The sequence below is a fragment of the Strix uralensis genome, chromosome 22, assembly GCF_047716275.1.
Source record: "Strix uralensis isolate ZFMK-TIS-50842 chromosome 22, bStrUra1, whole genome shotgun sequence".
Lineage (NCBI taxonomy): Eukaryota > Metazoa > Chordata > Aves > Strigiformes > Strigidae > Strix > Strix uralensis.
In genome coordinates this window covers 7,789,608-8,260,809 of record NC_133993.1, presented here as the reverse complement: position 1 = coordinate 8,260,809, position 471,202 = coordinate 7,789,608, and the positions used below count along the sequence as shown (strand labels likewise).

At 45.2% G+C, this 471,202-nt stretch overlaps 7 protein-coding genes and 1 long non-coding RNA gene across 27 annotated transcripts; 3 read left to right on the top strand and 5 right to left on the bottom strand.

The window, feature by feature from the left end:
* Positions 1-726: 726 nt before the first annotated feature.
* Positions 727-14,212, top strand: LIMD2 (LIM domain containing 2). 4 transcript variants are annotated; one of them, XM_074891909.1, is made up of 5 exons: positions 730-1,028; positions 9,772-9,908; positions 12,474-12,518; positions 12,760-12,899; positions 13,440-14,212. In XM_074891909.1, exons 2-5 carry the CDS (start codon positions 9,867-9,869, stop codon positions 13,597-13,599), a joined length of 387 nt encoding a protein of 128 aa, XP_074748010.1. In that variant the 5' UTR covers positions 730-1,028; positions 9,772-9,866; the 3' UTR covers positions 13,600-14,212. The 4 variants fall into 4 exon arrangements, with proteins under 4 accessions (XP_074748013.1, XP_074748010.1, XP_074748011.1 ...); XM_074891910.1 differs by lacking the exon at positions 730-1,028 and adding an exon at positions 5,007-7,632; XM_074891911.1 differs by lacking the exon at positions 730-1,028 and adding an exon at positions 7,874-8,939.
* Positions 14,213-18,308: 4,096 nt separating this feature from the next.
* MAP3K3 (mitogen-activated protein kinase kinase kinase 3) lies at positions 18,309-61,838 on the bottom strand. 4 transcript variants are annotated; one of them, XM_074891898.1, is made up of 18 exons: positions 61,568-61,838; positions 54,911-55,032; positions 54,462-54,551; positions 51,321-51,361; positions 47,228-47,327; positions 45,099-45,212; positions 41,580-41,700; positions 37,673-37,806; positions 36,902-36,975; positions 35,438-35,505; positions 35,111-35,203; positions 34,081-34,272; positions 32,301-32,449; positions 30,353-30,484; positions 29,512-29,641; positions 27,719-27,896; positions 20,506-20,568; positions 18,309-20,369 (listed from the first exon to the last, which is right to left on the bottom strand). In XM_074891898.1, exons 1-17 carry the CDS (start codon positions 61,569-61,571, stop codon positions 20,526-20,528), a joined length of 1,785 nt encoding a protein of 594 aa, XP_074747999.1. In that variant the 5' UTR covers positions 61,572-61,838; the 3' UTR covers positions 18,309-20,369; positions 20,506-20,525. The 4 variants fall into 4 exon arrangements, with proteins under 4 accessions (XP_074747999.1, XP_074747998.1, XP_074747996.1 ...); XM_074891897.1 differs by lacking the exons at positions 18,309-20,369; positions 20,506-20,568 and adding an exon at positions 20,707-25,326 and having other exon boundaries at positions 41,598-41,700; positions 61,568-61,837; XM_074891895.1 differs by lacking the exons at positions 18,309-20,369; positions 20,506-20,568 and adding an exon at positions 20,707-25,326 and having other exon boundaries at positions 61,568-61,836.
* A 6,123-nt stretch (positions 61,839-67,961) lies between these two features.
* On the bottom strand, positions 67,962-85,079 carry DCAF7 (DDB1 and CUL4 associated factor 7). The gene is made up of 7 exons (XM_074891906.1): positions 84,634-85,079; positions 78,264-78,422; positions 77,735-77,846; positions 76,538-76,656; positions 75,719-75,928; positions 75,008-75,125; positions 67,962-74,477 (listed from the first exon to the last, which is right to left on the bottom strand). Exons 1-7 carry the CDS (start codon positions 84,769-84,771, stop codon positions 74,305-74,307), a joined length of 1,029 nt encoding a protein of 342 aa, XP_074748007.1. The 5' UTR covers positions 84,772-85,079; the 3' UTR covers positions 67,962-74,304.
* Positions 85,080-86,432: 1,353 nt separating this feature from the next.
* Positions 86,433-120,149, bottom strand: KCNH6 (potassium voltage-gated channel subfamily H member 6). 2 transcript variants are annotated; one of them, XM_074891875.1, is made up of 16 exons: positions 119,886-120,149; positions 116,579-116,809; positions 108,041-108,196; positions 105,049-105,158; positions 102,907-103,219; positions 101,151-101,362; positions 96,260-96,688; positions 95,076-95,475; positions 94,586-94,785; positions 92,406-92,658; positions 91,744-91,937; positions 90,764-90,863; positions 90,187-90,474; positions 89,527-89,707; positions 88,181-88,379; positions 86,433-87,791 (listed from the first exon to the last, which is right to left on the bottom strand). In XM_074891875.1, exons 1-16 carry the CDS (start codon positions 119,959-119,961, stop codon positions 87,504-87,506), a joined length of 3,630 nt encoding a protein of 1,209 aa, XP_074747976.1. In that variant the 5' UTR covers positions 119,962-120,149; the 3' UTR covers positions 86,433-87,503. The 2 variants fall into 2 exon arrangements, with proteins under 2 accessions (XP_074747976.1, XP_074747977.1); XM_074891876.1 differs by lacking the exons at positions 102,907-103,219; positions 105,049-105,158 and having other exon boundaries at positions 119,886-120,148.
* Positions 120,150-125,152: 5,003 nt separating this feature from the next.
* LOC141953373 (uncharacterized) lies at positions 125,153-126,560 on the top strand. The gene is made up of 2 exons (XR_012631907.1): positions 125,153-125,912; positions 126,385-126,560. It is a non-coding gene; the product is annotated as an uncharacterized LOC141953373 (long non-coding RNA).
* Positions 126,561-127,607: 1,047 nt separating this feature from the next.
* ACE (angiotensin I converting enzyme) lies at positions 127,608-145,513 on the bottom strand. The gene is made up of 25 exons (XM_074892265.1): positions 145,240-145,513; positions 141,561-141,728; positions 140,079-140,166; positions 139,693-139,836; positions 139,255-139,446; positions 139,001-139,098; positions 138,305-138,477; positions 137,790-138,013; positions 136,122-136,266; positions 135,661-135,759; positions 135,304-135,426; positions 134,393-134,604; positions 133,722-133,858; positions 133,267-133,425; positions 132,779-132,866; positions 132,433-132,576; positions 132,011-132,202; positions 131,598-131,695; positions 131,136-131,308; positions 130,467-130,690; positions 130,087-130,231; positions 129,789-129,887; positions 129,269-129,391; positions 128,520-128,707; positions 127,608-128,252 (listed from the first exon to the last, which is right to left on the bottom strand). The coding sequence occupies exons 1-25, from the start codon at positions 145,447-145,449 to the stop codon at positions 128,056-128,058; spliced, it is 3,843 nt and encodes a 1,280-aa protein (XP_074748366.1). The 5' UTR covers positions 145,450-145,513; the 3' UTR covers positions 127,608-128,055.
* Positions 145,514-154,289: 8,776 nt separating this feature from the next.
* On the top strand, positions 154,290-157,391 carry CYB561 (cytochrome b561). Of its 2 annotated transcripts, XM_074891920.1 has the most exons (6): positions 154,290-154,432; positions 154,985-155,192; positions 155,401-155,499; positions 155,570-155,673; positions 155,744-155,901; positions 156,565-157,391. In XM_074891920.1, exons 2-6 carry the CDS (start codon positions 154,991-154,993, stop codon positions 156,761-156,763), a joined length of 762 nt encoding a protein of 253 aa, XP_074748021.1. In that variant the 5' UTR covers positions 154,290-154,432; positions 154,985-154,990; the 3' UTR covers positions 156,764-157,391. The 2 variants fall into 2 exon arrangements, with proteins under 2 accessions (XP_074748021.1, XP_074748022.1); XM_074891921.1 differs by lacking the exon at positions 154,290-154,432 and having other exon boundaries at positions 154,918-155,192.
* An 828-nt stretch (positions 157,392-158,219) lies between these two features.
* On the bottom strand, positions 158,220-448,695 carry TANC2 (tetratricopeptide repeat, ankyrin repeat and coiled-coil containing 2). 12 transcript variants are annotated; one of them, XM_074891795.1, is made up of 30 exons: positions 448,506-448,695; positions 428,917-429,062; positions 385,133-385,195; positions 375,269-375,367; positions 321,805-321,876; positions 316,029-316,208; positions 290,294-290,404; positions 271,089-271,237; positions 264,051-264,237; positions 250,536-250,799; positions 238,095-238,220; positions 229,450-229,731; positions 226,903-227,036; positions 215,440-215,671; positions 212,191-212,357; positions 209,543-210,150; positions 195,189-195,297; positions 190,677-190,799; positions 189,383-189,619; positions 187,485-187,670; positions 185,233-185,326; positions 179,686-179,819; positions 179,103-179,226; positions 174,136-174,311; positions 173,299-173,431; positions 172,714-172,743; positions 171,703-171,794; positions 170,108-170,254; positions 168,050-168,150; positions 158,220-166,007 (listed from the first exon to the last, which is right to left on the bottom strand). In XM_074891795.1, the coding sequence occupies exons 4-30, from the start codon at positions 375,333-375,335 to the stop codon at positions 164,051-164,053; spliced, it is 6,222 nt and encodes a 2,073-aa protein (XP_074747896.1). In that variant the 5' UTR covers positions 375,336-375,367; positions 385,133-385,195; positions 428,917-429,062; positions 448,506-448,695; the 3' UTR covers positions 158,220-164,050. The 12 variants fall into 12 exon arrangements, with proteins under 12 accessions (XP_074747896.1, XP_074747898.1, XP_074747902.1 ...); XM_074891797.1 differs by having other exon boundaries at positions 158,220-166,004; XM_074891801.1 differs by having other exon boundaries at positions 316,140-316,208.
* Between the last annotated feature and the right edge of the window lie 22,507 nt (positions 448,696-471,202).

Sequence of the window (471,202 nt, the reverse complement as noted above, 5' to 3'; positions counted from 1 at the left end):
TGGTCTCAAACTGTCTCAGAGTTTCCTTCAGGTTTTATCTATTAAGACTTAACCTATTTATTCCTAACATTTTGTCCTGTTCCTAGGGAAATCCCAGCCATCCAAACTTCAGCCACCCAGTCCCAAACCCCAGGGGCAGTGCAGGGGAAGCTGCCTTTATCGTCCAGGCAGCAATTCTGCTCACCCCATGAGAACCTGCCCTGGCAGATCTACCCACCACCTCACGCAGCACCGCTCCCACGCACCACTCATCAACTCTCTGTGGAGTAAAACCTGGATTTCTGAAACTATCGCGGCTCAGTTTTGCCCCACTGGGGGGTGAGAAGCTGGGGGCATTGGGGTCCCCCTTTCCTGCCACTGCCTGGTAAGACCCTTCCTCTACAAACAGTTTGCTGAGGCTGGGGGCGGGGGGCGAGTATGGCTTTTGCAGATCCTGGAGGGATGGATCCTCCAGGATGCTTGCAGGAAACCTTACACCAGTGCGTTAGTGCCATGCAGAGAGAGCCCAAGGCCATGTCCAAAGTCTTGAGTGAAGTCCATCTGCTCATGCAGAACTCGGGGGGAGAGGCTGGGCAAAAGCTAATTACGCCAGGGGGGTAACTGCACGCACGCTGCTGGTGGGGAGGAAAGCAGAGGCAGCGTTCTCGGGGTCGGTGGTGTTGGCAGCAGGGTTGGGGAGGCTGTGGGGGTCTGGGGGTGGCTGGGGAGAAGGAGCCCGGGAAGAGAGGGGCTGGGGAAGATTTGGGGTTAGAGGTTGGCTTCACACAAAGGAGCAAGCGGCTGGAAGACGGTACGACGCCGAGAGCCAATCACCGCGGCAGCCCGGCGATAAAAGGGCTCGCGAGGCGGCCGTGGGAGCTCGCAGGAAACGGCTCCCGCTCCCACAGCCCCGGCCTCTGCAGCGGGGAGAAAGGGAGCGAGAACACCCTGCCAGCAGGGACGGCTGGACAGACCCACCGCCGGACAGACCCACCCCAGCGGGGTGAAACCCTCCTGCTCGGCATCGCCGTGTGGAGCCCAGGCATATGGTGAGCCTTCGCTCGTGGAGAACAACAGGGCTGAGAGGCGGCGGGCGGCTCGGCGGGAGACAATGATGGTCCCCGAGATGTGGGGAGCGAGGGGGTTCATCCACCTCGGGGATTGCCAGCCATTGTGGCTCTGCTCTGTGGTGGGAGAGCTGGGGGAGAAAGCAAGACCGAGTGGTGGGGAGGGAGAGAGAGGCAGGAGCCCAGGGAGAAAGGGATGGAGAGGAGGGGGGAATGTAAAGACAGGGAGAGCCCCAGGAAGCAGCACCACTGGCCAGGAGCCACCCAGCAGATGGGGGGTTCATCCCCCCGGCACAGCCCCCCGAGAGGAGGTCCCACCCAGATGTGCTGGGAACTTTTTAGCTTTGGGAGGAGGCTCGGCCGAGGTGGTCGCGAGAAGCAGATTCAGGGTGGGGGGAAAACACAAGGGGTTCTGTTCTTGGCCCTGGGTGGCCTCGCCGGGGTCAGGCGGGGGCAAGGAGACACTGTCTGAGCTCCAGGAGCCTGCTGGGGAGCGATGCTGCTGAAGGGGGGGTGAGCACCCCGTGCCCTGCGTGAGCTGGGGGGGCAAGGGGCTGCACCCAGAGTATCATGGGGACAAGAGCAAGCAGAGGCCTGTGTTTGCTGGATCCGCTGCAGCGGGTATCTTGGGGTGCAGCATTTCGGGGCTCGCCCTCCCCGTTTGGGCTGTAATTCCCTCTTTGTTGTGTGCTGCAGTACATGCCGGAGTGGGGCTGGACAGATCCATTTTATTAAGCTGATCAGAGAGAGCAGAGATGGAAGAAAACCTGTTAGATCCCAACTCCCTTATCCCCCTTCGTTAATGCCTGCTAATTCTCAACGGTGTGTCTCCTACTGCCTCATCCAGCCTGGCTTTAAACCTTTCCAGCGACAGGTCTTTCATCACTTCCCTGGGGAGGCTGTTGCACGACTGTGAGATTTAATAACAACACAAATACCCTGAGCTCTGACATAACCCTTAACAGCCAGGGATCTCCCAGGGCTTCACAAAGGAGAGCAGCTCTGTTTTCATCAGGGGTGGGGTGGGGGGGGGGAAAGGAACAGAAAAAATGAAATTATTTGCCTGCTGTCACCCAAAAATTAGCAGCAGAGCTGGGAATCAAGCCCAGGTCTCCTGAGTCCTTGTCTGGTGGTGTAACTACTATGTTTTGAGCTAGTCTGATCTGTCTAATCCCCCTGAATCACTTGAGACCAGCTAAGCTACCTTGTAGGTCATATTTTTGATCAATTTTTTGCTGGTTTTTGTTCATGGGGTGGGCATTCTGTTCAGCTGCCTGGATCATGCCTTGGGAACTGGGCTTTGTCCACCGAAGACATCATGCGAGGGCTCTTGCAGGGAAGACATCTGGTGCCTCAGCTGAGCTGTTGTGTATTTAAGGCCAGGAGTAGCACATCTGCAGCATTATTATCATAGATTATAAAATAATTGCAGGGCAACTGATCAAGCCTAGTCCGAAATGGCTCCAGCATTAACGTCTTTCTTAAGTGGGAGCCCTGCAAGAAGCAAATTCCCAGTTAAGAGGTGAGGCTCTGTCAGAACCAGCCTCTTGGGCTTTGCAAAGTGACTGGATGCATCTTCTTTTTCATAGAGCTCAAAACTAGGTTTCTGACCTTTTTTGGTCAACAAAAATCCCACGAGACTTCTCGTTAGGGAAGGGAGTTCCTCTTCTGGTTTCCTTCAGCGAGTCAGTCCTGTGAGCCTACAACTACCCCCTCCAGTCCTACACGATGATGCAGTTTTTCTTTTTCTTTTCGCCCATCCTCAGCTTTTGCAGGGTTGTTGTCCATTGTCTGGCAGCTGCCATGTTCCCCCAGAGGTGTCTGCCTTTCACTTTCTGGTTAAGTCATTTTTATCTGCCATCTGGGGGGTGTTGCAGAGCTTACCTAGCTGTTAGCAAAAGCTCTGGGATGGAAAACATTAAATCTGGGTGAAGGGATTATTGCAATCAATATTAAGCACACTTTAGACATATTTCTCACTCCTCTGGTGTGCCCATAACCCTCTCCATATGGGCAGCTCAAGGGTTTTCAGACACAAGGAGCCTCAGCAAGTGCCTCTCCAGGGCTTGCTTCTCCCAGCACACTCGTTGCTCCACCGAAATCCCGTGCCCTTGGAGAGCACCAGATCCTATATTGGGCTGTCTGGCATCTTGGATCCTAAAAGGGAGGATGCAGGTGGAGGCTGAAAATAGACAGGACAGCTCAAAAAGAATGATCTTTTCAGAAATTTAACCTATGAATATGATTTTGATGGGTTGTTTTGGGGTTTTTTTGATACAATCTGCATTTGGACAGCAAAGGCAGGAGGACACAGCAGCTCTTGCAGAGACCATGGGAAGTGGTTGTGCTGTGTTTTGGGGTGCCTGGAACAGAACTCCCTCCTGCTCTGGCTGTGTCTGCAGATCGTGAAACAGCAGAAGCTCTCAGGAGGGGCCCTCTCAGAGCTCAAGAGATGGGCTAACCCACACAGGAAACGCCAGTCCAAAGTCTGGTGTTTTACAGGTGATATTCCACGAGAGGAGATTAGCCAACATTTACAGGTTATGGTTGGGGAAAGAGGAAATTACAGGTCCATTAATTGGAGTACAATAAAAGGTGAGTTTCTAGAATAGGTTTTGGAAGAGTAATCAAAGACATGGTGTTGGGAAGCACAATAAAATGCAGTGTGGTTTAAACACAGATCATGTCAAGTTGGCTCAGTGTTTTCCTTGGATATGATAACTGACTTCTGAAACAACAGGACTTCAGGAATCTGGATTTAAGGAAAGCACTTGATACAGTGCCCCAAGGAAATGATTATTTTAGGTGGAGACAGGAAAGAGGATAGGGAAGAGACAGCAAAATGGAAGGAGGACACTTGGATCCTTCCACAAGGAGAGATCTAGGGACTGATGTTGTTAACAGTCTCTTTAGAAGTCAGGAGATCTGCCCATGGGGAGAAAAACCAGATCAGCAAACAGGAACATGAGACTGGTGGCTAAAGTAGAGTTGTGCCAGAGCAGGCACCTGGGGAGCTGCAACACGAAGCTGCTGTAGCCTGGAGGGACCTCAGCAAGTGGAGGGCACTGAAGAAGAAAGAGCATCTCGGATTTCTGGCAGAGGTGACAGAGGAAGAGCACATCAGGCCAGATATTTTCAGGGGTGCCAGAGAATTATTCGTACCAGAACACAAAGGTCTGACATCTCCTTCGGTGTGATGCATCCAGGCCAGCTCACCTACTTGCAACAGGCCACCAAGGTGGCTGTAGGAACAGAAAACCTGCCTTGTGAGAACAGATTAAAAGGAATTGGCTTCTCCGGCTAAAAAAAGACTGATAAGGAATGTGATTGCTCCTTAGGAATCCCTCTGAGAGGCAAATATTATGGTGGGAGAAGAACTAGGAACATAATGCCAGTATAACAGTAGATGGATATATGGTTATGCAGGAAACCAGAAGGTGAGGTTTCCAGGTTTATGGAAGTGACTATGGAAAAACTGAAAAGGGGAGGGAAGGAGCATGAACTGCTATTTGCCTATCGTGCTTGTTTGCACCAGGTTTATATTGCACTTAATTAGTATAACGCTGCAGAGCTTCCAAGTTTTTCTCCCAGTGAAGCAGCTTTGCCTAATGCCCAACCTGAATCTCCCAACCTGTAATTTTTGGCCGTTGCTGCTTGCTCTGTCATCCAGCACTGCTGAGAAGGATTTGTCTCTGCCTGGAAAAGAGGGTCCTCCCAGCAGGCTTTCTGCTCTATTTGTCTGCTCTATCTGAGCTCCTAGCAAGACAGGAGATCTCAGGGAGCAGAGACTCCCTTCAGACCATGATTTTTAATGGATGCCATTAAACATGGCCCCAGTCCCAGGAATGGGCTGCTCCGTGCTTCAGTTTCCGCTTCTGGAATATGGATGAATCCCATCAGCATCCTCCTGCCCCGCCTGCCCCCTTGCTGAGAGGCAGGGGCTGGGGACCAGCCCAGTCCCCCTTGGCCTTGGTCCTTCCAGGGCCGTGCACCTCCTCCTCAGGGGAGGCAAGCTGAGGCAGGGACGAAGGTGGGAGAGCAGAGCGGGTGGGCAGGGGCTTCCCTCGGGCTCCCTCCTCGCTTGTGCGGGTCCTCCATTGTTGCCCTGACAAAGGCAGCCCTGTTCCTCCCCACAACTATTCCTTGTCAGCATCCCTCAGCATTTCGGCTGCAGATTTCCTGCCCACTGGCAGCCTTTCAAGAGGCAGCCCGGGCGCAGAACGTGGATGGAAAATGGATTAGTGGGGCAGGCTGGTGGAAGGTAGCTCTGTGCAGTGGGGTGCAGGCAGGGACAGGTCCCTGTGGTGGGGCTGCTCTCCAGAAACCTGATGAACAGAGTAGTGGTGTCTGCAGAATTGGTCTGGCTGCTCCTCCGTGGAGTTCTCCACCCTGTGTCAAGCCAGCAGGGACCTGCCCTGGGTCCCAAATACTGGTGAGGTCAAGTGGTTGGCTCAAAGCCACACAAGGAGCCAAGATCTGAAGCTGAATTAAGGTCTTCCATGGCTAGAGCTGGAGCCATGACCACTGGGCTCCCTCCGTCATCCCCCACGAACTGCATCTTGTTGTCTCTTTCCACACTTGAGAAGCTGAAGCAGCACTGGGGACTCTGTGCCCCCTTCCCTGGCGGTGCTGTGCCCGGTTCTGGTGCTGGCCCCTTTGACGCCGACTCTGCACCACGTTTTGTTTCATGGTGTGGACTGGCCGTGAGGCCCCAAGGCTGTGGAAACAGGGGCCAGCTGGGCAGTGAGCTGGGTGATGCCCAGAGAGGCTCTTCCAGCTCCTCTTCACCTCCTCCCCACGCAGCCCTGCTGAGACAGACCATGGACTGAGCTGGCCGTGGAGCCGGAGGGTCAGCGGCTGTCCTGGGTGTGTAGGCTGCACTAATCCTGCACATGATCTTGGGGACATCAGTCCCCACAGCAATCGGCTTAGCCCACAATTTCCTGGGGGAGAGCCTAGACAGCCTCTCCGAGGTGTTGAGCCCCTGCCTGTGCCTCGCCGTGCTGCTGGGGATACTCCGTGTCCTCTCAGGATGGAGGAGGAAGGGGCCTGGATCCCCCACGCCGCGCTTTGCCTTTGGGAAAGCCTCTCGCAATGGTGCAGTGATCCCAGCAGTAAACATACACTTCACAGGGCTGCTAATGGGAACCATATGGCAGAAAGGGGCCTCTCACCCTCCGCAGTCACGCTGCTTTCCTGTGCCGGAAACCCATCGGCTTTCGGAGAGGCCATTAGGCAGCGCCGGGCTGGGGGCCCGCTGGGAGCAGGCTGGCTCGGCAGTGACGGCGGCCTGGCTGTCCCCGCTGGGGAGGGGAAGGGGGGAAAAGGCTCCCTGCACCCATCCTGGCTGTGCAAACACAATGCTTCAGGGGCGCTGGGGAATTTCCTTGAGGGGCCACCCCAGATGCTTCCCTCTCCCTACATCTGCCCCCAGGGTCAGGCAGGAAGGTGAGAGGGGTCGGGGAGGCTGCTAGGCAAAAGCTCTGCGGCCAAGTTCTGGGATGAACGCTGCCTTCCTCACCCCAAACTGCTCCCTGCTCGGTGCTAAAAGCCGTAGCACCTCTCTAGCTGCTCTCACACAGCAGCAGGCACGCGTCCCCTGCAGATGCCAGACCAGCTCCAACCCCACGGTCCCGAGTTGAACACCAACCTGTTGAGATCACCAAAAAAAGCCCCAGAGCAGGGCCAGCAGCTGCTGGTGATGACCTGGGCAGGCAGAGCTCAGCTCAGGCACCGAGTGCATGCTGCTGGCTGTGGTGCCATGTCTCTGGAGCACATCGAGATCCACCTCGCTCTGTGCCTGCCATGCTATGGCCACCAGTGCTGGCATCAGAAGCTGTTCCGTCTCCCTGGGTAGATGGCACAAGCACAGATCCTTTGGAGAAAGGGGGTTTTTGACCACATCAGCCATCAGTTGCTCCCAGGAGGAGCAGGAAGAACAGAGTCTGTAAGGCAAAGAGGTTCTCACCTTGTCCTGAGTCAAATACCTGAAATGGCTGGCTGCATGACCAAGAGAGGACTGTCCTCAGTCCTGCTCTTCCAGGGCTGCATAGAGGGCTAAGAGCCTTAGGGAACAGACTTTTGGAGGACAGAGCCTTAGGGAACAAAGTTTTGGACCTGGCTTCCTTGCTTTGTCACAGATGCCCTCTGCGCTCCTCAGAAAATCAGCAAGCACCCCTTGCGTGCCGGAGGGTTGCCCCAGCAATTGTGAAGGCTTCGTAACATCGATGTGGCAGCATGTCCTTAAGCAAAGCCTGTGCCACTGGGGTTCCTCTGCTCATGGAGGCTTGTGTTGACTGCCTTGGGCTCAAATCCCATCCTGTGCAGACTAATGCCTCCTTGGAAGAGCAATGACAGCAGCTGAGAGGCTCCTAGAAACCCTCCTAGAAACCCTCCTGCAGTTTCTAACTTCATCTGTTTCCCTTATCGCTTCAGCACACCCTTCCCCTTTGAGATTTCTACCCTGTCCTTTGGCAGGAAGGACGTTTAGCAACTTCTACTCACATGTCTGTTGGGCAGCTACACTAAGGGGACCTCTTGTTTGAAACAAAGTCTGGGCGAGTGTGGGCACCGGGCTGCGAGCGGGGTATGTACGTGGAGGGGCAGAGGGATGGGGGCAGAGGGATGGGGGCAGAGGGATGTTAAGAGGAAGGAGACCTGGAGGATGGGGCTGGATGGAGAACATCAAACCATGGGGTAGGGTAAGTGGGGTGGCATTGAAGGGAACAAGGTTTGGGGGCAAGAGAAGCAAAGAAACAAAGAGTAGGTGGAAGGAGCCAGGGAGCTTATGGGGAAGGGCGAGAGGGGGATGATGGAGAGACTGGGAAAACTGAGGGAAAGAATGTGGCTGGGGTAGGGAAGGAAGATGAGCTGTGAGGGAAGAGGAAGGGAAGCTGGGTGTGGAGAAATGTTTGTGGCAAAGGCAGGGGAGAAGGTGAAAGGCAGGTGAAAAGAGGGAGGGTTGTGCATCCACATTAGAGGCGTGTGTGGGGTAGGGACGCCAGGTTTTCTGGGTTTCTCAGGCTCTCCTCGAGGTCTGCGCTGGCCTGTAGGCACCGTACAGACCTTGGAGACATGAGAGGGAAGGTCCTGTCCCAGGGAACGGGGGGCAGAGAGGGGCTGTGGGCTTGGGCCACGAGCCCAAGCTGCCGGGGCTGCTCCTCGGCCAGCTCTGCCCCGACCCCCAGCACACACCGCCTGCGTGCTGCCATCCGCCCCGCTCTGTGAGCAGGAAATAACAAGCAAACCGCAGAGGAGAGGGGAAATGATTTAAGGTAAAATAGGAGCCGTATTCTCAGACGAGGCTGTGAAAGGTTTACAACAAGGGCTGTCCAGCCCCCCAGGGCTGCGAAGGGGGAGCCCAGCTCACCCGCCACTCCTCAGGACCTGGAGCAAAGGTCTCTCAACTCTGAAAGCAGCCACCAATTTTGGGTGCTTTGCTGGGCACGACACAAGCCTGGTGTCAGCTGCTGGGTGTTGGGACTTTTTAGGCAGACAAAGAGCCCCCAAAACCCAGGGCATGTTTGCAAATGTTACTGTGAGATTGGCGTTGCAGAAATAGCCCCTGACCCAAGCCCTCCACTTCGGCATGTCTGCTGCCCGGGGGCTTTCTCAGGGTCTACCCTAGTCCTTGGGCAGCAGGAAAGTTTTTGGGGTGACAATATGAGGATGAGAGGTTTCAGTAGGAGAGGAAAGCAGCCCCAGACAGGAGTGGGGGTGCTGGTTTGCCAGCCCCCAGCACATCCCCATCACTGCAGAGCTGCACGGCTCCTCCTTCACCATCCTATTCCCTGCTCTGCTCCTCCCTCGGCATCATTTGCTCAAGCCCACATCTCTGTCTTGCCTATGCAAAACAGAGCTCATCAAGCCTGACCTTTTATGGGTGTTTTGAAGGTAAGGCGAAATGGGGAAAACCCCCCGAGGATCTGTCAGTGTCTTTTCAGCTAATTTTTACCAAAAGGGGTGATTTGCAATGCTGGTGGTTTTTTTCTGTGCTGCATTAAAACTGGCCCAAGACCTGTCAAACTCATCCTCCTGGGCACTCAGAACATCACACAGAGGCCACAGCTTACTGGTCTCAGCCTAAAGGCAACATGGGCTCCCCAGAGAAGACAAAATCCCCATCACTTGCTCTGCTGAGCTGTGATCCGCTCTGTTCAGCAAGGCTTTTCTGGGCTAAAATTAGACCAAAATCACAGTCCTTGCTCCAGCAATACCAGTCCTTCAGTGGCTACATCAGGGAAACACTGGGCACTGGTTTCACTGCCTCGGCAGGACGGTAGCTCTGGCTGGGAGTCATAGCCTTGCTGCTAACGGCTTGGCCATCGCCTGGCATTTGCCTTCCATGTGTGGGTTTGGAGCAGAAGCTATCACATCACATTACCTTCTGCTCATGTTTCCAGCAGCCCTCTCCCATCCTAGCTCAGTATCTTTGTATGTGACTAGAGGAGTCGAGCTACTGAGCTCTAGCTCAGTGCCCCAGATCAACTGCCAGCTTCCTAAAACTGAGCAGTATTCCAGACCTGCATCTCCTGTCTGCCAGTCGAGTCTGGCGTGAGGGATCTCTTGGATCCCTCAAGAAATCCCTAGACCAGAGAGGCTGCACTGACCCCACGGAGGAAGCTGTGGGCATGCTGCTGTCATGCACCAGCTCCTGCAGAGCTGCGCAGCTGCCGGGTTTGGGGTGATGAAACCAGCCACACTCCTGTTGACATTTCCTTTCCAGGTGTTGCAAGAGGTTTGTCTTATACGCCTCCCCAGGGAACATCGGCCCACAGACTTCAAGCTCAGGATTAAATAGACAGAGGAGGGGAAGGAACCATGTTCCAGGCCACAGGACCCGCCAGCCCACCCCCAACTCATGTACGTACCATCTCTTGCGGTTTGTATGGGAATTTCAAATCGTGTTTTGTTTCTCAGGGATGGAGGGTTGTGTACAGAAGCTGTATTCCGGACCTGACATTTTAGGGTGATCAAAGGCACAGTCACTGCTACTCAAACAACAAAACTGGGGATAGGAATGTTCCAGCAGAAGGTGCTGTTTGCTGAGCACATTGCAACGCCAGCGTCCAGGCTCTGGTCCATACAGAGCTGCTCACCCTGCTCTCGTCTCGAGTTGCGTCTGTTTGTTTGTGTTTCCATGGCTTTCTGTGATCACAATTGAGAGCATGCAAGCTGCTTAGGATTGGAGTGATTGGAGATGGAAAAACATAAAGGCTCAAGAACATCTCCTGCTGGGACAGGATATGGCCCTTCCCCGAGGGAGGATATATCAGATATGAAATAGATAGTGTGCCTGATCGGAGCCAGAAGGCTGCCGAGAAGTGACGAGCAACGGTGGATTGCCTGTAGCCTTGGGAACGGATGTATTCCAGCTCCAAAGAGGCAGCATTTTCCTTAGCTCTGGTCAGCTGAGCCTGGAAACCGTATATTAAATCCTAACCCCAGGAGAGCACCTGCGGTTGTTTTACCAGTGCTGAGGGATGCAACTGGTTTTACACGGCCTGAGTGTCCTCGCTGCCCATGTCCCTCTGTTGACTTTGGCTTACTCCTCCAGCCTTGTGGGAGTGAGAGAAAAATCACGTCCCTGACCCCAGTCAATGAGAGCAGCTGGGAAACGTCTGAAGAGGCAGCTCAGCGAAGTGAGAGTTTCCTGTGCGTCTCTTAGACAAACTGTTTCCAAAAATACAAAGGAGAAACGATGGGGAAGGACAAGGCAGGAGGAACCGGGATGGAAGCCTGGGGGCAGAGAGAAGGGGCAGGCTGGCCAGGCAGAGCCAAACCAGCAGCAAGAGGCAGGACAAGGAGGCAGTGGGGTGATGTTCTGGAGTCCCACTGCTCAGCCCTGGGAGCAAACAGCACAGAGGGTGAGCCAGTCTGTGCTAGAACAGTCCTGGCCAGTCCACCTTGCTAAAAGTATATTTACCCCTTTGATCCTGACTGTTTGAAAGAAGAAAGGGGCATTTTCATCAGTGCAAAGGCAGACTAAAATCCTTGCAGGTGGCTGACTGGCACCCAGTGGGTGCCTGTGCAAACAGCCAGCTTGGGGAGGGGGCAGGACTGCGGGGCTGCACAGTGGGGCAAGCAAAGGGGAGGGGAGGGGAGGGAGGTGATGTGGGAGGAGAGGAGTTGTTGCAGCTGCAGAGGGGAGAGCGTCCACTGAGACACTGCTCTGCAATCCTGGGGCAGAGCTACAGACACCTCAGTGTTTGGATCTCTCTGCCCTGTTGCAGTTTCAGGGTCTGAGTAACATCTGCCTCCACCAAGGTGCAGAACACCATGGAGCATGTGTTCAGCTCTGCCCCCCCCGCCCCGTCCTCCACACAGAGCCTGCAGGGACTCAAAGGCTTTTCAGTCTTGTCTACAGTGCAGGCGTTTCCTGTGCAGCGCAGCAGCGTGACGGGCTGATAACGGGGCGAGCGGAGAAACTCAGGAACAAAACATCCGCTGAGGGGAACCAGCACAGCGCGCTCCGTGAGAGCAAGGGGCACCCCAGTCATACCCCAGAGGAACTGGCAGTGAGAGCAAGGGGCACCCCAGTTATACCCCAGAGGAACTGGCAGTCTATCACCCCCCAACTGCAGGCAAAGACCCACATTGGCAGCATCGCTAGAGCCTTGTGCACCTCCAGCAAGAGAAGGTTAATTATCACTCTCTGTGGGGTAAAGTGTTGGCTAGAAGGAGCATGAGCAGCATCTACACCAAAGCAGAGCTGCAGTTAGTAGGTGCCAGTGCAGGTCACAGCAAGAGTTTTGCCAAGGGCTTGTGCTAAGCCCTTTCCCCCCTCTCTGCCTGCCCCAGGCCCAAACTGTCCCCCAGGGATGTGGAAACAGGGCTTCCCTGCTCTGCTGTTGGTATTGCCGGGAGGAAATTCCAGCCCTCTGTGGTCCGAGACACACGTGGTGGCTGCACTGGGTGGCCAAGGACAGTAACTGATGTCTGCAGACGGTGAGAGCTGCTCATCAGTGGCTGCTGGGAGCCAGGGAGGGTTGTCACCCTGGGGCTGGGCTCTGCAGTACCTACGCTGTGACATCTCCTGGATCGGTGCTTGGGTGCTACCACCACAAAAGAGGTCAGCTAGACCTCGGCCATGAAGAAACAAAGCCATGACACTCTCCTATGTCCGAGACAGAGGCCTCAGTGAGCAGTGCTGGATGACAGCTGGCTGCTCTGCCCCCAGGGCCCCAGGCAAGTCCCACAGCCTCCTGGTGCATAGTTCCCTCTCTACAACATGTAAATGGCTTCTCCTCTTTTTTTATTTTCCTCTCTTCCTTCTCCTCTCTTTGGGAAAATCACCACAGCGCAGGAAGTAACTCGCACCCAAGGACCTGATGGGGGTCACGGCCTCTGGGCAAGTGAGTTCAGATGGTCACCAGTGCCAGGCTTGTCAGTCCAGGCTCTCATTTTGATTTCTCCTTCCTTTCTCAGGAGGCAAAGAACAACTCAGGAGGCAGCACGGTGCAGCGCTCCAAGGTACCTGCAATTTTACCACATCCTACTGATTCATGGTGAGGGGGGAAGGACTGAAAGCCTGAGGCCCAGCATCAGTGGAACGGTACAGGAAGGGCGAGGGGAGATGGGGCTGTTTCACGCCAACCAGTGCTCCAGCAAATGGCAGCATGGATGTTAGGGAAGAGGGCTGTGGTGGGAGCCAGGCACAGGATCCCCCAAACCCCTTCCTCACCCTCTCTCCCTTTGGTCTCCCCTTGCCCAGTCCTTCAGCCTGAAGGCGCAAGTGAAGGAGATGTGCACTGCCTGCCAGAAAACTGTCTATCCCATGGAGCGGCTGGTGGCGGATAAATTTGTCTTCCACAACGCCTGCTTCTGCTGCAAGCACTGCCACACCAAGCTCAGGTGAGTGGGGCCGGGATGCTGCCTCGGCGCTTGCTGACATGGAGGTGGGTGGGTGTCACCGCGGCTCTGCCTAGCCTGGGTGGGGGAGGGCCTTCCAAACAGTGCACCCCCCCACCCATCACAGCCCCTCTTCTTGTCAGGTAGCTAAAGACCCCCAGCCCACTCATCACAGCAAAAAAAGGGCTGATCTGTCCACCTGGTCCCAAGTCTCAGCTAAATCCCACCTGGTATGGAAGAAGAGCTTTTTTCCCCCTCAAGAGCAGCCCCAAGGTAACACGGAGCTGAACCGGAGCTTCCTCCTAGATGACACAGAGCGAAAGCTGAGCTTCCCTGCGGGACCCCCCCCACTTTACAGACCTTTAATGCTGCTCGCAGCAGCCCTTGAGCTGGCTGGAGGGAGCAGCTGGCCCTTTCTAAGGGTCCCCTCCTGCATGTTCCCTCCTCCTTCCTCCCCTGTCCTGGTGCCCCCAAGCCTCACACGCTCCCCGCCACCCTGGAGCTGAGTCCCCACGCCCAGCTAACCCTGCCCTCCTTCCCCAGCCTGGGCAGCTACGCGGCGCTCCACGGGGAATTCTACTGCAAGCCCCACTTCCAGCAGCTCTTCAAGAGTAAAGGCAACTACGACGAGGGCTTTGGGCGCAAGCAGCACAAGGAGCTGTGGGTGCACAAGGAAGTGGAGAGCGGGACCAAGTCGGCGTGAGCGGGGCCAGCCCACCCTTCCCTGGAGCCAGCAGAGACTGCACGGAGCAGTGCTGAGCCGGGGGCTAACTGAGCTGATGTAAAGCAAAAGGGACCCAAGAGCCTGTGGGCAGTGAGGGAGGCAGCCCAGCCCTCTTTGGAGGATGCTTAGAGGGATCCTACAGGCCATAAGGACAGGGCAGAGGTGACTGGGGTAGAGTCCCCAGGCCTGAAGCTCTCTGTAAGCCCCTCTCCCTGATGAGATCAGACCAGAAGCACTTGCCCCCACAGGAAGCCCAGCCCCGTTCACAAGTTTCAGGTCTGCCACCATGGAAAAGGAGATGATTTGGGGGCTTAACCTAGCCTGTAAGTCACAGCAGAGCACCCAGCTCCTGCCACACCAATCCTGCCTTGCTGGGGCTCTGAATAAGGAGGGTCCTCGGTTTACATCAGCTCAGTTCAGCTGGGATTGTTCAGCCTTAAGGATGTTGCCCTGCGACTGTTTAACAGTGTCTCTCTTTTTTATATTTGCCTTTGATTGGTACGTTCTGCGCTGGAGCCTGGCATGGCAGCTTCACGCGTGACTCTGCGCCATGCGCTCTTTTATTTTTGTAATACAAGGTTTCCAAGCCTTCGCTGTCTTGTCCTGTGTTCCCAAGGGCCCGGGGAGGTGGGAGCAGTGGTCAGGTCTGCCAGTTACTGTCCAGTTACTGTGGAAAGAGTCTCTGCTCGTGCAGGATCAAGAAAGTATTCCTGGGGAGATGTGTCTGATGTGACTGAGGCAGATCGGCCCTTTGGGGACTGAACCCAGGGTTTCAAATTGCACATCAGCATTACAGAATCCCAGAATCATCCAGGTTGGAAGAGACCTTGAAGCTCCTCCAGCCCCACCATGAACCTCACCCTGACTGTTCCCAACTCCACCCGATCCCTCAGCGCTGGGTCAACCCGACTCTTCAACCCCTCCAGGGATGGGGACTCCCCCCCTGCCCTGGGCAGCCCATTCCAACGCCCAACAACCCCTTCTGCAAAGAAATCCTTCCTAAGAGCCAGTCTGACCCTGCCCTGGCGCAGCTTGAGGCCATTCCCTCTTGGCCTGGCGCTGGTTCCTTGGCTCAAGAGACTCATCCCCCCTCTCTGCACCCTCCTTTCAGGGAGTTGCAGAGGGCCATGAGGTCTCCCCTCAGCCTCCTCTTCTCCAGACTAAACCCCCCCATTTCCCTCAGCCGCTCCCCATCAGACCTGTGCTCCAGACCCTGCACCAGCTCCGTTGCCCTTCTCTGGACACGCTCGAGTCATTCAATGGCCTTTTTGGAGGGAGGGGCCCAAAACTGAACCCCCTCATCGAGGTGTGGCCTCCCCAGTGCCGAGCACAGGGGTGAGATCCCTTCCCTGTCCCTGCTGGCCACGCTATTGCTGATACAAGCCAGGATACCATTGGCCTTCTTGGCCACCTGGGCACACTGCTGGTTCCTGTTCAGCCGGCTATCGATCAGCCCCCCCCAGGTTGCTCTCTGACTTCTCTTACGAATGACCCTGTGAGCTACATGCCCCAGCTGTAACCACACACCAGCTGCCACATGGAACCCAGACCACCCTCAAAGGGAACTCACCATCCTGTGAATTAGATCTACCCCGTTGCCCTGCATACATTTTGTGGCTTACTCGCTTCCCCCTCCCTATCAATAAACCTTGTGCCCTGCCTCCACAACCCGACGCTGGCTCAATTCACCCTGCAGCCAGCGCGGTGGGCAGGACGGGCAGCAGAGCTGGGCTGACTGCTGCAGCACAGGCTCTGGTTTGGATCAATCCCATCTGCTGAGCTGTGACATTTGGACAGCACAGTCCATACAAATGAATGAGCCCAACAAGACCTGCGAGGCTGGTGAGCCTAATGCAGGGAAACCAGGGAAAGCAGGTGAGTCTGTTTTTAATTATTATTTACCTCCTTCCTTCACACATGATTTGTAAGACTAGCTTGAAAGTGTAAGCATTCAGGAACGCTACATCTTTCAAATGCTACAGGAATTAGGCTTTTCAGAGCCCACACAGCTGAGCAACAGCCTTTGATATCAACAGCATGAGCCCCTAATTCCATCACTGACTGAAAACATCAGCTCCCACTGAGCACGTCCTGTCTGGGAGAATCCAGACACAGCCGTGAAAGCAGGGGCTAAGAATTGAAGAGGGAAAAAGATGGGTATGGGTGGTCCATAGGAGTCGCAGGAGGAAGAGATGGTATGTACAGAGATGAGCTCTTAACCCAGGCACTGTCCTCCCTCAGTGAAAGTCCTCTGGGGACTCTGGGTGTGCACCCACAGCCAGGCAGCATCTCACCACTCTCCTTTGTGGGCAAAGCTGGCTGTCCTCACACCTCATCTTGGGGAAGATACACGCTGGATAACCTCAGGAGCCTGATGTCCCTCCTGTTGGACAGGTTATTTCTCCTTTTTAGTGAGGGGCTTTATAAAGGGCAGGTCTGTCAGCTCTACTGGGTGAGGACTGCCCGGGGATTTACACTGCCAGCATGGCAGGGACTGCCTACAGAGACCCTGGCAAGGCCCTGAGAGAGTTTCAGTCTGACCAAGTGCTTTAACCATCCCCATCACGCAGGTGCTGCCGACTCCTCCTCACACCAACGGCGGCAGGTTTGCACCACAACAAAAGCTGCTTCCTGAGCAGCCCTGCAGCAGTCATAAACCAGAAACCAGGCGGTCGCTGCTCTGCGGCGAGGGTCTTGTGATGCTGTTCGGGTTGCAGCCCCTTCCTTCCTCAGGTCAGCTTAGAAAACGAAAGCAGACTCCTCGGTTTCGCTTCCTGTTTCTTGCTGGCCTCACTTCCCAGTTCCCTCACCTCGGCAGGCTGCTGCTCTTTTCTGCACAGTGGGGCAATCCGATATAAAGCATTTTTAACTATACCAGATGATTTGGGGGTAGGGAAGGGAGAAAAAACTGCCCAGCTTTTAAGTGTCGGGCTTTCAGTTAAAAAGAGAACATTAAAAATGAAGAACAATGATGATCCATTTCTTCCCTCCCTCCCAAAAACTGAAATTTGGGGGTTTGTCTAAAGACAGTAGCACTCACCATTCTCTGCCTATCCCTTCTCATACGGGCACAGCAAACTCTCGCTGATGGAGCAGAATCGGAGGGAGCATGGGCAAGCACAAGAGGTGCGAGATCTCCAGCCTGCTGTGAGATCGTGTTCTGATTCTGAGAGCAGGAGCCAACCACCAGGGTATATATTCCTGAAACAGGCAACCTGACCCAGGCACCACAGTTCAGGGGAGAGAAGTGAAACCTGATGAGCATCAGATTCACAGAGGGGGAGAGAGATGTTCGATACGACTACGATTCACCGAATGGCTGCTGCACACAAAGCAGCGAACGGCAAACTCCTGCTTCCCTGATTAACATGCCAGGCTCTGCAGGCAGGGAAACCCTAGTGGTAACACACAGGGGAAGATGTTTTAAACGCTTTGAGCTTATCTCATCTGCCTGATACATTTCAAAGGTGGTGCACTGCACAAATGACAGGGCGTGCTTTCCCAGGGGGTACCAGAAGCAGCAGCACTATAGAAACCCCAGCTTAAAATGTCTCCAACTGTGAGGTTTCTGTAAGAAAGATTAAAAAAAAAAAAAGAAAAATCAAAGCCCCAAACATTGTCTCTGTCCCTAACATTTAGCTAAAATCCAGCTGATTTTATGATGAGAGCTAGTCTCACTCCACTGGGACTAGAACCCTCCTTTAGGAATCACCCACACCCTCAGCATACCTTTTGGGCAATACATGCAAAAATTCTGTCTCTGAGCAGACATGGTGACTTCTTACTGCAACACCCTTGCTTCAAATCTCCATCTTTAAGCACAAGGGCTGTCTTTTCTCATTCCAGCTGCCAGCAGCCTCCCTTGACCGGTAGTCTAAGCTAGCAATCTGTATGTACGGAGGTAACAGCATTCAGGATGTTCAGACCCCACAGTTGGGGTAAGATTTAACAACGTAAATACCCATGAAGAGAAAAAGGACCACAGGTTCTCAGCATATCTAGCTGCCCACCATTATTACAGCTTTCTATTTGGAATTTTTAAGTGGCCAGAAGCCAGGCATCAACTCTGAGTGGTGGGGGGATGCATTCTGCACTCCCCCTGGTGAGGCTGAGCCGCACTGCAGAGCGGCACTGCACCACGGCACCCCACGCCAGCGGGGGACTGCGATGGTTCAGAGCGATATGGAGACAGAAGCTGTCCAGACATCTGGGTTCAGAGAGGAGCCTGCAGCATCTGGCAAGTGAAGCAAGAGCTAGGGACATAGATACTGCCTGCAGCCTACTCGAGGATGCTGCACAGAGCTTGCACTCAGTTGAGATGAGCTACTTAAAGCTCCTTTCAGGTCATGACCTGGTCCCTGCTGTGGCTTCTTTCTGCTGCTCCAGCACAACGAAAGCAGAGCAGCAGCTCCATAGGAAAATAACCCCAGCAGAGGAGCCAGAGAAGCAGCAGAAGTTGCAGGCAAAGCAGAACATGCTACGGCTCTCCTGGGCTCCAAGGCGATGCAGTGAGAGCTCAAGAACAGCGGCTTTAACAGCAGCACAAGGGCTGTTCCAGGGTCTATCGATGACTGCCGCAACACTAAAACTGGCCTTTGATCCGCAGCACAGAGAATGGCACGCTGCCACCTGCACTTCCTCTCCTCCAAAGCACAGATCTGGTCTTGCCACTGAAGAAACAATATGACTGTCGAGCAACAAAAAACCTTTATTTGTATTAACACGCACCACAACTTTCTTTTGCATTTCCATGCAAGCGGGAGGCTTCTGTTACCAACCTGCCTTTTAGCTCAAGAAATGACATTTTCCAGAGCCTAAAAATTCAAGCCAACAGATTCACGTAATAAAAACTGTTTTGGGAAAAAAAAAATCAGTAAGAATTCATATACATCCATACCATCCAGATGTCCAGTTTTGGACAAGATACAGAGCACTAGGCAGAGATCAACACCAGAAGAACAAGTGACATGACAGCTAACCATGCCAGCATTTCCTGGATATAATGCAATACACCCACACCCAAGCAATATTAAATCCAGAAGACATTGTTCCTAGTTTAGACTTCACTGTCCTAACAGAAAGAGCCACAGTAGTGTAGTATAGCCAACATCTTTAGAGATTTTTAAATTGTATTTGCTTTAGAACTGGATTTAAAGAAACATACCTAAAGTCACCTTCCCCTGAGCCACACACTATGCATATAACACAAATGACCAGAAACAAAAGAGGCAGCAGAGGTTTTTAGCTGCATGTCTTTTGTGTGTCGGTCAGTGGTTTGTGCCTGATCATTTCTACCTTCAACCCAAGCCTCCAGACATTTTCCTCTCCCAGCCCCTGCTCAACCACCACCTACGAACAGGCATGGTGAAGATTCAAGTCAGGACCACACACTCCATTTTTATGGAAAGCAGAATTACTATAGAGTTACTTTTGAGAGGGGCGAGTAGGAGGGGAGTCCAGGAGAAAACATGCCATCATACAAGCCAAAGATGTGAATCTCATGTTCATAAAGCAAATGTTACCACTGGACGTGCTGAGTGGAAAGGAGAAAGAAGGCCTCAAGCTCTGGGAAGGACCTCCTCAAGTAAAGGTAACTAAGTTTAAGTTCCTCCCTCAGCAAAGGCAGGATTTTCAGGTTCTAACACACACAAGGAGGGTGTCAGGAAGCAGCGGGAGGTGGTTATTTCTAGTTTCACGAGACATTTTTTGTTCTGGGACAACTTCAGTTGTCTGGTTCTCATCTGTTCTGGAACAGCACAAAAGCGCCACGCATGTACTCGTTTCATGTGCAGGGGTTTCTATTGCATCAGCTTGTTAACCCATTTATTATTATTTGTTCATATTTTACATTAACAAATATTTCAGTATTTAATTGACATAGCAACTAGCTATACCATGGCCTGGGAAAAGGGGATTACAGGGAAGGCTGTGGTCAGGGCCCGGGGAGGTCAGCATCTCAAGGGACCGTGATGGCATTCAAACCACTGCTTAAGTGACTGCGCCACCGAAGACTAGGAGCTGCGTAAACAGACAGAGCCGTACCAGGAAAAAAAAAAAAAGTGTTTCAGCAAGTAGTGTAGATGAATTTTATAGGAGCACTATTTCTGTCCTTTCCTAAGATAGTATGCTGGAAAAAAAATTAAAGCTTGAAAATATTTGGAAATGTGGTTACCCGTTCCCTTGCCCTACCCTGGGACAACGAGGCTTATCCTGTCCCAAATCGCTGGTACGCTCAATGCAAGACTACCCAGTTTCCTCCACTTCTGCTGGGAGCTCATGATCTCTCACATTTGTCTGAACTCCAGAGGTCTTATTTCTCCAGATTTTTGCTTTCTAAAATGACTGGACAACACATTCAATGGAGAAACAATTCAGGAGCCTTTAACTGTTACCAGTTATTTAAATATATTTTCAAGGAACCTGAGCTTCACCAGCTAGAGTGGAAGTTCTCCACTTAGCAAGCTACTCTGGGGTATTTCCTAGACAGCTCCCAGCTAAAGCAAAACACAACAGGGAATCAGACATTATCATAGTACCCATCTCCTCCTGGTCTTGTTACCAACTGCCTTTTCCCCACTTGATGATGATCTACCCCATTAATCTACCTTGATGAATCAAGAACATTTACAGACTAAGGCCTGGATTAAAGAACTCACCACCACAGCAAAATCCAAATGCAAACCTCAGCTCCTGCTCTCCATCAGTACAATCTCCACATGAAGAGCCAATAAACCAGTCCAGCTACTCTCCTGCAAGGTAAAATGAAGATGTTGCTATTTTTACACACTAACAAGAAGGACAGAGCCATTCTACCTCCCTCTGAAGAGTGAAAATGGATGAACGTGACCTTCCTCAGAGGCAGCCTCGTAGAGGACACACACTTACCTGATCCAAGAAGCAATGCTTCACAAATAGGACACTTCTCCATCTGTCCCAAAGAATAAATCCCTGAAAGGAAAAATTTCCTCCTTCAGTTAAGGTCCTTGGTTAGAAGGAAAACTAGTTAATTGTCTTATTCGCTTACCCTGAGGCACCACTTACCCAGGAAGTAAGAAATACTGTATTGCAAACAACCACCAAAAAGGCTTTCATATAAATGATAATTTTATTGTAAATAAAACGATACATTGGCCTGGCTTTGCACTGCAAGCCCCCGGTCGGTATATATAGACTACTGGTTCAAGGTCTTCTGCACAATCCAGGTTAAAGCAACTTCTCCCTGCTCTGCACAGTTTATTTCAGACGGGTATTGACAGACAATAAAGTCCTTTTCCTCATTTCTGAACCGCCCCCTAGGCACATTTACCTTTTCTAACTGGGAGATTCAGAGCGGCTCAGTGAGATTTGCACCTAAACAAGGCTGGGGTTTAAAGATCTGAAGCCCAAACACTATTAAACCACAGAGGACACCTACTTTTTTCTGAAAATCAAAGACAGACTGAACACTCCCAGCTCCAAGGGCAGGTACCAAGGTGACAGCCACAGGACTGTACATATTCAAATATATGAAACCTTTCCATTCAGCAGCTATTAACCTAAACACCAATCACTGCGCTCTCATTCAGCCTCCCTGTACAGCTCGAAGTATCCGGTTTTTGCCTACCAGAGAAAACATGTACAGCAAGGATATATGTATTTACTGAGGTTTCACAAGTTATCCTGGCTCTCTGGCACGTGGAAATAACATGTGTCACCTGAGCAGGTACCAATTTCCCTCTTGGTCTATTTGTTTTTGTACCTAATGGCAATGGGAACTGTTTGGAGCATCTTCAAGTCCTTTGGAATACTACTCCAAAAATATGAAAATAGAAAATCCAAATTGCTGCAACCTACCGCCACTAGAATAGGCAAAGATCAGATTTACTGGAGAACAAGCAAATAACCTGGAATGCACAGAATCGTCACACCAAGACCAAAATGCCAATAGTTTGTTTCCTAACAAGCTCGGGGACAGCCAAATCCCCCATTCCCCCAAGTTCTCTGATGGGAATCTCAGATTTTTTCCTGCTGTTTCAGCTTACAGAAACTCCCATAAGGTATTTTTCTTCAAACAGAATATTCTCAATTTCTGCAGCACCTTCCATCAAGGATCCCAATACTCAATATTCACTATATATCCCTCCCTGGAAGGAACAGCAGAAAACACAACATGACATTTGGAATGGACACAATAGCTTATTGTTAGCCTGGCACTCCCTCCTCCACTCTCCTCTAAATGAGTTTATCCCCATTTTTTTTTCCAATTCTGCCAGGACAAAGAGGCCAGCTGTAATTCAATTTAGAAGTATAATTACATTTATGTCCACTTGAAACTTTTTTGCTGCCAGGGCCATGTTAAGAGACTGTAGTATAAGTATCGGCCCCAAACTTATTCACCGTAGCAGTGGACTTGGGAATCCAGATCTTCCTTTTCCATAATCAAGAGGGCTGTGAGGAAACAAAGAACACATTTTGGCTTGGCTCTACTCATTATAAACCATCAGCAAATTCTCTGCAAAACCAGCTGCTTTTTTTCCTTTTTAAATTCATAAAGGCGTCAAATTTATTTCCCATCCTCCCCCCTACCCCGTAACAGTCGAGTCGATATATATAAAAATCACCAAATATGATCTTTTACGATATAAATAAAAAAAAAAAAGTATGAGGCATCACCGTTTACATGATGTAAAAAGAGCTAAAAAAGAGCGATATAAACTACATTCATAAAAGTGCATCTCCAAACATACAAGTAATGCTTTGGCTTGTTCCTGTGCCGAACGGGTGGCATTGGGTCAGGTACTGGAATATAAGAAGTCCAAGCTGGCACCCCATGTTCTCTGTCACTGTACAATTGCTATTTACTTTCATTAATACAGACTGGAATACAAGTGTATACACAGAGTAGGCACATTTCAGCATAGGTGGTGGGAAGGACCAGAAGCTCTGGCGGGGAGAGGACTGAGCCCATCAGTCCATGATGCTCTTTGCTCTGCTCTGGAACAGCCTTCCATGATGTATATGAGGTAAAAGCCACAACAGATCCTGAGGATTTAGTTGCTTTGAAACATTAAAAGTTACACCGTTTCCTCATGCCCTATTCTCCCCCAAAACACAATGTGTGGCATAGCAAGGAAAGACCATGGAAGAAGGTCTCAATTTGGTGAGGACAAGCCAAGGGTAGAGAGAAACCTCTGCAGACAGGATCACTGCACTCTTGATTGCTGCTGTCCGTCTGCAAGGTAAAGTGTGATGAATAAAAGATTCCAATCTTTGGTATATTTAGGTGCTAGTTGCAAGGCCTGAAGAGTGCTACTGGGCCCCACAGGAGTGCTGACCACCCTACTTCTGTCATCAAGACTACAGGAATGATTTCACATTCCTCTGCAGCATACGCAGCCATTTACACCATAGAAAAGTGGTGTAAAATGCTCCCTAAAACAGAGTAGAAGTGTCATGTCCTTGCTTCCCTTCGGTGCAACCAACAGTGAAGTACAGGCCAAAAACCAGGCCATGTGTCTTAACAATTTGGAGTCAAGTTTCAGGTTTGGAAAAGATCAATAGAAGTGCTCTCACTAGAATTAAATAAATTATGGAACAAGGGCTTTCATAAGAGATAACCCCCCTAAGTGCCTGCAACCTAAACAGTGCATCCTTGTAGTAGTGCAGGAGAGCCTGAAAGTGAAACCAACACTAGCTTGCTTTCACGATTACACATCGCTCTGAGCTTGGCACAGAAAAAACACTTCAGGTTGTTAAACCCTTTCAGGGCTTTTGGGTGTTTGGGGTTTTTTAGGGCTCTTTTTTCTTCTTTTAATTCAACACATTATTTATCATGCGTTCAAGGAGCTTGGTTCCATTAAAACTTGCCTTATCCTATTAGCATTCACTTAAAAACTGTTAATTTTACTACATTATGAAAGCAATTTTCAAGTTTTTATGGGGGAGAAGAGTGGAGGTATGTGGAGCCTTAATATGGTTTCCAACACAAGAGCAGAACACCCTTAGCATTGCTCTAAAAAGCAGTATTTTAACTAATAATACGTTTGCAGTTTCATTTCACACAGATAACTTTTACTCCATGAATCCCCAGCACTTAAAAACCGCTGCTCTTTTACGAGTGAAGTAAGGACTATTAGTGCCCAAATCAACATACAGTATTTGAGGCCGGTAAGCCATCAGGAACTCAGTTCTCAGAGATGTGGTACCTTTCAAATGCAAAATCCCTTGGATACATTTTGCTGGTACCTACATGGGGATCTCCAGTTAATTTTAGAAATGTGCTAGCATTACAAATGTTCTCTCTGGTTCACTGTTTGACTTAACTAGTACAAAAGCTTACTTAAATAGGGCCGTAACATTTTATGGAAATCATAAATGAACACTTGCACACCTGTAAAACAAAACACACACGCTGAAGGGTTGAGCTTGATTCTAACTCACTGTGCACAAGTAAAACTAGTGTCCAGCAAATTCTCCCCGTGAAAAACTCAATTTTCCATTAGGCCAGGTCCTCAGAGAAAACATAAGCTTTTCCTGAAGTAAACTCCTGGGCACCAGATGAACTATCTTTGGTTTAAGGGATAGTAAGAGGTTACCAGCCAAAAAGACAGGTGCAACAGAAAGCTGTTCCGCAGAACTCCCTTCCAGATGGGTTTTGTTTAGACCCAGCAGTCCCAGGGAGATGAAGCATGAGCACAGATTTGTTGGCTATGAGGACATAAACTAACCAACACTGTCTTAGTGCTAGGACAGATCAAGCCTTGGAAATCAAGCTCTGGATTTTCTAACATCAGTGGGAGAGCCCTAATCTTAGGCCCTGGAGTGATTGCATTCTGCTGAAACTTTTCTGATTATCCTGACATTTAGCTAGAAAGACTTCCCTCACCCCCACCCCAAAATCCATGGTTTCATTATAAAATAACACTATTCACATACTTTTGAATCAATATTTTCTGAACACCTTCAGATGCTGAATACTTAAGAAGAAAAATATATAATTATATAGCGAGCGCATGCTCAATGACACATGGCTTTTTGCTGGATTCTTGTAATATAGATGCCTCTAAAGCCCTAGCAGTCTGGAAAAGTGACCCACACATAGAGAGCTGGTCTGGATGACTGTTGCACATTTCTGTTCTGAAGAGTGTAGCTCTTCCAGTTCCCACTTTGGTTCAGATTTCTTCTATGTTCAACTAGTGAGACACTTCTTACATTCCCATTCTTGGGCCTGCAGAAAGCATGCAGCCAGCTGCAATTTCACATCAAGGTAACTAGGGCAAAAATGCAGCTCTGTTTGGACAGCTGTCGGTAGAATAAACTTTAGTCCAGCAAACAAAGGTATCAGGCACAAGAGCAGACCCTAGGTTCCTTGGCAATTTCCCCAAAGGACTAGGACAGCTGAGTTGGCATTTTGAAGATGCAGCACCACAATGGGCAGTTGCAACTAGACCAGACGGGGCACTGAAAGCCCAGCAGGAGCTGCTAGCAAGGGAGGTAATTCAGTACGGGAGCTGTGCAAACTGATGTCTGAGCAGCTCTTCAGCAGAGGGTCTGTGTCTGGCTTCCACAAAGATCTGCTTTAGAAAGTCCCGGCAATGTTCTGATATGTGGGAGGGGAGCTGGGGGTTGGTTGGTTGGGTGGCGATTTTGAAAATGGCTGCCATGGCTTCGTACTCTGCCCAGGGTGGTTTCTCTGTCAGCATTTCCACAACAGTACAACCGAGGCTCCTGGAAAAGCAGACAGGAAAAAAAAAAAAAGTGAGAATTGACTCACACAATAATGCACAGTGTTCAGAGAGAACTTCCAAGCAGCCAACATCAAGGTACAGCTCTGCTCTGAAAACAGCTATAAAATGGCTTTGTGCTCAGCAAACCCCATGCGTGCACAGATCCTGAGCCAGACCTGCCAGCGTCGCTGCTTTTACTACTGTCGGGCTAGCAGTGAAATGCTGAGACAGGGAGGCTGGTTGCCACCGTGGTTCTCACCGCACCGAGAACTGTGAAGTGCCATCTGTCCAGCTCTCCTTTGCTCAAACTCTGCTCTCAGTAAACATTTGCATTAACAACAGGGGACAAGAGGTGCACACGAGATGTCCCTGAAGGCGCTGTTCAACCTCAGTGGTATTTCGGGTGCTGCTGCTACTGTTAATATCTCAAAGGCACTTGCTGAGTTGCAAGGTAGAAAACATACTTTTTAATCAAGGTCCAGTGAGTCAGAGCTGGTTGACCCCACAAAGCCATTTCAGCAAAATCCCTTTTCAGTGCACAGCCTCAGAATGCCCACGTGGGGAAAAAAAGCCCTAAGAGCTGCACTTCACAAGAAACCAACCATCGTAGGCAGTCAAAAAATAATTAAGTTCTTAACAGCTCCAAACTGAGAAGGCAGTAAATTAAAACGCCAGTAGGGCAGATGCATCATTACGTTAAGGCAAAACTCCCAGTAAAGTTAATGGGGCTCTGCAGGCTACTTCAAGGCAAGAACGTGATTATGGGGACGGACATGGCTGAGCCACCTTTCTGAAGCAAGCGTGACACCAATGCTGTCACAGGGAAGATGGGCTTCTGTGGTACTGCAGTGATTGGTTTTTGTTCAAAAAGGATTAATTGCTTCCTCCAGGCCATAGATTAAGCAAAAGCAGTTAGTGAACTTCTAATATCCAGTCCTGTGTTTTGATCACATCGTTCCATTAAAAAGGCAAAACTGCCTCGTCTACCTTTAAACTAAACCCTCTTTTGAAGTGAAGAGCAAAGAAAAGACATTTTCAGAGGCAGACTTGCATCAATTGCCAAGACAAGGAAGGAAAGGAATTAAATCCAGTGAATATGCAAGAAATGACTTCTTGACAAGGTTTAAAATCCAACGTGAAAATTTTACACTGGTTTCCAGCCATTTAAGACTTACTAGAAGAGAGTACAGAAAATGCAAACCATGTGTGCTGAAGTGCTGGGGGTTTGCTCAAGAGCAAGCAGGGATATATTATTGTTTAGACTGATTTATACCGTTTAAGCAGATCCGGTTTCTTTAAGATATTCAGCAAACAGCAGGAATGTTTTTCATGTCAAGTCACTCCAGCAATAACAAATAGCTCACATATTCTGCTATTTAGGAAAAAGAAAATTGGAGAGGGGCCCGCAGCAGTGGCGGAAAGCCAGGTGGCTAGATTTGTTACGTCTTTGAGCCTCTCGGCCATACGCATCCACCCTGGGACTAACGCTGCACTGGAAAATTCTGACCCCCCTAAATAATGATTGGGATTGTAGGAACTGGAGCCCAGCCAACAGCAGCGTCTCTTTGATGGAAATGGACCGATGTCAGCACCAAGAGGAAATCCACAACTGCATCAACCCAGGGGGAAGGGCACGTGCTCCATCCTCTCCCCAAGCATCCCAACTGGGAGAGTCTGCAGAACTTAACTCTTTGCATATGAGACACATTTTAGCTATGTTTCTACTCACTGCTTGTACAGGAAATAGCATAGGCTTTGCTTTACTGTGGAGAGACAAACATACCTTTTGTCGCTGTCATTTAGTTTAGTTTTATAATCTCACCTTTTTAAGGCCTCCAAAACAAACATTTTGACACAGGACCATTTTGCTCTTTCCTTTCGATAGAGGCTGTTTCTTGGCTATGCCAATAATAGCATGGCTACAGTTTCCATTCATGCATACTTCAGATCACCTCTGATTTGACCTGTATCTTTTGTGTTATTCCAGGTTTGGGCATCTTTCCTTTAAAGCTCAAATTCTATTCCTTTCATTTCCAGTGTGTTATAAGCATACCTCTCATTTTATAACTAAACAACCTTCAGCCTCTCTTATGAGGGACAGAAGAAGGATGGAAACCTCACACCACTCAGAAAACAGAAAATCAGCTATCAGTTCGAGGGAGGAATGAGTGGAAATTGTTCCCGAAAAACTAAACAAGCGGTTGTGTGTTGACATTGTAAAGCACAGCCTGCAGCAGGTCATGTCTTGAGTTCAAATCAACTACTTCAGTTTGCCTTAAACTTTTGATCCAGACCAAAAATCTGAATTTTGATATACGGACAACCATCTATGTGTCTTATCTCGCTCCAGCAAAGCTGTAAATTGATCTATGGACAGAAAGTTAAAGCCTCACCATACGTCCGCTTTTCTTCCGTAGCCTTCTCCGCTGATCACCTCCGGGCTCATCCAATATGGCGTGCCAGTGACAGAGCGGATGCCTGTTCCAGACATACAGATTGTCTGCAGCCGTTTGCTGGCCCCAAAGTCCCCAAGCTTCACATTCCCAGCAGAGTCACGGAGAATATTGGCTCCTGGACAAAAAACAAAGAATGGAGACAGCTGTTTTCATGCAATCCAGCTGTTGGATCCGCAGCCTACAGAGCTGATATCCAACCCAGAAATACCCATGCTCATGGTATGGCTTTTTCCCCATTAAGCCTCAGGTGACCTGCTCAACATCATTTCTATAATTCAGGCTGTAGACAAGCCAATTGCTAATGGCTGCAAATGGGAAAAACTTCAGGGGAAAAACACAAGGAAGTGAAGGGGGAAGGGAAATGAGAGCTGAGTCAGCACTGTCATTGTTACACCGCCTGTAAACAGCTCAGCCTATGCAGGGCCCCCAGGCCAATGGCTTAGATAGTACATAGCTGTGTAGAAAAGGATTTTATTGGGATGCTGCTTTGGTGAGTATAACCATTGCCTTCTGGTCAGCTGGGTAACAGATGTAGCTAATTAAACCACTTTGAACTCCTACAATAAACAAGTCAATCTCCACTTTACTTGGTCAGAGGTCCCTGCACATGAAGCACCAGGGAAAAAAGCAAACTTAAGAGCTTAGCTTGTTGTACGTGGACACAAACAAAGGCTTAGACACCAAAACCAATTCTTCCTTCAAAGCTGCAACAAGATCAAGAACCCTGTTTTGCCATTATCTGGTACATGCCTCTGTGAAATCCCTCCACGCTCAGATAAAATGCACTTGTGCTGGGAGAGAGGTTTATCACTTCACTTCCCCACTGGAAGAGCTGAATTCAGAATAACAAGTCTGTCCATCCAGCACCCTGGAGGCAAGTTAACAGTTTGGCTTAGATAGGTGCAAACTAATGAATAACCCACCAGGTAGGAAATGATTTGGTAAAGAGCACCACATGAGCAGTATACAAGGTGTTATTCAAGAATCAGCAGCTCATTTCCCTTTGCCAGCCTAGAGGGGATGCAATGAAGATTTATAGGCAGGAACAAGAAGGTATTTTTCCTGCAGCGAGCAAGCCTCCTGGTCCCTCTAGAGCACAGAAAAATTTGTGTGGTGTCTGCCACATCTGTTGACATTAACTCTTAGGGAGACTGGCTGGCTCCATGGGGTTATATTGGGAAACACTAATCACAGAGGCTCTACATGGAAGCCTGGAGGTTTCTTATGCAGAGGAGGCAGGACAGTCACAAGAGCCTGAGGTAAGCAGGATTGTCAAGAGCAGGCGTGGAGCTCTTATGGGAATCAGTATGCCTACCACCTGAGAAATGGTACTTTGGCCAAGCAGAGAGGAAATCAGAGGGAATCCACAGGGAAATGCCCATGCCTTAGGGGCGTGGTGAAAGCCAGGTGGCAACTCAGCCTCATTTTGCTGGGGTGTGAGAGAAAGATGAGGAGAAGTGTTCCTAAGAATGACAGACTTTCAGTCTTCCTTACTATAACCAACTGCCAGGCTCTGAGGTCCTGTAGAGAGAACAGCCCAACTTCCCTTACCCAGCCCAGAACACGACCTTCCCTAAGCCCTGCACATGGATATAAGACCAAAAAGTCTTATGAACTGAGCAAAGCGATGTTCAGAAGCCCCGGCCAGGATACTGAAATCTTAACACTTGTTTCTTTTTTCAGAGTTCCTTTAGCACATGGTATATACAAAAATCACCAGCTGATCTCACCCTTTATGTCCCTATGCACAATCATGTTGCTGTGAAGGTACGAGACTCCCTCGAGAATCTGGCGAGTGTATTTCCGGGTTACATTTTCCGTGAGAGCACCATACGCCTTCAGCTGGTCTTTCACTGACCCCTGCACCAAGAGCAAACAGAAGGGATTGGCAAAGAAATGATAAACCACAAATCTTGCAGCCTCCATTCAATTCCCACGAGCTGTGACTCTGTTATACACCCAACCAGCACAGTAATGAATTCTGGCCTCTTCTACAGCCTTTTTGTGAGGCTCTTGGAGCATCTTGCCCTAAGAAGCCCCTTTTAAGAAAAGCAAGTGCATGCTTTATGGCAAAAATAGCTTAAGGAGGTTCTGTCTGCTTCCTCCATCCCTGAGCTGTGCTGGTACCACTGTTTGAGAAGACAAGCAATAAAATAATTCAGCAGACTGATCTGGGTCAAAAGTCTCCCTTTTCGCAGGGTCAGTTTTAGCCTAATTTGCTGTACTATATGACTCTGCTAACTCAGCCTGATTTACAGGTTGGCCCAAGTCCTTTGGTAGAACAAATTCAGACTGAAGAAAAGAACTGGCCTTAGTGACTAACGAAGATAATTTCAAGGACAAGACAGTTAAGAAAAAAAAGCCCTGAAGAGGTGATTTTGGGCATAAATAAAAAGAAAGTTGGTGGCATTATATATGATCCTATGATTATAACCCAGTATGAGAAAGGGACATACATAAGAGGGTATAAGGTAGATTACATAGGGTAATCACAGCAACTAATAAATCAACTAACAAAACGACCCCGCTCACTTTATGGTCAGTGACCATGCTGCTTGTGTGGGCTCTTACCCCTGGCATGTACTCCATGAAGATGGTTAAGGTCTTCTCTGCTCGATCCCGTAAGCAGCCATAATACTGAACAATACGTTCATGCTGAAGATTCTTCAGCAGCTGAATTTCACACTCCAGGGCACTCACCTCCTATGATATTGAAGGAGAAAATAAGGTTCCAGCCTCAAGAAATATTCCATCCTAATAGATCTGCCCATGTCACTGGTAGGATGAGACCACTACGACACTGAGGGAGTCTACTCCATGGCACTGGTTCACCTACTTCTTGGAAAAGGCAAACATGACCAGCACTTCACATTAATCCTTACTGTATAATACGCAGGTTTGTATCGGTGCAGAAGCTTTCATAGTCAGAACCACAGACAGTATCATATATGGACTCAGTACTGCAAAAACTTTATTTCTTGTCTTGATTCTGTCAGCTGAATGGCTTTAGCCAAGTTGGTTGAAAGCACTCCTCACTCACAACACATATAACCTTAGTTCTCACCACTAAGCTGAGGGCAGTGAGTGTTAATTTCAATTATGAAAAAGTTCTGAATACAGTTATTGAATTTCTAGGGATCCTTCTGTAGGAACCTCAACCCATTAGAGAGCAAGACTACAGGTGCTAAAAGTTCCTTAACTTCTTTTGTCACTCAGTCCTGTTCTGAGTCACGCTGATGATTTTACTTGAATCAACCTTAGAAACAGCTTCCTGGCTTATTTACTTCAAAGAATCTGCAGCTATGCACATGAAACTGATTCTCTGCTTTATTCTTGCCACAGACAACAGGGTATCATAGCGCAAAGGCAAAAAGGCTATCCAACAATTTCAGACTGAATCAGAGATGTTTGTTGCCCAGGAAGAGTATCAGGTTCTTGCTGAATCCAGGGAATGAACAGGATGAACATCAAAGGTACCGAAGCACAAGGATTTATGGAAAAAGGAATGATGGTTTCCCCCAGATTAGTCCCACTTAACTCTCTTCACTCCCTCCACTGGAAGGTGCCAGGTTCACTTCTCTCACTTTGGGAGAGGATGCAGCTCTTCAAGAGCAAGGACCTGGCTGCCACAGAAATGCATGGAACCAGAAGAAGTTGCTTAATCAGGTCAACTGATAGTTTAAGGTTTGGAGTTTCAGTGCCTTCAAAATACATTCCAGCCTGTTCTTCCTTGGCTCAGACTTACTGTCTGATTTACAACAGAGACATGGTATAACTTAGAACTTCCCAAGTTAGGACTTCTCTTGGCACCAACATCCCATATAAAATCAGAATAATTAAATCTTCACGGATCAGTTATTCCAGCTCAAAGTGAATTTGTTCAATATTGGGAAACTGGTACATTGTTAAAACACTAGCAAAGAACCTAACAGCCATTCCAGCTGTGTCCACTGTGCAGGGAATCGTGTGCTAACCTATAATTTCAAGGTGCCCCTTCCCATCTCCACTATTTCTAATGTGTTGTCACATCACTGTTCTTTATTGATTTACACACCACAGTTCAATTTGTTTTAAGGATAGGGAGAATTCAGAAGCAGAAACCAGTAATTAATACACTTGATATAGGACCTACCATGTAAGGCCAGAAAGTGGGTTTTCCAAGCGCATGCAACTTTTTTTGTTTAAAAAAGAAAAAAAGTTCTACTCTTTCTGGGTTTAGTTTCATTCACATCCATGTCTAACCAGGAACACAGGGCAGTCTAGTATTCCTCAAGTAACCTGGCAACAAACCAAAAAGCTGAGAAGGGAGAGCCAAAAATGAAGCCAGAAAATGGATTTTAGTTTCAGACTGAAGTTAATAATACAGAAAAGTAATTTTTAAATGACTCTTACTCCTCTCCATATGACTTGAAACCCTAGCACAAATTAAAGAAGATACGAGCTTTCAAGGACAGATACAGGCACTTTACAGGATCTCAAAGTCTGCATAATGCATTTTAGAAGCTGTGATGAGAATTACCTTGCTTGTTTCAGGACTCTCTGGGTCAAACTGGACTTGCTTAGCTGCAAGCTCTCTGCCCGTGTCCACATCATAGCACAAATACACACGACCAAAGGCACCCTGGCCCAGCAGTTTTCCTCGTCGCCAGTTTATTGGAGCACTCGGAGCTAAAAATGAACAGGAACAATTTCTCTTTTCATTACACTGTTTAAAGACAATGGTGATCTTTTCAAAGATCAGTCCCCACCATACTGAGATTGAAACAGATATTTTGCAGTTGAAGAAACAGATACGAGGCACTCTCCCAGTATAAGGGAGTTAGTGGCAGAACTCTGAACAGAATCCAACCATTCAGACTCTCAGGACCTGCTGACTAGTGTCCCATTAAAGTGAAACATTTTGCAAAGATATATTATAGGCAAGTTATTCAATGAGGTTAATGAAATTTCATTCCACCAGCAGAGTGGATTCTACAACATCACTATCTTAAGAGGTGGTGCAGCAATTAAACAGCATCTTCCAAGCCTTGATCTGCAGTTACTACATGCATCAGATGAGGAACAGCTGGATCAGCCAGGCTAAATCAATCCTACCCAGCTGGGAATGACTGTTAAGCTTCTGGGACAACCTGAAGGACATTACTTCTGAGTTTTTTGCCAACCATTGGTTAGTTTGGGGTTCCTTCTCCTGCAGGAAGGATTACACTACAAGGCTATCTTTACAGCAGAAGAATCAGAAGTCATAATTCCCTACTAGAAACTGATAAGGTAGGGGCCATAATGTAAGCACGGTGCAGGTATCTCCTTTACCTGCTGAACAACCAGACTCTAATAAAAATATACATGAGAACCAGCTAAAGCAGCCACCTCCAATACCCCAGCAGGAGGTTATGTCAGCAGGGAATTATGAGTTCTCATTGTTCTACTGCGCTGGCAAGCGCATTGCACAAGCAGCAGTCTCCTGACCCAGAGATTAACACCTGAGCCCAGTTTTCCAGACTGCACTTAATACCAAAACATATTACTCAAAGACCAGTGCTTTAGCTCTAACTTTGAACACGATACTACCAGACTCATGCAGTGCAATGCATCCAATTATGTTGTATTTAACAAGAAACTCTAAAAACAAAGACAGGAACCAACCATCTGGACAGTGTGAAAATACAGAAGAGCTGAGAGATCAGCTTTGCCATGTCTAATTTAATGAGATTTACTGCCAGTTGGTGTTTTAGTGTGTTGCTTACTCTGCTGCATTAATGTCTTCATTTTGATCCTTAAATTACTGTATGGGATATCTAAAGTTCATCAGTAATGATTTATGTTCCATTTCTTTTTTTATAATATAAAGTTCCCTAAAAACCAATGCAGGAATGCTATTAATACAGAAGTAAATCTTTCTACTAAGAAGCAAGGAAAATAAATACAACCCTTAACTAGTAAAATAACTGTAATCCACAAGCCTGACTACAAATGTTAACGCATCAAGAAAATAAACAAGCTTCTCTGACTGTTTTAAGAACCCTGTAGATCATCTAGATCCAATCAACTTACAGGTTTTTTTTCTACTTAGCTGAATTTCCAATGCTTTCTAAAGGAGAGGCCAGCTCCCAGGGCAAGACTACATATTCTTAGAAGAAAAAGAGGACCTGTCTTTAGATGAGACAGACTGGTCTCAAAACACAGCCATGTAATTATGTGGTTTTGAATGGTAATATATTGGGTCTGGAGCGCATCTCTAAAAGCCTTTCCTGCCCATAACCCCAGGCCTTTCCCCAGTTATCACCAGGGTGACTGCTTACATTTGGTGGGAATGTTCCTCTCCTGCACACCAAGGGCATTTTCGCTGTCGGCACTCCGCAGGCGCCCCCGGGGGTCCAGGTACTGCAATGCCAGGCCCAGATTTTCTCCGTTGGTGCTTAAGGAACGACTTGAAGGGACCAAAGTGAAGAGATTCCCTTGGTGACGCCGTATCCGAGGAAACGTCCTCCGGCCTGCAGAAAGAAGTAAAATTTTTAAATAACATGTTGACAAATGGAAGGTAATGGCTGGAGGTTGAGCAACAAAGAGAAGAGAGAGAAAAAAATGTGTTCGGGTCTGTTCCCATGGAGTAGAATCTACTGTCAAGCAGACAAGATGCAAAAATGTAACAGTTCAGGGCTGATGCTGCTTGAGTTCAGCACAGCTTTGGATCATTCTCAAAGTAGAAGGGAGAGAACACTTTGTAATGCCCTCAGTGCAGTAGTGCAAGGTCTAAGCTTGCCTTCCAAAGCAAAAATCTGATTTACAGGTTACCACACAAGCTCCAAGACTTGTTAACAACTACACAGACAGAATGATTTTCTAGATAACGTGCCTGGACTTGCGAATAAAATCCATAAAACAAAGATTATGACAACTTGCACCTCTTAGGAAACTTTGAGAAATTAATTTGCATAAAGCCATCTGATGAGCAGAGATGTGATTCTTTATGTCACTGGTATATTTAAAAGTCCCAGAAGCAAGTTTGCATTGCGAATTAGCAAAGCATAACAAATCCCTGAGGTAGGAACCCACTATATGTGGCCAAGGCTAATAACTACGTCCACTGCTCAACCCCAGCACTGATCAGCCTGGATATCCCCAGACAGGGCAAAATAAACAAAGAATTACAAACAGCCATCATGGGTTGCTATGAAAATGTGGCATTGTGCATGGCAGCATTAACTCCAGCACTAACTGCAAGGACCAGGGCACTTCCAGACTCTTCAACTAGGAGTTACACTCACTCTGGAGGTTGCCATTGCCTCACCTTCTTTTTCAAGCCTGGAATCAAAGGTCTGACCAACTCACCATCGTTGTAGTCTTTGTGCTGCATGGAGACATTGTAGCGCCGAGGGTAGGTCCCACCTTTCCCCGCTTTGTCGTAGATCTGATTCTCACGGTCTGGAATGAGACGCAAAGAGAGACGTGAGGCTTCTTCAAAAAGTATACGTTCTAATGACAGAATTTTCCTGTAATAGCAGGTTTTTTAGGAAGAGGTAATAACTAATTTCATAGCTTTTCAATCAACACATCCCCAGTTTTTATATTTATACAATCCCAGCAAGCATGGAGGGTAGTCAGCAAACAGCAGAAAATGACTGGATCAAATAATCTTTATACTGGACACCGACATACCTGAGAACTCCTGTCTATTATCAGGAAAGCTTTGTGCCCTTGACATCCGTGACTTCCGAAAAGAAGGACTATTAAAGAAAGAAGGCAAGAATAAGTTCGGCTATCTACTAGAGTGAAACCTAGAAGGACTTTAAATAGAAGCTAATATATCTGCACATTGGTAACAGTGATTCTCAAATCCATGTCCCTGCAATAATTTCATGCTATGTCTGCAAAGCTACAGTCAGGCTAAGCCCCAGTAACCAGACTATCTCCCAATGGACAGTCATCTTTTCTGTTCAGTTTGTGCCATTTATTCAGTGGTTCTCCAGTCTGTGGGATAAGACCCAGTGCTTCCTTCAGACACATGAAGTGGAAGGTTAAACCCAAGGCTAAGAGCAAAACAGGGTTCTGCTTGCACCACACCGCTCACAGGGCAGTAGAGAACAGGGGCTACTACTGCCCCAGTGATTTAGCATGAGGGGTAAGAGTTCCTCTCATGAAAACTTCTGTGCACCTTCCTCTCTACCAGCAGCAGATAAGCCTAAACACAAACACTGCTTACAGCCCTCATGTTTCTCCTCTGCCTTGTCTGGCAGGTCTTTAACATCTCTTAAAAGATTACAGTAACTCCATCTGTGCCAAAGCCATGTTATTAGCACTTTTTTTTGTTAACCAGTGTAAATGGAGTAAGCCTGACAAAGCTTTCAGACTCCCAAACAAGATTCCTTTCCTACTACCCAAAAAACAGCTTCCCCAGATGATGTTCACTCCTACAAGGAATAACCAAAATGGCTTGCTTTTTTTCCCCCCCTTGCTCCACTTAGGGCAGGGAGAGGGGAGAGAAGGACAGGTAACAAATCAGCAGGAATCAGCTTGGAGGAATCTTAAGAATATGGTGAAGCCAAATATTACAGGTGCTGGGAAGCCACAGTTGCTGTTCAAGATAAGAGGACCTACGGCTGCTGCCCACCAACACCTCCAGCAACACCAACAGCAAAGGGAAGAAAAAGATCTAGAGCCTCTAGACTACATCAAAGGGAGAGCCCCCCTATTTACCTTTGGAATGACTATTATATCTTGCAGGACACAGGAATCTAGTGTAATGATATATTTCTGTAACCTTAGAATAGTTTCTTGGGTTTTTTTAAATGAACAAGCAGAGCCTTGTCTAAAAGAGATTTAAATACCCTGCAGCCAGATGTTCTCAGAGCCTAGGCTCCACACAGACTGCATGCTTTAGAACTTTGTATTTATAACATACAGCTACTGAAGCACCAGTTTGTTGGTGTATGCTTTTGCCAAAAAATAAAACTGCCTTAAGACATAGTTAATTCTCTCTAAGAAATATATTGGGATATAGGTAGGATATGACTTCCTATTACTCTCCAAGAAAATTTATGAGATGGAAAACAGACTTTAGCATATGTACAACTAGCATTTCAATTTGAGCACATAAGTTCCTACCAGCCTGTACATTTGTACCTGTCTGCTGACCTGTCCAAGGACTGACAGCTTCCTGACACCGAGTTTTCAGCACTGCTTAAAGGGTCCAGCATCTGCAACACAGAGAAAAACCACATGGCAACATCCGTTCAGTCTAATGCCTAAAAGAAGCTGTGCAAGAGGATCAGAGTCCACTGCTGCTTGCCTGGAGGACGTCCAGACGAAGAGGGGAGTCTAAAGCTATTTAGAATACACATTTTTCCTTTATCTCCCACAGAAATTGTTAAGGACATACCAATTTTGAGACACTGCTTTAGGTGTTGGAGGACTCTGCTGTGAAAAATGAAAGCTTAAGTCAGCCTTGTGCTGCGTTTTGATCCCAACTGACTTCAGGAACAGAGTCTCTGCTGGTGCTACTGCATTGCTGCCTCCACCTGCAAGTTGCCCTTTGGCCTTACTTCCTACTTTTTTGAATGGAGAGCACAGTTTCAAATGCAAGAGGGTCACACAAACCCAGTAATAGGAAACCTGAGCATACATGTGTAATGTGCACCAAAACCGCTCATTCAGAGGTGGGGAGACAATGCCCAATACACATGGCAACTGCTTCTGGCAGTCCTACAAAGGCTTTGAACTTGCACATCTACAAAATAGTCTGAAGTGTAGTTTAAATTAACAAAGCAGTACTAGTAGGTGCTAATGCAACTACAGCCAGTGAATATTCTGGAGTGAAAAAGAGGGCCCAGAGAGCAGCAGTGAGTTCCTTCACAGCTGGACTTACTTTTTTTTCACCCTAATGCTCATACTTACACACTGTTCATTGGTTTCTGGGATGAATTCGCCTTCACTATTTATGCTGGTGTAGGAACCCTGCCGAGCAATGCGCTGTTGCCTCTCTGGAACGTACCCAGGAGGTGGTGAACTTCGGCCTGTGTTCTGGGAACCTGGGCCAGAAAGAAGGACATTTTTGATATTTATGCTTAATGAAATGAGACTGCACATCCATGTACACAAAATCCAAATATTCACCTCTAATGCTAGACCTCTATGATCACAGCAGTTCTGGAGTGAACCTTGCAGTCTGGACAGAAACAGAATCAGGAGGTGCCACGCCAAAAAGCAAATCATTCAATGAGCACCTGTACTGTCATTTTAGACAGTACAAGATTATTGGTGAAGCTCCTAACAGAGCAGTCACCTATTTCTAACCTCTTCTGCTCAACCTTCTGAGCATCATTTCAGTATCTCAAGGAAGGCAGAGGACTCCAGGAATCCCTGGCTTTTGGGTGACCTTCACTTCACTGCTAATCTCCACTGAACAGAACACTTGCTAGGGCAACCAACCTTCTGTCTTGATTATAAGTTTGCCAACCAGTATCATTTACCTTGAGTGACAGCACTGTTCCTGCTAATCGTCATCAGCTGAGCTAATTATACTGACACTGAGCAATTTCAGTGTCACTTGGGAGCACTGTTACCTTTGTAAATAACCCCAAAATTTCTGTTTACTGTGTGAAAAATGAAACTGTATGACTGGTTTGGGCAAAAACACATGGAAATCAATTCTGCACTCTCTGTTAATTATGTAAGATAGCTAGATGGACAGAGAGTATGTCTAGGGGCCAAAGGATGAGAAAACCATTTTACTCATCCGTTAATGGTACGACCTACAGAGTTTCTGTTGTGCTACCTACTGAGAGAAACTTCACCCCTAGAATTTATTTGTTTCCTTGCAGATCTCAAAGATGATACTGTAGAAACAGGAAGATACAAAATCCTTTTTTTGCAGTGACCTATCCACCTGCAACTCCCACCAAGTCACACTGTGAGCTCCAAGAAATGCTGTGGTCCAGCCAATCTACTCAAGGTCACCCATGAAGTCAGAGGCAGCATTTTAAGATCAGCTCTCAAGCTGTGCTCTTTACAATGCTGTCTTTAATTAACTGTGTGTACTCAGCTGCTATGAAAGATGGGTAAAGATCAGCAAATACTCTCCCAAGGAAAATATTTTTTACAGAAGTTATTGTAATAAAGAGTGAAGGCAAACATGGGCAGAAGCTAACTGAAAACCGGTGCACACACCTTTCAGAGGACTGCGGAAGGAAAAAAAACCCCAATGCTGGCATGGCTTAGAGTGCATGGGGGGGGTGAACTACATGCAAAAAAAAAAAAAGAGAATCTATTGCTTAGAGCTACCACCTGATTTTCCAAGTAGCTCTGCAGGGCTCACGTGACATTATAAGCCAACTGGTGTGGAGATAAACAAGAGAGCGTGCTTTGGGGCTTCAGTGAGTCACGGGAGCACACTTTCACTCTTTCCGATACAATGCCACGGCTGGCCAAAGGGAGCCCAAGTCCTGCTGGCATCGGCCCAGCCACTATTGTGGAAAGGCCACCATCACTGGGCAGGAAAAGGAAGTCGGCACTAAATCAATGTATATCAAAGGAAGTGAGTGGAAAAAACACAAGTGCTGCCAGAATGCTTAGCAATTTTTTTTTTTTTAAATAAAAGTTATCTTTACTTCCAAACCTCTGAATTGGTGACAGCAAGCTTGAGGCCCGTCCACTTTAGAAGGCAGGAACTACACAGATATATCTCCTGCATGCAAACAGCTTTTGTTGAGTGCTGCTTTCAACTTTCATTGCGTGACGTGGTATGAATAGGAAAATCTCGATGCCCAAAACACTAGGAAACAGGGGTACATTCCTTTTCCAAATCAAAAGATAGAAAAGAGAAGGAAGAAGAAATAGATTCAAGGCTGAGCTATTGCCAAATTACTGTCAGACCTCTGACAGAACTGGAACTCTTCTGGACCTCTTAATAATGTAACAGTCTGGTACTTCGACATGTTCAGAAAATAAAACCAATGCTTTCTTGACTGATGAATGACAGGCTAATCAGAAAGTGTCCATAAGCTGGGTAAGAGGAAAGAGTCTGTCCAACTGGGATACAGAAGGGGCCCCTTATTACTATACAGTTTACCCATGACAGACACTCGGTACAGTCTGTTAGCTTTGGCATCATTATTTGGATACCTTAGAATGCCAATAAAGGAGAAGATTTTTTTTTTTTTTTAAATAAAATATTTTTGGCATTGAATTTGTCTGAAAAAAGAAACGTCGTGTTCAGACGTGCATGGATACTGCTGCTTTCTTCATAGGACCGAGGAATGTTGCTCTTTTTATCCACATTAACTTCTAACTAGAAAGGATGGGAAAACTCTTTTTGTCCCAGTTTCAGTCACGTACCTCACAAGCTTTCAGCACTTCTTTGTTTGTTTGCTACGTCATACAAGCAAACTGTACAAAAGGGGATCAGCAGACTCTAGACAGGATACAAACAGGTTTGCTAGACAAGTGTAGTATTGAGAACTACTGGTCTAGTTCTCAAGTCCTTCTGAGTCTTTCCTTCCTGAGCTTACTCTCCCAACTACCTTTGGTCAGAACAGTGTGAATCTGACTTTGGTTTAGACTCCCCAGTACGGAGATTGTCTATTCTAGTTTAATTGGATTTATTATTTAACACTACTGTTAGACTGCAAATACTGATCTAAAATCCTGTAATGATTATGCCTCAAGTTTACACAGTTAATGAAATTGCAGCACTCCTCTTCCATAGAGGGAGCTGGTTTAGAAATTGGAAACAAAACAACTCTGACATTCCCGGCTCCTAGTACTGCCCTCATGATTTGCAGCACCTGTCATCAGAAGCACTAGGTCTGACAAGCCCTGAAATAGCTGTTGTAACTAACACAGCCATCCTCTGCTGCTGCCTCCAGCAAAATTTAGCTTTTCTCACTTCTAAAGCAAAAATCATTTACACAGAACACCATAGTCTCTAGCCTTCATACTGCAAATCCCTATTATTGCCCACCTTCTTCCTGCTCTTTCACTGCTGAGTCAGATTCTAAATCACAGACATTTTTTTCTTTTTTGGACCCATGAGTCTCTGAAGCAGTTTCAGATGTTTTACTTTTTCATATAAAAAGTGAACAGCTTTGAGCAGCCATCAACCACAGATTTGAATAGTACTTCATAGTTATACAGGGGGTTGTAACACAGATATTGGGGCAACTCAGACAAATCTACCAGAGATAGAAGTCTTAAAAATTACAGGAGTCTTACCTTTCCACTAAACATGAGTTCACTAAGCAAACAGAAACACAAAGGAAACGAGACAAAGGTACATATTACTCTGACTTTTCTCATTACCTTTTGTGCAGCTGCACCACTCACCTATGATATTAGCCTTGTGCTCTACTCATCTGAGAGTGAAAGGTTAGGGAACTCAGTATGTAGGGCACTGGTTGGATATGCAGTGGCAATTCCTGTGCTACTAGTAAAATGCTTGATTACAGGAGTGAGGACAGATTCCAAAGACCAACATACAAAAAAAAAAAAATCAAATCTAGGTTTCATGAACTGAAATTGCCAATCTAAATAAAAAGCTTAATGGACTCACGTAAGCTTTCCAAATTTCTAACCTCAATGGATCTGGCTTTAGGACATCCCCTTTAGCAGCTCCTCAGCTGTTCAACAACTTAGTAAGGAACTTTGAAACATTCTATTGTAAACATATTAAGAGCTTTTGAAAATGAACTGCCTTGTCCTAGAATAACCTTTCAATTTCTCATATAAATGCTATACCATAAACACTAGTGCCCCAAACATCAAGTTTCACAAAACAAAGACAAGCAGAAGTGGCAAAAATACTCACTGACAGACAGATGCCTACTTCTGGGTTCTGGCTGCTGATAGGGTGTGCTCACATCCCCCACAGATTGGGAAGTTTTAATCCTGACTTGTTTGGGCAGTCCAGAATGGGGTGAAGAACTGGTCTGTTGGGTAAAATAAAAAAAAAATAAAATGAGACTGAGGAGCTCAAGCAGTCTGGCCACAGTTTCAAAAATACCATTATGTTTAGTAGCAAGAAAGTAGCTGAGGAATAGTTCTAGAGCCTGAAGTCTTATTAACTTCACAGAACACAAACAATAAAGGCAGCAGAAGAGCAAGCTTTACAATTACGGTGTAAACCAGGAGTCGAACAACTAGAGCATGCTACCCTCCAGCCTCAAATCAAATGCAGGATTTACAAGTCTCAACGTTTGTCTTCCAGTAGCATCTACCTATGAACCAACAAGAAGGGGCTCATACCGCTCACTGAGACCAGAACACGGAAGAACCTACAATTTCCATCAGCCACTGTGGCCAGCAGAGATAAATTATGAATCTTGCACTCTTTCAGAAGCAGTTACATAGCAACCTGACTCCCCACCATCTTTAAAAAGTAAACTGACAACTCAGACTAAGCAAAAATAAATTTGAGAGAGCTTAAGAGCACAAAGAGTTTGGAGAATGCTGCCTGTGTTGCTTTTATTCATCTTTCCCTGAACTTACACAGACATTATCTAATTAAAGATCATTTTTGCACAGTGCCTTCATCTCATTCAAAGCAGGAAGAGGAATGAAAGGAGACATGTCAATGAACTTCTCCCCAATTTGCTGAGAAAGATAGAAGGGGTAACTCCAGCACACTTTGTAGGAGGAGGACCTGCAGGAGGGTTTTACAATTTAGGGTGGAAGGATGCCATCCAGGAGAACTGTTCCCCTCCTTGTGCAGCAGTTCTGCCACGAGAAACTGCAGGGCCACGTCAGACTCCAGAAGGTGCTCACCTGGCAATACCGAGACTGCAGCTTCAGGCAGCTAACACCTCTGTGCTCTCTCCATGGATGATACAGGGGACATGGGCTCTTAACAGAGCACTGAGCAGGACACCAACTATCTGAGGATGGTGCACTAAGGTCTGAACATACGAAATACTGTGAATTGCCAACCTCCCCCAAGCATATGAAATCCTATGCATGTCAAAGCAGGTGCTCAATACTAGTGGACACTTTCAATTTTAATCTTCTTGTCCCAGAGCACTCAAGAGGATATAATATTCCCTTCTTGATGTATTACAGAATTTAACTAATGTTAACTTATTTTACTGAGATGAAGAGAACCAAAGATACCCCAAGGAAATGAATTCTGACCTCTGAAAATTATTTGAATGTGACTGGCAAACAAGGTGTGAGGTCACACAATTAAAAAAGTATCGAACAGTTGCTCATTTAATAAGCACTTACCCTTGCACAGAGTAAGGAGGGAGCCTGATTTAAGTTACATAAACTCTACCATGAATAGATTCATGGGAGATGAATAAAGGGAGCAGAGGTCATACCATTTATGTGGACAGTCTGGCTTTAGTACTCTAGGTGCTCAACTTAACCAGTTCTTCCCATTAGTTTCTGAACAGAAAGAAAGGACTGACAACAGAAGTGAGTTGCTTGATAAAAGAAAGCACGAATGAGCCACAGAAAGAGGCACAAGAAAATTAATATAAATGCTATTCATGAACACAGGCTCTCAGTACTAGTCACACAGCTACTGCTGTAAAGTTAATTTGTTTTATATATATATTTGTGCCAAAGTCACGGCATTACCTTTCCATCCCCAGAAAAAGAAAAGAGCACAACCAAAACAAAATCTGCATCCTGTACTTCAGGAAAAATAATGCTTCCCGCTCCCTCAGTGGGATGAGATCATGCAGCCAAGAAACCTCCTTCAGACTTGTGGGCTTTTGCTTTATCACATGTAGGGCTCTCCTGTCAGGCAACTCAGAGCTGAAGAGGAAGTCGGAGGAGAGGGGGGAAACAGTGGCACTTACTGAAGACTTCGCTGTTTGTTTCTGCTTTGAGCAAAAGAGGAAAAAACAGCTAATAAAAGGACAACACCACAGTACTGGCTACTGGCTGGTGTAGGGATGAGATTTACTAAGTGTTTACTGTAGGTGGCTTATGTAAAGTTTAGATAGTATCATTTAACATCTGGTTTGCAGCCTGAAGACACCAAAATTAGAGGGCTGTAAAAGAGGATTGTTTTACTACGTAATACCAAAAGTTAAGGCCACCTTTTACAGACTATTTCCTGACAACGCAGAACAAAGTCTGACTCTGCTAGGTCAGACCAAAGGCCTTCTTGCCAAGTATTGTCTTCAGAACAGCCAGTAATAAATGCAAGGGCACAGGACAAGGAACAGCATCATCCCCTCCTACACCTTTCCAGCTTTTGGCATCCAGTTGTTTGGGAAAGGGCTGTTAACACTCCTCAAGGTCTTTTCATTTCTATTAACATGGATTACCAAATTCAAAAGTAACGAGAAGTATACTTAAGTTCTCCTGACAGTTCCAAGAATTACAGGTGTGATTATTACAAGAGTTTGAGCTCACAGTCTGCAGAACTTGAATAGGGATGAACATTCAAGATCGACAAGCTACTACCAACAGAGCTTTCAAGACAGAGCAGCTTTTTGTATCACACTCTTCAAAAGAATTTGCTAATTTGCAAATAAAATATCTAAAGCTATCAAGGTCTTTGGCTTGAAAAAGCCATATGACCTTAATTCTGAAAAAAACGACATTGGTTGAGTGAACAAAGTTCTCCAGTCACAGATCAGGAATAATGGAAACTTCTGACTCTTTTTGTGCTTTTCAGCTTGCAGTTCAATTCACTGTCCATAACAGGCAGCTTTGGGAGCTTGACTTAAAGACTTACTCCTCAGGTTATGATCTTTTCTGCTAAAAAGTGCAAACTACATTGACTCTCACTGCCATGGCCACCTGTGGTATAGGAAAGTGAACCAAGACACAATCAAATTCATCTTAGGTATGACTACACCATTATTAGCAAAAAGCAGCCTAGTCTCTACAGAGTAAGGCTGGATTCAATGCATTAGGCTATAGAACAAAAAATCATTGGGACCTGTCCTCAGGCTTCTCACCCAGGAAAAAAGTGCTAATAGCTTGTCTTCAAGGACAACCTGTGCTTTCTTAAAGGCAAGATAATTACACACACTTTCAACACTGCTATTAATCAAAGGTAAAAAAAGTTCTCTCAGAACCAAACTCATTAAGTATTTTCTGAACACAGTCATTGGGTACTTGATATAAAATGGCCTTCATATTACAGCTTAAAAAGCTGCAATGTTTTAGTCCCCGAACCGCTGCTGAAGCCAGGGAAAAAAGAAAAAAAGAGGTACCTAAGGAACCTACAGCTAAGTCAAAGCAAAGAGGATAAATATATACATTCGTGTCTTACTAATCCCTGTTACTCTCAGATAAGGCTACCATCATGTTTCAGGGACTTAAGAATAAAAACATTCATTTTGCTGCAGTCACAGAAGTTGTTACCTACATGATTTCTGTCCTGAGACAGTAATAATATTCTAAGGCTTTTCACATTAGAGCTTCGGTCTAAGAGATCTACTGCTTTATCCAGGTCATCTTGATTTTTCAAAGGAATAGACAGCTGCAAAATAAAGAACAGGAAAAAATCATTAGAAAAGACGGAAAAAATAAACCTACTTCCACAAAAGGTATTTAAACAAACATTAGAAAAAAATAATCAGAATATAAAATTGATTGCTCCACAAATTTTCTCTGCAATACTGTCTTACTGTCCTTTTCAACAAGGTTTTTCTCCATGTCATCAGAGAAATGGCTGACCCTATGCAAATTTCTCTAAGGCACCATCCACAAAAATATTAATTGCTACCTGAATTTGTTGTTTGCAAAGAACAAGTCAGAGACAGGACCCTGACTTCCCGGTGAGGACACTGTCTCAGAATACTTATAAATCCAGACCTAATGATCAAATGAAAATTGGGTTTCAGATAGAGACTAGTCCAAAGAAGATTTAAGACTCTGAAAGAGGGAATCAAAGAAGAATTTAAAACTTGCTAGTAAGACCCCATGACATTATGCTCAGACATCCTCTATTCTACAGCCCGCTCACATCTCGAAATGTGAATGTTATCAATACTGAAGAATCCCTTTCATTTTTGTCCAACTCCTCCTGGTGGATGGGGTTTAGCATCTCTCTCATTAAGGATGCAGTTCCAAACGGTGGGAGGGCAACACCACAACAAAAAAACCAAGAAAAAGCCAGGGTGTCCAGAGTGAGAAAGCCAGCTCTAGACCAGTGGTTCTCAACCTGTGGTCTGTGGAGCCCTGGAGAGCCGTGATGTCACCGGGGATCTGTGAAGGCTTAAAGCAGGGGTGGGGAATGTCCAGCCCAGAAACATTTGGTCTGGCCCACAGCAATCACTGTGCCTCCTTTTCCCACAGCCCCCTCCCCTCAATGCTCCTCTCATACTCAAACCCCCCCCTCCCCAGGCCTGCCCTGATGTGCTAGTATGTTTGGTGCTAGTATGGCTGGTGGGACCCACTTTAACTAGGCATTTTTTATCTTAAAGACATTTTCTTAACCCAATGGCCCTCTTTAGGGCCACAACGGGGCTCAAGTCTGTTCCTCCAAGGGGTGGCCCTGGACCCATAAACAAAAATATGTGGTGACTGAACACAGACAAACAAGGGGGGAGGTGAGAAGAATTGTAAAAAGTTTTCATCAAATTTTAATGTAAAAATTGGCATCAAATTCAGAATTAGCATGTTAAAATACCATAAAATGGGCCATTTGAGCAAGAAGAGTGTTAATGCTATTATTTTCAATTTATATGCAATCACTGCAATAAAGACATTATAATAGGAGTGTGTGCATTAACAGATTGTTTCCACTTCTCTCCAAATTTGAAGACCCTTCATGAGAAAACTGAAGTAAGTATCTGATGCAGTCTAGTGCTTTAATTCTTAAGTCTTGGTGGTCCATGGCCACAAAAGGTATTTAAAGAGGGTCCATGGTGAAGGAAAGGTTGAGAACCCCTGCTCTAGATTATTGACAGAGACTATCCAGCTCCTCGGAGACAAATGCTGTCCCACATGTCGCTTTCTTTTACCAATGACAGTGCCCGCAGCCCCCCTACAGCATCTCGTACCAGAGAGCCTCCCCTGTCTCTGACTCCCCTTGCTCCCCTCAGAGCTGGGCAATAAGCAGAACGTGTGGCAGCCAGCAGGAGGTCAATGTTACAAATGGCTGGATGGCTGCTGCTGGTCAGCAGTCAAACACCACAAACAAGACTGACCCTGCTACTGGGCAGCCAAAGACATGGCTCTGGGACTGCCTGCAGTCCTCAGACTGGATATATGTTGGCTTGCAACAGTCACAATACTTTAAATACCTCTTTTTACTTTCCCAAGAGAGTCCCCCAAACAATACCAGCACAAGGAAGCAAGATGCTGGTGTTTGTACAATACACACATCAGTGTGATGTTTTGTCAGTATCAGCACGTCTTCCTCTGGAGCAGAGTGATTCAACTATGGTTCGTATTAGAGGAAAGCACTGAAAATTAAATTGGGATGGGAAAAAGAGGTGTCATCCAGAGAGAGCATTACATGTTCTGAGCACTGATAACAATGCTCTGTACCTCATTGTTCATGTAGTGGAGGTCCAGTGGCTGCCCAAAGGCTGTTTTCACTTTCTGCTGCACGTCTTCATAGCGCACGGGACGGACAAATGGGATAATTCTGGAATGAAAGAAAATCACTGATTGAATTCAGAGATATACTTGATAATGCAATCAAATTAGACGGCTGAACTATTAAAAACACATTTGAATGTTCTCCTTTCATCCTCAAGAAGGTAGTGAACCTTTCTAATTTGAATTAATTATTTAGCAAGGAATTCTTGATCTGTGGCCTATTTCCAAATGGTTTGTCAAAATGCAATCTTCAACTGAAGATTTCAAATAGAACGCCTTTGTCCCTTGATAGAAAAGTATCCTTTACTGAATGAATGTCTTTCACATAACAGGATACACATCTCCTATGCACTTTGGCTTAAAGAATACTGCCTCAGGCACAAAACACAAATACATTCAGTGAGAGCTGAATTAAAAGCTGCAGAAGGCCCAAAAAGCAAAACAGTATTTGGTTTAAGTACTCCAGTATCTGAATTCAAAACTCCTCCCTAAAAATTTCCAAAATGTGTTCCACTTGAAAGGTTTCAACAAACATTCCCACAGCAAAGTTAGTGCTGAACTCCTGAGGGAAGGCATCAGCAGGAGGACACAAAGGAATCTGAAAATCCTCTTTCCCAAAGGTCTGTGATGCTAGCTCCACATTAGCCCTCTGCATGCTCAAGTCAAACATCTCTAAACATCTGAATCACAGACTCACTACAGTCTCTGCAGTTATCTTTCAAATCCTGTGCAACATGGCAGGGGCTTCTTCTCAAGAGCTGAAGTCAAATCTAACTGTCACTGTGCAACCATTTGTCACTCATGGCTTGCTTTATTTTGAAAAAAAATGCCTTTTTTTTTAAGTTACGGAGGTCAAATAGATCAAAACTTAAATACTGCTTCAGCTGTAACAGCACTGGCACAGCTGACTTGCACTAATTCAGAATAATCACACAAGACACATCAGTCCCATACTCTTATGCTTCCTCCCTCACGAGTATTTTTCATATGTAATGCATCTCTGGGCACCTTCACTGACTGACTGACATACAAAATATGCACAGATGTAAATTATTCTGATCGCTTTCCCTGAGCCCAGACCTTCTGACACACTAAACCCCCAGCTGTAGCACTGGGCCGTTTCCTCACCAGTCGAATGGCACAAATTTTAGACTCACAATAACCAAACGGCCTCAAGAAATCCAAAATGGCAACAGGCACAGCCATCCTAGGGGAACCCTGCAGAATCCTGTGCACATCCATGCTTTTCAGAAAATGACAGTATACTTTTGGTTTTAGTATTGTTTTGCCTACCTTGGAATAGAAACGCTGATGTTTTAGGCAAAGTAGTAATATGAAGTTCCAGCAAAGCATCTAAAACTGTTTATTTTGCTGGAATGTTCTTCTATAGGAAGTTGCCAAGTACTCAGAAAGTCATTACCTTGACAGCAGTGGAAAAGGACGATTTTCACCCTCTTCAGAATAATCAGCGAGTAAAATATCTTGCGTCAAGAACTGGAGGACTGAAATGCGAACTATAGTTTACAACCCACTATTCTAGCAAACCAAGGACATCTACTACTCAGAAACCCACTTTCCATCTCTCTGCTGCACTAGGCGCAGATGGTTGGTTGTTCCTGCCTTCAGGCTCCTGCAACCAGACTTCTTGCCATCTGCTTCCACGGGCCACGAGACCACACTGCGTCTCCACTACGAGCAAGTTAAACAGCCAGCTCTGGGACACAGCTGACAGCCTCCATCCTTCCGCAAACTCTCAGACCACTTCCATAGCTGCTTACCCCACCGCTGCAACTTGAAACAACTCTGCTTTGGCACAGCTGAAATACTGCCACAAAAAGCTTGATTATTAGCACCACTTAACAATTTTGCCATCAGGCAGAAATAGGAAGACCTGAATGGACCACAGAAACTCAAGACCTATCTTGCTCACAGGGGCAACTCTCTGAGCTCCGTGAAACCCTGAATCACCTCTGGGGAAGCTCACATGAATTTGTGCTGAACCCGTGCTTTGGATAGAAGGCTTAGTTTCCAAAACGTCCATCCAGCCTGCTTCGCCAGCACTCAGTATCCTTTCGCGATATGCAGCTTTTGTTTTAAATAGCTCTAGTGTTAGTTGGCTTCCTTAGCCCCTTCCCAGGAAGGGTTCATCTTGCTACCAGACCTACAACATTCAGCTCTTTAGAAAATAATTGTCCTTGTTAAAAAGCAGCCCACAATAACATTTTCTACATATTACTAAGAAACCCATCCATGAAATTACAGTACTCTGGCACCGTACAAATGTAGTTTAGCTCTCAGTTGAGCTGAAGTTCCTTATAAAGGCTTCCATTCTACACTCAATGCATTAAAAAGCAGAGCTGTTCTCAGGTGCCACAAATTCTATTAGTTTAAAAACTCTGTGCACTCTTCTAACACAAAATCATGGACTGAAGGGTTTAAGGAGCCCATTCCTGCCTGACCACCTTAAATATTTGTGGTTAGATCTGGCAGCTCCTCTGAAACCAAGCACACACACTTACATTCTCGGTGCAAGCTTGCTGTCTGTAACTGCATACCACTTTGGGAATGGGGAATTCAGGCGAGCGTAACTGCATAATTAGACTAACACACAATCAACCTTTTCATTTTAATGCTACTTCAGAAAAAAAAAACTTTTCTTCTCTCCTGAGCTCTATGCCATCTTAAACGCACTCAGGCAGAAGACATGCAAGATGATAGGACTGTGGTGACAAGATTTTGCTTCCAAGTTACCTTGTCCTAACACAGTATCACAAGAAATTGTGACATGTTGCACAGTGGCTCTGTTGTAGCCCACACAATGCCTTTGACACAGTAGAGTGCTGAGAAGATCTGGCTGACAAAGGTGGCAGAAGATCCCAGCTATGATTACTTTTGGAATTTCTCCTTGAACACCAAAAGTCAGGGTTCTTTTAGTGACAGAATTCACCACATAGGACTTTGGTGAATGAAACTGTTCAATTTTTGAGGAAGACTTTACAAATTGTTCTCCACTGCCTGCTTTACCAACAAGGAATGCCTCTGCTTTTCTGTTTTAACAAAAATCCCTACATTTGACAAAGGAGGATACTTGAGGAGGAGTTTAAGCAGATCAGCCAATAACCTTTGCTCGTAATAGGCTATTGGGATCACTACATACAACTTGCACTGTTGTAGTAAAATTTGCATTTTATCATGAAACTGTGAACTAGTTCGTGTTGAAAGTACTGTCTGGGATGGGAGAAACTAAAGGACTCCTGTAGGATGTCAGTGAATAGTAGCATCTAAATTCATGCTCACACTCCAATTAATTTCTTCAAAAAAAGGAAATTGGAACCTAGCATCAAGATCCCTTTTTCCCCTCGGCGAGAGCCCAAGAGCAGCCTCAAAGAGGCTGCAAACAATCTTGGAGCCCTCCTGTACGTTCACACAGCCATAACAGTATCGAGAGTTCCTCTCAGTTAGATGGCAAATAAGGGCCTTTTTGAGACCTACTTTGAAATGTCTAGGCAATTTTATCCAATACTGTAAACAGTGAAAATGCCAATTAATTCTGCTTTTTTGTAAAAGAAGGTCCCTGAAAACCAAGTATCAGAGGAAATAACAAGGAAACTTTTACATCAATGAAAAAGTCTTCCCTTGCTCTATCTGTTGCTCAGTCACAGGAGGACAGTGATAGCAACAGGTCATCAGGAAGTGAGAAACTAGAAAAGAATGACACTGATTTGATCAGTTTCATTTGGTTTTAGTTAAATGAAACAAAAAGGGAACTATCAGGCTGAATTTATTTCAGGCTGGACAGCTTTTCTAGTATTATTGCAATTCACTTACAAATAGATATTTTGGAAACAAATCAAAGGAAAGTGTTGTATGACACTGATTTTTAAAAATAGCCAAATCGTGTATGATGTTTGCTATTCCTTCACTGTGTGTTCTTCATTCAGGAACAAGGAAAGTGAAGCCAACAAAATATTTAACCTAAATTTCTGATGACTAAATTGTTCTACTACATAAAGAATCAAAGTAGTAAAGACAGACTCACCGTCTTTCCCCGTTATGTTCAAACTTTATCCTTACATCATTCTGCAGAAGAAAGAACGAAAGGTTAGTTCACAATGAAACTCTGGCATACAAAATAGCACACAAATGGATCATAATATGATTTTAAGGCCCAAACACAAAGCAGGACAATTTGTGATTATAGTTGGCATCAAATCCTCAAAAGGCCAACCAGAACGCATCAAGGCTGATAACTTTCTCCATGGAAGCTGAAGCAGACTGTGGACAACAAGTGGCTGACATGTGAACACAACACCACGAGGAACAGAGAATCTGCTAAAGGAGAAAAAGAAGGAAAGGGGTAAAAACTAAGTTGCAATTTTTATTAACTGTCACTTAAACAGAGGACACTGTGACATACTTTAAGGAAAATTAATCTATCTAACACTGCACAGCAAAAATCTGAAATTGAGTCCAGCTGCATATTCATCTAAACTGAAGCTTATTTTCTTTGTGCACTCTCAAAGCAAGCATGTCTTCTTCTATGGCAAAAAAAGAGAGATACAGGGAACATGCTACATTCTTTGTTCTTAAGACACAGACTAAATCTCTGCTTTTGCAAAAATGCAGCCCCTGAAACTCAAACTCTGAAGTTACAAACAAGTTAACTATGTGTCATCTTTTAAAGTGCAACGGGGTCATCATCCACATCTGGCAGATGGTTAAAAGCACTGACCGCACAACCTGTGCAGCTCACTGCAAACTCAGAAGATGCTATGTGGCACGGAAGAGTCAACATGCTGAACTTTCAACTCTGGAGACTGAAGTTCAAATCCCAATTTAGGTCACAAAGATAAAAATAAAAGGGAAAAATCTGCTCTGATAAGACTCTATAATTTCTGCTGCACAATTTATGTGATTGGAATAGATTAAGCCATCTGTGAAAGCCTTAGACAATAGGCAATCATACATCTAGGAACTTCAAAAAAATGTGGCCAGGAAATGCTCTTTAGCTAGAGGAAGTATCTGGCAGGCCTAGTGGTCAAGAATGCAGTTCAAAGGGACCCAGGCAATCACTGCGAGTACACAGTATTCCTGCAGCAGGACTGTGGGTACAGAACTGATCATGACAAATGAGCTTCCCCACCAGAGCGACAATCAGCTGCAGGTGGGTAATTTACATGTACCTTTACCAAAGACATTTTCTCAGATGTGGGAAGAGAAAGAACTTACTCTCAGAATGACACCAAAATGAAGCAAATTCTAGAGAACTTGTTTTAATTGAGCAGTAAAGAAAAAAACTGCAACAAACAGCGTAGGAATAATAAACTATAAAAGATGTCCACCAGCCAACTACTGATGAAACAGTTGTTTCTTAGACATAGTGGATGGAGCAATGATCTCTTTGTATTAGGATTTTCAGGGAAGTAAGGCTCTAGGTGGTTTTTTTTTTTTTCAAATGCTACACTATTCTAAGTAGCCCAGTCTAAGGGAACTAAATAGGACTGTTCGGATGAAATTGAATTAAAGTAATTTTTCGGATTAAATTTCTAACCTCAAGACATGTTTTAGGTCATGAAACAGCTAAGTGACAAAGCTCTCACTAGTCAAAACTAAACAGCACTAAAAGAGCCTCAGGGCTCTTTGGAAACCTTTCTTCAACTTGCTGGTACCAAAGCAAACTAAAATATCTTCCTCAACTCTTTTGCATGTTTTCAAACCTGTAATTTGTAACAAAGGGAAGGTCAGAGGGGGGGTGTTGGAATTTGGCATCTATCTCCTGATGATTTTTCCAAAAGGATCAGACACTGGCCATTTGTGCCTATTTTTCAAAGATCTAAGAAAAGGTATTCAAAGTAATCTTGGTGTTTACATTTCTGAGAGAGCCTAGAGGAGTTAAACATCTAGTGTTGCTTCCTTTGAAAGCAGTGAACCTGTCACCTACATCAACCACTTCTTAAAGCAACTCACAAACTGTCCTAAGAGATGAGTAAGAAAGCAAATCCAAGTTTAGTTCTTTAGCGTTCCAGTTCTGTGATGCAGTATCATAAATAATGATTACAGATTTTGATTTAAGAGATCTCTGAATTTACGTTTCAAAGTGATTTCAAAAGGATTTTGTCCTGCTCCAGCTACGGATTTGTCCAGCACATTCGAGGAAATCCCAGATCCCAGCTGAACAAGTAGATTATGAGCAGACAAAGCGTAAGGAAGAGACAGACATGAACTTTAAAGCCAACTCCAAAAAGCTTAAGCCTGAAATAGGAATATAACTGGAAAGAGTTATTTTACTGATATAGGCAACTTCTCCTGTTAATGTTAGTCTAACTGCCAGTAACTTGATTTAATATTTTAAGACAGTAATGAACAAACAATTCTTGACTGAAATTGTTGCTTTTGCATTGAAGTATTTCATTCAAATGACATGCAGCATATACTGACAGAGCAATACTATTCTGCCCTTTCCTACCAGAAAGCCAATACAATAGTTTTCTCTATGATAAAGAGTCTCTAGCAATGTCAAACAAACCTAGAGAGACTTTAAAGTATTGACCCTGCCACTTACTACCTTGGGAAAAGTATTTCTCTTGGAAAAACGGACTTCTCATCCCCATATCCTAATAAGGGTTTTGTTCTTGTCTTCATGTGACATACGACTGCGTAACCCCAGGCAATCCTCCCTATTAAGGACGGTGCCTTTATTCAGACACCTGCAAATAGCTGTTTCCTATTCCACTGAATTATTACAGTTTCACTAAAGCCAGTCCTTTCAGACAATCACCTTCACTGTCCTTCTTAGCTCAACTTCAGTTTGACTACTTTTTATCAGGATCTTCATTCTGTATTCACATGCGGTCTGAATCATGTGAAGATGAGACCAGCATTAGTTCATTATCCAACAGACTGCTTTGTGCAGCTTTAAACTGCAGTGCCCTTCTTTTGCATCAGAAATTGTTTCCTTTTATTCAGTATGCTTCTCAGTTCCCTGCTTTGAATTTAAGTATTATTTCCACTACAATGAAAAGTGCATCATACCGCTACATCTTGACAGAGTCAGTAAAGAAAAGCTTTCCTGGCCTCCCACACCTGCTTAAATGTATTCTATAAAGGTCACTGCACACAACTTTAGCACTTATAAATTAGAAGCATGTTTTAATATTGAATAGGAAACCAGTTTTCTTACCGGAATTTTTTTTTCTTCCACTGCAGAGGCACACTGGTTTGTTATTGCAGGGCTGCCCAAGAGGGGTGGACTGCTGGCATTGTGTTTTTTCTTTAAAAATAATAAAGTCATTTAAAAAAAAAAAGGCAATATGATTGTGAACCCAGAAAACCACACAGTAAACTTTTTAGCTAGTCTACACACACCAAACCCCATCAAAAACACATATGGGAGGCAGGCAGAATACTAAGATGTTGCAAATTATCAAAACTGCACCCTCCCTAGTCCATAAAGGAAGGTAAATAAAAAAGCTACCAGGTTGGCAACACAGCCTGAGCAAGAAAAGGGGGGGTAATGCTTCAGCAGTCAGAAGCACAAGACAGAACAGAGGCAGCAGATCCACTGTCAACCTACTCTCTCCCATCCGCCTCCAGGTAACAATTCCAAGTACTCACTAAATGGCCTACTACCTGTTTGTTGGAGTGAGCAGTGTCTTTATTCTTCATGGTATCATATCCAGTCAGTCTGTGACGTCGGCTCATCTGGAGTGCTACCAGGTCCTTCATGATGGATTTCAAGGCCTCTTGTTCATCTGTGATGCACAGAATTTTAGTAGTAAGTTGCCTGGGTGAATAGCAACTGTAACACTTCCATACTTGTTTTCTGCTGGCTCATAGAGAGACAATCCTTTTTAGGATCTTTGCAAATACACTGTAAATTCTTTTAGTCGTAAAAAGCCCAAACGCAACCTACTATCATGAAGCAGTAAACAGATGGATAAATTTTAAGTCACTTGTCCAATGTTACAGAAGGATCTGGCCACAGTAAGGCTCAGAATAAATATCCCCAGCCCCTGGTTCTGTTCAAATTGCTTCACAACAAACAGTACAACTTGGACAGATTTGCTGGATCATCATAGGTCACTTAGGAAGGGCAAACTGATGTGTTTCTGCCAAGGAAAACCCAGTAAGAATCTGTTCTTTCCAATTTTATATCCTGTTAACTAAGAATTCTTCCTTGCTGGCGAAACAAACCACGGCCAGTAGAAAGACAAATGAAAATCTGGACAAAGTCATCTTAGAGTATCTCTGAATTCAAATCCACTTGCATTTTCCCAGCACATTCCTCTCTTCCCCCAAAACAAGCTGATGGAACAAAGTTCAAACCATTTTATGAGACTTCAAGATCTACTGAGCAGATTCAAATTGCATAGCATTAAGAACAGTCTGCTGGCAGAGTATAACGCAGCAGGTTCAAGGCTTCTTGCAAATGCAGGAAAATAAAAAAGCACACACTGAAGTATTTCTTATACATAGTACTGACTGAAAATTACTTTCTGAAGCTAAGATTTCTGATGTAACCAATTTAAAATGTTCTTCCATTGCTTGTTAGTTTTGAGGAGAGAAGCGATATTTAGCAGAACTCTGAAGCCTAGAAAGAAATAAAGACAAAAAAGGAGAGAAAAGCGTAGTAGTTGGGCTGGGATGGATGCTATCATGAAGTAAGAAGGTGTCTAAAAGCTACTGAAAATAATGCTTTGCTTTTGCAAGCATAACAATCCTAAATTCCTTGATACTGCAAAAGGTAGAAAACGTTGGCACGTGAAGTTTGGCTCAAAACGGGGCTGCACTAGCCACTTTGCTCCCAGGCGCTGTGCCACCAGCGTTACAAAGCAGCATCAGCTGCTACCGCTCAGATGATCTGCTACTGGCACACTCATGCCTACTGTATTGCTGGGCTGTTGTCTCACATAGCAAGACTCAAAGAGTTTTTAGAGATAAAGTGCTGTTTCCTTGGCAAATAAGTCCAGTTAAATCCCTCCTGATATCGAGGCATAATTTAGGCATGAAATCTGAACCAGAGATTAGATCAGCTCTGAGCATGCCCAGAAGAAGAATCTTCTAAAAGAGTCTGGTTGGACTTGACTGCCAGTTTGGATGTAAATTGGGGTGCTTTTTTCTGACAGCTGAAACTTCTGGAAGCGATGTGAACTGGTAAATACACAGACAAGGCTATCACATCCCTACTTGTATGACAGTGTCAGGTGCACAGTGCTTGATATGCCAGAGTCCTCCTGTCTTCCCAAAGTCCTTAAACACATCAGTTTGACATGCTTAAATTGAAATGAGCATTTTTGAGGCTGATCTGTAAATAACTAAAACTTGATTTTAAAAATCCAGCATAGCTACACATTTGTTTCTGACTCATGACACTGGTTTGGATGGGTAATGGCTTATATTTGGAAGTGGTGTCCTGGGAACAGTTGCTGTACATTAAATGACAGACTGTCTTGCATCTGTATTTCTCTGTAAAGGGGACTCACTGGGACTATTTGTTTCTTCAATTTCATGTTATACACTTGTTCCTGACTGTATCTTAATGAAGATTATGTTTTATGCAGAAGACTGGGTTCATAATTAATCAATGTCTGAAAAACAAACTAGATTTTCACAATGCTTAAAGATGACAGATGTGAGACACATACAGCTTCTAAAGCACGCAGGGAGTACATGCTATCAAACTTTAGAAGCAAAAGGGGGAAAATACACCTATTTGTAAGGGCACAACATCTAAAAAAGTTGGAGTCAGGACAAAAGTCACATTATCTTTGGTTCAACCAATAGTTTCTGCCCAGAAGGTCTGTTTTAGGTTTCTGAGAGTACTAAACCCTAAGGCAGAGGCACTTCCACTATGGTCTTCACTCCGTACCACCAGAAAAACAGAGACATCAAGCCTAGGCCAGACGATAGAGGGGAATGGAAAGAAATCTCCCAATGCATTTGCAGAAGGTGTTAATTAGAGTAAAACTCTTAAAAAATGAAAGCAGTGCAGAGAAAATAAAGTTACTTAAAAACCCCAAATCAAAACCCACCAAACCTCTGCTGTCCAAGACAAGCCAAATGAGACAATAACTACATTGTGGTAGTGGAGAAGGGAGAGCACTCCTTGAAATTCCAACTGCATGCAAAAGAAGCAAGGGGTGTAAGTAACACAACCAAAGCAAGAGGTTGCTTTTTTGAAAAGCGTATCAGCCAAAGGAAATAATTGCTAGGATTTATCTCAGCACTAAGTAACCCCTTGTGGGAGTAAAATGTGAAAAAACAGTTGTGAATGAAGTTAAAGTTCCAGGTAGCTAACAGCACAACATTTCATTTTTTTAAAAAATTGTTTCCAACTTTACATTTGAACATTTAACCTTGTACCTTACTGGAGTGTCTCCAATTTACTCTTATTCTTTAATCTTGTTTGATATTTGAATCACCTGGCAGACAAAGACTATAACTTTGCACAACAAAATATCACAAAATATGGACTGGCATATCCCTGGAGCGCCTACCACCCAAAACATGCTGTGAAGAGCTGGGATACAAGTTTTCCACTACAGTGCACTTTGGGTTTGGCCAGATACCAGGAGGATGAAGAAGAGCTTGTCTTGGCAGAGTTCCTCTGGGCAAGAAGCAAAACAGCTATGAAAGCAGTTTATAACTAAGCACTCATGACAAGAAATCAAGTCAATCAAAGAATACATCTGAAAAAGAACTTGCATCTCCACAGTATGGCACATCACTTGAAAATAAGGATCAATGGTTACAAGGCAATCGTCTGCTACAGGTGTTAGATCCCAAAGCCCAGGCTGTGTATAAAGTCTGCTGGTTTACGGCGTCTTGTTTGTATGAGGAAGTGGGCAAAGAGGACGGGCATCTAACCAATTACGTATCTCTTAATAAAGACTGCAGCTCAGCTACGTAGTGAATTTATTTATTAGCTGAGACAACATGTGAATTTACAATATGCTAAGACATTAAACTCTTAAGGGCAGCATCTGGCAAGCATCTAAACCCCAGTTAGCGCACTGCAAGGTCTGTATCTCACTGTAAACTCAGTTTCCTCTGTAGACAAGCACTAATGCTGCGACCTTACTTGCATCCATGCAAAAAAGATAGCTGATGGAACAACTCCAGGTGAATTTGAATCTTACATGCTTATATATTTTTTAATAGTCTTACAGTGAGCTATTGGCTCGCCAGTACCAAAACATACATTCTGTAATTCATCCCTATGTTGGTAAAATAGGAAACGATGGTGTATTTATCTTTTTAAAACATAAAACAAACATCAAATATTGATCTGAGCTTGCAGAGGGAAAAAATGTTTCCAGTTAGGATACCATTGTGATGGATTTAATGTCGAGAAGCATGAATACCTCTTTATTTCCATCAAGATAGAGGATTTCCATAGATTGACTTTAAAGAAGCACGTGCAGCAGCATCACATTAATCACACAATGGAAAAGTTATTACAAATGAAAACTAAGCGATTTTTGAAGCGCACTGAGAGACCCTGTTTTGCTAGGTCTCCAGTAGGTCTGGGAAACACAGTTCTGCTTTGTGCGGGAAAGATGTTGTCCAGGAAATGCTTTTCATGTTTTAAAAACTACACTCAAGGATTTTTATAACATCGATAAAAGGGAACTGCTACTCACAGAGAAAGCTATTCCTCTGCATAAAGCATTTATTTCAACTAATACGTGGTTTATTACAGGGGTCTGAGCAAGTCAGTGTATTTGCTGCGGCAGAAGTGGAAACAGTTTTGAAAAAAAATCATGAAGTTCAAACAGAGTAAAAGCATCTGCACGCTGGTAAAAACAGGAAGTCTGTAAACCCCTATAAACCAGGATGCTATTTTATATAGCATGATAATAGAAGACATGATGCCACATTTGTTTAAAAAAGGAAAAAGTGAACAAATAAGCGTGTGTTTGTTCTCTGCCACCACACTAGCAAGTTGGTTGCCTGTGCGAATGATCAGCAGACCCAGGGGCAACGAATAAATTTCACAAGGAAGGCAAACTGAGTCTGTGTCAAAGCTCTGAAAAAAGCTTTTGAAAAAGTTTGAGTCCTTCACAACATGCCATCAAAAGAAAACTGGGTATTGTGACAGTCTTAGTGGTAAAAAAATGCTGTTCTGCACAATTTTTAGGAAATTGCAAGTGACCTGGTTTGTAGACTTAAAAGAAAAATCAGAGGTTCTCTACGAACCGGATCCACGTGGTATATATTTGGGGTACCTCTTCTCTCGCACAAATTAAAAAAGAGATTGGGATTTAAACCGGTCCTAACCTGTAGGCTTAACCCCGCTCCCCTTCCTGCCAGCGCACCGGGGGTGTCACTGCTCTAAAGCCAGAGCTTGGAGCTGGGCTCTGGGTGCGTGTGTGAGCCAGGGGAAGGAAGTGACACAGGCAGGAAAAAAAGAGCAGATCGAGGGAAAGACTCAACTGCAGCTGGGCCTGCAGCGCACGCTTCGTCTAGGCCTGCCACACACCACCCAGGTATATCCGTATTTCTTGGTATGAGAATAAAGTATTGTATTTTAAACACTGTCAAGGAGCTTTCTGGAGGGAACTAACCCTCAGTCATAGCCCCTTCTGTAAAGGGCCCTCAGTGAGCTTCAGCTGCACCAAAGGACTTAAGACAAACTGCGATACCAAGCTCTTACTGCCAATCAGCCCACGTATCCTTTCTAGTTGACAAAAAACAAGATGGAAGAAAAGTAGAGTGTGATACAGCCTGTTATCCATTACCCTTTAGATGGTTTGATCACAACTGTCTAACAAATTTAGGCAAGATCTTTCCTGTTCTGCTTGTGGCTGTACCGTGATTACTCCAGCACAAGCACGCAATGCTGTGGTGGAACGGTCTATGAAACGGTACTTTTTCATTTTGCACTCACATGTTTACAAACAGGCATCCAACTGCTGTTGGAAAACAATTCAGTGGAAATCTAACTTCTTCCTTCTCAACTATTTTAAGCTTATGTACCATCTGGCTGGTTACTTTAGAAGAAGATACAGACCAAATAACACTATGCCTCTATAAAAGAAAAAGTCTATTGATGGATCTGCATGTATTCGTTGCATTTACAAAACCAAAGCAGAGGAAATGAAGTTGCTGTCCTTTGAGCAACATTTGCAATGCTTTATAAATTTACAATGTAAGAACTAATTATGCATACAGACTAAATAATGAAGGACAGTCTTAGAAAAGTAAACTTAGTTGTAGGGAAGAAATGTTAAAGTTGTAGCTCACAAAGCCACACAAGTCTGCACTTAACGCCAGCAGTAGTAATTCCCTTGCCGGTATGCAAATATGAGTAAGCCCTGGTTTAAAGCAATTAAACTTTTAATTCTAATACATGAGACCCCTCTTTAAACTGAAAAGGGAACTAGGTAACACAAAAAAGCCCTCCACAAGCAGTTCTTTATACAAGACATACAGTCCAAAAGAATTAATCCCTCAAATTCAGTCATGGCAACTTCTGACAGTGATGTTTTACCTTTGAAAAAGAGCTTCTCTAACTCCTCTGCTTGTTTTTATGTGTTACTGCCGGGTAAAGCACAGCAAGCAAGAATTCAATGGAAGCTTCTTGGAGACAAAGCTGTTTTGATAGACTCCCAAGCTCCAATTAATACCACGCTAAAAATTTTCCCCATTAAGCACATAAATTCCCGTCTCAAAAACAGGCAACCTGATTCTTAGAGGCTGCAAAGTCTCCCTCAACTCCCAGGCCTGACCTACTGATCCTCAGTTACTCTGTCTGGCCAATTTTAGTAAAAGTCTGAAATCGGGTGCGTGTGTGCGGGAGGCAGCGCTACCGAAACGCCCGGGGCTCACCACGCTTTCTAGTACAACACGGGCTTTTTTTTTTTTTTTTTACGATTTAGAAGAAATCTCTTGAAATACAGAGTTCGCCCACGGCAAGCGGTTTCCGCGCTGCCGATGGCCCAGCTGCTGACCGATGGATCCACCCCGGGGGAGCGAAGCCACGGCGGGCAGCCGGGCCGGCCCAGCACGGACCCCCGGAGGCCGCAGACCGAGCCGCCGAGGCCGCGGGTCGACCCTCGCCGCAGCCCAGCCCCGAGGGGCCCGGCCGAGGCACCCCGGTTGCCGTTCGGCTGCGGCCCCCAGCGCACCGCCCGCCGAAGGCCCCGCTGCCCCCCGTCCCCTCCCCGGTGCGGCAGGGAGCCCCCACCGCGGCCCGCCCCCTCCGCCGCAGGCCCGTGAGGCGGCCGCGGGCCCCGCCGAGGCAGCGAGGCGCCCCCGCCCGTTCGCCCCCGCCGCGGCTCTCACCCATCTCGGCGGGCGGCGGGCCCGCGCCCGGCGGGCGGCGGCGCGCTGAGGTACGGGGCTGTCACCGCCGCGGCTCCATGGCGGCCGGGCCGAGGGGGAGGGCTCACAGCCGCCGCCACATTCCCAGGCCCGCGCCGCCGCCGCCTCCTTCCGGCGGCCGCGCTCCGGGTCCCGCCGCGGCGGCGGGGGTGGGAGGGGGGCACGGGCAGTCCCGGTCGCTCCCCGCCGCCGCCGCCACAGGGCGCCCGGGCCGCGAGCAAAACAAACCCGCTCGGCGGCCGCCGCGCACCCGCCGCCGCCGCCTGCCAATCACAGGGGCCGACCCGCCGCCGCCCGCCAATCCGCGCCGCCGAGCCACCCACCCGACGGCGCCGCTCGCCAATGGGCGTGCGAGCAGCCGCGCCGCCCGCCCCGCCCGCCGCCGCGCCGGCTGCCAATCACGGGGGCCCGTTCCTCTCGCGGGCTAGCCCCACCCCCTCTGCCGCCACTAGGCGGGGGCAGCCCAGACCCCGCCCCCAGAGGGCTGCCAATCAGGGTGACGGACGGCTCCGCGGCCGCGCCTGGCGGGGTCCTAGAGCCCGCCCGAGCCCTCGGAAAGCGTGTCCCCTCCTGGGAGCAGGCAGGAACCAGCCTCACGCCACCCACCGCCCGCACCAGGCCGCGTCCCCCCACGTCTGGTCCCAAGCATCCGCCTCTCGCAGACCCCAAAGCCAGGGCTCCCCGTAGCCACTAATTTGGGTGGACAAACTGTCCGGGAGGAGGGAACGTGTCCCGTGCACATGGACCCTCTTCTCATTAGTATAGATCTTGGCAATGAGTTTAATTGTTGCTTTAAAAACATCTTTTTAAGAAGGGGAAAAAACCCCAACGAAAAACAGCTCAAGAGTGTTAAAAAGATGCTGAAAAAGCAGGATTCTTTTGGTTTCAAAAGAAAAGTGCGAGACAATTACCCAAAGCATCACCAGCCAATCTGTGGCAAGAGATGTTACCCTCCAGTGGCTGTCCTAATAAAAGAGCCACCCCACCTTCACTATGTCCCCAGGCCCTCACAGGTCCCCCACAGTTCCCCATGGATTGCAATAAATGACAAATGTCAAAGTAACAGAACAAACAGCTCTTCTGCTTTTTAAGCCTTCAAAACCACTATTTCATTTTCTCCACAACCAATGATGTTTCTAAGTGCTGTAATGACATACTACATCTGTCAAAGTTACTCACCGTGAAAGTACAGTTCTGGATCCAACCTGTAGGAGTGAACTCTAGCCTAGCACATTTAAAGTTCAGCATTTCCTCCCCTTTCATTTAGGAGTTTATCTTAGTGAGAAAGTGGTTTTGTTGTTAGAAGTGGAACTGCTGACCTGCTGCATTCACTCACTTGATATGAGACACTTGATGACAATTGTTTTTTCAGCTTTAGCCTTTTGGTTTCTCAAGCCAACTTGAACACCCAGATCACAAGCAGAATACATTCTTGCTCAAAAGCTCTCCAATGACCCTAAATACAAACAACTTTGAGGGGAAAAAGCCCCAAAACAAAACACACCACACAACAGATTTTCACAGATTTTAGGGCAAAAGGGGATTAATATGATCATCCAATCTAACCCAGGAATCCTATTCAAAGTTCATAAACCATGTTTAAACCAAATCATACCTTTCAAAGTGACATCCAGGCTTCAGCTGCTCTTTCCCAGCTTCTGCTTCCATTCCACCTGCAGGATGATATTTTTATAGTGTCTTCTCCACAAAAGGGACAGCAGAGGGGTTTTGTTTTTTTAAGAAGTAGTACAGCCCTTCTGTACACCCTGCTGCTGGGAAACCCACCTTAAGCAGATGTTTTAGCAGCTGCTTTTCAATCTGGTAAATGTCTAGAAGCAAGTGCATTGTTTTTTTAAGTGGTTTTGCTCACAAGCAACACAGCAGCGATGTCAAAAAGGTATCAACTGGATAAGCCACCCAAAGAAGAAAACTAGACTGGAAATTTCTCAAAAACGTGGGCAAATGCAGGAATCTAAATCTCACCAGGAGAAAATTAGGGTTTAGCCAAAGCATGGCAACAATATCTCTGGTACCATTAATTTATTTAACTGTCTAGATGGAAAAATAAAAAGATCTCACAACGTCATACTAGGTAGACACGCAAATCTGTAGAGGAATGCTTAGAGCAACAGATCCGGCCTCTAGAGGAAGAAGCTGTGGACGAAGCCAAAAATCTAACTTTGAAGCTGGCCTGCTTTGAGCAGAAGGCTGGACTAGATGTCTTCCATAGATTCCACCTTGAAGTTCCCATGTTAAAACCAGACTGATGCTGTCAGTGTTTAGACTTGTCTTTTTTTTTTTTTTTTTTTGTCCTTCCCATCTTACTGCTCTGATGGTAGAAAAGTGTTTCCAGCTTTCCTGTCTGTTCTATCCCATTTTCATGCCCAGCTTACAGCCATTTGTTTTCATGTCAAGATTATCCTTTTACTTAAATAATCCTTTCCTCTTCCCGGGTATTTTCTCTCTAAATACATCAAGAAGATAATCATATCTCCTTTCAGGCTTCATTGTAACAGACGAGTAAGCCACTCTCTCTTCATAATACAAGCTTTGTATTTGTGGTATCTTCCTGGTAGCCTTTTTTGCCCCTGTTGCAATTTGAATTTCTCTCTCTTGTTTGACAGCATCAACATTGCCCTTGGACCAACTCTTCTACGTGCTTTTTCACAGCTTCACGGTGGCTCATCACTATCCTTTATCAACTACTAAATCCCAGCTTCCTTTCCTCACTAATTTCCAAGAAGTAAAGAACTCTTAGCATCCTTCACAAATTTCTCCTTGCCCCTAAATTCACAGCCTTGCACTTTCTGCTGCTACATTTCATCTCATTTCTATTTCTCACTCTTCAAAGTCATCAATTCTCTAAGATATTCTAGTTCCCTCGTATTATTGAAGCCTCCCACTTTTGTTCATCACCAAATTTAATTATCACGCTCGCTTTTTGTGCCAAGATAATTATAAAAAGGCTTTAGCAAGATTACTCTTGGGACCAGAACTGGAGAAATTCAGTATTAATTCCCCACTGCACCAGCCCTGATGTCAAAACACTCCATCGTCACCTTACCATTTGGTATTTTTGTCTGTCTTCCAGTTCTTACATGCTTGCACATAAAATTCTCAGTTGAAGTCCTGTTAAATGAGACCGATTGCATGTCCTTCGTGTAGAAACTTGGTTTACTTAAACCTAAAAGATACTAGACTAACTAGTTGCAGCTTGTGACAGCGAGCCAGGAGTTCCCAGCAGATGGTAGGAGATAGGCGCCTTGGTAAAACTCACTCTTTTCAACTGCCCAGGATGTCTGGATTTCACTGAAGCTTTTTTCACCCTTTTGTCAAATTGAAAATAGAATGATTTGTCCTTAACAGTTCATCACTTCACCCACCTAGCAAGCCTAATGTCTAAACCAGCAATTTTTATCTGTTGATTTGTGGTTCTATTCTCGTTTCACAGACATTATCACAACACTATCTATGTGCAAGTGCCATTAGGCCCTTTTTTGACTACTGTAGACCGCCCTTGCCTTTTTTCTTCTTAGACAAGCTGGTACACTCTTCCTGAACCAGAAACAAAGTTTCTACCAAAATAGATGCCCCTATTTTGTATAACTTGAGAAAAAAAGGTGATAATTCCTCGTTTGACCTTTACTGTCTACTTAATGCTATGCTACTTTTGTGCATAAGAATTTGTTTTACCAATAACACTATGGTACGAGCTAATACTATGTGGTTTTCCACCCAAATTGCCCACATCCTTTCAAAGCTGTGGCTTTCCAGAAGAGAAGCTTCATTCCTGTAAACAGCAACTACAAAACATACTTAATTCTTCAACTTAGAGCTATTCAGATTGTTCAAGGCCATTTAATGTAAAACCATCAGTAAAGATATTCACCAAGACTCTCCAGGAGCTACTATGTTTATAGTTAGCCCATTTGTTTGAAAGGAACTTTATAGAGGCCTAATTGTTTAATGCCATCACGCAGCATGAAGCAAGAAAAGGAAATGTAATCCCTATTTTAGGGATTAAAGGGCACTGCACAAAGAGCCAGTGACTTGTTAAAGTTACACAGGAAGTCTGGAGTAGACCTTTGGGATTTAACTCCTGGCATCTTTTTTCCAGTCTCTTAATCACTATGCCATCATCTTATTTTCTATTTTGGTAGTATTTCCATTTTCTGAAGCATACCTGTCTGACTCAACGAGCCTCTTCTGCTTGCTATCAGATGTACTATTTCTTCTTTCCTTCCTGTTTCCCTTCTTGTTTAGGTAGACACATCCTTCCTGGGGAGCTCAGCAGTCTCCAGGCCGAGCCTTGTTCCATGCCAAAACTTTCTTATTCTACGTCTCAGACTCCACAGCCAGAGACACTGAACAGGAGCAGTGAGAAGAAATAAAATTGAAGGTGCGGAGGAGGAGAAACCCTGCAAATCTTTAAAGGATGCATGAAAGTGTTCTGCACTCTTTGCTGCAGATCTGAGAGAAGAGTTATCTCACTGATTCCAGGCAGTTCTGATTCTGCTAACACTTTCTTGCTGTGTTCTCAGCTTTGAAAACAAAGTTAATGGAAAACTAACATCATTACCCAACTTCAGGGCAGCGTGGCAGAATATGTATCAGCCAAACCTTACCTCAGCTCACCTCCCCTCCAGCAGAATACATCAACCACGTGAAACTCCTTAAAGCATGCCTGGAGTGCCCTCTTCCCAGCCCCTGCAGAGCAGCTCCATACCTGTCCTGCTCTGCAGAACTGTGCCTCTCCTACTGCTGACAGCACTCCAGTAGAGGGGGCTCTGAAGCTGTCTGCTTAAAAAATAGGAACCATTCTGCTCGTGGAGTGGGCAAAACTAGAAGAGAAGGAAGAGGAGGAAAGATGTTAAAAATATTATATGTTTTTAGATCATTGCTTGTTTCTGAGCTGGCTGTCTGGACTGTTTATGGAGCATTACTAATGAAAAAGCACAAGATTAAGTGCTTCTTACAAGTATCAGGGCTTCACATCAGTTCAGAGACTACTTTTTCTCTACACCTATGGGTAGTACATTCTGCTACGGTGGAGGATTTCTTTCATTTTCAAATATTTTTAAGCCACTTATGGATTAGTGATTCATTATGTGCTTTTCACTTACAACTGGTATCAGAGAAGTGACTTTCTCAGAGTCACAGAACAATCAAGTCAGCCCTGCCAGATGTCGAGCAAGAGGCCAAGAACATTTCTTTGTCTCTTTTTCTGCCCATATTCCTCTACAGAACTTCATGGCACTTGTTTTCCCACACTGACAGGCAATCCATTTCTCCTATCTACCAGTTCCTGACTTTTTGTACTAGCAGCTTCAATTTGCAGAAGTGGCTTTCTTCCACCAGAGTGGAAACCGAGAAAGTTTCTTTGGTAAATTCCAAAGCACAGATCCAAGGAAAAAAAATTCAGGAGGATGTTAATACATTTCTAGGGTAAAAGACAAACAAGTCTTAGAAGGAAAGCATCTTTTCCAAATACGGATTACTAGAACAAAGCCCATATATAGCTTAAAAACACTGTAGCATCTTTACAAGCAACTCTTTCCACTGTGGTCACAAAGCTTAGTAAGCTTTTATTTCAAAGCCAGTACACAAAAGATTTAGAAAGGAATCCAGTGTTGTCAGACAACAGTTTAGTTGAACTAGAGTTAATCTAAATACTGAAGTCAGTCTGGCTCACCGAGATCTAAGGTAAAAAACAAATTTCCAAGCTCTGCCGCCCTATTCCCCTCTCGGTCCTAGTTCCAGCAACAACGACACCAGTGACTGAGCCTGTAAAGAAAACACCCTTTAACAGAGGTCACCCATACACAGGAGAGACTTGGAAGCTAAATAAGTGCCTAATTGCTTTGTCTTCAATTTGCCTGTATTCAAAAACCCTTAGGGACCAATTATTTGAATTTAAAAAGAAAAATCCCTCTTCCCCTCATCTTAAAAACTGAAAACATGCAGGCAGCTAATTACCATTTGTTGTGTAGGGAACAAGCACTATGCAGAAATGGTGGAAAACAAGCACTAACAACACTAGTATACAGGGACCACGCAGGCAGCTTGATTTAAGAATGTAAAATGTGGGTGTACTTTAAATATTAACCAAGTTCTGTTGTCACTGGGTTCCTACTAATGTAATTATTTGGAGTAACTTGCAACTTATGAGTTGCTAGAATTATGAAGTTTGTTTGGTAACAGTAGTATGAGAGGTGAATACACTTCACCAGTTTTGAAGAGACAAGATAAAGCAATCACCCTCCCTTTCACATAGGATACATGAAGCCTATTTGAAGTAGTTCCCTGCTCACCCCCAGAGGTACCAGTTTTTAACTGACCACACAGTGAACTGCAGTCAATCTACAAATGTTCCATTTTTATTACAAAGTATGAAAGGCAGAAAATACTGTACCTAATACACAGGAGGCTGAAACTTAGAAAGAAGGTTAAAAAATCTGAATAAAACTACATAGGAAGCAGGAAATAGCATAAAAGGATGCAACATTCCACTTTGAAGCGATTTCAGAAAATTACCTTAAAATTTACAGAGTTTCAACAATATGGTTCCATGATTCAGGTGTTAAAATCCATTGTAACAAAACCGTTTGTATTTTCTCCATAAAAATAAAGGAATATAGGGACACTGCAGTTATCCATGTCAACAACATATGTCTGTTGAATAGCAGGATACTAGGATTCCTCTAGGACAGTATAGTAGCGAAGTTGCAAATCTCAATACGGAAGGTGGAGAAAAGAAGGACAGAAGTAAAACTACTATTGCTTTAACATATTTTAGTGAGAACAAGAAGTCAGGAATCTCATATGGATGTTTGTACAATCATGCTACAAAGATTACACCTTCAGGAAATTACCACAACGGGACTGTGAATGGGAAGAGCAGAAGGGAAAAAACACACATAAAAGTAAACATCTACTTGACTATTGGTAACAAAAATGCTTCGGCGCAACAGATTTAAATTACATTTTACACTGCTAGCAACCCAAGTTTAAAAAAAGGTTCCTTTTAAATAGTAGATTTCATAATTCATATTTACCAAGTTGTCAAAAAAAGCAACACATCGCTTCTCAGCTGTACTAGGACTCTTTCATTCACTGGTTCTTGCATTTCTGCCTTTGTTCAGATTCGACAGACCGATCCTCATCTCTAACAGAGGGGGCTTGAGAGTCGCACGTCTTGCAGACAGGAAAGCAAACTCCAAGGGATGAGCTCTGGAACGTGGGCTTACAGATACTCATGGACACAGTATTTTTTCAGGAAATAGCTTATTTCTTCATTTTATTAGATTCTCTGAAAAGAAATAAACTTGATGGAAGCCACACATAATTTCTTTAAAAAAGTTATGATTATGGAAATTCCAGCTTGATACTGAGTATTGGAGGCTGCACAAAAGGCCACTGAGATATGGCAGACAAAGTTACTACCTGAAATCAGGCAGCAGCAAGCCAGTCTCACAAGTGCCTTTGCCTCTAGAGCCTGCCATGAATCACTAGATGAGCGTTCAGTGACTGGTATTTAGTTGCATTTTTAATTACTGTTTTTTAGTGCTGGTGAAAGGTGCTGATCAGAAGTTCTGGAGATCTCTTCCTAAAATAAAAAAAAAGGAGTGAGGGGCATGCTAAACTCCTCTCAATATCCTCGAGAATGAGACATTTCTGACTCTTCTCAGGTAAGCAGGGGGAAATACAGCTGCATCTCTAAGCAAGCACAAGAAAGTGCTCTTTAAGTGCCACATACAATTAATTCCCTGGATTCTCTGCAAAGATCAAGAGAAACAGGAACACAGTTGACAGTACCTTGCCTATTCCAGAACTGACTTTGGACACATCCTTTTGATGTCCACCATACAATAAATACAGGCCTGCTCTGGAATATTGGTCTGACAGTAGAAATCAGGAAATACGTATCAGGGAGAACTTGCGTTAACTGACAGGATAACTGGAGGTGGTAGGACCACTTTGCTAAGCAGCAGTGGGAAGACTAAACCCTTCAGTACTTTGATGGAACTGTAACTATGCAATCTATTGAGCCAAGAGCTTACCCTTGCTGCCATTCACCCTTTTCAGTAGGTACTGAAGGAGGCAGTTCCTTATGTTAGTGGTGTTCTGACAACTTCAAGAATTTAGGTTGTGTGAATTTACAGACAGCAGCTGCGTTTTTCCTACAACAAAAATAAGTTGTCCAAAGAATCCAGCTACATCTTTACACAACCAACCTGCCACTACTGCCATCGTGTTCAGACAGTAGAAAAGAGGATTCCCAAACACCGTCAAGCTCCTACGCAAAAGGGGCTCTCCGGGTGACAAGCAGCACTACCCTACTTGGGTTGGCCTTGCAAGATTGCGTCAGGCTCAGAATACAGAGCTTCAGTTTGACATTAACAGTATTGTCAAGTGCTCACATTTTTGGTGTTCAGTAGGAACAGATGAGGGTCCACTAGATACTGACAACCATAGCCAGCTTAGGATTTCGGTGACTGCGTATTTAACATTTTATACAAAAGACAAACAAACGCCTACCATAAAAGGGCTAAGGAAAAGATGACTCTCCTTCCTAATCTTACCAAAAATATACTTGTTAAAGTGCCATCTGCAAGAGAACAAAACAGACACACTCAGCTTTCTTCATTTACATTTAAAACAAGCACAAGAGCATCTGTGAATTCCAATATATGAGACTCCTCCCCTCACCTAGTCTCTGGCAGGCAGTGATCTACAGTTGAGACTGATGCAGCTTTCTCATTGCAACACCAGGCAAAAATAGATCTTTTTACTATTATCCAGAACATTCAGGAGAATAATTACAGCTAAGTTTTGAAAGGATCATTAACTTTGACTTATGAGAGGCAATGCCTCCCCCGTTAAGTACATTTCAAGGTTCCTTAAGGAACAACCTGTATTATCAGTCTCCTTTCATACCATTCTTTAAAACCACTGTGTTTTCTTTCTAAATAGATTGTCAAAGCACTCAAATCCTTGTCTTTTTAAATCCCTGCACACAGAAGTACAAGTCCCATAGATGCAACCTACCATAGCCCATTTCATTTAGACAATTAACAGAGTTGGCATACTACATGCTAATTCAACATCCAACTTGTTTTCTGCAGATTTTCACCTCACTAATGAATTTTACATGATCAAGATCTCCTGGTTGAGAGCCAATATACTCACAACAGGTTGTCCATGTAATAGTAGGAATCTATGGAAAGCTTAGTTTAAACAGAACATAACAACTAAATAGCTTAGTATCTTGAATTAATTGACTGGAGAAGTGATATAGAACTACTGGTCAGAAAAAAACATTTGTCCCGGAATCAATCTTGCCTGTACCAACATGTGATTTTCTGCTTTGCTAACCTCACTGATGCTCACTTTTCCTTTAATGTTACTTTATACTCAAAGGATATGAGGCATTTGAAAACAGTTGCTTTGCATCCTCTGCTTGTGCAGCAAGCACAAAATAATTGAAATCAAATATCAAAGTATTTACTTCCGTCAACTTTGGGAAAAAAAAATGTTTACGGAGGCTTTACACCCAACATAATTGAATGTTAAGCAGGTGAAACATGATAAACTATCTTCTGATTCACAGGCTACAGTGACAAGTCTCAGGGTTTTATTATATCTCGCAAATAAACTCGAACCAGCAAGTAGACTGTTAGCTCCCTGACACTGTGTCAGCAGAGCAGGTGCTGGCAAAAGGGCACCAACGTCTCTCACTTCCCTCCCTACATGGAAGTGCCGTTTGCACTACAGAACATCTCACCCATGAGGATTTTCATGTCTTTTCAGTCATTAACCTTTAAAGTGTCTTCTTTGAAAAGAAGCTATTTTAAGTAGCATTTCCTTGTTCCAAAACAGCCTCTAGTGATTTTAAAATGTAATTTCATATGAAGAATAACAATGGATTATGCCCAAAGCAATATGCTGTGGATCCAGAAGGTACCCCAACTGGCTAAACAAACAGGATATAGGCTTTACTTAGAATCCACTGGGGCCTAGAAGATTCCTTCACTTGTCTTTGACGAGTTTGGAATGAGCACCCAATTCCACAAATTAATTTCAAGCAGCTTTATGGATGGAAGAACTGACACCGGATCCTCGTCAGGTTCGTATCAGGATTGTTTTCCAACAGTAGCAAAAGCTACCTGGCTATTCAGACTATTAGTCTCTTCACACAGGCTCTCTTCTCATCATCTTAGCGTAACAGATTATATTCCTCTAGGAATAAACTGCATTTGCCATTTAGTATAGCCTATAGAGTCTTTTAGTGACTTCACTTTCAACTAAACTATGTCTTTTTTAAAGCACAATTCTGCAGTTGCAAAAGATGCGTTTTTAAACTAAGCAATGGATGCATTCATCTTTTACTCATGCCATCTATACAAGAATGAGACTTTAAAGCATAAAGGGGACTACAGAAAGTACTAATATTACAGGTAGTTCCCTCTTAGTAACACAGCGTATTATGCCTGTTTGTAATTAAACAGTACATGACAAGCCTGTGTACATATTTTTATATGAGTATCTAAAGCTGTGAATGCCATTATATGCTTCTGCTAAGAACATCCTAATTTTCACTTCATTCTGAACAAGTATCTTCCAGTTTTAGATGAAGTGCTATTGGTAAAAACTGATAACCTAATTGTTTGGCTAACACTGTTCTGACATCTAGATCAAATCTGTCTGTGGAACACGCTACTCTCAGCACAGCTGCTAATAAGAAAAACTGACCTTCAAGTCAAATCAAGCTTTCTGTCAAAAATCCCACAACTGAACACGGAATGTCATTGACAAAACATGAGCTTGAACTGTGTTAGAGTCTCTTGGTTCTCTGATATGAAAAGGGATGATGGAATAAAGATGTCCCTAATGAATTCCTATCAAATTCATAAGGCAGTGCTTTTCTGAGCTCCATGTTGAGAAGCAGCCTGTAGAAGAGTATTTCTGTATGTCCAGAATGACAAAACTTTTCAAATTCTGTTCTGCATTTGACAGCATTTTCAGTGTCAGCTTCACTTTTTCACAGCAATCACTTCTCCCAACTTGCCTTTCCTGCATAAACTGACAAGATTCAAGTTTGCCAGTGTCCTACTATTTATAATGCTGCCTTCAGTTGCAGGTGAATACTCATTAGGTGGAAAGACAATTTTGATAGTTTCTGACATTTACATCAAAACTCAGCTGGTATACCCTTACAGACCAGCTACGGTTGTCATGTCTTCATCGGGAGAGTACTGCAGAGCATTCATGCGAGCAGCTATGTTATCAGCAAAGATTTTTATCTTGCCTAATCCACTCAGCTTTGATTGAAAAGTATTACTGTAGAGCGATCCGCTATTCAAAACAGAAACAGAAGCCCTTGGGCACATCCCGAAAAGATACGAGGATGACAAGCGCCAAACCTTAGCCTCTATGGCATGGTTTCTTTCCTTTTAAACCCATCGTTGTGCATTACATCAGGGAATCATTTCTTTCAGAGAAACAGTTTTCATTTGGACAGCGGACCAGCTTTTTCAACTCATCTCGCTCATTCAACAAGACCTGACAGTGCAAAGCAAATACACTTTGGAAAAAAGATTGCTTTGCACTCCTTTCAAGAACTCCCAGGAACACAGGCCAAATGCAAAGAAGCTCCAAGGTGCCGGCTAACCACAAAATCTTGCTCATATTATTTGCCAATCAAGCAAGCTACAAAGTGTGAAACCATTTTATTTTGGTTTAGATAGTAAGTCTTCCGAGGGGAAATCATTTGATTGGAAGCATCAATCCCAAGTCCATTACAAATCACATTTTTTCAGGAGTCATTTACCTCCTGGGAGCTTTAGTCATGCACGTATCTTCTTTCTGAAACCTATTACCATTCTGTTAGCTAACGCCAACTGCAGGATACACACAAATTCAGTTATAATTTAAAAATAAGGCCTACCATAGTAACAACTGCCTCTAGCATCAGAAAAGTGTAAAGAAATTGTGCAACAAGTACTTGTACTTCACAGCACCAGAAAATTCTGCCCAGGTAACCAGGTATAGAGAGCCAAGGCAACAGTTAATTCTGGCAGGCCTTTACTGTCAGGGAGCCTGCAGTGTTACCGTGATTTGTGTCAATGAATAGATCCTGCTTTGGGCATATGGAAGTGGATCACATATCAAAAGTAAGAATTAGGGAAAAAACCTTACTCAATAGAAAGTTAGCCCAATATATAAAAAACATACAAATGTTTAAACAGTTTAGAGGCAGCAACAACAGGAATGATAAAGATTCCTGCCAAGGTGGCTGTTAACATCAATGTCTTTTTCCCCACCTTGTTTTGCACCTGCATCTACTAAACTAGTTGATGTGCTGCCTCAGCTGGCTGACAAACACATGGACATATGCAGCAACTTAAAAGCCTGCAAGCTTATTAATACAGTCAACAAACAAATATACAGAACTTTAACTGAGGAAAAAAAAAAAAAAAAGAAAACCAGAACCCAGAAGGTCCAAGAGGCTCAGCACGTCTCTGCATTTTAGAGTCTTGGAGAGACAGGAGACACCTGCCATTGATTCTTGTAACAGTTTCTTGTAACAGTAGATGCAAAGCAACAAAAGATACTGGCCACTTGACTTGTGTTGTTCTTACTTTAGAGGGGAGGGGAAATTATACAGCCCTGCCTCAATGTGGCATGAAGCAGTAATGTTACACTCTCAAAATCTCCAGGCAGTTGTTGTAGCAGATAGCTATCCAGTCTGGCTGAGTTGATGCCCACTGTACATTGTTGATTTCTCCCTCTGCTGTATAGGCCAAGATAGGGTCCTCAATGGCACGAGGCATTTGCTGGATATCCCAGATGAGAGCCTGATGGTCATCCGCTGCAAAAGGAAGAGAGAATCAGGAGTAGAATCAAAGTATAATGAGATCTCCATACGTGACTACTGAAGGTGTATAGTTCAAGAAGCTATATAGGATATGGCTGTTGCAGTCCCAACTGGTATTCAAGTCAGAGATAATACAACTATGCTCCAAAAAAGTAAGCTTGGCTCATCATACATTATCCAGGACAAAGTTGAAAAACAAATGATCAGTGGAACTCACATCAGTTGAAAACATTCAAGAACTAGATTGCAAAAAAATAAGGAGCATTAAAATAATATAGCTTAGCTAAAGCAAATGCACAGTTTTGGCACTGGGCTCACTGCTTGCACACAGTCAGCTCCAGTAGGTGCCAATTCCATAAAATTTTAGGTAAGTCATTAATAAAGGGCTTCCAAACCGCAGGTATTCTTTAGCAAAAGGCAGGTAGAGAACCGCATAAACTTTTGGAGAGAGCGAATTTTGCAAACGCAGTGGAAGACTCTCAGAGATTCACCAGGGCAGCTGGATAGGGATGGATCACACTTACCTGCTGTACAAATGTGGCAGGAAGAATGAGGTGCCCAAGCAATTCCATTTACACACGCTCTGTGGTTGTTTAACCTGGCAACAGGAGTGCAGGGAACTCTGACATCTAGAATTACAACCTTCAGAAACAAAAAACAACTAGATTGATAACTTGCATTTTTTAATTTGTTTCTTCAGAGAACCAAGTATTTTGAGCCAAGGCTATAAATACAGCCCTTTCCTAAAGGATGTGCTTGGCAAGCAAACACTGTTCTTAAAGAATAGCTTCTAGCTGGTTAACGTGTCTCAAAAGGAGTCAGACCTCACAGGGAGGGCTTGTGAGTTATGCAACAAGGGCAAACAAATTATGCTTCCCTGAAGTGGCACAAGTGACAAACTAAGATACAGCGCCTTGTGCACTGAACTGAGAAAGAACAAGGTGACTGAAACACTTGTGGCTAAGATTTTATGTGAAAACTATTGCCCAGCGGGCTCACAGACCCCTCAAAAACCAGCTGAAATATATACGAGCCATAGAGATCTTCAAGAAGTAACTCTGGCATTAGAAACTTGAATTCCTACTGAAGTTAGTGCACTAAGAATTGGTCCTTAATTGTTCTCCAGTTCAAGTATTGACACTGACCCTTTAAAGAACTCACTACTAATTACTTCCAAACCACCTTCCAAAAAATCCCAACCGCTAGCACCTACAGAAGATGAACTGCCACCTTACCTCCATGCCGTCCATGGCCATTGTAGCCAGATAGTTGGGATCCTGCTTATTCCAGCAGAGACGCAGCAATGGATGGTGCTGTGGGTCTTCATAAATTATGGTGCTGTGTTCCAGATGACGGAGATCGAACATCCTCACCGAGCCATCTGCACCAACCGAAGCGAACATATCTCTCCCACCACCTGCACGGCTAAACGCTATGTCATACACCTGCTCAGTGACACGACAGAGGAAAACATAACCTTAGTTTTAGTGAGCACACTGCCTCCTGATTCACAGTAAAATGGATTTTACGTATGGGTAGCAGATCTAGTTGCGACAGTCTGTCAAATAGCAAGTTTTTAGTTATTACACTTGACAAAAGGAGGGGAAAAAAAGCTTAAAATGGTTGTCATTATAGGACCATTCACTGAAACAGAACATATCAATTTCCCAGACTCAGATTTTTTATATTAATTACTGAGAAGTAATACTATGTTAAATGAAAGAACCTTGCAAGTTGTTTATTGCCTTTGATATGCAGTTGCTTTCAATTCCAGTTTGATGTTTTACCTCATTGTTCTAAAACATTCTGGAGCATAATCTAGTAAAACAAGCATATTCTCAAATCCAGATTCTATGATGAGTAAACAGAGTAGTCTGAATAGCCAATAGTATAGTTTTAATTAGTTTGGTACTCAAAACTGTATCTTAATCTTAGATAGGTTGTCTTTTTGGATCATTAGATTTTTCAAGAAAAAGGGGGAAAACAGGAAAATTCTGTTCCTTTTCTACAGCTTAAAAAATCTGCAATGTAAACAATCAAAAAAAAGCCATCACCTCTTTGTCATGCGCAATAAGCTGGGTCTTCACATGGCCAGAGACCAGATTTACTCTTCCCAGAACCTGACCTGTCTCCAGACCCCAAATAGTGCAGGTTGTGTCAATACTAGAGGTACCTGAAACAAAAATACTTCTGTTGGAAAAATCAATATTCTCATAAATTATTTAATCACTTACTGGATTCATGTAATATCCCCCAACATCTACAGATCAAAATAGCCTCAAGAACAGCATACAATTAAAATCAAGAATGTCAGACAGACAACAATCTACCATGCATTTAAATGACCCAAACCTTTTAGCTGCAGGAATAGTCTTCCACACAGGAATAAAGTGTAAACAGCTCATGTCTACTTCAATGTATTCAGAAGCCTGATGCAACTCTGAGATGAACTTTCCCATTCTGTAAGTCTCACGCGCATGTCAAAACCAAAATTCAGTCATAGTGTTGCAATAGCATATTATTATTAATTGATTGTTTCTGTGGACTGCAGGTGGGGCTAGCAGTAAAGCTCTTAAGAGATGAGAGATGCAACACACAAAAAATAAATCATGTAGTAAATAATTACTAAGACATATTATCACTGGTAATCTCTGGGCAAATCCCCCTGAACATAAATGGCCGTACTCTTCTGGGAAACAAACCTCTGCTGCACCAGTTATCTTGGAGTCACAATTTGTCCCACAGGCTATAATCAAACCTGAAGAATTCAGCCCCCTCCTCCAACCAAATTAAGGGCTCCTGGCTCTACTACTGCTGAAATGGCTTCACAAAAGACAAAGCGTGGTACATAGTTTTCTATCCACTCCAGAACACACTGAAATAAGTCACAGGAGTTCACATATGTCATTACTTAGCATTACAACAACAACTCACCAGCCCTGAAGACTGAGACTCCCTATCTGCAAATAAGGAATATCCCTAATCCAACTTAAGTGACCCATCTTGTACCAGACAAGGCACCTTTCAATGAAAAAAAGTCTCTATGAGCTGCTATTTTTTTGCTTTATTTTTTTTATTTTTAACCTAAGACAATGGCAGTTTCTATGATGTAGAAGTATATCCACTGGTTAGTTATCAGATTAACCAGTGGACATGCAATGAGACAGCAGTCAGTCACAGCGCGGACTTCATCAGACCGAATTCAAAAGTGTCTTTTCTATGCTGAAAATGTAGCATTTTGTCAGTCTCACCTAGAAGGTAAGGATCCACTTCATTCCAGTCAAATGATGTTAGAGGAGCACAGAAATCAGAGTTCTTGTTATTGTTCAGCAAACACTCCAGCCGGGTCTCTGTTTCACCCACCTTTAGAAAAAGTGAAACATCTGACTTAAATAGTAACTTCACATGCATTGTTCCACTTGCACTTCCAAAACATAAGGTGTTAATCCTGTGTTTCTTTTCTCTCAGCTTTACATCCTAAAGCTCTGGAAAACAATCACCATCTCTATCTTCAGCAAGGCAATTAAAACAGCAACTACCGTGATAATTCTGCTTCTCCTATAGTCATCATATTTAGTCACATTATTGCAGTTAAGAAAACAAATTATCAAGTGCTCTGACTTGATTTTATGTCTTAACCTCCAGACTGTAGCAAGGGCAAGAGACCCCGAAAGGAAAATAACTCACTTCAAAAAAAGATCTGGTCTCAAGTGAAAATGAGATTAATATGTAACACAATTAATATCACGGTTCATCTCTTTTTATGGAGGATTTACTCACTCTCCACACTCGCAGATAGTCACCACTGGTCGCCAACAGGTCTGGATATACCCCCTTGGTGTCTGGGATCCACATCAGCTTTGTGGTAGGGTAGGGGTGATCAAAGGTGTTCCTGCAAATGAATTCTGAGCTCTCTTCATCCAAACCAACAAGCTGCACCTGTAAGGAGCCGTATTTAAAAGAAAGCATTTTATCAAAATACTCATTTATAAATAAAGCATTAAGACTAAGTGTATTTCAGAAGGACATCTTCTGTAACCTCAAGGACAATATAAAAGGACCATCATGTCAGTCGAATGAGAAATCGTTAAAGCTTTGCTTACATGCCCCAGCTAGGAAGCAAAGTGAAGTATACATAATCACCACAGTGCTTTCCTTTGAAGAGATGATCTCAAATGAATTGAAATCCAATCCTAAAAGATTAAAGACCACCCTTCGCTCTTCCACATTGCAAAGTCTGGTTTAAATCACAGACTTAAACTGCACAAACGCTATTCCAACTCCTCTTTAACTGAACTGATGCTGACAATGTCGTCTTCAGAGAGCAGGACAAGCTGTAGTTTGCATGACAACCACTCACAATTAAAGCCCGTATCACGGAATTCTTGGCCATAACCCTGCAGATTGTGACAGATCACGTCAGCTAGCTATCAAGCTGTTTTTAGCATCACATTACCTAAAGCGTTCTGTCACAACTGCACAAAATTAAGATACAGATTAATCACATCACAGAGTCAGAGAGTAAAACAGAATTCAAACTTAAAAAAAGAATTGGGAAGCTAAAATATTTACATAATTATTCAAATGTTTTGTGTGAAAAAAACCAAGAAAGGTCTGCTGAAAGATTCTAGGTAACTGAATTCCAAATTAGGTTTTTTGCACAGTAATGTGACGGGGGGAAGGGCTAACTTGCCGAGTTGTGAGAGTGATGCAAGACAGAGCAAACAAGAAACTATCCCCACATAGCTTGGTCATGACAACACCTGAAGTAATGCTTGAAGTTCCAGACATTATGTTATTAGAAAAATATTGACATGTCAGAAAGTGTTCAGAGAACAATACGGTGCTGGGAAGATGTGTTTAACCTAGCAGTGACTACGAGACCTAAACAGGATGAAAAGCCCCACTGTGTTAAATACTGTCCAAACACAAACATTACGGGGACAACTCACTACAATTAGTTTGTAAGCTGCTCACAGTTGGAACTTCCTAGTACTTTCCACACAGCAGCTTCCTCATGGAAAGAGTGACTTAATGGACTTTTTCTAAGATGTTTATCTGGAAAAATCCTAAATATTCTGGGGTGAGAAATTTGATTAATAAAGTACACATTTAATCTACATCAGATATCTACCATATTTTTTTCCACATAACAGAAAAATCAATAAATGCTTCAGTGGATCTTAAACTATGACATTAGCAGTTACGTGCCTGTTCAGAGATGCTCTTAAATGCAAACCTTGCCCCCTGTCACAATGAGAAGATCCATCCTTTTCGCCCCATAACAAACCCCAAAAGATATCCAAGTATGCTTCTAAAAACTGTGTATTTGTCTGCCTTGCCCTCTTTATTACAGCTACTCCTTATTATACTTTACACTCTAGTATGAATCAGTCAAGAATCTCCCAGTCTTCTGAAGTGATTGACAAATAGCTTTCTAACTCCTTTAGGGATCAGAAATACTAAGCGGATTTTACAAAGGAAGCAAATTGTCCTTGGTGATAGAAAATCTTGTGGCAAGGTCAGGATCAGAAGACAAATGACCTCTCATCATTTCTTCTCCTTTGCTTATGCTGTTTTCAGCTCAACGTGAGTGTATTAAGCCTACACAAAGCAATCAACGTACTCGTAACCAGAAGTAAATCTCAAGCAGCAGAGGACCCACTTTCACTGGTGTGAATTTAGATATTCCTGCACCGCACGTTCATGTTTAACCCCTCCTCGGATCTGAAGAAAAAGCAATGACTGCATACCAACCCAGCATCTTTATGATCTTTGACATTTTTAGGTGCAGGCCAGGTTAGAGAACAAAAATTGCATTAGTAACACCAGAGCCCCTGGTAACTGCTGAAGATCAGGTGTCTGACACTGATTGTCAGACGGGGCAGCAGCCTGTGATAACTCTGAGCAGGAGGCACTGGTCTGCCCAGAGACAGGAGCAGAGGCAGAAAAATACTGCTTGAGAAGCTCTATTCTTTCCTACCTCAGCACATTCAAAGGTATGACTCTTCTCTTTGGACTTGACCACATACAGTGATTACAGAACACCTCTATTCATCCTCTTGTGCAGGCTGAATACGAGGAGATGGAAGAATGGAATTATTTTCAGGATGCTGATTATATTATATTAGAGCCCTGTTTCTCCCTCCTGCAACTGAGGCAAGATTTGCCGCTGCCAGCTGCTGCACAAAGGAGTGTCTGAAGCCTAGCCCAGGTAAGACTGAGGTGGTGCTAAGAGTGAAGTAACTGTCAGTCTGAATACAAAGCAAACCATTCTACATCTACCTGGAACTCATTCCTGTGCAAAAACGAGGACTAGTGTGTTCAATCTCCATTAGTTTTTCAATTATGCTATGACAGTAGCTAGGAATGCTAAATATTTATTTATTTTTCCAATACATCAAGATAGGCTAAAATTGGATGTGGATTTTCCTGTCATAATCCAAGCCTTTATCAATTTAAGGCTCAACTGCAACAGCGCATCTGAGTAAAGATTTGTCTTTACTCAGCATTCCTTAACTTCTAAAAAAATTACATCTCTCCAACATAATACAAAAGAAGCAGACACAGAATTAAACAATGCAGAATTCGGTAACAGCTTACTTCTTTTTCTTGCATGGTTTGAGGAACAGTGAAGTAAGTTCATAGTACTTTTTTTAAAAAACTATATTCCTTTAATCTATTTAGTAATTACTGAGAATGACACTTCACAATTATTTTAGGGTCATGTACAATCAGAAAGATTTCATTGCACCAATTAATCTTCAACATGCAATAATTTTTCTTTGTAACTCTAAACCTTGCAGAAAAAATGACCCTCTGGTTAAAACAACCACCCTGACCACTCTCTGATTCGAAGCACTGTTCAGGAGAAGGTGGCAATCTCATAAGCACATGGTCATAACCTGTCAGTCTGCTCCAGAGATGGGACTGAGCAGTGTACAGCACCACCCTTGACTGTTTTCTAACCCAGACTCCAGTTTTGTCTTGCAGATAGATACCAAAATCAGCCTTTCCTGATGTTTTCCACAGATCGTTCCTGATCCACGAAGCCATAGTCAGGAGACTGTGGAACAGCATTAACCATGAGATTTATGAACACCTCCGTTCCCTCCCATTACACCAGTGATCCATGAGATGTTATAAAGGCTGACAGCAGTTTCCTATTCCAAGAAGTTCAGGAAACGCTACTCCAAATAATTTTAGTTCTTCCAAATGGAGCAAGTAATCTCTCTTCTTGTACCAGTGATTTGATCAGCAAAGGTGTACAAGCTGAAAGAAAACTCCTTTGGGGTTCGAACAGTTCTTGGCAACCAGATTTCTGGTATGCTACACAGCCTGTTAGCGTGGGGGTTGACAGAGGTTAGAAGAGTCTGGGAACTGGGGACAGCAGTAAATTAGGATTTGGCAGCCAATAGCTTTGAGTTCCCCATGAAACAAAGGTGTAAACAGCCATTTTATATCTGTAACCCATAAGTACTTCAAGCTCTCCTAATTACTACAGAAATAGAAGATCACAGAGACAAATGAGACGAGAATCTCTCCTCTTTCTTTCACTGTAATTCCCTTACAGGGAGCAGTTCTGCTACAACAAACATTTGGTGCATTAAGTCTTTTTAAAAGCACCTTTTTAAAAGAAACCCTGAAGCAGAATAGTAATAAGGAAAAGGTATATTCACTCATTTGGTTAGATTTTAAGCAAGCTAGAATTGCTATTCCAGACTTTTTTAAAAAAGTATATTAAGGATAAGGAAGAAAGTCAGTTATTTGGAACATGGCATTGCAACATCAGGAACAGAAATGTTGTCTGGAGCTTGTCGGAAACCTCTGAAGATTACGAGTGCAAAGAGAAAGTTGAAATGAAAATGAATTTTCATTATCCTTTTAATTAGTGCCAACTGTACCTGTAAGTATATTTTGATGTCAGAAGCTGTATAAAGCACCTCAACTGTGAAGGGCAAATTAGCAGGAGGACAAAGCTTTTACACATGCCCTGTAAAAATCTTGAATTTCTGCTTAGCCCAGAAGTCAGGCTATAAAACCAACTGCTCCAGACCCTTTGCAGCACAACGTTATGGACTACTTAAGGTAACTTCAGTTCTTTCCATTTGTTCCTTTAGTTACACTACTTACATGGACAGAAGCTGGAGCTGAAAGAGTTTACAACCAGTGTGCACCTAGCACACTATATCTGTCCAATAGTTCCCAGTGTGGAGCACAAAGCTAAAAGATTCAGCAAAGCTGTGAGAGCCACAGTAAGACACCACAAAGACAGTGCAGATAAACAACACTCCCAAGCTTGTCCCCAAAGTAAAGGGGACAACATCAGTACTCTTAAGCAACAACACCACTTGAATTACCCAAGACAGCTCTCTGTTAACTATCTTCTTACAGTAGAAGGTCGTACTGAAAGCACTACAAAAACATCAAACAAGAAAACCACAACACCCCCCTCTCCCTGCCCTTTGAAACACCAGGGGCACAGCAAAAACTCGTAAAGTGAAGGTTATGTTTCACTGCATTTATTATACAAGTTTAATTTTCCATCATACATCATCTTTACTTCTACAGCAGCAGCATCCAGACTGGCATCTCATTCTCATACAATTAGTTTCCAGCTCTTTAGACCACATAGATCTCATAGCATGTGTTTCTTACATGGACTGAAGTCAACAGAATAGTTATTCCTGAAGCTCAGAGGTCAAGAGAAAGCCTGGGGAATATTTACAGAGAGCAGTAATTTACATAGTCCTACACAATTTCTGTCTGCAACAACTGTGAGCATAAAGGGTAGAAAAGAGAGGGGTGGACTCAACTGCTTTACACTTGAAGCCTGAACTGAAAAGCAGACCTGATCACACTGTAATCGAGAGCAACCCCAGAGAATGATCCAAACTTGGGAGGTAAATGCAATATAAGTGTATACCCTCTATGAACTAATTCTACCGCCTTTAAGCAAAAAACTCTTTTCAAGTTTGTTACTTTAGCTTCTCAGAGTACAGACTACAAAAACATTTTCAAGTTGGTCTTTAAGCAAATTAAAAGTTTTCAAGCTCAGGGACCTGCCTTTCCCGAGCAGTACTCCCAGAACCACAGCAGCGCTCACCAGCGTAAGGAGACAGCTCACACAGAGCCAACTCATACTGGCTGAACTACAAAGTGCTCAGCAGAACTATCATGTCTAGGACTGCTGCAAGTACAGTAATTTAACCACTGTAGGAGATGTCAGCCCTGCTTTACTGTCACTCCCTCTCATTACAGCCTTGCACAAAACCCAATCCCCAACACCAACTTTCTGACATTGTTTTCCACAACCTCCATTAAACAGCTTGACAAAGTTAAGAAGCAGACATGCTTTAAACACACAAAGTTGTATTTGCAAAACCTTTAGTTTCACACAAACTTCAGGATGCTCTATAGCTATGTCCATTTCCTCATCCCTCTTTTATTTACATGAATTCATTACACCAGACCAGCACATTAAAGTCTGTTCAGAAATGACTGCACAAGAGGTGAACATGTAGTTTCTATTACCAATGTAAGGGTCTCTGTTAACATCTGGCAGGGAAACACTGAAGATATAATCTCATGCCTCATTACACCCTTGTTCTCAGAGAAAAGTAAAGGTACTAAGGAATCAGTGAAAGAGGTTTAATATACTCATGAAAAGAAGTTATCACACAGAAGTCCTCCACAGCAAGAAAGTATGAGAACAGCACAACATTTTCAACACAGACACCCTGTATATGCACATTTAGCCTGGCCATAAACTTTCCCTCATACTGAAAAAAAGCCAGGTATGCTCAAGTTAAGGGACCTTCTTGGCTGAGGAGCAGCCAGCAGCAGCACCCATGGTTCTCCCCACCCCCAGTCCCTCAGTCTCCCAACAGCTGAGGACTCGCGGGAAGGAAACCAGCCTGAATCTAGGCCAGCACCCTGCACTTCGGGGGAATATCTGAAGGCTCTACACAGCTCCCAGCGCCGAGGACAAGCCAGGCAGACTCCTTCCAGCCACACCAACTGCGGAGGCTGTGCCTGGGGAGCCGCTTGAACCACTGGGATGAAGAGGGTCGGCCCCCTCCTCCCCCTCACTCTGCCTCAGCCCCGCCGCCCGATGCCGGTAGAGCCGGACACGGCCGCCGCTCCCCACCTTGTTGTTATACTCCTCCACGAAGCTTCCCAGCGCCAGACGGAACCGCTTGTCCGGCCGGACGCTCCAGTTCATGGCGTACACGGTCCAGGGCGCCTCATATTTGTAGATCTCCTTCCGCTTCCCGTGCAGCGACATGGCTCGGCCGAGGGGGCCCCAGGCAGCGGCGGGGCTGAGGGGGGCAGCGGCCTTGGCCGAGGGGGAACCCCGGGCTGGGCTCGGAGGGGAGCGATGGGCCCGACTGAAGGGAGCGGGATGGCGAAGCGGGCCGGGGGAGAGGAGAAGCGCGGCCGGCCGGGGCGCAGCGAGGCCGGACGGGTGGCGGGGAGCGGGGGAAGCCGCAGCACGGCGCCGTACCCCCAGGCCCGGCTCCAGACCCCGGCGGCAGCAGGAGCAGCGCAGAGGCCGTTTGGGATTCGGCCCCTCACACAACGGGAACGGAAGCCACACGGGGAGCCCCGCCCACTGAGTGCGGGTTGGCTGTATTGCCTGTCACTTAGACTCTCGGGCATCTATTGGATGATTCGCCCGTCCGTTTGGCCCTCTTCGATCTTCTATTGGTCTTTTTGCCCTTCATTCCAAACGGACGCTCACCCTCTGGCTGGGATAACCTACCGTTGCGTTTGACCCCGCCCCGGAGGGAGGCCATGCTAGTTCTCGAAATCTTACTGGCTACCAGGGGTCGCAGTGGCCTGAGGCGGGATCTTGAACCTGTGTTGATAATTGATTGGCTGGAGTCGATGTCAGTCACGCCAGCCATGGGCGGGCAGGGGGGGCACTTCAGGCGAACGGTGGGGCCGCGCGTTCGAGTCCCGCTTCTGCGAGTGGCTGACGGGGACGGGCTTGACTCTAATTAACTGAGGCTTAATTATGGGATTTTATTTTTGGTAGCATGCAGCAGCATTAGCGTGTGCCTGGCGCCTTACTGTGGGAAGGGGCGCGGGTGGGCATCGGCTTCCTAGGGAGCTCCTGCCTGGAGCAGGGCAGGCTGAGGCCCAGCATCTGGCTTGAGGCCCCGCGGGCAGCTCGGCTCCCTCACGGCAGGGCCGGGTGGGTGTCCCAGGCCCTGGCACGGGGTGCAGAGGCCTCCTGGCTCTCTAAACCGAGGCACGGGATGGGGAGGAGGTGTCCTGTTCCCTACCAGCTGAAATCTGGGCTGGCTTGGGTTATAAATAGCCCCTTTGTGGGACTGTGCCTGCCTGGGGCCTGGGCAGGGGCTGGTGGCTGGTTTTAGCCCCCGTGCTGCCCCATGGGGTGAGATCGGCTGGGGAGCGGCAGGTTTAACCTGCTGAGGGCAAAGGGTCTGTCCTTGCCTCTCAGGGGGGCATACGGTATGAGTTATGGGTGATCCTGGGTCTAGCCCTCCTGAAGGAGCCGTCCCATTTGGACAGGAGCCATGTCCCCTTCAGCAAGGGATGTAGGATGGGCTTTAGGTATCGCTTTGTCATCTGAACTTGCTGCAAGGACTCTTGGTGTAATCTTTGCCTGAGGTGCGTTTGCGAGGTCATTTCTCATATGCCGGGGAACAGCAGCAGGCTTGTAGAAAAGCTTTTGCAAATTGCTGCTGAGCCTGAACTGTGTCCTACTGGGAAGGAATTGCTCAGCAAAAAGCTGCCCCCTCAGCCCCCTCCTGGACCTGTAAGACCTGCACTTGGCCTCTGTTAGCCCCACATTCCCTGGATGAAGCAACTGGGGTTTGAGCACAGCCTTTTCAGGGATCTTTGCAGATCAGCATCTGTGCTTTGTACTGCCAGGGATGAATTCACGGACGCTCCCAACAAACACAGCTGTAATCCACGTTAGGTGCCAAAAACATCTTTATTAGCAAAGTGTACACTAAAACTCCAGAGAAAGAGATGCTCACAGTTTTACTACTCTCAAAGGGAGCTCGATACATTACTTGAGCAGGCGGCCTAGGACTGTCACAGCATCTAACCGAATGGCAAGGCGGCATTGCTAAGTGGGCTTCTCCTACGAGGGATGCTGCAGGAGTCTGCCAGGGAAAGGGCTGGGGAGGAGGAAGCATCTATCAAACCTTTATCAAAAGAGAGAAGCTGGGAGGAAGGGCTGGAGATGAGGTGTCTGGGGCTTTTCGGCTTTCTGGGATTGTGCTTTTGAGTTTTGTGCTTTATGCCCAGGCCTGTGACCAGTTGGGTTTATCTGGGGAGTTGTGGGATGTGTGTTGGGGTTTGCAAGGCGTGATCAGCCTTGCTGGAGAGGTCAGTGCCCTAGGACTCATGCTGAAGCATGCTGAAGTGGCAGGGGCTGTTGGCCCTTAGTTTCTCAGTGGCAGTCAAGTAGGACAAGGATAGCTTCTGTCCTCTGTCCTTGTCCTGGGCTTCCCACCTGCAGCTCCCCCCAGCACCGCACTGTGGAGATCTCCTCCTCCTCTGGTGACTACCCTTTCTGTAATGCCCACAGGCTCCGCTGGGCTAAGCCCAGTACCAACGCAATGGTCCCTGCTCCAAAGAGCTGACAGCAAAGTGGCCTCGTGGCCAAGAGCTGTGGATTTGCTCTCCTCCGGTCGCTGTGGCTCACTTGGCTTGCACCATTCTCGAGAGGAAGCCTTGGCAAGGAAGAGGTGGTGGGTACCGTTTGGCCTAGCCAGCTTGTTGGTGGCCATAAGAAAGAACTGCTCTGGGTTCACTATAGTGTGCAAATGAAATCTACTCTATGGGAACCGCTGGAAAACGTTGACCTTGGAAGCCAGCCACTCTACACTTCCTTTCACGGTGGCAGAAGACAGCTACAAATTATACCCCTGAGCCAATGGCATTGTCCCCCGTCTTACCCTTACAGTCAAAATCAACATCAACTGACCGAGCTCACAGTTGAGGTTCCTCTTGACTTGCTTCGTAGCCCCCACATCTCTAACTTCCAGGAAGCACTGGGTCGGAGAGGTGTCTCTGAATGTCCTGGTGCTCGGAAGATGCCTCCAAGTGCTCAGGGAGGGAAGGGAAACGAGAGCCCCGGAAGAGTCCCTGTGTATTTGGTGCCCTTTGGTGGGGAGGCTCTGGGTTTGGGAGAGGTGGGGAATGGTGCTCCTGCTCGGAGTAGACCATCATGGTTTCGTCAGATGCCACAGCGAGGTGCATCCCGCTTGACAAGGAGTCCCTGGATTTCAAGTGGAACTTTTCTACCTCTGCGTAGCTTGGGCTCTGGTGGGAAAGAAGGAAAAAGATGGGTTATGGCAAAAGAAAACAAGGAGCCATGTTCTCTCCTCACCCCATCAGGCTCCAAGACCCAAAATGTTATTTTTTGCCTGAGGAAGCCTCAGAGCAGAGGAACCCACTCCCCTCCCTACTGATGGGGCAACGATGGTGCTGCAGATGGCAGGCTGTGCCCCAAAATCGGCGATGCACTGGGCAGAAGCATCTCTAGGTAGACCTACTCCCGTTTCAGGACCCCTGGGCTTTGCCTGGACCCGTGAGTGCTCGGCTGTGCTTTGTGTGTAGGGTGCCTGAAGGAAACCGTTGGCCCTGCAGGACCCACCTGCTCAGGGCAGAAGGAAGCTTGGCTGGTGCTGAGCCGGGAGCGGTGACCTTACCTGCTCCGGGGTCGTCGTCTCCTCATCCTCGAGGGGTGTGCAGGGGGCGAGCGGCTCCAGGCTCCGCGGGAGGATGCCGTACATGGCCAGGTTGTGGGAGGATGGCGAGATGGGGCTGTATGCGGGCGGCACTTGGGACAGCTGGCGCTGCAGGAGCTGGAGGATTATATTAATGTCTGACGACATCCTGGACTCCAGCCTGGGGACAGAGCAGCCCGGCGTTAGCACAGTGCATCCCGCTGCATCCCACGAGAGCCAGACCTGCAGCTGGGCAGGGGAGGCACTGGGGAGGAGGTGCCGATTCAGCTGCCTGAGGGTGATGATGCTTTGCCTAGTGCTGCTTGGCGAGGTTTTTAGCAGTGCTTCAAACCAGCGCTGTCGCGGAGAGATCAATCCTGCCATCTCTCTCCTGCCACACTTAATCATCCCCTGCCCAATTTTTTGTGGAGCCAAACTGGGATCTGGGACAGGCAACTGAACAGAGCTAAAACTACCTCGGAGAGGGGAAAAAATTGCAATGGTTAGTTTTAATCTGGATCAATTCTCCAGGCCAGCTGCCTGTGCTGACAGATGGGAGCAAGGCAGGTTGGTGCCAACCATTTTTAATTGAGGAGTAGAAGGAGATGTAAAAGTAGAATAAGTCTCTTCCTTCTGCCTTGTCCTTGACTGCAAGGAGCAGCTCTGGCTGGAGCAGGCACAGCCCACCTTGCAGGCAATGTCCTGGCAGCACTTACAGAGTGGGTAGGAGGTCTGTCCCCTGCTGCTGGGGATGGCATGTTGGTGAGACACCAGTGTGGGCACTGTGGTGGTGAGCTTAACGTGGGCAGCAGCCATGGGCGGGAGAGCCAGCCGCTCGTGTGAGTGCTGCCTGGGGCCTTTAAACCTGCGTCTCTGGTGTGGGCTCTTCCTTCTCATTCAAACATCACGTATTTTTTCTTATTTGGAGGGCAACAATGTGCACAAGGCTTGTTTGCTCGATAAGAGGATGCTTGCAGCTCTTTGCAACAGGAAGAGGAGGCCTGCAAAAGGCTCAGGTCGTGAGCCTGTGGGTGGTTTCATGTCTGCTGTTGCATCGAGTTTGGAAGCAGCAGCAAAGCGACAGATCCCAGGGTGGTGACACAGCAGCAGATGAGGTGCTGGGCTGCAGCCAGGGCCAGGACTTGCAGTTTGAGAAGCTGCTGCATTTGCAAAGTGCTCCCACTACCTGCCCAAGGAACGCAGTGTCCCAGGGGGTGGCATCTGCTGCAAGCAGAGCCCACTGCAGCCACCCCTGGAGAGCAGGAGAAGGTGATGGCCCAGAGCCCCCCTGGGTACTCTCCAACCCTGTGCCCCAGGGACCTGCCCACCTGCTGAGCTGGGCCTGCAGGAGCTCCAGCCTGGACTCGATCTGCCCTGGCCTGTAGTCACTGTGCAGGGGGATGTCCCGCGAGCTGTGTACCAAGGAGATGTGTTGCAGAGGCTCTGGGTGGTGGTTTGGCCTTCGGTCCTCCCAGAAGGTGAACATGTTGGGGATGTCCAGGGGGGTGGCTGGAAGGAGAACAGACATCTCAGCACTTCTGTCTTGCATCTCCCAGTCCCACTGGCATGGAGGCGCTCCAGAGTCCATCACCCAACACGTTCATGGAGAGCCATCACCTTGACATACATGGTGCTCAGGGAGAGTCCATCAACCTGGCACCTTGGGTGCTTATGGAGATCCATCACCCTGGCACCCAAGGTGTTCACGGACAGTCTATCACACTGGCACCCAACGTGCCTATGGAAGACACATAGTATTTAGCCCCTTGGGGCAGCACCAGAGGGGTCCCTGGGTGCTAGGAGAAAATGCGAAGCACAGGAAGGATGGAGCAGATACTACTGGGGACAAAAGACAGCAAAGACCCTTGGCCACAACCATGGCTCCCCTCAAATCTGTGTGAGTTGCCTGGCTCTGCCCCAAGACAAGGCCACCATGCCCAAGCATCCCTCACCACCCTCCTGCCAGCTTTGGCTGCAGCCGTGGATACCTGCGTAGGACTGGCTGCTCTCTGCTGCCTGCTTGCCGACCTCCGTGCTGCTGGCACTGGTGGTGACGAGGCTGAGCGTGGGCAGAGCAAAGTCATCTTTTTTGGATGTGGGGAAGGGCTCCGCTTTCATGGGGCTGCCTGTCTTGGCTTCGTCATCGCTGGTCTGGGAGCAGGGAGTAGTGCTACTGCCCAGGTCGTCCCACCGGTCCTTACTCAGCGGGTCCTGCGGGTTGGTGAGCTCTGAGTAGGTATGATACTGCTCTGCATCAGAGATGCCCGTGTCTGGGTCTGTGGGGCAGCACAACAGGTTAATTTGGGGAGTACCACACATGGCAAAATCAGCCCCCAACCCCTCTAGGGTGCCTGTAGGGCTGGAGCACCCTAAGGAGAGGGAGGGAGGCAGGGAGGGAGGGAAGGCAGCATGGGTGCCCCCAGGGTGGGGACATACAGGCTGGTCTGCAGAGACGGAAGCACCGACAGCTGCCTCTGCTTTGGGGCGCTTGCCAGGGCAGTACTTAAATGATGATCCCGCTGCGAAGCCCTGTAAGCCAGGCTTTGCTGATGCCGTGGGACTCACCAGGCTTGTTGGGCTGGCAAAGGGAGTGCTTGCGTCGGTGCGCTCGCCGGTAGGTGCAGTCATACTCCTCGCTGAGCGGTGAGCGGGGAACGCTGTCTGCCTGAGGGATGAGAGGGACTGGTCACCAGGGAGAGGGTGCCATGTTCCATCCATGGGTGCCAAGGCCCATTCATGGGTACCAAGGCCCATCCATGGGTCTGTGCCATGGCCCTGGGTGCCATGGGAGTTATAGCCCATTCAGCATCCTCCTAGGGCTGGTCTCCAGCTACCTCTGGCTCTCCATCACTACCCTGTCTCACCCACTCCTGGACTAATTGCATAGCTCAAGGGATCCTAGAGGCTGGCCTTGTTGCTCTGAGACTGAGTTGAGGGTGTCAGGGCCATAGGGAGGGAAGGAGCACCCTGAGGTGGGGCAGGACATCCTGGGGTGGGACAGGACATATAGGGAATTTGACTTTCTTTTCTATCTTACCAGGCAAGTGTCTCTGAAAAAAATGTCAGGAAAGGACAAAGTCCAGTCATGAAGTGTAAAAGTCAAACAGCAATGACAAAATGCTCCAAGCCTTTCATGGATTTCAAACCTGATTATTTAAAAAGGAATTTTCAGAGGAAGCTGCTACCCAACTCAGTGAAGCATGAGAATATTTCTTACTTGAGCAGCCTCAAAACATGTGTGTGACCCACTTGCCCAGGCTGCAGCAGTCCTAGAGATGATTTACAGGTACTACAGAGCAGAGTACTACTGACACAGCTTGTGGGGACAACTTTTCTGATAAGCTCGGGAACGTGCAGTATGCACATGTCTGCTGGGCTGTGGGAGAAACCATAACTCCATGGAGAGTGCCTTGGGAAACATGGCTGTTGGCCAATCCACACCAAACTGAGTGAGGAGCACCTGTTGACATCCTTGCTTCAGCTGCCACAATCACCAAATTTAAAGCATTGACCACATCCCTCCCCAGGACAGCCCTGGCACTCACATCTCGCAGGTTGAAGGTGATCTCTAAGTTGCTCCAGAAGTTGTCAGAGAAGGCTGGGTACATGTCCAGGACCTCCAGCAGGTCCTCCCGCTGGATCTTGTGCAAGTCACAGTAAGTCAGGGCCCTCACATCAGCATTGGACTTCCCTGGGCGGGCGTAGAGGCTGATGGGCTCCCCAAAGATGTCGTTCTTCCCTGTGCCAAGAGACAGCTCATTAGGGTGAGGTGGGCACCCACTCCATCTCCAGAGGTACTGGACCAGCAGACCTTGCTTTGGGGCTCATGGACAAGGGGATGCCCAGCAATCTTGACCCTGATTGTGGATGCTGGGGATTACACTGTGAAAGCCATCACTGATGGGGAGACCAAGCCAAGGTAGTGTAGTCATCAGTGATGGCTGGGGACTGCAGAGCCATGCCCGGCTCTCCTCACTCCTTCGTGCCCTCTCCCTGACATCTACTGGGGATCTTCTCCTCCCTGTCCACTGGTGTGGTGACCAGCCAGATGTTGAGGAACAGCCTTTCCTTCTCCAGGACATGGAGATGTCCTTCGCCCCTCACCTGCCACCCTTTGTCCACTGCTCATCGCCCATCACCCTTCACCCATCACCCTTTGCCCCTTGTCCATCACCCCTCGCCCTCCCAGAAGGAAGGACTTTTCCACCTAAGATGGCCACCACAATGTCTTCCCGGAGGATCTCAATGGAGCCCCGGGAGATGAAGTAGAGTGTGGTGAGGACATCTCCGTAGTGCACCAGGGTGTCTCCGGGCGGCGCATGAGTCGTCTTGAACTTCATGGCCAGGGCACGCAGGCAGCCTTTGCTGGCTCCTCGGAAAGCCTTGCAGTTCTGGAGCAGCGTGCGGTTGAGGTGGAGGCAGATGTCTGCCTGCAGGCAGTCAGGGAAGCCCTTCAGCACCTGCAAAGATCGAGGGAGAGATGCTGTTACATCACCATCCCTGGGAAAGACCGCCGTGGCAGCCCCGGGAGGCTGTGCGACACCCAGCGTGACATGGTGGGGCCAAATGGGGAGCCCCTGAGCCCAGAAAGTCGAAGCTGGGGACATCTGATCTTCCCTTGGTGGATGCCTGCCTGCCTGTCCCTGCCTTGTACTGCACATGGCTGGGGATGGGAGCACTCCCAAGCAATAAATAATAATAACCAGATCAATCTATTTATACCCACTGGTGGCATATCCCCCTTTTCATCTTTACGCCCACTAATCTTAGCTGAATGAGATCACAAACTGGTAACGAGGTGCTGTCCTAATTAAACAGCACCTGCCTGAATGCCAAGAAGCAGCACGGGCCAGTTGTGTGCAGCAACAGCTAAATATACCCGTGGCAAATACCTCATATTGAACAAAAGCTAAATCTGAAGGTGAAATCAAGGTAAAACTCACAATACAGAGAAAGCCACTGCCATCAATGACTCATGGTGCCAGGACAAAATCCACCTGGGTTTGAGTTTTTTTTGGAGAGCAGCATATGGCCCTGGGGTGCCCCTTGCTTTCCTCTCTGCTTACAACCCGCTGGTGGCCAAATCTGGGACAGCCAGGCTGGGGCTGGTAAGCACGTCTCGTTCCTGGCTCCATCATGATCTCACAGGCTGGCAGCAGTGCCTTAGTTTCCCTACTGGGAAATCAGGGGTGGACGAATTGATCGGGCTGTGGGATGATTGATTAGATCGCGTTGCATCTCAGCAGCATCCAGCAGGAATTGGTGTGAGCGGTGGCACGTCCAAGCCACAAGCTCAGCTCGTCACAGGGGAGTTGTGACCTGGGTTTGCACTAAGCCAGGAAAACCTGTGCTTGGTAGCGGGCCACAGCTTTGCTTCTAGTTATTGCCACCGATGTCCAGCCCAGGGTGTCTCCTCCATGGGAGAGGTTTAGCCTGAAGCTCTCCCAGCAGCAAACCCCCAAATGCTGCCGTTGTTTAATGTGGCAGCACCATCTGAAGATGGAGAGATTGAATTCATGCAAATCTGTGTCCTCACGGTGCTCAGGGATGGAGGAGGATCAAATCTTAGGAAAAAAGGGAACATGAACTGGGAATGCGCAGGCTAACGACTTGCCCAGGGCCAAGAGACAGGGAGTACCAGGTCCCATCTCTCTCCTTGCCTTGTCCTTTCTCATTCCTCTCTCTGCCTTGCAGCTGGCTGAACCAGCACATTTATGCACTGAACCCTGTGACTGTGAGCTGAGTCCTGCCACTCTGGCCCCCACCCGGGACTCCTAGGTTGAGCCCCCTCCTCATTCCGGTGTCCCGGCGCCATCGGCACAAGCCTCTCCGCCGGGCTTGGAGACACGGTGCCTCTCCAGTGTGGCTCCGCTATTGATCCCCACTTTGCTAACAAACAGCCGCCTCTCTGGGCTCTAATTAAAATGGATCGAGGTTTATTTAAATGTCCTCCTTTCCCTGCTGCCGAGAGCAGGATGCACTTTGCTTAGCAACCAGCAGTGTGGAGAGGAGCTGGATCGATACCTGCTCCGCAGCTCTGTGACACCAACAGACACCAGCCTGAAAGTGTTTGGCGCCGATGGGGTCTCAGCTCCTCACCAGTGTGCCAGCACCAAACCTGCACTCTGGCCAAGAAATGTCCTCATGGCCCCAAAAAACCTCTGGGTAGATGTGGAGGGATGGACAGACAGAGGGGGAGAAGGAGAAAGGGAGATGCAGGAGGCGGATGGGCAGACAGACTCTGTTTCCAGCCTCCCATGTCTTCTAGTGCCTCCTCTCCACCCTGGTCAAAAGGGTGGAAATGTTTGGGTGGACCCAGAGCTAGATTCTGGGTCATTCAGGACAAGGTACCATGAGGACGTGGGGGTCTCTGCGCCCTGTACTCACCGCATTCATGTCAATGCCATTGGTGTAGGACCAGGCGTGCTGGAAATACTCCTCCAGGCGCTGGCGCAGGGGGTTGGGGATCTGGTGGAAGCGGATGAATTCCTTGACCCGCAGCATCTGTGTGTGATAGCGGGCCGTGCCCGAGTACAGGCGCTGGATGATAGCAGAGACGTTGCCGAAGATGCTAGCGTACATCAGAGCTGCAACGAGAGGGCAGGACTCAGCAGGACATGGGGAGATGCATGTCCAACTACATCGGACCTGGAACCAGAAGATTGCCAAACCCCATATCTACCATGGACCTGAAACCAGTGGGTTTCTGAAACCCCTATTTCTATCTATCACTCCATCCATTTGTTTGTGCAGAAGAGGTGTAGGCGGAGGGAGGTGCTTTCTTAAAATCCCATGTGCTCTCCCCGTTCCTCCCTAGAGCAGCCCCTCCAACCTCCAAAGCAGGGATGGGGACAGCAGGACACACGCCAGCACTCACAGCCAATGAGCATGACACAGATGGAGAAGATCTTCTCAGAGTTGGTGTTAGGTGAGACGTTGCCGAACCCCACGCTGGTGAGGCTGCTGAAGGTGAAGTAGAGGGCAGTGACGTATTTATCCTTGATGGATGGGCCGGAGGAGAGGTCGCTGTCATTGTACCGCTTGCCGATCTGGTCACCCAGGTTGTCCAGCCAGCCGATCTTGTGCTCCATGTAGGGCCGCTCCACATTGCCGATGGCGTACCAGATGCAGGCCAGCCAGTGGGCGATGAGGGCGAAGGTGCACATGAGCAGGAAGAGCACGGCTGCTCCATACTCAGAGTAACGATCCAGCTTGCGGGCCACGCGGACCAGGCGCAGCAACCGGGCGGTCTTCAGGAGGCCAATGAGGGTGGTGGTCTGCAGGGGAGAGGTGAGAAACCTCAGGGACCAGCAAAGGATAAATCTAGCCAGAGGCATGTGTCCATGTCTCCAGCCTAGCTGTGCTCCCTATGAAGGATAAAAATGCATTTCTAGAGCATGAATCACCTTGTCCTGGAGGTGACATCTGAAATAGGTTACATGAATTATGCCACAGAAAGGGCAGTTCCCTTCTGCTGACCATAAAGGCAACAAGCTCTGGGATTACAGGTCAGCAAGTGAGAGGAGCCAAGGCCAACCCCATGTTTCCTGATGGGTCCTCACCTCGCCAACTGTTGCTCCCAAAACAGCTGCCTTTCACACCACCCCACAGGCTCTCAGCTGAGGTGGGGCCTCCAGGTAGCGCAGTAACCACAGGGCCATCCCATTGCCAACATTTTGAGTCTGGCTGGCAATGCGACCCCAAATTTGGCCTCTCTGGCCTGTGGGGCCAGTCCCTAAACCAAGCTCCCAGCCTGCTCTGCTGGGTCAGCCCCAGCAAGGGGAGTGGGTCCAATGAGACTTACTTTCCATCTTAGCACTTACAGTGGGGTCTGTGTGGCTGTCTGATCCTACTAAATAAAATCTCAGGTCCCAGCTGCTTAATAAAAACCTGTGATGACATCCTTGTCCATCCCTCTGACCAACCACCCCTCTTCTTGCAGATCTAGCCATCCACTGCTTACATCAAGCCATCCATATCCCTCTTTCTCTCCCATTCATCTCTCCCTACCCATCCATGAGACCCCTCCTATCCTGATGGACATCCAGGCCCTGCCTGTACCTCATCAGAGCCGGAGCGATAGATGAGCAGGTCAAAGGGAATGGCAGCGACCATGTCAATGAGGAACCATCCCTTGAAGTAGTGGATGGCGATCTTGCCAGGGTGGCTCACCACCTCGTCGTTGATGTTGACATAGGTGGTACGGAAGTTGATGACAATGTCCACGATGAACATGATGTCCACGATGAGGTCAATGATGTTGAGTGGGTCACAGGAGTAGCTGCAGTCCCAGTGCTTCTCCTCCACCTGCTCCTCGTTGAGCAGGAAGGCAGCTGAGTAGGGGGTGAAGACAGCCGTGTAGATGACCAGCAGAAGGATAAGCCAGTCCCACACAGCCTTGAAGGGACTATAGTGCAGGATGGTCCATCGGTGGATGCGGGGCGCCTGCAGCTTGTACTCAGGAAGGACATCAGCACCCAGGGACAGCACCTGTCAGGAGATGGGTGTGAGAAGGACAGGAGACCAGGAGAGAGGTTGGATAAGGCCAGGAGCCAGGTAAGGGGCTCCCACATGCTGGTAGGGCAGTGAGGAGCATGCAATGGGTTTCCTACACCCTTTTCACCTTTGTTGCCTTTGTATGTGTTTGTCCAGGAGGCCACAAGGTGAGATGCCCACTATAGCTGACACCAAGGTCTGCCCAGCTCCTCATCTGTCTCTGATGGCCAGAGCACCCTTGACACAGTGGTTTGCCTGCTTTATGCTGTTCAGACCTTCCCATGCCAGCAGAGAGGAAAGTGCCTCCTTCTGCCCTCAGCTCTGTGCCACCACCCTGGGAGCTGCTGGGTGTCCCTGGCGCAGGGCTACGGGGCTGGGCAGCTTGGCCATGCAGTCCCACGGCTGTGCCATGTCTTGGCCCCAAAGGTGGTGACACATTAGGCTTGCCTTGCATGGTGCCTTTCTCAGCCCCAGCAGGGACCTTCCCCTTGATGTCCCTCTGGCGCAGACGTCCTCCATAGCCAAGGGGACAGCTTGGGCCACCCACAGCAAAGCCTGGCCTCAGGCAATACCCATTTCCCATCAGAGCATCTGCAGGGATACAAACCAACATGCAAACACCACCCCATGCATGCAGGCACCCTCCCATATTGTCATGTGTCCCCAGGTCTGTCTGCCCTCATGGGGATGTGGTCCCATAGCACCCGTGAGTCCCCACACATCCCAGGCCTGTCCCAGCTCCCCCCTCCAGGACTGATGCCAGCTCCCAATGGGCTCTGAAGCCACCCTGGGGACATGATGCAAGGAGCTGGGGACTGGGAGGGCTGGGGCTGTCTGCTTTGGGTGCTGTGAGATGGTGGCATGAAGGGGCTTCTTTGGAGCTGGGGGCAGCCGGATCCTCCTCCCTGCCCCTGCTGCTCTGTTGTCCCCTTCGTGTCCTCGCGGTGCCAGCCACCAGTGCCACCTGCGAGGGAGGGCGAGGGGCACTTCAATGTTCTCTTCTGGCACCCAGCCCCCAGTTAAAAGGGTGCTTTTTGCTGGGCTGCAAAGGAGAGGAGGGAGGAGGCTCCACATGCCCTGAGGCCACAGTGTTGGGCACCACCATGCCTCTGGCAACAGATCTGGAAGAAGCGCCTGATCCTTCCTGCACTGACACTCGTCTTGTTCAAGGGTTCAAGGGCTTCCCAAGGGCTCCTGGTGCTGCGACCCAGAGCATACCCAGCCCCCCAGCCCCGTCCCACCATGAACAGCTGCTCCCACGTCCTGCAGCCCCAGGACATTGGTGGGTCCAACACCCTGGGGGTGTCCCCTTCTCCTACCTGCCTGCAGCTTGCCCGGCGCCCCAGGCGGCAGCTGACCCTTGAAGTCCGGGTGTCCACCATGGGGGCCCCCAACCCTGCACGTCCCGGCAGCGACCGGCACGGCGGACGCAGCACCGGGGCCGTGGCATCGCCCATGCAGGCATGCATGCACTCAGCCGGGCGGGTGGGGGACATGTGGCTGCGAAGGGCATTCAGGAGCCCGGTGTGGATTAATCAAACCTAATCAATGCTGGAGCCCCCGTGGGGACGAAAGCGCCAATGGGGCAGCAGGAACTGCCGACGTCGCTGGCGGATGAAGAGGGGAGGGATTGGAAAAAATGACCCAAACACAATCGTTGCGGAGGGGAATGAGGCACTGGTTGGGCTTGGGGACCAGCTCCTGTGGGGCTGGCAGGGAAGGGAACAAGGCAACACTGGTAAAATGCTTGGTCCCAAAGCTAAGACGTGCCCAGCAGACCTGAGATAGGCTCCTACGCCTTGTGTCTGGGAAAACCAGCAATGCTCCCACTCTCAGCAGCCAAATCCCCCTCTCCTGCTTGGCCAGAGGCAGCTTTGCAGGGCCAGTCCTGAATTTGGGCCCCCAAATGCTGATCCCCACACTGGGATGCCTGCCTTGCCCCCCATCCCTGCTCCTGCTATTGCGGGAGCAGATCAAGCCCTGTTGTTTTCCAGGCAGGAATTAATAAAAATCCACAACTCCCAAGATTTGAGGCAGAAAAGGGAAGAGAACCCCCAAAAGAGCATCCAAACCAATGCAGAGTACGGAAGCAGCTGCAGCCTTGTCTCTCTCTGTCCCATGGGGATGGGGAGGGCTGTGGGTGGCACCCTTGGGTGGCCCCAGGAGTCTCTGCTGGTGGCAGTGCTGGCTGCTCCCCGTGGAGATCCCACTGGGTGCCCCTTCCCTCTTCCCCTTCTCCCCGCACTTACTGGCTTCAGCTGCAGCTGCAGGCTCATGGTGTGGGGTGCAGGGTGCTGGCAGTGGGGTGCGGGGTGCTGGCAGTGGGGTGCTGCGTGCCGGGCAGCAAGCAAGGGAGCGAGACAGCCGCAGGCGGGAGGAGGAGGAGGGAGGGAGGAGGGAGCAGGGTGCGTGTGGGCTGTGGGTGATGGAGGCGGGGAGGCTCCCACGGCTCTGGCTAACCCAGACCATTGCTCGGGCCCCGTGGGGTCCAGCGGCCATGTGCCTTCCTCCTCCCCCATGCTGGGGATGGGGATGAGGAGGGGGACACCAAGCTGGGGAGGGCGCCCATGCCAGGGTCACCAGGAGACCCTCAAGCAAAAGGGACTGGGCAGGATCAGGCCTATGGTGCTGGCTGCAGGTAGGCACTGACCCAGTGTCCCTCCCAGCACAGATCCTGACACAACTGAGCCCCCACATCTCTGTCTCCAGCACCCTCCTGCCCAGCTCAACCACCACCCACTGCCTGTGGGGCGGTTCAGGAGAACTGGGAGAGGTGCCCCTGCAAGGTAGGACTCCAGCCTGGTGGCACCGACCACACAGTGTCCCCACGTGCCTCCAGCCATGTCCTGGAGCCACAGTCCTGGCAGGCTGAGCCCAGCACATTCATTGCACTTGTGACCTGCCCTCCCTGCCTGCTCACTGTGGGGCCAGACCACCCTGACCAGCCTACGTCTGCCTCTCCCTGCTCGCCAGCCAGTATTTTTAGATGCCGTTAGCAGCGTCTCGCCGCTGTCTCTGCCTCACCCGTGAATTATTTAGCGGCCAGGAGCGGGGAGCTGTGGCTTGACGGGAGGCGTGGGGAACGTCGGGGTGAGGACTGGCAGGACGCCTGCGTTCCCCGAGGCCATGGGGAGATGCAGTAGGGAGGAGAGGGCTATCCCATCCCATCCCATCCCATCCCATCCCATCCCATCCCATCCCATCCCATCCCATCCCATCCCATCCCATCCTGTCTGGAGATTTAAGGCAAAGGGAAGATCGACCTTTGGGGGTGCTGCATGGCTGCACGACAGGGCCCTGCAGCCACCACCCGTCAGCTCTGATCCTGTCACCCCACAGCTAGCTAATGACCCTGCATCACCCCAGCAGGCAGCAGCAGTCCCTGGTTTGTGGGTGTCCCCTGTGATGGGGACGGGGGCATGGAGGCTGCTCGCCATCCCACTGGGATGTTCAGGGGCTGATCCCCAGTTGCTGCGGTCACCCCCAGATTAGAGGCTCTAAGTGGACTTTGGGATGAAGGGGACAAGCCAGGGGCACAGCAAGCCTAAAAACTGCCCCGTGCTGCGGGGAGCGGGGAGCCCGTCCGCATGCACGGAGACTGTGAGGGTAAAGTTTTGCCAGCACTGAGACAGGAGGAAAATCCCGCAGAGCACCCTGCTCTGATGGAGAAAACTGTCCAGGCTGGAGGCTTTTTGGGGTCAGATGGCAGCATTTTCATTAAATTGGCCCTCTGCTGCTGCTGGCAACGGTGGGAGGTGCCCTTAGACGTATTTTGTGCATCGTGGTTCTCCCGTGCCTCAGTTTCCCCACTGGTGAGAGCTCCCTACTCGGGACTGCAGGATACAGCAGCACCTTTCTCACACACTGACATCCATGTGTCCCCTACGGCGACAGTACAGTGCCACACGTGTCCCTTTCGGTGACAGTGCACTGCCACAAGTGTCCCCTGCAGTGACAGGGCAGTGCCACCCGTGTTGGTGACAGTGCAGTGCCACCTGCTGTCTCCCAGGGGATCCTGTGGCCCTCGGCATGGCCACCCGTGCTCCTGGTGTGGGGTCCTTTCCCGAGCGCCTCGGGGCCAGGGTGCTCTGGGGGCTCCATCCCCGGCGTTGGGGGGCAGAAAACGGTGGCCAGAGCCTCCCCCATGACTGAAGCCACACGCACACACAAACATGGGCTCTTCAAGGCCACCATCACCCCATGAGCAGCTAATGCCTGTGTTTCCCTGGCCACAAATTACCAGAAATACTGATTCAGGGGAGAAAAAAGGGCATTTCAACCATTCAGAGGAAGAAATAAAAATCAAACACAGGGATACTGGCATTTCCTAGGATGGAATCTCCAGGTATCACTGCCCTCTCTGCTCCTCTCCTCCAAAAGCCACAGGAATGGCTGTTACTGTACCCCAGCAGCAGCACCGCCACCCCACCGCTGCCTCAGGGGGCAGCCCACGTACCTGTGTGACCTTCTCGGTGACATTCTGGGTACGCTCCATCACCTTGTGGGGAGCAATTATCTCGATCTCCGTGGTGGAGCCTGAGCGGTGCTTCTCCAGGTTGAACTCCACAAAGTTGAGCGTGAACTGGGGGATCTGGCTGATGGTCCGGTATTTCATGAGGTCTGAGTCCGAGGTGGAGTTCGGGGGGTTGGGTTTGACGTGGGAAGCCTCTGAAAGAGGATGGAGAGGAACGTTGAGGAGGATGGTATGAGCAGGAGCCAATCCGCGGAGCCCTGGTCTCAGTGCAGGCCATCCAGGAGCTGAGAACCACCCCAAGGTGCCACCAGAAGGTACCAATGTCTGTCTGGCCATAAAGGCTTGGCTTCTTCAGGGTGGCTCCTGACACGGGATGCCCAACCTGAGATGCCTGAGAGGGGGCTGCTTTTCAGACACATTACCCATCTTTCACCATTAAATCTCCTTCAGGGGGCTCAGACCAGCTGCCAAAGTGCAGAGGCACCCAATATCCTTTGCTACCCCTGAAAACCATGGTGGGTTGGGGACCAGCCCCAATGAGACCCACTAGGGAGGAATGCCAAAATTGGCATGGAAGCAGATGAAGGAGGAGGTGGGTCTCCTCCACCCTTGCATGCTTCAACCTGATCAACAGCTCCTGAGCTGCTGCCTTGGTTTTTGGCCACCAAACTGAGCCAGGAGCTGGATGATGTCCCCACCCAGATGTATCCTCCACCCCCAGGCTCCAGGTAGGGAGGTCAGAGCTTTCTCTTGAAGAAGAGCTGTGGTGGGGCTGGATACCAGCAGTTTTCCCTGGAGACCTGCCTCTCTGGGTGATCCCAGTGCAGGACCGGGGAAGAAGCCCCAGAGTTGGTCTGCTCATGGTCTTGCTTGTGGCAATGGGTAGTCATGGAGGGAGCATGTACCCACACCCCCAAGGAACATCCCCAAGCACTGTAACCAGTGTGTCCCAACCCCTCTATCTCCTTCGGGCAGGGCAGCATTATATTTTCAGTTCTATCCCTTGCATTCTGACATTGACCCAAGAGGTGTCATGGGCAGGAGGTGTCTGAAGACATTGTGAAGGGGCCCAGTTAGCACCAGCCATCCTGCTGTCACCCTTCTCCTCCCCACTCAACCCCCTTCCCTTCCTCTATATTGTGTCCCCTCCCGAGGGGCCATAACCTGTGACTATTTGAGGATCATGATCCCCCACCCTATTTTCTCAAGCCAGACACCACAGACTGATCTCTGCCCATCTCCAATTACTGAGGCTTCTCTTGCCTGACCTCCATCTTATTTGTCATCATCTATCTCACAGGAACAAGGTCTGGACATGGACACCGTGGTGGAGGTATGTTTCCTCCAGCCCTACAGAGTGGCCTGGCCAGTGTCTCATGCACCTGCAACGCATGGACACAGCTCACATTGCACATGCCTGCAGACCCCTTCCCTCCCTCCCAGGAAAGTGGGACGGCATCGGGATGCCCCTCGTGTGGGGCAGCCAAACACAACCTCACGTAGTCTCACATCTCACGCACAACACCATGGATGGCTCTACCCAAAGAGCAGGACCTGCCGATTCAGGGAATCATGTGGAGACCAGTGGGTTTTGGGGATAAGACCCCAGCTTATCTCCACTTTGAGGAGGGAAAAGCAATGCAGGGTAAGAGACCTCCCCCCCCAAGATGTGCCGGGACCATCGCCCAGGACCGTGGCTCCCGCAGTAGGACCGACAACTCCGGGGTTTTTCCCCTACCTGAGTTTGCCCTCCTTTCCCTGAATTTTCTCTGGAACTCAGACCTCGCAGCCTCAAAGTTGTCCAAGGAGGAGACCCTGCGGAGGCTGTGGAAGCTGCCCCCAGGGCGAGACCGAAAGAAACCCCACGCAGAGTACGACCCTCGTGGGCCCAGCAAGGGAGGCTCTTGTTTCGGGGACGAGTGTTGTAGGGTGGGGTCGGCCTCCAGGTTCGGCCTCCGCTCCTTTTCCAGGAGGGATTCGGTCTCTGACTGCATACAGTTCTCCTTGGGCGATGTCTTCAAGTCCCTCAAAATCAGGGAGTCACCACCAGGCTTTAAGACAGCCAGGAGAAAGCGTTTTATTAGAAGGAGTCCTCGCGTGCTGGGGAGGAAGGAGGGGGAGCTGGGGGAGGTAAGAGGAGGGGCAGAGGGCTGGGAAGCGCTGCGGTTCCTGAGGTCACCTCCAACTGGGACCAGGACCTGCTTTGTGGTGGGGCGACCGAGTCCTCAGGGACTTGGCAGCTCCTACCTCCCACCAGCTCCTACCAGAGGCTGGGTGGCCGTGGGGTGGTTTGCAAGGCGATGCTGCGCAGCTGGGAAGCAGGCCAGAGCAAGAAGAGAAGAGGAGACCCTAGGAATAGGCTTGCCTGAAGTACCTGCTTTGCTGTGCACTTTTCTGAGGTGGCCCTACGTCCACCGCTGGGCCTCCCCTTCCCTTGCCTGCTGCAAGAGCTCAGGCCACCACCGAGGGTTGGTGCCCTGGGTCTGTGCTGGTGTCTATGGGGGAGGATGTGCTCTGCACCAGGAAGCACTGGAGGAGCTGCTGGGCTTGCAAATTCAGCCATATGTGCTCCTTCTCCTACAGCAACCCTGAGCCATTGCTAAACCTTTTTCCCTGGAGACCTAAAGACTTTCCAGCCTTTAATGACTTCTGCAATGGGATACACAAAGCAAACACCTTCTGGAGCAGAAACCTGTGGGTCTACGCCCATTCCAGTCGTACTTACGGGAGGGACTGTGGCACTTCTCACCATCCCTAAGGACCTTTTTGCAGGTCTTAGGGTGCATGGAGGGTCTGGCTGCTGGCTGCCCCTGCATCTGCTGGGCTGCTCCCACTTGACCAAGCTCCACTAAAGCAGTGGATCATCAGGTTGTCCTCAATGCACATCTTCCATGTATGCACACGTGAAACACTGCAGCGCACATGCAGCTTCAACCTGGGGCTACCCAGAGCCTTTAGCAGCGCTGGTGTCCGTAGGAGCAACATACTCAGAGCATCTGATAATGCTACACGTCTTCAACTTGCCATAAGCACAACGTCTGAGAAGACAGGCACTTTTCACCTCATCACATCTGTAATTTTGGGAAGCAGCTTTATCCAGGCTGTCTTGATACACCCAGCACAGCGAGAGCCTGGCGCCTGGGGATGTGTTAGCAGAGCAAAAGCCTCCTGCCCACAGCCCTGTGCCTCGAGCTGCAGCATTTCATAAAACAACATGCCCACAGGTATCTTGAGCACTTCTGACAGTCAAGAAGCCACCAAGAACAGCAATCTCTAAAGAGGTCCCACCAACATTTTTTCAGTCTCATTGTGTCAGCAATGACAGCATCACCCTCCAGCTTTTGCTGGAGGACTGAGAAGCCAGAGCTGCCTGCGCTGCCTGGCCCCTGCCAGGAGAATGTGGGAAAATATGCCCTTTTGAGGTTTGCCTGCAAGTCCCTGCCAGTCCCTACTCAGATCAGACCTGCTCCAGTCTCCTGCCATCACCAGCACGTCCCCTCCTTAAGGTGGGGACAACTCCTTGGAGCTCCACCATCCCGGACAACTTGCACTACGGAGCCAGACCTTCCTCCCAGCTTCAGCAGCGGTGCCCGCCAGCTCAGCACATCTCCCACTCCCCCCGCAAGCCACGGCATGTGCCACGCCGGGCTGGCCCCGCAGAGCAGCGCTGCCTAGCTCTATCCCACGCCACCAAAGCACCGCCGCTCACCGCCAGCCCTTGCCGGGGCCAGTGCTCAGCACTGACCCAGTACCAGAGCCCCTACCGCCGGATACGGCCCGAGCCACAGCAGCCGAGGGAGAGCAGGATGGGGAGAGCGGAGGAAGAGCGCTGGGACCTGGCCTGAGGCATGGGCTTATATCAGACAAAGGCTACGGTTACCTTTCCATAGTCAATGGCTACTCCATCAAACTCACTGGTGGGCAGAGATTTCCGCTGGATTTTGAGTCGCCGCAGGGACGGGAGACTAAACTTCAACCTCCTACCTTGACCTTGTTAAAAAGAAAAACAAAACACAAGAGAGACAGATGTAACCTAGCTGCACGTGACGGCTGGAGCAAGACAGGGCAGGGCGGTAGCAGGGGAAGAGGCTATGGAGAATTTTGGGCGACTATGGGGGACGTACATGCTGTGTGGCCCTTCCTCCTCCAACACACTTGCTATTCCCATGCCATCACATCACCACGTGCTCAAGGCAGACCCTGAACTGGCAGAAAGCACTGCTGGGCTGGAGGGGAGTCCCTACAACGGCGGATGCAAGATGGGAAAGGTGCAGATCATCCCTAAGCCAATTAAAGAGGTTAAAGCCACTTAAGGGATTTAGACCTGAAGGAAATCGAGCTTCTCAATCTCCTTCGTGGGACTTGGGGGGAAAAGAAAGCACACAGAAGAGATGGTAAATTACCAAGGCATTAAAGAAAGTAGTTCTAGCAATTTTGTTCCTGGACTTGTTCTGGATTTTAGGTGAGGGATGCTAGATCAAAGAGGGGGGGGTCCCTTGCTGCCATCACAGGGGACCAGGAGGCCACCTCACCAGAGACTGGGACTGGAGCAAGGGCAGTCAGGGCTGCAAGGAGTTGTGAAAGCGGTTCAGGAGGGGAAGGGACGTGGAGACGAACCGCGGTGCCCACAACAGGACCCAATGCTCCTGGCTGTGACATCCAGTACAAAGTCACTCATCCTCTTCTAGAGCTGGTCCCTGGAGACCGCAGCCGCCTGCTACTACAGGGTCAGTGTGAGCAGCCAGGCTCATGTCCTACTGCCTTGGGGCCAGGGTCAGCCCTGGGGTCCAGCTGGCCCCCGGCAGCACTAGTTGCACTCTCTAACTGGACTAAAAGTGGCCTAAATCCTGGGGTGCGTGGAACGCGACACAAGCTCCGCAAAGGCATTGTCCTCTGGGAGAAAGCAGCACACTGAGGAGCTGTTTGGTTCTGGCAGGATTTGCTTCCCTCACCGAGCCCTGACACACCACCGAGCCACTCAGGCAGGCTCCTGACCTGCCCAGCTCCCCAAAAATGCCCCCACTGATGGGGGCACCCGCGCAGGCTCCCTCTGCTCACCCCATCCCCACTGCCCAGAGCAGCTTTGCAGCTGGAAGAAGCGAAGCAGCCGACTTTCCCTGCTCACCAGTGAGCCAGGGACCGGCAACGCAGCCGCCTGCAGCCGTGTAATTAAAGACTGAGTCAGAAAACCCGTGCACGAGAGACCGATCTGGGCTGGTGCCAGCAGCTCTGGCCCTTCCGCGCTCCCCGGTGCTGGAGTGGGAAACCCGAGCGACGCTCCTCGGGATGCGCAGCGCAATCGCCGACGCGCAGGAAAGCAATAGGTACCCTTTTAATTTGGGTGCCTTCCGCAGCCAAAGGTACATCTCGGGGTGGGATAAGGTACGGATGCATCGTACGTCGAGATGTACTGAGAGCTGAGGGGGCTGCAAAGCAACACCGGTGCTGAATTTAGGATTTCCTCAGCAGTCCATGCATAGAGGCTAAGTGGTACTGAAGCAATACAACAAAAATATAAATCTCATCACTTCATAGATATAAGAACACATGCACAGGTTATATATACATTCACACGCATATGTCCATAAGTCCCGTGTGCGTATGTCTGGCCTGAGGATGTATAAAACCCATCACCACACACAGCTCCTCCGCTGGCACCCGCTGCCGCGCACACAAACACCTTAATGGCTCCGGGATGTATGTATGCACCGAGTGTGAATGCGTTAAAACTCGCATTACCGTACTGATACAACGGGCGGTGTGAAGTGTCCCCGTCGGTCCCCAATGTGGCCCTGGCCCTGGCTCCAGTCCTGCTGTGCCACCCTGTGTGCCATGGGGGGGACAGACCCGGGCTGCCCCCACAGCTTTGCTTTGAGGCCTGCCCAAAGCCTCCCTAGAGCAACCCGCATCCCCAGGGAGTGTTTGCATGAAGATAGATGTAGGATTATTTTCCTGACTTAAATATGGGTGACCGAGGGCCATATAGCAGGAGGATATTTAGAAGCTACAGCTCTCCTTCCCATGGTCAGATCCAACATCTGCATCCCTGGGTATCCACATCCCCTTGAGAGCCTCACCACGGCTTCCCTTTGATCCAGCCTTCCCAAAAAAGGGAATCTGAATTTTCCACTGCCTCCAAAAGCCCCACAAAACCCCAGGATGAGCCTGGGACAGCAGGGAACAGCACAAAGCCAAGGCAGAGCCATGCCAGCACAATGATCCTTGTGCCATTTGCCTCAGTGATGTCCCCACAGCACAGCCATGCTGTCGGTGACACCAAATGCCCCCTGGCCCTCCCTATGACCCTGCCTGCAGGTCCTGTCCCATACCAGCACCTCCTGCCCTGGCCAACACAGTGCTGCAGGCATGCAGGAGAGGCCTGAGGCATTGCCAGAAAAAAACCTCCCAGTGTTAAATATGAAAAGGAGGCAGCAAGGCAGGGCGTGTGCAGAGGGGCTCCACGGCTCTGCTCGCATCGAGACACCCTCTCCTTAAAAATGCACCTTTCCGTGTGAGTGGGGTCGGTCCCCACCCCTGTCCCCAGGTCCCTGGGGGTTCTGGAGGTGTGTGTGGGTTGGTGGGCACGTGAGGGGCTGGGCGGGGGGGCCCAGCTGGCTCAAATGGCCTTTTTTCACCCAGTTAAGTGTTTGGCTGGTTCGACCCCCCCCAAGTGCACAGAGCTGTGGTGTGCAGAAACACAACCCTCTGCCCTTGGGCACTCTGTGGGGCTCAGCCCCACGGTGCAGGATCCTGCCCTGCCACTGGTGCATCCTCCAGCCCCCACAGGCTCCTGAGAAAACCACGGGGTGGGGATAGCCCTGAGCATGCTGCGCTGCCCTCCCGCCGTCCCCACCGTCCCCGGTGACACCCACCTCCGCGCCAGCTCTGCGACAGGCGCTGGTGCAGGCTCCGGCTGGCGCTCTTGGCGATGAGCTGTGCCAGGTCCTCGAAGTTGAGGATGAACATGATGACGACGCCGTCCTCGTTCTTCACTGGCACCACGTCCACCAGGCAGCGGAAACACGAGGCTGCGGAGCAGAGACAGGCTCAGGGGGGACTGCACAAGGGGCTCTGCCTGCCCACTCCCCCAGCACAAAACATTTTTGGCAGAAAAATATTTTTTTAAGCACTTTGAGGGGTGTAATCCCTGCTGATGGGGAGTGGAGGATTTGGAAGCTGATCTGAGCCCTGGGAAAGGGTCGTATCTCTGCAGCATCCCAGCTCACACAGATTGCATCTTGCCTTTTTTTTTTTTTTGGTCCCAGACAGTCATTTATATTAATGTACTTTAGAGCAGCAATTAAAGAGAAGGTAATTAAGAACTCAGAAAGTCCCAGGTAGTGCTTTAACCTCGTTAAGCATGCTGCTTGTAATCACACCGTAGCTAATTGCCCTGCGATTGCCAGATAGTTTTTGGGGACTGAATTCAGCCCTCTTCGTGCCCTGGATGTGGGCAGTAGGGGTGAGCCCGACTGTGTACCCTGTCCCGACCGCGGGCAGCAGGATGTGGTAGGACTGGTGTGATGACCCCCAAGGACATCCCCTAAAGGCACTGGCATGGAGTGGTCAGGCACAGCCTCACCTCACTCTTGCCATGGGGAAACTGAGGAACGGGATGGCACAAGGACTGGCTCAGTGTCCTTGGAGTGAGGGGGGCTGCGGGGAGGACCCTGAACATGGCCACAGGGCACGAGGCCACATGGATGTGACTCTTGGACGCCAGCTTGACCCCGTGGCTTTGCTTGTGCACCAGTTTGCCATTAGGGGCACCTAAAAATACCTGCAGCCCTTTCTGAAAGCAGCACGTGGAGGATACAGGGGGGTCCCCAAATCCTTCAAAGACCCTAGGCAAAGGTATAATTACTGTGGGTCCCTTCCTTGGGCTGTCTCCTGTTGCTTTGGCGCTGGTGGGAGGGGGAGCCCCTGAGCTGCAGCTGCTGCCCCAGCCTCTCTGGCCAAACTCCCTGACCCCCTCCCCAAGCTCCTACCCCCACCCTTCTACAAATGATGGAGCAACAGGTACCACTGCCCAGCTACAGAGCAAAGCAACCTCCTTCCGCAGCAGTTTTTGCCGGGTGTGGATCCCTGATCTCGCCTTTCCCCTGCGCTCTGATTACCAGGGATTAGCAGATCGGGCAGGGATGTGCTGCCGGCTCGATCCAGTGCTCTCCCACTCTTGCCGTGGCCAAGCTCCGGCCGGGAGGGGGATGTCAGCCTTTCTGCATATAATATTAAGGAGCTCAGGGCCTCCCGTAATCAGGAGCAGATGGCCGGCATCGGGCAACTTCAAAATCTGCCGTGACGTCAGGGATGTGCACATACACAGACACACACACACATGCACAAGAACGGGAAAGAAATGGATACGGTGAAATCCATTTAAAGGGCCTGGCAGCCAGGATTATTTCTTTCTTTCTTTATTTCATCATTGTTCACCACAGGGAGAGGAAATCCACTTAAACGTGTGAGCTGGGGAGGAGGCGGGGGGAGGGATTTTCAGCAGATAAACCTGTTTCGAAGGGACGCACAGGCACGCTGCGGGCTACCCACGTGTGGAGCCAGCAGGGAGGGAAAGAAATGAGCCCTTTTCCCTCCCTTCATCAGGATTTTTAGAGATGTTAAAGGTGAGTGGTGTCCTTTAGGTGATGCCAAGTGAGTGAGGTGTCCCGCGTGATACTAAGGTGGCACATGCCGGGCGGGAGGATGTGGTGCCATCCCTGGGATGCTGTGGCTCTGCCAGTGCCACTGCCGGCATTGGTGTGTGCAGGGGGTGTGCACGTGTGTGCCCACTCGCCTGCGTGTGTGATGCCCAACGGCAACTGGATGCGTTTTCCTTCAGTGTGTTAAAAAATGAGTTTTTTTTTTCCCCGCAGGTGATTTTGAGGCACCACCAACTTCCTGGAGACCCGCAGCCCAGCAGGGTTCATTGGCATGGGCAGCCGTCAGCTCCATGCTTCCCCCCTGGACCAGGAATCCTGATCCAGATGGCCTGATCCTGGCTCACACGCTCTGCCCTGCTGCATCCCTTTCACTGCTTCACTTTTCCTTAAGCTCCTCGCAGGTGGTGGGAGAGGATGGCCTCTGAGCTGTTCTCCTGGGGGCCGGATCATGGCAGGCCCTATGTGGCATGGAAAGGGTTAATCCCACAGCCAGTGCTGAACAGCTGAAAACTGGGCCCAGTTACATCCTGTTGGAAGGATATAAGGAGCAGCTGGGAGGTGGCTGGGGCTGGGTTTGGGAGGCAGCTGGTGCCTGGTTTGATCCTGCAAATCTGGGAGGTGTTGAGCCTGAGCAGCCCTGGCCGATGCTGCTGCCAGCCCCCATGCTGATCCCTTCTTAAATTAAATAGAGTAGACTATTTCTGTTGGAAGGGACCTACAATGATCATCTAGTCCAATTGCCTGACCAATTCAGGGCTGACCAGAAGTTAATTCGGTGTGGGACCCTCCAAAACCAGTGGAATCACCCCAAAAGTGGCCCCGCCAGGCACATCCCTGCATGGCAGGAGCTCAGTGCTTGGCTCAGACCCACACCCCATAGCATGGACGGCGTCAAGGGGACGGTGGAGCATCGGGGCTGGGGGTAGGAGCAGCAGGTTCCCTTAAGCCTGGCCCAAAGATAGGGCAGTCCCCCAGGATTTGGGGTCTCTGTGATTTGGGGCACTCCCCAGCTCTGTGGAGAGGGTGCAGCTGGGAGACTTCTGACACCCTCTGCCCTGACTTGGTTTTCTTGTGGTGAGCCAGCCTGGGCTCTGCCAAATGCTGAGAGTCCCCATCCTTCCCCCCAAAAACCAGGCACCCCAGACCTGCAGCGGCACCGGTGGGCTGAGCTGGCCCCAGGAGGGACCCCAGCCCTGTGCTCCCATCCTCGTTCCTCGATCGACTGTCCCCATCCATCTGCCTGTCTCTTCCCTTCAGCTGTTCAGCTAATCTGTCTCCATCCATCTAATTTTATCCAGCCGCCAAATGATCTCTTGGAGGAGCCCTGGGGGCATTCACAACCTGCCTGTGCTCCGTGGCCACTGCCGTGGGGCTGCCTGTGTGCCCGTGCCCGTCCGGGGCAAAACCCAGCCCAGGGGCTGCGGAAAGGGCTCGGCAGGAGGGATGTGACATGGATGCTGTTTTGGAGGATCCCACACCCAAGGTGATGGGTTTGCACAGGCTGGGAAAAACAGCTCATTCCCTAAAACCCTGGGCTGGGTTTGACCTTCCCAGCACCCAGCCCACCTCCCCCAAGCCAAGCACTCGGAGGTTTGCGCTTTCCAACCCATCTTGTCTTCTGACCTTCATAAAAGCAAGCACTTAATAACATTAAAAATGTCATCACTGGGGGCCCTCCCTCCCCAGCTCTCTTATCCTCCACGGCCGCTGGTGGTTAATGCATTTGTCGGTATCATCAGTATTAAACTAATCAACAGGACATGGGGGTTTCCAAGAGCCGGACACAAACCAGTATTGTTATGAATATTAAAAAAGCAAGCTATTAATCTGCCCTTGGAGCTCTTACCGAGTCCTTCCCTCCCCCCGGCCAGGAGATTTAATCTGCAGGGTCTCATGGCAGAGTGGCTAAATCTATAGTGGTATTATATAACGGAGGGGAGGAGAGGGGCTGGGAAGGGCGCGGAGGGGATGGGGACAGGGATGGGGACGGAGCCGTGCTCCAGGGCTGGCTGGCACGCCCAGGGAGATGCTTGGGAGGGCTGAGTCTTGCTCCCGTCCGGGGATAAATCAGCGTTGGGTCTGGGTAGAAACTTCAAAGGGAAGCGCAGATTGCTGGGAGGCCTGAAAGCAAATCCTTGAGGTGGGATGGAAAATGATGGAGGTGGAGGATGAGCTGGTGGGAGATGGGTCTCCCTTGGGGTCTGGGGTGAGTGATGGGTGCTGGGGAGCCCCCGCACCCAGGTTTGCATCCCCCTGTGCCGGGAGGGGATGTGCACCGCAGGGTCTGCGCCGGCCCCTCTCCCCACACCCAAATGGGGCATCAGGGGACTGAAACCCGCTGTGACACCAGACTGGCAAAAATGCTCCTTGCAGCAACCCCTGAACCAATAAAATGACATTAAATAATGGTGGTAGGACAGCGGTTACCCCTGTGCGGTGACAAAGAGCAGGATTTCTGCACTTAGTGGGGAGCTCGATGGTTGGAAGCAGCAGCGGAGGGGGAAAACCAGGAGGGTCAGGAGACCGAGGGTACCCACAGACAACGCAGCCATGAGAAGGAGGCCTCCAAGCCCAGTGGGATGTTTTGGGGTGCAGGTGGGAGGATGCTCCAATCCCCAGGAGCCAAAAGGGGTCCCGGACCAATACAGGATGTTGGCAAAATGCAGCTTAACCTCCACCACAAGTGAAGCGAGCGGCCACATCCAGGCCCATGGTCCTTCCCTTGCTAAATCCCTACCAGCCACAGGAATTAGTCCAGCTTAGCATGGGGCTGTGCGGCCAAAGCTGCAGCTCTTACAGCATTTCCCGGGGCTGCCTGGCCATCCCAAGGGACCCATGGCACATGGGGCCACCTCCCACTGGGGATGCAACAACCGGCGAGGATGGGGATGGAGGGTTTGGGGTGGGAATCTGGGGCTCTGCTGGGGCAGGAATTTCAGGAAAAAGCCTCCTGGGAAGCATCCCTGGAGGTGCTGGGGATGCTCTGGGCCTGTCCCTCTGGTTGTGGGACATCTGGTCTGAGCACAAAGCATCTAAGGAGCAGCAGAGGATGGAAAACCTGCCTCTTCCAGCTTTGTACACCAATTGTGCTGTCCCTAGGGCAGAGCCGGGGCAACGGGGGCGGCCAGAGCTGCGGCACAGCCGTGCCAAGGATGGCAGAATCGGCCCCACAACGCGGGATCTCTGGGACCAGAGCATTTGTCATTGCGAGGCGGGATGTTTATAAGTCCCTGTCTGGAGTGGGGCCATGATGTCTGTCCCTTTCCCGAGGTCACAGCCTGGCTCTGCCAAGCCCAACCTTAAAGGAATGCAAAGCAAACAGCCCCAGCTTGGCTTAAACCCCACAGTTTTGCACAAGCAAAGAGCTTAAGTTGAGGTTGGGGTTTTGTCAGCTGGCCGTGCCTCCCTGCTCCTCTGACACCCGGGAGGTCCCCTCCATCCTGACTTGTCCACCCCATGGGGCTCCCTGGGGCTGCCAGCACAGGCCCCCAGCCCCAACGGTGCCAGGATCCGGCAGCTGCCGGTGGGATTTGCCCTCCCGCTTCCAGCGAGCCCGTTGGGCACGTCACACGCCGCTGTTTATAAAGCTGCACAGAGAAACCTTGGCTGGATCATCCCCGCCTGCCTTAGCCAGGGCTGCCTGGCAGCAGCTGCTGGAGGGTGATTGCTGTGCCGTGGATGTGCCCTGGGCTGGGGACAGAGGGGACATGTCTCATGAGTCCCCCTGTCCCGTTTGGGTGCGGTGACACCCTGCAACTCGTGCCTGCCTGCCCCACAGCTGCTCAGGCACCCCATGGAGAGCTGCGGGGGGACATCCTGGGTGACACCGGGTGCCCCAATCGCTCTGTGACACCCCCACCCTCCCCCCCTCCTGGAGCCCCCGGGGGAAATCCCGGCTTACAGCACCAGTGTGACGAGTTTGCCGGGCTGAGCTGGTCCCTAATCCCCAGCCCCAAGGGACCAGCACAAACCGCTTCTGCTGGAGGGGACAAGCCGTGGGCTCTGCCCGGGGAGGGGACTGGGGTGGAGGGGCTGGGGCTGCAGGTGACGGCTGCCCCGCCAGCTGCTCCGGCTGTCTCAGCCCTGCATCTCCCCTTTCATATTCATAAACATCCCATTCATGCAGATTAACGGCGAAGCGCTCGGGCACTGCCAGCTGCTGCCGCTCGGGCCATGCCAGCACCGTGGTGCCCAACACCTGCGGCCACCAGCCCCGCTCCGGGGACCCTGGGGGCTTCACTGCAAAGCCCATCACCCTCGGGGAGGAAAAAAACCCCAACCCTGGATGCAGCTCAGCCCCGCCAGCCCCTCCGTGCTGTCCCCAGGGGATGCTGGAGGGGGCTCGGCTCAGCCCTGGAGTGTGTCCCCAGGGCTGGTGGCCGTGGCTGCTCCTCGCCCCGGCGGGAGCTGATCCTGTCATGACCCCCCTGGCTGGGGCAGCCCCAGCTGTGCAGCATCTTGTAAGGAAATTAACTTTTCACTGATCTCCCAGCTTTGAGCAGGGGATTAGAGCCCACACGTGCCGCAGTCGGGCTCTCCCCTCTTTCCAAGGCGTTTTTGGGGCTGCCATGGCAGGGAGGGACAACCGTGCTGGGCCGGTCCCATCTTCCCCCAACGGGACTTGGTTCCTGGCTCCAGTTTGGCCGCTCAGAGCTGGGGTCACTATCAGCACCCATGGCTCCTTTTATAATTAGCTAATGACAGCATGGGTGTCCGGGAGAGGACTGAGCAGCAAGGCTGTCCCCAGGGACATGCATCACCCCATCACGCAGCATCCTGCCTGCACATGGGCAGAGCCACCTGCCCGCACACCCATGGGTGCCCCCTTTCCCACCTACCTCCATCCATCCCACCCTGGTCCTGCCGGGGGGCTCCGACAGGCAGATTTGGGGTTTAATATTGTCTCTGGCAACCTGAAAAGCGAGGAAACAACCCCGCGAGCTGCAGAGCCGGGAGTACCGCAGTAATAAACAGCAGGTCGAGGCTGGAGATTGGTGCTGCCGGTATGAAAAGGAGGACAGGCAGGTTCCGAGCCTCCGCCGGCTAATTAAGCAGCAGCTCCCTATAATGCGAAGGCCTTTTCTTTGCCGATAAGACCCATTTATAATGGGCTGAGCAGTTGCAGGCTGAGTGCTGGGGGGAAACAATTGGAAAGCATATTGCTGGTGGGGCTGGGTTTTAAAAATAGACATGAAGGGCTTGCTTCTGGGCTTTTTTTTTTCAGCTTTTTTTTTTTTTTAAAATAAAAAAGAGAAGAAAGCAGCTCAGAGCTGCGCTGAGAGTTTCCCATGGCCTGGAGAAAGAGCAGAGCTTCGAGGAGAGCACTGAGCATCCCGCAAGCCTGGCGGGAACGCTTCAAAGTGGGGAGGACGATGTTGGATTGGGCTCCCAGCCAAGCAGTGCCCGGGGATGGACATGGGGAAACTATCCCGAAGTGGGGGAAACAGGGCTGCACACACTGTCCTTGCCATGGCCACGCGTTGGTGTTGGGATGGGAGCAGGGGGACAGCATGTGCCCGCTTCTCCTCGTGCCTCCCCGGCTGCGCTGGGCTCCAGCCAGCCCCCTGCAAATCGCAGCGGCCAAGGGGGCACTCGCAGCCCAGCCCTGGCACCGCTCTCCGGCCCCGCTTCACCCCGGACTGGCCCCGGGGGAAAGAGCCTCAACCAGGGTCCCTCGGTGAGGATGGGAGGAAAATTGTACAGGAAACACAGCTGGTGAGCGGCCTGATCCTGCCCCGGCGCCGGGTCCAGCCCCACCGGGTTAACCCTGCGGGTTAACATGCAGGGGTGCTGCCAGCGGATAATTCCCGGGGACGATATGCTGGCACCTGGATGCCAGCCCAGGAGATAGGGTCTGGGAGGAAGGCCAGGACACCCGGGTCCCAGCCCCAGAGATAGTGTGCCGGGCTGGGAGCCAGGACTCCTGCCTTCTCCTTGCCTTCACTTCCAGTTGTTTCTCCTCCATCCTGCTGCCCAGGGAGCTACCGACGGCGGGGTGCAGCCCCTTGCTCAGGCCGATCAATACAGTCTAAAGCCATGGGAAAACCCCACAGGTTGAAAAAAGGAAATTCTTGATATTTTTAACCTCTAGCGAGCACCCAATCTGCATTCCCCCCACCCCTGGGAGCCCTGGCTGCTGCTGGTTTGCAGCATCAAGCACTAAATATTTATTTAACTTCCTGCAGTATTAGAACTAATCACTAGTATTTTCCATCAAAGCTTCATTTTCATCTTAACATAATTCCATCTGTGCACGCACAGCCACATCCTGCTCGCTGAAAAGGCAGCTCCGAGGCCATCGGCTGCACCCGCTTTTGGCAGATACGGGGGGTCTGTCTCATCTCATCCTGCAGCACGGACCACGAGACCCGTGTCCCCACCTGGCTCCTCCACGGGCTTCCCACGGGATCCTCATTCATGACGCAGGGATCCCACGAGCGATGCCACTGCTTGCCCTGGGAGATCTGAGCCATCACCAGGGCTCACAGATGACCCGATTCCCAAATAATCTGGAAACAACTTCCATCACTTGAGGTCCCAATGCCCCCAGTGCCCCATCATAGCAGAGATGGCTCCACCCCACTGGGAGCCACCATGGACTCACCCTCAGCAAAGCCCTGGGTCTGGGTGCAATCCTGATGCCCCGGTAGCATCACACCCCCTTCACTTCCCACCACTGGCTTCAGACACCCCAAATCCCAGGCAGGTGATGCCTCCCACCACCGCATCACCCCAAAAAGCAACTCTTACTATCTTTGCGGTAGTAGAGGATCTCGAGCTTGCACTCCTCGGAGCCGAGCAGGGCCTGGGTGAGCTGCGCGATGGAGCTCTTGGTGGTGTCGGGGCCGGTGAGGAAGTCGCAGGTGCAGGGTCGTTGCATCACCTCCACGCGGGAGTAGCCGAACATCTCGCAGAAGCCATCGTTGCAGTAGATGATGGCGCAGTTCTCCATCTGGGCGTTGGCAATGAGGAACTTGCGGTCTGCGGGGAGTCAGGAGAGCAGAAGGCTTAGGCGAGTGGTGGGGACTCGCAGGGATGGGGGACAGGCTGGGTGGGTGGGGGGTGCTTGGGATTTGTGATGCCACCCGCTGTGGCGTTGTGCAGGAATGGCCTCCTTGGGGACACCGGTGACAGGTCTGAGGGGCGGGTGGCTGCTGCCAGGTGCTGCCCTGCTCTTCAGACAGAGAATATTCCCCCAATTTCATGTGAATTGGTGACCGTGGGAACAGGGGGACCCAAAGTGGGGGTCCCCAGTAAAGGCAGTTTTTGCTGGGGTGGGCCAACCCACACAGCATCGACATCTCACATGTGGGGACTCGCTGCTGTCTAACACGTGGGCAATCTGTCCCCATCCAGCACTGTAGGCAGAGGGAAGAGCTGCAGCGTCTGTCCCTCCCCAAGAGCTTATCAGGGACCTGCATTATCTTGGAGACTTCCCACCCTTGCTCAGATTTGACTGAAGTCAAGCAAGGGGCGAGAGGGGGAGTGAGCGTGAGGCTTGGCTTTGTGGGAAGCTGGGTGAAACCTATCACACTAATGATTCTCCTAATGTTTTATGGGATAATTGTGCCTTCGGGCTGAAGCTGAAATCCAGGCCTTCCTGGGCTGCGTGGGCCCTGTGCTTAAGAAGAAAAGGGCTCAGGTGGAGGAAAGGGGAAACTGAGGCAGGGAGTGGTGTTGCCCCAACCCCTCCTGGTGCTGCAGCCACTCAGGCTGCCCAGCCCAGATGGAGCTGCTTCCATCCTTATCCTGGGGGAAACCCAGCCTAGAGCTTTGATTTGGCCTGATTTTTGTTTTGTTTTGTTTTTTTTCCAAGGAGCTCAGTGGTGCTGGGCTGGGGAGGACCCACTCTGGGACAGGTTTGCTGGGATGTGACTTGGGGCTGCGGATGCTGATGCGACGGATGCTGTGCCCCGCCCCGCAGCATCTCCCTTGGCATTTGGCATCAGCTCTGGGCTGGAGCCGGAGGCAGGTCAGAGCAGAGGGTCCGTTTGGAGGCTGCCTCCCAGCCCAGACCCCAATTAATCTCCTGGATTACCCAGGAATGGCATCTGCAGCCTGCGTGCTCCAGAGCCCCGCTGCGCTCCAGCCTCGTGGGGAATTTCACCCAAACACGGGAGAAACCTCCACACGGCTGCGGCACCCAGCGCCGGGAGCTGGTGGGGTGCGGGGACCCCTCCACAGCACATCGGGGCTCTCTCTAATATCCCCTGCAGAGTGCCAGCTCTGGAGGATGCCTCCCAGTAAAACCGGTGCTGCCAGGGATGCCGCACCAAGGTCTCCTGCTTCATCCCACCCTGTGACAGCCCTTGGTGGCCCTTTGCGGGGGACTCCCACCCTGGCACCTTTCCCTCTCCCACGCAGGGCTGACGCTGGCGCCGGTGCTGCAAACAGCACAAACCACCACAGCCAGATGTTTCCCAGTTGCCTCTTCCCCACCCTTTTCTACCCAAATCGTTCTACCAGCTGGAAGGTGGCACAAGGAGGGGACCTCCCCCCAAAGCCCCGCTCCTGGGGTGTGCTCCCCACCTGCCATGAATGTTTCCCCATCCAGCACCAGCCCCGCGGGCAGGATCCAGACTGAATCCAGGCTGGGCTGGCGCAGGACAGGATTTACGGGGCTGGCAGGGCGCCGGAGCAAAGCTGTGCTGAGCGCAGGGGATGTGACCAAGGCCGGGCTGGGAAGGAGCTGCAGAGCCAGGTCTCCTTGGGGGTATTTTCACCCCAAATTTGCTTGTACCAGGGCTCTGCACCAGCCCTGGGAGGGAAGCGTTGGGCCTCTCTGGCTCGGGGGGACTCACCGGGTGCAGCTGCACCCACAGGCACTGCGGGGGGGGGGGGGGGGGGCGTGAAGGCACCCACGAACAAGGGATGCCAGTGACAGCGATATGGCCGGGGGGGGGGGGGGGGGTGCGCGGGGGGGCCCGGGGGGCTGGTTTGGTGTCTCCCAACACCTGTCACAGCACGAAGCTGCCGCGGGGGAGCGTGGGGCGATGTTTCGGCAGAGCCCAGCTGGTGCCCGACATGGCTGGCAGAGCGCAGGCAGGGAGCGGGCAGGGACGAGGGGGCCTGGCTGCTTCCCCGCTGGCACTGCGCCGTGTGCCCCCGCTGCTCCCCAGCCGCCGCTTCCCAGCAGGGACCGATAGGAACCAGGGACAGTTTTTCTCGCTTCCCGTCCCCAGGGTCACGTCACTCACTGCCAGGGCAGGCAGCGCAGATCTGGCAGCGACGGCAGCGCCAGGGATGTTTGCCCACCCGGCATCGGACACCGGAGAAAAACCCCAGCGAGCCGAGGCGGTGGGGAGTGCAGAACCCCAGCACCCCACAGTGTCCCCCCAGGCACAGCATTTGGGGTGACCCCCATCCCTTGTCCCCCTCCCCTCATCCCTGGCTGCGTAGGGGGGACCCAACCCCATTGAGGTGCCCAGACAGCGGAGCCCCCTCCGCCTCCTGCCCACGGCCCCCAGCCAGCCGAACGCAAACCCCAGCGCTCCCCGATGCGCACGAACTCTTCGCTATATTTGACATCAAAAACCAGCCCAAAAATTCATATAAAGGGATTACTCCGAGCAACAGCAAATGGCAACATTTCACCAGGGACGGCTGCCTCCGAGCAGCGCGGAGTTGAAGGCAAACAGGCAGCGAGCCCGTCTGTGCTGGCGTACACCCCTCTCCCCCAGCCCTGCCACGCCGGGGACCCCCTCCCTGCCACCCCGGGGACCCCCTCCCAGCCCGGGGACTGTGGGGGGCCGCAGTGTCTCCAGCCCCCCGGGGACCACCGGGGCTGGCACCGCTCGTCCCCCTTGTGTCACTCTGTCTATAAATACCAGCGGGGACACTGCCTGGCTGTCGCCCACCCCTTTTCCCCCAGCCCCCCCCCCACCCGCGGAGGTCACAGGGGCGCCTTCATTTCCCCGGGGACACCCTGCGGGTGGCCCCACTCTGCCCTCCCGCCTGCCCCCCCCCCCCCCTCTCTGCTCCCCACTGTGCCCCGAAGTTGGGGGGCCGCCCGCAGCCGCGGGGGGAGCGGGAGCGGGGCCGGGGGTGCGGTACTCACTTTGCCCTTCAAATTTGCGGATGATGGTGTCCAGGTAGGTGTTTTGGGGGGCCACATGGCCCCGGCGTACCGGCATCGCTCCGCCGCCCTGCGCGCCCCGGGAGCGGCGGAACTTCCCGCGGGGGCGGCGGGGAGCGCGGCCCGGCCCCGGAGCGGCTCGGTACGGCCCGGCACGGCGCGGCCCCGCTCCGCCTCACCCCAGGGCTGGCCGAGCTCTGGAGCCGAGCCGGCCCGGGGCTCCCATGCTCCCGGTGGCCGGAAGGGGGAACCCCTCCGCCCGCCCTGCCGCGCCCGGCTCCGGGCGGGGGCGGCCGGGGAGGATGAGGATGATGGGGGGGGGGGGGGGGGGAAGGGGGGAGGACCCGCTTGGAAGGGGGAGAAAATAATAGAATAAAATAATAAGAGTAGAAATCCCCAAAGTGCTTAGTCACCGCTGCCCCGGCCCGCCGGAGGCTCCCGAGGAGCGGTCAGCAGCGACAGCGGCCGGCCGGGGAGCTGGCACCCCCCCCGCGCCCCCCGGGGCTCCCCGGTACCCCCCGGCATCCCGCGGCACCGGCCCCCGCACGGCCCCGCCTGGCACCGGCCCCGCAGACGGGGGGTGCTCCGGGGCGGAGCGCGGGGGAGGGGGGAGCAGGTGGGTGCCGGGGGGGTCCTTGGGGGGCTGGGGCAGGGGGTGATGGGGGGGAGATGGCGTTTCCGGGGGGCTGGGATAGGGGGGATGGAAGTGGGGGCTTTGGGGGGCTGGGACAGGGAGTTCTTGGGGGGGATGGAGGTGGGGGCTTTGGGGTGCTGGGTTGGGGAGTGATGGGGGTGCTGAACGCGGGGTCCTTAGGGCGCTGGGGCAGGGGGTGATGGAGGGGTTGGAGGTGGAGTCCTTGGGGCGCTGGGGGGTAGGGGAGATCTTGGGAGGGTGGAGGTGGGGTCCTTGGGGTACTGGAGGATTGGGGTGTCGGGACAGGGGGATGTGCTGGGGATGGGGGGAATGTGGGGGTGCAGGTGAAAGGTTCTGGGGGCGCTGGCAAAGGGGGTGGTGAGGGAAGGGGTGCTGGGGTGCTGGAGAGGGTGGGTGCTGCAGGAGGAGGTGCTGGGGGGTGCTGGGGGTGGTGGTGAAGGAGGGTGGTGCTGGGGTGCGGGGTGTGGTGGAGGAGGGGGTGATGGAGGGGCTGGGGTGCCGGGGGTGGCAGAGGAGGGGCTGCCGGGGTGCAGGGGGTGGTGGGTGGAGGGGGGCGTGCAGGTGGTGTTAAGGTGCGGGGGGGATGCAGGGGCGGAGGAGGAGATGCGGAGGTGCAGGGGCAGAGGAGGGGGTGCCGATGGGTGCAGGTGTTGGAGGGGGGGGATGTCTGAGGGTGCTGGGGGGGTGCAGGTTGCGGAGGAGAGGGTGCAGCAGGGGAGAGGGTGCCGGTAGGCGCAGGGGGGCAGAGTAGGGGGTGCCAGAGAAGGCACGGAAGAAGGGGTGCAGGGCCGGGGTGAGGGGGGTGCCGGGGAGGAGGTCGGGGGGGTCCCGGGGGGTCCCGGTGGGGGCCGGGAGCCGCGGGCCGGGCGGGGCCCCGTGCCCGGCGCTGTCCACTCGCGGCGGTGCTGAAGGGGCGGGCGGGGCGGGGGGGGGGATCGGCATGGGGGGGCCCGGCTTGGCACGGCGCTCTGCGGGCACGGAGGGTCCTTGGGGGACACGGAGGGTCCGGGGGGTCCCGGGGTTCTGGGGCCACAGGAGGTCCCATGGGCTCTGGAGGGCACAGGGGTGCCGGCGGGTGCCCGGGCTCTGTGGGACATTGGGGTCCCACGGCGATGCTGCTCTGCTAGAGCTGATGTCCAGAGCGAGCCCCAGGTTCAGCTCTTCTCCTGCCCACCTCTCGGTGCCCCTCAGGGCTGAAGGCGGGGGGCACCAGGTCCCTTCCCTTTCTGAGACATCCCCTCTGGCCTCTTCTCCCGGGCCCACTGCTAAGGACAGTGTCCACTGAGGGGCTTTCTATTATTATTTTGTTATGCACGATTCTTCAGGCATGAAATTGGTCTAAGAGGATTACGGTCCATTATCATCAGCAGGAGTGTTTTGCTGGGATTTTCAATTAATATGCCAGTGCACCTCAGCAACACACACGGGGCCCAGGCCATGCCCATGGGCACTTGACCCCCGGCGTTGCCTCCCGGAGTTGCCTCCTGTCCCTGGGCCAGCAATGCAAGTGGCTGAGCAAAGGCAGGTGCCCTTTCAGGCCCATTTCAGAGCCCTGCTGCTGCTTTTATCTCCATCTCTCATAGAAGTCAGCCTTCCCCAGTGGAGAAAAACTTGTTCTATTGTTGAAGAGGGTGAAAAACCCATTATCTCCCCCCATCCACTCTGCACACTGCCTCTGCCGTGATTTACTGCGAGTCGTGGAGGATGTTTTGCTCTATATTACACAGATGCAGCTTAATGGCATGGGGGAGGGAGAGGGACACAGAGTCCAGGCTCCTGCCTTCTCTGTTTTCTTGTTGATATACTGGGTGACTCGAGGGAGACAGCTCTGTGCCGCAATTTCCTCACTAGAAAATAGGGACGCTGGTCACTTGGCCTTGTGAAACCGCTCTGAGATTCCTGGATGACCAGTTCTGCAAGGGAAAGCAAACTATTATTACTACAGCTAATATGATCATAATTATGATTATTAATCACCAGGCAGTCAGGATTTAAGGTTGGCCTCTTGCCCTCCTCTCATCCCATAAATCAGTCCGGGATGTTCACGGACACATCACGTGGACACGGATGTGTCTGATGCTAAGGGCACGTGCCGGCTCACAGCCCTCCCCGGCGGGGAGCGGGTCCGCAGGGTGGAGCGCAGGGGCACCAGCGGGCATGGGGCAGGGCACAGCCCCGGCCTCCCCAGCCCCTCTGCCAGGGCTGGCTCTGTGGAGGGACCCCAGGAAGGCTTGTCCTGCTCTGGGCATGGCAGTTGGGCCACTTTGATCCCCCTTTCTCTGGCCAGGGAGTCTCATCCCATCACGTGCCTGATGGAAGAGCCTCTCTCACCAACCCTCTCCCCCATACAGCCCTCGCAGGTGGAGTCATGTCATTCCCTTTCAGGTTATTATTGACTAAGCTCCAGGAGCCTCCCAGTGCCCCCATGGATCTTTAAATCCCACCACAGCTCTCCCAGTCCCCCCAGTGCATCCCTGCGGAGCCAGGTCACCCATGAGGCTGCCGGTCCATGCCCTGCCTCCCTGCCCTCCTTGGAGCACTTGATGCCCAGACTTCTTTCAATTCCCTGGGTCTTAAGCATATGCTTGCAGTTAATCCTGTGCTTACATTTTATCCCAAATAGGAAGAATTGGGGTCTCTGGGCAAATTCTCCTGCTGTTCAAGGCAGCTGAAGGGCTCCCTCTAATTCAACCGAGCAGTAATCCTCTCTCTGTCTGCCCTGCTCTCCTCCTCCTCCTCCTCCTCCTCCTCCTCCTTCTCCACCCTTGCTCAGTTCTTTCCTCTCCTCCTCTTCCTTGACTGTTTTTGAGGTTTTGCTCTTTTCCCCTTCTTTCCTTCCTTCCCACAGCTCAGGGAATCAGTGGGAAACCACCCAATTTCCAGGGCAAAGGAGACATGAGTGCTTCCCAAGGGTGTCCTCCCCCTCCCTGCTCCTGCAGCACAAGTGCATAAGGAGCCACCTGGGAGTGCAGGGAATTATAATCTGCGCAGGAAATTATCACCCACCCAGTGAGGGGCTGCCCCAGGCAGGCGCAGGCACGTCAGGCGAGGGGGTACAGCCGTGAAATGGGGTGTGGATGTGGGGTGGGAGGTGTGGGATGAAGGGGACGGGCGCCCACTCAAATCCCAGCACAGCAGCTGCTGGCTGGCGCTTGCTGGGAGAAATGTTTGCCAACCAGAGACGGCATTTCTTCACATTTCTGTAATTAGAGCCGCACTGCAAACACAGCCAGCAAGGGAGAGACGGGGCTCTCGTGGTCCCCAAAGCTGCGTGCAGACACCAGGGATGTCCCCAGACAGGCTCAGGTGTCCCAGCTGCCTGGCACGGTTCATGCCCCTGCTTTGCCCTTCACTTTTAGAAGATGCTCCAGGGATGTGACAGGGGAGGGAGGAATTGAGGCTGTGAATGGCTTTTGCAGGGGGAAGGAAGCTCCTTGTCCTGGCTCCCTTCTCTGCCCCACCACTCCAAACCCTGTTGTATTTTTCCAGGCTTTCGCTGCTGTACTGTTTGTTTGCCAAGTATAAAAAAACCCCTAACCACCCAAAACAAACAATGGTTAAATGTGCAGCCAGAATTAACCCTCATCAGCCTGGGCTTTCCGCCACGCCATCCCAGGGGAGGCCCGATGGGAGGCTGCAAACCTGGGAAGGACTCGGTGACATTAAACCAAGTCATGGCTGTTCTTTCCGGACAAGAGCCATTTCCCACTCGGAAGCACCGGGAAAAGCTTCAGGGACTTGGCTCCGGGATGTAGCACACTCGGTTCACAGCAGCCACGCTGGCATCCTGCCCGTCCTCACCTCTCAGCGGGGGAAACTGAGGCACAGGGCAGGCTCGTGACTCACCCACAGTCCTTGGGGCTGGGAGAATGGATGGGGCGAGCAGGCGGCTGCAATAACTCACGGCGATGCTGCAGGGAAGGGCAGGATGCGGCCGCGGGAGGGGGGTGCTGGCAGCGGCTGCAGCGGGGCTGGAAACCTCCTGGGCATGGGGGGAGAGGAGCTGAGGGCCGAGGGCTTGGCCACACGCTCCCCCATTGTTCAGGGCTGCAGCGCTGTCAGTCTGCTGAAATTCTCTCCCTGCCACCTGCGAGGCCTCGGCAGGGACGGTGTCAGCTCGATGGGGAGCCCTAAGGGGTGGGGACTGTCCCCACCAGCATGGAGATATGGGCAGAGCCTGCTTTGGGGTCCTGCTGGTGAGGCACCCCAAAGAAGTGGGACAGGGGGATGCTGCCCACGCTGGGGGGGGGGGGAGTTGTGGGGCTGGGGGGGGGAGGGGGATCAGCCCAGCTCGCACCTCTGGGGGCATCCCCTGGTGGGGGTGGCACTACCCGGGTGCCTGGTGCTTGGTGGAGGATGGAGGGGACGTCAGAAGGGGTGTGGTGTCATTTGGGTTGGACCTGGCCCCTGTCCCCCTTGGTAGGGAATTCTAGATAAGCCACGGGGCTGGGGAGGAGTCTGAGCTTGGGGGGGGGGGGACACTTGCCCCTCACCCCCAAATTCACCTTTACCCCCCTCAGCCTTGCTCAAGCAGCAGGGAGGGAAGGATGGTGCTGGCCAGGGCTGGCAGGGGCTGAAGCCACGGGCAGGGAGCTGGCAGGGATGGGGAGTCCCTGGTCCCTACTACTGCTCACCTCATCCCTGCGACACTTCTGTCCCCCAGGAACCCCCACGCTGCCTCCCCCCATCTCCCCCACCCGGGGTGGCCCCCGCTGACGGCCCCTGGCTGCTGCCAAGCTGTGGCTGCGTATTTCCAGGCGCTCCTTGTCCCCGGGGAAGGGGAATGTGAGGAACGCAGCCCTGTGCACCCTGCCTGCTCCTGCCCGGCCACCCGCCGGCTAAGAATAGACCTGGCTTGGCTGGGCCCCCGCCAGCACCGAGGGGCCGCAGGGTGTGGGAACCCCCCCAGCCACCTTTCTGTGGCGGATAACGAACCTAAAAAAAATGGAAAATGAGTTTCTGTGGTGCCCAAAGGGTCCCTGAGCCAGCGAAGGGAATCCAGGGTGTTTCTTACTTTGAATTCATGTGATTTTAAAGCAAATCTCCTCCCTGGGAGCCTCGTGCACAGGCAGGGTGGTGCAGGGCAGCCCCTCGCAAGCCCGGGGTACCCGCTGCTTCCTGAGCTCCCCGTCAAGGAGTTATGTGAATTGAGGGGGAATTGTTTCCTTTTTTCTGCTTTTACGTTTGCTGTTTTTTGTTTTGGTTTGTTTTTTTTTTTTTTTTTTCCTTCTCCTTAGGGAGTAATTTCGCTAAGCCTCCTAATTTCAGCAGAAAGCATGATGCAGGAGCCAGAAGGCAGCAAAATCTCTCCAGATGTATCGCAACAGGGAAGGGAAATCATCCTCGGTTTAAAGGTATCTTGTAAAATGCCGTTGCCCACGCACAGCCCTTCACTGCCCTGAAACCTTCACCTGGCCCCCCACCATGGCCCAGCAGCTCCATTTAAGCTCTTGAACCCCCACCCAGGCTGGACCTTGTGCCCACCCCCATCTCCTGGGTGGACCTTGAACCTGGGTTGAAGGTAACCTGGTGTCCACCCCTGCCTTCTGGGTGGATGTGGCCTGGGGTTGTCTGTCTCTGAGCAGGAGGCCACAGCTCAGTGCACCCATCACCCACCCTTGTAGCTGTGTCCAGTGTCCATTCCAGGACAGACTCAGCTCCTATGTGGATTCTCTGATGTCTAATTAGGGCTGAGCTTTTGTTGCAGTCCCTGAGTGAGTGTGTTTAGTGTGGCTCATTTTTTTTCTCCTTTTTTTTTCTCTTTTCTTCCTTTTTTTCCCCCTCTTTTTTTCCCCTCTCACTTTCTTTTTTAACTTTTTCCTTCAGAAAGCAATTTTCATGAAACCTGTAGGATCTTGATGATCCTGGAGCCTTATTTCCCTCCACTAAGGGGGCAGAAAGGAGCCAGGGGGTTCAAAATTACCAGTGAGGAGCTGAGCTGGATGGAGCACACCTGCACCAGCCTGCTTTCCCAGGCTGAAAATACACTTGGCTTCCAACCCAGCTCTCACCGTGCCAGGTCTCTGCTCCGCGAGCATCGTGCTGCCGGGAAGGGGGGAGAGGAGGGTGCCTGGTGTGCCGGGATATAAAGCAGACGCATCAGGATGCGGCCGTGGGAAGGACACGGGGTGATTGCAGGCGTCTGGGGCGGCTGCTCCCCGGGTTTGGGGACTGCAGAAGGAACATGAGCAGTCGGGGTTTCACCTCCTTGTGGGCGTGCTGTGCTCGGAGGAGGATTGAAAGCAAACAAAAACCCGAGCGTGGGTGGGCAGACACCTGCCTTCTGCTCCTCTCCCGGGTGTAATGAGCCTTTCCCGGGCCTCAGTTTCCACATGTAAGACATGATCGAGGGCAGAGGCCATCAGATGGGAGGGGGACGCGTGGATCATCCCAGATCCCCTCATTACCCCTGCTGCTCCGGGCTGCAGCAGATCCCAGCTCTTTAAGGCTGCAATAATCCCCAGGCTGGGATTAGTTTTGCACCTAATCACTGCAGAACAAATATGAAGTTTTATTTACAGAAGGAGAAGAAAGACAGGGAGGGAAAAAAAAACCTCAAGCACGGCTGATCCCAAGATAATCAGGAGCTGGAGGGCGGGAGGTGATCGCTGACCTCGGAGCCCTCCCAGCTCTTACGTAAATGCATGTCATCCCTGTGCTGGAGTCGCAGCAGTCTCGAGCTCCAGCCCTGTCCCAGCCTGGGCTTGGTGACACCACCCTTCCCTCCCTTTAAACGGTTCAGTCCTGGTCTTTGGGGATTTCTGGCCCCAGTTCAACCCCTCCCTTAGGCACGTGCTCCACGGTGAACCCATGAGCTGTCAGCTGAGATGGGAGCCACAGTTTAGAGGAGGATGGGGATGCTGCAAGGGGATGCTGAACTTTCATGATGGGAATGGGGGAGGTTGGGTGCTGCAGGTGCATCACCCCAAAGCCAAGCTGGTCCCCAGGGATTTATATTTGCACAGGGTTGGGGTGGCAGCTCTCCTGCTTGAGAGCTCTGTCCCAGTTTGCTCTCAGATCACCTGCAAAAAGGAGTCGAGCTGCTGCTCTGAGGGTGACAAGACATGGGTTTATTTTTCATCCATGCAAGCAAACAGCTTGGCAGCAGGAAAACCAGGATTGGGAACGTGCTCCGTCCCTCCCCAAACTGCCCTCTGTCCCTTGAAGTCTCTGTGGATTTGCCCACAGGTCAGAGATGACTGGTGGGTGTCCAGGCTGGACCAGTTCCCAGCTCTGGGCGCAGGGGCAGCTTGTGACAGCTCCATGCCTGCCGGTGCCTGAATTTCTCTTTCCCCTGATGCAGACGTTGACAAATAAATAGCTCTTTTCTGCTTTGGCTCTTGCATAGTGGTAAAAAACGTCTGACCTGATTGGAGAGAGGAGTCTTGGGCTGTGGAAACCCATGGCTTTGTTGGCAAATGTGCCCATGGCATAGCTGCCAGCCTGGCCAAACGCCCATGCTTGCACCCTGTCCGTGCTCCCCTGCTGATGGCTGCCTTATTTCAGTTCCATTTCTGAGCTGGATTTAAAGGCCTTTCTCCTGGTTGAGAAGAACTTGATGCCCAAGAAGATGGTTGTGATCAGGAAGAGGAGTGCCAGGGCGAGTAGGACCCAGCCGCCTGCTGTGGCTTGATTGTGAGCCAGGGACATGCCCAGGAAATCAGTTCGGTCGGAGCCAGCTTGGGCTGGAGTGGCTGCAAAATGGAGAAATGAGGGACATGATTGGTGCTGAGGTGTGTTGGGCCACCAGCTCTCCCTTTGCTGGTCTCTTGGATGCCCTGTCCCCTTTAGACTCAGCTCCATGGGAAATCAAAGAGAAGCATCCAAACACCCTGTGTTTTTTTGGCTGGCTAAGGGGCACCAAGACAGCTCCATCTTCTACATGTGCCCCATCCTGGCCCTGGTGAGGGCTGAGATCTGCCCCATCATGGACCTGTTGTGCTTGGCCGAGCCCTGCATACCTGTGTAAGGAGTCCAGCTGTACTCAGGCCAGCCCAGGACCTCCCCGTTCTTCTCATTCTCCTTCACCAGCCATGTCATGAGCGGCTCAAAGTAGCTCATCAGGGCATCAGCTGACATGTTGGGCTGTTTTGTGATGAGCTCCATGGCTTCGGGCCACGGCTTGCTGAAACCCAGCTTCAGGGCCTCCCTGTGGCAGGAGAAATCAGCTCCAGTGGGTTCCCCATCACCTTCTTGGCCACCAGCCCTTCCCTTTTCCCCAGGACTTGGGGCTTTTGGTATCAGCAGCTCTGGGTACATTCTGTGCCCCCAGCACCACAGGGCTGCCAGCCCAGAGCACAGGGAGGGAGGTTTTGTTTGGGGGAAAGAGGGGTTTACATGGATTAAAGCCCTCCAGTGAATCCAGCCTGATGCAGAGCAGTTCCTGGGTGAAAGGGTTAATTTTGCAGGTGCTTGTCTTGAAGCAAGGGGGCTGTTTTCCCTAAGGAACAGGGGGCTTCGGAGGAGGAAGAGGAGGGAGGGAGCCTTCCACCTGTCAGGGTCCCAGCTACCATCTAGTGGCTGCTTTTGCAATCACAGCCCCAGCACCCAGCCCGAGGTGCCCCTGCCCGCGGTCCGCCCCTAGAGCACCCCATGCTGGGGCAGGGAGGGGATGGATGACCAGGGGCCGCGTTGCCTCTGGTCTTGCTGGGCTGGCTTTGAGGTATTTGGGGACATAAATGTCTTGGCTCTGCCCTGCCCACGCACCTACCCCAAGATCCTCCCAGCCTCTTTGGACTGGTAGATGTCACACGTGTGCAGGGGACCCGTGTGGTTGGCTGCCACGCAGAGCGCCTGGTGGAACTGGAACTGGATCACGAAGCTGACAAAGTACCTGGGGGGTGGTGGAGAGGGGTGAGGACATGAGAATGGGCCCTGCTAGTAGCTGGGCAAGAGAGGATGTGGCCCCCCTCATTCCCTGGTTGCACCCTCCCAGTCTGGAGGAGCATCACTGGCTTTGGAGCTCTTTGATGCCATTTCTCCTTTGATGTGTTTTATGGCTGCCTGAGTAGATAAGCCCATCCTCCTCGGATAGGGAGAAATTCCCTGAAATCCAGCCTTCCTCTCCGAGGCTTTGTCAGGGTCCCTGGAGCTGCCCAGCACCCTCAGGGTGGTACCACCAAGTATGTCACCAGCCATGAAATAAGGTGCCATCACTGGCATCTGAACAACTGGAGATCCTGCTTCTGTGTGCGAGTGGTGTCCCTCCTGCCCCAGCCCTGCTTGCTCACCTGATGTAGGGAACGTTGGCAGGGATGTGAAACTTTGCCCCAGGGTCAAAGTCATCTTCAGACCTTGGTGCTGGTGGGCACAAGCCCTGGTACTTCATCCTGGGCCGGAGAGGGAGAGTTAGCCCAACATGGGGAAGAGAAGGTGAGGCAAGCCGGGAGGGGACACAGTGGGGTGTGAGGACAGTGTGAGGGGTTATGTATCCCATCATGTCCCATTGCAGCCAAGTGGACCACAGGGAGGAAATACCCAGCGGGATGATGGCCCTTGCACCAAAGAGGGGTCTGAATTCAAGCACACCTGAGGTTCCACCACTGCTGGTTGTACTCATCCTCCTTGATCCGCCCATCAAACACCTTCCAGCGCCACTGGTCCATGAGGTACCCGAAGGGCAGGAAGGCGATTTTGTCCAGGGCAATGCTCATCAGGTAGTTAATGTCACTTTCTGCCCAGGGTGGGAAGGTGTGAGCAAGGCAGTGCTGTAACCACATCTCCACCCTGTATGGGTCATTCTGCCCAAGAGCAGGGTGTCCCCACCAGGTCCTGTCCCCTCCGTGCATGCAAGTCTACCGTGCACGTCCCTGACCCCTTCCTCCCTGCCCACCCCATCCTGACCAGCGTTTCCAGCTGCCCCCAGAACGCCCCCACCTCTGCTGTGTGGCGCTCCCCTGCCCGCTCACCTTTGTTGTCTGTGACTTGGTCCAGCAGATTGATGCTGTGCAGGTGTTTGGGGGTAGAGACAGACAAGGCCATGACATCCCCGACAGCCTCATGGAAGCCAGGGTTGGCCCCATCGCGGAATGAGATGGGCTGGTCCATGTACTGCAGGAAGTACTGGACGTGGCCCATCTCATGGTGCACTGTGATTAGGTCGTCCATGTTCACCACGGTGCACTGCTTGATCCTGGATCATGACATGTGGGGAGAAGGGAGGGTAGTGCTGGGGTGAAAATCTCCAGGAATGATCACAACTCCTTATTTTTCCCTCTGGCCTCCCTTTCCATATGCCCCCACCCTGATGCCAGGCTGGACTGGTCCTACTCCATTGGGTTGGTCTCTCTATTTTCTCCTGCATCTCCTGCTGCCTCTGCCCATTCCGTGTCTCTGTTCACTGTCTTTTCCATTCTCCATGGCAGGAAAGGCATTGATTGCCCTCCGTCCACCACGGGGACTCCTGCCAGCAGTTCCCGCATCTTGGGCACCAGTGGCAATGCCAGAGTGGGGCTGCTGCAGCCACAGGGCAAGAGACACTGGGGTGGCATCAGGCCACGTGCCCTTATTCTCTCAAGACATTGCTACCTGCCCCAGCACCACGTCAGCTGGAGCCACCACTCTCTCCCCATGGGCACCTGAAGTCCTTGCGGTTGTAGAAGTCCCAGGCTGAGGCGTGACACACCACCTCCCGCCCGTCTGCTGGCTTCTCGATCATGGACTTGTCCCAGAACTCCTGTGGCATGGGGATGAGGCCCAGAGAGGTAAAGAAACGGTCCGACTCTTCAAACATCTTCTTTGGTGTCCAGCCCTGGGGAGAGAGCAGACAGAGGACCTGGTGAGGGGCAGAGGGGGATGCTAGGGGTACTGGGGTCTGTGGGAAGGGTGGGAGGCCAGGAACAGCCTTGTTTCTCTGGGCAGGGCAGGGGGGCAGCTAGAGCTGGATCCATCCCTTGGCATACCCAGGTTGGTAGAGAATATGGAAGAGGCATGGAGGTTTTTTGGCAGCACCAGAGCATTTGGCAACATAGGTGGTGGCAACAGCTGAAGGGTTCTGGGTCCCAAAGGACTTGCCCAGAGCAGCCTGGAAAAGCACTGACCTGTTTTTTCATGGCCGGGGTGGCATCCACCTTGGTGGCATCTGGGAAAGGTATCACCAGATCGAAAATGTTGGACCATGACTGGGCCCACATGTTGCCTGGGAAGCACAGGAGGACAACGCATGGCAGGAGGGAGACAGGGAGAGAAGAGCAAAGACATCCAGTTACTCCTGACTCCTGCACAGGGTGGATCACCCTGCCTGGTCCTTGCCCTGCCTGCACATGGGTGATGCAAGCAGGAGCCTGTCCGTGCAGGAGAGAGAAAGTTACACTGTGTTGCCCTTTCCTGGGGCAGACTGGTCTCTGCAGACCCACCTCATGGGGTCTTGGCCTTTCAGCCAGAGCTCAGCTCTTGGCATGACTTGGAGCAAACTGCCTGGTGGGAGACAGCTCTGCTCGAGCAGAGCCCTTACCGAGCAGGTGAGCAGGGATGGGACCCTTCAGGTTTATGTGCTCTGCACCATACTTTTTGTATAGGGCCCGGCGTACGTAGGCATGCAGATGGAGGTACAGGGGCTGCAGCTGCAGGTACAACCTCTCCAGATCTTCCTCGAAGGTGGGTGTCTCATACAGGGATCTCCAGAAGGCCCCATTGTCCGTGTAGCCTGTGGCAGGGCAAGACCAGAAGCTGTCAGACACTGCCCTTCTTGGACAGCAGTTTGTCTTGCTGCCCAGGCACCCAGGTCCCTCCATCTCTATGAGATAATGGATCTCATGGGAGTTAGTGGGACCTCCACACCCTCAATATTTCGGCCATGAGTTGGACGATCAGCCCAATCCTCTGTTCACAGCGTGCTAAGACCATGGTGGATCTCTGAGGGAGCAGGACACTGACCATTGAGCACAGCCGCCTTGTTGCTCAGTTCCACATATCGCTTGTAGTTGTTCTTAATCTTCTTCCCAGAAGCATCCCGCCAGCCCTTCCAGGCAAAGAGGAGCTCATCATAGTCCCGTGAGGTGGCCATGATGTCCGTGAGATCTGAAGGGAGAGCAATGTTGCCAAAGTGGTGCTGTCGGATGGGCTGGACTGACGCAATGGTGCTAGACCCAATGTGCTGCTCAGGGGCCATCGCAGAGAAGGTGGCAAGGTCCCTTCATGACCTTTCCCCATGTCCCTGTTAAAAACCCCTCCTTTCCGGGCCTGCTGCAGATGAATCACTGGACACCCTGTCAAATCTTACCAGGATCCAGAGGATGACAGGTTTTGTTCTCTCTGCAGACCTTGGCTACGCTGTACGTGGTCTCCATATCTGAAAGGAGGGTGTTGTACTGCAAAGAAAATCAGATCATGTGAGCTGGTTATCTTACTCCTGCTCTTGGAGGATGTCACAGCCCATTGAGATGTTCTCCAGTATTTTCCTCCGGTCCCTTCCAAGCTTAAATGTGACCCCAAATGGAGACAAAATGGAGTCAATATAGGAGGGACTGGGACCAGCAACCATTGTCACCCAAGCAGCCAGGCCCCACTGCAGCCTGGGCTAGCAACCTTTGGGTGGGAAATCCTGGACACAAGGATCATGGCTTTGTGTAGAAGGTACCAAACTATCACTTTGTTCAAGGGCAAGGGGTGGCTGCTCAGTGGCATTTCCTAAAAATCGGAGAAACCTGTGTCCCCACCCAGGGTAGTGGCAAGGGACTGCCCATCCTGCTCTGTCCCCTTGCAGCTCACCTCCTTCAGCTCATTCTCAGGCAGGGCTGCCCTCTCAATGACACTCAGCTTCTTGAGGATGCGTGTGACGCTTTGGTCCTGGAAGTCGGAGGGGTCGAACTGCCTGGCCCTCATGCCATACTCAAGGGTGTGCTTGGACATGGCCAAGTTCTTCTCCAGCTGCAAGAGCAGGAGGGGACAGAAGAGGAGTTACTTCAAGGAGATCTTCAAGGGCATCACTAGAAACACCACCTGGCATGCCATGACTGACAACCTCCCCATGGCTGCCCTTGTGGGTACCTCGTGGCATGACAAGGTTTTTCATGGAAAAGACACCTCCTGGGTGAGAACATTACCCCTTGGCTAGGGGCAGAGACTGCCCTGGCTTTCAGAGCTCATCTGAAATATGCCCTGGGTACCAGCTGCCTGCCTTGGCTGTTGCCTCTCCCCACACAGCCCCAGGGTCATTCCCATACCATGACCTCCTTGTTGTGGTCGGTGATGTTGGTGTTGTAGGCCCAGGATGCCTCGGTGTAGGCGTTCCACACTGCCTCGGCCGTGCTGTTGTACTGGGACAAGAACTCTTTAGCTTGTGCTTCATCTGCTATTTTGTCTAGAGAAGGAGATAAACGGAGGAAGAGCGGGGGAAGGTCAGGACAGTCCTTCTCTTTGCAAGAGCATCACCCCATGGAGAAGCCATGGTTCAGCTTTTCCCAGAACTGCAGGTTCATTGGAGGATGCCACAACTTGGGGGCAGGTTGAGCCAAGAAATGGGGGCAGAGAGGCACAGCTGGGGTGTTCTGTTGGACAGATGAAGGGATAACAGGACAAGCTGCATGCCCTAGACCCTCCCATGTGAGCAGAAAACAGCTGAAGATAAATGACCTGTCACACCATGACTGATGGCATTACTACAGCGGCAGGGACACAATGGTACGTCAAGGGGTTGGTGATGGCAGCTGCTTCCTGACAAGCAGCACCCTGTGGGACTCCACATGGAGCTGGTTGTTTCATTCTCCTGGCATGGGGACCTCCCACACCCACAGCAGAGACCTCCCTCAGCACTGTCCTGCCTGATGGTTAGTGATGTCCTTTCAGAGACATTTTCCTGCCCCTCCCCAGAGTCAGGATGGAGCTGAAGCCTTACCAATGCCTTCAGGGTAGCCTTCAGGGACAGGGGGACGCCAGTCAAACTCAGGCCAGCCCAGCACCTCCTTGGTCTTGTTGTTCTGCTCCTGAAGCCACTTGGTGACAGGGCTGAAGTACTCCAGGAGGGCCCCAGCGTCCATCTTATCCATACCAGTGAGGTTGAACAGAATTTCCTGCCACGACTTGGAAGACCCAGCTTTCAACACTTCCCTGCAAAGGAGTGGGGCAGCAAGAGCCAGCATGAGGCCAGAGGATGGATGGGAGAAAAGCAGTGGTGGTATCTCAGCATTGCAAGGGTTGAAGATGCTAATCAGGAACCAACTGGCTCTGAAGCCCCCATCTGTCCTGCATACGGGGACTGAGGACTCCCCATCACCTACTCATGCATTTGTTAACACCCGGGGAGTCAGTAGGAACCAAAAGTGCTTTAGTGACATTTTGCCTGGGTGGGAGCTCATGACAGGGACAACAGCAGTGCTCTGGTGAGGACCACTCACCCCACCCCAGTGCTTCCATGTATTTACATCCATCCATTCATCCATCTGCAAAGCTATTTCTCCAGCCATCTCCATAGCCATTTTTCCTTCCTTCCTTCCTTCCTTCCTTCCTTCCTTCCTTCCTTCCTTCCTTCCTTCCTTCCTTCCTTCCTTCCTTCCTTCCTTCCTTCCTTCCTTCCTTCCTTCCTTCCTTCCTTCCTTCCTTCCTTCCTTCCTTCCTTCCTTCCTTCCTTCCTTCCTTCCTTCCTTCCTTCCTTCCTTCCTTCCTTCCTTCCTTCCTTCCTTCCTCCCTTCCTTCCTTCCTTCCTTCCTTCCTTCCTTCCTTCCTTCCTTCCTTCCTTCCTTTGCACACCATCAGCTTCCATGCACACATCTGCCCATGGCAATTGTCCCAACCCTCCTCTGTCCCCACCTGAGTTTGGCTCCAGCCTCTTTGGACATGTAGATGTCACAGGTGTGCAGGGGACCAGTGTGGTTGGCTGCCTGGCACAGCGCCTTGTGAAACTGGAACTGGAGGATGAAGCTCACAAAGTACCTGTCAAGGAAACCCATGAAGGTGAGCGCTGGGGACAAAAAGGAAGCAAACAAGTCCTAGGGTGTGGGAGAAGGCACCTTGTCACATGTCAGGTCCCCACCATTTGTGCTCCCAAGCATTGGATAGTGTCTGTGTCTTGAGCAGGAGTAACACATCCCAGTCCCTTCCCGCAGAGTTGAGCCCCGACTCCCCCTGCTCCCCAAGTCTCCATCCCCTTGCCAGCACCTCCTCTACCTGATGTAAGGGGTGTTCCCAGGGATGTGGTACTTTGCCCCAGGGTCAAAGTTGCTTTCGTTCCTTGAAACTGGAGCACAGATACCCTGGTATTTGGTTCTGCAGACAACAGAGAACAAGGGCATGAGCTGTAAAGAGGGAGGCAGATGAAACGAGGCAGGGAACGGGAAGGCAAGGCTGAAGAACTTGACACAATTAGAGTGTACTTCCATGTATTTCCATCCATCTCTCCATCCATCCATCCATCCATCCATCCATCCATCCATCCATCCATCCATCCATCCATCCATCCACCTACCTACCCACTCATCTACCCGTCCACCCCACCCACCCATCTATCCATTGTTTTCCAACCATCTCCCTTGCTTTTTCCTTTTTTTCTTCCTTTCTTCTTTCCTGACTTCGCTCCTTGCACACCCCACCTTCCACACCCCCATCCACCCCTGGTGACTGTCCTCTACCTCAGATACCACCAGTCGTAGTTGTAACGGTTTGGGGGTGTGCGGCCACTGAACACATTCCAGCGCCACTGGTCGATGAGGTAGCCAAAGGGCAGGAAGGCAATCTTCTCCAAAGCCATCTTCAGCAGGTAGTTGATGTTGCTCTCTGCATGAAACAGAGCCTGAACTAGGTTGGGAAGAACTCTGGCTGGACAGTGGTATGGGCACTAGACTTTTTGTGGACAAGAGGGTGAGCAAATCTCATTGGGGGCAGCATTTCAACATATAATTTTACTCCCTAGAGAAGGCTGCGTAGGACACAGGAGATTTTTCTAGATGCAGCTCCTGCCTGGGGCAACACGTGCCTTTTTACTGAGTGAGGATGATGGGAGCGACAAGCTCGGTGTCCCCTTGGCTTCAGCCTGGCCCTCAGAGTGAGAAAGTCTCTGGTGAGTGTAATTCTAATGGTTCCCTCCTCCCACGTTCAGCCTGGGGGACTCAAGGTGAAGCGGCTTTGGGCTGCATGTCTGTCACACAACTGCAAGGATTCTCATGGTTTAGACCCAAAACCAGAGTAAACTCTGGGACAGTCACCACCATGTCGTGGGGAGCACAGAGGATGGTGAGATCTGGTTTCCCCTTTGCCACAAGGAAACCTGGGGAAGGAAGGTTGGAGAAGGACCTGCTGGAGACCCAGCTGAAACTGTGGGGTCAGAGAGGGGTTGGCAGCACTGCCCTGAGGGGCTGTTGGCTGCCATCGCTGTGGTGGCATGGCTGCTAAGGGCTGGTTAGTTGGGCAGCAACGCCTTGAGGCTGGGACCATCTGCTCCGTGGTGTTTATGCAACAACAGCCCAATGCTCTTGGCTGCTGTAATGGCTTCCCCATCATGAAACATGTTTAATGACAAGGCAGGAGGACCCCAGGACTGTCCCTCCTCCACAAAGCAGCCGCCTGCGGCAGGAGTCTGCAGACACTTGGTTTCCTCTGCTGCTGTCTGCTTTGACGTGTCGGCTGAGAGATGGGAGGAGGGTGAGACACTTGCCAAGCCGAGCAGTGCCCTGCAGCGACAAATCCACCTCCACCGTGCCGGCTGGCAGGCAGACACGTCACCTGCTGACTGTCCTCGTGACTCTGCACATAAGCACTCAGTGCCACCTCCGCAGAGCTACACCGGGAGCTCCGGGGCTGGATGTTTCTTGGCAAGGGAAGGGGGAATGTTCGAAAAGTCACAGCTGATCAAGTACAAAGATGTTTCTTCCAGGTTTGGGGCTTTGATGGAGAAGGGAAGGGAAAGGGACAGACAGGCTCTGGAGAGCATCTCTCCTGTCCTCAGGGGTGAAGAGGATGGAGTCATGAAGGGTCCTACATGGACTCATGGAGCCAAGAAAGAGTTGTGCATGAAGCCATGGAGACAAGATGGATCCTACATAGAACCACAGAATCACAGAATCATCTAGGTTGGAAAAGATCTTGAAGATCATCTAGTCCAACCATTAACCTCACACTGACCATTCTCAACTCCACCATATCCCTACATGAACCCATGGAGCCAAGAAGGAGTTGTGCATGGATCTAAGCGTGGATGAAAGTCACACAGTCAGCCATAGGGTCTTGCCTACTCTGGGCTGCATTGCCAGACTGAGCCTGAACCCTCCTGGCCACCCAGCTCCTCAGGGCAGCTTCCATACCTGTGTCCTCAGTGGCACTGCTGAGGAGACCAATTTTCTTGAGGTGACTGGGAGTGGAGACAGACAGGGACATGACATCGCCAATGGCCTCATGGAAGCCAGGGTTGGCCCCGCTGCGGAATGAGACAGGCTGGTCCTTGTACTGCAGGTAGTACTGGACGTGGCCCATCTCGTGGTGCACTGTGAACAGCTGCTCCATGGTCACCGTCGTGCACTGCTTGATCCTGCCGGGTGAAAACAGCATTGCCTGAGCTGGTGAGGGACCCTGGCTGCCTGTGCCCCCCCTGGATGGGAAGGACCCTCCAGGGCCTCTGAGGAGGTGGCAGCACCCCATGGGGAAGGGAAAAGACCCAGTGGAGGGGAAGGCAGGGCAGTGTCGTGCCCCAAGACTGTACCCCAGAAAGTGGCAGATTGGGCTGTATGGCCAGGCTGGGGGTACCCAAAATGGTGACCACCAAGGGGGATGGAGGAGGGTCTTACCCTGTAGCCCTGGGCCCCTGCATGCCTCCACGCACCTGAAGTCCTTGCGGTTGTAGAAGTCCCAGGCTGAAGCGTGACACACCACCTCCCGCCCATCCGTCGGCTTCTCAAGCATGGACTTCTCCCAAAACTCAGGGGGCATCTCCAGCAGCCCCAGGGAGGTGAAGAACTCCTCTGAGACCCGGAACATGTGCGTGGCATTCCAGCGCTGGTGGGCAGCAGGCAGTAGGTTATGGCTGAGGAAGGGGCTGCCCATGTGCTGGACATTGTCTCTGATGCTCTCCCAGCACCGTGAGGATGAGGTGGGTCCCTCCAAGGGATGAGGGTCCTGCCCCCTCACCCTAATGGGAAGCCCTGGCCCCAGAAATGGGGTAAGCGTTCCTAAGAACCAGTGAACAGTGGTGCTGGTGCCCAGCATGGACAGGAGAGGGGAGCAGGGCTGATGCCCCAGGAGGGCTTGGAGCTGTGTGATGGTGTGGACACAGCCCCCAACCCAGGGACTGGCACCAGTTCCACCACACTGTCCTTCCTCTTTGCCCACCCACTGCCTCTTTGGTCATTGCCAGAGGGGGACTGGGGTAATTTCTTTGTCCCTTCCCCTCCCAGACATGGCTTTTCTGCTGTCCCCTATGCATGTATGAGAAACCACTCAATGTTATGCACAAGCCTTGGCCAACAACCCCTCCAGCTTTGTTCCCCTGGTGCCACCAGTGAGTCCCTGAGCCCATCACCTGCTGCACCATGGTGCTTGTGACGTCGAGGTTGGGCTTTCCGGGGTAGGGGACCATCAGGTCATAGATGTTGTTCCACTGCTGAGCCCACATGTTGCCTGAGGAGAGAAAACAGCTGGAGCAGAGCTGGTGGTAGGTTGGGAGGAAGAGAAACACAGTGATGACTGGGAACTCCCTGTCCCACTATGGCCCTGCGTGTGCTCCTCTGGCCCCACCAGCACCCCTGGGCACAGGTTGGTGGTCCTTCCTCTTACCCAGGAGGTGAGCAGGGATGGGACCCTTCAGGTTGATATATTTAGGGCCATAGTGGTCATACAGCTTCCTCCGGACGAAGGCATGCAGGTTGAGGTAGAGTGGCTCCAGCTGGTTGTAGAGATGCTCCAGGTCATCCTCAAAGGAGGCTGAGTCATACCAGGAGCGCCAGTAGCTGCCTGTGTCCTCAAATCCTGCCAGAGAGGCAGTGATGATCCCTGGCACTGACCCCCAGGGGCTTTCCACCCACCCAGCCCCAAGAGCTGGGACCAGAGGATAGCAGTAGGGTATTTGCCCTTTCCCTAAAGTGTTGACACTGGGGAAATGGAAGTCGGATGCCCAGCTGCATGCAGAATGGGGAGAGCAGCAGGGCACCCCACTGCGCCGCTTCCCACCCCTGATCCCTAACCACCCCCTGCGTCCCCCCATTCTGCTCATACCATCCATCTGATAGGCCTCGTTGCTCAGCTTCACAAACTCCTCATACTTGGCGCGCAGTGGGTTGCCCGCGGCGTTGTGCCACCCCTCCCAGGCATAGAGCAGCTTCTTGTAGCTGCGAGAGGTGGCCATGATATCCGAGATGTCTGGGACAGAGGGGACAAGTAGGACATGAGAGAGGGGCAGGAGAGGGGGTCACATCCCATAGCTCTGCCAAGGTGCCACCACCATTGGAGCAGACCCAAATACCCGTCTTTGCCCTGGAACAACCCGAATGAACATGGGTGGGACCTACCAACCCCAACCCACTGGGGATGTGGGGACCATGACCAGCTCATGGCCACAGGGTGCTCAGCACCCTGCAGGAGTGGGGGCACAGCGACCATACCTGGCTCCAAGTCCCAGCAGGTACCGTTGGGCAGACACACCTTGGCTGTGGAGTAGATTTTGTCCATGTTGCTCAGGATGGTGTTGTACTACAGGGAAGAAAAAAACGTTGGGGCTGGAAGGGGATGGGAATGGCCCTTCAGGAGGGATCTACAGACTTCCCAGCTCTGGAGTGTTTGTGTCTGGAGGGATGTGGAGGAGGATTGGTGTGTTTACACAGTGTGTTTTTGGTGAAATAAGCATGTTATCACCCAGATTTTTTGCACCCATCACATGGTGGGAGCAGGGAGGCTCTCTGGGACAGACAACCCGTGCACAGCCGCTCGCTGAACCCCCCCCCAAACACGGCACTTGTGCTCGTGGCGTCCCGGAGTGGGACTATTTATAAAACTCTTTGTCAACAAGGCTGTGGCACAGCCTGTTTATCTAAGTGGGTAGAAAAAAATAACAAGAAAAGCAGGAGGAGGAGGGGGATTTATTTCTGTGAACTTCAACAACAGCAAACAATAGCAACAGGGGGTTTCCTGGAACCTGCCTGGGGAGTCCATTCCCAGGGAAGGAAATTCCTCTGCTCCATCCCTCTCTCCACTCCCATCGCTCTGCTCTGGACGGGTGAAGGGGATGGAGACAGGGGATGGTGGCAGCTGTGGAATGGAGCTGCCCAGGGGTGGGTGAGACATGGCTGATGTGCAGGGAGGAGACATGATGCTGTCTGTTATCTGGGAGAGGGCAGGCATGGGTTTCCTGGAAGGAACCGGGGCTGACGCTTCTCCGGAAAGGGCTTTGTCCTTCGTCACAGGGCTTTGCCAGGGTTTCGGTGGGGAGGGCTGTCAGGGAGCCACGGGCCATGCTGGAGGGGATGGCAGTGCCAGCGTCCCTGTGCTCATGCAAAGGCAAGAGGCTGCCAGCCTCAGCCTGGACAATATTTTCACAAAATGAAAATCACCTTGCATTTAGGTAAACTACCCTGAAAGCTCAGGACCGTGATGGGGAAGGCTCAGGATGTCCTGATGTCCCTAGTGAGGAACTGTGTCACTAAGGCACAGCACTTCTGGGCTCACAGGGAGGGCTCAGGAGCTGAGTGGCTACAGCAGCCCTCCTTTTCAGTGGGCTGCATCCCTGAGAAGCCCTGGGGTGGGGTTTGGGCCAGATGGCCACTGGCCATGGGCACAGACTGGCTGGTCTCCAGGTGACACCCAAGGCTGCTCTGTATAAACAAGAAATCTCCAGTTCCCACTGGGATAGTTCCAAGAGGAGGTTAGGGCTGGATAATGGGGCCAGCAGGCACCCCACATCCCCCAGAGAGAGCACTCCATCTCCTCCCTCTGTCACTGTCTTCCCTTTGCAGAGGCCAGGAACACCCTCCAAAATGCAATGGAGGGGCAACAGGCCAGCAACAGAGCCTGGAAATTTGGGAAAAATCCCTTTAAGGGGTTTTGCAGCACCCCAGCAAATCTCAGGGCTTTGCCAGCACCTCGCCTACCTTCTCTCTCCGCTCCAGGGGCAGGTTGGAGGGTCCCAGGGTCTGGATGGAGCCAATGATTTTCCTCAGCTGTGGGTCACTGAAGTTGCTCCAGATGCTGCCGTAGAGCTCCTTGGCTTTCTTCCCCCACAGCTCCGTGAAATTTTGCTCCTCCAGTGATGCCTCGACCTGCATGGTGAGAGGGACACAGGGGCTCAGGACCAGCCCTGGGACATGCCACCACCCAGGTGACAGTTTGGGGGCTGGATTCAGAGCCACGAGGGTTTGTGGGAGCCAGAGGGGACGGGACACGAGATAGCAGGCAGGGCTGTCCCCAGTCTGTGACATTCATAGGTAGAGACATCAGCTTCCAGCTGACACGGTGACGTCTGCAGCCCCCGCTTGCCTGCGGCGCTCCTGGTGAGCACGCGCCAAGGTGGCCTTTGAGGATGCTTTGGGGGTGACTCCGGTGTGTCATGGCCTGGATGGGGTGGGGATGCTGGGACAGGGGTGGCCACGCCATGCGGGCAGGGTGTCCGGGTGCTCCCGAGCTGGCTCTGGCAACTGCCAGACCCCAGTTTCAGAATGAGCTCAGAGGTCTGGCTTCATTTTATTCCTATTCCTGCCCTTTCTCACCTTTGCAGAAGCCCAAAGGAAAACTACAAAGATGCCACATTCATTTTTCTCCTTCCTATTACCTCCGTGCTAGATCTATACATTTCTTCTTTCGCTGTCTGCAGCCCGTGCCCTATAAGTGCCATATCTGGGTTTCACCTTGCAGAGGGGTACCCATTTGTACCCGTCCCCTGGGTTTGGGTCTCTCAGTGTCACCCATCTCCTGCCAGCCCCGACCTCCCTTCCCAGAGCCGTGGGATGGCCGAGAGCTGCCTGCACCATGGGGGGTTATTTAGGCAGCTGGAGCTGTGGCCAGCGGCCACGATTTGGGGACGGGGTGTATTGCGGGCAGTCACATCCCAATCTGGCCAGTGTCAGCTGTATTTTCAGGAAACTCTGATTTTTCAAGAATATCCCGGCCCAGGCGATGCGCGGGATGGAGTGAGAAGGTGCAGAGCGCCTGTGTCCATGTGCTGTCCCGGCATGATTGATGGAGCTCATTAGCTGTTATTCGTGGCATTTTTAGCCTGGCTCTAAGCCTGGTTTGTTTTATTTTAATCTTCACATTCCCTCAGCTGGCAGTGGGGAGGGAAAGGAGTTACAGTGTGGCAGCGTTGGAGGTTGCCCGGGGCAGGCACCCATGAGGCCGGGGGACAGGGGAGTGGGGATGCCAAAAGTGCCGGGTGCCCTGGGCTGCCCACCACCTCCTTGGACACCCCAGCACTCACAGCATCACTCTGTCCCTGATGCTCTGGCACGCCAGGATGGGCCAGCCCCATGGACACCCTGCACTGGAGCAAGATGCTCTTACATCACCCCACTAAGTGGGGGATATCTTTACCCCTTTCCAGACCCCGCTGCAGAGCCAGGGGAGCTGCAGGAAGCAGAGTCCAGCTGTGTTTCGTCTTCTCCTTGAACAGGCGCCTGTGTTTGGTCAGGCAAATTGTACCCTAAACTCTCCTGACAGCTCCGGCAGAGCGAGCTGAGGCTGGCAGCACTGCCTGAGACCCCCTCGCTGCAGCTATACCCACCAGTCCCGGCCCTTCTCCCCCACAGCCAGGAGATCTCTCTGTGGGGGTGCCCCTCTGGGGGTCTCAGAGGCCCCTGGGCACCCACAGCCCCCAAGTCTCCCTACCAAATCCCCCCACCCCAGTCCCTCCCTGCTCCTGGCTGCACAGTGAAGATTCAGCAGCGCAGGATGAGGCCCAGGGTGCTGGGGCTGCTCTACCCCCAGCACCTGAAGAAGTCTCGCACCCATGAGCAGCCCCTGAACCCCAAACACCATCACAGTCTCTCGCGCAGAGCCTTAGCTGGCAGCAGACCGTACACCGCCCTGTCCCATGGCCGAGCTCCCTGTCTGTCATTCCAGCGTCCCTCTGTCCATCCCTGTGTGGCCGAGGCTGCTGCCCTGCCTCTGACCACCTGTCCCCATGTCACTTTGTCCCAGGGCCACCTTTCATGGCAGGTCCTGCACTTGCCCACACTGTAGTGGCCTGGCTCAGCCTCTCTTGTGTTATAGACATGTGTGGGGTTTGCCTGGCCCAAGGCTTCCCCTGATCCCCCAAATTCAGCCTTTCGGGTTGTGCTGGCCACCTATTAACCCTTTAGTACCCAGTGCCGCCCCATCTCACCGCACACCTCCCTGCTACTCTGTCAGTGGGGTGATCCCAGGGGTAGGATCCCCTCCTCTTACTGGGTTGGCTTGGGAGCTTTGACATTGCAGGGAGCACCTGGCCATGATCCTCAGGCATTTATTAACACAGGAAAGGGTGAAAGTTGGCCTGGAAATGTCTCTTGAGAAAAGCCCATGCAAGGTCCTTTCCCTGGTTAAGACCTCGGACTCGGTGTGGCTGGGATGCTCCTGCTCTGTCCCAGGGTCCCCGGCCCCACCGCAACATCTGCAGCAGACACTGGGCACCTGCCCAGACATTGTGTCAGCTCGCCGAAAAAAGGCTGAAGGGGCACTTGGGTGCTCTCGGGTGTCCTGCCAAGTTGGCTGTGGCCGGACTTGGCGGTGATTTTCCCTCCCCATGCAGGAAAACGTGATTCCTTCCTGCTGCAGGGCACACTCTGCCCCCCCGCCCTCCCCGTGGGATCCAGAGAGGTTTGGAGCTGTGTGGCAGCCCTTGGGGTGCGGGGGTGATGCTGGGGTCCCCGAACGCACAGACCCCTGTGCACCACCATCTATATGGGGCGGCAGGTTTATCTCTGAGCTACACGCAGCACCGTGGCTGTGCCCCCCCGGTGCCGGAGTAGCCAGCAGCTCCCTGGGCACAGCCAGAGCAGGGAAACCTCTGCAGCCCACCCAGGCACCGTGATTCCCCGACCCATGCCAGGCAGGGGCTGAGAGCAGCCCTTGAGCTGTCGAACTCCCTGCACTGCTAAATCCAGCCCAAACACACGCAACCCCCCGGCAAAACACACACATGCCTGTGGGATGCACACAGCATTGCTCCCTGCCACCACTCTGCCCGCGTGTAGCTGGGCTGGAGTCTAATCCCCCATAGCCTGGAGTGTTTTCTCAAGCTGGCTTCGCCCCCGTGGGCTGGGGACACAAGGACAAGGGGTGGCAGCCTTGGTCCCGATGCCACCCCGTTGCTTGTGCACACTTTGGGCTCCCAGCGTCTGCCCCAGCCCAAAAGCCCCCAGCGCCGGGACGCAGCGGGGCTCCGACATGGCACAGTGCCCGGACGTGGTGGCACCAGGCAGGGACGGGGACAGGGACACTTAACACCTGACCCTGGTCCAGAAAGGGGGGGAGGAAAGTGGAAGGTGCTGGTAGGAGGGAACCACCTTTAAAAATAACCCAGATTCTGTTCCAGGACTAGGGCTGTCACACCGGGGCAGAGCCCCTCTGAGGACCAATTTGGGGCAAAACCCTATGATTCCCAGGCTACAAGTCCCAGCCCTGGTTTGGCATCCTGGGGTGCCAAGAAATGAGCCCGTGGGGAGGGAGGAGACCCCACCAAGTGTCCCCACCGTGCCTCAGGGACCCCACCAAGTGTCCCCACCATGCCCCAGCCCCCCCCGGTCCCCGGTGCTGGGGACACCCCTGCGGTGGCATCACCCCCATCCCGCCACCCACCTGCAGAGCAGCGTTTTCGGTCGTCAGGTTGGTGTAGTAATTCCAGCTGGCCGAGACGCTCTCGAAGAGGACGAGCTCAGCTGTGCTGTTGTAGGCGCTGGCGAAGAGGACGGCCCCTTCCTCGGTGGGGTCATGGTTGGGGGGCTCAAGGCCGGGCCGAAGGGCACTTGCCAGGCTCAGCCACAGCAGCAGCCCCAGTGCCGGGGGCATCGCGGCGGGAGCGGTGCACAGAGTGGGGGGGCCCCGGTCGGTGCCTTGCAAGAGCTTTCCCTCCACTGCCGGCTGCTTATAAGCCAGCAGCCTTCGCGCAAACCCTGCCCACCGAGCCTGCCTCCCCTCGCAGATAAGACCGGAGCATTTTGCTCTCCCTTCGGCGGCTCCTGGGCTTGCGGGAAGGAGCAGGGAGCAAGTGCTGCCTTGGGGTACAAAGTCCCTTTGGTGCTTGGCCATGCCAGGAGGGAAGGGGAAGGGGCTGGGACAGAAGGGAGGAAAGGAGACAGACAAGAATTGAGGGAAAGGTGGAAAAAAAAGCTAGGAGGAGAAAGGCTGGGGTGGACAGGGTGGATGGGAGGCAGTTCCATCTTTGCAGGGTCCCCGTCCCCTCCTGGCTCAGCGCAGGGGGATCCAGCTCGACTGGACCATGGCGCTTGGCAGGACATCCCCTCCCCACTCCGGCATCACGCGGCGAACGCCCCTCAGCAGCGCCCCGGCCACCCGCCGCGGGATACGAGGGCAAGCACAGAAGGAAAAGCACTCACTTGGAGGGCAGCCAAGGTCCATCTCCTGCTGTTTCTTGCCAAAGTGACCTCCTTCCTGACATAACCTAATTTTTCGGAGAAACGGAATATTTCTGCTGGCTGTGAAGGAATTCCCATCACATCACACCAAGTGTTTTGGACTTGGAGAAATTAGTCTGATGACAAACAAGTAACAAAAAGTTCCTTCAAAATGAAAACCAGACCCATGTTGGTGGGCTTGATAGTTCCTTTCTTCTTTTTTTCTTTCTATTTAATTAACTAAATCCCTTTCCTCCAGGGCCTGGCCCCAGTGCTGGGAACTGTGCCCAGGCTGAGCTAAAGACCCGGGTTGGTTGAGCCCATCGCCCCTTGTTGGGGCCACCACCCCTTAGGGACACAGTAGACACTGGCCATGGAGGGGACAGCTTTTTTGGGGGGAACAGAGAGAAACCCCTTGACTTGTTGGCCCCACTGGGTTCTGGAGAGCATGGGGGGGGGACAGCGTGCCCCCTCAGCAAGGGGTGAGTCCTCCTGCCAGGGCTGGGCATCCTACAGGGTGTGCAGAGCCATTTCCAAAAAAGAAAAGGGATTTAGGACCCTGCAATCCTCTGATGTCTATTAAACCTCCCTTCAAAAATCACAGCTTCCCACCCTGCCCTACCACCCACCACCTGATGTGGGCACCCAAACAACCTTCATCACCCCAACCCTGAGCCCGTATGGGTGTGCAACAGCACTGGCACCGCCTGCGATCCTTGGACGTCATGGAGCCAGGGGCGAAGCCAGCACCCCCCTTGCTGACCCCTTTCCCCACCAGCCACAGGTCTCTGGAAACTCATTTACTGGGAAGTTGGAAAAAAGTGGTTGGTTTGGCTCCAATTTGGCTGGTGACCAAGCGCCAATGAATGGAGATTTCCTGTGCGCCAGCTGCGTTCCCAGCTGTGTTGGGGAGGGGTTTTCCCGGCTCCAGGGTGTTGTGGCACAGCCTCCAGCACCGGTACCGGTGGGGGTCTCGGGTGAGCGGCGTGGCTGAAATGGGCTCTGCAATCTCAGTGGAGCGCTGGTATCTGGGAATCCCGGCAAGCGAAGCCTTTCCCAAAGTTGGTGTTTCTGATGGGTGACCCCGCAGGGGAAGGGTAGGTCTCCATCATTTTCCACATGAGCATCTTCCAAGGCTGATGCAAGAGGGGCTGCAGTGGGACTTTGTGCTGGGCAAGAGGTCCTCTCGACTGCGTCTCCAGTCCCTCCAAGAGGGGCTGCATCTCCAAGGATGACCGCAACTTCATGGCATCCCATCCTATAAAGCTCCATCTGGGGTCAGACAGGAAAACATCCTACTTGTGGGAGGGTGCTGGCTGTTGGCTCAGGAAGACAGGTGAGATGCTTGTAAGCTTGAAGATGCCCATTGGTGCTTCTGTGCTGCCCCAAATCCATGCTGTGCCCCAGCACCCACCAAGAATGGGCTCAGAGACACCTATGGGACACCCTGCAGAGCAGGGGGACCAGTCCCCGCTCTCCACCCCTCTGAGGGGTGCCAGGGTGGGCGATGTAATCCCATCTGCTCCCAGCAGACAGGGTACTGGGGGCTGCCAGTGCCACAGACCAGAGGGACAGGAAGTATCTAAGGATGTGAAAAATGTGTTGCCACGGAGACGGATGCTAAATGACTCGCGGGGATGTGGGCTTGAGAGATGCTGGGCGAGATGTGGTGTCCCCGGCGGCTACCCTGGGCTGGGAGGATGCTTCCCATCGGCTTGCATTGCCATCACCAGCTGAACGGAGCTGTTGTCCTCCTCCTCCCTAGAGCGCGTGTGCATGGACACGTGTGAGGTGGCCAGACCATCACTGCAGCACGTCGGGGGGTGCAACCATGGTGGTGCCTCACTTGTGAAGGAGCACAACTTGCTCTCAGTATATTAGATAAGCTCCTTGGCTTGCCAGACCTGTAAATCTCTCTGCCCACTGCTGGCAGTGCTGGCAGGGGCACCCACTGGTGCAGCTCCCAGCTCCAGAGTCCCCAAAATGAGGAAATAAGGAATTTGACAGCAAATATTTCTTAGGGGAGCTGCAAGGTAATGGCTGTGATAGCGGGATGGGAGAGGGTGAGCTTGGGTGGTTGTGTGAAGCAGCAGGTATTTGGGGATGGCCCTGATGCTGGGAAGATTTGGTGATTTTTCTGGGTATATCCCAGCCCTACAGCCACTGGCTGCAGATGCTCAAGCCCATTTTTCCCTTCTTTTATTATAAACTAGATTTTTGGCTTCCCCATCCCATCTCTCAAAGGGTGCTTCAAAACTCCTGTCTTAGCCATCTCTCTGTTTGAGCAACTAAGGAGCTTCTGGAGGGGCGAGAAAGGACTCCCTCCTGATTTAAACCTCAAAAAGCTTTTTTTTATCAGATGTGCAGCCTTTTTTGTTACTTTTCCCGATGGCTGTGGTTTCATGGGCGCGATGGCTCCTGTGCTGGTTGGTACAAATCACTGGTGGAGAATTTTTTTCCTCCCTCTCCAGTCCCCGAGTTTAAAGGCTCCTGCTTTATTTACTGATGAATTCAATCAATTATCATAGCGTATAATTCGTTAAGCTGCTTTCCCAGATGCGGTGACGCTGCCGTGAGGGAGAGAGGAAAAACCACCTCTTCAGTCCAAATTTTTCATCTAAACAAATAGCTTTTTTCTGATCTTTAAAAAAAAAATAAAGAAACACCCCAAGCAACTGGGATTTTTGCCATTTATTTCAGATCTGTGATTGCTACAATAATTATGAACTGTTAGAATAAGTGCTGTGGCCAGTCTTCCAACGTCACAGGGGCTTGGGGATTGGAATGGCGAGAGGAACCCAGGAGTCCTCACTCCGGGGTCCTGCTGGCTGACTGCAAAATATCTCTGCTGAGGTTTTTTAGCCACACTGCAGGGCTGTTTCCAGATTTTCCCTAGATAAAATATATTTAAAGCCTGGCATGTCCCTCTGCATGGGGATGGGGTGCAATGGGCTGTGGGGAGGTCACCCTCGGCCGCACAGTAGCGTTTGCTGCTTTATCACAAGTGCACACTCAGCTCTTGCCAGAGGCTGAACACAGCAGAAACCCTCCTTATCAGCACTATTTCCACCCTGCCCTGCAAAAAAAGCTTCCCAGCTCATGCCTGCCCTGGGACAAGGGTTATGACCCTGGGGAGGCTGGTCCTGATGTGGGTGTGGGGGACACACGTGAGCCGGGCTGGCTGCACGGGGCAGCACTGGGTGGCTCGGTGGTGGATGGGAAGGGGCTGGAGATGTGGTTTCCACTGTAGGATCTCCTCAGGCTCCATCCCCCTGGCTGGGACCAGTGCCAGCAGCCCGAGGATGCGCTATGACATCGCAAGGCCCTGAAAAATGCAAGGTGCTGAAGGCAGCCATTGGCTTAGGGCCCCTAAATGAAGCCCATGTCTTGGGAGGGTCATAAATAAATGCAACACCCCAATAGCCAGCCTCTGGGGAGCCCCTGGCGAGCCCCCAGCCACAGTGCAGGAGATGTGCTCAGTGCCAGGCACATGACCGGGAGCACCACAGGGCAAGAAGTAAAAGCCTGGCCAGAAATCATTTCTCCTCCTTCATCCCTCATCCTTCATCCTTCATCCCTCTTCATCTCTCATCCTTCATTCTTCATCCTTCATCCCTCCATCCCCGCTTCCACACCAGCCAGCTGAGCTGGGCACCGGTACAGGGTGAGCAAAGAGGCCAACGTGTTCCCTCCACACCCATCAGCCCAATAAAACATTGCAAAGTCCATTATTTCCTTTTTCCCCCCCCTTCTTTAATAACTGAAAACAATCCCAGCCCCGAGGCGAGTGAGCGTGACTGCTCTGGGAGCATTAATCATCGCCTGCAAGCCCGGCGCGGGATATCGCGGCTGTTTATCCAAGCTGCTATTAAAAAATCGCCATAAACGTGCCTTCAGCCTCTTCTGAAAGAGATTAAGTGTTTGCACTGGCTGCACTGATCGTATCGCCCGCCCGGCTCAGCAAAGTTGTGTTCCTGGCGAGGGGGAGGACAGGGTGGCTTAATTGCTGCCTGGAAGAGATCCAGGGTCTTTTCCAGCCAGGCTGCTCCGATCCCCGGCCCGGGAAGGTGCCAGGTTCCTGGGAGAGCTTTGTCCCAGCTGGGAATCACCCATTTTTCAGCCTTCACGGAACCCCAGGGAATTGGGGACCAACCTCCTCAACGTGACCCTGCAGGGCACTTTGTGCTTAATCCCAAACTACCCCACAGCCGCTCCCTTGGCAGCCACAAAACCTTCCAACGTGATTCTTTTTTCTTCTTATATTTAGTGAAAAACTGTTAATTTTGCCCCAGGTTTGGGATTTCATGGGGAACCGCAGCGGGTGGGGTTGTTTCAGGCGGCAGCTCGGCTCCTCCGACGCAGCTGGGCTCTTGAATTTCAATCCTCCGGGGAGGCATCTTGCAAATTAGCATTTCTTAGCGATAAAAACTTGATTTAGGAAGGGAAAAAAAAAAAAAACAAAAACAAAACAAACCAAAAGAGGTTAGGTCAGCAAAATGGTAATTTGATAATCTCTGGCGGAGGGAAGGGAAGCTGCCCATGCCAGGGTGGGAGTGAGCAGCGAGGAAAGGACAGGAACTGCTGGTTTTACCATCAATTATCAGTTCATGATGCTTCTATCAATCTGTGGGTGCTCGGCAGCCCAGGACAAACCCAAAGTGGGTGCCAGGCTTGGCTGATAGTCGGGAAGCTGGAGCAGCATCTGCTGAGCTGCTTCAACTCACTGATCCGCAGGAAGCTGTGGCACCCCCAAGCATCCCTGAGCACCCCCAAGCATCCCTGAGCAGCCCCAAACATCCCTGAGTACCCTCAAGCATCCCTGAGCACCCCCAAGCATCCCTGAGCAGCCCCAAACATCCCTGAGCACCCCCAAGCATCCCCGAGCCCCGCAGGTTCATGCCAGGACAGCCAGCACTGACTCTGCTACCTGACCAGCATGTCACTGTCCCGGCAGTGCAGGGAGGATTTTATTATTGCCAGCTGAGGGAAAGCTCAGGCAGATTTAATAAAGCCATTATGCCCCCAGCAATGTCTTTAATGAAAGAGCTGGTTACAAATGGCTCGCTCTTCCCCGGTAAGAGAAAGGTGCTGGCCAGTGTAGAAGGGGCTTGTTTGCTGCCAGATCAGCTGCCGCCGAGTCTCCTTGCACGTGGCAGCGGGTGCAGGGACCCCTTGGAAAACATTGCCACGTGCCACCCTCGGGTTTGTCCCCGCTGTGTGGATGGGACAAGCAACCATGTCCATTGAATCATGTAGGGTTTTTGACTGCTGAAAGTCAAGATTGTTGGGCTGGATGCAGTTATAAATATTTATAAAGCTGTTTCGTGTTGTACTACAACAGTGTTGTTCTCAGCGGAGGGTGAAGCTTTTTGTCTTGCCAAGTATCCAAAAGGATGAACCCCTAAATTTCATCCTCTCTGAGGCTTTTCCAGGGGTCTCAGTGGGCCCATGGTGGAGGAAATCCTCCCTTCGCTCTGCCCAGACACCCGGCCAGCCCTTTCCGGCTGAGCACAGCCCAACAGCTCAAGGTTTGCAGTTTATGGTGGCTTTTATGACTTAGCTGATTAACTCTGGTAAACCATTTCCCAGTCACAAAGCCCGGCCGCAGGCTGGGAGGCAGCAGCAGCTCCTATGGCAGCACCGTACACGGCCTCCCGTGGCGGCGGGGTTGTTCCCCGTGGCGAAGGCTCGGGGTGGTGGCCCTGGGACTCTGCCCTGGGCTGCAGCGGGGTCTGGACTTTGCTTTTGGGGTGACAGGTCTCCACCAGGCCCCGGGCTGCACTGGGATTTCGGCTCTGCTGATTCACACTGATGCTGGGGGGGTGGGGGGGTGGGGGTGGGTGTCTGGCTCCTGGGGTTTGTGCCCCACGGCACAAGTCCACAGCGGGGACGGGTGAGAAGGTGATGGGGATGTTGGGGAGGGGGAATCTCAGTAGGGTCTTTGGGGGTGCCTTTATCAGGAGGGTCTGAGCAGGTGCGAGCAGCCCCAAGGGGAAGGGCTGGAGGGAACAACCCTGGACCCAGGCAGGGGCGGTTACACCTGAGCTTCTGCACCAGGGGGGCACCGGGTCCCACCAGCCACCCCAGGTCCCAGGGTGCTCCGGCTCCCATGGGTGGTCCAGGGCCGAGGGTGCTCCAGACCCCGCCAGCCGCTCCAGGCGTGAGGCTGCGCTGGCTCCCATGGGTGCTCTGGCCCGGGGGAGTGGGGGGTGCTCCGGGTTCTTTTGGGGCTCCAGATCCCACCCGGTCACTCCGGATCCCACTGGTGATCAGGAGCGAGGATGCTCCAGGTCGGTCCCTCCCCCGGGCGCTGCGCACCGCGGGCTCCTGGTGACACCTAGTGGCACCGTGCGACACATGGACATGGACACACGGACACGGACACACGGACACGGCGCGGGGGCGGTCCGGGGGTGCTGCTCGCTCCAGGGCGCAGCGCTGCATCCTCCGGGGGACCCTGCCTGCAGCCTGCCCAGGAGAAGCCCCGGAGGGTGGGGGGGCGACCCCCCCATCTCCCCTCATCTCCCTTCTCCAGACTTTTCTCCCTCGGGGACATCCCACTGGGGAGTGCAGGATGCGGCCGGCGGGGCTCCCGAGGGGGGGGCCAAGCGGAGGTGGGGGGGTCCTTGGGGACATGTCACCTGCTGCCACCTCCCAGCCCACCCTGCAGGGGTGTTGGCTCCCAGCACGTCACCTCGGTGCTGCTGAGGGGGTGCAGGGGATTTGGGGGACCCAGTTAGGCCAGAGCCAGGCAGGGCCCCCGTTAGCGCTGCCCAAACGCAATGAACCGGTGACAACGCCGGTGTGCCCTGGACAGGGGACAGAGCCCCCCAGGGCTGTCCCAGCCAGGTCGTGGGCTCCTGGCCTGGTCTGGGGCTGGGGTGTCACAGGGTGCGGGGTGGGAGCAGGCAGGGCCTGGCACAGCTTGGGGGGGTGGGGGGGGGGTCACACACACTGCCAGTGACTCACCCCCTCGGGGATGGGCCACACAATACACAGCTCCCCCCTGCCCCTTCATGGTGATCCCCCCCCCCCCCCCCCCCCCCCCCCCGCTCAATTTTGCAGCTCCCTTTTCCCCTCCCCAGCTTGCAATGGCACCCCCCCCTCCCTCCGCAGCGATGTGGGGGGTGCAGCCCCCCCTCGCTTTGCCATCGCTCTGTTGCCTTGCCAACGCGGTGGCCCTGTCCCTCCCTCAGACACTGTCACCGCTGGGCCTGGCGCAGGCGGCACCACCCGGCACCCGCAGGTAGGGCTGGGGGGGCTCGGGGGGGGCTGTGTGGGTGTCTGCCTCCAACCCCTCCCCAAACATCACTTAGACCCCCCCCCAGCTCTGAACTGGAGCGAGCCCCCTCCCCTGCATGAGATTATACCCCCCATCGAGAGCAGAGACGTCCCCCCAAGGCCTCCCCCAGGGATTTTGGGGAGTCCCAGCCAGAGGCCATGGTGAGGGGCTGCTGGGGGGCTCACACCATCCCCCCTCCCCAGGCCACGTGGGGAGGTTTAACCGGAGAACCCCCCTTTTCCTCCAAAACTGGGGAGCACTGGCTTTGCCCTGGGAGAGGGGGACTGGGGCTGTGCTTGGGGGGTGCAGGGCGGCAGAGACGCGGCTGGGGGGGCGACAGGCAGATCCCCCCCATGGGGTGGTTTTGTGAAGGGGCCCGGCTGCCTCTGGAAGCAGCGGACGGGCCAGTTTTAGGGCAAACGGGCAACTCCAGAGCCCATCGCCAACGGCACCTCTCCGAGTCCCGCTGCCCGCGCCCACGGGTGGGGGGGTCAGTCCCTGTCCTGCCCTCCCCAGCGCGGTTGGGGACCAGGTTGGCCCCTGTGCGAGGGGCAGGTGTTTGCATCTGGCGGGAGGACGTGTGGGGCAGGATGGGGCCGCAGGGGCACCCATTTGGGACCCCGATTGGAGCCAGGAGCCCAGTGGTGAGGGTTTGGGGGAGGCTGTTGTGGTGCAGGAAGGAGCTGGTGCCTCTCACGGGCCCCCCCACCCCAGCCTGGTCCCCGTGTCCATCCCGCAGAGCCCCCCATGGCCCCGGGCGGTGAGGCTGGGCGCGGGCAGGCGGCCTTTGCAGTGCAACCTAATGGGATAAACCAATTCCCTTAACCCACTTATCCGGCTGATCCAATAAAGGTGGCTGGGAATAAAGTGTGTGCGTGGTCTTAATGCATTTCTCCCCCCTCCCCGCCGTGCTCCCCCCAGTCCTGGCAGCACCGTGGGTCTGCCTGCCGCAGCCGGCCGGGCGCTCCTCCCCAGAGGTGGCCGCAGTGGGGCCGGGGCAGAGGTGGGACGTTGGCCCCTGGGGCTGGGACTTGCTGGCCAGGAGAAGTGGCTGTGCCGGTGGAGGTGGCTCTGACCCCCGGGCCAGTGGGGAGCATCGGGGGATAAGCCAGCACGAAGCGCGACGCGGGTGCAGGTGGGTCGCGGGGGCCATGGGGCAGCTCTTCGGTGTGGCTGCAGTGAGTCTGTCCCTCCTCAGCACGGGGCTTCACTCAGCCCCGTGTCCCCAAGGGCCATTGTTTTTGTCATGGGGGGTCCCAAGCAGCTTTATTTGTCTCTGCGCTGCCTTCCTCCAGCAGGATTTGGGGGGGTTGTTGTGGGGCTCTGGGGGTGGGTGAGCTGGGGAGGGGGTGAGGGTGGGACACGGCATGGGGATGGAGCGGGAGGGATGGGGATGGAGGGGCGAGGATGGAGGGATGGTGTGGCTGCAGGGCTGGGGCAGGACGTGCAGGGACAGGAGCGCAGGGCCGGGTGTGTCGTGGCGGCTGGGAGCCACCTCCGGGTGCGGGTGACGCAGTGGCCCCGGCAGCACCAGGAAGCGTCCGGCTCCGTGGCAGGTGAGGGCGGAGCAGCGGCACCGGTCACTGGTCGCAGTGGGACCCCGCAGCCGGGCTGGCCGCGACCCCCGCTGCCACGTGGGGCCACCTGTGGCTTCGCTGCACCCCCCTGCCCCTCTCTGTCCCCACAGGCCGGCATGGACGGGGCTCCGTCACCCGCCAGCCCCGCCGGGCTCTCGGCGTACGTGGTCGTGTCACAACTGCTGGGCCTGACGCTGCTGGTCACCACGGGCGCCTGGCTGGGCCGCTACCGGGGCGGCGTGGCCTGGCACAGCCCCCTCCAGTTCAACGTCCACCCCCTCTGCATGGTGCTGGGCATGGTTTTCCTCCAAGGTGACGGTGAGCCCGACCGCAGGACAAGCTGCAGCCTTCAAAGCCCCCAGAGCTGCAGCTGGGCAGGGAGTGAAGGGGACAAAATGGGGACAAATGAGGCCAGGAAGATACTCCAGGACCTCCCCCCCACCTGTGTGCAGCACCCCTGGGCGATGCGGGGTGCCGGGGAGGTGGGGTCCCCCATGGATGCTCAGTTGCCCTCTCTCTCCGGCAGCTCTCCTGGTCTACCGGGTCTTCAGGCACGAAGCCAAGCGCTCCACCAAGGCGCTGCACGCGCTGCTCCACGGCCTGGCGCTGGTCATCGCCCTGGTCGGTGAGTGCCGGGGCCGGGACGGGCGGGGGGACTGGATCCGGCCCCGGCGGTAACGGGCTCCTCTCCGCAGGCATCGTCGCCGTTTTTGAGTTCCACCAGACCAAGGGCATCCCCGACATGTACAGCCTGCACAGCTGGTGCGGGATGGCCACCTTCGTGCTCTACCTCCTGCAGGTGAGGGCTGGGGAGCCCCTGGGCCCTCGGGGAGGGGAAGGGACCCCGTAACATCCCCGTGTCCCCGCAGTGGCTCCTGGGCTGCGGTTTCTTCCTGCTCCCCGGCGCCTCTTTCTCACTGCGTGGCCGGTACAAACCCCAGCATGTCTTCTTCGGCCTAGCCCTCTTTGCCCTCTCCATTGCCGTCTGCTTGCTGGGCATCACCGAGATGCTCCTCTTCAACATCAGGTGGGTGACAGAGCAGGGGGGATCATAGCCCCCCAGATCCCCCTGACCCCCAGCAAAGGGCTGCTCCAGCCCCATGGGGCAGAGTCTGGCTCCTGCTCAGGCCATGGCTCCGTGGCTATTAAATCTCCCCTCCCCCCCCACACCCCGAGGCCGCTAGTTCTGCAGCTGCTGAGTCACTTCCCAGATGATGTTTAACAAGGGCCAGATCCTGCAACAGGTTTCTTTGGGCATGGGGATGTAATATCCAGGTGTTTTCAGAAACCCCCAGGATGTTCATGTCCATGGGGCCTCTGCCCTTGTGGCTGGAGGACACAGCGATGGCCCCAGCTGCACATCAGGGTCCCCCCCAGCCCCAGCACTGTGGGGACATGGCTATGGGGCACCCTAGGAGCCACCTCCCTCTGGCTGGGGGAGCACACCTGGCAGAGGAGGTGCTGCTCTGCCTATAACCCCACTATAGGACTATGCCCCCAGTTTGCTGTCACCAAGTGTCCCTCTCCAAAGCAACCAGCACCCGGGTGCTCCCCTCTTGCTCTGGTTCGGGGGAAAGGGACCTTTCCCAGGGTGTGTGCCCAGAGGATGAGGGTGAGGAGGGGGTCCCAACCAGGGTAGGGACAGGCCACTCACACTCCGAGGCTTGAGCATCCCCCTCCGCCCTCTCAGGGACTCCTACAGCCACTTTGTCTCCGAGGGTGTCCTGGCCAACACCCTGGGGGTGCTGCTGGTGGCCTTCGGGCTGGTGGTGGGCTACGTGTTGACGCGGGATGACTGGAAGCGCCCGCCGCTGGCCGAGGAGCTGGCCCTCTCCATGGACTTCAAGACCCTGACGGAGGGCGAGAGCCCCGGTGGCGGCAGCCAGTGATGTCCCCAGCTCCCCGGTCCCTGGCACGGGCTCCTCGTGCTGTCTGTGGGATGTTCCTGTGTACCCCGACCCCAGTGTCTTGGGGCTCTGCCCAGCTCAGGGTGACGAGGACAGCTGGGGAAGGACACGCTTGTTGGTGTTACGCTGCCTGTTGGGTTCAGCCTTGCTTGGCCTTAATCTTCCTCAGCTCTGCCCTGCGCAGCCCCCGGTGACCCCCCCCGAGCCCACCCCAGCCCTGTGGGGATGGTGGTGCCGCAGGCAGGGGCAGGGGCTGGCAGCAGCACTGGGGCACGAAGGACGGGGGGTCCCTTGGCTCTGCCCTGCTCTGGGGACCAGGGGACAGGAGTCCAGATTTCCCCGCTGCGAGTGGCCGAAGCCCAAAGCCTGTTCTCAGTGCTGATGGGCAGAGGGGACGTTTGCTGTCACCGAGATTCCCCACTCGCTGGCAGCCCATCGCCCTCCAGTGCGGTCACCTGTGGGGGATGCTCCCCCCAAAGGGCTCCCCGGGGGCTTGGAGTGACCCGGGGTCTGTGCAGGTTCAGTGTTTTCACGTCCAAAATGTTTTCCCCTCTCTCGCGATGTTGTCTGCTCAGTGGATGCTCCCGACCTAATAAATGTTTGCAGCTAACCCTGTTCTCCTCCCGTCTCTGCTCCCCCAGCTCATCGTTTCGGGTACCCCTGAGCTCCCACATGCCGTGAGCAGTCAGGAGAGGAGCTGCCCGAGGGGCTGGGGAGGGCAGGGTGGGTATTTGGGATGGGATTGTCCTACCTGGGCCCTGTGCCGTGCACCCGGTGCCGCAGAGCTCAGCGGGGGCTGCGCGAGGGACCCCCTGGGGACATCTCCAGGGTCTGGCCATGCACTGGATGTGCCCAGGGAAGTGGGGGATACCCCCTGCCATGAGGAGGTGCAGCCCCAAGATGCAGGCTCGTCTCCTCTGCCGAGGGTGAAGCTCCTGGTTCCCAGCGCTGCAAAGCAAACGCAGCCCCTGGCAAAGGCACGAGCCCAAGCCGGGGTTATTTGCTCACTACAACCCCGATGGGCCGTGTCCTCCCGGCGCTGCGCATCCAGCCCGGCCTGGCGAGGGGCATTCAGCTGCGAAACCCAGCCCTGGGTTTGGGCAGGGATGAAGCCAGCAGACACTCGGGTTCTTGGGAGCTGCAGGGCTCCAGCGTCCACAATGCCGTGCTGTGCCTTCCACAATTTAATCCAGAGAACTCTCTGATGCAGCTCCGTCCCCTATTTTATTAATGCCCCTTTGCTAACGGCAGCAGCACCGCTGCCTCTGACCCCTCCTGCTCCCAGTGGCGCCAGGTCCCGGTCCCCATCCCCACACAGTGACAGCCAGACGTGACCCTCGCGCCGTCCTGACATCCCCAGGTTATTTCCACACCGAGAAGCCAGGGCACGCTTCTTCGCTCACCACAGTATGGGAAAAACACCAGGCCAGACGCCCTGTCCAAGTGTTAACCATTTATAAATAAGTACATTTTTTCATACATACAGTTTTCATTGTACAGATTACAATCTGTATACATTGGGGGGGGGGGGGGAAATGCATTCTTTTGAACTTTTCACATCTATCTCACAGCTCACATGTACAGACAAGAAAACTCTGCTCAAGCAAATACAGCAAAGGAAAAAATATGTTTTCTTTCCTTATACATGAGAGGCGAAGGCCTCCGCTGTCGGCAGGGGTTGCTCTTCCCACTGCACAATATCACAACTGTGTGGTGTTCAATATATCAGTAGAGAGAACAGAACATGCATTGAATAATATACTGTACAGAGAGAAAGTCCTTTACATCAGAATTATAGAAAAGCTAAAGGAAAATTTAAGTGTCTTAAAGATCTTCCCAGCAAGTGTCTCGGAGGATGGCAACCAGGGAATTGTACAAAGCACAAGGTGTGTGTACTGTACGTGTTTGTACCAAATCAGATCCTCTCGGATGTGAAGACAGAAGGGAGACGAAACGCTGAATGCAACACTATGGGAAAGAAAAGGCTGGACAGGGATGACACCGGCAGTACTGGCAGAGTCCACACGAGTCTCTGGGTTATCAGTGTAGCAACAAAACGGACTTTACGTAGCACACAGTGCTGCTCTCAGTGTCTGGCTTATCAGTGCACAGCGAGGCAGACCCACGGCGAAGTGACCCAGTTCCCTGGGCATGAGGCTTTCCCACCCACCCAGCACGACCCCGACCCGCCGGAGGAGACGACCCGCAGCCCCCACCGCCGTCCCCGGACAGCGTCACCTGGAAGGGACAAAGTCTTTTGGCAAAGCAGCCCTGTTTTCGCGACTAGAGGATGCGATCCCGTCGGACGGGACCCGGCTGCTGACTCCCCAGTACCGTGACAGCTAGAAAATGAGCAGGAGGAAAGGATTCGGCGGATGGGCTTGGTGTCCGTTGGCTTTCCCGGTGACGGTCGCGCTAGCTGCGTTTTCTCTCGGGTAGGTCTGTAACTGTTGCGGTGAGATCCAGCTGTATAGTCAGGAGTTGGACATGAACGCATCTTGCTAAAGAATTGAGCCCTTAGTGGTTTTATATTAGAAAAAAGAGTTTGATTGAATGAAAATCCAGCAATTATTCACACAAATCTGAAAAAAACGCAGATTAACTTTCAACCATTGTGCTTTGTGTCCAACACACACCCCACCAGACTTCGCGTAGAGCAATCAGCAAGGGGTGAAGGCATTTATCCGCAGAGGTCCCAGCAGGTACAACAGCTCTTCCCCTAAGCCCTTGGTTAAACACCATTAATCCCGGTAGAAGAGTTATCTTGAATTCCCAAGACTAAAGCAAAGTACAACCACCAAAGAGCTCGCGACAGCTCACCGTGGACCCACCTTTGCAAGGAAGGCGGAGGACTAGCAGGCACGCCGGCTTGCTTTTCTCTAGATAAGGCAGAGCTGGCACTTCGGTTTTAGCTAGACTTCTTCTGGGTAACCCTGAATATACAGCAACCTTTGTACAAGGGGACTGAATCGCTCTGAATTTAGTAGCCACCCTGGTTCCGGACCTAATCCAAGTATGGCTTAGGTATTTGTCATACGCACACACAAATGTTCACACTAGCCAAGCGGTTTTCTTTACAGCCAGGTTAAAGAAAAAAAAAACCCAAGAAGTTCAGTGCTCGGACGGACCCACCTGCCAGGCGGCAGAGGGACAGACAGATGGACAGACGCACGCCTCGGTTCGTCGGGAGCTGGCCAGCCTGTGCCCTCCCAAGCAGCGACGCAGAGGAGGCAGCTCAGGCTGTGTGGCACCTCTGGAGCCAGATCCCAAGGGATCTCTCTGTAAACCCCTCCCTTTCCTAAGCACTTCCAATGCCCACTAAAGACTATTTTCAAAGCCCTCCAATGCTATTCCCAGCCTGGCTGGTGGGGACCCAGGCAGAGCCCCCCACCAGGAGGGTGTCCCCTCCCCTGGGACTGGAGCATCCTCCCAGCCTGGGGGACAACGTAAAAGCCGGTGAATCCCCACAGAGGGACGTGGCAGACGCCCACACCTGCAGCTGGGAGAGAAGATTTCAGCTTTGGGGCAGCACACCCTGCTCTTGGAGCGGCTGCAGGCAGAGGACGAGACACCCCTGGTGGGAAGGGCAGCTGCATACGGGTCTCAGCTTCAGCATTGCCCACCCAGCGCACCCCAAGAACCAAACCCGGAGGTTTCAGTGTCATCTAGAACCTGGTTTACTTGGTGCACCTAAATCTGACTCGCTCGCAAGACGGGGGCTTGCCACCACTGCAGCCGGGGAAGGGACGGAGGCGCCGGCTGGCAGCATCATCCTGCATCTTAATTACTCAAAGAGTAATTAAATACGTAGCACAGACGGACAAGACAGCACCGCGTCTGAAACTCTGAGCTGGCTCCCGCAACGCGGCCAGGGCTCGTCAGCTCTAGGTGTGAGCTGAGAGGGTGAGGGGACACTCAGGCGAGATCTGAGCCACGCGCACAGCAGCGCGCTTCACAGCAGGACCACGCACGACAGCACAACACGGAACGACCTCCGCTCTTCAACCACGCCAAACCCAAATCGTGACCTTGAGGACATGAGGGACTGTGTAAAGAACGGCTTTTCCAGGGAGAGGTGTGCTCCTTACCCACCCGGGGCCTAAAGCAGCCATCCTGCCTCAGCTGTCCCTAAGAGAATTGCCAGGGAAGTGCTTTAAAACCACTGCAAATAATTTTGTATTTAAAAATTACTCAATCTGTTGATGCTTATATACAAGAGTCAGTTCTTGTGCTATAAATGTTATGATTCATTGCTTCGTTTCTTTTCTTTTTTTCTTTTTTTTTTGAAAAATACACTAAGAGACAAGAGCTGTTTTGCTATTTTCTAATGAAGACACTACTCACGCTTAAATATCCAGTATTTATCATAGTAACAAATTCAAACAGTAAAGTGCACCCATTTACAGAGAGAACAGATGGAAAACCATTAGTGCAAGAATCCTGTGAAAAATGTAACACGTGGTATTGTGAAAAAACCTGCACGCTGCAGTATTTAAGCCTTCTTTCAGCTTGGTGTTTGTGTTGAAAGTGTGAGCTGTTTTCTTTTTCCCTTAAAACATCTTCATAAACCCAAAAGTTATACACAGAAGTGCTGTGAGGGGACGTTTTGGAAGGACATACGGGGAGCACAAGGCAGTGAATAGCGAAAGCGAAGCGCGGGCAGTTCTCGCATCGCTGCTCTCGGACTGTCCCGTTTGCATCTCAGCGAACTGGCTCACGGCCGCAGCCGTATAAAACAGGGACGGGGCTGAATTTGGTTACTCTTTCCTTTCAAAGAAGCAACTAAAGGTAGGAAGCCACTCACTCAGTCAGAAAGCTGGAGGATGGGAGTCATTCAGCAAAGCGACTGGTGTTAGTCCAGACCCAGGGATACGCGTGTCCTAGCTACAGGGGCACTGAACGCGGAGCAGAAGATCGGTTGTTCCTTACAAAGCAGAACACAGTGCTTCAGAAAAAAAGAGGAAGAAAAAAAACCATCACACCCCCTTCGCAAGGAGAGAAATAGTGCATGGAACTGAGTGTCCCTGCGGCTGCAGGGAGCCCGCCCTACCGAGGGGTCCCCCAGTCCGCTCCCCGCTTTACAGAGCCCTGTGATAAAGCAAAGTATCAGCACTGGGTTGCACCTTGAGGAAGAAAACGCCAACCTCAATCCAAATACTGGCTTGGACAGAGACCAAAGAGCCCAGAAGAGCACAAAAATCTCCAAACCCCACGGAGGAATCCCCGCCCTGAACGCTCTCGATGTGTCTATGAGACACAAGCCCCCATCATCCCAAGGTGTGCACGTCCCAGTTTGCTCTGAGGCAATGAAATAGCAACGAGATGTGCTGATCGACACACAGAAAAAAAACCGAAAAAGCCCCATCAAAGCCAGGGTTTGCTTAAGAGTTTTGGACCAAGTCCTTAGCTGGTGTAAATGGATGTAGCTGCACTGATGTTGCGCTGGGGATATGCTCATTTACACCGGCGGAGGTTGGACCCCACGATTTGGTTCAAGAAGTCTTGTAAATCTGTTCGCGTAGCCCTTTGGAAACACCGAAAGGAATCGCTCCTCCTGCTCAGCACTGAAATCGCTCTGAAGAGTTGATATGAGAGAGGCTCAGCATGGGCACAGGCACTATTTTGCTTTAAAACAAGCTACAGGGTTATCGCTCTCCCCCCCGGTTCATCCCACCCTTTGCCCTCAGTAACTGAAAAGGCAGATTACAAACCCACCAGTAATAAATGAATCTGTAAAGAAAGTTCCTCCCCTCCTCCCCCCCCCCAAAATTTCAGAGAGTAATTGAAAAATTACTGAAAATCCTATAAAAAGGATTTTGGAACCGTCCCCTGCTTTCCACACTGTCTTGATGCAATTTGCATTTGATTTAAAAAAAAAATAAAATAGAAAAAACAACCCAAACCAAAAAATGTCCTGAAATATATCGCATAAATAAATTATAAATATCTCTCTTTTAACTACAGCTCCTTAAAAAGCAAAACACGATCTCCACCATTTACAAGCACGGAACATGGCAATCGCTTTCCAAGACTTTGGGGATGGATCTAGCGCAGCCCTCGCTACGCCACCGGCTCCCCGGGCGGGAGCGAGCTGAAGGGAAGGGATGCTGCAGGGCTGGGTTTGCTGAAGGACCCCTCCTGCCTCGGGAACCATTGTGCCACGCTATGTATCCTCATCATGACAAAAAGAAAAAAAGAAAATAATTAAAATTTGCAATTTTCCTCCTTGAATACCACTTTCTAAATCAGATTTTTTTTTCCTTGCAAGTAAAAACTCCACCAAATGAAACCCAAAAAAAAAAAAAATTAAAATTTGCAATTTTCCTCCTTGAATACCACTTTCTAAATCAGATTTTTTTTTTCCTTGCAAGTAAAAACTCCACCAAACGAAACCCCCAACACCCCCGGTGAAAACGTGGTGTTGTGTGTGAGGTGCAGTCACCTGCTAACGTGTGAAGAAGAAGTTGTCGTATCCCAGTTCAGGCGCAAGAGCTTTCTGGCCAATTCCCTTGGCTGATTAAAACGCATACGAAGGGCCAACTTTAATCTCCCAATGCTTGTAAAATGCCCCAGAGCAAATCGGTGTTGGGGCAGCCGGCAGGTAGCCTGCAAAGCAGCAAAGCATCGCGTGATCCCCACCCCTTCTGGCCGATGATGTAATTAAATAACGAAGGAATCCCATTTGGATTAAAACGCTATAAACCAGATGAAACAGGATGGTTATTGTGCATAGCTACTGGGTACTAAAACACATCGTGCCCTTGCTCTCTGTGGGTCATTTGCTCCTCGGAACAAAGAGCCAAACAACCCCTCTGGCACAGGGACCTGCGGATGCAGCCTTGGGAGAGGCTCCTGTGATCCCTGCTCTGCTCCCGCTCGGAATTCTCATCAAAATTGTCTAAGAGCTCATCGAGACAAAAGAAACCAATTTAAATCGAATGCGATCGTCTCTTGAAAAAGAGCTGGTTACCTCCCGCTGCGTAGGGGCTATTTCTGGACCACCCCGCACCACGTACTAAGATATCCTGGTTGGGAACTTAGCTGGAATTGGGCAAACGATACTGGCTCGGCTGATGTTGGCTTCACGGTCAGCTGGGGAACGAAAGGGCTGGAGCACGTGCATGGCTGTCTGACCACCACACAAAGTACCGGAGAAACTTGGTCATGTAGCTACCAAAGAGAAATAAAAATAATAATAATAATATGCATGGAAATCAAGCTTGGAAGTGTGTGCTGAAAACATGAGGGTCTTACTCCAACAAGCGTCTTTTACACATTAGACTCCACAAATGGTCTCTTTGGTTTGATTGGGGATGTCTGCCCTTGCCTGGAGTCCCTGGAGAGCTGCCTGTACAGGTTGTCCTGGTAGGCCTGCGCCACAGGCAGCGTCCTTGCCACCTTGACATCGGGATACGAGGAGGCTTGGGTGACTCTCTCCAGGAGGTCTCCCCGGGACCCATTGGCCAGCATCCCATGGGGGCTGTAATAGTCTTCCTCTAGCAAATGGCCATTCTGTGCATTGTTGGTTTTGTTATAAAAGGCAATGTTGCTGATTGAAGAAGGCGGGCTAAATGATTCTGGCTGGGGGAGATTGCCAGGAGATGTAGGACTAATGACAGTGTCCACTGACGACACAGCCCAGGTCCGGTTCTGCTGATGGAGATGGGGGTACTGCTGAGTCCGAGCGGTTTTATCTATGATTCCCATGAACGGCGTGGTCCGGGAACGGGCTGGCTCGCTGGGGTAACCCCCCTGCGTGGGAGAGACCGGAGAAAGTTCATCGCACGATCTGTCGTAAGCTGGCTTGAGAGGAATCTCCATTTGCTGAATCGAAGCGGAAGGGCGGAAGTTGGGAGTCAGGTTGGAGGTGGAGGAGATGCTATTGCTGGAAGGAGAGAAGCGGAGGCCAACGCTCTGCGAGTGGAGCAGGGGCCTTGGAGTCGGCGGGTGAGGCTTGATTTCACTGGGATTAACGGTGATGGGCCTTCTTATGAGATGAGACACATCTGGAGAGCCCAGCTGGCTGGCAGGGAGGGAAGAACGTTCCAGGTCAAGCTTCGAGTGACACACTGGATAGTAGGAAGCGGACTGGCTTCGCCCGATCTGAGGCGTCTGGCTGTATCTCATACCCCCCCTGTACGCCGAGGACGGTCTCTGCGGAAGGTCTTCTTTTGCCAGCCCTCCATGCTGACAGATTGCTCCCGCGCTGAGGCTTGCCTGAACATGCTGCACTGGTCTGCTGTCACCAACGATGCCCCCGATAGAGCCCTGGTAGACCAGCCTGCTCTGGCTAACCCCCATTTCCCCTGACGCCGACTGGTACTTGGTGGCCATCGAGTGGGCAACCTGGCTGTAAGCACCGGTTGGGATTACAGTACTGGAATGGACGGCTGAGCTGGGCTGGTTGCTCCTCACGATCTGCGCCTTGGCGGGCTGGAGCCTCAGCCCCTGCTGCGGCACGGCCACGGGGAGCTGGGGCATCTGGAAAGACCTCTGCGTCATCTTGGACAACGGAGACTTTGGTCTACCGGGGAGCTGGCTGACTCCGCTAGGTTCTTGCTGATAACGAACTGGGGAACCGGACTGTGACCTATAGACGCTCATGCTTTCTGCTGGGGGGCTGGCGCGATACTGAGGACCTCTACGAAGAGGAGAAGGTGGTGGGCTTTGATATTCCTTCCCTTGACTTCCAACAGGAGGTGGGCTGAAGCGGTAAGAGGAGCCCTGGTGAGCAGGGGACGTGTGCGGAGGACTGGGTCTGTAATGCGAGTTCTGGTGCGTTGGAGACAGAGCAGGAGACGTGGACTGGTACCCTTGCCTGGTTGGTGAACCCACGGAGCTATTGGACCTGAAATCAAAGACCTGATGAGAGCCAAGAGGTGAGCCAGAAATATAGGCCGAGTCCCTGTGAGCTGGGGACGGGGGTGGGCTCTGGATGATGGGCAGCCCTTGGTTGGGCCTGGACTCTGTCTGCAAGCCAATGGAAACATTTTCTACATCCTGCTCAAGGTATTCCTCCTCAAAGATATCTTGCACAGAATACAGCTCTTCGTGCTGGGCTTCGGGTTCAGGCTCCACCGGGAGCGGCGGTGGCTGCTGCTGCTGCTGCTGCTGCACCTGCCTGCACTCCTCTTCCACCCGCATCAGCAGCCGCTGGATCTCACGGTTGTTGGGACACAGCTTGATGGCCTCGTTCAGGTCCTCCAGGGCTGCTGAAAACTGCCTGCTTGACAAAGGGATAGAAACAAGAGCTGAAATTACTCTGCATTTGAATGGAGCCTTTCTCGGAGGCTCCGGAGGGTTAAGTTGCTTGTCTGAGTTAGTGAGGGAGATGTCTGTGATTGCCACCACTCGCTGCGCCTCTCAGACTCTGCCTTATGTGCCTCACTTGGATTTATTTTATTCAAACTGAAGGAAAACACTGCCAGCCATTCTGGAGAAGAGGGGAACACTGTCCTGAGATGGCACAACCCAGACTAGCAAAACCGCCTGTCCTTTGCAATGTATGTTACGGGCTAATTAACGACTCCTCACAGCACCACCATGAGCTTTGCCCCTGCCTTAGCAAAGGGGAAACCAAAGCATCGATAACCAAGAGCCAAGCTCACCACTACTGTAAACAAGCGCAGCTTTGATGGAGTTGCAACCGCTTATGCCAGTGAAAATTTAACTTCTGCCTGATGCCAAGACCACACAGCGTCAGGGCTGGCTCCAGAGCTCCGGGGCTCCCACGGGTCAGCGCTTTAGGCGAGGCTTGTCTCTCCAATTTTGCAATGGATTTGGCTAACTTCTTCTGAACGAAGGAATTGAGCAACATTAGGGAGCCTGCATGCCCCTGGGGAAGCCTTTGCAAGGGAAAGGCCAGTCTGTGAGGAGTACAAGGGAGGTGGGGGTTCGGGGAAGGGGGTTGTCATTTACAGGGACACTGTTCACTTTTGAGCAAAACCATCTGTTTGAACACGACTGTCATCTGGGGGTACGATTTCAGTGAAAAACTCCCCAGCACCTCCCAACACCAGCCTAAGCTTTTGCACAAGCCATTGAAAACCAGGTGGAGGAAGGAAAAGCCCCCTGTTCCCTGGACTGTGCTGACCTCGGGGTGCTGCTGGGCACAAACTGGGAAATAGAGAAGAAAAGCCAAAGTGGTGGCAGTTTCTGATGGAGAGACCTGGGGAGAAAAGGACGCTTGTATGTGGGGAGGCTGATATCATCTGGAAAGGAACCCAGTTCCTTACAAGTGTTCTGGAAACAATGGAGAGGAAAACCATTAAAGGAAAGGCATTAGGCCAGAGTGGCTCAGCCAGCAGGACTTCAGGGCAGGGCTTCACTTCCCGCAGCAAGACCCGGTGGATCAGGCAGCGCAGCACCAGCTGGGCCAGGAGCCCGGTTCCACCGGTCACCTCCAGCACGGAAGGTCAAACGGTGGCGGTGTCTGCTGAGCTGGGATGTCTGCACAGGTGGACTCGACACCTCCAGCTACGGGTGATTCTCTGCACTGCCACACCAGGCATTTTGGCTGCTGCTTAAAACCGAGGTGTGTGCAGTGACAGTGTGCCCAGTCCTTGAGCACAGGACTCAGAAGCAAGCCCTCCAGCTCATTTAGGAATGGCATTGATAGGTTTTCAAATTTAATCTCACATCTTTTAGCCTTCAGGGAGGTTAAAACGGGAATCCTCTGGGCTCCATCTGAGATGCAGAGAGATCCCAGTGCTGCAGCTCTCTAGAAGCTGGTTGCAATGCTCTGAGCACAAGCTACGGCTGAAAGCTCACCGGCTGGCGCTTGCCTGCACAGTCACTGCACAGCTAGTCAGCAGTTTCTGCCTTGCAAAAAGTGCTGTAGGACAGAGAGATTCATAGATTTTAAGGCCAGAAGAGATCACTGTGATGAATGAGTCTGCCCTCTTGCATAACACAGGCCACGGGGCTTCCATGAGTCATATTTTGCTTTGAGTCCAAGTTGTGGTTGAACTAAAGCGTGTTTTTAAAAAGAATACCCAACTTTGGTGTAAAAGTTTCCAGTGTAGTAAGATGTTCAGACAAAGTTCAACTAAGAAGAACCTCCCAAAACGTTTCAGCTGTCTCCAGAAATTACCAAATGAGGGAGGGTGTTACTTTGGAGTTTGAGAGGTTTGTAATCTCATTAATGGATGCTCCTTTGCCATTTCTTCCCATGGGGACCCCGGTACGGTTTTGCACGGTGGGTGCCTGCATTGGTGTGGCCAGGCTTGAAGAGACCAGCCCTTCGCACTTTTCCCTCTCTCTCCTCACCTGCTGCTGCGTTTGGCCCTTGCTCTTGCATAGTAAGCTTCATAAGATTTCGGTTTCAGCTCCAGTGCTTTAGTAGCAAATTCCTCCGCCATTCCAAAATCCTGTCATTACAATAGGTGTGCAGATAAGTAATTGAATAGATATAGAAATAAAAATATATACAGTTTGGGAAGAAAACAAACTTAACATGGACTTTTTTTTTTTTTTTGCACGTACCACGGAAAACTTGATGGTACTGGAATGTTTCACATGGATTCAACATTGTTTACAGCCAGAGAGCTACAACGGCACGTCCAAAGGCTCGAAGCCCTCTTGTAACGCCCGATGCTGTCGGCACCCCCAGAGGCCAGCGTGCTGCTGGCTCCATTCTCGTTGATTGTGTCCCCAACAAGTGCATGCAATCCCTCTCCAACAACCTACAGTCTTGAGGAAACATCTGGTCTCGCAGAGGCTGGAATGTAATCTCACGAAGGATTTTTTTTCCATAGTTGAAAGCGATAGGAAACCTTTCCCACGCCCTCTACTTCCCACTCTGCAACACACTGACATACTTTGAAGGGGCTGAATAAAACTGCACATGAAGGAAGGGACTATGGTATCTCAATAGCTACAAACAGGACTTGCCTGGCAAAGGTGTCCTACCAGTGCCACCCATTCCACTGCTCCTTGCCTCTCCCCTACACCTCACCTGGGAGACTAGTTTGGGAGTGGGGAGGGAGAGGGCGACCGCAGGGGATGGAGACTGCTCTGGGTGCTTTTGAGTGGCAGTGCCACGAGATCAGGCTACCAGCTATGGTTCAGACCTGAGGGCCGTCCTCCCTTGCCTTGTCCTGAATGCTTCACATACCTCTAAGCTCAGCTGAAGCTCAGCACTTGTGAAGGAGACCTATTCCCCGTGGAGGAGCTTTCATTTCACAACCAAACATTGTTTTGGATTGCTGACTTGGGCTATGACCCTGAGCAGTTCTCGGAGAAAGGACTGAAGAGTACTCCTGATTTGTTCAAAAACTCTACTTAAGCAAACTCTTGCTGAGGCCCTGCCCGGGGAAGCTCATACTTTTGTTTGTACCTTCAGTAGCAGTTACTGAAGAGATACTGTCCAATAGTGTAAACTGGGAATGTAGGCAAGAGGTAGGTACCTTTATGGTCTCGTCTATAGGCATGAGAACTGCAGGAGCAATTACAACCCTCTGAAATTTTCTACCACAAAACCTGGGATTCCCCAGTTAACAATAAACCAAAAATCTTGTCCTTACAAGCGCAGGCTTAGCTGTCAGTTGGCTCATTTAAAAAGAAGTTTCACACTTTTCCTACAAACTGTGGTGTCTCTTCACCAGCATTAAGATTTGACTTCCACTGCTTTACATCTTTCTCCCTCACAGCTTAAAGAAATGAAGGTGTCACAAAAAGCCCTTCCCCTCCAGTGTAATCTTCACTGGCTCATGGCCTCGGTGGAGATTTCACTTTTCGAGTCTATGGAGACTTTAAGTTGTAGAGGTGAAAGCCTCTGCACAGAGAGCAAGGGGGAGGTGGCACCGGCCTGCTGGGAGAACTGACATGCTGCAGGAGTTGGTCGCTAGATGCTGCTGGATGGGAGCGGGGAGAGTGACAGTGATCTGGCAGTTCTGGGAGGAGAGGGAGTATGTGGGGGTGTTTCTGGATGAGTCACTGCCCTGGGGAAGTGCTAGCCCCCTAAGCATATGCTCCTTCATTTTAAATTAATTAGTATTCAAAGGAGCACATCTCCTGGCTCCTCCCTCACTGCTGCCCTAGAAATCTGGAAAATGCCTCCACCCCCAATTCACATCATCATCAAAAGGGAGTAATAAAAAATTCAAAAAGCTATAAACATAGCAATGAATTTTTAATCATCAGAAATGCATATTAAATCATTACTTCTTTTGAATTATAAAATGTCAGTGCTCTGTGAAGGACAACCAGGTTACACAGAGGAGAGATCTCGGAGGGCAAAGCACGACTAGAGGATGGACGTGTCTCTGTGCAGAGGCAGAAAGCTGGCAGTTTGTGCTTAAGGCCGCGAAGAGGGGGGAGACTTACGTTCATTTTCCTTCGACATCGGGAGAGGTTGAGGAGGAGTGACACCTTCAGCTCACGGAAGGTTTTCAGGTCTTCTCCAAACCCTTCCCTGGGGAATTTTTTCAAAGCATACTGGTAGCGCTGGGCAGCCTCTTTCACTTTACCTTTCTAATAGAAGGAGAACACGTCAAAACGCATCCTTTACTTTGCTGCAGAGAACTCACTCACCAGCCCCACGAACGTTTTAGATGGTTAAGGTGACATGACTTCACTATTTAGCTCTTTTCTAGAAAGGAAAGCCAGAACATTTGATCAAGGGAACGTCTGATCTGGAAATGCAGATGCCCTGTGCAAGTTGAGTTCTCCCACTTTGTACAGAGTCGTCACGCTACAGTGGGAAACACAGCAGAAATGGTATTTACTTGATACAACTCCATCTGGTCTCTGGATGGATGGTCTTTTGAGCTGGGTGATCAGTAACCCATTTCTGGAGAATATCCTACACTCACTTTAATAAGCATCAGGGAGGGTAAAGAATATGAAGTGTGGGACTTTGGGTGGAGTTCCTGGGGCTCAGAGAAGCCTCTGCAATAGCACAGATAGATGTTATGGCACTGATGGGGCTCTGAAGTTGGACAAACAGGTTGAGATTCATCTCCCTGGACTTTAGATGTCTAAAAATTAGGTGTCTACATCTAAGCCTATCAACTGGGTTCCTTTTATAGTTATTGGGACGCAGCAGTCACCTTCAAAGGGTGACTCATGTTTGCTATTTTGGGCACCTATTTTTGGGATGGGATGATCTGCGCCCTGGAGGGGGGCAGCCACGGCAGCTAGGGTGAAAGAAAGAGGGCGAAATGGGATCTAGGACGCATGCAACTCATGATGACCCAGACATAAATTTTGCAGCTACGAATAGTAAGCTTTAAAACCTTGTAGACTCAGGTTTCTCAGCTGTATCATGTATCTCTGGCAGATAACTCCAGTTACAATGCCAGCTTTGCATATTTTCTGCTTCACCCTTAGAGCCCAACAGTGAATCATTGTTGTACTTGCACATTTTGTGTGTGTGTGCAAATCTCCAGGTTTTAAAGATCGGCTTAAAATAAACACAGAGCAAAAAAGACTCTCTAACTGCAATGGTGGAATGTCTCCCATGGGCTAAAGGACATGACAAAGCCATCTGTGTCCTGACAATCTGTTTTCATTGCAAAAAGTTTCTTTCACGAGTTTTTCTGGGATATACTCTCTTGTTGCCTTGTTCCACAGCAGTGAGCCTGCTAGGTAATGACAGTGTTGCCAGATCTGATGCAATGACATCAGCACTCTGAATCTCTGTAAAACACTTGGGTTCTGGTGTTTTCAAAGAGGAAATGAAGTGCTGGCTCAAATCCAGAATGCAGAGAGACTTGGCTTTGCTTCAGCTTCGTTTGGCAATCAATCCCCCCTCCCCAACCCCACTAACCAAAACCAAACAGTCTGCAACACAAGGAATGCTGCGAGCAGTAGCTTTTACTTGCCACAGGTTAAGGCAGCAGCATTGCTCAGTCAAAACCTCATACAAAGTCATCCTGCAAGCTGCATCTGTTCAACTTTTCCAAAAACACTCTTCTCACCTTATAAAACATGTCTCCCTCCTCCATCAGCTTGCTCAACAGGATGATCATGATGTCTGGTTTGGAGGTTGCCATCGCCCATGTTGCTGGACCTGTAGTGTACAGGATGCATGATGGGTAAAAAACTCATACAATGCAAGGGTGGTAGGAAGCTGGGTGGAAAAAATATCCTGGGGTGGGAATTTCTGCTGGAGAGAACAACTTGGCATGGTCAAAGGGCAGAGCGCTCCAAATGATTGAGCTGGCAATTCCTCTCACACTTAAATTAACGTCATCCACATTGCAATGGTTTTCCTTTGCAGTCATTAAGGCTAAGCCTAATCACCACCACCACCACCACCACCACGATGGTCTGGGAAATGATGGGAGCCACTTCCACAAGAGGGCAGTGCTGATTGTGGAACCAGCTGGGGTGGGGGAAACAAAACATATTTAAAAGGAAAAATCAGAGTGGTTACATAAAAGCATTTCTAAATTAAAATCTCTGCAAGTGTACTAGGAAATCTGCAGTTCGACTGTCGATAGGCGTTTTGTGTTTAAGTGAATTGTGATTTCCAACTTCACAAGATGTGAAATACTAGAGTAGAAAATCCATTAAGGTGGAAAATACGACGAAGGAAAGGTTGTGTCTAAGTGCTGCTGGTGCCGAAGCTGTCCGTTGGGCTGGGGACACGCTGGCTCTGCGCAGGGGTCCGCCCATGCAGAGCCAGTTTTTATCTCAAGGACTAATATTGGGAGGGAAGGGATGGCGAAAATTTAGGGACAACTCATTAGTGTGGGTGAAGAATAAGTCAACAATATTCTATAAGTAGATTCAGTACATTTTGGGGGAAGGAGGTTAGTTTTTGAGTTCAAGTTATTCTCTGCAACAGTCATTAAAAAATTATTTGAAGGTGAGGTAAATTAAAAGATTAGAGGTGTTGGGGACGCATGCAGGCTAAATCAAACAGGAGAAAGCAAGGCTGACAAAGCTATCAGATCGAAGCTGATGCTGACAGCAATGAGATATACCTCGTGGGCGACTCGGTAACGTCTGACAACCTTCAAAGAAAGGAGAAAACAAAAAGTTGTAGGAGAGAGGGGGAAAAAAAAATGGATGAAGGTGAAAAAAAAAAAAAAGAAAGGAAAAAAGCAGCTGTGAGAGGCAGGCAGCAAAGAAGCCAATGCACCAGCAAAATCCCCTTTCACAGGAAAACGTAACGTGAGCAGCTGTGTGGCGCAGTGCAGGTAACACTAAGATCTGAAAGCATACACAGAGCAAGTGAATGCAGCAGCTCACAGCAATGCATGGACATAGTACGTTTGTCGACTCAGACTAGTAAAGATAGAAAAAGCATTACCAGAGGAAAGACCTTGCCAAAGAAACAGTTGTTTATTGATTAACTTTGCTAAGTAATATGACAGCAAAAAAAATATTCCCCATTTTAATAAAGAGAACAAGGCAGTCATGACTCGCCGGCTGCTTTCGGAGTACGAAGCAGCAGCTGGGGCTGAGGCTGCCTCTGTGTTACACTCAGATTTTCTAGGAAGCCAGCCCCACTGCTCGGAGTCCAGCCTAAGCACAGAGCCGACAGCGGATTGTCCCCTGGTCCCTACCTATCTTTGCTCCTTTCTTCAGGAGAGTGACGACGACCGAGGTGTTGCGGCACCCCACTGCCCTGTCGAGGGGGCGCATCCCGCTGTAGTCAACGTGCTCAATCATGGCCCCATGGTCCACCAGAAACTGAACCTGCAACAAAAAGCACAACAGTCAGTTCTGCTCCTGGGCGAGAACTTCGCACACCGCTGGGGATATACAACCAGCAAAAACTTGCTCTGCTCCGCTGCGTGGGCTAAAACCACCTCTATAGGGTCTGAGGGGACATCAGTCTCATGTGCTATACTCTGGGGAAGCACCTGCACGTATGGAGGGCCAGGACTCTCCATGCTTATGGCTACATCAAGCTGAACCGTACTATTTTAAGGCTTTTACACCAATTGCCTGTTTTCTTTTTTTTAAATTAATTTTTTTTTTTTTTAAATTTTCATCTAGGTTGGAAAAGCCCTTGAAGCTCCTCCAGTCCAACCATGAACCTCACCCTGACCGTTCCCAACTCCACCAGATCCCTCAGCGCTGGCTCAACCCGACTCTTCAACCCCTCCAGGGATGGGGACTCCCCCCCTGCCCTGGGCAGCCCATTCCAACGCCCAACAACCCCTTCTGCAAAGAAATCCTTCCTAAGAGCCAGTCTGACCCTGCCCTGGCGCAGCTTGAGGCCATTCCCTCTTGGCCTGCCGCTGGGTCCTTGGCTCAAGAGACTCATCCCCCCTCTCTGCACCCTCCTTTCAGGGAGTTGCAGAGGGCCAGGAGGTCTCCCCTCAGCCTCCTCTTCTCCAGACTAAACCCCCCCAGTTCCCTCAGCCGCTCTTCGGCACGTATTACAGGCCACTCACCACCTCTGCATCGCCGTAGAAAGCTGCCAGGTCCAGCGGAGTGCGTCCGTTTTTATCCGCGTGGTCGGTGGCAGCTCCGTTCTCCACCAGGGAACGCACCACGGCGAGATGTCCCTTCAGACAGGCCCAGCTGAGGGCTGTCAAGCCCTCCTTGTCCATTAGAGAAATGGAGGCACCTGAAAGAACAAGTGTCAGTTCACTTGAGGGCTCTCTGCTGTCGAGCACTACGATACAACAAACCACCCACTTAGCAATGAAAGCTTATTTTTAGAGAGCTATTTACATAATTATTAATTACTTTATTAACATTTCTCCCACCACAGATCCCCACCCTCCATGGCAACTTCAAATGCACTGATAGGAACTGTGGCAAATGAGTTTATTCACACCAAGCTGCAAACTTTTTCGCACCTAGCTCTGTAGGCTTTTCTGGCAAACATCTTCTGAGCAGCAGGGTGGATTTGACATCCCTCATCTGAGACATCAATCTTCCTTTTTAACTGTGTTTTTTTTGTTTGTTTTTTAATCAAAATCCCATTCCAGCCTGTGTGAGTCAGAGATGAAGACCATTTTGCTGTTTCAGCAGGTCATGGTGTACCAAGGGGAACTAAGTCAATTCAGCTCCGTTCTTCTAAAAAAGCACATATTTTCCCCTCTTCATTCCCCTCCCCTTTACCCAAATCGACACAATTTCCAGCAGTATTTCTCCCTGAACTTTACCCAATATAAATACAGCGTTGTGGGATAAACTACTGCCAACTGCAAGCCAAGGAGAGAGGGACTTGACATTTTCTTGGATGAAGAAATCGCGCTGCCATACCAACGGGTCAGTATTGCTTCATATGGCATATGGATGCGCATATGAGATCTGAACAGCAGCATTAAGTGAACACTCCTCTTCGTGGCATGAAGACAACTCCTGTTGCCATGGCACAGGCAGGGCTCTGGCTCTCGAGCGTGCAGAACAGATTCGTATCAGCTCTGCTCCTCTGAGGAACTGCGGGTACCTGCGGGATGCTCCTGCCAGCAGGCTGCGATGAATTGCTGCTGCAGTATTTTTCTCCTGTAGGTAAACTCTAAACCGCCCAGCATGAGATCTTCACTGGCTCCAGAAAGCTCAGCAAGTGGGGGAGTAATGTGAATTTCCTGAACCTTCCCGTTCACCCCAGCTGACGTATCCCCCGGTTAGCACACATCGCCCAGATGATAAGCAAACTGATAAGCGTTCCAGCTTGCACAACTTTTTGTTTGCGGAGGAGCACAACACATGAACATTTGCTTGGGATACGTTCAGAAACCTCCGCCCAGAGCTCTCAGCACAGCCACAGCATCCTGCTCGCCGCATGCCCGCGAACTGCAGCGTGGAGTGCCAGCGAGGGAGGTGGCAAACGATGGCTGGGGAAATCTGGTGTGCCAAGGAGGGACACTGGCTGCAAATGTACAAGCTAAGGGATGACAACATAAACTCCCAACATCTTGCCAGCCTTCTCTCACGTTGCCCACGCTGCACCCAGGAGCCCTTCTGAAGCTCTGTGAAAGCCCTCCAGATGATCCTCAACTGACCTAAGGCCAACTTCTGCTCAGCAAACAAGATAAAGCCTCGTTTAATACCTTCTTATTTGTACCAACTACTTTCTTGCAATCAAACCATCAAAGTCCTCTCTTATGTTTTCCCTCTGACTCCTCTGGAGCAGGTGAAAAAGCTGCAATAAGAGGGAAGACTGGAAAGCCACATCGTCACTCAACCTTCCCACTCTCCTCCCAGTCCAGCAGAAGAGGCACACCACAGGGTGACAGGCACAGACTTCAAGGTATCACTGCAGCAATGCAAGCTGAAGGTCTAAGCGAGCGGACAATGTGCACTGCTTCAGAAATGCCAAAACACTGCTCTGAGGCAGGCTGGGCACGACCTCCGCAGAAGCGCCGAGCTCCTGACGCAGACGTGGCTCCCAGCAGACCCTCTGCTTGACTCTGAAGGCATCTTTCGCTCCTTCGGGGATCTCTGACCTACTCAGCATTAAGGCAGTCAAATGTGAAACAAAGTGGTTTCGAGGGCAAGTGGCTTAAGGTGACCTCACGGGACTGATCCCTGCTGCAGTGGGAAACATTTTGTCTGGGTAAACCCAGCTTGGTTCTGGGAAGGGCTGGGCTGCTCCTTCCCTAAAGCAATTAACTGGCTAAATGCACGAGTTTATGATTTAATGTTATCCAGTAGGCACACAACAATGAACCAGTGTCATGGTTTTGGCTGGGATAGAGTTAATTTTCTTCCCAGTAGCTGGTACAGTGCTATGTTTTGGATTCTGTGTAAGAATAATGTTGATAACACAGGGATGTTTTAGTTGTTGCTAAGTAGCGCTTACCCTAAGTTAAGGACTTTTCAGTTTCCTGTGCTCTGCCAGGGAGGAGGTACACAAGAAGCTGGCCAGGAGAGCTGACCCGAACTAGCCAAAGGGCTATTCCATACCATAGGGCGTCATGCCCAGTATAGAAACTGGGGGGAGTTGGCTGGGAGGGGCCGATCCCTGCTCAGGCATCGGTCAGCGGGTGGGGAGCAACTGCATTGTGCATCACTTGTGTTTTCTGGGGTTTTATTTCTCTTTTTGCTCTATTAATTTTCATTATTATTATTAAAATTTAGTCATTAAAATGTTCTTATCTCAACCCATGAGTTTTACTTTTTTTTTTTTTTTTTTTCCCAGATTCTCCTCCCATCCCACTGTGGGGGAGGAGCGACCAAGCGGCTGCGTGGTGCTTAGTTGCTGGCTGGAATTAAACCACAGCAGCCAGCTAGAGAAAAGAAGAAACAACTGACACTTGGAGCATCAAAAAGCAGCAGGGAGTGGCCAGGATGGTCGGACCCTTTCGGTACAGAGGCTGCACCCAAAGCTGTGGTGCCCAGGCAGGGTTTGCCCCCACGGGGACAAGGCTCAGTGTGTCAGAGGCACAAAAGAGACAGCAAGGAGCAGCATCCACATGTACCATGGACCCCAAGGTGGCAAAAGCATAGAGGGATTGATTTTTGCAGGAAAACGAGTTTCAGAATCAAGCTGTCTCCAAACAGAATGAGCATCAAGATTTATTTTGCTTTGTGTAACACAGACCCATATAAATATCACCTTTAGCAGAGCTGCTACCAGGAAAGTTTAATTCACCGTTCACATGTCCGTAGTTACCTCTGGGTGTTAAGTGAGAGCAGTAGGTAACTCTAAAAATTTGGATTTCAAATTGATTGATGATTGCAACTTGGTTAATAAAAAGTGTTTACAAACGCTGACTGTGTTAATCAAGTACAGTCAAATGAGATTTGCTTTGCAACACACTAATTAATGCTTATGGCTTATGATTCACACACTTCGATTTTAATGAAACACTGAACAGGATCGTCAAAGCCATTTTAATTAAAATACACCATATATCACTGTACTCTGCCCAGGCTTGAGCTAACTTCTCAGGACCATGTGTTATAGCATATTTAGTGGAGTTTATTAAGCTATTTAGAAGAATGGACCTTTTAAAGTAAAGAAGATTTTCAAATTTTGACTTCTTGAGCTCTCAGTGTCCAAAGAGCCAGGGAAACATTATGAGCATTTGCTGGTGATCCCATAGCCAAAATCAGATTATCTGGTATTTTCATCCTCCACTGAAACAGTCAGTCTTAAGCAACATGCACAGTTCTCAAGTCTGGCATTTTAAGCCTTTTACACAGATTCAGTCAAGCTGCAAAGGAGGCCACGCTACAACTCAAACATGGAGAGCGTTAAATATGAAATTTTTAAAAAAACAGAACACCAGAGAAGAATTAATTCCTAAGAAACTCATGTCTCAAACTGATCTCTGACACATCCCTACGCAGGTTACAGCACTGAACAGCAAGGATCCCACTGGCCTGTGGCACAGGACAGACAGACAATGAGAAAGTTGTTCTTGGAAGCCTGGCAATTTTACAGTGAAAAAATGTTCTTACAACTACTACGTAAAATATTCAAGTGTCTCACATTTTGGCTAAGAGGTCAGACACAGTCACTTACGATACGAAGAAAATATCCCTTCCCAAAGAGGGATCTTACCTGAAATAAAAATATCAAATAACAATACAAGAATTAAAAGCTATTTCTAGCCAAAAAATAATGGAAAATTACCCAAACCAACCAACCAACCAACCAATGGCTATTTGTCCAAAAAAAAAAAAAAAAAAGCAATCTCTAAGGAACTACAGAAGTAAGAAATAATCGTGTTCACACAGGTTGCAGGCAGCGTTTTGTTCTGACTCACCTCAAACACGTACAGCAGAAATGAGTAAAACTGAAACATGTTCCTGTTGACTGAGTAACTCCTAGTGAAGGAGAGTTATTAGACACTAAAAGTACTGAGCAAAGTCAATCTGTGAGTGCAAAGCTGAAGAGCAGACTACCTTCAATTCTGTTTTATTGTCAACAAATACACCAAATCCTTGCCTGTGCCAGGGCCTTACCTTCCTGATGATGGTGTCAAAAATGTGGGCAACAATACTAGAGCTAAAAATGGAAGTGTTAAAATGTGTCCCAAACTCTGGTCCTGTGGTTGAGTCTTGCCTGCCTCATCCATGGTAATGTTGATGGTTCAATCACATCACTTGGTGATTTTTTTTGTCTAAGGGGAAAGCTCCAAGCACGGTTCAAGGGCATATTCTTAACTCAATGCTCAAAGCACCTGTGATATGTTATTTTCTAACTCAAATGTGTGGTTTTGAAGCTGTGAGCACCAAACACAGACAACAAAACTAATAGCCAAGATTAACGCTATGACTACTCTAGTCTTGTTTCTCCAATAAATTGGACACAGTGCTGAGAACCTCTCCCACCGCCTGATCCAGCGGTGGGATTACAATCCCTACCCTGACATTACAAACTCCAGCTGTGCAGGAGACAGTGCAGTGGGACCCGCCGTGGCTGGTCTCCAACACACTTCCAAGCACGTGCTCTAACCTTGTGCAAGCAGGAACTCCACTGTGCCCAGATGTCCCTCAGATGCAGCCATCATCAGCGGCGTCCGCCCTTGCTTGTCTGCCATGTTCACATCAGCGCCGTGCGTGAGCAAGAGATCTACGATCTGCAACACACAAAGTGAGAACACACGTTGTATGTAGAGACCCAGCTGGGAACACATGTTGTATGTAGAGACCCAGCTGGGAAGAAACCAGAGCCAAGGAAGAGCAGAGCGGTCACCATGTCTTGAAACCTCACCCCCCAAGGCATGGTGCCTCGGGGGTTACTGCTGCAAGATCAGGGCATAGGAGAAGCAACAGAGGTATAAGGACAGGAAAAATGGCCTTTTAAGTCAAGAGCATCCCATTTACCTCCCCGACGGTGAGATAACACAGCACTTAAGCAAGAGTTGTCTGTAGTCAGCAAGAGCTGGGGGTGTTTGAAGCATCAATGTCACCAGTTCTCACTCTGATCATTACCCAGAAGAGTTGGAGTTTGTCTTCACCCGTATTTCAGCAAGATGGAAGGGATGGCCTTGACCCAACATTTCAGGCCATCCCGGTGGCACGAGGAACCCGCTCACCTGCCAGTGGCCCTGTCTCACGGCGCTGAAGAGGGGAACGACCCCGCGGCGGTTGGGTTGTGCCACCGCGGCACCCTGCTCCAGGAGGAGCCGGCAGACCTCCAGCTTCCCCCGCCCGGCCGCCGCCGTCAGAGCTGGAGGAGAGAGAAAAGCATTGAAGGGAAAGAGCCACACACTCCATGGAGCTTTTTCCCATCTGGAGATAGGTCTTTCTGCTGGATACCAAAGCGATGGTGCCTGAAACGCCAAACGTATCTTACAGCAGGCAAAATAAACACAGAAAATGGGCTGGATCAGTACAGTTCTAGCTCTTACTTGCCATTTTAATTTACTTCAAAGGTCAACTCTTCCATGAAAAGATCTCATAATGTCACAGAAAGAGTCTGATTGGGACAATCAGCTTCTATTATTGTCTGCAAGTTGCAGTGAAACTGGATGAGAACCGCAGTAAGCATAAAATAATCTACAGGCGTGTGACTGAGGTCCAAGGTGTTGCTGCAAAGAAATGTAGAGCCTTGTCACGTGAAACCTTCACCATTTCTCCCTGTGCCTCCTGCAGGTTTCCCTACTGCAAAAGCCACAGGCTGCAAGACTGAGTGTGTCTTAGTACGGGCACAACATCCAGAGAAAACACAGGTCTTTAGGTATGTGTTGTCTTGACAAAATCTTCTGCAACCTGTCCTTGACTCATTCCACCCTGACTACAACAGAGGGATCAAGCCGGAGGCACTGACAGATCCCTGCCAGGCACTGGATGTCAGTCAGATTTGTGGCTTTTCTCTGTCCAAACAAGCACAGAGCAGCTAATTCAGATGGAGGACTTGTATTGTTAATATCCCACTTTAGCCTGTAGATCTCTGAAACCAGGGAAACAACTGGAAAGCAAAAATGGCAAGAATATCTTCACCTGTTCTCCAAGGAAAATGCTAATTCTGGGCTTTGTTTCTGGCCAGACTGATCTGACCATCAAGGGTGTTTGTGTAAAACCAAAATTACCTCTCGTTTCCAGTATTACAGATGCTCACAGTATTACAGGTGGGTGGAAGTAACACCTGACAGTTCTTTCCCTCACAAAACGTGCTCTGTTACCTCAGAAAGTATGGCTGGGTTAGAAAAAACACATTCAATCTGAAAATAGTTCCAAGTGCAGGACCTGCCTTTGACTCGTCTTTGGTATTAATTTTAGACTTTTCAGTTCCTCCCTTCTCTCCCTAACTTTCTGTGCACTTCAGCACAGCTCCTCTGGCTCGATGCTCTGCTGCTTCTGGTAGGAGTTTGAGCAGAAGGTGGGAGTCTATTTCTAACTGACGTAGCTTGTTTTTTCTTTGAAGTACATTTCTGTGGGATGGTTGATTACGAGGTGTTGATGGGTTTCCAACTGCAACACTGTTAATGTTGGGGGATTTAATTAATTCTCTATTCTGTTTCACATTATGGTTGAGTTCTCTTCTCCTGGGGTTGAGAGACACCAAGAGTTAAAAGAAAAATCATCTTGCTGCCACAAGCAGAACATACTGCAAAATCTATAATCAGATCCATGTGGGTTTTAAACGTAAGCTACAAATATAGAAGGAGGACTGTGTGTAATGTGCACGGCAGAGGGATCGGTATGCAGGGCTTTGGGTTCTATTTCTAAACCTGCCTGCACTTGAAATGCTGCAGGTTAATTTGAGGTACTTCACGTCAAAATGACTTATGTTTGCAACAACGAAAATACTGTAAAACACCAAAGTGTTTGGTGTTCACCATGAAATGTTCTTTGGAAAAGACTTTACTGAAGCAGGACGGTTTGGTCCGTGGCCATACTCCACTCTGCCTTGCAATCCACTCTGCCTGGACTGACATGTCTTTTTGCTACTCTGTTCCTCAGGGTCAAAGCAACTGGTGTGGGCATGTAGCTCCAGCCTGTCCTTTGCAGCTCCAACTCAACGGCAGCTCAAAAGCTTTTGTGCTACTGAGCACTCAGACCTTGCTGCTTCAGGAAGGTTCCACATTGATGACCTGGATTTGCTGCCTGCTGAGGAGAGAAACCCATCTAAGCTTGTCTTGTATAATGCACAGTTATCTAAGCATCTATCTTCAGAAATGGAGAAACCCTCTGAGGGGTGAAAGGAGCTGAGTCCAGCTGGACCCCAGGAGACCAATTCACTGAGGTACACCCAGACTTCATCAGTGTCTGTATTTGAACAGAAGGTTGGACTAGATAACCCACCGTGGTCCCTCCAGCTGCAGTGAGCTGGGCACTCTGCTGCTGCTCAGAATACAGGTGCCTCACCCCCGTCTCTCCAGCCTTCTAACCAAAGCGGCTTCCGACATCCCCAAGCTCCAGCTCCACTGCTGGTCACCTCAAGCCCAGAGCGCTCTCCTGTGCCTGCTGTCCAACTGTCCAAGCCCAAAAGCTCAATTAAATTACTTTAGGAAAAATTCTAGAAGTACCTGCTTATTTAAACCTTTTAGCACTCTGTAGATGGACTTACCAACTGGTTTCTGACATCACCAATGTGCCTTACAAGAGCCATTAGTCTCCAAAAAACCCACAACACAAGGTAAAGCTGCGTCTGTGTGTTGAAAGGAGATTGGAAAAGCCAAGGAAAGGTAATGAGAGGAAATGAGAGAAATGGAAATGGTTTTGTTTGAAGTTTTACTGTCTGCCAGAGAGCTCCTGTGGCCCAGCATGAGCAAGGCGAGTCCACCAAGCTCAGCCGAGGAGCAGCGACCAGGATCCTGGGCTGGAAAACAGGAACATTCATTTTGCAGCTTTTCCATGAGGACGTAGTGCCAGGAGAACAACTCACCGTGCAATAACAAAGTCTTGGCATAAATGCCATAAAACAGTTGCTGCATTTCTCAAAACACAGCTCAAAACAAAACCTGAGACAAGTTTCAGGTGTGGACGTGCCCCCCTCCGTCAGCGAGCAACGTCAGGCAAGCCACAGTCTCCAACACCAGGGATCTGCAACGGCACATTCTGCCTCTGCTGTTGTGCAGAGCATGTCTGTTTTCCTAGAGAAAAAACAACTTTATCTGGAGAAGGAATCATTAAATTGCTCCTATACGGCACATGTATCTGCTTCACAGCCTGGCAGCAAGACAAATGCAGTTTGATGGAGTCGTTCTTTGCACCTCCAACTCTGATGGAGTTATTACAAGTGACTCAGATACTTTTGTGCTGGGTTTTGATATTAGTCTTGTCCCAGAGGGAAATATTCCATCTGGAGTTGGCTATAGTGTGCTGTCAGCAATTCCTAAACTTATGATGTAACTTGGCACTGCCATTTGGATGATATCAGGCTGATATCACTAAGCCAGGCAGTCAGCTCTGCTCTGTGGAAGATTAGATACACAAGCAACAAGTATCAAAAAAGACATGATTCAGATTTTTAGAGCAGATTGCTATTTTTAGGTGGAAACCAGCATTTCTCTTCAAATTGATCTAAACTTGCCATTTACTTCTGGGAAAATAATAACAAAACAATGTGAAAGGCAGTCTTGAGATCCATATAAACTTGTCCTGCCAGTGACAGGACAAAAGACTGCTGAATTCAGTGGTTGAGTCATTTTTGCTCATTTTCCCATCTTACTTACCACCAATTTTAATGAGATGTATGGGTGTTCCTTTGAGATGGCTTCTCAATTTGTGTACAATTTGAAAATCACAAATCCATGTTCTCAACTATCCTGGTTACTCAGAAACCCCCCTCAGACAGGGAAACTCCCAGATTCTGTGTGAGTCCAGCTTTTGGCACTGCCAGGGGGAGAGGTATGGGAAGGGGGACAGCAGAGATGGAGAAGGCTTTGGCTGAAGCATCCTTGAGGAAACAAGCAGGCTGGGAACAGCAGAACTGCCCAGGACACGAGGAAAGAGAAGAGCTGGACTTTGTCATGGAGAAGAGAGCAGTGCTCAGCTTTCAGACTGGGGAGCACGGCTGAGCAGGACGTCGTGACCTGCGAAGGCAGAGCCCCAGGGATGGGCAGGGTTTAGACACCAGTTCAGACAATGCCTATGGCTTTATACCAGACTTAGCCAGATTCATCCAGACAACCCAGGACTATCTTAACTCAAGAAGCCGTATCTGTAGTATTTGATGCTGTCCATGAGGTTACATTGCAGGGAAACGTCTTAGTGGCTTTTGATCAAACTCTGAAGGCATCTGGATCACCACCCTATTTACAAGTTAGCCCTCAGGCCCCAAACACCAGAGAACATTTCGGATGAGCTGTCTCTGGCCTGGTCGCCACTGTGAGCTCACTGACAGCAAAGCCGTTGTCCTATTACAATGCTCATTCAGTTCATTTGACTAATTCCATATCCAATTTCTTTTTTCTCCCATGACACCCTAGGGGAACTTTTAAATTGCTTATTTGTATATGTTGCCCTTATTTCTGCTAATAATGGCACAATGGCCTTGCTACTCAGTTATGTCCCCGTGGGTGCAGGAGCTGACTCCTGCCCTAAAGGCCCACAAGTGGCTCAGAGCAGCCCGGCCACCGGGCAGGCTCCCTGCTGGGACGACTCATCCCTCCAGCTTTGTCCTTCAAAGCTCAGGGGCAACACTTTCTGATAGACTCCATTCGATACAAGGCTCTAATATGGCTACATTTTCGAATGTACGGTGCGTGAATCAGCTCAAAATATAACCCAGTTTTTTCCCGTCCCCCGCTTCCAGCCAGAAACAACCTGACCAAAGACCAAGCCACACGCCAGCCACTGCCTGTACCCTTGGATCGTGTCATTTTTAAACAAAGCTGACAGAATCAAAATCAGTGCTCCGTTACCCAGACAGGAACATTACCTTGGTGTATTAACTTGACAGGAACATTACCAGTGATGCAAGGAGATTAGTGAGTTGAGTACAAAAGACAGTGGGTAATAGTTATGAGGTCATTGGAGTTAAAAACTAACAACTCTAAGTTTGAATATCTCAAGAATTGGAGATGATAGCGCGTTTCGTATCTGTGGAGTGGAAGGGGTGAATGGCTGCTTTTGTTTTCATATAAGTCTGGAAAGCAGGGCTTCTGTATTACACCCATCAATATAAAAATGTAGTATTGCACAAAAGGACATTTGTTTAATTACCAGGTGCTAAATAACGAGAAGTTTTCAGAAAACCAATGGATAATTTAACAGTCATGGTGCTGCATGTAACAGGGGAGGGGAGAGAGAAACAGGGAGATGCTGTGGATAAACATGCCCAATATCGTGAGACAAAGAGCAGAACTTTTGTGTCCATCTAACTTAATGTGAAATGTTTCAGAGAAATTAGTGGCCTGGTTGTCAGAGATGCTGCATGCCTGTATGCTCCTGAAAAGTGCCAGGAGCTGCAGAAGCTCAGGATTTTCAAGCCCCAAACTTCTCTGTTTTACTTAAGCTGAGTGCAGACTCTACCCTGGCACCTGTAAATCACCCGAAATCAAATCAGCAGAACTGATCGATCCTTCTCCCTTCATCAAAACAATGCCAGGGATCAGGGATGCATCAGGTGATGGGAAGCCCATAAATACAAACACAAACATGCAAGAAGAAGCTACAGCGTCTACAGAAATCACCTGTCTCTCCCCAAAGGCTGTCAAAGCTGTTGATTTGTGCTCGCTCCACCTCCTCTTCGTCTTTTTCTGGAAGATCGAGCAGGTAGGAGACAATCTAAAACAAAATGACATGTCAGCTCACGAACTTGGATGCGTTATATATAAACTGCTGACATCTTAACACGAGCTGCTCTGAATACACAGAGGAAAAGGAACAATCTCTGCCTGGCACCCTGAGCTCAAGTAAATATTCTTCCAGAGATCAATCACTGAGCCTGCTGCCCTGTACAAGCGAAAAAAACCCAACGCGAGTGTCTTGATACGACTGCAGATGATGAGCCTTTGTAGCACCAGTTCCTTATAGCTGTGTCTGCTCTGCTACAGCTGACCCGGCGCGTGCAGCGGACGCGCCTTCGCCGCGGCTACGGCTGCCGTAACCACTGAGAGACCCCGGCGTGCCCAGCAGCATCGACTCTCACCCCGAGGGGTGCAGTGAGTATGATCGTCCCCTTTTACTGTTGGGGAAACTGAGTCACGGGCAAGTGATGTAATGGTGCAGTTATAATCGTTAGCCTCTTCATTATCTTAAACTCCAGCCAAGATGAAGTTACTTCCAGAAACTATTAGCTCCTTTCTAGCAAATATCGTTTTTGGGCAGACTGTTAAAAAGATTTCCACTATATTTTTCTTCCAGCTGTGGATGCTTGAAACCCCAGAGAAGCAAATTAACTTCTTTAAAGGGTAAATTAAAGGATTTAATTGAGTGAAAATTGGCAGAAAATTTCAGTGTTTGGATCATGATGCAAGAAAGCAAGAGGCTAAGAAGAAAATGGAGATTTTACTTTAGTGACTGAAGGACAGAGACGTTTTTCTAGGAGAAACAACTACCTGCTGGGATCTAGGCTACAACCAGCATTTTCTGAGTACCTGGGAGGAAGCCATGCCTGTTCCACTGCCTGCAGCTGCCTGTGGGCACAGCCTGAGAGAGGCACCAGCACAGGGGAGCAGGGATTTTGGTGACAAGTGCCATTTTCCCATGACCTGCCAGTGATGCTCTAGTGCTAAACGGGACGTTGGGAAGGACAGTGGCACAGGGGGAAGCAGAAACCCAGGAGAGTGCCTCTGTGGACGATGCTGTTGGAGAGATGCCCGTGACACTTACACACAAGCATCTACTGTGGATGATGCTGCCTTGACGGGAGAGTGTGAGCTTGGTGTAACAAACCCCCGTGCACTCGGCTGACCCCCCAGCCGGGTGCTGTACTGCTCAGCAGATCTCGTGTTGCCTGACTAAAGCCTGAAGCTATGTCTATTATGGTTACGTCAGGGTATAATCACAGCAAGGTCTCCAGTGTGGCTCTACCAGTGATTAAGATCCCTTTACAAACATGCTAAATTATTTGTTTTATCACCAAAGTCGGAGAAAACCAGCAAAGTAATAATCAGCTTGCATCTCTTGTGACTGCAAACACCTCAAAACAGGGACTTGGAGTACTTTCTATAAGCAGCCATGTACCTTTTATGGTACAACAGAAACATTAAACAATTCCAAAACTCCTTTCTATACATTATAAAGGTGACCAGTATTATCTGGGGGGAAATTCCCATTTTAAAAGTTCTGTCCCCTGTTACAAATTATGTTCTCGGTGTGCAGACCTTTATGGTTTTGAAGTCACATCTGCTTCTAATTGGTTCAACTCACAGTCACTTAGCTAATAAGAATTTCCCAGCTTTTTTTAATTAGCTCCTCTGATCTGAGCACATTACCTATGTTTTCATGGATTACGCTTAACAAAAGCAAAATCTAAACTCAAGTAAATGAGAGGAGCTCAACTGAGCAAAGATCCTCAAAGACTGCTTCTCAGTAGGAAAAGCATACATCATTTTCCACATCACAAATATTTATCAGTGTGATAGGAGGATGATCTTCAGCTCTTCTCTCTCTGCAGCATCCAGTCCAAAGCTACATGTTCTCACACTCCCCTAACAGCGCTGGAGGAGCGGCGTAAGCAACACGCTGGTTATCCACCCTTGCTTAAAGGTTTATTCCAACAACATAAAGGCTTGTTACTCTTCTTGGACGCCTGCCCAGACCACGGGGTTTGCCAAGAGATCTGTGAACCCCACTGCCTGGGATGGGAAGGGGAGGAAGAGTAAGACAGAAGTACTGACTCCACCTCCAAGACCCTCTTTGGTCAACGTTTTGGCTAGGAAATATAGTCAACCCTTGGTTTCCCACCCTGCAGAGGCAGCGATGTGCTGGTAGGTCTCACCTCGGTGTAACCCATGCTGGCCGCGGCGATCAGGGCTTGCTGGATGGCGTGGCTCTTCTTAAACACTCCCTGCTGTTGCCCAGCCATGGTCCAGTCGCATTGGATCAAGAATTTCACCACCTCCAAGTGTCCTCTGAGAGCAGCGTGAACCAGAGCGCACTGACCGTTTTTGTCCAAATGATCCACCTTGAGAAGAGATGATAAAATATAATTAAGCCAAATCATGGGCAAAATGTCTTTAGTTTCTTCAGAGTTTCCAGCCCTGGTTTCAAAATAATGCCACGTGTGCAATATGTGCATTTTTCTGGTAAACTATCCCTTCCACGACCAGAAAACAACCATTCCCAAAGCAACTCTGCCCCAGGCTTAGGCATCCACTTGGCCACAAGTGTTTGCTTTGGGTAAGTTACCATTATTTTTTCAGCTTTCTTCAGTTTTCTTCAGACTCAAAGACTGCAAAAGCATTTTTCCCTTTGTGTCCTGAAGTCCAGCAATTGTGTTTTCTTGCGGATTGAAATCATACACACTGGTATCATCTCCTTTATCCAAATCCACAAAAGGAAAACGAGCTCGTTTTCCAGATGCCATTTCTTTTAAGAGACACCGAAGTGCCTCAGCCTGCAGTCGAACGCACAACGTGAACCCAACGTGAAGTCAAGAGGAAACAGAGATCGCGCCTGGCAGCCCTGTAGGAACTTATCTGGGTGGTTTTCAGGAGGGAGCATGGTTTTCACTCGATGTCTGAATACAGCAGCTGGGATTTCTAGGTCCTTTCCCAATACCAGTAACTTGGAGAAAACAGATCAGCTACTGTCCTCCTCCTGGTTAACCCCTTCAGCGCTCTGCACATATTACTTTGATACATTCTACTAATAGTAATTATAGTTATGTAATACATAAGATGAGAAATATTTATCATATAATACATTAACATTATTAATATATTAATATTTCTAATTTCTCAACTTCTGCAGGAATCAGTGCTGCAGTTTTCTGAGCCAGAATCAAACACCTCAGCCTTCAAACTAAACCCAGCTGGTTTTGGGGTATCTCCTCACTACAGTTAGGGATACTCAAGGAAAGCTATGAGTGGCAGGACTTTTGCATTGCATTGTGTAGCCTAAATATTCCTGTTCTTGGAGACGGAATGCTTACGAACGAGTGTCAGGGAGCCACTCAACTCTCTCAAAATATCCCAACAAAAGCAGAATTCTTTTTTGCCTTCATACTATCTTTGCATTATTACAGCCAACACAGCAAGATCTAAACAGGTCCCTCAGTCATCCTGACTTTCATACCAAAACTATACAAACCCATATTTTGCTTTTTGAGCTGAAGCTAAACATATAGAGAAACCACAAATTGTTTCCAGGAGGCGCCACTTCAAAAATCAGCACAATTTTCTTCTTCAACAAAATATTTAAACTTGACTCATTATATACAATTAAAACTCCAAACACTCACCACAAAGCTAAACAAAGGGTATTTTTCTAGGACAAGTCTGATAGAAGTTTTTGGAAAATGTGTCTCAAGGAGATATTTAAAGAACGCTCCGTGCTGCAAAAGCAACGTTACCATTTTAACCTTGTGAGGTTCAAGGACTTCTCTAGAACATCCTTCAACAGGTCATCAGTGCAGCGTAATTAGGCAGTTCCTACCTCAGACCCGAATTCCAGAATACTAATTACAGACTCTCAGGAGTTACTTAGCTTCGGTGTCAACGAGAGATTTTCAAAGCCGTTTTAGCAGAAAGCCAACCCTCCGCAGCGGCATCCTGGCCTCATCTGCTGGAGGATATTCTTTAGCAAGCATTACATACCCTGCCTGCAGCTTGTGCCCTGTCTTGCATAAACATGGAATACTTTAAACCAGCTTTTAGAGGAACACGGCCGCTTTACCTTGGCCCGTTTCTTGCACAGCAGCACGACGATACTTAGAAATCCAGCAGCAGCCGCGTAGCCAAGGGGGGTCAGGCCACTTTCTGAAGCAGCATCTACATTGGCCCCAAACTCCAAGAGCAAAGCCACCATCTCGGTGTAACCCAGGTGAGATTGGACACACAAAATGGGGGCGTTGTTCAGAACTTCAGTCCGATAATTCACGTTTGCACCTCCTAAAATCAGCAACCGACTGACCTGCCCAGGGAGAGAAGAGCTCCTGTTAGTTGAGCTTTACCGAGAGACATTAGTTTATTGCCAGGGCAACGACAGAATGTAAACCAGGGCTCTCTGCACATTTCCAAGCAAATAGCAAAGGACATAAAACGCCGAGTAACGCTTGCCAAATACATGGTCCCATTTTAGGTAGCAGGAACAGTTCAATCTTTCCCCTGAATGGTTGGTAAGTGGTTTGAAGTGTGCAGCCTCACTTCATTTCAGAACAAAGTCACCACAGCCAAGCTGCAACAGCGAGGGACACAGCATCTCTCGCACAAGGATGGGAAATTAAAACCCACAGCTGGAGAGAGTCACTTGATTGACTGTCCTTCCTGTGGGATCCTCTCTAGGGCTGGCTTTGCACGGCGACCTCTGCACTTGGCAGCAGTGGAAAAGGCTCTACCTGATGCTGGAGAGAGTGGAAAGGAAGGGACATGGGGACAGACACCGGGCTCACTTAGGCTGTACAGGAAGGAGCTGAGGCAATCATCCTTCCAGATGAGGAACAATTTGAAATCGCTGCAATCCTTTCTGCTGTACAGATGAGTGACTTAAGCTAACACATTCATCCTTACCAATGCAAATGGGCACGAAGTGCCTGAACAAGCATGTGAGCACGTGCCACTGTTTGGCGTCACCTCCGAGTTAGTGCCTGTCTAAGCCAGAGCCCTTTATGGGGCTGTTAAATTCCAACACCAGCGGTCACATCCCACATCTCTGGGGCAGAAAAACACCAGTGAACTGTTTTGCACGGGCACAAATTTGCTATTTACTTGCTCCCATTAAAAGGAGATTCCTGATCACAGTAGAACAAGTTGAGGGATCATCCCAGACAGTAACAGAATCCCAGCGGAACTGATGGCCTCTCCCCAGCTCAAGACGAGCACCCAGCAAGCTGCTTAGTGCTGCCTGGGTAGGACCCCAGCCACGGGCTGGCAGCTACAGCAAACACTGCGCAGAGTTGCTGCGTGTCTCTGGGAGCTTCTTGTGTGAGCTCTGAATCACCCCAGCTCTCCTCCTCCTCCTCCTCCAGTACCTTTATGTTTGGGGTGTAGAGATTTCTCAGAGATGCCAAAGCCATAGAAAGACCTTCAGTACTGTAGGAGATCCAAAGCCCTTGCAGGATGGAGGAAGATACCCCAACTTTTTTACTCAGCCCCTGAAAAAGAAAAGATGACTTAGGTCCAAGCTCACAATATGCTCAAATACACCGGGCAGATCCCCCTGGGTCTTTGGACTTCAAAGAGTTTCAACGAACAGCCACACACAAGATAATGTGACAATTTGCCACATCTGACCTTTGCAGTGAATTAATAAGCATCTAGGAAATAACTTGCAAAGGTACTGTAGCCATCTCCAAGGTCTAGGAAAGGCAGGATTAAACTGTGAGCAACCTGAATCCATTCAACACCCTCAGAAAATGTCGTGTTAAGGAGCACAGCATGCTGCTTTTTTTTTTTTTTTTAATAAAGTACACATTCTTTTGGCAGAACTGATTCACAAAGTTTCCTTATTATTCATATGGTTAGACTAGATGACAAAATCTGCTCACAATAAGATAAATTAAGGAAGTCTCAACCACAGCCTAGAACAATATTCCCATATCTCAAACCGGATTGTCTCCAGCCTTTTCCTGCTGGCGTCCATGATCAGGCTATACGCAATATATGGAAGGTCTGACATCTTTTTCCAGCAACACTAATTGGCAGAGCACAGAACTGTTAAACAAGTTTCCCCCCTCCTATCAGAGGAGCAGTAATTGCTCTGTAGCCAACAGATGGGAACAAACGACTGGATCGAAGATGAGAGGAATGGGTTTGCAACTCCAGCAACAAGCTTCACTGCATGTTGGGCTCTGCTGTGCCATGCGGGTACGCCCTATACGTTGCTGTTCTGCTATCGATTTACCATTAAAGTCTGCCGTTTCCATGGAAACTGTACAGACATCTTTAATTCTGTTTTGATATGCAAACCCTGATTTCTACTTCCTTGCACGCCATGTGGTCATTTCTATCTGTGCAAAGCAGCAGGATCACATTTCAGTTTGGAAAGTCTGTTGTGCAACAGACTGACACGGACGGGGTAGGGTGGTGGGAAGAAAACCAGCAGCAAAAGGTGGGATTTATTTCCTCTAAAGGAAGATGTGCAGGGATCATCATCGATCCCTGCTGCTGGACTCAGCTGCAGACCTCTAATACCTCTGTGTGAAAGATATTCTGAAGCACCGCAACAGCCATCAACAGATTTGTCACTTGAAATGGTTTTACCATAAAAAGAAGCAACAGATTAGACAAGCTCTTATAAATAACAACTCCATGCGCTTGTTTCTTTCAAAATTCAGGGAGCTAAACAGAGAAAAATAATCTGCTTGTGTTGAGGCAGAAAAAGCGCTCAGGAATTTTAGCCACCATTAAATGCTCTTTTTGAAACAACACAATACAGGACATTAGAGGTCAATACTAAATTTCAGTGAACTCAGTACGGTATAATTGGACAAATGGAAAACAATTTTAGAATAAACAGTTAAAATAATTTAAAAATGGTTGTACTACTACCAAACCCATATATATGCTGTTTGAATCACCACACGGACCAAGGGAAAGAGTATGTATTTTCAGAAGAGCCATCTGAAGATAATCACATATGCCATAAAAATCTTAAACTGCTGTATTAGAACATAGATACTTAGATATTAGTGCAAGACATAAAAGATGACATTTATCCTTTAAAGAGTAAATACATTCAACACCATTATCATTCAGTTGCTGAAACAAAACTGCATTATTTCTCATTTTACAGATCATATCTTCCTTTTCGATCTCTCTTTCCTGCCTGGAAGTGTAAAGCAGGTTGAATCCTTCAGCAAAACCAAATCCCAATTTAACACAACATCACACCAAGATACCATCAGTGGTTTTCACTTCGCTGGGACCATCCAACACAGGACTGAGGCACGGCCTGACCCTGCGTGTTTTATTTGAGTAACTTTGCCAACCCCACTCAACCCCAGTTTTCAAACAGGCTTGCTTTTTTTGTCCTGCACTCTCTCTGAGTACGCAGCTCTCAGCATCCCTCATTTCTAACTTATTGCTTCCTCTGCTATTTGGCCATATGGCACGACAAGATCTTCAACACAAGAAGGCTGTTTCTCAAGGAGTATCAGACACCTTTACATACCTGTAGCTATCAAAGTGAGTGTTTCTGCCTGTAATTGGCATTACATTCTCAATCTGGGGACGAGGACACCCATTTCTGGATTACTGACATTTTAGCTAACTAATTTAAAATGAAATTAAAGACTTCTCTTTGGTTGATTTGCAAAACATACGTCAGCCTGAAGTTTGGGTCTACTTGTATCATTACTGCACACTTCTCTTCTTGCCCTTTCATTCCATGCCAGGCTTTCCAAGCTGGGTTTCCATATGCTCCTGTTAAGACTGGTAATTGCTTTAAAAGACTAAAACATTTGTACTTTTTTTTTCCCCCAAACTGTTTGAGGATGTTTGTGTTCAAAAATGAAAACCAGCAGATCTCAGCCATCAAGTGAAGAGAGGAGCGTGAAAGCTTCTTACCACCTGTATGACAGGTCATCCTTGTGTCTGTGCATCACTGATTTTTTACACCTAGAAGTTCCAAGTGTCCCATTATTACCTTGCACAAGGTACTGGTGGATTCGAACGGACAGGGACTGGGGAAGGACAAATAAGTTTTCTGCACTGTTTAATCAAAGTTTGTCTCTATATCCAGCTCTCAGTACTCTCTGGCTGGACAAAATGCTTTAGCCCTGTTGTAATCATCTCCTGGCTTCATGATGGGTAAATAAAATGCAATTACAATGGCATCAGGCCTCCATAAATACTTTCAAAATTAGGACCTTCGCATCGCGGAAAGCTGCTTCATTCAACGATAACTTCGGGAAAAACATGCTGAACTGATGACCTGACACACTCCCTGCTTGGCAGAAAAACCATGCCATACTGGTAACAGCTTCAGCAAAGGATCAGACAGAATGAAAAGCTTGAATGGAAAAAAATGCTTGCTTAGGAACAAATACACTCAGTAACAACAGGAAAAAGAGTCTGTGTACATACTCTTGGAAATATTTTCTTTAAAGAATACTTGAGACCTTAAATATGGTCTGCAATATTCCAGCTCACTGCCTCCTTCAAAACCTAATGCAGCTATTGTTTCACTCCGTAAACACTCACAAATCCTCAATAAACACTTGTTAAACAAAGGAATAAAAATAAGCCTATTCAAGGAAAAGTAAAAGACTAAGTTTTACAGTGTTTCTAATCCAGCTAATCCAAACCCTTTCAAAACTTTATAGTACTTCCAAATAACATACTGTTATGCTTATCTGTCACTGAGACATACTATTCCTAGTGCAGTCTTGCAAAACCAAGGATTTTGCTGAGTGATTAGAAACAGAAGGCAGTACTGACATTTTTCATATGCTAATTGGCATTTTCTACTATTGTAAATATTGCTCAATTAGATCTGGAATCTACAGGCAACTTGTCCACTTAATGAAAATTGTCATTTATTTAGAGCCTGAAACCCTGTTATTTGTTTCTACCACGGAAGTGTGAAATGAAGAAGATTTGAAACCAGATTTATATGTAAATGGCAGCTGAACAGTAAACTCATTGCTGAATTTGGTCTTGGGAACGTAACTCAAAATTTGAAAATTATACCCTGATCAGGTAATGCACCGATCTGGGGTTCTTCCCTTTGGCTCCAGCCATCCCTTTCCCAAACGAGGAGACTTTGCTACCACACCTGATGGTGAATTTGGCACAGGGAACTCAACAAATAAATCCAACAGGACTGACACAAGGCAGGAACTATCTGTTTGCTCTAGGAATACTAACAGGGGTGCTAAACTTCTTAAGTCTGTCAAATCATACACAGACCACATAAAAATACAGCCTCATTTTTACCAGTGTTAAAACACCCACAGATCCCAATAGTTTTAAGAAATTCTGTATTTCCTGTGACCTTACAAATCCATCCTCTCATTTCCATCTTCTGGTATACGGGCCAACAGGCACAAGGATGATACTTCGTTTATGCATCACATTGATGCTCACATCCAAGACTGCCTTTCAATTACCCAGGTCTTAAATGTCTGTGTGAAGAGTAAAACGGACCGACCATCAGATTTTAACGACCATCAAATTTTCTCTTTACAACCTAAATTTTGGATTGGATTCTTCAAAACCACTCCTTTTAAAAGATTTATTTTTTCTAAATGTTGTTATAGGAACTCATCTTACATGGGAAGAAACCTCTTACGGTAGAAGAGTAATTTTAGGTAAGGAGGCTATCTGCTGAATTTACAGTCTGAAGGACGGATTAATTTCAAGGATTTCTTATATAGCATTGCCAATTTTCTAAAGCTCACTTCTACACGTTTCAGCAGCCTGAAGCAATCACACTTCTTACAGCAACCCTAAAACAAGAAGAGACTGAATGCTGCCAGTGCTGGCAGATTATATGCAGCGGGGATGAGGCTGGCGTAAGTCTACATTTTAATTTTTGTTACCTTAAAAATATGTGCTTTGAGAATGTGGTGTCCCAGTTCAATAGTTTGCTGTCGATTTAGTTTTCCTTCTTGACGGGAAAACCAGAAGGCAAGTAATGTGTGGCCACTCCTAAAATCAGAAGAAAGAGTATGTTAGTACTTGCTTGTTACATCGATAAAAGAAACTTCTGACAACAATTTTTGCTTCTGCTAAGCCTTCAACCTCGTCCAGCTTTGGGAAACAGCTGGACTAATTCTCACTTGTAAACCACCAACTAATTGCATCCTTTATTATTGGTGATCACTGATAGCTCAAAAAACCCCAAACGCTAGAGGACAGCAAACATAAAGCAATATATTTTCTATGAGAGATGTAAATTTGGAAACACCAGAGGTACAATTTCATGAAAGCTGAAGTGCTACTTTTATAGTCATTTAGCAGAGGAGAACTGTACTTTGAAAGCATGCCACCCATCCTGAAGTCATTAGAAAATGACATATTTAAATATCCACACTTTGAAAAAATGGCTTTTAAATGACAACTACATTCTCCACCCTGTGTCACGTCCTGCAGAGAGAACCAACTTTATTTCCATGTAAACCCCCTCCGAAACACATTCTCCAGATTCTCCAGTAATAAAGATGCTTCTGGCAACGACCTACCAGGTTGACAACCAAAGCAAATTAACTGAGCTACATGCAGAGCCCTGTTTAAAGCAAAACATAATAAAAGAGACAATAACTTCCTTCGCTTATGGTGATTTTTACCGACATTTTTAAACATACAGACTTCCAGCTTGTAACAATGAAAGCTCAGCGTGGCTGGGTCTTCTCAAAGACGCGAGAAGCTGATTCTCCACACACACACAAAGCACACATGGTACAAAAACGTGAAGTATTGCAAACCATTTCTGGATGAGATCGGCAAATATCTGCCCCTGCGGGGATGTTGCTGGATGCAACAGCAGGAGACCCAGCAATCAGGGGAGGAGGCCACTGAGGCTCCACACTTGGACCACAGCGGTCTAGGGACTTGCAGTTTTCTTGGTTTTGCCAACAAATTCGTACTCTTCTTTAAGCCCCTGGGTACTCCCAAGGGAGTCCTTTTTAACCCACTTTATTTCTGGAACTAAATAAAAATGCGACTACACATAAAAGCAATCAAACCCCTTCCAGCCAAAGAAAATAAAATATGATACCAACTGTGGTTTTAAAAGGGCTTTCAAGGACAGGGAATGTTATTAGCTCATCACTATTTGGTAAAGCAGAAAAGCGCTTCGCATGGCCGAACAGCAAGTAAAGATTAGAGAAGACAGAAGTTTTCACAACAGCGGGGATTTACCAGCGCATCTCCATCCAGGGAGAATGATCACCCCTGTCTCAAAATAAACTCAGAATAAAAGTGAAAGACTTGTAATGTCACGGCCAGGTGTTTGGCAAGGTCTCCCCCAAGCCCTGCCAATGAACCTTTTGGACCGATAACACGTGGATTCATTTGAGCGGAGCCCGATGACGCTTTGCCAGACCTTGTGGTACCGGTAAGATGTGGACACGTGCCCACTGGAGGAGCACGATGGAAAACAACATGCCTTTTTCTTACAAGGCAGGACTTGATCCCCAGGTCTTGATAGGCGAAAGAGCACCACATGCCATTTACATGTAATAAAACAAACTCTTTCACTGGTGAGTAATGCTATTGTGCCTCCCTCCTAAATGCAATTTAAATTTATAGGAGCACCATCAACTCGAACAATAAACTGCTGTCTGAAATGTTTTTATTGACTGATGGTACCCTTCACACTTTGGGTGACTTGGGCTCAAAAAGAAAATGAAAAAACCTCTTTTTTTGCACGCTTTGCCTGTCATGCTCCATTCCACACCCCGGCCTGGCACACGGCGAGGTGCTCGCATCGGGATCCCGTAGCTCCGCACTCCCCATCACTGGAGAAGAAGCTCCTCCAGATGGTGACTCTGCCCATTAAGATGTAGCTTAGATGCCTCAGCTGAGTGCTTAAAATTAGGCAGGATGCCTTGTGCACAGGGCAGTGCCACTGATTTCCACACGTCCGTGCTGTGAGAATTCTCCACATAGCACCAACAGAAGGGACAAAACGTAAAAAGCTGGGAAAACAGAAGGGCCTTGGAAGTGGTTGTAGCACCTTATCTACAGCTTGTTGCCTTGCCTGGCTTTCGCTCTTCCCCTCTTTGTTACCCATCTTTGGTGTGGGAGGAGAACATCAGGTCGCAGGCTTTTAAAGGAGACAGACAAATCATTACAGCAATTAACCTCCAGAAATGCCCATGGAAAGGAGAAACAAATCAGAAGGAAACAAGTGACTACGAAACACAGCTTGAGCGTTGCCAGATCAGCTGCAAGTCAAGGAGCACAGCAATTGCTAGATTTTATCCGTCCCTGTTCAGTCAGATTATGAAAACCTATAATCACTCTAATACACTCAACGCAGCTCAATAGCTCATCAGATTCACCATGCTGCGCTCACGGTTTGGAGAAGAGCCAACGCATTTACCTCCACTACTAGAAGGTTGGTGGTGCAAGTTCATTCAGAGCCACCAGCTCACCTCCTTCCTGGGGAGAGTCATCAGGGTGGCAACCACCAAGTGCAGCTTTCTGCTCCAGCTCTGAGAGGCTGCACAAAGGGACCCTGCGGCCACCCCTCTCTACCTCGGTTTTTCACATCACAGAAGAGGAGATAACGCCGCTTGTTGATGGAAACCTCTTCGAAAATGTTTGGGAAGGCTCTGAACGGAGCTGTAACTATATTAATCCGAAATATAAATTGAAGATCCAGAAACTTCTAACGTGCTTTTTCTTTGCAGTGAGAGATGAAGTGCAGCTCCCGACTGACACACGAGCCCAGTTCCACAGTTAGCTCCTAAATTGCTTTTCAGCTGCAGCCAGTAGGGTATTTACCTAAATTTAATTATATGCGTGACTCTGGCTGTTATGAATAAGGCATGTACGAACTATTCCAGAATAAAGTACAGTATTCATGAGTAATACATTACCTCTGCAATGCTTCCCAGACCTTGGCTTTGGGCTTGTTGATAAATACTTGCAGTCACTTGTTCTGTCAACGTTAATTGCATGCTAAACCAGACTCCAGCAGCACAGGCTTTTTTGCCTTTTTTTTTTTTTTTTTTTTCTTTTTTTAATACAGCAGAGGATGGCAGTAATGATTTCTACATCAAGGAACTCGGTGAAATGATTTGCTTTGAATTTCACCACTGCAGAGTTTATCATCAGAGATTTTTCTATTTTTAATGTTAGATTTCTTTTTGTGAAAAATTAATAGCGCTGCCAGCTCAGCTCCGGCAGCCTTTGTCTGCTCTCACAGGCTGCCTGTGTCAGTGCTGGCTCCCGTAGCAGCCAAGGGTGCCTACATGGATGTACACATACCTGTATGTACAGAGACATAAAGACAAATCTTCATCCTTCCAAGCCCCTGTATAGCACGAACTGGTGCCCACGTACAGCAGCTATAGGTAAGGCTAATGTAAATGCAGACTATCTGTGGGCACAATCTGTGGATTCAGCAGAGTGGTCCCTACACATCTGCTCCCTTATTCACCCAAAGCCGAGGCACATACAGCTGTGGGTGCAGAGCAAGGCAATGCAGGGAGGTGGTACCTCAAATACACCCCTCATCGTGCCCCCGTCGTCTTGTGCCACAGATGGACAGGGACAAGGTGTCACTAATAAAATACCAGCGTGACCGAAGAGCTGTGATGGAGCATGGGGAAACACAAAAGAAAATACTGAAAGCTCCTGGATCTGTGCTGCATCTATACTATTCTATCCCTCAGGCAAAGTAAAAGAGATTTAAAAGGGTGTAAAATTACTCTAGTGTTAAGGCACTGCACAACTGGAGTAAAAGACATGCAAAAAAGTAAGTGAGAATCAGTCCTGTTTGCTTCTGAACCTACCAAAGTCCAAATTCCCTGATTTACACCCACATCTCCTTCCTTCCAGCTAATCCCATGAAACCATTCCAAAATCCAGAGATTTGACACTGTGCCCAGTGAATCTGGTCTTCCAAGAGACGTGTATTCATATTTTATTCAGCTCTGCAGAGTGCAATTTTGTAACTTCGGCACAGAGAATAATGTCTGCTCTGACAAAGCCCGAAGCCTCCTTTGCTTTCAGAAGGATGTCTGTCCAGACTGCAGAAAGGCCAAGCTCAGCTCAGTGAGCTCCTCTTGCAGGATCATTTAATCACCAAAATTGATTTATTGATTCTTGTAACATAGTTTCCCTCTGATGTTATAATTGCGAATTAACTTGGAAGGAATTAACATTATACAAGAAAATTCAGACAAAACAGAGAATGCTGTTAAGCATGCAATACTCTTTCCTACAGAATTAAACACTGGTTTAATTTGCTGAGCTAACTGGGACAGCCAAGTTCAAAGCCAAGAAAAATCCTTCCATCCCTCTGTTCAGATCTCACTGGAGCAAGACAACCTATGAAGTATCTGATCAAAAACCATCACCCTGCCTAGAAGTAACCGAGGACACAGCAGTGGCATGCTACCAATTCTAGCTGCTTTAGGAAACTGCAGGCACGCTTCCTGATGAGCAGGACAAGAAACCTATGCCAGCATGGCTGCTGCTTGCTTTCTTCACCAACAGTTGTCTTATTTGCACTGACCCACTCATACCATAATCACGACTGCTCATTACACACAGGAACACCTAAAGGCCTCAACTTTATACTAGAAATCCATCATTCTGGGTATTAAACATGAGATTTCCAGGTTAAAGGGGCTACACATGATTATCTAAGCTTACTTTTTATAGTACAGATGATACGGCTCTGTCCATACATCAACAGATGCATGGATTAGACTTGCACACCCAGTCCAACACCCCAGTTTGATTGAAGCAGGTCTCTTAGAAAGATGCCAAATAATTTAATATTTCAACCATGTTATTACCGCCAAGCAGAAGTGCTAGACTGACTATTTCTGGTTTACAGGAGTCAAAGCATTGCACAAAAACCCCATACCCAGTCACCATCCGAACTCTTAGCGTTTCATGACCATTCCCCACGGGCTTGTGTAGTCTAAGCAGTAAAAGCAGCAAAACCGTGATTTGTGTAAAGGAGAGCTAAAGAATTGCACGAACCATTCTGCGAGCATTTGAAAAGCAGAAATGGAATTACTTAATGGCATCTGGCCTATCCTTAAGAGCAGTTTTAATTTAAGTAACAGCATCTTGGCGATGGAAGACTTCAAAGTTTCTGACATCACATAAAATCAATAGGCTCACTGGAAGTTTCTTCATTGCCAGGGTGTGACTGAACACCAGTAAAACCAACACCATCTGCACAGCTGCAGTCCTGTTCACATCCACAGGGACGTCCTCAAGGAACACAAGCTCCAAATGCAGCCAGGTCTGCCTTGCCCCATGTCCTCGGCCCCGGGGAGGCCAATGGGATGTGCATGAGACGCAGCCAGGAGAGAACAGACAGTAGTTACCAACATCTGCAGCATTAAGAGATGCTTTAGAGCATCTGTGCTTCATGACTCCTAATTCTGAACGAGCTGGAAAGCACCTTACCCCTCTGACATGGTACTAACAGCCCCCACAGCCATATCACTGAGGTAGAAAGTTTATTCAAGTGACTTTCAGAGATGTAACAGCAATGACCTCGCTGATGCAGCTCAGCTGAAACCGAGTCTACGCTGCAGACCTGCTCGCAATCCTGGTCTCACTTCCATTTCTCAAGGCTGTCTATTAAAAATTCCATAGGTATACCCGTGCTGCACCCATATTTTATCAAGGATGGGGAGTGCATGCCTCAGATTATGTTACATACTTGGCTATCACAGAGAAAGAGTTTGTCTGTGCTTTATCCAGGATAATAGAGCTGCAACTGTGTCAGGAGCTGATCCTGGAGAACCTCCACACTACACGAAACAACGGCAGTCAGGCGCCGAGAACTGCCAAGAGAAGCAGCAAAGAGGAAAACCAGACAACTCTGATGGCACCCTTCAGATTTAAGGTAACAAAAGATACTTACAGTGATTTAAAAATACAGAACAAAAAAGGAAGGATAAAGGAGAGAAAAAAGCATTTCCAAACTCTTACAGGCCCTGACTTAATGAGATTTAAAAAAACAGATCCAGAGAGTAAAGATGCAATTCCCTTGTCTCTGTTCAGTTCATAAGGCTTTTCAGAAAATCTGCTGGTTGCCAGGAACAGATTACTTTATATTCAGAGAAAAGAGGCGTTGTCCAAGAGCAGTGTGAAAAGACTGCTGGCATATTTAATAAATATGTTGGATGGGTAAAGTGAATAACAACATCTTTCAGTAAGCTCTCCAGTGACTACACAGTTAACATACAGAGAAGATCTCAAAAGACCAACGGTGATACACTCTCTGTTCTCATTCAACCTGACATAATTTAAAATATATGGGGTTATAGAGGAATGGGGAATGTGATTTGGAAGTGCTTTACTGCTGCTTTGACCAGGAGTAAATGACCACGTGAGAAGCAAGATGGAACAAAGTCAGGGCTACTCTCTCCTGAACTGCTGGAAGATGGCTTCGCTCTCTAAGTGGGTCTTAAGATTTGAGGAACGAAATAACATGATGAAATTAAGCAACATTTCTTTCTTTGGTCAGCACTGACACTGCCTCCGATTAACTCCACTTCTCTCTTCTCGGTGGCTCAGTGCCACAGAATGCATTATTCTGTGAATATTTTCTTCTATTTAGATGTGAAAATGGGACAGCATAGAGAAGTTTACAGTCAGAAGAAAATAAAAAGATTTTATGAGGACAGTAACTCAAGACACTAAATATATTCAAAACCCCCTCTGCATCCGAATGCTTAGGTTGCATGTCTAACGAGCCAGTTAAAACAAGCTGCTCCACTGATGTCCTTTATGGTGGTAGCGACCACATCTGCTCTCCATCTCATCTGTCATGTTTTATAATCTGTCTCCCATTTCTCCTCTTCCAACCGATGCTGCAGCTGCAGCCCTGCCCAAATTTCAGAGGGAAAACCTGCAGCTAAGCCACTTCACTGCTTCGCCAGACACAGAGCCGCCACATGACAAGTTCAAGTTTCCTTCTCTTCTGCATAAACCCTGTCCCAAACCCCGTGTTACACAAGCACTGGCTTCTGACGCTCAGAGAAGTCCCAGTTACAGCTGCCCAACTTGCTACCAGTGGCTTTAATAATTTATTTTTCAGCTCTGTATTTCTGCATGAGATTAGAGTTAACATCTAGAGATGTTGGCGACGTGGATACTTGCATAAAATAAGTTTCCTACATTCACTTTGTTGAGCTACTGCCATTCCTTTTACATTTCAAAATGTACTAGGTTATAAGTCATGGAATCAGAAAACTTCACTCTGGAAGTCATATGGGAAGCCTAAAAGTTGTATTTGCAGAGTCAGCACCCCATCAGGTCTCTACTGCTTGGTGAACAGATTGTGTTTGCCCCTCCAATTAACTGGAGGACACGATGATGGATTCATCTTTGTGATTCAAAAATACGGCACTCACTACAGTCTGCTTGAGGAGTAAATGAAAAGATCAGGAAACACCGCACTGTTGTTCCTACGCTATGGGTATCGACAAAGCCCTGCCCCGAATCACAGGTGAGCTGCTGCTTCTGCCACGCTCCGCGCTTCTGCCAAAATTAGAGCTGTGGAAACGATCTTAAAGCACCGTATCCCGTGGGGATTTGGTAATTTATTATACTAACTTAGCACAGGCCTTGCACAAGTGCAGATGACCAGAAAGCAGACTGGGCAAGGAAAAAAACTGACCTCATGTATTTTGGCGACATGTGGCATCCAGCCCACAGCTGGAGATGGCAAAATGACAAATTACAACAGATCCCTCCTGCTTCTGCTGATGCACCAAGTGCTGGCACGCACCTGTACCCGGGGCACTCAGAAAAAAGCCCAGTGTGAGCTACAATATGTGCAGAGCTAAAACACTGGCACTCTGGAGCCATGAAAAACACATTAAAAGAGGTAATTCCACCAGTAAAGCAATGCTAAATAATAATGGAAGCAGCAGCGCTCAGCTCCCTGCTGCACCTCAAGAGCTGGGGCTGCCACTGACTGCCGACCACTTGTGAAAATCTGATTATTTCATCTCCATCCCCACAAGGTGCTAACGGGCACTGCATTATTTTTAATTTTCTGCCCAAGTATATACAGGATTCAAATAAATCCTAAACCTATTATTTTGCTTCACCTTGAATTCAAACAGCACCTTTGCTTCGCTCAGTAAAATCCATCCCACATGAATGCAGAGAAAACACTTAAGACATAGCCTGAGTTTTGGTGAACACTTGAGCATTTCAGCTAACAATAAAGTAGCATTTATTTTAAGAGCTTTTCAGAATCTCATAATATAAAAGAGGAAGAAAGTCAACTAATCCATGTACCATAATGACAAAGTGAACTACATATGGAGGAGCTAATGGTGGATAATTTTTAAGAAGCTGATGTGTAATGTAAGGACCCACTCCACACTTAAAGATGTTTGTTGTATCCCTGAATTTTTATAACTAACATTTTCACTGACTTATTTTCCTCTGAACTTTCTAAATTAATTATCTTTTGACTGGCAATTGTTATTCATCAATCAGACTAAGCGTTCCATCAAGATGCAAAAAACCCCTCATTTTTTTCTAATGTATACACTCTATAATTTCGCTGGGTAATATATAAAAACATTAATTTTGTGTAGGAAAAGTCTCCACTTGCAGCATGCCTCCTGAGAGAAAAAGGAAAATGCAAAATACCTACACTGTATTGTACTCAAAGACAGCTCTGCTAGAAACCATGGCAACTCAGTGTGTTGGATTAGAGATGCACACTTCTGTGTGGATTGCTGCTGCATGCTAATCCACGCAGGGTGCCTTTATTTGGGGTTTCGGGGACAGATCTGGTTTGTGCATGTGGAAGAGGAGGGAAGAGATGAGGAGATGTCCTCAACCTCAGTGATGGAGCCACCAGTACTCCTCCCTGATTATTTTTTTTTGGTGATATCCCTGATTATTAGGTATGTTCTAATAAAGTCAATGAGCAGGAGCTGTCTGATAAAGTCCTGGTGTGCTGAAGAGAACATCTATTGCAGAGTATCGATTCCTCACGCAGTATTTCCAAGCTTGGGTTTCAGAGCCAGATCTGCCCAGCAGTGCCATCGCTGAACAAGGCACCAACACCCTGATTTGGAGAGATGCCCAATGCCTGCTGGGTCTCTCTCCATACCGGAGCGTTCAGCTTTTCTAGAAACCTGGCCACAGATGTTCAGGATTTCAGACTAACACCGCATCTGTAGCGTCCATGAGAAGAGCTCTGCATCTCCGCGCAGTGAAAACCTCCTGCGCGCAGCAGGATATTCCCCCAAACTTCTCTACCAGGAGACTCTCCCTCGTCATCACGCTGGTGACTGCTGTCCTCGCTGCTCTCGCTCTTCTTACGGAAGGAAAAAAGCTTCTGTAAACCACAGAGTAAGTGCAGTTAACCAAACATCTGCGCAACAGCAAGGAGCCAGAAGCAGAACAGAGCCTTCGTCGTGTTAAGGAACAGTTTAATTTTTGCAGACAAAAAAAGCATTCTTCGTTACGGTTACTTCCAGACTGGCTTTAAGAAAGCCCAGCTCAGCAGAGCTTCTGCTCTGTCTATCCAGCGCCGCAGGTCTGGGTGGGAGAAACACCTTGGGCTGCACTTCCAGAGATCAGCAAACAGGAGCAAGCCTACGCCGAAGGCACCACCTCTGCATCCCCTCTCCCCCGAGTTCCAGCTGGTGCAGGTCACCTTCCCCGGAGCAGCACGTCCATGCCTGGGCGAGTCACCCTGGACTGCCAGGGCACCCTGGACTGCCCTTCGGGCAGGAGGGGATCGGATATGGTGTTCAGCTCATGCAAGCCAATGGCTAAAACAGGCCGGATGAACTGCTTCAAGTATTAAAGGAGATCAGAGTGACTGCCTGAGGAACAGATGCGTGGATTGCGAGCATCTGAAATTAGGTGAGATGAATCCAAGCCAGAGGTGAAGATCTAAATGCTTCATTTTGCTAAGGTCCCGTGGATGCTGGGAAGTTCCCTCAGCAGTGCAAAGAGCCTGTTTCTACCCTGCTCCAGACTGAGTGGTGATGAGAGAGGACACACCACCAGCACACACAACGTTGGGTGGCCCAGTGCCACCCTGAGACGCAACAGCCTGAACTGAGAGTGTCATATGCAGGCAACAGCATAGAGTATCTTCTTCCTTCCTTAGCTTTCCTGTACAAGAAAAGAAAATCTGTGAATCCACCTCAAAACCCTGTGTACTGGTTAGAAGAGCAGCCTGGACAGAATTAATCTCATCCAGTTTTATTTGTCAATACTGGAGACATGTCCTGGTAAGCCCGTCACCCCGAGCTCCCTTCATAAATCAACAGGAGACAACGCTTCCCAGGCGCCCTTCATCTGACCTATTTTAGCCTTTTAGCTCATGATGAAATGAATCATTCTTATTTCTCTCCTCTGACTATAAAGCAAGTCTAGACAAATAACTCAGATGTTGATACTTAAATCTGGATAGAGTAATTTCACTTCTGGGGTCCATATCTGACTACAGCTCTCTTACTGCCTTGCCAGGCCAAATCACTTCACTTCTGTCTCTCCCACAGTCCCTTCATCAGCAGCACAGGGATAAAACATTTTATTAGCGTTGTAAAAGCACGGAAAATAATTGCACGGAAGTTTCTGATTAAGTCTAGGCAGAAAACAGCATGGCATTATAGCAGAGTTTAGGTTAAGAAATACAAGTGTAAGCGTGAACGTGTAATAATAACCATTTTCTCCATGTACCAGTCACAAAGGATTGGGATCTTTCCTTAAAATGTTTTATGTTATTTGTCAACTAAGACGCTTGGTTAACAGTGCTACACTGACAGGCTGGGGAAGTCATTACTGCAATGCTGCTGAAACGCCCTGACAAACGCTTTTGTGGTGCCCTGTTATTAAACAACGGTGGATGCTGGGGGGGTTCCCCTGCAGGAGAGCCTGCAGCGACAGTGTTCCCCTCCGATGCCAATTAGCCTTTGCTTTGGACAACAAATGCATGGTGAGTGTTCAAAGAAGAGGGCAAGCATCTCGACAGGCTAACACAAAAGTCTGGAGGATGGAGATCTGCCGTTTATCTTAAAAGTGTAGAAAAATGTGGTAATTTCTGGACATTGTGTTCTTCCTCTCCCCACTTTTCCGTGCTTTGGAGAACATGGGAACTCACTCTCGTTAATGAAATGAGGAAGATTACCCCAGCTGCAGTGCCACAGACATGAGGCCCATTATCCCAATTTCCTTCGTAACATCCTCACACCTGGACACTCTGTCAGGGTAAGTCAATTAAGAGCAGCTTCACAAAACCACATTTCACTTCAAAGCTCCTCTTCTGGGGGAAAAAAAAAAATCAGCCTCAGCAACCTGACTGTACGTATCGACGTGGCAAGGTCAAAAAGCTTCACATTAACGGTGCATTTCTGCACGGCTGGATGATGAACTTGAGGAGCTGTCCTTAGAGTTGTCATGTCTTCTCAATTCCAAAGCGAGCAGAAAGAAATCAAACTGGCTGTGAACAAACCAGACGCAGGCAGATTTTCATAGGCTACTACTATGAGCTCCGTCAGTGGCAAGCTGTGCTTCTTTTAGAAGAAATAAAATGAAAAATCATTACTTATCTTAATCGTTGCTAAGGGTTTACCATGCTCTGAGCTCAACATCTCAATATTAGCTCTTCCCTGAGAGCTGGACAGGAGGATTTTGAGGAGCACAATAGCTGAATCTCAGGGGGTCCTCTCTATTAATCACTGAAATGTATCCTGTTTCATTATCTACCATCAGAGTATAATGCAATTAGTGCACATTATACATTAGAGATATTTATTAGTCTTCCAGTATGTATGGATTCACCCTCAAGGCAGTGGCAGCCCATTATATGCCTCGCAACTTCTTTTTTGCCAGTGGCAAGGGGCTGGGTCGCGTTAGCTCTGCGGGGTTCCCTACTTGCAAAGAGTGTGAGCGTTCTCCGTACGCTTTAAAGTCCCCATTAAGTTATCACATGAAATGGCACATACGGGACCAAAAACGATGCCTGAAAGTCTCCTGAACAGCCCTGAGGACAGTGCGACGCGTTCGTGACGTTCGTGAAAGGCAGCGCTGAACCCGAACCCTGAGCAGAGGTCTGTCACATTGCTGGGGACTTGTCGAGCGAATACGGGCTGGTTTGTGCTTCATGTTAAAATCACACGTGGTTGCACGCCTGGTTTCAGTGCGAAACCACCTAAAATGCAGCATATTTGAGTTTCATTCTGAATTTGGTATTCTGGTCCAGAGAAGGGCAACGGAGCTGGTGCAGGGTCTGGAGCACAGGTCTGATGGGGAGCGGCTGAGGGAACTGGGGGGGTTTAGTCTGGAGAAGAGGAGGCTGAGGGGAGACCTCCTGGCCCTCTGCAACTCCCTGAAAGGAGGGTGCAGAGAGGGGGGATGAGTCTCTTTAACCAAGTAATAAGTGATAGGACAAGAGGTAATGGCCTCAAGTTGCATCAGGGAAGGTTTAGACTGGCTCTTAGGAAGTATTTCTTTGCAGAAGGGGTTGTTGGGCGTTGGAATGGGCTGCTCAGGGAGGTGGTGGAGTCCCCATCCCTGGAGGTGTTCAAGAGGCGGGTCGACATGGCGCTTGGGGATCTGGTGTAGTTGGGATCTGTCAGTGCTGGGTTAACGGTTGGACTAGATGATCTTCAAGGTCCTTTCCAACCTAGATGATTCTGTGATTCTGGTGTTCCCATCACGGTGGGAATGAAGAAGATTGGATTTGAAATTCATTGATTGAAATTCATTTCAATAATGGATTTCTGGACCCAGAGAGCCAAAGCCCCCACGTTACCCAGCCATATGCACTGCCACCCAACACACGCAGGGTGCCTTACCCACCAGGTAAGCATCCTGCACCTTAATTTTATTTTTGTGGTAATGAAGGGAAGCAGCGATTTTTCCGAGTTGCTATGGTTTGTTATGGCAAGTGCTGTGTGATTAGCACTAACTGCCAGGCACGCTGGCTGCTGTCCCCTCGCCCGGCTGACGACAAGCTCTCTTACAGCCAGACCAGCCAAAACCACAGGGGCCAGACAAAACCAGTAGCGCCGGGTGAGAGTGACTGGGAGGGAGAAAGCTCTCAGCTCCATAGGTGTAAGCACAGCACAGGCAGTGCAAAAAGGGTGGAAAAGCATTACACAGTGACAAGCACTTAATGACTCTGAGGACATTGATTGATGTAAAGGCACCTGCTGCTGCGAGATGTTTTACAAAGGGCTTGCTCAACAGGACTATTGTGCAGAACCTACTAAAACAGAGAAGATGCCCGTTGGGAGGAGCTATATAGTATTTTTCTACTGCAGCCTGTTTACCACAAAATTTGAAGTGGTAAATTACTCTGACACTGCTAACAGCTACAGCTGCTTTAACCAGCTGGGTGGCTATTCGGTTCCAGCAGATACCATCATATTTTTTTCAGACTGACCATAGGGTCTGGGAGATGCACTGACACGGCCTTGAATTCAAGTGTTTCCCTGATTTTTCTAATCATATTTTAAGAAATGGACAGACCAAATGGAGCAAAGCTTATGGGGATAAACTACTAGAATTACAGTCAAGAGTGTCTGTTTCCACTCTTCAGTAGAAACAAAGATAAGGTTGTTAATAGTGATCATTGGGTTTAGAGAACATCAGTCTAACCATGATTAAATTCTGTTCCCTGTGAGCTAAGCCAGGAACTCAGCTGCTATCAGGACGGAGATTATGGATGCATTTACAGTCCAAAATTGCTAGAGCCTGATCCTGTTCCTTATTTTGCTCTCAAAAAGACATTTAGGAGGACTACGAGGAATACAAGTTCAAAAAGAAGCCAACTGCAAAAGATGTATTATTCATCCTTCATCTCCTTATCCTCTAGTTCACATGGTTTCAGTACCTTTGGAGAAAGGGAGGATGACTCCCCTTCTCCAGACTGACCTGGCAGGAGTAATCTGCCGAAATACAGACATCCCTGGTGATGCCTGTATGGGAGCTGGTCAGCCTGGGGCCTTCTGAGGAACAACTCATCTCATTCTGAAGAAGACTATTAGGCTTTCCGGGTCAGTTATGTGCCCAGGGCATGCTTATTTCTTTCCATAAACAACATAAGGCTGAGATGATTAGTACAAATGTAGAGAACTACAGCACAGACAGACCAAAGTCGGGTAAGACGCATCCATGTGCAACCTCATCAAATGAAATGATTCAGGTAATAGTATGAGATGAACACACTTGTAATCTCTGATTTCTCAGAGCATTTCCTTACCTAGGATCACAGAGAAACTTGGTCTTTTCACCTTCTTCTCTCCAAATAAGCCATTCTCGGAAAGAGGGATGAACAAACATTCGCGTCATATCTCTACGTTTGATAAGAAACATAGAAAGGTTCTCCATCCTCTGCTGAAAGTCATCCCACTCCAAAGTGCCCTCAATGTTACCTGCATTAATGGCCTGAAAAATATGTTCATCTGTTAATGGATGCAGAGATGCCACTGCCACATTCAAGAGAGGCATAACCCGATCAAAGGAAGACTGCGTTGGGAACTTCATATTGCACTGCAGCAGGTAAACTTCTGACAGAGACACTGGGACTACTTTGTAGCTGGAGCTTTTTAGTACTAGGTATCCTTTCTCTATGAGATCAAAAGTAAGTTTTAGGTACAGATAGGAGCCTTGGCTCAAGGTCTTGAGGTGAGAACTGAGTTTGCCAAACGTAGTGTTGTCCATTTTGCCGTTAAGTGAGATGTTGTTCTGGATTTCCGAGCTGCTGTGTATCCGATGGAGGATATATGCCTGCAGGTCCTGGTCTATGGCTTCATTCTCTTCCAGTCTATCCAAAAATATTCTGTGGAAGGGCAACAGCTTAATTATTTCCTACAAAGAAAGAAAAAAAAAAAAAGGATACTCATGCTGGCAGTGTTTATTATTCACTGAGTAAACTTAATTCATATTACAATAGCACCTCTGAGACTCCTTTAAGACCTCTTCCATCAGGGCAAGCACACAAGATGGCAGTTTGTGCCCTCAGGACCTCACAATCTCATCTATAATCAAGTAGCTTGTGTGTGAAACATGACTGAAATGAAAAATGAAGAGTACTGTTCCGAATACCGCATCCATGGATAGGGCTGGAAAATTCACACAGAGCAGTGCCCTTGTTATTCCTACCCCATCCCAACCACGTATCATCCCTTCTGCTGCCGTGTCAGAGGGAATGGACGACCAGATGACAGATCTGAGGCCAGAAGAAATTTTGCTGAAGCTGAGCCTAAGTACCTCCCTGGGAGCATGCTCCTGTATCCCACAGCTGCTATCAACGGGGAAATGCAAGGAAACACCAGGACAGATAATAGCAAGTTATTTTTCAGTGCAAAGTAAATGCGTCTGTCTGCTGCAGGATACTGCGACCAGGGATTCTCTCCTCTGCTGAACTCACTGGTGATGCTTATGCAACATAAACCAAAGCTCATCAAAGGCCCTTCCAAACGAATTCTTGCGTCATGGGCTCTCAGTCACTGCAAAGAGAGGAGAAATGACGCACGGAGCTGGGCAAGGCAGATTCAGGAGAAGCCATCAACTCTCCAATAACATAAAGAGGGGGAGCACAGTGCAAAACTAAAGCTTGCACTGAAGACCGTGGGGCTGCAAAAGCCCTAATTAAATGAGGAATTCAAGTCATAGGGATGCAATTTACCTACAAATTACAAAAAGATTTCTTCCAAATGATGTTTAATCTACTCCATTACTGAGCAAAAAAAGAACTGTGGCACAACCCAGCAGATAGCTTGAGCTCTCCTGGTGTCTTGGGGAGCAGCTGCCGGTCCCAGCTCCAGGCAGCGTGCAGCAGCTGGCTGCCTTGATGGAGCTGGAACCACCACTCAGCTCCCTGCCAGGAGGACCACAGTAAATCAACCTGTGGATCTCAGTAAATATTAGCCAATCTCAGTAAAACTGCTTAATGGAGCTCGGTAAAAATGAACTCCAGAGCTCTGTGCTAATGAAAAAATGGCTAATAATGAAAAAATGAGAAACACAGAGCTGCAGACATGCCTTTCTGCCCGGAGCAGCTGGGCCAGCTGAAAAGCAGCTCTGAGCTGGCTCCCAAACGCATGTCCTGTCCCTCTGACATCTGTCTCCTCTGGGCTCCTGGCTCTGACACTCTGTGAATGTTTCCACAAGTGATGCTGCAAATCAACCAGCTCCACTGTGAAACAGTTGAAAGAGCAGATCTGCCCTAACTGGGTCACTGTGTTTGCTTCCCAGCTTGCTCCCTTCAGACGAGCAGTTGAGCCAACAAACTAAGGTCAGCTTAAACCTTACGCCAAGAAAGTGATGACGGACAGGACTAAGCTAAGGACAGGCTGAAGGTAAAAACTGGCCCAGCTGCAAACTGAAATAAAAATACTTAAGAATAACCCAAACAACATTCAGTTTAGAGCTTCAGCACCTGCTCAGGACAGTGTTCTTGGAGCTGAATAATATCTTGGCCCAACATTGACTCCTCCAGACTGAAACAATCACACCCTCATGCTCTGGGTAACGCAGGAGGGGTATAAAGACATGAATTCCTTTGCCCTTTCACATGGAGGAGAGGATGTTCTCGAGGAGCACAGGCTGACAGATATCAGGCCCTACCCTCCTAATATGCTCAGCAAGTAAGTAGCCTGTTAGCATGTGAGCTCTCTCACCTGAATGAGCTAGACTATCTGCTGATGAACATTTATTGACACGAATAAGTGATGCTGGATTAGATCCATTCAAAGCTGTAGAGTGAGTGTGGGGACACAAATGTAGATCCAAGTTCAAAAAAGCCAAAAGGATAACCCGTTTTAAGCAAATCCAGATATCCACTAAGATCTTTATCAAAGCCCATGATAATGACACAGTTTATCACAATCCTTGGTCTCAACATACCTGTAGACTTGTCCTGACTGTCACTACCAGCTTCAGCCAGGAAGGGAATTTTCCAATCATTTTGCTCAGGAACGATACTATGGTGTCTCCATAATCTGGTTTGTGAAATTCAGCCTCATTTAAACCATCAATTAATATAATGAAATCTTCATCAGGAATCTTCCTCTCTGAGAGAAAGAAAAAAGCATTTATTTGAAAGGCTAGACACACGACTATAATGTACTGCAGCCACTACAGTGTTTTAAAGCATCATCAAATATGGCTAAAGAAGAAAAAAGACACAGTAGCAGCACCTTTCTTATGATACATTAACTGCACAGATACACAGAGGTAGGCTCACACATTCAATTCTTACAAAATACATACTTTAGTTACGACACACACAACTGTGATATCCCACAGATAAACCAGCTAATCATCTTTTTAAAACTTACCTCTTCCACAAAGTCCAATGTTATTTGATGTGAATCAGTATCTTTCTGATAAGTTTTAATAAACACCTCATTAGCCGTTCTCTATTGTTTTGGTATTAGACTCTTATCCTGATGTCAGCCTGTCTTAATTTTTGCAACTGCTAAGTGAAGGCTCATCAAGAAATTCACCTCCCCAACACCGCTAGGTCCTTCCAATTTCGGCATCTGCACTTTGGGCACTGGCTTCTTGATCAACTAAGGTCTGGGCAAGCGTTTCGAAACAAAAGCAAGGCTGATTCCCAGGCAAAACAATTATCTGAGGAGAGTAAATCATTGGTCTGCATGTGTGGGGAAGGTCAGTCAACATTTTGGAGGTTGCATCCTCTGTTCAGCAGTCTGTTCAAAGTAACTCTGAACTTCCAGGGTTGTAAAGGAGTTTGATCACAGGTCTGTAGCCAAAGCCTCTTTTATAAACGAGTCGAGGGGATCAAGGACTTTTTAAACAGGATTTTTGTTCTGCTGGTGAATACAGTAACCAAACTGATGTAAACAATGAAGTCAGTGTTTCTACATCAGATGCTGAGAGCTGAATAGAGCTTTATAACTAATGATACAGATTCTTTTGGAGTTGCATCTTAAGCTCAAGTGGTATCTTCTCAAAGGTAATCTTGCCTCAAACTCAAAACCTGACATCTCAGCCTCTTGTTGGCATATGCTATTAACATGTACTACAGGTTCTGATCTGTATAAAGTTTGCTCTCCTTTCCAAAGTACTACGGATAAATCCTGCTATCAAAAAGCTCAGTATTCCCAACAGGAGGTGAAGCTCTTCTCTTTGACTTTAAATTGCATCAGGAAACTTTCTATAAAAACCCAGCACAAAAGGTTCACCAGTGACATGAGCTGTCTCTGTGGTGTTCCAGGGAGAACAGAAATGCGTAAACACCTTGTGCTCAGTACTGCTGAGCATCAAAACCCCATCTTGTCCTTGCCTTACATTACCAAGTCGCATTTATTTCCTTACATACTGTTAATATCCATATGAAAAACACGTACCCTGCATTAAAATTACCATAGATCCCTTTTCAGTTAACTTCTCAGTAAGATTATTGGGTACACTAGAAAGTACACTTTATGACCTTCTGAAATCTTGGAGTGAATATAGTGCCTGAGTTTTATACCCACATCTCATGTTTCTCATAAAGCCTGAGGGAGAGAGGTGAAAGCAGGGAGTGGGGGAAGAATCAGAACTTTGTTCTCTGTATATTATTTAGATTCCTTGAGATTGAAAAAAATACATATTTGAGAAACATGAATCTAACTTTCTCAGTGACATACACCATTAACGGCTGCGCAATAATTTTGTCCCAGTAGCATTACAGCTTCAACAGCACCTTGTAAAAGACCTGCTGATATATTTACAGAGTCTTAAATGTTATATATTTTAAAACCAATTTCCAGACACTGTTCATTTTGTTACAAACCACTTGGTGCAAATTAGCTTGCCAGCACTCTCGATCAGCAAGGTTGAAAGATGGGAGTCCAGATCGTTGGCTCTATTGGAACTGTGTTGAGTGCAGAGCCCAAGATGAAAAAAAAAAAAAAAAGCTTTTATATAAAATTTTTCCACCCCCCAGAATTTAGGACCAGATGGGGGTCAACCTGCTTGGCAAGAAAAATAAGCATCCTCTGAAATGCTCTGAATTCAAGAGCTGGAATACCTCCCAAGGAGTTACTGTAACAACCACAAATTATTTTCCTTTAGAGCAGCGGTTCCTAAATGTATTTTTTTTTTTTTTTTTTTTTGCCAGGAGTGTTGGTAGGAAAGAGTAGCCATGCTACTCCTACAAGTGACATTTCTCCATGCCAGGAAAATCAAGTGCTGTCGAGCTGTGCTGGCTCTACGTGTGCTTTGTGCCTGGTGGAACCACGCGTGTTGGACCCAGATGCTGCTGCTCAGAGTTTGGACACTGTGTTTTGAAAAGCTGATTTAACAACAGGGCTTTGAATCTCGGAGAAGCTGCATCTATTCCATGTTGGCTCCTACACTGTCATATGCAGGGTGGTAACAGAAAACTATCTGAACTATTTTTGCAGCCAACTTGCAGCACGCCATTTTAATAAACACTGTTTTGCAGGACAACAGGGTCCTGAACTCTGCAACGCTCTGACGGTTTTCATGGCAACGAGCAAAGATCTTAAATTTAGTGATTGTCACAATGAATTAGATATTATCTAGCAGAGGAAAGAAAGAAAAGGAGACAAAACCAATGCTGCGTTACAAAAAGCTCTGAAATCTGTCATCAGGATAAGGCTTGTAACCAGTTCCCCTAGAGGCTTTACACAGGTATCTATAGACTTTTATGGTATTGGCTCTTTTTGTCAAAGCTTCAAATTCTCAAAAGCCCACTAAATAATGGCAGGGAAAGGGAAAAACATTCACCTCCTAAACAAGCAAATCAGAACACATTGCCATAAGCAGAACTGTGCATGGAAATTGTTGCTTGTTTTCACCTTCAGAACTGCGAGGCCAGATTTGGGATGTGAAAGGAAGCAAGAAAAGGGAAAGCCAAACATAGGACAGCATTTCATCTACAGCCCTGAAACACACATCAGGAGGAGAGGGTGGTTAACCCCTTGCTTCCAAACAAGATGATGGCCTATTCCCAGCTTCTCCAGATGTCACCACTTCCCTGCAGCCCTTGAGATGCGATGCAGGAGGATTAATCTATGGTGGTGTTTAAACGCCCAGATGCGACTAAGCAGCATTTTTAAAATAATAACAAAAAAAGGTGGGTGGGACTCAGGGAAAGCGTAGGGAGTGTTGTTCCAATACCTTTGTGCAGGTTTTCCAAGGGCTCCAGGACTCCCCTGCGGAAGGAGGCCATGGGGTCTTGCACGCAGGACCTCAGGCTGAGCATGCTCTGCAGGTGGGGCTCGCGCAGGAGCTGCTCCCTGTAGGCAACGAACTGCGGCGAGCGGCAGAGCAGGGCGGCCACGTTGTGCACGAACTCTGGCACCAGGCAGGTGTAGGCATTATCCGCTTGGCAGTAGTGATAAGCGACAACCTAGCAGAGAGAAAAAGAACAAAAAAATGCATCTTCATCAGACGCGAGTCGGGCGCGTTGTTAAAAGCGGCGTTTTTTGTTTGGTGAGTTTGATGTATTCGGGCAGGCCAAGTCTTTAAGAGTAGCGAGTGTTAACTACCTGTGACAAGAATCCAGACGAATCAGTTGGTAAAACCAGGCACTGATCCTGAAAAATGACGGGACCTGCCACTTGAGGAATAAATGAAATTAAGCTGTAGCTGCTCACAGAGACGGGCAGTGACAGTAACTGACATATCCGAAATGCTGCGCTGAGCAGGGAGCGATAGGATTGTGCTCCAAGCTCCATTTAAGGACTTGGCGTCAGTAATAACTTGTGATTGTTTTCTTGAACTTATTTTTTATTTGCTGTTTTCAAATGTCAAGCTCTGTAGAAGCGGGTAGAGCGTGCAGGCTGAGTACCTTACAGCAAGGTAGCACCTGCAAACGACAGATTCCCCTGAACAGGGGGGAATGTCAGGCTTACTATACATTACTCATCCACCGTGATCCTGCTCTTCATTCAGAAAATCAATTCAATTATAAAAAAAAAAAAGGAAAACTTCCCTCTTCCCAGGTCACCTGATTTTCCCAGCTCTTCAAACTCTGCTAGAACCCACTAAATTCTGCCCACTTACTAAAATAAGCAGAAAACCAGTGATATCTTCTCAGTCCAATCTGCCAACTTTCCTGTTTTCTTTTGCAATATAAAAAAAGGCCCACAAGAATCTCTCTCTGCTTGTAAAGCACTCGGCAGGCTGCTCCAGCACGGCTCCACCGCCCAGCTCCTCCTGCGCCCTTGCTGGCACCAGCCTCCTCGTGGCACTGTCTGGCCATGTCGTGTGAGCCTCTGCCAGGTCAAAAAGCTTTTTGCCAGCTCCCATTCACTGCATTTGCTTTTCCAATGTCACTCAGAGTATCCAAAAATATCCCGGCAAGGCAGGTGGGATCAGTTTTATACCAAAATCACCATTGCCTGGTGTAGCACAGAATACACATTGCAAAATAAAGAACATTTCTAAACTTGGAAAGGACAATATAACTGAGGACACTGCACACACGAGATTTCCGCGGCCTCTCTGGATGCTGTGTGAGCTTGGATGAAACGTGCCCGCGGCTGCTGGCTGTGATTAAGGCTTTCTGGCTTTCCACCTGCAATAACCAGCCCTTGGTTCACAGCAGGCTCCAAGGCAGACGGGGCGGCCTCTTCAGACTCTGAGCTCTGCCACCGCAAAGGATGGTACCGAGAAATAAATTAATCAGGCTGTGGGGTCCTCCCACATTTCTGGCTCAGCTCTGGGTTTTAATTTTAAATAGAAATATATTAAATTACCAACGGGGTATAAAGCACTAATTTCCTTTTGCAGTCAAAATGAGGTGTCATGCATACAGTGATGATAAAGCTAGCTTGTTATTTCAAGCATCAAGCCCTAACACACATGCTTAAGCTTTAATGGATACCTCCAAATTCCTAACAGAATTTTTCCTACTAGCCAGTTAAAATATAATGTATTCCCTTAGAGAACAGCACTGGGTAAAGTAATAATAAAGGTAGTGATTTCTTTTCAACAATCCTATTTATTTGGGGATTGTAACTTGTGGATTCCACAGCATAAAGTTCTTAAGCAGCCATCCCTTGGTATCAGGTTCCCAGTACCAGAAACCAAATCGCTGTATGCAGAGCTCTTATTTCCTACACAATAGGTGTGTAGACACCGAAATAAAGTCTCCTTTTTACGAGAGGCTGATCAACTTCTTCCAGGAATCTGAAGAGCCATGTCATGGAAAAGGGGGCATAGCTAGTACCCGTGAAGGGAATGGTCACTGCTAGATACTGGAACACACATGCAGTTACAACTCAGTTAATTTAAGCCCCTTCACGTACATCCTTGATTCTTGTGCTGAATTTACTGGTGTATCGACTAAGCCTCAAACAGCAGGATAAATGCAATGCTCAACAGGTAGATCTGAAGCTAAATCAGTAAGCAATGAAGATTCTGGATAGGCAACCACAGGAAAGGCATTACAATGTTCTCAGAAATGCAACTGCGCCAAAATTTCATCTTGATGTTATTTATTCCCTGTGACATTTTCTCTATCTTCAAACCAATGAGAGATTGCCAAAAGCCAGTGCTGCAAGCTGAGCCTGGTGCTAGAAATCAGGCTCCTCACTTACACAACCAGAGTTGGGTGGAAAACAGTTTTCTCATCCTGTAAAACTTTTCAAGGTCTCAAAGCATTTCCCACCAACAGGTTGGTGTTGATGGGGCTCATCCCCAAACAGGTTCAAACCCTGTTCCTTCTCCCCCATATTAGGTGAACACCTTTAATACCAGGCCACTAATGAGCTGGGGAAGCTCTCTTTCCAATTATTTCACTTTATATACTTTATTAATCGCTCAAGGATTCAACAAGAGGGATGGATTAGCATCTCCACTGCTTGGGATTCTCTTCTAAGATACAGGGAGACCATGTCCAGACCTTGCTCTGCATCTGAAATGACCACTCCATGTGCTAGTTGTAATTCTGGGGTGTTACTAGTCTGTCCTCCTTTTGCTTGACTGGACAAGTCAAGAAGTACATCCAAGAAAAAAAAAAAAAAGAACTCGTATAGCCTGGAAATGAACGTTTCATTGAAAAAGGTGTGCACTCAATAAAAGCTTCATTTTCTGTAAGTTGAACTACTTTACTTTAAAAACTGCTTGGAAAAGTTCCAACCATCTCTCATCATAAACAAAATCCTTGAATTAAACATTTAATTTTGTCTAGAAACTGTGTTACAATAAATGAAATCTCCAGGGAACAGCATGCTCTTCCAAAGGTACCGGCATGCCTGGATGTTGTGACCAGTAAACATTTATTTTTGTCTGATACAACTTAAGGCATAATTTTTTAATCATAGTTTCAATTTGAACTTTCTCATCACATAGCACCTAAACACTATAAACACTAAATTGGACTTCCAAAACTTTTAGACTTTTATTTCAGCTATCAGGTTTGTTAAATGATATTTACAAAGTTGGAAGCTGAAAAATTCCTTCCTTTGAAGTTTGATTAAATTTAAACCACTGGATTGCAAACGTTAAGTATACAACACCTATAAGCAACCGTAATGCAAGTGGATTACAACAAAGGATGGGAAAAGTAACACCTAGATCAAGAGAACTGTTCAAAATACCTGTTTATGTCATTTTTGTAAGGGCTGAGAATGCAATTTCGACAAGTTGAGTGACTCCACGCTGAGAAACCAAGGCATTATGTTGTTTATATTAAATATCAAATGCCAAAAGTTACAAAACTGTATAATTTCCTTTCTTGCTTGAAAGGAGCTTCAAAATAATTCACACTTGTATGACGCATATTTTACTTCCAATGATTACCTCCTCTCCTAAAATGACTTGGAGAGTCGAGCTGGCTATACACCAAAGAAGTGCATTTATCATGAGCTTTTTGGTAGCCATTTTTTTTAAACATTAATTATGTGTTATAAGGCTTGAGAAACACCAGATGCAGCGCAGGCAGAGCACTGTCTCTAACAGAGCATGGCCAATGTCCAAACACGACCCCATACTCTCCTGAAGTGGGGTCAAGAAGCACCAAAACTCTCATTTACTCAGAAATGACACAAACTTCATCTTCCTAACTGCTAAAGCAGAATTATGAAAGACAGTACTCATATTCTCTTTAGGTGTTAAATCCAATAGGTCTTCAAGGAGTCTCTTCTCCCAACCCTTCATCACCAGCCATCCTACTCTCTCCTTTCTGCCACAAGCACTTCCCGTTTCTTCCTTCATCCAGCCTCATGTAACCTTCACCTTCCTACCATCCTTCCTGCTGTCCTTCTGTTTGGGTTGACTCCTTCACCCGCCCCTTTCTTGGATGCAGGACTTGGCAACCGTGTCCCATCCTGACATGCAGACGCTACACATCTTTCTGTCAGCTCTCCTCCCCACACCATAACGCTCTTCTAAATCACGGCCAGGCAAACCACGCTCCAGATCTCCAAGGCCAAGCTACTGATTTCACCTGGCTTGGGCTCAGCTGAGCAGATACAGAAGAATTCCATGAAATCAGAAAAAAAGGGGAGATTTCCTCATATAGGTCAGGACCTAGCAAAACAGCTGCTGGAAGAAGGAGGAAGATGTGCGTGTGTTAAAAGCAAACCCAGCTATTCCAAGGATAACGGAAAACACCAGCAGAAGAGGAGGGGAAGAGCTGCATGAATGCAGCAGGAGGAAGAGGCTAGAGAGGGTACGGAAGGTGGAAGAAAACGAGGCACAAAAGAGATTGTATCATGTATAAAGTAGAGAGGGAGAGAAGAGACTGAACTGTGAAAGGGGGAAAAGAAGAGAGAGAGAAGGGGGAGAAAATGACATGTCAGGAGAGGCAGGAGATAACAGTAATATGAGAAAGGCTGGAAGGACAGTGTGAACATCAAAGGAGAAAGAGGGGCTGAAGATGGCTCAAGGGAAATAAGTTATTTTTACTTAATAGGACAGCCAATTTTAAGCAGTTCTCCAGCACTATTTGTGAAAAAGAATATCCTCCATTTAAGAAGCATTCCTTTGACATCACGCCTCTGGTGTGATTCGTCTCGGCTTCTGCAAGCGTGCCGCGCAAGGGGGCCATTCCGCCACCCCCCCTAAAAGGACCAACCCCACAGACCCGAGCTCGCAGCAACACTCCAGTTCTTCCAGGGATCTTAAAGGGCTTCAACGCTGTATTTTAACCGTATTTCTGCACATAGTAAGATCTATCTTTTTTTGACCCATACAAAACAGCTTCCAATAAATGCAGTGTGATGTTTTTACTTGCCAAAATGCTGTTTGCCAGGCATAGTGTTGGTTGTAATAATGTAAACGGAAATCAGCACTGCTGTATTTTATCCACTGCACATGACTGTGCATGTACGTGGTGACCCAGTTTAGGGGGAACGTTCGTTACTTTTACATAGCCCCGTGTGCCAGTAAATGCCCTGTGAAACTCATTAGTGTCTTAGGGCATCAAAGCTCAGGAGTAATGAATCCCTCCACCTCTATGTAAGGTAGGAGTACTCCCTCTCTTTTCGTACGCCTGCAGCAACAGTAATGACACTGTGTGTTATGGCTTGGAGGATGGGGAGAAGAGCCTCTGAAGCCACCAGCCGTGCTCAGCATCAGCTGTGTGTGTTAATGCAACGGACACACGGCTCCTCCACCAGCTGCTCTACACAGGGTATGACCCATTAGAGCAGCAGAGCTGGCTTTCAGGTTCATTTGTTTAAGTGCTGCTACCACAAGCAACCACACAGCTTCTAGAAACCTGAAGAATATAGCTGTTCAATGGGTTATTTAAAATTGTGTAGCCAACCCATTAAAATTCCTCTGTCAGTAAGGGATAAAACCTTCAGAGAAAACGGGGAAGGTGACCCTAACCAGAGGGGACACAGTTCAGGCTGCTTCTTTTGAGCTGAACTGATCTCACCTTGGGCTATCGTACCTCTGAACGGTGCTGGTGCTGCTTGCTGAAAGGCAAAGGTCACCTAGGACATGTATTTGTGGGTCAGTATTTTTCAACACAGGCTGGGGTTGGTGGGAAAGCCTCTCATTTCATTTCCCTGAGGTGAAGGACCAGCTCTGGACAAGCAAGGTTGAGTCACCATCCCTGGAGGTATTTAAGACACGTAGACGTGGCGCTTAGGGACATGGTTTAGTGGCGGACTTGGCAGTGTTAGGTTTATGGTTGGACTTGATGATCTTAAGGGTCTTTTCCAAGCTGAATGATTCTGTGATTCTAAGGTCGTGCTCCAGCTGAGATGCATCAGCCCAAGTTATACATCACCCAGCATCATTTGGAGCCAGAAAGATGGCACCGCAAGGACAGACACGTGGTGACTTAGCAACGGTCACTCACCTCCCCTGGCCAGAGGAAACAGTCGAGAATTATTTTAATAGATAAAAGATTGAACAGTAAAAAGGCAGAAAAAGCAAGGCACAACATGGGAGAGGTGTGGAGCGCTGCCTTTTTATGGAATCTTAGGTTTAAAAACCTTCCTGTTCATATTCACAACTTTTTTTTTTTTTCAGTTTCACCTTACAGCCGTAGCGTGGTATCAGGCAATATGTTTACAAGCACTAAACAGCAGTAGATGGGTTTACAGTTACACAAAGCTACGTATTCAGCTACACGTGGCGAGCTCACCAGGAAAGCTGGGATGCATCTATCGCAGCGAAGGAGCCAAGTCTAGCTTGACTCGTTGGCATTGCAGAAAAACTGGCAGCCTGCTCACTGTCAGAGGGCAGACTTGAAATAAATTCAGCAATCCTGAAAACTTATTTCCATAACACATGCATATATATTAAAACAAAAGACTAACCAAGCAGTTTTGCCAGAAATGCTTATGTTTTATTTGCAAGTGTCAAGATGGGTGTTGCAATGTGAATAGTTTTATTCATGACTTTTGAGAGTTTGCCAGATCTGGCAAGACAACCGCTGTTGTCCTCCTTCCCCGCAAGTCTCTCTGCTCCACGCTACGGTACAAACCCCTGCCGAGACAGGGGAATGAGGAAAAGCTGCACAGAACCCTTCCCAGCAAGGACCACTCCGAAGTCCCCTGCTGAGAGCTGGGCTCTGACACACGTCCCCACGCTCCTCACCACGACCTGTGAGATGTCCACCAGCAGCCACTGCCTCAGCTCCTCCTCAGAGGCAGGAGAAGCCCATGAGTGAAAGGGGAAAAAAGCAGATTGTGCCAGCTCAGTTCCTGGCAAGAGGATTAATGTTACCTTTAAAATTAGGAAATTGATTCACAGAAATCTTTGCTAAGAAGCTATTAACATCACCATGTACTTAATATTTTCCCTGCAAGGAAATGGAAGGCAAGGCATTTACCTCTTGATGCCTCAAGTTTCCTGGCACGCTTCTTTATCCCCATCTAAGTAACAGCCCTCAACACAGTGTCAACCACAACCTTGAACGTGACCCTGGTGTGACAGTAAGACTTTGAACTTTCCCTTTTAAAAATATTCTCCCTTGACATATCCAAAATGATCACTAGGAGCTGGAACGGGAGAGCCAGAGCAGACTGGGGGGATGCTCCAGGTATATTATACACAGGCATTATGGTACTTCCAGTATTTTCTCCACTAATCTCTCAAGGCAGAATCACCCTGCTTCCACCTCCAAAATCTGATTAAGATGGGCTGTTGGGAACAGAAATGACAAAACAAACAGAACAATCTCAATTTTAAGCCCCTTGTTTTCTCTCACTCTTTCAGGAAAAACTACTGCAAACCCTGAAATGGAACCCTTCCTACCACGATTGGTACTTGCATGGCAAAAGACTCCACTTCTGACCAAAGAGAGGGACTGAGACATGAGAAACCTCAAGAGCTGCCCACCAGGGTCTGGGAGGAAGGGAATTTTGCCCTCTGGTTTTGGTGGTTTGTCTCCTCCTAGGACCCACTGGTGAAGGGTAACTTCAGATAACTCCTAAACCAGCTGGATACAGTTTTCCTGGCACAGTTTCTGAGGACAAAAATCATAACTGATACTGGTTTTCTAAACTGCCCAATTTCTAAGCATTTTTCTTCTCCATTAGTTTGCTGATGAACATTGAATTAAGAAATCATGGATGACTTCAAACTGCTCCCTAAGAATACAACAAAATAACGCTCTTTTCCAGCATGGCAAGACTGAGTGGAGCTCCTGCTAGGCAGTCTTTGGTGTCTTATTTCTAAAATTAATGATTTGTTCATCTTTGACAACAAGAGCTAAAAGCAACCCTTGCCCCCAAGAACTTACTGCACGAAAAACAGGCAGAAAAGTACAACCCTGAATAATCCAGAGGAGGAAAAGCAACTGTTCACCTTTCATTTCTGTCATCATAAACACACAACTTCTGAGTTCTGGGATAAGTGACATTTTCAGAAGGAACGGAGTGGGTGAGAGGGACGGCGTGCTTCCCACTAGCATTCTGGAGCCTGCGCCAACCATTACTTAAGCCTGTTAGTATATTATTAATCTGCTTTCATAATGATCTGCATTTCTCTAGCACAACGACCACAGCACAACCTGAGAACATCCTGCTCTGCTCAGTGCAAGCAGAGGTGGAACATCTGCACACAGTTTTATCTAGCTCTTTACATGTGTTTCATACATCTCCTAAAATATTCCTGACAATTGTGGTTGCCCATCACTGTCAACACTTTTTTCCCTACTTCAATTCTGACTCTAGTCTTAATGGAACTATAAAACACATGTCCAAAAAATACTTTTCCAACCAGACTAACCTATGGGTCAATCTTTACTTCACTTCCTTGGGCTCTTTTTATTTCAGCCAGTTAAACAAAAACTGTTTTAAGTAGGCCATGAGCAATTCTTTTTTTATTCCACAGCTACTGATACAGGAATATGCTGCTCTTCTCCCCCTTCGTCCTGCACAAAAAGACATTCCACTTCTTGTTTTTCCTTCTCTTCTTTTTTAGATTAGACTTTGGGGAGCCTTTAGCTTATCTATGTGAAGGGTTTTCTTAAACTGCTCCCAAGAACACATGTTGGAGAATGTGGTAGCAGACATTCAGATTAGGCAGCTAAATTATTTTAACCAACTATTTTTACTATTGTCTACAAAGACATTCGGTGTATTTGCTCTGTTTAAGAGTTCAGCATCTTCAAAGCCTCTTATGAACAACAAATTCTCATGATCTCTCAAAGGCAAGTTAGATGTGTGTGATTGAGTTTCTGAATGAGGCGATCGCACACAGAACAAAGAGCTCAACACTGTTATTTTAATGGATTTTCAATTCTGTTGCCAGGTCAGTAATCCTTTTTCTCCCAGTGTCACTCAGAGACTTCAAAAACCACAGCTGGGGTGGAATATTCAGTGTTTGTTTTATTTAGGAGGACATCATACGGCATGGTTCTTTCTAAGCAAATCAATTTATTTGCTGTTGACAGCAAGTATTCATCAGCAGCGATGCCGAGTTGTACTGCTCAGGAGGTTACTAAGAGTGCACTAGGCACACGACTTCCAGCTATCAATTTGACAAACATTCTAAACCATTTTATTTGCCTTTATTTCCCTTCCTGAGGCGTGATAATCCATCAAATTTACTGTTTTTAGCATGCTGCACAGCAGTGCTGGAAAAGGCTCTGATGCAATAGAAACAGAATTGTTATTTATGGTAAAGAATCATCAGCAGGAACATGGAACTCAAAAAAAAAAAAAAATCAAACCAAAAAAACTTGTATAGTTTCAGAAAAACTTCCCTTTGTGGTAGGAAATGAAGCTCTGAATCAGGATTTAAGCATGTGCTTTGTTTTAACGCATGGCTTCATCCAGGCACACGTTGCAGGGCTCTTCTGAATCGAGAAGAAAACCAGATAACACCTAGTTATGTGTTCCTTCCAGCATGAGATATCAAAGGGCCATTATCTGCATGGACCGCTTTTCTTTTAATAGGCAGGGAAACGGAGGCAGGCAGATGAGATGCTGGTCTCCAAGGATCCCAACAAGGCTAACGGCAAAGCTGGGAATAGACCCAAGGTCTCCGAATGCTGAATCAAGCCGTGCCGCTGCTGCTCTGACTCATCCCAGGAACTGTTTGCTAAACACTACGAAGCTTTGCAGAAGTTCCGCATGCTGTGTCAGCTATTCGGGTAGAAGAAGCGATTCCAAGTACTCTAAGGTCAACTCATCAGCCTTGGCATTGATCTTTTCATGAAGGCCTAGTGTCTGGAAGCCAGTGATGGTTATTTCTGGAATCTGCCTACATTTACAGTAGTCGAGATTCACTGGGAGATTTAACAATCATACTAAAAGTCGGTAATCCTACTGCTAGCACAAGAGGTAGTACATCTTCCTAACTCATTTGTTATGTTCTGACAGCAAAACACAGGATTTGTTTTGCAAAAAAATTTTGGCTAGGGGATGAGCAAGGCTTTAAAGCACTTCCCTAAAGGAGTCTGCAGCCAAGGTAAAAACAACCTATTTTTACTTTATTTTTGGCTATAAAGATTATTTCTCCCTCTTTTCTCCAGTGATCAGAGACGCAAAAAAGCTTCAGTGCATGATCTATGCAGTGGATGTGACACAAAGAGTCATATCCCTTACCTTTTCCAGGAGGAAACTGAAGCTAAAACCGTATCCATTTATCAGTTATGTATCCAGCAGGATTACTTAAGGACTCAGGGGAAGAAAGCTGAGATAGATGGGGTATTTTAAGCAGAGATAGCACACTTTACTGGCCCTTCTGGTAGTCTGTAATGCTTAAGATTTGTAAGGAATATGATGACTAATGCGTCCTGAACAAAACCAGGCCTGGCCATTGCATTCCTTTCAAGAACTCCACGTGGAAGAGGAGAATATCAAGTCTTAATATTTATTTACGCAGATCTCACACTCTCTCTGCCTAGCCATCTGGGTGCAGCAGAAAAGCAGACAGGACAAGACAGTATCTGGCACAAAAAGACAAGCAAAACATATCCTGGCAATAATTTAGAACAAAGACTTTGCTTGACATTTTCCTCTCCAGAGCAGGAGCAGGCAACAGGAAAGCATGAACTGCTCACATCCTCTCAAAAGGTGTAGGAGGAGTGAGCTTCAAAGCGATGTAATGACACCTTCCCACCACCCCAAGAGTAGGGCTAAGCCTCAGTAATACAATAAAATTCAAGCTGTGAATCTCACCTACAGTAAGTCATGGTGTTATATACAATCTACTCTTGCCATAATAGCAAACGATTTGTGTATCACTCAAGAGGCTACGATCTGTTTTGTAGACTTTTCCAAAAAATGCCCAAGCACATGCACAGCAGCAACGCTCAGTCTGTGCCTTTACCCACCGTATGATACCGGTTCTTTTCAAAATGAAGCACTGGTGAAACTCTCGGCAATTTTGTTTTCACTGCTGAATAAAAATCACAATTATTCTGGTAACTATGTCATATCCTAACGTTTGTAAGGATAAAGTGCGATGGCTGGGAAAGATAAAACTCTCAGAGTAGAAGGGGAGTGTGTGTGATTTAATGAGAATTTCATTTTACAGAAATAACATTCCGAAGGTAATAAAACTTGTTCCAGAAGTTTTTCTCTAGACTCTCCCAGCAAGCATCTGAACGCACACATTTTCCAGCACACCAAGTGATGTAAGGCAGGAGACCTTCCAACAGGTTCCATTAAAACTGACATTTTCCCAAGGACCAAAAGAATTCCGAGACAAACGTTTCCGTACCTGCGAAGCGAGTCTCCGCATGGCCTCTTCCTGGCGCCGGCGCATTTCGGGGGTCCCCGGGCAGCTCCCGCTGGTGATTGAGGAGTGAGCTGAAGGCGGCTGGGTTAAGGGCAGCTCTCGGTTTGCATCCACATCTGTCCCAAGGAAAGAGCTTATGAAATGCTACAGGACAAGCACGACCAACATTATTATTACAGACTAGGCAGCTGCTGTTTCCTAGCAGGTCATACATGGCAGTTCAAATATTTTCCACAAATACTCTGGTTAGGATTTCAGGCAGCAAAAGACTGTGACACCGTTCAGCCAGGCCAGAGGCTTGCCAAGAAACTTCTTTTAGAGGTAGCACTTTTGGGAAGAACCTCAAAGATAAAGTGTTGAGCTTGTCTTATTCATCTTCTCCACGGTAATTTCATTGACTTTAAAATAATCACACTAATCGAGTGAGTGCACTCTCGAAGGTATGCTCTGTCTTCAAGTTGGGTGTGTTTTAGTGCAGTGCTCTCCTGCTCTGCAGTTCTGCCAATACATCGTCCCTTGTTACGAACAACCGCTGGTTAATTTGGTTCTGAGTCCTCCTTTCAGTGGAGACAGCCAATTTTTCTGAATTATGTGCCTATTTTAAAACATAAATAAATGGAGAGCCACAGCTAACATATCCATCTGAAGCTCATTAATGTAATCAGAGGGAGAGAAGGAGTAGCACCAGGATCTGGAAAAGGCTTGCAAGCAAATAATGAATTATGCTGGAATAATCTCTGTCAAGTTTAACTGCTTTCTATTGTGTTTTAGCTGTTTCTTTTGCCAGGCAAAGCAGAAATTGGCTTTACCAGTAGATTGCTACAACAATCCATTCACCTGGCCTTTGCAGATAACGTTTTCAAACCACTCTTATTTTCACTCACTGGTACTCCTACAGAGTATTTTTGAATGTCACCAAGACATGCAGTACTTGATGATGTCTAATTACTGATTTCTTTACTTTAGGAACATCTTAAGAGAAACAGTCCTCTTAAGTGCAGGCTGTACCAGCAGAGGATTTTCCTGAATGGATTGCTGCAATGCATCCCTGAGCTTGACTTGAAATCATAATGCAAACAATGACCCATTTAATGGCAAACAACAAAGGAGGACAACTACTGCCTGTATAATTAAACCCTGAATGTGTCAGCAATGATGCACATTCTTGATTTTGAGCATGTCATCACCTTTACCTGTATTATTTTTCTGAGACAGGAATTAAGAGTATGAGGCTGTCTTTGTGCCAGTTACTGATGCTGATAGCACAACTGCTGTAGTATAGTCAGGTCACCTGATTAGCATTTATTATTAAACAGATATTTTACTAAGCATAATAGCTAGGTTTTTTTTCAGCATGTGAAAAAAAAAAAAATCAAAGGAACTTGAAGACTAATTATCTTCTATAGCTAGACTAGGACTTACGATCTCTTTAGGAAATAAACCAGTTGATTGATTCTGAAAGTCTTCATCCCAATAACTAACACTGAAGAATCATTCAGCTTTCAACTTCATGGAGAAACCCGAGTGCAAACTAAGCCACGGTACGTTAGGCATGACGAAGGATCTTTGTCCTTTATGCACGGAAGATGCAGGGCACCTTCTCATATGAAACATCCACGTTTTTAGTCCAAAACCAGTTAAGCACAGTAGTCTCTTTCATCTCCACAATCCCTCTAAGCAGACTGGGGAGATGTACCGTTGGTGCACTGCAGAGCTGCAGTTGAAGTACAGGAACAAGCCCTGCCTTTCACTACACATTGTTCATTTAGCCCTGACAAGTGACACTATTCAACATGCCAACATTCGGTGACATTCCAGATATTTTGACATGGTAAAGAGTACTGCATTCCAGTAAACAGATTCAACTACAGTTTTGCTGAGATACAGTGACCTAGATCCTTAAAGATACCTTTAGGTACCTAACCCAGTATTTTTAGTCCTGTCTTACTTCCTGGGAGCTGAATGATTTTAAAACATTGTCATGCCCACCTGCAGATATGTCAGCACAGAGTGATGTGAATTGGATGGGACCGCAAGAGGTAGAGCAATCCTGGGTGCTGAGTCTACATGGGCTTGTAACCCAGCCTAAACATTTACACCGTATGATAAACTGAGATAACAAACCATATGGGAAGGAGAATGCACTGGCATGGATTTGTAGTAATAGAATATTGGCAATTAAAATTTGAGTCTTCCTAATCAGAGAGAAATCTGTGATGTTTTTAAGTCAGAGAAAGAAGAGACAGACTATTTTGACTCTTCAAAAAGTAGATTTGGAACGGGAGCAGTATAAATATTGATGACAGGCGTTTCCTTTGCTTGGTGTGCTGGTTTTGGGTGGGATAGAGTTAATTTTCTTCACAGTAGCTAGCATGGGGCTATGTTCTGGTAAAACCAGGACACCTGGCAACAAAGACTAAGCTGGTTTCTTGGGCCTGAAGAGGAATGGGACCTTTTCAGCCAAAACCATTATAAAAGCTGATGGAAAAGGTCTCTGATTTCTGAAGCTCTCCGTAGTGCTGTACTTACGTTTTGGAGAGGCATGTGGGCTATCAGAAGCAATCTGTCTCATACGTGTGCCATGGCAGCTGAGCGCAACCAGTCTGGAGATGATGGCGGTTTTTCCAAAGCCGATGTTCCCAACGATCACTACGCCTCGGTTGACGCTGGCGTTTGAGCTCTGCAGCTGCGCATCTATCTCGTGGAACACCCAGTCCCGGCCGACGAAGACGGACTCGGTGGTGATGCTGGGCACCTCGAAGAGCAGTGGCTTCAGAGAGATGTCGGGAGGTCGGTAAGGTGCGAAGCGTACTATAAAGATGAAACACAGGGAAAGAATATAAACATCCACGCTAACACTAAAACTAGAGTTTGGAAATTGCTGTTTAATCTTCCTCAGGAATCTTTTCATTGCAAAAGGTGAAAAAAATACAAGCTTATTTATTACCCATAGGTTTGTTGTTAAAAGCATCTGGCTCATTCATCGCATTTTCCATCAAAGGACTTCAGAGAATTTTACAGGAAGAAGTAGTTTCCAGCTAGGGAAAGTATAGCTGGAAGAATGCTTAAGGTCACCATAATTAAAGGCCTTGCCCCAGGCAGAACAGTATCACCCCTGTAACACAGGATTGTATGTCTTTTCAATCTACAGATATATAATGTCTGTTCACCTGTTCAATCCAATGAGCACAAAAAAAAATCACAGAATCACAGAATCATCTTGGTTGGAAAGGACCTTGAAGATCATCTAGTCCAACCGTTAACCCAGCACTGAGAGATCCCAACTACACCAGATCCCTCAGTGCTATGTCAACCCGCCTCTTGAACCCCTCCAGGGATGGGGACTCCACCACCTCCCTGGGCAGCTCATTCCAACACCCAACAACCCCTTCTGCAAAGAAATACTTCCTAATATCCAGTCTAAACCTTGCCTGGCGCAACTTGAGGCCATTACCTCTTGTCCTATCGCTTATTACTTGGCTCAAGAGACTCATCCCCCCTCTCTGCACCCTCCTTTCAGGGAGTTGCAGAGGGCCAGGAGGTCTCCCCTCAGCCTCCTCTTCTCCAGACTAAACCCCCCCAGTTCCCTCAGCCGCTCCCCATCAGACCTGTGCTCCAGACCCTGCACCAGCTCTGCTGCCCTTCTCTGGACACGCTCAAGTCATTCAATGGCCTTTTTGGGGTGAGGGGCCCAAAACTGAACCCACTCATCGAGGTGTGGCCTCACCAGTGCCGAGCACAGGGGTCAGATCCCTTCCCTGTCCCTGCTGGCCACGCTATTGCTGATGCAAGTCAGGATGCCAGTGGCCTTCTTGGCCACCTGGGCACACTGCTGGCAAATGTTAAATCAATCTAAGCAAAGTTATTTCAACTCTCTTGTATATAAATGAAACCAGATTGCTGATAGGATTTTCCTGTACGGCAATTAAAACATTTTCTCTTTTCACAAGGAAAAATGGTCTTGCAAGCAACGTAACAACAAGGAGTGCAAGAAATACCTCCCCAACACACCACATATGCTGGGTACAATGCCAATACCTAAGCCCGTGGACACTGATCATGTTATTTTTCCCATTTTTTAATGCATTAGATTATAATAAAATGTACAACTAAACACAAACCTGCCTTGAAACTTTTTCAGGAACATTTGGGAGTGGAGGGAGAGGGTATTTGCCATTCTTTCCATTTAGCACAAGCTATCTAGGGAACACACCCCTAAAAAGAGTAACATCTATGCACAGATCTGGTGCAAAGATGCTATTAGAAAGATCAACTCATATGGCATGTTCTGCCTATGAGATCTGTAATTGGGAGATGATACGCATAGATCTATTAAAAAAAACCCTAAAAAGTGCTGGAAGCACTTGGTGCTGGCAAAGGCAGTTGCTGGATCTTCCCACTTTGCCACCAAGATGGTTTCTTAATTAAAAACTTTCAGAAGCTGGCCACAAAGACAGCAGGTGATTCCCACTCAGGGAGAGGTTAGGCACACTGGGTGTTTTAGCTGCAAACTTTGAATTTTAGACCATAATTCCTTCCAGTCTGGGCTAAGTGATGTGGATGGAGCTACAACTGTGGGACGTGATTTCAGACCAGGACCTGGTATGCCAGCTCTGAACACACCTTCCAACTGCAAGACATACACTGGACTCAACATTCAACACATATTTCAGCTGCTATGGTAAACTGTGGAAAATCTGAGCTGTGATCACAGAAGTTGAATTCAATTTGTTTTGAGATCACACAGCACACCGCAAATGAAAACAACCATACAAAATCTAGGTACCTTCATAGTACGTTTTAAAAGAAATCTCATGAAGCTGCAGAGGAGAGTTCCCCAAGCAGGACTGCAGAAGGATTTAAGTAAAAAAAACTTATTGGTTTGCTCAGTGTTATCTCTTGGCACGATCACACTCCCATCATTTACATTAGCTGCTTCCAGTGGAGACTGTTCGGTTTCTTTGAAGTTTTAAAAGCTCTCAGACACTTAAAGAGCACAAATATTCAGCAACTGCTGACATCTGTCATTTCTTCACGCGCTCACCCTCCGCTGTGGACATGCAGGTGGTGGTTTAATCCCCACGCAGACCTCCTGGTCTGGCCTGAACCCCTCAGGGGTACAGATAATGCTACTGCACAGACTTTGGACTAAACTCATTGAAAACAGTTTATCAAATTACATCAGTGGGATGCTTTGTCTGCATGGGAAGAGGTTATAGATGTGCTGCCACCCCAAAGATCTCACCGTAAATATAACCACATGGTTTTGAAGAGAGCAGCGTGCGGTGTCAAGCTCTGAAACCCTCTGGAAGCTACAAACCACGCCGGTGCCTGCTCCCTCCCAGTGCCCCCACCCTCCCTCCCCGCCTCTGGACCAGCCCAGCAGCAGCAGAGTGCTGCTCCCCCCAGACCTGAGGCTCTGCGCCAGCACCGCCCCAGCCCCGTGCCCCGACTCTGACGTGACCCCGGGACCCTCCTTGGGGAACCACTGAACTGATGCCCACAGCTCAAATCACCTTGAAATCCTTCACAGACCCGACCAGGGAGCGGATCCATTAAAGCAGAGCTGATACAGCGGCCGGGATTTTATGTTGCATCAGATATGCCTAAGGAAAATAGCTTGTATTTGAAAATGTTAGGTATTTTGAATTTCCTTTTTTGTTTCTTTAACTGATACAGAAAATGCTGCAGACAGGAGCTGTATTTTTATTCCCACTTGAAAATGATGAATGTGCTTTAAATTTATCCTAGGGTGGAGATGACTTTTGAATTGCATGAGCTCACTGGCAGCTCGTTTGATTCCCCTCGCCGGGGTCTGTCACGCGAGGGCAGGGGGATGTGCTGGCACGGGAAGACGCCGGAGAAGCAAAATCGCTGTTGGTGGGAGGGGATGAGGCAGCCCCGGGGCCGTGCGACCCCATGTCCCCATCCCAGCTCCCAGCTGTGGCAGCTCCAGCCTGGCTCAGGGCCTCAGCGGGGCTGATGGGCTCCCCTCCGGGGGATGGCACATCACACAGCAGCAGCACACGGACACGGCCAGGATAACCAGCTGCAGTGATCCGACTGATGCAGATTAAGTGTTCCAGCAGTGCGTTGGACAAGGGAAATCTTTTGTTTGCATTATGACACCAATACTAAATATAGAAAATTAAATTAAAAAAACCAAGCAACTTCAATTGGAAAACATCAAGCTACGATTTGTGCTTGATAAGCTACAGCTTTGCTTTAGTTGTGCGTGCGTGTATATACGTGATACGTCATGTTAGTGAGTGAAAATGTACAACAACACTCTTCTAGAAGCCAGAAATCTAACAGGTACCAAATGGTCTCAGGGGCTAATTCAGAGAAAGGCTGATTAAATATAAAAGCCATGGGATCCAATAAGCTCCTGCTTTACATGGTGGAGACCTGGACTCAAATCTTGGTCTCTTTTCAGAGGTGCAGATGGCTTGGAGGCTGTGTGACGCCTACACCTTTGACCACAACAGCCTAAAGATTGATCTTTATCCGAGTGGACATGAATATACACATCTTGATTGTCACCTGGGAATAGCATATCCTGTCCTAAAAAAGGCTTAACAAAACCCCAAGAAGAGACATACCCGTTTATCTACCTATATTCAATCCTTCTGCCTCTCCAGACCTTCCAACACTACCAGTCACTGACCACAGCAGAGCAAACCTCTTCTCCTGCCAAGACATTTTACAGCTTCAGGCTTGGTAATCTCAGGGCTCCCGAAGGGTGGGGGATGCTGGTCAGCATCTCACCATTAAGAAAACACTCAGTGCCACACTGGTTTGGACACGAGTGCTGAGAACATTTTTTTTGTTCCCCAAGCCACCAAAACCACCTCCACATGCCAGCAGAAGACATTTTATTTCACCACGCTGTCTTTGGAAGGCAAATGCAGCATCAATGTTTCCCTAGCTGGACTGTCAAAAACATTTATGAATAATTTAAGACTGCCATCGACTAATTGCAAGCCATGTGCCAGATCCTCATTAGTTCCCGATACTGTCTGCTGAATAACGCCAAAATCTTCCCCTGTTACTATTTATTTTACAACCCTCAGCAGCCAGTGGTCCCCAGGCACAGGCAGGCAAGGCACAAACCTGTGGCAAGACCCTGAAGCTCTGGGAGAATTTTTCAACTCTCTTCAAAGAGTTGAAAAAATACCCCACATCACAAGGAAAGGAGATCCAGACAGAAGGAAGGCTGCACCCGAGCTTCAACATTTGGGGCAGAAATTAATTAAAGGATAAGCTAACAGAACGGGCTCTGAGAAAGAGGGTAAGAAGGTTCAGAAGTATTGGGTGAGGATGTGTGCACGCATTTTGGATGAACCTTATCACCCACTTGACTTTAGTACTTGTGAAAATCAAAGTATAAGAATAAGCTGCCTTCCCATCCTTGAAAATTTGTCAAACACTTGCTGGGTTTTATATTCCTTTTTAATGAAGCATTTTATAGAACTTAAGCCAGAGTACCACAGAAATACCCAGAACTTCTGATAACATCTTAACATAAATTAAACCCGTACTTTTCCTGGAAATTAGTGTGTGGAGTGGGACAGACCAAGGTTTGGTAGCATAAAATTTTCATGAGAGTTGATGAAATACTATGCAACTTCTGTAGAGCCCAAGCAATAAATTCAAATCCCAGGCTGAAACACTGCCTGCCATACCCATCCTGGCTCTTTTTTGTGGCTGAAAACTTCAATTAAATCAAACCAAAGCTGGTTGTATTATGTTCATGATTGAAAAAAAGCCACTGGGCTGAAAACAAGCAGGAGCAAAGTCAGAGAAAGGCCCATTCTGCTTTACCACATAGGACACCCTCTGCTACAAAAAGTGAATTTTTAGTTATTTTAGTTGTTGAAGACTCTAAAATGCCTGTTTAGAAACCATTTGTTTTACAGACTCCACTCTCTTCAAACAGGATTTTTTTCTCGGCTACTTTGGCAATCAGCATCCACAGCTCATTAGCTGTTTTACATTTTGTTCTAGATGCGTTCTGTTGCCATTTTAGTATCCCCTGGTGGAAGATACATCTTGCTGTCCAAAGAAAGCCCTTACAGGGCTAAGCTCCATAGCCTGGATATTGCCAGTGTGTTGAGAGGAAGCCCAGGTGAGAAGCGTTTTAATATTTATTACAATGAAATGGGGTTCTAAATAACACCGTATCAATCAGCATCTGCTGTGTCCTTCGTTAAATAAGAACCCATAAATTAGCCAAATGCCTGAGTTATTTCCTTTACGTGCTTTAGACTGTAACTTCTTTCAAATGTTGTCTTAAACATATACATCCATCAGGATGAAACCAGTGCCTGTTTTTCACAGACTGTGTGCCTAAAAAGGCTAAACTATTTTTTTAGCATTTTTAAGGGGTTTGTGAAACTCTCTTACCCAAAAAGTGACAGTATCAAACACATACCATGAGGGAAAAAACCCCAGAAAATTATAAAAGACAGTTTAAGGAAAACACGCTACTGCCATATTGCATATATTGGTAAACAATATATTGGTGGAGGCTGAGCCATCTTCTCCTCCACTCCAAACCTCACCTAAACACCACGGTTCTTCACACCCTGCATCAGCGCTGACATTTGCTTTTTGGAGGAAAAACAATCATGATGGCAACAGTCAGGGTGTTCTAATACCATATAATTTGGTTGCCATCTGGCTCCTGCTCCACGGTACATCACAGCCATCATCTTGTACTTTGGGTTATGGCAACCCTGAACAGCTTCAACTCCTGCTGGCTGAAAATAGTAAAAGCAAAAATTGCGTTCACCATCCTATTAAAAACCTGCCACTGGTATGAATACTTGTCATGCTCTTAGCCTGTGGGATTGCTATATTACTCCCCTGGTTAAAACAACTGATTAACAAAAAAATAGCAGGGATGTCTCCCATTTAGTTTCTCTGCACTGGGAATCTTGAACACTGGGAACAGATCAGTGGGCTGTAACGTGTCCCCCTGATACAGCGCCAGGAACTGCTTTGCTGTTTCAGCCCAGTGCTGAGACTAGAGATATTAAAGTTAAGACCCAAGTTTAGGATTTCCAGTTGGAACAAAGAGCTGGTGATTATAACAGCCCAGATCAACGCAATTTCACAGTAATATCTGGAACATGTATTTTGGGGGAAAAAAACCCCTCACATATTCAATTAAATGAAAATATTTCCAAATAGTGGTGGTTTGGGTTTTTTCACATCCTCTTCTTCTCCTTCTCTTTTTAAAACTAGCATGGCACCTCAACTAGGATCACAAGAAATTCCAAAAAAACGAAACACTGCTGCTATTCTCATGCAACCTTCACAAAAACAGAAAAGAAAAAGAACAAAAAGAAGAAAGAAAATATGTAGTGCTACATGGTTTTTAAAAGTGTGTCTGGAAAACAATTTGATTCTGTTCCTACAATAAAAGTTTAATGTTTTGGATGCAATCACTGCAAATTACGAAGCCTTGGCAAGCTGCTCCCTTCGAACATATGGAAATTTTGTCTGTCAAACTTTGCTTTCTTCACTTACTGCCTGCTAATACATTTTTATAACTGCCTCACCAGCCAATATGATTTCATTACAGACTGCGATCCAAAGTGACACAAAACCACTTTTTCCTTCCAGTTTGGGGCTTGTGCATTTGGTAGAAATCCCAACCAGGCTGTAACAGGTCGTGCTCGTGGTGCTGAGAGAAAACCCAACCTGGCACCCTCCAGCTCCTGATTTCCTTACCTGAGGATGATGGGTACTTGCTCAAAAGAACTCCAGAGAAAAGAAAGTTTAATGTACTGCCAACAGAAACCCCTCTCCCTCAATACAGGGGAGAACAAACTAGTCTCATGGCACAGCAATGTCCAGAAAAAGTCCAAAACGAGCTTTCTTGGCCATTTACTCATCTGTGCAACGACAAATGATGGGGATGAAGCATTAACCTGGTGATCTGCTGCAGGTGATTGCTTGAGGATGCAGCCAAAGACCGCGCTCAGATTAAAAGGGGGATGGAAGCTGTAGGGTAGGCTGAAACCCCAAGAACATGGGCTGAATCTAGCTGGAGTTGCCTGAAAATAAACAAAATACTAAAAATGTCAGGCCTGGCTCCTCTTCTTATTGCTCATGTCTTTTTTGTGGAATTCACCAGCAAGAACCACAAAAATTTTCCCTCTCAAAAGGCCTTTCAGAAGTCAAAGGGCTGCCTGAATACCGGCATTGTGAGCGTCTGTAAGAGGGACGCATGGGGATGGTGGCCCCACACCCTGTGCTTGGCTCCTTCTCTAGTGGGACGCTGAAAACTGCAAAGCACGGGCTGTAATCCTTTGATTTTGGTTCAATAAACAGAAGAAAAACGTATCAGCCCATCAAAATTTCTCATTTTTTTAGAAACTATCAAAGTATTAGCCCCGCGGCGCTCAAAGACTGACAGGGGGTGGCAGGGGAGCAATGAGGGAGAGGAATTTAGGGATGTTTTGCAGGAATATCTTTATGTGATGTAGGGGTGGATGTATAGGTTCAAGTCACAGGCTGTCTGTAGGCCCACACAGCCCATCCCATCACGCCAGACGTGGTCGCCGGGCTCAGGGAGGGCAGCACCCTTGGCAAGCTGAGCACGGAGGAGGTGGCCGTCACCCTGCCTCAGGGCACAGAGCAGCTCTGGAAGGTGGTGCAGGGGCTGCAATATTGCACTCTGGTTTTAACGTACAATTTGCTGATTTGTACACATGTTCCTGAAAAAATGAGGCTGCTCAGACTTTGGGCCAATTCAGTAATATGATTCCTCTATAATCCATCTTTACACCATGGCTACATACAGCGTGCATACAGCAAACCAGAGACTAAGTCACCCCAGAAAAGCAACCCCAAAATGTTACACCTATGGCACTTCACTGATCATGGAGAAGCAGGGCACCAGCCAGCCAGCTACCACCAGACAGAAGGCAGGAGTACTTAGTTCAGTACTTCATTTATTTTTGTCCCCCTCCGATCTGTCTGTGCCACCAAGGACACTGGAAATAAAGGAGACTGGTCCACATCCTCACGGAGAGGCAGCGCTTAATACCTGTACGTAAAACAGTCCTGCTCCAGCATTTTCACAAGGAAGGGGATGAAGAGGCTGCTGTACAATCTCCCACCCCTGTGACAGGCGAGCCCCGACACCTCCAGCGTGCTCCTACCTCGCAGGTCCTGCTGTGCGCGGGCGCCGGCCATGCTCTGCCGCGGCATCCGGAGGGAGGTCCGCAGCGGAGTGTGTCTCTGCTCGTCCAGGTAAGCCAGATCTTCTAAGTGGGCTGAGCTGGTGGCTGCCACAAGAAAGCAAACAACTACATCACACACCTGGCTTTCAGATCTAAAACTCTGGTTATTGTATTTTTTGGTTTTTAAACAAAATACACAGAGTTGTAACTACGACGAGTCAATACGGCTAAGATGAACCAAGTCTGATTTCCCCTAGCGAGGTGTTTTGGTAACTTTTTCTCGTGCCCCATCAGTATTTGCTCTGGTTTGGTCTCCTGTTGATGTTCATAAATAAAAAAGACACATGGAAAATGGAGACATGGAGTCTCTTATGATCTAAGTTCTCCCAATCACAAAACTCAATCCCATGTGTGCAAAGCTTGACAGAGGCAGCCAACATTTCCTACTATGTAAAGACAACTTCATAATGTATTTTATGTTAAAGCCCACAATCTCCTCTTCAATTATTTTAGAGCTACTTAGTTTGGATATTAATATTTACCTGTTCATAAAGCCAGAATTAGTGGCAGAAAAATTAAACTTTCAACAGAGCAGCAAAAAGACATGAATAAATGAGAAGAATGTTATCTGAACTAAAGATAACTTTACCATTCCAACGTTACTTGCTCATGGAAGAATTTAGTTTTCTTTACAATGCTAGATTAAATAGGAATAATTTCTTGGTCTCTTCTGAAGGTGCCATCACTACATGAATAAGCATGGCTGGAGCAGAAACTGCAGCTAGAAACTTTCTCTCTCTCTCAGAAACTGGCAGATAATACAGCACAAGTTATTTTTTATTTCATTTTTCAACTGAAGCACATGGATCGTCCCGCTGCCGAGCGCACACCTCCAGATGACTGGGCTACTTCTACAGGGCAGAGCTAGGAGCAGTGACCCCCAGGGCATGACAGCAAACACAGCAAATCAGGAAGAAGCACAAAGGGTACAACCAGCCTGATTTTGAAGGTACTTCTCTCCAAATCCCGTGGTCTCAAGCGTTACCTCTCATGTGGCACTTCCTACCAAGATGTGACATGTACAGCGACCATTCCAGCAATCAGTTTTTAAGTTTTTCCACAGGTGCCCCATGATCACAAATATTTTTAAAATCAAATTTCATGATGGGTGGTGCATGGTTCAGTGGGAAATGCCTCTGGACCGTATCAAAGGGGAATGACTAGAGATAACATTGGCCACAAAGCTGCATCAATCAATTTTTTTTTATTGGTGAAGACTGGAAGACAGGAGAAAATGTGGTTTAAACAAAACAAATTTGGATCACTTGCATCTGAATTTACCCACTGTTCTGCCACGTCAAAACCTTTTCAGCCAAGTAATTTACAGAATATTATAAAACGAAGAAATTAGAACTCCACTGCATGAAATTATTTTCCCAATTATAAACAGAAAACTTAAAAAGAGTCTTTCCAGATCACTCGTTCTGCTCTTGTTCTGATAACCATTTCCAAAGTTCACAGTAAACATTTAGCAATGGAAATCACGCTGCTCAGTGTTGGGCTGCCTAGTACTCCGTATCCGATACTGCTTTTTTTTTCTTTTGTTTTTGGTCAATTACTATAACAAGATTATTATTTTAAATTGAACTAATTCATTAAATGACTTCTTCAAAGGCTGCCTGTGAAGCTGACATTAATTCTTCGCTGTGAAATGGGTAAGTATTTTGATATAGCTCTCTAGAGTAGCTCACGGCACTGGACTTTGAATCCTTCCTCTTTGCCACCCAACACAAGATGCAATAATTCAACAAAACTGAAAGGCAGAAAATTTCAAAACTAAGAGAAACGTTTTTTTTTTTTCACACAACGTCTAATGACCATATAAAAATCTTTACAAGACCGTGTTGCAGTCAAAAACTAAGCCAGAATCAGAGGCTATAACAAGGGCTGGGGACAAAAACTAAGCAAGAATCAGAGACTGTAAGAAGAGCTGGGGACAAGGGGCTTAAATTTGGCAGCAATTTTAAATGCTGTTCTTCAATGCCTGAACACTCCATGTAAGTTTTAAGAAAAAGAAAGCGACAGAGAGAGGACAAAAGGTAAACAACAGGAGCGAGGGAAAAAGAGGAGATGAAACCATCAAAGTCTGTTTTTAGAAGTCCTTCATGCTCTTCTGCTCTCATAAAGGTGATTACATGTTCACTGTGAAGGAGCAGATTAGGGCTGAAATGCTGCAATTAAGAAGAAATGGCTTTAGCAGGGCTGTAAGTTATTTTCCGTAAGCACGAAGCCCGCTGCAGCCCGCTCCCAGCATCGCCAGCATTCAGCTCTGGGCTTCACTTACACTATGGTGGCACAGGCCAACGAAATGTGCCTTTTGCATAAAAACGTGGGCAACTTATGTCCACTTTTTGCAGCGTGACTGAGCCAGGGGAGCTGCAGTGGAAGAGCACACGTCACTGCAGCAACCACGGGCAGACCCAAGGTATCCCGGGGGTATCCAGTCCAGGGACACAAACCACACGCTTGCCCAGGAGCCTGGTCCCACGTCAGGCAGGTCAGACCCTCCCACTTCATCCCACCACCCACGCCAGCGTCAGCCCGCGTATGCGGGGACGTCTGACGCAGCCACACGTGGCTGCCGACTTGCTCGTGAGAAGTAGGACCTTAATAGATAATCCTTTCCTGTTAAATAAAAATCCCTTTTCGCTTCAGTTGATTGTCAGGCAACAACATAAAAAGCAGCCACCCAGGATTGCTTAGCACCGGCTACTGCATTTAGTATATGCTCAAAATCCACACCAGAAACAGCCCTAATTGATCCTGGGAGAGTTTAGAAAGGGAATATTCAGGCAAAGGAGACCCCCTTTAAAAAAAAAAAATCAACATCTGAATGCTTTTCTTTTATATTTGTAAATGACACTGCAGTAAGCTTATGCAGATCATTAAATCAGGATAAGGATTATCACCCTTTCCAGGCATATCTTCTACCCTTGAATGGGAGTTATTAATGCGTTACACACAGAGCTCAGCAGTTTTGCTGCGCCAAGGCTTCATCGCATACAATAAACAAACTTGCTGGCTGAAAGAACTACTGTTTCTTTGTGAAGACACCACACTTCTTCTTTACTGACTTCTGCTAAATATTCTCATTAATTCAGCTCATGTTACCCTGTTAAGATGCTCCTGCTCCTCTGAAAAAAAAAGGAAAGAAAACAAAACTCCCCATATTGGCCTTGCTGCTAAATATAAATATATATATATATCTATCAGAGTGTGTGTGTGTATATATATCTCTCTATATATATCTATCAGCTGCTGCAGGACAACATTTCCTCCCTCTAAATTCCATATTCAGTCCTGCTCCAGTCCAATTTTAATTCTATCAGGCACATACAGAGCCATCAAGGATGACCAGAAATGTTAATCTTGCTGGTAATTTCATTTCTTTATACAAGACCATTCAATATAGCAACAAACATAAGGGCTCGTTTTTCTAATTTATGTCACAACTGTTAAAACCAAAAATTATTTCCTGCCCAATTACTCATGATCAAAAAACTGAAGTAAATTTTTTTTTTTTTTTAAAAAATCGCATTAGTCCTTGAATAGAGAATCAGTTTTACAATATGATGATTAGCAAACCTTTTTTGACTTGCAGTCTTCAGGAAAACACCCTCATACAGGCCAATCCTGTGCACCCCAAGAAAATACTGCCCTACAACCACACCACAGGCACACGAAGCAGGACCTGCAATACTCTAGGGCAGCACAGAGCCTCCTGTTAATTTTACAGGATTTAAAATGCCAAATTGTTCTTCTGAAGAGGCACAAATCATACGCCATACACAACCTCTACTGCCCAAACCGTAGTTGACTCTCAAGAACTATGTGATCTGTTTTAGTCGACTGTTTCAGAAGCATCAACTAGCGGCAGCTCCACAACTAGCCTGTAGGTTCCTTAAATCAGCACTAATTGTGCCTGTTTAAAACTTTATGGAAAAAAACTTGATGAAGAGACTCACTGTGAGAGCATGCCCAGGTTTTGAAGCCCAGTTTTTCAAATTCTATCAGCTGGTCTGATCAAGCATGGCATCTCCCCGCTCAACCAAATAGAGGCTAAAAACCAGCATGGGTATATTCTTCGTTTTGCAATATTGGCTGTTCTACTTTTTTCTTCCAAGTAGGCTGCTTTTAAAAGGTTGTGTTGTTGGGTCTTCTTTCTTTTTTTCCCCCCCCTCCTTTTTAAGTCCTCAAAACTGGCTTTTAGAATAGCTTCAGATGAATGGAATCCTGTGATATTTCATCTCTTACATAAAAGCCACAGCTAACAGATAAAGAGCCCAGTGCCTCATTCACATCATTCCCATCTTCTCCTTACTGCCTACTTACAGGCTGCAGGATTTTCCTACTTATGATGCAGGAAAAGGTTTTCAACATGAAGCCAAAATTTCTGGAGCTTAAATGATGGACCACTGGTCACCACAGCTGTTAGTGCAGGGCCAGACTTTGGAGACATCCTTAGAAAGTGCCTTAGCTACCAGCTAGAAGGAGGGTTAGCAATGTTGGGACTTAGATGATTTCCAAGGAACATAATTTTGCCAGCATTTGTTGAGTTGTGTAATTGAAAATCTCTTCTAATGCAAAGGGCTGAACAATCTTTCAAGATTGCATTAATGGTCTAGGATGTAGGTTTTGGTGAGCAAGACAGGAATGAAGCCCGAGAGCTGTTCCTCGCACTCCCCCAATAACTGAGGTCTACAGTACGACAGCGGTCAGTCTTTTATTACAAATCAAGAAAAACCATCAACTCTGCTAGTTCCAAACCAGCAAAGGGCTGTTCTGATGGCAGCTCGATGGCTCTAACTGCTGCACAACAGGCAGAAAGGAGTTTCTGAAGCGAACAACAACTGAATTTTTTTTGAGTCCCTACAATACATGTGCTCCTGGAAGAAGAATTGTTTCATTTCCTGGGAAGAACTGCAATCCCGTTGGTATTTTTTATTTTTATTCGATTTATTTAAAGAGTCTGCATTTTAACCTCTGTCCTGTCTGTGAAACAAGAAGCCAGATGCAATCCCAGATGTTTTGCAGGAGTGAACTTTGTGCGCTGCCAGAGAAAAGCACGACCATGGCCAGTGGCCTGATTTATTGTTGGTCCTACAAGAAGTGAAGAATGACTCCTCAGCAGCCCAAAGCCAGGCTCTCTTCCCACCTTCATCATCTTTTACAGCTGCAACGGAGGAGACTTGTACATAATGAACTGCAGTCAGTGTGAGTGGCCAGATCCATTTTACATTTTGCGATGGGTTATTTTTGCAATTGCCTGTGCAACTATCCTGCCATTTCTCAGGCTGATGAACTGAGATTTATCTTCCTGATTTAGAACTGAGGAATAATTAAAGAGATCTAAGGCCAGAGGAACCAGAACTAATTTTTCCTGAGAATATGCTTCAATACTTCAAAAATTATGCAAGATCAATTTATCTTAGAAAATATAATATTAAACGGTTGAAAGCTTCAACCCAAATTCTGAGCCTTATCCTACGTAATAAGACACATAGTAAGACACAGTGACTGCAGATAAAGCACAAGGGAGAAAAAAAGTACCTCCTCAAAAATAATATTCACATACCGCAGATGCAATCCTCCCAAGGAAATGGCAACAAATAGTGGAAGATAATACAGTTTCAATGTGCTATTTGAACAACAAACACGAAACAACCTGACGTAAAATTGGTATCCAGCTGCACAGGGAGGGGGTGGACTTTGCACACTGGGTCTTCTGGAGGAGATGGGGAAAAGGTGTGGGGGGGTCACTGCTCTCGCTCGGGATTCAAGCCTGCCATGACTGACGCAGGGATCAGATTGTGTTATTACAAGGTGTTCTCTACGTACCCCAAATTCAGATTCCTTACAGCCGTATTAATAAATATGCTTTAATGACTTAATTTTTAGCTGGATATCTGGTCTATGTTACCAAGAAATGGTCAGACACAAACAGGACAACATAAAGTTTTTCAGGTTTATCCAAAGCATCTTCATTTCATCTTCTCGGAATAATTCATATGAAGAGTTGCATCCAATTCAGAGTTTAACCATTCCCCATAATGAAAGTAAAAATAGAAAAAAAGGTGCAGATTTTTGTTACACTGCAACACAGCTACCATTGCAGGGCTTGCAGAAAAGCACATGCTCTACGGCCAGTCTAATTAGAGCTTCCTTTCCCCCTGCTGCAGTGCATTCCGTTTAACATCCCATTTCTCTCTGTGCTATTTTGGTATCAATTCTCCTTCCCTCGGGCAGAGTTAAAGGTATTCTGAAAAAGCTTCTGCTCTGCTTCCTCCCGTGTGGTCTTCAATGGGCCTTACTGCGGTTTCACATCTCACAGGTTGGTCACTAAGATGCGGTCACCGCTCTCGCCCTGTTTACACGACCTTTCCCAGACTCCTCCAGGGAAACCATGGGACAGAGGAAAATAGGAACATATTCCAACAGTAAAAACCCATTTTTATGATCAGCTTCTTCCAATCACTTTCATCATCTGCTCAAACACTGCTGCTTGACCTTGTATTTTTATGACCTTAAGAGAGAGAGGTATTCGCTTTTCTGAAAGTCACACTTTTCAATTCACATTTTATAACCTCTCCCGTACTATTAGCTTGTGCTTTTGCCTCGTGTGGCGCAGGCAGAGGTAGGCAGGTCTGCCAGACACTCAGATCTCTGCCAGCAACACCCTTAGAGGACCAGCTGCCAGCTACTGGGATACAGGATGCTCCCCAGGTGAACCACTGCTCACCATGTTCTCAAAAAGACATAATTTATAGGCATTTATGCAAACCCTGCCCTCACCCTCAACAATACACTTTTCTAATGGATAAAGAATTTAAAGTTAGTAACTAATAGATTTGCTGCTATTTCATATTCTCCAAGAGAAAAAAGAGAGGAGCTAGTATTATATAAGGACCTTTTAATTCTCTGTTAACGTTTAAACAGACCTTATAAAACATGCATGTGGTCTAAATAACACAAGATTTCATGTTTTATTTCACGGGTAATGGAAACAGAATGAGACATCCATTGTGTACACGAAATGCAAAGTTTCCTAAGAAATTTGTGTTCATTCAAGAATCTGAATGCCCAATTCCAATGCCAAGTTGTCTTCTGACGATTAGCATGAAAAATGTTGAAGTATAGAAAATGAATTATTGTGCGTGTTTGCCTGGGATGGGGTAGGAAGAAAATGCAGTTGAAGCTTTCCGTTTCTGGGAACAATAAAACAGCAAAGCAAATGGATTCGTATGGGGTTGAACTGTAAAACTGAGTTTTAAAGAATTATTGGAAGACCCGGGATTATTTTTACAGTTTTTTTTTTCCTTGGATCATAACCTCTCAAAGTTGCAGCCCTCTCTCATTTTGGAGCACACACCATCTCTCCTGACAGGTAAACAGTTCTGCACCCCATGGAAGTAACGACCACTTGTTCTTTTACTTTTGGGGTTTTCTGGAAAGAATTTTGCTGGCAGCTCCTGACCGTCTTTCTGAAACTGTCACCCAAATCACCGGAGAACAGATAAACGCAACAAAAAAGGGAATTCTAATCGCTTTTTGGGTACCATAACCACGGAGGATTTCCAGCTCAGCTCTGTACCCTCTGCACTGGCCCTTTGCTACGGCTGCTCCTGCCCGTGCTACAGCTGGTGCACACGCGGCTTGTGCGAGCTCAAGTACAGAGATTTTCCCACATCATCACCCCTAACATGGACACTCGTTCCCTTGACTCCACTTCTTTGTTCCTTTCCATTTCCTGCCTTTCTTCTTTTCTTGTTTTAAAGCTTTGTGATTTGGGGTTTTGGTTAGAACTGGTGATTACTGGGTTGTGCTTTCTGAATGCCACACAGCAAGAAAAATTGCTGTTAACCCTGGAAGAATGAAGCAAAGTTTCTCTGTACTGCAAAGGCCGTATTCAGGAGAGGTAACACAGACCTCCCCACACTGCCGATCCGGACTACATAGGAAGGGAAGGGAATTTCCTTAATTCGAACTAAGAAAATTTTTGTTTTGTAGGTTTCCCCCCACACATACATTAAGTTAATACAGTATAATATAGCATTGGCTAAACCAACGAAAAAAAGATTTGAGCTGTAACCTGAGGTTAACAGAAAATATAATCACTTAACCTGTGCAAAACCGATTTAAAATACTACTTTAAAATCCTGAAATGTTAAGGTGACTTTTTCTTATCTGTACCAATGCTGGTTCTAACCTGATAATATTTTACATTTTACCAAAATAGAGTGAATTTTCAAGTTAAGTAAAAGGCTACCAGGACTAAACTTGCTTTTTACAACTATTTCCCCAATAATATGATGATCCTGTAAATCAAGTGGTCTCAGACCACTGAAGTCAACACCATTACAAGAATCTACTCCAATTTAGAGCCTCAAGAAGGGGTTTAACAAAAGCAGTGTAACAGCAAGGAAATCCAGCTCTGCCCAAGTGGCAAAGCTGGAAGTGCTGGGACCTCTCAATTGCAGTGAGTACAAGAACTCCCCTCCAGCAAAACACTGCATTTTCCCCTTATTTTCCCGTCCAACGTGGCTGAACGGTTACGCTAAAGCTTTTCAGAAAATTCAGCCATCTGATATTAAAACTCTGAATTCAAGCAGTGTAACTTTGCTAAAATTATAAGCTACTGAAAGCGCAGTATTAAAAATCTTGGGTAAATCCAGGTAAATCTTCTCCAACTCCAAGAGACTATGAGAAACCGAGGCCAATATCCACGAAGGACCACTGCTCCTTGCATCTAGCTGGAGTGGGATACGTTTCCGTTTCCAAGATGAAAGCTATACAACCGTTTCATTCCAGCTGGTTTTATGCAATTTAGCTGATGAAAATCTGAATTTCTCAGGCTGCGCTGTGGCCACAAGCATTCACTCTAAGGATAAGAGGAATACATTGAGGTAACTACTTTTCTTTTTGAATTGATAGCGACTTTATACGTAAAATGGCAGAAATAGTATTATCTAGAAAATAGAAAAAAATCTTGAGATTGTAGAAAGACCTTGGCATTCCAGAGAGACATAACGAAAAAATGCTGAAAGAATATTTAGCTCCACCAATCTGTGAGAAAAAAAGTGCAAGAGAAACACTAACTCAATAAGGAGATCTTTAAAAGATTCCCTATGGAGATAAAAAATACCTTTTCTATATCAAAAGACAAAAAAGACAATACAGAGACAGGCTAGGCTCCTCTCTGCATTTATAAAGACAGTCTGCAAATGGTGCACGAAACCAATTTCAGGAGCTGAATTGAATTTTTAGCTTTGAAAAGACTTGATGAAATTTGAAGGTGGAAGGGACTCAGCGGCTGAGCTGCCCCACTGCCTTTAGAGAGGGGCTGGATCTGAAGTGTGGCAGCACTAATTTAAATATAACTGAGAGCTGTTTATGTGGGATATTAGGAGAAAACAACTAGCAGCTCTGGTCCCTGAATTTCCTTAAGATTTTTTTTCCCCTGAAACACGGTATTAGTGCACAGAGACTATGCTCACATTTTGCTTAATTTTCTTCTAATATATTAGTAGCACTTTACCTCACAGCCAAGCTGTGAACAATTTGCTGTCCATAAGTTATGTGTGACCCGGAGACCTTGAAGTTCTGCTACTGCAAGAGGAATAATTTGCTCCGACCCTTCTTCAGCACAGTTTTTCCAAGTCAGTATTTTGCAGCGCTCGCTGCCCGGGCAAACAGCAGTGCCCTTCACAGCTGCTTCCGACTTAATACCAGAAAATTGCCTAACAACTTCGATACTCCACGCAGTACCTCACTCAGTAGTGCTCCCCGTACGTGCCTCCACTGAGCCCATGTGAAAGACGTGCTCTCACTGCTTTCACAAGGGGGCTTTTAAAAATCTCCTATCACACATACGCTAACCCACAAATCTCAGCAATTTACCAAGACCCAGACGTGCTCTACCAAATCTAACATCCCACTTTGGCATTTTACAGTACATAACAGCCTGCAGTGTTTTGTTTTCTTTCCAAGAGAAAGTATTTACTGGAAAAAAAAAAAGTGGTTTTAACTGTTTCTGAAGAAGTATTACGCAACGAAGTGCAAGACGAGACCAATATGTGTTGGAAGAACTGCTTCTAGTTGTAAGCTGCTCAGTGAGTGAGGGATGCATTACACAGCAGTGATTGCTGTTTGTAAGCCTGCTCTAAGAAAGAACATTTTTGTGCCATTTTGGAAGATATTCAGGGAGAACCTTGAAAAAAAAAAAAAAAGGGAAGAAAAGGGAAAAAAAGCCACAAGGTGTAAGTGCTGCCATGCTTTCGTTCCCAGGAATAGACTGTTTGTATATAAATTCAACTGCATTTGAAAAAAAAAGACAAGAACGGTCTGTTTTAGCAAAGCTGTGGTTTCTTGATTACCTTAAAATGTGGAATACCACTAAAAGAAAGGCAGCTTTCTGCCCCACTCCCAGCCACGCTTTGCCTCCACGCTAATGAACTTGTGGCTCAGAATTAGTATACATGTTTTCGGAAGGGTCAATTTTCAGTCAGACTAGTCTACTCATCTGGTTCATCAAATGGCTACTCAATGTGTAGTGCTGGTGCAAGGACGTGGAGTTGGCAGACAGTGCAGGATTAACTCTTTGGGCAATGGCATGTTTTGCAGATAGGCTTAAGTCAACCATGAAACTACATCTGGTTTCCCTCTCCCATCATTCAAGTACACAGATAACGAGGTTAACCAGTCTGGGGAGGAAAACCCATACAAGTCTGTTACTTGGAATTTTCTGGTGCCGTAAACTTATAGGAGATAACGTGATCATTTGATGATAAAAGGTTAAGCCGAGTCTTGTATTCTTGTCCATAGTCACAGGCACAGTGATTTATCCTGGACATGAACTGTGTTAGCTGACATACTACTTTAAAAGCAGCAAAACCCTCATAAAACAAAACCATCCAGAAGGAAAAAGGTGTTCCCAAACCTTGCTAGACAGTTTTCTCTTGATGCTCTAAAGGCATCAAGCAAGCCAATAGCTTCCAAAGTCAATTAAATCAATATCCACGTGTATTTAAATTTATGGTACCTGGCTTACGCTGTTCTCTTTTGAAAGTGTTTACACAGTGTCATTTATAAGAAATGAACCTAAAGGAACGAGGCTATGCAAGCCGAGTTTCCCACTTCTTTTCTAGCCCCTCTTCCCATTCTAAAATCCCAGGTTTTTAGTCTTTCAGATGTAAGTTAAGTAGCACATGCTGTTGTACCTCCATGCTTAGGGTACCCATATTTTAGCATCTATAAAATCTCATTTCTACATCGCTTTTAGTCCTATGACTGTCCAAAGTGGGATTAAAAAGGAAATCTAGTTATGCAACACAGCCTGGGTTGCCAAGAGATGCTGTTTGAACAGACAATATCCCAGGCAGTCCGGACTTTCTGAAGCAACATTCATGCTGCCAGCCAGCGGGAGAATCCTGCAGGGACTCTACAAAATGACAAAGTCTGTATTTCTCCACGTGTCTATACAGACAGACACAGCCCACCTCAACAGAATGGTTAACCCCAGAGAAGTTACGCAGCAAGAAAAAAAAATATATATGGGGCAGCAAAGCAAAGGAGAATAATTCCAGGCAAGCAGCTTTTCAGTAAAACTTTAATATTTTTAATCCTATCTCTTGTTTCTGTCCTGCTGTTACCAACTTCAGGGGGAAACTTAGCAGGTTGTTAAGAGACATCAGTAAGGTATGTCACAGCATCTTTAGGAATCTTTCAAACAGCAGACATAAAATTAAAGGAAGAAAATGTTGATGGTAGGCCAAAACAAAAAAAATTCAGTCATTAGCAAATCCCAGATGCTGCGAAAGCCAAACCAGTGCGTGCACACGTGTGTGCTAAGACTTTCAGGGCCAAGTCCACCAAGAGAGATGGGTTCCACAGCAACTTTTACGCAGACAGAAAGCAGCATAATTCTCTGAACTCCAAAGTTCTTAAGATCTTCAGAGAAGATCAGACATTTGATTTTACTTGCAGCGAATCCTTTTGAAATAGTAGAAATGGCTGCGATGTCTTGGAATTATGTGGTACTTTAAACTCAAGATTATTTGCGTTGTAATGACAGCAAAGAATTTTCTTTTTTTAAAACATATTCTCCAATAATATTACAGTTGTACAATTTGGTAAAAAAAGGGACCACAGACTGCTGAAATAACCACTTAAACATCATCAGAACCAGTTTTCCCCACAGGAATTTTACATTTAGAAGCAGTAAGTCAGACAAAAAGACAACTTTTGTCATGCTTAATGATGATGACTCCAGAAAGGAGATTTCTCTTTGGATAATGAAAAAAGCTGTGACATGCATGTACTGTGTCTCGCTCTGACCTAAAGGCAAAAACGTTTGTTTCTTACCTGCTACTGAATTTGGCCGTGGCATAAGGTAAAGAGGAATAGACTGCACTGACTGGGACAGGACCGTCTCCAGGTTCCTCTCTGGGATTTTGTTCAGGCTGTAGGTGGAGGCCGTCATGTTCTCATCCACACGGTATAAGCAGGAGTCCATGCTGGATTTCTGGGACTGCCAAGGTTTCAGGTTTCCTCCAGATCCAAGTTCTTTACTGCTTTCCCCTCCATATTTAGTGCGTTCCACATTTTCGGAGTAGCTTGTCAAAGTAGCTTGAAGGAAGAAATTATAAACAAAATGAGTAACAAAGAAAGAATGGCTTGCACACACGCTGCTCTACACCGAGTTGTGCAATGCAAGAGCCAAAAATGATGTTCATCATATTTTCCACATTCACATAAATCAGCGATTATGGAATTTAGTTTAATGATACTGTTTCTGCTTACTACTTCTAAAAGAACATTTAGGCTATAATGTTTTGGCTCATACTGTTAAAAGCCATTTGTAATCACAAAGAGTATTAAAAATTATGTGCAGCATTGTATTCGAATACACAATTCCAGAAAGAGCAGAAACTATTAAGGAAAAAACATTAGCAGTGCTTCTCATATCTTTTAATTTGCATCACAGTCGCCACCTTTTCGGGGAACGTTTGCACAAGTTTATAACCTTGCGATGTCTGACACTGAAAAGCTGCAGGCACAGAAAGCCCCCACCTGACTCGCATGAACAACCAGCTCTCGTGGATTAGTTTGGTTCAGAAACTGAACCAGATATCTCATTTGATTGACAGCAGGTTTTTAGGAAGCTTTAACTGTAATCCACACATATTTCCCTTATATTATTTCATTTTACAGATCAGGATTGTTGCTATATTGACTTTCACATTGGGAAGTGACAGCACTATACTGATCCACACCACTAACATCTTCTCCCCGTTGGTATTTTCTCTTCTAGATTCTGATGCAGTTATCCCCTGACTGTAACTCCCTTCGGGCTGTTGACTTTCCTTTCATCTTAAGTCTCTCACATATTCGCTCAAGGTCATAATCAGATCTCTTAGTCATTGAGAGAAGGTCCCAACACCCATACCAGCTTATCTGAGTGTGTCAAACTTGTCTGCTCCCTAACCTGGGGTGGGGGCAGAGAAGCAGACAAAGGAAGAAAAGGGGGGGGAGAAGAGATCACAAACCAGAGCTCACTACCCTCTCATTGACCCAATCACACACTTTTCCACTGCTATCCAAAACCCTGAAATTCAACTCGACCCTGAATATTCGGAAGCCCCAGATGCGCCCTGTGCTTGCAGATCTACTTGCTAAATTCACCGAAACCCGTCATTTTCACTTAGTGATGGTAAATACCTTTCCCAGTCCAAATTCTCTGCTAATTTCTGTGCCATCTGTCCCTGGAAACAACAGCGTGGATCTACGCTTCTTGTCTGCACGACAAATCACACTGCAATGTCTCCTCAGGGGCAGCCTACTTGTCTTCACAAAAGCCCATTCCTGAAGCAAGGGAGATGCTGCCTCATTAACAAACAGCACCACGTTAATTTTTATATTGATAAACACAAACAGTAAATTACTCCAAAGACTCACATGCTTTTAGGCTAAAGCTTTTCCTATGCCAAGTTTTAAGAGTAAGCCACCTAGAAAAGAAGTTCCAGCCAAAGAGCACCTAAAGGAAGATGCCATTTAACTGCAAATGGGTAAGGGTTATTTTGTTTGCTTTTCTAAACGCATCCAGAAGCAGAGAACTACTTATTTTAGCCAGTTGTTTACATGTTGAGTCCAGGAATAATTTCACTGCCTAACATTAGGCATTCTATTTAAATTCTCAGAAATTGCCTTATAGACCTGACAAAATATGAAAGTGGTGACACTGAAAGCCAGGGGCTCTGGATGACTCTTCCTTACCAAGGTGCCAAGCAGACTGCTGGATTCTATCCCCTGCAAAACCAGGAACTTCAATGACCAAGGACTAATCTGGCTTAATTATACATGTTAAACGACGTTATAATAGGAACCAGAATTAACTGCTTACATCTAAAATCACAAAATCATCATTTAAAAAAAAATAATCAAGACCTGTAATTCTTACTGGGCCTGTTCTTTATCCATCCCAACAAGCTCCATGTAGCTTCAACCTCTACCCCTATTTCTATCGTTTTATTTCTCAGTATTGGGTTTCTTGTCTACGCAGTGGGATCAGTATCTTCACATCTCATCAAGTGTTCCAAAATCTAGTTGTTTGTAACATATTTTGAAATTTAAACCAACACATGCAACTGCTAAGAACCGGTATTTGTTTGTTGGCATTTAAACATAGGTTTGCTGTCAGGTAAACGCGTTTACACTTTCAGAAAATAAGATAAGAACAAGAAACATATGTTCACAGATTCCTCTTGTTACCTTAAATTGTTTACTATTGAGAAAAAGGTTTGAGATGGTTTTCTACAAAATCTCCATTTCAATGTCTGGGTCTGCAGTGCTAGGCATGCTATGTTGTCTATTTACAGAAAAAAATAATCCACTGATCCATTAAAATCCATTAATTTTAAAAACTTATCTCAGTATATGTCTAATTAATCTTTGTAAAAACATCAGCAGCTGAAATCAGTCATCAAACTGAGGAAAGCCAAAATAACTGTGTGTCAAAATAAGTTTTCTCTAAATGAAGCAACAAAAAAAAAGAAAAACAAGCTAATAAATCCTGCTGGCCTCTTTTCTAATCGTCAATTTGTGTTCATTTTAAATGTAATTTTCACTGTTTTACACTAAAGCTGTTTCATGTGCAAACTCTTCATTGAATCAGGTATTTAGGATTGTTCCCTGTGGATCAATTTACCTTCTGAACAGCCCTGGATGATATAAGTACTGCTACACAGGCTGGAAGCGATTGCTCTATGGACTTAATCTCTTCTATGAGCTATTTTAAACCAAACCAATTCTGACTTTATTTAAAAGGCAAAAGCATAAGGTTAGCTACAAGCCAGCAACATGAACCGACATGCAGAGCGTGTCTCCTGGGGGAACTAAAGCTTACCAACGGCACAACGCAGAGAGTTGCTCAGAAATTACAACTTCACAATCAAAATTTGAGAAAGCAACATCTAATTTCAGAAAATTCACATTATCTGCAGCCACGAAGGCTGATGCAGTGTGACAGGGGTAAAAAGTCGGTAACGCAAAGTTGGAAAATACAAAGAAAGCGCAAAGATCTGATGGGCCCTGAGGTGGTCAGCAGTTGGTCTAGATGATCACTGTAGGTCCCTTCCCACTGAAAATATTCTTTTCTATTCTATTTCTTGGGCAGAAGGAACTTCATGTCAGTCTCTGATAGGATCAAGCCCACAAACACCCGCAACCAGAAGGAAATCTGCAAAATAACATTATTTCTGCAAGTTTGCCATATTCATACCCTAAACTTTCCAGCACTGCAGGGGGTATTCTAGGACAGAGCCTGTGCTCATATGGTTCGGATGTGTGAGCACATCTCCCATCATCTCCCGCGTGGGCCCCTGCGGCGGATTAACTGTGCTTTACAGCAATAATCTCTTTAGAGGGTTGCATGGGGAATGAAGACCCACCCTCGGGATGAATTCTACTCACAACCACAACAGGACTCCTGTTGCGTCAATAATGTACCTAAACCATATCTACATGTTAAAAATATTCAGGGCCTTAATCCAGATGCAGAGAAGCTGCTTGAAATGGGCAACAGCAGCTACAAACAACATCACTGCCCATACTTCTATCATCAAGCAGATCGTTGTATACATAGAACGAAGAAGGAGAACACCAGAATATCAGATTATACTAAAAATTAACTCTCAAATTAGGATTCCTTCTGATATTATTACTTTAGCTAGATTAAACATCTAAACCACAACACAAGTATTTTGTGCTCATCCTTTGAGATCGGTTATGCTCTGTAACTCATAGCTCTGACTCTGGCTAACGCAGCTGATGGCCTGTGGAGAGGAGAGCCCAATGATGAAAAGTCCCCACAGACCTCAGTTATACATTACGCTGTTTAAATAGAGTCAGTGCTAAAAGGGGCTGCAGGAGCACTCTTGGACTCAGCTTAACCCACACATGAGAAACCTGGTATCTGAGGTTTTCATCACTAATAACATTTCAGTGCACAGGACACATTCAGGGCTTTGCAGGGTGAGGGGTGACGCAGCCTTGGGACAAGGAGAGCCCCTGTCCCCGAGGGGGCTCGCAACATCCCTGCCACTGGAAGTGACAATGGAACTGTCACACCGATGGAGATAACAGAATTAACGTTTTCTTAATACAAGGTTTAAGAAAGAAACAAATGGTCCTTCAGACATTGCCAGAAAATTTCTTATGGGTCCTATAAATTTTTTACTATGAGGATGGTGAGATACTGGAACAGGTTGCTCAGAGAAGTTGTGGATGGTCTGTCATTGGAAGGGTTCAAGGTCAGGTTGGACAACCTGGTCTAGTAGTTGAAGATGTCCCAGCTCACAGCAGGGAGGTTGGAACTAGATGATCTTTAAACGTCCCTTCCAATCCAAACCATTCTGCAATTCTATGATTTTTAAATCCAGGGATACCTAATTAACCAAAAGCTCAAAAAATTGCAATCTCTTAATGATAGCATGCTCTAAATTTGGGAAAGATAAACTGATGACCTCAAATCCATCAAAGAGCAAGAATTTTTGCCTTAAGCCATCTGCTGAGAGGCAGATCTTTCAACCCAGAGCGTCTAACAGATGATAGCCAGCGCATCAGGTGATGTGATGGGACACGTTCAGCTGGGGGTGCCAGGAAAGGAGCGTGCTGGGATGTGAGAAGGGCTGCGGAGATGCCGTGAGAGAACGCACGTTTACGTCAGGCTCTTTTCACTGCTGAACCCAGCCAGAAAGCACCACCCTGGTGAAAAAAAAAAAAAAAAACAAAACCAAAAAACCACTGCAGTGCCTGGGCCCTGCTACACCAGAGGCGGCCGGCGGTGATCACAGACCGCGGCGCGTGGCGGCGGCTGTCGGGAGCAGAAGAGGCGTCGCTGCCTCGTGGAGGCACAGAGAGGATTATCGCAGGGGACGGAGTGAGACGGGGCAGCCACGCGAGTCACACCCCGAGCAGGCGAAACCTGACAGCCATGCCATGACATCTGTGGTTCTCTATAGCACTAAAGCAATACCCCATCCATATAAATATAAATGTGTGTATATATATATGTTGGGGTTTTTTTTTTAAATATATATATATAAGTATCTCCAGTCGCAGCTGGCACCAGTCTCACACTATTTAATATGAACACAGTCAGAATTTGAGGCATCTAAAACACCTGAGTGCTGTAAAACACATCAATGAATAATAACATGCAAAGACCCTTGAATGAGAGGACGCAGGCAGCCCGGTGCCCCTTTGCAATCCCTCCACAGCCTTCTCTGAGGATCTGCCATATCTCTTTCCACAAGATTCTGTAACAGCACCACCAGCACCACCTGCATCAGCTTTGAGCAGCACAGACGGGGCATCTCTGAAGACACGTGCACTTTGATGCCAGAAAGGGATCCACTCCAGACGCTGGAGTCATTTTACAATCCTACCTTGCTTTTAGTATTCAAGATTTACGCCTGCATTTTCCTTGGCAGAGGACTTGCCTATGTCAAGCTTTCATTTTCAAACTTGGCTCATTTCCCTTGGTGAAACATTCTGATTAGAACTTTTTGCAAATAACATGGTTTAAAATATTTTTATTTCTCTGGGAAAAAAACCAGAACGGTATCAAAGCAGCAGTTCATCCAAGACAGCACCGTAGATGTCACTGCAGCCAGTATTACACTTCTCAGAGAGTTTCATGTATTTACAGGATAGCAAATATTATTTCTCATTTGGTTGCAAGCTGACCTGTGCCCTGGAGCATGAGGCTTTCAACTGCACTTGTCTCAAGTCAAACACGCGAGGGGATTTTAACCATCCCATCCAATTCTCCTCAAGGCAGATACCATGCCTGGAAAACGTCAACCTTTATGTTCACCTTTCGTATGGAACTGCAGGAGAAAGCAGTTTTCTATAGTTAACACTTTATGATGACCAACAGCTGTAACATTAATTATATGTAAAGATTTATAAAGTCTCAAGTAGGAAATAGGGATTTTGTGGCTTTAAAGAAGTAACTGCAGCAAAGGAGTGAGCTTCATACATTGCACTGAAGTTAGGTACTAAAGACACTCAGACAAACTCTGCAAGTGAACCTCATTTCACTTGTCTCCAGTAATATTCTAAAACACAACTTGCCTTATCGCATTAGAGATGTCCGGGCTAACATGTACAAGTAGGCAAGGAGTAAAATAAATTTTTTACCCTAATCTACATAAGCCTTCATAAACTCAGCCACAGAAGGATATTCCTAAACATAGCTGTGTTGCCCCAGACCGCTCCGGGGGGCTCAGCTTCCACACTGAAAAATCTGGCAGGCAAAAAGCATAAGCCCAAACCTTTCCCGAGGGAAGGTGGCAGCCTTGGGCAGTCCCATGCAACCCGTGCCCCAACAGCCCCTGGAGCACTTGGTGCTTTCAGGAGAACATTATTCTCTGCTGGACACCATCAGCCAGTGAGTTTAAGGCTTCTCCATGCAAAAAAACCCAAACCCGTAAGTCCGCCCTGCTCAAGGCTTGAGGTCAAAATCCATACTGCTCTTGGTATGTTTAACTTCTCTTACAACACTGGTCTCAAACAGGGGGGAAAAAAAAATAAATCACTGGCTTAATTCATATAAACAATCCTGTAAAAAGACAGAGATTAAACAGGTAAACCCATTTCTGTTTCAAGCCTGGAGGTATTATAAATCACAGTAAACACACAAAAGGTCTTGAAACATAATGAAAAATACCTTGACAGTAGCATCATGCTGACCCTATATTCATTCTGTTCTAAATCTGAATTCCCTGCTGCACCGGCTGACAAGCGGGATGAAGAATGGTATGAATGCCTCGAAGGGCTCGTACCTGCGTGCTGCTCAGGCTAGAAATGTAAGGCCTGGGTAAAACAGCATTTCAACCGAGCGAGACACTCCCACCATCAGAGCACAACTCACTGCAAATACCCTGAGACAGAACGGATCAGCAAAGCTTTAGTTTATAAACTTCCAGTTTCTCACTTGCAGCAACAAGGTAATGAATGTTTTTAAGCACAGCCCACTATTGTAAACATTTAAAAAATCGGTTAAAAAGGTTCCAGATCTAATACAGAGGTAGCAATCTTGAAGGCTGATTTTCCAAAGCATCATAAAAACCCCCACATGCTCTTAAGTACTATTATTTAAACATATCCCTCTTACAAAACCACACACACATCTGGAGTAACATCTCAGTGACAGCGACGCACCAGGGCTTACCGACTGCAGAGGTGGCCATAAGCTGCACGCTCTTTTCCTTGCCCAGCCCTGACCCTGTATGCTGTGCCTCCCCTCACAAACCTACACCTCGCTGCATGTGTCAGCTACAGATTTGGACAGTGGAGCTGTGGAAATTTCAGAAGAAGAAATGCACATACACATCCCTTTAACCCTACATCAACTCCCATCACCACCTCGATTCAGTGCCCTCTCTGCTTTGTCTACCTTTTATCATTTTGGATCCTTCCTTATTTTTTCCTGTCTCATCAACATCAGTTCACCTTTTTTTCCTTCTTTAGCACCAGCAAGGACATTTTTTCTTCTTTTTTTTTTTTCAGTCCACCACAGTCTTGAAACTGGTTTTAAAATTATAAGATTTAAACAAGATAGCAGAAAGGAGGCATGTGTGGGAGTGTGGGCACAAGGGGAGGGAAGTTATTTGTATACTTGGCATTAACTTTTTGGGCAAGCTTGGATCATTATGAAGCTTTTCATAACAGTGAAGGTTAAAATCTTGCTGCTCTTAAAATAAAAGCTGAGAGTCCCATCTAATCTCATGTCATCAACAGCTAAAACATTAAAGAAAAGTCACTTATCTCAGTATCCAAAATAACACCGTGGGAGTTGACAACACTGAAGTTTCCTCTAGCTGTCTTCTGATCTGACTTTTCAGTTTATTCTTTCTTTCAATTTTTCACTCAATTTTTTTCCATCTACCAGGCTGGACCATAAATCAAAGCAAATTTCACAGTTTGAGCATAACATCTGTTCCATGCCGCTTCCTTCAGCCTTAAACACTCCTCTTTCTCCTGTTTTTTTTTCCAGTAACACAACAAACACCTGTAGCGGAGCCATTATCTATCCAGTATTTATGGGCCAGATTTTGGCGTCAAACCCAACCCTTGATGCCGCAGTGGCTTAACTGAGGGAGGGCAGAACTGTTGTTTCATGACTTCATGGTTTCTCACCCCTGACATCAACCATGAATCATGTCACACGTGCATGCACACGTTTGCTTTCTGCTTAATTTGTCCTTTTAATGAAATGGAGAAAGAACTGAATCGGGATTCAGAGACGGTGTCCTTTTGTACTTCGTGTGGTTGGGATTCTATGACCCTACTAATCTTGCTCAAGAGCTGATGAGACATCTGATAAATAGGCTCCCTTTTCACCTCCTAAACTGTCAGCCCTGTCACCTGCAATATGCAGATGCATTAGTGAACAAAAGCTCATTACTCATCAATATTAGACATTTTTCAGGGAGTTCCTCCTTTGGGGAATGAGCCCAAATGGAACCTGGCTAGATTTTAAAAAAGATCTGTAATTCTTAGAGATCTTATTCATTATTAACAGAGCATTTCATAATACTGATGAGAATGTCAGAATTCAAATGCTTTAGCTGTAAGATCACAAAAATATTTAACCTGAGTTAAATTTATCTTGATGTATCTTTTGAGTTGCTCTTTGTTCCCTTCTCAAAGCAGTTAAACTTGCAAACAAATCTATCTTGTTTTATTGTCAGCAGCATCTATTCTGCTTAGCACGCAGTCTCGATGAATTTATTAAGAAACCTATTTTTAACACACGAACACATAAATCTGTAGAAAGCAGCAATCTGATAAAAGCTCAGGAGTGAAAACAGCAAAAAAAGAATGTGAAAAAAGCTACATGTCAGGGACCTCCAGGAGGGGACAGGGGTCCTTTACGTGTCATTCTTCATTGTAAAAATCCACAAAATCTAGGGGAAGGCAACTGGTCCACATGGTATTAGACCTATCCACGCCACCGTGGCAGCGGTGCAAGAGGATTTACGCAGCTCACTGGTCCCCCTTTAAGCTGCCTTAACATCATACCTATTTCCCTGCTCAAGATGATCCCCCTAACAGTTAAGTGGGGAACACGGTATAGATCATCACCGGACTCTACATTAAGAAAAAGCATGGCCCCGTTTCATATCAGAGTAAATTACAGCACTTGTCCAGGAAGATTCAGCATGGAAAAGAGCCATTCTTTTAATACCCTTGGGAGACTGCTGCTAAATGACAAAAGTGCTGCTTGAACATCACAAGCACTTGGGTAAGCTTTACATCCTGGCAAGAAATGTTTTCTGGTTTATTTTTCAGGCTTGCTAAGATTGCTGGAGATTTTTTTAGATCTGCTGCATTTAAGCAGCAAAACTTCACAGTCCACTTCTGCAGGGATCTGAAGCGCAAAGTTCCCCCGTAGCAGCACGTGATTCTTTGACCAGTTTTCTTTTCAGTAGCAGATTTTGAACATTAACAGTTGGCTGCTTTTATATAGTGAGAGCCAAAAAATCCTGGAAGCTATTCAGAGGTTAAAGTCAGGTCAGCATTTTCACCAGCCATTCTGTTTTACACAAAAAGGATTTAGTGGCTTCCAGGAGAATGGGCTGACTTGCTCCTATCTCTCCTCTTGGCTCACCTCCTCTCTTCTTCTCCCCCCCTTCCCCCATTTCTTTTCTTTTACAAATAAAAGTGCCTAATTTGAAGATCTGGACCTTGTAGCATTTTTTGTTACCCTTTCAATATATGTAGACTGAACTTCCCTTTACTGGAGAGGATCTAAAATTTCAAAATAAGTCTGTTCTAACCCATGTGATGCATTTATTAAAGTCATCAATAAGCGTGAAATAGTCCCTGTGCTGTACAGATTAGAGATACGACACGCTTGTTCTCTAGTAATTGAAATTATATAAGAGGTGACATACAAATGGACAGGAATAACTCCAAGAGGCCAAGTCATCAGAGAAATCCTGACTGGATAAAATTTAGTCTTTCCAGCCAGATTAGAACACCAAAATGCCCACTCTACACACCTCAGTGGATAGTTATGCTCTTAAGGCAGTTAATTCAGAGTCTAAAGAGCCACACTCTGATTTAACTTTGACAATTTAATGCTATGCCTAGCAATATAGATATGTAAAATGAAGCTTAACATGTACAAAAACATTTCATGCTAAGCAAATCACATGGAGAGAAGCAATTATGCGTAACGGTGTAAGGACTGACTTCTCACCTTGATTAACTGCTTTCTGTCCGTTGCTAATTCTCAAATACTTTACAAATAACAGATTAACATTCCGGGACACACGTTAAAGCTTCCGTGTTTTTAAAATATGACATTCAGTGGCGATTCACGATTGTGAGATTTGGAGGTGATGCTTGTTGCAGCTCAGGACCGATAGGTGGCAAAGATCAAGAGATCTTCCCAAAACCGTAACAAAAAATCAAGATGAATAAGAAATATACTGGAGCTGCCTATTATAAAAGTACACCTTCTTCTCGGAGCTAATGAGCTAATAGCTTAAATCACTTCTTTGGAAGGAGCAGGAGGGACCATGACTCAGGAAACATAAAATACCCAGGGAAAGGTTTACTCTTCCTACACATAAAAATGGCACAAACACATAAGTAGTTTTGACAAGGAGATCTTTGACAGATTTACACTTTTGAGGTACCACGTGAAGCTGCTCAGACCAAAAGCCACGTCATCCCAGTCATCCTGGCAGAGAACAAACACGAACAGGGGATATGCACACAAGAAGATCTGTATCCAATAATCGAGGAATGCGAGTGAAAGGGAAACCTGATCCCTGACCCTCCAGAAACAAAGGAGCTGATGTGTTCCTAAGCAGAGAGCAAAGCCGAGGTGGGCTTTGCTTCCTGCACGTGGACAATTTGTCTGCTCTGTTCTGTAGTGAAAATAATTTTAGGGAATTGCTGTCACACAGAGAGCACCTTTCAAAATTGTTGCACACTCAATTCCCATCCCAACGGGAGGGTAATGACCAAACCGCGCATCCATCTCCCGCGGGGAAACAGCCTCCCCTCGCTCAAACTGACCTTATGCTTGCTGAAGACAGCGGAGGTACAGAAAAACAAACTTAGCAGAAAATCTCCCAATTTTTACGCTGCTGGAAAGTATGACTGGAGAAGACCATCTTCCCCACAATTTGTTACAGCTGTTCAGCTTCTATCAAATGCCAGAGTAAGGTGGTGTTGAAAATGTTATTGTCAAAATAAAGAGGGGGAGGAAACAATGGGAGAAAGAGGCTCTTGTTTTCCTTTGAGTGCAAACACTAGCAGAGGAAAGCCTTGCTTTTTGAAAGCCTTGAAGAGTGCTTCCCCTACTCCACACGAACATATTTTTACACAACTTTTCCATCTGGGATACATTAATGTAGCCTTGGGATAAGCCACCTTCTATTATTTCCAAAGTTTCCATAGCAAAATCTAAGTTCCTGACAGAAGAACCTCTAAGAAAGAATCTTCCTTGTGAGGGGTAAAAAAAGAATGTTTCAGACTTAAAAACTAATTACTACAGACCTACTGAAAAAAGGATAGGGTAGAGAGTCTGAGCAAACAGATTCAACACCTCATCACATCAGGAATTGGATCATGCTGATGCTTCTCTGACACACAGGTGTACCACAAAGGACACCTGGACCTCCTCTGGCTTTCACGTGGACAAGAAACTCCAGATGAAACCAAACTGCATCAACCCTCACGTTGGCACCTGCCAGCCAACCACGAGGGCCACGAGCCCAACACGATAGTGCAGCACACACTGACAACTCTCATTAGTAAGAGCAGTTCATAAAAGCCGAGCACACGCTTTTTTAAGGATTCTGCTGCTCCACTTCAGGTTTTGTTCAAATCTTACACCTGCTTCACAGCTCTGCCAGAGGTAAGACCCAGCTGGAATCAAGCACCCACTTTTACTCACCATGATCCTTCAGCCCAACCAGGTTTCAAGGGGCTGCTGCCGGGCAGGGTGAAGCTCCGATGGTGGGACATTATGAGCAGAGAACGAAGCGGGTGTGATACTGCAATGACTTTTCCCAGAATTCATTAACCTACTTTGGTATGCAGCTCAGAATAGCTTACGTATTTGCATTTTAAGATCATGCAGGCAAAAGTGCTACAAAGGTTGCTGTGGCATAAAGGAGTCGAACTAAGCCCAGATTTCCTGATCAGCCAAGCAAAATATTAATCACCAGTACAACTAACCTCCCTAAATTATCAACCTACCTTTTTTTTTTTTTTTTTTTTAAGCACTACACAGACTGTTGGCAAGGCAAAATCTTCTTAGCTGGAGAAATACTCAACATAAAACACATGGCAAAAGCAAGGACCATCCTGCCTGATGATACACAGACATTTCTTCTCTCCCATTGTGCCTTAAATCTGTGTGTTATTTTCTCAAGATCCTTTACACTTGCAACCTACAGATCACTCAAATGAAAAACTTGCTACAGCAGCTACAGAAATTCACTGAAATTTGAGTTAATTTAATCCGTCTCCTGCCCAAGGCTGAGTTTAAGAGAAGCAGTCATTTTTGAGGCACAGAGTCACTGATAAGGTGGCAGTGACAGTCATGGGGCACAGAAGGTAATCAGTCTTTCGTATTTATAATAATATAATCCAACAGTATTTGAACTATGAACGTGATGCCATCATCCGTTCTCTTTCCTCTGACATCAAAGATCAGTGGCTATGGACTAAATGGCATTAAGGGAAGGAAAATGCTGAAAAAATAGATGCTTCTAAAATTACTTGAGGTGGTAGGAGGGGATGGCAGTCCCAAATAACAGCCATTGCCTGTCACCAAGACCATCCCATCTTCCTTATTGGACCAAAAAGCTTGTGTCTCTCTAAATTACCATCTCCACATTCATAAATGGGCACGGGCAGCAGCTGAAGGAGAGGATAAAGAACAAAAGCTAAACTTGGCAGGAAAAACCCAACAGCCTCACTAGAATTAAAGGAGGCAAAAATGTGTTGGGTAGAAAGATTGCAAGGAACAAAGAGGTGAAGATGGGATGAAGAAATAGGAAAAGAAAGATAAAGCTCTTCCTCGTTCACCATTTAAACAAGTTCCAAAACTCTGCATCAATTAACTTACTTGGCAACCTCACCCACCCCAATTTTCACCAGCTCTACGTCGTTTGACCTGTGATGAACGGAAGATGGAGAGGTACAATTCACCTTGGTCACTCCAGCATTAACTTGAATAACGCAAACCCACGTGTATTATCTAAAATAACGCTCAGTTCACCCAACACAGCCAAGGACCGCCTGGCTTCGCAGCCGAGCGAGGAGGAGAAGGGTGGCAGCACTCACCGATGATGCCGCTGTCTCTGCTCTCCAGGGTGGAGGTGGGGCTGGTGACGGCGCCGTAGGTGCAGTCCTTGGCGGTGACGCTGGTGCTGACGGGCGGGAGCGTGGAGCAGGGGCTGCTGGCGGGCGGCGAGGCCGTGCTGCTGGTCAGCGTGGAGCAGGGGCTGATGCGCTGCGTCACGGCCGAGCTCTGGGGAACGGCAACAACACATCACTCACCACAGCCAGGCACTGGCGGCGAGGGGGGAAAGTCTTTCTATAGCTCACGCTTGAGGATTTGCTTTGTAGGGTGAAGTTAAAAAGGGTTTTGCTGTTCAAAATTAAATCGCCCGCTGTGCCACCCCACATCTGTGGCAAGCGCGGAGACACTGGGCTTGTTTTCTACTGCATGCCTTGGAGATTCCAGCTTCCACGTTCAACAGGAGACACAGAAAGCATGAAGTGGTATTTATCCAAAGCCTGATGCCATACTTTATCAGGAATTTTGATCATTTTGTTCGTATTGAAGTAAAAAAAAAAAAAAAGTGCAAATAAGCAAAAATTATGATATAGCGAGGTAAATTCTGTGCCTCTGTTTAAGTGGAGATCTCCAGGGTGGTAAGTATACGGCATGATCTCACCTTTACTTACAGCAAGAAACAGGAAATCCTACAAAGACCTCTGGGCCATTTCCATCTGCTCAGAAACCTCCGTGGGGCTGCAATTTTGTTTTGCTCTGTAAATGTTTCCTCCATTCAAGAACAACAGTGGTTTTACACCCTTGCAAAGAGGAAGCTCGAAATCCCTTATCTAGATATGAGACAGCCCTTCCCTGCCTAGACATGCTTTCCCAACCAGATAAAGTTTTAAAAAAATAAACCCCAAACATAATAGGGAAATGTTGCTCTCCAAAGGCAGTACAAAACAAAAGTGCAGCGACACAAAAGATGGTGTTCTAAAAGTTATTTTGGAAAGACCCCATAAGACACTGTGTGCGAGAAACCTGGAAGAGTTTATAAATCTGATGCAGTGCATGGAGATTAGTTTATTAAGAAAACAAAATCATTCTTGACTTCAATTTGAGACGAGGTGCAATACAAGACAGAGTCCTTGTTTTAACCACAGGCTACTGGCTACACAACCTTCCTGGCAAAGGGTCCTCCTTCTCTGGAGATGTGTCCTAGAGCATCCGCAGGCAACAAAACTGGAGGGCGGCGAGCGCAGGAGGTGGCTCGCCAACCACAACGCTGGGAAGATGCTCTTGTGTACCCTACACAGCAACTTAATCGCCCTTCCACTGGACTTCAGAGCAATCATCCGGAAATAATTTTAAAACAGGAAACTTCAATACTTCCACCAACCCCCGTGCCCCAGACCAGGCATCCTGCTGACAGGGTGGGTGTCGGAGGAGCAGGCACCCTCGTGCCGGGTCAGGCCAGGGGTCCAGCTCCCCGCAAGTAGAAGAGGATGCATGAAGCAAGCATAAAAAAAAATGGGCTTTTGAACATGTGATCCTCCCTTAAATTTATCTTTGGGCCTCTGCAGAGGGGAGGTGACCCCATCTCCCCCTTGCTCAGAGGACACTGCAGAACACTGCAGTTCAGAATTAGTTCTTCTCAGTTAGTCTCAATTAGTGACAGAACGAGAGGGAACGGCTTTAAACTGCAACAGGGGAGGTTCAGACTGGACATGAGGGAAAAATGTTTCCCAGAAAGAGTGGTCAGAGAGTGGAATAGGCTGCCCAGGGAGGGGGTGGAGTCCCCATCCCTGGGTGTGTTTAAGGGTCGTTTGGATGAGCTGTTGGGGGATGTGGGGTAGGGGAGAACTTTGTAGAGTCGGGCTGAGGGTTGGACTCGATGATCCCGAGGGGCTTTTCCAACCTGGATGATTCTGGGATTCTGTAACACCGCCATCTCTCTCTTGCACTGCTGCTCTTTCCTGTAGCCTCTGCGGACAGTATTTTATTCATTGTTGCAAAATGATACTGGTCCCAAGGAAGGAACAGCAAAGGTTAATTCCCCATTTGGAATTTGCTTAAATGAGATTTCTTTTATTCTGTGTGAATGCTTCCCTAATAATTGCATGGATTTGTATTCCCTTCTCCATGTCAGTTGAACTCAAGGTGATCACAGAGAACATCACGCTTGCAAACTGCAGAAAAAGGTTGGACCTCTAATTTTTTTTCTTCCTCACTATTTCATACTTGAAACTGAAAAATGCCAGGGATGGACTTTTTTTCTAAGTAGAACATGTGAAAGATTTACTGGTTTTTAAATTAGAAGGCAGATACCATGTATAACTACCGGGAAGTGATCTAATTTGTCCAAGGTATCCCAAAGGAGCTTGTAGAAGTCCTTACTCAGAGTGTAACCACCCCAGTGTTGGGAGGCAAAACGGAGCATCCCTGCCAGTGGTGGGATGGGGCAGTGCCAAGGCAGGGACCCCCCTCCACTGCCTTTGCTTTCACACCAGCATGACTGCATCGATCTTAATTACAGAGTGCCCTGAACGTGGATTAGCACATCAACAAAGCAGGGACAGAGTGCTAATGCGACAGCTCCATGGGCATGTTTTTTATATTAAACAGAGAGATTGCAACACAGTAGAAAATGAACCGTGTGAGTATTTCCGTGATAATTTATAATCTCCCTCCAGTATCCATATAAAAGACCCACCAGTGAAGGAGACGGCTGCCACCACATCATCAGCTTTTGAAGCTCTCAGGAGAAGCAAACCAACACTTTCCTCTCCCCATCCAATTTGTGGTGCCACCAGTGGGTCACGGTTATTGTTATTTTCCATTCTTTTATGTTCTAGGTACTTAGAAATACATCTCTCTTTTCCCCAGTAGCCTTCTAGGAATTGGAGGCAAGCTGACTGCTCTATAAATTCTGTCTCCCTGTATGTTCTGGTTTCACACATTTGTTACATCACCTGTCATGCGCCTTCTCCCTCGACGAACCTTTCTGATCTTCTCATACTGCAATCTTTTCAGATGTCTAAATACCGCACTGATTTTTGTAAATCTGTTTTTAATTTCGCAAAATTATTTCTAGCCCATTAATTCTAGTGGCCAAATTAAAAACTATTTGTGTGTCAGTATTCAATGAAAATATTCCATTATTTTCTCCCCCTTAAAATTGCCAAGGTTTATTATTATTCTTAATATAACCTAACATGGGGCTCTTTTTGGATTGCTGCTATGTATCAAGCAGATGTTTTCACTGAGCTACCCACTACAGTGGGACTGCCTCTTCTGATTTATCACAGCTGATTAGACTCCATCAATGCACCTGAGCTATTAAATTAGCTTTTTTTCCAATATTCATTTTCTTTAACTCACTGGTGGTACAATGAACTGCATTAAGTTTAAAGTAATATTAATTTTTGAGGTTCAAAGGTGGCCAACAGCATCCTGGGCTGCATTAGAGGAGCAATGCTGGCGGGTGAAGGAGGTGATGCTTCTCCCCTGCTTGGCCCTGCTGGGACCATACCTGGAGCGCTGCACCCAGGACTGCCCAGTACAAGAGGCAGATGGGGCCACTGGAGTGAGTCCAGCAAAGGACCACAGCGATGACTGAAGGACTGGAGCATCTGACATAGGAGATATGGAGATATTCAAACCCCAACTGGAGATGGTCCTGAGCAACCTGCTCTGAGCTGACCCTGCTTTGAGCAGGAGGGTTGGACTGGAGAACCTCCAGAGGTGCCTTCTAACCTCATACTACAGCATCTAAAAACTTAATCAGCTCACATGCAGATCTTTCAGAATGCAAAGCTTCATTACTATTATAAATTCTTTATGGTGAGGTTTTTCTGCGCCCTTGTTTCAACTGTCATTTTAAAGAAATCCTTGCTGAAACTTATCTCAGTACTAACAAAATAACATCCGCTAACCTTAAGACACAGAAAAATTACACTTTAAAGCAAATTAAAATTCAGTGGAAGAATGGTCCACTCATCTTCCCTCCAGCTGATAACACCATTGTTTCATGAAATGCCAAAAGCGATATTCTTATAAGTTCTTTTATTTGTGGTGTTATCAATGCAGCTCTTTAAGAACAAGCTACTTGCAACTGGAAATTACTAAATAACACGGTATATCACTTGGCATTGAGTGACATGTTTTATTTTTGTATTGATATAGAAAAATGTTCCTCTGTGCAAGTTTTAAATATAAATTTCCATTGACAGAACATTCTGTATTATTATTGCTGCTGTTTCATCTGTCACATTTTCACTAAGCTTTGAAAAATTACACTGTTCTGTCATAGTCTCATTGTCCTTTGTGCTTCTCTGGCAGCCAGTGCAGTTAAAAAATAGTCTCCCAAAAAGTAGGAGAAAAAGGATTTATTCTTCAGCATTTGTGATCTCTCATTAAGGAAAGCATGATTAAGAAAGAGACAGCACATAAAACATGCAATTTCATAGCAATCTGGATTAGAGAATATATCCTTTGACATATTCAAAATAAGGCAATTGAATGAAAATGCAATGTGCTGATTTACAGATTGGGGCAGTTTTTGTGAAAACACCTCTATTTCTTATCTTCACTTTAGCTCAAGCATTGGCGAGATTGCAAATAATTATTTTCTCGCTTGAGAAGGCAAAGCATGGTTAGAATAACAAGCAGCAGCCAAGTCCCAGCTTTTGATACAAGGAACATTTTCTTTGCCCAGGCCATGTAAATTAACACATTAAAACCTAGAAAATTGTTCTAATTTTTAAATTCGAGTGCAAACTAGTAGCCAAAGTCTCAATCAGATTTTAATTAATCAATGATTAATGGAAGAATTAATCTTTGCAAATCCCATAAATGTCTCACTGCATGATTTTCAACACTACTTTAAGTAGGGTAGCTGAAGAAACTCGATTTGGAAAGGAGAGTTGGAGAGGTTTTCAGAAGATGTGCTGCCATTCAGAAGCAGCTTTAGCTTGGACAGGATTTGTGCACGGCTCCTGAGACAGCCAGTGGTAGATGGCAGAAGCCAGACGAGGGCCACCAAACTGTTAGATGGCCTGCTGTGATGCAGGAGGAGAGGCTGATGGAAAGGGGTGACTCGGACTGGAGAAGAGACAGCTGAACTGCATCTGGGGATAGCTGCAGCCTTCCACTGTCCGCAGGGGGTTGTGGAGAAGACACAACCACGCTCTTCTCTGAAGTGCGAAGGGAAAGGACAAGACACTACAGTCACAGGTCGCATCAAGGAAATATGCTATCAGGTAGAAGAAAAAAAGTCCTTCACAATCGGAGCTGTCAAGCCCAGAGAACCTGTTGATTCTCCATCCGTGGGGATCTTCAAAACTCGGACAAGCCCTGAGCAACACGGTCCAACTTTGAAGCTAGCCCTGCCTTCAGCAGGCGCTTGGATGAGATGACCTCCAGAGGTCATCTCCAACCTCCAGTATTCTGCAATTCTAGGCAAGTGCTGACCGCAAGAGATGCTCACAAAGAAAGAGAAAGAAAATTAACTTGGTAATTGAGGAACAAGCCTCCCTTTATCTTCACCAGCACATGAACAGCATTCAAAGGCCTTGTAAAAACTTTTTCATGCAAAAATTAGCACACAGCCCAAGATATCAATCTATTTTAGAGGACAAGTCTCTGCTGTTTCTCTTTAGATTTTTCTTTTATTTATTCTCCAAAGACATCTTTTGCTTTAGAGAAAAGATGGGATTTTAATTTTTGTCAAAAGGCAACAACAAAAGGAACCATTTATAGTAGAAACCTCTGCTTGCCTTTGAAGTATTCAGTTCAAATAGGTGGCTGTTAAAAGTACATTTTCCAGCACAATGTATAGTAAAGTACATTTCAAATCCACCACAACTTGCATAAAAAAAATGGAATGAAAGTGTTAAAAGCTTAATGAATGTGTTAAAGGCAAAAACTTTACAAAAACACATTTCTTGGCTCTCAAGCATACTGTAGCCCCTGCAGAGGATCAAAACCCTCTTGGTGCAGTCTACAGTGTGGGACTGACAGACCCCAGGATGACAGACCCCCTCCACCCTGCTCCACGCCCGGAGCAGCCCCGGGCTCAGCGGAGCAACTTGTCTCCGAGTTTCCTTCCAAGTGGCACAGGCTGGGAGAGAGATTCCCTTGTGTCACCAGGGCCACGACGGGCATTCAGCTTGAATGTGCAGAAACCATCTCTTGTCTGCCATTTTTCATTGACTTTTTTTTTTAAGGAATTCAGGTTCTCAGGTCAGGTCCTCTGACTAATGCCTATGGTACAAACCTAAGTGACTTCTGCAGAGTCATGCAATGACTCTGTTACGCGGAGAGAGAATTAGAACCGGGCTTCTGAGTTTTACACTCTTCTGCTACATACTGGACTATCCATCTGTCAGTTAAAAAAAAAAAAAAAAGAGGAAAAAACTGTCTCCTAGTTTCATTCTCATCTCACCAACACTGTGGGAGTGGGTATATGGTCCAGGCTTGAGGATAAGGAGGAAGAAACTCAGGCAGTTTCTACAAAATCTACATTGTAGTTCTGAGCTTTTTGCTATGACGCTTTTCAGCCGGCCAGAGGGGATGTAACAAACCCCATCACAATAAAGATTTTATGATTTGCTTTCTGTATCTGTTTTCAAGCATGAAATCACCTTGTTCCGCAAACACGAGCAAAACTGTGACTATCTGTAAAACCAGGCTATTGCCACTTACCTCTCCTTCCTGGAGAAACTGTGAGCCTTTATGTAACATTGCTAAAGCACTTTTGAAATATTGCATGTAAAATGCCATGGAAGTACAGATTATTTTGGTCACTATAATCTGATTAGAAATGCTACCCACTCCTACAACATTTGCAGAAACAGAAAAACAACAGAAGCTGTTTCACACGGTAGCAGCTGATCCCTGAAACATGTACTGCTGCACTGTAATGATGATTCACCGTTTAACGAGGAGATACAACCTTTTACCTCATAACAATTATTTCACCATTATGAGACACTCAGCTGCCATCTAATTAGAAAATAACCACTCTCTCACATGCTGCATTTGGATAATAACCCATGCCATTACTGCTGTACAAGCAGGAAGGACTGGAGGGGTCGTACCTGGTTCTCATCCTGCACCTCCATGCTGTACTGGGGCCCTGGCTGTACCTCCGTGACTTTCTCTCCGAGGAGGAAGCCCAGGCGAGTCATGAGTGTATTTGCTGCCTCATCTACGGATGGAGGGGGTCCCAGCTCCTGCTCAGTATCACCTAAACAGGAAGAAGAACAGATTCAGACAGGAATTGCTTACCTTGGCTACTGCCCAGTGTTTTTATCAACAGAACACCTCTAACTTTCCACGCTGCAACATCAGTATCTGGATTTTCAGGTTATTCCTGTTATTCAAGTCTGTTTTAACATTATATGCTGGTCATCAATTTTAGGATATGCATTGCTCCAGCTGTCAATACATGTTTCTTCTAACATTAGGTGTAATTTCTCCCCTCCTTGCTCGTTATATTCTCAGCACCTCCCGTGGAAGTAAACACAGCCGTCTTGCTTTCCCCATACCAGAAGTACCAGAGCCACCAGGGAATGAGATTTCCCAGACCAACCATGGAGAAGGGAGAGCCTTCCCTCTCCTTTCTCACACAGAAACTACCTCCAAGTAGAGGTACCTCCCAAGAGAAACCAAGGCTACACGTGTCATTTTGAAAGCACTCCACAAGATGCAGAGCAGCCAACCTGTGCTACCAAGTGGTTAAGGGCAAAGAATGGGACAGAAAACCCACGTGAATCTTCCACTGTCATCTGCTGCTCCTGACACACTCACAGTTACGTAGAAAACGCTGCTCTCCAGACACCAAACCTCCTTGTGCAGTCACGTATGGCCCTGATACAAAGCAAAGTCCACCTGCCAATTCTCCATCAAGTCTATAAGACAGGTCAAAACCAACATTCCACATAATTTTTCCTGATTTTTTTCTGCCATCTGTAGGAAGAGCAGCACAGACAAGCTTCCAGCTAGCAATGCACACTGAGAAAAAGGCCAGGCATGTATATTGGCCTTTCCGTATCTTTTTAATTTTATAACAGAAATTTGTGGAGGTTTTTGACTTGTAGTATCACAAGTTGGCTATCACAAGTTGGACTCTGAAAGTCAAGTTCTTCCCTGCTCACACCAGCAGCAGTATTAAAGCCTGAAGGTCAAGTTCTTTCCACGTTACACTGAAGCAACACTGTGTTTAGTGCAGTTGTAGGAGACTAATTAGGATTTGAAATTAGTCTACAGTTAATTATTCATCTGATAATGTACTATCTGGAAAAGAGCCCATCTCCATTTCCCAGCTCCATCCTGGCTCGGGGGTGCTCCAGCACTCAGCCTGAAGCTACAGTAAAAAAATGATACTTTAAAAATTGCTTTTTGATAACTGTAACTGAACACCATCAATCACAGAATCTGGGATATGTACGAGACCTCAGAAAATTTAAGCCAGCTGCTTCCAGAAACTCCCATTTAAACTCATAACGTACATCTCACGGAAGCTTAGAGCAATTTTTCGGTGTCTCACCTGCACTACTGCAAATTAAAACCCTGGAGCATCTCAGATGCAACCGCGTCTGCATTCATAAGCACTGTCAACTTTGGGAGATGAGCATCTGGAGCAGTCCTTACATGGTGACTTCACTGTTATGAAAATGGATTATATAGTATGATAATAAGCTGTCTAAGTTATTGAATCCCTATTGTACTGCTTTAAACAACGCTGACGTGAATAGGATAGATTTAAGAGAGACAAATTTAGATGGATGGCCCAATTTTCTGAACTGCTGACCACCCACATTCAGTCTGTGGGCATTTACTATCTCTGGGAGTCAAATCCAGAACAGATACATTTACGTAAAATGCAAATTATAGAGACTTTTATTTCCAAGGTTATTTTTTTCTTTAAAAAAGTAAGACTTTTAGAACTTATCCTAGATATCTGTATGTAGGATGTGGCTCCGTTCATAATTATTAGAAGTTTATTATGCATTCCCCATTCTGTCTTCAGAACACATGATATTAGTAACACTCAAATGGTGCTGGCTTACACGCCTGGGCAGGAAGGAAAAGCTGGGTCTATCTCTGCATTGCCCACCCAGGGGAGGATTTGGGGAGAGTGCCCAGCCTATGTTGGGGCAGGCTGCAGGGTGCTGGGCAGAGCCGCCTTCCTTTGGCTCAGCGCTAGGAACCGCTCCCAAACCAAACAGAACAACCTGCTCCTTGGAGGCTGGGTTTAACCTTGTCCTTAAACCTCACTTCTTTTATACGACCCCTAAAATATCTCCAAGGAGCACAGCGCTTAGGGATCTGGTGTAGTTGGGAACTGTCAATGTTAGGTTAATGGTTGGACTAGATGATCTTGAAGGTCTTTTCCAACCTAGAGGATTCTGTGATTCTGTGAAAATAAAGAAAATTATGAGCTTATCCCAGGTCACCGCATAAGAACACAGACGACAGAAAGAGTAATAATTCTCTGCTTTGGTAACAGCCCTAATTCACCTGTGAGATGCTGCTCATGGCACAAGGGATCAACAGCTGTGACTGAAGCAGCCGAGCTCCGAGCGCATCACATTTAGTGTAGAACTATCAATTATTATAACGTGGCTTTCAAAGTACAGATAACTTTGAACTTAAGCAAAGCACTATTGTACTGGATTATTCCCTCTTTTGGTTTTAAGTCTTAAAAAGTAAGTGCAGTCATTTAATTAAGTGTCAAAGAAGAGACATAACGGCTCCGAGATGCCTGTGAATGGGTATTATGGAAAGAAGCTGTAACTTGCCTTTCAAGGTTGACAGTAAGACCTAATACTCTCTTTCTAAGTTCAGTGAAAGGGCATAACTGGTTTTCTTCTCCCTTGCCATGTGTGCTATCCAGTTGATGCTGCAGCCAAGTTTTACACACTTCAGCACCCTCGGTTCCCCCAGACTCACCAGGGAAATTTGAGCGCACAGTTGATAACAGAACTGACCTGAGCTATTTTTAAGTATTCTGACACTACTGTTCCAACAAACTACAGCAGCTCAAACACACACACTACAGTCAACTCAAACAAGCAACCTCTAGTGTACCAATAAACAGTAGCAAACTGCCCAGCTACGCACACGCAAACCCAAAGCCAACCAGCAGCCTGGAGATGCGGTTTGTGGTCTGGAGCTGCTGCGCTTGCTACATCAGCTCACGTGCTTCTGCATAAACATTCCGTAATATTAAAATCTGTATCAAAACGATCAGTGCCAGGAATTTTAAACAAGAATAAAAAAAAAAACCCTCAACTCGCCAACTCATTGAATGTGCATGAGTATTTCAAGGAGTTCTAGAGACTGTGTAACTTTATGTCCCTTTATGTTCAACAGAAAGCTTATATTTTTATATATACACACACAAAGCAATAGGAAGGAAAGGGTTCTGGTGAGCTGGCGTGCTGCTGGGCTGGGTGGGTAAACCATACCCACCTACTCACCCACCCAGGGCTCCTGTTAGTTCCCCAGCAGTCATCAGACCACATAACTTTGGCCACAACAACCCCCAGCAGCTCTACAGGCTTGGGGAGGAGTGGCTGGAGAGCTGCCAGTCAGAGAGGGACCTGGGGGTGTTGATTGACAGCCGGATGAACATGAGCCAGCAGTGTGCCCAGGTGGCCAAGAAGGCCAGTGGCATCCTGGCTTGCATCAGAAATAGTGTGACCAGCAGGGACAGAAAAGGGATCTTGCCCCTGTGCTCGGCACTGGTGAGGCTGCACCTCGAATACTGGGTTCAGTTTTGGGCCCCTCACTCCAAAAAGGCCATTGAATGACTCGAGCGTGTCCAGAGAAGGGCAACGGAGCTGGTGCAGGGTCTGGAGCACAGGTCTGATGGGGAGCGGCTGAGGGAACTGGGGGGGTTTAGTCTGGAGAAGAGGAGGCTGAGGGGAGACCTCCTGGCCCTCTGCAACTCCCTGAAAGGAGGGTGCAGAGACGGGGGATGAGCCTCTTTAACCAAGTAATGAGCGATAAGACAAGAGGGAATGGCCTCAAGCTGCGCCAGGGCAGGGTCAGACTGGCTCTTAGGAAGGATTTCTTTGCAGAAGGGGTTGTTGGGCGTTGGAATGGGCTGCCCAGGGAGGTGGTGGAGTCCCCATCCCTGGAGGGGTTCAAGAGGCGGGTCGACCCAGCGCTGAGGGATCTGGTGGAGTTGGGATCTGTCAGTGTTAGGTCAATGGTTGGACTGGATGATCTTCAAGGTCTTTTCCAACCTAGCCGATTCTGTGATACTGTGATTCTGTGATAACTTGTACCTTCATGCCAGCTGACATCTCCAGTTAGCTGGTTCAGTCATTTATGGCTTGTTTGGTTTCACTGGAGAGGTTTTTAATGCTAAGCCCCATTGCAGTGAAACGGCCACAGAAGGAATATCAGACCCACCGTGGTGTAAGCCAGCCTGTCAGCACCTGCCAGTAACCTGCCTGGCACCCATGGGATACCCCAACAGTGCCTGAACACATCCCACTCAATTCAGCTTTAGCCAGAGATTAAATTACTTCTGATTACATCACCTTTGCACACGTTGCATTTACTGATCCCCACACGATAAATGCCTTTGCTGAGTCTTAGCAAAAATTATCTCCGAAGAATTTACTAGAGAAACTTTTCACCACTTGGAATTTGTTGTGTTTAATTTCAAGGCAAGTGCTCCAAACCTGGAGTCAGCATTTCAGGTACCAAAGTCAGACGCAAAACCAAAAGAGATTTACTAGATGTTTGCCACTAGTCCAAGGACTTTCATCACAGATATAGCCCGCAGAGTACAAACAGATTGCAGTGAATTGCTTATTTCTAATAACATAAATAAAAATCCACGAACAGCTCCAAGATAGATTAGTCTCAAAAGCTGTAGCCTGGTTGGAAAGAGAGGTAAATTGTCCAAGCAGTACAGGCATTTTTTTTTTTTTGTGTAAGAAAAATGTAAGCAACCAGCCTTACTACGCACTGCAAAAACAAATGGATACAAAAATCAGACATTCAGATTCTTTTTTAGTGAGCTGTACATAAATTAAAGGAATCTTCTAAAAAGTGAAAGAAAAAATAATATTCAAAACACTACATTAAATATGCAATCGAATTTTAGGTAGAGTCACCAAAAAGCTATACTAAAGGATACTTTTTTCTTTTAATCCTTCATCTTCAGAAGAGACAGGTAACTGCAGCATTATATGACAGAAATAAATAAAAGCTCCTACAGAGATGTGAAACAGGTTGTCCTTTTAGATTAAAAGGACCCGTGTTTAGGCTATCTGGTATTTCTATCTACCACAGCAGAAGAATGCTGAGAATAGTAGATCAGAGCCTGTAGTCTTAACGCTGCTGCATGCACAGAGCAGCCCAGCAGTGGGGCAAACAAAGCAAAACTCGGCAGGGCAAGAGCTTCCCACCGCCCAGCACGGAGCCACAGGGAAGAACGGAAATCCCAAAGCAGCACCAGCCGCTCAGACTTCTGTACCTGTACCCAGCGCTCCCTTATGAGAAGTTCAACCTTCAGGGTAATGGGAAAAAATTCAAAAATGCAACATAAATGTGACTTAATTACTCTGAAAGCAGAAGACAAAGGAAGAGAAACAAAAAAATGAGAATATGTGGTTTCTCCATCTATAGCCCTTGAGGAGCATGCTATGATTTTTGACTTATTTATTTTGCTTCTGGATTGAATTATACTGGAATAGATACCACAAGAGGATGGGATGGACAGGGAGACAAGCCGAAGGTTAATTAGATCAGGGGTCTGGAAAGCTGGGAGGTCATTTCACGAAGGAGAGCTTGTGTTGCCAAAGGCAGGGCTGTCTGCGGGGTAGAAAAGCCTGTTGAGGCAGAGACTGAAGTGCTGGGTTAGGAGATCGATCGACCGACCGACCAGGACGAGGGGTGGGGAGCGGGGCAGAGCGGGGACTGATCGGCAGCTGAGCAAGAGGGTCACCGGGGCTGCCTGGGGGGCGCGGGGGGGAGGAGTGGAGGATGCAGGAGAAGCCAGAGCACCTCTCCACCACAAACCTGCCCAAGAGCTCTTCGCCCACTGGGTAGCAGAACAATAATTTTTGAATGTTACACCTATGTAATTAGCAATAATAAATAATTAAATCCAGCACTCAATTATTTAGAAGCTTCAAAAAGAGTGCAGATACCTAAGGCACACACATATTTTCTTTTTTTTTTTTTTAAAATAATTTAGCTTCCAGAGTTGCAACAGATCTCAGCAGCGCACACCTCCACACTTTCAAGCTACTTTTGCCATCCTTTTACATTAATGACAATTTTTTTTCTTTACTGAACTGCAAAAATGCAAATTAGAAACATTATAACCTGAACTTGTCAAGCAATTTAATACCTCTAATCCTTCCTCCCTTCAAAAAAATTCAACCCACTTCAAATACATCAGAAGGCCTCTGCAATTCACCCAGGAATTTACCTGATTTAGGCCCTTTAGGAGCAATTTTATGGATGCTGGCAGCTCTCTCAGATGTCTTACCTACATATACCCCTGGTATTTCTGAAAGGGTCAACTCTTAACACCTCTTTTAACGTCATATGCAACAGGATGGAGTTCATGAGTGCTCATAAATGTTCACAGCATCTCCTTGAAAATCAAATATATCATTTTATAAGCACAGTTATTAGGTTCACTTTTTTCAAGAAAGCATTCAAAAGGCACAATGTTTTTGAACATTATCATTTTAAAATACTGTTTCTGCTCTGTCCTCTCACTTTCTATAATAAAATCTGTCACGTATTCCAGTTGCAATTGCTTATAAGCAGATGAAATTTCTTTATGATTTATTTTGTAATGCTATGATTTGTTTGATAGCTGCCATCCTCTAATCTTTCAAGTAAACGAAGTAGGGTAGCGTCCCTGGGAGACACTAACGATGCGCCTTTACTCCCGAGAATATTTTCGGTTTAATGGTTATACTTCCAAAACCAGACTCTGAATATAATTTAAATTTCATCTGAAACCTATTTCAGCCAGTCTCTAACAAGAGGAACTGGGTAACGTTTCACTTAGTGGCACCCATCACAGAATTTGCCTATGAAAATGATTTACCTTAAAAATCAAAAATTCTTGAATTAGCAAAGAAAAAATAGAATAGTTATATGCAAAAAGCAAGTACCTTTGGAACGCCAGGAATGATACTGTTTATGATTTTGATCTTCAATTATATAACTGTGGTGTTTTATCTAATGACTTCCCTCTCTCCATGTGACCTGAATCTGTCCCGTTATTATGTACATCTGCTTTAAATTACTCTGGATACACTTGAGCTATATTTGGAAAATGCCCTTGACCATTTCTGCATATCCCCCTAATCTCAGAATTAATGGAAGGTTTTTTCATTAGTCTTGTTTACATCAAGAAGAGATTTTGAAAAATTTAACCAATAAGGGACAAAGGCTATCCCATACACATTGCTTTAAATGTCTATTTTTGTACTGCTGCTCTTCAGATACTTAGTAAAGTCCTCTAGCTAGCCAAAAAAATTAACCCTGAACTACAAAGGTGTTCAAACTGCGGCTCTGGCTCAATTCATGCCCTGTGTACTGCTCAAGCTCTGCCTGCTTTAGTGGCTGTTGCTGCTCTATCCAATAATCTCTATAAGAAATTGCAAAAAATTCCCATCATTAACGCCACTAAGTCAGCCTCTTGCATGAGTTCAACACACCCTCTGAGAAGAATTTCAAACAAAATAAATTCCCCTCTGCATCACATGGAAATACTGCTTCCTCACCAGTCCTTCCTGCTGCCTTTGCTGGGGATGTCCTGTAATATTCCTTCCATCAGACTGTCAGAAAGACAGTTATTTTTAATCAGAAAGCATTCTGAGCCAGAGATAGACAGTAAATGTAATTTCGATGCTATCATAAAATCTAATTCAATGCATTCCATGTTCTACATTTAAAAAAAAAAACAACAAACCAACCTCTACATGCACATTTGGGGATGAATTTTCCTTCATTTCAGCTCCCATTTAAGTACCAACGAAAAGGGAATTGGGGAAATGAGAGGACATTCAGTGCACTGATCACTAAACATATATATATATTTAAAAAAAAAAGGCCACAATTACCATAAATATGAGCCTGGGTATGCAGAACATTTCCTAAAAGCAGGATTCCACTTAGATGCCTGAAAAGGTTCCTGAGCTCTTTAACATATCAAGGACAACATGACCGAGGCAGTAAGTCCCCCCACTGATGGAAAGCAGAGATGCAATTATTTCTTCCTTCACAGTTTCGGCACTTTATCTCTAAAACATCACCTGATCATGGGTCTGTGCTCCCAGCTCTAAACGTACAACCTCTCATCAAACACTGACCGACCAAAGGCCTTGTCTCTTAAATAAAGTTGTTGAGCATTTATTTTTTAGCTCTTTGAACTGACCTTTTATTCCAGACAGGTTTCAGGATGGTTTCTTACACTCTTATTGATGCGGAAGTTTTTTTTAAATATAATTCACAATCAAAAAAGAACAAATACTCCTTTCCAATACTATTTGTTTGCTAAAATCTGTGCAAAACACTTACACTGTATTTTGTACCTTTATTTTGCTATGTTAGGCACGTCACATAGCATCCACCCAAACAATTTAATTTCAGCTATTGTTTTTCAAAACCTCTCACATTCCCTCCTGATACAAACCTCACAAATATACATTATGCATCACGACTGTTAAGAATCGGTAAGAAAATTAAAAGCAGGAGCTGGCTTATCTCTGCTATCAGGCAACTTTAGTACCAAGTTTTATTTTCATGATGGAGTACAAATAAGTTCATGGTGCAAACACAGTTGACCACAGGGCGGCAAGACTTCAGCGGAAGCTTAGGAGAATTCCCTCCTCCTGAACTTTTTGGGGTGATGCTAGCTGCAATGGGAATTCTCAAAGCGTGCAGCCCTCCGCAGAGGGGGTGTCCAGGCAAACCTCCACGGGCAGCTTCCCCGGGGCTGCCTGCTCCCCTGCTCACTCCTGGTCAAGCCAACCCTGCTCAACGAACAGTGGCAAAAATAAAGTTGCTGGAAATCTTTGGAAATATATATATATGTGTGTGTGTGTAACATTTCCATCATTGTACAAAATCAATTTAGGTTTTCATCTGCAAAGACCATGCTCATTTCCATCCTCAGCAGCTACAACAGTGGCAGAGGCTGCTCAAAATCCTTTTATTGTACCCCAAAGGCAGCATCCAGCCACAATTTCAGCATTTGAGCTTCTTGGGGAGTAAAATATGCAGAAAGAGATTTTTACAGATACCTTTTCTTCTCCCAAGATAGCTTTGCCAGGTCAAAACACAACTAGCTTATGATGAGACATAACTTTACTAAGGCAAATGATGACACTTTACTGTAGCCTTTAACTACTGTGAAATGGGAGGTTGTGGGTTTATAACAGAGTGAGGAGAGACCATGACACGATAAAGGCCTTATCTTTACTACATCTGTAGCACCAGTGTGCCCAGGTGGCCAAGAAGGCCAATGGCATCCTGACTTGTATCAGCAATAGCGTGGCCAGCAGGGACAGGGAAGGGATCTGACCCCTGTGCTCGGCACTGGTGAGGCCGCCCCTCGATGAGTGGGTTCAGTTTTGGGCCCCTCACTCCAAAAAGGCCATTGAATGACTCGAGCGTGTCCAGAGAAGGGCAACGGAGCTGGTGCAGGGTCTGGAGCACAGGTCTGATGGGGAGCGGCTGAGGGAACTGGGGGGGTTTAGTCTGGAGAAGAGGAGGCTGAGGGGAGACCTCATGGCCCTCTGCAACTCCCTGAAAGGAGGGTGCAGAGACGGGGGATGAGCCTCTTTAACCAAGTAATGAGCGATAAGACAAGAGGTGATGGCCTCAAGTTGCTCCAGGGAAGGTTTAGACTGGCTCTTAGGAAGGATTTCTTTGCAGAAGGGGTTGTTGGGCGTTGGAATGGGCTGCCCAGGGAGATGGTGGAGTCCCCATCCCTGGAGGGGTTCAAGAGGCGGGTTGACCCAGCGCTGAGGGATCTGGTGGAGTTGGGAACTGTCAGTGCTGGGTTAACGGTTGGACTAGATGATCTTCAAGGTCCTTTCCAACCTAGATGATTCTGTGATACATTAGCACATTTTCAGAGTAAGTTTTATTAAAAGCAAGTCAGATTAAATGATGACCTTTGCATTCACAATACTGACAATCTCTAAACCCTGCTACCATTATATACCTAAATAATTGTAGAATGGTTTGGGTTGGAAGGGACCTTTAAAGATTTCACAATTAGTTTAGATACAAAAACTACTACAGAGATGTACTAAGCTACTGTTACCACTTATTAGAATATCAAGCATGAAAACATTATTGGTTGATTCTTAATATGTCATAAATTAATTCATACATATAAAAAAATCCCTCAAAGCTGAGACACAGTATGTTCACAGCATCAGAAGCAAAAGGAGTGGGCATGCTGTTATGTGGCACAACTGCAAACTGAAATATTCTCAGGTAATCCAGTAGTGGGCTAAGATACGTAACTCCATCACTTCCAGTACTCGCACAGGCATTTGTAAAACTGCTATAGGCAATTCTAGTAGCAACCACAAACGTAACAGAGCGTTTTCAATGCTTTTCAGAACTATTTTCAAATACAGCCAATGTCTAGGGCTGTTGCTAACGAGCATCCCCCCAACGATTAGAGGGAGAAAACCCTACTGTCCATTTGGATGAGATCCAATTTACAATTTGTTGTTTCTCTAAAGCATAAACTGTATTAATGAAAATCTTACAGCACTCAAAAATAAACTCATCCACACCGTCCTCACACCGTGTTTAAGTTACACAGCGTATGACCTGCAATTTCACCCCTATAATTTGGGTGGAAATACAACACTGAAGTTACTAGAGGGAGGGAGGCACAAGTGACAGCCGTGCAGGTAGCCACACACATCACCACATCTCCTCTTGCCGGGCAAGCAAACCAGACGTCAAGAAGAGATGGGAATACAGGAGGGAGCCCAGGAACGCTGCGGGGCCTGACACGCTTTTCCAGGCAGGCTCTGCTGGCAGCCAGGAGTGGAGAGCAGCAGGAGAGACCTGCTCCAGGTGCCAACACGTGCGGTGGGACAACGCTTCCCCGGAGGGACGGGCACTCCCCACGGGAACATATAGAAGAGCCAGCAGGGACTCAACTAGGAGAAAACAGAAGACAGCAAGTAGAGGAGTCTGAGAGGAAGGCTGCTACAGTCTCAGACCAAATGCAGCAATTTTGGACCCCACAATAAATCACAGACCACTGGAGGAATTTGAAGGTACAGTGGTATCATCAAAGCTTCCCAGCAAGGCTGTACTTTCAAACTGGCAGCTGGCCAAAATTTTCATGTTTGCATTCAAAGCAATTATTTTTCAAGCAATTAGGAGTCAAATAATTAGTGACATAAACCGTCAAAAATTCTGCTTAATAAAGTAGACAATCTACTGTGGTGTGGGAGGTTATGAGCAAATCGATCTCCTTTCCTCAGCGTACAAGTGCAGCTGTGCTGCCCCAGAGAAAGGAACAGACGGGATGGGGGGGGATACTGATGATCAAAACAAATTACAGCAAGGGGAACAATATTCATGCTGGATAAGAATAAAGAAGTACTTGTTCTGCAGTCCTGAGGAGGGTTAGGAAGTCAAGGCAACTGGTAAAAGAGCAGAAGTAATAGTGTGGCTTTCAGAGCGCCGCATATTTTCACTTATGAGAAGCTCTCCATAGCATCACTGAGGTTCAAGCACTTTTTGAACTTTTCAGGACAAAAAAAGAGCATCCATTGGCCTCATGGACGCATTAAAACATGGGAACCAGGCTTATAAAAGAAGTGAGCAGTTTTCTACAAATACAACCAGCCCTTCTTCTATTGTGACAGCTGGTAACATGAATATTGAGGTTTTTGCCTCCATAAAGAGTTGAAACAAAATAACAGTATCTCAAAACATTGTAGGAAAAAAAGAATTACTGACCGCTTCCTCTAGACTGTGAAGTATTTGTGAATAAATATCTGAGCCAGAAGGAAAAAGGGAAGACTAACTGGCACAACCATGACAAAGAACTCCAGCACCAGCATTCCCTTCCTTTCTGCCTCGCTAGCATTCCAGTATTTCCACTTATGACAGGCATAAACGTAAGGATAAGGCTAACTTCAAATTAAACTCAGCCTAAAGAACTCCTAAAGAAATCAATAGCTCCAGGAGCTAAGATGGAAGATTAGGTTTGTGTGAAGACATCAACAGCATTGCAAGCAGGAGCCCAAAGAGAAGTAGGACAGCCCTGTCACAGCCAGGTCAGGGCTGCCATCGCCCTGGGACGCTGCCCCCGCGGCTCACGGCGAACACGTGCCGATGCACAGCTAATTCAGCCTGACAGGTGCTGAGTAGAAACAGAATTACCACAAAATGAACAACGTGGAAATGATTTCCCAAATTGAATTTGACAGGTAGTACCTTCCTCAAATTGGAAGTATTGAAGAGTCTTTTCTCCCGAAGAAAGGAAAATCTGGGGACAATGATTTAGCTTTGGCTAGAATTTATAATTACAAAATGCGGGTACAGACCAGTGCTCCTGTGACAGATCGCGAAGACACTGAGAAACACCAGAGTCTTTAGCAACAAGTGAGCAGCACCGCTGGGAGTTCAAAAGGCACATTTTACCAATTCTGTCAGCAATAAATTGAGATCCTGAAGGTAGAAAAACAGCTGAAAATTTCAGTAGGATGATACGGACAATAGATGCCTTTGATGACTAAGCATAATAAATAGTCCAAGAGAAATTAAGCAGAAGGCAAGCATGGAGACAGATTTGTTACCCGTTACCTACAGGGCAAAAAAAACCCCAAACATTCCAACTTTTCAATATGAGTGATTTCTTGGTCTGAGACAGGATACTTTGTACCTTTGCAAAATAGGTTAGGTTAGAGATAAATCAATGTCCTGTTATCTAAGCCAGAACTGAAGTTGCTTCAGACTGAAATTCTAGGTAAGTTATCTGTCATTAGAAGGTCCAGAGACTCTGGTGAAAGATACAGCAACATGTTTCATTATCAGCCATGTCTTTGTTCTATCCCTAGCAGGTAATTCTGTTTTACAGATGGATACGTTAGGCCAACCAAGGAGTTGAAGATGAAGCCATTTGCAGACGTGGTGATAAAAGGGCATTTGAGCGTGGAAGTACTACTCGGACAGCCTTAAAGGTCTGCGCTGGGCTGAGGGTCCAAGACCTGCAATCACTGCATGTACATCACCTACTGGAACAGTCCCCAGACTTACCTAATCCTCAGTTCTGCTTGCAGCTAAAGCCTGATGTTCTACACCCAAAGGCAGCTAAGTGACATGGATGGTCATCATCAGGATACAATCCTGGAGCAAAACAGTGACCTACACCAGTAACGAAGACAAACCCTACACATCAGCTTCCCAGCACAACTGATCCCTGACATAACTCAGAGTACCTTTTTTCAAAGACCATCACGCTCTTGCAGCCATACTGCCCGAGCTGTGATATTTGGGAGCACCAGTGCAGGCTGCCCTTGCTTTTAAAAATAATACCCTGGAAGAGGGAACTTCTCTGCCAGGAGTCACTTGTTCAGTGAGAAGTCTGACCTTGTCTGACGCTGTCCATCAGCAATGAAAAGGATAAGTGCACAGTACAGGGCAGGTCTCCAATGCTCCATCCATACAAGAAAGTCTTATATCAAGTGCTTAGTCACATCTGCTCAGATGTGGAAGAAAAGGAGGCTTTACACCAACCCTTGTAGGCCCATCATTGACAGTTTCAAAATCAGCAGGGTTGGTTTGCTTGTGTTCATATTTACTCGCTGGCAAGACAGAAAGCTATAAATATTCAGTAAGCCAAAGTATTAGCACAAAAAAGTTACTGTTTCCCAACAGGCCAACTGAAAGCAAGCACTCCTGTTTCATGATGCAAAAGAACTCATTAGACTCCCTGGGATCCATCCAGACGGGCAGTCAAAGGTGCTAGGCTGCAGGAAATTCTGCTGCTGAAGTATCTGATGTGAAACACTCTCTTCAGGGACCACCTAAGTTATACGTTTTGGCAGTAGCCACAACACTTCAAAGCTGAACAGTTCTTCACATAAACAGAATTTGGATCACTTAAAGCCTTCTTCCCCCCTTTTTCTCTTTTTATTTTTTCCCCAGATAGATGAAACCAAAATTGAGGTTGTAAAGGGAAGTTGGTTGTTAATGAATCACATCAGGAAGCTTCAAGAATACCATGTTATCTGAATTTATTTAACAGTTAAAACATATGGCAATAGTATATGGAACTTGTATTATTTTCAATTCTTCTTTTGAACACCTCTCCCCTTTGACGAGAAGGTTCAATAAACCCTAAATTGTAAACTCAGCCTCAGTTCTCCAAGCTGCAACTTTCAGTTTGCAGCAAATCCAACTAAACCAAACAGCAAGTGGTCTACGGCTAATCCCAAACAGATACACAGCTGAAACTCTAAAAACGCCTTCACTGCTCCTCTCTCAGAATCAGCATTTCAGAACAGGGTGCGTTGTTTTGTTTTATTTGGGGATGCGTGTGTGTGTGTAAGTTTTGGATGGTTAATCCAGGAATTTATTCTGAAACTGTTTCCATCTCTCAATAGAGCAGAAGAAACCAGCACCGTCCTCCCAAGAGGAGCACGAGAAAAGTCAATCGCTTCCATAGCAACCGACATACCGAACTGCCACGACTCTCTTCTGAAATTAGGGCTGATCACAACGATTTCCCATTCCCTTCAGGTCAGTGGGCTTGGTAATGCTGGGACAACCACAAGATTCAACAGTAAAACCATTTGTCAAGCCATGGTTGGTTTGATTATTCCCTTGCCTTCCTCCCAATTCATCAGTGTCCAGTATGACAGAGGTTGGACAAGGATCCTGCTGGCTGAATTTGTTTAGGGTTTTGTGGGGGTTTTTTTGGCTCATTGCCTGTATTTTCACCATGAAAAAACAGAGTACAACACCATTTTATACATTCCCTGTTGAAGGCTTTTTTCTAACACCTGATAAATGTTTTGTTGTGTTTAAGAGAAGCGTGTGGTTTGTGTAAAATGAAAAATACACATTTCACACGATGAAAAGAAAGAAGCAGCAGCAGCAAGCAGATGTCATCCTCAACGATTCTTTAACCAAAGAGAAAAAGGAGCAATGAGATGAACATAAACGACGCTGCGATGGTAAATCACCCTTCACCGTCCGTGGCGGCGGCACCGCGGAGGTACCTAACTCGATTAGGGATGGAAACAGATGCCTGCCAGCCTAATGTGGAACAAGCAAACATCCCCTGGCCAGACGTTTAAGATTTGTGTCCCAAAATTTCTGAAGAAGAATTTAATCAAATTAAAAGATAATGTCATAACATACTTAGCCTTTGAAACATAACGACAAGGTAATAAATCACACAAAATGCAACTGCAAACATTGATCTAAGACAAAAGGCAATTACCTGAAAGCATCATCCATCTCAGACTGCTTCCAATAGGTTTTCTGAGCACTTATAAGTCAAAACATGTTTTAACTACCATGCTAAAACCAAAAAGCAGTTCAAAGAAAGATGCTCTCGTGATACACAACGAAGCAGAACCAAGAAGCCTGGACACCATTCACTACACAAGCAGGGCCACTAATGAGGTGAGATGAATTTCAGGAAAAAAATATTACACATTAAATTGTGAATCACCAGACCATTACAGAAAAAGTTCAAGAGTTGAACAACAGAGATTTGAAGGTCAACTCCTGCTCTTCCATGTTATTCCCCTTAAAGAGCGATGATGGCCGTGCAGGTGTCATCCCTGAGTCGTCCCATTGTCTTAGAAAGTTTGACAAGAAGGAAAATGCAAACGCCTCTGCCAAGCAGTGCCTGCAGGACTGGAGCAGAGACAGGGAGGGAGGATGGATCCCACTCCTTTCAGACCCTCTTTATAAAGTCACCACTGAGTCAAGAAACAAGGAACAACTTCTCCACAATAGACACTCCAAGGTAAAAAGGGCTTGATTGAACTCTAAACGACCACAGCAATCACAAAAACTTTAACCAAAATATAATTCTGATAGAAATGTATTTCTCAAAGCCACAAAACAGCTCTTTTGTCATCATCTTAAATGCAACAACTGTAAAATGTGGGCCAATTTCTACTTTCACTTAAGCAGATTAAATTCATTTTACAGAATGTAATCGCCTTCTTCAGCAAAACTAAGAATGTAATTCCAAAAAAAATTTTTATACCAAGCTTAAAACTTTACAATGTCCTTGCTATTAGAACTTCCCTCAGAAGATGCTAGCCACCCAGCTCTTCTTTCTCCTTCCTCAAAGTTAAAATGTCCAGAGCACATCATCTCGTTCACTGATTCACACTGCAAGATGTCAAACGCAATAATCCCCCGCAGCAGCACGAGAGGCCAAGCGGTGGCACGGTGGTTGCTCAGGAAACCACCTCCCTGGAATGTGCTGAAATTTGCCTGAAGCCTTAAAATAAACATTTTAGCATTGAGCAAAATTTCATCTCTAGGCATCTCAAATTGAAATAATCATTTTTATATGCAGAGTAGATAATGTTCTCTCCCCATTGCTATTTAGTGTTTTAAACTGCCTTTAAGTGTATAATTAATTACATTACTTGTCAGGGATCACTTTACAAACCACTCCACCTCCACTCAATTGCTAGGCTCTAGCATATCTTCTGCCTAATTTTTTTCCTTCTTTCAACTCATATCATCATTCCTGGAAACACTTGGGATTTAACACTGTGTGCTAACATCCTTCACACGATGCACACATTTTAGAAGAGGGTTAAAATAAGCCTAACACTGAAGAAAGAAGCTGTATTTCCTTGGAAAAGTGATTACAGGCAGTGCCTGCAGGCTCTGCCACAGTCCAGAGTAGGACTTGGCCCCTCTTCCAACACCTTCCCATCAGAAACTGGATGCTATGCCCAGACTCAAAAGTCCTTTGGTCCTCATGAGTTGTCCAGATCTTTGTTCCTTCTCTTCTTCGTTACACAGTCACCTTGCCCAGCCACCTACTTCTTTCCAAGGTCTCATCTCCTGAGCTCCTTTAATCCAGCCTTCTAGCCCAGCAAAACCTCCAGCCCTCACGTTACTGCTGTTTTCACAGCAGGAACCATAAATCCAGGCAGGAAAAGCATAAACCATCTACCATAGAGGATGAGTAACCATCCATGGGGTGACTGCTCCCCAGCGCCCCGTGTGAGCAGGGGCAAGAAGGGAGGAGCTGCAGCATTGCAAGAGGAAACTCTGTGTGCCACAAACTTCCTTCTACGAACAGCTTCAGAAACCCTTCCCCAGCGATTCCTCTGTTCCCTCTTCACCAGCCTGTCCCGTGCTGCTAACACAAACCTGGCTGGGCTCTTCAGAAGCTGCAGCCCCTGGACCTGGGCAACGGCAGCTTCCCAGCTGGATGCATCCTGCGTGCCAAGCACACATGGACACCACGGAGAGAGGGGCTCCCCAGCAGCTCCCTCCGCACACACATTTTAGCAGTCTGAAGCAATCTGAAACCCCTAATCTGAAGTTTCTACCTTTACTCCAAGCTAGTGCTGTTCACCAGCATGTGCTGTGACAACTTTCTTGCTCTTACTTTTTTTCCTTCCTTAATGATGCTTCATGTTTCTCTAATGATACTTCAAGGCAGCAGGAAACTCCACTTTTCCTTTCAGATCACTACACTATCAGCAAGAGAAGGAGATCAAAAAGCAAAAAAAAAAAAAAATCAAAAAAAAAAAAATCACAGATCCCATTGTCAGAGCCCGCTCCTGGGCTTGGCAGGAGTCCAGCTCCTCAAAACACCGTGGCAAGCAAACCTGGGGCAGGAGGGAGAGACACACGTGCAAGCACGCCTGCAAGACGTATTGCAAGACACGGGAATGTGGAATTTATGCTTTTTAAGCCAAATTATAATGCAATAATAATTCTCTGTGGATGCAATCATAATAAGTTTATAATTATTAACAATTATAAACATGACAGTAGAAGCTATTTAGTTAGAAGAAGAAGGGGCTGCAACAGCAAAATTTTAATTGTAATTCATGATGATTGAAAAGAAGGAGCACTTTTCACAGCAACTACAGCCTCAAAGGAGGCATTTCCAAGCACAGGGACTATTTTTTTTTTTCCTCAAGACAACTCCTCTTTCAAACACAATACATTAAAGAAAGCTCACATACAAAATCTGGACAACATTCAGTAATTCCTCCAGTTGTGAATACTCTATAAGTTTACCATCTACAGAAAGAAACGATACACTGATTTCAGAGAATCATTTATTAATATGACCTTTTCTACTGTAGCTACAGATTTAAGAGGCAAATATCACATATTTACATGCCATTTCAAAACACTCAACCTCTTTTTACCCCATCCAAAGGCCTATACGGAATACGGGTCCCTCTGGTTCATAAACTAGGGAAAGCCAGGGGAGAAAACGGCAGAATTTAGTCAAAAATCCACTGAAACACTTGCTGCTGCTTTAAGCCGGCACCGGTCCCAGCCTCCTCTGAGGGCAGCACCTCCACCACAGCATCCAGCCCTCCCCAGGTTGCCACTTCCAAGTTAGGAAGAATCTGGGCAATGATACCGAGCTGGCAGCGAGATGCAGCTATATAAAGATTTAACAGCACTCACACATCTGCATGAGGTCTGTCTGGGCTTGAAGGTATTTATGCAACGGCCTGCCCAAACCGTCAGACACACAGGGGGTTAAGCCAGGGAGGGACAAGACCCACTTCTATTTATGGTTGAGGCCTCTAGTAAGATGTATACTTTTAAAAGCAATTACCACAGGACACATAAATGAGAAGCTATTTCTTAAAAATTAAAAAAAAAACCCCAATCAAAACAGCAATATTCTTGGATGCAGGTAAACAAGATCCCATACTTGTGCATTAGTTGATCTAATTCTATTTCTGAAATGGGGTTTTATTCCAGCCTCTCTGAAGACCAGCATTAAAAATTAAATTTAAAGTAGTATGTTTATTGAATCATTTTTATCTTCTCAAAAGCATCTCTCTAGATCTTCTAAATTATTCTGAGGGGAGAGCGGCCATACGCAAAATTGCAAGTAACAAACGTAAATGGGTATCAATTAGAAACTAATACTTATTCAAGTTTCCAAGTCAATAAAACTTGGCTGGGGAAGGTCCAATCAACCATTTAGAAAAAGGAGCCGTGCTACATTTAAAAATACTTCTGGACTGGAATTGCCTGTTCTCCCTCCTTTAATGCAGAGCCTTTGCATGCAGCTTACCAGGGCAGTATGCATCAACGTCCAGTTTCTGTGCTGAAGAAAGTGTTGGCGAGCCAAGCTCAGACTCTGGGATTCGAGGGCTCTCAACAAACTTTGCTTTCCTCAAAGGGGCTAAGGAGAAGGAGGGGGAGAGAGAAAGAGAGGTCATGAGTAAGGGAAATAGCAAGCAACAGATGGAAGCACTTAACTAAACGACACTGTCAGACTCATATCAGGTTACCCTTATTTTTTTTTTGCCAGAAAAAAAAAAAATTATCTGCATTCTTTACAAAGGAGATGGCCCTTGTTAAAACTTTCAAACTGTACAGTCTTACATTAAAGTGTACGAGTACTGAGGCACATTCTTGATACTCTTAAACACTTCCTTTTTTCCTACTTTATTAAATTTTTTTTTATAGAAAGCAAATGGGCCTGAATTCAGCAACTGTAAAAAAGCTAAGATCATAGAGAGGTACACAGAGCCCATCAGGATTTAAGCTATTTAACTATAAATATCTGAAATGCACACACAAATTCTGTGTTTGGTAATTGTTTCCTTTGAACATAAAATTCCAATTTCAAAACATTCTGAATGTCTGACCAAACAGATTTGGTGTTCAACACAAAAGATCAGAGTAAAGCTAATGCTTTACTGTCCAAGACAAAAACCCAGCACTCCACTTTTATCCTTGCAAATCCAGAAAAGATTCAAGAGACTTAAATAAAGAACAGGGAAAAGGTAAAACTGTCTGTAACAAAGCAGTATTGACCACTAGTGCTAGAGAAATGGGATTTTTCTGCATGTTTTAACAATCTGAATTCTAAAGACACGAAGTTCTGTGCAACATTTGTTTGTAATAAAATAATTACTAATACACTTTTATTATTAAGTTTTTAAACAGATACTCCTGCCAGACCAGAGAAATAAAACTGGCAAATAAGTTATACGCAGAGATTATTATATTACATTTCAAAGTTAAACTCACATGCCCATTAAAGTGAAAGGCTAATTTGAAAAGCCACTCTATATCGTGGTATCGTGGGTCAGCATGCTTCATGCCTCTCTGATTCTCAGCATAATAGCCTCAATTTACATAATTTATATTTATAGCTCTCTGTCCTGCAAATTAAATTTGGGATCTGAAACTAAAGATTGGGGGGGGACACAACACGTTTGTTCTCATGTGTCTGCTGTAATAAAAGCGCAACAGGTCAACCGATGACCTCGGAGGCAGCAATAAATCTCTTGCTTTTAAGGAGCAGCCAGCATGGTTGGCCCTGCAGTTGGGAAAGGCGTAGCGGCTCTGATGAGGAGGAACCAGAAAGGCTACACACAACCAGCTCACTTTAACTGAGCTGGCACATAAACGACCACAGGAATTTTTTAAAAGGGCGTTGGGGAAAAAATGGAGATAAAGGTTAGGGTGTGGTTTTTCAATAGAAGGTCCCTCTGAAGCAGAATATAGGCAAGGAATCAGACACCCCTCTCTGTACCAAAATAGGTGCTAACACCTTCCCGATACTCTCCCCCCTAATGATCCATCCCAAGAGCCCTGACGAAAAGAAGGTACCGCGCTACCATTTTGCACCAGAAAATCCTGGATGAATATTAGATATATTTATAGCTCATTCTCCTCCGTAGTCTATAGGGGCTGGTGTAACATGAGCCGTGCCAGGCAAGAGGAATGCGAGAGGCTGACGGGAGATAAAGGCAGCCTGAAGCCCCCCTCTCCCCCCAGACCTGCTGCCGTCCCACCGGCACGTGAAGCTCATGGATGTGCAGCCCAGCTCAGACACACAACCTGGTGCTAAATGCTGCAAACCAGCGGTCAATTGTATAGAAAAAAAACCCAAAACCCATACAGGCACACACAAGCACCCTATCAGCTTGCAAATTGGCCAACACCAGTGAAAAAATTATTCACAGTAACGCTCTTGTGCCAGATACTGATGTAATCAAAACATGTAAATATTGAGATTATTACTATGGCATGAAAATTGTTTAGAATAATAATTCTGCACGGGTCAATCTACTAATATTTCATTTGTAATTGCAGTTTTAACAAATATGTGTATTTCAAATGTCATTTTTATCATATATATTAGAAATAGCTCATCTTTTCTTTCTTTATCATATCTGGCTAACACTAGAACCATAAATCATCCGAGGAGACACTTGGCAATGCCATTTTGTTCTGAAATGCAGAAAAAACCTGGTTTTCATAGTTCAAGGGATGTTAATGACTGCAATGGGATTGTGACCAGAAGGTATCGCACTGAAGATTACTTGAGTTACTAACCCAAAGCGGAACAAGAAATTTAAAAACCAAAAGGGGGCTGATGATACCCATTATGCGGCTTTCTGTGGGGTCTCAGAAGTCTGCAGAAGATGCAGAAGCCGCACGATTCGCTAGATCAGCACCAAACAGGTCAGTGCCCATCTGTAAGGAACGAACACCACAATCTCCATTTCAGCGTCGACTTCTGCATCTCTTCTGGATCTTCTTTACTCCTCACTGAGGAACCAACCCTATCTGCTGATGTTCACCTGATTAATTCCTGCCTCCTCCAAACAACTGACCTACGACAGCAGAAGCGATCAGCTGGTGGATTCACCAAGCTAATCCACTGATTTTTTTTTGGGGACAACAAACAACTTCGTATTAAAAACATGGCGAATTCTCACTGTACTGCAAGTTTAGTCATTTTATACTATTTATGTTTTTGTTCCCTAAAAAGCATGACTTCAAGTCTTAAAAATGCCTCTTACCACCAGACAAGATACACAATGTCAACATGACTTAAAGACAACAGTTTACTTTAAAAGGCTTGACTCAATATAATCTTCTCAGTGTAACTGCAGATTGGGAAAAAGCCACAGAGCAATAGTTTCTTTTGTTTCAGATATTCTGAACCTGAAAAAGACAAAACGCCCTCCTAACTCATATGTAACCCAGTTACATGAAAGGAGGATTTTTACGTAAAAGAATTAAGCACTCCTGACTCCTGTCCAAATGAAGATTATCCTGAGAGATTCATATGTGGGCATTAGTTTTCTACTGGAATAAATAACAAATGGAAATGCCATAAATTCAGAAATCTGTTTTGCCATTTTTTAGCCAAATGTTAAAGGATAACATTGATCTTTCTATAAAAGTGACTCTTCATACACAATAGTTTGCCTGGGTCCTGAACATCCCCCCGTGAGGCAAATCTTATGATCAAAGTCATGGGATGAACATTTGGCACATACTATAAAAACTAACAAAAGCATGAAAAAGAATATTTGAAGTATTCTATACCTGCCTCTGTCCATTAGGCCTCTTATTTCTGTAAGATTTTCTGTACAAAACAGGCCGACTCCAGGCATTAAACAGCATCAAAATAGCCTTTCCTGTTACACAACTGCAATTTTTTGAGCAGGGACCAGTATTTCTTCTGTACTGTTCCATTTGTTACAATTCTGTCTGCTAAAAACCAGCTCTGTAAGCTGTTATAAAAATATAACAAATTATGTGGTCAGTAGTTCATAAAGCTGTCTTTCTAGAACTGCAGAAGGCACGTTTAATTCAGAAAAAGGTACTGATTGCAGGTGGCCTGAAGTCACAGCCCCGTCACTTGGGTCCGTTGGCCGATGACAGCCCCGGAGCTGATGGTGGCGGCCGCACCCTACGGACGCTCAACGGGCCGTCCCCGCTCCCCAGAGCTCCGTGACAAACAGCGTTGGCATCGTACAAGAACTGACTTGCTACTATTAATGTCGGAACTTAAATTTAAATACCTAGAGAAGTTATTTAAAACAAATACTGCACATTTTTGGGGCTAGTTCCTGCAGTTCTTAGTGAGCTTATTCCCCAACGGTATCCAAGCCAGTAGAGCAAAACTGAAAATCCTTCCTTCAGTCCAAATAAAATTCCCATTTGACTTTGACAGCAACTTTTCCTGGGTAAGAAAAGCGATGGTAATTCTAGAGTAGGAGTTAACCATGTAATGCAAAACAATTACCAGGGCAGGCATTCAGAAAGTTTAATTAGATGGCTCATTTATGACACTTTCTGCAGCAGGTGGTCTATCTTCCAGTGGGGACAAAGATATAAATTATTCCTTTCTTGGTTTTCATGCTAATTCTCCTTAATATCCACACGGATACTGTAAGTACTACGCTGTCACCAATGACCAAAATCTTCAAAACAGACAGGAATAGAAAACAGTTTAAAAACTGTATATAATGTATTTTTTTTTAAAAGTATACATTTGAGAGAAACTGCCCTTCTAAAAAGGAAGAATTATCTGGGTTTCAGGATTGCCTGTTGATTATTAGCCCATAGGCAGTTTCTTACACTAGAAGAACCATACAATAGAAGATACAGGCAATAAAATCCAAAGACCTGCTGAGCCCCAACAATGTTTCTTCATCAGCGGAGATGGGAGATGCTCCATTTTCTTTCCTCTGATGACAGAAGAGAAATAACCTTGTCCCCTAACATACAGCTAGGCGTGAATTAAAAAGCAAATGTGTATTTAGAATAGATGCACGGGACTGCAATAAAGCTCTGTTAAACTAACACTAGGGAAAAAAAATTATCAGAAGCTGCAATGTCAAGCAGTCTGCAGACTGGCTTTTATTTAAGAGTGTCTTTAAAAACTGAGATTCTAAGTATTTGAAAAGTATGCCCACCTGAGGAACAGAAACCATGAGCCCAATTCATAATTTTCCTCAAACTTGTATGCCCATACTAGTTATTCCTGAAGAAACCTTCATTCCAGAGGCTGGAAGGAGTGGTACAGAGAGCTGCACAGCCCCTCTGACACAGAAAACGCTTCAAATATCAGGAGCTGCTGCTGTTTTATCCTTTTGTACATCTGCACAAAGCACTGGGATCAATTCTGGTGCTGTTTGTGATCAATGCCAAGCATCCCATCTCCTACTGAATAAATATAAACCAAAGAAAAACCAGGATGTGTTTATTCATTCAGAGTCATTTTATCTCTGTTAGCACTGTGTCCTAGTTCAGCCTATTGAGCTTCCTAATTCTATTGCATTTGCTATGTTGCCATTTAATTGTCACATGAGTTAGCATTTTAGTTAAAAAAAAAGGTTTTTCTTTAGTTTAAAAGGCATTGATACAAGGAAATTATCATGGATTAGCAAAAGGCTTCATCTACTAAATTCAATTTCAGCTCTGAAAGGAATATTTCACTATAAAAGGGTTATTAACAGCTAATGACCTGATTGAACCAAGCGTTTTTTCAGGCAGTAATTTCAGTAGATCTGAAATCATTCCATGGTTTGACTACAATATACATACACCTACACCTTTGTGTGTGTGTGTGCAGGCACCCATCACGAGACACAAGAAACCAGTCTGTCTATGGACAAGACAGATGCTGGAGGAAAAAGCAACTCTGCTTCCGTAGCATGAACGATGGATTGGCCATCCCAGGGTACCTGGGAGCCTCTCCTTGTGTTGGCTCCTTACAAGCGTTACAGAAATGGACATTTCAGTGCCCTGAACTCAATTAACGCAAACCACTACAGCTTTCTATTACACCAACTCACTCTTCATCCTTATAAATACAAACACGGCATGGCCACACGCCTGGATTCTCTTGACTTGCTCCAACGGGGCAGGTCCTGGGCAGAGTCCCCAGTTTCTCCGCAGTTTTGTCCTCTCCCCACCTTACACACACAAGTCCTGTTGAATTTCAACTACGCTTTGAGCCTTTTTCTGCCAAAAGAGGATAAACTAAGAAACTTGGAATCTTTGTGTAAAACTACTGGTTTTATCGTAGGCTGAAGAGGTGAAAGAGTGCCATGAACGATGAAAACAAGCAAACTGCCCTGTTCACTACACGCTCACCTCTTGCAACTGGTTCAGCTGACGAGGAGCTGAATTTTGCACTTAAACATTCCATTTGTAAATACTGTAAGCACAATATTATAACATAAAATCTGTATGGAGAGAAAGCCATCCCCCAAGCTTTTACAAAACCCTGCCCAAGTTAGGCTGCGACGGGAAGAGCCAGAGCACCAGTTTGAAGAGCAAACTCCAGAAAACTCATATTTAAAGAGAGTAAAAGTGGGCGCTTCACACATCATCCGTTCCTCATCTTTAGTTAATAATGACGGCTGCCGTGCCAAGGGCTGACTCACGTGCTGGAAGCTGCCCAGTGGCTACGTAATGCTGCGGAGAGTAGACTTTATTGAAGTCTCCCTCGTACTAAAATGTTTTAAGTGCTGCAGTGCTATTGATCCACGGAGCTCCTGGAACAAATAACTGTCAGATTCAACACAGCTGGACTACACCCAAAACATGAGAGATGTAGCTTTCAGTGCTGCCTCTGATCCCAAATGACTCTTTATTTTGCTGAGGTAAGAGCCGTAAAAAGAGAAAATTACAGACCACATGATTATTTTTGCTGTGGCACTTATATACTCGCTATGTGTAATTAGGATTTTTAGCTATAAATTTTTTAAAAAATCACGAAAATTAAAAGAGCGAAATTACAGGTTACAATTCTTCTTTAGATAATCTATTGTTATTTTACAGAAACCATTGTGTAACAGTAGCAGTTTCTTCCCTTCTGTTACTTGAGAGTATAAAAGCTTTTTTAATCGCTTTTTAAAGCCTCTCTCCTTTCATCGCGCGGTTATCACAGCATCGTGGGTAGGGCAGAACGTACAAGTAGTGAGAACAATGTGTTGTCTGGAAACATCATACTTGTTCCAAAAGTTTCAGAAAACGTGTTTAGTTTAGGAGATAAGGTCCTGAAACAAGAAAATTGAAGGAAATGAAGGTGGAAAGAGGAACAAAGGGGAAAAAAAGCAGGAAGGGAGTCCAGCGAGCTGCTAATAGAAGAACAGCAATGGGAAAGGAGAGCTAAAATAAGCAACTATCAAAAACTGTCTTCATTTAAAAATTCATCTTTGAACTGTAAGAAGTCTGTAACATGAAGGTTTTGCCTATTACTGCTTCTGAAAATGTTTTTTGCAAAAACGAGGAACAACCTTCTCTGGATGAGTGGATTCTGCAATCGTGAGGGACCACAGAGACCTACTGGAAAATTATTTCACCCTCTCTGTCTCTCTCCAGATGAACAGTTCTGTACAAGGCACAGAAAATAACAGCAAGCCATAGCAGTAATGTTACAAGAAGATGTTCGGTGACATCAGAAAGGAATGAGTCTTCTGAAAAACTATTTTAATTAAATCAAATTATAACTCATCTTACTTAAATTATTACAACCTCTCCCAAATAAAAACAATTGATCACAATCACCTTCTGCATGCACAGGCACTCCTAATAATTTTCACGGGAGAAAAAAATAACTTGGTTTTGAAAGGCTTATGTACATTTTAAATATTTACAGAATAAAATAATACAGATTTCCGTGTGAAGTGTTCAATAATGGCTAGTACAATGATGTCTGCAATAAATTTGCGTATTCAAAAAGAAAATAATTTTGCCTAAAATACTAACGTGTATGCAGTCTGCACTTCCAGAGAGAATTTTAGCTCAATTTCCATTTTGCTTTATTATTATGCAATTATTTTCTGTCATTTACAGCAAATGGAATAGCAATTTGTTATCAAATGTATCACTGCTGGAGACAACAGACAGCAAACCAGCCCTCTCCTGGGTCAGCCCAAATGTTTTAGTTTTAGGTTAGACCAGTCGGAGCATCCCAGCATGAATCTGTTGAGCAGCTGTTGCCTGGAATACTCTGGCAAGCCTTTAGGAAGAAAGTTGCTCCTATTAATGATTCCAAAAAGAAAAAAAAAAAACAAAAACCCTCTCTTTCACTGTAGATAACTTTATTTCCAATGTGGGCTGCCAAAAAGTCTTTATCCCCGGAGGGGAGACAGCTTTGAGGAGAAGCAAGTTACTTAACATATAGACATGGCAGGAGGAGGATATGGTACTTTCATCTTTCCATTCAAACTTGTCAAATTGTTTTTGACTCCTCGGAGCTGTGTCACAGTAGTAGACTTCTCCACGTCATTTTCCATCTAAAATTCTTCTTTTCAGCATCTTCTGAAGTCTTTTAAAATTGCCTCTTTTAGTAGAAATTCCTCATGTGTGACTCAAGGTAGAAACTTGCATGTAAGAGGAGGAAGATGAAAGAAGAGAAAAGAAGTCAGCATCACTTGCTCCAGCTTCCTAAGTCATCTTGTTAGGAAAATAAGCAATTCACCCACTGACTTTTTTCATAGATTTCTGATGCAGTCAGTTTTCCTTTTCAAGTTTCAGACTTTGGTTATAGTAAAAAAAAAATACAGCGAATGAAGACCTGGGAGTACAGGATGAAATCATGTCATCAAAATTTTAAGCCTACATAAGATCTGTTCAAATACTCAAAGAATCTTCCCAAATGGCAGAAATGGGATGGGGCAGAGCTGGAGGGGAAAGCGTTCCTCACCTCCCTCACATCCCTTTTCCCAACAGTTTTATTTCATTAAAAGTTAAATTTAAAACAGATGAGAGGAGAATGCAACAAAACATGAGTGCTGAATCGGGTTATTCCCATTCAATATCCTGCTATCCCGGAGTGGTTCTTTCAGCAAGTCAGTGACTCACATAGCGCACTGGCACTAGAAATGAGAAAGACCATCAAAAAAAGACCTGGATAGACTATAAAGGACATTTATTCTAAAGAAAACAGCAAATAATTTGGTCACTTTAATCAAATATAGGTAACCCTGTTAATTCACTGTTTAGAAAGAAATCATTCTACCATTTTCTAAAGTCCGACTCACCAAAACGCAATGCTCAGATTTCAAGATAAACTTTCATGAGAGAAATCAGAAACTAATTAAAGAACTACTGAAGCAAACACAATTTCCTCTTTTCTGTACGAAGCTGACCGTAAGACAAATCTTGGGGAAAAAATGCCTGGCTGCTGCAGTGTCCCCAGCAAAGGTCTTTTGTTTTATGGGGCTTTTTAAAATCACACATGTTGAACAAGTCGGGCTGCAGAAACCTGTCTGAACATTTAACATAGCTTAATTTATCTCAAATCAAGAGAAAAAAGGAATATATATTTAACTGAAGATTCTTCCCACAGAAGAAAAGAGCAGGTGTATTATAACCACTTCCAAAATAAGTCCAATCCTCCTGGTAGCATACGTTTTCCTCTTCTGTACAGCTCTGCTTTCCATTTTTATTTACACTGAGATTTGACTACAACAATATTTGAATCACAACACGTAGCTGTGAAGCCACATTAAACTAGAAAGTGTTCAGAATCACTGTTCTACCCGCTTCCACCAGCATTTTTTCTAGTGCCTGTGATGCTACAGGAGGGCTCAGGAAACGGGGTGTGTTTGTGAACTGCTGTCCTTCCTGCCGGAGCGCGGGTGTTGGGGTCACTGAGCTCAGCGACCTGTCTCTAGCAGTGAACACCAGACACCTGGGAAAGAGGATGGGGAAAGGGATGACGAGAGTGTGTACAGCCTCTCACACTTTGAAACTCACACACAACGCCAGGACTGGGAGCCAGAGGTGCTATCCCCTGAAGCCTGCAACAAATCCATCTTCCATTAATACAACCAGTCACTTTTTGAGATCGATTTTCAGCCCTCACACCACCTCGCAGCACAGCTGCCCGCACATTAACTACACACAGTTGGAAAAACCACTTCCCAGTTTCGCACTGCTGACCTCATTTCTGAAAACTCGGGGGAAACTATCAACTTGGATTCCCCTCCGCACGGGCGATGGCTCTTCCAAAGACGTCCTGACAGACTGGTGGAGCCTCACGCCGCTCGGCAACGCTCACCCTAACTTTTCCCCAATATATTCTCTTTATGCAGGTGAGCATGAACTCTGCCCTTCAGCCCACTCCCTATTAGCGTGTTCCACACAGACATCAGGCCAACAGGTCTGCAGTTTCCCAGCACCCCCTCAGAGCCCGTTTTAGTACCTGATGCCATAATAACCACCTTTCAGTCGCCTGAAGGTGTTAAGGAAGTTACAAATGAGAGGTTACCCAGCAAAGACAGTAATTCAGCATCCTTGAACACCTTCTGGTCTTCATGCTTTGTCACGGTTTGTTTTTATAACCTGCTCTGCCACTGCTGCCATCCAAGACAGACTCACCTCTCAGTCACTCTTTCTTTGCAGTGTCTGTACTGACAAAGTCAGTACCTAAGGCTGCGTGTGTGGTTGGGCTCTGCCGAACCCTAGTGCTCTCATTATTATAGCAGTAAAAAATTAAAAACTGCACTAGGCTCGGAAGGGATCTGAAAAAGAACAACACTAGACATTGCTGCAAGAAAGCTGTTTTAAGTTATTTTGCAAGCAGCCAAGAATGATCACAGGTAGGCATCAAATTATATAGCCAAATTAAATTTGAACGTACGTGGCAAGGGCCAAGGCTGGGAGTAAAGCAAAGCTGCACATAAACGAAATCTAGTTCATTCTCCCACCATTATCCTTAAGATCATACCAAGATATTGTAACCATGATAAGAGAGAAGGCTAAATTGTAAAATAACCTTTCAAAGCCCAGGTAATCCCATGTTAAAGCACATATGAGACCAGACCCTGTTCACTACACAATACCATTGTTTATGACCAGGACTATATAGCATACAAGCTAATATGAATTCATTACTTGATAAGAGCATCTAAAATGAAGGCAAAGGATGTGAATAGATAAGGTGATTTTATTTATGTCAGTCATTCAAATTTTGCTACACTAAAACTAATTTAGTTGGTTTAGCTGATAAAGGCAGACCTGTAATTACACTGACATGTATGCATAGTTGTTCAATTGATATGAAACTGTATTTAAGATCCGTATTTCTTTGCTGGTAGTAGCTTCATAGAGTATTATATTCTTAAAATGAAGCTGCTTATCTGGCAAGACACAAGCCTGAATTAGCTGAACTTGTTTGTTAACACTTGAAAAACTGTATTATGTTGTGTTTATAAGGTGGTTTTTTACCTAAGGACATTGCTACCACTCAACCACCTGTAGCTTTCAGTAATACATTCTTTCCTTTTAAAATTCTTTATTTACTTGCAGAAATAAATGAACTGTTAGAACTTTCTGTTTTGAGAAGTGATGAGTGCTCATCAGCCTTTCCTTCCACAAAGGAACAGGGACAAGGAAACACGGCACGCCTAAATGATTTAACTAAAATATCTAATGAAATGTGATTGTTTGTGTGAACACAGACAGTTAAAGCAGACCTGCCTCCTGCTAACGATGCAGGCAGACACCAGAGAGCAACGTTTCTCAGTGTAATGGGATTTCAGACCCAACAGTCTCTATGAGGCTTCAGTGGCACGTGCATCCTCCAAGAGCAGTGAGATGTCCCGCCAAGGACCAGGTCCTGTCTAGTCCTTTAAGTGAAAATAACATTAATTTTTCTGGGAAGGCAGCGCTCTCAGTGCCCATTTCCAAGCTGAAGAAGCAACAGTCATGGCACGCAACAAGGCCAGTGACCATTTATTACAAGAAACACATCAATCTGGTGACTTCCCTTCAAAAAACATTTTCTCACTTACACCTTTTCACTTTCATGACTCAGAAGGTAAAAACAGAAGTGTAACAGGGGGAAAAAAAATGTATTGTCTAAAGCCTGGCTTCATCTTTGCAGAGAAAAACCTTGTAGAAATTCCAAGGTTTCAACTTTCCACAACCTGCAAACGGTACCAAACCAAGGAGCTGCCCTCTTCACCACAGAGACCCCGGCCCACAACTGCCTCCAGGACACACCATCCATCCCTGGGCCTAAACACGCGCGGTGGCTGGCTGATTTTACAAAACACAGCCATCTGTGCCATTTGCGTGCCTGAGATAAGAATCAAGCTTCACTAGGTCCAGATTTTTTAAAGCAGGTGGGAAAAAAAAAAATTAAAAATCAGCCTGTAATGCAAGAGTGATGCTTGGTCCAGCTCTGGCAGCTGAGGAATTGCTGGTGTCACCAGGCACAGCTGCTGCTCCTCCTTCCTCTGCTGAGCAATTTTCCTACCCATCACAGAAATTTTGAAGTAGGGAGTTACAATGAAAGGATCAAAGATATACTTGCTCCTCTGTAAGCTCCTGAGCATGCTGTTTTCCACAAAGGCAACTCCCAGAACAAACACTTGGTTTGTAACCTGCCTCAGAAGCGCTGCCTTATCCCAGCTCACACCTCGGTTCCTCTCTGCATCTTCAGCGCCCTTATCTTCCCTTTTTCGCTTTATCTGTCATATTGAGAGTTCTTTCTCCCGCTCTGAAGCAAGGCTTCATTTTTTCCATCTACACTTTCTCCCTGTCCAGCTTTCACAGTATCTGATCGCTGTCCCATCTCCTCGCAGCGCTGATGCCTTCATCTTCCAGCCGGCCCCTATCATACCATCTCTCCTCTTCTGCTCACCCTCCTGCTGCCCATTTTGAGGGCTCTAAAGCAGATCAGGAGAAGCAAGCCAGACAAGCTGCCTTTACAGCCCTCTTTCAAACCCTCTAAACAGATCGGACACTTTGCAGAATCAGAAAAGACAAAAAGAGACAGAAATTCAACACGAAAGCTCCAAAAGCGCTGCTGAGACAGCAGGAAAAAGCCCAAGTCCCACAGCTCACTCACTGCCTTGGCCTGTAGCGCCCGCAGCACCCACCTTCTCCACATCAACAGGAGCTGGTGCAAAGTCCTGGTGCACATCTACAGCAACTCCCCAGTGGTCTTTGGATTCCTTGCTGGAAAGTCCTCAAGTTAGGTATCACAGTGCGAAAGCTGCCCCAGCTCTCAACCGTGACCATCAGCAGTAACTGCCAATAACAGTAACTTCAGAGTTAGAACTGCAGAATTACAGTGCTCATCATAATTTATTTAGAGGCAGGGTTGGGACAGTTGGTTTTCTTGAAGTTAACTTTTCTTTGCATTTAGTCCTTTTTAAAAAGTAACTGTCTTGTTCATAAATATATGGTTATAGTAGAAGCTCAGCTTGGCAACAGGTTGGATTTACTGTCTTTCTGGGATAGCTCCTGTAGATTTACATAATTCATATTACCGGTGCTCTCATGAGCCAAGTGCTGGACAAGCTTATTCTCCTGTTCAAACCGTTTCTAGAAATTTCAAAGCATGCCCTAGGAAGAATTGCAGAAAGCAAAGTGCTTAATCTTTTCTTTTTCATGAAATGAAGATGCAAACCTTTGACAAAAGCTAAACTTTAAGGGGCTGTTTAAATTCACTTAGAAATAATTCTCTGCGGTCATATACTTAATAAATAGAAAATTGGACATTCTAATAGGGAAAAAAACCACAAAGAACTTAAACCAACTTCGCTAAATAGACATCAATCTGAAAGCTTCTACCACTGAATAGAAAGAAAAGAGTAAGTCTTGCTTCCTAAAGAAACTGGGTAGACAGACAGATTTTTTGCATACTGATTTGAATATTTATAGAGAAAAATCACAGAAACACCGTAAAAGAATAAAAAAAGCAAAACCAGAAGAATGTACGAGGACAAGCAGCAGTCCACATCTTTCACCTCTGCGTGAACTAACGTGACACTCAAACATATCCTGCCGAAAACAAAGGTACATAAACAAGTCTTTGTTTTCTTAAGAGGTAAAATTTTAAAACACTGGGAGAGAACAATGTTAGGTTTAAATTAGTACCTGCCAATCCAGATTTACAACAGCTGACCAGTACATTTCCTCTGCTTAAATTTTATGGTATCTGACATTGTAAACCAAAGAGCACTACAGCTTTAGAACAAACGTGACATGAAGCTAAGTTATAACTGCATGATTATCAAGCAATGAAATATTTATAGTGCAAAACCACTTATTTCTGAGATCAAACTCTAACACAATTCTATATACTAAGCACTATTTTGATGCAAACATGAATGCAGAAATTTAATCTTGCATGTATAAACAAATCAAATGTGCAGTGTTTAGGTGGTTATTGCATAGCAGTGGTGGGATTTGGCAATCAGAAAGAACGTTTCAGCACAACAATGTATTTATACATGCATAAATGCCTTCTGTCCAAATATAAGCTTTTAACAAACATGGTACAAGATAAAACTAAGCCCATATGTTCTTCTGTAGCAGTGATTCCTTTACTAGAAGACAACGTGGAGTTATTCATTCTCATCCCCTTATGCAACCTGCCCTCGGATTAAGTGGGCAGCAAGAATCTGTCGATTTTCCAGAGCAGTACCAGCAACAGGTATGGATCCACATCACTCGATTTCTCTTGGGCAAAACACAAGAAAAACAAAAAGCTTTTAGAAATGTTCTAATATTTTAGAAAATTTTCATCTCCCACTGCCAAGTCTCTTGCCTATACAAGCAGGTTGATTTGGGAAGACAATTTCAAAAGCATCTTTTCTAACTGGGGGGATGGAAGGAGAGGATCAAGAAATTGTCATTATGTGTTTAAAAAATCCTGAAGAGCACTCAACTCTCAAGACCTAAAGTAGCACCTGGTGAGGCAGCAGGCTCAACCGCTGTTAGACACAGAGCTCCTTCAAACAAGCCGACAGGAACCCTTTCAAAATCACTCGTGAAACCAGGCATTTCTACTGCAATCTTCAGCCAAGTTGCCACCCACAACTAACCAGAAGTCTCCATGTCTGCAGGGACAGAGTCCCGAGGGAGGCGGCGCTTGGGCCACCATCACAAGCCCCAACCAAGTTCGGACCGTGACAGACATGGACCAGACCCGTGGGTCCTGTGAGCCAGGAGGCATTCGGTTACACCATGGCACATGTCAGGGCCCTAAATACCTGGTTTAATAAATACAAAGGTACTGAACCAAGTAAATATTAGAAGTGAGGATTTTTTTTTTTTTCCTTCAGCCAAAGTACCATTTCAAACCAGTTTGGGTTAATTTGTTTTCTCATTTCATTTAGCTGTAGGATGCTGCTTCTTCGTTGACAGAAAAAAAGCCCATCTCCACATGGAATATAAAAATCTCATGCCTCTCAGCTGTAGCTGTTCAACAAACCGGGTGCTTAGAGGGCCATTGTTTAAATTATTAAAAAAGCTGATTGCTGGAGTTAAGAAAACGGCTTGTTCAGAAATGTATACACACAATATGTACTTGGAAATAAATCAAGAATCATATCTTAGTAACAAACAATAAGTTATTTCTTAATGAAGTGCATGGAAGAGGAAGGGATTATACCATTGCGTATTTTGAGGCTCAAGAACCACTGGTAAAGGTTTCTGGCAACAGAAGGCATGCAGGTACAAAGGAATACTGCTTCAATGTTGGGCCAAAGATATCTTTGATACAACTCAGGTTATATCAGCAATATATCCAGGGATGGGATTACACAGCACCAACTCAAGGGAAGTCACCACAGAGCAAGGAAGGAGATAGCATGTGCCAGAGCAACGGTCCAAGGCCAATGATCGATCCCAATTCTCAACTTTCTCTCTGTTTTGTGATGAAAACCCAGCATGCAGCTCAGCAACGCTGTACACACGCTGCAGGAACTTTTAATAAGTGGCATCACTCCGAACTTAGCGGAAATACCGCGACTCTTGATGAGCCTGGCCAAAGCTTCCTAGACAATCAGAAGCAACCAGGTATAGATCGCATCAGAAACTAACTTTTGCAAAAGTAGTGGTCAGTCTTCAGACAAGTAAATCCAACCCAGTAACCCAGTGGGATCATGCAGGACACAGGAAGAAGCGTTTCCAAAACAGGTTGTCTCGTTGTTTCCTAATCCTCTCCTACTTACATAACAAGCAGTTGGAGATGAAGGGTTTTCTTAGAAAACAAGTAGCCCAGTTGGAGATAAGGGCTTATTCCAGAAGAGAGTATCCCATGAAGGCCCCTCTGCTCACAAGCAGAAGCTCGATCAAGGCACAGAACATCTTTGAGGGTGTGCTCCAGGAGCAGGAGGAGGAAAGATGTAGCATAGGGAAGAGCAGTGGCCTGATTTAACTCCACAGGAGGCTTCCTACACCACCCTCTCTTGCTATAGAAACCTCTTAGCTATGTCTAAAAATTAAAATTCTCACACACCAGAAGTGTAATCGTGACAGATGCTCCATTTTGTGCAGCACCAGTGTGAAATAAGGACAGACTTTTAGCTCTGAGCTTCTGAAAAGCCATGGAGGTTCAGGGCTATTTTGCTTGCCTTTTTAATTTTATCTGCACTAAACATAAACCTTTGGGGTTCTCCCTTTGTTTAAGCATCTCTACAAATATCTGAAATGAAAGGCTATTATCACCTTTTCCCAGCTATAGAGGTGTGATGACATGTTTACCCCAGCCTCTGCAAGTCTGAGCAGTTCAACAGCCTCGATGCAAAAAAAATTCTGGGGAAGAGCAAATTATAAAGGTTCTGTAGGCCTGGTAGGCAGGCAGGCAATCTCACCCACAAACATCAAGGGAAAGCGTGTGGGATTTTCTGCATATCTCTATTATGATTTCTATTCTTTCAATACAGAAGGCAGCTGTGTGTCAAAACAAGGCAGAATAGGGTTTGTCTTGTAAGCAGCATTCGGGAAAATCCATGCTAAAACTCCTTAGTGACTTTCAAAAGCCAATAAATATGCCAATTTTTTCCTTCCCTCCATTTAAAAAATAGAAGTTACATCCAAACTATCCTGAAATTAATGCAGAAACGTCACAAGTTTGACAGGTCTCCAACAGAAGAAAAGCCCTTAACACAGGATTTGGTTTAATTAGAAAAGTTACAAATAGACACATTATTTATTGGTATAAATTTCAGGGACAGTTTTGGAGCCCCAAAAAACTTAAGTGGGAAATTTATCAGTTTCATATAAAGAGTCATGTTTGTTTAATGAAGCTAAATGTACATATGTGGGTATGCACAGAGACACATTCATCCACCTGTTTTATTTCTGCAAGCCCAGTTGGTTTCCATTTAAGTCTACGCCTGTCAAAACAAATCACAAGTCCAAAAATAATGGATGAAGCATCCCAAAAATGAATAGTAAGAATTGACACAACAGGGAGAAAAAAAGATATTCAGCATACATCTTTGTAAGTGAAAAGAGGATCCTGCTCCAGCAGGTTTCATTGCTGGAGACATTAGGCTTTGCCACACTAGAGTGCAAGACAGGACTAAAACCGCAGGTGACAAAACCACAGTGAAATGTTGCGTGTGTGTGCGTTTTACGTCATTTTTTAAGAAGAGATGACTCAATAATTCTGACAAAATACAAGTTTTCTACTTGTTAAACCTCTGGATAACCACAGATTGCAATGCATCAGGGAAAATTAATTGGAAAATTAATTACACCCAGAAAAAATACATTACGCATCTCGACACCCCCCTGAATCTAACGGCACTTTACAGATAACTCGGTCCTTGTCATTACTGTGCAGTTCAGAAATGCAAGAGTGGGCCTCCAATCCAACCTCCACTCCTACATTGAAAAACATGAATTTCAGATCAATGTCATGCTGACAGGATGACAGTTAAAGAAAGCAATAAAGAGAGATGTAAGCACACTGCAAACAGGATGATATAGAAATACCTAAAAAGGGCAAAAGTCTGTCCTGACACCAACAATTTTAAACACAACGCCCCTCAGAATTTAGAAGCTACATGAGCACGAAGCAGTTGAATAGCTTTTCCTCAAATTATACCTTGAAAATGATTGCTTATATATTTATATTTCTTCTAGTAGCATTTAATTTAAAAATCTCACTCTTTTAGTGAGAAGCAAATCTCTCTCCCTCAGCACACCGGGGTTTTATAATCCACTCAAATCTAATTTGTGGTCATTTTGCCACACAAAAGGAAAACCTTATCTCAATCCCATTGTTCTAATATTCTGAAAGCAAAACACTCTTGATATCTGTAGTATTTTTTCAACTCACTCCTCTGTAGTTCTATTTTAGCAGTGCTGAGAAGTGGAAATTTTTCAGTGCACACACATTTTATATTTTGTATGTGAAATCCTGCACATCCTAGCAAGCAGGTGACAAACTCAGATTATGTAAAAGTATTGCAAAAGCAACTAAAAGAAAAATAACCCAAACAGCATAATCCTTACCGACACTTAAAACCACTAATAATGGCTTCCTTGTAAACTAGGAGCATCAGAATCCCTTATCCTACACTGCTTTTCTGCGGAGTTAAAGGAGGCTGAGGAACGCCTAACACAATTTAAATCAAAGTCCATGCAAGACAAACAGTCTGAATACTCACAAGGCTTTGTTTTCTCTCCCCATCACCTGAGAGCGTGCAGTCTTGCAGCGGGAAGTCAGCACGCCTGGTAATTCATGGGTACCGATGCCCTGAGAGCAGCACTTGGGTACAGATGCTCCTCTGGTCCACACCTCTCCCTAGCGCTAGCTCCATATTGCTGCTCCCCACGTCAGGATGATGTTACAGGTGACACCTCCCGCTGCTGATGTCAAGCTCGGTTCCCAAAAGCACAACCACCATCTCCCTGCGGTGCCTCCTGCCCCTAACAAACATCACTTCTGCATCTTCTCTGGCCCCGGGGAGCAGGCTCCAAGATGATCCCAGAAAAGCTTACAGACACAGAGCCTTCTCTCTTCGTTAAGTCTCTCAGCATTAAAGAGCCTTTCCTTCCAGAATGCTGCAGCAAATGTAGACTATACGCCTCCCTTGGGGGGGAAATGAAGTATTTTTACAGTTTCTTTCTATGGCGCAGTTTAATTTGCTCTTTTGTTAGAGCCAACTGCTGAAAGAATAGGTAAATAATGGCGCAGGATACCAGACTGAATGATTCACTGATGCTCTCCTGAACATTTCGGAGTAAGCCGAGGGCTAGCAATGCAGCCCAGGACCAGAGCTGATGAATGGTGCAGTGCTGCTGTTGTCAAGGCAACTAAGAGAAAAAAAGCAGCACCATATAAGGAGTTGTGACATGGATTCTGGGAACAATTTATACTAAAAGGCTGTAAGCCCTTGGATGCTTTAAAGCTGCAGCATCCCCTTCTCGGTTGGATACAGGTTTCATTGTTCAGACCGAAGCACAAATCATCGCACGCACAGTCGCATCAATCCAAGACACGTTTGCATTGGGAGCACTGTACCAAACCACCACCAAACAACATGATTTTGCAGTATTTTCAAATAAGTGGTGTTGAAATAATTGAAATTATTCCATAAAGAAAATGCCAGGGTGCTAACAATGGCCCATGCTAACACCTGTGAAAAACGAGGGTACCAACGAGCCCCACTGACACGCAGCTTCGTGCAGGTAAGAAGCTCCGTCTTTACGGGAGCAAGGCTGAGATGAACCAAACTGCAGCACCATCAGGTGGCTGACTGCCTGAGCGGCAGTGCCACCGACCAGACCCAGCCACTCCTCCTAGAGACAGGAAAATATCCCCAGATTAACTCATAAACCAGTCGCTGTTGTGCAACGAAGGCTGGCAGTGCCCCCAAAGCATCTCCAGATAAAGCAGTGCAGTGAAAGCCAACTCATACATACAGTTGCCATAGCAAGCTATAAACAAGACCACAGTTTATATTCCATGCTGTAACACAGAGGGGGGAAAACCACATAATTTTACACAATTATCATTAGATGCTTTTCACTTATTGCATGTGCTCAAATAGACAATACACCATGATCAAGGAACTGCAACTATTTCTCCAAAAGCCGACACAACACTGTAGTCTCTGCTCAGCAACAGAAATTTAAACTTTTAGAAATCCTTTCCATTGATTACCATATTTTATTTGAACAAACTTGTACCAGCACGGCCAACTTCTCCCCACCACACACACCCCTAAAGCAGCTGCCTCATCATCTCTCATGTTCACACCCAGCTGAGTTAGCGCATTAGTTTTGAGAGAATAAGTAGTCCCAGAGGGCTGCAATTATTAATCTGGGTTTGTCACCATTAAACAAGAAACAATTAAAGTTTTCAAGTAGAGAGAGCTCGGCTTGTTTAGTCCCACAATTACAATTAACATCAAGAATATTTAACCATTTGCCGAAGATACAGACAAGGAAGAAATTACAATCCTTATGGCGATTCCCAAGAGATACAAAGGAGGATGCAGAGGGATGGGGTGATGCGAAGACCCTGGCACTACAAACGGCATGGGTGATGGTGGCACAGGGGACATTGCCCGTGGGTGTCCCCAGCCCGGCTGGATCTGCAGGGAGCTGAGAACCACAATGGTGGGTCCTCACTGGTATCACAGGGAAGAGCAAGTCTCCAGCCTGTTTAGCTCTGCTCTTGCCACCTTTGAAGGACCTAGTGAAAGAGTACATGTTTTCTTTAGGAAAGAGGATGCTATTAATTGCCTGAACACACCTAGGAACGTTCCGACTCATTTCTATGAAGTCTCTTCTCAGGGAAAGCTCCCACGTTCCCAAAGCGCAAGGGAGCAATGTTCTCAACGCAGGGGATTTGCAACGAAACCAAGTCCTCAGGCCCATGTCTTCAAAGATGCTGAAGCATCTAATTCACGCTGGATACAGGAGGAACGAGGCCTTTGAGAATCCGAACCTAAACATCTAGGCCACTTTTAGAAAAACATGATTTATTTCCTAAATTTCTTGATAATATTCTCCCCTCCTCCCTCTGTGCACGGACACTCACACACACATGCTTTTCCTAAAAGAATCCTAACGCTTGCAATCTGTCACTCAATAGAAAAAACAGAAATAGCCAAGTACAGCGATGAATAAAATTATCCCTGCGCATATAAATTTACAGCATGTAAATTAAAAATCTTTCTTGAGGAGGAGTTAGGTGAGGCACGGGGCTTTGTGCAAACCCTTTGCACACAGTGGGTTCCACAGTAACAGAAGAAAGCATCGTAGCTGAGTCTTTCAGCCCAATATCTCATATATTAACCTAATACAACGCTGGGTTACTATTTTTGGCATCGATTCAGGAAAGCACTTAGATACATTCATCTCTATAAGCACCCTCCTGAAAAGCAATGCTTTTCTGAATGGAGGTATACAATGCAACTGCATTATTTTCATTGCAGCCACAGCTTTGAGCCATCAGCGATACACTTTTGATGTTTAGCAGAATATTTAACCCAATGGTTTTGAAAATGGTTGCTCTCTTTGTGCAGTAAGCACGGTAACTTTTAAGTGCTAATTTTATTCCAGACAGAAATCAAAATGGTGTCTTCTACATACTTAATCCTGGGCTGGTAGGAGGTTTTTTTGGTTTTTTGGGGGGGGTTTTTTTGGGTTTTTTTGTTTGTTTGTCTTTTTTGTTTTTCTTTTTATCATGTATTTTTCACACTACACTTGCTAATAAGGCCACAGTTGTTATTAAAAAAAATTAAACAGCAGAAACTGAGGTTGAACACACTGATCTAAAATATGTTCTTAGCCACTGCTAAACAATAGGTTATACAGGCAGGAGAGGGAGAGCTGATTACTTATGCTTACTATTACTTCACCCTTTGGAGCCACAATGACCTTAGTTTTTCTTAATCACCAGACTATTCAGCAGAGTGCAACCATACTGAATATTTATCAACCTCTGAATCCAGCCAAGTCTCCACACACAGAAAACCCAGATATCAACATGTTAGCAAGTGACCTCAGTTCCTCTGGAAAGAAGCTTAACACACTGTGTAACGTGTTCCTGTGGCTTTCTACCAAAAGTGGACATTTTAGTTTTTCTGTGGATGAAAAGCTGACTTGCTTACGAATCAGCCAGGTTAAGAACTTTAAAAGATCATATTATAAATAGATGAATAAATAAATAGGTAGATAGCACTGCAGTTTCTACTGACCAAATTTCTCTGCACCGTACAGGCTTCTTTTCCTTTTTTAAGGGCTAAGTTAAACCCCAAATTAATGTGACACCCCTTGATGCCCATGAAGAGGGGCCACTTCAGTAACTGCTTTTCCCTCCCCGTCAGAGCTGACAAACCTACTCTGCCACACTGGAACGGATGCACGCAGATCTGGAACGACCCAAGATACTTCAGCCGTCGAACATGAGCAAATCATCTTGTGAAAATCCCCAAAAGTCTTTTGTATTTAAATTTTCATCTCTGAAGAATTTCAGAAAGCATAAATGCAGAAGTTGGTACAGTCACATTTTGTTACAAATGGTCTGAGGAATTAAATCTTTAGTAAAAAGAAACTAAAATGAGACAACATAGTTTTTTATGTAACAGATAGTACTATTGCACTACCCAACCACACGGCAGATATGGAAATTATGACATGAATGGGTTAGTCACACACAAATGTATGTAAGAAGCAAACAGCATGAAAAAGCCCCTACAATTGGATAATTTCTCAACAATTTTCTATGCTCTAAAGGTCGCTTTGAAAAATCCATGTGGCAACTGTCAGACGGACAAAAGCCTCTCTTTGTAATACTTCAGTTTCCCAGAATCACCCTCATCCCTTTTCCAAAAGGAATCACTGCTGTTATTGTGTAGGATTAACAACTGGACAGCAGAACAAGACAAAGCAGAAGAGGAAACCATCACAGCCAGTGAGACTCTGTGAAATGTCTCCATGCTTTTACTGTCAAACTGCTGGCTGCTTATTTTTATTTGAAAGCTCCCACAGTCACATGAAGATTTTTGAACCAAGTTGCTTATCAATTCTACCAGATTTTGCGTATACTACGATGGCACTTACAAGACTTCTGTAAAATCAGAAAGGGGTATTGGGCAAAACTGGGGAGAAACACATCAAAAAATAGCACAAGGCTGTGAACTTGTCTTCACAAATCTAATATTAACTCCAAATTTTCTTTATTTTACAGATCATGCTGTTTTACTGATGAATAAAAACAAGGAGGGTCTTTACAAACTGCCAGCCATGTCCCCCAGCCAAAAAAACCCCCAAACCAATCAACTTTTTATTTGCCAATATAGTAAATGGTCAGCCGTCTCTTTCTGCTGCTGAGGGATTTTTTTGCTTTTTAAATATCTCAGATTAGTAGTAAATATAAGAGACAGACCATAAGGAATAGTTGAAGAAACGTGATAAATACTATGAATAACAAAGAGCGGAAATCATTACTTTCCCAGTTCCTTTATACGTTCCCTTAATGAAAGCAAACAAATTCCTATAATGACTGCATGAGGATGTAAAATAAACACCTTCCTTTTACAGTATCAACAGTAAATTAAACTAATAATTTAAAAAATCAGGCTAATCCACCAGCGCACTGAAACACCCTTGGAATTCTAAGTGTATCGGGAGCTCCACTGGAGCCATCAAGACACGTACACGCAAAACACGAGCACGTGTTTTCATGCTATACCAGAGTGGGTCTGCCTGGAACAGGACATGTAAAACAGATGGAAAAGGATGCAAGTAGAAGACAGACGTAGTCAACTTCCCAATCAATTTCCATTAGATTTTTGTGTGTGGCCCCAAAATGGACCTCTGAACAAAACCAGGAGCCTAAACTTTTCTTCTCTTGCTTTTGTGTAATAACAATTATCAGCATTTTATTGACGTCATCCTGTTTTGTACACATCTTGTTCAGGTCTAGATTCCATTGCACATAGTGTCCAAACCAGACTGACAGAGGAATATGCGTTTTCACCAGCTGAACGTCTACAGCATGGCTCTACAAGACCACCTCACTGGGGTTTGGGCACATGTTTCAGTGAGCTGCCCAAACGCCTGAAGTCTGTATGAACCACCATTCCTTTCTTTGAAGTACTACCTGCAAAAGCCACTGCCGGAACTCCAGTCTCTGATCTTTTGAGGAACTAGCGGGACACTCCAAACAGCAGCCCTGCCAAATCCAACAAAAGCTTTCTGAGTTAAGAGCTAAATGGAGTCTGATCTGTTTCCACCTGGAAAAAGATAATTACAAATACATGGAGCTTAATCTGCTAGGATGAATTGATGTGATTTTGAGAAGCGGGAGGAGGTTACGTTCTGTTGACAAGACAGAAGTCCAGCAGACCTACACCAAGGCAGCTTGCTGAGCAGGGTGGGGGTTGTTAGAGAAATGGAGCTGCAGGGGTATAAGAAAAATTGCTCTTTCCATGGGTTACAGCTCAAACCCTCTGCAAGTATTTCAGAGAAGAGTAATGAACTGTTCAAGTAGATACATGAATATAATGTTACTCAGAGCTACAACAGGAGAGCATATAAACACAAAGGATTATAGCCAAAAGAAGGGGACAGAAGGGTAACGAACAAGATAAAGACACTACAAAGGCCTAAACTATTTGTAAAATATAATGCTTTTCATTCTTTCCTAACTGAAAAAAAAAAAAGGTCTATGGAACTAGCTAGTATTACCTGCCTCTACAAGGGAAGCCACAAAAACAAAGAAGAAAACCCCTGCAAGTAACTCTAAAAACCAAAAGGAAACTGGATGAATGTGAGAGTCATAGGAGAAAATTCAGGAAAAGGAGGAACAAAGTAGCTATACATTACACAATAAATTAAACAAGTACAGACATACTGTGAGAAGAAAAAATAACTTTAATATATTTTTGTCATTTTTCACAACCTATGCTTTTCATGGCAGGAAGGTTGTGGATGCCACACCTACCTATTACTATGTGGCATGACAGGAGGAAAAAACCCCAAACTTCTAAAAATCTAGCTTGTTTTAGCAGCTACTCTGGTAAAGCACAATACGTTGTGTTCTTAGCTGTTCTGCAACAGAGGAGGAAATGCCGAAGGACAAACAGGAGCTCTGAACATCCAGCTGCACAGCCCTGACTCAGGATGGCAAACTGAAGCATATTCTTAAAAAGGAGAGTGTTTCAAAAAAAACCCCCAAACCTACAAAACCTCACAAATCCTCGAAGTGTCACATCATCGTCCCTCCTGAAGAACCGGCCTCTGAACTACACAGCCGTTCTCTGCTTAAAACGTTGGTTTAGGCCTTCACATTTTAAGGCAGGACTCCAGCCACGCTTTAGAAGTTCTTAGTGATGGAAAACTCATCTTGAGGACGGCTGAGCAAGACACTGAAACTTTTCTTTTAAACTGTTTTCATGTCCTTTTATATATCTTCTTCTGCCTAATTCTCTTGCACCTCTTGAGCTTCACTGCTACCGAACGGGCTCAGACCACCATGAGATCCTGCAAAGGGACTCTGTCAGGAGTCAGGAATCTCCTCCTCCTGCCCTTTTCAATCTCTCCTTTCACCAGAGGGCAGGGAAAACAAAAGGTACAAAGTGTATCAGAGCTCGTTTTTGTAAGCATAGGTCAGATTATATTGGATAAAAATGGTTTTTGGAGGTTTCTCTCAGTACAAACACAGTACACTGGCTGATCATTTTTAAAGATGGGCACAGAGGGATGTCAGACTTCAGGCAAGAAGCAGGTTTCTCAAAACTGTTACCAGTAGAAACACCATGTCAGGCTGTTAAATGGATGTTAGACGCCAAGTGCTTCGAAAATCCAACTGCTTTAAAATCTCTAGGTGTTCAAACCACAATCCCGGCAGATCAGATAAACAAAACAGTTTAAAAATATGCATGAACTACGAAAAAAATCACTTTGCTGTATAAGCTTATAATTTTTCTGATGTATTCTCTCAGCATTTGAAATTTTAGCATAAAGTTCTTTAAAATTATTGTAACACTTCAGTGTGCATAAACCACAATGCCAAGCGGAACTGAAATACACTCTGCTAGAAATATCTCAGAAAACTAGAGAATATTTGTAAAACAGAGAGATCATTTTCAGAATAGAAAGATTTCTCTGTCAGCATGAAATCCAATCCGTTCCTGGTTTTGACTAAAGTAGCTGCTATAATAAACAAACGATGACTTGTACACAGAAGCTTGCTCAAAGCGTTTTCTTACAGATTTTTGCACCAACGGACCTTAAAAGCCCCATTGAACTTTATTTAAAGTTCTTACCAGTTAACTTCTTCACAGGTTGGAGCCGAACACTGATAGACTGATGTGTGAGTAAGGGGGAGGATGGAAGGGAGCGGGACATGCCCTCCATAATCCGAATGTGCTGCATACCTTCGGTCACTGGGAGTGGCGGAATAGCGTAGTCTGGTTCAAAAGCACAGTCGTTCTCTGTGGAGGTGCCTGATGGGAATATGAAAATAAAAAGGGAAAGGTTAGAATACAAGGGAGTCTCCTGCTTTTATCATTCGTAGACAGAGGACTGCCTGGCTCGGGTGATCCCAGCCAGCAGAACCACCCTGCTGCACGGAGCCCTCAGTCCTGCAAGGAGCAGGGATGGCTGCTTTCTCGTGGTCACCTTGCACGGTCTTGACACCTCCCCTGAAGAAATTTTATTTCTGAAGCAGCATCTCAGCACACCTCTTTAGATTATGAACAGCATAACCATGAAGAATTTCTTTCACTTTTTTTTAATTTGCCTTTCAGAGTCCTAGAGTCACCAGTTTTAAACATAATTCAGACAAAGCAATCATCCTTTTACTGATAGTTTTTTGTGCATTTAGATTGAGGATTTCTAATAAAAAAACCTTCCAGTCAAATTAGATTTCAACACAAGGACCTTTAGCCTAAAAAAAAAAAACCCAAAACAAAACTGAAGCACAAAAGCTGCTGAAAGCAGCCAGCAGCTCCAACTCTCCCCCAACAAACACACAGAAGCTCCCAGAGCCACACAAAGCCTGTATGGGGGTCGCATCACTACAGACCCACATGGAAGACACCAAATAACATGATAACAAATGGAGATAGAACAATAAAGGCACATACTGCTAATTGTTGCAATAACTATTAATGACAAATGAAGGGCAGGTGCTCCAGATCAGCAAGAGTTGGGAGCTGTAAGGTTCCTCCCCTTAGCTGTAGCATACGGAGACCTCTGCTCAAGGACATTTGGGTCTCCACCTCTAGTCAGTCACCTAACGCAGACAACTAACAATTCATCTGCAAAACCAACTTAAAACTGTTAATGTTAATATTTCATGACAGATAATGTAAGAAGATTACACTCCTGCCACACCTTTAGGAGATGGACTCTAGCTTTTAGTGCCTGCTGATGTTTTTCCTCCATAAAGACATTTATTATTTGATTTCCACTGGACAGCTGTGTGGTTCTCAATGGCTTGCAAGAGTATGTTTAAAAGAGAAAACGCAGCTCCTGGCAGAAGGGCAGGCAGACAAAAGTGGGGAGAAAACAAAAGGGTAAATGCCTCAAATACGTGATACTCCAGAGGAGACGATGGACTAACTCCATTCTGGACAGCCAAAGGACAGTGTGGACAACCCAACATATTATTTATGATCAGAGGAAAAACCCATACTGAAATAACTGTCAAAAACCTTGGACAAGTTCCTGAAGGGTACTGAGAGGTAGTATCATTTGTGGCTAAAATCCATCTATTACTGATGCCAGCTTTCAGGAACATCTCTCAGCATTTTTGTATCATTCTCTACAAGAAACCAAAACAAACACTAACACACTTTACACATACACTGTTTTGACAAAATATGACTTTTACTGTCTTGCTTACTGAATGAACACTTGCCACATTTACAGTAGTTTACTGAACATATATTCAAAGTCTAATCCTTACAGAGGTGATTTTCTTTAATTTCTGTATGCTCTAGTAAGTAAGCTGCAGTTTGGTATGTTTTATTCATCAGAGACTGTCATTACTGCCACAAACTATGAGCCAGACACTGATGTTTTTCTATTCATTTCATGCTGCTTTAATTAAGTGTGCACACAACGCTCTGACGGAGTACATCCCTTTAAGGGGGAACAGATCATTGTTATTCTTGTTTTTTTCTGTATTAAAAGATGCTGTTGCTGACAATATCATGCCTTATATATATGTGTGTGTGTATATATATAAAAAAATATCTGGCTATAGTCAGTGAAAACTAGAATTAGTGCCTTACCACCTTTCCCCTGCAGTTACCACCACTTGTACGTCAGCAGCGGCTCAGTCTTGCTTCTCAACCTGAGACTGGCCAAGTGAGGTGGCCGTGTGCCGCTGTGACCCACCTACCATCACCACTGCTTCCTTACAGACATCCACTCCGTGCTTACAGTCATCTCCAAAGTGTTTCATCAGTCCTCTTCAGCCACGCACACCGGCAGTACTTTGGTGTGCTAAAGCCACGTTCCTCTCATGTAATTTTGGTGTCCCCAAAAGAGGTGTCTACATCCAAGCAAGCTGTCTAGAAGTGCTTCTAGAAGGCAGGGAGTTTGGGACAGGACCCATCTAATGACACATTTTAGGGTTCTGCTTCAGGAAGAGAAGAATCTCAGCCCGGACACTCCCCTGACTCCATCCATCACCTCTCCGTGGACTACCAAGGGAGTTGAGGGTGATCAGCAGCTCCGCTGCACCCACCGCCGGTCAGCCAGCCGAGCACTGCCCCGGGGGCTCCCATCTGACACACACCCGAGCTACACACAACGAGCACAGCTTCAGAGGAGGACACACGGCCGTGCCTCGGAGCTCCTTCCACCGGACATCACGCAGCACATCAGGCAGACGGGACACTGGAGGTATGTTGGAGACACACGTGCTCTGGAGAGCAAGCCCAGGTCTGGCACACACACAACACACGGGACAGTGCTGTGCTCAGCAGAGCTCGAAATCCCAAGTTTGATGATCACAGAATCATTCAGGTTGGAAAAGACCCTTGGGGTCATCGAGTCCAACCATCAGCCCTACTGTACAAAGTTCTTGTAGAGATCTTGTTTCTAAGTTTTTCCTGTAATCATCCAAAAGATGCAGTGGCTCTGTTAGTGCAGTTGGGCACAATTTTTCCAGGAGGGCATAATTTGATAGCATGCTGCTAATATAGCAAAAAAAAAAATTGACTTCTTCCAGCTGTGCACTGCCAATTGTAATTACTGGCTCCATGAATAGCTTACTTGACATAAGCTGACCAAGGACCTCGCTGTTTCCAGGGTTATTGTGAGCTGAACACTTCTGCTGACTCTGCAAACCTATTCATAATCACCTGTGAGTGCCAGGAAAGGCAAATTGGCATCAGTGCCAAAATCGGCCTTGGCACTGGCAGAAAAAAGCTACGATGTTTTTTCAAAACACATTTGGCGCCAGACACGAAAAAATTATTTGCCATCATTGATTTTGATTCTTAAAAACAAAGTTCAAATTTCCTCAGGCTAGATTTTGGGGTTTGAGGGAAGTATAAACACTAGGCATCTTCTGCAACTTAAAGTCTGGGAAAGACCTAAAAGTCTCGGTGCGTTTCACTGGTTATTATGGTGGAAGTTCCCAGTATCTCTGACCAACCTTTACGGAAAACTGAGGGCAACTGGGGCCAGTATCTTACATAGAAATAGAAGTAATGATACCTCTGCAAAGTTTTCAGGAGTATTTTCCCTCCTAAAATTCAAACGCTTTACAACAAACCAAGCGAACTCACAAAATATCCACAATGTACTATTTTCATTCCACAGATGTCAAAATTTTTCTCTCGTCCTTGCCAGAGTAAACAAACACGCCAACAAGGTAGCTGAAACACTCCCAAAGAATATTGGGTTTATCAAACCCTCAAATTAGGGATCATTCATGGCTGAACTGTAACTGACAGTTTGTCTGTAAAATATATTTAAATAAAGTGTTACTGCAAAGTGCATATTTGAACTAATAAACTATTTCTTCAAGTATTCCAAGATAATAAAGCTTTATAAACAGCTGTAATACTTGGGCATCACACATAGCAGCATGGAAATTTAAACACAAGTAAGACAACCACCTCATTTCAGTTGGCTGGTTTATCTAAGCATAATAAAAACCCTCAACCCATCATTATGAAAAATGTTTGTTAACGTGGAGACAGATAGCAGCTTACGGACACAGAACAGGGCAAAGTTCAAGATGATACATTTATGGAGCAAAGAGGCGGCTTCTACACTGTAGAAAGCCTGCGTCTGCAATCGCATCCATTGATACAAATGAAAATACTTAGTGCAGAAGCTTGTTTCTCCAAGAAGTTGGAAGTATTTCTTTACCTGTTTCACCCTCTACTCCCTCTCATGCTGTAACTTCTTGCGAGCTACTGCAAATTCTAGTCATACTCATTGAGGCAAACAGATACAGGTTGGTCACTCTTTGGCGAGTAATTATTTGCAAAAAAAAAAAAAGCCCCATGACCTCTGCCCAAAAGTGGTACTTTTCCACAGCAGCAGAGATGCTGAATAAATAGGCTGAAATGTAACCTGAGAGAACAGAGTGTTTGAACCAAGCGTACGGAAACCCAGCAGGCAACTCCCATCAGCAGCTGCATCTGAGCTGCTGTATCTTGTAACAACGGACAAAACCCAGACAAATGAAAGGACATCACAGGGACTGACGGCAGAGAACGCGGGCAAGGCTCAGCCTCCAGAAGTAACACAACAGCAACTTTATCTGAGCTAGCAGTGTCTGGAAAAGAGCAACCATTCATTCTGTATTCTCCAAGCACAGAAATGCTACTTGTATGCAAGCTGTCATGGGGTATGTGCAGATAGAAATTCCCTTGTTCCCACCTAATTTTTTTCTAACTCTTCTATTTTAAAATAAGAAAATTTAAAATAATAAATTTTAAAATAATAAATTTTAAAGTCATAATAAAATGATCCTATGTTAACAGAGCAGTTTCAGCTGCTGACATTTCACAGGCCTTCAGGGTTTTAACTCTAAACTCCGATCTCCCTAATTCTGATCGCAGGCTTCAATCACTTGCAATAATTTCATCCGGGCAACACTGGAATACTGCCAAAAAAGAACAATGCTCTGGAGAAAATGTCTCCATAATAAGTCATTAGGACACCATGACAACAACAGACTTGAACCTAAATGAAAGGAAAATTATTGCTGCAATCCCAGAGAGAAAATAAGTCAATGCACATAGCACCTACTAGAACCATGCTTCCAAAAAATGCTTCTTAGTCTCAAGAGCTGTGTGAAAATACCAGCATTTTCACAATGCTCACAAATGAGCTTAAAACTTTAAGTAAGCTACTTCAAAGGACATATAAGCCAGCACAGATCTAAGAGCCGCTGCTGTCAGCGACAGAAATCCCTATTAAACGGCTCCAGTGGTGGTTTTAACCACCAAGCCTATTGTGAATGATGGATACTGAACAAAAGAGTTTGTAGAATCATTAGTTAAATAATATGAAAACTATTTTTACTACTCTCTTCCTAGGACCTTTTGCCCTGTTCCCGTAGGATGAAACAAAACAAAGCAGAAGATGTAACAGGCGCTGCTCAGCCCGCAGGCAGGGACGCACAGGTCCCCTCTCCATCACATCACGGGGCTCAGGGAAGGATAACCCCGTTATTGAGAACCTGCAGGGTTCTCCTCTTTTCAGTCAGGGGGCAAGGCAAGCGGTCACTGAGTGGCCTGTTGACTTGTGCTGGTATGTGCTGAAGACTTCTTACACCACCAGCTCCAAACACCACCCTTGTGTAAGGCTCCGTCCCTCCGTCTGCGAAATGGAGACGCCACACACTCTACAGGTACCTGTGCTACACCGTGAATTAGTCTAAACTCCTTCAAACTATGCAAAGATACTCTGGTTTGTGAATATTAGTAAATTTGTAGCTATGCGGATAGTAACGATGGTTACAAAACTCTGTAAGATTACATAGTCTTATTAAAAACACAGAATGTGTATATAAAAGGTGAACAAATGAGAAACGAGTCACTGAGGCAGAACAACACTAAGGTTTACCTTGCCCAGATCGGCTCTGACGGGAGTCTACACTTGCCTGTCTTCGGTCTGGTGGCTCCTCGTTCCCTCCATCTGCATGAGAACCAAAACAGCAGAAGTAGAACATCATAGTGGACAGGTCAGGCAGATGCAACTTTTCCTTGAGTACCATCACCTATCTTGTAGGAACAGCAGAACAAAAGGTCCCTCTTGCAGACTGAAACTGGGGCAAACTGCTGAGTCCTTTGCTGTTCCTTCCAGTTCCTCCCCAGCTCAGTGCAAACGAAATCTGTGAGGTCCTCAGGATACAAGCAGGCTTTTAATTTCTCCTACTGACCCCACAGACATTCGAATGACATAGTAACCAAACTGTGCATCTTCAATTAGCTCCTTCACTTTGGACCTTTGTATCAAAATATAAAAAAAAATATTAAACATCCTGAAGAAAGAGATCCAGAAAAAAGTTTTTTAAAAAAAGAATATTCTTTGAAATTGTTTCCCTTTAAAATTATTTGTCAGCTAAAAAATGGGATGGCTGGGAAGAACAAAACCACTCTCATTCTATCCTCTTGAAACTGTTTAGGAAAGCAGCTATAGTTAACAAATAACAAATCCATCTGGATAAATGTAGAGTGGGACATTGTGTACAATATTATACAATTAATTACACGCTGCTCTTCATTGATCAACTGACCAGATTAGAAACAATAGATATGCACATCAATATAGATGCTTGAGTACACAGGGTTTATGCCAGCTGAAAGCAAAAATAAGTCTAGCTATGCAGATTGTGAAAAAGCAAAACCAGGCATTTAAAATGCAGGATGTATTTCAGCAGTTATTATACCTTATGGCAGGGGAAGGAAAAGCTTTTAGAATCTTTAAAAGTAGGTTTGAAATAACTGAATTCTTAAATAGCTGTTTAAAAACTCAATAGTCGATTTTAGCATTTGTAATACTAAAAGCAGCTGCACTCTGATATGTTTATATCTATATATATCCCCAAAGTTATTTGTTGGCCAGCCCTGCTACACCATAAATTCAACTTTATCAACTCATTACATGTGAGTTACATCGCTACCGTGGCTTGAAAGGTAAGTTGTGTATCAGAGCACAACAGCAGAACTGGTAAGGTGACTGAAAATTTAAGTCTACCCCCACCCCCAAAAAGGCAGGACCACAGCCCAGGCCACGGAGAGGTTTTTTCTTTCCTCTTCCCTTGGCTAAACCCTTCCAGCTCTCAGTTTCCCTGAATCAGGCCAGCAAGGCAATTTTCTGTCACCTTTGCATTTCTCCCTGCTCACACAACAGCTGCACGGAAAGGTCAGCCTCCAAAAGCCAGCCAGAGCAGCCTAGAAATCCCTGATTTTCTATCAACTGCTCACGCCCCAACAAGCCATCACAACTGCCAGGTGTCAAGGAGGCCACAGACCACGACATTTTCCCTGCTCACGTTTCTGTTCTGGTTGCACGAAGGATGTGACATTGCAAACAGGACTGGAATTTTGACGTGTTCACAGGAGCCTTTATTAGCCTGGAGATACCCTCTTGGGATTAGTTGCATTGAGCCCTCCTGCAATCCGGCTGGCATAAAAGAGTATTAATAGATCACTATCTCTGTATTTTCACTTGTAATACACAATGTTGGTTTTGAACACTGCTTTGCATACAGATATAATCATCATTACTAAAGGCCCCTGGCTACGAGCCCACATGGACAGCCTCTAAGTTATGAACAAAAAAACCTTTGAGTTCCAAATGTAAATACACAATACGAGATAATTATAGGGATTGGAAGTTTCAAAAGACAAAGGTTACAAACAGAAAGTCACAGTACTAAAATGAGGAGTAAACCCCCGTATTTATCAAAAGCCGTATAGTCATCATCAAAAGACAAACTCAGTGGGGTTTTTTGTATCGTTATTGTGAGCGACACTAAATGAACACCTTGCCAGGACAGTCCAGATAATCCACAGGCGGGTCCTGGCAAACGTTTCCCCACTGGTACGGAGCTGGCAAGAGGCTGGGCTGGTGTTGATGGAGGTGGGCTCTAACGGAGGAGATGCTGCAGGATGAGACCTCGCAGGAGAGCACCCAGGCAAAGGGCTGGTTACGTGGCAGAGACAGACCACGCCGCCTCGTCCTGCCACGAGAATAACCCAGGAGGTCCCCATGGACAGGGAGATACAACACAGTCGGGTTAAATTACATTTCAAAAAAACCCTCTGAAATAATACTTCAAAATCTAACGCAATTTTTGTTTTTAAAACTATGGTAAAACGAAGGAATGTCTGGTGACATGAAACTGGTTTGTAAGTTTTTCTTGAACTCATAGAGTAACTTTTTCCACAGTGCTTCGCAGTAAGATTTAGACAACAGCTTAACTCTCGTTTCAGTTAAATACTTTTGAACACCAAAGGCAGCTAATATTTCGTTATGTTAATAATAGTTTCACCATCATAAACAGATGTTCCAAATTAACTTTGAAATGCCCTTATTCTAATTCATCTCAAGGATCTACATAATACCCAAAAACTCTTGATATATGCCTGACAGAGATGGAAAAGTTTTGAAAGTTTGGAAAAAAAACTGATAAAGGACTTTAAAGACTAAATTGGGCTTATACCGTAATAGCATGGTAAGGGACGCCCGACCTCTCCGATCAACGTTGCTGGGTGGGATGAATTCTGGAGATGAAGGACCTGACCAAGTATGAACCCATGCTCACTCTAATTACTTTTTTCTTTCCATATAACTCGGTTCTTTTAAAAATACATCTTGCCCTCATATCCTCAGCATGGTTTTGATTTATTTAAGCCTCATTCTGACTCCTGCAGATCTCTGAAGCTCTTCCCTCCTCACCCGGCCAGGTTTACATTCCCACCTGCATCAGACCTGCTTGATTCAGACAAACTTGATCCACCACCTACCCCCTGCATTCAGAATATTAGTGAAAAATAAAACATCATTCTCCTGGAACCTGTAACTGCTCTCAGCAACAAGAGCCACCACCACCCGCTGTTGGACTGGCGACTGAGAACAGGGAACATCTCTCGCTTTTATGGCATGAGGTGCAACAGGGAAACCGGAGTACCAAAGCATGAACCTGCATTTTATCACAACTGGCGTGCAGCTCTTCCAAAATTTGGTTCCCCCATTAACAGGAGCAACAAGACTTTTCCTTGACACCATTTTTGGTAGGGAGGAAAAGCAAGCTGCTGTTTGGAGGACAGAAGTCTTTTACCCAATAGATTTACTGGGAATCTAAATCCTACTTGGATTTTCTACAATGGAATAAATCTTACAAGACAAGCATGTTCTTTGTTTTAAAAGAAAAAAAAACTGTTAGCTTTTAGCCCAGAACGAATAGGGTTTGGTCTCTCAGAAGTCAGCTTCGCTACTGAAGTGAAGCAGAAATTTTCTAAGTGCAGTAAACTTACAAAATACGTGATGGGACCTTAAACAGATACAATACAGAATCATCTCGGTTGGAAAAGACCTTGAAGATCATCTAGTCCAACCATTAACCTCACACTGATCATTCTCAACTACACCATATCCCTAATATCACCAACCACCAGCAGCAGTACTGCTGGAATACGTCATGCCTAAGTAAGAATTAATCTATTTAAGATGACTTGGAAGGACAGGATCTCTCCTGTACAGTCACTTGGATGTAACACAACCAGTACTTGTGCTTTGAGAACAAGCATTGCCCAAGGGAGCAGGGCTGAGGGCCTGCAGACTCGGTGCTCCTGCTCTCTAACGCTCTTCAACACTCAACGGCGGGATGCAAAATGGTGACAAGCTGCTGCCAAAGCCATTGGGTTTGAGAAGAAGAACTGCTGCACAGGATTCAGTCTGAGACAGATTTCTCAGGTAGTTTGCAAGTTACACAATGTATTATGGAGATGAGAAAGATCACAGTAAATTAACTTTCTGAATCAATTAAGGAGGGTGGGAAAGTAATAAAGAAATCTGACGACGCAGCACGTATCACGTCTTCAGCTGGTGCTCACCCCGTGCTGCTGCATCTGGAGAACTTGCAGCAAAGGCTGCAGCTTGGGTGAAACACAGCACAATCTAACGGGCATTCTCAAAACCACTCAGTGGCTTTTAATGAGGAATATTTTGAGAAGCAGCACAGCCGGTGTAAAGCTGTCCCTCTCACAAGCGTGCAGAAGTGCATGTGCATGCACACTTATCATGTGTACAGAAAACCCCAGGCTCGCTGTACTAACAGGAGGCAGCCAGGCTAGGGGCTGTTTCAGGAAGCCCTTTACCCTCTACCCTGTGGACCACCCACCCTCCCATCTCCTGTGCCCTGGATATTCAAGTAAAAGCAGCAGAAATCACAAAGCCTCCCGCAGGCTGATCCAGTCAGGACAGACCCTCCAGGGCAGAGCAGGCACCTTCTCCCTTGCAGGCAGGAATTGTGAAATGATGAATACTTGCAATAAAATATAAAAAAATACAAACAAATCAATTCTGGGCAGTGGAGAAGGCTGGTACCTGTAGAATTTAAATGCATGGTGAAAAGGCAGAGAACTGCAGGAAGATAAGAAACAGCCCGCAGTTAAGAGTTGAACGATTGAACTATTTAATTTTTTCCTCTCTTTGCTACAAATCAAAATTTTGAGCATACTCCATTCCCCGCAGTGGAGAAGCAAGGTTACTAGGGAACAATACCATACATAATTAAAGAGTTATCTTAATATACATGCAAAAAAAGAGGCAAATTACTGTTGCTAAGGGAACATTAATTCTCAGGTTTTCGAACTTCTGAGTGCTTGAGTTTACAGTCTGGAGAGCGCTCACCCCTGTGTGCATATCAGGACTGTCGTTCCAACAATACTGTTAGTTATTTTACTTATGCATGATTTTAGGTAGTTGTTAGCATTTGCTTTAGCGATGCCTATTATTTACAGGCATGAGCTACTATTTGGATAATAGTTTGCAGACGGTATCACTCATGGAAGTGCCATCAACTCAGCTGCTGTAATGACTGTCACATTTATTGACAAAGCCTCAGATGCAACATCTGAAAGAGGTCACCAAAAGTAAATTGGTTGTGAAATCATTGCTAGAAAACATAGATATCTGTGTTAATTTAAAATAAAGATCAGAACAAACCGAGATAAACCTGGTTAAGGAGCTTCTACAGAAGTTGCCATGAGAAACAGAAAATAGTTGTTTTTTGCAAATGCCACAAGGGAAGCGAATGACATAGTAAAATATTGACTCAGTAATCCATAGTCTCTTGTATCTAGCAATGAGAGGGAGGAAAACTTTTGTGATTTTTAATTTTTCAGTATCTCAGTGTTAAGAAAGTTCATTAAGATCTACACATTGTTTTAATTTCAGAAAGATGCTGTCTCATCAGCATCTAACACCCCTCCAACTGGGATATTAGACAGAAACTGGGGTCAGAAATCCAAAGAGGGCCGTCCAAGCGGCTGATTATGTGGCAAGCATACAGCAAATAGTAATAGCTATTAATTCTTTCTCTCAGTTACAAAGAGATTAAGTAATCTCAGCAATCATGTTTAGTAACAGCTTCAGAAAAGCAGTCTCTCCTACTACCAATGGGTCTGAGAAACGCCTGCTTCCCGTTCTTCCTCGCTGCTTTTGTCTGTGTCACCCCCCCCTTCTGACCAGTTCTCCATTTAAAACCAGTGACACAACAAATCCTCCCCAATACACAGAACAACTGTATTCTTTGAACGGACCACTCCCGGAGGGGAAAAGAAAACCCCGAGGGTTGCTGAGACCTGAGACTAAATAAATCCACTGCACAAAGCACTGCATCACAATTAGTAAGCCCGGTCTGCAAATATGAGCGAGATGCATCTGCAACACCACGATCTGATGTCAGCAAGTAACGCAGCACCTTCAGCATCACCTCGCTGCCAGGTGTTCACACTAAAGGCAAAGACGACAAGGTTTAAATAAAATAAAGTGCCAGCAGCTCAATGTTCCCCTATTTAATTAAAAGAGCGTCTAAAACACACAATGTGACTAAACGTCTTCCCAGTTCTTTTATCTGACAAAGCAGTTTTTAACGCAGAAAAATAAAAGGGTGGGTCAGCCTGCTTTACGCATGCTGGGAAATCTGCTGCAAGAACTGACTGCATTAGATGTGCCGTTGCTCTAACAGCAACTGACAGAGCACACGCTATAATAGCTTATAAATCAATACGTGCAATCTGCATCCTATCAAAATTGCATTTGGAAAACACAGAAGACTCACACAAAGCCAGTCCAGCAGTCAGAAAGTGATCTGATTCCAGCCCAGCCTGGCATCCCTGCGGAAGGAAAGGGCTGCCTTGTGCACAGAACAACGTAAGGCGGTGTGGCTCCCAACTCCCATCGTGCTCCCAAAATACAGGCAACAGGAAAAAAGAAATTAAAAAATAAATAAAAATCAAACTGCCCCAGGGGGTGAAAGCACGGCGGATCAAAGCGTGCGGTGACGGCAGCCGGCGTGGTCCCAGGACCTCACGGCATCGGTGCTGTGGTCGGCAGCCTGGGTCCTGTCCCCGGAGCCCGCAGCAGCTCAGCCCAGTGTAGGAGAGGGAGCTGCAAATCTTGCTCTCAGCTATCCCGATGGATTCCAGCCAGGCTAAGGAATGACATGTGCCAAACGCAGCCGCCTGCTGCTCTCCCAGGGGGGATCTGTGCCTGGAAAGAGGCAAAACGTACCCAGACGGAGCAAGAGGGAAGAGCGGACCAAGTCTGGTACTTAAAAGAGTTATTTCCATCAACAATTCTTCCTGATTATTTAGTTTGTGAGGGGGCCTTCTGCTTCAGCAAATACAAAAATTACTATTGTACTAAAATTAGTATTGTTATAAAAATTATTACAATAAAAATTATTAAGATCTGCATTATTTTACTCACAGAATAAAGCATCTACCCCCACCAAAACAACGCCCCAGGGAGAGTGCTGGGCAGGAGTGGGGGTGGTTGTGGGTGTTGAGGGTGGAAGTTTTTTACTGCTGGAACTATAGGACAGACCCGGGTTATTAATTGCCATATCATTAAAAAAAGAGCTCCCCAACCACTTTCCAACATGTTGAGTCCCTTATGAACAGCTCTGGCAATTCAAACAAATCATAAAAGACACACAAGGCATACTACTTCTGCGTAGAATTATTTTTCTGTAATTAATGTTAAATATATAAACTACTTCAAATTCCTAGACTTTTACACACACCGGATGAACGTATCTTCATTCATTGGTTGAGAGCACACACCAAAAGCAGCTATTTTTCAGTGGTAAGCTGAGCAGTGACATTTCAAAATGTCAAAAAGGAAAAAGCCCACCTCAATGACATCACTGCCCTGATACAAAAAGCTCCCCCAGAACAACCAAACAACAACATCCAACAAAACAACAAAAGCTTTCCAGCTGTGCAGTTTATTATGCAAAGCAATGGGAGATGGAACTCACAGAAATGTTTTCATAAATCTAATATTGCAGTTGGTTATTGTTAATCCATGGGCCATCAACAGACTTTCTTCCTTTTTTTGTGAACAAAACGCTAATAGTTAGGAAAATGGAAAATGCCAGGCTGGCTTTTGAAATACTTTAGCTGAAGTGGAAAATTAATATACATTTAATATAGATAAGGGGTTTTACCTCGTTATATGTTAAATATAGTCCCACTGGACATAGGAGCAGTCAGCAAATGAGGAGTCAGTACTGACATAAGGTATGCGCTGACTCCAGTTGAGTCCATGGTTTGAAAATAACCTTAAATATCATAAAATGTTCAACATTATGAACAAATTATTCCTGGAGTCATGGCTGTAACAGGGCATAATGGCATGCAGAAACCCAGTATTATTGCTACTTTGTTAATACACCTAAAGACCAGAATATGAGTACAAATGCTGGCTTGGTTATTCCACTAAAGCTTATGAAATTACAATACAGAATTTATCCATAACTATAAAAATACGCGTGCACTTTATACTTCCTGCACTTTAAAATGGCACTAATAAGTACATTATCCAAATTTATAAACAGAGGCCGGCTACCCTCAGTACCTGTATTGTATCTGAGCTCATTAAGAAACAATCTCAAGAGGAGAAAGCAATCTGTAGGGAAAACATCATTCTTTAATTTGTCCAAATGGCTGTGAGAAAGAGCGTAAGCAGATGTACTCTGAGGAGCCGAGGTGAATGCAAAAGATCACCCAGAAGTCCATCTACAACCACTCAATTCATAATATCAAGATTGGTTGTTCAAAAATGTCCGTTGGAAGCATGCATTTTCACACTGAAGATTTCAGTGACATCTTTTTAATTTTATTCGTAACCTGCTGATTTAAAAAGGTCTGAAACATCCATCTGTCTTTTAGATAGAATAAAAAATTCACCATAACTCTTAATTTCCCTAATGTAGCCATCTTTAAGTGCATCAAATATATACTGTAATCCTTCTCCTTAAAAAAAAAGCATATTCGTTTAAAAACAGGACCAAGAAAAAAATGACAGGATGCCAACTCAATACAAAATTAGATTAGTGAAACGAATTTTCAAAAGAATTGGACTTGTTCAGACTCCTTAAGCTCCATTCACTGTCAGTGAGATTTGGGTTAAATAACATCAGTGCTTCTAAAATTTCAGCCAAATAAGCCATTTAAGTTCACTGCATTTTAGCTGAGTAATTTTGTTTAGATTTACTGTTCAAATTTTCAGTACTTGTCCCTAAAACTGTTTTGATGAACAATTTTTCAGTCTAGTTACTAAAAGGGATAGAAGTAGCTTCACTTGTTCACTATTTTAATAATTTAAATAAATGTAAAGCTGGTCTTTTTGGAAACTACATAAAAGTTAATGGGGCAGTGTAGGAAGTAATCAGCTGAATGTAATGTTTACTGTCACTGAATCAGAAAGGTACTAATTTGCAGCAATCTATGTGCATCAACTTATAATTATTTTTCTGAAATTATGTTTCCAGCTCCTATGGGGGTAATACAGAATCACCCAGGATGAGCAGACAAAGAAGCCGCAGTTACAACTTTCAGAGAGGAGAAAAATAAGCGCTCGCCTCTTTAGAAGTCATTGTAAGGAAACACAAACACGGACACAAGAGATGGAATTTTATCCACCTACTCAATAAAGGCTGAGGAATCGCAATGGGTGGCTTGGATCAAACCACCAGAATCAGAAATAACTTCACTGATGTGGGATTAAATGTAAACATTATCTATTTTACAAGACAATAAATATGTTTAATAACTGGACGGAATATTGTTTTGATGATAGAAAACACATTTTTCTCAGAATTTGTAAGCAAATACTTAAAATACTATTTTGATAATTGTTTTAGAGTAAATTTAAAATTTATCCTTGTACACAGGAGATGGAAAACACAGTCAATACGACATTTATTTCAGACAAAACATCTGCTTTGCTATTAAATCAGAAGACCTAATAACTCAGAGCATCATCTAGCAAATATTATTATTGCATCATTTTGCATTTTCTTTTATTTTTGTTCTGACAAGTAGATGAAGACCTCTTGTTAACAAACCATGTGACACCCAGAAGATAAATGAGGTTAACAGGGTAAATAAGGGACGTTGCCTCCACAGGTTGTAACAATCTGGATCTTTTCTCCCCTGAATTTTTCCTTCTTAAAAGCAAACTGCACCACCACCACTGCCCGGGCAATTTCTCTAAGCCCAAGGGGTCTTTCCCAAGCATTTCTCTTTCACAAATGACAGGCTCTTCAGCAGCAAATCACCATTAGTTCATACAACAAAAATGTAACTCTGACCCGAGGAACACACCTTGGAATCCAAACTTCCAACATCTGCAGCGCAGACAACTCATGCTGGAAAGCTGGCACGGAAAGAAAATGTTTCAAGCAAGGTGTCAACATTTGAGCCTTGTTCCTTGCTGCTCCTGCTACTGGCTGAGTAGGCAGTTTGCTCCATAGCAGAGCATTTTTGATCTAACATACTAGAATTTGTAGCTTGGAGTGACTGAGTGTTATCTTCTTTAACCAAGTAATAAGTGACAGGCCAAGAGGGAATGGCCTCAAGCTGCGCCAGGGCAGGGTCAGACTGGCTCTTAGGAAGGATTTCTTTGCAGAAGGGGTTGTTGGGCGTTGGAATGGGCTGCCCAGGGCAGGGGGGGAGTCCCCATCCCTGGAGGGGTTGAAGAGTCGGGTTGAGCCAGCGCTGAGGGATCTGGTGGAGTTGGGAACGGTCAGGGTGAGGTTCATGGTGGGGCTGGAGGAGCTTCAAGGGCTTTTCCAACCAAGACGATTCTGTGATCTTAAAAGGAACTTTGTTAAAGATGCCCATAATTAGGTATTTGGGAAGAATCAGCCAGTTGGAGAAGTCACTCTGAAGTAGTTAACAGCCGCACACTGTGTCAACCCTGCTCTGGTGCAGAGGGAAGGGAGATGGGACCATCCCTTCGCCCTTCCCCCTCTCCAAATACAGCTTCTCCCTGCTGTGACTATCCCTGTGTTATTCCAACCATGGTGAAATGGAAACCCACCTTCCTAACTGCTTGGAGGAGCAGAAGGCACACCCTTCCCAGGCACCCCGCTCCCACCCTCCCAGCAGCAGTTTCTCCTCCCCAGGCCTTGCCACCTCCCAAGGACCTCCCCAGCTGCTCCGACACGCATGTGGGCTCTCTCCCACTGCCCGGGCGTGCCTCAGGCTTCCTCCAACTCATCGTAAACGTGCCTCAGCCACAATGCCCAGAGGAGCTTCCATGGCAGGGAAACAGCTTCAATTATCCTTATTCAGTAAACCCAGCAGCTCCTGTGGGGCACAATCTAGAGCTAAAAGTTAAACAGAAAGATATGAAAACAAACATGTTTTCATTTACATTAAAGCACAAGTTGTTTCTTTTCTTGAGCAGAACAAAGTATCATTGTAGTCATTTGAAAGATGTGGTCTCCTCTATTTTGTGATAAGGAGGTCTGACTTTCAAACTGAATTAGCACAGATTAAATCTGGGGTAGCACACACAAGCAGAATGAGTTATGAACTGTTACACCTTCCAGTCTGAATAGACATAATAATAAACTGGGGGGAAGGGGTAGGAAAACATAAAAATAACCCGAACATTTCAAAAAGGTGATCAAAGAACAACTCTACAGACAGTACAGTCCTTCATTTTTTAAAACTCGTTATGAGGTGGGAAAACCCTTTGTTCTGCATGTGAGAGCTTTCGGTGTCTGGTGGGGAAGTGTACACACACATTGGCAACGAGGGAAGGGGTAAGGACGAAGGAGGATCAGCGACGACTGACTTCCGAATTCCCTCCTTGTCATCACTGACTCAACATGCCTTCCCTCTCCATCTGTAAATTATAAAATACTTGTATACTCTAATAGGGCTGTCTGGGACCTTTAGCAACCACAAGCATTTTCAGCTTCAAATAAAAAGCATGACAGATATACTAATTATTCCAACTGACTGAATATGTTAAAATGTAATTAAAAACAATTAATACTATATACAACATATGCTTTTCTTAACAGTTACAAGAGTTACCTATTTTGTAGGGTAAATTTTGTCTTTGCGTTTGTGCGTGCTCCTCTAATTAAAAGCTCAAACAGCATTTTTAGAATGGCTTAGTGGTCATCTGTCCTAAAATTAGTTGAGAAATTAGTACAAGTGGATGAAGCTCAAAATAGGTTGGTCTGATGACAGGCAGTCTGCTGCTAGCACTCAGCAGTCCCTGAACGATGGCAGAAGGAGAACAGTGAAAGGGATTTATTATGGATACAAAGTCCTATTGCATAGGAAAAAGGCTCCAAAATCCCCCAAACCTGTAACCAACATGCTGAAAATGTCATTTTGGCCTTGGCTGAACCCATGGGAATCCAAATGCCACCAAGCTCCTTCCCTGGGAATTCCCCAGAGCCCTGACCCCCCTCAGACCAGGCGATGCTCCCCGTATGCACGCACGGGCTCAGGCGTGGGGACGCTTCACGCGTGGGGACGCTTCACACGACAAGGCCAGCTCCTGCTGTTGCCTCTGAGATGCTCTGCTCAGTGGCTGCCCTACCTCCCCAGGAAAGCACAAGCACAACCTACCAAAATCCCAAGCCAAGTATTTCAAGAACTTACAAAAGTTTACCTTGTTCTTAGAACTCCAAACTTGTTTTTCTTGTGTAACGCTAGTACACCATATTTTATAGTTAGAGCTGCCACAGCCAGTGCGTCCTTCCTACACCTTTAATTAGTTTCATAGCTACAACAACGTTAATTTTGCCCCACAAGCAGGCAGTGTTGCTACTGCTCCTCTAAGTGATCTTCCCAAGATCACAGAGTAAATCAATGACAGTCAGCGGTGCTGTTCAGACTGTGAGTCCCTGCTTCTACCTGTGGACTACAAGGCTTTGCCTACCCAGATGGACTTAATTCAATTACCTTGGTCAACTATATTGATTCATCTATGACTTACTACAGGAAATTGAATTTGGGCAGTGTACCAGCACTTCTGTAGTAGAATTTGTCACATTTAACACGCAGTTTGAAATGGAGGTCTTCCAGCTTGAAGCGTGCCTGTGATGATCACCCTGGTATTGTCCCAATTAAACATACTTGAGACAGGCTGGTATCAAAACTGTTATCACTCTCCAAACAATGTGGGGTTTGGTACTGAAGGAAGTCGTTTAACTACTGTTTGAGTCTGTGCTAGTGAAATTACAGTAAGGTAACTAAGGAAAAATGAAAGGGAGAAGAAAACAGAGAATCCCATCTGAAAACACTGTATTTCTTAGCATTTCACTGTTTTCTCACACAGAGGTAACACTGAGTATTATTTTCCATCATCAGCTCGTGTTGCATTCTGCACTCTCATACTGCAGCTGAATTAATTCTTCCATTCCATTTCCAGTGAATGCACTACCGATGTTTTTAGAAACACAACTTCCTATCAAAGGTATTTCCTCCAAAAGCAAGCAAAATCCTTCTTCCAGTCTGTTACCTCCTGGAATCCGAATAACTAAATTTTAAAAGTTATGCTTAAACACTAAAGTAGGAATAATACAACCCAAACATCCTCAGGAAGCATCAGGAATCATCTTTCTTACGGCTCCGGTGGCTCTGAACTGCAACAGAAAAAACTTCACAGATGTATGCAGTCACAATACGTGTCCTGTGATCATAAATACCAATCTCCTACTTAAGGCAATTATACAGTAAAATACAAAAAGAGGTTAACAGCTCTGTTCAGTTGGAAGAATGAGTAATTATTTCTAAAACTTACTTTCCAGATACTACTCAAGTAGTAGTAACGATACATATATATATACACACATATATATATACACACACATTTACAAAGAAACACAGACAGGGCTTTAAAGAAACTAAGTATTCAATAAATTTCTCCCAAAAGATAAAAGCAATACACAGATACGTAGCACCACTTCGTACCAGTACCAGATTTCCTATCCACTGAACTATGTCTAGATAATCCTACATTAATTTTAGATGGCACTTTACAACACCACACAGCCTAAAGTTACACAGCAACCCCTGCACCACTATGAAAGACTCAAGTATTGCACAATGCTGAATTTAGTTAGGAACAATGCAAAAGGGTCTAAAAAAGGAAATGGAGGCATAGCAAAGCATTAGCACCTCATCTCTGGTTGTCCAGGAACAAGGTTGCCCATGCCAAGGGATGCCATGGCAGTCTGTCGCTGCAGCACCAGCCCAAGCAAGCTGCTGCTGAGTTGTACTCAGCATCATAAACTGCTTTGCAGAGACCAGACATAAATCTCTCTAATTAATACAATTACAGCAGCTCTTTATAGTATTTTTTTTTTGATTTATCAACCAGGAGGTACAATCAATCTAGTACTAGCACATTACGCGTGATGGCTTATAAACACTTTTTGCCAATTAAAATGTGGATTACTCACATTCTAGGAGGGAAGAATACATTCCCTTCTCCTCCATCATTTTTAAAGGAGAATGAAATGTTCACAGACAAGGGCAAAAAGCTGCTGGAGCGAAAGAAAACAATTTTAGAAACAAAGAACTTACCTTGCATCAATATTGCAGCAAGTTCTGCTACGTAAGCTATCCGTTTGAAAGAGCATTTTGTGAAGTAAGAAACCCACTCCTCAAAGAAATGCAAGTCACGGAGCGCAGATCAATAACCAACCTGTCATCTAATGGAAACGGAGGTTTACCCTGATCATATAATGCTATTAAAGTGTACAGCAACAGAGCAATTAGAGAGGAGATAAAAAACTACAAGTAAAGATTCTCACAGAGATAGCAAATCAGAAACAATTAATATGTTATTTATATGGGAAATAATCAATAGCTTAAGGGCAAAATGTTGTAAAATTACTGAAAGCGATTGCCTTACGGCAAAACCCCTGCATTATTCTTGAGGAAAAAGAAATCATTAGAAAACTGGTAAACATAGTCTGATGCTTTGTTTTCACATGCTCTGCCTCGATCTTACCACCACGGAAATAAGCATTTGACGACAGCAGATGGCACAAAATTCAAACCCAGAATCTGTATCAGAGGTTAGCTAAAACCGTACAACGCCAGGAAACTTTGCAATGAAAAGACAGGAGAAGCGAGAAATCCCATGGCTGGGGTGCCACTCCAGCAGGCCACAGGGATAAGGAATCATGAACAAGCTGCTTTTGCAGAAAGCTGATGAGGAAAATTTACTTAACCGGAATACGTATAACACGGCAAAGAACCATCAAATTTCCAAAACATGGCCTGATCTTTCACATGAGAAACAAGACTTAGCACAGCACAACCCAGAACCATCAGCCACAGGGCATTCTGCTGCTTCTTTTCCAGACAAACGGCCTCCTCCCTCCCTGGAGAAAAGCAGGCAATGTCACCCCAATAACTCGTCACACACCCAGAAAGAGAAAGCTCTGGAGAACAGCACTACACTTCTACAGAGAAGGCTGGCAGAGATGCTGGAGTCCTTTAGGTGAAATTAAGATCTACCAACCAATGCCTGAACATCCAAGGACTGCTGGGTCCTCTGAGGCTCATTCAACAGCATTTCAGGAATGGACAATTTTTCCTCCATGGGCCTCAATCTTGATAACACTGTTGCCTTCATATGGTAGTTAGTTAGCTGGGACTTCACCTTCGCGTTAATAACAGACAATCACTACCTATAACTGGAGATGCATTTCTGCGGGTAAAACCACCCGGGTGTCTCAGTGGCTGCTGCAGAACCTGCTCCTGCTCTTTCACACCCAGTTCACAGTTACAGGCAGGACTTGGCAAGGAAAGGAGTGTTAATCCGAGGATTTCATATAGGAGAACTTTGTTAGGCTGAGTAATTTCCATTTCCTTCTCCAAGTGATCTCTAACACTTGCATGCACGGAAGGAGCTGGAGGAAGACCCTGGCAGCCGCGGGCAGAGCCGGGACTCCTCCGTGAGCACCGAAGACCCAGCGCAGCCCCAACACACCCACCAGCGAACTGGGCACGTCTCGGGCTCGGCGTGACACAAAGCCACAAGAACAACCTCAAACCAGGATTGAGCCTGGCCAAGGAAACCCACTGGCAACGCTAAAAGTGAGACTGACTCAGAGTGGGAACCCACTGGACTGTGGTCCCTGCGTGGACGGGGCCCCAGCGGTGCCCGCTCGCCTTGCTGTGCTGCACAGGGACCGAGTCCCCTCTTACTTTCAGTCTAACTTTTTATTTTGTTCTTCTTTATCCTAGCCAGCTTTTCTTTCAGCATGACTGTATCAGTTATAGGGTGCAATTTTTCACCGGAGTAATTTAGCTGATAACCTTCTGAAGATATTTGTGCAGACATGCGTGCCAGCGCCGTTCCATTTACTGCTGTGCAACCAAGCTGGTTTTACCTGAAAATGTATCAACATAACCCAAATCAACAGTTTAGGACTTAAACTAAACCAAGACCACATGCACAGATATATTTCACTTGTATGTTGATTTAAATTGTCAAAAGCATTTGTAATCTTGCCTGTGACCAGGCGCAGCAGTGACTTTACATTCAGTTCATCTGCCTTTGCTATCATTACTTAATTAGCTGTTATGTTTCCCTCACGCTGCCCCACTACCTGGATGAGGTGTAAATTATCTGCTAAAAAAATTGTTTATACTTATCTTTGTTTTGCTTGGCAATTTAAAATTGAAAAACTGTTGAGCATTTAATTTAATGAGGCCAAGTTTTGCATAGCATTACATTATGTAAAATAATTACACTTTAAAAATTACTGCTATACAGAAGATTATGGAGAAACCTGTTAGTGCTAAAATTATTCTATTTATGTAGACAAACTTTGAAGTTTATTAAATGAAAGTTTGCAGTGAAACAGCTGTTCTGCTGATTAAATAAATTATGACTAAGTTTTTGTGTTAGCTTCCTCAAGCAGGCAGCTATTAAAAAGCTAGACAGACTAATTGTATAAAACTCACAAAATGCAGAAGATGCACAGCGTATTACAGAACCACGTGAAATTATAATCAGAATTCAAACCATCCATTATTTTAAGTGGCATTCAGACTTTAAAAAAAAAAAATAATTACTATTTGTTTGGAGATGCAGATGGAAAATTCTGAAGAATTCCTAACACTATGCCCTGTCTTAAAGTAATCTACAGATTTCAGGTAAGAGAATATTTAATGATTAATATTTGACTTATCAGAAAATTTAAATGAGCACGCAAATTAGGACTGCACAAAAGAACCTGTCCTTGATGAAATGAAAGGAGACTTAGTTTCAGCTTTGTACCCCATTTGCAAATTCACAGTAGGTCACAAGTGGAAAAGAAAAAAAGAAAAAAAAAAAACCTCAAACAAAACCCCAACTGTTCCAATTTCTTTCTCCTGCTCCAAAAAAAGCTCCATACATGGTGGCAGTGCTGAAGGCAGGGCAGTATCAGCCCCTCCCTGGGCTCTGGGCATTATCACCCATTAGCACAAAGCTGTAAGCAGTCAGCCAACGCTGCAAGGTCAAGAGAAAAAAATGCAAATGCCTCAAGATAGGCTGATGCACATTTAAGTTTAGCTTAGTCATAAAGATGAAACAAGATTTGATACAGTCGTAATAAACTCAAAAGGTTTCCAGCAAAGACGGAGCAGAAATCAAAAGGAGGGAAACTTAACCCGAATACATAATGACCAAATCATATGTCAAAGTATTTTGGCTTTATGGGCAGGTACAAATTCATCTGATGATCTAATTCTTTTCAGGCTTTCACAGATTCAGCTTCTTTAAGGTAAAGAACACATAATAACTCAAGTGCTTTTGCACATTGTAATAGAAACATTAGGGAACACTGTATTTACTTTCACAGATCTACAGAGGACTGCAAAGCTAATGCAAACAAATATTTGTTTCCTGAGAAGCAATTTTCAAGCCTCTCAGAAACGGAGGGCTTGAGAGCAGTCTTCAGCAAGAAGCCAGCCCATGCAACTAGCACATTAAGAGCAGGCAAGACACCTTCCTCACAGGCAACTGAGTGGTATTTTTTTTAATATATATAAAAATATATACACACACCCCCATACATATATGTATACACACAGACACATACTGCTGGTTTTCTGCTTGAGAATTATTTATCTCTTCTAATAAGATTAATGTTAAAACCCAGGCAGGCCCACTAGATGACCTAGCCTGACTTCCTCCAGCGTAGAAGCCACATATTTTCATTCATTTATGTTTGACTGAAGCATCTGCTCCTCTGCTGCCAAAAAATCACTTCCATTCAGTCAGCGTCAATGATTGTTCATCCTGTTAAAGCACTGTGCCTTTCTTCATCATTCCCAGTTCTCATTTCGGTTTGTGCTATATGCTGCATGTTATACATCCCTCTATTAGACTGAGTGACCCTATACCCATATTTTCATCAAAGTATTGTACAGCACAGTTAAGTCAGCTCTCCCTTTCTGATAACCTTCACACCCAGAACTCCTGTTCTTCCAGGCTGTGACGTTTCAGTCCCTGCACCTGCTGCCTGTTACAGCTTTCACTATTCTCCCTAATTTTGCAAGCCCTTTTTTGAAATGCTGACATCAGCACTGACTGTAGGGCAGCATACTGACCTCACCTATGCCTAGCATTAAAAAAAATAAAAAAATCACCACCTTCTCTCTCATCCTACTTAAGAATGTCTTGACACATACTCATATACTTCATTAGCCCTTTTAGTCACAGTATTAAACTGGTAACACAACCTTTTTGCCACCACTTTCATCTAAGACATTATTTTCTGATTTCATGGGATCACAGAGTGGTTTGGGTTGGGAGGGACCTTAAAGACCATCTAGTTCCAACCCTTCCGCCACGGGCAGGGACACCTTCCACTAGATACAAGTATGTACATGCTCCCCTGTGTGTACGACCTCAAATCTGATTCTCTACTATTAATTATCCCACTGATAGTATGATCAAATAGTTTGCACCCCCCCTTACCTTCCCTTGCATTCAGCACTCCTGAGTCTTTGAAAATTGTGAATTTAATACACAGCCCCAGAAAAAACTCCGTATGATCATCAGTCTGGCTTTGCATTCATTCTGGCTTCCAGAGATTTGTTTAAATTCAGACCGCAGCTCACGGAAGATCATTTGAAACATCTTTTAAAATAAAATTTAAAGCCCCAAACTCCTCCGCTGACAATAATCGCAGAGCCCATGGATTTATGGAGAACTACAAACCCATCCTCTTTCGGAGGCATTTTACGTCCCAGTGCTTTATGCTCCGGAACTGACTTTTCCCATGGCTCCCAGCACCCCGTATTGCAGCACGTTAAGGACACAGTCTGGCACTGACTGGAATGTGCAAAAGTTAAAAGTGGAGGAAAGGGACAGAATTTAGCTGTAAACTGTTAACAACTTGCACTACATTGATCATTTGAATGACACTATACCACCACCACAGAAATGCAATTATATACATGAATAAAAGCAAGCAGGCGTAACATCATCCCCCATTTCCCTCACCATGCATGCTGCTCTGCAGGTAAACACATATATTTAATGAGAACACAGGCTGAATGGGAAACTGTAATTAAGGAAAACAAACGAGGGAGACTTGGTAAAAGCTTGTGACCGCCCGACTAGCAGCAATTAGCTGTGTGAGGTGAGGAGACAGAGGTATCTATATATCTTTGTGCTGTCGTATTCTGTTAGAGTATACACATCTTTAAACTGTTTACACAGGCTTTAAACACAGATGCTGACAAATAAAACCCTTCCTTTTTCATAGTCATTTCATGGCGTTTCTGAATTTAAATAGCACTGAACAATCAAAACTGAAGTAGTTCATACTATAAAACATGAGCATGCTGCCACTTTTGCTCCTTAAAATGTAAAACTCACCCACTTCATGATCTTTATGGATGTTAGTGGCAAAAGGCTGGGCAAAATCTCAAGCAAAGACTATAGCCCCAAATAACAATAAAGTTGCTATTCTCCCAGGATCAACAGAAAAACCCCAATCCTTTTAATGGAACTAAACTGCTTATACAGTAAACATACCCAGTAATCCAACTGCATCACTGTACTGATATGGTCCAACTGCTTGCCTGGGAGAATTCAATTCTGTAGAGATAAGACCTCCCACACTTAATCCCTACATCGACATTTATGGACAAAACAGCAGCCCTGGGTTGTCTGGCAAGTTGAGGTATTTGCATAACACCCATTACCTCATGCACTTCTCAGAACACATACCTGCCTCCTCTGCATCCCTGCTTGCTATGCAGGAAACCGGGTACAGGCTGCACTAGCCATGGTTTTTTCAAGCAAACTACCTACTACTTTTAAAGCTAGCTATGAACGAAGAGCCGAAGTGATTTTGGCAGTCTTCTGAATTATCAGTACATGGGTTAAGATCCTGTCAACACACGTGGTTCAAGTTTAAAAGCAGTGGACCACTCTCAGCTGCCTCCGTAACTGCTCCGGCAGCGTTGCGCTACACTCAACGTTCAGGCAGTTGCTTCTCCCACGCGCTCTTGCTCCTGGAGAGGAGAGTCTGATTCTGTAAATATTCATTTAGGTGCAGAAGTCTGTTCTTGCAGTGGACTTCCATCCAAAGGGCTCCAGAAACGTCTGTCCTACACATGGATTCACAACCAACAGGAACTTAATATTTTTAGTAATCTAAGCTATACACAAACTGCACTATCCAGGTAAAAGCTCACTTCAAAATGTACTTGTTTTTTAAGGACAAAAGAATCCCTTCTGTGTGGTTTAAGAAGATCCACCTGATTCCTAAATTCTACACATAGTATAATACTACATGTTCAGTTTCTTTTGGGGTTGAAGGGAAGGCGATAACAAGGAAAAATAGTAATTTGTGCACATTCAGTTTTAGTGTGATCTGATTTTACGTAAAAATAGCATCATCTTTATGCCTAACTCTTCTTGCACTTGTTAAGTCACACAGCTGCTTGAGCAATTAATGAAAATTAAGTCTTTCCAATAGCTACATCTTGTATTTAGGTTAGCTAGAACACTCAAATATGTTACACAACCAAACTGAATCCCTTCTTCTTAATTGACATCTGGCATTACCAGCCCAGTAATTATATTTATTCATCTCCATTAAAGGACAGAGGACTGGCTGCATAGTTCAGTCTGCAGATTCTTTATTACTCCTGGTAGTACAACAAGAACAAATCAATCCTTGAATCCTTTTCTAGAGCTCTATTTAAGTCTTTAAACAGTGAAAAACACTTAGGGTGCAAAAACAGGAAAAAAAACATTTTATTTGAACAGATCTTCATTTACCCTCTTCTTGAGTCACATACAGGAGAATTGAGAAATGCATGTTGTTATTATTTTCTTAACCTAAAAGCTTTTTTGTCTGTCTTTTAAGTAAAGTACTTTGGGACTGTGTGTCCTCGATCTCAGAAGCTGAGGCTCACAGAGCAATCTACAGAGGGACCTCTGGCATTGAGCAGGTCCAACCCCTCCTACTCAAAGCAACACCAACTCTTCCTAATTTTGATCCTTCTGTCACGTCTTTGTGAGAAACTGCACGGAGCAAGCACAGTTACCTGCATGACTCACCTCTTTCCTTTTCATCCAAAGCTGAAAGGAAAGCTTCAAACTATGTCTAAAGCTGCAACAAAATGAAGTTGAAAGGCACTAAAGCAGACAGAGTCGCGGAGTTTCTTGGGCACCTGCCACTCCCCCTTATCTTTTTATGGATCAAGTCAATAAGGAAACATGTACCAAAGGTAAATCTATACAGCAGAAACAAACATAAAGGCTTTCACAAACGCATCCAGGCAATAGCAATAAACAGTCTGCATGTGCCCGAGTTACCAAATGCATTAGCCTCAGGCAACTGAGCTGCATTCCACCAAAAAGGACTCATCTATATTCCAAGAAAATGTCTTATTTCAAAGGAAATGTTTTGGTTCCCATGATGTAACGTGTCACCCGCAATGACTAATAGCAGGGATGGAGAGAAGTATACTTGTTTAATTGTAAATGAAGCACACATCAATAGCCAGCCCAAAGTTTAAAGGCTGATAATACATCTTTCAACCTGTCAGTAGGGATAATCTAGCTGTCAACCCCACTCCAACACACGGTCCACCTGTAAAAGAAGACAGAACCAGTTCTGCTTTAAAAACATTTCAAAGCTTAAGCTACAGTTTGATTACCTTTCAAAAAGACAAAAATCTGTTCAGAACTTTAAAGGGTGAAGCTGGTTTCTTAACGTATATAATATTCTGAACAAAACAGAATAAAGTATGTTCTCTAATAAGGAGATGCTTAACTAGTCCTTTTGTTTGGTTTAAACATTTCTTAAACGGTCACCTGAGCCAGAATAACCTACTGTAGACTTTCCTCTATGACACTACAAGGCATTGCAGTGGTCCCACTTCAGTGACCTGGGCTGTCAAGTCTGAGCCCCTCAAACTCATCCAGGTTAGGTAAGCAACTAGAATAAATCATTGTCAATAAAATAGTCTAATTGCAATTAATTTTTTCTAATGTCTATTCAAATTAGCAACTCCTTTTAACGTGGCCAAACCCAAAAGCATGTACTTTGATTAGTTTATTCTTAAACCTTTACAGGTCAAAGAAAGTCCCACATAAACACTACGCCCACTAGAGCATGACCTTTTAAATTAACTCCAGGTCAAAAAAAAAAAATAAAGGATTTACTTGTAAGATCTCCACGAATCCCCCAAAATAGTTTCATTTTCAGCAAGGAATCACTTTTTTTCCCCCCCCCCAACAGAAACAGGGTAACTGCACATAGTGCCAAGGACAACTGTGGAGTTCTCAATAGCACTCCACGACAGGAGCACCGGATGACCCTAGAATGAAAAAATTAATGCCTCGAGTTGCTAACAGATACTTAAGCTGAATCTCACCCAAGAAAAAAAATACATAGTTGTATACACACTGCTATTTTTGTCTGTACAACCACTGCAAAATACTGCACAGTGGGGTTTATTTAAAATACATGTTCGCTAACTCGGTGCTATACATGAAACACTGTGTACACTGAATATGTGTGCTTGTAGCTTCTATATAAAAGTTATGTTGGCTTCCTCCAAAACTGGTTTGTATATCTACCACATTTGTGTTTATATAGTGCCATGTAAAAATACAATGTTCTAGTTAAACCAGCAATTTGTCTTATTACTTTAACTACTTCATAGCATTTAGTGAAGTATTGTTCACAACAGATGAAGGGGGTATTTTCCCCCTCCCCATAAATAGATTTGGAAATTTGATCCCTCTCGAGAAGGTGAGAATTATGGACATGTGAAAAAGCAGGGAGGCAATAAAGCAGAACTTCCATGTACTGCTTTTCAGAGGTGAGCCTTTGCACTCACACCCTCCCAACCATCCCAGAAAAACACCATTTATACCATCCAGAGCACATGCAAGACCATCTCCATAAATAGCAGCAAAACTATGTGCTCAGACAGCGTTTATGAAATAAATTACTTTCAGGGAATTTCTTTTAAAGAATAATTGACCATCATGTATCATAACTATAGCATGCACAGACACCTGTGCCGCAAGAAATGCTCCATGACAGGAAAGATCCAGACTTGCCTGCTAGAATAAGTATGTGAATTTTAAGAACTTAAGTATCAGAATGCCATGGTACGGATCAGGGGTTTGCTTCTTTTTATGATTTTTATGATTTAGGATGGCTGCTGTTCTGAAGGGAAAAGAGATGGTTGCAAGACATGAAGCTACTGGGAAAAAACTTTCAACTGACGCAAGAAGTCTTATGCTGGAGGGCAGATAAAATATGTATAAATTCTACTGAGTTCGTTGATTTTTATTTTTTTGTCATTATCAACTCACCACATTTTGTTTGGTCTGTTTCTTTGCAAAATAAAGTGTTCTTCTGGCCCCAGTATAACTGCTCATACTCTGCCTGTATTTCCTCACATCTCTTCTGAAGGAAGCACTGCTGCTCCAAACTACCACTTCATGTTCTCCTCCATCCAGAGGCTTCCTCCCAGCTGGATTGCTGTTCCACACGCCCACCTAATGAATAAGGTGTAAATGTTTCTAATCACCTCTTTTTTTTTTTCCCCCCTCTTCTATTATTAAAAATAAAGCCTGCACACTCATGCTTGTGGATCTTCTGCCTGAATGGGAATCTGTGAGTAAGATTATGAGTTCTCAGGGATGCCAGAAAAGCCGTTTCTTGGACCCCCGTTAGTTTTTACTGCTCAACCAAGAAAATCAATTTTTCAACACAAGATAGTAATAGGCAAAACCTTGCAACAACAGCGCCTGACACAAAAAAGCTGCAGTGGTGAAGGTTTTTGCTGGGTATTACTTCCTGGCAGGGAGCGTGGTTTATTTGTGCAGCTCTGCTGCGAACGTGTGCTGAGTCCCTCCTCGCCATCCGCAACACCCCCCCCAGAAATCAGCATGGTTCATCCAGTCCAGCGAAGGAAATCAGAGACGGATTCTTCGGGCATTTCTTGTCTAGACTTACCAGAGTTCCCTCTAAGCCCTTCACAAACATTATCACCTTACCAGCGGATGGCATCGCTCGGCCCCTTCACACGCGAACTGCCATGCTCGGGAAGGGAGCTGCTCTCCTGTCCTTCAGGTCTGTTTTCTTCTCACCCAGGTCATTCTGAACCCAATCCTCATGATACCTGTGGAAGCCTGAGACCATGAACTGTTACAGAACACGATCTTCAAAATTATCTACAGGTGCTACCTGGGCTAGGATACAACATGAACTTCATCACCGCAGGCACAAGTAGGTGGGATAAGGCATCCTCTGGGTACCCGCTCATCTCGGCGACGCAGTTAGTTACAAACACACGATCTTCCCATGCAGGCCAATAGTAGTTGATGACTGTGATACCCAGAAAACATGAACTTTTACTGAATAAGATTAAACCAAAAACTTGTTTATTACTGTAGCAAAATCTTACAGCAACCACTAGGGAAAAACAGAGGTGTATTCCTTTATTTCAGCAACTTTTTTAAAGAAAGGTTTTACCTATATTGAATTTTTGGGTTTGGGGCGCTTTTTTGTAAGACTGCAGAGTTATCAAATGCAATCACACATAAAGATTCACTATAAAAACAAAGTCTCAGCAAAGATTCAATCATCCTACCAGAGAAACAATTATTTTCAAGTCCCAAAACCTTCTTGAGAGAAAACACCTACACCTATACAATTCAGACACGAGTCTGTATTGCAATCGGGCTGTTGTCTTGGTTGGCCATGAAGCCCAAATAGATGAAATACATAAATTGACCATCTGGGGAGAGAAAATGAAAGACAGTGATGGAAACCCCTCAGCTAAAGCTTTATCAGATCAAAGAAACGCAATCACAGCTCACACACACCCTCCCTGAAACCCGTAACAGATCTTCACTCTGGGTAAGCTCCCGCGGAAGTAAGATCCCAAAGCAAAGTTCATAGCGAGCACTGGTCAGGCAGAGATCTGAAGGACACTTTTGGGCAGTCAAACTAAAATCTGGAGCTGTTTGTGGCACAAACCTGAGTTGTAGCTCTCCAAAAGAGGAAGGGGAGAGCAGTTACAACACTAGCACCATGCTAAATCTTTGATTCCGATCTGGATGATTAATTCATGACCAGGAAACACAAGACACAAAAAAAATACACTTCTCCAGTAATGCTCATAAACATCCACTGATCCATTTTGATCAGTGATAATACCTTGTCCCTTGGGAGCCCTGATAAGAAAGGGCTTTTGGATTTCTGTCTTACTGACTGGTATTGGATGATCCAAACCGAATCTTCTGCAGAAGATCTCCAAGGGGAGCTCCTGCTGGGCTTCCCTGATGGCACCTCCCTGGTCTCTGCCCACAGACCCTCACCCCACATCTCAGCGAAGAGGAGTAGGTTTAATCTCCTGCTGAGTGAGCTGGCAGAGTGACAAGGGTTATGTGCCAAACTATTCTTAATCCCAGCTGATCCTAATTACAATCCTTCACTAGCTACCGGGCAAATTAAATTTTATTTTTATCAAAACATTCTCACCTCCCACTCGGACATATTATATTGGCCATCCACAAAACACTCCAAACAATATTGTTATGAAGACAATGGAAGCATGCAAAAGAAGCTTTTTTAAAAAATGCATTTCAATTGCAGAGAAAGAAGCATCTAGCCTAATGAACACGTCCTTTGATGCCATTTACATAAAGTCATAATAATCACAGAAACACAAAATAATGAACATTTCCATAATCAACCCAGCTCATCCCTTGTCTGTCTGCACTACAGCAGTGTGGGCGAGCTGTCCTTCCTGCGAGTATTCTTGTAGCAGACGTGGGAGCACACGGTGAAGACACCTACATGTCACCAAAGGTGAGGGCTACGTGGGCACCACCGAGACAAGGGGAAACTTTTCCAAACAGGAGAAATAGCTGAGGTCATTGTAAGTACCGAATGTGCATTAGGAAGAAATAATTAGCTAAAGGTTAACCCATAACTTGTACACTTAAAAAATGTTAAAGCCTTGCTCCTACAGAACGTGTGCTACCGAGTGACATTTCAGAATATTATAGCGACATTATGTACTACATTTTTCACTTCAGAGATTAATTCCACATGTTGCCAACTTTACATCAAATAATAAATAGTACAGAGACTGCTGACCACAGAGCTGTTAAAGACCTTCCAGACAAGATATGTGAGGTTTTTTTAAGTTTTTCTGTCATGAAAGTCTTTGTACTTCTAAGAAAGCAGACGTATCCATTTTCTCTCTCATGTAAACCTGAAGTCTCGAAAACAGTAATTTCTAAAATGAATATATTCTACGTTATTCTGACAGAATCTAACTAGAGAAAAATTTAAACATATAATATCTATCATCAGTGCCTTAATATTTACAATACGTTTACTGGGGCACATCCAGCAACTATTTTTCAATGACATATGCTTGATTTATCCTTACAATGGCACTTATTATAGCATAAAAGTTGAGTTTCTTGTCTTACATCCCACTAAATCAGCATCTCCCAGAGAAAATAATCCTATATACTGCCTTTTATTGCTAGATCTTAGAAGTTATTTAACATAGCGGATATTTACCTAGCATTACACTGAGACAAACATAGATTGTGGTTTTAAATTAATTAGCAAGGTCCTTCTGAGAAATCTAGCTATTGGAATTTTTCACTGCATGTTTTTCAAAAATCTCTACTTTTTATTTTATTACTTACAATTACAAAATATTGCCCGTATAAAATTGGACCAGCAGAAGACAGCAAATCAACTCCTCAGAGCGATGGTAAAGACATAATCCCTGTTCTGATAGTCTGTACAGAAATATCTTACAGTAAATACTAGAAACTGTACCTCACCCCCCTAAATATCACGTAGTTCTCACAATTCTCACAATGAGAATCACACCTGAGAAATCATTTCACCTAAAATTACAGCACACCCTATTACTAACAGGCTCTGCTTCTCCTGTAAACATCCACAGCCCTCAAGAGTATTTTGAAATAAATTAAAGCATACAAAATTATGAACATACCATATTAAAACATTGTGAATTTAAAATCTTTATAAAGCCTGTACTTTTTAGATCAAAAGGGATAAATATCAAAGGCACCGTGAGAACCTCCACAGTTTACGTTATGGGGCCCATTATAGGAAATGTTATTACGAAAGTCTCAATCAGTCTTGTTGACTTCACAGTCCCTTAAATTTTGTGCCCATAGTTTTGCACAAAACAAACTTAAAAGAAACATATTTTACCACAATTCCTGTTTCAAAACACAAACTTTGAAACACTTCAGCCTTAAAGCTACAGCATCCACCTGTTAGTATTTCACTGTGGCGATATCAGTGATTCTTTCACCTTTTTCTATTTCTCCCTTAGGAAACTATTTATGTTTCCTTAGACCAGGATAAAAAGACGTTTGTCGCCAGGTTGTGGATAAAAGCATGTGCAAATACCAATGTATTTATATACTCAACAAATGTAGTATTTGCAAAAGGGACCACTGCAGCTGAGCACTCAATATATAGCTAACAAACAAGATTTCTTTTAAAATCTTATTTTAAATCAAATTCATCCAAGATGTACCCAGACAGGCCTAAAATGAAAGGTACTGTGAAGTTATTAATCCCAAATCATCCACCTTCTCAGCACTGCAACCCTGCGATGATCATTGTGTTTTAATGGATGAAACAGTTCTCCAGAAGGCAGTTATGGAAATCTGTAGGTAGAGACTTCTCAAAAGGGAAGGTAATTATTTTGGGAAGGAGAGCTACTTTAAAAAAAAAAAAACAAAAAACCAAAAACTGCATTTCTTCTACATACTGTATAAATTATGTTTTTTGCAAGAGCACGCAGCTCTGAGCCTTGGTCTACGTGAGTTTAAGAACACAAATAACATTCCATGATTGCACAGCTGAAAACACACCTAGGATCTATTCCTGAACAAAAAAACTTTTATTTTTCAGTAGTAACTGCAGGCTTGTTTGTAAATTTACTTAATTTAAGTCTGTTTCCCTTTCTTCCATCCCAATACAGCTGCCCAACAACCAGTCCAAATCATTGTATTTTGCTTAATTTCTATTCAATAGAAATAACTTAATTGCAGTTAGCTCTTCATCTGCAATTTTGCAGCACTAATATATACCAGCCATTTTGTTTTCAGCATGTAACACCAAGAAACAGCTGTCTCCAGCCTACTTCTCTATTAACGTATCAGATAACCTAGAAAACTTAGCTAAGAAGCAGAATGCAGCAGTAACAGCTGATTTTTATCATGGGAAATATACCTGTACAGATAGGACCATTACCTGATTTTTCTGATTCACTATTGCTGGCTCTGATTCAGCAAGCTGATTTCTCTTTCCTTATTAAATCACCATCACTAACATACCTATGCTATTTTCACATTTCCTGAGAAGTTAACGATTAAAAAGAGGGCTGAAATACTGTGATTTCAAAGAGAATAAACCACTCGCACTGTACAGCTAGTATTTTTTGTATTTTCAATTAAAGGAAAAAGGGCCCTCATTTGATCGAGTCATTACAGCTGTATTTCACTGGACCTTCTAACCATGAATAATAAAGATGTAAAGGCTAACAGGCACTACTCTCCCCTTTTCAAGGGTGTCCACAACAGGGAGCAGCCAGAGAACAATTCATCACCTGTTTTGACTGCAACACCCTGCTGTCCAAATGCCAATTACCAAGTGTTCTCGTAGGAAGTGTCACCGAAGTACAAAATGACAAATTTCTAAAGCCAAATTTAAATACTTTTGAGACTAATGGTGAAAACTGTTTTCCAGAGCCTCGGTCTTTGCTGCAAGGCTTTTCATCAGCCCACGCTTAAAAAAATCTCAAGGAGTTGTGATCGCTTCACACTTAATAGACTAACTTGAAACTTTCTTCTTTTTTTTTTTTTTTCTGGAAGATTTCAAGCCATTTATCTTTGCTTTGCCCATATAACCCAGAAAACACGTCGGTATAATCTGGTCCTGCAGAGCATGCTAGGGTTGTGCAGCGATACCATCAAGGACTGAGATGAAAATTTTCAGGATACCTTCAGATAAGAAGAAACCAGGAGATGTAACAGTCTGAAGGAGATGTCTAACTGAAACTATTATTACTATAAACTTCATTTTAGTCCTTAAATAAAACAGAACTAGTCAATTTATAGCCTTGCTGTTACCATTCCTTCACAGTGCTGTGAGAGAACACAGATAAACTCATTACTGCTGTACTTTGTAACGGAGATAATTCACCTTTTGTTTCATCTGCAAGTCTCAGTTATAAAACAACCATGAAATGGCTGAGAATAAGGGAAAGCAGATATCTAACAAACTATAGAATATACCTTCGGAGGTACTCTTGCTACTACTCTACACTATTTTTAGCACCTATAGATCTGCTGCATCATTCTAATCTTAAACCAGCTACTATTAAGGGGCATCTGAAAAATATGATGATTTATGCAGAGAGGAGGCAAGGATGTCTTTCTTTTTCTATTTAATTGAACCAAGAAATATGCACTATAAAGCATTATTAAATTCAGACACAGGGCTTTCTTCCTTGAACACTGCCATAAATAAGGGGTGGGGAACAGGTATGCATGATAAATGAACCAAACAGGACAAAACTGAATGAATAAATAGATGATTATACTCCAGTAATAACAGAATCACGGCAGGGTTTGGGTTGGAAGGGACCTTAAAGATCATCAAGTTCCACCCTCAGCCGCCACGGGCAGGGACACCTTTCACTAGAGCAGCGTGCTCAAAGCCCCGTCCAACCTGGCCTTGAACCCTGCCAGGGAGGGGGCACCCCTCTATGTAAGTAAAAATATTGAAACATGTAATCATCCATTTATAATTAAAACAAACTCCTTAAATACAGTATTAAAACTGTCTGGCCAAGCATTAGCCAGACTTAAAAGTCAACATTTTCATCACAAAAAACCCTTCTATTTATTCAAGTTCATGAACACACACGACATTAACCCCTCTGCCGTCCTTCCCTCTCTGGCATCAAGGTTTAACAGCCTGAATAGAAGAGCACTTTCACAATAAACACATATTTCCCGGTAGATATTGCATTTTTGTATCTTTTAAGATGATAAACCATCTCATCAGAAACCTAAAACATTTACAAGTCAAATCCAGCAATTCCTCTTCCCTGAAGACAGCGCGCTCCGTGTTGAAGTGACAGCTATGTACACCAGGACTGCACTAGCGACACACTTCAGCCCGTGAGGGAAATCCCAGCTGTACCAGGGAATTCAGCCCCTTCTCCGTACCCCCTCAGCTCAGTGCACCCCATGACCACAGCTCGTGAACCAGCACTATATTAGTCCAAGCATCCCACATACCAAACCCTCTTTGAAATCTGTGTATTCATAAAATAAACAGCTCTCACTAGTAACGACACAGTATAAGAACAGATCTACCAAGGAGGTAGAACAGAACTTCTGCTTGTTGTTTCACAGCAACATTATTGCTACCACTGCTTACTGATCTAAATAATGCAAAGTTAAAAATATATACGTACATAACTGCTTCATAAGACCAAAAGTCAGCTTTATCTAAACCTTCCTATCTCTGTGTCCTTGGGATCCTCATGACCCCCAACCCCCTACTTCCTTCCTCCGTGTGCAACGGGATATTTTTGTAAGCATTTTATTTGAAAAAGAAAGGCAGTAATAATTTAAAGCCTTGTTATTCACAATGCAAACTAAACAGTGTGCTATGCTTATCAATAACGTATGAAGTGTTCACTCCCATGATTTTCCACATCTCAGCTGAGACTCCCTTGTTAATACTCTCTGGCATTATTATACACACAAAAGCAAATTAACAAACAAAAAAAGGTGGAGAAGAGGAGGAGGAAGAAAGGATGAAAAGACATGCAGGGTGTGTTTCATTTTAAAAAGGGTGGAAAAAAACCCCCAACTTATATTTGATTACCATAACTAATAATTTAAAGGATAACTCTCTTCTACATGCAAATCAACATTTCCACAAGACATTCTGTAAACATTTAAGCACAAGAGGCACGCACATTTTCATGTACTTTCACACTCACAAGAAGACCACGTAGCTTTTGAAAATTTTAAACATCTGTGCTCTGGCACCTATAACCGCATCCTGAAGCAAGCAGGGAAACAAAAGATCCCCTAAGCAGTACTAACCTCTTAAGCTTTCCTCATCATTTCCTCCCTCGCTCAGCAAAGCAAACCCACCTCTGAATTCTGCTGAAGGTTATTCCTTTCTGAACTCAAAACCTCCCGCACCATCGTGACCGTCAGAGCGGAAGATGCCGGATGCGGTGCCCCGGGTGCCGCCGCCAGCCCGCAGCCGCCGCCAGGACCTGGTCCCTCCTCGAGCTCTGCGCTCGCTTTCCCTTGATGCCTCGCTTGGGCAGAACAGCAGGCAGCTGCCTGCCCGAGCTCTACATGCCACCTTCCTATCCCTGTGTCCGCAGCCACCTGCAATTTCTTAAATTAACAACATGGAAAATGACTTTAAAAAAAAAAAAAAAAAAAAAAAGGCAAAGCTAGTAAAGCTTGCCATACAAAATTCAGGCAGATTATTACATGGTTTACTTTTCGTGCTCTGCTTTAGCCATTAAATTATTTAAAATGTAAGCTGTAATTTTTCATGTTTTATAATGGAAAAGAGATGCAAACTCATTCAATGTAAAAACGTAAGTAAAACTTTAATCAGCGAATAGCGCATTTGGTATTTTCACGTTGTTAGATTTCCTACAGAGCAAGCCATCTGTTTTGGGGCAAAACCATCATTGTTTGCAATATGGAAACATTCTAATTAATGGAGTAAAAATAGCAATTTGGCTTAAGAGGCTTTGGCAATTCATAAAAATACTTAAGTCCATCCATTTATCATGGAAGTTCATCTCATCAAGGAAGGTCATTTGAGCAGAGCATGACTTATGGCTGTTTTGTTTATTGAGGGAGCTGCAACAAGGATCCAGTGAAGCATCATCCAGCAAGTGTCTGTGCTGCTAAAAGGCCTCAGCACCTTTCAAAAAGTTGCCCCCCCTTTTTATGGCAGACTTCATCTCCTTAGGAGCACAGAATGGACACTTCCTCAAACTGTGTATGATAGAGCACACACTTCATAAATGTACCTCGAAACGTAAAGGTATATTGTGTGCTTCTTAGATATCCTAGATTAACTACCCATATTGCTTATCATTTATGAAGAACCACAAAAAAAATCCAACCCACACAGCTAGGGGCCACAGGCTACTAAGAGCAACTGCAGAATTAAAAACTAACTCCTTTCCTGTGCAAGAATGTTTGTGTTTATTTTTATTACTGCAGTGCTTGGAAGCCTGAATTGAAATTAGGGTCCTACTGTGTTGGCAGCTTGTACAAAAACACAGTAAGAAAAAGCCCTTGTCATAATAAATTTATTAGCTTAAGTCCTACTCCTGCAAGATACACTGTCAGCATTACTTCCCATGAATTTCAGACAGAAGGATAAGTGGGGTTTTTTCTGGGATGTACAGGTACACACACTTCTTAAGAAATCATACAAATCATTTGGGTTATTTTGGAGCAGAATGAAACCTAAATAAGTTTAGGCATCAGTGACACAGATCTGTACCTTCATCATCTCAAACCTTTTATTTGTCACTGGAAAGAAACAGCTACATCTGATCTGGGATACAATTCATCTCACCTATTTCATATGGGAAAAGTGGCATCCTTGTTTCTCTCTATTGGTAACTATTTTGCCTGGAGTTACCTATACTGCATAAAGTGTATGTTCATCACAAACCATACCCTTTGCTTTTTTTCTTTTCCGCACTGTGGGAAGATGCCTGTATGACAAGATGAATACCTGAAGTAGAAAAAAAAACTTTGCTGCTAATAATATTTGGAAATTACACAGCGTATTTTATTAATTAATTTTTGAAACATCAGACCTATGTAGTTAAAATACAGATGGTGATTATACAGCTGGATGCAGAAAGTGAGGCATACAGGAGCTTCCCATGTCACGTTACAGAAAAACAATGGCAGTATTTTTTAATGATTACTGCCATCAACAAGCCCATAGGTTTCTGCAAACAAGGATATCGATGTTATCCCTGGGTGCCTCCTGCTCAGAGATCCTCTCCAAACCAAGCAGCGGGCACATCTGTCTGCTTCCCTCAGCTGAAGAATTCACAACAGAATGCAGAGTTTAGCCTTCAGTTACTAATTTCCTACTAAAAATGTTTCCAAGTTATAAAAATCTCTGGTCTCCACACTTCTGGAACACTGAGCAGCACTTCCAGCAGCTGTACTGGCCTCCTGCGGTGCCTGGAGCTGTCTCGCCCCTCCGGGTCCCAGCTCGCCCAGCTCTCAGGAGGCACCAGCCCTCGGCCTCGGGAGCTGCCACTGCTCTCGCCTCAGCTCAGCAAAGGTGCCCTGTCTCTCTGGAGCAGAGCCTGGTCTTTTAGGGGTTATATTTGTAACAGTGATCACTTGATGCTGAAATTTAAGAGCTGGCCTCTGGTTGAACTCAGTGACTTAGGGACCTGCTATGAGTGCGCGAGATGGTGCACGGCACTCATTTGATGCCCATCTGCTAATCAGCTTTTGCTCATTAGAAGCATGGTTACTTACGTCAACATCTACCTGACATAGGTTCTTCAACCAACGCTATTCGGTAGAATTCTTTGTCCACTATTACACACAAATCTCCACATGAACGATAAAAGCAATTTTCTTCTCCCTTTACAGCACCTTTTCTGCTGAGACATCTCCTCTCCCATCACTCAGGTTCTCACCAGCTGTTTATCACCACCCAACAGAGGTCCTTCCTTTTTCGAAGCTCTCATTTCCTTTTAACTCCGCATTATGTATCGCCCCTTTGGTTTCAAGGTAAAAGGTCACAGATAGCACTGAAGAGGATGAAACAAAGTTATCCTGACCTTTTTCAGATTGCAAAATAATTCGTGGAGTTCTGGTACCTTTTGCACCAATTCAGTGTAATAATTAGTCCAAGGTGAGAGCTAACAGGGGGGCAGACACTCACTTTGCCCACAAGTTATCACAAAGCTGTTACGGAGCTGTTTACTGAAGTGGGTATCAGCCTTCCTACCCCTTGTGTTACCCCCCATTTAAAACAAATTGTATCTAGGTATTGTACAGAAGTTTAGTACTATACAATTAAGTTCTAATCACCACTCAACTCAAATTATCTGCTTTGTGGGTTAATCACAGTGCTGTCCCACCACACACCTCAGCTACAGCTCAACACTACAAATTTTATGACCAGGTTTCACCGTAACTGCTGTTTAAAACTACCTCAAGTCTAGAAAAACAACACTGAAAACTTCCAGAGAAACATTTTAAACAAATTCTCAGTGACTAATCTTAAGTACCTTTTTATTATCCACATTCTTCCTTTTTATAGATTACTGTAAACAACAGAAAGGTGACAACAGAGCACTTAAAATAGCATCAGACTCTTGTGCATCCTCTTCACACTTAGGAATCTCCTTCAATGCATGTTTTAAAGATCCTTTCCCCTCCTCCCATCCGCAAGACAGCCACGGATCGCTACTCGCTGTGCTACGAGTAAACTCGGGGACCTCTTGGTGACCACCTCAGCGAACTCCGGGTCTGGTGTGTGGCACTGTCACCCCAGGAGCACAGAAACCCACGCCTCTCGCTCAAGCCTACACATCCAACTCAGAAAGCAAGCTTAATCTTAACCCCTCCTTTAAAGGTTTGTAATATAAGTTTGTATACATCATTTTTAACTCGAAACATTTATTTTCAAAATTCAACAGGGAGCTAGATAGCCGAGTTAAGATTTTTACATGTAAGGCAGATTTACAGAGATTCAATTACTACTTCAAAATAATCATTAATTATCGGACTCCTCATATACTCAATTATTAAGCACATCGCACACTGGCAGCTCAGGAACTTTCTCAAACCTCACTTTTATGGTGGTTATCTACCTTCTCTTTCATCAGTTTTGCTGAGCAGAACTCCCCAAACTATGGGCTATAGATTTGCCCAACGGTTGCAGAGGTCTGGGGCACTGTACAAACAAAGAAGCAGCGTCATCTTAGTTAGCCTGAACTTTATTTACACTCCATTAAATTACTGTAAAAGTCACCTTCCATATTTTATGAACATTCCCAGTATCACTGATGCACAGAAGCAACTGCTGCAATTTTAACATCAGTATTACATGACATGAAATAAAAAGGGTCTTTGAGTACGACCATGCTGGCAGCAAACCACTCTTGGCAAAGGTTTCTTGGCTTCACTCCTGTCTTACAGCTCACATGGGTATCTGAAAATCACAACGTTTTCTGGAAGGTACAGGTTAAATTAGGAGATGGCATTTTGAATTTATTTTCAGAGAGGATGTTTGGATAATTGATATCATCTGTGTCATGGAAATGGATCATTTTTATGGGTTTACCTCTTTGTTGCCATTATTTTACATATATTTTTACATTACTGCCCAACCAAAGCCAAGTACCACAGCACAAAGCACTCGCTGATTAGAAAAACACTTCCAGCCCAGAAAACTGCTCATGTGACTGAGCATTTATAGTACAAATAGAACACATGATGAGCACAAACAAATGTGTAACACAATGAAATATTACTGACTTTGAATGGTGGAAAACGCATTGGAAATTTAAAATTAGTTTTAACTTCAACTCAGAATACTGATAATTCATTAAATTCATTTAAAATGTTAAGGCTGGAGGAGGACTCTGCAATGTTACTTTAACTCTAAGGTGGTTGTAACGTCACAAATATGCTAAGAGTATATGAACAAGGAATCCACACTAGTGAGATCATAAGGAGAAGAGAAGGCAGCAGCAAGGTAAAAAGTAACTTTTATGTCAAGCATGTACTGGTGGCTTGACAATTATGAATTTTTTTGTTCACATCTAACGTGAAATTCATATGCACATCAATAGAAGGACAAGTTAATGTAGGTCTACAGTCGCCTTAATTACAATCATCACATGGAATTGCTTGCAAACCTGTAAAGTTCAAAAATCGGATTTATTCAGATACCTCCAGTTCAGAAATAACAGGGAGCCATTCTCCTGTTATAAAGACACTCATCTCTAGGATTCAGCCAACAGACTTCAGAGGATACTTCCCAACTCACCTGCAAATAGGGGGGAAGTAAAGCATCAGCACAAAGAAACTGTGCTCTGTGAAGACGTTCTGTAATCCTTGATCAAATCCGCAGCCAAGATCTAGGGACATCTTTGACAGTACACAGAATTTACTCAAGGGAGCTTATCCGCACTCACTGAAAGGGGCTTTTACAATTAAGGAAGTAAAAGGCAGGAGCTCTTTCACAATGTTCTCTCCGTGCTACACTGGCCAAGACTAATGGCCAAGCCATCCTCTCCGTTGTCAGCGCTCTTTTATCCGCAGCACATGGCAAAGGCAGCGCTGCCAGCAGCAGCACAAGCCAGAAGGATACCTTACACATAGCCAAGGCGAATCTACCAGTCTCCTTTCTCCCTGGCTTCTCCCCTCCAGAGCCCGAAAGACCTCTTCCTTTCACAGGAGATTAATCGGGCTCCCTGGCCCTGAGCTGCTGCGTTATTCACTCTCTCTGCTGGAGAAGCTGGAGCAAGGCCAGCCGCCTGGATTTCTTTCATGCACAGTGTCCTAAAGAGACACATTTGGAAAAAGCACCCCCTGATAAATCATTACTGTTGCCAAGTATAGTTACAAAATACTAACAGACTTTCTGTCTTGAGAAGAAAGAAAAAACCCAAAGTTGATATTAACCTCTTGTGCACCACGAGGCCTGAGAACCTGCCTTCAGAAAACCGAGAAAACCCTCTAACAAGTATATTATGACATGAATGCATTGAATGGGCATAAATCAGAAAAAAAGATGCTGCTTTAACTTTCCAGAATACACTTTTCCTTTTTTGTTACCCTAACGAATTTGAAAGGAACTAGGTAGAAGACCAGATTTCAAAATAATCTGATCTAGTCACTTAAAAATACAGCTAATCACACAACAGCATTTTCAGAAGTGTCTGAGAAGCCTACGTCCTCCTCTTCATTCAATATTTAAGAACATCTGGAAAATCTGTCAAAAGTGAAGTTATAAATACTTTTTTTAAAGTGGCCCATGTCCAAAGAATTTATTTATCCCAATTAAAAACTGGATCAATTTGTTTAGTAAAATGAAAATTACTTTCAGTTCAAGCTTGTCACACTGTGAATAAAAGACATCCCTCTTTTGCTAAAATACGGGTTTATAAAATATAGAATCAATAAGCCTAAAGCCAGTACACGATACCTTTCCACAACTATCCCACTAGAAGTGCTACGACATGCCGTGTGGGAAATATTTCTCTTAAGAACACAGGAAGAAAATTACAAAAACTGACTTGAATTAATAAGCAAATTATTATGACAATGCCGGCTTCGCTGTCATTATGTACTTACAAAGTAGCCTCTGTTTTATGTGATTTTTGTCTCACTGTGCCCTAATTTTATGGAAGTGCTTTCAGGTGCAGCTCCTGCCACCCCCCGTCCCAGCCTCTCCCAAGCGCGCTGCTGGACGGGTAGGAACAAACAGTACGTCCTCTCCTGAGCTGCTTCAGAAAATAAAGGAAGCAGTTTTATTTTCACGACATCACATCTATTTTAAAGTGATGATCTTCTCTCTGGAGTGTGTCAAGAACAGAGGTAAACTTTGTTGGTTGCATGAAGAACAACCAGCAGAGGCAAATGTCTCCATTTAAGAGTGAGGATGTGTCTCTGGCATAGGCAGTGAGCAAAAGTTCTTGCTTTGTTTAATTGTCAATAAAGAGAAGATAAAGAATAGCTGGACATTCAGTTTATAAACTGCTAGTGGGCTTTTATCTTGCAGGTCAGCTTTCAGGGCAACATCTCCCAGCTAAGGATCATTTCATCAGTCATTTGGATCAGCAGACAATACTAAAAGGCAGCTGTGATGTTCAGACACAAAATTCAAATTTTTCTTACATTTTAGAACTTTGATCTACTGAACTCTTTCTAGATGTCTATTTAATACCACAACATTGTTGTAAACTTTCAAACAAGTTTTGTTCATGTAAATACACTAATTAAAATTACAGACGCAGTTTTGAATTTGAATTTCTAAACAAAAAAAAAAATAAAAATGCAGAGACACCACCAAGAATGCTTTCCATAGCTTTTTATTCCTTTTAATAAATGGTGGCAACTCAGTGATCAGAATGAGATATTCCACTGTGAACAACTTCAAGGAATACTTAAAAAAAGTGTAAGTGGATGATTCAATTGTTTAAATCAGACAAGAACAATATGACAAATAATTTAAATGCACTACTAATTCTTGTGGTATCAGTGAAAAAGTGGTTTAATATAAATTAAAAGCAGACTACTTTGTATTAAGTATAAAAGTAAATTCATATATTAATACTTCACTTGAAATTGTAACAAAAGAAAATTAAAATATAAATTAAATGCCTCTTTAAATCAGTATACTGCAATCATGAGATAATCCAGAATCTTAATTTCTTACTGTAAGAATGGACCAAAGGTCCAGTTCATCAGATTATTTTTTGTCTACCAGCAATTGGTAACAGAGGTCTCAGGGGTTGGTGGCTGATGACCATTGTGAAGTATAACAAACAGTTTCATGCACCACTTTATCATAACTCACCTAACAGAAGATGCTGATTTTCAAACCTGCTTAAAATGACCCAAATCACCACCTGCTAAGATGTAGATACCTTTCCCAAGCTTCTTCTAAAATCATGTCCCCTAACTTGCTAAGATTTTTTTTTTTTTGGGGGGGGGGGGGGTGTGTTTGTATGTTAGGAGACTATGGGTTGGTTTGTCTACCAATCACATCCTCAAAAAGAAAATGACATAAAAGGAAAAATAAATCCTTCCACATCAGAAAGATCTTGCAGCAAAAAAGTTCCACAATTCCCTCAAATAGGTCATTTAAAAATGGAAGCTTTAGCAAAAATTATCCATGAGTTTTCTAAAAATATATCCGATATTAAAAAAAGTCCTTATACAAATGTTGAGAGAGTAAAAGTTTCTGTGCACGTAATAGAAACTTCTAAAGAGATGACAGCTTGAAAATCAATCCTCTTATAAAGATTAATTTTTCCATTAAAGATATTAGTAAGTACTAGATACTTACTATTCCTTAAGGAGAAAAGAAACAAGGAAGAGCAAGTGCAACTCCAATGAAGAGAAGGTAATAATGACACTACATTGATTCACCAACACCTACTACAGGTACTTTAATGCATCAAAGAGATGCTTATATGAAGGAAGTTAAACATACATCTTCCCAAAACCAGTAACTTCACATACATAGTGCTGAACTGGAAGCTGCAAAAGCCACATTTAAAAAGCCACCCTGGAAAAGCCATATAAAAACCCTGGAGGCTGGGAAGAGGATGCAGGAGAAAGGAGCCTTCATGGAATCAACAAATCACTACAGATCAGGAGGTTTTATATAAGCTGGGTAATATTTAGTGCACAAAATTCCCTCAAAAATAAAAATATGAATCATACCTTGAATAGAATTCTAGGATGAAGCGATACGGTTTCAACATCTGTCAGTGTCATAAAGAAATGCCAGAATCTGTATCAACACTTCCCATGGATAAGTCACAGTGAATATAAATAATATTTATCTTTAGAAACTGGGAAAAAAGTGATATGGAAAAATCCCACATCTTTGGTGGAAATTTAAGTAAAGGCATGCTTAGACTAATAAGGATTAGTAATACTGAGGAGAGAACGATGAAAATGGATCTGATTAACAGACACGTAAGGCCAGAGGGGTCAGCTCTGCAGCCAGCACTGAAGACAAACCCTTGAGTGTTGTGTCCAGTTTTGGGCACCTCAATACGAGAGGGATCTCGAGGGGCTGGAGCGAGGGCAGAGGAGGGCAACGAGCTGGGGAAGGGCCTGGAGAATAAATCCTGTGAGGAGAGATTGAAGGAGCTGGGACTGTTCAGTGTGAGGAGGAGAAGGCTGAGGGGAGACCTCATCACTCTACAGCTCCCTGAAAGGATGTTGTGGAGAGGTTGGTGCTGGTCTCTTCTCACAGGGGATTAGTGACAGAACGAGAGGGAATGGCTTTAAACTGCAACAGGGGAGGTTCAGACTGGACATGAGGAACAAATGTTTCCCAGAAAGAGTGGTCAGAGAGTGGAATAGGCTGCCCAGGGAGGGGGTGGAGTCCCCATCCCTGGGTGTGTTTAAGGGTCGTTTGGATGAGCTGTTGGGGGATGTGGGGTAGGGGAGAACTTTGTAGAGTCGGGCTGAGGGTTGGACTCGATGATCCCGAGGGGCTTTTCCAACCTGAATGATTCTATGATTCTAAAACACACCCACCATGGACCAGAACAGGCACAGTTTGCCCTCTAGCCATGCTCCAAAGAGCTAAAGGACAGCGGGGATCCAGCAACTGGGTAGGCACACAGAAAAGCAGCGGTGGTTCAAGTGAAGTGGCTCAGTCACCTTTCTAACAGGCCAGCGTGGGCAACACAAGCAGCGTTGGCCTGGCCCCAGGGACACTCACTGCTCCGTGCCCACCTCCTGCAGCCTCTCACAACACGACCTCCGCACCAAGCTGACCCTGCCTGGACACCGGGCACCCACCAAAGCCGCTCTCTCACTCCCCTCCTCGGCTGGACACGGGGGAGAAGATACAACAAAGGGCTTGTGGGTTGAGGTAAGGACAAGGAGAGATCACTCAGCAACTGCTGTCATGGGCAAAACAGACTTGACTTGGGGAAATTAGTTTATTACCCACCAAATCAGAGTAGGGTAAGGAGAAATAAAACCAAATTTTAAAATACCTTCCCCTCATCCTTCCCTTCTTCCCCAGCTTAACTTTACTCCCAATTTTCTCTACCTCCTCCCCCTGAGCAGTGCAGGGGGACGGAGAATAGGGGTTGTGGTCAGTTCACCACATGCTGTTTCTGCTGCTCCTTCCTCCTCAGGGGGAGGACTCCTCACACTCTTCCCCTCCTCCGGCATGGGGCCCTCCCTGGGTGCGGGTGGGCATCTGCTGCCCCAGGGAGGTCCCTGGGTGCAGGACACGGCTGCCTCACCATGGGCTGCCCCACGGCTGCAGGGGAATCTGCTCCAGCGTGGGCAGCACCTCCTCCCCTCCTTCTGCACTGACCTTGGTGGCTGTAGAGTTGTTTCTCTCACACAGTCTCACTCCTCTCTCTGGCTGAAGTTGCTGTTTGTTGGGTTTTTTTCCCCTTAAATACGTTATCCCAGAGGCACTGCCACCGTCCCTGATGGACTTGGCCTTGGCCAGCGGCGGGTCCGTCTTGGAGCCGCTGGCATTGGCTCCATTGAACATGGGGGAAGCTTCTGGCAGCTTCTCACAGGAGCCGCCCCCATAGCCCCCCCCCCCGTTACCAAAACCTTGCCACACAAACCCAATATACCTTTCATTTATCAAATAAATAAATAATTCATGAAGAAGGCTTTGTTTCATTTTGTTCAAGAATATTCCTACCACGCTGTAAGAGAGAGCACTTCCAGCTGGTAAAGAAGTATATGACATCCAAAAAATGGTTTGCACATGAAGCACAGAATCAGCATGCAGTCTCTAATCATGTTTCATGAGGCTCCTGCCTTCTTGCAACAGGTTATGAAACTGCAGATTGTTTCTTAAGTGTGATTAAACACTTAAGTAATCGGCAGTACTCTGAAGTCCCAGAAACCTCCTCACGACCATCTGACATACCTGGGCTAAAGCTGCTTCAACTCCTGTCACAACAGCAGCTCTTCAAGGTTAGCATTTCAGATCCTATCAAGCTAAAGCCACCTTGGGACGTAACTTCAGCTTGCCTTATAGCCAAAGAGCACATTAATCTCTCCACTCAAAGCTGTCTCTGACATACAGAGGTATTCTAATGCTTCTTTCAGAGCAATAACTACAGCTTCTCCTGACTGTCATCACACCTCATCCATCTTTTTCTATATTCTTTGGTGCTTACTTTATAACTCGATAGTTGAAAAATCAAACATATTGAAAATGAAATTTAATAAAGTAACAACCTAATAATACCTTCTGCCATCCTGTTACAGACTCATCTTGACTTTTATCACCACATTTAGAAGCTTAAACACAAAATGAAATTATGAGACGAGAGGCTTATTTTGCATTCTGATACTTTACAATAGAACTGGGAATACAGACTCCCTCTATCCCACACAGCCGTTAATATTTCTTCCTTCCACAGTATTTTATAATATTCAAAGGATACCTAGAAGAACCTTCTTCCCTCTCCTCAAACATATATAAAAAGCATGACTTTTGCATTGTAGCATCAGTGCCACATGCTCTGTCACTCGAAGTTTCTACTTTATATTCTTTGTATTGCCTATATGGCATAAAAAATATATATATAGTTGCTAAAAGAATATTCTCTTGTGGTCTCATTGAACCTATTCCTACAAGTTAATCAGAGAAAAGACACTGAAGTATAAGCCCTTCACAAATCTCTTGATAATGCAGACTCAAAAAAAAGCTAAATTTAGTACTAAAAGTTGTGAAAAGCCACCTTGAAAGAACATTTTGCAAAGAGCTGAATTCATTCCTAAGAGATGAATTCAACTCACCTGCCCCCGTGAGTCACAGGCTCCTGCTGTAGTACTGCACACTCGCACGTTACACAATGAGTAAGAGATCCACCCAGTTCATCTATCGATGTCACTTACTGCTTGGAAAATTGAACTGAAATTGTGCTAAGTCACATGACGTGAAAATTCACCAGCTAATTAGTAAAGGAAATTACCTATGGTTTTCTATGATTGATGTTGATTAATTTGAAATCCTTGCAGGCAGAATTTCACTGCAAACAGAAATTACAGTTTCAACGTTCAGAAAGAACAAAATACAAAGCCTGATATTTAGCTTGAACTTTTTGCCATTTTAATTATTTTTCCTGTACATGATGATGTTTGCTTATTTCTGTGCCACATCACATTCTGATTACAAGAAAATACACATTATATATTCAACACACTGAGGTAAAATGACAAAAATCAACATGCAAGTGTTGAATATTTCTAAAATAATTTCTTTACTTAGAAACATTCAATACTTAATAAGCTTCCAGAACTGTGAGTAACATTACTTTTAGTTTGCTTGTATACAGACCAGAAATACATTTTTACAGATTATTTGTTTTGTTTAAATTGTTCTTTAAGTTAAGGAATCCAAGTTTGTTGCTTGCCTGAGAACTGGGGCTCAACTTGTTCCAGTAGAGAAAGCCAAAGATCAGTCATTAGACATTCCTGATTACACAGATTAAATAGTTGAATCCACAGATATAAACCTTTGTCCTTAATGGACTTGTTTGCATTTTTTAAACCATTATAGATATGGTAATTATTAAGGTTTCCTCAGACATCCTGGAAAGGACATTCCACTTTCCCAACAGTTTGGCTTCACAAATACCTCAAATTGATTGTATTTTCTTTTGACACAAGTGTACATATTCTTTTTGAATTGTGTATGATAAAACCTTTTTCTTTGAGGAGTAAGAGAAAGCAAGGTCATTTGACACGGAAAAATGTAACTTTATCTCCTTTGCATATCAGCATGGTGCACTTCAGCACAGCTGTTGGTACATAATTTGTCAGAAAACTTCTACTCCCTCTACTGGCTCTGTGACAGTAAGGCAGCTGTAGGTGGCTATTACATACCCCCTCATCTGTGTGAATAACACCACCAAATCCCAGATGTATCCAGAATGACACAGGATATATGTATTTTATTGTCCCCCTTACACACCTGTGTTGCTACAGTCTGACTATAAAAGTGTACTGATATTTCTTTCCTTAGTCCAAAAAATTCTGCTAATTTATTAATAAAATTGATGCTTCTGATTCGCTTAGCACCTATGCAACATCGCATTTTAAAGCTCATGTTGACTCACCTAATATGCAGTAAGAAGATTTTGAAAACAATCAATAACCACTGTGAGCTCTTTTTCAGTACTTGTCATCAAAATAGCGAAGTGTTGTACAAAAACAGACTGTGCATTTGCAAGGGTAAGGGATGAGGTATTATCCCCATTTTACAAATCTAAATCTAAGGCACACTGATTACAGACAGTACTTCTCTCAATTTTTGGCACTCAACTTCAATCAGAGGCAGTATTTGAGAGCACTGACCATTCTTTGCTCCTTCGTACATTCAGGGATTGCTTTCTCTTTTTCTTTACCTGCCAACATGCTTCTACTTCTGTGCACGCTACAACTAAATACCTAAATACCTGTCAGGAGAAGGTCTGGAACCCTGGTACCACCCTCCTCATGAGCACCCAGCCAAAGACCACAGTATTATCCTTTATCTATCCCCTGCACGCAGGGTTAGTCCGTCCCACGAGCACGACTTTGCATTTGTCCTTGTTGAACTCCGTAAGGTTCCTCCAGCCCATCGAGATCCTTCGGACTGGCAGCCCCTGACCCCCAACGATCAGCTACTGTCTCCAGGACAGTGCTGCCCACAGACTTGGTGAGGATGCTCTCCACCCCTGGTCCAGGCTGTCCCTAAAGCTGGCACCAGATACTACTGGCACTAGTATCAACCCCTGAGGAATGCTCCTCATAACCGGCCACCAGTTACAGCTCTGAACTTTTGATCACCCTCCTGACAGTCCAGCCACCTTTTCTCTCAGGCTGCATCTATTTAGCCCACATCCCCTCCAGCTGGCCACAAGGGTCTTAGACAGGGTTGAAAGCCTTCCCAAAGTCAAGGCAAGCTGTGTCCACCACCCCATTGCCATCTGCTGAGCCAGTCACTCCATCACTGAAGGCAATCAGGCTGCTCAAGCACAATTTGTAACTTGATAAATCTTTCTGTGTCAGTTTTTCCCAATGACCTTCTTGTCTTTCATGCCTGGAAATGGCATTGAGGAAGTCTTCATCATTTTTCCCATGGCTAAGCTGAGGCTGTCAAAGCCTGTATTTCCCTTAGATGGGTATACCGCTTGCCGTTTCCCAGTCCCTGGAGACCTCCTCTTGCCAAGGGCACGTACGTACCTTCCAGCTTCCTACATTCTCCTGTGAAGATACAGGGACACCAGGAGCAAGCTCTGGTGGAAAGCATCTGGAGAATGACTGGGGAGCTTCAACTCATAACAACCTTATTACTGCTTTCACATAAACTATCTACACTGATATTCTTTGCGTGAAGAGGCTGTTCAAAGCTCTTTAAAGGTTTATTAGCAGTTATCAGTACAATAAAAAACCAGTTGTGTTCTTTAAGCAGCGTTCAGCAGTTAGTCAACAGGGATTACAGCAGCTAGGTTGCACAACTGAACAGTTCTGTTTATAAAAATACCTTTTTGACCAAAAAAAAGGATCTACAAGGACATTTAAAAATTATTTCTAAAACTTCTTACAACATCCACTATACAGCTCCATTCAAACTGTTGGCAAATGCAGTAGAAGCAAACACCATGTAATATGAGGAAGAAAGATATTCCCAACATCGTGTTTCCCTCTTTTCTTCCAAGCCTCCTACCTTCCTTCTGCAGTAAGAAACAAGAGCAGCTTCCACAGCTCTACTCACAGCCCCAGACATCCATCACCAGGACCCCCTGCTTTGTCTTGTTCATTCCTTCATGAAACCAAAGCTTATACAGAAGAGCAGTGAACTCCATGAGCTCTGGTCAAATACTGCTTCTTCCAGTACAACACTCCGTGCAAGTATTACGTATAATCCACAAAGGCAAATCATTGTTACTGTAGTTTCTGACAGCCTAAAACCAAGAGTGCACAGTGAAGGCTTTCAGATAAGTTTGGAGTGAGAAAAGGTGGTCGATGGCGCAGTGTCAGAGGAGCCAACCACTGCCTAAAGGCAGAGCTCTGAAGGGGAAATGGCACAACCTGCAAACATTACTGCTCCTGACCCCTTTAATTTCAAAAATCGATTCCCTTGTTTGCAGAATGGATGCCCACATAAAGGACTGGTTTAAAAAGCCTTTTTCTTTTCCCTAGAAGAAACTCTCCAGGGGTTAAAGAGCTCAGAACATATGAGGACAGCAGAGGGGAGATGGCTGCTGTAATGGAAGCAGCATTCAGAGCAGAGCAGGAGGACAAATCAGCCCCCGCTATTAGAAGGGACCTCAGTGAATTAATCTCAGCAATCAGATCTGTAGAATCGCTAATGAAGGGAAAGGTTTGAGAAGGATTAAAGCTGATATAGAAGAACTTGAGAATGGGCTCACTGACCTAGAGATAAATCTTGGATAAAAACCAGCAAGTAGGAATACGTCTGAAAAATAAAATATGGATGACTGAGGAAAAAGGAGTGCTTGTAGATGCACTGACAGAAATAAAAAATGGGGAAACAGCAAAAAAAAACCAACTAGCTCCCAGCAGCTGTAAAGGAGACAATCCTGTCAAATACTCAGCGCATGCCTTCCTCTCTTTTTTAGCTATTTGAAACAAATAGAGCAATCAGCACAGAAGAAATACATCAAACCGTTCTCTCACCTCCCCAAATGCATGTACCTAATTTTACAACTTAACCTTTTTGAACAAATTGGACAGACTGAAGATTCTTTCACTCATTTTGTCTTGGGGGAGGGAAAAAAACCCAAACAAACATTTCAAGCTCTGATACAGGCTACTTTAATGAAAAGGGAAGAACTAAGTAAGAACTGCACTTGTATCAAAACAGTAAATACACCTGACACACAGAGCCTGCCTTTCAAACAATGTTATATATTGAAGAGAACAGTACAACACGAGTGGGGAAGAAGGATTTAGAAGTCCCCAAAATCTAAGCCTCATAGTAACAAGCCCAAAATACAGCATTTTAAAGACAGGGAGATGCTGCTTTATCATAAAAATCAGACATTAAGAAACATGGCATTCTTCCAATCCCCCCCCATGAAATAAAGCCCAAAAAAATGGGAATACTGAGAAGAACTACAAGATGATGAGTATGCAAGAAGATTTAACTGAAACAAACCATAAGAAGTTGAAATATTTCAGATTCCAGAAATACTGCAGTAAAACACAGTCATCTGGTGAGCTAAAATGATGAGAAAAATGGAGTAAAGTCATATTGTAAGGTTTGAAAACAGGGGCAAAGAAAAAAGGAGTTTTGTAAGTGTACCACAATAAGGGAAGTTAGAAGAGGAGGGTCAAAGCAAGGGGGAAGGCTTAGAATATGGCTCTGAAAAACTCATGTATGCAAATCATTTAAGAATAACACAGAGCACCATGAGATGACAATCAGAAAATGCTGAGAAAGAACTAAAAATCCCTCTCCAGGAGAAGATTAGTGTTTACATCTCTATTTGATGAAAGCAAAAAAGATAATGAATAAAACAATTCATTAAATCTGAAAAAAGTGGAAAAAGCCACGAAGAGGACACAGGAACAAAACTCACTCAACAGTGCTTCAGGTACTGAAGTCACTTTCAGAGCTCTGGGAACAGAAGAGGTGGGGTAGGAATATCCACTGCTTGTTACTCATAACAGGATGGAGGCAGCCTTAGTCAACACACTTGTTGTTACAGCTGGTGATGTTCAAATTTGTGAAAATATTGGCAAGGCTTAGGCTGACAGAGCTGGATTATCCCCCGCTCCCCCCATATGCTCACACACAGAAGCATAAAACAATACAGGTTGATAAACACTAGTGGAACAGTTGAGTCAGTTAATAAAAAAATTATAAACACAGTCAAGGACTGAACAGTCCTGTCAAATAAGAATTATTTATGAGCTATAAAACAAGTTAGGTTAACATCTGTGGTGATATCAAAAAAAAAAAAGGTATTTTGGATCAGAAGTAAAGAAATACATATTAGAATAATATGGCACTAGCTGCTAAAATTCTCTCCGAGATAGCTGCAGAAGAGAGAAGCAGAAGTTTTATTGTCCAAGCATCTTTTATCTGTCTGGGAAGAGGGCTTGGTATATGAACAAGACATATTCTGACCAAAAATATGCCTAAGAAAAATGTGTGCATGGGTACACATGTACCTTCCCAATAGACTTCCTTCTTAAGAACACTAAATTACATAAATGAAAAACAAACTTTCAGGAAGGGTCAAGTTCATTCTTAATAAACTCAAGTACAAGACTGCACTGTGGTCAGAGGAGCTATGGATTTGTCAACATACTCAAGACTTGTTTAAAAATGGGCTTATGAAAAACTAGCAAACTTCTGGGGAAAAAATGGCCTGAATTATTATTTGGATGAAATACCTTGAACATGTGGATACATTTGGTGTTCAGTACCACAACACATTCTGTACGTCTGATAGGTCTTTTAATATTTCACTTCTAATACCTTCTTAAATTAAGTTATCCCAACATCTATAGGATGCACCAGCTGGATCTCATCACTCAGCAATTTCTTTCAGAAATGAAACCCAAAAAGCAGTTGTGACCCTCTAAAACTCTTGTGGGGTAAAAATTATGCTTAGACTTCCAAAAGAGATCAGATAGATAAGAAACTGCATGGAGCACTGCAAAGCAGTGATGAGACCTTCACCGAAATGCCTTTTATCTTAGAAAGGCAAGAATCAAAAGCGAAGAGTATTTGACAGGGGCTCTTTTAGTTCTAGAATTAAAATATAAAGTGGCAGGTTCCAAAAGGCCCTATAAATACCTTGGAAGTTAGAAGTAATTGGCTCTCCTGTGAACCAGGATAGCAGAACAGGTTTTAGAAATCCTGCACCAAAAATATTATAAATGACAGGCAGGCTTCTAGCTGGTAAGCTCAAGATGAAAATTGTGTGCATTCTATCAGTTAAGAACAAGTAAGATACAATTCCTAACTAACTCAGAAGAAAAAAAGCAGACCCTTTGGGCTAGTTTATAAGGAATTACATGCCTCAGATAAATTTAACATGCAAAAAAAAGACAAGAGTACTTTAAGAATCTACCTCAGCCTCTGCCAGAAATAAAAGGCACAAATTCCTGGATTTACACATCACGAAGTGAAGAGAAATATAAAACCAAATAAAACACATAGTTTTGCAACGGAATTTTACTAGGTTCTAAAGGGAATCTGAACTCTTACAGTAGTATTAATTTAATGTGATAATATAAGAAGGAAATAGTCCATCTGCTTGGAAAAGAAACAAAGATAATTATAATAGGTGGAAAGATTGGATCCATTACACAGGCTTATTTCACTAATACAATACTGGAATGAATATATTAGTGGATTGATTCGATGTAAACTAATTAAATACATACTCAGATCAATGAATGTTTAGTATAAGCAAGCAAACTGCAGATAAATATGAGACAGGTCCTTGATAAAACAGATAAAAACAACAGAGTACCTTACAGTCTCTGGATTCAGAGAAGAGAACTGCCCTGGAAGGGCTGAATTAGGAGGAAAGAAGCCTCAAAAAATTTCTGAGAAGCAGCAGAGGCAGGGGTTAATGCAGGGTTTTAATGCAACTGCTTGCCCTAGTCATAGGGCTTCTGGCCACAATAATCTGCTGGATCTACAGCCAGAAGGAATAAAAGGACGGAGCAAAGCAGAGTCCTTTTACGCTTTAAAACAAACATATCCTAAGTAAATTTAGCTCTGGATACAAACTTGAGTCAGAAAACTTACATGTCTTCTATTCTAAATTAATTTACAGAGACATGCAAAATAAAGGTAATATTAAACTGTATTCAGATCACATTTCAGCTTTACAGACACTGTTGTCTGGCAGCTTTGTGAAATATCCATTTATGACAGAAGAAAATACAGCCTAATCAAAACACTACTGCAGTCATAAGGTGTCCTCAAGGCATTACTGTAAAACATCTTGAGTGCCCTTGAGTCACAAGAGAATTTTTGTTAAGACAAGAGATTAAATATGTGCACAAATCCACATACACAGAGTTATAGTGCATACAGTACGCTGCTATGAAATCCTATCAGCAGAGTCCTGAAAGTACACACACACACAAAATTAACCACAGGAGATTACACAATCTGATGCTGCAGAAGAAATTCATTTATTTTAATTGGCACTACTGCATGTAACTGTACATTCATACGCACGTAATTGGTATTCTTCTTTTATAAATATTTTGTGTGTTCTTGAACCACAATACCATAAAGAGTACCAAAGGAAAAAAACCCACCCCAGCTGAGTCAAAATAAATTTTAACCACAGTTCTTCAGAGAAGTTGCTCAGCAGTTTCTGAAGGAGGAATAATAAAAAGGCATTTTACTGTTACCACTACCAGTGTTCTTTTAATCATGAAGAATTATCAAAACCACATCACAACGTTTAGGGATTGTTAGCTTGACTTCACTGACCCTGTTTGCTAACTGTGTCACTGCAAATGAAAGGAACTGCAATTTCAAAGGCCAGTGTGCTCACTTGGATTCCCCCCCCCCCCCCCCCCCCCCAAAAAAAAACCCACAATACCTTTAACCCTGCTTCAAAGGTTGACTCCCTCACTGGAATGCAAAATGACTGGAGTGGAGGAAATTAAGATACACGTGCTGCAATTTCACCCGAACCCACACACACCGGAAACACCCGAGTGGGCCGTCACCCCCCGGAGTAATCTAAAATCATTACACGAAGGTGAATCGACAGCAGGCCTGAAACCTCTAATACTTTCACAACACAGAACTTACAATTTTGAGTCTGTTCCCAATTCCCGGAGATGGGTGTAGCTCTGTGTTGAGTTTCCCTGTGAACACAGGTTGTTCTGGAAACATCTGTGTCTGCTGGGGGGCAGCTCCCGCTCCCTCCCTGGCTCCACCCCCCACATCACGCTGCCCGTCCGAGGCCACGAGGCAAATCAGAGCACCAAAACCATCAGGGAAACATCACTGACAACTTCTAATTAGCAACCAAAATCACGTTAATGATAAATATAATCTTAAGAGTTCAATAAATACCTGATCTTTGTGAAGCACTTGGCTGAAAAAAATCCAGAACCCCCAGTGTCCCACCTATGCCCCACAAAATCCTGACAGTGAAGGCAACAGTGATGCAGGTGGCCTGAAGGTACGCACTCCCCACGTGAAAACGTTCTGGGGAATTAAACCCTCGGACCTAGTTGGTATACATGTACATTTATTCAAGGGGGTGGGAGGATTCCTCTAGATCCTTTCCTTCGCATCCCCAGAGACCAGGAAGGAAGGCAGGATGAGGAGAGCACGGAGGTTTAGGGTAAGCAAAGCAAACCAGTGGGATCCCACATGGGGTTGCTCAGCCCAGCGCAGGAGGAGTGCTCTGTCACTGTCAGTGACAGGGTGACAAATTCCTTTTGTATATTATTAGATAAGTAATGGCCTTTTTTATCAACTTTTAAAGCATCAAATTTGTAGTTCGCCAGAATTGCAGAGCAAATAAATAAAACAAATTTCAGGCTTATAATAGTGTATGCTACACAGAAAAGGACATGGAAGATTTATAAATTTTTTTTGTCCTTATTATGTTGTGAAGAAATATAGAATCAAATATATTTAAAAAACCCAGGCAGCAATGAATTCATCTCATGTCATGTTACAGCTTGATAGACTAACACTTATCTGAAAAACTATTTTCCAGTGGAGGGATGTTTTCCATTTAGACACTGTTAATATAACAAACCTTATCATCTCCTCCCCTGAAGAATGCCAAGCAGAACTTCTCAATAAAGCAACTTACTTCAAAGGCAGAATTGCAATAAATTAAACATACAGTATAGTCATTAGAGAAAACCTCATCTGTTAAATACTGTTATATTTTTTTTTCAAGAAGACCCATCTCTTTTTCTGTTTGGCTCAAAGACAGAAGTACAGCCATATCAAATCTTGTTATTTCAGAACTGACATTTTTCATTTACAAAATAAGAAACACATATTTGCAAAGCTCTGCATATACAGAATCCTTAATATTGCTTTGGGAGATAAGCCAAAAGGAATACTAGGGACTGATAACAGAACATCTGACAAAGATACGGCTTTGTAAAGAAACCACAATTTAAGATTATTTGTCTATGTACAGTTTTCCAAAGGTTGTGAGTATCGTCAGAGGACTTGTGCTTTCCTGGGCTTTAAATTGTAAATGTGATACTTCAGAGATACAAAATCACAAAAGGACAGAGTGTCTGCGTGTGTGTCTTCCCCAAACCTATCTTTTTATGCAGGTACCTCCCTCAGATCAACCACTCCTGCAACAGAAGACTAAGGAGTTCATAAGGAAAGAACATCTCCTTCATAGAAGCAGTGAATGACAACCACAACCTCAGGCTCGAATTACTACGGGTGTCTCTGCAAAATAGACGTTTTTCCCCACTATGAGATACACACCAATTACAGTAACTAATGCAAGGAAGTCAACACCATGATGCACTGCTTAAACTTCTCATGACAGGCATCTTCAAGATCAACCAACACAAACTGGGACTCTCACCAGAAACCAGACTAACGGATTACTGACATCTAAGGATTAAAATGAAGTCAGTGACGCCACCAGGCAACTCCAAAACACAGCAAAGTCATACTGCTGAAAAACACAATTCCCCTTCCCCAAATAAAACTTGGGGTAGTAAGATATTAGAAGCGGAGGGAAAAATTCTGGCAATGTGAGAAATACATATTAATTTGATTCAACCAAGGGAAAACAGCCCATTTTTTCCACTGCATTTGTCACCGCTGTATCTCTGCATCTTCACTTGTGGTTTCCCATGGAATACACATATGCACTATTTACACAGACGCACAAGCACGACTAAACACTGTATCCCAAAACATTCAAAATGTGCTGCCAGATGGCTTTAAAAAGAAAAATGAGAGATCTAATTAAAAGCTCTTACGCTGCCAACATTCCATTTTTGGAAATAAATACAAAAGTTAAATAAAAATGTTTTTAAAGCATATCAGTATTTTTGTAATGTTCTTCTTCACAATTACAGTCTCTCCTAACCTCCTTCATGGATCAAACAGACCAAGCCATATGAACCAGTGCTAACTGTAAACTCCTTTCCTGGGACGGTGGAAAAAGAAAACTAACAGAAACGGTGACTAAATTTGGGCAATTTCTCCTCAATTCCATCTCTTCCCATTCCTCTCTCTCCTTCCTGTTTAAAAATTTAAAAAAATTGCTACTGCTATCAAAATTATTGCCTATAATGAAGAAGATTTCACTGTTACAAGTTATCACAGTAATTTGAGGGTAAAAATTTATTTTCCAGATTTCCATAATTGAAACATGAACCTTTATGTTAGTTTAACTACAGGATTATGTATAACTATTATTTGTTTTTCCCTGCATCTTATCTCCAATAAAAACAATTATGGTTTACATACGTCTTTTAATAAATACACATATATTTTTAAATTTTAAATCACAGCATGGTATTAAAATGACTTATGATGATGTTTTAAGTCTACAAGATCGTTAACTGAGTACATCTATTCATTAAAAAGAAGACAGACACAGTAAGTCCGAAAGACACGTAAAAGGAATACTTGCAAAAACTGTAAATAAAACACATGCATGAGGAGTTGACATCTACTTACCACTGGACCTGTTTTTGCGGTTTGACTTCCCTCCTGTAAGAAGCATCTTGAGACTGTTTCGAAACATGGCGATCCTGTTCCGCTGTGTGTATCCCAAAACTGTGTAAAGCAAAAAAACAACAGATGTAAAAAAATCAACACTGCAATTTAGTCAACAGAAAAACGTTACAGAGAAGTGGTAAGAAAGCGCTAAAAACAAGATAAAAACTTAGAATGACGAAAAACTGTTTTGCCAATACATTTCCTAACAAGAGGAATCAACAGCCATGTAAAGCCTACCAGTCTGTTTGCTTTCGTTCATCCAGGCTATTTCCAGAACAGCACAATTCCAGCGCTGCTAGCACAACCCACCTATTTTGTCAAATTATTTGACCAAATTATTATTACACTAAACTGGGAAAGACATTGCATTTAGCAAACAGTCTCCATTTGCCGTTGCTATTAAAGCCAAACCTATCAGGAAGAGTTGCTACCCTTCACGTTGCTCAGAAGAAAAAAAAAAAAAAAAAAAAAAATCAATCTTGCTGACAACCCACAGACTACAAAAACTGTTGTCTTTAGCTCCTGGGCTAGTTGACTGTCAAATTCTTCTGTGAGTTGAATAAATTGTCATGTGGAGGAAAGCCACTCAAACCCGGAGTTAACTGATGCAAAAAATCAAACAGAAACATTATCCATATATTTTCCTTGCTCTGTATGTCTGGGGGAAAAAAAAAAAAGTTGTCTCTGTGCTGTTGAAGATGAAAGAATGAGCTTCTGGGTTCACCAGACACACTGACAGCTTGTTCTGGTGGAACATCCTCTTATTAAAGTAGGTAAACCATCAAAACAGCAACAACAAAAGCAGCTCCTAACTAGACCAAAAGAATAGTAACGAGTCTTTGATCAGGACATACAATAAACCACAACCTTCGTTCTATTGTAAACACAATATTCCATAGTTACAAGGGACACATTCATCTTACACAGATGTATCAAGTTTTTTTCCTGTAACAATATTAGGTTCTTCTTGGTGGATGCTCAATAAATGCGATCTTGAGTTTCATCACATTTATCTAATATGTTCAAGTATATTAATACAGTAATACCTAGTTCAAAGAGCTTTACGTTCATATTTAAAGCCACTGGAAGTCCTTTTAATATGACTTACTCAGAGATACTAACATTCCAAGGCAGCAGCTCAGCGCACCCCCGTAACACCAGTAAGCAGGCACAGATGACATGAACTTCAGCCCTTCCTGACGTTCAGAAGTTCCCATTCACTTCTTAGATTCTACGAACAGATTTTGGGGTACGCTTGTCTGCATGCACGTATGTAGGCGTGCATGAATATTAAACAGAAAATACAGCACCAGTATTTCCTTTGCATCTATGAATTGCTTGAGTGTCATCTGGCATCGTTCTGAGGCCTTGCATAACGACATCAAAGCACAACGAGCCAGTATTTAGGCTTATTCCCAGGGCTCCTAAACAAAGCTTAAGCCCCTCCTCGAAGCATCCTACTGTTACATGACTAGAAAAAAACAATTTCCACCTGGGCACAAACATAATTGTCTTAAATCTGAATTCTGTTTATTTGGTTTCTTTAGATGGCTGTTATGTTCCAGCTCACAGCATAGAAGGAAAACTTCTGGGTTTACATATCCTTCCTCTCTTACAACCTGTTACTAACAGACTCCATCTACAACACCCATTGCGCAACATCAGAGGGAGAAAATATGAAGTGGACGTTAAACATAAAAAGCAGGCAACCAAACTCAAAGTGTCATTTATTTTGGAACATGTTAATATTACAATCCCTCCAACATCCCACTAATCCAAATGTACTTACCTAGACTTTGAGCAAGACAACAAGAAGGCAGTAAACACCTCCTGCTACTATTTGGAGAACTGCTTGACTCTGAATGTGACTCCTCTACGGTACTGAGCAGTATGCTGGTAACATAATGTGTACATTTGATTGATCAATTTTCGTTTTTGTTTTTTTTTTTTTTTTACGAAAAAGCAGACTCAAATGGTTGTTATCTTAAGCCAAGTTGTCATAGCCACAATGAGGTTAATTTTTTCCTAAAAGTTTATGAACAGAAAAACATAAGTATCACCTAGCAACATTTTTCCAAGACAGGCAAAACAAGAAGAGGTAGTTTCTTTGTGCTCGGCGATAGTAATATGTAAAAATACGGAGAAAAAGTTTCACCAGCTATTGGGGTTAATAACGATTCACACTAACATCTCAAGCTTGCAAGAATACACAGCTGTGTTTCAGCAAGCAAGTTGAGGTACTTCTGGAAGCGTAGCTCGCGAGGCAGGGAGCCAAGGGGAGGCTAACCGACTGACAACTTATCCCTTCCGCGGGCAGATAACGCAGCCTGCACCGAGCTCCTCTACCCCAGCCCGACTTACCTGCCCTAACTATCCCAGCACAGCGACTGTAGTGCCACAGGTCTGAGTAGGATCTTGGAAGCGCTTCCACAGAAGTCATACTCAGAGCGTGCAACTCCAGCAAATTATGCCATGACATCACCTGCAACCTGCGGACTTAAGTTATAGGTTTGGTTTTCTATTCACGCTAAAGCAAATGAGACTCTGTCATCAGCTGTGGAGGTGATTAACATCAGACTTTGACTATCACCAGTCAAAAATAACATCCTATTGTTCATCTTTTACCCACAGCATTAAGTGTGCTAGTTAGCCAATGCAGGTGGAAGAGCAAAAGGGGATTCTAAAGTTCTAAATTTCTAAATTCTAAATTTCTAAAGATTCTAAAGCTTGCTATTTCAGATTTAGGTAAAAAGAGGGTAAATAAACAACAATCTTACAGCATTAGGTGACACTAGGGTAGAAGAGAAAGATCCTGATAAAATCTCACTAAATAGGAGTGTAGGGTATTTTCTTTTTCGATTGTTTATTTGTTCGTGTTAAAAAAGCAGCTCCCCAGGTATCCCTTTTGAGTCCCATCTAAGTCTGGAAGGACAATCTATCTTTATAATGGCAGAATCAAACTCTCATGGTAGCAGTGGACAGCCCAAAACTTCAAAGTTCCTATGAATCAAGAAGGAGGTTTGGGACTACTCCCACGTCAGCTTGCACTGAGAACTGAGTGGAGCCGTGCCATCAGTGCTGAGGTATAACCTCATTAAACCTCATTATGCTAATGAAGCCAAGGGGACTGAGCCTGAACAGTGCCAAAGGTGAGGATGACAGTTTGCTGATGATGTTTACCTCTAGTCTCCACATGGCAAACTGTGCCAGAAATTGCTGTGCTGCTACTGGCATTACATTAAGTCTCTGCGCAGAGCATACATGGGGCCTCCACGAATTTGCTCCGAAGAACCATGGAGTAGAGAAATAATTGATGTCTTGCATTAAGACCCTGAGTTACCAGCCATGGGATGACTCAAGGATTAATTCCATATTCTCAGAGCTCACCTAGAAGTCTCAGAGGACTGCTACATCTTTAGCGACCTGCACAGGCAGGAGATGGAAAGAAAGGACTTTTAATAATAGACCTAGTTTAGCCTCAACTCGTGACATGGTTTCATTGCATCTTACAATGGTGTAGTACTCGAAGTGTAAGTACTCACTGAATTTATATCCTGATTAGTTAAGGTTTTCACAATATAGAGTAGCAGAATCAGCAGGTCACCAAAATCAACTGCTGTTTTTCTTTTGCGTGCACAACTCCATTATTTTGTGGCTTTAAGGAAATGTGGTCACAGCTCTTCCTCTGTTTAGCTAATACTAAGCCAGAAATAATATTTAACAATAAGCACTCTAAATTAAAAATTCTGTTGGTCATATTAGTTCATGGAATTAGAAGGATTAAGTAGCAAATGGTATTACAGTATTAGGAGGAGCTGGATCAGGCATTTTTTCATACCCTCAGTGAGGTCCTCAACACATCTTACAGTCCAGGTTAATTCTCCTCTCCAGTCTCACAAGCTGCTGTGTCAGCAGAAGCTAAAGACGCAGTATGCTGATGGGATCCTTCACACTCCCACTGCCACGGGACACTGCTGTCATCGAATCAGGCCACCAAGAGCCACTACACTTGTCATTTAGCTTGTCATTTGTGTCTTTACCAAATCTAACAAAGACATTACACGAGCAAAAGTCTCCCAAGACTATCAGCAGGTAAATAAAAAGATATTGTCTCTATGAACTCTGTTTTATAGCGTCAATGGCCCTTCACAAAAGTAGCCTTTTTTTAAAAACAGCTCAAGAATCTTCTGGTTTATGTATAGACAGACTCTGCCACATGTTGTTTTATCTTCTAACAAAGCTAGATTTCAATGAAATACACAAACAAAACCAGTTTCTGGAGCATGAGAAAGCAGCAGTACAAACACAATGAGAGAAAAAAAACAAAGGCAAGGGAGTAGAGACAGACTGAATGCTGCAAGCTGCAACTTTACACCAAATGCTAAGCTTGAACAAGTCCGTAATATCTCATGAAATCCTCCTGGATGACTAAGGCCTACTTCTTTGTTTTCTTAATTTTAAGACAGAATTTGTAGACAGGCTGTGAAAACTACTTCAGATTTTGGGTGGCTACACATTATTACAGCCCACAGAAGTCATTTTTGCTTCTTTTTAGAGATTTCCTAGGGAAAGATACTGTCTGTCAGACACAGCATTTCAAAATCAAAGTGAATTATTTTGCCCCATATACCACCAGTAAAAGGGCTAGATGCCAATATTTTCCTCTTCTATGATCACCTCACTAAAAATAAAACTATTTTTTAAGCTGATTAATAAAGCTAAGTGCTTTTTTCAAAAAGTATTAGATGTCCAATGAGACATACAAACATTGCTTGGCCACTGCTGTCAAGCTTTGTGCAAGTCAGGATTGGAAGTTATTAAATATATACTTTTCGGAGTAGAACTCTAACTTCTGTTTTTTCCAATAATGAAAACTTTCTAAGTACAAAAATATTAAGGGAATGCAATCTAAGTCATATGTGCAATGCACATTTCTTAAGAATTTTATTTCCCCCTTCAATTCCTTCCTTGCCTCCATAGTGCAAACACCTACATAAAAGGACAAGCATTTCAGAAGTTGTTTCTAGAAAGTAAAATAACCATAAACATTTTGGTCTTTCAAACATTTTAGAAGAAATTGATTTCTTTATACATGTTCACAGTTTTCCTCCTTGAAATCTCAGTTAGGAGAAAGCCCAATTAGGCTGCCTGTGCATTTCGGTGATGTTCACTGATGTGAGTAGTTCAAAGCAGCAGACTAGTGAGTACAGTCAGAGCTTGGCCAGGACAGAGCTTTAACTGAATGTGTGAACAGGGCAACTTAAAAAAAATTGCCCATACTTCCAAATTGGAGGTGGTTCAACAATTCTGTCAGCTGCCCCTTCGTATATTAATTTGTGGTTGAAAAGTGAGTGAAGTAAAAGCCTGTAAACAAGAACAGCTCTGTGCCAGACCATGAGATGCCATTAGCTCCTTGTCCAGGTTAGGCAGCAGCTCGTACTGTAGCAAATTAAGACAGAATTTACTCCCAGAACCTTCACAATATTCAGCAGAAGTTTATGAACATGATCTAGTCAAAAATTCTCAAACACTATCTCTATAGATAGATAGACGTAAGGTATTTGCAAACTTCTCTCAAAACACATTTTTCGGTGAGAAATGACTACATCTATCAGTGACAAACCCCTTCCAAAATTCAGAAGAGCATAAAACGTGTAAATCTTACAGCATCCTACCTCCACACGACGCTTTGCCAGGCTGTCGAGGGGAACATTACAATGTTGCTTAGCAGTATAGTCCCTCCCAAATGTGCACGCTCAGAGCCCCTGGTGACAAACCACCCCTGATCACTGGGTGCAGAAGGCAGACAGGCATTCCTACGCCATTTCTGTCGGAGTTTATCATTAAAGATGAAACAAAACTTTGTAAATTGGAATCAAGACTTGGCAGCACCAAGTCAATGGATTACACTCAGAAGATCATGACAAATAAAGTTTCAAAAACAAACTCATTAGATAAGCCTAAATTCCTGTACTTTCACTGCTGACAAATACCATGACAATATTCTGTATTGACAAGCAGGGAAATAGCCCATATCTCACTGCTTACGCCTTTATTCATCTGCTTCTGTCTATCTCAGAAGATCCTGAGGCATCACATTTCTTTAGTACATCTTCCCTTAATTCCCAATAGGGCTGATGGAAAGAAGATTTCTTAAAAAGCATAATTCCTTATATGTTTTTCTGAAAAACAAGGTCCTCTGACAGAAAATATACAGTCAGTTATGCAAAATAACAGAAAAGCTTGTTACTCATAAAATATTCTATTTTAAAAGTCCCTGGTAGCACCAGATTATCTCTTTGGTGAGGGAAGCTGAACTCACTACAATAGAAATGAAGAAGTGGGCAGAATAAGAAGCGTATGTTAAGATGCCAAAAAAAGGTACCTTTCTGAATATTAGTTTTCAGGATTTAACAACATGTAAAGACTAAATTAACATTTATGAACAAAAAACATCTAACCTTTCACAAATTAGTGAACTGTTTTGAAAGAGCATTCCAACTTCAGACAGAAATAGGTAACAAGGACTTTTTTAAAACAAGTGACAGATTTATAAAGCTAATTATCACAAGATGAAAGAAATTGAAAAGTGAAAGGAAGACACCCAACACAAACCGAGTCAGGCTGTCAAGCATTTACTCCATGTATAACATATATTGTACACAGAAATCTGTTCCACATTCGCTTGCAACAGCTGCTAGACTGAAACTTCCCATGCTGCTCAACTAAATTATTCAAAGCTTAACCTATACTCTTATTTTAAATTGCCCTGAAATCCAAGAGGACGTTTTGAGAGACAACCTAATGACAAGGACTAGTAGCCCAGGAAAGCACATTTAAGCAGCGCTGCGACGTTCTCAGGAAGACCAGACTGCCACACGTCATAACTGATAATTGTCAGTGTATGTCAGAAGCTCCACAAACTTCATGAAGATCAAATGCATTAAACTCTCTGCCTCACTTAACAGCTCTGACTCACAACAGGAGTGTGAATAACTGATTACAACTCTGAAGTCAAAGGAAACCTATATTTATAAGCTTGGTCCATGCACATTTAAAAACACAGGAGCAGAATTTAGAGATTAAATATTTCCAGGAACTTTAGGAATGAAAAAAGCATTGTTGTAATCTAGCAAAAATGCCAAGAACTTCTAGGATTATTTGGAAAAAGGAAAACAAAAAAGGAATTAAAAGGACTAAACCCTATCAATTACAGGTTTTTAAGCAATTAAGAGTTTATTAGACAAAGTTCTCTAATAGGCTTTAGAACAACTTAATATGAACAAAATATAATCATTTTATGTTCCCTAACGAAAGCCTAAACATTCATCATTAGGATGGGGGGGCTTGATGGGAAGGTCTATCTGTCCATCCCCTCCGGCCCCTCCTCATCGAAATACTTAGAGATCTCTTGACTACCCCTCTTACAGATCCTCCCACTAATCCCCGTAACTCGAGAGCCCCTGTGTTTGTTCTCTCTCCTTTCCTCCTGTGAGCAGCTAGATATGCCCCTACTGTTTTTGCTTCTCCAGCTATCCCTGATGGAGATACATAAAAACACACTAAAATAACTAACAGCATTCACACTGGACAAGCACGCAGCAGGTCAACGTGACAACGTTTCACAAGGAAGCAGGAAGTCAGCTTCAATCTCTGCTTTTATTTTAGCAAAATAAAGCAGCCTTTAATGATAGAGTTGAAAAGTAATTCTGAGAGCACAACACAGTAATATTCCCACGTACGTGGAGTTCCCAGCAACAGCCCTAAGGTGAACGTGGCCAAACATATCTCTGGATGAGTCTGTGGTGTTTATGTTCAGAGGTAACTTGTATACAGTCAAAGCCCGAGAGGCATGAGACAAGTACGGTGCTATTATGAAAACCCATACAACTTACTCTGAGGAACAGCTTATTTTGGTACCGTGCTTGGAAAACAGCACTTCCAGAGAGCTAATTAGTTGGGCAACAGTGCCAGACCGCAGCAGCTATTTGCTTCTGGAGCTGTAAGGCAGCAGGAGGACACCACCAGAAAGGTGCAATCCCCCATCACTCAGCAGGCTTGAGTTCCCTCTCCTCCTTTAACAGGAAACATTTGGTTTTCATTTTGTCCAAAACATACATCCTAGTAAGAAGGATGAAGAATAAAAGCACGACTGCTAGAAGAGCGAGATGCCACTGACAGACAGCTAATGATTCACGCGGAATCTAGATAACCTCACCATTCTCAAACAACAATTCTGGTGAGATAAGCTTGCTGATCACAGAATACTAACTAATATACTTTGCAACCTTAACTTGTCGGTCAAGGTTTGAATTTATTCTTCTGGGAAAAAAAATTCTCCAACGATACTTTTTTATTTAAGTGTTGGGATTTAACACCAGAAAAACTAACAAGAAACACTACTGAAAGAATGCAATCACTCACTAGAAGAAAGTCAAAAGTCAGAACCAGTTCTCTCTTGAACATGAAAATGCAGTGACCTTGAAATTAAGGAAATTTAATTTTGAATGGGGCTTTATCATTCTGCATAACCTGGTTTCTAATTCTAGATTAATGATACAGACTGAATTCATAAGGGACACTTACGTTCTCCATATACAATGTCACTTACACTGGCTCTGAGAAAAATGACAACCCCAGGAAAGTTCGGAATATGATCACCTCACTTTCATCAACTCATCTTCAGTGCTTTTAGTGCCTTCTGTGCTGCCCATCACAGTTAAAATTACTGCTTTGGTTTTAAATACTATTAGTAGCTGCCACCATCAACAACCGTTTGAACTCGGTATTTAAGCTTGAAACAAAACGTGGCGCTATTCTGCAGAAGTTGAGTCGAGATAAACTGTCTGCCTTGGAAGAAACTTTAGGGCGCTTTCTACAGCTGGAATCAACAAGCCTTGTTCTGCCAGGACCAACAATCCTGATTCTGCCCCAAACCACTAGAAGATTGAAGCGCAGCGAGTTTCTCCATCAGGAACGGCTTGCACTTCAACTTCTAGCTATGACACGAAGCAGCCAAAAACCTGTCACTCAAAAAAAACCACCAGCTACACACTCCATGTTCTATTTGAGGCTCCTATCAATCTTAAGTTAATTTTGAAGATATAGTGGTATGAGAGAAAATGAAAACAAAAAACTAGGTAGTGTATATGAAGTGGCAGGAAATGTTACAGCACTTGACTACTTCGAGAGATAAAAGAAAACTTGAATTATTTTCTTAACTTTTAAATGATCAAAAATACATATTAAAATACAGACCTAATCAAGGAGCTGCTGTAAGCCTGTTCTGCAAACCTGCTCAAGTCTCAAGAATATTCAATGTGGAACTGAAGTTCAATCCATTAGTGAGTACTGGAGATTTTCTCAGAACACAGAAGATTTTGGATTTTACAAAAAAACTTGAAAAATTAAACCAGCAAATTATATTTATATAGAATGCTGTGCACTCATACATTTTGTGTACCAAAAGGTATAAATATTGTAATTACCAGTTAGAATGAACTCAATAAATAACATAGAACCCTACAGAAAGAAATATTTTTATTACATCAGTTTTCCTGTTGATCACCTCCAGTAGGAAAAGATAAGAGAATGATCAAACACTAATACATGAAAACTATCACACCTTTTCCTCTAAATACAGAAACAATCAGGTTAAAAATTAGTAAAACTGATATGGGAAGACAGTGCCCATGCTCCATGTTCCAAATCTAGGCGATCACAGATTAACAAAGAAACCCCAGAGGTCAACTTCAGTTCTATTTAAACAAATAACTACTGCAAAGAAAATGTGGGATCATGGAAAACACAAATTTCTCCTACCTTGATATCTTTAAACAAGTTAAATCTCTAGTAAAAAGTGTCTTCTTCCATTCACTGAAAATCCTGAAAGACATAAAAAAAAATAGAATTTAGCAGCATCTTCTCAACACACTACAGTGTCCCATGCTGTCTAGCTGCACGCACAGAACTGAATCTCATCGCAGGAGTAAACTCAACTTTTTCCAGAGTATTATTGTATAAGTTATCAGACAGGCCCCACTCTATCATCACAGTTAAGAAGTTAATGTTCATGCTTTTAAGTCTCTGTTAATCAATACTAATTTCAGTCACTTAACTCTTCCCTCTCAGCACTTTTCAAATAGGAGAAGAAAAGCAGATAACATTTTCCTTTGATACACATCATACAGCACACTATTTAAAAGTTAGTATGTTACTTCCAAATATTTTCCTTCAGCCCAGCAAGCTTTCCTGCTAAAATCCTGCAACCTCCCTTCAGTGTTTTTTTTAAACCCAGTCCTTACATAAACACAACTCCCATGAAGGGATTCGACACTAAATCAAGAGTTTGGTACTTGGCCCTTTGCTCTGTCACCACACACTTATAAAAAGTTCATCAACAAAGAGCCCTGAAAAACATATCTTGCTATTTATTGAAAAAGACCAGAGCACCCCTTTTAGTACCAGCATGTGTGTTTATCTGTGCTGATGATATTGTGTTACAGGCTTTACCAATCTATTCTTTTAGAAATCTCATTTGAGAAACAGCAAATAGAAGGAAATACAGACACATCTCATTTGTCAAACAAAACAAAACAAAAATATCAAAGTAAATTGGGACCACCTTAAATTTACAAGTTTAAAGCAAAGCAGAATAATGCTCAGCCACTTCAGTCGGGTTTTTTTATTCTACTGCAAGAGGATACTGAAAAGGAATTGACAGCTTAACTTGTAATTCACACCGCCCTCCAGAACCTTAACTGAAACTTCTCAGATAGTCTTATATGAATAATTTTGTATATAAAACTGTAAGACATTCCATAAATTCATGAAGCGATCCTATCTTACTTCCCAGGGTTGCCAATTACCTCCCTGCTTTCAATTTTTCACTTCTGTGGAAAAATAACTAAAAAGCTAGTAACCAGATGATGCTCACCAGGATGGTGGCTGTTTCAATCAGCCAAGCAAGGAAAGCATGCAAATGCAGCTCTAACCCCACAGCACTAGGAGTGATTCTTGCCACAGCACAGAGGAAGGCTCTGATCTCTGCTTGGCTGATGCCTCCCTGGCTACCTGGCCTCTGCCGAGCTGCCACCAGCTCCTGCACAGCCGTGACCCGGACTCGCACCACCGGCTGCCTTGCGCCGCGCTGCAAGATGACGCCCCTTCTTCAAACTCCCCTGCTGGGTTCTGCAAACTTCTGCTTGCGCTCTAAATCATCCAACGGCCTGAGCTTTGCAGTCAGTAGGAACTACATTGTTAGAAAGACCCAGCTGAAAACTTCTGAATGAGCGTCCAACCACACAGAGCAAAAGACACAGTTATGGAACTTATTTTAACTGAGCCCGCATGGAGGCCAAGCCCAGACACGTTCAGATCAAGGAAGATTTTCATTAGGCCTTACTTCACAAAAAACCCTATATTCCTTAGATCCTAAAGAAACAGAAGAAGAAAGGATCTTAAAACATTTGTTTGGCATTCTTTACAATTCTTTTGTACTTGCAAACACCTCCAGTGAGTGAGTGAAGAGAGGTTTTTTCCTTTCAAAAGCAACGTTACAATTTTTGGAAAACTGAAAACAAGCACGCAGGTTTGGAATAACTAAAAATAACTCCTTATAAATGTTTCAGTTTGCTGCCATCTATCTTCTTAATAGATCTCTTTTAATATGATACCCTGTAAAACAAAGAGTAGAATACAGCGTATGCGGTGTAGGCTGTAGATGAGTGCTGACTACCCATAATTTGCTCAATAACTTTCCATCTGTATTCAGAGAGCACATTTGATGAATATGCTCTGCATTGAGCTTTTAAATAGCAGAGCTTTCATCTGCTCATATTATTACATTAGAAATCTTTATGTGAATGCAGCAGATATTAGTGGTTGTCAATAAAAACTGAATGTCATTAAAGTGCTTTTATTCTTTAAACGTCTTTAACCCTCTAATTATATTTGTAAATTCCGCTATTTAACTGTATGAAAGTTATAAATTCTGACATGTTGTATCACAACAAATATATTATATTTAGAGACTAATATACAAACAGTTTGTGGGGGGGAAAAATCAATTTTAGATTATTCCCTCTTGATTAAACACATAAATCACAGCTATGGTGTGTTTCAATCCGAAGCAACGTACAGTCAGGATTTCTCCAGATATTCTAAGAGTTTGGGGTTTTAAAACCTCTGTCCTGTGGTATGGCTGCAAGTAATAATGTATTTTTTTAAATTACTCCTTTTTTTTTTAAAAATTATTATATCAGCATAGTTTTTCCAAGCCAGTTCTCTTGGACTCGGCAGAAAGAGGGTAATAGTCCTACTTCTTTAACTCTTATTCATCGCCAAAACCAACACGTTTGCTCCCCACAAGCACAAGGTGGGGTAGTGGTGGCACAAGCAGTCACAAAACAACTGTCCAGCACTGCCCTACCACCCACAAAAAGTGGTTCGGTCTTCATGTTCATTCTGCCGTTGGCCATCAGTGAAGAAGCCAATCACTGTCAACGGAGATTTTTGCCCATAAAAGCCAGCTAGGAACAGCCAGCTGATGACTTCCAACTGCCATCCAAGTTTGCAAAACATTACCAAGGAATAGGAATATTCTTAAATTCCACAATGCCAAAACCAAAAATCTAAGCAATGCTTTTTGTCAACAGAATCAGGTAATTTATGTCAGGAACAACACAAACAGAAACAAGAAACACGGAGAATCTCACACAGCCCTTCTGTGATACAAAATGGCACAACAAAACGCCTCACCCACCAGTCCCATTCGCTGACATTGCATCCAACTGTTCACGTCTGTTCTTCTGAACGATCACCAGCCCAGCGCAGTATCGATTCACCTGTACATCTCCTATATTGTGTTTACTGTTCCAGTATACTCATCACTTTATTCAACTTCAGCCAGTGCAACAGAAATCATCCCCTTTAAATAGTTTTTGATAATTCTTTGCATATGGGACCTTTTCACAGATTCAGACAATTTCTGAATGAACACACCGTGGACAAAGCTCCTCAATCAGTAGTGAAAGGACATTATGTAATTTTCAAACGAAGAAAACAAAGAAGTGCTGGTAAAAGGTACAAGTTAGTAATAATGTCACAAAGCCAAGTAAACAAAAAGTTAAGAAATAGAAGAATTAAGGTTTAACATGCTCAGATGAGGTAAGTAATTCAGACACGAAGCAGTCAATCTGCAGCCTTGGAGTCCCAAATAATTTCTTGGTTATACATGTGTAGGTAATAACTGTACTGAATTCTTCTGTAGAAAAACGCGTTAAAAAACAACCAACGTGTAAAACTGCAAAGAGACGCACATTTCCCATACCTCTAACATCCTTCACATCTAGCTTCAAATGATTTCTTAAAAAGAAATTTTCTTATCTTCTGTCAAACATGTAAGTATAGGGCCACAAATTAAGCTCAGTTTCTAAATATCTACCCCCTAGTGCATGAACGCACCAAAAAAGGCACAAAATAAAAGCTGGCTAAATTGACTACCCTAAAGAAGGGCTCCTAGTTAAGTTACTGAAAGAGGTAAGAACAGTTTATGAAAAAAAAAAAAAATATCACAATATTGTCAACATTTTTATCTGACAGAATTAAGCACCCTCCCATTGTTCTAACCCAGAAGACAAGCACCTACAAAAGGAACGAACACTTTTGGGTACAGCAATACATGTTCCAGCTGCAATGTTCTCCTGTCAAACTAAAATCCATGACAGAAAGATGACTCAAAGCTTTAAGGTTTAAGAAACGAAAGAGAAAATCTGCCTTCCATAGAAACTTGACTACAGCTGTACAGAAATGATATGAAATGATACTAGGAGGTTTGAATTCACAGTAACGAGTTTGAGAAGTCTGTTGAGATGAATACCACCCGTTCTATAGATGAAAATATCCAACATCAGTACTGAGCAAACTTCCAATTAACAGGAGGAAATATAAGACTAGTTTTCTATTCATCCTAGAGCAAACAAAGCAATCTTTTTTCCCATAATCAAAGCAAGCAGACGTTGCATTTGAGCAGGTAAAAATTCACAGCAATTTTGCAAAGCTAATTGAATTTGAAGCCTCTAAACCAAATGTAGCATAGGTCACATGTACCCTGATCTCAACAGTTTAATTATATTTTCCCAGAGAAATTAACAACTTACTCATACTTTTATCAACAGAACATTAATACACAGACATTAAACACAATGACCATCTGTCTTTGAAAACCATACACTACATCAGCGATCAGAACATGCTGCTCAACCAGTTCTGCTGGAAAGAAAAAGCTCTGAGATGGTCTCATGAATAGGGATTTCCATCTTTAAATGAGGTTATTTTTCTAGTTTTGGCTGTCAGTTGCACCAGCTGGTATTCATCTGATAAATTGAGTAAGCTTGGATGGTATTCTAAAAATCAAATAAAAATCACAGTTTCAATTCTTTGTACATACATACATGTTGGAAACAAAATACATACTGACAAAAAACCAGTCTTAATTCTAGTTCTAACTCACATAAATTCACGTTTAAGCAAAATGTGTGTTTTAATGATGGCTATCATCTAACAAATCAAAGATCAGGAAAATGGCAATATTCTCTAAATTACAGTAATGTAAATATGGCTGGCCTAACTTTATTAGGGACTAATGTGGAAAACAAGTCTCATGTTTCTATCTTGACGAAGAGTTTGTCTTCTCAACTTATTCTCTGATTAAAAGTAAGATTTGAATCATGTTACCATACATAATTACTGTACTTACAGAGTTCATTACATAGGAATGTATACCATTGATAAATCAAGAATTCCACAAATAAAACCATACAACATAACACTTCAGTCCATAATTAGATACATCTTGGATGATTTTCAACAGTATTAAGCAAGCATCCACTCTACCATATTCTAAGTTGGCAACAGTTTCTTCATGATCATCACTCTAAATAACTATGGGAAAGCATCCAGACATCAATGGAATTATGGAAAAGAAAAAAAAAAACAAACCAGAAAATTGTCCATGCTTTAAATTAAGATTTTTCGATTCACCCCATGTGCCTTAAATAAAAAACAAAAACAAATCAAAACCAGCACCCCCCACAAAAAACCCACCACTCTGTGTGTTAATACAGATGATGTTTACATTCTACAACTCAGATTCCTGATTTTATATGGAAATTATGATGAGCTTCCATTTTATTTCCTGCTTAACAAACAAATGGTTCCAAGCTATTAATGGTGTATCCCATTTTTCAGCATCTTAATAACGTTTATCAAAATTTACAAACTTATCTACTAGCAGAGTGATTTGGGGGGCAGGAGCTCATCGTTTTGTTGTTACAATGACCAGTGCTACAAAGCTCTCACCTTTCTAATGCCTTCAGATGCTAATTACCATAACGTGTTTAATAACATTAAATACAACCTGTTTGTTACTCCCTCTGCTCTATCTACAGATTGGTCATTATTTATTAACTAGTTGTTTTGGGTACTGCACTCATAATACACATGCCAACACGACCATAAAATGATGGGTTATGTTAAGTATGCACCAAGAAAAAAATATCTTCCTTCCAGAGTAATTCAAGGTTAGGAGACTTATTGTAATTATCTGACATTTTAATAGATGTCAGCAAATAACTAGAAGAGGAGACTTAATGGCCCACAGATCCCACAGCAGTCATTTTGACCATCCCAGACCTATTCCAATCTTCCCAGTGCTGCTGAAAGCTTTGCCAGCGATTTCAGTAAGAACCAAACAAAAAATTCTGACAACGTTGCTCAAATGTATGCAATCTAACAAATTTAAGGATCAAATCACTGAAATGCCAAGAGTGTTATTTACAGCACAGCTTCATCCCAAGGACCATGTTTACATTCCTGTGTCCATACACCACCATCACGGCTAATGCTGCTTCAGACACTGCTGTAAGAAAGCAGCCCGAGAAGCAGCAAGGGCCAGCCAGTGCCTTCTGGAGATGGCTGCCAGAACAGACTTTGAGAGATTCCCTCCTCCCCCTGTTCTTTTTCTTTAAACTCCTGGTAGAACTGTGCTCAATTTTCACAAGTTTGCCTCACTTGACTTTTCTCTGGAGTGTGAAAAGGACACTTGCACAGGACCTCCTCTAGCAGGACAACTTCTGTTGCTCCTAACTTAATGCAGCACCTAACAGCTGCTGCTGTGTTATCTCAGAAGACTCCCGGATATTGAGGACACAAAATAACCACTCCAACTTTCACAACCAGCTCCTACAGAACAAACAAATTCCAAAGAAAGTCAGTGAAAGCCTTTTTTCTGCTCCTTCAGAAGCATGCAACCAGAACTTAAGTACTCAGAAACACAACTGTTCTTCCCAGCCTGTTTTCCCTTTTGTATCCCCATATACCCATGTGGAAATGGTGTGGAAAAATGCGAAGATGAAAACAATTACCAGGAGAGGGAAGCAAGTGCAGATGGGGGAAGAAACTGGAAAAATGAAACAGAGAGCGGGGGAGAAAAAGAATGGAATCTCTCAAGGAGAGACAGGGTGGAAGTGTCACAGAATATAAGAAAGACTGAAAAAAACACCAGGTAAGTGGTAAAAGTGAAAAATGAAGGCTAGAAGACAAGAAATACAAGTAATGATGACCAAAAAAAAGTTTCTGGAAAGAGAATCTAGGAAAAAAACTTGCAAGAAATAAAAGGGAAGTCAAAAGGTGCATTTGCACATGTCAGTGACTGCGTGTGACACCGAGACCTTCTCCTGCATCACACCCAGCAGAGGCAGCTGGTACCGGCGCCAGCTGACCTCCTCAGAGCTCTGTAACTCAGCACCCAAAGCTACGGAGAGAAGGAGCACGACGATGCTCTCGCTGCAGTGCACGTCCATGATGGCACTACCGACAGGTCCGTAACCACATGTGCTGTAAGCGGGTGACATGAAACGTGACAGTCAGGGAACACAGATAACTGCAGGCGGGGGGAGGGGGGGGAAATCACAGCAATAAAAACACTGAATGAGGCATTTTGGGTCTTGTTTTTTTAAAAGTATTACAAGTAGCTTGAATATTTTATTTGAATTCATTTGGTTTTATATTGCCAGAGGACAGAATTACCTACAGTCGAATGAAACAAAAGTAATATCCTACTGACAGTTTTCTTAGTGAAAAGTATGTGTTCCTATAAAAAGTCAATTACTCAAACATATTGCATAGTTAGATTTCTTTTTCAAACATTTCTTGTACTTGGTATAATCAATAATAGTAAGATTTAACATAAACAACTTGGGCTTTGGGTTAAAAACAAAAGAAGAAAGATGGAAAGAAAGAACAAACATACCTTATAAATTACAAAGGATTTTTCATGTGTGAAACCATACTTACATTAAAAAGAACAGCATTTTTTGTGTTATCTGCGAACACTACAGACCGTATCTTAAGATTCTCTGTGAAATACAGCAATGAAAAGGGGATTAAGTGATAATTTGTTTGACTTGGCTTTCATTTTTTTTCATAGCTGGCTAACTATATTCCATGCAGGAAAACTGTGACTTAGCAGAAGTGGATATTCCGCTTTTAGTCACTTCTTTAAACCTTACAACAAGGGAACACATATATGAATAAGTACTTGAAGCAAAGGGCATATTTATACACCTTTTATCTTTTATGAAGCATAAAAGTGATATTTAAAATAGGCCTGACTACTTAAGACAATGTGTTTAAACTACAAGCAGTTATAAATGAAGCCATTGTATGAGGACACTTGAAATTACAGCACATCGCATGCTTCAGAAGGGTTCAGTGTTGGATATACGAGCTCTGCTTCATGCTGTTCTTGTTAGCTAACAACTCAGAGGTTTCTGATTTCATCCTGCAATGGGCAGCGAAAATGTAGATATGAAGACTTACAGTTCTGGTATGAAGAACTGCAGTTCCTCAGCTTTATGCAAGTGAGAGCTGAAAGCCCAGCGGGGTAATTTTTTTTACCTGGAGAAACCAGGTAACTAAAGCAAACTGTTACGAGTCCATAAAGAACTCGAGCCACAAGGAACTAAACAGCAGCAGGCAGAAAATGGTCATAGCAAGAGTACCAAAGTGAGCTGGGTACTTCCCAAACTCCAGACTTAGTTACTTTTGATGTGACTCCTGAAATCTACTGCATTACGATGGCTGGAAAAGCCAGCTGAGAACACCGAGTATCCTCCTAACTTCTCCCAATTGCAAAATAAAACACGTTCGCTCACAGGAGCCATTGCCTTTGGCTCAGGTGTACCTAAGTCACTTCCCAAGACTGGTACAGAAGCATTTGAAAAACCTGACCTGAAATCTGTTTGCTCTCCTCAGAGTGTATCTCATGTCCCTTCTACCTGCTCTTCTGCTTGGTCCATTCATTGTGTTTCAGAGAGCCAAGTAAAGATGAGTGGTGGTGACACTACGGTACGGGTGCTTTTCTGAGTCTCTAGTACTGGAATGCTTGGGGACACTCTTCTCTTTCATTTTGGGAAAGGAAATGCTCTATCCATGACTCATGGATAGAGTCAAGAGAGTATCAAAAGTATGTATCAAAGCTTAACGATAATGCAGCAGAGCTGAACACAGCAGTATTGGTTTGATTTTTACAAGTTGTTTTAGACAAGTTGTTCACTCCCTCATTTAGCTTTAGTAAAACTTCAGCACTGAAGGGTGAGATTTCTTCAAAGTTGCATAACTATAAAAACAATTTGATTTTTTAGCTACTATCTATAGTCTGTCATATGGAGGAAATCTAAATGCCTTCTGGAGACAGAGAGAGACAGGATGTATGTTTTTCCCTAAGTTAGGAATGTAAATGAATGCAACTGCCATGTATAATCTAGAACAATTTATGTCATCATTCATTGAGGCAAATCCCAAGTCCCACCCATTTCTAAATGAAAACCCTTGTCATTAGAGTGTGCACAACCAAGGAAACCAGGAAGAAAGAGCAAAAATAACTGGCTTGCTCTCCTTCTGAATCCTATCAGTATCTGAATACTTCTCAAACAACGGAAAAGATCAGTCAAGAAATAATACATATCTACTCAAACTTGTTTTCTCTCTAAAGCCATGAGGTAGATTTGCTGGTGAGAGCAGGGAGGCCTAAGCCTTACTACCCTCAGCTACGCCTCCTTTCTGCTGTGGCACCATCACTACTCACAACACTACCCTGGCAGTAAGTACCTGGAAGGAGGATCAGAATAGAAGCGTTATCAGGGGTCCGAAGCTTCTCTTTGTAGAGAAGTTTCTGTATGGGGATATATTCCACAGCAGCACTTGCATACTATATCCATATATATACACACCCCTCTCATACATACACTCCACTTCCACCCATACTCTTACTCCAGAGTTGGAAGAATTTAAGGCCTGAGGAATCCCCTCCTCCCTCTCGGGATACATTCCCACTTCTTTTGTTTTAGGCCTAAAAAGCAGCATATTCTCACCCTCACTGCAGCGCAACAAAGCCACAGTCTCTGATTCACCTTTATTACACTCTGGAACAATGTCTATTAAGAAAGAATGGTCTGAAATTTCCTCAGGCAAGTTCTGCAGGAAAACATTTCTGACATCAAGATGTGTTACAGAAAAGACAGTAATCTCTAGTGTTGTATTATCATCCGTATCAGGAAGCCTTTTTTCTTTAACAAGAATGATCTGAAAAAGAAAAATAGTTTAACATTCACTGCGTTGTAGCTAGATTGGATTATCTTAAATCTAAATTGGGTATGAATATCACATTTTCCAAAGTTTATTGCTTTTAAAGCAGAATAATGCAAACGATACTGCAGAAACCTCTTAAGATCAGTCTTACCACAAGTCCAAAAAAAGGCATATTTCCTCAACTACCACAGAAAGCTCTTTTATGTTGTATAAACACATACAAGGGAAGGGAAGGAGGAAGAACTCTGCTGTTGGCTTTTGGAAGCTTGCTATTAAAGCAATATTCATTATCCCGATTGCCCAGTTATGTGATATGTTCACATTAGCCTTTAAAGATCACAAGACCCATGAACAAATCTCTGATTAACCCACAAGTGAAGCAACTCACTGGCTCAGTAACACCTCCCAGGAATGCAGCCACATCAAGAAGATGGACATGTATATGGAACAATCCAAAAAAACTGCCAGGACTGTACTTTTGGCAGTGACTTACAAGGGCATATTGCAAATGAGGATTTAAGGGTGTATGCAGAAGTGTTCCAAGAGATGCACATGGTATTTGCTTGCATTTCACTGGAAATTTGCACTTAATTTACTCTTTTCCATGTAGCTGTTCCTAAAAGGCATCTCTTTCCCCTACTAGATAGTTCCTGTCTACTCAAGCACTCCTCTTCTGCAGACGTCCTTCCATACCTTTGATCATCCTTGTTGCCCCGCTCCGAATCATCTGCAGCTCTAAAGTATCTTCTAGAAAATGAGCAGACCAAACCTCACAGTCTTTAAGACGTGGCCATTCCACAAATCTCTAAAATGGCTCTGTGATGCTTTGCTTTATTCACTATTCCTTCCCTATTAATCCCTAAGACTTCAAATTAAGATTTTTGTTTCTTTGTTTTGATTTTTAAAGCTGCTGAGCACTGAGATGATGTTTTCACAGCTCTACTAGTCATTAGCCCGAGGTTTCTCTACTGAGCGGTAACAGTCAGTGCAGAACCATCATTTTCTATGATAACTTGGATTTGTTTTTCCTGCACATGCAACACTTGCATTTATCTACCTTGTATTTCATTGACTGTTATTAAACATAAATATGCCCTTCAGTCAATCCTTGCTTTTACTGCACTGTCTGTATCACTGGCGACACTGATTACGTCCAGCCTACTTTGTGTTTGAGTCCATTAATTAGCACGGATCCTCACTACAAGGTGTAGTGCAGAATTCTACAGGTGATTTACTTCTACCCTCATTTTTAATCTTAACTCGTAATTCTCCATGACAGGACTCACTCTCTCATGCCACACCTGCTCAGTTTTCTAAAATGTCTTCAGTGAAAAACTTTGGACAAAACTCTTCTGAAAAGCCAAGTGGGTTATATCAACCGGATCCTCTCTTCCATGATTTGCTGGCCCCTTCAGCAGAACTTCATGCAGTCCCTAAAGCAGGAATTGCTCCTACAAAAGCCATGGCAACTCTTCCTGTATTTATCCAGCTGTCGTCTAAGCATGAAGTGTGACTGCATGTAGCACGAAGTAATACACAAACGGGAAGGCAGTACAATGCAACCCCCATCTTTCTAAGCCAACAAGCCAGACAAACAGTTTGCATTTGCTAACTTCCAGTTTCCCCGGAAGAAACTGGTAAAAACCAAAAGAATTTCTTTTAAGGCTTTTAACACTTGACTACGAAAAGCCAAAAAAACCTGTTATCCACCCAGCGTCCCGTCCACAGAATCCGCTGTCCTAATGGCTGCTCACAGTGATTGCGCTTGCAGAATTCAAGCAAAGCAATGGAAGCATTATGACTTAGCTAATTAAAACTGATATTTTGGCCCCCTTAACATTACAATAATGTAGGTCTTCATTTAAAAAAAAAAAATCAGTTAAGAAGTTTAAAACCTTAACTCCATCAGGAGACATTCAGATACTCACATTGAGCTCCTTCACTTATCCTCATCAACACTATTTGACCCTGGTAAATACACTATATTCTCTCCTTCAGACCTAAAACAAGTAAGGTACTCCTTGCTTACACAGTGTGTAGCTTTGGTGGTGCCTGCCATGCCTCATACACTACCTGAGGTAGAAAAATCAAAAAGCAAGCCTTGAGGGACAACATACTGCTCTCGGCACTGCCAGTGCCACATGGAAATCAAATCACAGAATGGTTTGGGTTGGAAAGGACCTTAATGCCCATCCAGTCCCACCCCCCTGCCACGGGCAGGGACACCTTCCACTAGTCCAGGTTGCCCAAAGCCCTGTCCAACCTGGCCTTGAACCCTTCCAGGAAGGGGGCAGACACAGCTTCTCTGGGCAACCTGTGCCAGGGCCTCACCACCCTCACAGGGAAGAATTTCTTCCTTAGATCTACCCTGAATTTGCCCTCTTGCAGTTTAAAACTGTTACCCCTTGTCCTATCCCTAACCCCCTGATCAAGAGTCCCTCCCCCCTTTCCTGTAGCCCCTTTAAGTCCTGGGAGGCCGCTCTAAGGTCTCCCCGGAGCCTTCTCTCCTCCAGCTGAACCCCCCCAACTCTCTCAGCCTGTCCTCACAGGGGGGTGCTCCAGCCCCCCGAGTATCTTCGTGGCCTCCTCTGGCCCCGCTCGAGCAGGTCCGTGTCCTTCTGATGTTGGTGCCCCCAAGAGCTGGACCCAGCACTGCAGGGGGGTCTCCCGAGAGCAGAGCAGAGAGGGAGAATCCCCCCCTCGCCCTGCTGCCCACACTGCTCTGGGTGCAGCCCAGCACACGGCGGCTTTCTGGGCTGCCAGCGCACATTGCTGGCTCACGTCATTTTTCCATCCACCAACACCCCCAAGTCCTTCTCCTTGGGGCTGCTCTCATCTACTCCTCGCCCAGCCTGGATTTGTGCTTGGGATAGGTTCTCACACGTCACAGATGGGTGTGCGAGAGATTTTTTTTTTTTTCCAAAGGAAAACCAACAAAAATGTAATTCTTTCACACCAAGTTTCACTTAAAACGCAAATGCAGAATTTTTCTAAATCAAGCAAGCATGTCATTGAAAGTCCCGCAAAATAACTGAAAAGGCATAAAAGTAACTCTTATGAAAATTTCTTGCTTTTATTTATTTATAAGATCAAGTCATTTTAGATTAACCAAACCACTGAGCCACTACAATATACCTCCATAATAACTGATACATATCTCAGAAATTCCTTTAAGGTGAAACCATTAAAGTAATAAGGCAAAACACAGGAAAACTGCCAACTAAGAAATAATTTCTCTCCTCTATAAAGTCCAGGCAGTTAAGATTATCATAAATAAAGCTCGCAGAAAGAAAAATCTTCCTTCTCCCAGTTAGCTTATTCTGCAGAGCCGATAGCACCGTGTTTGCATTTGGTTTTCCGGGTATAGTGAATCCATTTCCTCAGCTGTTCTCGCAGCCCCTTATAGGAGATACTCACACAGCAACAATAACAGAAAAAAGAAGAGAAAAAAGGAAATCTCAACTGGGTCAACACTGAACCTAAAATTACATTTTCAGTGTCAAGCTGAGGTATCCTCCCGTTAGAAGGTCTCTCCACTCACGAGTGACATTCGTATAATAATTACTTTTCATACACTAATACATATAGGCACAAGTAGTAAGGTTTCACTGTAGCGCCTGTGCTCAGCTTTGAAGAAAAACATGTATCACTTCACTTACATCAGAATAAAGAGGCTTCCTGAAACATACTTCATATTTATAGGTGAAAGACAAAATGGCTGAAACATCAACATTTCCAAAGTCCAAAATGCTGCTAAGGCATGGACCAAAAGATATTCCTAAATACCAATTTAGGACAGTCAGGACATACATAAGGACTGTCTAAATACCAATTTTAGACAGTCCTTATGCAAATATCTAGTTCCCCTGGAAGTTCAGAGTAATTCCAGTTGACTGGTTGGAGGGGTTGGGTTTTGTTTTAAATTCAGTAAAGAAGCTACTTATTAAAAATAAAAATTACCACCGTTCTATCATAGCTATCCCTAGCAAGGAAAAAATGCACAACATATATTAAATAACACACCAGGTAACTAATCATTTTAAAAAGTAGAATTATTCTAAAAACTAGAATTTAAAGTTGTAAGAGCATTCAATCTACTTCTATGTGTAACTACTGGCTAGTTGAGAAAAAAAAGTTAGTAGGAATTTGGAATTGGTAACTGGTATTCCATTTTTAATGATGGTACATACCCACACACAAAAAAAAGCTTAATTTACTTTTGGAACAATATTCTACCATTTTGAGTTTTTTCTCTGCAATTTAATTGTTTAACTGTCATGGGTAACATACTTTTAGATTAACATTTATTTTTTTTTAAGGAAAAACAAGTAATATGGGAGGACAATTTAAATAACTTTCCTCAACAACAGCATCTGAATCTGCTGCATTATGGTCCCTACTTCTCTCTTTTCCTTTTTAATTGTTCTTCCTCTCCAAGTCTCTGCTTTAATCCTCCACTACAGGTAGTCAGCAGTTCCCTTTGGAGCCCATATCAAGACTATTCAAGCTATCAAACAGGCTAAATGTTTTCAACAAGTTTTTGTTTTCCCCCAAATATATCTAAGCCTGTCTTTGGGAAGCCCATAGAAAGGACAATGCAAAATTTAACAGGACAAGCATGAAACCACAGCCACACCGAAATACAACCGGTGCAAAGACACACAATGATGTCAAACACCACCATTCTGATCTCCTGTGCCCTACAAGTCAGCTCTTTTAAATGACAGTGAAATACCATAAAGAATAATATTTCAGATGTAAAATTATAATGGTTTCTGTAACTTCCAATTCTGATCACATCTTCCCTTTCTCATGCTGAAGACTAATAGAGACATGTGAATGAAGTACTTCCTGGGAACTGCACTATGTAAAATTGGTTAAGTTTCCATGAAACTTTATCTGGTTAAAATACAAGAGCACAGCACCATTCTGTCCACTTAGACGACCCTCCATCCAAACTCATCCCTGCAGACATAATCTGTGTAAGAAAAGCAACATTTTAAATGGCTTTAAAAGGTTCTAATGCAATGCACTGTGAGCTTTAAAAAACATTTCTCTTTCACGCTGAGAATATCTTTTCTTCAGATTCAACCAGCTCGCTTGTTTCAGAAATACTACTGCCAGAGAATATAACAAATTCTTTGCACTCTCTGTTTTTAAAGGTGCAATTAAATGTTGCCACTTTCTCTTTACATATAATGCGAACCGTTATCTGGCATAACTAACTGTATGAAACCATTTCCATCCATCTGCAGCTGCAGTCTGTCATCACATTAGTACATGAATCCTACCCAAATCCTAGAATACACATTGTTAATGTTGAATATCATCTTTAAAAGAGTAATACAAGACACTTGATGTTCCAGACATGCATAAAATAAGCCTGGAAATAGCCCAGCTTTGCGTACACTAAGATGCAGATATTTCATTAGCAGCACAGTACATTCGATTACCTGGAACAGTACAGGGATGGAGGCAACAAAACTTTATAGGAGATGAGTATTATCTCCCTGGCTAAAGACAAATAAGTTTTTCTTTTATCCAACAGCTCTGACCACAGCACCAAAACCAATAGAAAAAAGAACTTTTGAATTATTTCTGCTTGTGTCAAATTTGTGTAGACTGGGTTCACAAGCTATACCCAGAGGTATACTTTCCCTACATAGTTTTGAATAACGTATCAAAATGCAAAAAATACAGATTCAGTGTTAGTTCTGGGTCATTTGACTAGGGAATTAGATCCATAACTTGAAATCCTTCTAGAAAGGGATTACTACTACAAAATTACTATTATATGACTCTATTGCATCAATTAATAAATAAGATCTGTCAGCAGGTTCAGAAAAACTTTCTTCAGAGGTTGTTTCTGCTACAAACTCCACGTGCTTTAAGCGCTCATACTATACTTGTCAGTAAAGTTGAACACCTAGCTTAATTTATGTAAGCAAAATTAAAATAACTACACCACTGAAGTAATTAAAACAGAGGAAGATAAGGAATGAATTTCAATACTATTAGCAATACCCCTTCCTTCTAATTCTTAATTATATTTGTATAAAAATATTTGTGTCAGGGTACTTTTTATTAGTTTATTCTAAAATATCTGTAGAAGACTCAGACAGCAATTAGACGGATTAATGTCTACTACTGAAGAGTAATTTACTACACTCCATGCTGCCATCTAGGAAGTGCTATTTAATCCTCTCTAAATGTGCCCTTGTTACATTTTTCTAAGTCTACAGTGAAATATAAATTATGGCTGTAAATACGTACACATATATACACATATAAAATTTTAAACAAAGTGAGTAGATCAATTTGCTAGAAAAAGGGAAGTCATGTGAAATTCTGTATTAAAGTTTGCAATCAACCTAGTCACCGAGTCCCAATATCTTAACACCGATATACATAAACAATATGGTAAATTCAGAACAACTCGGAAAAAAAAAAATACAGTCAAGAAGATTTACCAGGTTCTAAATACTGAGCTAATAATTACATATGTGAAAATCCACTGAAAATCCACTGAAAAGATGCTGCTTGAAGCAAAATGTGACATACAGAATCTTTACTACCAGGATGTCTACAGAAATAACGCTGCTTCACATTCTAGTTCAATCTCAAGCTTGTCTACCTTGCAGATGAACGAAACGCATCTGTAATATCTGCCAATATTCATCTGAAATAAATACATGAACATATTCCTTACAAGTCTTTGAAATACTCAGTCCTAGCAGCATAAAACCAGACCTACTCCCCCACGTACATAATGCTGATATAAATGTTTATTAAAATAATGTTTAGAATATTTTTCCTCACATTTCTTTGAATATTAAAATAATTATTTTCAAAATTTTTAATCCAAGCTGTCACAAAAGGCTAATATATATGCATTCAAGGAGAAAAAGCAGCTGCACACTCATTCACCTTTGGACAACCAGTCACCCTAAGTGCAATTATCTGTTCTATTCAGAAGGATGTTGACTGCCATTTGTAGTAGCACAGGTATAAATGTGTCAAAATCCTGTCTGACTTTTAAACCACTCAACCAAGTCAGTCTTAATCCTCAGATAAGCTTTTGTTATCTCTAACCTCTTCATTATGAGATTGGTAGCCTTTTTCAAGCAAGCTTTTCAAAATACATTACTACTAAGTTCAGCACTTTCCAGTTACTCTTCCCACCAGTCCATCTGCATACTTATTTACATGCAATTATCTATTCAGGAAGCACATTTACAAATTCAGAAACATCTTACTGCCATTCTGTTTCTCAATTTAATCTTCACTAATTTAGTTCTCCTCCAATAATTTATTTTCACATCTTCCTTCATCCTCAGGATTCATAAGATAGTTTTGAGAAACATAAAAACCTGGTATTTACAGATTTACACCTACACTAGTAACTCACAGCAAGGGAGAAGCAAATAACACCGCTCTTATGTACAGGCAACACACTGACCACTCAGCACACGCAGATCCAGGGTCACCACGACGCAGACTGTACCTCATGAGGCAGGGTTACCAAGGGACACTGGAAAAAGATGGAGTTGCCATCCTAGAAAAAGATTTCCTTTCAGCCGACTGAAAGACATGGAGCAGAAGTCAGAGCTCCCAGGAGACAGTTCCCCTTGGAAGGGGGATGCCAACCAGACATCCTTCTGGAAGATTGGAGCTGTTGCAGCTAACAGTATGAAAGACAATCAGCACAGATTTGCTGAGGCCAAAGATGTTTTGCAACGTGATACTGCAAATAGCAAACACACTGCTCGCGGCCTCCCAATCCCGTACACCAGCAAAGACTGGTGCCCCTCTGGAGGAAGAATGATTTCCCATACACTTACTAATTGTCTCAAGACCAGGCAGAGACACTTTCTCATGGATGCTATTGCCTCTTTTTTAATGATCTAAAAGCTTACAGCAACCTTTCCACATCGATGGAAAAGAGAAGTGGGAAGGTGTGTCTGTGTGTGTGATCATTTACTCAAATCCTTCTCATTACTAATGAGAAGTATCATAAAAATTGCCTAAGCAGGGAAAGGTGGGGGGCTTAATTTCATACAAAAGGTTTCATTTCAGAAGATTTCACCACATGTGAACAGAAATCAATGGTGTTTGTGAACCGGGTCCTACTCAAGCCTTTGCTAAAACCAGCACACAGCTCATGCTAAACTCGAGGGACGAGAGATCAATTTCTGGCCCTGCTACTCAAACCCAACAACGCTGCAAAGATAAAACAACAGCAGGATGAGAAGGGGGAGGGAGGAGGAAGCGGAAGAGCACAAATAAAGGAAGGAAAATCAACCTGATGTTCCTATAATGAGTAATATGCAAAAGCTCACCATCTGATATCTATACCAGAGGTAAACACAACCCTAGTAGAAAAACAAACAAAACACATTTGAAAAAATATCAGCTTTTCTCTCTAGCTTTCTTACAATATTTCCAGAGTGTTTCACATTTTTGCCTACAGTATTTCTAAACATTATTTAGTAAAACCCTGCGAGCAAGCTGCATACAGATAAAAGCAATTTCCTAAAGGAAAACACTGAATTCACAGAGGTATACAAATAACACAATGTGAAACCTGGAGACTTCTTTCTTTATCTAAAAAGCAACTAACTATAAATATTGAATCTTTCAATCAAACTAGGCACATCAAACATGTAAACACTGATTAGTATTTTAAGTGGTTTCTTACTTGGAAGATTATCATAAACTTAAATTTCACTAAGTATTTATACTTCAATAACCATTTCCTATTTGTGTTTTATTAAAAAAAAAAAAATCAGGTCAACTCCCAATAGCACAAGCACTTCAGATGCAACAACTCTTAACACCAGGAACAAACATGAAGGAATGTAAACTCAGTCTTTACAAGAGAGAGCACTGACACACAGAGCTTTCTACTGGGCTCTTTCTAGTTGTATTTTAATGATGTGTTACAGAGCATCTTAAAAATACAAAAAAAAAATCCTCCTACATAACAATTACGCTGTTCCTTTGAATTATCCGAAATAATTCCAGACTGAGACTGAACTTTCCTTCCTACACAGGCACTCCAGAAAACTTGAAAACGATGTTATTTGCCTTAATGTACACAAGCACCTACTACATCAAACTAAAAGCTATTTCTCCCCAAACACAACGAAGATTTGTCCAAGATTATTTTACATATAACATTATATGTTACTGTGGGCTTATTTTTTAAACTCTTCTGAGCTTGGTCTGGCCACATCTGTTATTCCATACACTGAAGTGTTGCAGCCAGACTCTGTGCCCTTGCACACAGTCAGAAAAGGCTGCAGAATGTATTCCCTCTGATGTTGTTTATGAAATACAGGATATTCTTTTGGATTACTTTAATCAATGCTTCATATTAGTAAATTATAGCTTTAGCATTTATAAGCATTTTTATGGGTCAAAGCGCCCAAATAAACTGTTGTAAATCAGTTTCGTTAGAAGAAGAAAATGGACACAAGTGAACAAATTTCAGCTCGCTTTTCCATTTTATGCTGGTGTCACAACATAATAAAAATTTTCAGAAAACTGAAACCATTTGAAGGTTCAGCCCAGGTTTGGGAAATCCTGCAAACAAAACCAGCCTTGACAGTCAGGAAACAAATACTTTGTTGCAGCCATAGCTTTATCAGCCATAGTTTCAAGGTAATTTGGGGTTTGTTTCTTGTAGAAAACTCAACAGTCACTATATACTGCCTATGTGAAACCAAAATAATTCTTTCCTCTGAGAGGGATGTCCAAGAGCAAAAAAAGCAAGAATCTTTATTAAAAAAACATTACTTTATGTATTGCTTCTATAAAGTTCTAAAATAGGACAACGTATCAAAAATATTACTCGAGTCAAACTAATTGCAAAAATCAGATGTTCTTTCTAATGACAATAAATGATAAACAACAAAGCACACCTATTATCAAAAGGAAATATATATATATATATATACAGTTCTCATGGCATTCTGACCCACTCCAACTAACAGCCACTACTTCTGCTCCTAAACTGCAGCAATAGGGAGGCTCAACGTGGAGCCTGTTCTCCACCAAACTGACCCCCATGCACTGTTCGATCTCATTTTTAATCACATCCTGCAGTTCACACCAGAACCAGCCACACGGCATCATTTCTTAAACATAACATTAATATTTATTCAAATTTTATTGCAAAACTTATCTAGAAATCAGTCAGCCAACAACTTGTCACACTTTATGCTTGCTTTTTTTTTTTTTCTTCTGACAATCCACAAAGAGCCTGAAATCAGAATATGGAATAGCGGGACTGCTGCCAGCAGACTTCCTGCACTCAGAGCTTGTAGCATATGGATAAACTCTTAATACAATACAGAAAAACGACTTCTTGAATGTAAGCAGTCAGGACTAGCTTCACGCAGAAGTTCAGCATGAGTGTCTAGACTATGAGCAAACTGTCACCAGATATAAATCTGGGGATTTATAGTACAGACGTTTGACAAGTATAGATTTAAGCTGCCCAAATTCCAAAACTGCAGATTTCAGTAAGCGCTCGCATGCATCAGATGCAAGAACACAGGTGGCAGCATGTGACATTTGAGAAGGGTAAATCCCCCACATATGCCAGAGTCAGCTCTAGTATATCCATAGCTAAATGGGTAATAATTAATACAACAAGATTTACGCTGCATATAGTATTACTATTTAACTGAAGAAAACAAACCCAAACCATACTCATGTAAAACAGAGTAAAGACAGACTCATCACTTGGAAAATTATTACAGTTGCTCTGTTTCCTGATAATGATGAATAACTAAATAATCTTATGTCATATGATCTAATCTTTCTTTAAAGATGGTTTTATCCAAACTTGGAGAGATTTTCATTCACCTCCATTTATGAAGAACGCTAATTTGCATCTATGATTTTTCAGTGTTTATGCCAGAGTGAAAAACCTTGACTACACAAAAAAGCATAGCACATGCAAAGCGGTAAACACAGCCTGTAGTAGTGCCTTATCTGCTTTTCTGACTACAAAACTGTTTGGCTATGGAGACAAATGCAATGCAAGAGTTTTAAGTTAACCATAATAGCTTGCTTTATTGCAAAATTTTAATTGTAACCAACACACGTAAGAGAATACACCGTATACACTTACATCAGGTATGTAAAAATCATATAATGGATCTGGTTTATATGAATGCTGAAATTCCTCACAAAAAATATCTAGTTGAGGCAACTATTTCAAATACAGTGCCTTAGTATCTATCTGACTTAAAACTATATTTCTAAATAGAAATAGCTTGGTAAACAGATTAACCATATTCAAGCACTTACTGAATAATATTCATTAACCCACTTTAAAAATGTGTGTATGTATCCACCAACTTCAATGCTGATCTCCACTCCCGAAGATCAAAACTACAGCAACACAACATGGAAAGCTAACTCAATGAAAGGAATACGAACACGTTCAGTAGACTTAGACAAAGTCTTTATTGACTAGATTTGTTAGGTAGTCTTATGGACATTTACAAGAGGAAGAAGCAGTAAAAAAAAAAATCCACAAAGAACTAAGAGTCCAATGCAAAGCTTATCTACTTGATGAGGACCCCTGCAGTTATCACTGTGCTGGAGGGGGGAAGGATACTGGCAACGTCCCCTAGCAGGGAGACAACATCTGCTGACAGAGCAGCTAAACCATCTACCCAAATAACTTAAGAACAAAAAAAGCCCTCTTTGAAAATCTCTCTGTGTCTGTGCATGAATTTTGTCCACACTGATAGTATTTTCAGGGTCTGAGCAAGTTGCAATAAGAACCCAGACCTGAAAAAAGTCACAAATTCACAATTCCCTCTGAATTTCCCTTGCTCTGTGTGCATGCAAGCATGTATGCATGCAAATGACATTGAGTTTTTTTAATTTTCTTTTTGGACGTTTTATAGAGCTTTGCTCTGTTCCCATTTTTCTGTATTTATATTACTGACCATTCTTTTTATTCAGAAAAAACTCAGAAATTAATGTGCTCATATTTTAAGTTTCTAATTTTTCAAGATCCTGTCAAATCTAATCCTTTCCTCCTACCCCTGCAGCCCCTTGAGTGCTTTTGTCATCCACAGGTTTTACTAGTACATTCTCAATTCTATCATCCAGGTTACTAAGCAACTTGCTAACCAGTCTTGCATCCACTTTAGAGCAGTTTTGATTAAGCTGTGTCTAACTTTTCAGCCACAAATGTCACAGGCCACCATATCAAAGTGTTACCAAAAGCAAGATCAGGAATTTTTCACCTAATTACAAAGTTCTTCTCATCTTACATCAGGTAGCAGCAATTTGCTCAAGACTAGTTAGTAGTGCCAAAGGATGAAGAACTGAGATCTGAAAGATCTGGCAAAGTCAAAATCAAATCAAGAGACCACTCTGCTATTCATTCTTTTCAAATAATGCCTCAGTTTCAGCCTTGCATGTACTAACCAAGTTGCGGCTTACATAATACAAAAAAAGCCAACTTTTTTTAGTGCCTAGAAGATGGTCTAGCAGGCATCACAGCCCATATTCCCCGGACTTACTCCCCTCACACGTTCTTTCAGATGCTAGCAACCAAAACCTCAGCATAGACCCCCATGACTGAAAATACTTCTCAAGTTCGCAAAAATAAATACTTGCATCTCTTTCTCTTTGGAAACGTACACTAATTTAGAACTACACCATTTGGCTTGTGATCACAACTTGTAACTGGCAAGAACTCCCACTGTTATTACTTTTTGGGATAACTACTACCCACATAGTGCCAGATGGTATATTCCACCTCTGCTGAGGAGGTGTAGCAGCACTGCCTGCTGTCAGCATTGCGTTTTCTTTATTTTTCTTTAAATCAAGACATAGATAATATTACCAGTCTGAAGAGAAAGAGGGTGGGCTCCATTACAGCTTAAGCCTTCAAAGAACAATATTCCTTTCTTTAATGGTTCCTGTTACACTAAGTCTCCACTCCTGAAGACAAAAAAGCAAGGGATGCCTTGACACAGGCCCAAGCATTAACTGAACGCTGGTGCCAATGGAGAGCTGCTCACAAAGATTTCAAGCAAACACTAATGTTCTAATTGAGAAGCTGAGTATCTCATAATAATAACTGTGAAACAGCAGAAAATTGAGTTGGGGTCCTCTAATCAAATCTTACATTGAAAATTAAAGGAAGAATTATTTGAACAAGAGGAAAAAAATCCCCATTAAATTAGCAAATGGGAGATTTCTCCCTTCATAAAATATAAATTAGCTATTAAACTAAGATTATTTAGAAATGCAAAAGCTGCTAGAAAAGCTAATAAGCATTAGACGCTAACTTAAGCAACTACAGAAAGTAACAAATTAAGCAACATACAGCTGTATGTACAGAATAACTGCCTGAACCAGTATCATTTTGCAAATATCCTTAAAAATAAAGTCACATTTAGACCAATGTGGACTGAAAGCTTGGGGCAAGCCAGCAAAATCCACAAGCAAGAACACTTATTCGGATCATTCAAATCACTATATCCTCTCACATTTGCACCCCTCCACAGGCCCTGTTGTACAACCCTCCTAGAAGTTACACACACACACTTCCTTCTCGCTCTTTCCTCCAAACATCACGTATTTCTAAACTCTATCCTCATGATATTTTACTTTGGTTTTCCCTCTCTCAGAATTCTTCCACACTCTATTCCATAAAATCTCTGAAGGAAAGTGGTTTATCTGTTTGCCCACTAATCTCCCCTTTGCTGAAGACTTTCTTCTGCAGCACTTACAAGAAACAGCCTGGCTAAGCCTATCCCAATTATCTACTCAGCAACAGGCCCCTTCTGTTCACAGACATGCACTGACCACTGAGAAAAGAGCCAAGACATGAAACTAAGAATCTGCGTACTATTAAGGGAGCCTAGAGAAAGAGGAGTGGGCACAGGGGGCTTAGGCCTGAAAGGATATAACCATTTTGACCAACTTCTTTCGAGTTACAAGCACCACGCTGCCATACCCCTAGTGACTCCCTAAATCCTGATGAACTACAGAACTTGTAGGCCCTCCTGTTGACATCTCTCAGCATTAAAACCATGTACCTCATTTCTACAAATGCACTGTGCACCTTTATCTTCCAGTCATAAGGCCTCTTCAAAGCATTATTTGGAACATTAAGAGCACCCTACTATCAAAAATAGTTTCTCGACACAGAAGAATCCCACAGGACAGAATGGGAGATAAGGCAAAAGGGAAAATCATCTGTTATTAAAGAGGCAAATAAAAGGACCAACAACAGGAGATATGCACGCCTCATTGTTCGTTGCACTCCGGTTGCATATTGTTCCTTTACTTTCTCATAATATTTCTTCATTAAAAACGCTAACTTTATGGGATCACAACCCGAGAAGAGAAGATGGCAGAAACTCATTTTTATTGATGGAAAAAGGCATCACCAGAATCTGCTGTGCCAGACTGGTGGGACAAAACAGGACTATTAGCTACACCTGATCAGCACCACCTGTAAATAATTTCTGGGCAGGAACACCAGAAGAAAGGCTGTAAAATGGGATTATTTTTTTTTTTTACCTTACACCCAGACATCTGGTTCAGCACAGCTGAAAGACCAGCAGCTTTCAGCAGGGAGATGAAGAGAGCAGGAACCAACAGCTGGGTGATGGCACAGACAGGTAAAACTTTAAAGAGCAATAAAAGATAAGCCTTTCTTTTTTGTTTGTTTGTTTCCCTAAAATAATAAAGCAAATAATCCAGTTTCTAGTTGACAACCACAAAAAGAATACAAATCCTCTAACATTTATACCTCTAGAAACACGACCAGAAAGCTTCTCAATTCACATTTGTTTCTCCTTACAGTCTTCTCCCAGTTTTCCTTGTAATTCTTCTCAAATTCTTTGGAAATAATAATATTTCACACACTCAGAAGCAACCCACTGAAAATGCTAAGCATGACAGAAGAGACCATAAATACGGCTTACCAATATTTAAGCCAACCATTAAAACACTGACCACAGGATCTAGCTCAATCAGCTGAATACGCTGCAATTCAAGGATGGAAAATTCACCTGCAGGGAACTTCAGATTACCATCAAGGTGACTGGCAGTGAACAGAAGAGACCATAATTGTTTCCAGGTTAAGGATATTAAGACACTTTCAAGAGTATCAGTTAATGCTTTTCAGCAATTGGAATCAATGCACAACTGCTTTCTGGAACCACAAACTCTATAAATATTCATATTCCCATTCTGAAGAGATATTTTACATTCTCTTTAATTTTCATACTTTTCATATACACCGATGGTTTCTCTTTTTCAAATGGGTTCATCAAGTTTCTCACCCAAACTAAGAAGGAAATCCAAATTCTGAAGACAGCCAGCTGAAAAGAACACGTTAAAAAGGGGGGGAACCATTCACACACATACACAAGCCTCACTCCTTAAGGCATGTAAAAATATAAATTGCAGCAGTGATGTTTCCTACTGCCTGTTTTATAAAAGAATCTTACTTAAATAATCTGAATACAGAAAAGTAGCAACAATCTGCCAAAATATTATTCTGCCTACCCTGGAAAGCATACAGGCATGAAGGGAAAAATGAAATAAACACCCAAAATAGCTAAAAGTAAACAGGAAGATCCCCCATCATTAAAATACAAATTCACCATCTCTTTTCTCACCTTGCTAATTAATAACAAATTTCCAGTGTGACTTGTATTGCAAATAAGAATCCACCTATCCAAAATACTTTTTTCATTAATGAGATCATTACAGATCTCAAATTTGAGATCACTATAATTTAACCATAATTAGCAATTAAAGCTGATGTAAGTAAAAATCAGACAAAAGAATATTCACCATTAAAGTGAGGGACTCAGAGAAAACACACATTTACCCTATTCACAGCTATTTGGGAATTTTACCTCAACTGCTCTGCCAAGCTATTCCATATTTTAATCTTAAAAATATCCCCTACAGTAAAAGATGCAGTTCAACTGAATTTCATTAGTGATGCACTTACACAAGCTTCAGGTTTTAGGTACTACACAACGGAAATCTGCAAAGTGTCACTGATCTCTGAAAACCAAGTCATCCATCGCAATGGCAAAAAAACAGAAGATACGGAAAACAGGACGTAAAGACAAATAACTCATCATGACGACCAAATCTCTGCTGTCTTGCATGCAACCTACTCTAAAAGAAACGATCACGAACTTCCAGACTAAAAAATTTGAGGAAAGACACGCAAGAAAGCTTTGCCTCCATCTTGCCAAGCTTTGGAAAGGCTTGGATAATGGAAGATCCACATTTGCTATCTGCATACACTTACAGCTCAGCACAGGAACAAACACAGCTTTGAGCTTTCTCTGCTTTGATCAGCATAATAAGGGCAGAAACGCTAATCAGATGACTTTTCAGTAACTTATTGAAATGGGGCAACATGAATGGAACTGCTTGTGGTGCAAGAAAGGATAATTCATACATACCAGGATCTCCACTTTGGACATAGAGCACTCACTCTATTCTTTCTCATTAAGTACAAGCGAACATCTAACGAGCAACAAGTTGCCCCAAGACTTCGAAATTATGACTATGAAAGATCTCTAACAACAAATCACTCCCCAGCCAAATAGAAAAATTAACAGCAACTCTAGCCTTCACACCACAGAGCTATCAGTCTGCTCTGGAAGATATCCCTTCAGTCACCAGTATGTTCTGTTCATAAAGGACAAATAAATAACAAATACTGGTAATAGCTGAAATGTCAACATGCATGATTCATCACTCTCTTCATTAGTTATGCCAGTTCAAAAGAGAACACCACTCTAACAGATTACTTCCCTACCCATTAGCTCATACAACATCATTCCTCATCAGCATGAGGGCCCCAGCTCAGGAAGGCGGCGGCATGTGGAGACTTGCCTGCATAGGAATAGTAACATGAACTCACCAGGATTCTTCGTGTTCCTGAAGTATCTACGTGTGCCTTTGCCAAACTGGCTCTTAAGGATTACTACCCAAGGTTACTTCCTCGGTAGAGCTAAATAATTCTCATCTTTACGAAGCAACAGGGTTGGTGGGAGGGGAAAAAAAAAAAAAAAAAGCTCCAATTTTTAAATTCAAAAAAAGCAACATTTTTAGCAAATAAGCCTTCCACTCAGGACAAGAAAAAGCTTTACCAAAAAAATTGTAAAAATTACTAAGGAAACAAAACTTCAGACCAATAGACCATTACCCAGAATACATACAAACCCAATTATTATATGTATTTTATCCACAACATGAATAAGTAATGATTCCTTTGGAATCAAACAATCGTGCAATGTGGCACAAAACCAAATTTGAGTCAAAAAAGCATACTATACTTTTTATAGCATTACTAATTAATGTTCTCTTAAAGAGTATTTTTCAAGATGGAGTTTTTCACACCAGACTATGAATTAACTTATTTGACACATTTTGGAAAGATAGGTAATAAATGCTGCTCGGGAAGAAAAACAGACTACTCAGGGAAATCTACAGATTAATCAAAATTTCTCTTCCTAAAGATCTGAAACACCACAGTTCCACCACCACAGCTCCCCAAAGATACAGCATTTCTATTCAACATCTGCTGAAGTAACTTATGCTCTTTCATCAGAATCCCACAGCCAATTCCACACTAGGACAACAACCTAAATTCCTCTCAAATTTATCCATCACCCTCAACATTAAAATAAATCCTTTCGTCACAGGTCGCTTAAGTAGAACCTCAACAAACTGAACTGAATTGAATGGGGCAGCTTCACATGGGACAATTTTGAGACTGGGCTCTAAATGCTCAGTTTCTCCCTTCTGAATGTAAGTACACAGAGCAAGCCACTATCTCCTCTAATTGATGCAGGGTCTGTATTTAAAGTAATTACTTTTTAAATGAGCGTAAAACTGCATTTTAGCCCCATAAAATAACGGGACTGGAATAATCCTAAGTAACACAGCTAGAATTTGTTTTTTAAAGCTCATAAAGTCCAGTTGGCAAATAAACCAGAAATGAATAGTCTAGTTCACTCTACCACTACAAATATTTGCAGCTGCAGTGAGCTTTTAACACTAATTTATCTCCAGTGAATGCAACAGGCCTACTCTCCACCTTGAAGTTAAAATGAATACGTTATTCCGAGATGAAGACTTCAAATTGTAAGAGTCGGAAACAAGCAGTGGGCTCAGCTCTGCTCTCTCCGATGACCGTGGTAACCTCATGGGTAACACCTCTAGGTCCTGTGTGACCACACAGCTGCTGCTGGAAAATGTTCCTAGAGGTTGGCACATGGTTATTATACTGGAAGCAAAGTGCAAGACAACCTGAAAGTACTCACCAGGCTGACCACAAGGATTATAATCAATGACGTAAGTAAGGCTGTAAGACTGTGAGTATTTTTCATGTATTACTAAGCATAAACAAAACATACACTCACTGAAAGGCACTCACTGTACACACACAGGTACCATTTTAAGGCTTCAGGCAAGTGCTCCAGTCACAACTGGCATCAACCATCCAAAAAGCTCAGAGCTGCCATGAAGGACTGATCCAGCTACTTTATTTCACACTCTTGCATCCTTCTCCTGGCACCGTCATGTTCAACAGGTCAAGTTCAGTTTATGGATCCAGCTAGAAATGAACTCTGCAAGAATGAAGTTTTCGTTCACCCAGCAGCTGCTCAAGCATTTAACTTGGTACAAGAGAGAGGGCTATAACGTCACACTGCTGTGGGTGGGACAACAGGGACAAGAGGTCACTGATTTTGCACCAGTTCTTAAAATCAGCTTAATCTCATCCAGAAACTACCTTCAGAGCCATCTGCTTGTCTAGATGTCAAAGGAAATCATCTTGGCCTATCATCCTGTTCTAAAGAAAATTTATACTCAAAAGTTTAAAGAAAAAGAAACAATGTATATACTTAATGGCTTTTTACATTAAAAAGACAAAAAAATCAGTTTTTTAATTTTTAAAGCAAAAGAATTTTTTTTAGTATTTCACAACATGGAATTACAGGTGTTACTAACCTCTCAGTTGATCACCAGTTTAAACACCTCTAGAAAAGGCGAACTTACATAAAACATAAGGAGGAACATAATCCTTTTTTTTTTTTTTTTAAATGAGAAAAAACATGCACAAAGTTGGGAGGGTTGCAGGTTTTTTTTCTTTTTAATGTACCATGTTGTTTTAGAGTTTTTTGGCTGCCTTCTTATTGTTTTCCTTTTGCTCCCTAATAAAAAAGTAGCATATACTATTACCAATTTTAACAAGCATACTGAAATTAAAGAAGATGTAAGATTCTACGCTAAGGAAACTTAAAATGTGTCACAAGCAAACCAAGGAAGGCCTTGCAGATAAAGTGTTCCTCTGGAAATATATAAACCAAAACCTGTGGAACTCTAGTGTACAGAGTGCATAATACTGTAGGTAGTGCACATTTGGGCCTTACACAGTTTGCATTTATGGACATTAATATTAATAAATGAGAATTTACAAGCAGAAAATTACACATGCTTTTCTGTAATGTTGCATCAAAAAATTAATCTTTTAGAAATTCACTGCACGTAACAGGTACGCTCATGGATTTTTCAACATCAACATACAAATCACTTGTATTCTAAAGGTTTAATTGGAAGTAAATCTAGTGTATGTAACCTGAAGTGTTAAAAGGTAATTGTTAGGTACCTCAGAAGACATGTTTTTCTTCTGAATATGTATTTCAACTTGAAATTTGAGTTCACACAGGATCATGGGAAAACCAATGGAAAAGACAGGAAGATGAGAACAAGACAGGAATTGCTACAACGCAATCAATATTGATAAGGATTTTATTGTATAAAACTGTATTAGTCATCCAGTTACACTGAATACGTAACCAGTAATTCACATTGTAATTACAAGTCTAAATCTGCACATGCGAGTATGCTTCAATATTCTACGACCAGTCTAGATCCAAACAGGACACGGCCCTACCACTCCTCTCCACTCACACCGAATTGGTGATAAGTTTGGAGTACAGACAGTCTTTTGCATTTATGATGCACTTAGCAAGAGTTACTACAAAAAAGCACAACTCTTTAAGGAGTTTATTTTTTCAGAAGCCCCAGAATCATAATGGCCACAGCCCTCAACTGGTTTAAGACAGTCTTTGCCTAAGCACTACTGCATTTTTTTTCCCCCCCCCGGTAGTTTGTTCGCAGAGCCAAGAAATGGGATTTTGATTATGGCAAGTTACAATATATTGTAGTTTCATAACCTGACTGCACCTTCATCACACATTTTCTAGATAAACATACCTCTACACAAAGTATCCGCGCTCTAAAGCGTCTCCCACCACTCCAGTAAGAAAACCTCATGTGACTGTTGCTAGCAAATTCTCTTCAACACATTCTCACCAAAAGGCACTACTTCTTTCACTAGCTGCTTTTCTTGTTTTCTTTTTAATTCATACATTAGGAATGGATGTTTTCACTTGCAGGTTTGGTATTTAAGTTTTGAGGATTAGATAAGAAGGATAACAGCCAACCTTTAGCATTCTGAAGAAATCATTCCAAGCTCCAACCTGAGAAATGCTGCAAGCAGGGTTTCATGGCCATGTTGTTCTTCTCTATGGCACGTTCGCTGTATTTCTTGTTCTTCTCCCAATTTCAACACTAATTTGCCTTCGTTCAGCGTACTGCAGCTATGCTACACTCCCCAGCAGCGCTAATTAACCTTCATAATTTATTTAATTCCTCCAGATATTTCATTTTCCTTGCGCTATTTTCACCTGTATAAAAGCCTAAAATCCACACTGGTGCATCGTTCTCTACACCAGCTCACCGTCTAACAGATGCTCCTGAACTTCCCAACACAAGCAGGGATGAGAATCTGCCTTTTCCTTGCAAAACATCCATCTGAGAGAAGCTGTCTGCCTCATCATCTCCCATTTCTTTTTTACATTTTAGCCCCCAACAATCAACCCACGCCTGTAATAGAAAGATACTGTGTGTCATTAGACTCCACACTCCTTACTCACCCTCCGGGAGGAATAAGGGGGAGGATGTTTAACCCATGTTTTTCTCCAGCAGCACAGAGGCAGCAGCAGGCGGGGAGCGGAGGGCGGTGGGTGTTTGTCTCACGTGCGTGCTACCTGCAGCACAGCCCCTGTAAATACGGGGCCATTCTGCGAGAAAAATTCCCTCCTGCACCCTCCCTCAGCGTTTAACGGGATGAATCCCGCAGCACGTGATTTGCACACGAAATATTAACCACTTACCTTTTCAGCCTGCGTGCCGCTCTCTTAAAAATAGGCGATTTCTAATCGAAAAGACGGAATTTTTGAAACTCTACCTGCAGGCTGTGCTGGTACCGACCCCACCTTCGCCGCCGCTCGCGCTCTCCCGCCGCTGTCTCAAGTTTTATTACCGAGGAACCACCCCACCGTGAGCTGCCGGACCCGGCCCGCCTCACGCCGCCGCCCGCGGGGACCAGCGCCCGGCGCCCCCCCGCCCCGGCCCCGCTGTCACGGGGGCTCTATCCGCCCCCCCTCCACGCCGCGGGGCTCTGCCCGGCCTCCACCCGGAGGGGGGAAGGGGCGTGGCGGGGGGGGGTCTCGCCGCGATTTCCACCCAGACACGGCCGCTGCCCGCCATCCCCCCGTCCCCGCCGACATGTCGCCGGGCGTCGCCCCCTCACGGTTGTTCCTCCCCCCCCCCCTCAATCTGTCGCGGCGGGGGGTGGCGGGACACGGACCCACGGACGCCCCGCGGCCGCTGGCCCTTACCTGGCGCGACGGCGTCGCGGGGCTCCCCGGCGGCCGGCGCCCCCCTCACAGACGCACCGCCCGCGGCCGCGGCTGACGAGCGCGGGGCGCCTCCCTCTCACCACATCGCCGGGAGCCGCCGCCGCCGGGCTGAGCGCGCGCCCGAAGGGGAGGGGACGGGGAGGGGTGGGGGGCGGCCGGTCTCGCCCCTCCTCGGTGGCGGCGCCGGCTCCGTCGCTCCCTCGCCGCCCGCCTGCCACAGCGCCGCGCTCCCGCCCGCCCGCCCGCCCGCCGCGGCCTCCCCCGGGGAGCGGCGGCCCCCGCGTCTCTGCCCCCCGCTCGATCGCTCCGGAACGCGCCGCCGCCGCCTCCCGGGCGCGCGCGCTGGGCCGCGCGGAGGGGGGAGGGGAGCGGGCGGGGCGGGAGCGCCGCTCAACACCCCCCCGGGGAGGGGGAAGGGAAGCGGCGGGCGGGCGCGCGCGCGCCCCCGGGCTCCCTCCCCCCGCGCGCGGAGGTGAGCTGAGCCGCGCGGGAGGGGCGGGGCTCATTGGTTATTCATGAGATGGGGGTGTGGCTATGCAAAACGCGCGGCCCTCTCCGCCCCAGCGCAACCTGCGCCGGGGGTGGGGCTGCCCGGGAGGGGCGGGGCGGGGCGGCTGCTCCCCTCCCGCCGCTCTCGGACCTGGCGCGGCCGCTGCGGAACGCGCGGGGGGGCGGGGATGAGCCTTAATGACACCCGCGATCGCCGCCTGCGATAAAGCCCCGGTCGGGAGCGAGCGGGAGGGCGCCGGGGCAGGGCCCAGCGTGGTCAGAGCAGCGCCCGCGCCCGGCGAGTGGGAGAAACTTTAGCGGGAGGCGCGGGCGGGGCCGCTGGGCCCGTGTGGGCTCCTCCTGTGAGGGGCGAGCGCCTCCTGTGAGGGGGAAGGCGGCGGCGCGGGCCCCTTCGCTGAGGGGGAGGCGGCGGCCACGGACGCGCTCGCTGAGGGGGAGGCGGCGGCCGCGGATCCGCTCGCTGAGGGGGAGGCGGTGGCGGCGGGCGCGGGCTCCCGCTCCCGCTCCCGCTCTGAGGGAGCTGTTCCCGCCCTCAGGGCGCCCTCGCTGCGGGGCGAGCGATGCTGTGGGAAGGGTCAGCCCGAAAAGGAGGGAGCCGGCGGCGGGCGGCTCCGTGGGCCGGGCTGCGCCGCGGGGACCAGCCCTCGAGCGGCTCCGGCAGCTGTCAGCGCCTCCAGCAGGGCCGAGGCGTTCAAACCGCGTTTGGCTGCTGAACCTGTTCCTGCAGGTACCGCTCGGAAGGGACCGCGGCTGAGCAAAGGGATTTTTTAGCGATGACACGGAACAAGGCGATGGGAACCCGATCACCGCAACCGGCCCCTGTGCCCGTGTGCTGCCCGTGTAGGCGGAGCCGCTCCAGGTACCTCCCGTCCGTGTAGGCACATCTCTCTGCTGTGAAAACACCCCCACAGCCTTCTATTTTTTTTCCTAAGAAAGACTTCTGGGAGTAATACCTGACAACCAAAACGCTTCATCCTCCCCTACAAGAGATCAGACAGTTGAAGAGCGGGTGCAAAAGGAACACACAGGAAGGGAAAGGCTGTATTACCTGTTAAAGCTAATGTAAACATTTATTTAAATTACCTAAATAGCTTAAGATACACACTGCAACTAGCAATCCAATCAGCATTGCTTAATTGTCGACTGTAAATTAAATAGAATAGTGACAGAAATATAGGTTTCTCATCAAACTAAATATCGATGCTATTTTTGCACAAAAAACTACATGGTAAACAGAATTTCGGGTTTTATCTGGTTATTTTCCTTTCAGAAAACTAATGTTTAGGTCTTAGCCAACAAAATAATCTTTTTAGTCCAGTACAAAATGTTCCCCTTAATTAATCGGAAGTATCTACACTCCCTTGGGATGCCTTGTTAAACCTTCTGGGTGCAGATTACTTGCCTCCATCAAACCTCCAAATGGTTAAGAGCTTTATGTCACATCTGCCCACAGTGCCAAACTAATGACCAAATAAATTAAGCAACAGGGTAATCTTCAGTTGCGAGTCAAGAAAAAATCACTTGTACAAGAAATAAATGGCAACAGAAAGAATCCTGCCTGGGAAGCCTTGATAAAAATTGGAGGTAGCTCTGGTTTGGTTTTTATGTGTATTTGTTAGCAAAGTGGATAAACAAGATGCCAAGGTTCTGGAATTAAGCTTGGATCAGAGTGAGTGAATATGTCATTTATATCATCTGTCCCTTCAGTCTTTGGGTTTTGCTTTCATAGGAGAGTGGCATCACATAACACTCTGCAACAAGCATTTAAAAAAAAAAAAAAAACCAAAAAAACACCATGGTAGGGAAATATTCCAGAAATATTTTCATCTAAATCTGTAGCCTCCTGTCTCTTTCAATACTTCCAGCAGAAGTGCTTTCTGTAATTGCTTATCTTCTGTTGCCCTTTAGTCTTTCTAAACCACATACACTAGAGGGGAACACATAGCCAGAATAATTCCCATTTTTCCTTCAGCAATTTATTAGCCTAGCAAATCACTGACTCTGCACACGGTTGCAGTACCAAGGAGGAATAATAGTTCCACCTACAAGAAAATATTCTCAGAACTGATGTCAACTGCTTTATATACGTGCACATATCGCTCCTAAGAAAACAGATTTCAAGGTTTATGAAAGAGAGGGAGGATCTGACGCTTCCAGCACAGAGCTGAGAAGTCAAAGGGAACGCGAGAAGGGCAAAAGACCAGCTCCCAGATGGCGAGAGAGAGGCCGCAGGGTCTGAAATTGTGTTGTTTGTGTCAGTCACGGGGGAGAACACCAGAGCGAGGGCGCGGGGCCAGTTCCCCAACACCACCCGACTAGGCTGTAGCAAACAGCGGACGCCTCTGCACGGGCGGGTGCGGAGGGAGGTTCCCCCGAGGCCTGGGGCAGCCAACAACGTCTGCGGCGTTGGCAGCCCCCGAGGCAGGGGTGACTCCCACGGCCCCGCGTGCCGCAGACCAACACGCCGGGCGCCTTCGGAGTGACAGCCCGAGCAGGGAGGGAACTTCTTCAAGTCAGTACTTGGGTTTGAGGTCCCCGAGGCAGAGGAGAGGACTGAAAAGGGACCAATTCTAAAATTCTCCACTGATGACAGCCTCCCCGGCCTTTGGCAAGGAGCCCGATCCTGCTGGAACACGGGGAGTTTGCTCCGAAAACGCCTCTGGGGACACACCGACACGCTTGGCTCCGGCGTCCCGGCTGGCTGGGCTTCGGTGTAAGTAAAGACCTCTAGGGCAGAAGCACAACTATAGGAATTTCAAGAATATCAACACAGACCACAGCATTTAGTCCTCAAAGACTAGCTAAGGGCTGAGGGGGGAGTTTCTGGGATCACCATTCCTGACTTTGGCCCTGAAATCCAACCCAAGTCCCACTTTGGTCACATCCACACCTTAGCGTTACAACCACTCGTTCAAACACCTCCTTGGTGAACTAGGGAGCAAAACAACTCAGGTAAAACCTCCATCAACTCGTTATATTTTGTGAGTTTGTACTGCAAGTTGACATGAAGTTTGCACAACAGCAAAGAAAAAATTTGGCAGTAATAAACAAGATGTTGTCTCTTAAATAGCCAGAATCCCTCCAGGAAGACATAAAAACACTCAGTCTTTTAAACCACATATACCATCAGATCGTCTCCTAGATGGATTCTATTAAGTGTGACCATAAAAAAAGTAAATATTGCTTACAATATTTGTTATCTGAGAAATATAAGCCTGTGGAGAAAATATTCTAGTATAATCCTGTAAATGTGAGATACTACTTTTCTTCACACTTCATCAGTCTAACAGAACACAGGGTCTGCCATCCCTTCGGTAACTAACGCAAGGCATGTCTATTTGCGTAGCCTGGGGAGTTTTGAAATAGATTTGGTTTTTTGCAGAAGGAAAGGGAGATTTCTGTTTTGCTGGCTGTATAATTTCAATTTTTGCAATTTTTGGCAAGAGCACTTTGAGCTGTCGATAACTGACTCTAGTTTGTCTAAATAAACGTGTGCTTTACCACCCTTCTTCTGCCACCGGGGTTGCATTTTAATGCCAGCATTACCCTTCATCTGAGCAATGGCTGAAACTAGGGCTGGCTAACAGAACTTCCGAGAAGAAAAAAGAGATACAGCATGAATAAAAATGGCTTTATTTTCCTGTATACACCTGTTTTGGCATGAGATAACCAGGCAACATGAAAGGAACTACATTTTGGGAATCTCAGAACTAAAACCCAGGTTCTAGTTCTTTCAATAATAAAAGCCAACAAAGACAACTTTTTCTGCTGGCGGAGCTCTGTCTCCTCAGAAATACATATCACCAAACCCCAAAGCTCCCTTCGACGCTGAGAAAAAGAATGTTAAAGGCTCTGTAGAAACAAAGAGCTGGTGACATACACCGCAGCACACCAAACCCACATCAAAGGATCCTGCCTTGACAGGAAGCAACTCGCAGCCGTTCCCGTTTCCCTCTGCAGCAGATGGAAGTACAGGAAAAAAGCCACAGTCTTAGATGAAGTGAAAAGGTGTTTGGCCAAGAGATGATGAGCGTTGTGCTGCGCACCCAAGGTCTGTCAGAGATTACTGACCTCCAGAAGGATTTAACTTCACGGAAGGTCTTGTCCACCATCATCAAGAAATTTTCAGCAAGAATAGTGCAACAAATGACGTTGTGAACGAAGGGTCTTAGACAAGATGTTAGAGCAAGCAAAGAGTGCTTTCAAGTAGGATGACTGTGTTCCCTGTCTAGCCAGCGTTTCCTCCTACCCTAAAACTCTTCAAATGCTGCCTGCTGCTTTCTCATGTGTTCTTTTTGAAAGGAGGTAGCTGAGATTCCTTAATCCACCAACCAAATGCACGCGCCTCAGTCCAGAATTCGGTGTCTAACAGGAGACACCCATTATTAAAAGAAAAACATTGTATGTCAAACTCTAATTGCAATTTTGAAAGAGAGGAGGTATTTACGCAGCTCAGAATTTGGCAACAATACCAATCTCACCGTTTTCCTCTTGAGAGGCACTACAGGAGCTTTCATGATTGCATGTGATGAAGATAACATCTTGACTGCAATAACGCACCTCTGGCACACCGGGGTACCCCTATCAGAGGGCAAACAGCACTCAGTTGTAAAGAAAAATCTTCAGAATTGTACCTTCTGCTCTGTTAATGTTACAGAATTAGGATCCTCTTTGTAGACAAAAGATCCCAGCATTGTATATACTCTAGACCAAACTAAAATACTGGCTTTTGGTACTTCTCCATTCAATGATGCCAGGACCAACCGAGCTCAGTTTTTAAGAGATCACAAGACCACTGTTAACGACTGCAGATAGCAATCAGGCAAATGTGCATTTGGGGTAGGAAAAGCTTCACACCATTTTCTACAACTTCGGCACCAGCTATTTACAGGCTGTGTTCAGTGGCTACTGCAACAATTTTGATTACGTGTGATGTTTATGGTCCTGAATAAAGATAAAGATACAGAGAGCAGCTAAAACTGCATTTCCAGTTTGTCTCTGTCTATTAATTAAAATTCCAGCACATTATCCTTGTAGTTTATGTTCCAGCATTCTGGAAAAATACTATATATGGACTGGTACTTTGCTGTGATGGTCTCAAAACACAGGCAGGACAAGACTCACTGGCAGACCAACTCGTATAGCTGGGAAAATTAGAAAAGCTTCCCTGTCTTTTTTTAACTTTTGCTACTTCTGCAGAGTTCAGACAAAGTTTGCTGTTAAAGGGGTTGTGCACCCCCAAAACTTGCCTCACAGCTCTAATTACTCCAATCAGAAGACACGGGCTCTCCTAATAAATCTTATCCAAACCAAAGTGCCAGAAAAAGACGACCAGTTTCTGTGTTATTTTCTGCCTATCCCCTGGGAGAATGAGCAAATTAGCATGTTCAGCCTAAAGAAAAGATGATGACAACCTTCATGTGTGCATAAGGTCAATAGGGGATGTGAGGAACCGTTTGTTCTCCACAACTGCACAGAACAGGACAAGGGCTTAAAATGCAGCAAGGATGATTCTGATTGGAAATTAAGACTAATTTTCTAATTGCAAGGATGGTGAAGCACTGAAATAGACTGGGTGTAAAGCCGGTGATGTCGCCATCCATGGAGACCTCTAAGATCAGTAAGCAGTTGTCATAAATCAAATAGATACAGTTGGGCGAAATTTTGGGCACTGGGGTAATGACTCAGAGATTCCTCGTGAAATTCATAGCACCTGTAACAACAGATGCAACTTACGAATCGCAGCAGCAGCATTTTGCACCCAGGCTGAAGACAGACACAAGACCTGCTGCAAATTACTGTTTTCTAGATCAACATGTCTTAAGCTTTTCAGAGATATGGAAAATTATTAACTCTAAAAATTTCTCCCACACAATCACGAATCTTATCATTAAAACATTTAACTTGGGAGGCTATAAAGTTGATGTAAACCATGTATGTTCTTTTGTGCATGTGTTGGTAGGTCACTGAAACAATTTGGAGCAGACACCTGAGGTATCTGTAAGGCAGAGAACATTGCTATCAGACTTAGGACATCTTCAGAAAAATACCAGTTCTAAAGCAGTGGTAAGTATTTTGCAAACCAACAAAATAAATAAGGCTACTTAAAGTAAAACTGTCAGAAGTTTGATAAGTTGATTTAATATGCTGTATTTTAAACAGTACAGTTTTAGTCCTAGACATTTTTATGAAAGGAAAAAGCTTTGGTTCACTCAATTTGTTTCTGTCAAATACACTAACTCTTAGCAGTGATGGAATAAATGATATTTAGTGAAACTGCTAAAATAGTCCCACGTATTGCATTAACCCCTCGCAGTGCTAACAGAACATGTCAGATTCTTTTCCAGCAGAGCAGGTCTCCTGTGCAACTCACACAATAAATCAGTATGGATTTTTTATATTGCTTGCCTACACCAAAATCCAAAGCGCTGCTCTGAGCAGTTATTTTGTTAACTGAACAGCAACACTGGTGAAGGGGAAACAGCACAGTAACTTTTTCTGGCCATAACAACACTGAAACACTTCCTTCCCTGTACTTCTGGTTTTTAGTTTATGATACTGAACGCACTGGAATCAGTCAGGGTTCTCCCACCGCCTTCAGTGGGGGAAAGACCTGACCTTTAGCGGCTGGCTTAGACAGAGCTGATGATCTCAACGAAGATTAAGCAAACACCCAGGTCCACAAAGTTTCGAGATGCCTCAGCTCCCACTGAAACGCGTCACAGCGACAGAAACTGCCACATTTTGCAGAAGTGAATCTCATAGCACGAGGTGTCTGAGAATTGCTCCAAGTCAAACCACCATAAAGCGTGAAGAGGATGTCTCCATCCAGAGTTTAGACGCAATAGCTGCTGAATTTTGTGTGAGAATATTTTAAAAGCGTTATTCCTATCTCCAGTAGGATCTTCCAACTCTGATACACTATCCCAAGAGGGCATCATTATCATGAACCACAGCAAAGCTCCAAATCCTTTTTTCATGACATTCCTAAAGTGTTTGCTCCACCCTGATTCATTTTCGGAAACTGATAAGACAGCTGTGAAAATACACCATGTAAAGCACTCTCATATTACAAACCAGCTGGCAGAATTTGCACTTTTTTTTCTCCCAAGGGAATAAAGATTGTTTATTCCACTTTTCAAAAGGCACATGAACCAAAAGGTAACCTTCTCTTAATTAACCCAACTGGTATTGTTAAGTAGGTGTGTACTGATATAACATTTTGGCTCGCAGTAATCAGCAAAGCAGCTGCCTCCGAACCACGTGTGGGCTATACTCAAAAAATTTTATTATGAAAGGGGGTGTGGGTCTTTCCTTTCATGAAAACGCTCATCATTTTCAATGTTCCTCTTCAGTGTGTACTGTAACCACTACTGCATTTCTCATTTGACAGCTTCCTGTCACCAGGTGATAGCTACAAAGATCTGCAAAACCTGTGTGTTCATGTCAGTGCAGTGCTATAACACTTAATGGCAATTTTTTTTCAGAATTGTCTATCTTAAAGGCAAGAACATGATCAAGATGCAGCCTGCTTGGCCGATTATGCTGTGTTCTGTTTGTACACCCTTCCTACAGTCCTTCTCAACTGCTCTGTTATTTTACTGAAACTTCTTTCTTACGCTTTCCTGAACGGCTGTTGTGTGCCATCAAGCTGTTGTTGTTTTACACCCCAGAGATGCCTGCAGTTCAGTGATAGATCCCTCTGCTAGAGCCGTTAGCACTCTGATGCGGCACAGGAATCCAAATCTTCAGGACAAATGACACTATAGACATACTTGAGCTGAATTTACAAAGTGAAAAACGATGCTTTGATGCTGCAATTCCTTTTTAACGGTTTCCTTACTTCAGCTGATCCCAGCTGTCTGCTAGCAGTTATTATCCCAGCCCTTGCCTCTTTCTCATCTCTTGTTTTTGCACTGATACTTAACAGAAGCCCACACATGAGAGAGTCATTTCTTCCTCCTGGTCCAGATGTGATGCCTGCAGCCTAGACCTGCAACTGAGAAACAAAGTTTGATAATGGACGTACAACTTAACCAGGCAACCCTGGAGAGCTACAGATTGCTTCTGCTACCACCAGACTCGCTGTGTGCACGCTCCTGGCAAAGGATCCCCAGAATATCTCCAAAGTAGCTGCATTAAAATGCATCCTGGGATGGGCAGGATGGGAAGAGCTCTCTGCCACAGCTTGCAGTCCCTTTCACTACTATTTTAGCCAGAAGCAAAGTAAGCGAAATGTTCACCTAAAGTAAATGTACCCCTTAGGATGGAAAAAAAAAAAAAATACATAATTCAGTTTCTAAATCACCACGTTGCCTTGCAGGGATCCTGAGAAAAGGGAATTTGGGGGCTGGGTACTACACTGGAGGAGATGTACTAGAGATGCTCTGCTGCTTTGTCCCTAGGAAGAATTTCCATGTGTAAATCCCTCCGGGAATGTTACTGCTTTCCTCAGCATCCCATCCTAGCTGCTTCTGAAATCCACAGAGGACTGTAAGCAAAGGGAACCAATGACGGTGTGACTCTGTGGCTCGCGCCTCTCTGAAGCGTTTCTGGGGGTTTCTTCTCTGAACGAGGGTGATTTGATAGAACAAACCACTCCACATGCAACCAATTATTGCCTGAGCGCTCCAGAAGGAGCTGAAGCCTGGATAATTCTGAACACCACTTGAGCCCTACAACTCATGCCTATAGCTTTGTTGTGCCATTTTTTCCATTATGAGTATCTGTTGTGTAACATCAGATACTTTGCAGTTAATTTTGTTAAGGTAAGTCATATTTGAACGGAATCAAAAATAAGCAAGAGTGAAAATATCTGCAGTGCTGGGGCTGTGCCAAACACCCACAGATTCTGTACCCTGTACTCAAGTCTTGTCAAGTAGCTCAGCACATCTTTATTCTAATCATTTACTTTCATTTTATGCCTAACAGAGAATTGTCCTGATTACTCAAGCAAAGCACAGCAAGAAAAGCACAGAAAACATTTGGTGAGCTTTGGGCCCTCAGTGCTGCTGTCAGTACTCTAACCTCCACAGCGCTCTCACACTGAAATATTTAGGCATATGTGCCACGATACATAGAGCTCCTGACTCTTCCTCCCCAAAGTCTTTTAAATAAGTAATCAGATAACTCTAAGCAGAGAGGTGGCAAGAGCTGTTGGAGGTTATGGCGTGACTTGTACAGCTGAGAAGGGCCAGTAACTCTTCCTGGCACTGCAACTCAGGCCGGGGGTTTCAACCTACGACCACTTACATCCTCGTGACCGTCAAGGTGTTGCAGAAGGTAACTCAGCAAGTGCTTTTCTTTTACACAGACGAGCTCTGCATATCTGCACAGACAGTGTTGGGTTACGTGATTAAACACTCATCTCCACTCAAAGAAAGGAGCTCAGAGGAAGAGTGACAGGCCAGGAGCCCCCCCAGGGAGCCGATTGGAGAAATGGGGCACCCAGACCTGCCCCTCCCAGCACTACCACTGGCCACCACTGGGCAAAGGCAGCTGCAGCCGCCTGGACGCCGGGGGAGTGGATCTGGCAACCCCTGAACAGGCACCAGCCTCTGCAGAGGAGTCCATGCAGCACTCTGCTCACGTGGCACCTCCCTGGGGACCAGCATCGCCACTGGAACATTTTGGAAGTCTTTTTATAAAGAGTTCAAAAATCACTGCTCCAATCAGAATGGGTATAGTGTGGGGAGCCTCTGTCTAACAAAACAAGGTCTTCAGGAAACTTAAACACTCACAAACGCTTGTGTGCTTTGAGGAACTGAAGTGACTACTTTATGCATGTTATAAAAAGTGAGTGATTCACCAGTAATCTGCATGCCATTTTCAAGTATGTAAAAAAAAAAAAAACCCCAAAACCCACATAGCTGCACCACAGTGCTGTGATCAAGGATGCTCACGGTACCTATGACAAGCATTGCTACACTGGGTGTTCTGACAGCATTTGAAAGCAAGTACTCTGGCAGAGCCAGGGTGGTAGTACGAAGAGAAAAAAGGGAAAAAATATGGCAAAGAGAAAAAATGTGGAAGCAAAAAAAACCTAGAACACCATAAACAACGACAACACTATTCAAGAGCTTTCACTGCAGCCACAGCCAAGGGGAGACCTGCTATTATATCGGTTGGACCTGATGCAGCTGAAGCTGTTTTGGTTTTTTTTTTTCCTAGGAACTTCCTAATCATCTCTCTGCTGCAATAAAACACTCTAAACTCATGACAACACGGTAATGCAATACCCTTTATACAATGCCTTTAATGCACTGTGGCATAAGTGACTTTGCCCAAAGACACCATCACAAGCTAAAGGGAAGAGACTGGCTGCTGTGTCTAGAAAGCGTGAATTAATACCAGCCAGGTTTTCTCCTCTCCTGCAAAAGGGCACGCTGCAAACTGCTTCCCTTGAGGAGGCTCTGTAAGTGGAGTTGCTGTTTGTATCCACTCCAGTTTGGAATTAAGAATGTTTCTATACTCGGTCACCATAGCAGGTCATAATATTTTTCCACCTCTTCTTTTGGTGCAAATATCACGCTCAGTAACAACAGCCCCTCCCAAGAAACATCAACCAACTTCTTTCTCGAATTAACCTCTTTCTTTTATAAATGTGTACTGTTGAATAATTCTTCCTTGCTTGAAGTTTATCTCTATCCTACCTCTTAGGCTGTCTACCCTCAGACAATAATTTCCAGCAGAGGTGGCTTACATTCTAATATTGAGTTAATGATTGACTCTTTAAGTGTTCCTGAGGTCACGTTGTTAATAAACCTCCAAAAGTCTGTAACCTGGGAGGCAAAAGTAACCTCGTAGTCCAGTTTATGGAACAACTGCTTCAGGAGTTGTGTCCTGGAAAAAATTGGGTGCAGAAGATTAAAAGTTAAATCAAGGGTGAGAACAATTACCTTGAGAGAAAAAAAAAAAATATTCCTGAAATCAAAGCATTCAAGACCTTAAAGTTAAGGTAGCCCTGAAAGGAAGAAGCCTGAAACAGTGCATAAGAATTCAGATTTGAGCAGGGACTAGAATATTCCTGTAGAGAATAAGCTGTGATTTCAATGTGTCCTGGTGGATGACTCTCTGTGCTTTGTTCCTTACCTATGGGTGACAGAGATTCCTGCAGCTTGATGAGGTGATTTGATCAAGGCTGGATTTATTAGAATAGGAGGAGTCAGCAAACGTAACAAAACACCTCAGAGTCCGAGCGACTCCGATGGGAAACAGTCACTTGTCAAGGCAGCAGGATGATTTTTCTTTGGCGGAGGAGGACAGTGAGACCCTGGCAGGAGGAACAGGAAGCCCAAGCTGGATTCACGGGACAGAGGAGGTTCACCAAGAGGCACACAGGGCCAGTTTTTGCTAGAGTTTGTAATATTTTTTTCAATTATTACTCCTTCGGGCATAAGGCAGATAATTCTTACACTGTGGGGAAAAGGGACTATCTAAACTAACGGCTGGGTACCAGAATTTCTGGAAGGCCACAGGGCAGCGTACAGTATGTGCTGGACCCAAACTAACACAGAAAAGAACTGACCCAGGAAGTTTAAGATTTAGATACATTTTTTTGTATGGCAAAAAGATACGCTTACAAGTTTTAATGTCACCTTCCAAAAAGCATTCTTAATACAGGCCTACAGTATTCAAGTTATCATCCCTTACCTTATACCTCCCTGGAAATTGCTTTTGGGGCCTTATACAATATCCGATGCAGTCAATGGGAGCGGTTTTTGAACGACTTCCAGGAGAGCCATTAAAGTTCCTTCTTGGCTGCCTTCAAAACATGCTGCAAGTTTCAGCTATGAAACCTGTGTGTATGAACAGAAAAATATCTGAGCAAGTTAGAGGAAAACATTCTTCAAACATGCTTTGCACAGTCCACCAGTAAGGACATAGCACAACAGCAGCAAATGACTGAGGACATGGACATCGGTAATTCCAGTAATCCATTTGATGTTCGGCTACGGAAATAATATTTATGACACCCAAGAAGCTTTAAAAAAAATTTTTTTAGAAAAGCCCAGCACCAGGAAAACCATTTACAAACTGCAATATTTGAGAATGAACTCTCATAAAAAAAGATTAAGTGCAGCAAAACGTGTAACTGGAAATGAGAGAAAGAGGGAAATGTCTTAAGATTTAGCATTTGAGGAATATATAACAGGTTTTGCCAAGAATTATTCACATACATCTGCACAATCCACATCCATCCATTTTTATTTTTTTGTGGGCCAATAGAGCTGCGTATTGTCAATCCTAAAAATAAGTGCTTATGCTTTAAAAACCATTTGTATCACAGTACAGAGAAGAATGATTATATTCAAATTAACCTTTCTCACAGCTTATGTAGCTCCAGCCATATTAGACTGAGGGCACAGCATAACCTTTTCCTCACCCTCAGACAGGAACAAGAAAAAACACACAGGAGAAAAGGTCAGATGACCCTAATCAGAGACCACCTTAGCCCAATCTTCCTGCTTTTGCATCTTTCCAACTCTTTTCTCCAGGGGTTTTGCATCCCAGGTACGCCGTTCCACCCTGCAGCGCACAGGTTTTCCAAGAGGTCACACGAGATACATCCACGGTCCCTGTTGGCCTCAAAAGCTCAAGGTGAAATCCTGGCTCCGTTCAAATAAATCGCAAAACTCCCTTGCCTTCAAAAGGCATTTCCCACTGTAAATTCCAGAGTCATTTGCAGAACTGTCCATCTGCTTAATTGTTCGCCCTGTTGTTGGTTTCTGTCAGCGTTACCTTCCCTGCATACCTAATAGTGGATTTGCTCTAGTTATTTAGTTAATTAGCTTTCAGAGCATCTACTGTATACCAGGTAGGGGTACTTGAACGGCCATCCTATAAACAGGCTTAATAGTGGTAAATAAAATAAATGCTGATTTCTTTTCCTACGGGCAAGCTGCAAAGATTAGGGACGTTTCTCCAAAGTAAATTCTCAAACACACGTTTACAGCTGGCCATAAAACCCCAGAGGCAATCTTCCCGGAGGAGGGACAGAGATGACGTGGGCTAAGGTTAGGCGCCAGCCTTCCCAGCGTAGGCCCTGCCTTCGTCACACGACAAAGGCAACACCGTGCAACCCGCTGCTCACCACGTGCCTCCCGGCCATGCAAGCCCTGCTTGAATCATCCCGCATCAATCCTGGCTCCCTTCTGTTCCCTTTCAATACAGGAAAAATCCATAATCTGACAAATGCCGATACTCCAGTCCCAAACTCTTATTTACAATACCGGAGTGTTACTGGTATTGACAAAACCATTCTCCAGTGGGTGCCATTAAACCAGTCATTCATTCAGCCAACACTGTTTCAACGCAGCTTGTTTATTCAGTTGCCCTTGACATTTCCTATAGCGTGTTTAATTCACGGCACCAACACCTATAGGTGAGAGCGCGGCAGATTAACCTGCTTTTGAAGGTACAACCGGCCATCAAAGCCCGCCAGAGCTCCCACAGCTCTCTGCCTTTGTTTATAATACAAGAGATAATTTTAGCAGCACTCCCTTTTGTTTTTCTCTCTGTTTAGAAAACAAACGCTAAACCTTCTGGGAATATTCACGAGCTCACTTGCCATTACCATGAGCCATACATTAACCTCAGCAGCAGCAACAGGACTAAAACTCGTGGTTTCTAGAGCAGAGCTGAGCAGATGAGTGTTGCTGAGCTGTCGGGACAGTTGTTGAGGGTAGGAGCTGCCAATCTAAAGAGATTTTTGCCTTTCAGCTAACAATTTTATACACATGCAGTAAAGGTCCTCCCCTGCTTCCTTGCTTCCAACTGGCCTTCCAGATGCTATTTTTGCTACGTGTTCATGACAAATCTATCCAGTACTGTAAAAAAGCCAAAGGTTCTTTACCCCAGTAATTTAGCTACATCTGCCACGGCTCCATTGAAAATATCGCAGCTCCACTGCTGGGGCTTTTGACAGCAGAGTGTAAACACACAACTGCAGGCAAACAAGTTAAAAGTATAATGAAAAGGAAACAGCTGGAAGACACGAGTCCAGTGCATTGTTCCCTCTGCTTTATGCAGTTACTTATCCTTGTGCAGTCAACTTACAGCATTTCTAAAGCAGCAATGTTTAGGTGTTTTACGCATACTGTGCCTTGGTGTTAATAACCCAACAGGTGATGCAAAAGAAAAGGAGGCCCATGGCAAAGACGGCTCAGGCATAAGTAATGAATAAAATCAAATGGGAGCCTCAAGTCCCTCATTTCCTATTGCTTAAATCCTTGGCTTTGCAATTCTAACACCATTTTCACTGTTTTAATATCAGTTTTTATAGTCTTTTGGTTTGTTGTTTAGAGAAAACAGGAAAAGCAAATTCTTTTTCTCTCCTCTGTGCTTCACCATCAGTATGAGAATTTGAGGAGGTCGGAAAATTTTCACAAGGATATTTTTATTAGAAAAACAACATTTCATTTAATTTCAACCGTACTTGGAAAAAGATTGCTTCCAAACATGTTTTCAGGCTTTTGTAAGAGTGAGCTTTCCCTCCTGACTTATGCACACACTTCACTACTATTTTCCAAATGTTTCCAGTTGGAAGACAGTACGAATATGTGGGAAACACTGTCAAGCTTTGGAACACTTTCCAAATGAAAATAACTTTCAGTTTTGAAAGTAACACTTGCAGTACTTACCAGGTGTTAAATGTTTGATGAGTTAATTTTTAAAGTGACAGTGTGACCCTGAGGCTGTTTTTAAGGCTATTTCGGTAAAAAATGTCAGGTTCCTGCTCCAAAGACGACTCTAGAGCTCTTCAAGACCAACAGCCATGTTTCTCAGATGGAAAAGAGAAGACTGCTTACACGAGGGGACATCAACACCTTCCAGTCTCAACTGAGCCCTGGGGTTGAAGAACACCAGCCTTACCAACATACAGAGATACAGGTTGTATCACTACATTATCTTAAAGATCTATGGCAAAAGACATAATAATGTAAGAGAGCTAAGGCATTTTTTTCTTTAATCAAGCGTTAAATGCAGAACCTATGTGATTATATGATGAATTATGCAGTAATAATATGACCCTGCAATAAAAATGGAAAGTCAGTGGGCAGCCTGTAAACTGTAAGTTTTCCTCAAAAAACAACCTGTAAATATCTGCAGAGGAAGCAGCATCCTTGGAAAACAATGAGTCATAAATCTTTTTTTTTCTTTCCTTGACATACTGAGCACAAAAAGCAGCTACATGGATAGTAGCTGCTAGCATGTTTGTCTTACACTGATTTCTTCATGTCTGAGAAGAAAAGGAAGCCTTTAACAACACAGTAGATAAATATTTGTCCTGGTTCTTTCTTGCCTTAAATGAAGCGCTCTCACTTCCAGTCACTTATTCCCTGTGTGTCTTGGCTTTTGATGTTGTGTTTCTCCTGCTCAAAATTCATTAAATCAACATTTTGCCATGAAGAGATTCCCACATAACCTGGAACGCATTCAGACGACGCACGGGGGGATGACCATCACAAAAAGAGAGCAGAGAATGTAAATACCATTTAATCAAGTGTGTGTGTCTTACCAGGACGGATTCTACCAGCCCAACTCACACTGGGTAGCATGCTAACTTACAAGTGGATCCATTTAACTCAACGGCATAATTTACATAATAAATTAGGGACAGGTTTTCAACAGTGATCACCACCTGGCAAATCTGTGACACTCATGAACAAATATTTCAAAAATAAACTGTAGAGTCGTGATTTTACCAGATGTTTGGCATATTTTTTGAAACCTGGTTCTTACCAGATGGGAATTCCAATGGGAATTCAGGCAGAGGAACGACAAAGAACACAGCACTGCAGATGTGCACAGCCAACGAAAGGCCTTATTCCACCTGAAGCAGCATTCAGCTCATTGCATAAACAGAGTGGAAGTACTACAGGAAATACAGACATGCCCTGCTTTATACAGGATGCCTTTCACACCCTTATTTCGGCTTTGTTTCTTCATGGATGAGCAGAAAGGAGTGCAAGAAAGGGAATCAAGTATTAGAAGCGTCGTTCTGTGAACAAGAGCTGAAGGCAGCTCAAGAGTTTAAAACATGACAAGAGCTATCCAAAGTTGTATTTTCAGTGCTCTATTAGCTTAGTTATGTGCCCTCTCATCCTACAGCACACGCCACAGTCTTCATCTTTCTCTTCTCTTTCCTATCTAGAGGCTTATATTCCTCTCCTAGGTTGTAAACAATGCATGATATTTAGGCTTGAAATGCAGCATATGTTTAGCTATAATTTTCTCACAAATGCTTTTTTTTTCCACCTGATCCATTTCAATACTACAGTCATTTGTAATGCATATTCATACCTTATGTTGGTATTGAATCTTTAGCTTCACTGTGATCAAATATTTAAAACACAACTAATAAATTGAATGTAGGCTTTAATTCACTGCTACTCTATCCTTTATAATCTACAGATAAATTATACAGGCAGAATCCTTCCAGAAGTACAGAAAAGAATGGATTTTAAATTGGATTGACAGCAATGGTCATTCACAGGCAGTAAGTATCCACTCATGTATTACAGACTGGATAAATGGGAAATTGTTACCTTCAGAACTGTCAGTTCCTCACCTGACATTTACTACAAAAGATTAAAAGAACCAGTTACAGCTGACAACAGACTGGATTGAAACTGTACTAAGTATGAAGATTTAGAATCTGGTCTGCTTCAGTGAAGGCTGGGACACATGCACCTGATTAAAAAAAGGACGGTCTTAAACCAACAAAGATCAACTCTCACAATCTATTTGCTAAATAGGTGGGATGTGAAATTACTTCCCCTGACAATGAACGTTCCTGGGGGAATAGTAAACGCACAGCACAACATAACAGAAAAATTGAAATAAAAGCACAGAGGGCATTTTTAAGTGTCATCATTTGTTAATGCTGACATATGTGACTAATCACAGTCAATTTAGTGTTGATGTTAAGTTTGTCATTTTTACAAGGATTGAGTAATGTTAAATATCACTGTGGGCAGGTGCGATTGTTATTTAAAAGAAAACTGATACAAGATATGAAGGGCCACGTCTACAGTTGGTGCAACACGTTAATACTGCCCATTTCAGGACAGTGGAGTGATGCCAAATTGAATTATCTAGGAACCTGTCTTGCTGTATCCAAATGAATTACTACATGCCATTAAAAAAAAACACCAAACCCAATAAAAACTGTACAACCAAAAATAATGTTTGCATCTGTTTCAGGAAGTACGTGCACAAATTAACCTCAGGCTTCGGGATCTACGAACTCCACAGCCAAGGTTAGGGGTTTGCCCTTGAAAAATTAAACAGATGCCTTAGGTTTGGTTTGCTTTTCCTTTTGGTTTTTTTTTTTTTGTTTGCTTTTTTATCCCAGTTAAAAGCACTGATCAGTGCCTGAGCCAGCAAACCAGAGGAGATGGACACAATGTCAAATCTAGTACTTCACAGCCTACCTCTGACCTCCTCGACAACCAGCCCCAAGCATCCAAACGGCAGCGTGCCTGCCCATGCTGTCTTCTGAAACACACTACAGGAAGGTTACTAGACACAAGAAGGTTACTAGACACAAGAAGGTTACTAGACACAAGAAGTCACAATTTCTCTGCAACACCAAACATACCAAGTAAGTCCTCACTGCTCATTTTCCTTGTTCAGAGGACAGAAAGAATTGCCACCATAATAGGTCATTAACTACATTCCTGGAACATCACATGCATAATATGTTCTGTGTTCAGTTCTGGGCCCCTCACTCCAAAAAGGCCATTGAATGACTCGAGCGTGTCCAGAGAAGGGCAACAGAGCTGGTGCAGGGTCTGGAGCACAGGTCTGATGGGGAGCAGCTGAGGGAACTGGGGGGGTTTAGTCTGGAGAAGAGGAGGCTGAGGGGAGACCTCCTGGCCCTCTACAACTCCCTGAAAGGAGGGTGCAGAGAGGGGAGATGAGTCTCTTGAGCCAAGGAACCAGCACCAGGACAAGAGGGAATGGCCTCAAGCTGCGCCAGGGCAGGGTCAGACTGGCTCTTAGGAAGGATTTCTTTGCAGAAGGGGTTGTTGGGCGTTGGAATGGGCTGCCCAGGGCAGGGGGGGAGTCCCCATCCCTGGAGGGGTTGAAGAGTCGGGTTGAGCCAGCGCTGAGGGATCTGGTGGAGTTGGGAACGGTCAGGGTGAGGTTCATGGTGGGGCTGGAGGAGCTTCAAGGGCTTTTCCAGCCGAGATGATTCTGGGATTTTGTAATAACCTGAGAGGCTGACACGGGCCCCTGTGATTTTCAAGATCCTATGCACTCACGGGTTGCACATGAAATGAGAAGGAGTGGGTTACTCCACACGAAAGAGGTCACACAAAGCATCAATCAACTTGCTAGTGGATGTTCAGGAGCTGGCTCAAAACAAGACCCTGGCCGGTTGCAACTGCTGGCAATAACATGACACGTTCTTTCCTCCTCTCCAGCTGCCAGCATTAAGAAGATCCTTAAAAGACAAGGAAATCCACAATACAGTTCAAAACCAGCAAATCCATGTGTTTCCCTGTGATTTCATCTCAGTTTTATTCTGCTGCTCTGAACACGGGTGCTATGTTGCGCGCCTCGACCCGCGGGCGTGCGACTCCGCACCTCCCCAGGATCCCACCTCTGCGCCACGCGCTTCGGCGGCCTAAGAGACACCTGCTTTGACACCCCCACCCTCAGTCTGTCCTACCTACCCTTGGCAGGCCTGACACAACAAAGCTTAATGTTAACTTTAAACTGTGCGTAGTTTTATTAGCTTAAATAGGAGGGGTTGTGTGCTTGAGGTTAATCCTTGCATAAACTATTTCCTCCTGTTCAAATCAAGGTGACTGACTGCTCTTGGCAGTATGGACTATGCCGTTGTATCTGTCTATCGGGGGACCTGACAGGCAATCCCAGGTAGGATATGACTACAATATAAATATTTAACACAACTTTACATTTTAATTTAATCATCCATCTTTGTGATGATTTCCTAAGCTTTACTAATTCACATCCTCCTCCACGAGGCGGGTTATTATCAAAAGCCCTCTGAAGTACAGGGAAGATAAAACCACAAAAGGAACCAGTATCAGAGCAGGAACTGGAATAAACTTTCAGAAAGCATTTCAACACCTGCGTTTGGGGAGGCTTGTCCTGAAACACAACATCTGATCAGCTGCAAACCTGGGAAGCTAAGGATACATCTCTTTTCACACGGTGCAGATGGCATCACTTTAATTACTCTTTGGTGTCACGTGTTGAATAGAACATTTCTTTTTTTTTTAAATAAGTGGACTGTTGTCTTCGCCTTCCTATGAATGTTCCCACATTGAACATTCAAGTGAGGGAAAGCGGGGGGGGAGGGGGGGAAATTCCCACGAAACAGGGATCTTTCTGTAGTACTCCATAGTCATTATTTCACACCAAAAAGACAAAAGTTGACAGAGGGAACATATGATCAAAATCATGGGCAATATTAAAAAGCACCGGCTGCATTTCCTAGTTACAGGAGCATAGGACAGGGTTGCTTGGTAACAGCCTGCCGGCTCCAGCCACTCTCCGCTCGGAAATCAGCCATAAAAGGAACTCCCATGCCAATGCAGCGTTGCTGCGGCAACGCGCAGAAGTGATGGATCCCAAGTTAGAGACACACCTTAAGCAAGAATATGTTTCCTCTCATTTTAAACACTTTCCAACCCATAAATACATGGAGTCTGCAATTCTAAATAGCTCCCAGTAAGGCTAACTTACGGGGTTTTTTGTTAGCCTTCACATCGTTTGAGACTTTGCAAAGCAATTAGCGAGGGGGGAAAAAAAAAAAAAAAAACAACACAAAACATAATGTCTGCAGCAGTGGATCGCAAGCAGTTCATCAAACAATAAGGTCCAACGCGGAGCAGACGCATAACCGTGTTCTTACAGTGCGTTAAAGAACGGGAAGAGGAGGGTACCCGCGCTGGCAGATGCGAGCTGCAGCGAAGCCGAGGGAGGTGACGCGTGTCAGGGGGGCTGCGCGTGCAGAGAAGGCGGGTTCCAGCGATGCCACTGCCAGCCAGGCCGGGGGGATCTGGGGATCTGGCCAGCTGCAGGCGTCCACCCTGCGAGCTGGCTGCATCCGAGCAAGGCGGCCGCTGCCATTGCAGCCCGCAGGAAGACAGCCCATGTAGTCTGGACTTTAAAGCATGATTTAGCTGCCCAAGCAGGACGACTGGCAGTCAGGTGGGGTAACTCACACCTTTGCCTTCCAGGAGTACTGGGTGACCCAGGATAAGCGGCTCAGATGGAGACACCCGTGTTCCAGACACCCACGTTTGATCTGAGGGATCCTACCCCTACACCATCTCACTGCCCCACTCCACACGGTTGTAACAGCTGTATCAGACTGACTAAAAACCTGTCATGTCCTAAAGAACAGTCTGATGGCGGGGGAGTTTACTACGACCATGTGGAAGAGTAAGTTTGTCGACTCCTATAAGTAAGTTTTCCCGTTGAAGCCAAAGACTTGCATGGGTTAGCAGGATGTCAGCTTCAACCCAACGTGCAATTCCTTCACTTCTAGCAGCTGCTGTCCACCACTTCATCCCTGCACAGTGATTACACCGCTAAACCAGACACATACCTTGACAGGGAACTTCACTTTTCAAAGTCAATCAGTGCCAGCTTGTAACAATGTCAAGTCTGCATTCATCTCACTGGTGGTAGCCAGATCCTCAGGCAAATGCCAAGTGCAAATGATGAGGACAGACAGAGCCTCTTTCTGTTGCTGTGACATGCCAATGACTGGCAACTGAGTACGAGGCAGGTTAAGAGAAGCTGAGTTCTTTTTTTGCCAGAAAATGTCTACAACAGCCCCACGAACCAAAATTATAAAATAATTATACTCTGCCTAGAGCTGAACACAAAAAGGTTATTCACTACAAAGCCCTAGCAACCATCTTACCCTTAAAGCAAAAGAAAGCAGACTGCCAAAGCAGTAATGAAGTGACACACAACTGTTAATTTCATGTCTGTTTTTCAGAAGTCTGTAATAATAACCAGTAATTCCTTACAAAGCACCCATTCTTGCTCCCTAATTCCCACCTAGGGATATTAAAAGACTTAACCATTCCCTAGCTGTATCTTTTAGGAAGATAATGTCCACTTTATTCCTGAAGCAAAAATACACAAATCTTTTTTAAGGGCAATAATCAAATTTATAAAGGCTCTACAGAAGTGCTCAAGGGCTTAGCAGGACCAGTAAAGACATCTGAACATACAGATTAATCTCTTCTGCAGCCCAACATGACGTGAGTTTGATGGCCTCAGCACCGTGCTTCATATCAGAAGGTCACCTTGCACAGTCTTAACAGTTCTGAGCAGAAAAGAATGAGAACTGCACTACAGCAGACAAAGCTGCACAGGTTTATGCTGTAATTAGCTGGAAATATACAATTTCATCGTCATCATTTGCGTGTCTTTCAAGAGGACACGTATTTATTACCAAGTAGATAGAGATCTGAAAATAATAGCAAAGGCAGGCAGGATTAGGAATAGCTCCTCTAAGTGTGTTGCAACATGATGTTACTGCATAATGAAAAAGAATTCAGTTCCAGAAGCAGAAATCTCTGTGCAGCTCCTGTGATCAGCCACTCGGGAGAAGGAACTGCCTCCAAACATTGATCCTGCTGACTGACTCAGGATTGACATTAACAGGTCTGCTAGTCTCATCCAGCTGCCAGCTGCTCTTATGTATGTAGGAATAAACTGGGCTATAAAGATACTTGTGGCATCAAAAAAAAAAAAAAAAAAAGCATATTCACATATGGTACCTACTCGACAAAACCAGATGCAGGCACATAAACATCGTGCAGTTTAAACAGGGAGAATCTTTGGTGAGCAGCCACGAACGTATGGCTACCACTCCACGTGCATTTATGCAACGCTAATACATTCTCCTCTGCATCCAGGGCAGCCTGCAGCAGCTCTCGGTCACAAATGCCTCCTCCTTAGCACAAGACAAAGACAGAGACTTCTGGTTTTAGCTCTGGAAGTCCTCACGAGACTTGGCCAGGACAGCGGTGGCAAAGGCTCGGCCCCTATTTGAATTTCTGGGGCTTCTAGAGCTGAGTTCAAGCTTCTGCTTTCCACAGGGCACGTGCAGCGTTTGTCAGCAGAGCCCGGATCCGGGAGGCAACGATTTAACCTCTTGCCTCTGTAGTTACTGGGGTCAGCCCACGCTGCTGGCCAAAGCATCAGCCCAGATCATGGGTTTGGTCCCCAGAGCCAGTTTCAGCCTGATGTTCCCTAGGAATTTTGAAGTGTACCTACAGCACAATACCATAAAGACTTTCTATTACTGTATGCTGTCTAATCAGCAATTCAATGAGCATTATATTTTTATTTACATCTGAAAGAGCTGCAGTAGAAAAATTCTGGGCAGGCTATGCATAAATACATGAAATTGCTCCTACTTCACTAATGAACTATTGTGTGTAATAAAATTAATCTCATTCCACCCATGATATAGCTGGTTTAATTTTTGAAGCAGGGAAATTTAGACACATGTAATTTGTAGAAGGGGGAGCCAAAATTCAAGAGATTCACTTTAAATCAATCAGGCAGTTGTTTTATTTATATAGCACCCTTCAGAAAAATTATCTGAAGGCACTTTACAATGCAAAAATAACTCAGCTTGGCAAACTTCCAGGAGGGTTGCTGCTGTTGACCATGCCTTAAGATACCATTTTTATGGCAAATGGGTTCCTTCATCAATGAACACTTTTTTTACCCAAATTTGCTTTATATCCTGAAGTTGCAACTACAGTCACTCTAAGCAGGTATTTCTTGTGAGCTCATTCACACAGCTTGCCTGTTGGCCAAAACCAGCTGCTCTGTGGGTTGGTGGCACAGCCTCCTCACACAGCTCTGCATGCTTTCAGGACAGTAATATTCACTCCCATGCTCTAGGCAGGGTTCTCAGTTATTTTATTTCTGCATTTGAGGAAGAGATGGGAGTGGAAAGGAAGCTGCCTAAGCCTTTTTTGCATTCTGCATACTCTGGTGCAACACAGGTCCCTGTGTACTTAACGAGCAAGACAGATGAGTCTCAGAACTGAAGCTCACATGAAGCTTTATGTAAAATACTTGCACAACAGACTCAAAAACAAAGCTGAGCTCCCGGAAACAAAGCAGAGCTCTGAAGCAGAGCCTCAGGAAATGCAGCTCTCTACTGACTTGTGCCAGCAAGCCCTGTACATTTTCATTATTTATATAGAGCTTTAGATGAGCAATGTGCACTAGATAAAATGTACTGTACAAATAAGAGTCAGTTCCAAAAATTTAGTCTAACGGCACCAAAGGAGAACACAAATCAATACAAAACATACACGGGATGATGTATGGCATTTTGAGTTGGAAAGTGGCTAGAAATAGGTTCAGTCTTAAGAACCATTTTTAGAAAAAATAGGTCTTTATGAACTCTGCTTGGACAGCTATTCCAAGCACATGGAAAGGCTTAGAACAAAGAGAAAAGCACAAAGCCAGCAACAGTGAGAAGGGAGGGAGAAAGAGAAGGATCATGAACTGTACAGGACTTAGGAGGCTAAGGGGCGATGAAGATACACAGGGGAGCAAGCTGAATAGCGCCTCAGTGAAGCAGGAATGGATCAAGAATCTGAACCTGATGAACAAAGCAACACAAGACACTTTAAACAAAGGACATGCCCAAGTGAAGTGAACCCTGGCCTGGTGGGTAGATGTTTTGCTTTAATTTTAAATTAGAGAGATACCCAGTAGTGAATCTGGAGTTTAAAGCTGTGCTATAAAATGGCATTTCAAAATAAGAACATTAGCACAGACAATTTATGCATCTAGTCATACAGGATTAGGTTCAAACTTCCGTATTTTCTATGTGGTTTTGTTTCCTCTCTGTGTAGCTTTCTGAAGGAACTGTTGGGATTAGGTTCAAGCTAAAGTTCAGCCTCAGCTGTCATAATCTTCAGTACTTAAGAACATCTCCCAAGCATTAAAACTAGATGGAGAGGAACATCCTCAACAGGTACAATGCAACAAGTAGATTTATTCTGCAAAGCTAGATGTTAAGGGGTTTTTTCAAGTATTTTTCCACGTTCTGGATAAAACTTTGTGTGCTACACAGACAAACTTGATTAACAGAGGCCTCCCATGCAAAAGCATGATAAATCTGGTACCTTCACTAACCTGGTGGTGCCTCTCCCTGCGAGTGAGTGGGATACGCGCACAATTGATGACTGTCCCTAAAATCCTCTTCATGGGGATCGATATCTCTACAACAGATTAAGACCTTGACTACAGCATTATCTTTGCTGCCTGAAGATGTTAACCTTCTCTTATCTCCGCTCTGCATAAAAACCTTTGTTAAATTGTGATCTTCCAACAGCTAGTTTCTGTGCTAAGCACGCAGAGCTCCTGGCATTAAGGAAAATACAATCTACCAATAACAGCGTGTACAGAAGGACAAAGACACAGCAGAATTAAGGTTGCAGCGCATGCTGTGTGTACAGTACTTATGTTTATACAATAAGGTGTGTATTTATAGGTGAAAAGCAGGATCTGTTAAGTACTTTAACTCTCCAGTTTCTTGCTAGTATCACTTTGTGTTCGGTACACAGCAATACCAAAGGCTCTGCAATATTTTTCTACTGATCACGTACTGTGAAAGTATGTGTTCTAATGGGGAAAAAAAAAGATTGGCAATTGTTGGCACCAACACAAAAGGCATCACAAGACAGACCCTGAATGGCAGGCAGTAAAGCCAGCACAGGACCGGGACCCGAGACCCTGCCGCACCCCGAGAGATGCATCTGTGAGGGGCAGTAGCTCCTGTCTTCTGGCTGCCATCAAATTCGAAGTGTAACAGCAACCGGGACACTCTGCTTTTCACAAAAATCAAGACACCACCAGTAAAGTGACCGGTACCATCTTCCCTCTCTGAAAGACGATGTCTCTAACTTCCTTTCTCCCAACGTGTTTAACATCTAATTTGGGACAGAAAAAAAAAAGACAGTCTGGAGCCCTTTCTTTCCCCCAGGAAAGTCTGCCAGTCCTGATGCAGAATTACTATTACTGCATCTACTTCTTGGAACCAGAAGTAATGAGGCGCAAAGCTAGAAGAGGTGAGGAAAATGAAGAACCACTCCTCCTTTGTTCTACAGGGGGAGTTACTCCTGACGTTTTTGTGGGAATGATGCTCAGCAAGCTGGAACAGGAACGTGCCAGATCAGGGGAAAGCAGAACTTGCTCTATGCTCTCACCTTTGAGTTACCTGATTGCCAAAACATGCATCAATTTGTCAGATAGAATTATAGCTCATTCAAGCAATTCAGAATTCCCCTTCCTCCTCTCAAGCCTGAACGCGAGAGGAGGTGACACAGCAAAGAACAGTTGGGTGCAGAAAAGCCTCTCTCTGCTGAGGACTCCTTTTTTTGAAGCGACAGACTGTGCTCAATGTAAGCTGAAGGCTTTTCCTGCACTTCACGGTTTTCCCACTGGTTGGTTTGTTGTTTTGTCGTGGGGTTTGTTTGGGGTTTTTTTCTCACATTACCTTTGCTTGGTTTAAGGCATGTTGTTAAATGAGCTGTCTTTCCCTTATTTTCTGGGAATACCCTACTTTGGAGAAATTTCAACCAATGACCGCTAAAAGAAGGGAAAGCATAGGAATCAAAACCAAGAGGCTCAATTACCTCAGCAGAACTGGTTTTTTTATGAGTACAGGATAAATAGACTGGTGGGATTTTTCCCCCGAAGGACATTTTGTGCATATTTACATATATGCACTAGTGTACCTATAAGACTCAAGCTTGCAATAGCCTCTCTGCTTGTGAAAACATTGCATACAAAATGTTCAGTGAGCTTGAAAACATTTTGGGAATCACTTTCAGAGGCCTGTAAGCAAGACACAGAAAATGAACTCCTTAATATCCGCGGGGGTTTTAACGTTTCTGTTTGCCTCTCCTGATAATCTTTCTGAAAACACTTATGTCAGGCAAGAGAAAAAAAAAAAAATCCAGAAAAACATATTGCATTGGAGTCAGAAGAATGTAATGCATCTTTCTGCTCTTAATGAAGTTAATGCAGAGTTTATATTTGACTGAAACTAGAACATGACTGATTCAGTCAACGTCACAAACTGACACAACCACTGAATATCATGTTTATTGTTTTTAAAATATATTTTCTCCACTCACTGACTGATGCTCCATTAAAATTCCTGAGGCCATACCAAAAAGAAATTCTGCCAAAAGCTGCCCATTAACAAGCAATTAATATACAAGCTTTAAAGTACAAGGTTGCTCATGCCATCCCACAGAAAATATTCTTTGCCTGCTATTTCTCACTGGAGACATTTTCTGACAGAACATTCTATCTCTGCCAGGGATTTCAAAAAGTAGACTGTAATTCTCAAGAAGAATAAAGTCTATACTTGCTCGCTCTCAAAATACTTGGATTGATTAAACTTTAATCTTAAAGGCTGTTTTCTGGCCCACTTAACAACTGATGTAGTAACAGAAATGACACCATTAGCTGTACGGCATCTGCCAGCAATCAGAACAGGGTAACAAGGCCATTCAAATATACATTGTGAATATGGAATTTGTAACATGAGGACTCGGGTGGGGGGAGGTTCACTTTGGGCTTCAGCATCAACATACATAATATGGTCTTGATATACCCACCAGGCGATAAAGTCCTGGCTTACCCAGCAGCATTTCTTTGCGTTGATGATTCTCATCATCGGACACAGTGCAGAGATGAAAACAGCCTTTGAGTAAGTTCTACTTCTCAGCTGACCCCTCCGAGGGCAAGCGAGGGTGTAAGCAGTAGACATGGTTCTGCATTTCAGTTTCCCAGTCATAATAGCTACTTACAGAAGACTGACCATAGCTATTTTTTCTTTAACCAGAGAACAGACAAAAGGTCTGAACTGGAATCCTCAGCTGTGGCAGGGCTCACACAAATAAGGGCTGGCTGGTGCCTGGGGCTAACCCACGATGCACCCATCCTTACAAAGCAGACATTAACCTGCACAGCAAATCCAGGAACAAAGGCTAAAACAGAAAACCCCATCAAAAGGGCACAAATGCAACTCCACATTCCTCAGAGGACAAAGGCTTGTTGTGGTTTTCAAAGTAAAATATAGCTTATAACAAACATCACCAAATTATGTGTTTTGCCTGGTAAAAAATAGTTTCAGACCGGAGGCAATTACTAGCCCGTATCTAGGAGTCCAGCAGAGCTGGAGCTCCTCCAGCTGCATAATTCAGACCTGCCAAGTGGCACTCATTTAAATTGAAGCATGTAAGTTTTTTGGCTTTAATTAGCAAAACCCAAAAGCCTTCATTGCTTCAATCCCGCAATACTAGAGTTATTACCAAACTTAGTCAAATGACCTTTATCACGTTAAGGGACACAGAGCTGACAAATAAAGGCTCCTTACGACAACTCCAGTTTTTGTGGTGTGCTTCTGCACATACACCTAGCCCGCTGTCCTGCTTACATCCAGTAGGAAAAGCTACCGACAGTCACAGAAAGCAGATCCTGCAGTGCACAGAAAGATTCTCTCACTCCTCTGCCACTCTTGCTTCTGGCAACAACCAGTTAACAGGTTTCCTGAGCTGCGTGTTACGTTACGACCATTATATTACTCAGTAGTAACTGATGGACCTATCCTCTGTTCATGTCTAGAATCCCTTCTTCAACCTATTTATACTTTTGTCCTCCACGGAACTACTTCCATATTTTTAATTACATGGCATTTCATTAGTTTATTCATCAAAACGAACAAAAACTCTTGGGATAAAATTCAGTGGATCAAACATGGATTCATTTTAATTACCTTGAGATATATATGAAATAAAAGTATTTCTTCTAATTCTAAACACTATGCCTTGTATCATAATGAATTATGTTTTAAAATCAGCTTACTCTAGCTCCTTCTTTGCTATCTTCTTTTCTGAATTTTAAGCTTAATATGATTAAAGTACCAAGATGCAGTTTCGGTTTTAGTCAGCAGGACCTGATTTTAAAATGTCCTGTGATGAAGTGCTGCTGTTCAATTCCGTATTCATCTCCAGTGTTTCAGAACTCCATCTACTCTCATTTATATTTGCACTTCAGTTTTCACGCAAGAGAATCCAGCTTTAGAACATGATAAACAAGTTGTGATCCTCTAAGAATACATCAATTTCCAGATGGTGAAAAAAAAAAAAATGAAACCAGATCTTCATGTGAAGATCTAGCTCTTAAAAGATTCCCCCTTAGGCAGTGTGGAGGCCTGCAAAAAGCATGAACATAAATACCATGATATTCTGGGTTTCCCAAATACCACTGTTCTCAGCTTCATTCAAGTTCCTGCTGTGGCCACACTGTAATTTTGAACAAAATAACAGACTATTCAACTTCAGAAATAATCTGAACTCAAATGTGACTCTTCAGTGAGTCAGGTGAGGTTTGTTGCTGTAATGGCAGATTTTATACCACTTTGATAATGCTTTACAATCAAAATTTGCAACTGTGTGTTGACTGTTAGTTTAGGACACTCTTGCAAACACGGTCATGAATCTCATAACCATTACCCTGATGTGACATTTTAAATATATGTCGTTCCAAAGGGGCCGATAAGACCTTCCCATTTTCATAGCCCTGAGCTGGATTTTGCAGTGTTTATTTCTAAAATAAAACTGCACAAGGAAACCCAGGCTTTGAAAATCATTTGATACTGCTCACTCAGGGGCATGCTGGAGATATTTTGCCACACAAGAATTCTAAAAGCATCTCAGGGAAGCCAAAGCTTCCTCTCAGGGCATATTCCTGATTACATGCACTGCAGGAGAGCAATTTTATAATGGTATCTCTGACTTGTATGTGTTGCACACTAGAGATTCTCTTTATGATGCTAAACTATAATGAATCACACACACAAAGATATAATGGAGAACACAGACTAACATGTAAATCCAGAGATTCATGGGTGGGATAAAGCAAGCTGAAACAGCAACCTCAGTCATGTTGCTTATATAAAGAAAAATCAACTCTAAATCATATGGGTAACACCAGTTGGCTTTCATCTGTTAGTTCTTTGCCTTTGTCATTTGCCCAGCACAATTGCTACACTAGCAAGATAGTCAGCAATGAAAACTCACTCCTGAAATAATACAGACAGAAAAGGGAAGGCAAAGTCAAAAAGAAAAAAAAAAAAGCACCTAAAGATTCAATTTTTAAAAAGCCAAACAAATGGTTAAATGATCAATTCTACATCAGTGATGGAACTGAGTCTGCAATCACCTAAACTGTTACTAAACCCAGCTTGATTTCAGTGGAAAAAAGAGGTAGTTGGTGTGCACACTCTGAGCAGATGTTGCTCACAGATCCCTGCTGCTTGTGCACTGTAGATTATGGGCCAGATTTACAACAGTATTTGGGGATTTAAGCATATTACTACATGTCACATGGGATTGGCAGGAATGCCAAACAAGGTTACACCTCTTATTTAGGTCATGTTATCATAGCAGTTGGGGATTCTCCTGAGGTTGTATCTTTAACTTCTCCAGGGCAATGAGTGCTTTACTTTCCTGTACTTCATGAATCCACATGCAGTGCTGGCACCAAAACCAGAATAATGACGCCAGTAAGTGAAGGAAACAGCCACAGCTACGCTGACACAAGGAAGACATTTCTGTTACTCTGAAACCTGATATGCCTGGGCACTATTCCCTCTCTGCCTAATTAATATTTTTCAACATTTTTTTTTCCTGTCTGCAATAAGAGATTGCATGAACAGTAAAAAAAAAAAAAAAAAATCATTAAAATAAGCCTCATGGGCTGACCTCAACAAACAGGGAAATTCCAAATTAAGAGACCGCTGAGCTCTGGAAACCTGACAATATTAAGAACAGTGGAGGTGAACTAAGGGCAAAGTAAAGGCTTTAAATGTAACTGTTCTTTGCTAGTATCTATTTTGCCCTTTTGTTCTTTTTGTCCTCGTTAGCAGGACAAAAAACACAAGATGTTAGTATGTACCAGACCGGGGTCACAGAGCAACGTCTGTGCCATGACATGTAGTGGAGCACTGGAGTACTTATGCTGCTGGGTCACTGTAATTTGAATATATCAAAATATTAATAAAACTCCTTTCTATATAGCAAAATAAGATGCACTTGAGTTTAGGAATTGTAGTTCTGTGCCTGCTTACAGCTCACAAGCCTGATGCTGACTATGTTTTTGTCTGAAAGATGAGCAAGACGGAATGCAAATAAACAAAAGGTATGTCTGGATCACGCCCACATTTAGAATTAAAAACACAGCAACTCTGTGGTTAAGTCTTCCGGAAGCATTCTTTAAAAACAAACAAAAAAAAAATCCCAAATGCGTGGTCTCTTGAAGCAAGAACAGAAACCTCACCGTACCCCTTCTGCTCTCGTGTAAACCCATCTAACACCCGTGGGCAGATTTCTCACCGAAACATCGTGAGATGTCACCAAGGTCTTGCACCAAACCAGCACCAAAGCGGCTCCCATACCTGGTTTTTCCCTCCGCTGGTGCCGCAGCAGCCCCAAGGCCCTGCAGAGGGCTGGGGGGAGCTTAGGCCCGGCTTACCCCCAGCCCCCGGGTGCTCACCAGGGGCGGGCAAAAGGGCTGGAAACACCTAAAGACAGAGCCAGGCGCCCCTTGGAAGGCCCTGGGGAGAGGCACGGCCACCGCCTCAGGGCCCGCCGGTGCTGGGGGCACGGGGATCCCCAGAGGGGCCCTTCCCCCAAGGCCCGAGGGGAGGGACAGGCCGCGGCCTCCCCGCTGCTGAACGCGCGGGGGACGGGGCGCTGAAGAAAAGCTGCCCCCGCCGCGATCCCGGGTCACAGCTGAGGCGGCGGAGCCCCCCGCCGCGATCCCGGGTCACAGCTGAGGCGGCGGAGCCCCCCGCCGCCCCCCGCCGCTCTCCCCTCACGGCGGCGCCGCCCCAGCGCCCGCCGCGGGCTGAGGGGGGGGATCGGCCGCGCGCCGGTTGCCGCGGCAACAGGCAGACGCCGTCCCGCGCCCGAGGGACCGCCGCCGCCCCGCGAGGCGAGCGGCCACCGGCCCCGCTACCCCCGGGGCCCGGTAACACCCCCCGGGGCCCGCTAACCCCCACCCGGGACCGGTAACCCCCCCCGGGGCCCGCTAACCTCCCCTGGGGAGCCGCCTCCCGCAGCGCGGAGGCCGCCCCTGCAGCGCGCGCTCGCTCCCTCCCTCCCTCGCTCCCTCCCTCGCTCGCTCACCCACGGGCGTGTTTTCCCGCCGGGAAATGGCCTCCACAGCTCGGCCAGGTCACTCCTCCCGCCGCTCCCCCGGCCCACAGCCCCGCGGGGGCGGCCGCCGCCTCCCTCCGAGCTCGGCTCCAGGTGCTGCCCGACCTTCCCCCGCGCCGGGGCGGTTTCGCCTCTCGCCGGGCTCCACCTGCCTCCCGCCGCTGCCTCGGGGGGAAGGGACAGCCCCATGGCTGGCTGTTGTGACAGATGGCTGTGATTAAACAGGGTGATTAATGTGGAGGAACCTCTGCAGGAACTTGGCAGCAGGACAGGTGATGGTTAGCGTGGCTCCCACTCTACTCCCGCTTACATAAAGCCGAGGTGAACAAAAGTTTCTTTGTTCCCCCGTGCATATAGCGCAAGACAACACGTTTCACTCATCGCCCGCTATTGAAGCTAGGGATATCACCAGACTTAAGCGTTTCAGTCCTTCAGTAAATTTGCGTCACAGGCACAAATTAGAAAACAGGAGAAGCAGCAACACAAGCACTATCCACCGGAGGGAATATCACAGAATCACAGAATTGTCTAGGTTGGAAAAGCCCTTGAAGATCCTCCAGTCCAACCATCAACCCAACTCCACCAGATCCCTCAGCACTGGCTCAACCCGACTCTTCAACCCCTCCAGGGATGGGGACTCCCCCCCTGCCCTGGGCAGCCCATTCCAACGCCCAACAACCCCTTCTGCAAAGAAATCCTTCCTAAGAGCCAGTCTGACCCTGCCCTGGCGCAGCTTGAGGCCATTCCCTCTTGGCCTGGCGCTGGTTCCTTGGCTCAAGAGACTCATCTCCCCTCTCTGCACCCTCCTTTCAGGTAGTTGCAGAGGGCCATGAGGTCTCCCCTCAGCCTCCTCTTCTCCAGACTAAACCCCCCCAGTTCCCTCAGCCGCTCCTCATACGACATGTGCTCCAGACCCTGCACCAACTTCGTTGCCCTTCTCTGGATATGCTCGAGTAATACCCCCATGCTCCCAGCTTGCTACCTGCACCCCTGCTCCTGAGGGAAAATAAACCTTTCCTACAATAATCTGCCTGAAGGAAAATAATTGGGTAATCAATTTGACCTTAATCATATCAAGTGGGAAGATTGGCCAGACATCAAAAAAGATGAGTTGGTCTGCCATTTCTTATGCTCTATCAGCTCACCCTGGGCCACCCCCTTCCTTTTTAGCCAATCTCTGATAGTTAAAAAGGCAAATAGTCTTAAGAATAAGTTCAGCCAATCATGTACTGAAGGGTTAGGGCCGGGATCAATCTTGCTCAATTCCATGGCTGAACAGATGATCCCCCAAAATATGAGATTTGAACTGTGTTGATGCAAAGCCACGAGTGTTACAAGCCTATTGATTGCAGCTGCTGGCAATTTTGGTGTCCCTAAGACATCCCTGCATTAAAGGGATGAACAGGAAAACTCATAGATTCACATGATCTAGGATCAGAAAGGACTACGAAAACCAACTAGCCCAATCAATCTCCTTACATTCATAGACCACGCGATTTATCCCAGAAACTGGGTGAAATCGTATCTTTTAAGTACATAACTAGCTGAATATTTCAGGTGATGGTGAGTTCATCACTTGATAAGCTCTTGCACCGCTCTGTTAACCTCATCACTACGTAATATCCTCATCACTAGGTCACTGTGTGATTGTGGTTGTTTTAAAACTCGCCTGCCAACTTTACAGGCAGTAAATCTTGTTCTGCTTTTGTCAGTACCGTTGCAAAGCCGTTCACCTGTCCGGTGCTCATTAAAGGTGTGTGTAGATATACACAGTGATGAAGTCACCTCTTAACCTCCTTTTCAATTAAGCCCAATAAGTCAAGCTCCTTAGACCTTACATCATTAATGCTTGTTTTTCAGGGCCTGGATCATTTTTGTGGCCTTTCTTTGAACTTTCTTTAGCATTTCCACATCCTTCTTTGAGGAAAGGGATGAAAACCAGCTGCAATGTCCTCTTGCTCATCTCACCAATTCGTTGCAGAAGCAAAAGAGAAACTTCTTGATATGCATTTTCAGGTATCCAAGGACCTAAGCTTTTTTTTTCCCCACCCCCTCCTCTTATTGAGGCAGCAATGTATTATAGAGAGGATTTTAATGGGTTTTGGTACAGCATTTTCATTCGGTTTGACATGCAGTAGGCATGGTAGAAACTCTTTAGTAGGTCATAATCATTTGAGGGAGAGAAAATGACCCCTATGATCTGTGTTCTCATCTGTTGTATTTTCTGGTGTTCTATGAGTAGTTTTGTTGATACCAGTATGTACAACACTGACATGTGTATAGGATTGCAGGCTTTGCACTTGTAGGAGATAATACAATGAAAAAATAAGGAAAAAATACGGACACAAAGTGTTATTTAGGTCCCTAGGCAACTGACAGACCTAGCTCTCATTTCTGAAGAAAATACCTTTGTACACAGTACTACAAGCATGGTATTGTATCTATAATTATGATATTAAAATAGACATTTGTAAATATTTTTATGACGATTATTAATCCCTAAATACAGACCTTAATCCCACAAAACACTTGATTTTAATTTGTGAACAACAAGACTAGAATTAAGTTATGCTTTAATGTGTTTTGCAGGATGTGGCCTAAACATGGACAGTTCTTGAATACCGGATAGTCTTCAGCATCAGCTTCAAAAAGAGAAAAAATGGAAAACATCTCTGCTTTCCAAGCTGCATTCCCCTTTCACTAATACCAGCATACAGACTAGCTTCAGCAGACTTTCAGTGATGCAACAAGACTGAATTTGGCCCTTGGGGAATAACTTTAGCAGGTTGACTTAGGCTATCTGATATGGAAAATCTTCTCAGGCGTTGGCGTGTCACAGTTCTTAAAATATTAAGTCACTGAAAATGCCTACGTAAACAAAATGTCTTAAGGAGAGAATCATAGCTTCTGGCTTCAGAGTCTCTTGCCCTTTCTTCTTCTTAAATAACCATTCAGCCTCCAACTGCCTATTTCCCCCTCCCTTTTCCTTCTTCCCTTACCTTACTGCTTGCGAATGAGGCCTGCCTTCAGACGACCTGTTTTACAAGGGGCGATACCATCGGACATGAGTAGCTGTGCTGAGTACAACTCAGTGTGTGTCATTCAGACATCAAGCTGATCAACTGCAGAAATAGTGTTATGTATTTTCATCACAGCTACCAAACGGCATACACTTACAATTAGCCAGTATGATTTTCTTTTATGGAAACCAATCCTTTCTTTCTCTAATTCTAAAAAGTCATCATTAAGTTTTGCATGTAAATATTAATCCTGCAAAAAACACCAAATCTTTATTCTGTTATTAAAGATGTAGGACATAATCAGAATCAGTGGAATTTTGTCCACACTACCTTCCCAATGTGTTATAACAAGTAAAGCATAAGGTCATTCTTTACATCTCTCTTAATCCTTGTTTTCATTTCCTGAGATTGCCCATATAGAGAGAGAGGTATTTTGTTTGTCTGCTATTGCTTAGCTGACGTATTTTCAATGTTACATTGGCCTTTTCATGGGTGACACTGCAGTTTATTGCTAGAAAACAGCAAAAGTATGAAAATGCATTATGAGGTTTTCATGACAAATTTTGAGAGCACACTGGCATAGGTTGTGGTGTTTGAGAGAGTTTTACAGACTGCGTGTGATTATTGTACATAATGAAAGACACGATGTTAATTGAAATACATCACGTCCTTCACAGAGCAGGTATGCAACTAATGACCTGATGTCAACGTTTTTTTAAATTGTATTTTGCCCTTTGAAAAGAAATAGTTTTATTTTCTATAACAACGTCTCTCTGATAATCTTTTGAGTTACTGGCAAGTCTATATAATATTTTTGGATATCAGAATATCCAAGTTGACTATCCATCTCTCTCTTGTTTGCACAGGTTATAACAAGGTTCATTTCTCTCTTTTGTTTCATAGATGCTAAATAGTTTAGCCAGCAAGACAAGTAGTTCAAGATGGTTGCTAACAGTTTGTTACCAGCTTTCTTGATTCCTTTGATCATTTGTGATATCAATTTTTGAAATACATTCTCAGAATATATATTTTGTATCTAAGAAACTTTGATTTTGACATCTCCTTAGAGATCTTTGATTCTTTCAGAAAAATGTTGTCATGGTACTTTCTTAAAGACTGCATTGTGCTCAATAGTTTATGAGTTTTGCTCTTAGCTCTTCTGATTTATCTCCCTAGTTTCTCTGTGAATATAGCTCACATTATCTCCTCTGGTGCGTGGAACACATCTATTTTTACAGGCCAGTCAGAATATTCTCTCCAGAAATTTGCATACTGCTCCTTGGATCACGCTGCTGTACCTTTCTCTCACATTACCTCTCCTTTGTTTCCAATTTAGTTGAATACAAGTGATTAAGTGTCTGGATACGTTCAGAAGGTAAGATGGTATAGTGGGTAGCAAATAAATCTTCAGGTGTGCAGAGAGCTTCTAAGCATGCAGAGATGGATTCTCTCTTTAAAATGCAGCTCCAAGTAGAGGGCAAGGCAGAGTTGCACTAAGGTGACCAGATTTTTCAATTAGGAAGATAATGCTTTGGTATGAGCAACTTTAAAATTCCAAAAGTAAATCAGGCATATTAACTAATCCTGTGATTTGTACAGATGAAATCATGATATGAAACCACAGAGCTGCCAAACTATTCCTGTATGGTTCGAACAACCTTAGGGCAGGTGTCTAATAGGTACCCTCTCCTCTTCCACGCTCTTCTCCATGGGCAGGAACATGGTTTTGTTCTGCATATACTGAGTCATCCAGCTATTGTACTTACCTTGTAATGTCATTCTCAGACATGTTAAGACAAGGTTTAGCCTTCAATATTAGTTGGAACAGAACACATACTCCTTTTATGATTAGAATTAAACCAAACTACAGAAATCATTGTGTTGGCAGTACAATGTATTTTGCTAAAACAGTCTTTATATCCAGTCTGGAATGACAAATACCAGGACATGTTTATCATTCTAAGGAGAAACAGAGTGAAAATGAGTAAAGATGAAAAAGAGGATTATCCCATAAAGCTGACACTGTAGTCTAAGTAAGTTTACCAAAAGGAAGCTCAGTCCAGCCTCAAGTGGTCTTTACTCCTAGCTTGCTCCCTGTGTTATTGTGGTAAGGCTGAAGACATCTGCTACCATACTAATCCTAGAATGTTTCAATTTATTTTTTTAATAGACACTTGATGAATCATCAGAGTCTAGAGATTGCTCAGAAAAAGAACACTAATTCTGTCCATAGTGTATTTTGGATTCTGACAATGCTCAGTATGTGAAGGAAATGCCAGACAAGATGGATTCAGAGTCTCAGGTAGGCCAGAAAGCAGTAGAGAAAACCACTGCAGCATATGTTGAAAGTTATTTCCACTCGGTTATATTAAGTCTGAAAGTAGTTCTTTTAAGATGGCTGTTTATAAATTACATAACTTTTACTTCATTATCTTATATCATAGCATTGGTAAAAAGCAACAGAGAGTCACACAGTGACCTTTCCATCAGCATCTTTGTTCAGTGCAGAACTGCATTTATTTTATGCAGAGCTTAATAATATTTCAATACTTTGATATATGTGTTTCAAAAGGAACCTTAAAGTCATATCTGCTTACTGCACTATCACAAGTAGAATTCCTGCTCCTAGCCTTAAAATATTATTTACAATTCAGTAACACTTACAAGCCTTTGTAAGGATTAGGCCCCAGTAGCCCACTTGCTGTTTAAATACAGTAAAAGACTGTGACTACTCCTAATTGCTTACTAAGCAGCGATAGCTATTCAAGAGAGCATCTGGAGCCTCTTCTGCTTCATGCATCATCAAAATAATTCTCAGCTAAATTCTGAATGCTAGTCTTTATTACTGGTAATTATGTAAGAGGCAGAGAGATCACATTATGAATTTTAGAGCCAAGATGAAATTTGTAAAGATGGCAGTTAAATCATCTGTTGATTTGCAGATTGGGCCAGTTTGATACGGAGTCACTGAAAGTAAATTTAGACCTCAGCAGAGCTGTTTATGCAGTCTGTCCACTGACTTGTTACATTTTAATAGATTTTTAAACTAACTGACATGGGAAAACTAAAGCAGTAAAGGAAACATCCAGAAAGAATTGCTAGAATATGATATTGCTATACTGAAATAAGTGTATCTGTTTGCAGCTGCTATCTTATTGTCAATAATTTAAAAGCCTAAAGGGGAGGAGGGAAAATTGAGCAGCGTAGGGGCTTTTGTTAGGAATAGCACACTATACAGTCTGTCTCCAGGACGTAAATTAAGATAGTTTCTTTGGCAGGCAAGTCTACTCACTTAAGCAGGTGCAAACTATAATATTTATGGGCAAGACTGTGAAACTATTGCTTATATTTTTGAGAAGGTATACAGAACTATTACCACCAACTTCATTATAGTTGTTCACTCTCTGCAAACAACTGCTGATGTGTAAGGGACTTGCACCCTGGGCCTGACAGATGATTTCTGGCAGAAGGAGTTTTTTAAGTCAGTAAAGGTTGCAGGAATTATTTTTTCAAGACTGGATCAAATTTAAGTGTTTCCATTAACTTCAGAAAAAAAATAGTTCTGACCAAGCTAGGCTACTAACTGAATGCTACAAGGGCAAACTCTGTAGCATACATTCAAATAAAGACCCAGTGAGAAAAATGTAGAGTTTCTTTTATTCACTTCTTTTAGGGGTAACACTATGAGTCCCAGCCAAGATCCAGAGGCTAGACAAACTATTCACCGTACAAATATATGTCCATAAGACCCAGACAATGAGAATTTGCTTGCTTTCTAAGTTGAGCAGTATTTTAGCTTCCTGATTTTTAGTGGAAACAGTGAGTTTTAACTTCAACAATAGTTTTTCTACATTTTTTTTCACACGAAAGCTTAACTCTGGTTTCAGAGACACAGTAATACAGAAGGTATATCATAGAATCACAGACTGGTTTGGATTGGAAGGGAACTTAAAGGTCATCCAGTCCCACTCCCTGCCACGGGCAGGGAGACCTTCCACTAGTCCAGGTTGCCCAAAGCCCTGTCCAACCTGGCCTTGAACCCTTCCAGGGAGGGGGCAGCCACAGCTTCTCTGGGCAACCTGTGCCAGGGCCTCACCACCCTCACAGGGAAGAATTTCTTCCTTAGATCTAACCTAAATTTGCCCTCTTGCAGTTTAAAACTTTTACCCCTTGTCCTATCTCTACCCCCCGGATCAAGAGTCCCCCCCCCCCTTTCCTGTAGCCCCTTTCAGTCCTGGGAGGCCGCTCTAAGGTCTCCCCGGAGCCTTCTCTCCTCCAGCTGAACCCCCCCAACTCTCTCAGCCTGTCCTCACAGGGGGGTGCTCCAACTCAGCTTTGTGGCCCTCTATGTTTGTATACTGTGCAAATTCTCAGTGTGCTCAGTGTCAAACAGTGATTTTGTGTGGCACGAAATTTCCAGTCACGTATTACCTGGGCTGGTCAGGTAGCTCTTGCAGGAGGTTTAACAGGCCAGAAGCAGCAGCTGTCTTTACACCTATTACAGTTGGCAGGACAGTGCTTCAGATTCTGGAACGTAATAGTTCAGCTTTATAGGCCACGCTGACAGCAAGCTTTACGCCTTGCTGGTACACGCTCTGCCACTGCTCCCTTTTCCCCTTTTATCCCACTATGCCAAGTATTTGTGGAGGATAGAGGCTGCTATGTGATGCTGATATTAGCCAGAGATTCCTTTTTTCTTGGGAGAATGATGAAGCAGGTGAATCTAATGGCTCTGGTCATTCCTCTTGATCAAACTAACAATGACAGCATTAAAATAGGAAAACCAAACCAACAAAAAAATAGCTGTGCAGTCAGACTGATCAAGACCACTGTGCAGTTGCACAGCAAGACCACTTGCGTTGATGGCAGCGCTGCAATGTTTTGACATGACAATAATTGGAAAACAAGTAAAAGCAATTTTTATTGTCCAAGATGAGTTTTCCTCACAAGTAAGGGAAGAAGAAGAGAAAATGCCATGAAAAACATTAGCTCCCTCATTTCATAGATATTTAACTCTGGAGTTAGCAGTGGGCATCCTTAAATACAATACTAAGCTCCAATAAACCAATGCAGTGTTTGTTATTTATATTTACCAAGAGTATTGCATTACCAGGCCAGATAATTATTTCCATCAGTAGTGAGTTTAGTAATTCAGTGGATTGACTCTTTTATCACGTGATGTACCTCAGAAAAAATACAGATTATAAGCACTGAGGCATGAGAGCATAACATTCAAGTGCACAACACAGAAAAATCTCTCTTATTCCAGCCAAATAATATGTTTTGTTCCTTGGGCATGTCTGAGATGACAGAAGCAGAACAGAGAGCAAACTAAAAAGAGACAAAAACACCACACAAGGGAAAAAACAGAGCGGGGAAACCTGAAGTTCTGTCTTTGCTACAGGCAGTTATGACACACTGTGGCCATCAAACACACCAGTCATCAGACAGGTAACTAAACTGGGGTCATACAGAACCGGCAATGCAAAAGATTCCATTATAGAGCACCTACCTTAAAAATCCAAAAGAAAAACAATTTTAAAAGCCATGAGAACTAATTTGAGGAAAATTAACTCAGGTAACATATTTTTCAGCTGTGCCCGCACCTGCTGCATCTTTCAGTTTCTCAAGCACGGGTCAGGTTTGTGTTCATGACAAAGCTGTACTGTGCTTCCACAGCAGAATGAGGAAAAATATAAAGCTCACCTAACCCCCTTATTGCTGAATGAGGCCAGAAGCCATCGTAGGTTACACGTTAGAAAAGTACTTACGTAATGGCTGGATTAGCATCAGTAAATCCAAGGGATCACAATAATGCAAGAGTGATGCAGAGCTGCCTGTATTATCTTTCTGTTATCCACTCTACATTTGTTCACCATCTTGTGGACCAGAACTGCAGTTCATAGTGTCTGCATTGTCGGATGAGGTCTCACTGATCATCAGAAGCAGCTTGGTTATGTTTTTTGCTTGAACTTGTTCTTAGTGTAAGAAGCTGATAACACCAATATTCTACTATTTGTAAGGTATTAATAAAGTTTCAGTCATCCATAACCACCAGATGTCATAATACTAACAGAAACTTAATTATTTTGCATGTTCTACCCTGTACAGTTGTTCACCCATAATACACAAGCTGGGGCAAGTGTGAATTGACATAAAAAGATCCCAGTTTTGCCACATAAGGATTGGTTCCTTTATAAAACTAGATTTAAAAAAAAAAAAAATCCCAAACTTTTTCCACAAATGTGCACATCAAAAATTTTTCTTGAGTTTTACAGTTGGCAAAGATGAATGATTACATCATATCAAGCTATGTTAATACTTGCCTTTATTTAAAGGAAAAGCAAACTTATTGTTTGGTCTTGAGTTTCACTGAAGACAAGTCAGGATGGAGGGGGCTACCAAAACTCATGGTTTTTCTTGATACAGGTTTTGTGCAAGCCTTCCCAGCCACCAGTTTACTATGTTTTGCAGTCTAGAAATTACAGAAAAAATGGATGTCTTAGAGATTCAGAATAAACCAGGGAAATCCTCTGGTCTTCTCTTATAGAAAATTCTAGGGAAATCTTTTATCAGTGGTAGTAATTACATGTATGCGCCCAATGAGTAGAAGTTAACCCCATCTCAAAGTTAGATAGCTGTAAACAAGATGAATTGCTGAGTAAATTGCTTCCCACTCAGCCAGAACTTCCACTTGTTTCATCCACCTGTACGATGATTAGCTACAGTACACCATGTCTGATCACCCTCTCACCAGATACCCACTCTCCCAAGAACATCGTAAGAACACCGAGTCTGCTGCTGCAATCATTATGCTATTTCCCAAATACCCTTTAATCTGCTGAGATCAGGATATCTGTGCTTAGTGTTGTTCATAGTCTGTTTTCCATTTGCTGTCATCACCATAAGGAGATTCTCAGAGTTAAAATGCATTAAACATGAAAATTTAGTGCTGCATCTCTCATCAGAGTATGATATTTCTCAAAACAGACATGGCTCATAGCAAAGGTTAATCTGTTTTCCAAAACATTATTTGGTAGTTTCATTGAATTCTTGTCTTAATCCAAAGTACCCTTGAAAGTTATGCAATAGACTTTAGAAAAATGGTCAAAGTATATTAACACAAGGAGTTCTTTGGGAAATTACCATTTTATTTATTGATTTACCAGCTAGCAATCCAGAGACTAAAAGCCAAGAAGAGTTAAATCTTCCAGTAAAGTTCCCAGGAGAGCTAAACTATACTGACCATGCCCAGTTAGAGCCCTCCGGACAGTGAGATTTCTTACTGGTGCCTAAATCCTCTCAAGAGCTGCAAACGTTACCTATTCCCCTAGCCTGCATGTCTGGGTAATGGAGTTTCAGGGAGGAAGTTTCACCAAGGCAGGAAAAGGGGGAGGAAACCTTGGTTCCAGTCTGCTGAAACTTAGATCCCTGCTCTACTCTGCTAGTCCCCAACAGCTAGATTACAACTGTAGTAACTTCCTCCTTACCACCATCTCTTTCCACTCCACGCAAAGTGACCACCGTAGGCAGGAAAACTCAAGAACCCCCTTCTAGAGAGAACAGCTTAGTGGTTGGAGCGTTATATGAAGGAGATGCAAACCCAGCTCTCCTGCATCCTGAGTAAGCAGTCTGTGTAGTAAACAAGTTAGTAAAAAGATGGAGTTGGGATGTTGCTTCCGTGCTTTCCTGTGTTATGGGAGAGAGCATGGACATAGTTCCCAGAGAGGGCTAAAGGGTGTGAGTCGCTGTATCTCAGATGTGGAAAAACTGTGTCTTCTACAATGTGAAATTAAGTCTATAGAGTAAACACTCTCTTATGTGGTTGAGTCTGTTCTCAAATCAGATCATTACATTTAGGTCAGAGTCATTCCCTAACGTGCACACTGTTGGCAAATGCAGATGATATTACTTTGACTTGGCTGGATTCAGGCTTCCCTGTTCTACGAAGCAAAGCAATCTTACTTGAACTTGGCAAACATTAAAACATGCAATGGGTGAATGTTTTGGCTGGGTGTGCATGCCTCTCCCATCCACTTTCTCTTTTAAGTGACATTGCTTTTGTAACAGTTGTATTCAGGTTTTGATGCATATTTCTGATAGTAATTTGAATACAATGCTCAATTACCAACCTCGCTTCTATTTTGGTTGTTATACTGCCATCATCAGTGTATTAGGTGAACAAAATAATACACAATTAAGATTTCTGACTCATGGGTTTTTTCAGTCATATTTCCAGTGACAAAATCGCATATGACAGTGTTCTGATTCCCCCCACCCTTTTTTTCCCTGTCCAAAACCTGTTGTGATATGAATTCACAGCAGAGAAGACCAAGTCAAAAAAGAGCATCTGAGCGTTGGTAAGGAGGACAGAGAAGGGTTTGTGACTGGCCCTGCTTTCCTGGAAGTTCATCGTACCATCTTAGACTGGTCTCTGGGTAACTGGATTACACCTGCACCAGGCAGTAACGCTGAGTAAGAGTTGGAGTCCAGGATGTGACATCCACATTATATGCATTTGAAGAGGTTTTACTTCTGCCTGTTGCTCAGCTGGTCCTGTGAATGAATGCTAATGACCAGCTGGAGCCTGTCTTCCAGTTAAGTTTCATCTGAAAGGAATTTTAGTATGTGCTCTCCTAGACCGCTCCACAGTAAGTGGAGCCTATAGAGTTGTTTCAAAAGTACAAGGCCCAAATCTGAACAAAATGCTACTGCAGATGCACCCTCTGTCCTCTAAATGACTCCTGAAAGTTGCACTTGATAAGACACGCTTTCTTAGGGTGGGCGTTCTTTGCCTTCGAGTGGCAATCGATCAACTGCAGAAATGAACCTGAGACAACTATTCACCTGGAAGATGTTTCTTGGCACTAGTCAGTCCCTTAGTTGTGCTTAAATCACTTGGGTGGTTCCCAGGTAGAGTGGTGTTGCTGGTATTCATTCCAGTGCAGGACAGACTAAGGAAAATTTCATTCATAATGCAAATTCTTTGCTAATTACCAATCTTCTACTCAAATAGCTTGATAGGAAGTTCTTTGTCAGCCCCGTGCGCATTGCAGACAAGGACGGGATACACAGCAATTTTGTTGTTGTGTGTACATTCTGAAAATTAATAGATTATTGGTATTTAATGCAGGAATATTCAAAGATCATAGTTTTACAATTTTTAATAAAATATAAAGTCCATAATGAGATCACAAATCTCTATAAAGCCTATTTTGCATTCATGAGGATAGATTCTCAAATGAAAAGTAAAGAAATATTTGCATATGCTATTTTTGGTGGAGGGACATGGAGTAAGATCTCCGAGGAAGCATTCTAGTGTAACTGAGCTTGGTTGCAGAGAAACAAGCACGCAAACTCCCCTTGGTTGAGTATCTGCTCGTTCAAGCCTTTTTTTTTCCTGAAAGACTGCATCGACATAGCACGTTATGTTTGTTCAGTGTTTCACAGGAAAGGGTGGTGAACTGGGCAAATTCACAGTTGTTTTATGATTAGAACAGAATGAAAGACAGTGGTCCAGAGTGGTCTGGAGACTGGTGAGTCTCACAAGAGCCTCACCAGATAACCCCTAAAAATAGGGATGTTTTACTTCAATATGCCAGAGGACTTTCGTGCCAACAAATATATTTGGCTTGTACATATTTTATGTATTATACTACATGATAATTCTTTTACATCATGCAGCTTTTCATGAAACAGTTTACCCTCCATATATTTCTATTTATCTGACTCTGAAACTATTTGGTGAGGATTCAGGTTGTTTGCATGGTTTAATACTTCTTTCCAGAAGAAACATTTCTGTTTATTAAATAACCTTTCTTCTAGTTTTTGGGCTAATTTAGTAGCCTCACAACGAATGGAGCTATCTACTGGTTTGTCATTCCTTTATCAAACAAAGCTTCAGTATTTTTAATTTCCAATATATTGTATTTGTTTAGACCTTTTTACTGCTGTTTTGAAAGTGAAATGAGAATGCTTTATGCATTGCTAAATGAGTGAAAGTGTACCTGTTGATACCTTGAAACCACAGGACAGATTAATTCAGTCTTTCATTTGTCCTCACATTTGCTTCCATTTCTCCCTGATATAGGTAATACACGTGCTTCAATTAGACCAGGTATTCCATATCTCTGCCTTAATTATCTATCCTCCCATCCGTGCTATTGATAAGTATTTTGGACAGTACTTCCGCCCCGCCCTCTCCCCCCCTTGAAAAGAGTAGTTTTCTAATTTATTTTAAAATAAACGATAATGGAGATTATTTGTGAATTATTTGTGAACAACAGCTCCCTCTAGTTTTTGTTCTGCTCTCTGTGTTGCCAACAGGGAATTGAAACTAAAATAAATCTCCCCCTAACACAAAGACTGATCTTGGTGTCTCACTTCCACATTCTGAAATACAATGTTTATAATTTTTATCCCAAATTGAAAGCCAAATGGAATTAAAACAGTGGAACTAAGTATGTTAAAATGGACTGTGAGATTAGAAGATTATGCACACTTTATGGTCTCAGCATAAACAAACATTAAAAGTATCTGGGTAAAAAGAAAGGAAATTACAATGCCCCTGAGAAAAGAATCTAAATCATTTTAGAGCTGAATAATGTGGTTCTTATTTTCTAAGCTGAGGATACACAATTATTTGTCTTTATTGGCTAAAGCTTATACCCCAAGCTAGTAACTGAGCACATGTAGGTTTTTGGAATTTTTCATCCTTACTCTGCCCCTCATTCGTACCGTACACTACAACACATTACACTGCACTTCACTGACCGTTCAGACTTACAGCTGTATTATCCAAAGCTTTGAAACAGCATCAAACACTTTGAAGGAGTCCTCTAGCCCCGCAGCAGCAAGCAACAGCGAACACCTAGACTTTTCTGAGATGTTTGAAGAGAAGAGGGAAGCTATGGTAGGGTGTACTAAAGACCTGCTTCGGTACCAACACATTTAAAACCAGATTTAATCCAATGGTTAGCATTCCAGTTTGTGGAGAACCTACAGAAAGAGAAGCTATCTGTTCTTAGCTATTTTATTTGTCAGAGAGCAAGATCTGTGGTTGAAAGCTTAAGTTACAAAAATAAAATGTGAAGAAAATGTGCCAAGTTTTTATGATAGGCAGTTAATCATTGAACAAGTTGTTAACATTGTGATAAACACTCCATCCTTCAGAACATTTAAATAAGATATGACTCTCTTTCTAAATTGTAATATTTAGACACAAAACCTGCACATAAAACCAAACAAAATACTCTCCAACCAAACCAACACCACACAGCACAAACAATCAAAAACCAGTTAGAAAGCAATGACTTTATGAGTTCAGTGTCAGAAATACCACTTAGTTCAGAAAGGTTATGTTGTGTTTAGGTTCTACTGCTGCTACAGAGCATTATCTTTCAAGAAGTCCCTTCCACTTTCTGCCTCGGCGCTTTGAGCTCTGTAGATGATCCGTGGGATATAAGACTGGATTGTTATCTCCTCCACTGCTGTGCTACCTGCCAGCAAGTAGTGGCTGGTGAATAAAACGATATCCTTTCCTTCTTAGAAAAGAAATGAAATCGTACTCCAAGAATGAAGTGAAAAACAGAAATTTATCTGAACATTTTTTAAAAAAACTAACCTTATCTACCAACTATCAATGATAAAGCTGGCAATTCTGTGAAATTAAAAAGCAAATAGAATTTATCTCCTCGGTTCTAATTTCATAACAATAATGGCACGCTAATCCTTTTCACTGCGGTATTTTCTACTTTTAAACTCCTACTATGAGGTTTGCAAGATGTGTCATATCAACATTTTTTTTAAAACATAACCAGGAACAGTTCACTAATCTGGATGACAAAATATTTTCTACTTCTGACTGAAATGTTGCTATACTGCTAACAAATAGCGCAACATATTGAGTGTACAATCGTGATACGGCTTAATGAAATAATTTTCATTCAAATATGCAAGTTACTACAGAAAACAATTATAATCAGGAGAGGACTTGGCAGAATCAGATCAGAGAGATCTTAGGAGACAGTACTTCAGGAAGAATTAACAATAATATTGATTATCATTCTGAGATGCTTTCATATTTATCACTATTTTGACAGTGGCCCAACAGGAAGAAGTTTCTCTGTAGTTACCAATCTCAGTTACTACACTGGCCTTTCAGCTACATCATTAGGCATTTATCTTCTTCCACAGAAATTTTCCTTCTTTCTGTCTAAAGAAGGTTCCGCAATCTTTTCTTTATACCATGTAAAAGGAAGATTACATTTATACAGAATTTGCCAGATTGTGAGTAATGGATATGTTGGGACATGCTACAGCTCTTTGGTTTGATCTTCCTATGTACATGTAAACAAAACCCGAATCCTCTCGCACATTCTATTCCAACTCAGTGTACTAAAGACCTCTGACAGAAGATGGGAAAGGAACCCTTTACTGCCGTTAAAATTAAGACTATGAGCCTAGTCTCTGTATTTGAGTTATTTTTATGTTCCTCTCCCCCTACACAGATATATGTAGTAGGAAATTTGGGGTTTTTTAAACCCATGATCATTCAGGGAACGAATGTAGAGCTGAACTTTCACCAGTGCCATACATGAACTTTCTGAATCTGCAAGAGAAGAAGGGCTTTAGGAGTTGCTTGTAGCATTTGGTTAATACAGGTAAGATTAATGTGCTTATGTTGGAGAATGTTAGGTTACTACCCTTATGCAAGCTTCTGAAAAAAGGATTTTCTTTTCAATTACTGCTTTTTTTAGAACAATCCAAATAAGTGCTATGTTCGTGAAGCAGGTAAATGTAATCAAACATAATCTGGGAAGTATTTACAGGACTCCGCCAATAAGCCCTTGTTTTAACATGTGACACGCCTCTTCCTTCAGCTGTGTATCCAAAGCTATTAAGCCAAATTATGTAAATATGTTTGTCTGTGACTGGTATAAAAAGTTGGATGTGCATGAAAGTTTGTTACATTATTTTCAATTTTTTTTTTTCCACTTTGGATTAACATAGCGTTTTAAATTCAAAAGTTAAAAGACTGGTACATTAGCTATTCTGCTTTTCTTTGCACATCAGTCTAGACTTAATGCTTCAAATGTAGCTACTCCAAGAATGAAGCTGTATTATCTGCAAGAGCCTGTCATATTCTTACCCTAAACTGTGTAAGTATTGTTGAGATATGTCAATTTGAAAATTATTTTCAGTCTTCAGCACTCAATATTTGTATCTGAGCATCCAGTAACATATAGAGCTACTATGTTTTATCTTTTGTACAAGGAATTTTTAAAGACCAGAATTAATTTCTGAGTGTTATTGACAAGCGGATACATCTAAATGAAAAATGCTAACATCATGATGACAGAGGTCATGCCTGTCCTCTAGGATACAGAAGGCAGAATTGTTTTGTGGAACAGGAACATATGAAGTGTTTCATAATTGAACCACCATGACTTGGTTTGAATGGCTCACATTGTAGTTCCTCTGGTTATATTAACATGCAAAAGGTCGTAAGTCCAAATTAGACTTGCAAGTTAACAGATCTAATAAACTTAACTGGAAGCATTGACTTGTATATCTGTTTATGTCATGTTGGTACTTTCTTACATTACAGAATCACAGCTTCCAGTTTTATTTCTGTAATGGTGATATCACTCTGGGAAGTCATCTGCAAAATAGAATAAAGATTTTTAACAGAAAGCCTTGGTTTGTATAGTGGAGAATCCCATAGTCCAAAAAAGAACCGGAATAAAATGCAAATAAAAAAATGAAGAACATAATACATTGATTTCAGTACACGTTAAACAACTTGGGGGAGAGATCAGAGAAGAGAGAAGAGGAGGAGAAAGGGGTTTTCTGTTTATGGACAGCGCATGTGTTTTCTTTCTGCTATTTAGAAGATTTGTTCTTATACTGCTTTATTTGTATTGCAATCTTTTTTCCTCAGAGCTGGTGATGTTCAGTCACCTTTTTTACTTTTCTAGACCTTCACAAATGAGAGTTATGGAAGCGGACATAGATCTATCACTAAATCTTCTGGGAACTGACCAGGCCTTAAATTTCCTATTATAGACAATATATCCATCAAGCAGAAGTTGAAACACAACATAAGCTTAAAAAAAAGTCGAGAAAAGTGTACTTGACCCAAATAAAGTTACCTCAGGTGAGTACTGGGTACATGCAATTGAGTCGTCCCATTATTAGAAATAGCAAACTGGATGGAGGCTTTGTAATTTAGTCGTCCTTATATTACTCTGCTTTATTTTCTTCACATAAGCAAATTAGTTTAATAACAAAAAAGTTTCAAAATAGAGTTCACGCTTGCACTTTTAGGTAATTTTTAAACCGCCACACAATGGAAAATTTAAATTGGAATTACACTTGTAACTGTAAACTTTGTCTTAGTGAATTCAGTGAAATGGCTTAGTGGTGTTATTCAGGACATCCAAAATTACTTTTGGAATAAGGAATCACAGAATCTGCAGACGTGCCTTTCAGTTCATTGTGAAACATGGGGTCAAAGGTCAGAGATAAGGCACGTCTTCTCATCACCCCGCTCCTGCAGGGTGCAGGCAAAGTTTTGCAGTCATGTTCAGTAGGCTCTTAATGAGAACAGGATCAAATCCATATTTCATGCAACTTTGCAGTTGGTTGAGATAAGAAGGGTAATTTAAAACTAATTATTTGTGTTTAAAATTAAAAAAAAAAGGAAAGTTACTTATCATAGTTAATTTTACCAAAACAACAAATAAATCCTCCGTAATTTACATAGCAGCCATTAAACAAGTTCCAACCTAACAACATGTATGAGTAAATTCTCAGAAAACAATATGAAGTTTGCCAGGATTAGCTAATCAGTTTATTGTTTCAGTCAGCATGCATGCCAGCAAGTCGCTTTTTAAAGTGATACTCCGTTTTTAAGCACAAAGCTTCAAATATTTATAGAACAAAGATTATTCACTAAATATCAGAGCAGATGGATGGTTTCTCTCTTCTTGAGGGGGACTGTGGGAACACAACTACATCTCTAGAGACAAAAACCAGGCCCATACGCACAGAGGAAGAGTTTTGCAGGAAAGACCATCTTTGCAGGTTTATATCACTGGAGAAATGGCTTATGTAAACACAAAGCTATTTTGATGTTGTTCTTGACATGTATTGTTAATGTGGGGCTCTCCACACAATCAAGAATGCCACTGAATATTCAAGACTGGGGTGCTGGGTTTTTTAAGTTTTAGAGAGGAAATGGAATAGGTCCTTCCCCAATTCTGATTTACTGCATATTTGCATTCCACTAACTCAAAACCAACACCATTCAGCTAAAGTAAGTATTTTTAAATTAAGGTTAAAGTGCACATTCAGGTAGGTCTGAGGTAATCCCACTTACATCAGCGTTATTTCATGTCTTTGACTTAATTTAGAACAGAAAATAGGCCTCAGGTATTTGGGGAAGAAGTATAGTCAAAATTAACTAGTGCCCTGATCTTGTAACCGTGTAAGGACAAAATCTTGTTTCCATTCAAAGCTTCACTTACATCAACATGGAGTCTCCCGAGTAAAGCTCTGCCTTCACTTAGTCAGAGAGTCACCTGCAGAGTAGGACCAGTTGTCTTTCCGCGTCCTTCCATCCAGGGAAAAAAAATAAACTGAGAGCAGCATAGAAATCAAGCAAAATTAAATATTACTATGGATTCATATTCTTATGCATGTAACTTGCTGTTTGTCTGCACGGAAAAAACCTCAAACTTTCCTTTAATTTATCAGCAACAAGTAGTTCAAAGGAGCGTTTATCTCAAAGGCCTATCCCTGTGGCCTTCCTGTCTGTTCATACTGCATTAGACTGAGGATATATCCTCCTACTTGCCCGTCACATTCCTAATATATTTTATCTTCATCTTTTATTTCTCTCTGACATCCTTAACATGCATGCAGGCATGCTTGCCTGATTATTTTACATAATTATCTGCCCCTCACAATTTGTTCCTGACTATCCTCCACCATTTCAATGACTTTATCTTTACAGTGCCTGTGGGTTTGTTTATTTACATTTGAGTGAGAAGCTAAGGCATAGTAAGTGATTTATATAGGATAAGTTTTAGCAGAGCACAAAACCAAATCCAGCCATCTTATCTTCCATATGAGGGTCCTGAGCACCGGTTATATTTTCCGTTCAAAATTTGTCTGAGGCTAGGAGAGCTCTGTTTCTTCTGGGGCCATGGGCAATGAGGCAACTGTGAGAAATAACACAGCCATTTCTCTTTCTTTGATGTCACCACCTTGGAATTACCACTTTCATCGACTTCAGGAACTCTCAAATTGCTATCTAGAGAGTAAACATCTTGTTTTGAAGAAGAGAACGAAATACTCAAACTTCTTAAGACCAACGAGATTGCTATGGCCCCAGTTTACTCTTACATTTATTTTTTTTTTCATGATGCCTTGGAGTTAGAGGTGAATTATTCATCATCTAGACCATATTTTAGTGTATAATAGACCAAAATAAGTACAAGAAAAACTAAATGCAACAGAAATGTTGCCTTCTGCACCGTGTCTTAGTGAATTCTTAAGTTGCTCCTAAGTTTCTGCACAGTTTCTCACAGAAAAGAAGTTTACTTGACACAGCAGAGAGAAGGACACAGCCACAGTAAAATATGGGACAGCAATTGCTGATAGAGCACACGTGTTTTTAAAACTGCATTACAATTGGAAATTGGAAATAAATGCATTCAAGTGCACCCATGTAGCAAGAAGAAACATGATAAAGCAGCCCCAAGCAATTTAAAAATATGCTGTATGAATGAGCAGACAGCCCAAGCAGAACAGTAGTCCAAATATCTCCTTGGGATAAAAGGCAAACACACACTTAACAGCCAAGGGATAAAGCACGGCTGAGAGAATCCCACGGGCTGTAATTCCACACTGGCAAGTACAGTAGTATCATCTACCAGAGTAGCAGTGTGGGTTTGATCTGGGTGATCTACCCCACAACTACATTGGTCTGTCAGAGTGATTATTTTCTCTACCTGTAAGTTATATTCTTTCTTGTGGTTTAAAGATTGTACTGCGTGAGGCAATTCCACGAGAAGATGCAAGAAGGTAGGCTGCCCCTCACTTGTTGAGAGGACAGTGGTTGGTCGTGAAGCACGAGCAGACTGGTTTTACCCAGCCAACTTATATTTTTGTGCTAAGCAAGAAGACAGGACTTGCAGTCGTCTCATGGGATTTATCACACTTCCTAATGTTTTATGTGACATTTTTTGTAAGATAATAATTAGAATCTCTAAAACTTCTTTGTTGTTGTTACCATAACATATGGTTTTGTGTATAAATGTTAACATACAGCGAGTTCTGTTGCAGGGTGCCCTTGAGGATTAGAACAAGCAGCAGACCTCCCCCAGAGCACATATTAAAAAAATCAGCTCAGCTTCACATTCAAACTGGGGCAGATCAAAGTGCTCACTGAAAGTTTACATTACTGTGTAATAAGCAAGTGAGATAAAATTCTTAGAATTGAAAACCCCATCTCCTCCATTACATAATAAAAATCCCTCAGACAAGTTGGCAATGCAGTTCCCGTGGCTCACGCTGAGGCGGTTTCTTCTGAAACTACGTCTTCAACAAAGCAAGGATCAGGTGGGTCAGAACACATTCCAGGAAGGAGGTAAATATTAATTGGCCTTCTAGATGCCACTGCATCGTTTAGTAGCATCTATTAGCGTTCTTCACATGTTCCTACACATGTCCTACCAGACAAGGAGTATTGATTTTCTGTCTGCGTTCTAGAGAAGCTCATGAATAAATTCATACTGTTAACAAGAAACGTACTGGAATTAGAATTACCGATAACTGACTGTGCTATAACATCAATACCAGGATAATATTCTTAAGCCACTTCAAATGTGTGCTAAACACTCAATACAAAAGTAAAATGGTATTTTGACAGTGTTTTGGTTTTGTGGGGTTTTTTAAATTTTGAAGGCAGATCTTGGAGTTCAACAAGATTGTGCAAGAAAATCAAGTGAAACAGCATTTGAGAACAGAAAGCCATCTCAAAGGAGAAGTAGTATAACACAGTCCTCTAACCTCACTCTAGATCGCAGAGGCCTTGAGACAAAAACCAAATAGGAACTATTCCAGCACAGGCACAAGCTCAGTCATCTCTAACTCAGTCACCCACGTTGATCTCTCAGGAACTATCGGTTCCTCCATAGCAAACAAATTGAGTGGTTCATCCTTTCCACACCATAGAAGAGCCCCTTTTAGGTCCAGAGGGAAAAGCTTTTGTTCTATTCAGTATTTAAACCATGGAAAATTCTGTTAAAGAAATGGAAGATACTGAAGATGCCAATCAGTTAAAGTCATTCCCTGAGCGTTAGCCAATTTCCTAGTGTTCTGGGACACAGAAAGAAGATGGAAATGACAAAAATGCATCATCAAGAAGGGGTAAATCTTCCCACTGACCTCTAAGAGAGCACAGAGTGATGGTCACCGCTGTAGAACTACAGTGGAGAGGATCTAAGGACAGTGACAAATTATACCCTTCAGATGGGCATTGTCTGGAAGACACGGATCATTCTGAATTTGAAGATAGGCCAAGTAATTAATCTATTCAAAAGATGCTTAATAATGTTAATGACAGAGATAAGACTACAGCCCATATTTATTGCAAAGAATGCCATTCTTATGAAAGCAATCAGGTGTCACGGTAGCTTTGTTACGTCAGTTCTGTCAGCTGTTCCCAGACCCCTGATGAGCTCAGCACCCAACAGCCCAGGGTCCTCGGCTCAGTCTGCACAGACCCGAGTCCTCAGCAAACTGGAGCTCAGCAACATATTCTCCATAAACACTGGATTTGAATGATACTTCGACACACAGTACACATACACCCTTGTCCTTTACACGCTATAGGGACTCTTCTACTTCAGAAAGTTTCGATTCTTCACTAGCTGTTCACAATACACGTGAAGACAGCAGCTTCCCGGGGGATAGCATCAATGGCAGTTGGAACATTTCATCTCCCAGTGGAACCTCATTTGTTGGGAGGAACTTATGGAGTTCATCTAGGTCTTCATCTCTAGATTCTTCCAGCCCATCTTTGTTTCAGACAAGATTCACTCCTGATCTTCATATTGCTTGTGTTTCGCGTGATCAGTTGCCATTGACTTTTCTGCCTGTGCCTTATTTACAAAACCAAAGTAATACAATAAGTGACACATCAATCTCCTGTTCAGCAAGCACAGATGAAGTGCAGAGACCACAGGCAGATCAAGAGAAACTTAAACAACATGAAGGTGAGGAGTGTATTCAATATATGTATAATTCTGGAGTTTGCACATAAACACATGGTAGCTGGATCATGAATTGCAAGAAACTGTGTTATAGCTAAGTGACAAACTGTAGGTTTCAAAGGTCTATTTTTATCATAGGTTGGTTTGATATTTGACTTGTTTTGTAAAGAAAGGGCTACATTTTTCCTCTTTCAAGTTTTCTATACAGTTGGAAAGGACAAAAACAAGTTAATAGTTCTTCCATCTGTATCTCCACCCTTACCATTCACATGTGACTTTTAGCTGGTTCTACCAGAGACACTGAAAACCACTCAAAAAGGAGATGGTGTTTGCATCATGATACTCCTTCTACAAGTCACACACT

Bases quoted from the DNA above. Each gene is read 5' to 3' on its own strand.
- LIMD2 (XM_074891909.1), top strand. From the start codon at position 9,867: ATGTTCCAGGCCACAGGACCCGCCAGCCCACCCCCAACTCAT. The intron at 9,909-12,473 runs GTACGTACCATC...TTCCTTTCTCAG, and splicing joins CCAGCCCACCCCCAACTCAT to GAGGCAAAGAACAACTCAGG. The intron at 12,519-12,759 runs GTACCTGCAATT...CCCCTTGCCCAG, and splicing joins GCACGGTGCAGCGCTCCAAG to TCCTTCAGCCTGAAGGCGCA.
- MAP3K3 (XM_074891895.1), bottom strand. The intron at 37,807-41,579 runs GTGAGTATTTTT...TTTCTGGCCCAG, and splicing joins AAGTAGGCATCTGTCTGTCA to GTTCCCAGAACACAGGCCGA. The intron at 32,450-34,080 runs GTAAGCAGTCAC...GTTCATTTTTAG, and splicing joins GAGGAACATTCCCACCAAAT to CTCCGAGTGCTCCAATAAAC.
- DCAF7 (XM_074891906.1), bottom strand. From the start codon at position 84,771: ATGTCGCTGCACGGGAAGCGGAAGGAGATCTACAAATATGAGGCGCCC. The intron at 78,423-84,633 runs GTGGGGAGCGGC...GGCTCCTTACAG, and splicing joins TGGAGGAGTATAACAACAAG to GTGCAGCTTGTTGGTTTGGA. The intron at 76,657-77,734 runs GTGAGACTGACA...TTTTTGTTTCAG, and splicing joins AGTGGATCCTTACCTTCTAG to GTACCTCTAGTATTGACACA.
- KCNH6 (XM_074891875.1), bottom strand. From the start codon at position 119,961: ATGCCGGTACGCCGGGGCCATGTGGCCCCCCAAAACACCTACCTGGAC. The intron at 96,689-101,150 runs GTACGTGGGCTG...ATCTCCTGACAG, and splicing joins TCACCGAGAAGGTCACACAG to GTGCTGTCCCTGGGTGCTGA. The intron at 91,938-92,405 runs GTGGAAAAGTCC...CTCTTGGCACAG, and splicing joins CATTGTGGTGGCCATCTTAG to GGAAGAACGACATCTTTGGG.
- ACE (XM_074892265.1), bottom strand. From the start codon at position 145,449: ATGCCCCCGGCACTGGGGCTGCTGCTGTGGCTGAGCCTGGCAAGTGCC. The intron at 135,427-135,660 runs GTAGAGGAGGTG...TTTCCTTGACAG, and splicing joins GGGAACACCCCTTACATCAG to GTACTTTGTGAGCTTCATCC. The intron at 133,426-133,721 runs GTATGGGAATGA...CTGCTCTTGCAG, and splicing joins ACCACAACAAGGAGGTCATG to CTGGAGAAGAACTTGGCCAT.
- CYB561 (XM_074891920.1), top strand. From the start codon at position 154,991: ATGGACGGGGCTCCGTCACCCGCCAGCCCCGCCGGGCTCTCGGCGTAC. The intron at 155,674-155,743 runs GTGAGGGCTGGG...GTGTCCCCGCAG, and splicing joins TCGTGCTCTACCTCCTGCAG to TGGCTCCTGGGCTGCGGTTT. The intron at 155,902-156,564 runs GTGGGTGACAGA...CCGCCCTCTCAG, and splicing joins ATGCTCCTCTTCAACATCAG to GGACTCCTACAGCCACTTTG.
- TANC2 (XM_074891795.1), bottom strand. From the start codon at position 375,335: ATGTTTCGAAACAGTCTCAAGATGCTTCTTACAGGAGGGAAGTCAAAC. The intron at 250,800-264,050 runs GTGAGTGCTGCC...TCTTCCTTCAAG, and splicing joins CAGAGACAGCGGCATCATCG to CTACTTTGACAAGCTACTCC. The intron at 166,008-168,049 runs GTGAGGAGAGAG...CCCTTTGTCAAG, and splicing joins AGGGCCAAACGCAGCAGCAG to CAGGCAGTTTTCAGCAGCCC.